This window comes from Motacilla alba, chromosome 8 (assembly GCF_015832195.1).
Source record: "Motacilla alba alba isolate MOTALB_02 chromosome 8, Motacilla_alba_V1.0_pri, whole genome shotgun sequence".
NCBI lineage: Eukaryota > Metazoa > Chordata > Aves > Passeriformes > Motacillidae > Motacilla > Motacilla alba.
Window position 1 is genome coordinate 17,714,709 of NC_052023.1, and position 576,716 is coordinate 18,291,424.

Below are 576,716 nucleotides of genomic sequence, written 5' to 3' on the forward strand. Positions count from 1 at the left end.
GGCCGGGGGGCGCAGGTCCCTCTGAACGTGTTCCCTGAGGAGAAAGGCCGGGACCAAGCCCGGAAACTCTCTCCCTGCAACAAGTGGCGTCCGGCGGCTCAGCCGCGACCCGGGCGGGGCGGCGAGGAACGCCGATGGGCTGAGGAGCCCGGGCCGCCCCCAGCTGCCTCGCAGCTGTCCTGAGGCCGCCCCCCGCGCACTCCGGACGCGGCGCTGGGGCGGGAGAGGCGCGGGGCGGGCCCGGCCGGGAGGGGAAGGCGCCGCCGCTGCCGCCTCCCGCCGCGGGCGGGGCAGCCTCGCGCCGCCTCAGGGGCCGGCTGGGGCCGGGCAGCTGAGGGCAAAAGCTTCACCGGCGGGCACGGCGCGTGCGCGTTCTGCCGGCGCGTGCGCGGTAGCGCAGGGGGACGCGGAGCGGAGCCCGGCACTCGGCAACGCTCGGCGGTTTCCGTGCAGGCCAGGCCGCCATTTTCTCTCAGTCTCCCCGTGCGCGGCTCCTGTCCCGCTGCCCGCGCTCTGTCCTGCTCGGCGATGGACGGGTGAGTGGGCACCGGGGCGCTGGGAGCGAGAGCACTGCCGCGCTTTGTGCTGCCGATCGGTGGTGGCGCCTGTCCCGGTGCCGGGCGCTCGCTGGCTGTCGGCGGGCGTCTCCGAGGGTGTGGGGAGCGATGAGCTTCCCGCCGCGGGACAGCTGAAGCCTGAGGCCCCACCCAGGCTGGGAGCGGGGCAGGAGGGGGCTCAGGCTCTCAGTAGCGCGGGCCCCTCTGTAGGGCTCCCCGTTCAAATCGCCGAGGGCCTTGGGCTCCCCCCATTCAAGTGTAGTGCCCGAGACGCCGCGTCTCGATGGAAAGAAGGGGCGCGATCTACCCTCATCCTTGCCCCTGGAGCCTCTCGCTCCCTCCTTCTCCTCTGCCTTTGGCATCTCTCCTCTGGCCTGGGGGTGAGGAGGGGCGCGTTGCAGGGCTCGGGTTTGTTTTGGAGCTGGCTGGAGGGGAGGAGCGATGCCAGCAGGAGCCAGATGTCGAGCTCTTTTGTTTTCAGAAACTGCCTAATAAGCCCTTCGGCTTCCTCCCCTCCCCAGGTGGAGAGATGCCTTTGTATATACAGCGGACTGGCTGTAAAAACCAAAGAAGGGAAGGTTGGAAGCAGTCGGCAATGTGGGACAGTAGGGGCTGGGATGGGCAGGCGCTACACGCCAGGCCTGCTTTTTGTTGTTCCTGGAAAACAGGGCTGGTGGCTGTAGCCTTCGTCAGTGTAAATACAACAGCTTTCAGCTTCCAAATCTCCTCTTGGGTTGTTTACTCTGCTTCAAACAGAGAAGCCATCTCTTTGGTATGCTTTAAACATATATAACCTTTCAACTGTGAGAGTTCCCAAGGCTTTTTATGGTTGTAGTTATAATGGTAGGAGTTACAGATCCTGTCTGAGAACTACGAATGAGTACTACGTTGTGGAATGCTCTCCCATATTCTTTTTTGTGTGTATGTGTTTGTGGACTATGGTTTCTTTTAGGATTGTGGTATGCACTGAGTGGTGATGTCACAACCTCTAAGGAAAAGATGTACCTTGACATACCTGTTGCAATGTTTTTCATAGGTGTACCTCATTAAATTTCTTATAGGCGTAGCTGCCAATGCTTTGGGCGTTTTTCCCAAGCTAATTAAAAAAAAAAATTGCTTTCTGCTGTTCAAAGTGTGGGTCAAACAAAGGTTCACCTATGTTGCCAAATTTGCTGTTTAGTTAATAAAGGTGTGTGAGAAGTTTTGTACTTAATTTTAAATGACTTTATTTCTACCCTGTAATCTCATGCAGTCTAGAAACCAGAGCTTCCTAAATAAATTTCCTGGCAGTGCTGTATTGGAGTAATGTTTACTTGAAACTTCGTACCCTTTGGAAAGGCCTATAAGCTGTGGGAGCTGAGTGGCTTTTTAAAGTTTCTTTTGTATTTCAGTCCTCTATGTTTTTGAGCATAGATTCTTGCTCGGGGAACTTGTTTCCTGTTTGTTTCCTCATAATTTTGTCATTTCAATAGATTGAAAAGTTGGGTTTATGAGGATAAATTGGTTGACTTACGTTCTTGTTTTTTTCTGTTTTTACAGCATTGTCACTGATGTTGCCGTTGGTGTGAAGGTAGGATGTGCACTTAACAAATAAGGGGGTAGAGTGCTGATACAAAATGAACTACTTTGAGCATCAGTAATTGCATGTTTGGAGATGTTAACTGGTCATTGTGAGCTGCTATCTATTCAGCCATGTATGCTTTATTAAACAAAAATCCCTGGAGGTAAATTGGAGCCTCTACACAAAAGACTTTTCTAGGCACTGAACTGTAAACAGTGGTTCTGGATTAATGTAGTGGTGTCAGCTTCTTACTTTAAAACTTCATTTATCATACTTTTTTTCAAAACAACTCTCTCGCATTGTTGCATGGGGCCTGTAAAAGTCATACTTTCTCTGTCCCTCCCCCTCCTTTTTGCAAAACAGTTCCCACTGCAGTTAAAAAAGAAGTGACTATCTATAAGAGGACAGAAAAATGGGAGCTAGAATTTGTTATGTAGACACAGAAGTGTTTACTTTGATTAAACTTTTATTTCTCAAGTTAAGTTATTAATTTAGTATACTTTTATAATAAGGAAAGGGCTTCAAAATAGTGTTTAATTTGCTATTTATTTTGCTTTTTTAATTCAAATCTATCACAGGAATTAGATCAGTACTCCATAGTGGCAGAGTGAGAAATAATGTTTATGCAAAGGGTTATGGGACAAGAGAACTTTAATGAATGCATGGCAGCAATTCTATTTCAGTGGTAGAAGCAGAAGTTCTCTAGAAGTCACATTTGCTCAGGGGCTTCGTAGCTTGTGCTGTGTACCTGCCTTTTCACCTGAAGCTGATCAGTGTTAGCTGCTTGCTAAGCTCATCTTTGTCTGCTAAGGCCCAGTTGCTCAGATTCAGTAGTGGTCCTGCTGGATTTGGACTCGTTCTTATGTAATACACTCAGCCTGTAGGTACAGCAGCTGTTCTGTTGGATCCACCTGGATAATGTTTCTGGGTAAGCGTGCTTCTAGGAAGAGCTGTGAGAAGTCAGTTACATGGATTCTGGCCCCATCCAGCTCCAAATGTTCATGCAGTGTTGGAGACAAGCTTAAAATCATTCTCTGAATCATGAGTAAAGTATAGTTATTAAGGTACTTCTGTGGGAGCTAATCACAATAGAAATACAAACTGACGTGATTATTTCTCTGATGCTTGGGAGGACAAAGTGTTAACTAATTAAAACTTAGCAATGTATTTAGTAGTTTGGAGGGATACCTGAGGATGTTCCAAGTCTTTCAACAGCAAACTGTGCTCCATGTACACAGCTTCAGGGCAAAAAATATAAAATCATTAATTACCCTTAGTAATTTTTCCTCTTTCTAGTGAAGAAGTAGTTTCAGGTAGACCATGTGTTACTTCGATCTTAAATTCTAACATTTCTCACTTCAGGAGAAATAAATGGATTCAGTAATCCTTTTGCTCTTTACTGTGAGCAACTTCAATCTATGAGAATTTGAGTATTGCAAACTATGTTCTGAGCAGGTTGTGCCATCTTGGAACCAAATTTTAAGATACTAGTCAGACAGTGAAATAAAGATGGTTCAGATGATGTAACTGCTTTCTTCTGTTGATTGTAGAAGTTATATTATGAATATAAGAAAGAAGGCAAGACACGTGTATTTGAGGCAGTGATTAAAAACTACAGGGAAAAGCTCAGGAGTATCAAAAAGTTGTGCTTTTTGCTTGTAAAAATGGACTTGCTGTCTGGTTTCTGAAAGAAAACAGTCTGTGCATGGAAGTAGTGCAAATAAATAAGTATGATGATTTCTTGAAGGCAGCTGTTAAATATGGTAGGAATAAACTGGATTGTGTTCTGGAGCTTCTTTAATTATCTCAAGATACTGCTAAAAATGGAAAATGGGATTTCTGTCTAATTGAGGTGTGTGTAGTGATGTAATGCCAGCTTCACTTGTGTTTTGTGGAAGGACATGTGAAACATATCCTTATGGTGACTATTCATTGCTCTTGATGGACTGATGTTTTCAAGTTGAGGGATGCTTTGCCTGTCAAGTGTAGATAAACAACTGGGATCAGTCATCTGGCCTTCCCTTGGAAGTTTTCTTTTTCATGGGGTGCTCTGGGAATGTGTAAGAATTAAGTTTTGAATCCAAGGAGTTGCATTAGCAATTTTAATGCTCTTCCAACACTGCTTTTGTTGAGACTGGATAGTCATTGGATGTGGGCAGGGATTTAGCTGTGAGAAGTTGCCTTATCCAAGATATTTTTTTTACTTGACGCTTTCTGATATTTTTCACTTAGGGTGTATATGCTGATCATTTGCAAAACATGTTTGTGATATATTCAGTTATACTTGGAGAAATGGATGGTGACATGTGACTCTTCTGTTTGGAAAACTTGCTCTTTTTTATCATCATCAGTCATGTCAATGCAAATTTAAAAGTTATATTAACTGTTATCTGGCTGTTTGTTCTCTTGAACAGCAAAGTGCACATGTTATATTTTTAAACCCATTCATAAAAGAGTAAGAGAAGTTAATTATTGTAGTCTGGGTATTGTCTTTCCATTAAAGGAGGGCTTTTTAGCTTAGGGGACTGCACGTGGTCAAGGCAAGTATGAAGTAAAAGGAATGCTTCCTTATAATGCTTTATTAACAGTTTTATAATCAGAGTTATCTACAAATGAGGGATAAATTTGAAACTATTACCATTTATTTTTGTTTTATACTAAATTTGTTTTAAAACATTTTTGTTCAGCTGATGTTTGGTCTTCATTTGATTTACATGTTGAGTCACCAGAAATTAACACTAGAAACCAGTACAAAACATAAAACTTAAAATGGAAGTGGAAAAAATTGTGAATACAACTTGAGAACTTGGTTTACAAAGAATAAATGTGGGTCTTTGTGCAACTCAAAATATGCAGTGGGAACACGCTTCCTAGCTCAAATCTGTCAGAGGAGCAGCGTGCTTTAATTTCTGAAAGCATTAAAATATGTCACAACACAGTCATCTTGTAAATACAAATGAGATAACTCATACTTGATTTGGTCTGTAATGTCTTGTTTTGCTTACCTAGAATTCATGGAGGCAGGGAAATGTCACTGCACACAGTTCACCCCTTACATTACATTTTGCAAAATAATGCAAGAAGGAATGAGCTTTAGGTCTCTGTCTGATGCTGATTTGTGAACTTGCAGTGTATATAAGCAGTTTGTGCAAGAATACTTGAATAAAGGAGAGTTAAGGATTCCAGTAATGGTAATATTTACATAGTTCATCAATTTAAAAAAATTAAGTTCCCTGGAGAAAGTCTATACATTTTATAGACTTCTTTGTGCATCATTTCAAAAAATTATCATACTCTGTAAAATGTTTGCTTTTTCTTTTTTAAAAAAGTACATTGGAGTTGCTCTGTTCTTATTACATCAGGTCCTTAGTTACTCTCTGGTTATACAGTTTTGAGCATCAGCATCTAATAACTGTACTTTGAATTGTTCTCTTGTGTTCTCTTTACATTATAGTGCTTTAATCTTGATACCTGATTTGGCACTTGGTGTGATAGAGCCTCTTTCAGCTGTTGGATGTATGAAGTGTATAATGTATCTTTCCTATGGAGAAATTAAAAGAATCTTTGGAGGGATATGAAAACACGGAATAAGGAATATATGTCACTCAGGTGTAGGGAATAACTTAGGTGAACTTTGGGTGCATATTGGGGGTGATCTCCTACTGTGTTTCAGTGTGTGCCACTTCAGTCTAATGGATGATGTTTCTCCTGGATGGAGTGGGTAGCTGTGCAGTAAATGGGGTTTGAACAATTGAGTGACTCATTCTGTGTATGTGCATTACATGTTTCACAAGGGCTGGGGTGTTCTTCTATCTGACAGGAGAATAGAAGCAGTCATTTCTTCCTGGAGCATTATTTGGTACACAGCATTTGGGAAATTTTTTTACCTTCTTGACAGAGCTATGGATACTGGCCAAAAACCAAGCTTCAGCTGCCAAGCACAGACAGCCCCAGTTATAGCTAGGAGAGAAAACTCATTCCTGTAAACAGAGTTTTGTAATGTTTAAAGATGTGGGGATGGCCTTCTTCCCCCCAAGGTCAGGGCTTTGGCTGTTGCAGTGTGTTTAAGAGATGAGGGAATTGGTGGTTTGTATTTGGTTGATCATGTTTGGGATGGGTAGAAGATGCTAAGAAACACGTCCTAGTACTTTGTAAGTCTTCCAAACGGGAAAGTATCACCTAGTTACCCTTTTTCCTGGTTGCTGAAACTTAACTTGGAGGAATATAGTAGTATGGGGGAAGGACAGGAGCTAAAAACTGACAGAGAAAGGAACTGATGGAGAAAGGGGAGAGAGCATGAAGTAGCAGTCTGTAAGTACTCTTGAATTGTTGTCCACTTTGGTTTTTTAACTCATGTTCTGAGGCATAGTCTTCTCTTACAAAACTATATTCTGAACCTTTTTTGCTAGTAATAACTGAGAATTTTTTCATGGTGGAAACAAGTAGATACTGTAGATGTGCTGTGACTTTTTGTTTCAACTGTACATCATATAATGAAAATAGGATTGAAAGTCAGATTCTAGCAAGTTGTCAGAAGATAAACTCCCACTTCTAAAATTTAGTCCAAACTTACTTCACAAGCCTGTTCTTTCAGTTTTGTACTCTCTCAAATTTTTTGCCTTTACTGTTGTAATTTTGGCTACTTAAAAAGAAGGGAGTGGTAGGATAAAAAATTGGTTTATTCATCCAGACAAATGCCATGTGATAGTCTGTTGCATTTAAAATGTTAGGATTAGAGTTTTGGGCTAACCTTGCATGTCTAATATAATTGCTGGTAGACCAGACAAAGACGCAGCGATATGATAAAAATGGGTTATTTTTGAATTAGAGGTGTTTTAGTCTTGTGTTAGCTGTGGTAATGTTTTTAGACAACCTTTGTTTTCAATAATACTTAAGTTGTGCTAGCAGCAGTAAACAGCAAAAAAAGAGCATTATAGCAGTGAAGTAAGGCTGAAGTCTGACCATGCTCAAAAGTTTAGAACTGGCATCTGGATTTGTCTTTCTAGGAATGGTATGGGGAACATGTCCATAGTGACAAAAAATAACTTCTTACAATGAAAGATATCTGTTAGCAGTAAAGATATCTGATAGCAGTAACTTCTATAAATTGACCCTGTCTGAAATGGCTTTCATATTTATTCTCAGAATAGCTGCCTCCAGTTCTTTTTTTCTTAGTGCTTTTTTTTTTTTGTGATGCCCATTCTGCCACTGTAGTATATGTTAAGAAGTAAGGAAAGCTGAAAATAGAAAGAAAGCAAACATGTTGAAACTTAGTTTGTTCTCTGTAGTCAGTATACTCACTGTATGTATGGAAGTTTTAGTATACTTGTTTGATAAATTTTGATATCTTTCGCTAATTTGAAATCACGTAGTTCTAGTTTGTAGCAGAAGACTTAGGTTTGCATCTTAATTGAGGGGTTATACAAAGAGAAACGCAATTACATGCGCCATGCACTAATACCACATGCAAATACCCTTCCCATTTCCTAGAGCTTCAGGCCATGTTTTCACAAGCAAATCAAGCTGCATTCCATGTTAAGCACCCATGGAGTTCACGACCTTAACTGATTTCATGCCAATATAGTTAAATGGTGTATTCTTTAAAACTGTTCAAGTAGGTATATTCCATGCATGCAAGGTTCTGGTGAACTAATAGCAAGCTTATAGTTAAACTGTCTGCTTTGCAAAATATTTATGAGCCTGCCTGGAGTTTCTTTTGAATATGTATCCTGTCCTGCATGGGCCTTCTGTGATCCTGTACATATGACAGGTGTAGCAAATTCCTTAGGGTAGTTTGGATTATGTGTTTTGACAGTTGTGTGTATAAGCAGAGCATAAGGCAGACCAAGTGTTTTTCTTGATGAAACATTATGTGAGAGTATATTTATGCAGTGTTTCATATAAAAATTTATCATGTTAAAAACTAAGCATCCTTTTGAATTGTAATTCATCACATGTAAACTGAAAAAAGTTTATAAATGCTGTGTTTGGGGGTTCAAAGTGTGTCATTCTGTTGTTTCAAACAGCCAGTCCCCAAAGTAACTTCAGATATTGAAGCAGTGTGTTTACAGTGTGTAACTGTTAGAGGAGAATGTTTTAATGTCTGGGTTGAAACTGTCATGTGCTTCTTATTCCTTTCCCATACCATCAAGTTTCTGGCTCTTTCTTTTAAATTGTTCCCAGATGTTGTTAGAAATAAAGTGTTTTACAATGCTGTTGAATTCCCTTAAATCACGAGATCTGTCTCCTGGCTTGTCATAGCCCTTGGGAAATTCATGCCTGTAGGCTGAGAGTGACTGTGGTGAATGTGCAGTGCAGCTGAAGTTCCCTAACTTATCTTTCCTTAGGGGGGAAGGGCGGAGAGAGGGAAATGGGAAGGGCAGAATCATCCTGGTTTTGGGAGAGGTTTGTAGTATCAGCAAACATAAATACCACAAATGAGAATATTTGTAAAAAAATTATTTTTCGATGTCTTTGAGTGTCATCCTTATATTTTCTAGTGTGAATTCAAGAAATTGTTTTAGATGATACTGTTGACTTTTTAACAAAAGTTAACTGTTTCTAGGAGTCACTTGTTTACTGTTTCTAGGAGTATGGTAGTGCTTCTACACATGCTTCTAATAAGCTCTCTGTAATACTGTTAGGTTTAGCCAAAACTTCAGGTCAGAGTCTCTATAGCCCTGAATTACTGGGGAAAAAAGCTGATGTGTCTCTGATGTAAGCAGTTGTCAAAAAGTATTTTGATGCATAAAACACTAAACCCTTGGATGTAATAAAATCTGGGGAATGTGTTAAGTATTTAAAGCGTAATCTGGAATATTAGGAAAATAGTTTGCAAAGACTTCTAAACACTATATTTTTGATTAGCCTGGAAGCATAGTATGACTGTAATGACTTCCTGAAATTATATAGCTACATAAAAAAACCTGTGATAGCATGAAGCTTTATAGTAGTCTTTTGTGGGGGGGAAAAATCTGAAATTCTGCAATGTAAATCCAGCTTGTGTAGTGAAGGATTTTGAGTTAGCTCTAACTTAAAGCAAGGACCTAGGACATTGATTTGCTGAGCTAGGGGCTTCTTCTTTCTCTTTGTTTAATTGATTTTGTGAATTGCAGAAGTGACAGTGCAAGAAATAAGTATTCACTTAGGGAAATTAGCTAAAATATCAAAGCGGTATCTTTAACTTACAGTATGTAACATAATTTTTGTATATACAATTTTGAATTTTCACTGAAATATGCACTAAAAGTCTGGTTTGGTATATTTTTTGTCTTTTTTGAAAGTGGTCCTACATGTCAGTTTTACATAAATCCATTGATTGAAGCCATGCATTAAACATGATGTTTTCCCACCATGCATGGGAATGCTCTCATGGGGTCATGGGGGTGATAGCATGGGCTGAAGTGAAAGGGTGGTATTGACTGGGACAAATTCAGGGTTCACTCGCTGCAGGATGTTAGACTGGAAGTTCCCTTGTTTATTTTGTATACTCATAATTTGGTAGATGCTGGTTTCATAAAGAAATGGTCTAGATTGCTCTGATCTGAGCAGTTAGTTTTTGTGAAAGATTTATGTAAATTTATCTTCTTGACATTGGTAGGAATAGAAATATGGCATCGAAGACTTGTGCTGTTGAGGCCTAGATGCCAGAAGATGAGGTGTTAATAGTAGTTTATACTTTTTATTTTGTTCTTAATAATCTCCTTCCCTCATGCTAAAATGGATATTCAATTAGTCTCTACTGTGTTGCTGTTACAGTAACTGTCCTTTGCAGTTTATGGTGAAATATCATCATTGTGGTGGTTTTTTATTTGTTTGTTATTATAACTTAGGTGAGAATGTTTTTACCATCTCTGTATTTATGATCTTCAGTACTGTTACACAATCTCGAACTTGCTCTGACTTTAGAACACAGCAGTTTGCAGAGACAGGGATAGAGTTAAGTGAACGTTGGTGTTGGATCTTCCTTCCTTGATTGAGTCTGATTCTGTGTGCTCTTCAGATATCTGAGTTTGGTTTCCTTAGCTCTGAAACACGCAGTACAATTAGCTAATTTAGTTTAAAGGTTTGTACTATTTGACTAGCAGAACTTCTGTGATTAAGACTAATTAAATATTCAAGATGCTTGGACATAGGTTATGATTTTGAAATTCATGTGTGACATAGCAGAGTGATGAAAAACTTTGCTTGTGGATCATGGTGTCAGTCCTTTTTGGCTTAGCACCCTCTAAAAGAGTATGCACATGAAACCAAAACCAAGCACCCCAAAGCACAAATCAAATATACCCTTATCTCTGCTGAATAAATGTAAGTAAAATAAGTATTCATGTCTGTGTAATTCGGGAGGGGTTGTGTTACACAGTAGTGCCAGTCTAAGAGCATACATGGGAATACTTTAGATGCTTATATGAAATTGCTTTACTAGACAACCAAGATCTTCAGGCAACCCTTTTGAAGTAAATCACAATAACCAGGCAGGTACTGCTTTTGATTTTGTAATGTATCACTGTATCCAAGTCCATCAGGTCTTTTGCTGCGGAGCTGGTTTCAAAGTTACTGAAGTACAGAAGGATCTAGGCTGCTTAAGAGCCAATTGGGAAAAATAGGCATGTATATCTATAAGATCATTACTCACATGGTCAAAGATCTCTCTTACCAAGACCTTGGGAAATACGGACGGGAGTGAGTTAATAGAGGTTTGCTGTACATTTGTGATTTCACAGGGGAATTCAAAGAACAATTCATATATGAACCTGTACATATGTGAATCAGACTTTAGAACACTAATTTATGCAGATAAGACAACTGTAGATTTCATGATACAGGCCAGTGCAAGAAATTCACATTTAATTGTTTTTCTGAAGCAACAATGTTGAAACTTTCAAGTGCAATGACAAAGTCTTGTGATTGACTGTGAAGGTATTTATGAAATGTAAAATGATATGTTTGCAAATGAAGAGAGAACTGTTCATGAAACACAAATACTGGAACTGAATATCTACTCTGTTGAGTAATGTGTGCTCCTTTTAGATTTTTCTGCTGTGGTTTAAGAAATTAACAGTTTTTTTGAAAGTCAGATTTACTAGGAACAAGAAGTTTATATAATCATGCTTGCACTCTTTCATTCAGCAGTTGCTGTTGTAAGTAACTTTCTGAAGCTGGAGAAATTGAAATTGAAATCTGAGATATTTCAGAATTGTAAAGTTCCTACAGGTTTTGGGAAGAGTATTCATTTGGTACTGGGGTTGCTTCAGCTGTTTATGTAGTAATTGCTGTACCATTGCAAATTTATTCCTGTAGTATTAAGGGAGAAAAAATGCTGATGCATGATCTTAATCAGCTGGACTATGAACAGATTCAGTGTCTGCTGCTGCTTCTGCCTATTCAGCTGAGCTGGCCAGGCTGCAGGCAGGGGCTCCCAAGCAGAGCTAGATGGGTGTTGCAAGCAGAAAAAACTGCACTTATCACTGAATAACCTAATGCTGCTAGTAATCTTCAACTTTGCAGCACTCTATCCTAGTCAATATTATGTTAGAAAAAGTAGAACATGAAAGGGAAAGAATGCTTATGTTTCAACTTATACCGAGTACCTGCATATTACATCAGTATTAGAAAGCAATGTAGTTAGAAAAACAGAGAATTTCTATAACTTACCTATAAGCTGCTTCTCAGCTCTGTCTAGCTAAATTTTTCTTAGTTACATCTGATTAGAAATGGATACTTAAACTGAAAAGGACAAGACGTAGTCCCTCTCACGGTTCTGTCTGATCTTGGTATTAGGCGTGATGCAATCTTAAGGGAACTCTTGCTCATTTGATAGGCACAGCTTTGTGGCTTGCCATGTACCCTTACAAGCTTAGAGCATTCAGTAAACTGCATAGAGATGCTTCAGAGCTGATGTTGAAGACCAGGTAAACTTTAATGGCTCTATATGTGTGTACACATACATAAACTTTGACATACCATTCTCTGTGTGGACACAAATATAGTGCAGCATGAGAAAAAGGTAAGGGTGTGATTTTTCTAAGTCTTTCAACAGTGCTGTCTATGAAGGTAATACTCTCAGATGAATGTATTATGAAGTATTGAAGTGCCCTGTAAAACATATTCATTAACTGTTCTTGATTCTCTTGTAGTGTCCACAACAGAATTAAACCCATTTATTTTAATAAGGGTGGATAGAAACTGGGTTTTTTCCCCTCATTGCCATTTTAGCAGTGACCTGTGTTAGTCTTAAGGGCACTGCAGAAATACTTCTGAAGTGGGAAAGAACCTGTAAGAAATTAAAGATAATATTCAAAGGATGGTTTAAATATTTTGTTTATTAAAAGATCACGTAAAGACTTTGTAGGCTTTTTGAGGGATGAAGTTTTGAGTGTGAAGAGGGTTGGGGCATAAAAGGAGAAAAGAAGCAACAAGGGTGTGAAAAGAAGTGCCTCTTCAACTGCTTCAAGTGCCCATCTTACCATTTGTGGAAAGGGTTATCTTGTATGGTTTTAATATAAACCCTTCTGATTTTTGCAGCCAACTTTTAAGTCATTCATTAATTGATATTTGTCATGTTTCAAGAACTACAGTGAAGATGTAATTCCCTACCCTAAGTTGTGTTTTGCAGAAGAAAAAAAAATGAATGTCCACAAAATGAAAACTGATTTCATTTCCTGTGATCATTAAATCTTTGTTTTTAAATAGGGGTGTTAAAATTGAGCTAAACTCCATATTTCTCTTTGCATAGGTTTCCCTTGTAGTTTCAGCTAGATATAATAGTTTAATATATATGTGTATTAAAATTTTAAAACTTAAATTAATTTAAATGTTATTGAAGTAGAATAAATTTATTTAATTATATTTTAATTTGAAATGCTGGACAAAATTATTGTTCAGCAGTTCTCATTGTGTCCAGAGATGGCTTTATTTCAGTGGTGGGTTAAAACAACTGTGCTTAAGCTGCTCTCATTTCAGAATGCCATGTGAATATTCCGCTTTACTTAGATTTCAAATTGTTGCACTTATCTGAAAAGAGGAAGTATCATCTTTAAAAATCACAAAATAGAGGAAAAAAAATCTCTTACTGTCTCTTTCTTTTTAGAGAGGATCTGACGAACTTCTTTCAGGCAGTGTACTCAGTAGCCCGAACTCTAACATGAGCAGCATGGTAGTTACTGGTAAGTGATGCCCTTTCAAAGGAGAAATCTATAATTTATACTTGGACTCATTTCCTGTTTACAAGGGGACAACACCGAAACAAGAATCCGTTGTGCTAAGAGGGATAAACTGTTGGCTTGTATTAGAATATAGTGACTTTGTATTTCCTACAAACCTTGGGTATCTGAGAAGAATAATCCCACAATCAGCAGGCAACTTTCAGATGTCTGCACACAAAATTGTTGGTGGGTGATGGGATGATAAATCACAGTTGTCTTGTACAGCTACCTTTAAAGTAAGGAGTCTCAGCTGCATAGGTAAACAGCCCAGTAAAATCTCAGGCAAAGGTAAGCAGCCCAGTTCCTGTGACACATCAACTTCTTTACACATGGTCATCTGCAAGTCTGGGCGTTACAGGGAAGACCACTGTGCCACTTTCATAATACAGTGTGGATTTGGGAAAAGAGAGTTCTGGTTCACTGCTAAAGCAGGAAGCTTCACTTTGCTCCTTCAGTTTGAGATCGCAGTGTAGAATATCAGAGCGAAGTGACTGGCTGTTCTTGAATCAGTTTTCTGGTGATGCTAGATAGAAAGGTTTTTTCATTAATTGGCACACACTAAAATCCTTCTTTGCAGTTGATGCTTCTGTATGTTGAATGTACGTTGAGTTCCCTTGGAAAGCTCATTTCAGAGGTCTTGCTTTTTCTCTTTTTTCTTTTTCTACCAGACTATTAATTTTTTGTGAGTTTTTTCTCCTTTTTTTTCCTCTTCCCTTAGAGATGTGGAGGAGTTAATTCATGACGCCAGAGGGTTGCTGCACTTTCCAGTCAGTTGCCTGATTCACTGTTCTACTGTGCCTGATTTTCTGTATTCATGGGGTCAGCAGTATAATCACTGATATTAATAGCAGACTCTTTCCATTTTAATTTGTTAGTAAGAGGTTAGGATTCAGGGTGCAATTTCATGTTACTATTAGGGTGCTGTGGTGACAGCTCTTGCCAGAATGGGTACCTCTGTGCTTTCTCATCCTACATCTTCAGCACAAGCAAATCCAAATGCACGTTTCTGCTACGCTCTTCTGTTTTAGTGCTCATACACTTGCAGAATAAGTTAATGCAGCATTAAACTATTCTAACAAAATAAAGTCATTTTTCCCTGGAGCAGCTTACTGATCAGTCATGTGATTGCACAGTTGCAGACACAGTGTGGTGTTGAGTGGAGGAGTGTGGCAGCAGAAGAAAACCACTTCCACTGGCAGTTCTGTAACCAAAGGTGAAGAGGTTATTACTTTGAAATAAGTCAGAAATGCAGTGCAGTGTAGTGCATTCATAGCCATTTTGGAACCCCAGAACATTTGTCTCTCTTCCCTGTTTTTCTTACTTCCTGCCTGGAAGAGGTCCCTCTTGTTTTCATTTTCTTGATGTCCTCTTCAGTCCTGGATATTTCATGCTTCGTCAGTTTGCTTTACTTAAACAAGAAACAACTATGGAAAGGACTTGTGTGCTGGAGGGTTTGGGTGTCGGCAGTGGACATTAAGACAGGACCACGTCCTAAACATTACCAAATTTTCCATATATTTTTAGATAAACTTTTAGTTCCAGGAAATTAAATGCAAATTAATTTATCAAAGGAAAAAAGAGGTAAATTTAAAAAAATTGAAATAAGCATTATAATTTTGAGGTTTCAGAACAAGAAATACGGAAGCTTGTCTAAGCAGCCCCTGCATAGAAATTCTTCCTTAAAAATTCTGAGAATGGAAAAGCATGTTTTGATCCCATTAGGTTGATGTATGGGATAGAAGTTTGATGCATTTAACAAATACATTGCTTCCCATTTTGTTTTTCTTTCCACCCTATTTAAGCTGATTAAGGGTTTGGATTTTATTCTTGGGAGTTTCGTTGTTGTGTGTGGGAGTAGTTTTGGTGTGGGTGGGGTTTCTCTGTTTGGGTTTTTTTTGCATCCATAACCATAACTCAAGAAACAATCTCATTAGCAGCAGTGGTTAGAATAGTGGTCTGGCTCCTGTAGTATCAGATGCCTGTTATTAAAAGTTTCATATGAATTCTGTAATATGTAAAGAAAGTTGGTGGAAAAATAATCCCAAACAAACAAAACCTCACAATCCAAATGCAGTGCTGTAATTCAAGTCATTCTCTAGAGCAGTCTGTAAAAAGGGAATTTGTTTGTTTGGGTGTTCTATTTTTTAAACATTTTCTTGGTATTGTATTCAAATTTCATTCTGCCTGTCTTTTTAAGTAGCACAAAAAACCCCTGTAGAGAAAGATAAATCCTCTGTTCAACCTTCTCAATATATCCTCCCATAGCTCTCTTTTTTACTGTGAATCAGGAAGTACTTTTTCCAGACTTGCACAGTTTACAAGTTCAGATTGTAAATTACAAAGTAGTTAGATGTGAAATTGAAACCTGTGTTAATTTTTCTGAAACCATCTCCTGAAGCCAAATGAGTTCAAGTATTCTTTCTATCTGAGTTGATGTCCTCCTTTTGCTTCAATTCTGCTACTACTTTTTCAGAAGAATTTAAAGCTTTGGTCAATTAAATGGTTGTTTTTGGCTGCAGAAGAAAAAAAAACCAAGGTGATGAATCTTTCCCAGATTTTCTAGGGCTTCAGGGACCCTGTGATCATTTATTAAGTCCCTTATAAATGGGACATGTTGTAGATATCTGCCTATGTAAAACTAATACTTGTTCTTGCCCTTTCATTCTTAGGGTTGGGAAGTGTCATGGTATTATTATGAGACTTGGCCATTGTTTTCCAGAGAATATAGAAACCTGTGCTGGTTTTGACTGTGATATTTCCAATATCTGATTCTGTGATATTTTTCTAAGTAGATAGCTAGGAGAACAGAAGAAAGAGATAGTTTGTCTTTATAATCCTCTGAGCCTTTTATTGGTCAAAGTGTACATAGTCAAAAAAGCAGTTATCAATAGCAGTGCCTTAGCAGGCCTAAACTTTGAACAAAATCTTGTCAGTCACAACCTCATTTCTCTCTCTGCTATAGAAATATTAACTTCAACCAAAATGCCTAAGTTGTCAAAATAGCTAAAAACCTATCTTCTTTTGGAAGGGAGGGGTTTTGGGGGAACTGAGGGCGGTGTCATTATGAGTGAGACTGAACATCCTACCTTTTTATCATGGGAACAGTTCCTTTAGGTTTTGTTTTGGTTTTGGGGGTTTTTTTGTTTGTTTGGTTGGTTGTTTTTTTTGTGTTCAGCTCTATTCAGTGAGAATACTGTAATACTTTAATGCTTTTATGAACCCTCTTGCTCTAATCTTCTGACCTAGTGAAAGGCATGAAAAAGGAATGGTTTCTCTGCCCTATAGGGAGTCTTGCAGCTGAATCCTTCTTATTCTTTTGTGAAAGAAAGTTGTGAAATTGGTGAATAGATGTTTGATTTGCATTCTTACTGATAATTTGAACCACTGGTAATTCTCTAAAAAAGGCCAGCATGTTGGACATGGCTCAAAATGCAGGGCCTGATCCTTGGGCGTTTTCTAAACAGCTTTGTCATCTGTTTCCATCCTCCAGACTGTGTAGGTGACAGCATGTTACATTAGCAGTCACTACAGTTGAATTACTGTTTTAGGTACTTTATGTCTTTTGTAAAAGACTAGTCTTAAGACTGTAAAGGAGCAGAATTCTAGACTTTGATTAAGATGACTTTTACCTCTTAATTCTGAACCCTGTTTTGGACAAATTTGATTACTGTCATTGTTGAGGAATTTCATTTCAGTTAAATGTTTATATTTAAATATACAAGATTTATTCGTGTTCCTGAACTAGATTGGACAGTATGGCAGAATATTGTTCTGTAAACATTAAGAGAAGGATCCCATCCAGTAGATTAGAATTTGTAGCAAGAGAGAACAGCTTGTAAAGTACAAGATCAGCAAATATCTAAGCTTAAGAAGTTCTTTTTTATGTTACATGTGTAAGTTTCTGATGTTTTTAACACCAGCTGACATGAGTATATTACAGTTGTGTTCTCAGAACTACTGCTTAAACTACTGCTAGTTTTCCTTTAGCTTTTTTGAAAATATTGTCAAAGTCTGTTCTTATTTTCTGCTATTATCTTGCTTGATTCTGATTTCTTTGGAGAACATAATCTTCTCATAAAGATCCATGAGTTAATTTTTTATGTGTTGGTGCACAGTGACTAGAAAGGGTCTTTAAGTAAGCTAAAATATGATTTGGTAACAGGATTCTGAGAACCCAGAGCTGAAACCAGGATCTTTAAATAAATTTTGCTGATTCTGACATTGCTAAATTAGTAAGGCAGATTGCGAATGATTGTACATAAATATTTTTTTACCTTTCGCTGCTGTATGTTCATTAAGTACATAGTTGTTTATTCTGCAGATTTTAAATGCAAGGAAAAAAATCCCTTATCTTTAAGAACTGGAAAAATTGTTTCATCTGTAAAGGGGTTACTTTTTCGCTGAACTTTGTGTGTGAGACTTTGGCTGTTCAAGATGGAGGATTGCTTAATGGAAATTGTAGGAAGAGTTATCTGTGTGGAGATGCTCATGCCATGAGCTCATTGCTGAAATCCATATACAAAAAAGCTAAAATTTTTAAGGGATTTAGATAAAAAGTGAAAGATGTTGATGAAAGTTTTATGAAAATTGGCTTGTCAAAGACAAGAAGAATTGGCAGGTTTTCTTGTTGCAGCTGCCATCAATTTCATTGTTCACATTTGTGTGTTTAAAGTAGTTCAGTAGAAACGTTCCAAAATCATTTTGCAGCTGAGCTCACCAAACTCTTGGAGCTTTGAATGATACTGTTGATCTTGTTTTTACTTAATTAGCTGGGAATGTTAGGAGTGACTTCGTAGGTAATTCATTGTATTAGCAGAATACGTAGAACTGAGGCATACAAACTAATAATATTTCAAGTGCTGTATTTAACTTGGGCAGTAAACATAGATGTGTCATAGATGTGCCATTTTTGCTAGCACATTAGGTAAAATTGGTTATTAGTTAAAATTAATGATGCCTAAACTTAGGTAATTTACTTCTGAAGTTTTCAAATTGATTACAATTAATAATAATTAGAGAGATTTTAAGAAGTACAGTTACATGTGATTGGAAAGTATTGTAATGTAATAATACTGTATACTTTACATATTTCTACAGATACATGGATTTAGAAACTTAAAAAAATAAAAAAATCTCCGGATGGGAGAAATAAAATGTGGCTATTATTATTAATTTGGGTAATTTCTATCTGCATCGCTATGCTGTGGGAACTTGTTGTTGTACTTCAGTTGGATTTCACTCTAGCCTGTGGTATTTTTACGTATTTTTAAGGATTAATTTAAGCGCATTCATGTTAGACTGCAGCATTGAACAGCCACTATACCATACTGTAAATGGGTTATCATAATTGCTTAGAAAACTCAGTGCTCAGTGCATTTTGAAACAGGCGTAGCCTATGTGCAGATGTGCCAATTAAAAGCTGTATTAAAGTTTTCTTTGTTTCACTGTGTTTACTTACTTAAGCTCAAATCCCTCTTAAGCAATAGTCTTTGTAGTGTAAGATAGTTTTAATATTGGTTGGTCAGGATTTTTGTATACATATGGCTCATGTCTGTGATAAACAGCAAAAAAACCCCATTAACAAAAATGTAATTAACACGGACCAATGTAACCTAACCTTCAAGGTTAACAAATGTGGACTTCAGACATCTTCATATTCTGTGTGTTTTTGTTGTATTTTGAGTGTAGTATCTCCTTTTCTTGTTCTTTCAAACATTTTGAATTCCAGAGTTTATCTTTAAGTTGAACTTCTGAAGATTTACATGCTAAAGCAAAAAAGGTCCTGTATATTTGCTTTTTGGGGGCCTGGGAGAGGTCCCTGATCAGCTCTCTTCCTACATTCTATCACTTACATCAGGGTAAGGTACGTGTAAGAAAACTTTCCTTAAGAAAAGAACTTTCCAGAAATTAAACCACAGTGGTCTCTATTATACAATTTGTGATTGTCTGCAGTTTGCTGCTGGCTGCTTGAGGCAGATGATTGTGTTCAGTAGCAGTGCAACATTTTAATATTTGTCTAATAAACTGAACATCTTCAATTGCATTGTCTTTCTCTTAGTCTCTTATTTCTTGTCTGGATATGTGTCAGATGTTCTACAGCTGATAACATTAAATTACGTATATTTAGCCAAGGTAAAACAAGAAGTGCTTTCTACATAGAACACCACTGAATACTACTACTATTAAGCTTCTTGTCTTTAGTATGTTGAAACTAAAAGTTACTTCTTTTTTTTTTTAATGGTTGTTGGTATGTGCTGGCAGTTGTGAAACAGAGTGATTTCTGCAGCAAGTATGTGTATTTATATAATTTCACTACTGCAGATATGCAGGAAATTATAGCCTGTGTCTTGTGGCCATTTTTACTTTTTTCTTCCTTCTTTTCAGGAACTAATGGGTGAAAGCAACTTCATATTGTATCCATACTTTTTTTGCCTGTAGCCACATAGTTACATTTCTGTATTAGGAGATTGTGTGCTTATGAAAAAAGTTTATGATACAGAAAAATTATGCATCTAAAATGAAGGTCTCAGAACTCTTAGGTAATATTTATGTACTTCTTTTTTAAAAGTGCAGAGAAAAGTTCCTCTAGGATGAAATTTTATAAAAATATGTTTTCAAAATCAGTTATAATCAGATAGTAAACTAGTTATTCTTTGCTAGGAGTTATGCTGAACTTGAAGAACAGTTTTTCTGCAAAAACTGCTTGGTTGCATTGAATATTCATAGGTTGAATGATTGAGTGACTTGGACTTACATTATGCCTTGTGTATACTGCAGTTAATTTTGTTGCTTTTTTATATAGGTTTCTATTTCTTTGTTTAAAAAAATAGGAGTTTCTCACTGAAAAATGCCAGGACCCAAGTTGCTCAGATTATTGCCATGTAAAGGCTTTGTCAACCTGTAAGCATTCAGTTTCCACAAGTTGATTTATGCTGAATTGAAGGAACTCTATGCAACAGGGATGTGGTTTATGTATCAATTATATTCAAATTGTAGTATCCTCTTTGGATGTGAGAATAATGCTTGAATATCATTAGTAAAGATGACATCTTGTTTAAGATCTAGTTGCCTGATGTCACACAGAAACTGAATTCTTCATCTCCTTGATGGAGAGATGCAGAGGGCTTAGATCAGTGCTATGGTTGTTACAGAACATGGATTTTTATGATAGTCTGAATTGAATAGAACCATTCCTGTGCTCAGTGGAAATTGGCAGTGCAGGGTTAATGGTTGGGCTCGATCTTAAAGGTCTTCTCTATTTCTCACCTAAATGTTTCTGTGATTCAGGGCTAGGTTTCTAATTTTTTGGGTTTATATTTTTTTAAACTATGTATTTGCAGCTATTACTTGATTTGTAAATGAACTAACACTGTGTTTTAGTCATTCTCCCAGTGCTTCTGAAAACTTTTTGTCCCAATGCAAATATTGAAGCCTGCTGTTTTCAGTGCATGTTTGTATTTGTCAAAGCGTTAGTAGCAAAATGTTTGAATTGGATCAAGATTTTCAAGTCCAGTGAAAGCCAAACTACCTTATGAAATAGTTACTTGCTAGTAAGTCTCCAGTTAAACAGCAGTTTCAGCAGTAGTTATTAGTCAGTTTGTGAGGTCTCCTCCAACATCCCTTGGCCTCTCCCCAGGTTTCAGCAATTTTGTTTTAAGCGCTGTATAGGGAAGGATCTTCCAGGTTGTTGCTGCTTAGGCATAGACTCTATTTCTACCAAAAGAACATGTTATTCCTCTAGTACTTTGCTCCCCTTGACTTGGCTTTTAACCTTTATGGACACTGATTCTGCTAATAAAATTTGTTAGAGGATGAGGTTGTTGTTTTAACAGTAGTTAAATTCACCTTTCAATGGCTCTGAACAAGTTGTGTTCCCGTGTTGTAAATGTGGTTTTCTATTCCCAAGTGCAATTTAATGATGCGTCTTCAGCTGAGAAGTACCATTTATAATGACAAATAAGAGTCTACAGTTAGAGAGGTTTCATACGGTGCCAGAATCTCTCAATAACTCTCCTAAAAGCTAAATTTAATCTGTTCCACTAATGTCTTGAAAAGTTCACTTGTGTATGTGCATGCATATTTTGTGTATGATACACACTTCATTACTGGAACAGGAAAGTACTGTTAAGTGATGCTGAATGGATAACTAAAAGTAATGAAAGTACATATTCTCTTTGCATTCAGCATCTGACATGTTCATTTCTTCTGTCTTCCAAAATCCATTGTTAAATCTTTTGGCATAAATTTTACTTTAAGAAGGTGGGCTTCATTTTTTAATGAATGGTACCAGTTCAGCTTTCATTGTACAAAAGATGCTTTTGCCAATAAGTAATAAAAAGCTTTTGTCATGTTTACTCGCCCTACTGCTGGAAACATTTTTTGGGCAATTCCATAGCATTGAGAATGCTTGTTGCCAGTCCCCCATCCTGTCCCTCCTGCCCCCCATTTTCTGATTGCCATATGTTCTTTCGTGCCTAATTCTGTATTTTTTGTATTACTGTAATATATTTATCTGCTTTTTTTTTACAAAAATGTTTTTGCCCAGGCACTTATCTACATAGCTTTTTTTACAGTAAGAAAAAAAAGTTACAGGTACAGTGTAGTTGAGGTTAAGACTGTGTAAAAAATAAAATTGTGTGAGAGGCTTGTATATGTGAACTAAGTTAAAGCTCTTAGTTGCTGTTTAGGAAAAGATACACATATTTAGTACATCAAAATGCTTATTTTTAAGCTTGTTCTTCAAACCTACTGCATCAGAAGTTGAAAAACTGTGTAAAATGCCAGTATTAGGTAGCAATGCTAATAGATGTAAAATCAATTGGGTAATACAGTAATTGATAAATTATTGTGTTAAATAATTATCAGACGAACATTTAATATACATATATGTGAGTGATGATATACTGGCCAGTGATACCTTTACTAGAAATGCTGGGATTACCTGAAGCCTAATTTAAATAAGAGCTTTAGTGTAACAAAAAGTAAATTCCTGGACATTATGCTGTGGAAAGGTTAATATGTTAAAATTGTCTGTTGAAAAGCACACAAAAGACAGAACAGTTCTGTCAGTACTGATCTGAGCCATCATGGTGAATATTTTTCTGGTGATGTAAAAAAAAGAGGTTTCTTAATTTCCAAAAATGCTTTAGTTTGAAAACTTTTTCTTGTTTTCATTTCTGATTGGTAATGTTCCATATTTTTTTAAATTGTAATGCAATGAGATTGTTCAGAAAGCTGAAGTATGAAGGGCGTTGGACATGTCGTTTCAGTATCACCATAATTCTTTTATCCTTTGCAAGTTTGTTTTTAACGTGTTGTTTGTAATGCATTGTCCAGCCTATCGCACTTCGCCTTGTTTCTTCTGTTCAGGTTATTTTTGTGGAGATTTAAATTGAGAACTAGGGAAGACTATTGTGTGATGAGCTTCAGGTGAAAAGTAAAAGTACTTTTTCACAAACTTTGGCTGTCTGTCTCTTTGAGATAGTGTTATAATGTATAATTTTGAACAAGTGAAATCTGGCTACCTGAAAGCTCAATCTCACCGTGTTTGCCCAAATGGTACAGGTAGAGTCCTGTGTAGACTTCAGATCCTAGGTCAGTGTGTATTTTTCAAATTTTATTTTCCTGTGTTCCACCAAAATTTGTCTTTCTCTGCAGCAGACCAAAATAAAATACCTTGCATGGATTCTAGTGTTGTCAGTTGGAGATACTGCTAGCTGAATTATGACCAGTCTTGAATGTTGTTAGGTTTTTGTTGTTTTGTCTGCTGTAGTAAGGTGAAAGATACTTCGTGTTCTTTGGTGCAAGAACTTTTTAAAAGCTTAGTCATGGAAATTTTTTTGGAGGAGGGTTGATGGTAGTGATACAGGGTGTGGGTATCGAGTTACTGCATGATGTCCCTCTAAGACATTGTTTTTAACCAACAGGATATTTTGAATTTTGTATTTAGATAAATCTAAATATCTTTTTTGATAGAAGAAAGGGAAGTCTTACCACTTGTTTCACTAATATCTAAGTACATGCTGATTTCCAGCACTGATTAATTCATTAATATTGTATCTTATGACAGTATTGTTCTTTAGCTCTTGACTCTGATGTTTAGTCCCTGACATATTTTTAACCAAAGTAAATAATTTTTTTCTGGCCTTCTTTCAAAAGCAATATTTCTTCCATTCAGCTGGTTAGCTGCTTTTCAAGCAAAAGGACCTCCAGTTGGAATTTTGCTGTAATTCTTTGCAAGAATTCTGGAGAGTATCCTGAATAGTCTTTCTGGTGTTTTGTACATTGATGCTAATGCTTCCTTGATTCTTTTAGGGAATTGTATCTGGATCTTCCTCCATCCCCGTCTGTGTTGCCTGCATCATGTTATTAGTTGATTTTTCCTTCTTTATGAGTGAGCTTGTAGTTCAGAATGGATATTTTCCTACCTTTAATTGTTGGTTTCATCAGCTTCTTGTGATGCCAGTCCTCTGGGTCATTCCCTTTCTCCGCTCTGATCTTTCCCAGCATTAATGACGCTTCCTGTCTTGCTTTGTTACTTTTCTACTTTTTGTGTCCAGTTCCTTAGTGCAAGCAGTTCTTAAAAAACTTTGGAATCTATTAATGGTTCACCACCATTTTATTTCTTTCGCAAAATCTCTGGGTAGCCACTAACTGTTTTTACTTTAATGTATGTTGGAGTTCTTATGTGAGCCCTTGTTAGACATGATTAATATGTTATTCCATGTTATTAAATGAGATGCTTCCCTGAAAGTGAGGTCTGAAGGAATTGCTGTGGTCTCTGTCAGATGACTAGGTCTTGAACAATCTACCTTCCATGAAACTAGCATTTGTCTCTGCAGAATTTGTTCTGAAGCCTTGAGTCTCTAAACCAAATGAGATGGCTCACTTAAAATTAATTTCATGTTTATAATTAGAAGTGTTTTTTAATAAAGCATTAATAATATCAGTAAACTTTTCAAATAGAGTCTGAATATGTCTTTCAGCCAATGGTAATGACAACAAGAAATTCAAAGGTGATGATAAAATGGATGGGGCTCCTTCTCGTGTTCTTCATATCAGGAAATTGCCTGGGGAAGTGACAGAAACAGAAGTTATTGCTTTAGGTTTACCTTTTGGTAAAGTAACCAACATCCTGATGCTGAAAGGGAAAAACCAGGTAATTTGTTGATTTTCATTTTTTTATATGCTTACTGTCTGATTTCAAAATATATTGTTAAAATGCTATTGAAGTAAGTCATGAAGCAGTAAGTATTCTAGGAGAAAAGAGCTTTTGTTCCTTTATTTTTATTTAATGAATTTACACCATCTTTTAGTATATTTTGGGGGGAAATGGGATGGTTGGCAGCTACAGAAAGCAAAAAGTTAGTTGGAAGATAAATATTTATTCTTGCATCTTCACAGATGAATTTTTGGAGATGAAGTAGCTTAGCAAATAAAGTTGGTATGTGTAGAATGACATTTTCTGAAGACTGATTTAAGTTTGTTAAAATGTGTTATCAAACCCTTTGGGTTTTATGTACATCTAATATGAAGATTACCTACTTTGTAAATACTGAAAATTTTAATTCTTTTAATTACAGGCATTTTTGGAACTTGCCACAGAAGAAGCAGCTATCACTATGGTTAATTACTACTCAGCTGTGACGCCTCATCTTCGTAACCAACCCATTTATATCCAGTATTCCAATCATAAAGAGCTAAAGACTGATAACACACTTAACCAGGTATATTTACTGTTCAGTAGTATTACAAATGCAGACAGTAGAAGATGAGGCATGGCACGTGTTCTTGGCTCATGTGCCATGTTTGAATCATCTGGTTTTGTCCACATTCTAACACTCCTGTAGTCTTACCTGTGATCGTTCCATTTTGTGGCACTGAAAGGCATTTGCTTTCTGTGCCATCTTTCCATTACAATAAATTCTCTTAATGTGTCCTTGATGTCAACAGGCGAAGGTTCTGAAGTGTGTTTTTAACAGTTATTTAAAAGTTCTAAATAACTTCAAAGTTTTTGTCTTAGTTTAGAGACTGTAGGATGTAGAATTAACTTTCTTGTTCTGACACCTGAGATTCCAATGCCAATTTGAATTCCCCTAGTGGTAATGGCTAATGCCAATGCCTAAGTTTCAGTGCTTTGGATGATCACTCCAGTAGCCCTGGTAACTTCAGCTTGTGATCTGCTTTTTCTGGGGAATAATACCATAATGATCGCTCTAGAGACAAATGTACTTAAATAACAAAACACCATTTTGCTCTTGCCTCTCCAGGACCTATTTCACAACAAATACAGATACCTGTGTCTATTTTTAGTAGAATTGAAGAATTGGCAAAAGTAACGTGGTTACTTACCAATTAATACCAACTATAGAGAGATAAGAGACTGAAACCTACCAGAAGTCTGATGGTTATTTTAAGATTAATTTCTTATGTTGCATTTTTGATGATACAAAAAGCAGCTTAAGTGCCAAATTAATTTCTGTTAATTGTGTCCTCTGTTAGGACATGTAAATAGTAAAGTTATAGCTGTTGCCTTTGAAAGCAATTTCAGGGTAATCTATTTAAAGACATTTTGGTTCAGATCAAGTGTTGATTTTTCTGTTGGTCTTTCTAAATAGTCTCACTCCTTAGAACACTTTGATTTATTTTTATAGAGATTACCCACCCTCCCAAATGTGAGTTACAAAGAAAATTACCTTTATTTCCCTTGGATAAAGTAGGGGATGAATTCTGTCTTTGCTTGCAGTGGATGGACACAGTGGCTTAAGAAGTGTTATCTTATGTTGTCCTCTGGTTTCTCTGCTGATATTTATCTGATGTTTCACAGGTTCACTGTTTCAACCTGTAGGATGTGCTGACTTTTCAGCAGCCTTTATGCCACCATGCATATTACTACCCCATCTTAACCTTTATTCCAAGTCTTCCAGAACTTAATTTTAATTAAAGTTTAATTTATAACTGAATAATAGAAATAGTTACTTGGCAGTAAGCATTCAGTAACTACTGTCTCATGAAGCAGTCTATAAAACAAAGATGGTGGGACATTCTGTTTTCTGTAAGAAATAAAGATAGTAAAATAAAGATTAATATTAGTAAAATAGTGCAGGTATTGCTTGTAGTCTGGCATTTTTTTGGATGCACAATACTAAGCATTCAAATCAGATGAAAAATTTTTCTTACCAACCCTAATTCATTTGAATTTGTCTTTTTCTAAATTTTGAGGCAGGAAGATGGGATGATGTTTGAGGGTTAGTATGTATAACTAGAAAGATAGAATAAAAATGGGAGAAATGTGCAAGTATCTTAGTTAAAAAGAAGACAGGAAAAAATTATTTAACTGTGGGGTACTTTAAACAGCCAGGCCTTGGCTGGAAAGGTTCCATTAAGCTGTGTCATTCTGAACTGCTCAGTAGTAGTAACTTCAGAGATTATTTTTACTTATATGCTCAGAATAAGCTGGTTCTGAATAAGCAGTTTGGAAAGGGACAATTTTTAATTTTTATTTCATTTTTATAATTCTATGAAAATTCTTTTCCTGTGAGACATCAGAACACTGAGAAGAGCATTTAAACTCTGATATACAATAAGTATCTCTTAGTGCTTTATCAAGATGCAGAAGAATTAAGAATGGAATGACCTCTAACTGTGCTTCTTTTTAATCATTAGCCTGTCATAAATGCGCATGTTTAGTCCTTCTGCACAGACACTGCAACATTTAGAAATAAGTGTACTTGAGTGGTGGATCTTTTGAAGTTAGTTTCAGTTTTTCAAAAATAAGAAAAAAGTGTTACATACCTAAATGTCTTCAAATTGATTACTTAGGTATGATGCTAGCTGTTATTTTGAAGCTTCTTTGACAAAATATGCATAAGAATTTTAATATTTACCATTGTTTAGTCCTGTATTCCTTCATATACTCACATTAATTTTAATGGAATGAAATCTATATAAGTATATATAGACAATGCTGACAAAGGTTATATGTTAAAATTGACTACACAAGTTATAGTTCATTGGGTTATACAGTTTAAACTTTCCCAGTCACTGTAAAGACTGATATTTAATTGATATGTGCTTATAGAAAGAGTAGGAAATAATTGTGCAACTCAGCCAAGTATCTGGCTATCTTGAAGTTGTGTTTCATGCATTAGGGAAAAGAAGTGTAATTGAAAGACATTTTTATACAGTTACAGTAATTGATGTTAAATGTAGGGGTAAATTTTGTTTTCCCAACTGGTGTTCACCAGGTCTTTTTTTTTCCCCGCCCCCACTTTCCTTATTCATTGATTTGATTCAGTATGAGGAGTATCATGTAAGTTGTGAGACACGAAATTGTGTAGTATCTCTAGTACCTTTAAAATATGCAGTATGCATTAATATGATGGTTATTATTTTTACCTGGCATGCTCACTTGTCTCTTTTGTTTTGTATTGTTTTGCTTCATAAGGCAACTGTAATGAAAGTATTAAATGAAACCTCTTTTTTCTGCACTTTTTCTTTCTCAGAAAAAGACATCTAATCTTTCTGGTACTGTCAGCTTTGGCAGTGAAAGTATTTACATAGATGTGTGTTTTTGTGGTGGTATCATGGCTACCTTTGAATTTCTAAAATCCTACTTGTGTTTAAAAACAAAAAAACCATATATGGAGAGGATTTTGTTTTTCTTTTTACAAAAGATGGTGGATAACAGACACCAGTTTGTTTACCTCTCTGGATACTACTTTCTGACATTTGTTAGTCTTTTGTATTATTTCATTGTGTTAAAACTGAGAAGTTTGCACATGCTAGTTTAGAATTTTCCCTTCCTATTAGAACCTTCTACATAATCAAAATGGCAATGAAATGTTAGCTGAGATACAACCTTTTGCGTGTAAGACAAGTACTTCTGCTTTCTGTAGGGTTGGGGTTTTTCCTTGGTTGGTTTGTGGGTTAGTTTAGTTTTGTTTCCTGTAAAGGAAAGAATCTTGAAACCTACAAAATCCTCACTTTCTTTATCCTTACTAGTAGAACAATAAGCTTTCTACTAGAAAGATTGATATTGGTGCCTTTTGAAGCCCCTCCTCAATGTGACATAAGGATTAATTGCTGTTTTCATTTTTGTTGGCGCATCTCACAGAGTCAGACTGCGTTGCACTTAATGTTGTGTTATGTCTGTAGCTCTGAGTTTTAAATAAGTGGACTGTTTTGTGTTTCTGGAGTTAACTATATTAATATTTCTAATTAATTTCAAGCTGTTATCTTGAAATATTAAGAAAATCTCTCTTTTGTCGTATTTTTTTTAAGCGGGCCCAAGCTGTTCTTCAGGCAGTGACGGCTGTGCAGGCATCAAACGCTCCCATTAGTGGGACCACTGTTAGTGAGAGTGCAGTGACTCCAGCCCAGAGTCCAGTACTTAGAATAATTATTGACAACATGTACTATCCAGTAACCCTGGATGTTCTCCATCAGGTAAGTCAAATTTCACTTGAGCTTGAGCTGTGATTGGGAGAAACACATGTGTAAAACTGTACAATGTTTTTTGGCAGATATTCTCTAAATTTGGTGCTGTATTGAAGATAATCACGTTCACAAAGAATAACCAGTTTCAAGCTTTACTGCAGTTTGGTGATCCCGTGAATGCACAGCAAGCAAAACAAGTAAGTATAGTTCTCTTCTAAGGCTAGAGATCTTCCTGTACTCTCAGTATTTGTAAAATGTTGATCTACCTGAGTACTGCCATAACAATGTGTCATACTCTTCCACCATGTGTGTGAATTTTTGAGATTAAAAAAAAATAAGTAGAAGTTAGGTGTTATACTATGTGAAATCAGTGTTTAATGATAGTATGTTTATGAATACGGTGTCTAAAATATTTTAGACATTTGTATGAGCAAATATTGTAGTAAGTCTTCACAGAAATTAAATAGTATGCAAGACTGCAATAGTAAAAATGTCAGCCAGAAGTAAGAATGTAGGATGTCATGGTGATGCATAATTAATTCACTGTAAGCAGCAAATTTAGTAACCCTATTGAATTGTTGTTTGCAGGTACTTTTAAGCATCCATACAAAAAATGTGATTTGTGGATTAGTTACAGATTTGTGAAAGTATTTAGTTATAGTATCCTAAAAATAAAAAAAGATCTAAACTTATTTGTAACCATAAATGCCCAGAAGAAAGAGTGCAATTTACTCATGTGACCAGACTCTGAAGAAGCTTTGCAGCAGTGATGGGTGAGCAGGATCTTGCTTTTGTTTTATAGGAAACTCTCCTATCCTGGGTAGGAGAGGCAAGAACAGGTAGCTGGTTTTATTCATTATAGCAGGAGAGAGCCTATGGATAAATTATGGCAAAGATCAACAGCATGTCATCTAGACCAGATGGTTTGAATTAATTGAATGGCATATGTTCACATTTGTGGCAGTAGAAAAGGTGAACCAAGGGGGAAGGTGAGATTTTTATTATTATTATTATAATTTTCAAGAGATAAATGGAATTAATTTGTATTTTCAAACCTTCACATGCAGTCTGAGTTTGAGGAAGGCTGATTAAAATTGATGTGCTGGTTAAGTGTTGCTTGGCAGCATAGAAAGTGCTTATTGCCCGTAGATGACAGACTAGCTGAGAACTTCACAAAATTGAAAAGCTCACACCTCAGGCTAAGTTGGCAAATTTTCCTCTTGGTAGAGGAAAGACAAAAATGGGTTTAATTTTCTTTTGTAAAGAATGAGGACTATATTGAAATAAAGACTTCCTTTAGTGGTGGAGGGTGGTCATTTTTATCCCTGTCACCAAATTAAATATGGGGCATTGAGTGAAGAACTGTGAGATGGTCAAGACAGGGAATCACAAAGAATTGAGCATGTTTTCAAAAAGCAGAGTGTAAGTTTTCATGCTGTTGAGGAAAACGAGAGAAAAGATGATTTGCAACTTGATTTATGGTGGTCCACTTTAAGATAATCTACTCCAGAAGAGGAGTCTGGAAATACTTGTAGATCTGGAACACAATTTAAATTAGGGATGTCCTTCTCAGAGTTGAAATAATATCAGATACTAGATTGTGCCTCAGAGTAGAGAGATGCAAATATATTACTGTACTGCATAAGAATTTGTAGGGATGGGATGGACCTTGCAGGTTTAAAATAGTGGTACAGAAACTACATCATAACCTACAAGTTCTGCAAAAATCAATTGTAAACATTTAGATTTATATTTTAAATATTTGATAAATAGTTGGATGCTAAATGTATTTGTTACAGAAGGTTGTAATTCAGGCTTCACTTGTGTTTGGAAAGCCATTTTTCAGTAGTAGATGTTACTGCTGCTTTTAAAGTGCTTTCCTGATGCAAAGTATGACATCAAGTGTTAAAACTTTTGGTCTCGTGTTTTGAATCATGTATATTATCAGGAAATTTAATGGAAAAATGATGTCTGCAAAATGGACTGTAGTGATATGAAAATTATCAGTGTAATTCTAGAATATAAGGAAGTTACAAATAAAAGGATGAGGTATGTAAAAGTCTGAAAGGAATCTAAGAATCTCTTGCTGTTGTTGACTTCAGACAAACTGATGCTAGCTTGTGGGACTCTACTGGGCTTAAAAAAACCCAGCATGTATTTGTGTCTCCAGTTTGGCATGTTTTCATTAGAGTACCTGTTCACTTGTAGTAGCGTGTGTGTGAATGACTAAACTTCATTAAATAAGTGACTCCTGTATGTACAGTCATTGTCAGAGTAATGTTGGGGCCTTATTGTCAAATTGAAATGGCCTTAGGTTTATAGTTTCATATTTTAACCAATCTATGCGTAAATATACAAAATGATAAGAGAGGAAGGAAGGTTTGATTTCCCCACTGACCTAAGAAACTAAATTGAGTAAAATACAGTTCTTATGATTAAGCCGCTGTGATAAAACATGAAGTGCCACCAGAACAAAAATACCTAAAGGAAAGAAGCAGTCAGGTGATTGGGAAAAAAACCCTTCAGCTTAAATACATCTGGATGTAGAAGCAAGATGACGTGGTGGCTGCAATTCAGTTGCATGGAGTTCAAGATCAAACACATGGTAAAAGAGTAAAGTTTTCAATTTGTTTTCCATCCAAGTTACTGTAGAAGATAATGGGGAGATTTAATTTTCCGGTGGCCCTCTTTACAGGAAATCAGAATATGGCCTTAATAGAAATTGAAGACTTATTAAGGAAGTTAAAGAGCAATTTGAAAAACTCAAGTGATGTAAGTACCAAGGAGAGATGCTATGCATTTGAAGGTTCTGAGAAAACAGTGACACTGACAAGAATGTGCAATATGAAGCCTCTAGCCCTATGGGATCTCTTTTGGAATTTGAATGAGCAGCTAGTGAAAAACCTCATTCCTGCTCCGCTTGTTTTGTAAGAAACTCATTTCCTGTAAAAGTAGATAGTGGCTCCACCAGTACTTATTTCATCACCACCCTCAGGCTGAATCATTATGGGTTCCTTGGGTGAAGACTGGGAGCTTCAGGTTCTGTCTAATGCAGCAGTCTAGCCAGGGTGGAGAATGTAACTGAGAATGGGCAAGAGTAGAGCACATTGAACTGCCACGCTTCTGCTAATGAAGGTTTTGTCTGGAGATGTCTGTGTGCATATGGAGATACCTAAGCATTAAAAATAGCCCATTTTCATTGTAAATGATGAGTACTCTTAGCATAAGCAGCAGACTTAAATATTTGAACACTAATATTTTGTATAGCATGAGATGAGAGAGCTGGTGTTTCTGTCTGAGAAGCTGGCTGATTCAGAGCATTGCCTTTGTGCAAATGTGCTGGAAGTATTCTTGCTAAATCATAGATATTAACAGTCATTAATGATTCATCTATAGACAATCAGCTGAGGCTCATACGTAGTGCCTGCAGGTCATCTTGACCCAGCATGGGTTAAAAATATCACTAGAGGTTCTGTGACAGTTGGCCAGTTGATCCTTCCTTGGCCTGCACCTGATTCAAAGATTCCAGTGAAGTTTGACTGCACGTGTCGTCTTTCCAGTTGTTTTGCCTCACAACTTCAGGGTAGCTTTGTAAGCAGTCTGCAGAAGATCTCTGCCAATCTGCATTGCCCTAAAATATGTAGTTGGAACTTCAGGTAGTTATTGCAGAATGGAAGAAAGGACATCTTCAGATAGGATGCTGAGCTGCAGGGCTATTATCCACTATTGTTGTATTAGGCTTTTTTGGACATCTTTAGTTCTAATGAGCACAATTTGTACTCAGAAATGATAAGTAGTGTTCAGGTAAACAGGAGAGTGCTGGATTGCATTGTATCAGAAAGCCCAGGAAGTGCAGCAACATGTCTTTTGCACATAAAATATGTTAATTTATGAGAACAGAATGTATTTACATAGACTTTTTAGCCACAGAAACTTCTTGTATCTAAGATACTTGTCTCAAAAGAAATTACTTTCATTCAGATGCACAGATCTGTGGGGTGCACTTGGGACATATCTCTCCCAAGAGATACTTAGCAGATGACCTTCAGTTACCTTGAGGTACTTATTTGAGCTGGAGTATGTTTTGTAAATGTTGCTTCCAAGGGTTTGGGGGTTTTTTATGCCTTGAGCTCTTACGCCCTTCTAAAAATCTTAGGTTTAGTTTTTTGGGTTTGCTGATACAGGCAAGATGAAGAATGGTACTCACATTTGTAGAAGGTCTCGTGATTCTTGATCTCCTTGGTTTGGCCCATGTGTGGTGTGGTATGGTATTGCATGTGAAATAAATACTCAAAAGAGAAGCTTCTTAACAGTAACTAGAGTTCTTGGAGATGATGTTTGCATGACCATTCACTAGCAGTGAATGGCTGGTGTCATGTTTTTCAGGATGTCTGAGAGGAACAGTGTTTGATGATTTTTTGCACATTCTTTTGCTATACAAGTAAGAGCTCAGGACACACATTCATATTTGTGACTTTAGATGTGAACAGTTAATCTTGAAAAAAATGCTGGCTGGTGAGAATCTTTCTGGCATTGCTAGAGGTGTATGATGCTGCTGGTGGAGATGGTTGGGGTCAGGGTTTTTTTTTATTCTGGTGTTTGAACCCTTTCCTAGAGTTTGACTACAGTGCTTATTAAGAGTGCATCTCCTTGCTTTCTGGCTCAGGATGTTCTTTCAGCCCATCTATCCCCCAGCTACAAGGGATTTCTCTTGTGCAGTACCTTTTATATGTATTTTTGGTCACTTTGATTTTGGCAGAAAGAGGAGTTGTTGCTGTTTCGGTAGAAGTTTTAGTTACTTATATAGCTCCCTTTAAACACTTCTCTAGAAACTACAAACACAGATATATCTTGGTTTGCTACTTCTAAAGTCTAAAATATTTCCATCAGCTTAGCAACTTTCTGCAAGCCACAAGTCAGTATTTCTACAGACTCCACACAGAGGTAAAGTATGAATCTTGTAGGGTCCTGTGATTCAGACAAAGCTAAAGAATACAGCCTTCCAGTCTTGTTCACACCTGTTTGCTTCATCATGGGATTGGGTGTTCCCTTGCTGGGCAGTGGCATTGTATTTGACAGTAAGTAAACCCTGGCTGGATAATTTGGACCTTCCTCTAGTCCATATCTTAGTGGATTTTAGAAGGTAGAAAGTCTTCTAAAAGGTGTGTCAGATACTTAATATAAACTTTTTTAGGTGTAAGTGTTCAAGTGATATTCTTTTCCCAAATACCAATAGGAGTCTTGGATTGTGCTTTGTCACCATGTTTTAAAGAGCTAGCAAATGGTGTGTGCTGTAATGGTGGTGCTCACCACCACTCCAACAATACAGAAGTAATTAATTAAGCTTGTGTTCTATGAATAATGACAATAAATTTTGCTTTTGAAATATTGTATAAAGCATTTTTAAGCTGAATTTCAAGCATAGGAATTTATCTTAAATTGCTATTTGTTGATACAGTGCTTAGATTTTCCAGTTAATGTTTCTGTTCTATATGTTTTTAGAACTTGCAAGCTATGGCAAAATAATTACATTGACTTACACATTCTTTTAGGTTGACTGCTAATGATGGTAGTTCTTTTAAGTGGTTTTGTGAGCCCTGGAGATATCAGGTGTGATAATGTTTTGTGGGGACAGCCTTGCTGGCGCAGGCCTAGCAGAGGGGTGTCTGCAAGATGTTCCGTTTCCAGATGCATCACTGTATGAAAATAGCAGGCACACAAGGTTTGTACAGTGCTGAGCTCAAAATAGTAAGCCCTACCAGAACCTGCATGTGTTGGCAAGTACACTGCAGATGTAACCCTGCTAACTGCAAGAGCTAGCTCGGGTCCAGAAGTGGTACATTTCAGTCTAAAATTTCGGTTCAAACACTGAAATAAAAGATCTAGTGTGTGTATTTGAAAATTTGCTTTATTTGTATTTTTAGTGCACATCTATAAAAATAAATAAATATATATATATATATGTAGTAGTTTTATATTTAACATAATGACTTGATTGAATGCTAATTTTTAAGATGAGCTGCATTGTCACTTCCTAGCACTCCCTAAGAATTAAATTGACTTTATAACAAAAGTTTCTGTATTTTTAAGTCTCCCATATTTAATTGGTAGTGCTTTGAGTGAAAGGAAGATATGCCCAAAATGTAAATGGACTCAAATCCAGGTATTGACTTGCCTGGTGGATAAGGGAGATGGAGGAAACCTATATATTTATATGGCTATATATGTGTTGGATTATTTTTAAAAGTGTTTTCCTAGAGTACTAGTTGTCATGTTAATACACATTCTTTCAGAAGTACCAATTAATTGTGAAAATGGGAAAAAGAGTAATATCAGGTTAGCAGTTAAAGTTGGTTTTTCTCTCATTTTTGGCAGTAACTACCTTTAAGGGGAGAAGGAGAGCATGCAGGAGTAATGTATATATTATGGTTTAACAGATGGCTGTCTAACATGATAGTTAAGTCTAGATTTTTTTTTCTCAGTTGATTTTCCATGTAAGATTCTTGGCTTTTTGTTCTTGCTCTTTTTTTTTTTCTTTGTAAAATCTATTTGGCATTTTAAGCTGTGCTATAGAATGCAGGTTAATTAGCTGATTTTGACAGACAAAATTTAGGTTTGACAGTGTTAAAATGTCCCTTGCCACTTTGGTGCAAAAGAAGTTTCTAGGTAAGAAGGGAACATTGAGCTTCCTGGCATCATGTTGAGAGGTTAATGCATTTTAATTGATTTTAAGCTAGACAGTAAGACACATAAATATCTATATGCTGACCTTGTTTAAAATAAAACAACCAAAAACCCCACCCTTGTGCAACCAATTGGTATTGTGTGTCTTTTAAATAAACTGTGATCTTTTTTTCAGGCCTTAGATGGTCAAAATATTTATAATGCTTGCTGTACCCTACGAATTGATTTTTCCAAATTGGTGAATTTGAATGTCAAGTACAACAACGATAAAAGCAGGGACTACACCCGTCCTGACCTTCCATCTGGTGATGGACAGCCAACGCTGGACCCAGCTATTGCTGCAGCATTTGCCAAGGAGACCTCTCTTCTAGGTATGATGTTGACATTCTTCTTCTGTACTGCAAAGCCACTTCATGAAAATACTCAGTAATCCTTCTAAAAACTTAAATTACAATAGTGTCCAAAGGCCCATTCACGGTTCAGTCTGTATTGTGATGTGAATTGTAGTAACGTAATTATGTTGTCTTTAGAAGTACTGCAAAAAATAAATGAAAACTTGCATGATAAAATGGCAAATGCACAAAGTACTAGAAAAAGTCAAGTTAGTTCAGCTTGTATCCCAAAATCTGTCCTTCCCTCTTGGGTATGTTCTTGTCTGTGGCCACCTTGTCCATTTTCCCACCTAATTTGTAAGGGAGACTTAATATGATTTGCATGATTTCTTCATGCTAAAGGTTATTTGTAGTATCAGATTATGAAACTAACATTTTGCTGGTTTCCTTCAAAGAGGAAAGATTATGCTCTTTGCTTAAAATACCCAAACCCTATGGTGCTACTTGTAATTTCTGTGAATAAAAGAAAAATATCTGTAGTTGCATTTCTAGTGATATGTTACAGTTGTATATATCCTGTCAGCCTTTGAGTTCATCAGAAGTTGGTGAAATTCTCGGAAAAAGGTACAGATATATCTGTCTTCTGACTATTACCAAAATAATCAATGCATACTCCTACTCTTGTCGAATTGTTTTTTGGGGAGAACACCTTTCACTCTTTAAAATGTAATAGCACTCAGGTATAGAATCACTACTTTTATACAAGCTGATTTATTATGTTGCGATCATTGTTCTTCCCACTTAGTCTTTTTCTTTTTTCTTTCTTGGATAACTTCTCATTTTTGTTCTGAAGAAAACATAAGAACAACATATTTTTCATGGTTTTTTGTACAGTCTGGGCCATACTGAAGTGAGTTTGAGTTACTCTAGGAAAGAGGAGCCTCTGCTTTCTGTTACGAAAGACAGAAGGCACTTAGTGAATGATGTGAACCCAGGAAGAGGTAATTATTGTAGCTAGGGCTGCTGAATGTTGCACTGTATTTGACAGTTTTCTGAAATCAGGTTACTTGGAGGATACATTTCATATCTAGTTGTAAAGTACACACAAAGTCAGTTCCCCCAAATTCCAGAGCACTTGACTTTGCAGCTTGAAGCTACAGCAAAAGTTTTGGGAAGTAAAATACTGTAAGAATCTAAAGTCTCAGAAAAAAAAATAGCTCAAGGTAATTTTCTTTTTCCTCCTTTAACTTCCCATAATTAAAAAACTGGCCAGTTGAGTGAGCTTGGTATATTGTTAACTCTTCAGGTCCTTTTGCATGCTCAGAAAGAATACCATGAGATGGACGTGTGGCATTGCTGTAAAAATTCTTGCTGTAGCTGATCTTTTATATGTATATCATGATATTGCAGACAGAAAATGCACTAAGGACTCACTTCTTCCTTTTGCTTATGTTACACTTTTATATGCTGCAAACTTGTACAAAACTTGGGTGCAACTTTAAGAGTATACTGTAATCCATATGTCAGAATTGAGATTTAGGTTCAGTGCAGTTTTGTGGCTTGAGTTTTAGAGACAGGATGTAAATCTTGTTAGTTTTGGTGCTTAAATCTGCACTAATTCTAAACCAGATATATCTTGGTTTCCTTCTGGGTGAAATTAATGCTCCACTTCAGTAAATGTAACTTGATGTAACTCTTGTAGCTTTGTAAGCTGTTAAGCAGAGATGTTAAGCTGCTGTTTCCCCCAAAGCCATAGGAAGCAGGACAAGAACTAGTCAGTACAAGTAGATGGTGATTACTTGACATAGAGCCATGAAAAGGGTTCATAACAGGTCTATAAACCCAGTTCTTGGTCAGTTTTACTTACCTGCATTAAGATTATTACTAGTGCCTGTGGTTTTCATGTAAATTGATAATATATTTTTATTATAGCTTCAATTTGCCTACTATGAAATTGGCATTAGCAATTTGCACTTCAGAAGTCATACAAAAGGATAAGCTGAGAGGGAGTAAATTATGTGATATGTTTTATTTTAACTTCATTGAGGAAAAGGCCTCAAAAGGCTAAAAAGAAGGTATATAATATCAGTATGTTTCCATTAATATTTTGAAAAAAAACAAAAGCCTGTTATCTGTTGTTGTAGGAAGCTAAAATAAAGCTAGTGACAAAGATTTCTAATACTAGTTGATCATGTTGACAATGTAGCTAACATTTCTAAAGAGTTTCATACAAGTCCTAAGCAGTGTTACGTGGTAACTTTTTCATAATAGAAACTCTTCTTATTTATATTTATTAAAAAGCTTTTCATTGCTTTAATCAGAATGGCAAATCAAAGTACAGTGGAGACTGCAGACCAGGAATTCTGTTCCACAGCAATTTGCTGTGGCTTTGTAATTTGTCTGACCTTTTCAAAAAATGAGATCTATGTATGCTAAGTAATCAGTAAAAACATATCAATCAAATAGATGGTCTAGCCTGCATGCATCATCACTCATTCATCTACTGCATCCTCACCTGTGATAAAATAAGGTTTCAGAAAACCTTGAGTCTGTAAACTGGACAATATTCAATGAGTATTAATGTTTTTTGAAAGAAGGAGAAAATTACTAGTGGACTAAATGACCTGGTTTCAAATGAATGAAAGGCAATTTTTTTTTCTTCTGTTTTTTACCTCACATGTGAAACAATATGAAACAATAGATATAGTCTTCCTCTTCTTCAACTCCCCCAAAACAGTTACAGATGTCACAGAAAAAAAAGCTTTGGATAAACAACAGCTGCATTGTACTGAACCACAAAATAGCAAATACTGATATATGTTTAATATGTCAGATATTTGTTTAATATTACAGCTGGAAATACACTGTTGTGCTTAGGGCTCACACAGCTTTATCCCTTGCTGGCATTCTTTGTTGGCATTTTCGACTAGTGCCCCCTTTTTGAGATTCTTGCTGGCAATTTTGAAGGATAATAATTGAAAATACTTTTATAGGAATGTTGTTTATTAAATCATTGTTTTTAACTTCCTCAGTGGGACCAAAGAATGTCCTTGGGAGAGCCTGATGCTATGAAGAATTTTGCCTTTTAAATTATGAGTTACTTGGCTGTGCTGTGCCTATCTATGGAAAGAACCATAAAAAACTTCACTGCTCTTCTTTAGATTCCTTTACTCTTAAAGTTTCTAAGGTTAGGGAGAGATGTCTAGACATACTAGAAGACTGGATATGCTCTAGTAAGACTTGGTAGCTTGACATTTTATAAAACTTAAGTGATTGCTATTGACCTAGTATAAAACAAGTTGTATTTTCTTCAGGTGGGGATCTGCCACGCCTAACTGTCCTGGAAGAGTATTTTGATACAATAGTGCTCTTTTACTGAGCCCTGCCTGATGTGCAAATGGCAATGTTGATCAAATACAATAAAGCTGCTCCTATATAAGCCATATATAGTGCAAATGTATCACAAGAGCCTTTCCTTAATCCTGGGAGTAGCACACTCAACTCATACCCCAATGACTTGAGCAGACAAAACCAATGTTTCTCTGTGGGGTCTGAGTTTCCTTGAAGAAGAAGACATAAAGGCACAACTGAAGCTATAGCTGAGGGTAACATGCTTCTTCAGAGAACTGAATTACTAAAGCCACAGAGCATGTTGAGTCTTGAATTTAGAGGGTTGCCTCCCCACCTCATGCTAATGTTGTGAGAGATGTGTGAACTTCTTCACATGGCCAACTGCACTGTTGGGGATTTAGTCAAGCACCAAGTTGAAGTGAGGAATGTCTCTCAAATGATGATGGGAAATAAGGATGTAATGATGCAAAGAGCACAAATAGTGTTTATTCTTACTGATTTAATCAACATTTACTTTAGACCATCTTGATAAACTAGACACTTCAAGCATTTTGGAGTGCAGTGGAAACAGTTTTGCTGCACAATAATGGTTATTTGAATAGAAAGTACTTTTTATATCTCATAACTTTGCAGACTTGATCTGAAAAGAATTTTCTACATTACTCTTACGTTAATTTACCAACCCATTTCACAAGCCTTTGGATTACTCTCCAGTGGTATTGTTTGCTGTGTAGAGTGGTGTATACAGCCCTAGTACTGATATAGGAACTTTTTTTTTAAAAATGACTTGTGTGTGTTTCGTAAAATATGCTTTATTTTAAAATTAGGGCTTCCTGTTGCAGCTGTTCCAGGAGCTCTGAGTCCTTTGGCTATTCCAAATGCTGCTGCTGCAGCTGCAGCTGCTGCTGCTGGCCGTGTGGGAATGCCTGGAGTTTCAGCTGGTGGCAATACAGTCCTCCTGGTTAGCAATTTAAATGAAGAGGTTAGTGAAACAATTTTACTTTTTTTCCCCCCCTTTAGTCACACTTCATTTGTCAGTATTTTATAATTTCTTTGCATTTGGCCTCTTACATTTGGATTTTAAGCTCAAAGTATTTTTGCTGTTTTTTTAATAATCCCCAAAGTTTATTTTAAAGCCATTGTTAAATACATTTTTGTTCCTAGGTAGCTCACAATTTAAAATATCCTTTGACAGTCAGCTACCTGTTTTTTCTAAGAAAAATTTGGTAACTTCTTCATGTTTGAATACCAACTATTCTTTCTTTTGTAACTGTAATCATGTAAACTAGAATTTCTGTTTGTTTCTAATTGTTTGCTGTTTCATTTCATGCTTGTATCTCACATTTTTGAGTCTTAATTTGTGTGAACTACTCTAACACATTTTTCTTTGAAGGTTCTCCCAAAGATCTTGACGAGGCACTCTTCCAGTCTCTCTTAGTAATTTTTTTTCTTTGCAGTTACTCATTTGTCTTAAAAAAAAAAAAAAAGTGGTGGCAAAGCATTTTCACCTTAACTATATCTTTCTTGCTAACTCTGAAATCTAAAGGGATTAATTTAGTTTTGCATTTTTACTGTCCTTTACATTTATTTTGATGGCTGTGAAAGCTGGTATGAAATGTGGGAAGTTTGTATCAGTCTAGCTGTTCCATTTTTAACTGGCCTCTGTCACTGTAAATCATTAAGCTTTTTTTATCATCTAGTACTATTTTGTCATCCACAGTCTTGCATGTTAAAATGTTTCAGATCAGAGTGCCATTTTGAAAGATATTTTGCCTGCATTTCATAACCAGCCATGCTTACGCAGTTAAAGTTTAAATTTTAAAATTTCTATTGCATGCTTTTTTAATTTATTTTCATGTTGAGATGAAATGCTGTAGTTTACTCTTGATATGAATGTACTTTACCCATATTTGTCTTGGGTGACTACATTTTACTCAGTTTTTCTTGTACAGTACATAAACCAACCATTTTCTGACCAAATTCCTACATTTCCTATGTACTGACCTATATTTTATTTTTTTTTGTTCCCCACTTCCTTATTTTTTTTTTCTTCTGCATTGCTGTATTCCCTCCCCCATTTCATCCTTTTCCCTGTGTGTTCAACTTCCCTTTCCTTGTCTTTACCCAAATTCCCGTGCCCTTCCCTGTCTTACCCTTCTCCTCGTCTTTGTGTACGTTCCCTGTCTTCATTCCCTATGTTCATGCTTCTGTGCTTGAACAAAATGTTCCTCGGACCAACTTGCCCCAATTAACCGCCTTGAAACCATGATCCATGACCACCTCACCATTCTGCGGGAACCACCCTTCGTTATGGATGATCTGTTCATCTCCGCTCTTCCTCGACTCTTCTCTCTTCTTGTCTTACGCTGCTTGCTCTTCTCTCCTTCTAAAGATGGTTACGCCCCAAAGTCTGTTTACCCTCTTCGGTATGTTATTGTTAGCACTATACTTTTATTATTGATTTGGTTTTGTTTTTATGGTTTTTGTTTGGTTGGTTTTTTTTTTGTTTCACCTTAATTCTTATTTGTAGCTAGCACTTTGGCTTAAAGTTGAATAGTAAATCTTTTGCTGTTTTTCTTTTGCTGTTTAAATCTCTCCATAGACACAGATTTTCTTTTAATGCATGCTAATATATTTTGCATGGTCTTTAATTTTATATCATTCACATAGCTTTGAGGGTTTATCAGAAATTATTCTTTTCAAAATTCACTATTCAAAATCTTTATCTCCTTTATTCATTTGTGAGTGTGTTGAGTTTGAGCGAGTGATCTTGTTGCTGTCTGAATGTTCCATTGATATGTCAAAATGTATTACTTAGGTGGCTGGCTTTAAAATGAACTTTTTCTTTTGGGTTACTTTTGACTTTGAAAAGGTGTTTATGGTGATGTGCAGCGTGTGAAGATTTTATACAATAAGAAAGATAGTGCTCTTATACAGATGGCTGATGGAAACCAGTCACAGCTGGGTAAGATTAGTTTTCTGTTTATATTCCCATTAGTCTAAGTACTTGGAAATTGGGCTGTGTAAGATCAGGTGAACTAAATGCGTTTATAATTGTCAGTCTGTCTCTTACCTTGGTTATCCACCAGATCCAAAATATTTTTGCATGCGCTTGTGTTCCAGAAGGTCTGCACTTAAATTAATACCCTAAATGAATTCAACAGCTGAATCAAGTATGATGATCCCTGAATAAAGTTAAATATTGAGAAAGAGTCCTCAGACCTAGTTCTTGATTCTAGTCCTTTAGCACACTGACCCTTTGATTTGCTTGAGTGCTTTTCTTCTTTGCATGTGTGATGTACCACAAGCCATTGAAAAGTAGCACTCAATTGAGTAAACTTGTCTTTTTCAGCCATGAGCCATCTTAACGGACAAAAAATGTATGGAAAGATCATTCGGGTTACCCTTTCTAAACATCAGACAGTACAACTACCTCGAGAGGGACTTGATGACCAAGGGCTGACTAAAGATTTTGGTAATTCACCTTTGCACCGCTTCAAGAAACCTGGTTCCAAAAACTTTCAAAATATATTCCCTCCTTCTGCAACACTTCATCTGTCCAATATTCCGTGAGTGTTCACTGTCAGTAATCTGATAATACTTATGTGAATCACAGCACACTGAACTGACTAATGATTTCCTGCTTATGCTTATTTTCTTCCTGTCTGTAGACCATCAGTAGCAGAAGAGGATCTACGCACATTGTTTGCTAACACTGGAGGCACTGTGAAAGCATTTAAATTTTTTCAGTAAGTACCTTTGCTGCACATAGCTCTAAAAAAAGAGTTTTGCAGCACATCTTAAGAAAAAGTATGTATCAAATAGCAAACATTAGGAGCAACCCCTGTAGTGTTCAAGTTCCTAATTCCATTATTTTGTTTCAGAAGAGATCACAAGATGGCACTTCTTCAGATGTCAACAGTAGAAGAAGCTATTCAGGCTTTGATTGATCTTCACAATTACAATCTGGGAGAAAGTCACCATCTGAGAGTTTCTTTCTCTAAGTCAACTATTTAAAAAGGCAGATAGAAAATGAAGGTGTATTGCATTGTTTGGTGTTGTCACCTTTTGACTGTTCAGGAAAGTGGGGACCAGAGTTTGTCTTCTGTTTTTTTGGGTTTTTTTTCATGCTGTTACCATTCCTCGATTGTTTTAAAAAAAAAAAAATTTAAAAAAAGGCAGTGATATTAACTGCTTTTCAACTGTTCAACTGTTGTTTAGATAAAACATTGTTTTGTTTAAAAGATTTCAAGTTAATACCACATATTTTCAACTTAGTTGACGTACGTGCCTTAAAAAGGAAAATTAGTACTGCTGGAATTGCATAACTAGTAAAAAGCAAATTTGGTTGTCTGGGGCACATTGTTACATGATAATTTAAATATTGTTAGGCAGGGGTGTGTAAAAAGGTTAAGTTTTTGTTTTCTCCTGCTTGATAGATTTCTTTATCTGCTGGCTTGTCACTTATTTTCTTTTTAATTGGATAAGATGCATTACGCTGAAAGAGTAAAATGATTTTATTTGATTTTTGCTACTTTTTGCTATGTGTTCTTTTTTTAAAAAAGCCTTTTGTATTTCATTGTTCTGGTCTAGATTCAGTTATGAATGTAGGCATTAGTTAAAATTAACAAGGTACAGAATATTAATTTCTTAAAGGACAAAAAGTGACTTCTGTGACTTTGAGCCCTACGTGAAAAGCATTGTGGAATCTTAACCTTTTTGTACACACTCTTGTGGGATGTATCATATAAATGTCAGCACTAAGTAATGTCTTGTTTGTGGCTGAATATTTTTCGTAGATGTTTTTGAAGTTGACATGACTTACGTGCATTTCAATATATATTGCCATCTTTAGTTTGTAATTAAGATATGGAATATGGTTGTGGATTTCTGAGCATGTACAGACTGGTCAAGCTAGTTCAGGAAATGGTGCATGTATTTTCAATGATGAAGAAAGTTTGCTGCAAATGCTTGCAGGAAATTTTGTGGCAGTTTTCTAAAACTGACAACCAGGTGGGACCAAAGTTTATGTGCCTTTAGTCTTAATTTACCTTGCATTGTAATATTCAGTTTTAATAAATCTCTTCAAAATATTTTGTATTTAGAAATTGATCTGACTTTACTATAAACATGGCTCAGAATCTGCAGATCCAGTTAATTTGAAAGCAGTTCACTGACAGTCTGAACTGTTACCTTGATTCTGTTTAAATGACCAATACTTTTTGAAATTGATGTACTTAGTTTCAAGATTCATAGATTCTGTTATCTATGTAGAAAAAAAAAGGTCATGTATATTTTCTATTAGTTGAGTTTTTACATCTTTAGAATTGTAAAATTCAGTATAGTTTGGAAGTGGCACAATTAAAAATTAATTTTCTAACAAAGTTGGGAGGTTTGATGGTTGTTTAATTTCATTTTGTGTGTACTCTGCTTACCTCTGTAGCATGCTCAATAAACACTTCTGTAGCTCTGTATTCACCTTTTCTGTCTTTCTCTGCTGCTTTCTATCCCTTCTCTTCTTTGTTTTTCACTTCTACTGTGCTTCTAAATTCATGTTATTCTCTGCCAGGGTGGGAAAAGCATAATACAAAAACTACTATTTATGGCTTTTTACCATAAATCTGATGCTGTGAAAAATACCAACTCTTTATTTTCAGATAGTGACCCCTTTGCAGGCATATGTGCAAATTAAACATTTCCCACCCTGTTATAACTTACTGCTTTAAAGACATAACCTTTATTGTAGTTTGTTAGCTCTCTCTTTCTATCTTTTTAGTTTTTAAGCGGATTTATGCACTAATAGATCTCTCAGGTTTGCCATGCTCTCTTGCTGCAAGTTTCATCTTTCATTTTTTTTGTGTGTGCTAAAGATTTTCTACTAATCATACAGTACACTCATGGTGAAAGTAACAAAGGATTTCACATGAGATCCATGGACCATGCATGTTTGAGAACAGGATACTTCACCTTTTCAGAGTCATGGGTTCAGATGAATATTTAGAACAGTTTGGGCACTTCAGTAGTTTTTCTGTATATTACTTTGAACTGATTGTTGTGGGGGTTTTTTCCCTTTCAGTTAGAAATAGGATTTTACACAGTTGCCATTTAAGGGTAACCGAATGATCTTGGAGCATTCGGTTAAAGCTCTCAGCATTGAAATCAAAGCATTTTTCAGTCGCTTTCCAGTACAACCACTGTAGGTACATTGATGTCAGAATACTTTGTGAACTGATGTCTTCCTTTGGATGGCTTTCAAATCAGTAAATAACTATCAGCTTTTGAAGGTCATGGTTATAATTAGGGGCTTGCATTAGTCTTAATACATTAAATAAAATGCATTTTATCAGAATTACACCCAATATATGATTTAAGTTATACTCCAGGTATTGCAGTGATCACCCAATCTGAAGTGCTGATAGAATCCTATTCATCCATACTCAAAGTTTGTGAATCAGCATCTTTTTACAACTCGAGCACCCAAACGCACAGCTGTGACTATTTCCAGTGATTTAAGCAGTAGTTAAGGGTCTGACTGAGCTGATCTGTTACGTTTTTCATCTGTACAATATGATGTCCCATATTTTTCTAAAATAAAAGTGTGTCAGATTTCCTTTTGTGTATCAGAATGTGCTTGCGTGTTTCAACTAGAAATGTGACTTGAAATTTGCCATTCTGTGTGTTCAGCTTGTGCTGAATTATTTCCACTCTAAAACATGTATCAGATAGCCTACAGTGATTGCCATATGTGTAATTTTGAAATAACTGTAAGCATCTGCACTGTCTGATTGTGTACAAATATAGGGGTTTGTAAAAGGGTAGCCTACATTCTTCTTGTCAGGCTTATTTCCTTAAAAAGAAGTTTCTATACTTTTCTCATTTTGAAAATTTCTGTGGCAAAAACCTCAAGGGAAAGAGTATACATTGGCCTTGAGTTGTTATAAATTCAGCAGCTTTTATTATGAGGTTATAGTTGTATCAGCCAAAATTAAAAGTAATGACAGTCATAATTGTCATGAAAGCATTTTTTATTAATCTGAAGAAAATCACTGTTCAGTTATGGATACTTAGTCTTTAAAGTGGTATCTCTTCAGAAAATACAGACTTATTATGTCCTTACTCCTAGAACTTTCAAAAACTTCTTTTTCATGAGATGGTAATGCATTTTGTATAGTAATTTGTACATTTTTGTTGTTACAAAATGTAAATAAGTTTCTGTATTTTTAGCTCTTCAGAATGTGAAGCATCACTTTTATTAAAATTTTACTAAAAATAAGATTCATGAATAACTTCTTACACTCCATGGAATGTGAGTTTTCAGATTGTTAGTAATAACTTTACCATAGGCATGGTGATTCTCCAAACTCAATTTCAGATTTTTAAAATAATTCTGGTATTTTGTCCGAGGGCAGTTGCTGATTTTTATTTCTTCATGAATTGTTACATTTTTCTCTGGTGGAACAATGAAATTGGTTGAAGAAGTCCAAAAATGTCTTTGGTCAGGTAATGTTGAGTGGCAAATACAGTATGTAAGTGAAATAAACCAAAACCTTATGGCATTCTAACTAGAAACTGGGGAGGAAACCTCAAAGCTAAGTGAATACACTTGGAAGTATTTCTGTATATTGTGATTTAATGTGTTATGAAAGGAACCTTTGCCCTGCAGGTTAACAGTTCATACAACTATTTGTAGCTTGCCATTTTTAATGTTTTACATTAAGAATTAGTTTTATAAGCCATTTGACACAAACAGTTTATTTGATTCTTTATAAATTTCCTTATGTTTTGTAGTATCTTACAGCATGACAAGATTAATAAGATTCTGCTATCTGCAGAATTTAGGGCACTGTGATTTCAAACTCTATTTTACTCCAGATAATTTGTCTAATTCTGTGCTTAGATAACATGTGCTTCTGTCAAAACATCAGAAAAAAGAATTGTGGGGGTTTTTTTGCCAACAGGAATATAAATCCACTAGTCCCATCTCAGGAAGTGGTTTTCCTACTATCAAATGTGTTACAGTGAGCAAGACTGCTCAAAAGGTTTGACTGTGCTAGGCAGGGATGAGGCTGAAGTCCTTGTTCTGTTCCAGAGTCTGGAACAGCCTGAAATTCAATTTTGCTGAGGTGAGCAAATTTTCTTTTAAATAATTAGGCAGAATACCCCATGTCTTGTAGTCCTGTTGTGTGTAGAAAGGAATATATATATATATACACTATATATAGATACATACACACACACACATATATATATATATATAAAAGGACATCTGCAATATTTCTTACCTTCCTGGTTTCTTGGGGAGCTGAGCAGCTGTAGCCTGCTAGTGTGATTCCAGCCACATAGAGGATAGGAAGAATGAATGATTTTCTGAAACTATAGGATTTGGCATGGTCTTTTCTACTTAATGGGCCTTGCTAAAGTTAGTCAATCAGTAGACTGCAGTAATTTTAACTATAGGGAATGATAAACCATTAGTTATTCTGTTAGTGCATTGGCTTGCTAGAAGCAGTGACAAAGTTCCTGCCTTCCTGTGGAATTATAGGCCACAATAATGCAGCTTTAAAGAATTTCTTTACCTTGTTCTTTCCTTTAATGCAAGAAGTTATTTAATATCACATAATCTGAGTATTTTGAGGTTTGAAATTCTCTTCAGTGCATGTGTTTGGTCTTTGAGGATGGTTAACAAAATGAGACTGGTGAGCTCCTGCTTCACCTTAAAAAAATTTTACAGCTTGCTATATCTGTTTTCTGAGTTGAGTGAATTTTTCTCTGATCAACAAACTAAATTTGGAGGAGGGTTACATTGCTTTGTTTTTTCCCTTTCAAAGTTTACAGCATGTAATGTTTAAAATATATTCTTTCCTGATTAGTTCTCCAGGCAGGCAGCAAAAGGAAAAGTGAAGAACTTTCTTCCTTGGGAAAAATGTGAATTAAATGCAGATTGATTTAAATGTTTCAAAAAAAACTTAGCCGAAACTAGCACTCCTATTATGGAAGAGTTCTGCATGTTTTATGAGTTTTAGCCCTGTTTCATTAGGAAATGAGGCGTGTGTAATCTCTGATCTCTGTGTGAATGTGCTGTTCCCAAGATAACCCGTCTCTTCCTTGTCACTCCTGTACCCTTTGGTGGCCTTCCTGGCAGGCAGAGGGGATGAAGGTCTCTAAGTAGCAAGACATTTCTGTTTCCATCCTCATGATTAGTTGGCTTGCTAGGTCCAAGTCCTTACTTTCAGTCTTATGGGCGAGGGAAGGGAAGATCAGGTGCCCTGTCTTTTGCTGGGACTTCTCAAACAGGCACGGACCTGGTTCTCTCCCTCTTAATGGGCAGCAGCTTCAGAGGTAGCCAGCGTGGTGGGGCCTGGGGATGCTGGGTACAGGACACGAGAACTGAAAGGGAAGGGATATTTTGCAGGAGGAGCAGAGTATTGGACACAGGAGTGTTGAGGGTGTTTCAATCGCTTGCATTCAGTTGTTTCATATTTAAATAGATGTGAAAAAATATTGACAAGGTGAGACATGTTGGCTGAATAAATCTGTAAGGGTTTTTTACAAAGTAGTCTGAAAAAAAGTAGTCCAGCTTATGAAGTAAATGTGATGTATTTTCACTTCAGCTCAACAGGTACAGGGGTGTCAGAGCAGCACTTGCCTGCAGACTGCTGTGGAAGCTGGTTTTCCTAGGATGAGTACTTATCATCCCTGGAAGCCAGCAAGACTGAAAGCCTGAAGCCTCTAGCCCTAGGTTAGGCTACATGTCAGGGTAGTTTAGGATGATTGACACTGATGGCTGGCCAAAGAGCTAGATGAAGTGAGGTAGTGGGATCCAGGAAGAGATTTATTAGAGGAGTCATCAAGTGACACGTGGGGACTGGCATTTTTTGATGAAAAATACAAGCTTGTAAAATTTCTGACTGTATTCCATGGCAGGGTACAGCAGTGTCCTTTGGGCTAACCCTACTCCCCCTAGTTCCTTAATGCCTGGGGCTTATCTCTGACAGCATCAACACTCTTTGAAGATCTCAGCTGTGCAGCTGAAATCATGCTGGACTAGTCTGTTCTTTTCTGAAGCAAGAAAGGTTTCTTGGCAGCTGCATCTGACAAGCACCAGTGATTTGTTGCGTGTGGTGGGATACTGGTCTTTCCATGTTAAAACACTGGCAATCCTCAGCTAGTAAAGAGTCCTGGTGCTGTGTCAACAAAACACTTCTTTCATCACGCTGTGCTTTGTTGTCTAAACATTAACCTTCAGGTATTGACTTAGATAATTTGAGTAAGCTTTTTGTGAACAATGTTTATCTTTAAAAATAAGGGAGCTTTTCCTTTTTTCCTTTCTTTTCAGAGAGGGAGATTTTCCTGTTGATTATAGAAAATAAACTAGAGGTTACCCTTTTCCAAATCTTAAGCAAATTTTGGTTGACCTCAACCATTTGGATCAGAAGTGTGTGTAACTTGTTTAAACTCTGATGGCAGAAGTCACACAACATCCTCAGTCTGTATCACTGCTCCTAGACTTGAGGGAAAAAAATAATCTTGACCTAAATCTTTTGCTGCAATTTAAAAGTCTGCTTTTGTTTTTAGAAAGTGGTCGTTTTCAAGTTCGTCTTAGATGGAAGATGGAGCTAACTTCATCTTCTTTCAAGTGTAGTTATATTAAAATATCTGGTTAATAGTAGATAACCTTTTCCTATTGGTGGCTCTTCACTCAAAATAATTCTTATAAACAGCGATGTTTGTGGTGCCATCGTGTTGCAATTGAAAAAACTTGTTCTTTTAATTAGAGAATGGTAACACCAAGCACTTCTGCACTGCTGTGGGTGAACTCTAAATAGGTTTTTGCATGCAAGTGGCATACCTTGCTTGAGTACATGTACAGCAAGTTTTGGTCCACCAGGGGATGTGCTCAGTTGTGGCAGTGGAAGAATTGCCACATCACCACCCATTATTGTTAGCAAGTGACTGGAGTTGCTCAGCAAAACTGAGCAACTGTAGAGTGCAAGTGATCTTGCTAACAGATCAATATTAACATTTATTTGCAATTTTCTTAAGGATACCTGGAAATCTTTAAAAGTAGTTTGCTTTTCAAAGCAAGCAGGTAAAGTATCTGAACTTTTTTCACAGTAATGTAGACTGTTGGTTTGTATAAGCTATAATCTATAAATTTTTACACAGATCTTCTGAATAAGTTGCCCTAAGGAAAGGGATTCCACATTTCATTTAATTTCTAATTCCAGCTTTTGCAAATCTTGAGCCAGTTGAAAACTTGGATTTTTATTGATTTGAAATAATATACCCTTTCATACATATCCTTTTTCAGTCTACAGCATCTTCCTCAATTTCTAAAGATGGGAATTCTGTAAAACATAGCTTTTTCTCAGGGTGATTTCAAACAACATACATTATATACTCCTGCATAGCTAAAGAAAGGTACAAAGATTCTTCCTATACTGGGAGCAGTTATCCAGTTGCCTTCTGGGCTTAGAACTGCTTGGTAAGCCTCCAGACAGTACTGGAAAGGAAATACATTGTGCTTTGGTGTACCTGGACAGCAGTACAAACCCTAAACTTCCCTCAGTGAGCTCTCACACTTGAAGCAAAACCTGGTTACGTGCTGCAGCTGTCAGGTTCCTATGAATTCAGGCCTTGCAGATTCAGTGTTCATAGAACTCTTCAGCACTTCTGAGATCCTTAGGTAACTATAGCAGGTTGCATCCATGATTTCAGAACTTTTGGAGTGAGTACTGTAGAGTGAGATTAGGGCTCTCTGCACTTCAGGCTCTTGGATTAAGACACTGAATAGCTCTAGAAAAATCTCGGAACCTTTCAGTCTGTTTTGAGAAAGTTCCCTCATAAGACGTCATTAGATATTGAAAGTTATATTCATTTCAGCTTCACTTAGGATTTAACAACCTGCTTGAATCCTGAGTAACCAACATCCTTGTAACACTCTAAGAGAAGCTCTTAAAATGCAGGGATTTTTTTGAAATATTTTTGGAACTTAATGTTATGCTCTGAATAATGCTTTTGTAATTAAAAAGTTTGTATTCCTGTAGTAAATGTTACTTAGGTTTATTTTAGCAGAATTTAATAGTAGTCAATGTAGAAGTTGGTGAACTTGCAGGAGGATTACCACTCAGAACAATAAGCATTAGTTTTCTGTGCTGGAAAAAACAAGTCCAGGCTTCTGGCACTTAGGCGGTGGTATCTAGGCAACTGCTACTGAATGCCAAGATCCTCTCTTGTGCAGACATCTGCCCTGCCAAAACCATGTTCCTAGGGAGAAGAGAAAGTTCATCCAGATGTAGTGACTGAGTATGCAAAAAAAATGAAACTGAGGACAAATCCTGTAAATACTGAACTGCTACACAAGAACTTCAGCTCCCTAGAGGTGAGACAAGTAGCCGAAAACCTCCTCTGCACACCGTGTGAAAGGTGGCTACTGCAGGGCACATGTCCTGAACTTGTACCCTCTCTCTGCTGGTTTCAGCCTATATCCTTGCACTCCTTTTTATAAGACTGCTTTTTCTTCCTTTTCCAATTTCAAAAGTGAATTTGCAAGTTCTTAACTTGCAGTGTTTTAGGGTTTTTAAAAATCTGTTAAGCAGCACTGTGCAGATGAGCTGTGTGTCGCTGTGAGGCCAGGTGTGATTCACTTAAAACTGGAAACAATGTAAGATGCTGAATGTAGCTGAGACTTCACTTTTACAGATTAATAATTGTCACAAATAGAGCTCTGATCTTTGGGCTGCCTTAATCTATAGTACAAAATCTCCTGTTGAGTAAGTATGTGTACATCAAGTTGCCTTTCTCTGTCAGGGAACAGAATGCCTATTTGCCACCACTCTATTGTTCAGAGACATTAACAACTCCTTCTACTGATAAAGAGCTGATGTTTTAAACTGGTTGATTTATATGAGTTATCAGGTTTGTTACAGACTTCCTTATTCTTCTGTGTTTGGCAATTTTAGAAGTGTTAAAGTGTCAAAATATCTTATGCTTGTTAGCATTTGAGCACCTTTTGCAATCATTTCAAGCAGTAAGGAAGATAGAACAGTTACAATATTCAAATATTTTGGATGTCAGCTTTGTTCCAAATTTGGTTTTACGATACTTAATGCTTGTAAAATTGCAACTGGTTTTTAAAAGTCTAACATCTACAGCTGCCTGATCCCTTGTACAAAATGCAATGAAAGATTTAGCTACACTTTAAATATATTGGTACTAATAATGTAACCTATTTCTCTCTCCTATCCCTTGGCTGACATGGCTGTCAAGGATGAGAGGTGCCAAATGCTCCTCTTGCACAGCAAGAAGTAGCCAGGAATCGTTCAGGAGGTGCTTTCAATTTACAGTCGGGCTGTTCTTAAGGCTTGCTGCTATTCAAGGGATTAGTTCTGCTCCTGCCATTCTTGCTTGGGGTCTTCTGCCAGCTCTGATCCTTGTCTTCTTGCCCTTCATCTGCATGATTCAACCTGCTAAACTGACAGCATCCCTACCAAAAAAAGTCAAACTTCAGCCTTGTCTTCTCTTTCTCCCGTTTTTGGCATTAGTTTTTGCCTTTGGTGAACTGAACCTGGTCACTGAATGGTCACAGAAATACTAAAGGAGATGGAGCATACTCCTGGGAGGAGGGGGGAAAACAACTCTGCCTGCTTCAACTGAAGTCAAATATCAGCTCAAATGTAACAAAATCTCATATTTAGAACATTTTAGCTGATATAGCTGTTCCAGCCCTAAAGGCTGGAACTGTCACAGATTTTAGATACAGGTGGAAATACTGAATTACTCTAGGACTTCAGATAATAAACACTGCGATATATCTTGACTTAAGTGCCCATATGAATCTCTTTAGTTTCTAGGCATTAATAATTACTAAAATACTGTATATTACACAGAATTGTAACATAAATTAACATAATAAACACATCACTTTACAACAGCATCTTATGAAATGGTCTGCCGCACACTGCCAAGTAAGTGGATTACATCAGCTTCATGGGCTATGTGAAATGTTTTGCTTAAGTAATGTTATTGAACTTCTTAATGTTTTTTCTTTAGTGAGAAAGGAAAAAATACTTGTAATTATGGATTAATGATCTCTAGGATGCTGTTTATTTCACATGGGTTTGTTTTTTTTTTTTGGGGGGGGGGGGGAGGTGCTTTTTTTCCCGTACCTTTTGCCTATCATGCCTCTTTTGTTGTGTTTGTCATTGCTGCTTTAGGTCCAACAGGATTCACCAGGCACAGCTCTTTTAAAATCTCAGGTTATTATCTGGGTGGGATTTTCCTGTTCCGTTTCCAGACATGCTCTTTTGAAACAATGTGTTAGTTCATTGTTAATCATGCTAAGAATTAAATTTGCTTTTAAATGATGGAATTGGTCTGACATTTATGCCATAAGTTTCTTAAAGCAAAGCTTCTCCTTGACTTTGAGGTGTCAGATATGTCATAAAGGCTGTAAGAATTCTCAAATAAAGACTTCTGATTTTTGCCTCATCACTGTAGTATAAGAGGAGAAAGACAAAAAAAATGGTGCTTCATGAGCCAGGGTTTTACTGCTTTATGGTGACAGATAATGGTAATATTTACTACTTATGAGCCATGCACATAAATCTACATATTTATGTAGTAATGAATACAGTAAAATATTGTGGCATTTCTACTTAGAACATAATTGCCATGTATATTAACACAGATCTGGATGTCATAGAAAGTGAGCCAAAAATAAAGGTATTTTACCAGATTGATTCAGTACTATAGGATTATTTTAAGAAGCTGTAATAAGGGAGGTTCTTGAGAAAATAGACTGAAATATTTCTGTTTATATGTAATGACAATGTAAAGGTGATAAGCAGTGTCATTCTTACAGCTGATTACATGCTGCAAAGGTAGCTGTAGATTAGTTCTTGTACTAAATTTCTGAAGTATATAAATAGCTCTGTTCTTTAGAGTCAAAGCAGATAGAAAATTGAATTAAAAAAAAGAAAAAGTTCTGCTAGACTTGGTTTACTCTTTTCTAAAACTTTGCACCTCTTTTCCCCCTTGCTCTACCATGTCTCCTTTTCCATTTTCAATTTATCTCAAACCTTAAATGACCAAACCAAACCTTAAATGACATTAATGTTTTTCTTTTCTCTACCTTAACCACCTGCCTGTCATTACACCACCTGCCCTAAGTTTGGAGCATTTGCATTGTTTACATTGATTGGTGTTGAAAGCTGCTCTCCTGATCTGTTCTCCATCCAGCATTGCATCCTTGTACCTTATTCCCCTGGTGTTGCTGCCTCCTTGTCCTCTGTGCACCATCCTTCCCCCGTGAATGATCCCCACGCTCTCGCTTTGGGCTCCCTTTGCTTGTTGGAGGTGTAATGGTGCTGAGGCAAACCCAGCACCCAAATGCTGTTGTTGGCCCTCTGCAGGTGTGAGCAGGCTGGGAACTCTTGGGTTTGGGAGCAGTTTCAGGAATGCCTTGTCTTCTTCAGGCACAACTGACCTTGGGAGGACCTAATGATTGTAAACCTGAGCACAGAGAGCGCAGCCTTGTGATGAACCATCTTCATCCTTCACATCCTGTGTACGGAGCACTGGCCCAGGAGACCTCACCTACAAGTGCATCAGAGACTGTGCAATGGGGCACTTGGGCAAGACTGTCTGTTCAGAACATCACAAGATTTACCAGCAAGATGTCCAGGTAACAGTGACGGTCTTAATGCTGAAATGAGGGGTGGGGATGTTGAGGATATGTTTTCTATGGATGTATATATAGGTTGAAATCTTTAAATCTTGACTTTAAATCTTGCTGGATAGTTATAATGGTGGTAGCAGCGCTTCTAAACACATGCAAGAGCTTTCAGTTTTATTGATGTGCAAAGCAAAATGCACATCAATTTTTTTAAGGTTTTTTTTTTAAGGTTCTGACCCAGTCCCTTTCCATCTGTATGGGCCTGTTTCTCAGGAAAGATACTTATGGGATATGGCAGAATTTCTAGTTAGTCTGGGTTTTTTAGATCACAAAATCTACTGCTGTACTAAAGGAAGGGCTAGTAATGAGAAAGGATCAATTGACAAGAGAAAGGGTGATTGCTAGTGTTGAGCAGGGAAAATGTACGTGCTGCTCTCAGGGTTTTCTTAAAACAGTTTCTTTCAGCATGTTCTCTAATGACCTTGAAGGTGAGGTTAATTTGATATTGATCAGATTAACAAATGTAAAATCTGGTAAATAAAAGCAATTAATTGAAAATAGTGAGGAGGTTGAATAAAAGTAAGGGGAGCTTTAACATTTGGAAGAACAAGAGGCTACAGAACTGCTGATGTTCCTGAAGTTATGCATGAACTTGTGACTCCTTTTTACTTGCTAGAGAGAACTTTGATTCCAGGGGCCTCTTGTGCTTCAGCATTTGATGCTGTTCACACTGAACCAACCACTGAAGCACAGCAGAAAATAAGGTCTTGTCTCCCAGGATTTCTAGTTGGATTGCAAGCACCCAGACTTTCTTTAGAGGCTTGGATGTAATTAGTGCTAACATAGCCCAGGAAAGCAGAGGAGATTTTGAGCTTGCTGTCGATGTTTTACATTAAAGTACTGCACTATTATGTCATGTTTATGTTATTGAAAGAGATAGAAGGATACTGAGATTTAACAGATCTATTTCTGAGCCTTGGCTGCAGACTTGGGGGTCAGACACATGAGTATTCCTGTGTTTAGTATTAGTGTTGGTCTTTGTCTCTGACGTTCATGACAAATATTCTGCCTTCTTGCTAAAGATGGGCAGTGTGAGTGCAGGATATGGGACATCCACGTGTCCTCCTTTCCTTGATTCATGCAAATCCTGATTCATTCCCGAAGAGCACATCTTTCCACAGATGCTGACAGGTCATGAGAGTAAACCTAGCAGCACACCCCAAATGCTCAGAATTCATGATCCTCATCTCTTCCAAAGCAAACCCTGCAGTCTGTTCTTTACAGCACCCTGTGTTCTGGGAGGTGCTGGGGTTTATGCAAAGTTTCACAGTCCTAGCAGGGAAGCTCCAGCTTGTATCGTGCACTAGCATCTTGAGTAGAGGCTTTAGGCAGATGCTTTTTCCTACTGTTGCTACTTATTCTGTCCTTTACATATAAATGAGAAGACATGAGAAAATCAGCAAGTGAGCCCAGGCACCAGGCCGTTTGCTTTCATGCAGTGGGCAGAGAGAGAAAATGTAGTGTTAACTGCCTACCTCACTGCCTCCTTCAGCCCATTCTCATCCCATGAGTCCACTGAAAAGCCTCTCACATTTCTGTGCTAGAAATAACATTAGCAGGGAAAAAAACTCAACCACACTCCACTTCATACACTGCAGCTGTATCATCTTTTCCCAGGTGCCTGTGTTGCTTTTAAGAAAAATAATAGAAACAATAGTGGGGAAAGACAGAGCGCAAACAATTCCCACTCTTCCCCTTGAAGTGAGCAGTTTAAAAATGGGCTTATTTTGTTAGAATTCAGGGTAAATGCTTTTCAATAGATGAGAGATACTTTAGCTCAGTTCCAATGGACTCCACCAAATCAACCTCCCACCCAATTCAATTAATTCCCTTCCCCCTGTGTGTAAGGAACAAGGTTTGGATATAAAAACACTAAATGTAAGATTAAAAAGTCTACAGAGATGATCAGAAGGGAGTCTATTTTAATAACCCTCTCAGATTGCTGTGCATGAGATGTGGAAGTAGGAGGTTTAATCTCAGTGCAGTGCCTTTACAATTATAATCAGAATTGAGCTGAGTATTGGTCAATAGGAAATTTGCTCCTCAGGGTAGGGAGAGGACTGTAACAAGAATTAAGTCTCAGGATGCTAGTGAAGGAAACCATCTGAAAAGAATAATCAACTGCAGTGGTATAGATCTCAGGTTCCCAGAAAGCACTGTTCAAAATTAAACAAAAACCCAGAGCAAGAAACAGCAGAAAATTCATAGAAACTAAGATGATCATTGTGCAAACAGGAGAGAAACACAAGTTCCAAGTGCATGATGCTTTCCCTTGGTGATTTTTTGCTTTAAGATATTTACAGCTGACGTCAGTGTAAAAGGAAGAAGTTACTCACTCTTTCCTTATGCCCAAGATTGGTTCCTATAAATCAGTGCAGAGTGTATGAAAATTGTCATTACTTTTAGGCAGGTCATGGGCTAGGAGACATAAAAGGTACCAATTGAAAACCATTCTGTGAGTGCCTACTTCTTTATTTGCTAAGATGTAAATTTCATTTCTAGGTTTTTTTGCTGCCCTCTCGGTAGCAATAAAATACTCTATACTCAAAGGAAACATGTTAATGGTACAACTTTGAACTTTGGTAAAAGGCACTTGGGTTTATCTTTTGTTACTGGGGTTTCTCAGGGCTCCATTCTTGGCCCTGTGCTCTTCAACCTCTTCATTAATGACCTGGACACAGGACTGGAATGGACACTGAGCACACAGATCTGTACACAGATGACAAAAAACTGGGAGGAGCTGTTGACTGCTTGGAAGGCAGGCAGGCCCTGCAGAGAGAGGGCTGGGCAATCACCAGCCACAGGAAGTTCTGCAAGGGAAAGTGCTGGGCTTGGCACCTGGCATGGGGCAACCCTGGATGGACAGACAGACTGGGGAGTGAGAGGCTGCACAGCAGAAAGGGGCCTGGGGGACCTGTCAAGGGAAAGTTGAACATGAGCCAGCAGTGCCCTGGCAGCCAGGAGGGATGTCCCTGTCCTGGGGACATCAGGGACAGCATCACAGCCAGGCAAGGGAGGGGATTGTCCCGCTCTGCTCTGAGCTGGGGCGGCCTCACCTCGAGTGCTGGGGGCAGTTCTGGGTGCCACAATACTAAAAAGACATTGAGCTGTTAGAGAGGGTCCAAAGGAGGGTAACAAGGATGGTGAAGGCTCCAGAAGGGAAGCTGTATGAGGAGTGCCTGAGGTCACTTGATCTGTTCAGCCTGGAGAAGAGGAAGACTGAGGGGAGACCTCACTGCAGTTACAACTTCCTTGGGAGGGGAAGAGGAGGGGCAGGCACTGATCTCTGCTCTGTGGTGACAGTGACAGGACCCGAGGGAGTGGGCTGAAGTTGTGTCTTGGGAGGTTTAGGTTGGATTACAGGAAAAAATTCTTCATCCAGAGGATGAAAGTTTGGGCACGGGAACAGGCTCCCCAGGGAAGTGGTCACAGCAGCAGCCTGGCAGAGGTCAAGAAGGTCTTTGACAACACTCTCAGGCACAGGGTGTGACTCGTGGGGATGGTCCCATGCAGGGCCAAGAGTGGACTCAATGACCCTGTGGGTCCCTTCCAAATCAGCATATTCTGTGATTCATACTCAAAACAGGAAACGGTTTTAGCAAAAGGCACTTAACAAAAATTTTTCTGGAATTACAGTACACGTTCATGAAAATGTTTGCATTTCTGCAGGTTATGACCACCTATAGTAATTAGCATTTCAAGTTTTCCTGTCAGTGTGTAAATATTAACAAGTCAGGATGCTTTTTATGCCAAGGCAGCTTACTGTGAGGGTAAGCTATTGCCTTAATCCTTTTTAAAGTTGAAGATTTTCTAATATCAGTCACTAATCACAATTGTTAGTCCCCCATGATTTAAACAGTGCAGTAGAGGTGTCCATTTCTTATGCAGAAGAAGTAGAATGTACAGTGTGGAGTTTCCTTAAGTCAAATCTTAGGCACATGATATGATACTTGAAATTACCACTTCAATTTAAAAGTGAATCTTGGTTCAAAGAGCTGACAGTTATGATGTCTTTTCAATATATTTATCACTGCTTCTGAATAATGAAATTACAGGACTCAAGGAAGTGGGATCAGGCCTCATCTTTGAAAACTGTCTCTGCTGGGGAACAGTCTGGCAAGGCCAACAGCAGCCAGGTAACCCTGTCAGTCATACCACGTCAGGCTGGGATTGCCTAGGAAAATATGTCAGAAATACCAGCCTGGGGCACAGAAATCAGCAAAACTGGCACCAATGGGGGAAAAAGTCATTGGAGGCAGATTGTTTATTTTGTGTGAGAGTAAGACAGACAAAACAAGGTCAAATAATAGGTAGAGGTATGGTGAGGTATGGCAAGGTATGCAAAACTCTCTTTTTTTACTGCAAACTGCAGGAATCACCTCCATATAATAGAGCTGCAAGATATAGCAAAAAACTTGTAAGGCTGATTATAAAATGAATATTCTGGAGTGAACGTCATCTAATTATTTGGGAGTTCAGATGAAGGTGATGCTAGTTCTTCTTCAAAACAGCACTGATGCTCTGGAAATCTTGAACAAGCTATTAAGAATTACCAAATTACAGGCAAATTTTTTTTTAATTTGCTTCCAGTGCAAACGCATATGATGCTGCTCTGTCTCAAGCAATAAATAAACAGATGTCAGAAATGTAGCCTGTGTTTGACACTGCTTGAGCTGCCTCTGCCTCTCCAGAGCCCGAAGCTGCAGCATATTTCATGGTGCCTACCAGAGTCAGAGCACCAGCTTGAAATACCACTGAGAGGCTGGGCAGTGTCACAATGCCATCGGCCTCGCCCACGTGCCCACCAGAGCTTATCTCCCTTCTTCAGACAAGAGAGCAGACCTGGGCAGTGCTCCTGAGAGGGAGGAAGGGCCTGAGCTATACTTTCAGTCATTCTGACTGTCCCAGGTGGATTATTTGGATGATTGCAGGATCATTTGGTGGCTTTCTCTCATAAGGCATCTTTGAACCTAGCCTGCCTTAATCTAGTCCTGAATAGAAGTTAATTTAGAGCTATTCAGAAACTAATTTAGAGAGGTTTACTGAGCTGTCTTCAAGAGAGCAGTCTTTTAGGATTCCATTTCTAAATCACGATTTTTCTTTTTACTGTGGTTTCCAGGCTCTGCATCAGGGAAAAATGTCTTGGTTACTATTGCAGGACATGAGATGGTGGTTAATGGTAGTTATGTTATCTCTTAAGAAGTGCTGAATTCTTCTTGAAGCACCGATGATGCCTTTAAACAGCACATGTGGCACACCTGTGTGGCTCTTAACCCCACTCGTACAGACAAATACAAACAGCAGCTTGCAGTGACCCCTGGATTGCAGCAAACACCCAGTTTTCTCTGTTTTTTCCCAGGAATCTCTCTGTTGTCATTCTCGTTACACACATCATACCAACTGTTTGTCATCTTGCCACCTAACAAGCTCCTGAGGCCCAGTGATGCTGTTCAGATGAATCCCTGGCCACCTTGCACCCAGTCCTGCATTCTCCTGAAGAACACATGGGTATGAACACCATGTCCTAGGAGGGTGACAGGAGATGGTTTACCTACAGAGGTAACCAGATACTGTCTAAGAAACCACAGTATTTCCAATAACAAACCTAGGAGCAGCTGGCACTGGGTTTTCTGGAACACTTTTCATGCATTTTAATTGCCAGTTGTCTGAAGACTTTGGATGAACCTCATTCTAAACTTCAGGCTCTTGTGTCTTGAGGCCATCAGATGTACCAGATGCTGAAGAGATTGAGCAGTGAATGCATTTGAGGCCATGTAAGTACCACAGAATTGGCACCTGGTCTGCATGTTGTCCATCTGGCATAGCATTTCTTTTGTGAGGGTAGGGCCTTTGGCCAAATTATTGTATCTCTGATGGGTTCAGAGCAAGGACCATACTGCATGAATTGTGGGACAGTGTGGAAACAGGCAGAAATTAGTGTCCCCTTTTGCTAACTGATTACCAAAAAAACCCTTTGGGGGCATTGCTCTGGGGATTAATATATTTTCTCGGTGGTGCATCAGTGTTTTCTGAATGAAATTACTCTAAAACAATAATTCTTTAGGTAATAGAGGGTAAGAGCAGGAAGGATACAGGTGAACCCGGAGGAGGTGAGCTTTAGGGCTCCCCCCTAAATCTGAAATGTGGCACCAAGGCACCCAGGTGAGCACTCACCAGGCTGCTTCACTTGCAAGACAAACATGCAGCTTAGCCCAGGGCCCTTGCTCAGAGCTCTTTTCCACTTCAGCTGAACTGTACGCACCACCTGATCCCACCTGTGCAAACGGGGCATGACCTGCTGATGGCATGGTTTGCATTGCCCTTAAACTGAGATATTGGAATTCATATTTAGTGGGAGGAAGAAGCAAGACCCTCAGTGTTCACATGGCACACCTTTCTGTGCCCATGCAACCCAGTCTAAGGTCTGCCCCTAAATTCCAGCTGATTGCAGGAGTTCAGGATTTTCCTGGAGTGTCAGGTTGGGAGTCTGAGTCTTGTTTTCAAAGAGAACTTTTGAAAAAATTTGGGTTGGTGGAGAAATTAACTAGGGCTGAGATGTTTTCTTTTTCTGTTACTCCTTCCAGTCAGATAACTAAATTGATTAAAAAGCTGTTTTTAAAACAGAGGATTACTCAGTCTTTTGTAGTTCCTTTTACCAGAAAAACGTGCTCAATAGAAAGGAGCCTAAGGATTGCAGCAGAGAGAGATAGCCCTGTAATCTTTGTGTCTGTGTGTGGGAAGTACTTGAAAATTGCCTCCTACAGACAGATTAGGGAATTGTTGGTAGAGGAAAGTTTCTTAAAAATTATGCTTTGCATAAACTTTAAATTGCAGAAAACATCTACTTTCCTGTTATCTCCATTATTTATGTACTATCTGAAAGAAATGTCAGGCTGACACCTCACAAATTGTTTGCAACTGATTCTCCTATTACTTTACAGATGTTCCAAAAGTTTTCACACCAGCTTCTCAGAAAATATCCAAAGATGAGAGCAGGTTTCATTCTGTAGCATCATTGTTTTGGCAGGTATGAAGAAAGTTGAGTGGGCTGATCACGTGCTTCCCATCTGTCAGCTCATCACTGTTAATAGGTGCTTGAAGGAAAATTGCAGTTATTTCACACAGCACTGGAAGCTGAAAGTTCATATGTCAAGTAAAGATGGACATGGAAATAACAGACTTTTTTATCTACAAAAGACATCCCTGTGCTGCCCTGTTGGGGGTAGTTATCTTTTGTGCACTTGTGATCTTGGTCTAATATGGATTTGCTGATGCTCACTGAAAAGGACATTGCACTCAGTCTGGGCCTGTCTTCCTCAAGACATTGAAGTGTAGAGCAGGATTTTTCCAGTAGTGCTGAGGTCCCCCTGAAGGCTGACAGAGAACAACAGCGCAGAGGTTCTCCTGATTCCTGGAACTATAGCTCATTCCTGAGTGGCAGCTATCGCCACCTCTCTCCCAGCTGCTGTGTATATTGCTGTTTCTTACCCACAGAGGTAAGGGTACAGTAGTTTCACAGGAGCAGGTCCATATAACCACCATGGATAAAAGTTCCTCCCAATGCATGCTGGACTCCATACCTTTAGTGGTTTTAATGACTAAACCATAAAATTTCCTTCTCTTGCTTGTCTGAAACTCATTCTAACAACCCAGTCAAGCTGCCCACATCTGTGGCTTCCAGGGCTGCAGTTTATCTCAGATGATAAATACAGAAAGCTGTGCTTAACCCGGATTAGAGGCATCCTGCAGTGTTGGAAACAGCTCGGTGTCTGCAGGTTTGGGTACAGCATGTTACAGCATGACAAGAGCATGGCTGAGTTGTTAAAATGGCCACTTTGCCATTCGTAGTGCACCAGTCAAATAAAAGTTGTCTTGCTATTGATTGTTAATAGCAGTTAAGCAAGCTCTTCAGTGTGATTCATCTCCCCTAAATTTAGCTGCCTAAATATTAGGCATTTCATCTGAACCAGTCATCCACCGTAGTCTCAAAATTAGTCATCAGAGATAAGCAGCTCAACAGTACCTGTGTCAAGAGAGGTTTCTGGCAGAGAGAGGGAGTTAAGTCATCTCTGGAGGTAACTGTTTTTCTCCATTCTTTCTGACTTCATTTAGTGACTTTTGACAGCAAGGCAAGGGAAGTGCTCTTCTTTGTTCTGCTTTCCAAAAGTATCTTTTCTGTTTCAGCTATCAGTATCCTTCTTCTTAATTATGAAAAAAAGTCTTTGTGTGTAAAGTACCACCCAGATTTGCGGCCCTGATTTTAAGTTATTGCCTCTTATTTTCTTGCTGTTTCTCCTGATTGTGAATTAGAATAATTTCCAAGGTTGGGTGAAAAAGGAATGTTCTTTATTCTTTATTTAAACACATTTTTTCTAGTAATCAATAGCACAACTGGAACTCTGGGTTTCAGTGCTTTCTCCTTAAAAACATACATCAGAGCATTGTGAAGCTATACATCTTCCCTGTCAAACATTTAATTTATTGTGCTGTTCATTTACAGCTAGAGACTAGAGAACTACTGCTTGACAAAAGAGGATGGATGACTCTTTTATTGAGTCCTTATACAGCTGGCAGAAGATAGCAAATGGAGGAAGATGTGCCACACTCATTTCCAAACTTCTAATAAATTGTGGATGGATCACATCCACAAAAATTCCTTTCCACAAGGAATTTATGCTAAATTAAATATCTTTCCAAAGGATCAGGAATTGACAATTATTTGTCTCCTTCGCTGTGGTTAAACTTGCGCATCAGAAAGCAGGTAAAGAGGAAACTTCAATAGTGGTGCACAACAGCTAATGTGGCTATAGACAAATAAACAGCACGATCCATTCCTGACTCCGTTATGGCTATTGCTTTACCCCTCTGAAGCTAAAGCAATTTTAGCATTCAAACAGTTCTTATTTAGTGTTATTTATCCTATTATATGTCAGTGCTCCTTGTCAAGTCCTTTATGGTGGTGGCCAAGTGGTTTCAGTTCTGCTCTGGGGCTCAGTTTGCTGGTGTGTGCCCAGGAGGGTCCTGCTGGGGGAGTGCTCGGGGCCCCAACGTTGCTGCCACCGCCTCAGAACTTCTTGGTTATGAGGCACTGGGCATCCCTCAGCCTCCACTCCTGCAAGTCTCTTCCTTTGATCATTTTGATGTACACAGAAATCATACCATGGCAGAAAAAATACAGAAGCTTATTGGTTTGAAGTAATAATTTCCTGGGTTTAATATCTGTCTGGGTTTCTGCAGTATCAAGTTGTAGGTTTTATCTTCAGTTTTGAGGACCTTTGTCACTCTGCTCCTTTGCTTTTTCTTACTATATCTGAACCCATCTTTCTCTGTATCTCTAATGATGTTCCAGAAGAATTCTTTATTATTTCTTAACTGTGATATTTTCTTCCTGAGGGAAGTTCTGCTATAACATTTAAAATACATTTTTTTTAATGATCTCTTGACTGAATATTTTCAGTGGGTATGAGCCATGCAATCTGAACTTCAATCTGCTTTGTTATCTAGTAGCAGTAGAAGTCTTATATCCTCCCTCTCAATCACTAGAGGGGAATGAATCCTATTTAGCCATAGCAATTAGAGATTGTGATTGGTTTCAAGTTAGAAATCCTAATGGGTTGGTTGGAATAAAGAGCTGCATTCTACAATTCTCTAACTTTGCCAAATTCCTCTTGTTCCACTTTTCTTCAATTAATCTTTTATTTAATGTGTTTTTCAGGTTAGTATTACAGTTTATGCACATGCGTGTAGAGTGTGTAAACCACTGGATAAGCACTGGCAAAGAGGATTGCAGAAGCCATTATGCTCATAGAAGCTAAACAGAGGTGAATAAGTGCATTCTATAATAATGCTCTTCAGAATTTCAAATAATGTATATATGAAGTAAATGCAAAGAAAGTGTTCTCTGAGCTTTTTAAAATGAAGTGAAATTCCTGCTTGCGACATCTTAATAAACAGAAACAGGCTAAGACACATTTCTTTTAGCTACACAAAAATGAATGGCATTTCAATCAATAAACACAAGAGTGAGGAGTAACTGATTGTATGTCTGCAGCTACAAATGTCAAACACAGTAAGTATTTAGAAAGAAATTGAAAAAACTGGGATTAATGCTTGTTTTTATTTTTTAGAAAATATACTTACATGGTTATCAACACTGACCATCAAATTAACATGCAGAATTAATAATGTGTGAATTATTTTTGAAATGAAGAATGCTTTTATATCACAACTTCATTATGAACGAGTCAGCCTGATAAAGTCATGCAAAAAGGCTTATAAATGGGACAGCACAAATCAAAATAATTACCTTTACTCATATTATATTCAGAAAGGTTCCTGTGTAGAATAGGTAGAAGAAAGGGAAAGGAATGCATGGATGTGATATGATGTAACAGAACTCCCCAGACCTCCATTCCACCTGCACATCTGAGTAACTTTCAGGGAAAGTACTGGGCTAGACTTTGCTATTTAAAAGCTTTTAAATACCCTGTATTAAAAATACTATACATAGAAGTAGAAGGCTATGGCACTTATAAGAACTAACACTTCAAAGTATCTGCCTGCATACATCCCTGTGTGGACCACTTTTCCCATCTTGTCTTAAGGAGCATTTTTTATAGGAGCAGTGTTTTCCAGCACAGATTTCTGTCTTCCAAGCTTCATGAAACCTTACATTTAGATACATTTGTAGAAACAAAGCTCCAGCCTATTATCCAGAGACAACCTTTGAGTTTGTGGAAATGCTCCCTGAAAAATATTTTCACCCTTATTCCCCGAAAACGTACCCTGCTAGTCTGTTCTCCATAGCCTTCTCAACAAAACAGCTTACAAAGCCATTCTCATCCAGTAGTAATTCTGACCCAAACTAGTAGTTTTCAGTTTCCAGTGCAGCAAGGTTTGAGGTGTGGAATCAAAGTGGCCCCTGCTGGGGCTGTACTGGTTTGCCCAGCACATTTGCTGCAGTGTTGGCTGAGCTGCTCAGGAGGGCTTTGCTGGTGGGGCCGAAGGCAGTGCTGGGGCCCATGGAGCACTCAGCAGGGCTCAGTTCCCATTCCTGCATGGCACCAGCCTCCTGCTCCTCTGCCATGGGGCACGGAGTCCAGTTGTGAAACATGGCCTGTGTTGAGCAAGTGCAGCAATGAACTGATGCCTTGATTCCTCACCAGACCTTGGCCAATATCGTGGCAGCAGGTCCCTGGCCGCGTAATAATTGGCACAGACTCCATGTATTACAGAAGGCCGATTGATAATCTTTATTGAGAAACCCATTGCTCTTATGGACTAGTTCACCACAGGTGTAATTGATTGGTCCTTTTCTTAAAACACCATCACCACTGGCTAATTAAGAAACCACCCTTTGGTAAACAAAATCTCCATAACACATTCCACGTGTTCGCAACAACAGGAGCAGCAAGTTAAGAATTGTTTCTCATTCTTTTCTCTGATCTTCTCACTGCCTTGCCCAGGAGGATGCCTGGGCAAGTTGTGTTTCTCTCTGTGGCCAGAGAGCTGCTGCCACAGGCCAGCCCACAGGGCTGTCAGCAGCACTTACTGCAGTGTTAATGAGCGTTCTGGTAATTAACATCCTACAAATTAGTCCTGTAGGTAAGAAGTCTCCAAAGAGGCAGGACGGTCTGCACTAACTCCTGTAAGGACTGGGTTTCACACTGTGAATTTATCGATGGGCATCATTGCAATAACCATAGGTACCCTGGACCTACCAGAACAATCTGAGGCTTGCACTATTCTGCATTTTATGAGACTTGGTGCATTCAACATCTTTGCAAGGAAAAAAAAGACAAAAACAAAAAAACAAAAACAAAACAAAAAAAAACCCAAAAAAAACCAAAAACAAAGCAGTCCCCAGTTACATCAGAGAAACATGTTTGCACCTTTTTTCCCCATTTTTGAAGAACTGTGTTGAGATAAAAATATATGGTTGGGAGAAGATCCGTTAGAATTAAACTGCAATCTCTGTAAACAACAGTAAAACTTCCAGTATTTCTACTTTCCCTTTTCTGTTCCTTTTATTTTCTCAATAAATAACAGACTTGTTCAATAAGTAAAATAGACTGTTTCAGTAAACCATCAAGGATTTTATTCTGGTGTGCTTTTTATATCATACTACTTTAAAAAATCCATTTTGCCAGGCTCTTTTTCATTTAAGCTTATTGCAAATTATTTGTTTGTCCCAAGTCCATCTTACATTTAGTGCAATAGCTACCACTGAGTTCTTGATGGCATGGGGAGATAAAACATAGGATGGCCAGAAACTCAACATTAATTCCTGAAATTCCTGTTACATCCTCCCCCACACTGCCTCCCTTTTAGCCAGGTTTACATGCATTCTCATATTTTTTTCCACAAGGTAAAGTAAAAAAAAAACCTTTCCCTCCTAAATTTCCAAGATGCACACCAGGGAAAACACAGGAGGAGGTTTTGTTTAAAATAGCCTTGGCAACATTGAGGCAACTTATGATTTATTATGTTTCTTGGTGAACTTGCTATTTATCAAATCTATCCTAACTGCAGAAATATGCCTAAAAAAATGTGTTCAATGATTTACACAGAAAAAACCTATAAGGTGTTCATTATCTTTCGTAAAGTTTTCTTGCTTGTCTTAAGTGTGAATAAAAAAACCTAACTTTATTTTTCTACCTATCTCAGTACTTCACAGGCTCTCCTGGAAATCAAGCCTTGCTGGTTTGATTTCCAGTCTCCAGTTGGCATGCAGAGCCAGGTTTTTATGAATTTCAAGAACTTATATGTTGCTTTGGTGTCACAGCCATTTCCCTGAGTGGGTGATAAAGCAAGTCTGTGTCCATACACCAGATATTGCACCCAGCAATGAAATTTTAGCATGTTGTTGTATGGAGTCTCAAGTAGAAGAAACAGAATAACCCCCCTTTGAGACATTTTATCACCCACCCTTATCACACAAAACAATCTTTTCATTATTATAGCTTTTTTCATTATTAATATCTTACTTTCCTCCCAAATATCCACTGTGGTGTTTTTTGATAAGTCAACATATTTGTCTCTCCTCCAGCAATACAAAATAGCAAGAAAATAATATTTTCTGAAAGTAAGAAGGAATACTGTAGGTAAGAGGAACACTGAAGTTTGCTACACGTGTTTTAACCTTGACTTAAATTTAAAAGCTTTGTTGCATACATATTCACGTTTTGTTTAAACGGTTTTAAAGTTTTAAAGGCTGAGATGGATTGTGCTTTTTCCCATTGCTGTCTCTTTGGTGCATCTTCACATAGGGATGTATTTGCCTTTTGGGAAGTTGACAGTGTAAGTGGCTGACAAACTAGCTAATAAATCTGAGGTTAATAGGGTTGTAGACAGCCAAGTACATAGGCGTAGGAAGGATCACCAGCCACAGAATGCTGCACATCTAGAAGCTGTCAATACAGAGTATGAAAAATGCAAAGGACAAAGCAAAAGTAGAAGTTCCAGCTCATTTTTCTGCTTGCTGAAGCAATCTCTCACATCAGCATATCCTGGTCCTCTAGGGAGGGCATGTATTTAGGGTTTGATCTTGATACTGCTCATGCCAGAAAAAAGTCTCTTTTTTAACCCTAAATGGAGAGGATCAGATTGCTCATAATTGTCCCCCCCAAAACTAAAACCAGAAAAAGTAAAAAGGCCTCAGGTTATAACAACATGACATGTCTCTGTAAGAAGTAGTACTCTCTACTGCTTGTGTAGAAATTAGTTTGAATTCATTTAGAGGTATTTAGAGATGGGTATTAGAGCTTTAAAGCTGATTATTCCAGTTCTCTTAATTAGTGGACCAAATGTTTGATACAGCTGCTGTGCACTCATGGTATTGAGGACATTTTCCATCCAGAGGAAAAAAAATCTTTTGAAGAAATTTTCTGTGCAGTAAATTAAATCCCTTGAAGTAGCTTGTGGCCAGAAATTTGAGTAAGTCAGCATGGGGCTCTTGGATTCAGCAGAGCTGCACTGATGGCTGTCACCTGTGATTGTCATTGAATTATGCAATGGAATTCTCTTAATGCCTGAACACAAGTATGAAATCGGAAAGGGTGAGAAGATGTTACCATTCCACCAAAACTCTTCAAAGAAATGACAGTATCTAAAGCCCTGCATCTTCAATATACTCTCCACTTGTCTGAAGCCACCATAAAAATAGCTGGCTGGAGACTTAAAGGTGTGCACATCACAGATCTGCCAGGGAAGCCCTCCCTGCACTAGGCAGACTGCCAGGCTGCTCAGCTGGGTTCTTTGAAGGCATGATGCCCTGAAGGCCCCATTTTTCCCCTCTTCTTCCCTGTGAGATGTCTCAGATGTTTTTTGATCATGGAAAGACCTTGCCAAGGGGTTATCATTTCAAAGGGAGCCAGGATGTCACACGCCAGCTGGTCTGGAGTAGCCTGCCTCTGTTCCCAGAGGTGCTGTGGACACCATCCCATCTCACGGCCTCCCACTAGTGGCAGAGCAGCAGCAGTTCCTGCTGGCAGCTGCTTGCAACTGGGGAATGGCACTGAGCTTGCCAAAAGGAAAGACCTGGGAGAGCTCTGCTCTGGCTGGACTTTTCCACAGGGTGGCCGCCTGGCCATGGCTGAGCCACCAGGAAGCCCATCCTCTGTGCTGCAAGGTAGAACTGGTGCCCTGAGCTGGGATTTTATCTTTTTTAAATAACTTTTTTAAAAAATACATATTAGACATATAAAGCCACAAGTTCTTACACAAAAGTCTTGGTCTTTTAGAAGGGTGTTCTGCAGGAAGGTGCCGGTGGGAGGTGTCATGTAAACACATGTAAGAATGAGTGTGTGGTTAATTTGCCAGTTTGGGGCCACTGGGGAATGACAGCAAATCTCGATTCACAGTGTTACCTGGAACAACACCCTTGCCCAAAGTGCTTGGATATGCCATTGACTGTGGCAGGAGTTTTAGAAACCATCTGAGATCAACTTATAGATTAATAAAATCAGATGAAATTAAAGTCAGGCAAACAAGAAATGTGCTTGGAAGTGTTTCTCTTTGGCCCACAGGAAAAGGAGTGTTAATAAGCACAATGGTTGTATTTTCAATGAAACTTCGTTTGATGCTTAAAGGGGAGATGGATAATTAAGACTTCATCTTTCAAAATATTAAATATTGATTTGTAGACATTAAGCAGCAGGCATAAAGCTCTTCTGAGAACTGGCTGTAACTGTCTCAAAGATTATAAAAGATTTTACTTCTCCATGTAGAATTTAGCATTTATTTTTTTTATTTAAAATTTATGAAATGAGAGTAAAATAAATCAGGAGATAAACTTCTAGCCCTCTGAGTGTGTTTCAGTTCTGCTTTGTGTAGCCTTGCAGAGTCAAAATGGATATATGATTTTTTTTAGTTTGTATTGGCTTTTGGCTTATTGAAGTGTCAGGAGGTTTATAAGCTCCTCAACTCCAATTTTGATTGTTTTATCCAACTACTGTCACTTCTTATCAGTATTAAAGGCAGAAATCAAAAGCATGGGACCCATGGGAAGAAGTGTTTCAGATGTACACTGCTGCTCTTTTTTGTCACTGCTCTGAACTGTGCCCCTCCGCTCCTGACAGCAAACCCACAATGAGATAAGGAGTTTCATACCTTATTAATTCATTTGTGAATTAAACAAAGGTGTTTTTAGTTTGAGAGTATATCTTTCCACCTGCCTTGTCCTTTCTTTATGACCTATGGAAATTGCTGAAGTCCAGTTGTCCCGTATCACACAGGGCAGCTTTGCTCTAGGAGCCCATTTGCCTCCAGCCTTTCACTAATTGTACACTGGGAATGAAGACAATTTGTTTAAACAGGTGAAAAAAAGAGTATTCCAGCTAAGCTACATCTTGCAGATGTTTCTCCCAGACAGAAAGTAACCCAGATTCATTACCTGGGTTTGAGAGGTTAGCCCTGAGTAGTGTGGCACTTGCTGCTCTGAGCAAAGCTAACCAGATAGGCTGCCCCCAGGATGCTGCTGTGGTCCCAAGGAGGTGTAAAGTGCTTTGAAAAACCATCTCTCTGCAGAAAGAAAACACCCCACGGGAAAGGGAAAGGAAGAGTTAATTCTCACTAGGCAGCTCTGGGTGGGATATTTTCTTAATCACAGCTCAGCTACAAAAATGTCTTCACTGAGTAAAACTGGAGTATTTTTAACTATATGCTCATGGCTCCATGGTCAGTCTGTGTAGTAATAGCCAGTCTTGTAAATAAAGGACTTTATTCATAGTAAAAGTATTCATGCAGTAACTTCTTTTTTCTCTTTTTTTTTTCTTTTTTTTTTTGAGATATCTGTGCCTTAGAAACTGACATGAATTTTCACAGTCATTTTGTTAGGGTTAACAAGTGTATTGAATTTAAGAAACTACATTTTCTGTGCTTTATTTGCAGTAGTTTCAAGTTGATCAAATCTATTTCAGAATGTTCTCTATTTTATGCAAACTCACTTTAAAGAAGTGTAAGCAAAAGACGTTCATTTCACCACTGGATCAATTTATTAGGTTTTAAAAGTGCATTTCCACTCTACCATCGACAGCAGTAAAGGGGAAAAGGGAGGAGCAATGACAGAAAATCTATTTGACAGAATAAATAGTTTCTTTGCACATATGTAAAGATAGGTCTGTGGGTTTATATGGGTAAAGTAATGGTGATGGCACTGATGAACAGACATGTTTTAGCATTATAATGACAAATTGTAAAAGATGATACATGTTAAAAAAAAAGATGATGTTTATTGGAGACTTGATTATTTCCTATTTTCACCAAACAGAAAATTGACTGAGACAATAGAATCCAGCAAGTTAGAGCCCAAATTGAAACACTAAGTCATGTCTACATAGCAAATAAAAAGTAATTAAAGAAAGAATCACCAGTTTTAGAGGAGGCAAAAGAGAGAGGAAACACAATTAGAAGTCAATACTTAAATCTTACTTAAGCACTGCAATTGCAAAAAAGCAGGTATTTTATAAGTAAGATTTGGCAGTGGCACAAGCAGGGGGGGAAAGACACAGAGTGAAGCATGCAAATTGTACATTTGCACATTTCTAAGTAAGCATACAGACCAGATATTTTTGTGTCCTTGGGTGTTTATTACATTCCTTACCTTCTTTGACCATTTCAGCTGGGCTATAGACCCAGGAGGGACATACATTTTATGTTCTTTTCATTTTGACATTTTTACGGTTAGATGTTGTGCAGACTTAAATTTTTTGTGCCCAACTTTAGCTACTTGAATCCTGAAGTCCTCTTATTTATCCTGTCATCTGTCATTGATGTAACTGACTTCTGTGACAGTGTTGACAGAATTTATCTAAGACTTTGCTGGATGGCACATTTCACAGAATCACATATAAATAAAAGGGTCCATCACCTGGGGGATATGGGATTGGAAGTCAATGGGTGTTGAAGGTGCTTAGTTTCACAAAGACCTATTCAAGAACTCACACAATCCCCTCTTACAGATTTATCTCTTTATATATGACCGTGTTCATATTCCCTTCAGGTCAGGTAGCAATATGTTGTTCTTCTTTTTTTCTTTCCTAAGACCTGGCAGATAATCAAATATGTACCTGCATTTCTTTCTGACATTTCAGAAATGCTAAATATTGTATTCTGGTGATAATGCTTTCTGAAGAAGGAAGGAATGGCCCATTTAATAATGTATACTTCATTTACAGTTTGGAGTGTTAGCCAACTACTTGTGATGATACTTCTTCCAGTCATAATACTGATATATGCAGAGTTCTAACTACATTTTTAAATAGAAAAACAACTGAATGATACATTCAAAATAATTCATGGAGAGGAAATAGACGTATTTCAGCATGGGAGAATATTTATGCATTATTTAACAGCAATAATGTTTGAATTCATACATTATGCAAATGCCATTATAATCAGGAAAATGAAAGAACTTGGACTGCTGCAACATCTTTAAATCTACCATTAGGTACTTATTTGTGCATATCATTTAATACTGCACAATGTTACAGTATGTCACTTGAAGAGAGAAGTTATCAGAGACTAACAGGTTATAAAAAAGTAAAGCGGATGAATCCTGATTGCTACCTTGATGCTAATGTCTATAAATTTATCAGCAAACAAGAGTAAAGGCTTTAATGGTAATTTACATAAACTTCTCTTCTGGAGATGAGTTACTGTGGTTTTATACACGGTTCCCATTTTGCATTGTGATCCTTATCCATCCCCACCCCCACATGACAGACCGGCACACAGCGTGGGCTGACACTGCCAAATTGTATTTTCTAAATGTATCAGCAGCTATGTTCCAAAACTATCAACGGCAGTGAGCCTGACCATATAAAACCAAAGCTGCTTCTGTTTCCTCTTATCTTCAAGACAAAACACTAACAAAAAAAACAAACAAAAAAAAACAAAAAAAAAACAAAAAAAAAAAAAAAGAAAAAAGGAGAGAACAGAAGAAAGAAGAAAAAGCCTGTGATTTGGAGAAGAGCATTAATACACCGGCCATTAGTATTTGGATTAGTATTTGGCTCTGTTTACACCTCTGCTTAACTAGATCCATAACCCCACACATTTGCTAATCTGTAAGTATCCGTGCACTTCATTGCCGCGGTTTTGTGCCCCATTTCCAGGCAGTGTGAGTTGTGGCAGGGGAAGCAGGGAGACGGCCCGGCCCGGCACCCAGCCTCGGAGCGGCCCAGCCCGGGAGCGGCCCAGCCCAGCCCAGCCCAGCCGGGAGCGGCCCAGCGCGGCCCTGCCGAAGGGCGCTGGTCTCCCTGCCCCGTGCTGTTGTCTCCTGGTCTCTCTCGGGCACTCCTGCTTTTGTTTCCTTAGGCTTTCTGTTCTCATCAATTTTACTTTCCCCTCCTGTTTTTAAATAGCTCTGCCGTTTCTTTCTTTCGCTCCCTTCAGGCGGGCTGTCCCAGCCGCCTGGTCCTTACAGCCTGTCCCCTTCAGTACCTCACAGATAAATAAATGAACTCCTCCAAATGATATGTGAAATATCTGTGGCACATACTACTCTAATGCTATGAAGCAGAAATACAGCTAGTCAGACTTCTCAAAAGTGTCTGGTGTATTTTCTCCCAGTTTGAGCCTAAGGAACTGAGGGTTCAGCTGTGTTCAAGTCATTCTTTGGAGCAGTAATCTCATGCTACACCTACAAGAATGCTCTCTCACAATCAAAGGTGTGCATGGTGATGAAGGGAGAGCTAGAATTTCCCTTCGTAGTTGATGACTGAACAACATTTCTTCAGAATTATTCATATTGCTCTTCATTTGTACTAACTAATATTTCTGTTAATCATAAAAATGACAGCAAATAGAACTGGGGAACAACTGTATTGGGAGAGTGATCTATTTTCTTAACTCATTAAATAAAGCTGGCCCATCACTTGTCCGGGAGGTATTTACAGGTAAGGACAGCAGAGGGAAATTTTTATTCTGATTTCCATGTGTATTTGTTGTGTGGTAAGCAAAAAAGAATTTACATGCAGATGCAATCAATCTGGCACATCCCATAAACACTATATTCCCCTAATACCTCAGGAATTCAGAACAGATCTTGCAACTGGGTGGCATTTTGGGCACAGTTTGGGTGCTCACCAATTTGAATCCATTCGACAGCCTGGAATTTTCACTGTGATAGAGTCTTCCAGAAATGATTACCTTTTTATGTCAGAGTGGATGCAGTAGTGTTTGCTCCTCCATCATAAAGACTGCCAGGGCTTCTGCTGTAAAATCTCTATTGCTAACAAGAAAACACAATTCAACCAATATATTGTGTTCCTGGCTAAGAACTGGCATGCAAGAATTCATCCTGGAAATTTTTATTTGCAGAGAATGATACTAATTTCTCTGAATGCAAAATAATGCATGAACTTCCTTTTGTTGAATATTAACATCTTTTTTTTCTTCTTTTTTTTTTTTTTTTTTTTTTTTTTTTTTGGCATTGTAGCAATCAGTTGTTGTAAAACTGGTTGGGAAGAGAAAGGGATGTAGGATGCAGCAGTCACCATGGGAGCAATAACATGTGCCCACTCCAGTGTCAACTGGAGATCACCAGCTGATGATGAGGAAAAGAGGACTGCACAAACGGCAAATCAATTAATGAGATATTAACTTTGGAGTGGTTGTAAGAGTTAATGCAGAGTTAAAGAGTTAATTCCTGTTTTACTTGGTTTTGATAGTGCCAGCTGATGCTGGCTATACAAGAAGAACGTGGGAGATGGTTATCACTGCAATTATTTTATGGCACCCTTGGATGGTTGCTGTGTTTGTGCCTAGGTGAACTGAAGTTTAAGTTCACCTCTGGTGGAATTGTGTGTTCACAGTGCCTGGACACAGTGAGAAGGCCCAGCCTTAGACAGGACAAGATTTGCATCACTTTAGTGCTTCCTCCTGGCTGGTGTGCTCCTTTTGGCCAAGCAGATGGTGCAGCAGTTTGCAGAAGCTGTCCAGTGTGTCTGTGTTTTCTCTGTCATTACAGCTCCTGAGATGAAATTTCAGAAAGTGCCAAATCCAGCCAGGCCTCTGCATGACTAACAAGGATGCCATCCCCACCACAGAGGAGTGTAAGAACTGTGGCAACCCCACAGCAGAGGAGCTTGGAGAGAGCAAGGGAGGCAGTGGTATGGTTAATTCTGAACCTGTCATGCTGTAGAAGTCATCACTTCTGCCTAGGGCAGCCCTGTTGTGTTGGCAGCATAGCCAAACTGCAGCTGGAGGAGGTGCCTGCTTGGCTGAGACAATGCAGCCACCTTCTGCAAAGTTACCAGAAAGTAACATCAGAGCTTCACATTTCTACAGACTTAGAAGAAGGTCTTCTAAATTATGACCATAAACTCAATCCAACCAAAAAATGACAAAGTAACTTGTTTGGCATGTGGAAAAGCATCCCTGGGTTATCTCCTTTCCCCAGCATTTTCTCCTTTGGAGTAAGATTATTGCTGCCATTATTCCTAATAGTTTCTGATTGCACTGAGGACATGCTCCAAAAACCACTGAAGTCAACAGAAAATTTTCCTGAGAGCCGAAATCACAAATTTATGTGGTTTTCTCAGTTCAAGATCATCCACTGTCTGGCCCCAGTGTGCCAGGATAGGACCAAAACACTTGTTTTTCAAAACAGAAAAATTACCTTCAACATTAAACTTGGCACTGACTTCAAAAGGATTATCCCAGTCATCTATGTTCTGGCAATCCTTGCTTATAGCACAGTTTTAAGATATGTTAAATTTTATGCTGATCCTTATACTAAATAAATATGTACATTTATGTACAGTGTGATGTAACAGTGATTTACATCTCATATGACTGTCTGACACTGTTTCTCCTAGGAATGGCTGTACCTCCCCAGCATGATGAGGAAAATGCTGTTTCAACCTAACAGAATATTTTAATTTCAGGTAGTCAAAATGGTGTATCTTTAACATAAAGTTGTCTGCAGTTTGTGGTGTGGCCTTCATGACTTTACTAATGCCTTTGAGTTTTAATTAGAAACATTCAGGTACATTTCCCTAAAACATGCAAATGCTGGGGCCCCCACAAACAGTATTATTAAGATGGTTCCTTAATCGATTTTTCTTTGGGAGCAATTCGGTTCATTCCCATTTTATTGTGGCAAACACTGGCATTTGTCACTTCTTCCAGTAACTGATGCTTTCTGCTTTAATAAATGCACATATTAGATGCTATTCCCTTTCTCTGTTTGATAGGTGTATAGTGTCAGGAAGAAGAAGGTCGCAATGATGTTAAGTTTTCTGCTAAGCAAAGGATCAGAGCGTAAATGAAATCTTGAAAGCTGGGAAATGAGAATGTGCAAGTGTAAATAATGTATTAATTATTGACAGCTAGGGGACTGAAAAGTCCTGTTTAGTAGTGACATCTTCATTGTCACACTGCCTGACACCATCTCAGGTATTTTTTTTTTAATAACAGGTTTTCCCCCCAAGATAGTAAGTATTTCAATTTAGCAGTGTAACTATTTATATTTTTCATTTTCTTTGGCTTTTCTTTATGTTACTGCAGCCTATGTGCTTGGTGCAGGAGAGGATGGGGGAGAAGCTAATCCTTGTTTTTTATTGTGGCAAGTGATATTATGGTACAAACTAGATTTTTTTTTTTTAATAAAAGAACAAAATACTGAGGTGCAAAAGGGGATTCCACTTCATTGGTTATTTATGGAAGTTAAGATATAGTTTAAGGAAAGACATATGATAGCTAAGGGCTCAGTTTTGCCAACAGGCCTTCCCAGCAATGACTACTGCTTAAAATATGCCAGAAGCAGAATTGGTTTTACCATGGCTTTTTGAGTGAGACATTAGTTATATTAAGGAAAGGTGTTTCTGAGTTAAAAGGCTTTTAATACTCTGTACTTTCCAGTCATTGCATAAAGTCTAAGAGTAGTAGTGAATTCCTTAATATTTAAATTATTTTTGTTACAAATTAGAGCAGAAAAAAATCCCATGATCCCAAAAAGTTCTTTGTATATTAGCTGTTTGCATAAGGCTGCTAGATGTAAATAGCTAGGAGCTTTCAAATACTGAGACTTGAAGTGAAAAGGAAAAAACCCACCACAAGTCACCAAACAAAAATAACAACAAAACACCTCCACCACCACCACCAAAATGTCTCCTGATCCTTCTTTGCCAAATGACCTGTGAACTTTCCTCCCCTCAGCCCCCAGGCAAGGGGCTCCCTTGCCCTTTGGCACCTCTGTGCCATCTCCAGTCCTCTGCTGGTCCCTTACTCCTGCTTTATCCCCCCCGCCCCGTTGGCTTTGCCCACAATTAGATTTTGCTCCTTCTGTGGGTGGAACACACATTGGATTGAGAAGGCTCGGAGGGCTTGGGCAGGAGCTGAGGAAAGCCACGGATCCCCACCCTGCAATGTCCCTGGGGCAGAAGGTGCTGCTGAAAGCTGGGGGTTAAAGAAAAAGAAGAGGCAACTACTTCAGATGCTGTCCACACTGTGATATTGTCTTTGCTTTCACCTTACTGAAGAGAAGAGAACTGGGAGGCAGCTTTCAGTCAAATCCTCGTTCTCCTGAAAAATGCAGGTTCTCATCTGTGGAATTGCTCAGCAAATTTCTGTCAGCCCAAGTGAATTGATAGGGTTGATAAATCCTGGTATGCAGAGAACTGGAAAAAGTGGAAATATTTAATTTCACTGTTTTCAAAGCACTGTTTTGATTTATCACATTGAAAAGATCTTCCATTTAAAAAGTTTGATTTCTTTGTTTAACAGACATTAATTTTTTACATAAGTTAAGATTAATGAACCATTTCCCCTGCAATTTCCCACTTTCCAGCTGACTCAAGCCCGCTGGTTTGGCCATTGGTTCCCGGGGCAGGGCTGGCCGGGCAGTGCCAGGCAGGGCCGCTGTGAGCTCGGGAGCTGCCCCCACACCCTGCCCCTCTCTCTGCTGGTGCTCTCTGCACAGAGCAGGGCCCCAGGCAGGCATGTTCCCAGCTGCACCACCCGCTGCAAGGGGATCTTTTCAGGTGCTGGCATCAGGAGGGAAAATGCAATTCGCTCTTCGAGTCTGTTGTTGTTTACAGAACATGTGTCTCAAACATTAAAAAATGCCATATGTGATGCTGAATATAGAGCCTTCTTCCTCTGCCCAAGAATAGAACTTTATCAAAAAGAAATTTCCTGCTCATTTGAGCCCGTCTCCATAGCAACAGTACCATACACCTGTGATGTACAGGCAGAAGCTGCTACAACCTCTGAACCAGGCAGAACGAGCCGTGCTCCATCCCCCTGTGGAAGGCAGAAGTACATCTCTGATGTATCCATGGCACATTTTGCTATATGCTACCCATGTGTGGTCCCTATATACAATAATTTTATTCAGGATTACCCTACTTACATTTGGTAAATAAATACAAATGTGCTACTTACATGAAGTTGTACACTTGCAAAAATTCAATCTATTCTTGTCCTGAGGGAAGACTTTACCATGCAAACGTTACACAAAGTAAAAGCTTGTGCTCACATTTGTAAGAATTTCCTAATTCAAAAAATTCATAAAATGCCTCACTCTTGCAAATCTGCCAACCTGTTAATAGTACATCATTAGAAGAAAAAAGCAACTGCATGCTGAATTATTTAAATATTATTTTAATAGTAAACTGGAAATAATTATGCACCTTTGGCTATCCAATATTGCAAATTGCTGCTCACTCCATAACTTTTAGTGAAATTGAACTCACCAATAAGAAACAAATGGTTGCATTTTAAAGCAACCTGAAATTATTTCCCCAGGTCATTCATAAGGTAGATCATTACAGAGAAATGTTTTCTTATGCAAATAAAAAATAGCCTGCTAATGCAATGGAAATTATATTTTAAGCTTCCTACATTTATTAGCTTATTTAAGAAGAGGCAAACTTCAAAGGGGGATTTTATTTGAAATACATGCAGAGTGAAAAACTCTGTAATGATGGCTATTGCTCACAGATATACTGTATAACATATAGATGAATTGTTTGTTTCTGTCTCCTGACGTTTCCGTGTTCTTGTCTTTGCTTTCAGACCTGCCCTCTCTTCCCCTCTTAGCTCAGCATTTCCCATTACTGAATGCAGGGCAAGCTGCAAGCAAAAGGAGTGAAATATGATAGATGATACATGCATCTTGGCTAAGTCCATTGCATCAGGTTGCCTGAATTTTTAATACCACTCCTGGAAACAGTAGGCTTGACTTTTCCCCCCAGTGTTATTGTAACCCTCATTTCTATGCCAGCAAAAATGGGGCTTCTGCTCTCAGAGCAAAATTTCTCATCATTTTTCAGCAAATGGGTGGACAATGTTGTTTTTCTTTTGCAGGGCACAGAGAAGCCAGGGTGTGGGGCTCCCCCTCATGCAGGCTGCAGCCAGCACAGGGCTTTGGTACAGCTGGTGACTGGATGAAAAAGGAACTGATCTGTTATCCACACCTTAATGACAGGAGGCAATGATCCCAAATTTTTTGTTGTATTTGTAACAGCTATTTATTTTGTCTTTCTCCACTGTGGTTGTTTTCAGATTTTCTACTAGGAAATATCTGTCTTATATAAGCTGCTAATACTCTGCTCTAGGCAGAACATGGTGCTTGGAGCTTATGTAGGCTGATTTCAGGGAAACTAGCAGCATTATTGATTTTCATTGGGCTTATTAGGATCAGTGTAACATGCACTTTTGCTATACTAGATTGTATTTGACTTTCATCATGAAATCTCATTACACTAAAAAGAAATGGAAACAAGCTATGCAAATAAAAGATTTTGCAGGGTACTCTAATGAAATTACTCTGTATCTGCAAAACACACTTTGTATGTAGGTCATTCAAACCCTGAATGCTGCTGGTCAGACTGTTTTCATTTGCTTTTGAAAATTAAGAATAGATTCTCCAGCCTTAGCAGAATTATTTCAGATTTATGCTAACATAACTGATGTTATAGCTTGATCCTTGAAGTAGTTGTGCTGTCTGAATTCTGATGTTGAGTCAGTGATTTACTAGGAAAGGGAACTTCCAATTGTTTGTTTGCTTGCAGCTGGTATGGATGATGCTACAACATTATAAAGGTGTAAAATCCATGGCACACTCCCAAACCCCCAGCCAGGATGAGGAATGAGCAAGAAGCTTGTTTTCACCCATCTGGCTCTTGTGGGACATCGTCTCCTTGCGTTGACGTCTGTTGACATCGGTGGATGCAACATGAGCTGGCACCACAGCAGATCTTCTCAGTGCAGCATCAAAGGCATAAGGTCCTCCCTCCTGAAGCTCAGAGGAGATCTGCTTACCACCTCAGCTGCCCTCTTCCAAGAACAATTCACTTCCAAAGCTCACAAGTCTGAACCCAGACTCTTCACCAGTATTCCTGTAGCTGCAGACAGTGCTGAGACTTTGTCCTGTTCTGCTGGCAGAAGAAGGTAAGGTTGTTTGTGTGGTTCCTACCCTGTGAGTGCCTGGACTATTTGGGAGAGCAAAACTCCTCTGCTGTGGTTGTCCTGATGCCACTGAAATGGTGTGCTCAGGGCTGTGCAGGCTGAGGATGGCAGCAATGCCCTCTTGCCTGCCCTGGGGTGGCAGAATGCCTGGGCCGTGTCTCCATGGGGAGACACCACCTCCTCTGGTGGCTGGTCAGCTTGCAGGGTTGAGGAAGGGAAGGTGTTCTTTGTTTTTGTGTTTTGTCATCTCCTTTTCTTGTCGCTTGAAATTGGCAGTAGGAAAAACATTCCTCCAAGGTCTCTACTTACTCTGTAAGAATGGATCAAGACTTGTGAGCTGTCAGGAAAAAAATATCTTCCTTTGGCACCTTTTGATGGTGCCTCTAAGAACGGCATATTTCCTAATGGTCAGGATGCTTCTGTTTTCATAGATGTTCTGCATCTGGAGAAAGCAACATTCTTTTGAGAAAGAGAAAATGAATCTTGAAGAATTCTCAGAAGCAACTCTCAGGCTTCCTTTCCTAATACATTAGTGTATTTCTGATCCTAGAGGGTGAGCTATGTGACGTACCAAAATTAGCAAGAAAGCACCCAGTTAAAAACCAACCTACGGGATAAATGCTAGGAAAAACAAATTCAAGACACAAAGCTGCAATTGCAAAGTTACTTGGGGAGTACAAATTTGGCATTATTGACAGTCTGTGATTTGATGACATTGCACAATCAGCTCTTAGGCAGTCTTGAGTCATTCCCTGTTGATGCAATGAAACTGTACACTTCTGCTTGGAATTGCCTTCTGTATTGTGGGGTTTTATGGTGAAATTTTGGTATGGACTTTTTTTCAGAATTTTTCAAAATCAGTGGCAAAATCCTAAAGGGGAAGCTCACCTAATATACATGTGACAGTCTTATTTATTTGTCTCAAACTACTGAACACACAGGTTTATGGAAAAGAGCTCTCCTGTGTTGCTGACAATTAGTATATTTTTCACTTGCAAAATGGTGCTTTCTGCTAATGCTACGGTATAGTAATCAAAAGCACCTAATCCAGCTGATTAAAAATTCCCTGTTGGGCTTTGCTGACCAAATGAATACAATTAGTAAGACATTTCAAGTAGGGAATTTCCTGCAAATACTGATGTTTTTAGACCTTAAATTAAAATTATCATATGTAAAATTACATATCAAATGAAGGGAGATCTTATTCCTAGGTGCATCTAACTGAGGCCCATTGTTGATGTGTGGCAGGAAAGATTTTATTCTATAAGTGCAGGTAAGCTTTTCACTCAGACCTCAGCTTTAGAATCAAATTAATTGTGTGATCAAAGCATTTCTTTTTTACATCCTCCCAAAGAAACTTAGCAAAAAATAAGTCCCTTAAGGAAGTTAGTTTATGTAGGCAGTGGTAACAGGTGCTATGGGTTGTTGTTGAGATGTTGTTTGTTTAATATTAATCTAAAATAATTTAAATGGCATCTTAATAGCCTTATTTTATGTCTCTTATTTTGATTTTAAAAATCAGTGCATTCCCCTTAGTGCAGTTAATAGGGTCAGCCTGTGAGCCTGTGCTGGTTACCATGCCTTCAGTCATGTGGAATCCAAACAGCCATTATAATTTGTTTCTAAACAGATCAAGAGCTATTTACCATCTCAATGTTTTGTGCACAGCTGGGTGTCTGGCAAACATCCAATATCCATTAACATTTAAAAATTAGTCCCATAATGCATCTTTTCCGTGGCTTGAGGAGTATACACACTGACACATGTTGGGAACCAATTATATTTGCACCACCATTAGTCTGGCTGCATTCAACTTCCCAGTAAATGAGGGCTAATTTAGTTTCCAGAATGGTGTATCTTAAATTCATGCAATGACCTTAGCAAAAGCAGAGTATCTGAAGATATAAAGAGGAAGGAAATTTTCAGAAAGAATAATGCTTCCTTTTTTTCTGCCTAAACCATAAGAGTAGATTATTATATGACTGTTTCCAGTATCCATGCCTGGCCTTAAAACCAGATTCCTTTAATTCAATACTGCTGAAATTCATGAGCAGACTTTGGTTGGGAAGAAATCACACTAATATGGTAAACTAGCACACCCTCCTTGCTCAGATCAAACCTGCTAATGGACCTTTTTATAATAGCAATTTAGACCTGCCTGTAGCAGGTCTAACTCTTTAGGTTCCCAACTGATTTTAAGTGTTCTATTTTCCTACCAGCAGGAAAATAAGAAATACAGATTTCACAGTAAGTGCTGTCTACATTGCTTGTGAAATATATTCTAACAATGCCATGGAAGTGAAATGACCCTCACAATTGGCAGTTTGGCATAGAATTTTAATGAAAATGGAGAAGCACAAACATATTTGCCAAGTATATTTGCCAAACCTCTGCTGCCATGAGAAATTCCTTCAATAAAATCAGAGGTGAAATAGGATGTCTGGCTTGGGGGATGAGTGTGTAACACCCTTCCTTGCAGCATGTCAGCTCAGCTCTCAGTACTCAGGTTCTAGACTGATTGACTTCTGCTGCCGCAACGCACTGCACGAGGCGTCTCTGAGCTCACCCAGTCCGTGGCAGGCTGCTTAATAAAGCTAAATTGCTTCTACAAACACAACACTATTCAGCAGCCTTTTAGAATTAAGAGCTGGCTTTAAAAGAGTGTTTTTGTTTAACACTCATCTGAACCAGTTAGAAACTCAAGAAGGCAGGAATTTTCTAAACGGGAATTTTCTAAATTGCTGTATACAGCAATACAGTGTAGTGAGCCTCCAGGTGAGGGGTCTGCTTCCTCCTCCAGCTGTGCACATCTGTCCTCTTGGCACAGTTGTTTGAATGGAGCTAGCTGTAGGATTCTGTCTGGAGTGAGGCTGCAGCTTTATAAACAGCTCTGCAGTTTAATGTATAGAAATAGTTATTTACATATGTTTAAAATGCAGTATTAAATATACAAAACTTGGTCTTCTCTTACATCCATATAGTTCTTATTTTACATAGTTCTTATTTTATATAGTTCTTATCTTACATCCATATAGTTCAAATACTTTGTCAAGTATTTCTTTATTGTATCAGCACTTTTTTCCTTTTAGTTTTTGTGCAAGAAAGTATCTTTCAGTGAAAGGGCCTATTCTTGAAGCTGCCCTTTTGGAAAAGTTCACTGTACAGTCAGTATTTACAGATGCTGTTTATACTGTCTTCCTCTCAAAAGACATGGCTTTTTATTTTATTGCTTTCAGTGAAACCCATGCTTGTAGTCCCTGACAATAATACATTTTCATGCATCATTGGCAATACAAGGCTTCATTTAGACTATTGATTTACATTCTTATTGTATTAGGACTTGTTAGTGTTTCATACCTTCTTATTGTTTGGTGATTGACCTTTGCAGATTTATAGTACATAAGCAATTAGCCAGTAATAGGTTAAATTAATAAAGAAGATTCCTATCAAATTTGGGGGATTCGCAAATCTATCATGTGGTACAGTCCATTTCTTTATTTATATTCCACAGAGCTGTATAAGCTGAATTCCAAGTGCAGTGAATCCTGCTGAAGACTCCTGAGTTACATGCAGGAAGAAGATGATGTGTGGTGTGTGTACAATTTGCTGGGTAAGTGCAGAGGGATGGGAACCGGCAGAAAGGTTGAACTGTTTTCTCTTTCTGTCTTGACAGTCTCTTTTGTTTTACAGCTGTGGATTTAACAAAACAAAACTAGAGCTGATTTTAATTTTTAATTAAAGTCAATAGCTTATGTTCATTCTGACATATTTGGTACAAAGAAGAATAAAAGAAAATACAGAGAGAAACTTGAAAGAGAAATGCATTTCTTCAGCTTAATTATTTAGTTTCCAACTAAGAAACAGCTCTGCAGACGTCGATTATCCTTCAGGGATATCTCAGAAGAAGTGAGCAATTACCTTGATTTTCTGTTGAATATGTAGGTTGCGACTCAGTATGTGATCTATTAAAAAGATGATCATGCCTTTTAAACTGTGTCCCGATATACATGGAGCCTGTTGCTGAAGATGAAAGTCAGTGCAGTGATCCAGTCCATCAACATGTGAGACACATCTTTTCTGTCTTGCTACACAACAGACAGGGGTAATTTTAGGTGTTCTCAGGACTGTAAGAGTAAGAGAAGGGTGAAAGAGGAGGGTAATGCTCTCCTGTTAAAAGGTAACCTGGGATACTGCTTAATACTTTTTACAGCTTTAAGCATGCTTTCCCATAGAAGCACAGTCTAAAAAAAGGGCAGCATTTCTCTGGTGGAAAAAAAGTCTCCTTGCACCCATTTCTGTAGAAAAGCAGCAACTGTTCTGTCCCCATCATCCTGGAGTCATGGATGGGGCTCTGAATGGAGATCAGCAGCTTGGGAAATTCAGGCAAGGCTGCATGGGAAGGGCTGTGGAGAGAGGCATCAGTGAGTGTGGCCCATCCTGCTGCCATCCAGCCTGCCCAGGGAGCTCTGGGCCTCACAGGATCACTGCTGGGTCGCACTCACACATGGCACCATGGTGCTGGCACAGAGTGCACCAGGCACACAGGTAAGAATAGAGTGGGAACTGGAAGGGATATTTGAAATAGTTGTATGATAAGCACATTTTCTAAATACCATCAGTGGTGCAAACTTGTCTGTTAGTGCATGGACCCTGCCACCATTCCCTGCTTCCAGATTGCTGCTGCTGGGTTGAGAATGCCCAGACCGTGGAGCTGGGGTTGTATGTCTGCTGGCACTTCTGCTGCACAGCTGGCTGGAACATATAAACTCACAAAGTGCCCAGATTTCACACAGGAAAAGCAGAGTGCACATTTTTGCAGTTCATGTGTTCAGAGTTTTTTGGTCGTGTTTTTTTTGGTTGGTTTATTTGGTTTGTGTGTCTTTTATTACAATTATGACATTCAAATTCTACTACAGGGAGATACTGGAGGCTTTGAGCTTAAAAATGAACTTTAAGTAAGTGACTTGCATGAGGCTGAAGTTTGCAGATTTACTGCCAGATTTCCTGTACACCTCAGTCCCACTTTGAGCACCTCCACCTGTCAAACTGTGCTCCTCCAAATGCACACTGAGCAGATGCTCAGCCCTTGATGGGCTTAAATTAGTAGGCACCTGTATTTCTGACATTGAAGCTTCCATGGTGTCTGAAATCTTGCTTCTGGTCATATTTAAAAGTGCCACAGTCCTGTCAGGACTGAGCAATGTGGTACCTAACATGAACCTTCATCTGCAACAGGAACCCAATGCTTTAATGTCGCATGACAGCAAAACCTGGGTCTCATCCCTTCAAGGCCAGACTGCTCTGAACCCTTTCTGCACCTTCCCAGCATACTAATGGAAGGGAGAAGCAGACCTGAATTGTGCTCTCTTTCCCAGAATTGTGGCAGGATGTTGAATAATACCCCTATTGCCTTTCTGCAGCTAATTTCAAGGCCATATAAAAGCCCTGAGCACGGTGTGGCTGTCGCTGGCGTGGGTGCCAGTGGGCTCCCTGGGGCACAACCCCTCTGCTCCTGGCATGGGTTTCTTCAGCCCACAGCAGCATGGCCTCCTCTGCCCCCTCCTCTACCCTGGTCCCGTGGAGCATCCTTCTTTAACTCCCTGTGCTCCTCCCCTCCAACCTGGGATGGGCTGTCCATGGGGAGCCATGGCATCCAGTTGTTTGTCAGAGTGGACACAGGTCTTTTTGCACGATTACAGTTAAAGGTGCAGCTCATCTATGTAAGAATAAATGAAAGAAATACTTGCCCACCTCATCCTTTATTTATCTGCACTAATTATGCATCATGAAAGCAACTGGTGCAAAACAGTCTGTCCTGCTTAAAGATATATATAACAGAAGATAATCAAGGTGACAGCTACTCACTGCTTACATGTAGCCCAGCAAAAACCTCCTGTGTGGTTCCCAGGGCTAGATGCAGTCCAGAAGCAAATTAGGTATTTTCTTGTGGCCAGAAGCCCAGACTAATAAACTCTGCAGACCTAACTTTTCATACAGATGGGTTGTGGCTTCCTGCATTGTGTTCCCATTTGTACTGAAAATTACCCTGGATCTGGCATCACTGGATCTCTGCCAAGGCTAATTAGCCTATCCAGCCACACGCTGACTCCTGAAGAGATCCTTAAATCCTTCTTGCATTGCTGTCCCCAGTGCTGAGGAGCAGCCCAACCCAGGACCCTGAGCTTTTTTTTTTAAATATATTTTATTTGTATTTGTATCTGTTTTATTATTTTAGAACCTTTGTGGCTCTGCTGGCTTTGGGAAGGTGCTGTGCTCCACGAATGCAGTGAATGTGGGGTAATGCAATGATGGCCATGCCATAGGTTTAACCAGCTGAGCAGAGACTCAAGGGAAGGCTGCGTACTGCCCAGGAAGTCCTTCCATCCAGCCATCCTGGCCATGGACAAAGCTGAAGGATTACCTGTGTCATTGCTTCACTGAGGGGCATGCTGGTGTACCTGATGCTGGGAATACAAGGCATCTCTCAGGCAGTGGCTGACCAGAGGATGTGATCCCTGGATAAGGTGTGATGGGGAGTCAGGGAGCAGCACAGATCTTCTGTGAGTGCCAACCTCCAGGCTGTGACCCAGCTGCTCTGGCAGTGGGTGTCATGGATGGAGTCTGGGCATCAGACAGTGTATTAGAGAAGCCCTCCTGTTGAGGGTACAGGAAGGACCCTGTTGCTTTCTAAACTCCTTCTCACAGAGGAGCCTTGGAGTGGCTGGATCCTATCTTAGCCCCAGACTTTACCAACAGTCAAAGGAATTAGAGAGGTGTGATTGAAGCCTTCTACAACTTTGTCCCACAGGATTATGGACGGTAAACCAAATATATTTATATAAAAATGAATTATTTAATATGATAAATGGTTAGACGAAAATATATTAATCTGAATTATTTACTACAAAGTATTGAAGATAAATCTACTAGTATAGTATAGTATAGTATGCTATATCAAAGCAATTGATATTAATAAATATAAGCAATTGATATATTAAAGCTATCAAAACCTCCCAATTATTAAGTAGAGTGCTGTTACCACACCAGCTGTTACCCACACCAGCCCACACTGTGGGCAAATCTCTTCCACTGATCCTGCAGGACTAACCTTGAAGGGCAAACCCACCCAAGGGAGGAATCTCCACACACAGTCCAACAAGGGGTGTGTTAGAAGAGCCTGCCCATAAAAGTGGGACTGGACTTTTACAGTATAAAGTGATTGACTGTCAGTCACATGTCTCCAGGCCAGCTGTGCCCGATGAGCATTTTTAGATAAGGATACTTGACCATATCTGCCACATCTTTACCTCATTGTTCAGCTTTGAAGCTGATGAGTCAGACTGGTTTGACCAAAGCAGTTTGACACTCCCTCTCAGTTCACCACTGATAGCTTTGTGAAGCAGGCACTGTTGGAGTTGTTACCCCATTCCAAGCAGAACATCCTGCTAGAGAGGGCAGACCAGCCCAGAGCCATGTGGGCAAGGGCTGGCCACAATCAGCAAAAAGCCAGGAGACAGCTGGGTGCATGAGATGGCTGTGAAAGGCATTCATGGTGCAAAAAGCCCCACTGAGCAGAAGGGTCTGCCATAGCAGTGCCAGTGCGTTGTTGGCAGGGCAGGGAGAGCCAGCTGGGAACATCCAGCCCTGGGCAGCAGCAGGGAGAGGCCTTCCCATGGAGAAGCTCACCAAAGAGCCTTGGCCAAGGTAGGCAGTGCTGGGCTTCACTGGAGGTTTGATGTTCACTAAGTGCATTGCTTCTGCAAGTCTTGCTTTTACATCTTAAACAAGGAACTAAATTAGTATGTAAGCCATTGCTCTGTGTTTATGTGAAGTGTTACAGTGGAAATGTTCTGACCCAGAGAAGCTAGAGTATTCATTTTTCTTGAATGCTTTTGTAGGGAAATAAAACTATAGGTTATTTCTTATTGTATGTCAGAGAGGCTGCACAAGAGAGTTAAAATTGAAGGGGAGGAGGAATTTAAAGGAATAGGACCTCTGTCTGCTCAGAATGATTCCAGCTTAAAGATAGGACACTGTTACATTTTCACTTCAAGCATCACTTCATTGATATTTCTGACATTTTGGAGGAGCAGAGTGAAAAATACCCCAGAGACCTTTTCAATCCATTGGGAAATATCTTCCTGCTGTTTTACCAGAGTACTGAAAGACATTTCATAGAAACATGTGTATGTGCAAACACATACATAAATATTAATCTTTATTAGTGACAAAATGGGGAAAACAATATGGCAAACACAAATACTCTAAATGGTACAAATTCATGAAGAGAGTGAGTACCAGGAGGCTGCTTTTGTGTTGAATGGAAGTTCACTCATCTTAAGGTTGCCTCCAAATACAGAACTAATCCAACAGTTTGGATTTAACACTGACTGGACAAGTAATATTTCTCCTTAATGAGACTCAGCTCTGAAGAAAAGGAGGAAAAGAAAAGGGTCAATGTGATAAGCTGTGCAATGCAGTAGTTGGATCAAGCCGAGACACTGGTGGCCTTTAGGAGAGAAGAAGAGACCTGTGAGCAGGTGGCATATGCAAATTGTTTTATACACAGGATTGCCTCAAAACAGTTTTTAGTTTTCTTCAAAATAGGACAGGCAGAAAACCTGGTTAGTGGCTTCTGAAAATTTCATGCCTAAAAATTTATAATGAAATTTTGGAGCCATCCAAAGCCATCGGGAGCCATATTCAGTGTTACATAGTAGCCTAAGGAGGTTTAGAGGCTTTGAATTTTGAAGTTAAATACCTACAGGAAGAGTCAGGTGGCAGCTACACAGGTTTGATCTTGGTAAGTCCAGAGCAGATGGGAGGTCAGTGTAATATTTGAAGCACAAGTATCCTCTGAAGGTCTTTTCTAGCTCTTGTCCAGAATTTGTGGAGAATATGTGTAATAGAAGCCTATAATCCATGTGGAAATAGAATTTTTATGATGCTGATTGTGTTGGTTTGGCACAGCCTGTTTTCTTGGTAGCAGGGGAGGGCCACAGGGGTAGCTTCTGTGAGAAGCTGCTAGAAGCTCCCACATGTCCAACAGAGCCAATCTCTGATGGCTCTGAAGATGGACATGCTGCTGGCCCAATTAGAGAGGTTGGCAACCTCTCTGTGATGACATGTTTAAGAAGAAAATCAAACCAGCACATACTCAGGGTTTTTTTTCAGAGGTGGTGAAGTCGCGTGGCAATGTGCCACCATGGCCACCTCCATCTCGGGGCAGCCTGCAGCGAGCCTTGCCTGCCTGGCCATCCCTGGCCAACCATGCTGTGGACAAAAAGGGCAAGGGCAGAGGTGGAAGCTTCTCCTTCCCAGCACCCTGCATGCAGAGAGGTGTTAAACAGCACCAGCACCATGGGGGCTGCCTCTGCCCACGCAGTGGCAGCAGGGCCGCCTGGCCAGCGGCAGAAATGCAGTGAGCGATTCTCAAGAGGAGTCGCTCCTCTTGAGGAGGACTCCTCAAAGGAAGTCCAAAGAGGAACCTGGATGATATCAGCTTCTCAGCACTGCAGGACCCTGCAGGAATCTTTGAATTGGTGGAACTTGTTGGCAATGGTACCTACAACCAGCAGTTTTTCTTCTAGTCAGAGAAGAGGACGAAGTGAGGACATGTGAGGGAAAACAACATGGCAGCACCAAGGCTGGTAGAAAAGAAAGAGGGGAGGAGGTGCTTTAAGTGTTGGAGCTGAGATTCCTCTGCAGGCCGTGGTGAGCCTGTGGTAACATAAACTGTCCCTTTATAATGCATGAAGTCCAAGGAGGATGCAGATATTCACTCACAGCCTGTGGGAAAAATGGTCACACTGGAGCGGGTGGATGTTAGAGCTGTGGTCTATGGGAGACCTGAATAGAGAGAGAGAGCCCCTGCAGAGAGAGAGCCCTCGCTTCCAAACAAGAGTAGCCTGTCTTTGAGGACTGCAGCCCGTGGACCATGGGGTGATCCTTGCCAGTACACTTTTGGGATGACTGCCTGTGGGAGGGACCCCATGGCATAGCAGAGAACAGACTCCTCTCCCTGAGCGAGCAGATGATCTCAAATGATGAACTGACCAAAACCCCCATGCCCTGTCTCCCTGTGCTGGCTGTGGGAAGGAGGGAGGGGCTGGGGGGGAAACCCTTTTTTTTAAAGGCTTCTTTTTACTCCTTGTTATCCTTCTCTGACTCTGTTAATAATAACTTTATACCTCTAAATTTGAACCCTTAGAGTGTGTTTTTTTTCCCCAGTCCTTCTCTAAATTCATGAGCCTTTGTTAATATTTTTCCCCTCTCTTTTGCCCAACTGTATCAGGAGAGAGTAAGCAAAGGACTCTCGTGGGTGCCTGGCATTTGGCCAGTGTCCAACCACGATGCTGATGGTTATTTTTATCCCCTTCATTACATATCAGTTGGATTTCAGGAATAAATTTCATTGTGAAGACAGGATAAATTTGGTTTATGAACAAAAGTGTTTGGGATAGACAGTTCTAATCCAGGTGAGACAGTGCAACTCTTTTCTAGGTTAACTTCAGTTCAGACCAGATACATATCAGTAAAAAACAGGAAGATAAGTGTCCTGTCCTGTTCATTTTATGTGGTAGATGAAAGAACTTACCTTAAAGGTTTGAATTTGACACCCATTTTTCTACTTGCAGTGTACTTCTAAGGCTGTGTCCTGCCTCTTGGCCTTCCTTTTATAGCTCAGCATCCAAAAGGCTACAAAGTGGCCAAGGCAGAGTAACTATTAAGAACATCAGGAAATCAAAAAAATGATCACAATTTGATTTGCAATATTGTAAGGTTTTTTGGTTTTTGGTTTCTTTTCTTTTTTTTTTTTTTTTGGTCAGCAATTAGGAAAGCAGGTTTTAGTATAAAAATTAGTGTTATGCTTGTTTAGTATGCCTATGATATTGTGGAAGGAAATGTGGGACTGGTCAAACTGCAGCTATGCAGGAAATATATCACAAGCACATTGCTGGGCACTGCAATACTTGCAGCTTAGAGCAAGAAATAGTAAGAAAGACCTCACCAACTGTCTGTGGCAAAATCAGTCAAGTCAGCTCTGTCAGGAGGCTCTGGAGCTTCTACTGGGACTGGCATTTCATCTGCTGTTTCTTACTGGTTGTTTATAGATTGCAAAGTTGCATCAGGTTTCTCAGCTCTCCATGCACTAAGTACTTTAAACATATCACAGAAAAATTCTAAAAGCACTGACAGTGTCTTTCTTTTTTTTTTTTTTTTTTTTTCATTCACCCACTAAATATAATATCCTCTGGATAAAAATGACTGATATTTCTCAAGTCGCCACCAGCAAAATTCTTGAATCCCCAAATACCTTAACATAATTAAGTTATCTTCATACAATTTCTTCAGGGATCATAGTGGTACTACTACTGAGTTTCCCAAGGAAACTCAAGCTAGATAATCATGATACAGATGTGCTAACTCATAGCTTTTCCTCCTTTTGGGCTTCTCAATGATACCAACCAATTTCAAATAAATCTGACTGTAAAAATACCTCAAACATATCAAGTTATCACAGGCTCTGCAGCAATCTTTGATGCCATCACTCGGGGACAGCGTGTTTTACCGTGTTTTACCGTGTCCCTGCAGCAGTAGGGCCTGGGGAAGGGGAAAAGGCCATGCAGCTGCTCCAGCCCTGGGACAGGCTCTAGCTGGAGCACAAGCAGTACCACAACATCCTGGGATAAGATGTGAACTCAGTGCACAGCTCCTGCTCCTGGAATGGCTTGTTCATGCATGAAAACCTATTTTCCAAAGAGATTTTAGTGACTTCCAGAAGAACAGACCATGTCCATGGCTAGCTCTTGATGCTGGTGTTTCCTCAGTATTTGTCTGGATACCAGAGAGCCCCAGCAAGCAGTCCAGGCTGTTCTGCAGTGTCTTCTCAGGTGATTCATGATGTCTTTATAAAGGCTGATGGTACTGAAGTCATGCACTGGACTTAGTAGTCTTTTCAAAATCTTTTGGGAAAGAGAGGATGCATTATAATAAACTGGAAATATCTAGAAAAAAGAGCTGGTTCAGATTAGGTCTTTTATGAACTCCAAGTTTTTATCAGTGGTTTAATTCAGTCATGATTTTTTTTTTGTTTTAATCATATGCAGTGATGCCATGGCCCATGCATATAGTTAAGCAAGAACAAGGCTCTGTTAGGGTTTATTTAATAATGAGAAATAGCCAGATTGGCCCAAAACAAGGTATCTCAGTAGAATTGTTGTGGCACCAGCTATAGTTGTGTGTATCTACCTTGTCTAGATGTGGCAAACTGTTCTTGTATATGGACTTTATTATACATATATGCAGAAGTGTTTGTGTGTAAAGCAAGTGTGGATGCAAATCTCCACATGCGACTAGAAATAGCAAACAATGTATTACAAAAAGGTTTTTCCAATTAAAACTCTGCAAGAATCTTTTATTATTACTTTTTTTAATCTTACAGGGGGTATTGTCTCTGATAGAACACCTGGGGTAGGGCTCCTTTAGCTTCCATTGTGATCCCCAGCCCAGATATGCAAGACTTGGGATGGGAGGGATCGCTCTGCCCCTCTCACATGCTTCATGTTGCTCCTGCCTCTTGGCTTTTTCAGAAATGTGTCTTTCCTACATAGGTAGGGCTGATGTGCCATCTGTTGGGGGGATCAGCATCCCCAAGCCACAGCCCTGCAATGCTCCTAGACTATGTAGGAAATGTATGACTGGAATGTAGCGGCTTGCATTTGCATTTCACACATTCAGCTTTGCTTCACACATTCCCCTCTCTCAGACATGATAAAGGCAGGGAGCGCTCTATTTCTTGTCAGCATGGATGGATGGCACCCCTAGAAGAGTATGCATTTGAAGCAATATGTTCTGCATCACTGACGTAAGCCAAGATGCTGTTAAGGCCGGGCAGGTTTGTTTTCCTATTCAGTGCTAGTGAGAGGGGCACTCAGGGACTTCGTGTCCTTGAATTTAAAGAAGATTGAAGTGTTGTATTGTTCAGAATGAAGGGGAAGAGGATGGGAGCAGAATGATGCTGCAGCAGACGGTAAACACTTGATTGCAAGAGCTGAATAGGCTTGGCCTACATTTTGAATCTCATCATGGTCTCTTTTATTTCACTCATTTGTACCCCCGGCTCTGCAGTCAGTCCCAGGTTTACTCCTGCTGTCTCTCTCACAGTTTTCTTCAGATCTGCAGTGCTGGGAGGACATCTTGGCAGAAGAGCAGCACATGCCCAAGCGTTGTTTGTGAATGAGGGATGGCACATAAGATAATTTCTCCCTGTCTTTGTTAAGTCCTTTTAAGACTGAAAGTTGTCCTCATGAGATTCACCTAGCAATCTCTAAGCCCTCATTTCATATCATGTGGCAGGGCTGTTATGGTCAGTGTGCAGAAACATTTCTGAATTTCTAAAAGAAAAAAATTATCTGTAGCAAGCCCTGTCCTTTCCCTTGCCCTACCCACCAAGCAAATCCATCACTCTCTTCATTTCCCATTCCACCTGGGGAAGGCATCAATGTAGTGAATGCTAAGTACTGAACTCATTTGCAACTTGCCAGAGCCACTTCTGTTATTGTTTATTTTCTGCTTACCTTGGAATAGCTGACAAACAGGGAGTGAATGGAGGGGGGATGTGGGGGGTAACACTTGCACAGAAAAGCCATAGTAGTTCCCAGCCTAATTCCTTTAAATACGCAGATTTTTTTCAAATCAGTCAGTGGAGACCAAGACATATGTAAAATTATAGTTAAATTTAAGATGGGAAAAGAAAATACTGATGTTTTATATCTAGCTGATATTTGACAGGAATGACCAATACTGATTCTATGCAAATCTGAGTTCCTTGCTGGAGATGAAGGAAAGAAATGGAGACAAATTTGATGCAATGCATTTCTAATAGAGAAAACAACTTTTTGATATATTCACAGGGCTTGTTATATTTTTCTCTAGCAAAGAAGTCTCTAGAACTTCAAACTGGAGCTGGGTTTACAGATGCTTTGAGGGAGATTTGAGCCTTTGTTCTTTGTCACCTGTCTCCATTGCATGGATTATTAGAATGATACCAAACAATTGTGACTTACACATCCTTTTACCCTTTGTATACAAACCAAAATATTTTTTGTCAGTTTATTCAATACCTCACAGTTGATTCCCAAGGCATCTGGTAGATACATACTTGGTTCTGATAATCCTTTAGAATGCCATCTTAAAAATATATAAACGAAGATATGTTACTATTTGATGCGTATAAATGCATAAAACAGAGTATAAAGAATGATGTCTCCACTCTTTGAAAACAACAGCATGTGTCAAACTAATTTCAATCTAAATTTCAAACTAAATTACTAAATGAAACTAAAAACTAAACTAATTTCAAACTAAATTTCAATCCACAAGTTCTGTAGGATGGGTTTACAGCTAAACTTTCAACACTAATTCCTACAAATATTTCCCTGGTAACCACTGCCTCAGTCACCCTTGCCATTTGTTTGTGTTATATGCAGAAGTTTGGAAAAAAATTAAAAGTAGCTCAGTATAGAGGCCAATAATTCAACTGCTCTCTGATTTTAATTTCATATGTCATTCAAGGAATGAAGGCACTGCAGTATTTGCATTTGGCAAAGCTGGACAAACTCTGAGATATGATTGTGTCCCTTTAGTGCATTAAAAAACGAGAGGCTTCAGGCAATGGCCAGGTGGGATCTGGTCTGTGCATGTGATCCCTGGCTCTGCTTACACCCTGGACATATCCTGCTTGTGGCTGTTTGGAGAAATGTTCAAGTCTGCATCAAACAGTACAACCATGAGCAGGCCTGCAGGATGGACACGTGTGTGTGTGAGTACCACCTTCCTCCCTGTATCGTCCCCGCTGAGATCACAGACTGCAGTCCACTGTTTCCTTCTGTGCCCTTTAATGCCCCCTGTAGCTTTGATCAGTGAGGGGAGGGCTTGAGGAAGGTAGCATGAGACCCAAGTGGTACATGAGTCTCTTGCTAATCAAACCGCTAGAGAAATAAAGAAGAGTTGATGGGCTATGATTGGGATTGCTACCCTTGGGACTAATCCTGGACAAAACATCCAAACGTGGAGAGAGGAAGGGTGGGGGGTTGTCCTGAGGAGGCATCTAGTGAGGTGACACTAGTGTGTGGCACTGTGTGAGTGGCCACTGCCCCAGCTCTGGACATGAGCCCCATGGCACAGATGGCTCAGTTGGCTTCTTGGTGCTCTGGATTATGTGTGTCCTTCCAACCCCTGGTGCTGCAGTGGGTAATATCCTGCATGGCATCACATCTGGTGGTGATCCCCACTCAGAGAGCATGTTAGAGATGTGCAGTGCTCGGGGACCAGCAGCAGAGCAGGCTGGGGTAGGGAGAGACAGGGTTGAAGCACTTCTTCATAGGCGATGTTAGAAATAACCAAATCTATAGCTTAAGATCGGATCTTGTCCCAAAGAGCCAGGACCTTTCCCCCCTCCCTTTGCTCTGCAAGACAGCCTTCCAAAGGCCTCAAATTTGTTTCACTCTGTGTGTTCATTACTACTTTTTAATGACTGAATTCTCACTCAACCATGAAATAATTTAGGAAAAATTGCATTAACAAGCAGACTTGCTAAGTTCATAATTAAGGTATTTTCAAATATTATGGGTGGAAATTAACTTACTGTGCTGTCTGTGGAAACAGTGCAGAAGGCAGCAGGTTGTCTTGTGGAATATTTATGAAATACTTGCTGGTATTGGCCGAGGACCTGGACAAGCCTATGGCAATTGAGCACTGAGTGTGTTGGCATTGGAGGAGCAGCAACTAGGGCTCATGTCACTCACACAGGGCTGGCAATGACATCCCCTGAACTGATAGTTCTGTCTTTTTCCTGTTTAATCATGTCTCCCCTTAATTGTGTGTCTTATAAGAGGAAAGAGGGTGTCTTTTTTAAAGGAAACTGGTGGCAGGTGGGCTAGAAGTTGCTTCAACATCAATACCAAATGTCTTGTTCCTCTGCAGCCTAAACCTTGGGGCAGCTCAGTTTCTTTATTCCCTCAGTTTCTTTATTCCCTCTGTCAGGAAAACTGGGAGTGGGGCTGGTCAAGACATGGGTGAGGAAAAATTTTTGGCAAGAAAAAAGGTCTTTTGGTGAGACTAAATTGTTTAGCAGAAATGGCAGGCTTTTGATACATTCGTGTTGGATAAAGACAAGAAAAACCTAACAATGTTTTGTTTGGGTTATTTTTGTTTCAGAAAAGGAAATGAAAATTTCACTTCTGAATGCTTATTTAAAAATGACTTCTCAATTCAATATTGACTACTGTCATTTTAGGAATGGGAAATCATTTAAACATTAACAAAGAAAACAATTTTTTAAAAATAATAGATATTAACAAACTGTATTGGTTTTGCATGGCCTTGTTTTTGGTAGCAGGAGGGCCACAAAGATGGCTTCTGTGGGAAGCTGCTGGAAGCTTCCACCATGTCCTGCAAAGCCAATCCCTGATGGCTCTGAAGATGGATGTGCTGCTGACCAAAACTGGGCCAATGAGAGAGGCTGATAAAGCCTCTGTGATGCCATATTTAAGAAGAAAATCAAAACACAGTCACAAGCTCTGCTTGGGAGAAGCTGAAGAGTCACAGCACTGATGGCATCTACCCATTTGGAGCTGTAGTGGACACTTCCAGCAGACTTGCAGTGCCTCTACCTGGATGTGTGTGTGCATGTGGTCCACGGATACACCAGCAGGGAGCTGGAAATCTCACTGAAGGGGCTGGGACAGCAGTGTGGGACAGTCCCCTCTCACGTCCCTGCTGCATCAGTCCATGGAAGCTGAGTGGGGAAGGCATTGGGAAGGTGTGTTTTAGGTGTATTTCTAAGATGTCAGTGGAGAAAAGTCTTTCACATGAGGCTGTACTGAGCCTAGCAGGGTTAACCTTAATCACAAAAGGCATCCACACTGGAAGTGAAGATGCTGACATGTCAGTGAGATGTGATGTCAGGATGTGAAAGTCAGGAATGGAGATGTGCTAGGTGACTACAGGCACTCATCTGGTTGTGTTTCTGTCAGGCTGGTTTGTGGGGAGAGCAAGAGTTAACAGCTAGAATTGTTTTATGGCCAGTATATGTGGTAAATAAGATTACTTATAATGAGATTAGCCTTGGACAGACTAAGCACTGATGAGTTCATCTTGTTCTGAGGCAATCCTGAAGCAATTGTAGCACCAGAGAGGATGTAAGTGGTTCTGGCTGTCCCAGTGTGCCAGGGCCATGGCAGGAGGTGGTGGCTTCTCCTTTTTGGGTGGAAAGACAACTGCTGCAGGGAACGGGTGGCTGTGAGTAATGCACCTCGCTGTGGGAATGTGATGCCAATGGATGTAAGGAGCTTCAAAGGATCATCTCTGGTGAAAACTGAGTGTGGTTGGACCTGGAAATATTTGTGAGGTGCCATGTGCCATGCCCAGCAATAGGAGGTTTGTCAGCAGTGCTCCCAGTGCTGGGCAGCAGGGCACACGAGCAGACAGAGGCGGGAGCTTTGGGTTTTGCCTGGGAGCAGCAGGAGGTGGGGCAGGACATGTGGAGCCTGTGACCCAAGGGGTTCAGGCAGTGAGCAGCACACTGTGATGGTGAGCACCTGCTGTGGCCTGCAGCCCCCCAGGGGGGTGTTGGCTGGAGGCACAGGAATGGATGTTTTCAGGGGCAGGGAAGAGAATTAATGCAGCCTTAAATTATTGTAGCTGGAACGAGACACCTGACAGCATGTGTTTGTGCTGCCCTTGAACAAACAGATTTTTTCTGGGATGGATTAAATTAGTTATGAGTTTAAGTAAAAATATACAGGGAATAGGAAAAAAAGCAACCTGGTAGCAAAGTCATTGCAGAGGAACAGTCCTGCATTTCCACATTATTTTCTCAGTGTGTTGCATACAGCTTCTCTAGAGGGGCATTCCATAGAGAACAGCACCAAAAGGCATAAACCCAAACAGGGATTTAGGAGAGCAGGCCCAAACCTCTGCAGGGTAGACCCGGGGTGTTCCCACTGAAGGCACAGTATCACTGGGGAGAGCTGGATAAGAGCTGGACATGCACTGTGCAGACCTGGCCCCAGACAGGCTTGTATTTGCTGATGTATTCTAAGTCACCAATTTTGACATCCCACACACTTAAACCATCCATTACATCTCTGTGGTCTTATCTTGGTGTAAATGAAATTAAAATCTGTCCATGTAGTGCTGTTGCAATGCAGAACTGATATGGTGGTGGTTTCATGCCAGCTCAGTGTAATCCATCCAGTCTGTCCCACTGGGACAGATGTCTCCCTTAGTCCAAGGTCTCTGCTACAGTAATGCAGAAGGCAATGGCAAATGGCAAATGACCATCATTTTGGCAGACACAATTTACATTCCTACCCCCTGGACTCTTTATTTCCTTGGCCAAATTTCACTGTCATCCATCAACTTTTGATGTTCAAAATCTAAATAAATTTGCTAATTTTTTCCAATCAAATATTAAATGGTTATTCTACTTTCAGTAATTAATCTTTTAAACACATTTAAATGATCTTTTAACAGAAGAAAATATGACCTAGAAATCTTTGAAGCCAACCTACTCTTTTCTTTTCCTGTTGCTTTTCACTAAACACAATGTCTGTAGTGCCAGACTAAAATTATGCTGCTTAAACTTGATAAAGTACTGCATCAACAACAAAAAAGGAAACTATGACAGAGAAATGAACAGAAAGCAAAAAAAATCATTGTACGCCAGGCAGTCTTTTCTTTTCCATCTCACAATATGCAGTGTGCAAACGTATCCAATTTGAAAAACTGACTCAGAGCAAACTGCTAGTGAGAGAGCAGCCATGGAGGCAGACAGGCAGACACAAAACTGCTCACAGACCAGATTAAGTGAGTTCATCGCCAGCACATCAGAGATTTAAGCAAGCTGTGTCCTCCAGGGCAGTGGAGGCCTGGCCAGGGCACCCCCTGAGCCCCAGCCTCGCCCAGGGCACGGGGCCCCCCTCAGCTGTACCTGCCTCAGCCCAGGGCTGGGTGGGCATCGTTTGCTTTGAGGGCTGCCAGAAATAGAGATGAACTAGATGGAACAGTTCAGCATATTAAATTGTCTCTGTGCAAATTGAGAGTGAGCATATGAAGAGGGAGATCAGTATTTGGTATATTTCTCTTTCTCAGAAACACTATTAGTGATCTCCCACTTCAGCACTTCACTTGTTGGTTAGTCCCCATTCTCCAAATGCCACTATGTCACAGAGGGAACATCAGCCCAGAAATAATTAGTATGGCAATTTGGCACTCACTCTTCAAATTACATCTAGCAGTTGCATGTAAAATTGTCTGTAGAAATCATCTGGCTCTTACCAAGAGTTAGTTTAATAATGGAGTTTGTTTTGCTACCGCCACTATTACGTTGAAGTCTGGTGGTCAAGAATTGTTTTCCTCTCTTGCTGATGGAAACATCTCCTAGCAAAAGCAAGAGAAACTAAGCCTTTTCTGCTTTGCTGGAGTGAGGAGTCCTGACCTAATCTCTCTTCAAAATATAAATGCAGATTGTGGCTCTCTGAGGAGATCCACCCAAATGCTGGATTTCATGCACATTATAGACTATTGCACCTCTTCCTCTTACCACTGATTAACTATTAATTGGTGCAGAGACAATAATTAAGACCTCCTACTTCTTATGTGACTACTAAGCCAAAATTGGGCTATAATTTTTCCTGGCACAGAGGAGGAAAGGTAGCAGGAAAGACTGAAATACAACACTCCCAACCTAGAGAGGAACCAGCTTTTCATTCAAGAAGATCCAATGCCCTCAACTTGAATGTTACTCGCCTCCATCCTAAATGGATATTTTCATGACACTTATGAGAGAAATGCAGAATATATTTTTCTTTCTGCCAAAATCCCCCTTCCTGAACCTGAGAAAACTTCTTCAGCAAAGGGGGAGATTTGCCCCAGCAGATACAGTCCCCTGAAAATGTCCCTCTCCAGCATGTCAGCATCATCCCAGCAGCAATATTTTGTCCAGCCTTCAGCAGATTACTAAGTGACTTAGCAATCAGCCTTTCCCAGGACAGCAGGAGGTTCTACAGCAGACCTTGCAGGTGGGATTTTAAGAGCAGGAATAATAGATCATGATGGGGCTATGTCAAAGGAAAATACAACATCTCTATAATGTGGACATTACAGGATTTCTGAAGCTGCTTTCAAAATGGGTCCAAAGAATATATCCAGCAGTGCAGGGCCTCTGGAAAAAGAAAGCAGCCAGCAATGTACTAGATGGAGAACAGTAAACAAAAAGGAACAGGGTGGTTTGTGTGTGCACGTGAGTTTGTGCTCATGCCTCTTGGGCTTTGCACACCCCCAAGGAGCTTTTAGAGGACAGCAGGTACTGCCCATCAGCTGATTCTCTGCAGCTGGACACAAGCACAGCACTCGCGAATGCCAGGCAGTGCAGGTTGGTTTGGACACCTTTCCTTGACTTAGTCATTGGCTTAATCTGTGACTGTGCTCTTGGTGACACAGATGGTATGTGGTTTTGAACATGTGGAATAATGAAAAGCTTTAAATGCACACTGTGAGTGTGTCTTCACATGGCAGGTTCTTTGGCTGTGTGCTCAGTGGCTACCCCTCAGATTTCATGTGTTGCATTTTTCCTATGAATTAAAAGTAATTGAGCCTGATATCATGACAGCTGTGTGGCCAAGGAGCTGGGTGGGGAGGGACAGAGGAAGGTGTGATTTTCACTGTCCACTTATTCCTTGGTGTTAGTGCTTGCTTTAACTAGAATGCAATTAACCAAACACCTGATGCTTATGCATTAGGGCACCTGATTGTGTTTGTAATGGTACTAAGTTATGAGAACTCATGGAATGGGGTGTTGTTCTAATTGTCATGCTTTTCTTCTGGCAGTCTTCAGGTCCCATTGGGTTAGTAGCTCCTATAATGATTATGACTGTCAAATTAAGCCATCTGTAAACACTAAAACTTGTAAGCTCTTACCAAATTCACAGCACTCGTGTCTGGGAAATAAGTTCTGCATCTTTTCAGCTGGCTGTCAGGAAAATTATTAAACGGTTGGTGTGTGCCTCAGTCTCTTTCTCCCAGAGCATCCTCTCCCTGTACTGTCCTAGCCAGTGTCTCCACTCTGCTGCTGTGGGGGAGGTATCAGGCATGGGGCTCCTGCCCTGCCACCCATGGCTGGGACGTGCTCTGCCTGCAGGGTGTCAAGAGGCTACCCTGAGTGGCAGTGCCTAAGTTATGGCTCTAAGCAAGTCACAATGAGTTACAGCCTTCCCAGCAGTGAGGTAGCCCCCTTGGAACACACATATTTAACAACTTGAACACAAAGGAATGACTTGTGTCTTAAAGCAGGCTGAATTCCATGTCAGAAACCAAACAGGAATATAAGGCTGGGCTCACAGGGTGCTGTTCATCCTTATGCCTTGCAGCGGCCATGGAAGATGCTGCAGAGGCTGCTGAGAGTGGTGTCACCAAGCAAATCTCCTTGTAGCTGTCTGCAGGCAGCCTTGGGCTGTGTCCTTGGTGCCCTGCAGCAGTGACCAAGCTTTCCTGCTCATCTCCAGTGCCAGCCCACCTTCACCTAGACAGGGCTGCCGTTGGTAAGTATGATGTGTAACTCACTGTGCAAACCAAAGGTGCAGTGTAATAACACCTGGTGTGTTGCTCCCACCATACCAGCTATGTTAAATGGCTTCAGGCTGCTCTTCGAGTGCACAGACAGGCCAGGACAGAACTACTGAGGAGAGGAGGGAGAAACCCAACCTCACAGATGGGCTGTTGGAGCTTCCTTGTTTTCTGCCACGTTTAAAGGATCAGCTGGCTGATGTCATGGGCTTCCCTGTGCCAAAGCTGGGTCAGAGAAATCTGGGATGTGTCATAGGAACTGTAAGTGGTGAGACTTTTGCTTGCTTGTCACCATGGCATGGCTGTCTGAGAAGCTCAGAGCCTGCTGTGAGACAGGGTTGGGGGCTTGGCTTGAAAGAAGCAGAGCAGGGCCAGTGGTGTTGGCTGCTTGCCGAGGGTTAGCAGAACAGAGGGAGTCATTGAGATATCCTGCCCTGAGACAGCTCAGGGCTTTGAAAATGCTTTAGGTGACCTTAATTTTGATTTGGGGTGTGCGGTAATGAGCAAGTGGTGTGATGAATGTTTAAAGCTGACAGAAGGCATTGGTGTCTGTAAAGAAATAGGATGTGCAAGGTCAGGAAAGGTGTGCAGGGTGAAGTGATGTTTCAGAGGCAGTGAGCATGCCAGGCTGACTCATGAGCTGAACTGTGCAATAATCACAGGTAATTATTGCACACTAGCCAGGAGAAGGATTTGCATACGCACCACGCTGGACCACAGGGCCCATTTGGGCTCTGGCACGCTCCACTCACAGCTCCGAGCAGACAGGCAGAGAGATGAGGAGCCATTTCCAAACAGAGCCAATATTCTGTTTGTTTCCTCATCCAGCTTCCAGACATGACATTGAGCCATGATGTGCAAAAGTGAAGAGACAGGGAGCTACTGTCTTCAGAGCAATGAAGGGCAGATGAGTGCCTGTATTCACCCCCTCAAAACACAGGAATGTGCTTCTGAATCTATAGTGAGGAATTCTCTTGTAAGCCAATGTATTTTTTACTGAAATAAAAACAATGGAAATCCTGAAAAATAATGAAGCCCTGTTGGACAGGGCCTCTCAGGGAACACAGGCTGTGGCTTACCAGCTAAGGGGCAAGGTAACACACCTGCCTGGGTCTCCTGTAACAAAGAAATCCCAAGGGACTCTCATTGTCCCAGGGGGCAGGTTTTGAGGCTGTGTCCTTGCAATAGGAAAATAACCATGGTACCTCCACTCTGGTGCCATTAGGGCCCTTGTGTGATTTGGGTATAACGTCCCCTTCCCCTCCCTTGTCCTTGCCCAGATACACGGCTGGGTTGGTGCTGATGGCAGTGAGGGTATGTGTCAGTGTGTAAAGACACAGCACAGACAAATTATATCCCAGAGTGGCTCTCTGAACGCAGAGAAGAGCACAGATTTTCTGTGTGCCTGTGAAAAGACTCCTTGAAAGCAGAGCAGATGTACAAGTCTCGTGGTGAAGGGCAGGTAAATGTTCTCATGCCCTGGGTAGGGGCTGCTGGAACCTCCTGCCTGCCGTTCCTTGTGCCCCCATAGTGCAGCTGCTAAAACCCAGCAGTTACAGGCAGCTGTGGCTGTGGCTCTTAAGGGTATGTCCATCAGTACCTCTAACACCATTTCTCTCCCCAGCTAAGCTTTAAGATCTGTCTGCTGCAGGCATGTTCCTTTGGAGATAGTTTTGGAGGTGACCAGCCTTTATCAGTGTCTCACATGACACGATTAGAAAGAGAAACTTAACTGTAAGCAATAATTAGCATGCATCTGTCTAGACATACATGAAATGTGCAATATATAAAGCAGATATATATATATATATATATATATATATACACACACTCACAAAGTATTGCAGACAAGTACCTATACAGCACTGTTTGTATGCCTAAGATTTCTTGCAGCAAAATACCACTTCATATTAAGTAATACCAAATTGTACTCTTTTGGCTATAATATAGATACTTCTGATCTATTTTTAGCTTTATCTGGCTAATTCAGCCACACTTGGGTAGCAGTAATACTTTCTCTTCTCATGATGCTGATTTTATTCTGGTACCCAGGGTCTCTCTGGCAATAGCTCTGCCTCCCATTCCATGTTTACCGTAGGAAAGTTGGAATACGCTGTGATTGGTATCGCAGCCCCCGACTGCATGCTGCTATTCAAGTGGGACAAAAGGAAACGCTTCTTAGTCCCGGGAGCTGTGGGGAGATGACCTCATCGCTAAATGATTCACTTTTAATACCTCAGATCCGTCTTACGGGTAACTGGGATGAATGCAGGCATCCAAGAAAAACAAGTCTTTCTCCCTCCGAGTCCCGTGGCCGGGCGCGGGTTCGCTGCCGTGGCCCGGGGCCATCGCCGAGGCCTGGGACGCGGCATCGGGCAGCGATTTGACACAGAAGTGACGGGTCAAGCCTTTGGGCTGCAGCGCACCACCCCCCTCCCCCGGCTGTCAGGAGAAGGGGTAAGCGCTGGAGGAACTCCTGCTGGCGCTGCGAGCGGGCTGTCGGGACGCGATGGGCCCCGTCCCGTTCCGCCTTCTGCTTCTGACTGAGAGGCGAACCCTCCGTGAGCCGGCGGCAGCGCCGCCCGTCCCGATGTGGGATGGCCCTGCCCTGCCTGCCCTGCCCAGCCCTGCTCTGCTCTGCCCTGCCTGCCCTGCCCTGCCCTGCCCGGCCCGGCCCTGCTCTGCCCTGCTCTGCCCAGCCCTGCCCAGCCCAGCCCTGCCCTGCCCTGCCGGCCCTCCTCTGCTCTGCTCTGCCCTGCCCGTCCCGTCCCGTCCCGTCCCGTCCCGTCCCGTCCCGTCCCGTCCCTCCTCAGGGGCCCTGAGAGGCCGGATCCCAGCCGCAGCAGCCCCTGGCCCGCACCGCTGCAGCTGCGGCTGCAAACAACAAATGTTGGCCGTGTTTCTCCGTGCGTGCTGTTTGCAGAGCATCAGACAGCCCTGGGCGCTCGCTGGTGTCGGCTCTGGAGTCCCCGCTGCACTAGGGCTGAAATAACACCCGATCCGGCACAGACACAGCTCTCTGATCAAGCGCAACACAACCTCAGATCAGCCCTCGGGAGAGAGGGAAGCAAATCTTTAACCTTTATTTCTTTATTTCATAGGGGACGGGGACTGGCAGTCCTGCGGGGCTCAGTGGCGGCCGGTGAGGCAGGGACACAGGTATTGCACCACCAAGGGAACAGGGAGAGGAAGGCCAGGCCAGGCTCCTGGTTGGTTCAAAACACACAGGTTTTTTAAAATATATTTTTCTTTATGGTCAGACAAGAGGAGTTTCAGTAACTTGCAGCTAAGGGTATCCCCCAAATCACTTCATCCCATTTGTTGAACGTATACAGTAGCCAACTGCCATTTTTAATGCATGCCAGGTTCTAGCAAAGGATTGAAAATTTTTTGGGGAAAAAAAGAGTAATGTGTATTAATTCCTGTACCAGTATTAACCTCTGTGTGGGGGAAAAAGTGTTGGATGCAAGGTTTTTGAAGGCACAAGCTCTGTTAGTCATTACATGGTATGATGTTCTGGCTAAACTTACTCCAGATGACAAGTTGCCCAAAACCAAACGATGTAAAGGCTAAACGTCACCATAACATGTAGTAGTCCAAACTCTTAGCCTACAGCATCACAGTATGTAAAATGAGTATTATTGCTTCTGTATTACTTCTAGACAGCTCAGAAGATGCTTCCCATATACAAAGAGAAACAAAGGCATGAGGAGAATACGGCATCAGCACAATCTGCAGTGTGCACAGAGCCTCTGTGCTTAGGCTTTTTCTGTCCAGGGTAGGTCTTTCACCTTGCCAGCTACATAACTCTTTCCTTCTGGGTCTTTGGGCATTTCTGAGACAATGATTGCCTAGAAGGCAGCACTTAAAATTTAATTCAGGTAGGGAAGGCAGCGCACATGAATGATACTGACTCTACTAGCCCTTGTAGACTATATGATTTATACATTCACTCAAGCAGCAGTGAATGAACAATATTATAGCAGGCAATATGCTACTGTGCTGTTACTTCTATGCCTTGTCTTTTTAATGAAGGGATTTATACCTTCAAAGTTAATTAACTCATTTCTCAAAATCATTTACACATCTGCTCTGTTTCCAGTAAAACTTAGTTTCTTAACTTCTGAGTTGCATTAAAAAAAACAAAACAAAACAAAACAAATCAAAACTGAACCCCCCCTTTGTATCAGACACGTTACTTCATTTGTAATGAGTTCAGCTGTGGAATTGCTAATAATGATTTCCATGGGCTGAAATTTGGTGTGTAATTTTGCACTGGTAGCTGCTGGAAGGACAGTCAGATAAACAATGGCCATGAGCCTCTGTTGTACTCTGTGTCCCATCACTGCTGCAAAGCAGGCTCAGTTTGGGGTGTCTCTGCTGAGGGCCAGGGCCCTTCCTGGCAGACAGCAAGCTGGAGCTGAGGGGATCTCCAGTTCCTGGCTACACCTCTGTTACCACAGCCCCCATGGCTACCTGGCACAGCATGTTACAAAGCTTTTCCAGCTGACTGTGGGGCCTCTTTTGGTTACTGCTGGCCAAACCCTGGCTGCCAAGGGGAGTGCTGGGTGTTGTGGGGTCTCAGCCAAGCGCCACTTCATCCCAGGCCTCTGCAGAGTTGTGGAGTAAGCACAGCACTGGGAATGGCAGCACTTCAGAAGAGCAACGTGGGCAGGGCTGTCACTGCCATGCTCTGCCACACACAGGGAGCAACCCTGGTTCTTTCTGCTGATGGGCAGACATATTATTTTAATTAAACTATTATTTCAATAACCTTTACCATGTGTGGGCATGGCTTGGGCAGCATTAAACCCAAAGTAAACAAAGAGTGTAGCACTCCATCTGCTTTTAGCAGCAACCCGACTGTTTGGGCAGCACACAGAGCTGAGTATTGTTAGTATTTACTGTAGAATACCTCATGCCAAATTTAGCCTACAAGCTGATCACAGGTTTCATTATTTCAAGTGATTTATTCTTTTCTGATGCGAAGAACACCTCTTCTCTGCACCAAATGCTGCTTGTGAAGTCTGCTTTTCCACTTAAGGGATGCTAAGCAGAAGCTAACCAATGAAATGAAGGTGAATTTAATTACAAAAACCATAACGTTCTTCAAAACCAACAGCTCACTCTCTCTCCAACAAGGAAAAATACAAATAGAAACCCTTTGGCAATGCTGAAGAAATATCTGGGGCTGAGGTGAAAGGGGCACAGCTTGACAAGTATGCTGAAAGCTGAATGTGGATTACCCGTGAGTGCAAAAATGAATAAATGTGTTTTATTCCATTATATTAATGAAATGGTTAATTCGGTTGCTATAGCAACAAGGAACAGCCATGCTAAAAAGCTAAAGGGCCATACATAATGCTAGATACAAGGTCTCTCTAATTCTAAAGCTGATTTTCTTAGCCGCAATAGAAGTGATGTGTATTTTCAATATCATCAGCTTTTGCATCAAATCCTCAAGCTAATCCAGTAAATAGGCTAGTAGCATAAAATAGCATATATTGGCACCTCATAAACTTACAAAAGGGGTTCACCTATGCACAGTTCTACAGAGGGATCCACAGAGTGCAGTGTGGGATGCTTAAGAGCCTGTGTGTGATGGTGAGGCAGCAAATGTCTTACAATGGGCAGCTCCTACAGTCAGGGAGCAGGTGCCTGGAGGGGGAACCACTGCAGCACTAGCCCAGACACCTTCCTGATAGCTATTTCACCTTATGGAAAACAGACTTTATGTTCTTTTCACCTGCATTTCATGTGATTTTGATTAAAAATAATAATTCCGTAAGGTTTCAGTGAGGAATCCTGCAGTGCTTGCTTTTGTTTAACATGAAAGCCATGGGCAGGTGACCCATGGTCTTGCCAACAGCCAGAGAACAGACTGTAATTACTGAAGCCTATGCAAAGGAAAGAGGAGTGCCCACACTGCCCTTCAGAGGAGCCTGGGGCAGCCCCAGCACAACCAGGGCTCCCTGGGAAAGGAGTTGCCGGGGAAGATCATGGCACTGCCCAGCCCCAATGCTTTCACCAGGCTGGAGCTCTTCACCAGGCATGGGACTGCTTCCATTCCTCTGGCTCCCTTTTGTTACAGTGAGATTTATCTAACACACATCACTCACTCTGCCTGTGACAAATGAAAGTCAATATAGCCCACTCACAGGAGAAACAGAATTCACTGGCTCCCCTTGTTGAACTCGGACAGAAAATTTGGCCTCCTACGCCTGCTCAAGCAACATGGGTGACTTTTATCTGCAGGCCATCTGGTTTGCATGAGATTGGCAGTAATGTTCCTGAGAAACATAATTTCTCAACAATTGAATATAAAGCTTTCAGTGCTGAGGCCTAAAACTGTCTGCAACAGGCAGAAGTAAAAGCTGTGATGATAAGTAGTCTCTAGACTAAACAGGTGAGAACAGGTCATTTAGGATGATAATTATCTCCAGTCAGTGGAATGTGATTCTAATCAGCAATTGTGAGTGTGAGCTGGCACTGGAGGCATATGACACTGCTTGCCTCTTGCTGAAATGCAATAAAAGAGAGCTCACCACTGGAGGCAGAAACACTGAGGAGCAACTAACGCTGCACTGTGCTGAAGTAAAATGTTTGGTCTTTCTTACAAAAAGACAAGGAAGATCAATGGTTGCCACTGTTTTAGTCAACTTATATGAAAATCATTTATTAAGATTCCCCTGAACCTTACACAGTACCTCAGAACCAGATGAGAAACAGCTTTAAACTGCTGCCCTTAAGGTCCTGGTTGCCAGTGTATGTGGAGAGGCCCATGCAGGGCAGACAGATGGGTTCTGTGTAACCTCTGCCTCCAGAAGGTGATGCTGCAGTGGCCCTGCAGAGAAAGCCCTGCCATGGGGTGCAAAGGCAGCTCCCTGCAGAACACGAGGAATCTTCCTGCACCCATTGCACGGCAGTGCTGAGGGTACGTGGGCGGGTTGGTATTTCTGCAGCACCACAAGAAATCCCAGTAGTTCAGAGGTTGGTTAGCATTTGTCAAGGGATAGATAAACTGAAGGGCTACAGTGTTCAGCTGCTGAGCAGAAACGATTTTGTTCTGCTCGGGGCTGTCCAAGTTAATTCCCGTATGCTGCCCCAGCATCCAGGTAGGTGTGCCATGGGAAAGCTTAATGACTTGCTGTTCTTTAACAAAAAAGGAACTATTGCATTTCCTTGTGGTAACTTTAGCATGCTCAAGCTAGAAATGGGGAGAGTGGCTTTCTTTGTGCAGAGGTGGTAAATGTTCGCTTGCCAAGCTGACCTCCAGTTTCACTGCTTGATAGCAATGAGAAGATCTGCTCCCACACCACAAAAATCATGATGGGCAGATTCAGACCTCTGAGAAAGAAGAGATAAAAGCAGGATCTCTACTCCTGGGCAAGGCCAGCGCGGACATTTGCACAAGATCCAGCAGGCTAACCTGAAGAAGTGTTATTAAAAATTGATCTCCCGGAGTAACAACTGGAAAGATTAGTTACTCAGAAAAGAAAGGAAATGGCAACAGCAGAAACAAAGCAACCCAGATGGCCCATAAGCAGACTAATTATATGAAAGACCCAGAAGCAAATCTGAAGTTACCAATCCAGCTGCCGAGAGCATCTGCCAGGTTGCCAGATGTTGCCAATGAAAACTTATCTTCCACAGTTCATCAAAGAAGTGGAGCTGCCTGAAGTGAAACCTCTGCCAATAAAATAAATATTTTATCTAAAAAATATTTTCTACTAGGAATCGTTGAAAAATATAAAATTTTAACAACATGTCCAACCTGATGTTACAGTAGATAAATAATGAAATATACTTACAGAATGCATTGGCAAGATCTTGTTGATAGGAAATATCTATGCTTAACATTTTATTTCTGAGGCTACAGTCTTGGACTGTGTTAAACAAAGTGTTTTTATGAGGCATGAGGTTGATGGAACTCAGCTGGGGTTTGGATAATTTGCCTTGAATCTAGCAGTCACTTTTGCAACCTTGAGATAAAAGACTTAAAGAACAACAAAGCTGGAGGAGCCAAAGGTGACAGTAGTGGGCACTGTAAGGTGGGGAGGCTGCAGAAATGACAGTGAGCCACTCTGTGACTGCCAAGTCACCTCTCCCAGAGCCCTTTGTCCTCCAGGACACAACAAAAAGAGCAGCAGTTCTAGGTGTGTAACTTAGATTTTGCTCCTGCTAAATTTTATGAACTGAACAAATGCATGGCTGCTGAAAAGGCTTCCTCTAGCAACTGGTAAAGGATCCGAGCAAGCAGCAGTACACACATGCAGGGCTTCAGCACTGGACACACAGGCTGCCCAACAGATTCATGCAAAGACTAGTTTTAATTTTGCTATGAGATCAAATTAATATTCCATTTTAAATCAGGAAATTATGTATTTTAAAAATCCTGTGTGATTTTTTAAAATGTGTCTATTAATGCTGCCAATCCAGTGCCTTGGAAATATTATGTCAGTTCATCCTAGAGGCCAAAACCCAAACTGCCTGTATAGTCTGTTAGCAAGGCAAAACATCTCTTTTTTTCCAATGAACATGGGTGCTTTGGGATTCACACAAGCATATTTGGCAGCTTTTTCAAGTAATTTTTGGCCTGCAGAGCATCCACTAAACATGGGGAGCATTTTCTGTTGAGGAATATGACATGAATAAGAATGTGCTACCAGAGGATGAGCTATGACACTTCTATCATAATTTAATTTGTCAAATATAGTTCACAGTATTTTATAATAATAATCAATAGCACAACATATCTAAAAACTGCAAGGGCTAGGGTTGGAGGATGTCAACCATCATGTCTTTAATAATACATAATTCCTTAAATGTGCAACTAAATCACTGAAATATATGAGCTTAATTTGGAACCTCTTACACTTTGAAAATTCATATCTCTTTTTTAATAACTGGCTACAGAATTTGCAGACCAGACCAGATTTTTCTAATTTGTTTCCTTGGCTCTTAAATGGGATGATTCCCCAAGACCAATGTGAAAAACATATAAACCCCAGGAATATGTCCTTTGTGGCTCTCTCCCCTGCCTGTTTACACCTTGCCTTACCCTGATGACTTAAGACATTCCTGCAGGAGACCTAAATGTAGCTATTTCTCCGAGTTCCTGCAACACACAGATTTACTGCTGACTGTCAGAGTTAGAAACAAGTACATTTGGGAATGCATTTCCTGAAACTGGTAACTGATCTGACAGAACAAGAGTGGGGCAGAGGGTCGGTAGTAGGAAAGAGGCCTCTATAACATTAGTCCTTCTTTAGTAAACAAATTATAGTCTTGATTATAGTCTCGATTCACAAAGAATGCCTTTACCTCTCCAAAGACTACTTTACAGCCACTAAAGAATACTGAATGTCCCGTGACTACTGAATATTCTTGGAAAAGCTCTGATTTTGCAGCTGCAATCATCAGGTACCTGTTTAAATTAGGTCTCTTGGCATTGTCCTGTATTTCAAAGAAACCAAACACTAGCAGATGTAATACCTTTAGGACAGTAAGATAATTGGGTCTGGGGATGCAGGAACAGAGACCTGCAGAGGCTGCCCTGCTCAGCCACAGGTGACACAGCACCTCTCAGCCACAGGGCTCGTGGTAGGCAGGATGTGGAGTAAGAAATACATGGTAACAGCCTTGGAGAATACAGCTACCTTTCCTTGCATCTGCTGTCTGAAAAGATAAAATGTTATTTTCAGACCATCTGATTTTGATGTCTTTTTCTGCCCCACTCAAGGGCATGCTGCTTCTTAGGCAGTTCCTCAGCAGAGGGACAAGCAGTACATGCAGAGACTCTCCAAACTTTGTCACCAACATTCACAAAACAACTTGTTCTTTCTGTGAGTCCACAGTAGCTCATGTAAGATAAGAAACTATGCAAGACTAGGAGCTTTAAAGCAAATATTTTCTAAGCAGTATGACTGTCTGCTCCTGTTTCACCTGCGTCTGAAAAATCCACAATGATAAATAGGAAAATTAAAATACAAAGAGAAAACTGTTAGTGGAGACACTGGACTTGAGCCTGCCAGGAGGCCCAAAGCACCAGCAAACCAGTGTTGGAGCAAGGACACTAAATGAAATGACACTTGAAAATGTTCAAATTTACACTGTGTGTGTGGGGAAGGAAGGCGAAAGGAAGGCAAGTCAAAGGCAGACAAAGAGGTGCCAGAGAGGGGCAAAGAGCATGAGACATTCTGCACTCCAGGAAATCAATGGAATAATGTACATGTGAGTTAACTCATTAATGGTTCCTGGAGTGAATCTTAGAGATTATGAAACACCAACTGACAAGGTTCTACAAAGAAAATCTGTTTAGTAAATGCAAAAAAGAAAAATCACAAACAAATCCAAGCTGGTTTCAACATTTATTTATAATTCATTCTTCAATTCATAAATCAAGAAACAAAAGCCAGGGTATCTTTTTAATCAAAGCTTTTGCTGCTCACAATATATGGTATAAGAAATGGAACTGATAGATCATTTATTATTGTTATGAAACTAAAGGCTTTATATTCTTAAGTGGAGTAAAGCAGACAGCAACATGTTCATATTAGAAAGTTCCTACTGTGAGTGAAAAATGGATTAAAATTGAGATACTGTTTAGTAAGACAGATGAATCTGTAGTTATTTTTGGCTGTGAAACTGCTAGAACTATACACAGCACTGGGAGAAATCACCTTGCCAGTTTACCCTGTGTGTCTGTGTTTGGCAAACATGGCCTGCAGGGTGTGTAGTCCATTTGCACGCAATCAGATCTCTGACCTGAAATGTGTACATCCTGGAACATTAATTGGCACAATTAAAAAGTTATTTAGAGGATGAGCTTGGAGCAAAAAATGTTGTTGCTTCTCAGAATCCTGAAATGCAATCTGGACTTCCTAATAAGCCATTTTAACTGTTTGCAGAGATGTTGTGAGTGTTCACTGAGGGGGGAAAGTAATGATCAAACCACCCATGCAACACACAAATCTGAAGAGTCCAGCATGTGTCAGCGCCAAGCAAATTTGTTCTATAAAGTGACTAGTGTGAAAAAGAATTAGAAAGGATTATAAAAATACACTACCATATGTTGTAGTAGTTGAAAGTGATTAATCCAGTTCTTAAATCCTATTTTAAACTCCCTTTCATTTGTCTATAGAAAAATAGAAGCCACATTGCTTTGTTTGCATGCTCTGTAGTTAATTACATCTTCTAAGAAACTCTTTTAAAACTAAATGTAATGTTTAATTACAAAATGCTCTCCTTGAAAACAGTTAGCTTGTACATTGATTTGTAGTTCATTAAAAATGCTTTCTTAATTATATTTCCAGCCAGAAAATACACAGAGATTAAAGAGTCTACAGAGAAGTTTTGAAATCACAGCATGAATTGCAACAAGAAAGTTACACTTCAAATAGTGGACAACTGACAGCCACGACCACCTTTCTGTAATTTCAAAACTTAAATGTTGCAAAAATAGTAATTGGAAAGCAGTGTTCACTGCACCATCTATCAGTATAACATTTTTTATAGGAGTAGATTTGCAAGGACTAATTAGAAAGCAAATCAATTGCATCAAAGAAGGGTAAAGCTCCCCTCAGCTGCGGGGCCGGGCGCCTCAGCGCGCGGGGTTCACGGCCAAGGGCAGCCCACGCTTGGGCTCGTAGGGGGTTGTCCTGGAAACCATGCGGATGCAGTCGATGACAGGGCACACGCTGAGACACAGGGTGCAGCCTGTACAGCTGTCAGTAACCGTGGGCAGGTGGGTTTCGGGATCAAACTGGATAGCCTGCAAGCAGGAATAAATGTTATTGATGTCACGCGCGGGAAAGGTCAGAATTGCTCCCATCCCGGTGTCTGCATTTCCTGCGCCGCAACACTTGGAGACATCTTGGTGTGATTCTGCACTGCGGCTATAGCAACTGTTCCACTGGCAGGAAACAAAAACAACCCCTCTCCAGACACTGAAATTAGAGAGGTGGGCCAAATTACACCTCGGCAAAAGCTCACTGGCCACAGGGGCTGGTTACAAAAGGAGGAGTTTGCTCCACGATATTTAAACTCCCAGAGGGTATTTCTCCTTGATGTAAAGGAAGTATTTCCTAAGGTAGCAATGTGCTGGGGTTATTGGTTTAGAGACCACACCTGTTCAGCTTCAGCACAATGCCCCTCACAAGGCATTCTTTTGACTTTTATTCTCAGCACAGCATAAACAATCTAATTTCATAAACAGCGAAGAAAAACACAGCTTATTGTGCCTCGTGTGATTACTTTTCTTTGCAAATCTTTGAAAGGAATATCAGAGTTTGGGGCAGGCAGAGCTTGCTTTAGTTCTCACTGTTCCATGCAGTGAATCCTCATTACCAATTAGGGTGATAAGTGTATTTGAATGTGAAATAACAGTTGCAGTCTCAATGATATAAGCTCCTGGTTATAATGGAAATGGCAATTAAAAGCAAAAACAAAAGCTTCACGCAACCGCAAAGTGTCAATGTCTAAGAAGCAAGACTGGAAAAGTAAAAAATTTTAAAAAGCACCATAAACACTAAATATCCACTTTGAAGAGTTTAGAAGGGAAAATCAGGCCTGAAAGTTGAACTCTGGCAAACAAGCAGTGTCTTAGCAAATCTCCCTGACCACTGTCAGCATCTGGGGGAGGCAGGGAGGTGATGGGAAGTACTGGCGCTGCTGCAGGTTGGCTCCTACGGCAGATTTGAGGCATTTGGGGTTTCAGTACTAGGAAGGCACAGAAGTTGCTGTAGCAACCAGCAAGGGCACGAAGTCTGTAGTAACTGCTCTGGATCTCTGAGTTTTACTTTAGCTTGAGCACAAAGAGAGCTCTGGCTTGTGAGTATTTAAAGAGGACTCCTTTCTTTCTCTCTCCCTAACAACAATGCACATCTTGAAAGGGAGTTCAAAGAGGGAGAGAAAGTCAGGACTACAGTGCTGACTTTAAATTAAGGAAAGCTTTTCTCTTGGAGTCATACAAGGTGACAGCTGTGTAGGGCAGCATGGATATTTATGAAACAAAGGGAAGCATAAAGCAGATGCTGTTTTGAAGGTGAGGAGGGGTGTTGTTGGTTTATTTGCAATTAAGAATTCCTTTGCAATTCTGTTCAAATAATTTCTTTTCAATTTCCTTAATTCAATAAGGCAAAAGCCTTTTTCTTTCATTTTTATTTTGTGCTTAGAAAACCTTCTGAGGGTTTAAACTTTGGTTCTTTTGGTGCTGATTTTTATTTCCAGTTACAAAAAAATAAAATTTACTAAATCTAAATCAAATCTTTTGCTCTCTAAGGGTTATATGAAAAATATAATTCTCCTGATGAATCTGATGTAAGGGGAAAGGTGAAGATTGCAATGTCAAGAAGAAATTTAGACAGTTAAAAGGCTACTGTAGTAATCTAGTTTTGGAAAAAAACACCATTAATTTTCTTGTATCAGTGGGAATAACCTTTGCTCTGACATAGTTGTTTCAAATGCAGTTGATTTGCAATGGAAGACTTCTTTCTTTGACTTTATGTAGCTCAAGTCATCAGACCTATTATTGGTTAGACTGAATTCAAGACAAACAAAACTCATGGTGTCCAGAGGACACTTAGTGCTCTATTAAAGTGTTTGTTTTTGGCAAGCTCTTTTCAGAATAAGATGTATGGAAACATCCATGTAGAAATTATTGCTTGTTGCATATTGGATTCCACGAAAGTTATGCTAGACCGTATTTTGATTTTCTTAAAGAAAATGAATCCTCCTGTACTGTCTTTTTTACTGCAGACCAGTCCATCAGCTCCAGTGGACATGGCATGGAATGGCACCTAGGCATGCTGATATATTTCATACAACTTGCTACCATATTGAGCAATCAGAAAAACTTTGCTGCAAATAGGAGCCTCAGCTCAAAATTGGGCCATTTTCTGGTCACAATGATTTCTGCAAGCTTCAACCTGCTGCTCAAAAAACCCTGGCAGTTATCCTGGAGAAAGGATTTGTAACTCAATCAAGATCAAAACAAAACCCCATCTGTCTGAAACCTGAATTAGTTTGGTTACTCTGAGGGAACAAGAACTGGGTTTCTTAAAAAGCATTTGGCAATAAGACCAGCCCATGTCTCCCCACATCCCCTTGGTGGGAAGGGATGTGTTCTTCCCTTGTCTCCCTCATGAACCTGAAAACCATCAAGAGCTATATGTACTGCCATTGGGGCTTCTTCATTTCTTCCCCTTAAAAAGAGTCCCATTTGCAGTCAGGGCCCTGTGACAGTGACATGGTCTGTGCAGCCCCCCAGGACCAGCCGTGCTCCAGCACAGCTCGTGAGCCAGAGCCCGGGAGCATGATGGGCTTTGAAATTCAACATTTTAGGCATCTGTTTTTACCACCTGCTCATTAACAGAAGGTGAATTCTTTCTTCCCAGCAGCAGAAAGATAACTCATCGTGCCTTTCTGCTAATTACAGCTGTGCTCTTACCTGGTAGCCAGAATCATTACAGGTCATGTAGCATTTGCCACAGTTGATACACATTTCCTCGTCAATCAGAGCCACAACTTGCTCTGTGTTGCACAGATCACCATATGTTCCAATATACTGCAATGCTTTTCCAATTACATCCTGGGGGGGGAAGAAAAGTTATTGACTCATTTATAAGATACCTAGTCACTCTCTGCAGCTGCACTGGAGCACTCTCTAGTACTTCAGCGAGGACAATTTGGCCATGCGTTTTGATGATATTTAGGATTTTTTCTTATAAATTTCCAAATGGCTGACCTTCATTCCCCCTGTAAAATACAAAGCATTTTCCATACAGGCATATTCTGAATGTAGGCAGCACTAGAAATATACATTGTGTACAAACACGTTCTACAAATAGGTTATACATTTAGTACTTGACTTTGCATGTGCTGCTGTTTTGTCATGATTGGATGAAACTTCAAGGAACAAAATGGAATGTCAACAGGAGTGACACGCTCTAATCAGATCATCTTTGGTCATTTCTCACTAGTACAGATTTAAGAACTCACAGCAAGGAAAGAAAAAACTGAGAGAGAACAATAATAGCTCTTCTCTCTTTAGCAAGGTGCACAAATGACATGATCATCAATTTATTGCAAATACTGCACAGAAATAAGCTCTGGGTCTAATCCTGCAAGATTTGTTAACTTCACAAGTAGGAGCTTGCTGCATTAACCTTACACATCAGTGCTGCAAAAGGTGTACGCCAGCACAGCATACACCAAAAAGGAAAGCTCTGCTAAACAAATTAAATGCAGAAATGAGTCCAACCTTGTCTTCCTAGTCTGCTAAGAACTTGAAAACTCAGCACTACTTTCTGAAAGAATGAGGTCTACCTGGTCTTCAGCACTTGTGCAATAGTATCTTTATGCAAAGAGACAAATTTCTTCATTCACTGGATGCAGTATTAGGACCTATGAAGTTTCTCCTAGTGACTGCTGAGCTAGAAAATTCAACCAAATCCGATGCCCAGGAAGAAAGACTGGCAAATTGTACTGTTTCCTTGTTCCAGAAACACTCAAAGGTTTTCTCTCTGCCAAACCCCATAGTTGCTGCCATGTGAAATACCTTGGTTGCATTCATTCAATACTAAAAGCCTTCCAGTTCTTCTCAGCACATGCAGAGAACATTAATGCCCTTTCAGCATAAAACAGCTATGGCACATTGCTAAAGGCAGCATGATGAGTGTGGACAGATGACTGTGAGCAAGTTATCACAGCTTAATGAGTTAACACTCATCACTCGAGCTGTGCAAGCTGATTTTGTGCATGGTCCAAAATCACTGCAAATTTGAACTAAAATCTGTTTGCTTAAACTACTATAAAAGGTCAATTAACTACTATGAAAGTGTTTCAGCTAATGCATTTTACTAGAACCTGACTTGAACACGAAACCCTTTACTGTGACTCCACTGATGAACTATGGTAACTAAATCAAATGCGATCTCCTAGGAACTGCTTACACTCCCATCTTTTCATTTCCAGTTCTTAATCAGAAACATTCATGGATTTACTGGATTCACAGCAGTTTTCAAATGTCTGCAGTCTTGTGTCAGCTGAAATACTGTAGTGGTAGACTTCAGCTCCAGTTTGTTTCAGCTCTCATGTAGGCTTGTCTGTTGACAAGCCTTGAATTTTGAACTCACTACAGGTTTCAAAATACACGTGTTTCTGTGTGATCTGCTGGCCCCAGCATTGCTAAGTATCCTTGAGCCTCTCCTGTGTGTTTACAGCCCCCAAACATTCCACTGCCACAAATCCATGTTGCCTGCAAGTGGTGAGCTGTGTGCTCGAGAATGTAAAGAAATTATGTAAAACCTGCACAAGATACAATTGAGTAGCTTTCCACTGCCTGCCCCTGTTGCAAAAGTATCAACGGGGGGAGATGCCTGAGAGTGATGAGCTTTTCAGTCTAAAAAGCCATATGTTTAAAAAGCATAGGTAATTTTCTCAGGGAGGTTCTGGATTCACATTTATATTCTTTAAATATTGTTTGGATGTTAACAAAACCCACAAAGCTCAAGTGGGTTGCAGAGATGTACTACTCCAGTAACCATGGAATGAAGTGTCTTGCTTATGAAAGAAGACAACAAGAACCTTGCAAGATGTTTAGCCTAGGAAGCTGATGGCAGAGCAGGAATATAATGTCTCTCTCTATATATCTGTCAGGGAGGAAAACGGGCTATTTAAGTTAAATGAAAATGTTGGCACAAGAACACACAATTGTAAGCCAGCCATGAATAAATTCAAAGCTAGAAATTAGAAAAGGCTTTTTAAATGGGAAAGGAAGGAGGTGGTTTGGTTAATGCCTTTCCAGGGAAACAGCTGGAGGAGATGGGGGAGACAGTCTAAGGTTTAGGGTAGCATTAGATAGCTCAGGAAATGGTTGCTTGAAACAACAGGATCAAAATTGATTTTTCCAGCTACAAACTTACAAAGGGAATAACAAAAACAATGCATAAGGCATGGTGATTCCTGCATTTTTAACCAAGCCTCACTTCTCACAGCTCAAAAAAATACACTTTTGGGGACTTAGAATCCCAAATAGGGAGCATGATGGCACTTTAGAGGCCTGAAAGTGATTTCAAAAGACTGTGTCAATGATTTACTACTCATTTACACTCATTGGTGTTGTGTCTTTTAATCACTTCTTTCTCTCAACCAAAGACTATATATTTATTCATTTGCAAAGTTTCAAGACATTATTGGCTAAAAAAGCAATGGTACTTAAAAGATGTTCTGCAGGTGCACTCTTTTACAGCATCTCAGAGCTTCTTGTTTTCTCAAATCATAAATGCTTGGAACAAAATAAACAGTGCAGCAAGAAATAATCAACTCTCACTGTTTAAAGCAGTTTCACTCCAAACAGCAACTGTCTAAAATGGCACTATGGGATTCCACACTTGTATATCTCAATGGCCTCCAGATCAAATTTGCACCGTTTACAGATTAATTTTTTTTTTTTTTGCCAACTGCCAGACCTGCAAACAGAAGCCAGGTTCTGAAAGTCAAGCTGTGTTCTTTCTGGCTTATGCATTAGCAGCAGCAATTTAAAAACAAACAAAACAAAACAAAACAAAACAACCCAAAAAAAACCCCAGAACTGGAAGTTAAATTTGCACCTCTGTGACAGCAGGGACCCAGAGTACTCTTTTTGATTACTGCTGTGCTCTCGTTCTCAACATAACTGAAAAAACTGGGAAAGGAATGTAGTCCTGCAACTGGAACTGTCAAGGAATTCAGTTGCTATGGAGAGAATCAGAGCAGAATCCATTAGTTCTATGTTACTAATGAATACAGAAAAAAAATTATTTTTGTCACTAAGCTAAGCAGATGTGGGTTTGAGTATAAACAAGAAGAAGATCTGTTTAGGAGGATATTAGTTTTGCAATTCTACAATAGGTGCATTTTAATGGTAATGTATCAACCATTTTGTGATGATTAGCTTTTCATTAGTCATCGTATTAGTAAACCTCTATCTGTAAATACAATTCCTGGTTCAGCTCTGGTCCTTGTAGACCTGCTGTGTCCATCTTCATGCAGATGCTTTTGTAAAACACATGCTGTGTTCTAGAGATGATGAACATCAGAGGCCTCTGATTAGAAAGCCATACACAGTGCAGGTACTGCATGTCATGAAGCAAGTCAGAGGGAACACACATAAGGAAAGTACCTGCCTTCCACCTGATCTTTTTCAGCAATAAAGGTGAGGCATGGTCAGAGAGTGAGAGATGAAAAGAAGAAACATTAGAAATAAAAACTATGGATTAAAAAATAAGCGGTCACCAGAAGCTGAGGGTACATGACCAAGGTCAATTTACAGTAAAGTAGCTTAAAAAATACATAAACTAACTTTTCTTGAAAGATTACAGACAGTTTGCCAATACTTAAAAAAGGCTGTTAAAGGTACTCTGGTATTTAGGGACCTCTAAGCCTTGTTTTCAGTATAAGAGCTGCAATACTAGCTAAAGTGGGCCTTAAAAATAATTCAAATCATAGAATCATACCATATCACACAATAACCTGAGTTGGAAGGGACCCCATCATTGAGTCCAATTATTGGCTGTGCGCAGGAGAATCCCAAAAAATCACACTGCTTGCCTGTGTGTGTTGTCCACTTAAATGAACCTTTGTAACACAATTCAGTATGGTTTCTATAATGAAAATTATGCTTCCTGTATTGATCACAATTCTTTATGAAGACTGTGAAGTAATACGTTTTTAAAAAAAACCCTCTTCAAAAACCAAAACCCCAGTAATTTTAATGTTTGACAAGGCCTCTGACACAAGAGAGCTCTGAAATTAACTAGCCATGAAGAGGCTAAACAGAGCAAAAAATAAAGGGCTGGAATACAGTGACCAATGTTCAGAAAAGGTAAAGCATTAGCAGAACAAAGTGTCTCAATTTTCTGGTTTAGCTATGATGTGGTTTAATATGCTTGAGTGTGTTTCAGGAAAAGCTTTGAACCAGAAGACTGTAGAGTTGATACAAGTTTTCATTTAAACTGAATTAAAATCCAAAGAACTTGTAGATGTTTTATACACCTAGATGAACAGGTGCTATCCCAGTGAGAAAATGCAGTTTGACAAGCAGCTTATCAACATAAGTAACTTTTGCTGATCTTGCCAACAGATACATTCTAGATTAAAGAAAGCTGCAAGAGAAAATGGGATAGGAGACACCACTGACGGCTCATGGAACTGTCCTGATCAGAGGCAAACAAACTAGCCCCCAACTACTGTACTGCTGTTGTTCCAATTAATCAGCCGTGATGTGGAGTATGCAGTCATTCCAGTGTTACCAACAGAAGCAGCGTGCCCTGGAGCACTGGGCAGTGATTAATGGGATGAAATTTAACTAGTCCAAATGCCAGATTCTGCACTAAGGATAGAGTAACACCAGGCAGAAATACAACCAGAGCAGCTCTGCAGGAAAGGCTCTGAGGGTGCTGCTGGGCACAGCTTGGTGTGGGTCAGAGTTGTGCCCTGGGGTGCAGCAAACATGACACAGCCAGCCAGAAGAGAGGAGCATCCCACTGTGTGCAGCAGTGCCTGGGCCTCACCTGGCAGGCTGCCCGCACCTCTGGGCCCCAGCACTTCAGAACCATGGGAAGGTACTTGAGTGCCTCCAGAGCAGGGCAACAGAGCTGGGAAAGGGCTGGGATGTTCTTTGAGGACCAGCAGAGGACTTTGGGCTTGTGTAGCTTGTAGTTTGCCCTCTCCAGCTTCCTGAGGGGGGGAAATGAAGAGAGAGCTGGTGATCTCTTCTCCCTGGTATTCAGTGATAGGATATCTAGGAATGGTTCAAAGCTGTGCCAGGGGAGGTTCACACTGGGCAGTAGAAAGCATTTCTTTACTGAGAGGTGGGTCATGCACTGGAACAGGTTTCCCAGAGAGGTTGTCAAAGTCTGTTTAAGAAGCATTTGGACAAATGCCCTTAACAACATGCTTTATCTTTTGGTCAGTCCTGAAGTGGTCAGGCAGTTGGACTAGATTGTCGGTCCCTTCTATTTTATTATATTGCTGAGGCACTTGAGGCAGTCCTTCTGCCACAGCCAGAGTGGGGAGGGAAAGAAGAAGTTTGGATTTCTAGGAATTCTGCCCATATCTAAAGACTAAAATTTACTTAACCACTATATATAATGAGAATATTCTCTGAGGTACTGTGAGAGAAAAGAGAAGAGAAGAGAAGAGAAGAAGAGAAGAGAAGAGAAGAGAAGAGAAGAGAAGAGAAGAGAAGAGAAGAGAAGAGAAGAGAAGAGAAGAGAAGAGAAGAGAAGAGGAGACCATTATGGGCTATTGCAGGGGAGATTATTTCTGTGATTCATGTTTGAGTATATACTTGGGAGAAGCAGCCTTAGACTCCCATAAATTAGGGGAGACACATGCATAGTTCAACCTGAAATATGCAATATCTCCACATCTATGATGAAGATTACAGTATGGTCTTTTCCAGGCAGGCAAGCACAAGGTAAAACGACTCATGTTAAACACACAGATACATGCCAGGAAGGATCCAAACGGTACAAAATAGTTATGGCAAAATAGAGCTGTCCTTACTTCAATATTCCTCACCTCCCAAGAGGCTTTTAGAGATTTATCACAGCACTGGACTAAATGTGGCTAATGCCTCCCGCAGTGCTGGCTTTTAGAAGGGCACTTACACATCAGCAAAAAAGACTTGCATATATGTACGTGCAAAAGACCTTGCAAATGTATCTGTACCAACAAGGGTGAAAAAAATGTCAAACAAAAAGGAATTTAAGCTTGAGGATCTCTGCGGATATTTTTCCAGCAGGTGGAACAGCATGTCATGCCCTAGCTAAGAGAGCTATGCCAGAATGTTTGAACTACCAAACAATCTCTACAGCAAAGCTTCCAGAACAAAAAAAAAAAAAAAGGAGGAAATAAAATAAACAGGTAAATGGTGACTGAATATTGTGGTATAGGCCCTGAAGGACAAATAACTAAATTATTAGGAAGAAAAACATGGGATCATGTAAGGAAAGAAATTAACGCAATAAGGAGGCAACCTGAGGTAGGCAAATACATCTGTGGGAGCTGTACAAAACTGCAACTGAAAAGAAAAGATCCAGGGCACATAGCCACATGGAGCACAATTTCTAATATTACAGACAAGTGAGAAAAGAATAAACAACTCTGCCAAATATAAAAATATGCAGTTTCAATTAATATTGAAAAATAGAGAGAAAAAAAGAGAAAAGCCATGGGAAAAGACATCCAAAAATAAATTAGATTTTGGATAATCACAGAGGGGTTTTAAATTGACAAATAAATGGCAATTTGACAGCATGTGGAATTTATGTAAGTGTTGGAATTTACATATCACCAACCCAACAGCCAATTAGATGGATGAGGAAATTTTGGGGAGGCATCAGGAAATTTGTAGCAACCTCCCCAAAAATACAACCAGACAAAGGTCATAGCTCTTTCAAGGGCACCTATCTCTCCTTTAGGTACAGGGATGGGGTCTAGAGTGCCCCCAGAGCATTCTCACAAGTCTCTCTGTCTACATAGGGAAGTGCTCCTGCTGTTTGATCACCTTGGTCACTCTCTGAGGGCTTCTTTGTTGTCTCTGAAGTTTGTCCAGGAGCTACTGTACATCTCTACAGGCCTCTGGGAATTTTTCCCTGACTTCCTCTTTGTTGGGGTGCATCACTCCTGAGCTTGGAAGAGGTGATTCTTGGATATTACCGGCTTGCTTGGGCCTCTCTTCCCTCCAGGGCTTTATTTCATGGTCCTCTATCAAGCAGGTCCCTGAAGAGGTCATATTCTCACTTCTCCCTGTGACTGAAATTGCTGTTTTTTCCCCCTTTTAAAAGATGTTATCCCAGAGGCACTGCCACTGCTGCTGATGGGCTTGGCCTTGGCCAGTGGTGGGTCTGTCCTGCAGCTGGCTGCCAGTGGCTCTGTCAGGCCCTGGGGAACTTCCAGCGGCTTCTCGCAGAAGCCACCCCTGCAGCCCCACCTCTATCAAAGCTTGCCATGCAAACCCAGTGCAACACCTCTCACTGCTGGTTTTGTCCTTACGATGAGAACATTCCCTTCGAAAGGGATGGCCAGACTGAAAGACTGCCAGGAGTCAGCTTTGGCAATGCCTGTCTTCTTGTAAGAGCGTCAGGGTGAGGAAGATGATACCCTGATTCCTCTGGCTGAGAAGCTCCTCAGACACCACTCAGAAGTATTCAATATCTGTGTAAACAAATGTTTGTTTTTGGGGGAATTCATTTTCCTCTTCCCCTGCAATGGGCTCTCTTTTCTTCTTTTTAATCTATCTCCTACTACTTGGATCTTTTTTTTGCTTTTCTACTTGGAGTTAAGCATAATAAATTATTAACCTCAATTTTTTAATGTTTTTTTCTTTTTCTAGTCTTCATGTCTGTTTTTCCCTCTTGCTAAACTTTTCCCTTCATTCAGTTTACTTGCTTTTGGATAGTTATCAGTTTTTGGGTTTTCTGCTGTTTTCAGAAGCAAGCCATCTCATTGAAAATGCAGTTATTGGCTGTTGCTTCTTCTTTCTCTTTTCCCCTACATCAATACTCTCCCTGCAAGGAGAACAGAACCATGAAACCTCTGAGGTCAAGCAGGCTTTGAAAATGCTCATCATAGTGAGGAAAAAAGAGTAGATTGCTGTTCTTTGTAACTTTTTGTATATACAGATATATAAGAAAACCTCAGCACAAGAGGACGGGAGGGGTTTTCAAAAGCGTGACATAAACCAAAATAAGCAATCCAAAAACCTGAGAGAGGTTTACAGAAGTGGCAAACTAATTAAATTAAACAGGAAGACGATTCAAAATTTCTCCTTGTCTGGTTCTGCCATCCTACCAGTTAGCTTGGAATACTGGATGTATCAGTAAACTGCAATATTCTTTTGGGAATTATATGGTTTTCTGAGCCACATCTCATGTTCTATTTTATGCTTGGTCTTATTTTTTCAAGAATTTTTACACGTCTGCTCATGTAGATATCTGATATTCTCCCATATATGAAGAAGACAGTCAACAAGGTCAACAGACATAATTTTCATATTGCTTTATAAATGGTCTCCATGAGAATCCTGATTAAAAAAAAGTATTTTTCCTATTCTGACTTGAAGTTTAAGTAAGCTCTAAAGTGAACACCTAGATTAATTAGCTCATGCTGTTTCATTTTATTGATATTTATTGACTACCTAAGGGGAGGGAAAAGCTTCAATGTATGGATTATGCAGTAGATAGGGGTCACAGGTTTTATTTTTACCTTGACATTTACTCATTGTAGACGGTGGATCAGCTACTTAGACAAACATTCTCCAGCTTTAAAAGTTCAATCTCTAAACCTATGACACAGCTTTTATATGTACTGAACACCAGCCTTTGCCATCGATCCTACATGAGGGATGGAGGCATTTAGCACAGTGCATGTAATCAAAAGGTATCATGCAAAACAGCTCATACTGTAGCATTCAAACTGAAAGAAATTCTAAACAGTTCTGCTTTGTTCTTCAAGGCATCACTCCTGCTTGATCTGCAACTACTGTTCCACTGCCTGAATATCTTCATTCTGAAAAATGACATTAGGGAAATACCAGTACATCACAAATCATTTCCCATCGATTTTGGTTAAAAGCTAGAAAGTCTGCATAAAGAGTTGTCTTTGATGCCCTCTAACAAGCTTAAAAGCAGTAATAACCAACTCAAACTGCTAGAAATGACTGTGCATGTCAACTGCCTATCACTTCTTGTGCATGTATTTTTGTTACCTTGATTGCTGGAATGGGTTTCTTTGGAACAAAGTGTTTTTTCTCAGGAAGCTCAGCAGCCATGCTCTGTGCCTTCAGTTTTATCTTGTTCTCAGCTATTATCTTTTTGCGTTGCTCCAGGTAAGGCCCAAAACTGGGCAGTTTCTGAAACAAAAATCAGTAAACATGATTATGGTTAGTAAGTGGGTATAGTAAAAAGATGAGTATGATCCCAAGGGTGAGATCTCAAGTCCACATTGACTGCAACTTGCTTCTTATTCAGGAAGCTGAAATTGAAATCAGTAAGCCTGCACCAGAGTGAGAAGTGAATAAAAATCAAATATGAACATTGGGATCTGACTTGGAAATAGATACTGAATATTAAAATATTAATATCTCACAGCAGAAAAATAGCTGAATTGCAGGTCAGCATCCAACAGTCTACTATTTCCCCATTGCATACTTGCTTATATATAAAAATGTATCATGTTAAATAATTCAAATGCTAACTTTATTTCTATTTCATTTTATACTATGTGGAATGGTATCATAAAATTATCAGTTTATTTAGAAGAGCTCCACAAGTATTTAAGATATTTGTATCAATATCTGAATAAATCAATATATACTTTTAAAGCTTACAAACAGGTATTTGGTAGTGTGATAACAGAAGGCTGTTTTAACCTGTCAAAGTAAGGCTAACAAACACCAAATGAACTGAAACACATTATAGTCTCCTAATTTTCCTCTATGTCCCACTTGCAATCTTTTCTGGAACATTTAGTCCTTGAACCCAATTAAGCAAACTCCAGAGGAAGATTTCACTGAATTGCAAAACTCATGTCTCACTCAAGAACATGAAAGAGCTGGATCAGATTTCCTAAAACACTCATCTTCCTGAACAAAAAAAATCCTTTTGCTTACCTGGAAGAGACACAGACAACTGTAGTGTGCCACGATCACAGATTTAGGTGAGTGAAAAATAGTAGAAAAATGGACTTTTGCTTGATGCAATAGACCATGCCCTTCCTTCCATGAAACTGGTTCCTTATTCTGCAGAAGTATTTTATCCACCTAACTCAAGCCTGTTCAGAAACTACAGCAGTACTGCAGAAAGCAGCAGGTAGTAACAGGGGATACATAGCCTGAGCAGCTGCTGGCATTAATTCACGCTAATAATACAACCTCAAAGAGCATATCGAACAAGATACAGTACTGCTGTGCTTATCAATTTTTTAAGAGGGAATTTCAATGTGAATCTTAAACCCCAGATTATTTAAAAATTTAAAAATTATTATTTTTTAAAACGGAGTAAATCCAGAAGAGGTTACCCTGCTCTTCTGCCAATCCTTAGGAGAAAAATTCCTCAATGATCTCTGTCACTCACAATACCCAACCTTGGCACCTTCTTGCTATGACAAACAGAAGCTTCCTTGGCTGCTGGGTTTTGGGTATTCTGAGCATACAGACAGAGGGTGACATCCTTGAAATGCTCAAGGATCGGTTTGTGGTCTCAACATATTTTTAACAGCAGGTCAGCTCCAGCCTCACCATGTCCAGGAGCTCTCCAGAGGTGCCTCCTGGAGGCTGGGATTGAACCCTGCTCTGGGTCACAGCCACAGTCTGGGCAGCATCAAGGCAGGACTGGGGGTGCTGCAGGTTCCAAAAGCAGAGGTAGCCTGAGTTTGCCTGCTGGCAGACGCTCTTATTTTGTCCGTTCAGTGGGAACTTTGCTCCTGCATGTCATGGTCAAGGCTTCCTTACAGGCATCAAAATTTCCTTTCTGTGCATTTGCTGGACATGAAATGTTCTAGGACATCTTAAAACCAGGCTTTGAGAATTCCAGCAAACAGCAGTGAGGTGGTGGCCTTATATACTGAAGTCAAATAAGGCAGCAAAAGCAGAATTATTTTAAACAGCAAAATAAGTAGAAGGAAGAATTTGTCTAATTCCAATCTAATCAATAGGCTGTAAAGCACACACACATAAACTCAATTCTCTATACGACTTCTAAAAAACCTAAAACTTTTCGCAGAATTCTTAAAATTACGAATTTTGATAAAAAGTATTCTTATATGTCCAGTAGGCTGAATCAATTCGAAATATATTTTTGGCTATGAATAAGTAGTAGCTGTGTCACTGAGGAACTATTTCCTCTCCATAATTTATGTGCTGATGCCAACAACTTTGGTTTGAGAGGGCAGGAGACCTGATGACAAAGCGGTTTTGGATTCTTTCCTGTCTGGCCAGGAATTGAATTGCTGACTTTGAGAGTAGGTAGCAAAGCTAATTTTGCTGAGGTTTTAACTGAAGGAGTAGAGAGAGGAGACAGTTGTTCACGGCTTGACTGATTAAAGATCATCTCTGGGAACAACAGCCAAATCTTTGCAGAATAAATCCTTTACTTTTCTGTTCTCTTAATGTACACCAAATCTCTCAATTTCTACAGGCAGAAACATTAAGAATACTAAAATTAAATAGGTGATTTAAAGAAAAGTGTGGAAAAAGAACCTATTTTTGTGAATAGGTGAAAAGTGAATTACAAAGGTTAATTAATTTTCATAGCTGTGAGATGGGAGTATTTAGATTTTTATATCTAACCTAGCTGCTAGCTGGAATGTACAGTGGGCATTTTGAGAAGTGTGCAATGCCTTCATTTCCATAATTCAGATGTTTTGTAATGACATGCATGCAGTAAAATTAAACCATACAATCCACATATTTTAAAAATAAATTATGATTTATCTACAAAACTGTCCTCCAATCTTCATATTTGCTGTGCACTGCTGTTTTTCAATCAAGAATTTGGCTACATGGAATTTAAAATATTTAAGGAAACATGTAGGTCTTGGTCCAGGCTTGGGCCCATACACAATGTGCTTCCAGTGACTTCACAGAAGGTGACTGTGTGCCCATACAAATGGTCTGGTTATTTTGTGTTTGGGGTCTAGTAGTTCACAAGCAGCCAGGCCAAATTTCATTAAACAACACTGAAAACCAGCAATCTTTTCTATAGTAATAAATAATACATGAAAATGTAGCCTCAGGAGCTTAGGAAGGACTTATTGATGGTTCCCCTTATGAGTAATGCTCAGACATATGGAATGTCGAGGAGACGGCTCATTGTTCAGAGCTGCGGTTGCAAACATTGTGCAGTCAAAGGCCAGAGGAAATGGCAAAAAATATTTTAATGAAGTGTATGCTGGATATAGCAAAGGTGGAAAAATGTTGAAATAACTGCAGAAGAGATGGATATTGAAGAGATTTTAAAATTAAATTGCCTCTAATCATTGTAGGGGACAACTTCCTAAGCACATGGGGGATTTAGCAACAAAATTCCTAATGAAAGCACAAGCACAGAGCTTGATGTGTTTAACTCTGTTTGCTTTTGAAATTTTTATATAGTAATTTTATTTTTTAAATTTCCAAATATTCCAGTGTCACTAAACTCTCCATACACTGGTATCTTTGTCAGACCAACATCTGCCTAGAAAAAACAATTAATATGAATATGTGGAGCATAGCAAGTGCTTAGAAGATTGCAACAAACAGAGTAATTAGATAATTCTTGTCTACTTATATATCTGTATCAGTGATGTCTATAGCTGCATTATTTGTATCCATCTGTCTCTATATAGACATAATTCAATGTGTTTCTGTGTTCTAACATCAAGAATGGAGTCTAAATAAATACATTAAGGGGAATTATTTCATTCTTTATAATTGCATTATCACAAAACTTTAAGCTTGAAATATTTTGCTGGAGTATTTTACAGAAAGAAAACAAAAATCCAAATCCTCCCCCCACCTCTGCTTCCAAAAGCTGCCTTTTAACTGATGAACTGTATAAATCTTCAGCAACATTGTGATTTTTGTTTCAGTACTTTCTCCAGGGATTCATCATTGATGAATTTATTCTTACCAAAAAACCTAAATCCTGTTCATTTAAAGATAACAGTATCTTCCACTAAACCTGTCTCTATTCAGATATAAAAAGGCATTACCCTGCCAATAGAGAACTGACAACTTAATGAATCAACAATGAAACCTTAAGCCAGAGAGCTTTAAGGTGAGTAAGTCTGTTTTGATTATAATTTATTCACAGATCAATCTAAAGGTAATTGAGCATATTATGAACTAAAAAAGGTGCTTGTTTCCTAATGGCTAAAAGTAGAGAGAATCCTCCACTTCAGATTGCTGCAGTTTTTATGGGCACAGCAGCAAGCAGCCTGAGCAGCAGAACAGGCTGGTGAACAGGGCAGTGCAATAGGCATCAGATGACCTAGACTTCATTTCTGACTTGGAAACTGATCTGATCCTTACTCTGGGAAAATCCATGTATGTCTCCACAATGTAGTCATGCGTTCCTTATTTGGGACCTGTCTGCTCCTAAGGGGCTGAATGCCATTTACTGTTAGAAGGCACACATTTCAGCTGGCACAGTGTATTGGGTTTGCATGGCAAGGTTTTGGTAGTGGTGGGCTACAGGGGCTCAGGGAGAGGCTTCTCCTGTGTCTGACTGAGCCAAGGGCAACTGGCTCTAAAAGGGACCTGCTGCTGGCCAGGGCCGAGCCCATCAAGAATGGTGAGAGTGCCTCTGGGATAACATGAATACCTCACTAGCAGAAGGAATATGAAGGAAAATGTGGGGCTGTTACTCAGTGGAAAAAGGAGCCTTGCAAGGGGTTGCAGAGGAGGCTGAGATACTGAACACCTTCTTTGCAGTCTTTGCTTCCAAATCCAGCCCTTAGGAATCCTTGACCCAGAAAAGCAGGGAGAAGGTCTGGAGAAAGAAAGATTCCTCCTCAGTGAAGGAGGATTGGGTTAGAGACTTTTTAGTCAAATTTGACATCCACAAGTCCATGGACTCTGATGGGATGCGCCCACAAGTACTGAGGAACTGCCAGAGATCATTGCTCAATCATCTTTCAAAGGTCATGGCATTGAGGAGAGATGCCTGAGAACTGGGAGAAGGCAAATACCACACCAATCTTCAAAAAGGACAAGGAGCACACAGGGAACAACCTCAGTCCGCCTCACCTCAAACCCTGGAAATGTGATGGAATGGCTGATCCTGGACACCATCTCTAGGCAAGGGGAAGACAAGAAGGTCATCAGGACTAGTCAGCATGGATTCATTAAAGGAAAATCATGATTAACCAACCTGATTGCCAGGGCATACAAGCCTTTTATTATATTTTCTGGCCCCTGCCCAGTTGAGAAGGGGGGTGATAGAGCAGCTTTGGTGGGCACTTAACATTCAGCCAGGGTCAGCTCACCATGCACAGTTAAGTGTCATTATAAACCAAAAATAAGCAACAGCCTCCTACAGTACTCAGTGGATTTGAAGTGTATGCTAATGAGATGGCAGCAAAAAGGACACTGGAACACAGTAATTTTAACTAAAGGATTATCAGGGGAAAGCGGTCACATGGCAAAGGAAGAACTTACGTAAATATTTCTAGGGATCACTGGCTAATGAATATTTTGGATAGCAGTATCATTTAATGAGGAGGCAACATATTTAAAAAATACTGTTTCTCTCATGTGTGAATTTCCCACATTGAATGTAAGTATCTCATTCCTTTTATACTTGAGTCTTGTCTCCAGACTAGGGTCTGAAGATGTGTATGTGTTCATTCTCCAATACCTCCTTTGCACTTTCACCATGTCAACAATTTTAAGTGACACAATGTCCCTCATGAATCTGGAAATGAAACTGAAACAAAATTGTCTGATTTCACATACTTTATGTTTTTTGCATTGTGGAAGTCTCTACTTGCACATAGCAAAAATAGGTGAGAACAAGAATAAAGACTGAAAAATACCTGACAAACTGAACTGATTAAAGAGAGTACAAATTGCACTGCTGAAATATCCTCTACTGGCTGCAGTAGAGATGCACCAAACAAAGGTCCACATATTTAATAGCTATGTAAACAAATGGATAATTGTCACAGCAAAACTTTGCCACATAGTGGCAAGCACTAGTGTGTTTTAGAAATCAAACAAAAGGTGACTCCTCTGTGTCTTGTTTTTCTTAATAGATCTTTCTCTGAAATATCTTAATCAACAGCTTTCCCTCAGAGAACAGAATAAAGGAGGAGAAAATACAAATTTTCTTAATGATTGGAAAGAAAAAGGTGACCAATGACCTTGGCAGAATCACAGAGTGGTTGAGATTGGAAAGGATGTCTTGAGGTCATCCAGTCCAACTCCCTGCTCAGAGCAGCATCAGCTACAACAGCTTCCACCAGTTTGTCTGGGGGAGGCAGTGTTGAAAGTCTTGCTAAAGGTAACACCTCCTGCCCTCTAATCTACCAAGCCAGTAATTTTCCCCTCCATAAGTGCGTGCTGACTACTCCTTTCCTATGAAGAACAGCTGATCTGTGGTTGGTTTTACTATCCTTCCCAAATGCCATTTTCTTCTGTAAATGAGCAGAAAAACTGGGCTTCATCCCTTTGCTGCCTTGGTGGGACTACATCTGGGACTACATCTGGGAAGGTCTCTCATTGGCTTCAGAGAACTGGGGAGACAAACAGCAAGGCAGGTAAAATCTAAGAGTGAAACACCTTCACAGCCAAGTGACTACCTCAGACACAGTTGAAGGTGTGAAGATTGCAGACATGCATTAATACCTTTGAGGAGGGTAAAATAGGTAAATCTCTGAACATGGGAGCATGGAAAGGCAATCAGATAAGGGAAACATTAACATTTAGGTGAGGTAGTCAGTTGCCCTGCCCAGGAGCTACAAGAATTTAAATCAGATTTGTATAGTTAATTTCATATGTCCACAGTACAAAGGTTTTAGTAATGTTTAACCTCCATTTGTTCATGGAAAACTTCTATTTGTGGTATATAGAGTTTTCCAGAGAAAAGAGTTTCAGTTTTAATCTTTTTTTCCCCCACTTGATTCTGAATCCTTACTTATTCTTTCTAAAGTCAGATGTGCTCGAAATGGCTGCATATAATTGAATCCTTATTACATACTGCATGTATATGTAATACTTGCACATACATACTTTACACTATGCTGCAATTTTCAGGCAGCGGTCTGCCTCCATCCTCTTGCAACTTTACAACAATAACAACAGAAAGTTTACTGTAAAGTTTCCTGAAACAGTATCTGCTTTTTTCCTTGTTCTCAGAGAATACAATGAAACATGACTCCAACATTTCCAGAGAGAAATAAAACACAAGGTCCCAGTAACAAAAGCAGCACCAGTAACAACAACAAAATCTTGTCACAATGTCAAGGTAGCTGTGTTCCTTCTGGGAAAATAGAAAAAAAAACCCAAAACCCCAACAATAACAACAACAGCTGAATTCTGTTCCTCTGAAGATGGCAAATAACACACATTTTCATATTCATAGATGCATGGAGAGAATATTTTGCACAAGCTTTCCCCACAGGTAAACTGCTTAACTAATGAAAACTATGTGTGGCAATGGAGAAAGTGGAGCTGCAAATTCTTACCCTGCTAGACATTCTCATTCTTTCAGGCGTCCAAAGCTCAATCCTCTCCTATAGCTGCTTTTCTCTCTGTCTGCCCATACACTGCCGTGCTCGGAGCTGGCACTAGGGTTCATGTCAACAGCTCCAGCAGGGAATCCTGCAAGAGTCCTCCCCAAGCACGTGGGCAGAAGAGTGTCATGCAGAGGATGGGATACTTCACTCTATCAGTTTCCACCTGATAGAGACCTTCCTGGGCCAACACCAGTTGTTGCAGCCCCTGGAGCTGCTGTGCTTGCATTAGCAAGAAGCCACAAGGACTTCGTCCCTTATGTTAAAGGGTTCTCATGGCTGTTTCCTAGAGCTGAGACATTCCTGGCACCAGTGCCTTCAACGATGTGGGAATGCCATCAAAATGAAGGACAGAACACAACAATTATTCAGAAAAAAATGAACTCTGCCTTTCAGTTATTTTCATTTTTTTTCTTGGAACTTTTATTTGCTTGGTAAACAGCCCTGTCTCAGTAATCTGCAATTACTGCCCATATACTTGTTCTGTAACCTCTGCTGCCCACAGCATGTGCATATACCATTGCATTTAGTTACTCAACTATTTTGCCTGCTCTTTAAACCATGATTATTTAAAGTGGGTGAGCTAACCCCCAGCTCTTCAGTAACTCTGAGTCTAAAAGGAACAATAATGTGTGTTCTAGGAAAACACATTGCAGTGACCTCACCATGAGATACATAGTGCCGTGCTTGAATGTGCAGGTAAAAATATTATTTTAAATAACAATTATTTCTCCTTTTGTAATTTTTCTAACACTGCCATAATTTTCTCTTCTAGCTCCCAATCAGAAATGAATTATTCTTCATGTTCTAACTCGAATGTTTGGTTTATATACACCAAGTGAGGGAAAAGATTTTAGGATTATAGGCTTACTATAGTGCAGCTACAACTTAACATTCTACAAATGTACTGAAGTAATGAAATATTCATCAATAAAACAAAAAAGTGTTAATATTTGAAGCAAGCTTAGACATTTACAATCAAAAGCCAGGATGACATAGATGATAAAGAAAATGTTACCTTCTGGGGTAAAGAAAAGAAGATACTGATACACATTACTGTGCTACTTCATGAACATCTGGCAGTCTGTCACTTAATAGACAACAACATCTTCTCTAAACAGAAGAGACTTGAATTCATCAGGGATTCCTGTAGTACAGTATGTGCTTAACTTAAGTACCTGCTTTCTGTGATTTCCATAGATTACCATATTCATGACACTGTGGAGTGAAAGCATTCTTCTCACTCTCTAACCAGAACATGGAAAAGAAATTAAAACATTGGCAGGCACTTTGTCTCCAGTTTGTTGGACACGTGAGGAAAGGACTTTCCACCCATTTATGCAGATGAAATTCTGTCAGCTAAGCAGCAGCATAAAAAAGATGTCAGCAGAATGGCTATTAACAAATATCTGTCAGGCACGCATATATAACTGTATTCAAATGTGTTTGGAAAACAGGAATCAGTATCAGTTGAGCCTTAGTGTTGGAAAAAACTTTGTTCAAGCAAGATTTTTTACTTTTGCTGATACCTAAGTAAAAGTAATCAGTGCAGTATTCACGTTTTCATGCGTATCTATATACCATTTATACATATATCTATATATTCAGTTTATGCATTTTTATATGAATGCTTTAAATCACATGATCACATTGAAAATGCCATTGGTAGATACTTTTACCCACCTTCTCCAAGCTGGCTGGTAATCCAGCTGTTGAGATCATTGCTAAAATCATATTTGTTTGGATTTAACCATTCTCTTCTGGGGCTACATGTACTGATGGGATTGACTCCAGCAGCCCTAGAACTGTGTGTTTTCTAGGCCCTTTCAAAGAAGCCTCAGAGATGCCAGCTAGACTATTAAAAGAGAAGAATAAATCTTGTCTTACAACTATGAGAAAGCATGGATATCCTTGCTGCTTAGTGGTTACCAACTGGCCCCTCAATCACAGATACTGCTGACCCAGCAAGGTGAGCGTTAAGCTGAGTTAGCTAATTCCACTTGTGCTAAATCAGCTGGGTCAGGTACCAGGAGCAGCATAGCCCTGTTTGAGAACTCTGAGGGCCAAGGAAGCTGCATTTAAGGTGCCTATATGACCCATTTGAATCTGTTCAACAACTCAACATTTAACCACAGAGCTCACCAATTTATCCCTGTGGCCAGGGGGAGATGAAAAGAGCAACATCTGCATCTGCCTTAGCTTTTGCACTCTCCAATCCAGCATCCCCTGGTGGAAATAACAGCTCCAGACCCTGCAGTACTTATCAATAGCCTAGGTGTGCACCAAGGCCATAGAAAACATTCCCAGTCCACTCAGTACTGCCCGCCAGATTCATGCTCTCGGGGGAATGGGAGACTGAACAGAGAGGGCAATCAGCAACTTCCTCTACCACACTTTGGAATAAACTGAGATTCTGAAAGCCACTCTACAAGGCTTTTAGTACGTTCAGAAAAATAACTACTGCTTCCCCTGTGTGCAAAGAAAGTGTATTTACCCCATTGCTGTATGTGTTTTAGCTGCAAATTTGCCTGTCAAGTACTTTCTGCTAGCAATCAAACCTTCCAAAGGAGGTAAGAACCTACACTTTTCCCATTTGCTGGATCCTTTGCAGATTTTTGTTTTGTTTTGATTTTCGTTTATCCTGTCTTTTTGTTTTGATTTTTTTTTTTTTTTTTTTTGCATGGAAGCTCCAGACTTATTACCAAATGTCTATATTGTAAACAGCATATAATTTCAATATATCTAGAAATAAACTCCACTTTTCCCTGGTAGACTACACACTGCATAACTATACATATATTATTGAACTAATAGATTACTTAAATGCAAATTACTGCTAATAATTCCTATCTAAGACTTCTTCCACTTCAGATTCATTGTAATCCATCTCTTATAGCAGATGAACTACAGCACTTATCCTCCTCCTGCACAGACTACAATACTTTCCCTCATTCATCTCTCACACATGTAATCCTTCCATCTCTACTTCACACAGTCCTAATTTAAATGTAAAGTATTCAGTGCAGACAAAAGAGCTCTAGCCAAGTCTTGCAGTTATGACCAAGGAGCCTACTGCTACCTTTTAGTCTTCATATTCAATAACACAATGCCTTTCATCATCACCTCAATATCCTAAACTCACTAAATCTCATGCTAAGAGTCATAATACAAATAGTTCTAGCATTAATAGCAAGTACTTCCACCCTCAATAGTGAAAACTCCCACTTCAGTTGGTAAGAGGAAGGATGAGACAATGCTGAATAATCTCCTATGAAGAGTTTGGATATTCTGGTTTGATTAAGGCCTTTGAGCAGTCTGGAAAATGTGACAAAGCAACGCATAACATATGACATTAAAAAAAAAGAATATAGCTAGATGAAAAAATTGGAATGGTACACTAAAGGAAAGTGATAATAATTTTTATAATTTCAAGCTATTAAAATTTTTAAACAGATCTGAAAGGAAATAAGTAATAGCTAAACACTTTAATATTACATCAAACTTATGAATCAAATATAAACAATACATTACAAAAGAGACCTTCACTAAACTGATATAACTGCTTCTTATACCACCATCAAGTAGAAAGGAGACACCAATATGTAGGTACTAAAGTAACAGACACTATATAAAAACCAAATGTATAAAACCAGAAGGGTCTTCATTAGAGTCCAAGTCTCCCACAGTGCCTCTCTTGCATATTTATCCGTCTTTATAACAGCTAAAGTATCTAAAGTATCATTATATTCTGAATATGGCATTACAATGGTCATATATTCTAAAATGCTAATTCAATTAGATTTTCACTCAAGTCAATCAGAGGAAGAATTTGATTTTTAAAAATCTAACATGCAAATCATTAGAAATACAGATTACAGGCATCCATCACTGTACTTAAAAAAAACTATCTTGTTTTAAATTACTGTAATAGCTTTAAAATTAGTTCTGATCATCTTGGTACTGCAAGACTTCACTGATTTGTATGCACAGTTAGGCTCACGAGTATATGCATTCAGCTTGGCCTCTGCTATTAAGCAGAACCACAATCACACATTGCTTAAACAGACCATTCCCTTTTGCACTGCTCATGTGCTCCTTGCAGATAAACAAAGGAGATACATAAACTTTACCTACCACTTTGCACTGTGTGCTCATTGTGGCTATTCTGCAGGTCAGATGGGCTGATGTGGCACAGGAAATTATAAATGCAAAGGAACTCCTGTGCTGTTCCTGCAAAGCTTCTCCGTGTGGCTCAACACACAGGGATTTACACTGACTGAGGCTGAGCCCTCGTGCAGGGACTGGGAGGGAAAACCAGGACCATGTCCCACTACCTGACTTCATGCCTGGAGCTGCATGGCTCCCATGAAAACTGAAACAGAGCAAACAGTGGACACATCTTTTGTGCTGCTTGAATAAACTGTCTTGTCTCCAGCCATTCTGCACTCGGTTCCAGATAACAGCCACAGGATAACCTCTTCACATGTGAGTGATCCTGCAAGCCCTACAGAGCATTGCGACTCAAAAATCTGCCATATTTAAAAATCTCATCCTCATTTAAATTGTGAAAAAAATTATTTTTATTTCTTCCCATAATTCAACTTGTTAAAATTATGCCAGGTATTTATAGTGATTCAATCTACAGCTCAAAAACAAATCATCTGTGGCCATTTTGACCATTAAGACAGAGAGGGAAACAAAATTTTCTACTTAGTGCAGCTTCTCTACATTAATGCTGTCTACAACAGCAGTGCTGCTCTAAAGGTCACAGATGAAATAATTTATGTTATTATAGATAATCCATGTCATCTGTCTGCCTGGCTCTTTTTCTCCATACTTTTTAGAGGTGCAGTGTATTTCAATGGATAAAGCTCCTAGGAGAGCTTCAGTCTGAGCAGCTTACAAAGGCAGGGGCAGGCACCACACAGGAGAGAATCACTGCTTCTCTTTGGGAAGGCTGGGCCATTTCTTGCCTCCAGAGAACATGCATGAGCATAAGTCTGTTCCCAAATATCCAGTCCTTCTGGTGCAGAGCACTCCAACAAGCCATGACACCACTGCAGGGCAAACTGCAATTTGCTGCAAGGCGATGGCAGTGGTAGCAGTGGAGGAGATTTTTGTTCCCAGGCCATTTGTATGAATGAATGAGTCCAGGCTCCAAATGCAGTTTGGTAGTGGGACTTGCAGGGTGGTGCATCCTGACTGCACCATCTCCAGCAACTGTTCAGTTGCCCTGATTTTGTGTCTAGCAGCCTGGATAAGAACCCAGGGGTGTACATCTCACCCCCTTCCGATGCTGAGCAAGGCAGGTCACTGCAGGCTGTGGTTACTGAGGGGGTGCTAGTTCTGGCTTTATAAAATCCTTTCTAATAATTGATGGCCACTTTGTACTCACACCCTTTCCCGCCCTTAGGACACAAGGACTGACATTTTCACTCGCACACGTGACTCCAGTGTATGTGTATGTGAGCTGGACTGCTTCTGCACTGCTGGTGATGTACCGACCTCCTTGGAGGGGCTGTGCCCTGTGTGTGCCTCACGCCCCTGCCCTGCTTGTGCAATGTAATGGCCTCAGCATTTACATGCTGCAGTGCTGCACCGTGGGGTATTTTGTACAGCTCCTTTATGCAGGAGAATCCAGCAAATTACAACAGTTGTATTCATAGCATGCTTTTGTTTAGTAATCACCTCAGGAGACCGTACAGATCTGAAAAGTGTGGAAAGGTATTGTGAAATGCTTTATGAATCCCACTAATCTTCAAACTGACATTTTCAGGTGTGGGTCTATCCTGCATGGTTTTTACTTTTTAGGAGCTAGGTAATAGCCTTTAGGAGGTCAGCAATTATCCCAGTGCTCCAGGAGTCAAATGCAATTTCATCTCATTTTATTTCATTTTGGATTTATTGCCTCGGTCATTTCAAGCAGATAGATGAGAATGTAATCATGATCAGCTACAGCTTTTGCTGTTCTGTTTCTGCACCTATACAGCTAGGGCAGTGATCCCAGCCAGCTCCATTAGTTCTTTGTGCTGATGCTGTTGGCATTCTTCAACCACAGTTTTGATATCAAATTGCATTTTCTTCCACTGGTATCCACACTAAGAGACGCTCAAAAGATACTGAGGTAGTTACAGTCTGTAATTCTTACATCTAATACATTTGCAAATATATTAATATTGCATCAGAAACTGAAAAGTCTTTTTTAATATGGAAAGCACATTACCACCTGCAGGTCTGTGTAATGCCTTGTTAAATTGCTAAAAGACTATGCATATGTACAGCTTCCCATCTTCTCTACAGCTGGCTGGCTGCCCATCTGACCTGTGGCTCTGGAAAACCTCAGCAATGAGACATGCTCTCCTCACTTTCACTTGCCTTAATGCTTTTTCTCTGAGTGCTGAGGACATTCTATCAATCAAGCGCCCTCCTGACTGCATTGCTGGGTCCATTTCCAGCTTTTCCTTGCCTGGAAGACTTCCCAGACCTTTAAAACACCATGTAAATACTTTGCTACAGGGGCTCTTACAGAGTACTACCTAGTTCAGCTAAGTCTTCTGACTTTTGTCTGTAACTTTTATTAATTGTTTGCCCCAGTTTTGTCACATGCTTCTTTCATTCATGCACTTCATTTAGTTAAAAGCAGAGAATTTGTGAATTATCTATACTTTTTGGTATTTAAATTTGCTCAGCTATTTTTTTTTTGTAATCATCATTGTCCTGCTGGTATTTTGATTGTTTCTATCATGTACATTTATGATTGTTTCTATGCTGTACATTTTTGTCAGCAGTTTTAGACTCCCAGAAAATGCCAACAAAGTCTATGTTGTCTAGTATTTACTGATGTTTTAATTATCCAGCTGGCATTCAAACTCTTCTCTGCTTTCGTGCTGCTGCTCTTAGTTTAAAGTTCCTGCTTCTGCAAACGGCACTGAAAGTTTATTTTTGCTCTTGTGTAGTGCATCAAAGCCAGATATGAGTAAAGTTGTATTTTCTGAGTCAGTTTGTTTTCCTGATGGGGTAAATTTTTCCTTTTTGCTACTGCAAGCAAGCTTTGGCAAAACAATCTTCTTGCCAAAGCAAAAAATCCCGTATGTGAGACAATTACCAGATTTCTCTTCTCTGCTTTGTGCTATTGCATTTGTGTTTGCACAAAATTTTTCCTTGTCTATGCAAACGTTTTCTGGGCAGTTAAGGGCTTGTCTCTACTCCACTGGTGGCCTCAGCTCATGCCCAGGAGCCCTGTATTGCTGCCATGCTGCTGCACAAGCTCTGCACTCGTGGTTTAGCTCAGACCAGAGCACACCTTTGATGAGAATCTCTTCTTTGTCCCCACACACCGCACCTCACTTCTCACAGCAGCAGAGAGCACAAACTGCATTTTATTTTGGATGAAATGAAACCTGAGTATGTGCTCCAGGGATGCAGCTGTAATGAGCTCCAGCTGCTAATGGGCATTTAGCCCATGAGAGCAGACAAGAGCTAGAAGTTAGTAAGAAAACCTGGGATGCACACGGTGTGGGCACCAGTCTGCAGCATCAACCATTTCACTCTCAACCCTGTTCCTATCTGGCCTGTCTGTCTGCACTACTCCTTAATGTAAGCAGAACCTCTGGGTGCTCTTATCTGAGCCACTGCAACTTCGTCCCACCTACAAACTGACATCAGCCTCTGGGATGCAATGAACTCATGGGTTAGCTGCTTTATATCAATGGGAAAGACAGGGACTTACCATCTTTTCAGACCATCCACACTTGAATAACACATATATACTAGTCACACCATCCAAAAATATGTGTATTAGTCACACATTTATATCATTACATTACATCCTATTATATCTTAGATATTTCTGGGGATTTTCTAAAAATTCTGACTGCTCTTCTTGGTTTTGAAGTCTCAGGCTGTTAGAGCTTTTTTCTGAGTGCAATTTTCACTAACATCTAATAGAGCTCATTTCTGTGTCCATCTGTCCATCTTTCATGCCCAGTCACATACTGCCATTACTTGTCTTTTTTTTTTTTCCCCCTTCAGAGTCTTTTGCAAGATCCTCTCTATAGCCACAGTAGTAAATCAGTGTCTGGGAATGTTCCTGGGCACAAGGATGTTTTCATCTATCCTAACAAAGCGTTACAGCATTTTTTGCCTGCTTTTGGCCTGTGCTGACTATCAGTGTCCCAGGCAATTCCTGGAGAGGCTTTGGAAGTCAGCATGCTCCAGGAGCCATTCCCAGCAGGCAGCCTGCCTGCAGCCAACCTGCTTTGGAGACTAACAGCTTCTGATCATCGGCACAGGCTGCTTGGTGCCAGCTGGCCTCAGCACCTAGGAATATTCCCGGGTTCATTTAATTTGGAAGTACAGACATTCCTCTCCTTTCTGAAGTTAGGTGCCTATAGGAATCTAATCACTTCTGATGTCAGTGCCCAGGCAGAATGAAGTAAAACAGTGTAACATCCAACTAGTTTCAAAAAATGCTGTTCTCTGTCATAAGGGACTCCCTGGAACTACAGAGACAAAGCTTCTTGCTAACCATAAAAGGTATGTCATGGTATGGTGTTATTTATCCCTGCATTTTTTAACATTTAAGAACACCTCTTTTTTCTCTCTTTTTTCTTTCCCCCCAAATAGGAAACATTCAATTACAGCTTTAAAAATCCAAGAAAATGAACAATGTTCTAGCATGAGACAAAGAATGAGCTGTATCTTCAACCTAGTCTTAAAGCAAATTCCTGCACCAGGAAAAAATGGTTTGTCCATTCTATAGCTACTTTACACCACACAGGGTTCCTTTCACACTTTTAAAAATGCTGTTGTATTCTTAATTAGGAAGCAAAGCAATCTCAGGATGCTATAGAGTTTTCTTTTTGACACTTTACTGATATCAGGGACACTGATGCTGGCTCCAGTATGGACAGATCATAAAATTATAATATTTTGATTTAATACTCCTAAGTGAAATAACAGCTTTAAAAAGTTACTTTTGATGATTGCTTCCAGCTTTTTAAATATAATTTACTATCAATTGTTTATCCCTTAAGAAAACTTTGCTTTAAAGTCTTTAAACCTTTCCCCAACAGAAATGAGTAGATTTGAAGGATCCATTGACTCATTTTTTGTAACAATGAAACTGATCTATTCAAATACTTGGCAGGTCCCAATGATACTACTGATAGTATGGATCATATTTAAACACCAGCCTAGGCACCTAGTTTCCCTCTTCAAAAATGAGAAACATCTTGAGAATTATAATGTCTTACTTTTTTCTGAAAATAATACAAACTGAATATTCACGGAATGAGTCTCGGGAACAGAACTGTGAACTCATTTTCATTTCCTTTCAGCATTTAATTGGGTTCCTTTAGCTTGCTTCTAAGTGTCTCTGTTTCTGTTCCAGAAGACAAAAGAAACCAGATAAAATGTACACTTGTTTCATATTGTTGCCTTCCCTAGCAAAGGTTTTATGCCACCTTCATCATTAAAATACCCCAGCAGTCTCTCTTAACTAATGAACTCCACCTATCTTGCATGTCTCATCTGCTTTCTCATTCTCATTCTTTGGGTATGGATCAGGCTGCCTGGTTTTGGTTAAGATTTTAATAATTTCTTTCCTGTAAAAACAAAAGCAAGTAGCAACATAGATACACTTTTGCACAGAGAAGGTAAAGCTGGCAAAGTGCCTTTTACTGTCAGGGTGAAAGGCAAGGGCACTTCCTGAGTCTGAGGTCCTGTGAGAGCTTGTCCCACAGCTGTGTGCATGTCCCTAAGCCAATGCAGCCACCTTACACAGCACTGTTACAAAAGTGTGCTGCTGAAAATCCAGCAAGCCAAGGAGTGAATGCAGGGAGTCATGGAGTGCAGCCTTTCCTGGGATTTCAGCACAGAAGGTAAAAAGGATCTTTTTACCTACAGTGCTGAGGAAAAAGCTAAGCACTGTTTGCTGTTCTGTGCCTGGATGGCTCATCTGGGACTTCCACACCACCACCACCACCACCACTCCTCATTGCCAACACACGCAGGGGGCCAGGGAGAAAATGAAAAAAAAAATAAAAATGGAGGCAACAAAGGAGGTCAGTGATGGAAGAGATGGAAGATAGATCTTTCTTTCAGTGAGTGCTGAACCATCAAAAATTTTCCAACTGCTCTGTTGGAAAATGCTGGAAATCCAGCCTAGAAAATGGAAGGAGGATGGCCTGGTGCGCTCACACCAACTTGAGTCTCTGAGCAGACATGCTGCAGCATTTTAAACAAGCTGAAGATTTCCAAAAGATAATTACAACTGCTGCTACCTCATACTCTCCATTCTTTTACCTCTTAGTAGAAGGCAAATCACAGTAATAATAAATCCTTCTATAGAAATGCAAAGCAGAACTAAGAATGAAATTGATGTCGCAATTTTAATTTACCGCTTTCACTGCTGTTAATTTATACACAAACACTCTGCCATAAGTTCCTCCTGGAAAATAATCCAACTCCTTTCAAGCATCCCCCACGAAGACTAGATACAGACACTGAGTTTCATGCTGTATTTTAGTATGTCTTAAAATATTTCCTTTTTTTTCAAGCTGGAGAGAAGAACATGCTCCTGTAGCAAGACAAAGCACAGCACGTTTCAACCTTTATTTGAAGTTCTGGATTGCTGTGATAAGGGTTGAAGAATAATTTAAGATACATCAGCTATAATAGATCACAGGAAAAAATTTCCAACGGCCTTTAAAAAGTCTTACTGTTCTTATGCATATAAAGCCATCTGGGGCACAAACAAAGTTGAACTTTCTGGCTGAGCTCACTTCACAACTCACAGCTTGGTTCCAGTGTAGATCACTAAGCCATATATTATCTTTTAAAAATTCCTCAAGACTTTGAGCCCAGATAAACACCCCAACATAAAACTTTCATGGCTATCCTGCCTGTTTCATGGCACGGGTCACACACAGTAGCCGGGACCTGGCCATGAGGGTTATTGGGTCCCCCACTGCAGGGTTCATGGTTTGGGGCAGAGTTTATGCTGCAGAGCATCCCCTAGATGGGCACAGAGTGGCAAGTGGGGCATGGAGGGCCAGGAACAGCCACCACGGAGCTATTGTGGCAGAGAAAACCTGGAAATATTTTGAACTTCTTTGCAACTATTTCTTAGAAAGTGAGAGACCATGGGAAAAGCTCAAATGTCTCAAACTCCATCTGATTTTGGAGGGGAAAAATCCCCACGCATTAGAAGGAGAACTGTACATTTCAGAAACTCCTGTCTGTGAGAATGTAGGTAAGCTTTGGTACTCATCAAGGCAGCAGACTTTCCTACTGTGCTCCTCTGGCTTCAAGATGACCATTTGGTATATTATACAAAGACAGCAGTGCTACTGAGGACAATTGTGTTGTTTTCTCTGCCAGGTTTCCATAGAAGGCAGACACATTTTGGGGTGTCACTGATTTCAGATTAAATAAATATCTGCAATTTGCTCATCAGCATTATTTTACTATTACCTTCATTTTAGTGCTACTTAATTACTTAACATTTCAATTTGTATGAGAAAACAATTTCATCTCTGATCTAGAAATATCTCCCTAAAATCAAGTAAAACATTTTCAATAGGTAAACATCCAAACTAAGCTTTTTTACAGACTGAGCAAAGAATAGTCTTCAGCAATATACTGAAATTATTTGTTCAAGCAAATGTTTACAAGTACATTGAAATCAATTGTTACATTAAAATAAATCAGTACAATAAAATCAAAATTCTTAGTTTTCTTATCTCCAAAAAAATTTCTATTCCTTCATGACTGTAGAAGCCAAGCAGAAACCCATATGCAATAAAACAATCCCTAGGCTAAAATTTTAATCCAGTTGTTCAATAACTTCAATTTCTTTGCAGCTTTTTTTTAACTTTATTATAGTTGGATAATACCCTCAAATATACCTTTAAAACTTTACAGCTCTTTTCCAACAGCATTTGGGGTGTGGTCTCAAAAGAAGCACGTTTATGAGCTGCAAAACAGGAAGAAAATTAAAGTACCCTTATGGGACTGAGGCAGGGATGCTACAGTTATGAGCTCAGATTTTGATGTATCCACCACTACCTATGTAATTCTTGAGTCTCCAAGTTTTCACTGTGATTGCTTCATGGAATTGTCTTGTACTGGACAGATAACACTGTACAGCCTCTCTATGCTCGAAACCGAAAGCAAGTTATGGTGCGGCATGGTCCCTTTCACAGCAGCAACTGTGCACATCCTGGCTAATGCTTATGGTGGGGGACTGCACCCCTTGTTCTGGAGAACCCCAATGGCAGCTCCCCCAATCAGACACTTCACATTGAGCCCTTTCTCTGTGGATGAGCTGGGGATGGTATCTGGAGGGCTAGAGTCTTACAATAGACTGTGTTAAGATTTCACCTAAATACATCTCAATAAATGCTCGATTCTGCACTAAAAATTACATTCCCAGTGTGTGCTGAATCATGAGCCAGTACTCAAAATAGTGGTCAAAATCAGAGGCATCACCTCCCAAACTGCCATTTAGGAACTGGGCCACTAAAGGCAGTCTGTATGGAGAGGAACTTTTTTTTTAAATGGAGATAGAGAGACAGACTTTCAAGCTTTTCAGAGTGCATGTTGATCAGTGAAATGTTGGTATAAATACCTTTTCAAACTATTCATACTACGTAGACAAAGATAACTCAGCAATAAACAATGGAGAAATAAATTAGGTCCTGTGGAAAAATGTAAATACTGTTTTTCCTCCATCTGCTTTATCCTGGTAAATAAGTCCAAAGTCCAGCAGCAGGCACAAAATCCCACCCACAGACCAGGAACCAAAGGTCAAAACCAAGCTACGACGGAATTGATAAGAAAATGGCTGCAGTCTATCAATTGAAAGATGATGACTTTGTTGTGCAGAAAGGGAGGGGAGCTCTGAAGTGTGAGGCATTTATTAGCGCCGTTCTGCACCAACCAAAACGGCCCTGAGGCTGTACTCCTTTGGGTGCTCCTTAGGAAATGGTGATTACAAAAAGGCACACTCATGCTACAGTCACCAAAGGATTTTTTGGTTGCTCCTGTTTTAATTGGTAACTTTAGAAGCTTCAAAATATCATTTTTCCTAATGGAAAAGGTACATGAGCTGTTTACAGTTTGGTGATACATTTTTCGTAAAAGGGAAAATATAGATATATTTGTGCTTATAGAGCTTTCTGTGTTTACAATAAGTCTTCTGGTTGTCAATTTACAAATGGAAAATTTTGAAATGACATTTCAAAATGTCAGAAGTGCTCAGCATTTGAAAGAAGGCTCAGTAAAGGCAAGGAAAAACTGCTGGAGAGACTAGATTAGACTTTGGGTTTGCAGTTGGAAAATATGCCTTTTGGCATATATTTAATATTATTATTAGTTGCAGTAGTAGTAGTAGTAAATATTCAGAAAATATTAAGTAATGATTAGCATTTAGGATAAAATGCTCTATGCTGTAATGATGGTTAATATAAATAAATACAATTCTAAATATAATTATAGTTTATAGGTTCTAGACTTGAACTACTTTAAACTCAACTGCAAGACCTTGTCCTGGCAGATCTAAAAAAAAAACCCCTGTATTTCAGTGATATGTGTCTGCATTTCTCATGAATCCAGACAAAATGTATAAAACAAGGTATTTTATGGCTTTTATTTAAATAAATCATCAACTTGGAAAGAATACAACATATTAATAGAAAGGAATGTATTAATTATTCCAAGCAGTCAAACCAGAAAGACACAAAATGATTAACAAAAGAACAGATATATAATGTGACATATCCTGACCAATACTTGGGTTATATACCAACTTACTTACACTGGATAGTTAAAAGTGTGGAAATCAAAAACACAGCCATGGCATAAAATATAGAAGGAGCTATTTCATTAAAACTTGTCTGCTGAGTTGAATGAAGGGCAAACAAGGTCTTACCTGCGTGAGGATTTGACCCACCTTCTTAATAACAGCTAGGGTAGGTGTTCTTAAACAGCCACCATCAGAGCACACAAGTTCAATCAGCCTGAATGAGATCCCAAGAAATCAATAAAATTCTTGCCAGGCCACTTCAAACTATTACAGAGCTCCAGTGTGAAGCAACAGATTATAGGCTGTCTGTAATTTTTCCCTGCAACAACCCAAACACAGTTCTTGGGCCTTAATGAGTTTTGTTCAGCATGAATAGGTCAGCAGAGTGCAGAAATCTCTTTTCTCAACTTCTCCATGTAGAAATGGTGTGCCACCAGCTCCATTCAGGTACTGGGGACAGTTGTCCTGTGCCAACGTGTGACTCATGGACAATGGAACACAACAACATTTTTAGTCCATTTGTCCATAAAAAAACTCAGGAAGTACAGCTTTGACTGCTAAGACACCCATGTGGTTGAATCAAAACTGCACAAGACTACAGAAAAACCTTCAAGGGCTTTCTATAGCAATAAAAATAAAGTAAATGGGAAAGGTCATAATCATGTTCCTTAAGTCTGCTCTTATTCTGTAAGCAGAAAGACATTTCAATTGCATACTATTAGATACTACAGCTTCAGTGACTTACAGTAAGTTACTGTCTGAACACTTTACAAGGATCCAGTGGCTTCCATGGGTAGCCCCTATTGTACAGCTCTAATGTTGGAAAGGGCCAGGGCCCAGCCTGCGCAGACAGGAGAAGTCTGCAAGTCCAGCACATAGTCCTGGCAACCCAAAACTTCTCCCAGCAGTACTTCCATTAGACTCTCTGCATTCAAGCTTTACAAGTCCTCCCCACCTTTAATCTCAGCAGCACAGCTGGAAACCATCATCATTTCTAAAAAAACCACTTTTCTTCCAATCAGGATAATTTTTCTCCTACTTTTCCTGAACACTTTTTTTCCACCCCTCCTAATTCAACTCATCAGTCTCAGTTGAGTTTTCACTCTACATCAAAAAATCCCCCTTTCTTCACTGATTGAAAACTTCAAATATTTGTACATCACTGAGTTCTCCACCTCTTATGTTTACACACATCATGTGGGCTTTTAGGACTTTTAGCTTCTTCAGCCTCTCCCCATAAATAACTCCTCTATACTTCCCACATGTACGTGCATGCCACTACACTTGAGGCTGTTCTTACGGGCCAAATCAGTTCTTAAGAAAATTAAGAGATGTTCTTGCAAATTTCCTCTCAAAACTAGCGTAAAAATAAAAGAGTTCTTGGAAAACAGGCTGAAAATAAATACTAAGTCTGCTGTCTATGACCAATAACACCTACTTGTTTTTGCACTTTTCCTGCATGGACATTGTGGCCCACAGAGTACCTTGCTATCCAAATAACAGCTTTCTTAGGTGAGAACCTTAAAGGGATAATGATTCTTTCAGAACGTAAAAGTCCAAGTCTTTTCTTGCACATCAGTATGTGTGTCTGTGACTAGTACCATAAACAACATGGGGACACACAAATAAAAGCAGGTTTTACTAATAATAGCTACCTAGAGATTCAGAAGGGGCCTTTCTGATTGCACAGATATTTCTAAGCCATCTGGATGTCTGTAACATACAGCTTGCAACTCCATGAGACTACATCTCCTGTAATACCAAGCATTTTACCAGGGCTTAATGAACTAAAAGATGGTTAGAGGTACTGCTTAGAAACACACAATGTTGTTAATAAATGTCTTCTCTCACTAGGGGTAGATTCTAGAGGAAGAATTTCGTATCATCAGGTTCTCAGACTAGTAATTATAGCTTACATTTTGAAAGCCACAACCTTGCTTTCATGAATGCAATTTGCATCAAAATCTGCACTTACAAAATCAGGGAGAAGAGTTTTACACACATAAATTAATTGCCAACCCATTTTCTAGTGCTTGAACTGCAGACAATTAGCTATCAATCATTACTGACCTGGACTTTACTCAGTGAGGACACAAAGAGTAAGGTTCTGCAACTAATACCAATCCCACAAATACTGCAGCATTCTAAACATCCCCAAAATCTGTCTTCACCTGACAAAGAAAATACTCTTTAGCAGGAAAAGCTGGTACAGAACTGAAGGCTGGAGAAAGAGGGAAGAGAGGGAGAGGAAAAGAGACCGATTGGCTCTCAATTAATATGAAAAAGCTGATCTCTGCCATTGAGGAAAAAATTCTTGCACCAGCAAGTGCTGACTGATTGTGATGAGGAATGCTTTATCACCCAGATCCAGACACCCTTTCATATGGTGATTATTATTCCTGTCATGACCCTCTGGTCATCAAGCCACAGTGTCTTTTGTCACGAAACAACTATCCAATAAGGAATAATCTAGGAATAAGCCTGTAGCATAATATCTTCTGCTTGCTTATACACACAGCGGGAGGAGGAAACTCTTCTTCCTGTGAGTTATTACCTGTTCTAATCCACTTTGGAAAATAGCAGTATTTCCTTAATTTTGTGAAGCATGCAAACATATATTTCACAAACTACTACAAGCTAAATGAATAGCTCAGACCAGAGCTGAAAGCAAATCTTAAAGCATTCTCAGGTAATAAAAAACAGTCCAGCATCACCATCAAATCCGTGGCAGCACAGAAACTATTAAATATTCACATAAAACTTGATAAGAACATTCAAAGACTGAATTGTATGCCAACTTGCCTCCATGTTTAATTTCATGTTGTCTTCTATAAGGCTGAGGTCTGCCCTAATTCCTGATGCCATTCTTGGAGCAATGGCTTTGACAAACACAGGTAACACGTGTACAAAATCCCAACAAATGCCACATATTACCTAAAACATTAGGTCTGGTTTAGTTCTTGTGCAGTTGAAGAGACACTTTATATTAAACATCGCCATCATCCATATTAATACTATCCAACTACAATCTGCTTTAGAACTCATTTAACCTTCCACACACTATTTCTCTGGATTTTCCTATTCAGTTCCTTGAGAAAGGGGCTACTCCTCTGCAGTCAGTGTACATCACACTGAAAGCATCCAGGGAAGGAGGACTGGGAACCCTGCTCTGAGAGCAGAATGAGGAACCATTTCTGGCCACACAAGCCAGCTCTTTTTATGTCTTTTCTATCTCTAGTGCCTATGTAGATCACCTGACACGAGGGCTGTTTTGAATGGTTTTATCCAGCCAGCAAGCTAACCCTAAGTAACAAATACAACAATACATATACAACTGTACAGAATAAAAAATTAATGGTGTTAGAGAAGGATGATGCACAGAGACATTATGTGTGACACTGGGGAGGAAGTGGGGGTAAGTGTGCATGGTTAATATGAAAAGATGTCAAAAAAAATGAAGCATAATAATAGTGCAATTTATCCTTGCTAAACGTACTGCACTGTGCTATAATTAAATATGAAAACCTAAATTTATCTCTATGTTCGGCTGTCATTAACTTAACAGGGAGTGCACATGTTCTAATCTAATGGCTGATTTTTTTCTCCATGTGCAGCATATTAAAATGTATATTAGCCTCAAGGTGCATAAACACAAAATAATAGACCAAAGGTTTTGGCCTGTGGAGAAAAAAAATCCATGCTCAAAGGCCATCAAGTAGCTGGTGATGCAGGGGAGACACTCACTTAGCCTCATTAAGCCGAAGCTCTCTTTTGCTTGTCTTTTGTTCTGCATGACAGCAGCCTCTTTGTTGTATAATAATTCATTCCAAGTTCGTTCCAAGCTACCGAAACTGGTGAACTGTGGCCATTTTAATGAGCAGTATTGGTGGTATGCATAATCTGGAAGCCACGTGGACCAGGCAATCACAGAGCACTGCAGCCAGCAAAATGAGATACTGTCGAAATCACAAATTTGTCAAGTTGTTTTTGGACAGGGTATTATAATAAGCACTAAAATATGCATCTTATTACTCTGCATCTGCCAGTCAAAGATCACTGTAATGAATGCATGCTGCAGGGTATGACCAGGCCGTTTCCCTAAGTAAAACAAACTGCACAGTACAAAAAAAGAATTATGTATTTTTGGCAGTGCCTGGATTTTTTTTTTAAATCCTTTTGCATCAGGAGTTGGATTTTCCTGGCTTGATGTCCACTGCCAGCAGTGAATGCACTAAAACTGCCACAGCCAAGGAGTTAACATGAAATACATGGTTTTCTTAATAGCCACATTTACTGCCTGTGCATCTGAAACTTTAAACTCCATGCTCAAAGCAAATTTAGCATACAGTACATATAAACCCCCCAAAGATTAAAGTATTTAAAATACACTTTAATAATCCTAGCTCCTTTTGTTTTATACATTTCTACTGCAAATGGCTTCACCGTTAGGGAAGATACATTTTACGTAACCTGCTCTCTCTGTGAGAAACAGCACTGTAGGTAATCACAACATAAACTTCCATAATAGAACAATTAGGAGAAAAAAAGATTTTAAAGTGGTCCTTTTTATTCTACAAATTTGTCAGACTCATAATTGAGCTCAGCTTGAAAGGCTGGGAGGTTCACCAATGGCAGCAAACCTGGTAAATATGACTTTTGCAGTGGGGTGCAGAGTCAGCTCTGCTGGCGCTCCCCAGAACACTGCTGGGGATACCCCACAGAGAACCACAGACTCTCACCTGAAGCAATGCCTGTGGAGGCCTTTCATCATCAGAGGAGCTGAAGGACTAAGTGGGAAACAGACGGAAAGGACTTATTTCCTCATCTGTCTGCAGATAATGGTGCAGACGTATTTTGGCAGAGCCTTATTTTTGGGCAACCTGACGAGCATTTGCAGCAAGAGTCCCTGAGTGTGCTGATGCAAGTTCCCATAATATCCTAAAGTAAGAGGTTTCTTGATCAATACTGGCTTATACTTAAAAGGCTTTGTCTGGCTGAAAGCCATATTTTGGGTCCAAGTTTTAGCTAATGGGAAAGAAGATCAAACATCTCTCCTGGGTTTGTGAGGCCAGGTTTGGTAGCAGGGGGAGCTACAGGAAAGGCTTTTGTGAGAAGCTGTTACAAGGTTACCTGTGGCCGACAGAGCCAAGGCCAGCCAGTGATGGACCCGTGGCTGGCAATAAGTGAGCCAGTCAGGGATTACAGTAATGCCTCTGTGATAACACATTTAAGAACGAAAGAAAAGTTATTGCACAGAGGTGATTTCACTTGGAGAAGAGAGGAGGCAGAACATGTGAGAGGAACAACTGCCGATCCCAAGATGAGTGAAGAAAGAGGGGGAGGAGGTGCTCCAAGTGCCAAAGCTGAGATTCCCCTGCATCCCCTGGTACAGACCTCGGTGAGGCAGCTGTGCCCCTGCAGCCCTTGGAGGCCCATGGGGAGGCAGAGATCCACCTGCAGCCCATGGAGGAGCCTCACACTGGAGTGGGAGGATGCCTGAGAGAGGGCTGTGAACCTGCAGGAAGCCCATGCTGAAACAGGCTCCTGGCCTGCAGACCTGTGGAGAGAGGAGCTCACACTGGAGTAGCCTATTCTTGAAGGACAGCACCCTTTGGAACTGCTGATCCTGAAGAACCGTAGCTTGTAGGGACGACTCACATTGGAAAAGTCTGGGGAGAACTGGTCTTCCATGGGAGAGACCGTGCACTGATGCAGTGATCAGTGGAAGGACTCCTGTCCCTGAGAAGTGGGAGAAACAATGTGGGAAGAACTGACTACAACCACCCAATGTTAATTATCTTATTGCAATCTCTATATCAACATATGTTAAACAGTCTTTATTTCCAGCCACAAATACCATTTTTTCTGCCTTTTTTTCTGCAGAGCTGGAAACAAGGTAACAGTTCATTATCACACTGGGAAAATTTGTTTTTCTAAAGAACAAGGAGCACTTCCAAAAATGAAGGGTGAAAACCTCTGCTCAGTAATGGTAGTCCGAGGTCTTGAAGAATCTGAAGGCAGACAAAACTCTATGATGCAGCAGTGGTTCTTGCATGGCTGAGTTCCCATTTAATTTATTTATTTAATACAAGAGTTAATTTATATTTTGTATGAAGTCTGGTCGGTATAGTATGGTTTTTTTATCTGTCATACAAAAGACTATTTAGATTTGACTGCAGTACAGTTTAGCAGGTTTATACTGTTTGGAAGACTCAGATTTTAGTACCCACAGATAACTTGTAGGAAATCAGTGTTTTAGTCCAAATGGGAAGTCTGTTCCAATGAGAAGTCCATTCAGAGAAGAAAATCAGAGGGTTGCTAAATTTAAGGTGATGAAATGTCATTGAAGTCATACACTGTGCATGTACAGCCATCATTCTCTCTCATCTGCCTGACGAATAAAGCCACTGTCTAGAAATGCCTTTTTACCAGATATAATTTTAACATTTTTAGTGCAGGACAACCTTAACAGTTGAGAACTACCCACTGAGTTCCTTTAGGGTTTTGTATATTTCTGGAATCAAGATGCTTAAATTATTAGTTTTTGTTATTTTTTATTTTTTATCATTTAGACATGATTAAACAAATATCACTTGTTCATAACTCCTGGTGCTGAAAGCAAAGTATGAAACATCCATATATATTCTTTTCCTATGAACCCACACCTACCAACTGAATGCACAGCAAGATTTTTGTTTAGCTACCTGGCACTGCATTAAGTATGATTTTTACAGTGACATTAATAGAAGTTTTTACAGAGACACGCTGTACCACTTCTGTGATCACCAGCTGACACGGTGCATTTCTGGGACATAATCACCTCAGCTCTCTGGATTAAGATCAGTGATAAACTAATAAAAGAGTTCTGTAACAAACAGACAAGTGAGACAGTGAGACACACAGGGGATCAAATTGCACCTCTGGGGAATACTACACTGTGTTCAGATACCTAGTGAGAACAGAGTTATCTTTATTGCTCCTGGTCATGTATGTTCCTGAGAAACTCGTGAACATTACTTTAAAACATAATTCTAATAATTTTGTATTGTAAAGAGACCAAGTGTGCCCTTCCTCTGGTTCATGCAGTCACCCTAATAACTTTGGGTTGTAAGAGTGTGCACTACATCTTAACTGTCTTCCTGACTGCATCAGGCACTTGATCTCAGTCCTAAATTCATTCTGAGGTAAGTGTGCTTTTACACAGGTTGTTCCTTGAAGGAGTCAGTGAGAAGCACTGTGGTGTCATCCTTACTTGGCCATTCTCTCATCTCAGTATCAAGATCTGCACACCGAGATTAAACCTGAGACAGGCTGACAACTTTTATTCCATGCAAAGGTGACTCAGAGCTGATATTAATGACAGTCATCTGTGCCAAGGTTTCAAGTGTCAGGTCCTCCCACAGAAAAAAAAAGCAAACAAACCCAACTCAATAAACCATTGAAAAGCAATGAGAAAGGAAGCCCAGAACTCTGGCTTTGGCCACCTTAGTGAGTCTGACACAGCATCTGTGCTGGGACTCTCTTCAGAGCTGTCACGGATATGGTTACAACCACAGGAAAGAATGAGTAAAATTGGTGGAGCTATGGAAACCTGTATCATCCAGTGACTGGAAACCAATGAGGCTGGCACTCCTAAATGGGAATCTCACTCCTGTTATAGGCAATGCAGTACCACAGGTCACATCCTGGACAATGGCTCCAGCAGCAACTGCTGTGTTAGCAAAAGGGAAAAAGCTACTGAAAAGACTATCAGAAAATAAATACCACTGGCTCAAACATGATAAATTTAGGGTCTACATACAAAAATAAATAGGTTCTGCAAAAGTGAAAAACAGAAAAAGAGCACTCAAGTTTCCAAAATATTTTCCAGTGCTGTGGTGCTTCTGATATTTCAAGGGCTATAAATTATCAGAAGTATTAGTTTCATTAATGCAGAAGGATGAACAGATACTAATCAACATGAATCTCTTTTTCAGCCAAAGCATTTTATGTTTCCTATTTAACTGCTGGTTATATTACACTATTTAGCACAGTACTTTTAGTATTCTCTCTGTTTAGGAAGGAAATTATTGTGATAAATGTAACATCTGACAGTGATAACTGTTCAGTTCGTCATTTATCTGGTGACTGCATGGCAAGACAGCTTCCGTTTGAGGTTAGAAGTACTATTTAGAAGAAGGTGTTTATCTTTTAGTATTCTCTGGTCATCAAAAGCTACAATATTTCATGACAAAACTCCACTGTGTCACTCTCCTGTGGCAACGCTCTGCAGTCAGCATCTGTTTGATGCTGAAACCAGGATAGACAATGAATTATAAAAAGAATAGTCCACGATTACATAAAAATACAGACATTAACATTCAATATTGCACTGTGAATCAAAACAGATACCATTATGAACATACTTATCTGGGAACAGAATGGTTCCTAAATCTGTAATTTACTTAAACTGGTAGAGGCTCAATGAATTTGTATACAATCAGAAAGCAAACAGTTCTTGATGCTGATGAAAATAATTCTTCCTCACCTCCTTATTACTAAAATGTCAAATGTCTGAACTTCCTATCCCTGTGATTCTATTTGAAAATAATAGTAATCTTATAATAAAAAGGAGGATGATTCCTGTATATTTTAAAATCTACTGGACCAAACCCATCACATATCAAAATCAGCAGATTCACTTTTTGTTGTTGTTGTTGTTGTTTTGGAATGCAAATGTTCATCTGTATTTGCTGCTTAGCTTCTTACGTGGTCTTACTGAAGAAACTGCATTTCATCTCATGATATATACCAACAGAAATTAGGGCAGCTCTCTATGTTTCTACAAGGCAGGATTTTGACTGTCACATTTTACTTCATATATAACATATACATTTCCACACATTATTTTATCAACAGGTTCTTTTCTCTGTTCCAAGCAGAGAGTAAGGAAATGCTTTTTAGTGAATTCATTTTAGAAAGAGACTCACAAACGTGTTAATGACTTGCTGCCAAGCAAGTTAGATATTTGTGTTTGAATTGAGATGAAACTACAGTACTTAACTAAATTTACTAGGCACAAGTACATGAAATCCAATATTGATAATAATTTATGAAAGTAAGAATACTGATTCCTACAATACTGCAAACTTAGTTTATGATAACATAATTAGTTACACTAATAACACTGCTTAGGCACAGTCTTGCTAATTAGGATATTATAAATATTAATGATATCAAGTCTTTGTATTTGATTGCCCCTAGTAGGATCATTTATCACGGTATTTCCAGTTACCAGACTTATATTATTTTTCTTCCTTTTCCCTTGAAATGTTCATTCCTGGACAAACAGCCATCCTGAGCTTATGCCTAAAATGTATCAATAGCTTATCAACAATGCAGCCGGCTTAACTTTAAATGCTATTTTTTAGTAGGAATGTTACAATGCTATAATTCAGTGCTAATAGGAATACACAATATATTATATTCTGTATGTCTTTTAAATGTCTAACAGAGCCAGCCACACAAGATTACATAGGGCTTTGTATTTTTTCTTTTTCGTGTGACCTGTTTCAAGTTAAGATTCCTTTGAATTATTAAATGCTTCCTTAAAGCATATTTTCACGCAATCTTTTTAAAGTTAATTATCAATGTAGTGACAAGCAAAAAAAGACTAAAAATTACAGTTTTTTTCTCTCATTCAAAAGGGCAGGAGAAACGTCTTTGACAATGGTTGTCTGTTTCGTAAAATACAAAGGTAATACAAAGACAGAACACTGAGTGCAGCTTGAAAGAAGAATTACAACAAATCTGTTACATGAGTTGGAAATGCTGTGTAGGTTTCTACAGCTGTTAAAGGAAAGAAGTTTAGCTATAACCCTTTGAGCCTGGTTTAACTGCTTAACATAAGTAGATGAAAATGAAACTGCTTATATCTTGGTTTATTTTTAAGCAGTGTATTATCCAGAGCTTTAGGAATAGGATTGTCTTTCCTCCTTGAAGGTAATGTTATAATTTTCAGAGCTCCACAGAGAACAACAACAATATAGGAGTCTCTAATCTCCTGCTAAATCCAATTCCAGTCATCAGCAATGATAAGCAGAGATTTGGAGGCGTTTGACACTCCAAATCCTATTCTTTTGTAATTCTTTACTTTTTACAACATTTTCAACAGTCGTACATCAGATTTTTGGAAGGATAATCAATAGGCATGATGTATAACTGAAATCAGTCTTCAAAGTGATCCCCTCTAGTAACCAGAAACAAAAGCTTGGCCTCCCTGCTGTGCAGGTATTTTGCTTAGAGCAGGAGGCAGCCGGGCATCAGCAGGAAGCCAGTTACACCTCCCTGCTTCTCAGTATGGATCAGCAGGTGCCCTGGTGGAGGGGTGAGCAGGGCTGGGGCAGCTGCAACCCACTGCATCTGTCAAATATCTCCAAAAATGCTTTTGTATCAGGGAACTACTAGAGCAGAGAGGAAAGACAGTCCAGAGGTTAGGATTTCATGTTGACCGTCATTTACATTCCCATTTCATCACAGACTTTCTAGGTTTAAATGATCTTGCAGAATGTATTAAATTGTCTGGTGTCACCAATCCTCACTTAGAACTTCCCTGTCTTGCAGAGGGTTTGGGCATCAGCACACATGAAAGACCACAAGATGCTCAGGTATGGTGATTGAAGGAGCACTCCTACCTGATCTCATGTCCCAGCTAACAGCTGGTCTGTGACTACTTGTCTCAGCTGATCAGAGCCAGTGCAAGAGGGTTTTTGCATGTCTCTTGAATGTTGCACTCTGGCTAAAACACCCAGAGCTTCTGGCACAATGTTAGGATGAATCTGAAGTGAGTTGAGTTTCATTAAAACAAGCAGTTCCAGAACTTGTTCTAATGCATTTTTAATTTTACATCCTCTATTTTTTTAAAGACATCATGCTATGAATCACGTGAAGAGATCATATTTATAGTAAAAATGTTAGTCTATATCAAGTCATTTCAAGTTTGTCTTCTTAAGCTGCCTACATGTTTGTTAATATTCAGAAGGAAAATGACTTGGTGACTAATTGTGACAGCAGCAGTGATTAATCAAGGTAAGTCGCAGAAACTGCATAAAATGATTATGGAATTACATTCAAAACAAAGATATAGTGTTACTATACAGGAATGGCAACAAAACAACATACCTTTCCCATCAGATCAGCAATTCTAGGTACTGGTTTTCCTTTCTGATGGCACATGGTTGCAGGACTCTGTCCATTCCAGTCTTCAAGTTCCTCAATGCTTTTCAGGTAAAGAAGAGCTTGCAGTCCAGTGCAGTAGTCATCAATAACAGTGAAATCTTGATTTTGGATTGCACTGCACACCTATGAAATGCAAGTCAGTTATCAGCTCCATCCTGGCAGAGAAGCATATGGAATTAGCAAGCTCTTTGGATTTACTATCATCAGGTGACCCTTCCTGCAACAAGGATTCAGGATTATTGTCTGATTAACCCTATGTCATGATGTCACCACTGCAGTTCAGGAAAGAAAGGGCTCAATAACACCAGTTATGCCCAGATTTCACACCAGCAGCCCTTGGGCAAGACCTTAAGGGCTGTTCAGAGATAAACCAAACAACCCCAGCCCCAGATGTGCCTGCTGGGGAGCTGCTGCTGAGCACACCAGCACACTGGCAAAGCATCATCTGTGCTCAGAACTTTGCCTGCAGACACTCAGTGGTGCCCCCAGCCTGCTCTGCTCAGGAAGCACAGGCATAACCAGTTAGGTCCCAACGCAGCAAATCACAGAACCGCAGACTTGCTGAGACTGGAAAGCATCTCTTGAGATCCTGTTACTCAACCTCCAGCTCAGAGAACGGTCAACTAGAGGAGGCTACCCAACACTGTATCCAGTCAGGATTTGAATATCTCCAACTACACCTCTCTGGGGAAACCTGGTTCAGTGTTCAATCTCCCTTGAAGCCTTTTTCTTATATTGAAATGGAATTTCCTGTGTTTCAGTTTGTGGCCATTGTTTCTTGCCATTCCACTGGATAGCCCTGAGCTGAATCTGGATCCAATGGAAGTGTCTCAGCAAACAGCACTCATTAAACTGACCTGTTAGTATGGGGTGAGCATTGCCACGCACAGAACAGAACAATCACCTCCTGCCACTCAGTGCAACTGGGAGGCCAGGCCACTTTATTTTAGATACCTTAGAAACATAGCAATATAGCTTTATAAACATATAAAGTAGTGATCCCTGACCTGCAGAGCTTAACATGTACACACAAAACTACTGACAGCAGAAAACAGTCCGACCATTTACATGGGTACTTCTAGAGCATGTGGGGGATATCAGCTCAGGCTTAAACCCACAGAGATCCCCAACCACACTAACAACTGAATAAAAAAATCCCCGACTGTTGTCTGAATACCTTCTCATTAGCTAAACTCTAATCAGCCATCAGTGACAAGGTGCAGGGTTGATTGAGTGCCACTAATTATCAGTCCCTGGAAATGCTCTGAAATTCCAGATGTGTCAGTGTTTTGAGCCTCTGATTCAGCTTTTATTGTAAAAGCTGAAAGGAATGCTCCTGATAATACCTTGACTCAATGCACACACAGTGAACACAACAATGAAATAACCACCTACTTTAGAACGTGAATTGGTGCACACAGACATGCACAAACACATCCACACTTCTTCGATGTGGAAACACACTTCAGATCGTAATTGACATCAACACTTAAAAAGCACAGGAAATATACTATTGTTTTCCCCATTTCAGAAATTCCCCAATACAGCTTGCAGTCCTGAAGACAGGTATACATCACACTGGGAAATACCTCATACTACTGCTGAATAAGAGAAAAAAAGCCTATAAAATAAGCACAATAACATTTTCTATGCAGAGCATTTACATTACAAAAAAAAATCTGTTTCTCTGGAGAAACAGTGTGGGCATTAATTAGGTCTGTTATACCTTCCACAGGCTTCAAGACTGTATTTTTTTTTTAATGGCAATTAGAGAGAGCATCATAATTACTTCCTGTACAGGTTATTTAACTGCAAAACTCCACTGATGCTTTTTGTACAGCAAGGAATTCTCTGGGTTTTTTTTTAGTGTATGGGTAACACTTTCATTATCTACTCTTAAAAATACTAAAACTGTAAAAAAATGCAGTTAAAAGCCGTGTCATGTCACTTGAAACAAGTTCAGACACTTTTGTCAAAATCCTGAAATATTTTGACAGGATGTATACACATGAGATACACCCGAGGATACCTGTAATAATCTTATAAATAAAGAGGCTTTTACTGTTTTTTCAGCTTGTGGTGCAGTGTTATTAACTGCAATAATATAAAAATGTGTGGAAGATAATAACACACCAAGACCTAACTATTTGTATTCTCTGTGATTCTATATGCAAGGCACTATTTTTCTTCCCTGGAAACCCAAGAAAGTTCCAGAACTCAAGGAAAAATGCAACTTTTAAGAAAAATGTAAATGTCTGCACTAAAGAATAATGCTATATGACATGGAAAGGCTTAGAACAAAGAAGTGGTCTCAAAACAGTCCTCCTCTTCTGTAGAAATCTTACGACTGTGGTGCCCAATGGTGTGGATAATTAGCAAAAGACATGCCTTTCACTAATTTCACTGGGATAAAAGCAAGTGCTTATGTTTATGGGCTTTTCCTAGAACAAGAGAGCTTCAAACATTAACACATACAAAACCAACTGCAGTAGTTTTGCCATGTATTTGGCAAATTTCAAAATTCTGAGCTTATGTTGCACAAATCAGATGGTAAGATTTGTATTTTAGGTTTACAGTATCTTCCATCAGTCAATGTAGAAACCTTTGCTGCATTTTAGAAGGTGGTGAACCAAGTCAGGATAAAAGGTTGCCATGACCCATCAGCCATGACAATTCCTACACCACAGAGAGAGGTTTTTAGCATCATACCTGGCTGCCTCTGAATCACCAGTTTAAATGACACTGTGTCCTCTTTTCAGCACAAGAGAAGTGGCAATAGACCAGGTGAGATTCAAACTCAGGCATCCGGAAAAATCACGGAAGAACTGGACCGGCCCATCTCCACACCTCATTAACGCCCTGCTCTGCTCCAGCTGCTTCACTGGGAGCAGGCACTTCCCTCCCTTGCGCAGCTCAGTGCTGAGCCCCCTCTGCTGCAGTCCAGATATTGCTGTAGCCAAAATGGTTGCTACCACCTCTCATTTAATGTCTTATTATCCACCTGAGGAGGAGATAAAGGTGAGAAGTGCTGTGTAAGGGCTGCTGTCCCTGCCTCGCACACCGATGGAGCAGCAGCAGGAGCTGCAGCCAGCCCTGGCCGCCCAGCCCCTCTCCTCAGCATCAGGCTGGTACCACCAAGCACAGCGGAATGTGCTTCCCTTTAGACCCTGAAGCAAAAACCTGAACAGCAGTGAGACTTTCCAAGTGAGAGCACAGCCCTGCTGTGTTGTGCCAGAGCAGTGGTCTGTATCCCGTGGCCAAGAGAAGCCTCTCACGGACCAGTGCACGAAACAGAGCGCGCCTGGATCCGCCGCTCGCGCGGTTTGTCAGCCCCGCTTCTGGCAAGCAGCAGTGCTGGGACTTTGCACAGCAGGGATGGCACCTGCTTAATATCCCTTAATCCTAAATAATCCAAGTGGATCTGTTTAATGAGTAAATTAACATTCAGCTGTTCACTGACCCAGCCTTTCACCTGAAACATTTAGGTAGAAAGTATCTTCTGTGGAAGATGAGAGACTGGCCCTGTGGAACATCCTATGGGACAGAGTGAAGCCCAGGTCACAACACTGCTGACAAGTGCTGTCCTGCTGTCTTGCTTGTGTTGCTCTCTATCAAAACTAGACTAGAAGAGAAAGGTGCTACATTTTTCCTGCTTAGGAAGGTAACATGTAGTATTCATATTGCACTAATATGCAGGGAAATAAGTTTGCACAAGCTTGGTTTTACTGCATTGCCTGGATCTGTCCCAGTAGTAGAACTGCTACAATTTAATTTTTAACATGGGATCTCCTTCCTTTTCTCCCAGATCCAGACTCCAATGATTGCTCCTTATATCCCAAAAGAGACATCCAGGCCAACATGCAATGTATGGTCAATGACTGTGCTCTCAGTATTCTGAAATCTAAAACTTCTCAGCACAAGTTGCTGTAAGCAACTTTAAGTTACAATTCTAATCTATACAGAAATGTCTGAGATACTAAAACACACAATACCTACTTTGCTGCTGGTAAACAGCCAAATTATCTCATTGGGGAATGGGGATATGAAATGAATCACAGGTTAAGGCTCCAAGTAAAACTGTTCTGCAAAATGCAGTGATAGGAGAGGCACACAAAGATCCCCGCTGATGTCTTTTATAAGAAATACCCAGTCTGCTCTATTACTAAATAAACATAAAAAGTGAATTTAACTTTGTAACAGGATCTAGACACATTACAAGTCTTACTTGAGGAACTGGAGTAAATTGCAAGGTGCTTATTATTTTGTAAAATAATTTTTATGGGTTACAATATTTTTATTGAACATTCACATGAATCTGAAACTTTTAATTCACATATTTTGAAGAAAAGTTCACTGCTGGTGACAAGTACTTCTACGTCAGTCACGAAACATTGTAAATGCCTTTGCTGTTAGCAGAATCATTACACAATAAAGAGATGCCAATTTCTGAAGTGTTTACTGAGGCAAATCCCCTGCACTGTTTATTGAGAGCTCTGTCTGTGTAAGATCTTTCAGTTTTGTTCATAGCTTTGTTCATAGCTTTTGTTCATAGCTTTGTTTCTAGAAGTAATGGGAAAAATACCCAGACATAAGTTTTATTTCTGGTTCACTCTCTACAAAAATGGAAGTGGTTCCTGTCCAAACTTTAGCATATCCCGAGGGACTGCATGGAAGTCCTGTGCCATCCATACACAATTTGGACAGAGTGCCTGAGGCATTTCCAGCCAAATCACCTAGTAAAGCAATTCCTCTTCAATGCACCTTCCCTTTGGGAGATCTTGCAGAGAAGAAATATTTTTCTGTAACACTAGAAGAGGAAACAGTGATGTCCTCTTCAGGCTGTGCAGTCTCTCTTACCCTGCGACCTTCATTTTACATATACATTTCATATTCATATTCATTTTACATTATTATATGGCAAAATCCCAGCCGGGCAGGTAATGATGGGGAAGATAGTGCCAAAAATGAGCTCTAGTCCCTACCTGCATTATTTTTATTCCATCAATAGCTGGGATTTCAGCAGAGGCCACAGAGTAGATGCAGATCTAGACATGCTTGTGTCAGTTTTTCTCCACACTACTTTCACTAACAAGAGGTATTGTGTATAATCTCATATACTGCTAGATCACCTCAAAGGAATGGAGCAGGTCAGAGAATCTAGACTGCTCAATAATGTGCTGTTTTGCAAGAAGAGAGTAAGTATTCTTGGTGTGACAAGACCTGTGTGAACAAAAATCCTGTTGTGCTCCCATTTGAAATTGTTTCAAAGCACTCTTAGAAGGTTTTGCAAGTGAGGAATTTGATCTGGGAGTCAATAGCTTGGAAAAAAATTTTAATTTTTACACCCCTCTGAAATATATGTATCTCTCTAGAGGATATGGGTGTAAAATAATTGTCACTTTTATGAAAACAGAAGTCTCAGTAAGGAGGCAGATGGGTGGCAGTGATACACGGTCTAGAAGTAAGAAGATTGATGGGTATATATTTGTATATATAAATGCAAATCACATAGCTTTACTGTTCTACCATATTAGTTTCCATTTGTTGGAGCTGTACAACATCAAAGCAGTGATGTCTCCGTATATTGCATTTAGTGGTAATGTAACGGACTACCAAAAAAAAAAAAAATCAAAGTTAGAGTTTCTAAGTAGTTTCCTGGCAATTGAGACAGCAGGCTCTTTCATCTGTGCTGTAACTGTGGCAGTGCATTGATTTAAACTCCTTCTGAGATCTCAAATGCTTTTATATTCGTAGGTCTCACTGGCTGCTTTCTTTTTGCCTTTTTTCCCCTTCAAATGATAAAATTCTAGCATTTAGCAGAATGCCATCTTGCTTCACCAGAAGATGGAGACTAATTTCAGATTTGGTTCTTTACTGTACAGGTTTTGTAATAAAATAGCTCTCAAATGCCATTCGATTAAGAAATTGGCCTTTGACTTCACAATTTCTAATATTTTGACCACAGCAAAGGGATAAACAACTATTATTCCTCTGAGATACCTGTGAGAGGGTTTACAACGCACGAACAATTGTGCTTTGCCATTAATTTGGTTGACTCTCTTTGAAATATTTTTACTGGTCTGCTGAAATGGTAAATGAAAGGTTTACTATTTTATACTATATTTTTAATTTTAGCATTAATCATCTTTCTGTAGAAGCTTTCTTTTCCTATTAAAAATTCTTCCTGATAAGTACTGAAGACATAAATTCACCTTCTTGTTGGAGAAGTATTTATGAATGCCTGAACTGTTATTTAATGTATATTTGAAGTTACTGCTTTCTTGATTAGATTCTATTGATTAGGATTCTTGTGAAAAAAAAACCTGAAGCTGTGAATGAATGAATGCAAGATGGTTCAGGAAGGACTTTATTTGTGCACACCCATGTATCTATATGAATTTCCAACATTAAGAAGGCAAATTTTATTGTAGAGGGCAAGAGCATTATGATAATCTGGGTGAGGCATGTACACAATTTAGGATTTACTCTCAAAGGTAACTAGCAAAAATTGACTTGACTAAAGGGAGATCTTTCTGGTCCCTGAAATCTATATGCTGCATAGCTCTTGCCCATGGAAATGAAAATGTGCATTTTCTAGCCTCTGTAAAATAATTTGGAGATCTGTGGCCAGATCTCCAAAGCAAAAAGCAGCAGACACTGCACAGGCTGTCTGACACAGTGCTCATAATAATGTGGCAAGAGCTGCAATGTGAGAGCATGCAGACAAATACAATCTCCTCTGAGAGGCGTTTCTGTACGTACAACCTTCAGGATGCCAATGTGGAAAGGCTGCCTCTATAACCATGGTTCCTCCTCCTCACGTCTCGTTGAACACCAACTTACCAGAACATTAAATGCGTAGCCTAAATTATCCTTTCCATCTAATTATTACTTCTGCTAGAGGGTTGTAGGATTAAGAACATTAGGGGAAGTGGTTTATCAGACAATGTGGTACAATCTCAGGGAAAAAAACCTCGAGACTCTTTGTTTCAAAGAACAAATCTGTGAAAAGAAAAAGCTTCCAAAATATTGATATAGTACAGATGGAATGATTTGATTCACTCACATTAGCTGCTTAAATGACTCTAGAGATAGAGGTTAGCAGATGGGATGTTACTTAACAAGTCTTCAGAAACTGGATTGATGCAAAACTGAATTGGATGATAGCTGATAGCCTTTTTAAAACATTACGACTGAACTAATATACATGAACTAATGAACTACTATTTGTTTCAGAGTCTAGTACAGCTTTCAGAAAGCAGTTTGAAGGACTGAAATATTACATCTATTGTCTGAATTATGGGGAAAAAAGCCCACCTAATCTTTTTTACTGAGTCCTAGACTTAAAGTCCTAATGAGCGGAGGGCTTTCTAGTGACACTTTGAGGGATAACACACAGAAGAAAGATTCAAAGATGCTAATAACTCCAGGCCCTGAAAAGCAGGCAACCATTCACAAAAGGCTTAAGAAATCTATATTGGAAAAAAAAAAAAAAAGCCTGGATAGTCCTATGCCATGTGGGTCTCAGTAAGTCAGTGAAGTATTTCAGGTATTTTGTTATACCTCAAGAAATTTCATCAGACAATCTTGCGATAAATTGTCATTCTAATCCAAAGTACAGGCTAATGTAAGTAAATAATGGAGCTCAAAATTACTTAAAAGGAGTAGAAGATCTCCAGCCCATGAAAGACAAGCTTATGGGATAAACACTGTATTTCCTGCAACAGCTTGGGTCCTCTCTACAACAGGATGACATATTGCTGACATGGTGTCAAGCAGAGCTGAGCTGGCACTTGGGGAGCATCGAGGCAGGTAGGGAAATATGGATGCAGCAGCTGGGCAGCAGGAAGAGCCCCACAGCTCTGGGTGCTGAAGCCACAGCAATCTCTTGACACACACTTACAGAGAAGCACCAAGGGGGTGGCTACTCTTACTGGCAGAGAGACCTCAAAGTACCTGATTTTGGGGGCTGCAAGATAGATCTTGTTCATGTACTGCACTCCAGCAACCCTGGGCAGTCGAGAGTGGCCAACGATGAAGGGGGAGAAAAAAGTTGAGAATCCATTAGGCACTTATCAGATGAAGGCACGGCAGGAGATAAGAGCACTATAAGGGATCCTTTAGGAATGTTATCCAATGCATTTATTCCTAGCCTACTCAAACCTATTTTTCCTTCCCTTAAGTTCTCCAATGCCAATTAATGTATCTTCAATCTAAATAGCTAAACTGGGTGTTTGGGAGTTGGAAACTGGTACTTATCAAGGGACCCTGAACGATGCAATTTCATATCCCATGTCTTTGAGAGGGGAAATGCAGAATAAATCAAGAATTTTCAGAAGGCTCCCTGAGGTAACTGTGGGTTTTTTCCCTGTCAACCACCCCTAGAGGAATGGTTATATTTCCTTATCTCACTAAAGCATTCTGTCAGTTCTGGGAACTACAAAGTGAACCTTTATGCAGTAGGTGGGCACACACACCGATAAAAGTGCTGATCGTGATCATCTTTCCTGAGAAAACAAATATGATTCCACATGCCTTGAGCATTGAGGAGTCTGGGAAACAGCTTCATAACCAGCCATGTATAGCAAATTGTATCATTGTATTGCAGATCTACAAAATGAATGATAGCTTTGGAAGCAGGTGAACTGACTCCCCTGTGTAAACAGTCCAATCACACAGAGAGGTTCTACAACTATCTTTAAATACATGCTGAATATCACATCATATTTCATTTATTAACACCCAAAGGTCTCGCCTCTGTCTTAAAAGTACTGTTCTGGAAAATGAAATCCTTGAGCTCTCCCAGTGGTTTTGCAGCTGCTGGGACATCATCACCAGTTGTGTCAGGTAGATGTAGATTTGTTTGACCCGTTTCCACAAGCCACAGCCTTCAGCTCCAAAGAAATTTCTATATCAGGTGCCAATTAGGTCACTCAAGTCTGGTAGTTTGATGATAAAACTAATCAAGTATTACACAGCATTTGCAGTGATTTTAAGTGTTCGTTTTCTGAGAGCACGCCAACAGGAACACCATCATCTCTAGAACCGAGCTGGTCTGTTATCCCGTTTTTAGAAAGGTGTATTTGTCAGAGATGAGCATAGTTCTAGGAAAGCATGCTTTTCAGAAAAGAATGGTGTCCTGAAAATCATATGGAAAAGACTTTCAGAATTACCAGTATGTGCTGTTTGACAACATGGAATGCAATGGCTACATTTAACTTGAAAATGTCTGTTTGCAATCCAAGTTAATTGGAATGAAAAGGTCAAAACCAAAATATGTTGCAAAAAGACTGAAACAGATTTGATTCACCCAAATAATATTTTTGTCTTTAAATGTGTTAATTCCACACGTTTTTAGAATTTTGATTATCAATCTAAGCTGGAAAAGTTTTCCATGCTTAAACTTCCCTGTGACAGAATAACTATTTCCTCATCACGGCAACAGTCGGTCTCTTTAATGCCTAACAGATCCAGGGCAGAACTTCAGTGTTCATCCCAGGACACTCCGAATCAGACACAGCAGGAACTTGAGATCTATTCTGATTAAATGAAATTTGTCAATGAAAAACAGTTCCCTCAAAGAAATTTTCAACATATTCTAATGAGAACCATCTACTGAGGAACATTCTCCTGTGACCAGAATTTTGAAAGCTGCAGACCTCTCAAAATCAAACAGAAAAGCAATTTTTCTATCTTGGAACCTCAATTCAGTCCTGCAATGATTAACCCCTCATCCTTGTGAGTCTTTCCCTCTAGTACTCTCACATTATATTTCAGCTAAAATTACTTTCATCCTCTATCAGCTTGCCTGTACGAATTTGTGCAGCAGCTGCTGTGTCCACTGAAGAGTGAGATTCATGTGAACAAAATAGTTCTGACCCTGCGAATCCTCCGTGTCGGAGATAAAAACCCACTTCCACATTTCCTTAGGGATTGTTTTACCTATCTCCGTCCAAATAATAAGTATCAGCAAGAAAAGCAGCAACATAACTGATGATATTGAAGGAAGTTAAACCCTTTCTTAAATGTACTGCCAGCTTCCAAAAATGACAGTTTAGAAAAACAATGCTTTCCCTGTTTCTTTTGTTCTAATTGCATGGATAAAAGAACACCTCATCAGTCAGATCAAGCTGTGTCAGGGGGCTTGTGCTGTAACAGGAAAAAAATTATTGCTCCCTCCTTCCTGAGTAGAAAACCCATTTTTCTACCACTGGGAAAAATGAAAGATCAGTGAGCAAACTGCAGCTAGCCCAGCACCAAGCCTCAGCTGAGCTGCACAGCAGTGCATTCCTGTGCCAGTGTGGGCTCCAGGACCATGCCTTCCCTGAGCACAACCTCTACCACTGCTTGCTTCACCTTTTTTCCTTTCACTGCCAGGTACAGCCTCTGCCTGAAAGAACAACAAAGCTGCTATGATATAAAAAGGAAAATTTCTTAAATATGTGTTTTCTTTGTGTGACTGACAGTGTTTCCAAGAACTTCTCTGATGACAGAGCTTTGCAATACTGAATGTTTTACCTTCTCCCTTTTTGGAAAACAAGTCCCCTGCAGTTACAACAGACATTAAAAAGCATCCCAAAAAGCATAATCCCATAGGAATTTTCCTAAGTAATTACTGGAGATGGCAGAAAGGAATGAAGAAACAGCATTTTCCACTATGCTTATCTTGCCTTCTATTTATTTTCAATATCCAACAAGTAGCTGGCTACAGTTTCAGATCCAATTTCCAGTCACCTCCACATGTTCTCAAGGGAATTCAGTCTACAACAGAGCTAGCTTCATGTCTGAAAGCAACCTGAGCTGAGTAAAACAACTTGCCTATAATTTGGTTAATCAACAATTAACCAAGCCTCTTGTGAAGAGTCATCTCCATGTTGCATTTACTTTGTAAACTTTAAACAAAACTCACTCGGTGTCAATTCACACCATGTGCTTTATCCACATGGAGAACAGCTCTGTGCCTGTTCATGCAGGAGAGCAGCAGCCCGAGTCCACATCAGTAGTGTGAATCCACATTAAGAATAGGTGCAGCAGTACTGGGCTTTCAAAGGACAAGCAATATTGTGGATCCTTGGGAGAGATGGAGAAAAACATATTGCAAAAGCAATTATTCTTCCCATCCCCTCAATTCTGAAAGTCCCTGTGTCGCCAGACCCAGAGAAGCAGGGTAGACACCCAGGCAGGGCAGGAAAGGGGAGCAGGCCCACTCTCCCCAGGAGAACAGAGGCTGGGAATGATGCCATCGGACAGCATTTGAACTGATGCTCAATTGAGACCTAATTGTTAGTAAATAATTACTACCATACAGTGATAGTTGAAACTACTTTGCATGAGAATTCATTATGAGAATGACATATAGCAATTGTTACTGCATGAGCTTTAATTCATTCTTACAAATTTATGAAATAACAATCCTATCTATGCGGACTTCATTTACTAGCTGGTGAAATGAGCAGAAATAAAGGAAAACTAATAGATAATTCCCCTAAACAGCTCCAAATGTAGAACTAACGCAAAACGGCACAAAATAAAAGGCATTATTACTGCTGAATTTAGTCTGTAACTTTACAATGTGCTGATTTGAATATTGCAACTTTTCATAAAAAGTGGCAAAACAATATGTAAAATCAATAATGAAAACCTGTTCTAATTTGTTGGGTTTTTTACTACTAAAAGAAAAAAACTTTATAGATTGTTTTTGTTTGACAGATTCTGATATTCTTTAAAAGAAATTCTCACAGAAGATTCTCACCATCAATTAGCAATTTCTCTCCCAATCATCTGTAAAGGAGCAAGTGTGGCAGTCCTCTAATTACTTTTTGTTTTATTAGCAAAGACAGACAGTTGGAAACAGGTTGATTTCTGTAATTAGCACTGGGCTAGGAAAATACCAGAAAATAAAGAAATGTTTTCAGAAGTGAATGCTTGGGTATGTCTGTGCCAACTCTTTTCTCTCTTTCACATTCATTTTTCTTAGGATTTTATGTCGACATGTTCAAACAACACTTTGTTCCCTCTTTTGTTTCTGCATGTATTGCAAATTTCATCTCTGCAGAGAAGGGCCACTCCATTCAGTGCTGTATCCATTGAAGACTTTTCACCAGTGCGTGGCTCTGTGAGCAGTGGAGCTAATGATATCTGGCTTCCAGCAGCTCTGTGTCTCCTGGTTGGGTTCTCTGACGTCTAATAAGGTGTGACTGCCAATTAAAGCCTTTCCTGTGGCTGACACAGTGCTGTCCCATGCAGGCTCTCAGAGGTCTAATAAAGGTGAGCTCATAGCGTGCTTGTGCTTACAGTGAAGGAATGCAGCTACTCTCTCTCCTCTGCCTTTTCTGTTTCTCAAAATTTGTTAGAGTAAAACACTCTCCCTTCTGGCAAATTTCAGTGAAAATGGCCAGAAAAGCTCAAATGTGGTGGAAGATACTCAAATGGATGTACAAATACTTATCAAGTTTCTTTGGAAATACAGTCTAAAAACTGCTCTTTCTACAGGAGACTACACTTATCTCAGTCAAAGGACTTACATCTGAAAAGTGGTTTTGCCTTAAGTTGTAGCCATGATACTTTACGAAAATCCTTTTGTCTGGATTTTCTTCTCCTGAGAAGCTGAGGGGCCTCAGCTTTAAGATGTAAACAATTATTATCTGCTAGTGTAGAATGCAACAGGTGCTTCCTTGATTGGTCAATGGGAGGTGTTTCTCCTTAATGACCAATCAAGGATGCAGCTGGTTCAGACTCTCTGGGAGTCACAAGCCTTTGTTATACATTCCTTTCTATTCCTGTCTCACCTTCTGAGGCATCTTTCTGTCTGTTCTTTCAGTATAGTTTTAGTGTGGCATTTTTAATATAATATATATCTTAATATAATAAACCAGCCTTCTGAAGCATGGAGTCAAGATTTCTCCATCTCTTCCCTCGTCCTGGCTGCCTTGAAGACCACATTAAGTGGCATTTTTTTCTTAAAAATCTCAGTGGGTCTAAAGTACCATCCCTTGAATCTTGTCTTATATCATTTTGGTAGCCTGACACTGCATTCAGCAACCTATTCTTCCCTCATCAATTTTAATCATGAGAGAAGAATTAGGTCTAGCACCTTAACTTCTCTGTGTCATGGACAGCTTTGTACAGAAAGGTTTTGTGCTTCTACCCCTAAAGCCACAGGCTGTGTCAGAAACCTCACAGTGTCCAGCTGGTGCCCAAGTGTGCCTGATCTTGGGCTTACCAGCCCTTGGAGCACTGTGCCTGGCACAGAGCAAAGCCTGCAGCCTGTGTTCCCCCCATGTGCTGGGGTAAGGACAGGCAGGGGGCAGAGGAAGGGTGGGCTCTTTGGGAGTCCAGGCAGGAGAAGCACAGCCTTGCCCTGCCACACACCTATGGCACCCTGTGGCTGTTTGAGACTTGCAGCAATCCACCCGACTTCATTCTCCTCATGCAGGGCTGAGACAAAGGCTCTGTCTGCATTCAAAATCATGGCTATTCATTCCAAGACAAAGTATTTTTTTCCCAATGGTTATCAATAGAAACTTAACCTGGAATTTCAAAACACAGGGCCAGCTCCCTCACTCCCCTGCTCTGCACTCCTATGATTTGAATGTCTTTTAGTTCTTCACTCTGCATTAAATGGCACGAATAATAATTCCAGGCTGAGAATTTTTTGGCCTGATCTAATCCTCACTTAACTAAAGTATCAGAGTCTTCACTGACTTCAACAGACACTGACACGGACTAAAAAGAAGAGTAATGAAGTGCATGGAGAACCAGATCTCTACTTTGCAGTTCTGTAGCCATAAAAAAATGATAGAGTTCCTTACAGGGTTTCACATTTGCACAAATACAATAAAAATACTGTCTCATAGATCAAGTCCCATGATTTTATGATGGAAAAGCCTGTTTATTCACACACAAAGGGCCATCCTGCTGCTATAAAAATCTGTCAGCTAAATGCTTCAGTAAAAAGGCTGCTGAAGAAAAAATAATAATCAAATTGTCTTGAATACCTTGAGACTTTTGTTCCCAAGAGGTACCAACAAGAATGCTTGTTGAAAATGTTAAAAATCCACAAGCAGTCTCACAAAAACCACTGTGTTCCATGTTGGAGGGAGAGTTTATCTTACAGAAGCAAAGCTCATCACTAATGCTTTCCTATCATGGGCTGTCTCATTTCCAGAATGGTTTTATTCTTCCTCAGATCCCTGAGGTCCCACCCACAAGTGGTGCTGGGCAGGAGGGAAGGGCACGGGGCAGATCCAGCCCATGGCAGCTCTGCCTGTGGTGGGGGACACTCCCACCTTCTTCCCTTGCCTGAGAGATGAGGAGGGGCATGGGGCAAGGCCTGGAGGCAGCAGGAGCACATGGGCTGGAACAACACGGGGAGGACAAGAGCACAGCACCCACAGGAAAAGCACTGCCAGGCACTGCATCCCCGCCAGGACAAGAGGGGGATGAGGGAGGATGAAGGTGGATCTGAAAAAGGGCTCAGGGCAAAGCCACAGGCTGTCCCACTGAGAAGCAGCATTCCATGGGTGGATTTTAAATCATTGCTGGATTTTAAGTCATTGCTTACAGACATCCATGTCTGCAACAGAGGACATGTGTGACCTCCATATTTTCTGAGAAAAGACATTTATTTGAAAACCCATCCATTTTCTTTACATGAAAATGACCAATATTCCAGGTGAACAAAGTATTCCATAACAGAATATAATGCTGAAAGGTTCTACCATGAAGCAAGTATACTTTAGAAAGTGCCCCTTTGTTCTACTGCTTTTTTTTTTAGTTACATCTGCTAGAAATAATGACTACAGAATCTCTTTCAACAAAAGGTCATTTATGTCAATGGACAGAACACAGAGGATCAGATCACCTGCTGTAATTGCAAATTAATGCTCTACTGCTAATGCATTAACTACACAATATTGATCTACAATTGAATCATACAGGCTACTGTGAAGTGATTTTTACTTTAATATTTTTATGCTTTTATTGCTTTTTCCATAATGCATTTTCTCTTTCCGCTGGAATTTTCTATAATTGTTTCCCATTTTAATTTCCTGCAGCAAGATGACTTTAGAAAATGTATGTCTCTTTCAAAACCTTGCAAAAATCTAACAAACCATCAGTGTGACATGGTAAATCACATACATGTTGCAAAACATGCAAAACATTTTGATATACATCTAATTTTGATAAATTTGGGCTTTAAAAAAAAGCTTACTCAAATTACAAATAAAATATCTCAGCCTCTCTGGAAAACTGTAATAATGACATGTATCACAGAAAAGTGCTTTCTAGACATTTCTACATTTCTGGAGCTCCTGGTATACAATGAGGGCAGGATTATCTCCATATTAAAATTGTTGGGTTTTGTTTTTTTTTTTCCATGCCTGTACTGAAAAGGGGTTGGTAGATTCAGGTATGTTAAAAAACTACAGTGCTATGGAATCAGCTGAAGAATGACTGAAATGTTTCAGCATCTTTAATGAGAAATTAAACCACAAGTAGGGTCTTTTTGCAAGTGTTTCTGAAGTCCATAAAGTGGAAGAATGCTCTGTTGAATCACTGTCTAAAATCTTCAGCCCAGCTACTACTGACTACAATAACCTAGTTTGTTTCCATACCTGCTGCAAAATTCCTTACATCCAAACCTTTTTGTGAACAACAATAAGATGTTGTCCTCCATCTTCAAAGGAGGAGATAGAACACATTTTGATTCCTGAAACTCTCACCCCACATCATTTTCTAATATCCCTGTTTAATACCACTTGAGGTGGTTATGGCCTACCACCTGACTCCTGACTTGCATTCCTGTGTATGATGATTTTGCAAATGGAAAATAAATGCCCATGTTTTAAAAACAAAAGCAATTAGAAAAAATAATGGAGAACTGATTGCAGGTGAAATACTTGAAGAGGAAAACCTGATCTTGCTTTTAATGGAAGAACATTTATTATTCATAAACCTTTCCTCTAACAGATATGCTACACTGCAATTAAATCAACTCACACAAAGCCTCCTTATTATCCTAGGCCATGAATGTCCTGCTGCCATGGCAGAGAAGACACAGGACTTGTTGGGACACAAGGAAGGGAAGCCCAGTGGCCAAGCATGTGCTGCTGTCCCAGGCTCTCGAGCTGGGCTCCAAGGATAGATCAGTACAGCCTGTGCTGCTCTGCAGTATGGCACCATGGGTAATGCTGGATGATCTGGCAGTCCCTACCCTTCTCAAGCACTGCTGGGTAACAGGGTGGTCAGAGCAGGGACACACCCCAGTTTTACGCCCCCCTGTGCCTCTTTGGCACAGCTGAGCACAGAGGCTGGTCCCTCACTGCCAAAGCCCAGGCTGCTTGCTTGCTGCCTCTGCATCAGTCATAAGGCATCCTCGTGGCTTTGGAAATGTGAAGTCAGATCACAAAATATGCAGCAGCTGTCAGTCTGAGTGTCTCTTCAGAACCACCTCCAACAGTATCCAAAGCAGATACTTTAGATAAGGCTACCACACGCATACAGAATTTCCCCAGTACAGTCCCACCTTCTATCTGCTTAACTCAGGGACTTGCTATGCAGTGCATCTTAAATACTGATTCATTCAGTAGATCACTTTATTTGATGCTATCTACAAATTCTGTACTCGCTCTGTATGTCAGTACTGAGAAAGCAGAAGTGAATGTCACAGCTGTAGGCAACAGAGGTTTTGGATGCTGAAGGAGCAAGTTGGGCCTTTGATACCAAGGACACGTGTTAGGTTGGGACTCAGGGAAAAGAATGTTAGCTGGCTATTTTTATGACCTTGTTTAGAAGGAAAACAATGGAAATGATCCTCATAATCCTAATTAGGGTCCAAAGGCGACCTGTGAAGATGAGGCTGTCTTTTTCTATTACAGTGTATCTCATCTGAGAAGCAAATACGTTTCAGTCTAGTCCCAGTAAGTTCATTTCCTTAACGACTTTCTATAGAGATTACTCATTTCCTTCTCCCTTCCATCTGGCCATCCCATCGTGAGGGAAAGACTTATGGCCTGTATTCACAATCTAGCATGAAGCTTCCTAAAGGCTTATTTTAAAATGGATGCAATTGAACTAGTTCAGATCCCTACCTACACAGCCACTTTAGGAATCTATTTATCTGAGATTAGTTTAAACTACTTCCCTACTTTAGTGAAACAGAAATAAACCACTCAAACTGAGGATATTTTTGATCCAGAGGAGTATAAAATCAGTTCTAGAGATGATTCAAGTTAAACTGGTGAAACCTAAGGAAAAATAAGACTTTTTTTGGCATCTCTAAGAAAAATTGTTGAAAAGAGAAATTGTTCTGTAGAAGACAAAAGATCTATATAGATCCAAGTCATTTGTGGAAGTCAGTTTCAGAAAATTTGATTACTACTAAAAAGAAAACAAAAATTAATGTCTTGTAAATCAAATAGTCTTTCTCTCGAGCACTGACTGGGATGTCTGCATGAAATTATATTTCAGAATTTCCCATTACCATTGGGACAAACCAACAGGAAAAGAAAAGAAAAAAAAAACCCAGCTACACTACCTATATAAAATAGAAGTGCAAAAGGGACATTAAACCCCTTGATTTTTAGTCATTCAGAAACAGATACAGCAGACATAGAACAGAAAATCATTTCATTCTGTGTAATTCAGATCATGTAACATTGCTGCAGACAAAGCCATCGAAAGTGCAGCTCTATTAGCAATAACAAATTAAATGCATCTAGAGCACTAAAAATAATCCTTGCCAATCCTAATTTTTTTTGTAGACAAATGCTGTCCTGCAATTTGTACCATTACTTAATATTTATATGGAAGAAGCTCTCAGACAATTGTGTACAAAAGGCCAGTCTCTCTGCCCATGAAAAAGAAAAGTTTGAATCACTTTAATACAACTGAAAAACAAAAAAGGAAATGGTATTAATAAATCCAAGGAACATAGCAAGTCTATAAAAAAGGAACAGCCTTCTGCTTCAGCTCCCAGAGATGCTAACTTTGATGTGCATTAAAAAAAAAACCAACCAAACCAAAATATTGAGCTGGCTTTTTTTTTTTTTTTTTTTTGTGAAACAGCAAACAAATGACTAATCGCAGCAGTCACTGTAGCTGTGTAAAAAGGATGGTCACACTGAATCTAATTTCAATGTCAAAGTGAATTGTGGGAATGAAACCACTCTAGTCATCCCATGGAGTGACACAAAGCCGATATTCACAGGATCCACAGCTGCTGCTGTCTATGGTGGGACCCACAGATAAAGGGCATGAACATCTACCAGAATGTAACAATATACAATGGAACAATGCAACATAAAGACCACCTGCTCCTCAGCCAGTCTAACATATATGCTGTAATGGTGCCCTGACATGCCTGGCAGAGGTAAGGGGCTGATTTTCAGCCAGTTTCCTGGTGCTTGTAATACAAGGCCACCAAGGCTTCCTTCCATGACAGGGACTAACCAGTCCTGGCCAGTGTGGCCAGCAGCTCAAACCAACCCTGAGGCAATGCAAACAGCCTGACTGCTGAATGCAGCTGACACCTCAGTCCACTGCAACACCAGCACCTCAGCAGTGGGAGCAGCGCTACACCTCCTGTTCCAATGAACATCCCTAAGGGACACAGATGCCTCATAAACAAAAGTTACTTTGAAGTGGTTCCCTGAGAGACCATCATAGTACTCTTTGGAAGCCCTCTCACCTTGAGAAGGCTCTTTGCAGAAAAGAAAAACTGAGAATACAGGAAGAACAGGTTGGTTGATCTAAACTCTGTGTCAACCCTGTTTGTGTGACAAGGGAGAGAGATGTTTAAATTTTAAATTATTTAAGCCAGAGATAATAAGTACTAACAAACTCATGGTTAGCCTTTTCCCAGATTGGTATTGGAAGACCCAAAGTTCTCTTCTGGCAACTTCTCCTCCACCTCCACATGAAATGAATGTTTCTTAGCAGGCAGCATGAAGTGAAAAACATGAAAATTCTTTTCAATGGTAGAAACTCTGTGCTATCTGAATGTTTGAAAGGCAGACACATTACGATCTTAATCACAGTTACTTGAATGTTAACATGTTAAAGAGAGAAGCGGTACCTGTAAGACAGAAGCCCCACTGTGCAGAAACTGAAGCCCAGTCTCAGCAGAATCGATGCCTCCAGTTGCCAAGATGGGAAATCCTGGGAGAGCACGGGCGATGGCGGACACTGCGCGGAGGGCGATGGGCCGGATGGCATTTCCTGCAGGAAACCAGGACGCGGGGTTAGCAACATCCCAACCGGCCCTGATGGACCTTGCCCATCCCTCATGCTACAGCAACATCAGGAGCTAATACCTAATTCTGAGGTGCAGAGGTTCTATTCATTTATAAACTGACACCAAGTGGGTTGGAAGTGGTATCGACACTTGTACAGCAATTTATGCATGTGGCTGGAATACAGAAAATGGCAGAAACATTTGCATTAACAATGCAAAGCTAGCTTGAACATTTTAGCTGCTGCTCAAACAAAGACTAACAATGTCTGAGACAGAAAGCAATACTTTAACATACAGTACACTGTAGATAAAGAGACCTATGTTTTTCCATAAAGAATCAGGTTGATTTTTTGAACGTAAATGCTGTCCAACTAAGAGCAAACATCTCATTTATTTATCTTCAACTAAAAATTGTTTAAAAGTGCCATTTCACTGCACTTGTCATTTAATATTTTATTTGTTTCCCCTTCTGGATGTCTGCAGATTCAGAAAATCCTTTAAGTAAGCCCCCTCTAACAATTAATATGATAGTCACATTCTCAAAAGAATAAAGTATATTCATTTATGGCAATATCTCCAAAACTGGAGCTCATATTTCAAATGGTACATAGAGGTTGAGTCAGACAACCCCCTGCTATATTTAGAGGATTGTGATTAAACTCTTAATACACTGTGTTTGCAATGCATCTGTTTTGACTACATTCTACTGATGGTATGCAAGTATTAAAAATATGCCTACAGATGCTGCTCATTAAATGATGGATTGCATAGATAGATGACACTTCCAGTTATTTTTTAGGCTAGTTGGGATTTCTCTAGATAACCCCCATATTATTGAAATTTTTAGTTAATTTAAAGAAGCTTTAGGATAATTTGATGCCATCATTGGGCAACAATAGTGTAAGAGAGGACAGACACATCACTCCCAGAGGACCTGTATGGCTGTGGCTGTCAGACCGTTTTTTCCCCTCAGTACTGCACGAGGTAACAGCAACTAAACTTTATGCACATGAAAGGGACAGCCTAACCCAAGATGCACTATTGATATATTTTCAGGAAAACTAGAGCCTGATAGATAAAAATGTGAAATCTCACCAAAACTGGTTTAAAGAAACTAAGATCCCAAGCGAACAGATCAAAGAAAGGATCTGGAGTTGAGCAGGAACTTTCCCGAGGACACTAGGGACTATTTCCCATTGTTTGGTCTGGATTGATTGTAATATGTTTGAAAGGAACAGAACAATTCTTTAAAAGAGGATGACTGCTAAACAGCCAAAGAGCAAATATTATGACATAATTCATGGTCCAGTCTTAAGAGCTATGCTTGAGGGAAAAAAAAAAATGGAAACCATGCTGTTTTCTCTGACAGATTTACAAATACAGTCTTTTGGAAGGCATACAGGCCAAAACATACACTACACAGCCAAAACCACTGAAAGTAATCTCATCAAAAACAGTAGTTCAGGAAATTCTTCAAATATTCAGTTTTTCAAATTGAAGCTAGAAGCAAGCATCAGACTTGCTACATTGCTTTCAGGCTATCACAGCTCCAGAATCGCAGTGTGATGAGGTAGCTGTTCTTTAGAAAGGTGAATGAATACAGACAGTGGTAACTCTGAAATCATGCGGCTACAGGGGAATTTTTTCCCAATCTGCTTTGAGGCATGAAGGTTTATATACTTCTAATCCCAATATAATTCTTAAGAGTGTGCTTTAAATGGGTTTTAAAGGCTTGTAGACCCTTGGCCCATAAGATATCTTGTAGCAAAGAGTTCCACAAGAAAATATTTCCAGAATATAATTAGCCCCCTTCTCACTTAAATGACTGTCTCTGTGCAGTGGTCAGTTCAGGAAAAGGACCAAATGACAGCTTATTTAAGGTTTCAGCACAATAGGTAATCAGAATGGCTGTCATTCAGCCCAAAGAAATCAAGCACATGATTCAATGAAGTCTAGCAGAATTAGCAATGAGACTTAGAATTTATTATGGAACATAGGTACTTCTTAGTACTAGATGAATTTGATATTCATAATATGAGTTATTACTTACATTCGGTGATTAGTAAATTAGTGATAAATTGGTATGATTGCAAAAGTATTCCATTCATTTATAATTCACCCAAATGAATTTAAAAACATTTCAGAAGTGCTTCTGATGAGAGTAAATAAATGGATGTAATGACAATCAGAGGGTTCACTAAGGTCTCACCATTCATCCCAGCATTTTTTTTTATTAGTCTACTCATATGGAACAAGCACATCATAAGCTGAAGCTGTTCTCCCTTACATTTTTTCATCAACAGTTCAGAAGCTTCCCCCTCTGTAACAAAAGCTACTGGGCTGGAATACAATGTGATTTGCTTGTGATAGAGATCCGACTGCCTAATGAAATGGTGAAACAACCCACCAGATTAAAGAAAAAAAAATTTAAAAAATGCAAACAATAGAAACAATAGTAATGCCAAGCTATTAAAAAAAGAAGGCAAATCTAAAAAAAAAAAAAAAAAAAAAGGAAATGAACCCTCAATTTGACTAACAATCTCTATTTTCCTGCATTTTCATACAAGTACATAGGAAGGAAATAAATTCCATTATAGAGATTTGTGGAGAAGGAGTTTTTAAAAGGTTGAAATAAAGGAGATTTAATGCCAACTTTTAAAAGATCTGTAAGTAGTAGTGGGAATTTGCAGAACGTTTTCTGATAAATCCAATGGTATTTAAGAAGCTGAGATCCAAATCCAGCATACATTTGAAAGACAGCTCACATACTAAAAGATAAGCATCTACCACATACTTTGACACGTTGGGATCTGTAATTCCACTAGTTAAGCACCCGTAGCTGAGCAAACTGCTGATATGGTACTCTCCTGATAGAAGTGCTACAGCTGCTACCAGATGCTAGATGTGGCTATCATTTACCTTGCTGTAAAATAATGAGATTTAATAAACAAAGTCCATTTATCAAGACCTCAGGCAGGCGAGTGAGATATAAAAATGAGAGACAGAAAAATACCTCATGGAGATGACATGCTACTCTATGTTGAAAGCTACTCTTTCAGGTCTCATTAATTATGGAACAAATATTTGCTATTATGGAAAGACACAAACAATGAAATAATTTTAAGATGTGAAAGTCCCTGACCTTTTTCTTGCCTAAAAACAAAGAGCTTTGGCTTTCTTTATCATTTTGTTTTGTTTTATTTTATAAAAAATAAGACTTTTCAGAGTATCAGTGAAAGAAATCCAATAATGAAAACACAACATAAAGGAGAAGCAGAAAATACATCAAGCAAATGTCTCTCCCTCATCAGCACAAGTAGGCAGAGCTGCTCTTGTCCACTGAGGATAGCAGGCTGATGACAAACTGATGAAAGATAATATACCTGCATATTTGTTTGTTTGTTTTTCCTTAGGAAGTAAAACACCCTTTACCAATGCCAGAAGACACATGTTTTATTATGACTTCATAAGTACTAGGAGTCCTGGGAGGACTCGATCCTGTCAAACACCAAAAATGTTCACTGGATTGAGGCTTGAGAGCCAAACTTTCTTCAAGAAGCCTGGTGTTAAGTTTCAAGCAACCCAGTAGCTTTGGAAATTCCTGGCAGAAGCAATTCAGATCTTCTGATCCCAGTGATCCACCGACGGGAGAAAAATAATCTCAGATGTCTTGAATACTGGGCTACATTCTCACTTGCAATATATTGGACCAATCTGATAGTTTAAAGTTTTCAATGCATATATGAGGCAGCTGTAATGAGGCCTTAAAGTAAAGATGATCCCAGTCCATTAAAAAACAGCCAACAGAGTCAATTGAGACTGGTACTACTGAGACTGAATCTTCAAACAGTCTCAGTGGTCTTTATCAAACTCTCTACGAACAAGAGAAACAGATTTTAAAGTAAAGCAAACTCTCATATCTTTGGATAGTATATCAACCCAAACCAAATATTTGTTTCTATGGATACTAGATGGAATAAAAAAGAATTTGGGTAAATTCTTTCCACTCTCTGCATTTTCAAGTAAAATTGTTTTTTTAATTTGCATTATATTATATTAAAAATTTGAGATTTAAACCACTGAACCTGAATATTACAAAGAAGCAGCTGATACATAATTTTTTACTAGTAAGCCACCGCTAAAGTCTGTGCTTCTAAAAAATGTATGCTCCTAAATCACCTTTCCTCCCTCTGTAGATACCTTCTTGGAAGAAAACTGACATGATTATGTCCTAGACTGTTAAAATTAATCATGCTAATGAACAAAGAACCCAATTACAGCAAATAATAAACTTGGATAAAAAGCATTATACATGGAAAGTGGTCTGGAAAAGTTCAGGCAGCGTAGCTATCAATCCAATGCTTCGGAAAGTAAGTAAGTAATAAAGTTTGGAGATAAGGAAAAGAGCCCAGAAAACATAATTCTTTGTTAAGACATTTTCTGCATAGTATATATGCTGCCTAATACTGGCAGTCAAAGCACTTCACATAATCTGCATTTGCAAACAGTCCAGGGAAACTTGCAGGTTACACACGAACCATTTGCCTCGCATTCCTTCCGACTGCAATTACTCTGCTCGCTCTTTCTTTCTGCCACCTGTAGGTGGCCACCACAAGCTACACTTATCAAATAACTCATTAGCAGGGTTTTCAATACTGTCATATCCAGATAATTAGCAATTTATTTAAATAACCAATTTCTGTGGAAATAATTGCCATGGAATGCCCTGAACCTACTTTTTATAAACTATAATAAAAGTGTTAAGATAATCCCTGACATTTGCAAATGCCATTAGTTCACCTTTCCTTTTGATAGTGCTATGGCATTATGTTTAAACAATTACCTGATAACGCGGCAGTTTAATGAAACAGTGTAGCAGACACATCCTTCAAAATGACCAGAGAATGCATTTATATGCAGAAGACAACCCAGTGAACAGACGTGTTTAGAGAGAAAGACTATCCACAGTTATGAGATGTGCAAATGGGACACACAATATTTAGTGCACTAAAAAATACAGGAAGTTCCCAGAAAGCAAGAGCACGATGGACCTTGCCACAGCTTAAATGTTGCACAGCCCAGCACTTCTGAAGATCTAGAGATGACTCTTCTCACTGCTCCCTATCTATTTCCTTGCCTGGTCAGTCCTTCAGCCCAGTATTACTCATTAATAGCCATTTGCCAAAATTATTAACAATATTGTACTGTTTGCTCAGGCTCCAGCTATTTCCAACTGAAAATTTTAGTTATTCAGGTACCAATGGAGAATTCAAGGGAATAGTCCCTTTAAGGAATCTCTCTACATCAGTCAGTCTACACCATCAAACTAATGGCTACTCGATGTTTCATGTTGTTCAAAAGTTGTGATGGGCACTGCACCAACTCGACCAAATCAATGGCAAAGGTTCTGCTGACTACAGAGAAGTCAGGACTTTGTCACAAGACTTTGGAATAAAGTTAATGATTCTGCAGATTTGAAAGAACTTCTATCTAACTCTACTATAGCAGGCTCTTGATATGAGATCAACTGACAGGATTTTTGTCAGCATATCATGACTACCTTGATACTCTGATAGTGTGTCAATAGTTCTTCTGATAACTACTGAACCTTCCTCTTAATTTCAAAGCTTACATCAGGTGTGATTCTGTTTCTGATACATACAGAATTGAACCCAACCTCTGAATGGAAAAAAAGAGGCAATAATTTTGCTTCATATTTCCTTTAAAAAAATTGTACTCAAATAGAAAAAAAACACCTCTTGAACTTCCATAATCACAGAGAAAAATCAGTGTCCTTTTCAGGATTTAATTTTACCATTTTTAATTAATACAAATGATTATTTATGCTCTTTCAGCTAAAAATTCATAAAATCACCAGAGTTCTCATTCAATAAATGTTTAGTACTCATCAGAGAATTCTCCCAATTAAAAAAAAGGCTAGAATCAGAGAAAGAGAGAGGGAAAAATTAAATTTTTCTTATCTGTAAATATTATTTATCCATGGAGACCTGGGGGAATTTTCACTCATATCAAACTTCAGTAGAAAAAACCAAGAGGACAGATGCAAATTGTTTTGTGAATGCTGCAAGAAGTAGTTAAACATTTCCTAACAAAGCCATTCTCTCACTGAAAACTACAGATTCACAAAAAGTCGATACTTCTGGTTGTCAGCATGAAACCTAGCAAAGCATTTTCTGTTGCAATCCATCCCACGTTCATGATTTAATTTCACTGATGGTTTTTACTTTGGTTTGACTTGGAGCTTGAAATTGTCTGACAGAATGCTTTCCATGTTCTTTGGCTGGCTCAGGAAGCCCCTTCTTTGCCTTGACTGCCTTGCTCTTGCTGCCCAGCATGACCTGGAGCCTGAGTCAGCAGCTCCAGTGTGGTGGGGCTGGTGCTGCTGCAGGAGGTCTGGCACCTTCTGCACTGCAACCCTCCCCTGGCCAGGACAAACCCTGCCTGCTACCCAGAGAGTGCCAGTGCTAATCAATAAAACAAATAATAATACAATGGCAATGAAAAGGCAATAAAATAGTCCTTATAGCCAGGGTAAGCTCCTGACATAATACAAGGAAAAGGACACGTGAATAGGACCAGCATTAAGAGCCAACGAACAGCCCATTTAGAAAATATTGCCCAGTTACCAGACATGATCACTGCAGCCGTCTCAAAGGGACAAATGAGTTCCTGCTGAATCCATCCCCTCAAAAGATGTTAGTAGTTCACTTTATCACGGGGTAGGGCTTGCTGCCCTTTTATTCCAATGCAGAGACTGACATTTAACCTGAGGTGTGGTAGAAATGGTTCTGGCTGTTTACAGATTTGTTCAAAGGCAGCCTTGCCTCTGTCAGCCTCAGCAGTGCTACCTTTGTTTGAGCTGGTTTTAACCTCCATAAGAACCACCACGGTCAGCACGACCCTGGAACCAGGAGGTGTGTGTATGCCCACATGTCTGTGCCAGTGCTTTAGCACATACATAATTCTAACTGCAAAAAGGCAATTTAGTACAAGTAAGGACACACTGGAAGAGACATGACTGCCTGCTGAGCAGGGAATTGAGGTTCCTACACTGCATTTAAAAAGCCAAAATTACTGAAAAATGCAGTACAACAACTTTTCAGGCCATTTACAAAACCTGACTCATACCTTGTCCTGTTTAATAACCACTTGCCTAAGAAGTCCATCACAGAAAGGGATGCAGAACTTCAGAAACTATGGCAAACTAAAGAAACCAGGCCTAGATAACTAGAAAGCTCAGATAAAGTATTTTTTCCTTGCTTTACATAACTCAAGCGAATAATTGTCCTATTTTGAGGTTTATCTATTTTATTGTGTATCCCTCTATTTTATCTATCTCATCCAGTTGCTGTTATGTAGTAATAAACAATTCTATGTACCAATATATTTAGGTCTATTTATAGATACATAGATATATTAAAAATATGTCACAAACACTAATTTTTGTGAAACGAAAGACTCAATTTGAGTAGAAAACACTGTATTTGCCCGTGCATTAGTGTCTACATGCACATCTACCACATTATTGTTACATATCCATGTAATCCGTGTGAGTATATATATACATGCACACTCAGTAGATGTATTTCCATATTCACATATACATAAAACAGTGGATGACACGTCCCCTGATAAAACCTGTTATTTCAACACTTCAAGTGAAAAGTGTTAAAATAAATGGCTCATCACATACAATGTGTTAAAATAAATGTTTATTTCAACACTATGTGTATCATAGCCATTTATTTCAACACTTCCCGTTTCTCAAGACTCACACAACCAAGAGTAGGAGAACTGATAGCTATACCTAAGGTAGCTGAAGCACACAGCCCTACTCTGCTTGCCATAGGATGAGTAGGAAGTTACTTGACACTTTTTTTCCTCCTAGCAATAAATGGAAACTACCTACCTTGACTGTTCGTGGGGATCTGCATGTGCCTGTAAGCTGGTGGGCTGTGTCATCATTTGGAAAGAAGCACCATACCAGAGTCTTCTGAGTTATTTGGGAAGCAGGCAACTGCTATCAGGGTAGGGTTGGGAAAAGAAGCAAAGCATGCAGGCCTTTGAGAATTTCACTTCGCTGTTTCTGACTCTGACACAAAAGCATCTGGGCAGACAGATTTATGTGATGAAGAGCAAAACTTTGAGCTGTTCATCCTGAGGGCTGCATGGGATGTGATTGTTGCAGGACCAGCTATAATCTGGTGGTCAAATTATTAGAGAGAGAACATCTGGGTTCTCACTCTACCTGCAGAAAACAGTTTATTGCGAGGATTCTTCAGCTCAAGACTTGCCTTATTAATTTTAATACAGAACCTGATGGGTCTTTGGAGCAGCAATCTTTCATCTTTAGGTGGTTTCCAAAGCAAAAATATAGTCACTGGGGACTTTAGACACTGAACTCACTCCTACAAGCTGAGCTCATACATGACATTATAGGCCAGCTAGCATCAGTTAGCATCAGTTTCTTTCTCTGCTTTATTTTGGGAGGAAGGCACAAGAAGCTCCCATTTTCTGGTAGCTCCCGCTGGAGCCACAGGGCACTATGCCTTTACAGATCTGTCTCTAAGGGACAGAGGCAGGATGAGGATGAAGAAATTTAAATAATGCACAAAACCTCCACAAACCTTGAGTTCTCTCTGAGCAATATTTACCACTAACTTGCCTGTAATGTCTTCTTACAGCTTTCTTCCTTTGAAAAACTTTAAAAGCATGATTAAAGATTTTCTACGCCCTAGCAAGACAGTGTGGTTTTAAGAAGATAAACACTTGGAGGGGCATTCTCTTTTCTTTTTCTTGTACATTTTCTTCTCTGAAATTGCAAATCTGTTGGTCAGAATGGACAGAGCACAAACCCACAAAACAAACTAATGAAAGGTCAGTGAAGACTTTGTAACCAGCATGCCCTACCAGAAGACTGTTTTGCAGCCAGACAATGAAAAACTGCAACCACTGTTTCATCAGCTCACAAATAAATTCACTGCCTTGAGCCAAGCCACTTCACAGTGTTAGTTGCCTATATTCAAACATGTCTCTTCCTGTAAAATTATTTTCCCCCCTCCATGTCACTTTTGTCAGATAAAACACTACAACCATTTTGTAGTAGAATAGTCTACAATGCAATTAAAGCTCTCCAGAAAAAACTCACAGTGTTTTCAGCCTTTCACTGTCTTCAGATGTGATTAGTTCCAGAAAGAGCAGGTATCATCGCTCCTTTGTAGGCACTGTAGGTTATAGGATTAGTCCTCAGAGGTTGGCAACACATAATAAAAGTGCTTTATTCATAAACATCAATCAGTTTCAAGACTGGCAGTTGCTCACAGAATGGAAATATTCAGCTAATAACTTCTGTAGACATTAAAACACTGTATGACAGATATGTAGTGCTCATTACACAAGAACATTTTCTTATAATTATGCTTTCATAACCAGGTACATAAGTTTCTAAATATTTAGTTCCTTACACTTAAGATTTTTTTTTTTTTAGGGTAGGTATTAAAAAATACTCTTCCCCCAGAGGATGGATGGGCACTGAAAGAGGCCCCCAGGGCAGTGGTCACAGCACCATCCTGACAGAGCTCAAGAAGCATTTGAAAAATACCCTTGGGCACATGGTGTGACTCTTGGAGATGGTGCTGTGCAGGGCTATGATCACCCTCGATGATCCTTGAGGGTCCCTTCCAACTCAGCATGTTCTGTGATTTTTTTAAAAATGAAATTTACAGGACAACACTTAGTTTTCCATGAATGAAAAAGACTCCCCCCTCTAACAGAGACGTGATGCCTTGGATTTAGTTGAGGCCTTAGATGGGCATGAATGACAATTTAAAATTTTGTTTTCTTTTTCTTCTTTTTTATAACCTCCACAGTTATAGGAAATTTCATGCAATTTCTTTAGCTGAGAACGTACTGAAAACTGAAGAGTCAGTGGCGTAATGGAAAGCAAAATAATTGCTTGTCCATGCTGTGTAAACTATTTGTGGAATAAAGAAAGTCCAAACCCTATTTGGAGAGGCCTTTACTAACTCTGGATATATTACTGAGGGCTGCTAATTAAAACATGGTTATATCAGTCCTGCTTGTGACCAGCCACACAACTCAGTGCTGATTTCAAGAAGAAATTATACACCCGCATCATAACTCTGCTTTCTGCATTAATAAAAAATAACAGCATTAATAGGCCTAAATATTCATTTGTTTGATGTATTCAGAGCAACAGAAGGGGTGCAAGGGAATTTGGTGTATTGCTCTGTCAGATCACTTTAATTATCCAATGAGGGTAGCTCAGAGGGTGAGTAAGGGACTTAATTGATGTACTTACTCATCCCCTCAGCTTCCACTGAAGAGAAATGGTAGCAACACAACTCCTAAACTGCATTTGTTGGTCTTCAGTGATCAAAGTAAAGGCCAATTAACAGAAAGCCAGGGGCCCACAAAGCATTTGTTGATTTTAAAATACTGATCAGAACACACACTGCTACTGTTAAACACACACAAGCAGTATCTGGCACTCGCACAGTGCCTTCTAGGAGAGGAAGTCCAAATGCTACACAAAAAATTAATATTTTTATCTTCCAGAATAAAAAGATTACACACGGAGGCCTGGAAATGTGTGTAAAGAGAGCAATTCCACCTGAGCAGAAGAGGCAGCAGTTGGCCCTCCTGGTCACAAATCCCTTGTCCCAGAATGTCCTCTCACCCTTTTCTCTAAAACTGTTTGTAATTTAAAAGGTTACTTTTTACAAGTATGCTTTGTAAATCAACTCAAGCAGCCTCCTCTCCGAAGTAAACTACATACTCATGTGGCAAGCACCTTATTCTGTGGGTTTTCATGGATGAAGTGTTATGCCCATTCACACCACTGCCTCAAGCATGGAAATACAGGGGTTCACATAAGAATATACAGGACTGTGGTTGACTGTTGCTGTCACCAAAAAGAAATTATCTTCTCCATCCTTCCTGTCTTTCTCTAACCTGAAAGAAAACATATACCATTCACTTTGGGGGCAGTATCTTTGGGAAAGCTGTGTTGCTTCTGTTTTTTCTTGATTATGTAGAATTCTTAGAGTTCTGAAGGTTGTTTTAGGCAATGTACATACCAAAATGAAGATATCCCATTTGCATGAGCTACCACTGACATAATACTGTGTATGGCAAACTCGAAGAGGAAGACTCACAAAAGCACAAATGTTTCATGTGAAACCCGAACACATCTGTTCAGCACTGGAAAGCTGCATTTAAGTCCAAAGCACTAGAAAGCCGACACAAGTGCATTTTTGGAATCGAAACAAATGATGGTAATTTAAGAAAATACTATGAAGCACACAAAGGCTGTACAATGCCATATGTTGCACAATGCATCTCGTAATCAATTTAATGTATATGCCAAGCTTACTAGAAACCCAAATTGGCTTAAGTTCTTTACTCAGAAATTCAAAAAGTAAACTAAAAGCATTACAAACATGGTGCTCTTACAATTAGTAAAAAAGTGGATTTTTCTTTTTACCTACAGAACCTACAACAAATTAATCTCTTAAATTACATCCCATAATGAATACACATCCAAACTTCACTTTTGATCAATAGCTTTCATAGACCCATGGTTTTAGGACATGGTTTGTTTTACAGTTTAAAAGATAAATGTGATTTTAAAATTATTTTATGCTCAATGTTTTCTTCTGGCTTGTAGGTTTGAAATCATGTAGGTTTTATGCTGTCATTTGTGATTCTATACACAATACACTACTGAAGATGTCATCAAACACAGATGTATAACCAACCTTGCAAGAACTGTGGTCCTAAATCAAATATGAATCCACTGTTACAGTATTAAAAATACAGCAGAAATCCCTAATTCAAGTGGACAGTATCACCTATAAAGCCAAAATAAATGGTGTAGGATAATAGTTTCCAGACTTGGGTCACAGTGTCAATGCAGAGACTTGAGCTGTGCTAACTGACCAAGCTTGATCTTGCTTGCCAGAGCATGCTTGTCAATATTTAGGTCCCAGAGAGTATGTAATGAATCTTTACAAAAACTAGCATAAATACAAAATACTATAGCAGCTGCTGTGATCCTTTTTCTAACACTGAGATTAAATTGCTGAAATTTGTTTTGAGCTTTTTAAACCAGAAGATACGTGCCATATACCTACTGTAACAAGAATGTGAGAAACAGCATTAAGGGATTGCAATGCTGTTATTAGGGCTTTAAAAATACATAAAAACATCAGATGCTTACATTAAGTGATTGGAAGATATTTTAATACCAAGCTTAAAAATATCACTTCCTCCTGTAACATCAGATTAGAAAATGGACTGGGATAAAATAGCATACACCTGCATCTTCAAAAAGAGAAATCTAAGCTGTACCAGTAAACCCTGCATCATTTACTTGCCTATCCACTGGAATCTCACCACAAAATGTAGGTGCACACTGCCTTAGGCATTTGACAGCAGTACATATACTAATATGTAAGGAATATACTAACCTCAAATTTCTGATGCACCAATGGAGCGAGAAAGGAAGCCAGCTCTGAGAATGCCTGACTCCTCACAGGGATGAGGGGGAAACCTAGGAGTCCACTGAAGTGTCTGATGCTTAGGGGATAACCCTCAGCTGTACCTGGTTAGCACCTCTGCTTCCTCCATCTGCTGTGTTCTCTGAGCTTGGCCTCTCTGGGACAGACACACGTGGCAGTGGCACAGCTCAGAAGGGCAATGCAGGTAGCACAGGCAGAGGAGAGCACCACTGCTGCCTGCCTTCTGTGCTACCTCATTTGTGAGAAACAGAAAGAAATAGCAAAGGACAGAGGAGACAAACCTGGAAAAGCCCAAGTTTTCAAAAGAGACTGAGTGACTTTTTTTTTTTTTAGGACCCTTTTACACTATCTGACTCTAACAGTAAGCTGGGGATGTCCTCAGAGCTGTAAAATATTAAGCCTGAAAAGAAAAGAAAAGAAAAATAAATGCACCGGAAAGAAATCTTTGTGCCAGCCCCACACAGAAGGGAACTCTGCACTCAAACTCCCCACAAAAACATGGAGCAAGACTTCTCTACATCTGGCAGGGTTTACCTCCTTTCTGGATACCTGCCAAGAACTGATCATCTAAAGCGTTTTTACAAAGAAAGATGGAAACAACCTCTCCATTATACCACTAAATCAGAATGTACCACATAGTAGACTTTTCCTAATATTTCTTGACAAAGTAAGGTGCCAGGAGATCCTCCTTGGAAGTCTGAATTCTTCAAATCTCACCTTGAGTAAGTTCTGAAGAAACTTCTCCTTTTATACATAAAAAATAGAACAGATTCTTATGAGAATTGTTTGGCAGTACCTTCTCTGCAAGCGCACAAAATTTATCAGTGCCTAGAATGAGAAGATTTCTATGAGTACTCACTAGTGAAAGCTAAGCAGCTCTTGAGTGGGCATGTATCCAAAAATTGGTGAAAACATTGCCAATTCTGGGGTACTCAAATAGGTGAGCAACTGACATGGTCTTAACAGCTTAAGTAGAGCAATATCTGCCAGGAGTAAGATAAGCTTGGCCCAGTCAAAACCTGGACTGGAGTAACCACACATTCTTTTGGAAACCCAACAGGTCACTCAATAGGGTCACGAAACATTTGTGAATGGACAGATGCTACTGTAACACAGTTAGCTATGTCTTCACTGGCATGCCTGCTTGCAAAAACCACACAGCTTTCTCCTTATTTTGAGCGGGCTGTAACAAAGTTCTTCACAACATCAGCCTTACCTCAGTGCTGAGTCAGGGGTGGGACCACACATTCTACGGACAGACCTCATGCCATTAAAAACATCCTCTCTATGTATCTGCAATGGATTTCTCATGCTGGAACAGTGGGACACTGTGCCCAACAGTTCTCTCTCAGCTCTCACTTAACCCAAATAACAGTGACTCAACCCCTGACTATGAGTGTCTTCTGGGATTTAAATGGAACTTAGGGAAGATGGTGCCATGGCGCATGTTAATAGGAAAGACAATTTCAATTGACCAGCAATGCAGAAACTGCAAATTGATCATAAGTTGGAAAACTGAATTCCAACAGCAGGTTCCCTAAAAGATTTTGTAGTATACTCCTGTGTGTGAGCAGGACATTTATACAGCTCATTGTATACAATGAGGTGCTTGCATGAAAAGGCCCATAAAATGCAGATTCCCTAGCTGACTACTGTATATTAGATCCATTCTTTTGAAAGGTTAAAAAAAATGTACTGATGGTTGTGAAATACATTTATAAATGCTTCTGGTAATCATTTGCTAGGGATGAAGTGACGCTCAGTGAAATACAAATCCAGAATCTACCCAGTAAAACAAATCTGCTCTATTTTGCCTTCTGTATTTTACGTGTGAAGTTGGCATTAGGATTTATTCCTTATTCAAGCAGGATACTAGAAAATACAGAATGTTAGCAGGATTTAGGTGAATAAAGATGTATTCCCTGGTGAGTTCATAATAAATCATAGCTAACCAGTGGTAGAACTTTTCAAGGCTGCATAGAAGCAGGACATCAGCACTAATGAGCTAAGTACATCCTTCTGATGCTGATTGGTGTAAACAAAAGCCTTGCATTTAAACTTCTTCCAAGAATAATTTCTTTTTTTTTTTCCCTAAACTCCTGTATTTGATTGTCAAAATATCCTGAAACAGGACTACTCCCAGCAAACACATCTCCACGTAACTGTGAAACCTTCTCTTCGAGACACTGTGACCCATTTTTAAAACACATCAATCAAGCATTTTGTAAGTGGTGGGAATGGTGAGAGCCTCAGCATCATCACAGAGATGCAGAAGCTGTTGAGGCTGCTGATCCAGAGGGAGGAGCTCACACACAATAGAGAGGTTGGGGTGCTTTGGCAGCAGTGGTAGGATCCCCACAGTGATGGGAGAAGACAGTAGTCAGTCAGCCTATTCTGCAAGCACAGGTGTCTCACAGAGAGAAGGAAGAAGCTCCAGGATAGTAAATGTTAAATAAGAAGTCATTTTTCTACTATTTTTAGCTCCTATTTTGATTTTCATCTGTAAATGTGATGCTGTTTTTTTTCATAAATGCAAAGATGCGTTTATTCTCCACAAGAGAATATGCCCTCCACAGAATAAAGATGGAATCCACAGACAATATTTACCACTTGGTGACTAGAGCAAATCAATATGCAAAGTAATATTGAAAAAAATTAATGTGCTTGAGATACACCAGGTCAAACTCAGGGGTTTTAACCTCTGCTGATACAATTGTTACTCAGAATTTCTTACAAATTCTACCAGATTCTTGATTTGGTTTTGGGTTTTTTTGAGGGGGAGAGATTATAATTAGAGCTTCTGCTCTGAGTGACAGGTACAGTTTATGATTTCCACAGAAGGCACTTGTCTCATTGATCACTCTTAAGTGCCACCTGTACCACAGGCCCTGCTGTTGATTCAGGTACGGAATAACAAGTCAGCAGGAAAGATGATTATGGGTCCTGCACCGTCAGCAACACAGAGCGTGGAACATCAACATGGAATCACATGAATTGGGTCCCTATTTACTTTGTCAGGTCTTTCCTCTGCCTCCTGCACAGAAGCTCCCTAAACTCTCATAGTAAGTATACAGGTTTTAATCCGTCATATATATACACTGCAACAAAGCTTTTTAGACCAACAAACCTACTTGAACACTACCCCCTGGAGCCATCTTCTTTATGCTCCAGTCCATGACCACACGCCTACCCACTCCTTCTGGAATGACAGAATGTACATGTGCATCACCTGCACACTGAGAGAGGAAAGCTTGGCCCAACCCTAATTTAGTGATCCCCAAACAAAGGTCAGCAGCCAGAGCGACCCTTCCAAACAGTCACTGGGACAGCACAGGGCACACAGTTCTCTCAGTTCAGACACACTTTTGTAGTCAGTAGTAGCCTTTCAGTTGTAGGAAAGGCTGGAGAGTTATACTGCATGCCATCACAGTCTCTAGACCTCATTCAAGAATCATTTTGAAGTCAAAATATATTTTTACTTCATTGTGACTGTCGATGGAGAGAGGTGAGCAAGACTGAGACCTGCTGAGACTTAATGGCAAACAAACCTAGCAGCAGACTTCACCACAGCTTTTTTTCATTTTTGTTATTTAATTAATGTCCATTTGAAAATTTTGATAGTATTCTTAAACTAAAAAGTACTTAAATGCCAAGTACTTTTCAAATAAATAATTTGTAAGATACTGAAAGTAGTTAAATGACCTCTGAAATTAATTATAGCAATCTTTTTACAATATAAATATTTCAGTTTTAAACACAATGATCTTCAAAAGACATGACACAAAAGAGATTTTTTTGGATGTGTCTTTGTTTAAAATTAGAAGAGGTGATCATAAGACACCTTTTCCCCAGACCTGACAGACATGGAAAGAATCAACTTATGCTGACAAAGTCACTGCTACTGGGGTCCATCTAGCTGATATTACCAGAAGGAAGGATTTTCTGGTCCTGACTGACTTACACCTCCTTTTCAGGTCATAGTTTACATGCGGTACATTCATCTATACCCATTAGTGTAAATACAAGCCCCTGCTCCACAAACCTTCTTTGAAACACTTTTGAAACCTGCTTTGAAACATCTCTTTTACCTTCTCTATTTATTTCCATTCTTTGTTAATCAGACTGTGTCTTCAAGATGCTAACTATGAGAACACTCAGTACTTAATCATGTTAATTTATACCCCTACATGAACAGACTTCCCATTTCATCTACCTGCACCCAGAATAAACCTTCGTGTTCTTTCCCCCATGCCCTTCATGTTCTTTCCCACAATCTATACTATAGTGATTTTCTCTTATTTTTCTCATATTATGTCTGAGAAGAATTTATGATTTTATACGAACTGCTTTCTGACACATGCCTTTGGTTGCCATGAGTTAGACTTGATAGCTTAACAGTTATCTGTTTATAAAAAAACCCAATCAACTGTGAAATGAATTATTTCAACTGTACATATTCTATATGAACTCTGATATAAACAGTGAATCCAGTGTGTTCAACAGCAACAGTTTAGAGATTAACCTAATTAGAGGCTATTAAACCAGAAGAATGTAGCCAATTGCATTTCTAGCAGCCTGCACAGAACAGCAACAGTTAATGATGATTTGATGGTTTTCTAGGACTTTGGAACAAACACTCGGGCTTTCAGTCTGAGAGCAATGCTGGACATTCCTGTCTGATGCTTGGGGGATTCAGCCAGCTAACAGATACATTTGGTGAAGAATCTCATTCTAGTCATGCCCTCTCTTCCTAATTTCCCTTTTCACTGTTTTGTCGTCTTTGCCTGTTCCTCAGGGAACCGAGTGATTGATAGCCTAATCCAATGACTGTATTACAGCTGCCTCAACTTGGACTCTTTTCCTTATCATTAGCAGTTAGCCTATGGTTAAATTCACAGCTCACTGCTTGGTACAGCCCCTGAGATTTAAGGGTCTGGCCTTTAGAAAATATTTAACATAAAATTGAAATCTTGACATACTGAGAATTCAGTTCTCTGCAAGGCTTCTTTAATTAATCCAATGTACGGTACCACTGTTCTATATGAGGCTCTGACATGGTGAACTGTTACTGAAGCTCACAGAGATGTGTAATTCTAAATTAAACACACACTTACATGTACCTACACTGCATTTGTTTCCCAAGTACATGTGCGTGAATGTGAAAATTTAAATCCAATCTCCAACAATAATAAACCACAAACCAATTACACTCAAGGAGTAAAGATTGTTCATTCATTTCAAGCTCAGAATGAGCTTTTCTTCAAAGTAAGAGGAGGAGAAAACACAGCTTTGTTCAAATGCTCTGTGTAAGGACTCCTCCTTCATTCTTTCTCCAGGACTCATTTAATCTTTTGGTGAATAAAATAAATTATGATCATTTCGAATCAACTACAAATGACACCTGTGCTAAAAGTGCAAAGTGTTTTCTTTCTGGGAATGAAATTGGCTAGAAAATATTAAAAATTGAAAAAATATGCTTAGTTCTCTGACCTTATCTAGAGAATAATACTTATTTTTAAATAGCTATAGGAAGGATGTAGACCTTGATCTATGCTGTAAACCTTTGCCCTACTTCCAGTCAGTCGATGAGCTGCAAGCCTCTATGAAAATGGCAGCTGAGTCCCAGATGAAAAATTATGCATCTCATAAACTGCTATTCTGCTGAAATGTCAAGCTATGGCAGGGCTGTACCTCAAATTCAGCACTTGGCATTTTCCTTCTGTCTGCTTTGTTGCCATGAAGCAAACATGAACAGTGAGGATTTGTGTAGGGCAGGTAGCAGGCGAGCTCCCTGTCAAAAATCTATTATTAGGGCTCTGATCTCTCCTGCACAGACCAGTGATGGCAGTACACTAAGAGAAATCAGACTGCTGCAAGGACACGACAGAAAACAGAGGACTCTTTGTGAATCTTGACATAATATATGCAAATAAGGGCTTTTAATGGCTGAGCTACATTGAACAGGAATAATAAAACAAAATTAAAATTGTACTATGGCATATATTTGTTTTTCACCCCTTTCCACACTGTTTTATAAATATATGTTAATGTAAATAGTCTTTAACTCTCGGTAAATATTTATACTAAACAGGAGTGCCTATGCATACATACATTTTGTTTTGTTTCCAGTGACGGGCAGCTCTTCATTCATTTCTATTGACCAAAATCCACACTGCACTGTCACTGGCAGAACTGCGATGAGTAAAGTGAATGCTCTTAGTTGGTTTTTTCACTTTTCTTTTAATGGTGTGTCACTGAATTAAAATTAAAAGGCAGCTTTTATTATTGTAACTTCAACTTTTTCTCTTTCAATATAATTCATACATTTCAGATTAGAATACATGCCTCTATTAATAAAGTCAATATACATTTTAATTTAATAACTCCTGAAAAGCATTCCCTTAAATGTCACAATTGCTCTTGGACAGTGTTTTTCTGTAAAAACAGATAGCTCCACCAACTTCAGAACGTAACAAAAATTAACTGTCTCTGCTGCTTTCCAATAATTATACATTCCTGTGTTTAATGACTGAATCCACCACCTAGATATCCTCCTTCTGACATCCCTTGTGGGCAGCTATGAAGTTATAACACACAGCTTCCTGAATCTCTCTTTTTCTGGAAAACAAGCACATGTACTTGCACATGCTGTACAATAAATTTGTGCAAATAATGCCATAGTACTACAGCATATAATAAATGGACAAAGCAATAACAGCACACAGACATGAGGTATTTGAACTGCTACTGTAAAATACTGCAATATTTCTGAAACAAAGCATTAAAAGAATACATAGTGAGTGCACCATAGAGAGATTTGCTTTTAACCTAAGTTTTTGCTAAGTCCAGTGTATGGTTTTATAAATTTATCCCCTAAGGATTTGGCTTCCAGACAAAAACAAAGAAACAAACAGATGACAAAGAACAAAAAACCATGGAAATTTAAACAGAAGCTCTGCTCTATTTTGCCTGCAATAGATATCCCATTGTGCTGCAATGTGATGTGCTTTATAAAACACATCTGGAATATGGAAGCACAGTATGAAAGCTCATGAAAAAAAAACTTTTAAAAAAAATTTAAAATACATTTCAAAGAAAGAAATCTTAGGGAAGTATGCAGCTGCTGACAGTATATTAACATTTCTCAGAAACCTGGCAACTTTTTCTGGTATCTATAAAATACCAGAAAAAGCATTCTCAAAATAATTTATACTTACACAAACTAAAACATCTCTTTCAGAGCCAGAGGTCATTATTCCTTGTGAGGATAAAACCCCCCATTAGCCTCTTTTTAATAAACAAATACCTTGCAAATACTCTTCCCATGTATAGGAAGAATTCATGACCAAATCTCATATATTCTACATTCTCAAACCTGAAATACTGCCAGATCCATTCTAAAAGCCTTTAATGGAAATCAAACTGTCTCTAATGCTGCAAACACATATGACAGTTACACAGCTTGAAAAACTGTATCTTAATTTAATATTTTTTCTTTCATCAAAAGGGCTTATTTCCTTAACCATATTTTGTATGGACTTTGTTAGGATAACTACATTTTTGGAGTAATGGGCAGTTCCTGTAAATTAATTTTTAAAAATTTATTTTAAAAAAAAATAGATGAAGACTGGGGGATTCTCTAAACACAATGTCCTCTCAGATAACAGGGCCACAAAAATCTGCAGGGCTACCACAACCTTTAGACTCATCTGATGCTCCACAGTGCAAATTGGAAATTCATTTTCTTTAGAAAACAGCAATATATCAAAATTAAAGTGAAATTTTTCCTGAATATATATATATATATATATATATATATATATATATATATATATATATATATATTTGTCACCAGGACAGAGGTAAAAGTAGAAGAAAAAGCTAAGAAATTTTATAAAGCTCAGTATTTGTAGGGTAAATTTGGAATCCAGGGGGCCCAGCTATGACCTGGGCTCACATCTGGGATTTAAATCTGGCTCTCCCAAGTCAGGCTCTTGTTCAGGTCAGCAGGCTGTGCTAGTATGAGTGTGTATCCTGTGAGAGCAGTTTCACTTTGTATTAATAATTCAGTATTTGCAGGGAAGTGAAGACAGAGACTCGTCCTACAGTCTGGTAGTCAAAGGTGGGATACTGGCATCCCTCCCTGTCAAAACCACACAAGAAACAGGAGGGTAGAAAGGAGGAAACAGGGATGCCTCTTCCAGCTTAGCAATTTTCAGCTGATCAAATTAGATCAAAACAGGAAGGTCACTGCCTGAGCACTGGCTGGCAAGAAAACACTGACTGTGACAACTCAAAACTAAATGGGGCTTTCAAAGTAATCCCATTAAGTCTCTCCTTCTTTGAACAATTTTTTAAAAAACATTAAAAAAAAAGAGACAAAAGTCTGTTCTCAAAACACCTCAGGATTTTGCGATGATGTTAATAAACCTTTCTTCTTATTATTTTTCTATATGTTAGATAAATCATCGGAAATTACGTGTGATTTAGTAATTTAAGAGGAATTATAAAAAAAATTCCTGCTTCAAAAATGAAGAATGAACCTCCTGCACACAACTGCTTCTGCATGAGGCAGACAAGAAGAGAAGGGATGAAGAGGCCAAGGGGAAAATTTATATGGAAAATGTTTTTTCAGTACATGGCCACACAGGAGGACATTTTTGATCACTGGAGGATAGGGACATCTGTCAGTCAAAATGCTGGGCGGCTGCTAGGCCAGGGCACTAACCCACCGTGGTAATTTCCTCTTTGTTGGAAACTTTCATCAAACTCAGAGGAGGGAGTTTGCACTCCCCTGGAGAAGGCAACCTGCACTGCCCTAACACAGTGAATTTATAAATCCCTGGAGAACACTGGTCCTTTAGGAGACCGACTCCTTGTCCCGTGACCTGGTCACTGCCACTGTCTGGCCAGCAGACAGACACAGGGGCTGGGTAATGCTGAGGGTCACCACTGGTAAATCAAGGTGCATTTCAGACCTCACCAGGACACCTAAGGGATCCCTGTGCTGAGCCCTCCACAGGGCTGGGGCCAGCTCTCACCTGACCCATGGTCACACCGCACCGTGAGTGTGACACCCTGAGGGACAGAACTCCTGCCTCACTCACTGTCCCTGTGGGCCATGGGAGCATCCCTGCCAATCCACAATCTATGCACATGGAAAAATCCAGAAAGCCTGATCCAGCTTGGCTGTGTGCTGTATCTGCCCTAGGTTTGTGCACGACAGAACAACAATGAACCAGCTGTGCTTTGGGAAAACACTCTGAAAATAAACCAGACTCATTGCTTCTATAATAGTGCTGTCTTTCGCTTCAAAAATTAATTCTTTCTTGAGAGGAATTATTTGGAAAAAAACAACAAAAAACTTACTGACTCTATCAGATAATAAAACAAAACAAATTCACGCATATCAAAATAGAAACCCAATATGTTACGCTGTGAAGCGACTTTGATGCCAAGACCACAGAGCACTTCCCACCAAGCCTGTAGGCATGTAAGTGGTGTTCCTGCCATTCCACAGACAGGAGAAATAGAGCACAGAAAGGTCAAGTGTCTGGCTGCAGGCCACATGTCTCCGCCGTGGCACAGCTGGAACAGAAGTATGGCCACTCTGCCCCTTGCTCTGACAAGATGACACGCTCTCCCACTTTTTGTCTTCTTGTAAGCATGCTAGCTCCCCTGATTTAAAATTGTTTTCCTGCTTTTGGAAATTTGTATACTGCTACACCTGACAACTGAGCAGGAAGTATTGCAACATGCTGCCGAGCTATTGACTTCATTGAATCCGTGGCTTCCTTCTGGGCAAGGAGTTGTGGCATTGGGACCCAGTGATGACTCTTTCAAAACATGATAAATTGACAACACTTCCAGTATTTTAAACATTTTTTAAACAGGCAGATTTGCATCATAGGTGCATCCTAAAATGTAATTTTCTCTTCCCTCTGATACACAAAAAACTTCAGGAAAAAAAATTTATACTTACACACATACATATATATAAATAAAATAAAGACCTAACTTTTCTTCAGATCCATTTAGTATTGTAAACCACAGAAGTGCTGGAACATCCTCACTTACAGCTGGGCATGCAGGTGCCACTCTAATTTACATTGCATACATGTTTCAAAATTGTGACATAGACACACTTCTCTAAAATGCAGCCATTTTATAGATTTTATTAGGCAGAATTACAGTAGGAAGGAATATTCACAAATTGCAACTTAAATGAGAAAATGTGAATGGTGTTACTTATATAAAATACTACTGCAATAGTTCTTCTATTAATTTTTAATGCACAGCACCCACTGTGACCTCCTTTATTCTTTTCCTGTCAACATGGCAGGCTAGAGAAATTGAAATGGGCTGTAGCTGTTCTCTTCTTGTTCCCCTCTTCCTCCCATTTTGCATAATATTAAAATATAACATCTTATTGGACTGTCACTCTGAAACCATTATGCGATAGGCATAATGATTTTTTCTGATTGTTATCACTTTCTTACTTTTCAGCATTCTCTAAAAAATTCCAAATTCTAAGGCAATAACACAATTTGCCACTGAATACACTCATCTGAATTAAAGTTTGTTTAAAAGTCATCTTTTGCTGCATTTCCTATGGTTCTCTAAGGATAACACCAGTCACATAAAATAAAGGATATTTTTGCCTGTCTGGTCTCCTCTGATTAAGTTTTTGGGGTGAGGTAGGAGGTGGGTCCTATAGAATAACATTTGACTCAATTGGGAGGATGCTATTACTTCTTTTATGTATATTTACTGCTACTTTTATCACCAAGGAGACATACCAGTAAAGCCAAGAAACTCACAGTATTGTCTTCAGGGCCAAGTTTGTGTTGTCACAGCAACAGAGTTCACAGGGTCAATAGATTATTACATTAGTGTGCACCGGTACTGAACTGGCATGTAAAAGTTTTGCAGCTGGTTTGAAAATTAAACTGTGAAGCAGGAGTTGAAAATATGGGCTACACAAGATATTCTTGTATATCTTGAGAAATAGGCTACAAAAATATGCATATATTTGCCTAATACTGTCTATCATTTTTACCACAGTGGGAAGAAGAGGAAATAACCTCTCTGGTAAAGGTGCACTTAGTGGGAAGGAGCAAGGAAGGCTGGAGATTGGGCTATGAAACATACACTGCATTTGGATTGTTGATATTTCCCCCTGCGATGCCCTTTCATTAGCCTCTGTCTAACGTGGGGCCTGACAATTGTGACAGGATGAAAAATTTGAGGAAAAGCGAGGGTCACGAGGGAAGAGATTTCCTTCCCTCTCCAGTGACCCTATCACAGTATTCTGATGCAGTGCTTTACCATTAAGGAAAGGGCAACCCAAGAGCCTTCACACTTAATCTGTTCCATCTGTCATGACTTAGAAACATTGACCAGCAGTGAGCTTTAAGGACTCGGCGCGACTGCAGACATGATATTCTAGCCCACTACAAGGACCTCCTGATGTTTTGAAAGCCTCCAAGGAAGTACTATGCATCAAAAAGGGCAACACCTACCTGACATGCCACCATATGTGGTCCTCAGTCCTCGACCAACTGCCGGCCAAGGTGTGCTGTCTGCTTTCAGTCCCATCAGTCCTGACACAGTGTTGGTGGCTGTAACACCATCTGCGCCACCTGTGAAAGAAAAGGTCAGTTGCTTTTTGTTAAATCATGTGTATAAGAACAAGAGAGGATAAAATACTGAAGAAAACCTGTGAGACTCTGAAATAACTAGAAATTCAAATAAACAGCTGGAGAGCAAAAGCAACAAACTGCAAGGGGATGCACAGAAAGGTCCTTATGACTGATCCTGGGAGAACAAATTTAGCACTAGCTTCAAGGCAGGCTGCATCAGCTGAAAGAGCTGTAAGGGCTATAAGACACCATGTGGAAATGCTGGGGCTGACAGGCAAATCTCTGCCTTTCAGCTGTGTGGGACAAAAGCTGCTACAGCAGCTGTTCAACATCTGAAGGTACCCCAAAACAGTGGCCACCTCCTCCAAGCTTCTGTGCAGCAAGACAAAAGAAGCAATGTGACAAAGAAAAAATTACAATGGTTCTAAATGATGGATTAAGACACCTACTTGCAAACTTATTTGCTGCCACGTTGTACATTAAGCTCTAAGGAAAGAAATATATATACCTTCAAGTAGTGTATTTTTGTTTTCTCAGAAAACACCCCCCCACACACACACCATTTTTACTACTAAATATAGGAATAGGGGGATTTACAGTGGTATGGTAAACATATAAATATGACAGAAGTAAGAACATGCAGGGAAACAGTATACAATTTATTGTTAACAGTCTAACATGGTTCTCCTCATATAGTGCTCTGCTCCAGATGCATGAACAAAATTCGGAAACCTTTGATCACTGTGCTTATTCTAAACATATCAAACAAAATATTTTCCTATTAGTTTCTGCTGTTATCTGTTATTCCAGCAACATTCCTATCATACCTCATGCAGCAAATTAGTAAATCTGCACAACTTGTGCACCAGAGTCACTCACCTTCCTGCGCAGCCATTGCAATTTTCACAATATCAGTGACATTTGGGGTCAGTTTGGCAAAGAAAGGAATGTGAACAGCTTGTCTAACCCAGCGACAGATGTTCCGTACCAGCTCTGGATCCTGTTCAAATAGGCCAGATAAATATAGAACATAATTAAAAGTAGTATGAACAAAAGGTATATTAAGGAAATAGAAAACTTTGCTCTAAGTGGCTTTGTTGCAATTTTGTAAAATTGCACATCAGAACTGAACTTAATCTCATTAGTTAACTTAATTCAGACACACCAAGTAACTGCTAATCCACTACAGAAAGGTTAGTTTGTGAAAAAAAGGAATTTTTTTTTTCCTAAGACAAAGATATCACAAAATGTTCCCTTCCCAGAGAGAGGAAAATACCATTTTGGATGACAGAGACTATTTTATCCATTTATTTTAAAAATTAATTTTCAGTTTTAATGACTCACTCCATGTAAGGTACATTAAAAACAAGCAGTATCCTATAAAATAACGTGAATCTGAAGTGTTGTCTGATCATGCCTTGATCATAACAAGGATGAATTGAGGTTCCAGGGCTATCAGAATGCAATTCAGCATTTCTGAACTCTGAGAATAACTTGGAATGGCCATAGTGTAAATGAAAGATCAAAATCTCTGTTAAAGCCAGAAATTGCAATCTTCAAGTGTTAGCTTTCGCTGATTTCCAGTCATTTACTTCTCTTACGGAATACATCTCATGTAGACAGTAATCAGCTACCCTTTCCACTGAGGACAGCTCAGTGGAACCAACACCTGCATCTGGCACATACAAGGGTTCTTGCTCAATGTAACACTTGCTTGATTTTTCTGTGGCAAGTACCTTAAAATTTGCAATACTGACGTACAGAGACCCTGGTGCATGTTCTGGTTAAAAACTGAATGGTGCCATTACAAGATTTAGCCCAAGTATAACCTGTTGGTAGGCTAAGTGGCACTGCAGCAATTATTTACATTTACTAAGCCTTTATTACTCTCTCAGATAATTAAATCTGTCATACATGAATAATCTTTTCCCACTTGGATATTATAAAAACTCAGAAAGCTGCATTGCTATGTAGTAACTGAGAATGGGATGAGACAAAATGAAATTTAATTTAAAACAATCCAGTGGACACCAAGGTTGCCAGTCTAGTGAACACACAGGAAATATCCCCTTGTTGTTTTTCCTTTTTACACCAATGGCTGAATACAAACAAAAACCCCACAGGCTGTGTTCCTAGAAAGTACACAGTGCTTGACATGAATAGTAAAATCCTAAGACTTAGCTCTGGCATCCCAATAAAAGTGGTGATCTCCTGCCCATGCAGCTGCCATGAAATATGCATGAAACGCTGCACCGGCAGTATGAAAGTAGTTGCAGCTTTGGCTTTCATTTCTGTTTTGAATTTCCTTGAGGCCCAATGCAGAAATGAGAGACCCTCTAGAAGACATGAATTGTATATCCTTTATGTTAATTCATCTCCTTAGAAATCCTTGTGATAATATTCAGGATGTTGGCACCACATAACTCATTATGCTGACTTCGTTGTGCTTATAATGCTGCCATAAAAATTCCTACTCTAACACACACTAATGCCTTAAAAATATACAATTATTTTAAACCACATTGAATAACTTTTTGGGAGATGTCTTTCGTAAAACCTGGTATTCATCCTACCTAAGACAATTTAAGTAGTTCGTCTTTTGTCACAAACAATAATTGTTTGGTTTTTTCCCCCTGAAAATAAGTAAAGATCTTTCTTTTTAATCAGTTCTACTTCTCACACACCAAGATTAATGCAATTAATGTAATGGAATGGTCTTCTATTTCTCATGCTAGTAAACAGTTTAAATATCTGACTCCACAGCACATGATTAGAAAAAGCCCTTTTGAAAGGCTCACTTGTATCAGCCTTGAAAAACTGCCTGTTTTTGGTCCCCATTAAATCACAGGTAAATTAATAGGAAAATAATTCAAAAATTCAAGTGAAGGAGGTAAAATCTTTCCTCCTATTTCACTTAATAGTCCAGGGAAAAAAATGAATGTTAAGTGAGTAAACACTGAAAAAATGAAACAAAAGTTAAAACAGTGCTTTGTTGTATAGTGAGAGAGTTACTGACAGAAATTGGAAAGGTGATGAATTTTATACCAAAAAAAAAAAAAAATTAGAATTCCCATTAAATTTGACAGTTCTGAACTGAAACAGGTATTTCTGAAGGTTATTTTTCCCCCATAATGTTTTATACAATTAATTTGCATGTTAAATAAATCTCGTATGAAAAAAATGCTGGTTAACTTAAAAAAATGTCAGTTTATCCTTGTGCCACACCCAAAAGCCACACCCATGCAATGTATCCTGCTGCTTTCCCTTTACAGCGTGAGCCCTACAATGGAGCTGTGCTGGAACATCCAGACGATCCATTCTTCCACCCACCTCCTCCTCCTCTCCTTGCTCTGCCTCCAGGCCCTGCTGCTTGGGTTCCTCCTGGTGCAGTGAACACCAGAGAGCCACCGCAGCCCACCCTCTCTCCCTCCCAGCAGCGACACTGGGAGAGCCCAGCGGGCACAGCCTGAGCATCCCTGCTGCCAGAGGGATTTCTGTCATGAAGTCACTGCCTGAGAATACCAGAGCTTTTGTGCTCAACAGACAAGACAACTAATGTATTCGCAAAGAGGAATAATATCCTCACCTGGTTTTGTTTAACTTCACATTTTCTTCTTTAGATCATTAAGAGAAGTAATTTGTTAATTTATAAGTTTTGTCATTTCCTACTCTGTTTGCACTAAAGACTTGGAAAAATGCATTCTAAGCAATCAGATGCCTGAAACCAGAAGATATTGATGTCACTGGACAGAAAATTTTCATAGGAAATCAATACACTACATTTGTATAATCTGTGGGAAGTTCTCTGAATGGTGCACAACTTCTCCATAGAAGCTTCCTTGCCTTTAGACTAAGACCAATTTGCAGAGGTCACACAAGAACACACTTTTGAGAAACACTAAAGTGATTAGATATAGAGAATTCACTTCTAATGCAATCATTGACTAAAGAAACGCAGCTCAAAACTTCAGATTTTTGAGAATACATAATTTGACTCATCCAAAAAAGTTTTAAACTCAGGCATAAATTTACCAAAGTGAGTAGCATGATACCAAAAACTAGTTTTGAAGAGGTTATGTACAAGCTTCATTTTGCCTAATTCATTTATTTGACTGATCAAGGACCTCCCACCTACTTGGATTTCTGAAAGACTGACCCCAATTCACAAATCGCTTTTTCCGATTCTTTCTTGGATTTATAAAACATTCAAGGATAAGCATGTAATGTTTGAAAGAATGAATCTTGAGGCCCATAAATCACATTAGAAAACAACACAAATATATTTTTTTACCCCAATCTAAGTCTATGAAAGCACCTGCAGCTTTTATCATTGATAAAGTGGTTGACGAAGCTTGCATAGTTAAGAAATATTTTCTAAAAGGCTTGATATGTAAAATGTTACTAGCTGTAAAAACAGCTGGGCATTTGTATTCACAAAACCAACAATATGAACTAAATAAAATATTATTCTGCTTAATTTAGTAGAGGATTGTACTGCTTTTGGTTCAGAGTCTACCATGTTGCTAAAAATTACCTTCTTTCATTACACATAACTGGGTTTGTTGGTTCTCTCATTAATAATGATACAGTATGATTGTAACAGAACATGTAGCATAATTTTGCACTGTGTGTCAATCCAGAAGAATGAACAAATGCTCCAGTGGACTGTAACATCCATTGCCAGCATACTTTGTTTATCTGCTGTATTTTAATTTTTTTTAAAAACAAACCCCATCTAAATAAAAGCCTGGTAAAATTATCATTGGCTAAAACGTAATATTGATTCATACAGTGTACTACAAGAATCTGTTGTTAATTTCATACCATATAAAGTCTCTTTTGGTATAAGCTGTACCTCAGTGTGTCTTCTGTCTTCCTGTTAATCAAATAATGCTTGTTTATTCCAAAGGCACAGGAGATTTGAATGTTACAGGGGTTGTCTTTTTACTTCCCTAAGCAACAGTACAGAATCATTTTTCCTGAATATTCATTATAGCCTTGGGCTAGATGAAGCTTTTAATCCTAACTACTCATTGCCAATGGGTAGATATACTAGAGGAAAAACAACTATTCACCTTTTTTTTCTAAATGATCACATGATAAGCTTAACTACAACCATAACTATGAGTATAAGTCCTCAGAAATTAAAGCAGCAAGTTGTCTACTGATTGCATTTGGCATCAGTAATGAGATGAATCCCCTGTCCTATCAGCCCCAAGGCAGATACATCCTGCATGTTTAAAAAGCAGCGTGAAAATGCTGTGCACAGAGTAGGTCACCTCTCCTTGTGTTTCATGGAAAGAAACAAAACCATGATGAGATTACCACAGAAATGTCTGGCTGCAGATTTTTGGAAATTTTTAGTGTGACCTGTTTTCAGTGTTCTTTCAGGGCCCTCATTTTTGCACTATTCTGTAACTGCACAATCTTTACACAGTATTCAGAACACCTCTCTGAGGTAGAGATTTACTGAGAATTACTGTTCAATAAATAGAGAGAGTAGAATCAGATGGCCTGAGGTGCACCTCCACAAATCACCTTGCTTTGGTGCCCAGTTTTGCAAAAGTCATTTGCATAAGGACTTGAAAAGGTTTGTCTGGCAGAAAACTGTACTTAATTCTCTCGACTACTTCAAACCATGAGATACTTTACCCATTAACAACAGAAATATTTTTAATACTTGGATTTAAATAGATTTTCAGAGCATTGGAATTATGCAAAAGATAGAAGTACAACTACTTTAGGGTAACAAACATATGTTTGTTAACTACACAAACACTCCTCGGGAAGCACGTGTGTGAGTGCATGTACATCTACATGTGTGCATATATATATAGAGAGAATACAAATAGTACTCTGAAAGATGTCATAAAAAAACCCAAACCTGTTTGGAACTTTCCCCAAGAACTTCATAAGAAAGGTTAACATTCAGTAGAGCACATTAGTTGATCATGTCTAATTAGTACCACAGAAAATGGACCATATCTTGCACTCTTCAGGCTGTCCCTAAATAATGGTGGCAGTTCTGTCTCACCAAGAGCAGGACAAGGACTTGTACAGTTGTGGAAAGAATAAAAATGCAGCTTTTTTCAGATCAAATCCTGACTCTATACATGTATGAAGGCCTCATTACATAGACCTATTGGATTTATCACCATGCATCACGTTGATGATTTGTGTTGGTCCATTATCCTGACGGTGAGGATGGGAAGTTCTAGATGGCACAATGAGTGTTGTAAGATACACCAAGACCTTGCATGTAAAGTCCTTAAACCTCATCTATCACTGACTACAATGACCTAAACAACAAAGTTTCAGAAAATAAAATATTTTATTGTATTTAATGCAAGAGTAAGTCTAATTTTCCTCGTACATGTCAAATCTTTGGTGGCCACAAGACTATTCTGATGTATATTTGTTGCCTTATTGCTAAATAATGTATTATGCCAACATGTCTTCAATTTTAAATGCTGATAATAAGTTATAGAGGACTTATTTTGTCTTTTTTATTAATTTAGCACACATGAAGGAATTTAGCACACACTTGAGATTTCTTATATACGGCTAGGCAAGTGCAGGCAAGTACAACAACAATGCATCCTTCTCATGACAGATTTTCTTTCTGTGCTGGCTCTTCAGAAAGAAATCTTGTATTCCTGTTGTATCTATTAGAATTGGAGGAATTTTTTACATGAAAAAATGTTCTACAGTTAACTTCTCATTCTGAGCAGCAAATAGATTATTCAAAATAGTACCCATAGCTATGGGAAAAGGAGGGAGTGCTTTTATGATTACAAGAATGATGTAGCTTAAGAACAGCTTTTTAGGTGAGAATTTGCAAGACTCATCTGTTAAATTTAATACATGTACTACTCTCACTTTACTGTTTCATTCAACAATAGTCTACTAGGGAAAAGTTAAACCTACCCTCAGTCAAATTGCTGTCCGATGGCCCAAGAGGACCCTTGGGCATCCTCATCCAAAAAGCAAAAAAGGAGAGGAGGATCGTCCCCTGTCTGCTGGTAACCTCCATGAAGCAGGTCAACTTTCTAGAGCATCCTACTCTCCCTCTGAACATTACAGTGCCACTACTGCAGTGTGGAAAGGCAGGGGCAGGATGCATTTGGAGCAGAAAGTGAGTAATGTTAATTTGGGTAGACCCCTCACATATTCAATCCACTCCACTGGCTCAATGTGCACCAGTGGATCTGCATCTTTTACAGAAATCCCATAAATGTAATGAGATGTACAGCCTGATGAGCTGTTAGTTTAAATATGTCTATTCCATATTTCTTGTCCAGAAAACCACTACAAAATAATAACTTTAAAAAAACCCAAAAAACCCAACCCTAATAACAGGAAAAAAACAAGTCTCTGTGTGAAGCAATATTCCTTTGCTATTCATTAAAATATGAAGAAAAAGTAGAAGTATGGGAATTCCAGTTTAAAGCATTGCACAGTAGTATCTGTAGCCTTCACCACTTATATATATATGTGTGTGTATTTTAATATTTATCCTTTGTACCACTATCTCTTCTTCCTCGTATGGAGGCCCAAGATTGTCTTCATAAAACTATCTCCCTCTAAACCTACACAAAATTTCCACAGTACCAAAACACAGAATTACAGTCAATCACTGTAGCAGGAGTCACCATTGCAGAATCTCAGGGTTAGTTTTACTGCTGTCTTACACCCCAGAACGGAGCAATTTAGGTTGCGCATTTGTCCCATTTCAAACTTAATTAAAGCTAACAATTTGTTTAAAGCCTGTCAAAATAAGGGAAGGATTTCCCAGGATAGAAGATGAATAACTCTCAGCTTCTCATCTGGAGTAAAAAATTCTTCCTCATTTCTCAGGAAATTTGACAGCTTTTGGTCAACATCTATTGACCGCAGCTGTCAAAAAGAAAGAAATGAAGCAGTTTAACCTAAGGCAGGAATAACAGTTTTCACGGTTGTATGTGAAGCTATCTATATATATTAGGAAAAAATTTAAAAAACTGGCCTAAATTACATCAGAGGCTTGGGTTAGCCTGGTGAGCCTCACAAAAATGTAGCTGCTGGTTGAGAGCTTATATCCCTCCAGCAAGAATCCATGATGTGATGTGATGTGAAACCAATGCCGTACAATAAACTTTTAGAGATAATGACAGAATTCAGGAATCTTTTCCAGTCAATACTGTATTGCTTTTTGTCATAAGATCCAAGATGTACTAGTTTAGCCAAAAAAAAAAAAAAAACCCAAACAAAAGAACCAACCCCCCAAAATTCAAAATCTCATTAAATATCTTCTATAAAATGGTACAGGAAAATCCCATTCAGGATAGCAATTCTTCTAAGGATGAATAATTTCATATTTTGTTCTAGGAGAATAAAAATGTTTCATCCCACTTAAGCCTTCAGCTTTTATTAATTAATTTGCACTTTGAAACAAGAGGTCTTTTCAATGTGAAGGGAGGTTGTAGAGGTGGGGTTTTTGAAAGCATTTCTAAAAGATCAGAGATTCAGATGAGAAAAATTAAGCAAATTCCACATAGTTACCATTTCACTAAACTACCATAGCAACGATGTGCTCTGTGACTATTGTTCACTGATTTAATTCAAGGACATACTTATTTTCTACTCTCTTACACACTCTAAAATGCTTCTTTCTTTAAAAAAAGTCTTTTGAAACAAGTCTACTAAGTAAATGAAGACATTTATGTTGTTTTTACACAGCAAAATGTTCTCTTTATAATTTGAACAAAAACTGTAATATTTTTAAACTGAGAAGATATCATATCACTTATATAACTAAGCATGTCCTACTAGTGAAACAAGCACATTTTTGCTTACAAAATTCTGCATATTAAGGTGTAGGAGTATAGCTTGGAAAATTCCCATTCATTTTTCCAGACTACATTTGTTCTTTTGGTTATAGATTTATCAATTAGGCAAAAACATTACCATTTGAAAGTAAAAACATATTTTTATCTTAAAATTTAATTTAAAAAACCCCAACCTTTCAGAGAGCAATGAATCCTGATTCATAATGTTTTTGCTAAAGTAAAAATCTAAGTGAGAATTGAGAGACCTGACTGAACTTTCTTTTTCCTGTAGTAAGTTATAAGAAACTCCCGTCACCTAGCTCCCTTTCTAGATGCTTGGACTTTATTAATTTAAAGTAAAGCTGCAAGCAAGGTGTCAAAGTTTGATCAGCTACTCCTTCAGATCTGTCACTGCAAGTTCCACTCGGGGGAGCCTAATTGAGATTCTCCTTTTCTTCCAGTGATACCAACATGCCACTGGGCTAAATCAAGTCACTCTGGATTAGGTCCAGGTTTTGGGCATGGCTGAACTGAGAAGCCGTAACTCTGAGACCCCGTTGATACTGAGAGAGGTAAGTGGGCATTGAGAAAAGCCAGCAAGAGCCTGGGGCTCCTACTGCTCAAAGGAGTCACAGGCTCTTTTCAGACTACTTTGAATAACTGAAAGAAAAAATTGGTGTACATAAAAAAGAAACTTTAATTTCTAAAGCATATAACAAAATAAATCTTAAAATACATATAAGGGGTTTCTACGGAATCAGAATTTCAATAAATTTTTCAATTTTAGCAGATCCCTTTCTCCCTTTTCTTTCTTACTCTCCTTCGGTATCACAACTATTTCTCCCTATGTCAGCTCTTTAATCAGAACCTCTGAAAGATGTTAAAAGCTCAAGACAAATAAACTTTGATTGCCTCACTTTATAATAAAAAAAAAGGAAAAGTACCTTGTTACAGTGTTTCTTTATTGTAGTACTCACTAGATCTGCACAAACAAATGATGCCTTATGTATGCCAAAAAATAGACAAAAATAAGCCAAACAAAAAGAACCCAGTCCAATGGGTTTTCACTTATCTAATTTAAAAACTGTCAATTTGAACATAGGTCAGCATCCAAACTCAAGAATACATTTATCAAAGTGCTGTGTGGGAGATCCTCTTTGGACATCTTATTAGCATCATGGCACTCCTACACCCCTTCTGGATAACGCTGCACCTCATGACTGAAAACCCATGTGCAGACAAGGTCAAAAATGAGCTGGAGATTTTTGATTGACCAGTACAGGAAAGTAGAAAATATATATTTGTGTTGGGAGTAAGAACAGCAATTAGAAGGATGTCAAGATCAAGCACAACTGAGAATTGAAAGGTTGGTTGCTGCCTTTAGTCAGCTTTGTAATTACTCCTTTTTTCAAATTACAGAAAAGGCTTTTGTTTTCTCCCCAGCACAAAGAGGAAAATAACTGAATCTGTTTTGAAAACTGATTCCTCTCTCTGTGAAGGTGGTTGAGCCATAGTTTTTTCCTTATTCTGAATAAGGAATAATAATAATAATATAATTCTGAATAATAGTATTGTTTCACTTAGTTTTAATTTAAAAATGTTATTCTAAGCAACCAGAATAGACACCTCTGTTAGCAAACTTTCTAATTTAAAAATTATCTATAAGACATTTGATATTTGCTTATATTTAATTTACATGATAGGGAAAACAGTCCTTTTGTTTCATTATGATAGGTCTGTTAAAACTTTAGCAATGAGTATTTACAGCATCGATTTTAATGCAATATTTAAAGGCATTTAAGTCAGATGATTTTCTTTGGTTTCCAGAATAAAGATCACTAAGAGTCGGCCTGAAAGGCTGATGCACAGTTGGCAGTCCAAATTACCAAATTATTTGTTCTAATATCAACTGGGCTTAAATATTCCAAGTGAAAAACACAAAACTGCACATTTGCCATCAGTAACCTTCCTGGACACACTGACTGGAAAGATTTATTTAACAGTGCTAGTGTAAGCAAAGTGTTGACTAATAAAAATGCCTTTTTACCCCTGACAGAACAAAATATTTTATATTGGTTGTTTCTAGCCAGCCAAGGTAATGTTTCTCATAGCACTGTAAAAAGTGGTATGCAGCATGATTAAATAATATTTCAGCTCTTTAGTTCATGCAGAGGTCATCTGCTAGAAGGCATAAGGGTTTGATTAGGTTTACGTCATATGTGAAATATTCTAAAGGGAAGCACAGAACTCGAATATGTGAAAGCTGCAGCTACAGATAGCTTTCTCTCGTGGTCAGGTAGGCAAGCTCTGTCCTTTCCTATAATAATAAGGCAGAAAATAGTAAATAATTGAGGAAAGCATAAACCTTTGAAACACAAAACTAGGGAATCTAAAACCTATGCTCTGAGAAGAATCTGCCACTCAGTTTTAAGATGGTCATCAAGTGGGCATGTATTCAGATTTGGCTACTGTAAAGAGCAAGCTTCCCAGCAAACTAACTTTCCTAGGAGCTGAGGCAAAATTTAAAGAAATGTGAGTCTAATCCTGAAAACTTTCGTGTAGGCAGTGAAGAGACTAGTTAATATATTGCTAATTAACTTTATCAAACACTGGCATAAAACTGAAACCACAGAAAGAAAAAATTACTAACGTGCACCAAGATAATATTAAAATATCTATTTTACCTGCACAGTTATTTGTTGGTGATCACTTTGTTTCTAGTAAATCCTGTTTAACAGATATCATGGTTACAAGAAACTGCAATGCCTCATGGTGCAATCACATATCCAAAGGCACTCCAAAGGGCCTGGGCACCTGCTCAAGTTTTTTACATTTCCCTCTTCTGAAAACATCTCAGGGCATTAAAATACAATTTCAAGCACAAGTACAGATTGCTATTTGGTTTAAAAGGAAAAAAAAAAGGTTGTTCCTTTATGGGAAGCACTCACTGTATACTTCATTGCTGTTAGGCTATTGAAGTGTCATTAAAACAGCCAAACAGTGCCAGGTCACTGATAAAGAGACCAAACTAAGCTTCTCTGTGACATCTGTCACCCATAATGTGAATTTCAGCAGAAATGCTTCCATCATAGTAAGATTGAAAATTAAGTGTAAACCCAAATAGCTTTCATGTCATCATGATTTTCAAGGAAACAGAATCACTTTTACATTTGCTAAGGAAATACCTTTGCTAAGGCATTCTGTAGAAAATGCCGTCCTTACATAAATATATGTCACTGCACATAAACAGTATTTCAAACCTTATTAACAGCCATAGCAGGTCATTAAAAACTTTCAGCAAGTTGGTATGGCTGTTAACATTACTGCCGAATTTATAATCCCTTTTTATTTTCCATTTTGTCTTTTGAGTAATTCAATTAGAAATCCTTCAAAGCAGTAACAGTGGATTAAATGTTGTCAAACCACAATATGAAATTACAGAATAGAGTTCTGATGATGAATTTATTAAACTTTGCAATTCAATTCATTTCTCCTTGAGTGTATAAAAAGCAGAATTCTTTAGACAAAACACCAATTAACTGTCGTACCTCATTATTAAGTATTGTCTCCTTTTAAAAGATAGAATACATGAGGACATAAAGGATGCATGCAAGAAATCCATTTAAATCACAACATTTAATTACACCTAAATCCTGCAATGGTAACAGAAAAGAAATGAATTCTCAGGTAGTGGAGGAAGGTGAATGATGTCACTTACCCTGGAGTGACTATAAAGCCAGCAAGCTTTTCCTGCTCAGATTTCCAGTGAAATAGCTCATGAATCAATTTTTACTTTTAAAGCAAAAGGATTTAGTTTATGAGGAGAGTTCTGAAGAATGCAGGAATAGAAAAAGAAAAGAAAGAGACATCTGACAACAGAGAAGATTAAAAACCAATCCAAAGAAGTTAAACAACAATATTGAATTATCATAAAGGATGATGGTGGACCATGATCAGTGTGGGACCATCAACAAAATTCCACAAAGCACATCTCCAGACCTGCTAAAAAGTGTGCTTATGTGTACATTTGTAGGAGTTGAAGCAGGCAGTCAGCAGCATCCCTTCTCCCTGCACATCCTTGATTCCCTCCCAGCAAAACAATGCCCAGTGCAGCACATCCCTGCACACACAGTGTAACAGCATCACCACCTCAACCAAGAAATCCTTGTTTCTCAGGAACTAAATTTCTTGCTTCTGTTGAGCTTTTCCCTCAGGTGAACTACCAAGGCTCCTTTTCATATCCATTTGCTTGGGCAGCAGGCAATTTCCCTCCTCTCCCCAGTCACCCAGTTTTATGGAATTTACACAGATTTTGAAAAAGTTTGGACTCTGAGAAACATGACTGAAAGAGGTCATCTGGTCAAGACATACACCAAAGCAAGAGAGGGCAGTGGCAGATGCAAAGACACTGAGATCAGCTAGGATTGTATTTTGAAGAATCACCCAAAATGGATGACAGTGGCCAGTGCAAGAGAACAACAACATGTACGAGTCCTGAAACTCCACCGCAAATACCAACACAAACCTCACTCACACTGGGTTATACTGCATTTTGGATGACAATGTCCACACTGCTGCCACAGCCCAGTGTAGCACCACTCTGCTGTACTTTGCATTAATTTGTAGCAATAACTGATACAGAAGAGAAGAGCGAGAACTAATACTGCCTGCAGGACTCAATGAATTATACTTAACCAGCATATTATTGTAGGCTGATAGTAGAATGTCACATGAACACAGATATAATCAAATTCTGTTTGGGGCATCATTTATTTAAAATACTTCAAGCTCCTTGCTGGCAGAGCAACAGCGAATTAGCATGCTATGCTGTGCACTTCAATTAAAAAGCAGCCTCATCTTTCCCATTTCCAAGGTACAGCAGAGCAAATCTAATTGTGCCATGCAGTCAGCTCTCATCTTCGCAGAGTAACCAGGGCTTTGGGGTTTTTTTCTTTTTGTTTTTGACAGATTTGTCGTCCTCTGAATGAGGCAATGTAGGCTTTTATGAAACTTGCCTCCTAATTGCAGGCAATAAACATAAGCACAGCCAGCAGCAGACACGGTAGCAAGTACCACTGAAGCAAAATGAAAATAAAGGTAAGAAAAGAACCACAAAGCAAGTTCATTTTACATATGATCTGAATAGTTAAACCACCAGAATCTGGATTTCAGTGCTCACAAGAGACATATACATTCCTTCTTCAATATAAACAAAAAAAAAAAATCTAATAATTCCCCAAACCTAGGGCTTAAATGCTGAGATACGCAAAGATTTTTTTTTCTATTTTGGGGGTTAGAAGGTATGACTAATTAATGAGAAACAGTTATATGCCAGTTAGGATGCTATTAACTTTTGCAGTATTTGCTTATAGCACTAAGGCTAAGATCTTTGAATATGAGATATGTTGCTTTTGGTTCGAGACCTTGTTCATACTGATTATCTCAATCCAAGTGAATAGCCAAGTCCTTTTATACAGTACTCATTTCCTATTCCTGGTCCAAAGAATACGGTGCCTTTGATGAGGAATTGAACAGGGTGAATCCACAGAAATGGTTGTTTGAATGGACTCCAGGAGGGCAGGTACTGGAAGGTGCCACTTGGACTAGCACTAACACCACTACCAGTGAGGCTGGCCACAGCTTTGCTGGCCTGAGCCCTAAAAACTCCAGAGATGGAGAGTACACAGCTCCACTAGACAAGATATTCCTTATCTACATTACCTCGTTAGGGAATTCTTTTCCTAATGCACATATTGAAATATTCAGCCTGAAATTTACCCCTTGTTCTTATCATCTGACGTGACAGAGAATAACCTTCTCTTTGTAGCTACTCTTGCAGGATCTTGTCACATCCTCTCAGGTAGTTGTAAGGCTGCTCTTTCCTTCTCTCTGTTGTTTTTCACTGCCCACTAGGCCAAGGAGACTCACTGATACTTTTGAAGACTTTGGGTATCACTTGTCCCAGCTCTCAGACCTGGGGTTGCATCCTAGCAGGAATCCAAAGTAAACCCAGACTACTGACTCAATTTAACTATACATTCTTGGCAGAGCAGCTGGAGACTCTTGACCTTTAGACCAAAATCAAAAAGAAAAACACTTAAATTTGTTGGTTTCACATGACATTAATAATTCTGAATATTCAATGCCACTTTTTAGAAGGATAAATAAGAAAAAAAAAAGTAAAACATCTTTGCATGGTTTCCAGTGAAGAACAAGAAGTGCACCACAAATACAACATCACAAGTTAGATGCTGAAATATGAGTGCCACCATCTCACATGTTTGGTTTATTATTTTCATAATTTTATGCTAAGATTAATACAGGATTGAACTACAGTGGGAAAGTGACATTGTCATTTTATAATAATCTGCTGTTCACCATGTTGTCTTTATGTTTACTGTTAAATGTTTTGTACACATAAGTTATCTGATTCAAGGAAAATCTGTGCGTTAGTGCTGGTAAACTTTATGACAAATTCTATTACAATTCTTAACGATATCTGCTTTTATGCCATTGCAGATTGTTACAAAAGAATACAAACCTTAACTTTATTATCATTAATCAGCATTAGTAAATATAATTGACATTTTATACAGAACCAGCTTTAAGTAACTTATTGGCAGCAATACAGATACCTCTTAATATTACCCTCTGGCTAGCTACGCTGTTTGGGCGCCAGAGTGTCGGCACTAATGACTTGGAATTAAAATCAAATAAAAGCTGAGAACTGTAATTCAGTATAAAACAAACAGCCATACTTAGTACCGATTTTTATATATATAATTTGGATGTACCAGGATCCTTTTTAATTTGTGGTTGATATAAAACAGTGAAAGCGTTTGATACTAGACAACAAAACAGGATAGAGAAAAAACAAATCTGATGTTCCCAGATTTCTACACTTACCCTGTGGGCACACCATAGGAATTGGAATGAGAAGAGAAAGTAGACAGTGTAATTAACCTTTCCTTTCCCTTTTTTTTTTAACAACAACAAAAAGGCAGAACATGTTAGACATTATAAATAGTAAAAATACACATTTTTTTCTGCCATTATTCTTCATCTCAGCAATTTCTGTAGTTTCTTGAGGATTTAATGTGCTTAGGCATGAAAGAGACCTAATCCTTGAAAAAAATTCCTATGAAGACATGGATTATGTTATCAAAAAGATTTAAGAAAACCTGCTTCACTGTACAACCAGGAAAGCTGCTCTGCCTCTCAAAGCCTCATGCCCTGACTACCAGATACTGAGTGGAGTTTTTTTCTCCAGAGCATATCTGAGCCCTGTCTTCCCTACACCACCTGTGTATGACCTATTTGACTTCAGCTCAGGGAGGGAGGGGAAATACAAAAATATACAAAAATACCAAAATACTATCTAGCCCTTTTGTATCTTCTGATGGGGTCTCCAGGGGCCACTGTGCATGGAAGACCCCTGAAGGGATACTGATAAATCTTGTTGCACATACCATTACTTGATCCAGTTTATCCCCACCCTGTGCTTCAATAATCTACATTTAAAATCACTATAATTTAATTTTAGCCAACTCTGAGGAAGAACATCAGGATCTGGCTCTCTAAACATGGCTTGTTTTATTCATTTAAAGAAGTTGATTCTTTTCTGAGCTCTCATTTTGATAAGACAAATAAGAAAACACAGAAAAATGTTTAAGCAAGTATGTATGAAACATTCCAAGGAATATCCATACTGCATGGGAAAGACAGAAATGTTATATTATAAAAGCATACATGTATATGTAAAGAAATCTTCTTTCTTTATGGATCTGATCTCCTCCATGGAGAGTCACAAATCCACACGATAGCCCTGAGTGCTCAGATTTTGCATTTGCTTCTCTGATTTTACAATAGCTGAAAGATATGTAAAAACTCATGTAGCCAGACAGCTCCCTACTGACTACACATCTAAGCAACTTCACATGCATACATTACTCCAACCACTGAAAGCTGGAAATAACACATACATTAAAACCCCATGCTTGAAAGGAGCCTGTTTCAGTTTGGAACCTCCAGGGCTCTCCCTGACCAGACTGCACCTTCCACAGTGTCCTGCCTTCTCAGGCAGGGACACGCCAAACTACTGAATTATGCTCTGCAGACTGAAGGGAGGGAATTTCTTCAAAAATTTATAAACATGCTAAAATAGAAATTTTTTGTTGAATGTAATTCAGGGAAAAAAAATAATAATAACTACTACTGTTTTGCTAGTGTTATCCAGGAGGGCTTTGATGATTTTCTCCCATTTTTAATCACAACTTCAGCAAATGACCACTGGCCATAAAAAGCATCCAGATTACTTTCATTAAAAATAATAATCTACAGCATGAACTAGATTGACATAATTTTGTTCAGAGAAAAGAATAAAATGCTCAGGGCACTGTGCCTGACAGTATTGCTATGATAAAGCTATACTTGAAGTGTGTCCACTTGAAGTGTTGCACTGATTACAGCTCCTAGTGCCTCCCCAGTTTCAGGAAGTGAATGGTTTAGTTACCCCACTACACCTCAGCTCTTCTAAGTTTTGTGTTTAACTGTGCAAGGGAGGATGAATTAAGATGCTTACTAGCCCTCTACAAAGGGGTCAGGTGAATAAAAATATGTCAGTTTTAGGGTATATAATCGTAATTTCCACTCTGCATCCCCTTTCTCCTCTTCTTTTCCCTGTCCCCAAAATGTATTAAGATGGGAAATCAAACAGGCTTCATATTTCAGAAACTTTGATGGTCAAACTCTGGGAAATCTCTCCTGATAGACTTTGAACCAAGATTTTTCAAAGACTTTCAAGTCGCCATATTTGGGCATTTTTCAGAGCTAAATCGAATTTCAAGCCATAACCAAAACATGCAAAAATCTACAAACTTCAAAAGGATATTAGTATTAGGGTTTGTATGTGTATATTTTCTTTTCATGGGCAAAACAACACACATTCTCCTAACTGAAGTCATGGGATGTACTGATAAACTCTGCAACAGATTTCTGCATGGCAGAGACATCAGGCATGGATAATTCCAATCTCAACCATATAAACCACCAAATCTATCGGTAACAGAACACAGGCTCTCACAAGAGAAGGTGTTACTGTACAGTACTACCAGAAAGGATGGACTCTCCTGTGATTCTGAAATACAGTCAGGTTCATATGTTAAAAATTGTGAAATGAAATGCGTGTATATCTCACGTCCTTCAAAATCATTACTGATATACACAGTAATTACTAGCTTGTGATTTAAAAGACATCTACAGGGCACTGAAATGGAAATCAACAAATTCTGTCTAAGTGCTTTTTTGAAATTATTTGTTTTCATCATATTCCTTGTCAAATACATAATGCATTTTTGTTCTCAGCAAAACTAAGCATTTTGTACATTCTCAGCTTCTTCTTTTTTTTTTTCCTCTTGTCCATAAATATTTAAACATATTCAACCTAAAAATCTCAAGCTGGTAATCTGCAGCTTGTGTCTTGCCCCCTGAGGTGTAACTATCAATGTGGCAGTGCAGGACTGCTGGAGAGACATTAAAAAGATTGTGGTTACAGTCCTACCTGCCCGCAGGCCAGTCCCATGCCTCGCTCCCCCATACCATGAGGACATGATAAATTTAACTCCAGCGCATCAGCACCAGCAACCTATAAAACATGCGGAAGGACAAAAAACCAAAAATTAATTTCAAGTAATGTAGTCTTTCCTGTAGCATTTACTGTTCGATTTAAATAGATTTCTTCAGACATTTGACTTACTTTTCTTTTTTAAGAGAAAAAGCTATGGTTATGACACCCTAGAAAAGAAGCTTGTTGATCATTAGAGAGAAAAACTTAAAAAACTGATGTGGTTTCCAAAGATTCTTAAGGAATTAGAGTGAAAAACAAAGTAAAAAGATATGAGCAGAATAAAGAGTTGGTTCTGGAAAATGTTAAAAAATTAAATGTAATTACAGGGCCTAAGAGCAGCACTAAGAGCTTTGGCAGGCAGTGTTACACAGGTGTTGCTGTGCTCTGAAGAACTGTAACTCAGTAATAAATGTTTCCTTTTTGCTTTAATGGATTCAGTCTCCAGATTTTCTGCAGGCACCTGTACTGTGCCATAGCTTTCGTCATTAAGTAAATTTGTTTCTAAAGAACAAGAGGTTAATAAAAAAAAGTCTAAACAAACATATTAGTCATGCTAATTCCTGTTCATTGCCCCCTATTAGTTACAATTAAAATGGGAAGGAGCCGAGCTGTCCGAGGGCAGCACACAGACACGCTCCTCTTCCTTTCTGAACTGCTCTGGCCTGACACGAACATCTCTCCTGTTGCCTTCCAGGGGCTCTAACTAGGGTTTTGTTCTGCATCTGCATTTTGTTTTGCTTACTGAACTGGAGTAACTTTTGCCTGCTGTGTGGCCATGGTTCAGCAGCTCCCAAAGTGCGTGAGCAGGGAGAAGCCATCCATCACTCCCAGGAACCCTCCCAGCTCCGGCCGGCTCTGCAAGCCTGGCCATGCTGGGGATGTCGGCCTCCCTGACAAGCTGACCTTTTGGATGAATAGGTCGTTCTCCTGCTGAGACACTGTGCTACCTTCTGGGGCTTCTGCTCTTGTGAAAGCCACATCCATTACCTCCTAGGCAGGATCCTACGCGCGCGATTAAACATCCCTGCTCTTCAGCTGCGAATTCCAGGGCGCCCCAAACTAGTGCTGCTCTCCACAGGGCAGACACCAACAACTACTTCCCAGAAGAACGTTCTATCACATAGGTTACACATCATTGACTACATTTAAAGAACCACTTCTTTTCTAAAGGTGTAACATAAATACAAGCACAGATTGGAAATACGTGTCTTAAAGCTGGACAGCAGTACCACCGAATTAAAAAAACAGAAGCAAAGGCACAGTAAAGCCATTCATCCTAATCAGTTTAAAAGTGGCACTGCTTCCGTCAAGCATAGATTCCAAAATATGATTTCATGGTCAATTAGATAAATACAGGTATAAATTGAAATAGTGTTGAAGAACACCAAGCCAACTACTGAAAATGTTTAATTTCCCTTCCCTAAGTCCCCAAAGTGACTTTTTTCCTCATAGGTTTGAAATGCTCAAAGAAAATTGAGAGGTGTCACCCTACATAACCACAGGAGGGCTTTGGACACTAAATAAAGCAACAATGATGTCAAAACATTCTGCCATATGAAAACACAAAATACTCACATCTCTACCCATATATATATATATATATATATATATATATATATATATATATATATATATATATATATATATATATATATATATATATATATATATATATATATAAAAAAGCATATTTATAATTTAAACCTTTAAATCTGAGGTAGTGCTAGCAATAACAACAAGGTGATTTTTTTCTTTGCTTAAATTTGTTAATACCATGTTTTTAATTTCCTCTAGATACTTTATGTGGAAAACACACTTTAATTTAAAGGTAAAAACTTTGCTTTCCATTCAGATATAGACACCCTTCTGAATGAAATTAGTGCAGACCTGATAAGTATTTCTTATACTAGTCCCTGTGGACATGGGTAAATGTTATTAAAAAGTTTTTTCCCTCAAATTGAATAGAAATTTCAGGTGCATAGTCTGTTTGGATTTCTGTAAGATTGGATTTATATTACAGAAAGCCTGCTGACTGCTATTATATATGCTGACTTTCTCAGCTACCATTTTTGAAAGTCTGTATTAAAACTAGAATAGCATTAAATGAGCCCTTTATACTTTAAATATTCAAGAGTTTTATATTCAAAATTTCTTCTGGTGCTGTCAAACTAGTGTGCCTCTAGGCAAGGTAAGATCAAGTTGGGCTCTCAAAAGTAGAATTAAATTTTATCAGGGCATCTGTCATAATATACAGTTTGCTTAAAATGCAAATAAAAAGTATATAGAGTCAAAGACTAAAGGCTTTCCAGGTACTGCTTAAAAATCCAAGGGACCATTTTTATGAAACAGATTTTCTTTAAATTTACATTTCCATCATTTTAATGAAAACACAGAAAAAACAAATTATAATGGACATGTTTTAAATTCTCATTTTTCACTTTGAGTCTATTTCTTTCAAGAAATTCCTTACTGCAGCTCTTGTTTTCATAGAGAATCCAAAAAAACATGTGGAAACACATTTAGGAAACCATTACCTGAGCCATTTTTGAAAGTTCAGTCCAGTCCTCCCTGTTATAGCTGCACATGATGCTGGCAATCAGAACCTGGAAAGAGCATATATACATTATTGTAATACTGTACATTACTGTGACTCTAGACATGAACTGCACAGCCTGCTTATGGGAACTACCAGCTGTCTGCCAGGAGCTAGAGTGTGAAATACAGCTGCAGACTTCACTGGGGACAAGAAACAGTGAACAAACTCATCTATTATATCCCTGGGTTTTAAAGAAGGTCTATCCATGTGCATTCTCTCTGTCATGTGACACAGTGAGAACAAAGTCTGTCCTACACACAGAGCCAACCAGGAAACTGTCTGACATACTTGCTCTTGAGGTCTGAGTAATGAAGTTGCTATTTACTATTAATACAAATGACAGAAGCATTTTGACTATTTTGAGGTAGGTAAGACAGCGGTGCATGAGTTTACACTCCAATGTGGCAGTGTATGGACACAATATTCCAGCTGACTTCAGGAATCCAGGACACATCAAATCCAGCCCCTGGAGTCTCTTACCATGCAACTTTAGGACAGTGAAAGACAGCCAGAATTATTTTGTGTCCCAGAGGCATCTGGGAGGAGACTTTCAGGATGTGGGGAAATTTTGCAGGACTGGAAGAATGGCCCAGGGAACCTCCAGTTTTTGTTATCCCACGATGCACATTTTATTTCCTATACACTGACTGGCCCTGGTTCCCCAGAGCCATTCTGTGTAATTGCCTTTCTTTTTTATTACACTGAGCACCTTTCAAGCCCAGATTCTGCCTCTGGCTGCTGCTCCCTCTAAAATGTTTCTTGAGCTTCATGTTTTTAGGTAAAATAAGATCTAATAGTATTCTTTTAGAATACTAGGGTGTAGGGGGGGACCTAAAAACACACCTTACCAGTTGCATACAGTGCTATTTACTATTAAATGAATGTTAACTACTCCGGTCAATGCCCAGTTCAAGTGACAGTGCTAATTTCCATTTAAGACTAAAATAAAATCATGTGTTCTGGACTCAAAGGTTGAAATTCTGAAGTTGACAGATTTTAGGTAAGATCAGCAGAGAAATCAGCCCACAAACTCCTGCATGAAGAATTTCTTAGAAGGATGGTGTTTGGAAGAAAAAATGCAACAGAAAACTATATTGCAGCAGCTAAAAGGTTAAGTCACAAAAGATATCAGAGAACTTAATAGACATCTACAAGCTCAGTCTGTGTTCAAAGGAAACACGAGAAGAGGAGGACAGAGAAGTGTCTGGCCATGCTCTTGTAAATAAACAAATTTGGCCCTCTTACTTGAAACTGTCACATAAAAGTTTGATTGACAGATAACGTGACATTTGATTTTAATCTTTTTGTTTTCCAAACAAGCTTTACTGTCTCATTAATATCTAGGGTTGGCTGAATCTGTCACCCCCTCATTTCAACACTTCTCTTGAACTTTCCCATAATGCTGAGGGATAATGACTCATTCCTTTCAAACCAATACTGAAAAGCATGGTGAAGAAAAATTGTCCAACACACAATTGCTGGAAACTGTAAACTCCCAAATTACCTGCATAAGAAGGAGGAGATATTTAGTATCTTCAGAAGGGAGAGAAACACACTTTGAAAAGTAAGGCAGGTATGGAGAAAATTGGACACGGTGAGGTTACATTCTACTAATTTAAAACGAAACACATTCCAAACACATTAATTTAAAAGGAAATACCACGTATCATCATTATTTCCATTGTTTTTCTCTGATGAGTCTCTACAATGAACACACCTACCTGCAGACTGCCCACCCACCTACCCTTCTGGCTGCTGTTTGCAGGATGGCAGTCTGGTGAGAAGGGACGTGTGTGATGAAGTGCCTGCCTTGCCTGCAGGTGCCTAGTTGTGCTCACCTCTGGCATAAATATAAGACCAAACTCTTCATTAAGCACACACAATCATTACTGCCCACGTTGTTATTCTCCTCTGATGGGGAAAAAGAGTCTCTCTCCTATACCATAATTTTTTAAATGGGGAAAAATCTTATATAGCTGTACAGGTCAAATGTTAATGAAACAAAATCTGCTCTGTGTCCGATATGAATACTCAAGATAAATTGAGGGCTCTGGAAATAAACAGAAATCTCTTTTAAAGGACTTTAGTTTTTTAAAAGGAAAAATTGTGACAAATCTAAGAAATTATATATGTGAAAAATTTACAGCAACTGGAATTTATCCGGAAACAGTCTCTTGTCAAATTCATGCTTTTTATAAACCAACTAAAGCAAAAAAACAACCCAGCAGCTCAGACACTGACAACATGATAAGGATTTTCACAGTTGCAGTCATAATCCAAAGTACATCAGAAATCTGCACAATTGAGCTTTAAAACAAACCAAATTTTACATTGGGGAAAGTTGTAAGACAACAAGGGCAGCTGACTAGATTCATAAGTAGTTGAGTTAGGTTACATCAAGTGTTACTAATGAAATTTGAAAATTCTGCTGGGAGTGTGCGAAAGAGGAGGAACATGATCTGTGATGTTTCAAAGAGCTGTTAATTAAGACAACATGTTTATTTAATATTGATTAGTTTTAGTATTTGTATTTAAAATTAAGCTCATACTTTTTGACAGAAGCAGTGGTTTATAATAACAAAAATAACTGAAAACAAAAATTACATTTTTGCCATGACTGTTCATAAGAAAGCCATGATATCAGAGGGAATAATGAAAATTTAAAAATAGTAGGGATTTTATATTTTTTCCCCCCGCAGTGTTCTCTTATAACTTGAAAATAAACTTATTTCCTAGGTGGAAGAATATCCCCCAGCACTCTGTGCTAACAAAACTGTCCTGCCTCAAGTAACTGTTCTTCCCCAAAACACCTTTACAGTCTTATAATCTGGATTCAGTGTCCAAGAAAAAGAAATAATCACTGTCATGTGTGAACATTTAGGGGAACTATCGGTGATGCCTGAGGTTCGGATCTACTCCTAAAATTACACATGGAAATCTATAAAGAAAATATAGACTATTATCACTACCTGAAAGAGAATAGCAAGAACAAAGTAAGAATTACAAGTGATAACAGGCAGAGGTTTTATTGGAAAGTAATAAATGAGAACTGTATCACATTTCAGCTTCTAAGGCTCTTCTCGTTCACATTTTCAGTGCCTACAATGCTGTGTACCACATTACCAACCCTGCAAAATTAACAGCCCCCAACAGTTGCTATCTCATGGAAGTCCAGCACATGGCCCAGCCCAGGAGCATCTGCAGAGAGCACATCCTTCCTTTTGATTCCTCAAATTTTCAGTGGCAACCTGATGTGAGCTTAATTACAGTGGTTTGAGCCCCAAGTGTGAGGCTGCACACACTTCCCAGCTTACAAAAGTAGACTCCTGACAGATCTTACAATGAAGCTGCTGCTAAAGTGTGCTAAGTGGTAAATGAGGGTTGACTAAATTGCAGCTTTGTCATAGCTCGAGTGTGGGCTGCCTGCAAACTGTGCATGATTGAAGCACAGTGGGACCCCTGGCCCATTCCTTATTCCAGATCAAAATCATAGCAGGTATATGCTGTTCCCTCTTCCCCTCCATCCAAACCGCTGGTTTCCCTGTTGTGGGAGATGCTGCTGCCCCGCCCCGCGCCGGGGAGCGCAGCAGCCCTGCGGACCCTGTCCCTCCCTGACCGTCACTGTGACAGATGTCACCACACAAGGCCTTTTCACCCCACACCGCGGGAGTGACAATTTCTACAAATGCCTATAAAGGGACAAATGCACCTCTGCAACACCACACACTGCTCTGTGTTCAGTGTTTTCCTGATCATTCATGGAACAAAAGAGGTCCTCCATAAAACTTGCTTTTTGTTGGAGGGAAGGGAGGTGGAAAAGGGAGGGTATGTAATGTATCAGTTAGGACACCATTATAAGATGAATTTACTGTAGCTAAAGCAGTAAAAAGCTACATTTCACACAATTCTGTGACTAATGCATTAGTAGTTGTTCTACTTAAAAGAACACTGACAAGGTACTTCTCATAATCCTTAAAATATTTTTCTCCCTGTTTATAATAATCCCCTGGAAGCTTGAACTAGAATCTATTTCCCTTGTGAATGTTTTTTTTTTCTCATCCATTATCTCTATGTGGATGTCTCATGAATGCAATAGAACGAAAAGAAATAATAAGGATGAGGTTTGCCACTGTGTATGTTTTCAAGTGATCTTTCTTTCCTAGCACATAGAATTCACTGCAAGAGGTTGCAAAAATAAAAAGAAAGAAGAAGAAAAAAAACAAAAAAAACAACAACTGGGTCTAGTATGGGTCACATCTATTTAAAGCCAGAGAGCAGTAAAATTCTAGGTTGACAATTACCATTTGTCCAGTACTGCTCTGCAGGGAGTAAGGGAGTTTCAGTACACTCAAACAGCCTGAAACAAGAGTCTCAGCAGTCTGGATTTAAATGCGAATACTGTCAATTCCTGCAAATTTAAGAAAAATTCTCAACATACAGAATGAAATCACAATCCTCTATCCCCATGCCTGTGATAACCATATTTGTTTTGGTCATCAGAAACTGGTCAGAGCCTGCATCTGTTCTGAACCTACTCTTCCAGGCCTGTGCCTAATCTCCCTGCACTTCAGGAAATCCAGTCACCATAATTTTTGCTTGCTCTTCCCTGCCTGTACCTTCTTATAGCTGCACCAGACTTGAGGGCAGATCTGCATCATGTCCATAGATGTTCTGTTTAGACACTGCTGCTGGCCACACCAGGCACCCCTCTCTGACTTCTCAAACACTGACAAAAAGCCACAGTATTTTATTTTTTTAAGTGTACAGTCCCTGCAAAAGTAGAAAGAGATCCTTAGCATCGTCTTTAAAGACTGCTCCCCTGAAAGCTGTAAAATCAAGAGGAGTTTTTAAGAAGGCTGAAGGACTGGGGTTTTTAATAGCTATTTGTTTGGGAAGCAGAGATAAGGAACAGGATAATTGGTGTTTAAAGATGGGATGCAGAGATTAAAGATTTTATTAAGAACCAGATTTCAATACCCACAGGATTACTGATGATCAAGCTAAACTTCAAAAGGTATTTGTGCTTGGGTCAGATGGAAAGACCTCAAACTTCCTTGAAGACACATTTTTTCCTTTAAAACAACACAGTATAGCCTTGCCACTGAGCCTTGCTCAGTCTGAACAAACTCAAACATTTAAAATCAAAATTCCTCAGGAAGCATTTAGTAAGAAGGAGCTTGGCAGTGATGACACAATCTTTCTTGAGCAATGACAAAAGTAAGATGTTCAGTTCACCACTCACCACTCACTCAGTTTCACTCAGTGGAAAAGGCTCCTACATCAACACAAACACAAGGAGAGGAGAACTTGGCAGCTGCATCACTGTTCCACAGCACTAAATCCCCCATCAGTCAGGAGGGGTACCTGCACCCAGTTCTGCCCCACACCATCCCTTACCCGCACATCGTAACAAGCCAGCACACTCAGAACCTTTCCTGAAGGTCCTGACCAAATGCAGCTACAAGAGCACAGGGTCACCAGGTACTTGCTGAGAAGTCCACAAAGAACAGTTTATAGGGCACTCCTTTGCTGTTTCAATGACACAATAAATAACCTTGTAAATATCTACAGGGAAAAAAACACCTGCAGATGGACTTCTCGCAGTTCTTTGCACCTGTAGGTCAAACATACCTGCTGTAGTCCAGACTGCCCTCACAACAGCTCTGAAGATGCAGTCTCAAGGCAATGAGGGAGTAACAGCAGCAACACAGGATTTTTGGGTTGTTCCATTTGAGATGTTCCACTTCTCAAGACTCACACCAATAGCCTTCCTCTCTAACCCTGCCTCTTACACAGCATCAGGTTCAGGAGCTGCACCACACTGAGCCAGCAGAAAAGTTCTTGAAGCTTTGTGCTATCCAGTGCCACCTGTGTCCCCCCTCTGATGTTCAAAATGGTCAGTGGCTGATGAAATCACCCCCCGCAAAAAACCAGACCCAGAATTACCAATGTACAGAACACTTACAACACCCACTGCACAAGACAAGAGTACAAGCACAGCAAATATTCTGTGCTGCACAAATACACTCAAATGTGCAATATTGAAAAACAATGGGAGCACAAACATTTGCTGCTATAAAAATAACCCTCTGGAAACCAGCCTGATTTTGATGCCTTGTGCACTCAGCCTGGTTTCTCTTTCCTGGTACATTCTTGTAAATTTTGATTTGTTGCAGAACTGAAATAAAAATAAGCTTCTTATTAAAAACTACCTAGAACATCAAATCCCAGGCAATAAGAAAGTTAACAATTGTAAAACCTGTCATGTCTCTGAGCAGCAGAGGAATTATCTTGTTATCAATTTAATAATGGAACACTGAAGTAAATGATGCCATCCACTGACACCAGTAACACTGTCTCTCCTGGGAAATTCATGTTGGTAGGAACTGTCAATCTAGATGGATATGGACATATGAAACATTGTACCTTCAGTCCATAAATCTATTCTTTCTGCACTGCCTTAATAAAAAGATTCTGCATGATGATAAAGACAAGCAATGCAGAATGTCTTGACACTGCTGACCTGCAATTCTGTTTCTCTTCTCTCCTCTTTTTTCAGGGAATTTACTCTCCATTAAATAATTTAACAATCTCTAACCATCCATTGTTTTCCTCCTTCACTTGCACTTAAAATACATATATTTGAGTATATGAAAACGAGACAAGTAGGGGATATTAGAATGTTTATTATTCAGCTGCAGCATACCTTCTGAATAAAGCCCTTTCTGTGCCTTGCTACTTTACAGAGAGATCTTCTGTTGTTTTTTAAAGGAAGGGGAAGCTAGATACAACAGAGCAACACAAAAACAGGCCAAATATTATCAGCACACAACTAAGTCTCAGAAGATGAAGATAAAAGTTTGAAAATGATATTATTTGCTCTATGTATTACATAAAAAAGTCAGCATGAGCAGAAAACACCAAAGATTGTAATCCCAGGCTAAATGGAGATGCTTATTTTTAAAGGCAGGTATTTTCGTATGATCACTCTGCTTCTATCAATGAAATCCACCTATTTAAAGAGATTATCTGATGGATTTCAGTGAGTACACTGGGCTACAACTTCAATATCAGGCCTAGAGTTCTCAGGTTGTAACACCCTCAGACAAACAAAACCCAAAGGCTATGAATAAACCTTCTTTACAAAATAACACAACTTGTCTTTGATGGGAGCAGAATGGTAAACAGGTTGCCTGCAAGAACTTGCTGCACCTGTAGAAAAACAAGGGATCTGCTTGGTTTTGTAAGTTTCCCTCTACCACGTCAGACTCAGCACCCTGTCAGCACTACCAGGGCAGCAGAGGAGCTACCTTGGCCCTGGTTACACAGAAAGGTACAGGCACACATCACAGACATGGAAAAGTGCATAAATAAAAACGAAAATGAAATGTGACCCAATGAGAGTCCTGCTAATTCACAATGCAACTGAAAAAAGGTGAATGGTCAAGGAAAAAAAAAAAAATATCTGATGCATCCCCTCGTGACTCAGGGCACTCTAATTAAGATGTGGCAACTGCTGTACATTGAAAAGGGAACCATGGAATAAGAGTTCCCCAAAGCATATGTACAATGAAAGAGAATATAGCATCTGTATAGAGCACTTCAGGGAAGCTCAAATATTTAACATGACTAGAAGAAGTATGTCCATTTTATGACAGACTGTTGAAAATTTCAGTACTTCAGGTAAACCCTTCAAATTACATTGAAAATTACCTATGTGGCTAAAGAAATTTCATAGCACCTCTGGGATTTTATTTTGCATAGGAAACCTATCCTAGTTCAACCTTTAGTCTCCTTGATAATGAGTGAAAACAAATACAGGAGTGCATGGAAATAAAGGCTGAATCCAAGAGAAGAGTGAAGACAGATACTAATTTTTGGCAGTGCTTCTTTCTAACAATGTCTGCAAGCCCTCGTGGAATTGGCATGCCCCTGCTGTATTTCTGTGCTTTCCACACTGATTTAATATAAAGAGAAAGCAGCGGAGGCCAATACATTATTGGAGAAGCTAACAGAAAAAGGATATATCTAATTCTATGATATTTCAGACACATGCTATGACCTGTAGCAAAAGCTTTTCACCAGGGTGCTGACACATTATTGATTCTCAAGACCACGTAAGAAAAACAAGGCTGGCAAAAGGCTACACAAATTTCTGATTTTTTTCCTCCACCTTTAGAAATTTTTCTCTTATTATATTCTCTGCCCAGATACACAAGGTCCTTTTAACCACAGGTCTTTGAGCATCTCGCTAATTGTTGCTCTTTATTTTCACAATAGCAAAGGCAACTCTCTGCAGGGTGCCCCTCTGAGAGGGGAAGCAAACTGGAGACAGAGATGTTCAAGTCATGTAGGCTGTTCCCACAGAGGAAAGGAGCAGCTGTTGGCTGAAAGGAACCCTAACATCCCTTCCAGACCTTGGCTGCCTCTAGATATATACAGATATATTTCCCCAATTACTCAGCAGCAAAGCTGCTTAACTTATTAGAAAACAAATTCAGCAGAAAATATAAAGAGACAAAATACAGAATTAATAACTTCGTCACAGTTTCCTAACCCCTGAACTCCGTCAGCTAGCAATTCCCCAAGTCAAATCTGTCTCTTTGCATCTCTGAGAAGTCCATCCTATCTCTTCTCTTGCTCCATCACCCCCCAGGGCTTCTTTTAATTCACTTCCTTGGATTTTGAAGGCGCAAGAAAGCTAGCAGTACCAGTGCTAGTAGAGGAGAAAATTGTGACTTAGGGAGCAGAGAGAAAAACCCCTCCCTTTTTACACTTCAGAGCCCTGTGATCTACTTCATCATGTGACATTGCTGGTGCCAGAGGGATGCTTGGAAGGACTAAATGATTTTGTCAGCCACGTTGCATCCTCCACAGCTCACCCACTCTCTTTCTGTGCACCATCATCCTCATAGTATTATACTGAAAATCAGTGATAATTTACCTGATCTAGCAGAAACCACTCTTCAGTTACGCTGTACTGAGAGGTGAGGGTGTGGTATTTAAGAAAATGTGTAGGAACAGGCTATAAGACTAGTCTTATCTTCAGGAAGTTATCTGATAGCTTTAAATGCCAGCTGCACGGGGGAGATCTACCAGTCCCTAAATACCAGTTGTATTTAAATACTATATATAAATAGTATAAAAATACTATTTCTCTAGGTATCAGTCTAGCTATGGGACGTCACAAAGAGGAGAGCTTCTTCACAGTCCCAAACCTGCCTGGTCAATGGGGCAGGCTCACCTCATGATCAGAGACAGTCTGCAAATGTTCACAGGGCTAAAAGCATGCTATATTTTCAATGGCCAAAGCAAGACCAATAGGATCCAACACTAGAACCCTTCATTTTATATAGTGAAAATTATAATAAACTAGTCCATTATCAAAGACAGAAACTCTACTTTCTGTCAGGCACAGAACTTTTCAAGAAGTGAAGATAAAAATCCGTGTTTTCTGTTGATCTATTCATATATATTTCCTATCATGCCCTGGTATTTCCCAGCCGGGCCAAAAAATCAGGGAACAACAGTGCCACTATGCACTGAACCTCCTGATGGCAGGTCTGCAGTGCTCCCATCTGTGGTATGATCAGAAAAATCTCATGAGTGGGTAGCTTTTTTTTTCTATGCAGACATAAGAATTTACTTAAGTAGCTAGCTGTTATGTCTGATGACCCAAGTAGTTTTTCGGCTACACTCCCGCAGCAAAGAAAATACAAAACTAAGGGCTGTGAGTTGGCAGTTACCTTCTGACTAATCCTTCCTCCGCAAGTGCCAGTTCGACCCACCTCTTCATATTTTAGGGAAGCTCATGTGAAGATGCTGAGAAACTGAAAGAGGCCCTACTATTCCACTGCCTATCTTGAAATTTAATAAAATTGTTACCTAACTTGTTCAGCATACTGCTATATGATTGGACATTTTAAGATTAAAATGCACTGAATTTTCTACAGCCTTAGAGCCTCATTCAAATGATCATTCAAATGAAAGACCTAATGTTGGTGAGATTTTTATCAATGTCCCAGCTGTGAGTATGCGTGTTCCCAAAAAGATAAATCGAAAATAAATCATGTGAAGTGTGGATGCCTTTGGCAGAATCAAAGGCAAAAGTCTTACTAGGAACCAGAGGTGTGCTGAGAGAGACACTGAGAGAATGCAAATATAACACACATACATTTTTAATGCCCACCCTTTGCTTTAATATGCACACACTGCACACAGGTAAAAATTTGGGGTACCTATAGAACCACACAATCTTTAAATACTCTCATCTGAGCTGTATATAACTTAAATGAAACATTCTGCAAGCATATTGGGATTTTAATACAGTTATAGAGAGAGAGCATAAATGGCTAGGTGGCCAAGAATGGTGTAGCTAAGAATAAGTCTAGCATATCATATTACACTGCAAGAAAAGTGAAGCAGATTTTTATAAATGCTGCCCTAAAATTTAGGAATAGAGCTTCAATATATTTTTTCCAAACATAAGACATAAATTAGACTTAAATTAGATCCTTATGTATAGACAGAAAAATCAACATATCTACAATTTTATAAAAAAAAACCCATTTAACATAAAAAGAAGTAAAAGAAAATAAAATTTGAAATAGATTAGGAACCCTGTACTTAAAAATGTGAGAAAGATGTAAAAATAACCAGTGAAAAAGCATTCTTCCTGAGATTTGTGAGACTGGAAAGTGTAGCGGCAGGAAACAGGAGAGAAAAGCACTCTGTTGGTTTCTTAGTTTACATTTAACCTACGTGTCTCACAACAAAGGATGTACTTAAGTCTCCTTTAAACCATCCTTTAAAATATTTATTTAGGTTTAAGTGTTCAGTAAATAAGTACTTACTGTCACACACTTCCTTCAACACTCAAAAGGCCATCTCCACTAGCTCTGCATACATGGTTTCAACACACAAGCAGCTTACTGCTGATTTACGAGTTACCTTCCCTGGGCACACCTGCAGCCAGTGGCTGCTCTAGTGCTCTTTCAAAACCCATAAAATTGGTAAGGCTGGTTTGCTATGTCCAAAATTGAAGAAATTCATATTGAGTTGAAGCAGGCTGTATTTGCTGCAAGTTCCCAACAGGGGTAGTTACCACACTGACACACTGCAATTTGCTATCCCATGGTAATTGGTTGGCATGCCTGTGTTCACAGGCATGTGTATTAGACTAAGACTGTATGAAGAGAACAAGATTGCTTTTTGGATCCTGCTGGCCACCTCATTTTGCATGTTTAGCAGTTGCTCCTTTAAGCATAGTTCATTAGAACAGCAACAACAACAAAAAAAAAAAAAAAACCAACAAAAAATCCCACCACAAAAAACCACCAAACCCCACCAAAAAACAAACCCACAAAAAACCAAAATCAAAACTAAACAAAAAACCCAAATCAACCAAACAAAATAATTAAAATATAAAACAGGGCGAGTTGACATCTAGAATATAGAATTGTGACAGATATGAGAAGTTTAGTAATGAAGACTACGTAAAAGTTTATGGTCATAGTTCTTAAACACAATGTTCATAAAAAGTTTGGAAGCTACCAGCAGTACTGAGGGTGTAGAATAAGATCAGTTCAGAGCCCACTAAGAATTCTGCTAATCTACATGTTCTTCTTGGTAGATAAAGAAAAAAAGAAACATCTTGGAACACTTTATTCCCACATTTCACTCAGAATTTGAGATCTTTCCCTAGCCCCCCTCCCCAGAAAGCACAGGAGGCTGGGATATAGTCCAGCTGCTGTCAATCATACTGAAGAGCTGGCTCTAATTGTGATAGATTCAAGCATGTGCCTCTGCCTTTCTTGTCTGAGCTAGAACATGTCTGCAGAGAGCCAGCTCTCCTACTAGCAGCACAGTTCAGAGCAGCAAACGCCGCACTTGCTTCTGAACAAAAATAAACAGTTTGGTGGTAGAACTGCATCTACACTAGGTTCTGCCAGGACAGCAGCTAGATGCCATTTTATTTTTAGTATTCCTAGCCTACATAAGTATGTGAGCAAGCCTTTTAAATATAGACCTAGCCCTCATATTTTTCTTCATTAGAGCTCTAGCAGAATGCCTAAAATGTAAACCACATCACAGAACATACAGAATATGGGCTACAGGAACAGCATACACTTACTACTTTGATCAGGTATACATTCACTTTCCTATTATTATTGAAATACAAATACTGTACTACGAAAGATGAAAAAGCAGAATTATCTAAATCACATGTACTCAGTGCTTCATAAAAGGCTAAAATCTATCACAGACAGTAAAATGAATGTCAAAGGTACTGTGCATTTTAAAAGATCAAATTATATAATTTAGCCAATTGGCTATGACAAACATGAAATGGAAATTAGGAAGACATATTTAGGGGATATATATTTTGCACAGGTGATCAGACTAGCAGAATTTTGTCCTTTTTACAAACTTTAGACTTTAATTTTGATGGGTTGTTGACTCTTAATAATTTAAACATTTGCCTTTATTTTATTTTTAACATTTATTTTATAAGACTGCCACAAGGTCATTTTATCTACATCCAATGGCATCTATATCTTAATACTAAAACAATAACTACCCAGAAAAGGGCATTTCCCAGGGAGTAATGACTGGCTGGGAGGAGTTGATGGCCTGAGGCACTGCTGAGGGCCATTAACCCTGGCCAGTTATTAATCGCCAGGAAATGCCCTGCACCAAGGTTGTTATTGCTATTTTAAGCACAGGTTGAGGGGGCGAAATGGATATCTGAGCATACAGGGGGTTTAACACATGATGCCATTTCCTTTGTTGCAGTTTATGGAGGACATTTCTACAATCTACAGTCCTGATACCCAACCAGATCACACAGATCATTCTGAAGCCCTCCACTGTACACACAGTAACTCATCAAACTGATAAAACAGTTGGGATTTTTAAGAAATTGTCTTTTCCCTCTAAATAATAGTCTCCATATTCACACTTTAATAAGATGAACAGAAATATGCAACTCTTCATGTCACTGTCAGCATAATTACATTCCAGAAATATCTTTTTAATTATACTGTCTTTATGTTTGGGGCATTTCCTTTGTCAATACTCCTACTTAATGACCGCTCACGTATCTCTGCAGAAAGGAATTTTTAGCAGCAACTGCCAAAGCACATCCTGAATGCTAGCCATTAAGGAGTTTGTCTTTTCCAATAATCAAGCAGATTGGGTCATTTTCTAGGAGATGGTTGGTGAAGTATTTCAGAAACTGCTTTAATTTTCTCCTAGTTCTTACCCCAAGGCTAAAGTTCTAAAGATGTATTCATAGTCCACACAGAACTGTGAAATTTTTTCTTTTTTTTAATCAGGGATCAATAAATCACTTTTTAAATCAAAAGTATATTCTTAGCATATGTCCAAATAGTCTTCTGCCCTACTGAACTACTCGCTATTTTTCAAACCTTAGCCATAATAGTAAAACAAACAAAATAAGTCATGGCTTTATAACATGTCTAGGAAGAAAGTACAGTTCTGCACTAAACTAGTTTTCAACAAAATTTTTCAACAAAGCAGTAGTTTCCAAGTGTAAAACATGAAAGACCTTCTCACATTTTTCCTCAAAGTCCTAATTTGTCACCACAAACATGTACATCTGAATCATAAATTGATTGTAAAAATCTCACTGAACTTAACATGTGGTCCTATTTTCAGTTACAAATTGCGGTTTCCAGCAACAGATATGGGCTTTCCTAAAATAAAATCCCCTCAAATTGATGCCCAGAGTATGTGTTTCCACTTCTTTGCCAGATTAATAATCATATTTTTGAAAAAATTAAGAAAAAAAACCCGCTGTGTGAATATTGTGCAGTTAGGATCAAACATTATGAAGTGTATTTCATGGTCATTTGAACACGTATGATCAAATACTGACTCTGGGTAAATTTTTAGCAGATTTTCTTGTATTACTGTATGTAGGATTGTCTGAGGTGACCCTCTGGAAATGCAGCAAATCTTAGTAAATTGAAAGTAGCATTTGAATTACAAACCCCTTAGCACATCATTTCAGACTAGTACAAAATATATCTATACCTCAGCTTCACTTCAAGTAATGTAGTTACATGCTAATCAGGTTGTCAAAATGTAATACAGGAACAATGGTCCAAAGGTTGACACAGGGCTGGGAGGCACAGAGGGCTTCTGATCCTGGGTGCAAACTTAACAGCTCCTCTTTGTGCTAAATCCCCAGGAATGGGTTACACAGCTCAGTGCCCCTTCTCCCACATGCACCAGCAGCAGCTCCCTAGGGCAAGCTCACAGTAGTATTTACTTAAAAAACTTCCCCAGCTTTTAAGAAATCTGTGGCACGGGAATTCCCTGAGTCAGAGGTGATGCTTTCAGATAGTTTTTCCGGCAGGTTTTTCTCAGCCTGTATGCACCTCTGGGACTGGCAATGCCCCATGAGTATGAGCTCCACAGCTGCCGAGCCATGTGGTGAAGAATCTCCTATCACTCATTTCCACCTATCACCCTTCTGCTTCCAATCCAGCAAGATGTGAACCACAAAGTCTATTCAAAATGTGAAGGGGAAAAAAGAGAATCAACATGCTGACATAGTGATGAGTTTTGCTTTGTTTTCTTCCATTCCTAGAAATTCTGTGTTTGATAAGCTGTATTTCACTGTTATCCAGCATTAAGCTGAGATTTTCATAGTGCTCTCTTACTATAACCCTAGTATAGTTAGCTTAAAATCACTCACTGTACATATAAATTTATCATTTTTATCCCATCTGCATACTACTTTCTTTTTTTTCCCCTGGCAGTTCATTGGTGAGTCAGTCAGTAATGCAAGATTCTTCATAAACCTTTATGTCAGCTCTGATCTTTATCTCCCTACATATCATACTATTATCAGCAAAGCTTCCATTCTTAAAATTCTCTTTCTTTTCCAGGTTGTTAATAAACATTTTGAATAGCACAGAACACAGTATAGATCCCTAAAGAATTTTCCTGCAGCTCTCTTTCCATTGTGAAATTTGACTATTTATTCCTTAACATTGTTTCCCATGTTTAACTTGTTATTTGTTCATGTAGGTTTCTTCCTCTAATCTTATGATAACTTATTTTCTTTCAAATTCCTCAGTGAAGGACCCTACCAAATACTTCTGGAAACCCAAGCTCACTTTTATCATCTGAATTTCTCATGATGTCCTCAAAGAACTTTTTTTTTTTTTAAAGGCATAACACACTACAAAGGGAGCTCTTCACTCTTTTGTTTGTTTTTCTTTCTACTAGTTCTATTTTTTAGAACAGCTTTTACCAATTTGCGTACAAGGATAAAAGAAGTTAACCCTGTAGTTTCCCAGATCTTTCCCAGAAAAGAAATTTTACACTGACTCCATGTCATTTCTCTGCTACTTTTCAAGGCTGAAGCAGATCTGCTATAGCCAACATGACTATCAAAACATGCTTGTACATGAGATGATAGATGAGAATTTTCCTGTATTTTCTCTTTTTTCTTTTTTTACTAACACCTAAGCCTCAAGGAAAGAAAATTTACACCACTGTATTTTTTAGCTCAGACCCATCTCTGTTAAGATGCAGGTCATGTGAAGCTTAAGCAGTTTCTATGTGTTGTGGAAGACCCTTTCCAAAAAAAATTTCCTTCCTTATTAGTAAATGTGATCTCGAAGACACAGCACAACATTTCTGTTACTAGCCTTTGGTTTTGTTCACTGTGTAAATCGGAACCCTTGCTGAATTCCTCCTTGGACTGAACATGGAAAAAATGCATCCTGCTGGCTCACAAAGAGCTGAACTAGGATCAGGAGCAATGGGGACACCCTCAGGATGGTGGAAAAGCAAAAGCTTCCCTAGAACATGCTGAGGTATGTTGTCAATGTGTCTGCTGTTCTTTTGGGGCAGCTTTTTTCCCCTCTCTTTTCTAGGAAGTATTTTTCTCTACTTTTTTCATCCTTTTTCTTGTGGTGAATGACAAAGAGAAAAAGGAAATGTGGTCATATGCTCCAAGATCTCTTCCTTTCTACCCACCACAGTAGTCACTGGAAATGGAGGAGTTATGGTCACTCTTGTGTCCCACACTCTCTAGGGCCAAGTGATTTTCTTCTTGGACAAGGCAATGAGTATGAGTGTCTTATTCCAACCTCACCTTCCCTTTTCAGCTAGGATTTCCTCTGATGTTAAGGGAATGGGACTGCTGCCAGTTTTCTGTAGTGAAAGGGATCTTTTCCATATGGTGAATTTAACAACTGCTGTGTGGGTTTTTTCACCTCCTACCAAGCATCCATGATGGCTGGCTTTGGGAAGTTTAAGCTGCAGCAATAACAACTTCTGGAGCTTTTTAAATGTGATTTGAGGGCCTGAAATTCAGATAAAGCAACCCAGGTAGCAGTTCTGCACCTCTGGGAGTGTGCAGACTTCTAGGCAGCCCAGCTTGTGGTTCTCTCCCCCTGTGACCTGTCCTTTTCAGTTCACATGGAGAAGCATCTGGACTTTCAGCGAAGTCCTCTGAGAATGCACAGCACATACCCTCCCCATTAAGATGATGGGTTGATGTTGATGTTGGTACCAAGTGAGGTCCACATGGGCATGGCCCTACTTGATTGTCTAGAAGTGTTTTATTCCAAGATTGTAGATACTGAGCTTGTCAAAATGTGTAAGACTTATCACATGGACATACTACTTAGTAGGTATTTGGAGTACAAAGTATCATTTCTCTGTGATGGGAAGGTAAAGATATCTACACTAGGCCTAGGAAGAGCAAAACTATTGCTTTTTATAACCTGAAGCAAGTCCATGACTGGTATCTCAAAATGCAAATACTATGTACAACATTCCACAGGCCTTTAAATAGCCATTAAAAGCAAAAGCTACAATAATACCTGCAAAAATAAATTATTACTAATACCTCTAGTGAGAAATCCAACTTTAACCTTCTCACAATAAAACTGTGAAGCCTATGAGTCCTCTGTAAAAAGTTTTCCACCTAATGTCCCTTAATTTTAAGTCTCGAAGGAGAGCTATAGCAATTTCAGATATTCTGCTCACTCCCTCTCAGTAAACAAATTACAGGGTCTACTATTAATGCAGACTTAGTGAGGGAAAAGGTTTATATAAATAGATTAATGCTGTTCCCACTCTGTAGACAAAACCTGTTTTTAAAACCTGAGCTGGTCCAACACAAGACTGATATGTAGGACGCTACTTCAGGGATCACACTGGCAAACCAATTAAACCTCCCCATGCAAAATATCCAAATAACTGCTGCAAATCTATTTCTATTCACCTTATAACTTCCTCTCTTTGTACATTGTATGTTTCTGCACCAAAATTTATTTGTAGGAGCAATGCTTTTGTATATGCCTGTTAACGTTGTATTTTTCTTCCTCTGTAGCCCTTTATCTTCTATCCTTACAGGGTAGAATTAAATCAAATCTGAGTTTGTTATCTAAATTTAAAAAAAAATCAAACCAAGAACACACAAAGACTAAATCCAAACAAAACCAGCAGCCTTATTTCATAGTTCTGTGGTAGAAAAAAATTTATAATATAAAAACTAATTGCACCATTCCAGAAGATTAAAACAAAAAAACAAAACCCAAACAACCAAACAAATCCAAAAAATCCAAAACTAACAAAACCCCACAATGCTACACCAGCCTGGGATCCAGTGATCTGTTCTCACACTCTCCAGCATGGCTACTCCCAACAGGTGTTCCTGGGACATTCTGAACAAAATGTTGAACAAAAAATACATCTTTAACAGCTTCAGCCCTCAGCTCTCTGCTGAGTAACTGTCAGAGAGACTGTCAGCAACATTCCACAAGCAGCAGAACAAACATTAAGACAAGAGTCTTCAGCTTAGTTTGGGGGTCCACGAGTACTTACTGTTTCTAGCAGAAGAGGTTTCTCAATTCAACGCATCATGCCACTGATATCTGAATCACAGATTCAGTGTCACAGCTGACAATCTGGTATCCTGTGTACATTCCCTAGAGTCATGCAGGAGATCAAACTCATTTGTGTTGAGCTAGGAGGCCAAAATCTTACTTTTAAGACTTCAGTATGCTAACATAGCAATATTAAAAAATATTAAATTTGGCATCTTCTTTCAAGATCCCAGTTCTTCCTTGTGGTACAAATTTCTTGGACATTTGCTTGTTTGTGATTGACTTAGTCTGGTAGGGAATGACATGTCCCCTGCAATCTATTTCATGGAGTGTCCTGTCAAAGCCCTTATTTGTATTGCTGTGACCTCCTGCACATACCCAGACCCAAACTAATTTGCATACTGAGGTTTTTAATTGGTTTGTTTACCTTATTATATCTACTGGGCACCAGTTACAGGAAGGTGTAGAAAGACTATTTGGCAATTGTGTTTATCCCCTTCTTAGTGAAACCTTGGGATAAATTTTTCTGCAGGGAAGTTACTATTTTCTAGCCTTGCTCTTTTCAAGCTTGTTCTCCTCAGTGCAAATGCTAAAGAGATTACAGCTCCTTGCTTTACCAAGTCACCAAGACATACTGCCACCACCAGTATTCACAGTTCCCAGCACAGATAATGGCCAGATTGTAGCTATTGTCAAGTATGTGAATATAATATTTTAGCAGTAAGTTCTCCCCTTAGGCTGTATAACTTTTTTTTTCTAACTTTCTCAGCCACTACCCAATGATTAAATTTTGTAGACATTTGCTAACGTAAAAGCAATTTTTTTTCCACACCGTTTTCATCCCTGTACATGTCATTAGGTAAGTTCTACTTGGCTGAATTCATATTTCCTAGGTAAACTAATTTCTTGAATGTACCATACTCTGTCATTTTTTTAGCCACGTTTTGGCTGAAAAGTACACCAATACACCATATAATCATGTATCTCCTTGGTTTATAAAATATGAAAGTAGGACTTGTTGTGACATTAGTGTTAGTTCTTTCACCCCACTAACTAAAGCACTTTAACCACTGCGTGTCTCAGTCATGAACTGACATTTATGCATTTCCCACCTGTGGTAGATTAACCCCAGTAAGCAGCTTTTGATAATACTTTACCAGGTAACACACAAAATCCAGACACCTTATGCTTTCTCCTCTGCTTGGACCCTTATAATATTTTATTTGCTACTGGTGGTACTGAAGCAAGTTCCTGGTGGTGGCAGCTTCTCCCTCATCCACTTGAAATGGATTTGGGGTCAAAGGGAGGAGCTAATGGAAGAGCAGAAACAGAAAGACTGCCAGTCATAGATATTTGCAAACTACAAGCAAGAATCAGAAGAGACAAAGAATGAGGCCACCCACAACAGGGGTTGAAGACAGCACAAGGGAGATGCTGGTCCCTGATATATAGAGGCAACATGCCACAGTTAAGTGGCATTGCTCAAGGAGCTGTGACTGGTGGTCCTCTTCTGCACAACACATTGCAAAATTCAGTTTACATCCTAGCCTCTGCTGGGGGAATTTAGCTGCCCTTTATGGTCTGCTTCTTCCCAGTGGCATGAGACAGAATGCTGTTGTGGAATCATTTTCTAGTGAGGTGGCTATTTTGCTCATATCCTTTTCATCTACAACATAAATCTCACTCTAACTTACTTGTATTTCACAGCAAAAATAATTATGTGTAAGTTTTGATTTGCTTTTAAAATTTGCCAGAGTAAGATAAGTTTTTTACTGTAATCACTTGTGTCCTCATCTGTTTGGCCTTCATTTGAGCAGAAAATGTCATTCTTTGCTTGTTAATTAAGTTCACGCAAACAGTTCTCAGAAACTGGCTTTGGTTTTAATAAAACACACAATGTTGAAAAACCCTTTCTAAAGGAGTGAACAGCAATTGGGTGAAGAAAATTCTGTGAGCTGTAATTATACAGAATATCTCAAAATAAGCACCAAGAGACTTCTCCTCTGAACAAAATTCTGTTTTCAGTTAGCAACAAATTTACCATTATAATTATATGACAGTTCTTAGATGAGTTCACAGTCATGTTTTAAAAATCCCTGTAAGCAATGCCAAGGTCTACTGCTGGGTGCTGCTTCCCCTATGCCCACGCAGACATTACCAACCTCAAAGATGCCACAGTAGCAGCCATAGCCAACGTGCAGAAACTGAATTCACATTCCCAAAGTAATAACTCACGTATAATGAGGGATGATCAGAAGATGTTCACCCCAGGAACTCTGTAAGAGTGGGACTTCTTCATCCCACACACAACGCTAGGACTCACAAAATTCAAATCTTCCTTTTGAAATGCTGCTAGTGCTTTTCCTCACGGAAGAGAATGGTTTGATCTCAGGCATAAAGTGCTGTGAGGGGTTTTTGGTGAAGACTGCAGTGGGATAGCATTCCCACGGTAGAAATGCAACAATCTGCCTCCATGCAATATCCAGGACTTACAAGGATGTAAAAATCAAAATTAGGGAACAGGATATTATCTTTGGGTTCATGCTTTCATTATGATGAAGCTTAGTCACAGTAAATAAAGTTATGAGAATCTCAGCAACGAAACACACAGTCCATTCACAGGGAAGTAGGATATTAAACACGCAGCTCTCTTACTGTCAATATGAAATGTTTAAACACTTTTAACTTGCTGATGTGCACATTTAAACACCAGGAATAAGAAAAAACCTCTTGATTATCTTTGTGGGATAATATATTCAGGAATGTTCACTTATTTTGCTCATAGCTGAAGCATGGAGGTAATAACTTCAAGACAGAAGATATGCAGGCTCTGGGATTTCTAGTTCTATCCATTCAAGATAATGATTGAGGAGAATTTTACTTTCTACCTCATTGTCCTTATTCACAAGAACAGTAGCTGAAAACCATTTATGCCAGCTCGCTGGTGTCATTGCTCTCAACTGTGATTATTAGCTTTCAGAGACAGATATTCCCCACAGCCAAACAGGCTCTAACAAAACTCTATTCTTGTAGTGAAGTTAACTTTAGGTATTGGTTTTTTTCACCTAGAGTACTCGATTGTTTATAAAAATACTATAAGCATCTTTCTCATTTGGATTAAGAATGAAAAGAACACATTCATTTTATGATCAAATTCAATTCACAGTAACAATTCTTATTATAAATTACATATAATCTTAAATACAAAATTATTCACAACAGAACTGCTGAGCATCCACACTGGAATCAACTTTTCCCCTGATATTATCTGTTTTAAAGTAAACATCAGCCTAATTAAAAAATCATGACTGTCCTCTGCATGATAGCAATTTCACAGAATTTTCTGTCATAAATATTATTCGAATGGGCTTTTCAGATTTTTAACAATATACGTGTATGTGAATAAAGCAATTTGCATTCTATTGAAATGATACTAAATATGTGTGTTTCACAGACCTGTAAACTAGAGATTCCAAATATGTTGCATCTTTATGATTAAGTGGCACTTACATGGTTTGGAAAGTCAGCCTTCAGTTCAGCAATGCTTTTACACCAATATGCTGCTGTTTTCTCGCTGATCAGTTCAATGTTTAGGAAAGAGCCTTGGCCTGGGCCATACAGAGGACCTGAAGTAGTTCCACGCACAATCCTTGGAGAAACATTGGTTACAATATCCTGCAAAATAGGAAATACTTTCAGACGGATTTTGCAAAGTGAGGTTTATGTTGTTGATGTGTATTATATAATACAAGCTAAAATGTACCAGGTGTTTTAAAAAAGCTACAACTATAGGGCAGCTCTCTAAATTAGCAGATTTTCTAAGCAAATTCTTTACATCAGAGGAGAAAAATGTTTGCTCTGTGTGTGAAATGGTATGATAATTATTAAAAAAAACACCAATATTGTACACCTATGAAATACCATACAAAATATTGTCCAAATAGTGCTTCTGTGTTTGGCAGAGCCCACACAAGACCTTGTGCAGAAACCTGTGTGGGCCTCAGTCATGTCCCAGCAGAGAAGGGAACTATTCCCCCAAAGGTGATCAAAGTCCATGTCCTACACTCCTGGGTGAAGCTCAAAGAGGTGCAGCTCACCAGCCTCTCTGCTGCAAAGGTACAGGCCAAGCACCAGCAAAAGTGCACCAGTACATCAAACTTCACAAATAAAACCGTATGATCAAAAAAGACAAAAATCAAAACACAAAACAAAAAAAATTGAAAATAAAGATTAATATTGTAAAGTATGACATTTCTGAAGGTCAATGTGAGGTTAGCAAACAATTTTGAAACACGCAGTAAACACACAAAATGTTGACTTGTTTAGTAGTCTTAATTAAGCCACGATGTCACCAGATCTATATTAACAAAGAACTGTAAATTCTGACATTATTTAAAACTAAAGAGAAACATAGATGGCAAAATGTTCCTTTTGCCAATTTCCAATTAAAAATAATTTTGAGTAAAGGTCATTTATTTACAAACATATCAGAATTATTTGTTTAAGTACCCCTCCTCACCATCTTGTCATTTTTAGTGAGATAACATGAACCTCTATTAGTATATAGCAATTAAGGTAAATTTACATATTTTAATTAAGAACCATCCCATATAAAACAATTAGGGTAATAGGCATACTAACTGGATTTCATAACATTTGGACGTTTTTCCAGCTAGATAGACAGGAAACCTTAATTAGCATTAATTAGCACTGATCTGCATATGTTTGATAAGGCATACCCTCGCCACAAAAGATTATTTATTCCTGAATCTGCCAAATGCTGCAGTTACAAAGGATAAAGGGACTTTTCTTCACATTGTATGTAAATTTGAGGCAATCTTAATTTGCTTATAAAGGTCAATTAATTATTATACAGTAAATATGCACTAATATTTTATATTGATACATAGTTATATGTCCATTTACATATGTAAAAATCATGCAAGGTAATCTAGCCAGCTCATCTATTTTCAGACCCAGTATGTCTGGAACATGGACACCCCATTAATCCCCCATTTTCCCATTATACTATTTTCCTTTCATCACAAAACCTTCACCTCCCTCTCAACAGTTAAGTTATATTTTCAGAAAAAAAAAAACCAAACCTCAAAACACTTTCTGAATTTATGCAAACCAAAACCATACAGCAAAATGCACTCCCCTCGCTCCCTAAACAAATTACAAAAATTGCAGTTTATGCAGAGGAACCATTTACATCAGTTTGCTCCACATTATCCTCTTGAGCATTTCAGTCCTTTTAGATTGCCTCAGAGGAGCTGGTGCTTTGCCTCCATCCTAGAAAGCTGTTGGTGCACACTGGCCACGGTGCCCTGTGAGCAAACACACAGCCAGTGACTGGCAGTCCATCGAGAGTCCTCCAGGCACAGGCTGCACAGGGGCAGCTGCAGGAGGGAGTTATCCTGACCACACTGCAAGCAACCAGGGGCTGCCTCCTCCCATGCTCCAAAGCAGTCAGCAGCTATGTAGCTACTGCAGCATGGCACTAAGCCTAAGCTAACAGCCTGTCTGCTGGTGGGAATTATTACTCCTGGGTTTAGTGCAAATTATGATGATGTACACAGTCTGACTTCCATTCTGTGGCTCGCTTGTGTGCATGTGTTTGCCAGATAATGCTTGGAGCCACCAATGGTCCCGCTTATTGCCTCACTATGTGCAAGCCTTGGTGTTCTTTCACTCGGTTTCATTTTACTACAGGTAAGAATTCAAAGAGTGAGATATTACAGCCTAGATTATACCTCTTGTGAGGCTCTCTCAAAGCCTCTATCTGCTTCCACGTAAAAGCACTCTGAAGTTTTCCTATCTGCCTTTGGTCTTCAGGCAATCTCTTCTCCCTTCTAAAAGGAGAGATCCTGGCTTAGACCCTGCAACTGCTGCTGATGCCCCATGGCTTTGACACACTCTTTCCCAGAGCTCAGTTATAGTCAACATCTGAGTGACAATTTCTCTCTCCAGGATCCCACAGAGCTGAATCAGGGAATGCACAGACTTTGCAAACTGTCTCAAAAGCAGCCACTCTTCACTTTAATGGCCACAAGAGCCATATGAAATAGTAAACACACATACATCTCTCTGCCTACGCTTCCTCACTGTAGAATTTTCCTTGAGATTTTGTGAGATCCCCTTTGGTGTTGAGGGACCTTCCCCTCCCATTCCCCAGAAGCACAGATATCAGTTTCGTCCAATGAAGAAGAAGAGGCTTCCATTGCCTCCTCACCACCTTTGTGTCTCAAGACCTCTCTGGTGTGTCCATGCATCATTTTATCTTTCCCGACCAAGCCATTTCTGCTTCCAAAAATCCTTCTTGGCTTTGAAATCCAAACATTACCACCTGGCTGCTTTGTCTTGATTCCTTGTGGGAGGGATATGCTGTCCTTACTTAAGATCTCGTTCCTCATCTGCCCCTCCTAGTTAAGAGTAAACTAGATGGAAAGAGTCTGTAATGACTGATACTCTGGCACTCCTCCTGTCTCTTGTTAGCACATGACAGCCCCAGGCACAGGGAGACTCACAATTCATGGAAACAAAATGGAATTTATAACTTATGTGATGATTCAAGGAATCTGTCTATGTACATACAAAATAAAATCACACAAGTGACAGAATAGAAAATTGTCTCTTTGAGATGAGTGTGGAATACCTACACAGAACTTGCCTTAGCAACCTTGTCATCTTTTGTCTCTTGCCATGGCTATGAGAAAGCTGAACAAGGGAAGAGCTGGGCAAAGGATCTCTTGGCTGGGCTTAGCCAACTTCACGGCCCTTGGTTTTAGGAACAAATTTTACATGGTACCAGAGGTCGCTTCACTATAACAGGAAATTCTGGTGGCTGGCCAATTGCTATTGCTGTCTCCAAAACCAGCAGGTGATGGCAGAGCAGCTGAAGTAGCCCTTGTGCTCCAGTCCACGGGGTTTGTGACAAACCACCTTCTGGAGTTTTAATTGAACACTGACTTTTCCTGTTTGTAGGAATTGTGAGGACAAATTCTGGCACTGAAAATTAATTTTCTTTTTTGAAACCCCAGTTTTTTCCTTTTATCCCAACTATGCACAAAATCCTTTTATTGTTAATAAAAATTACTGTGTGCATAAAAAGCCACAACAGAACTGAAGTGAGAAGCCTGACAGGAAGTACTTCAGGGTTTGAACCTAAAATCTTTATTGGTTCTAAACAAAGAGACAACCTGAGCAATGAGTTGGTCTGGTTCCTGCATGCAGATGAAAGGAGAGGTCCATATACAGGAATACAAGAATGTCTCCAATGTCTAAAACATAACTGGCAAAGATAACAGAAAATACCACATAAAATTACTTTGTTTCATGGGAAAGTACTGCAATTCAGTGTGGACTGGGGGATTAGGGAAACTGTATTTGATACTAGACTACAGCAAAAGAACCTGGTTTGGGGGTTAATGTAAACGAAGAGAAACAGTGACAACAAATACAATCAAGGGCTGCGTATCATGAATTTTCAGTTACTGAATTTATTCCATTGCCTCAAAAGCTTATTCATTTCTCCAGAAGAGCACAGCAGAAACAATCACACTAATCTTGCAAATATCTCTAGCTCAGGACATTCCAAAGAAAGTGGTGTTACATAGATAAAAGCACTAACATCCTGCCGCTTTTGGATTCCCTTCTCTTGCGTATGACCAATTCTGGTATTCTAGTAACTTGAGACTGACTTAATTTGCATTACACATATATTTCTGTTCCTGTTGATTAATTAATTAACACACTGAAAAGACGACCCAAGGCATTGATCAGGCCCCATTTGCTCTAATAATCTCTGAACTCTGCAATCAGATCATTGAATTCTAAACTATTTAAGTCTAATGGGCTGGGAGATTTGAGACAACAGTTTAAAGATAAAGCGCAGACACTCAGCAGCTTTTAGTCAGCTAAATTTATTTAGGCATGTATCAATCTATCAGTCCATCCCTTACCAGTCATTCTGGATTTTGCTTTGCTTCACACTGTCCACATTTGCAGTTGGTAATTGCCACAGATTTTTGCATTGTAAAATCTCAACCATGCTGTCTAAAATGACCAATGAAAGCAGGACAGCAGGGGCATTTCAAGTTTTAGGGCATCCAAAGGGTTGCTGGGCACAGTGCTAGATCATGCAATAAGTACATGCATTGCGTGTTCCTCATAAACCAATCAGCTGAGAAATAATTCACATTGTGAATATTAACATTGTCATCTGAGGGCATGAAAGTTAATGACACGTAGAAATTAATCAAAACATTCACCTCTCTCTCAGACATATTGTTTTAGGGGAACCAAGAAGACAGCTCTTCATTAACTGAGTTCACTTTTTTGTTTCATAATCATGTCTCCTAGAAACTGAAAAAAGGGAAAAAAAAAAATAAAAAAAAAAAGAAGTATTTGGAGAAAAACATTTTAAGAGGACAGTTCCAGACAAGCAGTCTCCCAAGAGTTGTGCTACCTCATGCCTATTCAGTTGATGTAGTCATACTAGGCAAATACAATAAAAGCTATATAGTAAAAAAAGAACCAAGAGAATAAATCTGTATGATTTTTCATATCAAAGCTCTGATGTGTTCCTATTGATTTGCAGAGCTCAAACCATTCTTTTTCTGCCCTATTTTTTTTCAAAATATTTCTGCTAAAAGTATGTTAATGAACACTTGAAATAACAGAGTTGCTGTGGGGAAAAGAGGGGTAAAATTAAAGAAAATTATAAAAATTGCAGGTAATGTACATGCTAAGGGGAGGGACGAAACAGAATATGGAGAGGAATGGAACGTTACAGACACGGTTATAACAGTATGGAAAATTATAGGGAGAAAATGTGGTTGCTACTCCCCAGATGAAACACGGTCAACATGCCCAGCTTCCCACTCACAATACATGCTCCACCAAAACATAAAAAATAGCATAAAAGTAAGTTTAAAATGGGGAGAAGATAGGGAATACTCCATTGCAACTTCTGGGACCAGTCAGAGGGAGCCACCTTCTCCTCCGTAGGGATGCCTATTGGGTAAGAACTGTATTTTTATGTACACTGATTGTCTCAAGCTAGTTTTTGTTAATAATTATCCATAAACTGCTTTGAATACAATCTTGCAGCCAGATGCTATCACCAGCAATCTTTGAACTTTAACTTGTGACAATCTTCTATTATATTAATAAAGAATATATTCTGTACACTGTTAGTGGGAGTTCAAGGGTGCTGGCAGTGGCTCATACACTGCATTGTGGAGCCCCAGGAAGGGCTGTCTCTTATGTTGTGTGACCCTGAACACATCAGTGGAGCTGCCCTCTGATCCAGTGCCTGTTCAGTGAAGGGTCCCCTTAACTGGATATGACAGATTGGTGGGGCACAAGGGCATTGGCTTTCCTGGGGCACTGACAAACTAATCAAACACAAATGGTTTGAGAAAATCATTCCTTTTACATGACAGCTGTTTAGGAGAACACCTGGCATTTTTTATTCTGGATATGGAAAAAAAATTAATTGTAGCTTTTATTAATATATTAAGCAATTGTACAACTATTCACTCCTGAAGTATAGGTGTTCTGCAGTGCAAATGTCTGCAGCAAAATTAAAGTTTCAAATAAGAATTTTAGATTTTAAAAATACATTTAATCACACTGTAACAAGTGTTAACCTGAGTTTCCTTCACTCTGAGAGACTTCTAAGAGACACAGAGAACTTGCCTTGCAGTGCTGGCCCCCAAAGTCAATGAAAGTCACTTCATACTTCAAATTAAGCTTTTCTCAGCTTTAACATATGAAAGCAGATAGGAATTAGTGACCATTGTCAGTTTCTTTTCATTAATATGAGAAAAAAGATTAAACACAATGAGCAGATTACTATTTCTAACAAAGTTAATTTATTTGACCTTCCTTTCTTCTAGGAAAGGAGGGCGTTATACTTGCCAAGTGGAGTATGCATCTGGACATTCCTGTGGTTGCTGCTCATTAAACACCAAAGTGAGCACCAAAGCAGTCACAATGGCTTCTTTGTTAAGGAGAGATCTAAATAAATACCTTATTAAGGTAATTTAAGTCCAGTATTTCAAAACAGCATACTTAAAGTTAGTGCACAGCAAACTGCAATGTAAAAAACCACCTCAAATGTAAGTTCCTACCTTACTATGTTCAATACAGTACCTTCTTCAAATTAATAGCAAAGTACAGTATCTGAAGAATGCAGTTATTCAACCAAATGATGATGTGCTTTTCTCCCCAACATTTCAAAAATGTACTGAAAAGGTGAAATAGACTTCAATATCTAGTGTGTGGGAAATGTTTTTAGAGCCTATATTCTAAATGCTTTAATCAACCCTCCAACATCAAGATTCAGTTTTCCTGAACGATCCTTGCTAAAGTTCCTTAATAGAACTTTATTACAATTTCACCTCTGTGAAAACACAGGGGAGATTTTGCCTTTTCCTGCCTAATATCGCAGTAGTTAAAGCATTCTGGAAATCTGGCTCACTGCTGTTTGCACACCCTCATAGATACGAACGCCATCACAGACTTATGTCCTCGTAATTCCCTGCCAACTCTCACTCAAGGTCTTGTGATGATTTGCCTCTTCTGTGACTCAGCTGTCTAGCCAGACTGTGTCTAGTATCACCCCTTCTGGAGTTTTAACCATCCACAAAAGGCAAGTGAAACCTGAAGCAACAATACCACTGCACACAGCGCTGTTCCTATACAACCTTTCCGACTTGTTCCTCCCCTGCTCTCCATCAGAACTCAGACATACTACATCCCTGCAGGGTTTCTTTTATGAGGCCCAAAGCACTGACTCCCTGTCCAGAATTTCCCCAAGTCAGAACTTTTTCCAGCTGAACTGGAAGATAAATGTGCAGTAAGAACATCTACAAACACAAAACCATTCCAACTGTTACAAGACCTTATCTAGTAGAGTAGAATTTTTGCAAAACACAGGAAGATTTACTGGCTCAAGGAGAAAGGCAAGAAAATTTGCTTATGATTTCTGCCCAAGGAGGTTTGTTGTAGTGCACAAACCACTGCTATGTTGCACACAGTGCTGCCTATCAATTTCTAACACTTGCATTTACCTTTTTTTTTAGTGAGGGAATAGGCCAGACTATAGTCTTCCCATACAAGCACAAAACATCATCTATGTCACTTCCTCACTCTCCTTCTCTTTCCCTCAGTGCACACAGAGGCATTTTTTAAAAATGGAAACCACACTGACAGAAAAACTTATCTCAGAACATCCCACCATGCAGAAACTCCTCTAATCTCCACCACCAGGTATGAAAAACACAGCTCCATAAGGACAGCTTTTTTTTTTCATTGCTTTTGTGAATGAAGTCTACACCTAGCCCTCTCTTTCCTCTTCATTGCTCTCCTCTCCTTGAGATAGTATATAATGATAATATGCTGTAAGATAAATATATTTAAGTTTCTTCAGCAAAATAAAAACTCCCTCGTTTCTGGAAAATACTTCCAGCATTTTTCACATTGATGATTCAAAGCATAAGTGTTCTGATCTCTCCACTAGCACAGAACACATCTTGAAAAGGAACCTTGCTGTAGCTTACAATTGTGCTTCTTCAGCTTTTACATACAAGATCTTTTATGCTATAGAGGGGGTAAGGATACCTTAAAAATATTCTTATTTGTCTTTTAATATCTGTTTTTTCTGTATTTGCAAAGATGAAAGTACCCAAATCTGTACTTAAATACCAGAAGTCTGGAACACAAATGGTGCTTGTAAATCTTCCTTAATATCCTGCTCCATTTCTTGACTGAATTTATTGAGTTATACATACTATTTTTTAAAAACAGACCATTACCTCATAAATGCTTTTACAACATTAAACTATCACATTTGTGTTTATTAAATCAATTTAACACTACAGCTTCAGTGAGTAAGCTGGCTTTCCAAATCACTAAGTTAGCACAGGAAACTGCAGCCCCATAAGGGAAAAAGCAATGTGTCAGGACTTTGGAGAAAAACTGCTGAACCACTCACATTGTGGGAAAGACAAATGACAAGTTAGAGGTTTAGTTACCTCATATTTAATGTTTTTTCACACTGTCTCATTAGTGCTTTAAGATTTAACCATGAGAACGCATGAAAAACTTCAAAATTTACAGACACCGAACTTCATTTCTACCTAAGCTTTTATCACTGCTGCTTGCTCAGCACACCTTCCTTCCTAATGCAATTCCCAGACAGAAGGCCATCAGTACCCATAACTTGTGATGAAGACAGCAAAATCCCAAGCCCTTTAGGTAATCTCACTAGATCAGTGTATTAAATCAAAAAAATTTCTACTCTTTATTTTAGAATAATTGCAGAACAATCCCTTCCCCACTGTAAGTCAAATAGGAATGGCTTGCTGCCCTTGCTTAAAAGAACAGCAAGCCCCCAAATTTTGTTAATTCTGACATGAAGTCTGTCTCCTAGTTGCAATATTATAAACTTAAGCTTGCTAAAATAATAAATTAGGAGATTCAAATACAACACAAATTAGGAGTAAAAGTAAAAGAAAATAGAATAGCAACTATAATGTTTATGTCAAATCTACAAATATTTTCTAGTTGAGTTGTATATTTCATAAGGAAATGAAGTATTTGATCCTTGCTGACAATTACATTTGCTTGAATGGTTTAAAAATGCCACTTTGTACAATACAAGGCCATATTGCTTTAAAATAAAAACATTTAAATTTTTTCCTCTTTTTTTTACATACTTGCTTGTTTTCTAGGCATCAGAATATAAGGGCGCTTTTACTGTAATTATGAAAGATAATTTTTAAAATGTATTATGTCCTACAGCACTTTGTCTTGACAAACAATTACTAGATATCACATTCAACAGAATACAAAAAGCAATTTCTATCACAAGGTTAAAATTAGTCTTTGAACAAAAGATGTTTTCAAAGCAAATCCGAATTCTCATCAGCTTTATATCAGTTTCTCTCTGAGACAGGGAAGTGAGGGATGGAAAGGAGAGAACGAAAAAAAAACCTGAAGGACATTTTTAAAATTTCTTGCTAGCGATCAGTGTGAGCACACATTTTATCAGCTTTCTGATAAAGGTCTAAGCAGAAGGACATGATTAAATTTCTGCTGTCAAAATGTATTGCGGTCAAAAACTACACTCATCAAAGGAGAGAGAAGTAGAACTTGTAGTTTTTGAAAGAAAGTTGAATCTGCATGCAGACATTTGCTTTTGGATCTGGTTTTGAAGTTCTGGGTTATTGGTTGACTGGATGATCCTAAGGGTCTTTGCCAACCTAAATGATTCCATGACTTTGGGTCTTGGTGTTTTGATATAGTAAACTACCTAATCAATGAATGGTTGCTTTAGCTGACTGATGGGAAAAATATTCAGTAATTGCCTTAAAACACTAATTAATTTTCAGTAAGAGGTCACAAGAACAGAAAAACATGATGCAAATGATGCAATGTTAAAGATTTGAGGAGAAAAGAATAAAATAAATAGAAGCACAAGGGCAAATAAAATATCTGCACTGATTGCAGCTTTTGATCTGTATCCTAAGCTGGTATTTCTATACCATGGCTTCTAAGGACCTGTGTAGAGTCACAAAGGTGGAAAATGAATGCCTACTAACTGAAATATAGTACTTCAGTCTATAATGCTTACCCTTGGGACTACAGTGGATTTAGATCATAAAAACTTAGCTTGCCTTAACAGATTAATTATTTTACAGACATCTAAAAATATCAGCCCATTTTCAGCTGTTAGGGAATATCATCCTCTAATCAGTGATCAAAACTTGTTGTGATGTAAATGTATTTAATTGACCAAATAAAGGAGCACAATTCTTAAAACTTCTTTCTAGATGAGTGCTATTGAATGGTCCCATGAAAACTGAATGAAAAGGCACTTATAGAAGTGTGAGTCTAAGAAAATCAGTGAGGAAGCAACATAGGTAAGACCCCTTAAAAGGAAGTAAGACCCAGGAAAGAGAGGGAAGAATTACATGACATGCTTGCAGCAGCAAGTTTGAAGGAGTCACAAAGGGAGTCATGATTCCAAGGAGAATACAAATTCTCTTGTTGTACTTGATGTGGAGGCCAAATTATTATATTTTTTTCAAACATCATCATTAGAGAAAACTCAATGTTAGTTTCTATAATATTGTTTTCTAATTGCTACACAAATTACTGTAAGAAGGCAATAGGGCAGCAGCAGTATCGGGAGGTTCCTAACAGGATGACCTAGAAGCCAAGACACACTAGACCACAGAATGAGCTCCTCTAGAAGAAAAACAGAAGAGAATTGCAGTTCATCTCATAATTCTAATGCTGCAATACTAATTGGTGCTAATTAGGCATGTAACTTCACACTGGAAAAAAGCAAAGAGGTAACTATTTATTTAAGAGACAATACTACATGGATTAAAAAAGCTCCTGTCAACAACTCTGGACACCTGTACCAAGCTCATTTATTGCCTAATTAAATATTAACATGTCCTGATAGAATCTGTGTTATAATTTTAATTACTGTTTTCTCACAGGGAAGCCATATAATCAATGTATTTCTAGCTGTTCCTAGAGGCTGTTTTGTAAAACTCCATTAGTAAATTGCGAACCATCACTAAAATATTTTCCTCCAGATTTCTTTGAGTAAATCAAGACTATTATATTCTCCTAGGAGGAGGGGAGACTAGATGCCTTCCTTCAGGGGAAAAATATATGATTTCTTCAAGAATAAAATTTTTTTAACCACAATCCTATTTAAAGACTTGTTAAAATTCTTGCACAAAGAATCAACATTAGGGAGATACAGACCACCAAAGTTATATTTAAATTTATGTATAATCCAAAATATTTTTATTGCCAGATTGAGTAATTAGGATGAGAGTCACATTACTTCCTTCAAGCATGTATTTAAATTTTCTGCTGGGGATGAATTGCAAATATTGAGGTACGTCTTGAACCTACTTACATATTTTCTTTTTCCATTAGGATTAAGATTGCTAAATACTATAAGCATTGATTAACATTACTGTGTATTTAGGGGTCAGAAATGCAAGGAAATAACACCAATTCTATTTGGGATGCTATTTAAATAGCTAGGTACATAACTTTAAAAGTATCAATTCTCCAGGTAGCACTAAATAATTTCAAGTTGTAAAAAAAGAGGTACAGGAAAAGTGGAAGTATTTAAAGGACTATTTTCCTTTACATGCCAATGATAATCTAACCATCGATTACTACTTTGATAACTGAGCTCTTGAACATCACCTATGTTTTGAACATACTCGTTTTATCTTTTTCTATGTAAAAGTCCTCTGGAAGTCAAAGGGTCTTTTGTAAGATCAGGGATTTCACGGCTAAGCCACATTCTCAGAGCCTGATTATACACAGATCTGGATAATATAATCATGGGGATAAACAAACGATGAAAATATCAGCCCCTGTGAATTTTAACTCAGCATTTGAACATCTTGTAAGACATTCACACCAATTTTAATTTAGCACTACATTTTAGAGAGGATCTTTAAAATAGATTTTGATTTTTACTGGAGGTCTCATCTACCTTAAAATTCTTAAAAAGCTCTAGCATTTTCCTCTTTGTATTGGCTACCAGAGTAAGGATGCACATAAGAGTATTACATGCAAACTGTTAGATTTTATGTTCACAGACACAAAAGTAGCTGAACTGCTTTTCAGAACAGATTTACGCTAAATAAAGAAAAATAAAATAGTGACAACATTCTTTCAAAATTACTTTGCTACGAATCCACTTGCAAGGCATCTCAAACCTTGCACTGCAAATTAAACTATCATCCTGAATTAGTTACCATTTTTTTTTAATGACTAACAGGTTTTTTCTGACTCCCACCATCATGGAACACACTCTGCTGGCATATTTTGATTGATTAGGACACTGTACTTCTCTGGCAGGACAGCTCATACAGAACTTGGGATAGGATGCATACATGCCAGGGAGAGCATTTGGGAATGCAAACCCTGGGTGGACTAAGCTCAGGAAGGGTTTAGAAGCAGCATGCCTGGGTCTGTCATGGGGAGATCTGAGCTCCTCTGAGAGCACCGTGTGATCATCCATCAGTCATCATGAGAGGCACCACACATGGGCTCAATAATCTAGACAGAGATGGCTTTTTCCACTTGAGAGCTTTAAAGTGGAGGTTTCCGGCCTGATGGGCTGATTCTGCTTTTCCAGACTGAGCTCTTAATAAATAAACATTCAGTGTTTGCAGATGTTATACCCTCTCTGACAGGCAGAAATCCATGTAGAGAAGTGCTGAAGTGCACACAGAATTTTTATGCCAAAGGACAACCCCTGTTGCCCATCTGCTTGTGGCAGACACAGAGGCCCCATCTCAAGTCTGGTTTTCCTCTACATTCACCTGAAGTTTCCATAGCAGTGGCTTAGCCAATGCCTATTAACTTTTTTAAATGCCCATGAAAAATGACATATTCTATTGGCTTTTAAAAATCCACCCTGCGGGACATAAAACAAATTTAATAAAGCAAAAGATCAAAGCTCATTAAAATATTCTTGTAAGAACTGAAAGCAGCCATGATACATGGAAATTCCTAGCAGGACCATTCTCCTGTTCAGCACTGAGGGAAAACATTATTCTAAGCTAAGCATGCCCTCTTTCATTAAATGTATACCAGGTCCCAAACCCCAGCCCTCTCTGGAGTCATTGCTTAGGTCTGTCAGTTAAGTAAATATGCTCATCAGAGGATCTAGCAGCACACACAGATAAGGTAGATATGAAGTCCATTTCCCTTGAAATCAATAGGAAGGTGGCTGTTAGACACTATAATTGAGTTAGGGTTTCATTTGGGAATCTGTGGTAAATGTTCCCACTGTTACTGTCACAGGGGTGCAAGAAAGTGTACGACAGCTGTGGCTGGATCTCTGGCACCATTAATGGCACAGCCAGCTGAGACGTGCTGCAAAAGGCTTACCTTACATGCTGGAATACTAAGACTAAATCTGTCCTGGGCTAGAGAAAGCAGCTTGAATGGCAGGCTCTCTGCTTATTCCAACAGAATATTGATTTAAAATTGGGCAAGGATTCAAAAGCCTTCTGATGCTAAACACAAAAAAGTCAGGGACAAAGATATTTAAGGAGGAATAAGGGGTTTAGCCCCACAAGAAGTCCTTGGTTGGGGATAATTATAGCAGTGATAAATGAAATATAGGGATTGTCTTTGCCTCCTTTTTCCTACCATGGAACCATGTAGTTTAAAGCACAGGTCACCGCAAAACATCACTAAGAAACAGGATATACCCTTTACTTCCACATGCTGGATCACAGGAGCAATCTCACTCCAAGGGCAATGAAGTCAAGTTTGCACCAAGGGCCAAGGAGAGCTCCAACACCCAGCGTTACCCCACACACCCAGGAACTACTGAGACTCTCCTCAGCCCAAAGTTTATCCCCACATAAGGAGACCAATCTATACAGCACAGCCAATGCTCACTTAATGGGCAAAACAATTAAGTATTTAGGCAGATATAGACTGCGTGCTTCTGGTTTTGGAGGCATGAGGGGTCTGCATTTTTACATCTCTCCTATTTCAGACAACCTTCCTCTAGTGCAGCCAGTACAGAGCAGGGCAGACTTCTTTGCTGCACACCCGGAATAGGATGGATAAAATTATTTTGTGCACACTCCAGTACAGCAGGAACTCACACGATTTAAATTGGATTTTGTAAACTACAATGCAAAACATTGTAGGGCAGATCCCAAGAGGATTGACAAAATCTGGCAAATTCTTAAACTACACTCACACAAACTAGTTACTGTAGGACTGTATTGTAGTTCTGGCATCATTTTAAGATGGAAACCAATTGGGCGTTACATAAGCTCTTTATGACACACGTCTTTTCACAACTTATATTCATATATTTTAATTTTATTTAAGCATGTATGCCATATATATACATATTTGCCAAATAAATTGCATAATAACCTTATTTGCATAATCCATACTTCAGTGTTGCATAATCCATACTTTAGTGACTTTTTTTTTTAGTTTTGTTACTCTTTAACCCCTAGCCTCCTTAAGGGAAAAACCTGCTTAAAATCTGACTCACACCATTATTCTGTGATAGTTAGTGCCATTAGAGTATTAAGTCTTCTTAACCAGGCCCATTCCTGCAATTTAATTTTCACAGTTCCCATCAACTCCAATATTCATTCCAATATGGCTTCACTGCCAGATCTGAGCCTTATTGAAGTAATACCTTTTTACTTTTTTTTTTTTCTGTGACTAGAAGGGTTCTGAGAATGGCTAATTTCGTAAACATTATACATTTACAACCATCAACAACCCAGTCCTTTGTGAAAGAACGTGAGTTCTTTAAAAGTGTCTTCTCTTTCACTACAGCCATTCTGTTCTGCAGTAATGTAACAACCTGTTTGTGAAAATACATGCACCTACTTCTTATTTACACATACTGGATTTTATACCATGAATTCACCTTGTTTTAATTATGCATCATCGCTTAGTGATACAGGAAACAGACCTCTACCAATCTTGATTGTGAAAACTAGCATCTCAAAAATTTTCTTCTGTTTAAAGTGAAGATAAGTTATTAAAAATAAATGCGGTATTTTTTGTCAGATGATTGGACACAGTACACATAAGAAATCACCAAGAGCATTGTGTGCTGGTCTATGTGCTAACCTTGAGCTGCAGTTTATCTATTGCCTGCAATTCAGGAGACAATAAGGTATTTTACCCAATCAGCTGATCAGCTGAAGGAACTCAAAAGACTGAAATGGCTTTGAAATACACAGCCTTTCAGATATCAAATTACCGCTGGAACCCTCTACCCAGAAGTAACTCAAACAAAACCCATTTGAAATACTGCTTCAATATTCAAAAAAATCAATAATTTAAACCACAGGTTGAACATTTTTACTGCTTCCACAGCAGACTGTCATTTTTTGAAATGAAAATGCTAACGGCACCAAAGGGGAAAGCTCCGGCCAGCCGAGATATGTGTGTGCAGGCGTGGATTGGCTGGAAATGCTGGCTTACTTTTCCTCCCCCAGTTACGTTTACATAAGATCTCTTAAAATAAACAACTCTCATTTCCACCACTTGGAAAAAAATATTTTTCTTTGTTGCACTTAATGTTTCTGTCCCTGAGAGCTTGGCAGTATCAAGACACTTCACTGTAAACACACATTCTGAATGCAAATACTACATCCTCAATTATGCTATTAAGTCATATTATTTTGTATGTAACAAGCACTAACACTGTGGTTTTGAATATCAGCAAGCACACTGTGAACTCTTGACTAATAGATAGAAAAGCAGGAATATGGGTGATGCTGTACTCCAACATTTACAGTAGGAGCAGGAAGCAGTTCAGCGCACACTGCAAAAGGCAAGCAGGTCTGGATGTTCCACTGCCCATGATACCTACTCATTTAGGGAGAGAAATGGCTGGCTGGAAAAAGATTTCTTAAAAGACAGGGAATACACATAAGGAAGAGACCTAGTAGGAATGTAAATCCTTGAACAGGTTAGACATGGAGGATGTTGGACACAGAAACAAGTGTCTCCTCTGCATAAATTTAACCATCAGGTTTATTTTTAACAGAGTTTGAAATATGTCACTCTCTAGAAACTGTTATTTTTTTATCATTTAAATACTCATTAAATCCTTGCACCCTCCGGAACCATTTTTTAAAATTTTGTTAAAAGAGGAATGCAGGAAACACAAAACACACTACCCAAAAAGCAATTAAATAAACATCACAAGACAGAGCTAATGTATCTGCAGGTATATAACTCCCAACACACAGTATGAACAATTTTTGTTAGGGTAGCAAAGCATGACTTTTAGTATTGTAGAGAGGGGCATAAGAAAGAAGTCATGAGATTGATTGATGGTCATTGGTTTATCATTTTAGTACTTTACTCTCAGATATATTCTTACTCTCTGAGACATTTTCAGAGCCTTCTCTAACCATAGTGTTAAAATAGAAATGAAAATGTAAACTATGTTATGAGAGTAACGTTGCTCAAATAAAAGAACTATGTATTTATATCTAGACAGTATTATTGTGAAGTGAAAATTAAATTTGCATTTCTGTTTCTAGAAAAAGGAAATTATTATATACTATTATGAATGTTCTGGTTGATAGATTTGTTCAAGTTTAACCAAGACAAATGCAGATTTTTAGACGAGAATAAGAAGTGATGAAAATATAACCATTTAAGAAATGTGACACTCAGAAATATATACTCCAAAAATTTGGACATGGATTCTAATATTCTGTTCTTCTTAAAGGCACAAAAAATTTCTGGATATCAAACAAAAAATCCACCAATGTCAAGAGAGAAATTCATTTGAGTTTGAATATACCCAGAATATAGGAACATAAGATTTTGCTTATTTTGTGTTTGAGACCTCTTACTTCCCTGTGAAATCACCTATATCAGGTAATCCTGTCAGTCTTTAAAATATACCTCCTACACAAGAGCAGCAATCAACTGACCTTCTGAGAACACCGCTCTTGGCAGCAGTATAAACTTAAACAGAATAATAAAAATACAGTAGCAATGAGAAACCCAATATTCATCCTCTCCTCAATTCTTACAAAGTTAGGGAGGAAAAACAAGCTCAAGTTTGTGCTGGAGTTAGGGGATTTGGGCTGTTACAGACCACCTGGGCAGGAGCTCCAAGCACATGCAACAAGTGGGTTCTGCCAGCATCTCCTTCTGCTCCATCCCAGCGCACCCGAAACAGGCAGTACAGGCTGGGGGCAGTTTTGATTCCCTTGGCAGAATTCAAGCCATGAAGTTCATCCCCACTCACACTATTTGGATAGATTTAAGACCCAGTCCAATATAGCACGGGCTGGCAGTAGGTTAATCTTGAAATACAGTGCACGGATACTCATGGCAAAGCTTGTGTTCAGAAAATAAAAGGGGTGTAGGCTTCTGGCTCTTATCTGTTGTTGCAGCTACAGCCTGGAATGGAAATACATCCCTCAGCCAGAAGGACTGATAATTCTCTTGCTGTAGCCCCTGGATGTTTCCTCTAACGATCCCAACACCACTCCTATCTTGTCTGGATTGACTTTTGCCCAGCATGCTTTCAACCATGCCCCAGTCTCCCACAAACACTTGAACAATGCAATCAGCTGCTCCAGCTAAATCAGCTGAGAGTTATAAAGCTGAGTTTCGACATATTGAAAACACTTCAATCAATGTCACTTTACTAAACCTTCTCTATGGCTTGATATACAGATTAAATAAAAGGGTGCAAACAGGAACCCTCCTGAACTGCGCAGGGAGAGAACCATCCCAGGCAATAAAGCTGAACACAACAATGACACTGCACTGACATCACGCTCCTCTCACTCCATTGCTTAAGCTTGAGGCTTGACAATGGACCAGCAAGATGCTTTGGGACAGACTGCATCAGGGACATTTGGGAAATGTTTCCAATTTTTATAGATTCCACAGACATATAAGATAGACCAACAACTGCATATAAAAAGATTGGTAGGTTTAAAACAAATTATTTCTAAAATAAGCTGGCTACCGATGCTGTTTTACAGCAGCATTACTGCCATACAATTTTTACTACAGATTGGCATGTTGCAATAGGGCTTTACACACATACATTTACTGTACCATGTGAATTACTAAAAACATGCTTTTCTATGTTTGTGTGATTTATTAAAGCATAAATCATAATAGCATGTGCCAGAAATTCCTTTTGAAGGATATAATAAGGTAACAATTATCCTCTGAACTCCTTTCTTTGTCTTCTGAGAATAAAATGCATTAGAACATATCCATTTACTGCTCCATGACAGAAAATGAAAACAACTGTAATGGTTGCACTGTAAGCTTTCAGTTCCTATAGTCGGCTGGTGAAGTGAGCTTTGCTCCTGAATATGCTGTCAGAGGCAAAAACAATAGTTTCTCCAATAGTTTTAAAGAATAAACCTTAAAAACAGTAAGAAAAAATTAATTGAAGAGGTTTGTTTTTACATATGTGCAGATGGATGTGGAAAAAACCCTACATATAAATATTAAATGTAAATTTAAAGTGTATTTTATCTGAAAGAAAATTATGTACACAGGGCCTCCCCTGTATGGTTTTGACTTGAATCAATGTACTTCACCTTTTTAGTTTTCTGCAACAATTCACAGGATCTGATTCAGGGGAATTGTAGCATTTTCTTCTGTAGAAATATACACAGAGGAGCAACATTACAAGTATTGTTAAAATTCCCCTCAGAGAAGGTTTAAGGCCTTTTAGATTAGCCTGTGAGTGTTTGGAGTCCGGTGTTTGATGACTGGCACAGTGAGAACACTCTAAATTTACCATGATTTACCCAATTATTTTGGAAGGAAAAATCATAAACTAACATTCACTACATAGAAGGTGCTACATAAAGGCATTATTAACTGTGCAGGTAAGTAGAAGCAGCAAGATCACAGGATAAAATTTGCTTTATTAATTCAAAAAAAAAAGTATAATTTAATCTCTCAAATTTTGCTTGTTTTAAAATTCTATTTCTGTGGAAGAGGAAACATATGTGTGGCTCAAGTTTAAAAGAAAAAAAATGAAAACCAAGTTTCAGCAGCAATCCAGAATTCACTTAATTTTTCTTCTTCTTCCAGAAAGACACTGTGCCCAAACCACATACCCCAAATGCTTAAGAGTAAAATGATGTGGACCTCTGAAACAAATGTGATTTCCAGAAATCAAAGGAGATATTAAAGTTTCACTTTGCTCAAGTGAGATCAAAACATTCTTAACAAATAAATACCTATACACATGCACACTTTCTTTGGTTTAGCTCACGATATACAAAGAGCGATTTTGCACATAGATTTTGCAGATGTGTAACTCAAAATTAAATCACATTTGAAGACCCAGTCATGTCTTGTGCAATTCTGATTCTACAGGATATTCACCTTTGTAATTAACTTCAAGAAAGTCCACATACCGTGTCATTTTACTGAATGAAAAAATTAAGTCACAACTCATGCTTGGCTGAATTTGGTGTCTGTACTCCTGTACTGCCAGGTTCTCTCTGCCTAATATTCCATTGACCATTTCCATTGGCTTTGGGTCAGAATCTGGGATCTAGATTTTCATTAATGTTATCATAGTTATGCACAGCATGCACATATTTTACTCAGAGCACCCTTACAACCTGCTCATACTCTGTCACATTTAGGGACGAGCACAATGCCAATTAAAGTGCATTCAGAATGCCACACACGATGGTTATGATGGCTGGCAAGCATCCTTATTAACAACTATACTTTTTCAACAACAACATACATGCAGCAGTTCTCTGGAAACAGGATCATTTTGGGACTCCACTAAATAGATCACAATACCATAATTACTGCCATGGTCAAGTCACACAGTTTGGTGAAGTTCTGTACACGAGAATTTTGATACCCTCTGTTTATCTAAAGTTCAAACTGACTAAAATAAAAGAGCACATGTCACTGCTTTTCTAATGTTACATGCTTAAGTCTTATTTTATTTACAGCTTCCAGCAGCTCTCAGCTCGATTCCTGGTTGTGCTGGCTGCCACGTTGCTGGAGAAGGCTAACAAACCCCTGCGTGTTCACATGACAACCTTTGTGCAAACGCATCCTTATTCTGTCATCTACTGGCAGCGTGCTTCCCAGCCATGGGCTCTGCCAGTCCTTACCAGTTTGCCAATTACACAAGCTGCTTCCCAGACATCAGACAAAAATTCCATAAGACTGCTGTGCGAGCGTACCCTAATTAACCATCAGCTTAATTAGACAATTTACTGTGTAATTAGCAGGCAATTAGTCAACACCTCTCAGATCTTATTGACTGCTGTGACAGCCTTCCTTAGTCTACACATTCCCATACGCTTCCACGACCATGATCCCAGCCCTACCCTGTACAACAGCAACCCTTGCAAGGGAAGGGAAATCATATTACATAACAAGGGAAGAGGGAGAAAAATCAATATATAGCCTGTTCATTTATTGAACTGTCTTCTAGCCAAGACTTTCTTTTCTCTAGGAGGAGGAGGTCAGTTGCTAACAAAGAAATGTTCAGCTATAACATTAGCTTATATCTTTTTCATTTGTAATCTGGTTAAGGAAATTTTTTTCCTCTGATACTGCACTAAATTATCAAAGAAATCAGGTAAGCAGAAGTTTTAAAAAAATAAAACTTACTAACATATTGTAAGTTTAAATGTATGTTCTAGAACAGTGAAAAGGTGGTGATAGCTGCTTTTGAGACCTATAGCTTGCATTGTAATTAACTGCTTCATAGTCTAAAATGCACCAGGAAAGCCAAAATAAAGTATAACATTTCAATACACAATAATAATTTAATAGCATTAGTGTAATTCAGTAGAAATAATTTTTGAAGTAGTATCAAGTCCTCGACACAAATCTAAAGTTTTATGTCCTTATAATACAAGATGTGAGAAATTACAATTAAAGACTAATATAACATGGATATTAAGGGATTCCTAAAAATGTGTGTTCCTTTTTCCTTTTTCTGTAGACTGAAAATTGGATTTTGCAATTAGCATTGACAAGAGCTTTTTGGATAATTCTTTAAGTAGTGATTCCAAAGTTCACAGAATGGATACACTTGTGTCCTCCTGGAATTAACTCTAGAGGATTTATTCACAAAAATCCTACACTACCTGACTGAAGGATAGAATTCAACAATCATTATTGTACGTTACAAAAATAGATAATTCTGTATCTCAAATAATGATAAGAAATGTAATTTAGAATACTCTTACATACATATTTGGATTAGTAACAGGTATTTTAACATAAGAACCTGTCAGGTTTTTTTAAACATATGGGGCTTCATTCTGCTTTTGCAACAATGTCAATCAGGAGCACATGCAATTATATCACCATGAGATTCAAAAATCAGCTCTTAACTTATCACCTGTACATAGAGGCTACACTGGTATAACCAAAAATTCCTTGAAAAATGATTAAGCTAAACCCTGTAAACTCATGTGGACAGTTTTGCTGAAGCTCAAGATCAGTGTTCACACTTACACTACGTATATGTATATGCACTCTGACTACACTGTTTTAAACCAAACTCCAGAACAAAAAAACAGGAAAAAGAAACAACCCCTAACTACTGTGTAAAAAATCTCCAGATGAATAAAAACCAAATACTTTAGACATAACTGAGAATCCTGCAGCCTACCAAGAACCAGTTTTAGACATGTATCTGTTTTTACTTTTGCTGGCCAGCTTTGTGTGGAGCTCTGAGGAAGGTAAGCCACTGCCAGCTTATACTTAGTGGAATGTATGCCACAAGCTCAAGGCATAAAAGTTCCAGCCACGCTCACTCTGCTCCATGAGGGTGAATGGCAGAAAAAGTGATAACATGGGAAGAAAACTGCTGATCCTCTGTTTGTAAAAATCTGTCCTTCAGCACAGATGAGGTTTACTGACTCAATGTGCAACACCCCTGCATGACAGATCCCTCTGTCTTCCACTGATGAATTGTCACATTGTGCTCCACGCCTTGAGATAACAGACTTCTCCATGAGAGACTCCGTGCAGAAAAGACTCCCACTGCAGAAGAAGTGCAGCATTTCTGTGATATTTAATGCTACAGGAAGAGTGGGACTAAACATTTCCCCAGAGGTTTAATTTTTTATCACAAACTTGTAAGAAATTTTTCATTTCTAAAGTAGTAAACACAATCACAGAGAGAGAGAAACTTTTTACAGATTGTTGCTAAACTCTTGCTTTAAAAATGCAGTTTGTTATCTTCAGCATTTGAAATACTAATTGGTCAAAATAACCAGAACTACTGATGGCAAAACCAGATTTTTGAATGGTCCGAAGTGCCTCACTTGCAAATTCACTGGTGTCAAGATGTACACCTGCACCAGCTAAAGGTGGGCATCTACTGGTGCAGACTTCAGCTGTGGTAGGAAAGGCCTTGGCTTATCAATAATGACTTTGTTCTCAGTCCTGGGATCTCTGGCCTCTGACTGTATTCAAGCTGTACTACATCTCTTCAGATAGATTCTTCCAGAGTGAAGATATGCCAAACCCCTACATCACCGGGAGTATGGACTGAGGAAAAAGAATGGTTAAATGCAGTCCTTTCCAGTTCGTCAGACAGCAGTTCCGAAGCTTTTGAAGTTATTTGCGTACAAAGAACTCTCCAACCTTCTTTAAATGGGGTAGTGTCGGAACTCAGAATGTCCCACAGACATTCTCGGACGTTCCAGACCCAGGTCAAAAGCATCTGAGACCCTGGCATGCAGCCAGAAACCCCTGTGACTTTGAATCTGACCCATGGAACAGTTTACCAACTTTGCAGGAAGAACAAGAAGTCACAAAAGTTTAGATATTGTAGTAGAAATAGTCACGAAGTAAAGGGTAGGATTTCTGAGTGCTGTACAGGGGGGTTTTAAGCCTTGTACGCAGGGGTCCAGGTCTTGTACATGGGGGTCAGGAGTTCTAAGATGGAGGGACTTCGGTGTGCCCTGTCCTCTTTCTTTCTCCTTCCTAACCTCCATGTCTTTGGTGATGTTGGCACTCACAGATTGGTTTAGAGTAGAAAGTCACCATTCAATATAGATAGTAGGTATTGGGGAAAAGGTATAAACATGTAGTACGTAATATATGATATAAAAGATGGCACCAGCCCCCTGAGAGGGCAGAGTGTGCCTTTGTCTGAGCTGCTGAATGGGCCACAGCAGTTCAGGGAGAAGAATCTTGTAGATAACCAACAATAAACAACCTTGAGAACAGACAACAGAAGACTACTGAGTCTTTCTTCGAAGGCACGGGTTGGAGGAGGGACTTTTCCATCTTTCGGGGTCATCCCAATCCGGGGGTGAAACCCCACAGGGTAGGATAAAACTAAATAGAGAGATGAGATCTGATCCTTAAGTTGAACACATCACAGAGTAGTTTTTCTAATGGAAAAAGGAGGAAAGCCTGTTTTCCTGCTACTTAGATTCACATAACTATTTGTTCCTTTTTTATAGCTAAATAACACATTTTCTGTAAAAATAAAATGGCATAACTGCAGCATTTTAAAAGATAATAATTACATTCCATAGCACTTCTCTAGCATAGCCTTTTACATCTCCTGTTAAACATTGCTGATTTTGTGCACTGATCTAAAATACAAAAATTATGAAACAATAAAGATGGTATTTCTCATTAAAATTCTTTCAGAAATATTGAACAAAATGAAGGATGTAACTCCTAAGAACAAGAAAGCCAATAATAATAATTTTAAAACTTATAAAACAAGAAAATAACTTAAGAGTGTTGTGTGCTAAGGAATCCCATAAAATGATCATTTTTCTGTTCAAAAATGTAGTTAATAAAAGTTGTCTAATGCTGTTTAGTAGAAAGGCAAACAGTCCCTTTTATATTTGACATTAACAATCTGATCATTTGTCTCCCCAAAGAAAGCCCATACAGCTTTCATACAGACCACACAATAAAGAATAGTAATATTTCTGTTTACTGAGATATCAACTGGCATTTCGTTGCAAGTCAATGGTCTATCTTTGCTACAGCATACTAGACCTCAATCTGGCATCTACAAATGTCAAGAGTATAAAAAAAAATTATAGGATGGAAATCAAAAGCATGTTCTAAATTCCTAAAAACCAAACAAAGTTCACCTAGACATATTTGCTGCAGAAATCAGTACAATATTCAGCTGTCAATCTTGAAAAACAATGAGGGAGCGATGCTGTCAGTAGGACAGGATAATAACATTTCAAGCAGATGTTCAGGCGGGGCTCTAATTCTCACTGAACTCCCTTGGTAAGCATTTAATTTCTTTATCATATGCAAGCTAGGCAAATTGTACTTCATCAAAACTGTATTGTGAAATATTAATATTTCATATTATAGCAAAACTCCATAGAATAACCTTTGTCATATTAAGAACATCAGAATTTCAAATGTCATGGTTCTGCATTTTAATGCATCTTAAATAGCTTTTTGGCTTGGCACCATAAATTATAACTAGTTTAATCTAAATTACTATGCTGTAATATCATACAAAAATATACATTTTGTAATACAGATTCACTTCTGTGAAATACTAATGTTATGGAAAACAATGCATCATTGTACTATGATTTTTTACCACCTTCAATTATGAAGCGAGGTGCACACAGTGCAAATGTACAGAGAGAGACCTAGCTGGAGCCTGAATATGTATATTGTAATAACAGCACATAGAAATGCAATATATACTGGGCAAATTAATTAATTCTCTGCCAGCAATCATTTTTATTTAGAAATGGTTCTGAAAATGCATTGTAAAATCTACATCTGTAAACTGCATAAACATATATTATGGCAAGAAAGTTTCCTCCGCTATGGTTTAGTTCAGATTTAATCTAGTTTTAATTGCAGCTTTGTTTTTAAAATCATCCATGCAACTTGCTCCATATGTAATGAAGAAAATTAAAGATTAAAAATGAAGTTAGTCTGCATGTTGATTTGTGCTGGTTCTCATAATAAAGGCAACTGTTTCTGCATTATTGAAAGCGACAGCATCACAAATCAATGCATGTCACAACAAAATAAAGACAGATGTATCTGATTAATCAGAATTAAATTTTAGAAGTGAAGGAAGCATCTAAAAATCAAAGCAAACATTTCTGCTACCCCAGTTGTTTTTTCATCTTTCTAAACAGCCCATACAATGCAGTGAGAGAACAACAAAGCCTGAATGCAGCTGATAAAACCCTAATTTCTGCTATAAACTCCTCACTGCGGTAGTGAATATGGCATAGGAATGTACACACCTCATATAACCTTTGACTAATTTTGATACTATGTTTATAAAAACTTTCTGATTACAGGTTTTAATACAAATTTTGTGTTCTAAACAATAGTCACTAATAAATTCTTAGTAAATAAACCAGCTCACTATAACACTTCTCCTAAAACCCTCCCACTCACAGTTATGTGTCTAATTAATGCAGTATGTGTCATTCTGTGTGCAGCTTTCTGTTCATCTAAGCTCTAAAAGAGGTAATAATTGGTATCCATTTATTGTGGGCTATATGATACGCAGTTCCCCCATTTCCCTTCAAAACCTTGCAAACAGAATTCACAAATAATGCTGCTGCATACAGTTATCTGAACAAGGCAGAAATACTATTTGAACCAACAGAGCAATGAGCTATTGGTCCTGCAGTCAAAAAGGGAAAACATGAATGTAGAAAAACGTGTGTGAAGAGACACTTCTATTCTGCTACCATTTGTTTTTCCTAGTGATTGTCCATTTCAAAAGCAGTTGTTCCCTTTTCTGGAAGAAATCAAATCTAGTTGATACTAAAGGAGCTGTGAAAAGATGTTTAATTTAATAAATAAAATTCCACAAGTCACTATCTTCCTCTCAGATACCATCAGGCACATACAGGTACAATCCCCTATAATTAATATTTGATCCACACTATAATATCCAGCACCTTCTAAAGTATGTAGAGCGCAGTATATTTTGAAGTATAAATACTCTGGAGGAATTTCAGCTATTTCCTACGTTAGCTTTTTTGTAGGTTTCAACAACGGTACATTAGTATGCAAGAACAAACTTTGCTGAATCACTCCCAGTTGAAATGCTTACCCTACAAACAGAAAATGCTACAAAGGTTGTCATGAAGACAATTACGAGCAAGGTACGTGGGTGTTTAAAAAGGGAGCGAGCGCAGCACCAAACAGTGCGCTGTGTGCTAACTCCCTCTGGGCAGCATGTGAAGCTTTCAAGGTGAGGCCAAGACACACAAGGATTAAAAAGACTAGGGGAGTAAATTATGGTCTAGAGGCTGATCTCCAGCACTGCTACCCAACAGTTTCTCTGTACAAGGCAGTACATGGGCTGCAGGGATCCCTGGCCTCGTGTTTTAGAGGAGATTTCTGCGCTAGATGATGGAAGAGAGAAAAGGAGATGTAGCTCTTATGAAATAAATCCTGCGTCTTATGAGAATCACAGCTCTTCAGCCTGAGTCCCTTTTATCTCTATCCTTGTATCCCCTTCTTCCAAGATTTATCATGCTTTTCTCTCTGACCTTATTCCATCACACCACAGTTAATGCATGGAAATTTGTGATTGGGCTGTAAATGCTTTTCACTACCTACATGTCACTCATATTTAGCCTGCATCAGTCCCTTTCCCTGAAGTGCCAAAGGATGCCCATGGTAAACAGGGAATTCACTGGTTTCCCCTATCAGTGTCTGAACACAGTGGCAAATTCAGTCATTGGTTCTGGAAAAGGGAGAATTTCCACTGCTGCTAAGTTCCCCATGGCCACAGAGGCAGGTTATGCTTGGCAAATCACAAGGAAGCCCATCAGTTAAGCCTTACCAGGACAGGTAAAATGAGTAGACAAGGGAAGAACACAGAATCCTACTTGCACCACATACAATCAATGCTGAAGTGGAAAAGCTTCAGCTGCCAAAAACTATGTCTAGCAAGCTCTCTCCCTTCCCAGAAGCTCTTCCACTCTTGGGAACTGTACTGTCTGGGGAGCTGCTCCCCCTCCTCCCACCAACTCCGCAGGCTTAGATCAGGAAAGCTTTACTCTTGATCCTGCTGTGTGGTTTGCTTTGACTAGCTGACAGTGCAGGACAGCTCAGTCTGAAATCCCCACCGTTGGAGCCACAGACCAAGAGAGCATTCTGCTCCCTGCTGAAAACTGTACAAGATTTATGTCTACATAATCAGAAGGTAAATTAGCAAAAAAAAAAAAAAAAATCAGCACATTATGGCAACCTATAATATTTCAAACTCTCTACCAACAACTTGTTCTAGCATTAAATCAACAAGAGCAGTCTTTCCATAATACTCAGTTCATATAAGAACTGTGGTACCCTACTGAGCTTTTCTTCCCATTTGAAATAGTTATTTTTTAAGTATTAAGTACCATGTTACTCTGATAAATAAAAGTAATTTTGCTTCTGCAGCACCTCTCAGCCAAGCATCTCAGATCATGCCACAAATACACCTGTAAGAAGTGCAGTACTAGGAAGAACACAACAACAGAAAAACTAGGCAGCACTTGAGTGGGACACAGTTGTACTCGACACAACACGATTCAGTATCAGAATATTAGAAGGAAGCTTAAGCAGAAATAACAATCACTGAACTAGAATTCACTAGATAACAGTTTTCTGAACTTACCAACTTAAATAATACCTGCAATATCTTATTGCAACAAATACTTTAAAAAAAATTTGAAAGATCTTCATCTCAGTCACACCTCCAGAGCATGGCATCCAGTGGAACACTTTGCAGTCACCATTTCAAAAATGACTCAGAGTCTGCTGCTTAGTATAGCACCAACATCACTTCCTACAACATGCATGTCTTTCCTCCTGAACTCCCACCCAAGCTGGAACTCAGCCTGTGTCTGTTTAGCTCTCGAGATGCACAGTAATCAACGTGCAGTCTGCCAGGACTGCCAGCATACCAGCAATAAAACTGATAAAAAAGTAAATCTCAGTACTTGCTATGGGTTGGCTGTAGCCTAGGCACTGAATAATTACAGCTGATGGTATCTTATACATGTAAGTCAGTTGTAAACATACTTGAATGACATTTATGTCCTAAAAAGTGTTTTCATAAGAAGCCCTGGGAAGTAGATTGGAATCTCCACTGCAATCCAGATGAACACTTACTTCCTCAGGGCTACCTCAGGTGTAAGAGACAGCAGAATCCAGCCTGACATATTTTACAGTATTCTGCAGCAATGCAGCATTTTATTCTTGACCTTCCCCATACTATAGGGGCACCCACTATAGTTAATTCACCTATGGCACTTACCCATGGAAAGGTGGAAGAGGAACAAATCCAGCTCCTCTGTTCTGCTCCATCCATCAGTACCCTCGTATATTCCCCCCCACCCCCCCGAACCACGAATAAAACACCCTTGTATCCAAATTAAATTCAAAAGCTTTCTTCAGCCCACACTACTCTATGTTACTGGTTGACAATATATGCCTATTACTCACACTGTTACTCAGGCCTATGTTCAAGGATTCACCTTTTCTTCCTCTTTCCACAAATCAAACCATATTTACATCTCAGCTCAAAACCTGTTTCTTTTCTCTGTGATCTGTTTATCAAAGCTGTTATTTTCTTTTACTCTCTAAACTTCTTGCTCAGTCTCACTTTACCATTTTGAATGTAGCAAGAAGAAGTTGCAATTCTCCTGAATTCAAACAAGCAATTACACACTTAAAACTACACAAAATGCTTTTCATAAGGTGCCACACTGAGCCATAGCTTCAAGACTTAATTCTAACTCATTCTTCCTCCACTACACGTTACTGAAGGTTGATGTTACTGTGGTGTTCTCTCCATAGGCTTAGTTTTATGCTGCCTCCATCCTTCTCTTCCACTTCCCACCCAGCCTCCCCCTTGCAGCCACATGATCACATTGCAACTGCACCTCCAGTTCAGCCTCTGGCACAGAATCTGCCTTTCATGAGTTATGTGACAAAGCTGTTACTCATTCCCTTTACATTCTGATCCTACACAGAAAACATTTTCAGTGCAGTATTTTAAGAAAACGGGGTTTTTTTCACTTAATTGTTGACTAATATTAGAAGTTGGGGCAATACAAGGGAAGAATGTAACAACAAACAGAACCAGGAGTTGTGTCACTGCACTGTGGAAAGCTCACAGGCTAGCTGAACTACACAATGCATCATAACCACTCCCTGCTATTTTATGCTAGTTGGATATAACAGAACCAATCCCCACAGATTCAGATTTTTCAATTATACAAAGATATGGTTACATGCAAAATACACATAAAATATTAAAAAATATTAAAATATTTCCTCACCTTATCCAGGGAGAATGTTTTAGTGACAGCAAAGCCCCATCCAGCTTCAAATGCTCTTCGAATCATTGAAGAACTAGTAGCAGGGGTTGCACTGGCAAGGCCAAAAGGATTTGGAAACTTCAGTCCAGCCATTTCTACACTGATATCCACCAAATCTATAGGAGTGTAGAAGAGAGGTAGCTCTGGAACAGTAGAAACTGCAACACCATATAAGGACTGTAAAAAAAATATAAACAATAACACTAAACCACTGAAATTTTTTTTCTGATCTATTTTTATATAATTTATTAATGATCCTGATAAGTGAAGAATTAATATATAATAACCCAAAGTTCAAGTACTATATTTTGTGTTCAGACTTGCATATTAGCAAAACATGCAAACATTCACCTATGTAACATCTTCAGCACAGTCTTCATGCTGAAATACTGAAATACTATGCTATGCTGGAAATAACATCAACAGTTACAAAAATAATGAAGAAAAAGTTACTTTACATCCTGTACTGATAAGCCTGATTAAGTCCAAAGGTTTGTTCAGCCTTTCTAAAGAGCCATCTCTATTCCCTACTGCAGTCAGTAACAGTGAGATTGAAAAAACCCAGTGTATGCAGACAGACCCTTCCCAGTTCTCTTCTCAGGTGCCAATCTATTAGAAGTATAAGAAATTGTGAAAATTGAGGGAAAGTATCATGGGGAGGATCACTCAGCCCTAACTCTATGTATTCTGAACCTTTGAATCTTTTTCTCCCACTTAGAAAGATTTTTATACAGCCTACACAATGGCATACCTATGCAAAACTAGTGTTGGGTTTATATTTAATTGTAGTAGAATGAATATACTTCAAGACTGAAAAAAGTTAGTGTCTGATTGACACCAAAAACATCATACACATTACAGCTGCGCCACCACAGTCACTTTTGTTTTGATTTGAAAGAGTCTTTACTCTGAAGAGTCAGTGAAAAGCATTCAATGTATATGTTGAATCTAATAATATAAAAATTGCAGAGAGAAAAGCTTTTTCCATGTACAGACACTGAACAGCATCCTGATCAGGCTGTAGTGGGTAGAATTTAAATCTTTGTTCACTCAAATGGTTGACTCAATAAAATCACAAAGAAACAAAGCAGGAACTTTTAAAACAGAGAAGCCCTACACTGTCTGTGTTCCTCATAAGTCACAGCTAAGAGCACAGCAGTTTCTTCTACCTTTAAAAAGACTTTTTTCAACAGGACAAAAAGTACTTGAAGTTTGGAGAAGACTTTCAGTAGCAGACTAAAAACCTCAGCCACTCAGAAATTGCTGCCTTTCGGGTTTTTTGATTTTTTTTTTTTAAGGGAACTTATTTAATCATTTTTTACCTGTGAAAACTAAAAAGGCACAGATGGGATGAGGAGTTTTTTGTCCTTTTTAGTGCCTTTTGTTTCCTAGGCTGGTTTAAAACCTGAGACCTCATACCTGTTTTGTTTTGGGATTGTGTGGATTCCCCTCACAATATTCTGACCCCAGATCTTTGAATCTTCAAAGAGGACACATTTTGGGGCCAAATTTTCTGACGGCTTAAAAGCACTGAAAGTAGTGGAATTGTCCTAGCCTGAATGATGCGAACCTGAATGGGTCCCTAATGGTGGACATCTTGAGAAAAGCTAATTTCTAAAGATCCCTAACACCTGGGACCAAACTCGCCTCAGTATCATGACCTCTCTCAGCTGGAGACCAGAGCAGTTACACTTCATAAAAAGCCAAACATGCCCCATTTCTTCCTTGCTGAGTGCTCACTGCTTCCTCCATGTCATACCCCACAGGGCTATTTTTCTACACCAGGAGAATTCTGAGTTCTTCCAAAACCAAACAGCCTGGCATTCTACATCTCAAAAGCTTTTGTTAACTGGCAAATTTGAAAAAATTTAAAAATTTTTAAAATAAAAAAAAGAGGGGGAAAATGAATGTCTTTTTATCCTTTTATTACTTTGAGTTTGATTTCATCCTTTGAACCTTTTTTTTTTTTGTTTTTCTTAACTAATATTTCAACTGCAAAATGTTGTTTGCAATGCCAAACCAGAAAATTCTGGATCACACAATTCAAATTAAAGCATTTTTTAAATGCAAGCACTTTTGTCTCCTACATACCTGAAAGTGGGGAAATCTGCTGAAATCAACACTGATATACTGAACTCTTACCAAAAAATCTTTGATTTTCATTCTTACAGAATGACATCAAAGAAAGATTTAAGGAAAATTGTTTGGTCAACGCCACTCTTTGTGCACATGTGAGCAATAAATCCAATTTTCTACTTTGAATTAATTTGCTATTTAGAATCGTTCAAATGTTCTCTGTGAATACACTTCAGCCTGAGGATTGATCACAAACAATTCACAGCTCGTACAACTGTAAATATAATTTGCTATAGACAAATAGGAAGAGAGTGCTGAATATGAAGCTGAAGTTCCATTGTACTGTTTCTTTGCCTAAGCAGGACAATTAAATCTCTGAAAAATTGTTCTCTCACCTAAAATGAACACTGCTTGAAAGTGATTCTTAGCAAACTTTCTGTGGTAAAACAGAAAATACATCCTATACAAGAAAAAAGAAAAAAGCACCGAAGCAGTGAAAGACTTTTGAAGCACATGGTTGAAAATTACCCATGTAGTAAACGTAGGAATAGGCCTTGCCTCCTGCATGCCATCATTCAAACCAGTCTAAAGCCACCTCCCAAACTATGTATAGGGGCTCATTTCTCCTGCCTTACTTCCCTTCCAAAAAGCAGAACAACAAAGAATTCCACCCACACGCACTCAGGCCCCACAATATTTGCCTAATGGTTTGCTAATGATGAAGTGACCCAAGCAGAGGTGGCAGGGGGAGAAATACAAAAGGTTTCAATGGAATAAACCAAGTATCTAAAAACACAGAGGGGCAGGATGCAGCTGAAGGTTCAGCAGTCAGTGGTAATACATCTTTGGAGATTTATCTCCCTCCTTCCTATCACTTTGTTTTTTGCTGTTTCTTTCCTTTCAGCCCAATGCTTATAAAATAAATATATTTTATCAGCCTTGATGCATTACTTTCCATAAAGAAAAATTTTTGGCAAACAAAAATGGTATATAGCTTCTTGAAAGTGAAATCATCTTTATGATGGAATGAAGGATTTCCCTGACATTGCACAAACAAATAGGAAAAGAAAGCCTGCAGGCAAGAGTTTATTTATAATAACTCTTCTCTTGATTTTCAGAAGCAGAGGACAAAAGTGTAGTCCATTCTTCCTCTTAATTTGATGCCAACCAGCTGAGCTACCAATATTGCAGGTACTTCTTCCAATCATGACAATTTCTTGGAGACCAGAACAGGGTGGTGAAAAATCCCCAGCACACTGCAAGCAGTGGGTCTACTTCACCCTGAACAGGGTATACGACTGGCCTGAAGGCCAAAGCACACGAGCTGCAGTACAGGTCTGAGACACAGGAACTCAGCTTTAGACCTGATGCAATTTTTGACATTAATTTTCTTTAGATGGAGAAAATTCCTAACCAGAATGATATGGTCTAACTACATTTTCTGGCCTTTAACAAAGATAGACTGTGAAAGCAAGTAGTTGTATTACTGTTATTTTTCACAGAGAACCTTCTCCACAAGTCCTAGTGCCTGGAAGAGTTTTCCTGAATACTTCCATCTTACTCTGGCTTTCTCCCTTTTGAAGTCTGATCTTAAAACGTGTCTTTTCTCCCTTGCTTCTGCTATCCTCTCTCCATTAATTAACTTGGTGATAAATATGTTTATATTATTTCATACAATCTCTGAATGGTTGTGGTTGGAAGGACACGTGGGGACTATCTTGTCCAGCATCCTTGCTACAGCAGGTTTGCTCAGGGCTCTGTTCATTTGAGAGGGATTTTCTCTGCTCCTTTCTGGCTTTCTCTTTCTGTAACAGACATATTGCCTGTTCAGGAGCAAGCAACTAAATTACTAGGCTTCCTGAACCTGCCTTTAATTCACCTTTTTGCAAATGGTGCTTTTTTTGTTGCTTGCTAGTGTTTCATACGTTGTTCTAGTTAAACAAAGGAACATTCATTTTTTCCTGCAGTTATCCTGAAAAGAAACAGACAACATAACTAATGGCTTCAAATTCAAGCTTCCTGGGAACCTCTCAATTGACTGATATTGATTATGAAATAATGTATATTCATGCTCAATAATGTATAAGGCATGCTCAAGAAATATATGAGAATGGTCGATCTTGATAAAGAATCAACACCATACTCTTCAGAGACAAAGCCCATATATTTTCTGACAGCATAGGTAAAGAAAAAATAGAAAATATACAATAGTGGTTCAAAATAACACTGTGATGAGCTCAAAATTCATCTTGAATAATGTCTTAGTGAAGTGCAATTTATATCAGTTGGGATCTAGGCCTCTATTCTCTAAATGTATCATGTACATTTCAGTCTAGGAAAAATATAAAAGAAACTTCCACAGTGGAAGGCTACAGTAAAGAAGAAAATAGATTTAAATAAATGAAAACTTACTGTGATTTAGAAAAAAAGGTCACTTTTAAAGAGGGATTTTAGTGAGAAGAAGATGGTAGCTTGACTGTCATATATGGGAAAATAGCCCACAGGTAAGTGCATGAATAGAGCAGGAGTGAAGCATTAGGACTGGCACAGTCATCCAAGACAAAAATACTGGAACTGTCTTTGCTCTCAAGATAGGCATAGAAAATTAAAAGTCAGTCCTGCAATAATTGTGAGTTACCCTGAATATAACTATTATACTATTAAATCCATTCACTGATCAAAAAGAAATGAATGGTAACTGAGGCCGAGAAGAGAACAGAAGCCATTTATTGCTTCTGAACAGGATCATCACCATTGGACAAAAGTGAAGGCTTACAATCCCCAAACTAAATAAATCACTAAGATTATTTAATTGAAATTTTTATGTCATTCATGGAATAACAAAAGAAGGTTGAATTGTGAGAAAATGTGAGTAGTAGAAAGTCGCATGAATTGGGCTGATTCTGTTTGGATCTCTAAAGACTTGCAAGGAATGGTTCTAGGAAGACTGACTGTATTTCCTAACAGGTTCTACTACAGCTATCCCTAGTTAGGCTTTGACCGGTCATGTTTATAGAAACTAACCTGACACAGCTGCAGGCAACAATTTTTGAGATGAACCTATGCCTCATATAGTGGGAGGAATATGTTAAGAGGCAGGAGATATTTAGGCAACTAATGATGGAAAGTTTCCAGCATAAGAGCAGCCAAGAAGCTTCTGTAAATAACTCTCAGTATTGAACATAAGGCATTTCTGCTGAAGAGTCCTGGAGTCTGGATCTCACGCCTGACTTGACCACGTGCCAGGGCTTGCAGTGACTGGAGTTTCAGGGCACATATCAGCCCCATCTGCTCCCTTAGCCTTTTGCCTGGAGTAGGTTGGGATACAAGCAGCGTGCTGTTCAAACACTGCATTCTGCAAGTAGTCAGGATGGTAGGTTTGAGTTACACTCTTTGACATTGGCTTGGACTAGTTGAGAAATCCTATGTAAAAGTTTTATTTTAATGAAGACTGACTGTATCATTTATAGATCCTGGTGCTGAGATAGTCAGTGATTTTGGAAATGGCTACCTACTCCTTAATTGAAACATAGACAGTATCTATGTATTTATTTAAAATTTGATGTGTACTTGATTCAGACACTCAGTTCACAGGATGGTTGATGGTTGCCTGCTTTAGAATCTCACAGCAGAGAGAAAGTAAGGTGGTGTGCAAGGGTATTTTTTCATTTGCTTTTGGAAGTTTCCAGAATCCAGCTCAGCTGTGAACTGAGTTCATGCACACACACATGAGCACAAAGGCAGGCACACGTGCACACACCTGTCCCTATAAACAGTAGGATAATACAATCCTTCTCTTATCCCTCTCTAAACAACTTTTTTAAAAACAAACTCCTCCAGGCACTAAATTTTCTACTGGCTCCAAAGTCTGGTGAAGTAAATTGCCAAATTACAGCATTTTGCACCACAGCAACCAGATTTTACAAGGGCTGTACATCCAAATAAATGCCCTTGGGCAACCCATTCATCTAACAGCTGGAAAGGTGACACTTGACATTTGGAGACTTTCCTGTGAAGATTGCTGTAAGGCTTTCCCATTAGCTTCCTGGTGAGACTGTAAGGTTGAATAAGCTGCCTTGAAACCTGCAAAGGGTAACAGAAATGCTCTAATATCACAAGTCTGCTTGATTTAAAATTCTAATTCTCAAGCCATGACTATTCAGTTTTTTTTTCCAAAGTATTAAATACACTCCAGAGGGGAAAAAAAAAAAAAAAAAAAAAGCTTTGTGGAGGAAGCAACATGATAAAGGAGGGTTGTCTGTATTTCTAAGAGGTTGAATAAGGAGACAAAAAGGAGGAGATACCTTCTCCCCCCTACCACAGTTACCCAAAATCACTGTGCATTGAGAAATTACGCAAGCAGGTCAGGGATTAAAGATGTTTCACACTCAGCATTTTCATAGGGTCTAAGAAGGCAGGACACAAACAGTGCTTTAGAACAAGTGCGAAAAAATATGCACAGATACTAACAACAAGCTTTCAGTTGAAGTATTTTTAGGAAGTGAAATCAGACCCCAACAGCACGAAATTGCACAAACATGCAATCAGAGAGGCTTTGAGCAGATGGATGGGGGAGAAAGACATTGAGCTGTTACAGTCCCAACTTCAGTTGTTCAAATCTCTTTATGTGGGAGAATGAATCACGTATCATGTTTCTTAAAAGTTCCCTGCACTACAAACACACTTTTTGTCAGTTGGTTCTCCAGGCTGAGGCGGTGTCTCTGTCTCGGGAGGTTTCTATTCAGCTCCTCTAGACTTTGTGCTCATCTACTAGAAAAATTAGGGCAGAGTCAGCAACATGCAAGGAGAACCAAAGGTAACCAAACATGTGGATACCAGGTTTTTCGAGTCTGTATATATTACGTTTCTCAGGTAGATTCTCCTTTGAATTATTTGCTGCTGCTGCTGTTTAATGTTTAGTTTTTGTCAAGCTCTTGTATCCAGTTTATCAGTCTCATCGGAGCAAACTCGGGTTCCAGTGTAGATAACCTGAGCACTCTGTAAACTGTTAGTAAACTAAAAATCTCTTCCCCAGGTAAGAACATTGGCAGTAGTTAATTTTTACTTTATGCACTACTGGAAGATTTTACTTTTTAATACTTCTGGAGCTCACTCCTTTTCCCCAATTACCCAATTAGGGCTTCTGCTTGCAGTGTCTGTTGTGCAGGGAGGCTTACTACCCTTGAGTGGAATTCAGAGCTGGGGCCAAGAAAACATTGCTTGAATTTTAGTGTTAAGATAATGTAAGAAAGCCGAGTTCATCTACCCAAACTCTAATATGTGATCCAAGATGAATGAATCTGCAATGTTCTAATCACCAGATAATCTAGGTATTACTTCTCAAAATTTGTATAATTAATCAAAACCGCAATGAAAATATTTTTCAAAGCATCTAAAAGCAGATAAAACAGGGAAAGAGAAAAATACTTTTGAAGAAGTCACCTGGATGTATCTGTGCATGTACCAGGAAGCTTGTTTGCCATCGTTCACAGATTCCACTGTAGTGTTGGCCAGACCACCAATGTCACCCCCTGCAAACACCCAGGGCTCACTTGTTTGCATCGTTTCTGGGTCTACTTCAGGGAGACCCCATCTGTTAAACTTGATAGGTGCCATGGCCTCTCTGACTGTAATTAAATAAATGACAAATATGTTAATAAAAGAAAGAAAAAACTATTGCTAAAATCTGTCAAATATATGCTGAAAACAATAAGAAAATTCAATGCTGAGAAAGATACCTCTCATTAAAGTCAAAGCCATCCTGACTTAATATTTAAACTCTGAACATCCTGGAAGAAATGCTCACTTCAAAACTTGTTACACATATTACGAATAAAACCATAAAACCACAATCAAAATCAAATGGTTAGAAGAAGACAGTATCTTTTGTATCTTTTCACTACAACTTCTGAATTTATTTTAGAGCGTGTATTAAGAGAACTTAATCTTTTTCATGCTGTTAGGAAACAGCACATATAGGCATTTTTCACATGAAATATTATTTTCCTGAAAATAATATGAATTTGAAAATTAAAAAATATTTTTATACTGCTTGGCATTATATAAATGTCATTAAAATTAATACACATTAAATACACATAAATGCCCAGAATATTCTGTTAATATTTATTAAATTACTATATTCACAATGCACTTCAAAGTATCTTCATTAAGAGAATATTCTTTTCAATAAATAGTTCTAGCAAATTTTGATGGCATCTATCAAAACAGGAGGGGCTATAAGCTTTGTCTGCAACAACCAAACAGGCTGCAATAAAATGTGGTTTAAAATTGCAATGTCCCTCAGGGACACACCACTGGCAGATGCAGATTGCCAAGGTCAATTAGGCTGATGTAGTTGCACTGTCATAAATGTAACAGAGAAACCTGCCAGTTTAAGATGAAGACTTCTCCAACACAAAGGGCAAAGCCATGGTATTGTCCCAGCACACGCCTCTGTACAGAGCAAGCTTCAAACATAGCTTTCCCACACATCACAGTGATGGGATTTTCACCCAAGGCTCTGTGTCTCCTTTCACTTCCAAGTCATATATTAGAATGTATTTCAAAGTGGAGGCTATGTATAATCAGGGGCAAAATAATTAAACAGGAAGCAAGGCACAAACATTGTCACCTATTTGTCCCACCTACACTCTCCTCCTCAACCTTGGCATTTACAAGCATATCCAGAGGACTCAAATTCAAAGGATTTTTTGCAACTTGTTCAGAAGCCTGAGTCAGAGAAGTCAGTTCTAAGCTGAAAGCCTGTAGCAGATTTTCTACCAGAAGTATTCAATTTATCTTCAAGACCTGTTGCCTGCACAGTCTCTCCCACCTGGCATATACACGTGGCTTAAATTGACAAAAATAGTATTTGGGCAGCAACAAACTCAAAAACTTCAGAAATTATGTCCTGTAAAAATATCTAAATTGCTGAAAGATCACATGGAACACAACCTTCAGACTGAGACATTTTTCATCTGGAAAATGAGGGGTTTGGTTTGTTTGGGTTTGGGCTTTTTCTGTTTGTGTGGGGTTTTTTAAAGGAAAGAGTTGGCTGATAGCAGTTTTATCAAAAATCCTTCAGAAATCAATACATTAACTTTCTCTCTGTGCCTCAGACTGTCTGTAATTCAAGAAAGCTTTTGATCATCTTATATTTGTCATATATAGTATAACTTATTGCATCCAGTGGTACCATCTCAGCATGTGGTCTAGACGGCTCTCATAAGTTAAATATGTACAGGCTTGTAAAGACATGTTTGGAAAAAACAGAGGAAAACTTGGTGCTGCAGGATTTGGTAGTGGGGATTTAATAGATGACTTCTGTCTGAGACAGGACTGAAACACAGTAAAGGTGCCCGAGGACAACATGCTGTCGAAAATGTAGTTTTTCAAGAGAAATTATGTAAAACTGGGAGTTCTGACTACTTATTTCATCTTGTGGAAAAATAGGGTATTACTTCTGTTATCCTGTATCTATTACTTTGCTCAAATCTCTTTGAATTGCTTTGTTCTAAAATAGCCGTCTGGATATAATTATACCAAAAGCTTTTTGAGTGTGAAGAATGCTCAACATATCTTCACCTGAAACATCTCTCCAGGCCTGGGGATTTGTCTGCCTGATCAGTATTTTTAAAATCAAGAAAGAACATTTCCCTGGTGGCAAGGTTGACAGGGTATCCAACTGCTATATATTTCTTTCTTAGAATCTCCAAGATTTAGGTTATATAAAAAAAGTGCATGGTTCAAAAGCATTTTATATAAGAGCTCCTAACATCCTCACAATTTGGATCTGATACTTGGTGCAGCTGGGATGCTGAAGAGAGCACCTCCCAGACCACCTGCACAAAGCAGGGGAGAACTTTTGTCTTCAGAAAGAGAAGTCCCTTCTCTGCCCCTGCAAGGGTGAGAGAGAGCCCAAGAGCTAAATGTGAGCTTGAACTATTGGTTCTCTGAATTGCTGTTGGACACTGAACAACAAGCAAACCAGATATTTAATGTTTGGGGCATGATTTGGGACAGAGGTAAAAGGTATCTTTAAAAACGTTCACCCTCTCAGTTTCAGTCTTCTAAATTTAAAACTAACATATCTTTTCTATGGAAAATTCAAACTATTACTCTGTGTTTGTGCTGCCATCTCCCCCCCAGCCTAGTGAGATATTATATATCATTTGAAAAGATCCTTCTGGATGAAACACAATATACAATTTAATTATTCTACCACTATCAAGTGATGCTAACACAACACCAAACAAAAGGACAGTGCTGAATATATTTTCCAAATTTGCTATATTCATAGAGCAAACAAACACAAATGGAAACACAGCAGCAAATTATAACATTTGCAAAAACAATATTAAAATATAAGTGAATACAGAAAAAATATTTTAATTAACGAAACAAATCAAATGGAAAAGATTCCTCAAATAAAGCTTTAAAAGTGAGTCTCTGTGTGACTGCCATGACTAATTATGCATCTATGTAATGTGTGTTCAATTTGGGCTTATTTAAATAGCAGAAATGCTCATTAGCTGCAGTATATCTGTGAAGCTTCAATAAACAGTTTAATGGTTTTTATGTTTAACCAATTTGGTAAGTTCCTATAATTTTAGCTTTAGTAGCTCATTAATGTTATTTTTGATATCCATCTTACAGAATTCCTTTAAAGTGAATAGTAGCTTACTTCTAAAAAATACAAATATACAGTAACTTTCTTAATCTGAAATGTATAACTACAGCTGTCACATGCACTAACAGATTAACTGCAGACACTGCTCAGTCTAAATGCCCAGGAAATAAAAAAAGGCACAATCATGCTTTCAACCTTCTCTACCCCACTACTGTCCTGAACAGGATTAAAAAGTGGTTTGGCTGGATAAAGCTGGGTCCAGTTACAGTGGGAGAGGGTTCTGCTGCAGGCTGCTACTGACTTTGCTTTCTGTCTGTCACCAACAAGCAGAAGTGTCTGATGTGTGTCAAGTAGAATTTCTGCCCTAAGTAAACAGGGCTTTAGAAATCATCATGAAGCCACTTTTTGATATTGGGAATGGGTAATGATTTCAGAACATGGAACTGCTGCACCCAAAGTTGTTGAGTAAACCTATTTGTGGAGAAAAATCCTGTTCCAAATGACTCAGCAGGAAAACTCCTATCTATTTCAATAGGAATCTTTTGAACATATTTAAATTTCAGTTTTATATGACAATTTTTTTTACAACTCTGGAGCCTCAAAGCCTGTTGATGTGAGGCAGATGCTGTGCTAGCAGGCAGATGCCAGGGCATTCCCAGCTGGAGTATCACAGCCTCCCCCCTGCCCTTTACTCTTTCATTAGATAGTCAAGGCTTCGGTGCTCTGATGTCAAAGTTACCCAGCTATCTGAGGAGGCTCTATGAAGAAACTCAACAGTCCTCCCAAGTTCCAGAACTCCAGGTTTCTGTGCCATTTGGAGTTCTATATCTGATCAAAGGAAAACTGAAATCTTTTTCATTTATGAGGTCAGAGCTCTGCAATTTTTTTTTCTTTGTGCCCTAGCAAATACTTCTCAAATTGTAGACATAAAAATTAACTAGGAGTGGGTTAAAGTATAAAATTGTAAACAACTTGGGAAAAGTTATCTTTACTGTATGTTGAACTATTCTAGGGGAGCAGTAAGGTTGGGTTTTGCTGCTGCAGTTTCCAAGAAAGATGACAATTGTGCTAAGTGTAAAAGCAAAATATCTGAAAGTTGTGACTGATTCCTGGAAGTAGGAAATAAAGTTTTGCCCTTCAGTCAATGATGAAATAGCTAGCTACTAGCAACATCTTCATAAAACATATTTTGGTTCACAAATAACTTACTACTAGAATTTTTTTTAAAGTGCTACTTGGATTTTGCTTGGATATTTTTTCATTTCTCTTTTTTGCTGTTCCAAGAAAATAAAACAGACATTTTCATGCTAAGATTCAGTGGTCTGGTTACATGTGAATACTTTCTCCTTACATCTGCCTGCTAACAGAGTGTCGAACTAAACTTAGGTTGCCAGCCCCCTATCCTGGCTTAGTCCTTTGCTCTGCACTGAATTTTGTAGTGCATTTTGAGTACTATTTTCCATCCTTTCTTCATGGTTTTCATTGTAAATTCATGAAAATCAATCCAAACAAAGGCATTTGTTACAAAATTTTGCAGTCCTAAGGTATTGTTCCTTTTGCTTATCAGAATGAAATAGATCAGAAAAGGTTTATTCAAAGTTCAAACTTTAAAACCAATGGGACTGGTGTTAAGTAGGATGTAGAGGCTGAACGCAGTGTGAGGGAGCACACAGAATTGCAAGTGTACATGTTGAGTAGTTGCAACTAGGAATGGTGACAGAAGATATTTCAGTAATTCACTAGCACACTCTAAGCCTCAAAAATAACAAACTAAGCAAAAAAGCAAAAACCAAAGGAAAAGTACAAAATTCCTCTCACAGCTCTTTATTTTTGTGAGTCAGTTACAATGGCTTGAAGGCTCTGGTAAGCTTGCAGTTAAATTAAAGCCGCTTGTACTTGCAAAAAAATTTTTCTTCAAGAAGAAGCAAAACATCTTTCTTACTTCATCTGCAGTAGTTGGATTTGAGCAATTGGTTGGGCTGTTTTTTTACGGGTTTTAGTAAAATGGTAACCTTAAAACAGTCTAGAAGGCAACTCCCCCATTTCATCTATAAGCAACTCCAGGAGCATAAAATCAAACTAAGAGTCAATTTTTAAAAGTAAGTGATGCATTTATATGATTTCTAATGGGAGGATGAATACCCACTAGAACTGTTGCTTAAAAACACAACCAGCATTTTATTTTAACAAAACAAAAAATACTAAATACCTATTGTGAACACATGCAATCTAAGTTGCAAATTTAATAGTTACCACGCAAGAATAGGAAACATCCTGTTGAGAATAACAGACTAGAAAAAACTTTCTAACCTATGAGCTATTTCTGCTCAGTCAACCACACACTTATGGTTTCTTACAAAACTTTCCAACATGAGCATCAAGGCTGCCCTGAACACTTTGCTGAACTGGGGTTAAGTCTAATTTTAATCTCTCTGGTTTTGACAGTATTTTCTTTATTCTTTTATCAGTAGAACCAGTTTTTACAGGATGTAACCTGCTATCTTAGCCCATACCAATACTGCATTTGCAGTTCCCCGAGGTGCCTTACGAATTAGGTCAATTGATAGAGCTCTTTGTATGAGCAGCAATTAACATGTTTATTCAACCTGCACCTGAGTCACCCAGTCACAGAATAATTGAGACCAGAAGGGCCCTCTGGAGGTTACCTATTTCATTCCCTTCAAAGTTAGATCAAGTTCCAAGTCAAATCAGTTTGCTCATTGCATTGTCCACTTTTGAGTACCTCAAGTATTTTCATCTCCATCCTTTGATGGGGAATACCTGAATATTTTCATCTCTTGAATACAGAAGTGTACTTCATTTAGAAAAACCAATCAACCACGAAAACAAAAAAGCTCAACAAGACACTAAGATGATGTTTTGGTGGTTTTTTTTTTTAATTCATTTAATTTTGTTATGTACACTGAAGTAGTCTGGAGTTTTGATTGGATTGTATTCCAGCTCAATGGTGAAAAGCAAAATTTGACTTTCAGTAAGACAGCTTAAAAAAAAGACTTAAAAGCAACTGAAATGGTATGCTCAAAATGAGCACTTCATGCACTCAAGTCCTAGTTTCTTTTCACTTTCACAACATCCAAAACAAATGACTTGCATTTTTCCTTTTTATTGATTGCTCTTCTAACAGCAGTTTCACCCAGAATACAGCATGAAACTGAGGTGTTTTACTCACCCCCAAAGTAAATGACTCTATTCTCCCATGATCAGCTCACTGCATGACTGTTCTCCTCCCATTTTATGTTCCTATTTAAAAACCTCTCAACAATTAATTCAGACTGTGAATGTGCCCTAGGAAATACAAGACTGGCACAGTACTATGGCACAGTACTTACTGGCTGCTTAGCAAAGTTCAATCTTTTAATTGAGGTAATTTTTAACGTGGGAGAAAACAGAATCACTCCTGTATCACAGGGTCTGTGAATCACAACAAAATATATCGACTGAATAGGTTAATATTGATTTACCACATAAGATTCTAGAAACCTAGAAACCCTTCCAAAAAACCTAAACACAGGGTTTTAAAAGCAAAATTACCAACAGAACCGACAAAATTTGCCAAAATTCTCAGTTAATCAACACCATCATCAGAGTAGTTAATGAATCTCTTAAAAAAAAAAACCCTTAAATCCTCTTATTCTTGCATCCTGGAGGTTACACTGAGCTCTGAAATATGACCCACACAAATGACAATCTTTCCACAGCAATACAGCTCCAAGAGGAATGGGAGTCTGTTCTCTACTGTGCCCTGTAGAGCAGGAGGCAGCAGCAGGCCAGCAGGCAGCCCTGAGTAATGAACTGGGAGCAGTCACTGTCTAGAAACAGCCTAGGATGCAAGAAACTGCCCCAAAGCATTAGTAGCACACACAAGATGGGACTGCTCCTGGTGTTCACTTCACATGTTCCTCAAAATACCAGGCTGATCCTTCTTTTTACTGTAGGAGAGGGTTTAGATTCTTCTCATGGTTGCATGTTGCATGTTTACCCATTCTACACAACTGGATGTTGAGCAGGGGGTGCTGACTACATCATTCAGGTTCAGAGCCTACTTCATCACTTAGCATTTACGATTTTACTTGATTGCAAAGATTCACAAAAGTACATCATGCTAAGAAATTTTGAATTCCAAATTTTCTGATCATGTGCAATCTGAGGCACTCACCAAGTCCTCTTTCAGAGCATTTATACCCCAAGACCATGACAACGTGGCATGGGTTAATTGGCTGGCATGACCATGCCCTGGAGAGGCAGGCACATTGTTCTCCAAGGCTTTCGGAACCTGCTAACCTAGATGACCGTCTCCAAGCCAAAGACCTTCTCATTCTATCAGTGTGTCTTCTGCTGAGTCAGTGTTTTTTATTCTGAGGCACATTCGATGTATGTGCCTGACTCCTAAAACCTAACCGAGTGTCAGAGGAGAACAGTCTAAACACTGCTCAGTTCTCATGTTCTTAATTGTATTAACATTCATCTCTCTGCTAAATGGAGACAATTCACCCAATCTCTGAAATGTCAATGTGCCAATTTCTGTATCTTTAATACAGAATGAAGTAATTGCTATGTTTTAAGACTAAACCTTGTAAAGTGCAACTAAGAAATATTGTGTAAGAGAGACGTCTCAGTTCTCTTGTATATGCACAAGAAATAAGTAATACCCAGACCAGCTGAACCAGAATAATGAATGTTTCAATGCCTGTTTAATTTGCAAAGTTAAAAAAAAGGATATTTCAGAGATCAGATCAGTTCAGCTTAAAGATGTAACATAATGAGTTTCTCTAGAGTTAATTAATGAGACCAGAAGAAATTCCCAAGAGTTTATTTGAGATCCCACTTGCACTGAGAAGAAAAATATATGCTGAGGAATCGTACTTCAATGCTGAGTTCCAGCTCTATACAGCCATATGCAGAGAACTGCTTAGTTACCAGACCCCCAAGTCTTTTTCTAAAAGGTGTACCTGAGGGACAAACTCCTGTAAGAGGACCAGGAGTCACAAGCCGAGCAACCTCCAGAAGACCCATTTGACAAAACTGTTAAAGGACAGGACATGCAGCTGAAAGAACAATCTGTATTTGCATTAGTCAGGGTTACCTTTATCGTCACTTAAAACGGAGCCGAAGGCACTGATCACCACATTGGCTTTCAGACGGACAACCTGATCCTCATCTTCTCTCCAGTTTCCGTCACTGTCTTGCTCAGTTCGAACAAATTCCATAGCAACAATTTGTCCACCTTTAAGAACAACTTTCCGAGGAGAGAGGAAAGGCAGAAATTCACACTTCTCTTCTTTTGCAAGTTCCATCTGTAGAGTAGAAGCAATAAAATATATAACTTAAACATGCTGCATTTTCATGGGAAATAAACCAACCAGGAAACATTTTTTTACTCAAGATGATACCATGGATTCTACTATAGCAGAAATCAGCCTTGTCCAGTATGCAGACAGTCATCTTACTGTCAGCTTCAGAGCCTCTCATGCTATCAAATCAAGCAGTGGCAGTAAGTAAACTTTAAAGGCAAATATTTCTCAAACATATTTTCTTATTTCTCCAATAGATTTTTTTATTTTTCCATTACTTTGAATATGTTTAACTTCTTTTAGGGCAAAAGATTTCTCTTACATAAATATCTATGTCTTTTAAGAAGTGACCTAGTATCAACTTAGTCCATGCCCTGATTTGTGTTTACTGTGATTTTAAGATTTCATTAAATGCTGACTACCATGTATAAGCAACAGTTTTCTGAGTGACAATCCAGACTTAAGGATCTTCTGAATCTCTGCCATGGTAAAACTGCTTAAGTCAATTGTCTTCAGAATTTGACTGTCTCTATTTACACAACTTTTTTGAACATGTAATATCCCACCTGACATGATTCTATCATGGCTGCTACTAAATGAAGCTACATTTATTTTACTGTTTTCAAGACCCACTGCATGATTGGATGAGTAGAAACATTGACAGCTTTTAGAAATTTACCCAGGCTTTTATGAAAGATTTTGGTACCTAAGATACCTTCTCAGAAATGCTGCTATTCAATTTTACCTCTTCTGGGACAGCCCTGATATGAGTGAATCCCTTCCTGAAGACCACGAACACGCGACGGGCTCCGCAGCGCAGAGCAGACGTCGCACAGTCAAAAGCAGTGTCTCCTGCCCCCAGCACAATCACAGTTCCATGGATTGGTGGCAACGGAGAGTGACAGGCACACATCCCTGAAAGATAAAAGGAAAGCCCCATTTTCAAGTAGAGAAGCCAATTCTGCATGACAGCTCAAAAGGTACTTGCACTCAAAGCAGTGTAAAATTGCATCTTACAGCTTCCAAGCATGGAGTGTCACTATCAAATTATTCTGCTCCACTGAAAGACAGTTTTATCCCCCCTTTTAAGATATGCTCATATACATAATTTCATAGTCAGTACTCTAAGCAGCTGCATCTTTCTATTGAGAAAGAATTCAAATGACAACATGTTTGTAGGATTGTGGGTTGTGTCAGATTGAAACTAGAATTGTGAGATCTTTTTATTCAAAAAGTAAGTTTCTCTCTCATCAGATTCATTATCCTCCCAGCTAAAAAAAAAAAAAAAACAACAAACCAAACCAAAACAAAAACAACAACGAAACAAAATGGAACAAAATAACAACAAAAAAAAAGATGACCAGTTGTTGTTAGTTAGAGTTTTGTGTAATAGTATACCAACATCAGTCCCCTCAGATTTCTATAAAGCACTGACACTGTTCTGGTGGTGACGTGATTCTCTGAGGCTATTCATCAGCTGAACATGAAGGAAAAGAATATTGTTACAGGAATTTCTAGTTCTTCTACTGGAAGAAAATGTTTAATCTACAGTAGTTTTCTATTAATCATTTGTAAAAAGTTACATGGAGAAAATGACAACATTATATGTTTTTCATCTACAGCTTGTATTTAATGATTCAATTAGACAAGAAATAGTTAAGTAAAACTGAACTGTGTCTGTTCCCTGGATGAGACTGCACTTTATCACATGTTTAAATACAACTAACTGTTGATTAGGCAAATGGTTATAACTTGAAAAATATTGACATGAATAATACAAAGCTATATTCTCACCGAGTCCAGGACAGTTCCAGTCAGGAGGCACTAAGCTGGCCTTCACCTATTGTACTTTAACTCAAGTATCCTACTATAGCAGATTTTCACATGTAATTGTGGAACACAAGTATTATTGAAGTAAACAATCCTTTTCATTTAGACATATAAGCAGAGTGAGAAATTCCCCCACCCGCCCATGGATGTGGCATCCCATTGACTATTTATTTAACAGGATTCTTAGTCTAAAATTCTCTCTAAACTTTTCTCATTTATTTTTAGTGAACTTAATACTCCATACAAGTTGAGCAGTGGAAAAAGCACAAATGAAGCAGGGGGCTAGCAGCTCCAAGTGCCATTAGAGTGTGAGTCTAGGTGGGATCAGTCAGAGCAGCCTGCTTTGCCCTTGGGAACACACTCCTGAGGTAAATTCACAGCTATGTATTTGTAAGAGGAAATCCTTTTGGAGGAAAGTGTATTAACAAGTGGCATTCAGAATTAATAAGCAGGCAGAATATGTATTTTACCATGAATAAGTCTATTATGTCTATTATTTAGATAACTGTCACAGTGAAAAAAGGAGGATAGAGTAGGATGTAGTAAGTGAATATTTTATTTTATAATTCCATGCCTTAAAGAGCAAAAGGTGGCTATAGCTACAGACAGACCCTAGGAAAATTAAGTAAAAGAGACCATGTTAATTAACAGACAACACCAAAGACCTGTCTATTACTGTCAATCAGAAAAGGTTAGTTCTTCAAAGTTCATCCTTCTTCCCACTGTAGACTTCATATGAAAAAACAAATTATCATATTTCCTAGCTTAGCAAGAGGGGTACTTTGCAATATTTTGAAATATGTAGATCACAGTATATAGATCCTCATGCAGGCAGGTGACTTACAGTACACAACTGCTACGTCTTCTCAGAATTCTACAAAGTATTTTTAGTCAAATTGCTTCAAGAGAGTTTCGTTTGGCAGAATTTACTTTTCCTTTGTTAATCTACAAATGTGTTGCACAGCACATTCTCAATCTGTTTTAATTTTAAACATCTCTGTCTTCAAAAAGAAAATCAAAAAGCTCCCCTTTTTCTCCCAAATCATTTAAGATTACTTTGAACTTAAGAAAACAGACAGAAATAAACATTTGTTGAAAACAGCTAAGAGATGGGACAGATAGGATGCAGAATTTCACTTCTGAAATATTTTGCATCAAATGGGGTAATAAACATTACTTTTATAAGCAGAATAATCTGCCATAGAATATACATTTCTCAAAATTTTTCAAGAAAAGTCTACTAAATAAGTAGGCAATCCTATACGATGCTAAAAAATCAGTTTGTAGATAAAACAAGTTATATTAAGTCATATGTAAAATACCACGTACTGTCCCAAGTAAAGAAAAGCCAAACCTGTACATTCTTTTTTGTCCAGGGAATCTAGACCATGAAGAAATGTGGCATAGAAATCGCATATTTGGGGCTTATGCGTTCATATTCAGGGACACTGAAAGCATCTGTACTCCATAGGGAGCAAATGCAGCTATCTCTGCTCAAAGAAAGATGTGAAACCATAAAACAAGACTGCATTTGGTGCCTATGAACTGAGCACTTTCCTGTTAATTCCTGCCATACTCCTGTTGTCCTGAGTCTTAGACTAAGTTCATTGGGTAAAGAATTAGTGCTGATTTAAATGTGTCTATAAAATCTGCAGCACATGACTTGGGATCAAGTAAAAGAATTTATCAACAATCTACAAATCAGCTGCTTATATAAGTCAGAAATACCTTTTTTGAGACCAGATTTTTTTTTCCCATCATCTTATATATACTATTTTTATCATGATACTTCTTACAAAGGAGAAGCTTATGTCATCTTTTGACTATAATTCAAAATAACAAATACAACTTATGAGGGGAAATTATTTGCCATAAGTTTGGATTTGTATACATGATTATTCAGTTTATAATCTCTGGGACTAACTTTCCTGACCATGCTCCTGAGGTTGCCACTCACCAAGAGAAAATCCTGTCCCAGACAGACATATTCAGTGGAAGGTGCTTTGTAACTGGATGTGCTGCTTAGTAGCCAGACAGTTTGATATAATAATAACTGCTAATGAGTTATTTAATGTAATTACAACAAGAACATAGTATCACACACCTGGTTTACTTGCCATTGCTACCAAAGGTAAGAAGTCTTTAGATGTGTAGAATCCTTGATTCATTCTCAGCCCTTGGAATATAGTGTCTCTGTTTGGTTCTGGCAAACCTGAAATAGATATTTTATGGCACATAAGATTTACAGAGGAAATTTTAGCAACCAACATATATTTTGAATTACACACATGTTCTCAAAAACAACATCCATACAAGCACTTTCACAAACCCTTAGATGTTTCCAAAATAATATTGCAAATGATCACATTTGTAGTCTGTAGCTTATGTAACTGGTGATTGTTTAATACTACAGGCACTTGAAAATCAGGTTCCTTGACGATGTGTGTACTTGTATAACTCATAACAAAACAAATGCAGGGGAAGGGATTAGAGAGAACAGGGTGCAAAAGCAGGTAATACAAATGAGGCAGTAACAAACAGCTTAACTGATGAGGGGAGGAGGAGAAAAGGCAGTGCTGTAGGTCTGATCTTTGAGTACTTGTATGCCATCATTTTTTACCATTCTTGATTATTTTCTCAAAACCCTGAAGGCCTGACTGGCTGAAATTCATTCCTAGTTATCAAAAACACACATTTAGACAGAATCCATAGGATACAGACAAGGATTTACTTCAAAACTATTAATAGCAGCAAATACCTTTCATTAAAAGAAAGCAGGAAAAAGCATCTTCCAGTTACCAAGGAACATCATCTAATTTGGTGTGAATGGTTGGACAGCACCAAAACCTAGCCCAGCTGATACACCAGTTCAGCCATTTCATTCACGGAAATGCAATCAGGGTATTTTCAACACTCTCAACTTTCATATTTACATCTAAACCCCCATAATATTATCAAAAGTATGCTAATTAATAATTACATACTGAAATGGAGTAAATGTCAACAACTTTTGTAAGAAAACATACTAGCACTGAGGCATCCTCAGAGCAAGCAGGAAGAACAGGAGCATACAAAGCAATCTGTGTTCCCTCCATTCTCAGGCATGGGTGTTAGCAGACTAGTATTACTCCTCTGTGAGACACACAGGGCTGGAAAATCCTAACAACACAATTTCAGCATCTACAATAATGCAGAATTGCACGTGGAGGAGCACTTTTCCAAATAGGGAAGGTTTGGGGTCTTTTCCATTAATGAAGCAACAAAAATCTGTCTCATCACAGCATACAACCAGAACTGTCTAATGAGAAAACTTAGTACTTTTTCATGAGTTACCTCAAACCTGTAGAACTCTGAATGAAGTTACTATAATACTAGAAAAATAAAATACATTTTTTAGATTTATTAGTTTCAGTGAAGCAAAACAAAACTCTCAGTGAATTCAAAATGCTTACAAGCCAAAAAGCTAATTAAAGAATCCTGAAATTTTATCTCTATTTCTAAAGAAAAATCATGACTCAGTTGCTGAACACCCAACTCTGAAACCAACAGAGATCTATAGTTGGATATTGAGAAAAATAAAGTTACAAAACACTAGCACATCCTGAACTTCAAGACCTTTGAATGCTGTAGTTTCTGGGTAGACTGGAATTTCAGCTAATGAATTATGGATATCTTAAGAGGCTGCCAGAAATACTTAGTACTATTGAAAGTACAATATGTAAAATGCATTAAAGAAACTATTTTTAAAAGGGCATCGAATTTTCTCTATGTATATATTGCAAAATCATCTATGGCAAGAAGACCACCTCAGAAAAAGCTCTCAGTGACTGCCTGCAGGCAGAGGACAGAGTAATGCAACCATTTCTATTATGGAGATATCCATAAACCAACTCAGAGGCCTCAGTTTACTCTTGGGAGAAACACTCTTGTCATGAGTGGGATGTGCAGCCTGCATTAAAGATAATTTCCTTTCCACCTAATATGTACCTCCACTCAAACTCAAAGAGAAATCCTCAAAATATTATTTCCCCATTTATTTTTTGCTTTTATCATCTCCTAATGAAAACTATTTGGTCTCTAACAGCATCAGTATTTTAGCTCCCATAGGCTAAATAAAGAGTATAATAAAGGAAGTGTTGCAGTGTTCTTTGTCTAGGTTCATCACTAGTCTTTTCAGTTTCATCACTGAAATAAAAGGAGTTGGATTAAGAGTGCATTGGGTTCAATAATGTTTAGCCTGGCTGATATGACCAAACGACTGCCAAAGAGGTAGTCAATATACGTGGCATTATCTGCTATTTATTTTACTATTTTCTGCTATTTATTTTACTATTTTCATTTTGCTGATAACTCCCTGAAAAACAGTTTTGTGATATTTACATTTTAAGGAAATGCAGGGGATATCTTTTTTTTTACTTATAAAACACTTATCACAGATTGAAGCTCTTTGCTAAGCATCTGCTGGAAATTGCATTGTGCTGGATATTCTGATGCATCTCCTTTGCTGTTCAGTATTTGCTATTGTAATGACTGCATTTACTTTTGTTAAAGTAGAAAGATTTCAAGCCACTAGGCAAGCTAAGAAAGATGAAGACAGAGAAAGAGATCAAGAACAGATAAGATTCACTTTAGAGACACCATTTCATAATAAACATTCACCCCACAGAAGTATGCTTTACAGAGAGATCAAATATTGATAAATAGCCAACAGCCTCTTGGGAGAGAGAATACTGAAGGAAAAATAGCTGTAGAGAAAAAATGCAGTTTTGAGCAAATGGTTTCAGAGAAGAAATAAAATTTAAAAAAAAACCCAGTTACCTATGAAAGACAAAATTTAGGTCAAAATAATGAACCAAGAGAAATACGCTTTAAAGATAAATCAGAGAGATCTTTAGAAAAAGGAATTCACACACTAGTACAAAGTAGCCAAGAGCCGCCCAACAGAAAATGCTTAAAAAAATATAAGGTCTTTTCCCTAGCTTTTACGCTGAAGCCAAGTAAGTCAATTCTCTGTTCTCCAAATCGACTTGCAAGCCCTCTAAAAAGATTTTTTAATTTATTATTTGCTATTTCATGTTCTGAAACAATCTGTCCCACATCTTCCATCTTTAAATAATCTGTACCAATACCTAGTGATAATAATTATTTCCTTCCTCTGAACGGAAGAACAACTCTTTTGAAGGGCAAGCAAAAGGCAGATTAGAAAGGCAGCTCTTCTGGTGGTGCTTGGATGGGCTCTGCACACCCTGCTACAAGCAGAGGGCTGTGCTGAGCCCCCCATCTTCTGCAGCCACAGCCCTGGGCTTCCTGAAGCCTAAGCTGCTTTGCTTGCTGATGCCAGGGAAGCTTCTGAAGTAAGTGATATCCAAACCACGCAATGAAGCCTCATGGGCTGTGGAAAACTGCATTTACTAAGAATAGAGAAAGTAGAAACATTGTGAAAATAACAGCTTGCATGACAGATCTAGTTCAGCTTTGCAAAATCTAACCTAGACAGTCCCAATCTGGGTCAGGTGCAGCACAGAAAGCAATTCATCTTGATTCCTGACCCTCTGGTTTGCTGTGCTCTGCCTTCCATCTCCAGATGCTCCAGCTATCTCTCAGTAGGCATCACTACTCTCTTAGCTTCCTTCCTTCATTTGAACCCCATAACTCCTTCTCCAGTGTGCAATTCCTCAGCACCAAAGTCTCTCCCATGCATGACATACCATAGACTTTCCAAAGTCCTTAACCACCACAACAGTGGCTTTGGAAAACACAAACTTTAACTTCCCCTTTTTATATCCTTTATATATACATATAAATACATATGTGCACATATGTATTAATAAAAACATCATCTGCCTCCTGGTAAGATCTTGTACTCCGTTCTCACAATACTCTTGCATATCAATTTTCTTCATGCACAGTCTCAAGTCTATTGTTTCCCTTTAAAGAAAATTTAGATACAATACTCTCTAGTACAGTTGAGACATGAATTGCTGAATGATTAGAGTAAATTTGTCAGATGTACAAGGCAATGTACCAGAGGGATGCATAGACAATGTAAGGATTGGCTTGCAGAGCAGGGCACCAAGTCCATTCAGCTGCTGCACCAAATAAATCCAGGCAGGCCAACACATCAGTCAGCTAAGTCTGCTACTACTCTAACTATGAGCCTGATCTGGAAAGGGAAACTAAAGCAAGTACAGGCACCACATATCTATTTCCTATTTTGATCAAATCCCCTCTCCCCAGCAACAGCTATGCTTCTGAGACTGAACTTTTTGGACTATTTAAATCTGACATGGTTGGGCAAATTTGCGGTTTCAAATGAACTTCTGAACCAATCTTAATAACTGACACACAAAATAGGCTCTCGTCCTTGATAAGGGTCAAGTACAGTTTTCACTGGCAGTGACTAAAAACACATCTCCGACAAAAAAAAAAATGAGTGAAGGTGAAGGGTAAGTATACAGGAGCCTGCAGAGACAAAACTAACTAGAACATTTTTTTTTCTCATTTTTCTCACATCAAACAATGAAAAGGTTTTTTGCCTTTATTTTGAATTGTGATAATACTGAATTTTTCTGGTGAATGTAATCTGTATTTGAAAATACCAAGAGTTATTACTTTTTAAAAGTGAAGACACTTCCTTTGTACATTTCTTTATATTGAGTCTTTCAAATTTGTTTTGAAATTACATTGCATGCATAAATTTATCCAAATTCAATAAAAAAGAAACAAAATGTGATTCACTGGCTATGCACATTCCTTTTTCTAATTTTTAAAACAAGGAAGCCAAGCATCAAACCCCGTTCACAAATTTATGCATTATTTTTAAAATTTTCTCTTGCCTTATACATCTGGAGCTAGAAAGTTAGAGGGCAAGGACATCTTTCCACCTTTTTAACATCTCCATGTTTCAGAGTTAAACCAGATTTTTTTAAATCACATTTACAAGGAAAACTCCTCTTCTGTCCTTCATAGCCTCTATTACAGGAAATCCTAGGATTGGGTGGAAAGCCTTTAACTGTCAGGTATTATTGAGAATGAGGAGAAAAATCCATGAAACCCATACAAAACTGGAGAGAAGAAACACAGCATTGATTTTCTGCATATCTGCTATGGTGGCAATGCAAATCTCCTGAAATAACATCCGAGAGACCAAGCCCAGACAAGCTGAGCCCAGCCTGTTACTCAGCAAAAGAAACTTGAGCACAGTCTGGCAAGGAGGCAGCACAGATCCTGCAGCAGCAGCTCTGCACCTCTGGCCAGGAGAAGGCTCTGCCCCTTCATGTGTCCTGGGGAAAGGAGCCATGGAAGGCTGATAACCAGAGACTGATGTGAATTTTATAGGAAATGACATTTTCTGATAATTTCTTTTTTTAACCAATTTTTAATTTTTTTTTATTTTAATTTTCTTAAAAAGGATATGCTAAAGTAGGTACAGAACTATACAGGGTCATTTCCCTCTGAAGGTCAATTCTAAATCCACCATTTGTCTTCTGAAAGGGTCCTTCTGAATTAACAGAAAAGCACCATTTTGTCCCATCTCCCTGCCTTTTTACACACTGAGTGTTCCAACTTGCTCCTTGTGAGTCCATACAAAGATATTTCAGATGGAGCAGATCTGATGACATTTCACACTTGCCCAGAGACTTGCAGCTACAGATACCATATGGTTAGACTGTGACTACAAAGGTACATGGCACACTGTAAAACACAAGCACATGAGCACTACTTTAATAATTCCGAATGCTCTGATCTTCTTGAACAAGTCTCCTCTGTGGGCTGGGGAAGCGGAGATCAAAATCTATGTATTTAAAGCAGTTTTATTTAGTGTCACACAATCCATGATATACATAAACTGGACCATGAGTTTTAAATATGTTATTTTCTTGAATGATAACACTGAAACTGTAAACTTTCATAACTCTCAAATGTATAGTTTTACCTAGACATGACAGGAACTACTTGTGGGATATGCTTCACGTATTTGTTTCTAAGAAGCCACATTCACCCACACCCATACTGATAACATTGCTGTCTATGGGTCAATACTGCACAATTTAGAAAGTATCTATATTGAAATGCATAATCCAAATACAGTGTGCCCCAGAGCTGATTATACTAAATATACCAGTACAACTCATGCTGTGACATACACCATGCATGGAAAGACAACCAGTGGTACCTAGAAAGTAACTTTCTTTACATTTTTAAAGGCTTGGCACTAAACATCTAGGCTTTCAGAAAAGTTGCAAATACTCTGCAAGTGCTCAGCTTTTCTCAAGGTCAGTCCATTAGTGATTAGCACTTCAGTAAATACTTTTGAGGCTTGTATTTGTAAAGAATCTTTCTCATTTTGCGGGAGATTTTTTTATGGGGACAGCTTTGTTACTTCCTGTTGTGACGTTCAATAAAGTATGTTTTCTAGGTGGTTTATTTTTTTTTGTTTGATACGTATGTCGATGGAGATAAGTGTTTTAATTACTTTTTTAATGTCTATGCTTTTGTATTTTCTCCCTCCCTCCCTTTATTTCCTGCTGTTGGGATTACTGCCTCATCTCCACAGCAGGTGGCTCCTTCAAATTTGTTTTCTCTGTAAGCCTGGTAGATTAATTTTGTAATATTACTGCTCCTTTTCTGTAGTTTTTATTAATGATTTATTTTCTTTGGAAAATGTATGCTTGCAAGGTTTTTAGGAGTTATTCCCTAATGATGGCTAAAGGCCTCATCCACAGAAAATTAGAAGTAAAGGAAAAAAAGTAAAGTAACTACACGAGGGTTAGCCTTCTTTTACCCTCAAGTTAGAATGAGCAGTGTGTACAGCATATGTGAAAACACCTTTCACACATACCAGCATGAGCCATACACAATTGCTGCAGTGCATTCTAAATTGAACAGCTATATCCATACCATGGCTTTTAAAAACCTCTGAATAAGCAGCTGAACCTGGAAGCAATGCAGTCTGTAGGGCTCACACCTTGCCTTGTTGCTAAATTAGACACAGAGACAAGTATCTGAACCCTTGCAAATGGTAAAGAAATAACATGAGTGAGGGAGTCCGATTATTTAGAGCTAAATTTGTTCTTATAATCCATTTTTTCTTTGAGTACCAATTGTCCAAGCCCAGTTCAGAGGTAGCCAAAATTCACACGAGCTAGACATCACAAAGTGCAGATGGGAACAACAGGCAGAGTTCAGAGTTCAGTCCATGTGAATGATGGAAATTAGGATTATGACAACACAATCAGTATTGTCTCCCTGAGCATGGAATAGAAACCAGCCTTGTGGTCTGCCCTCACCACATCTAGTGATCCCATGATCAGATCAGGCTGACACCTAATATTGGCCAAAGTGCCCAAAGATGGGCCATAACTCATTAGCCTCATCAGATATAGACTCCGCCCCTCATTTGATTTTTTTGGTAATCATTCCAGCCTTACTCAAGGCTTTAGTGTACCCTCTACAGCCTGCCTCTAGTCTTAACTGCTGGTTTTAATTTTATTATGGTCAACTTAGGGGACACATGCTTTGAATTTTAATAGGGCAACACTCAAGTATGACTAAAATACTGTATTTTAATGAAAAACATCAGTGTTTCAAGATGATAAAACAAAGATCAGGAGAAATTATGTAATAATTTTTCAAATGTCAATATCTGGCTATTCACTTAAGCACCATGAAGATTTTGAACTCAACACTTTGAGTCCTTATCCTCTAAAAGCACTCTATTAAAATGCATACCTCAGAACTGAATCATACAGTATCACTAAGTGTTTTTAAAACATAATTCTTTACAGGACACACTAGAAGAAGTGATACTAGATTGTACAAACATATACAGATTTCTAAATTAAGAAACAGATGGTAATTCTAGCCTTTCTTCTGTGTTTGGAAATTGATACTTAATGTTCCCCATATTTGAAGTAATCAAGTTGAGGATTTCAGGAAGTTAGCTGGTAGCCCTGGTGAATGAGCTTGCTGAAATGTGAAGATCACTATGAAGCAAACCTTATCACAGGGAAGGATGAATGCAGATGTCTGCTTACCTTCCCTCTGGTTCTGTTCTGCCTGGTGTTGTTTATTGCAGGACTTAAAGCACTGAAACAGTTTGCTATGAATCTTGATTTGTAGAACATAAGAGTTCTGTAAATTGTAATACAGAGTAACTGAAGAAACATCTGCTGTAAAAAATAAAGTGGAATATTGCTGCAAACCTTTCTTAAGTTGTCTTGGCAACATTTATTATACTGGCGACAAATTTGAAAAGGTCACTAGCGAAAATGCATTTAGCAGTCTGAGTCCAATCCATCTCTACCACAAGAATGTATCATTCCACCCAGGAGCAGAGCTTGCTCCAGTCTGCTTACAATAGAACTAAACTGGATTTTAGTCCTGACTGGAATTTGGTCACTTCCCACCATGGACTTGAGCTGTCATTTTTCAGGAGCGTTCTTGAACCAGGAAGGCTGAAGGTTCAGATCTGACACGCTGATGTTGTCAGTTTCTTTCCCTCTTCCTTCTACGAGTTTGTTCCTAGCAGTAACCTGCCAAAGGAAAGATGGGGGGGTGTGCTTCCTGCTGACACCAGCCAGATAATATTTGCCAGTGTGATACACTGCACCACTCTAGAGGAACAGAAACTGGTCCCAGTGCTTACTCGTGTTCAGTAAACAGTGCTGAGTGGCCCCAAAGCAAGATCCCCTCCTCAGGGACTGCCCATGAGTAACTTAAAAGACAGCAAAAAATCTATCATCTCAGAAACCATATGCCACAGTAAAATGATTTTTAACCAGCACAGAAAACCCAAATATGTGGAAGTGAAAGCAAAATAAACTGGATTGTGAGACTGAAAGCATCAAACTCCTAAAAGAAAGCAGAAAATACTACCATACCTGTTTGCAATGGAAACAAGATGTTTCCCCAAGCAGACTCATTATACCTTATGTCTCTAATATGCCCTGTTTATAAGAAGTCATGCTGGTATATTGAAATAATATAAGCAAATGGAAATTTATAAAGGGAAAATCAAATGTTAATATAGAAAAGATCTCTTCATATTAATTTTTCATTTCAAAACATGGGAAAAATCTTGAAAAGCTGGATCAATAGAGGCTACATACAATAAATACAAAGGGAATGAATAAAATGAGAGCAAAAATGATGATAAACATTCGCAAAGAAAAAACCACAAATACTTAGGTGGCATTATTAAGAAAAATAAATACTAAGCCTCTACACTATCACAAAGCAACAGCTGAAAAAAAACTATCAAAGGCAGCAAATTCATCCTGTAGAAATATATGAGGAGTAATTAAGTCATTAATATTCTGGAATAACACCTTAGTCAGACCTCAGGCACTGTACAACAAGGAAGCTGCAATGAGGTATACTGAGGCGACATCAACTTATACTACCTAAAATCAAACCTGCATTTTTGATATATTAGGAATATAATAGCCAATAGGTGGTATCCGTGTCACAATTCTAAACACTGATTTTTATAATATTGTTTCCTAAATTTGATGGAAGAGAGCAGTAAAGAATCATAGAAATATCTAACTACAGCCATTTGTCTTAAACCCACAACTATCCTCTCCTGCACACAACTTCCATAGCTCCCATTCTGTTTCAATACAGTGCCTATGAAACAATAGGTTGAGTCAATCACAGCTTTGCACCCTGTATAACTTGATCTACATTAAAAATTTGTAAAAACTTATTCCTTCAGGAAGTAAATCCCACATGCTAAGTAATATTTGCAAAATACAGCACTTTCTGGTCATTCCTATTTTTAAAACATTACAAGGATTCATTTCTTTTGTTTCACATGTAGAAGTCATCAATGTAATTCAGCAAGGTCTGCCAAAAGCTAATGAATAATTAGCACTCAACATGAAATTTCAATATAGGAAACAATTTTTTTCCCCAGTTCTTTGTTAATTTATTATATTTCCTCATCTTAAATCTTAGCATATTTATATTTATATACTGGTTTTGTCCACATGAAGGAAGAAAAAGATACTATAAATTGTACTCAGTAACTACAACTGTATAATTTGCCAACTCTGCATTTTTCCATCACTTCAGATAAACCATCTCTACATATATTTTAAAATGATGCCTCAAGAAAAGACTTCTAAACATTATTCATTATCCTGCAGCACAGATCTACAACTGAAAACCTATCATCAGTACATTCTGATGAAAAGGTAATAATTAAATCTCTGTTTTTCCCTTTTTCTACAGCACAATATTTGACCTATGATAAAAAAACCCATCCTATCAAATTTCCATTTATTATTTCCACCTGAAGGGCTTTGCCAGCTCACACAAACATAAATCTCCATTTGTCAAGTTTAAACTGTACCTGTCCCAGATGCTATGAGAGTTCATAGCTCTTGTCCCTTAAAAATTACCAAATAGCATCATGCAGCAAAACCTCCCTGCAGCCTCTCCTGACCCTTGCAATCAATAATATTCGTAACCTGTATGTGCACAGTTAAGGAGCACAGGAGCCCTGCACCATCCCAGTTAACCACATTGAGCTGTGATACTCAAATCTGCTCCCTTGTGTCTGCTGTGATCAATTTTAATCTCTGCACCAAGAATAAAAGAACGCAGCCCCTTGTTTCCAAATTCATCTGAAACGGATGTTATAGATTTGTAGGTCTGCACAGGAGCTGTGGATTTAATACAACCAGCAGCTGAAGGAAAAAAACACAGCTATCATTCATTCTCATTACCCTCAGTGTATTTTGGATCTTCAGAAGCAATGGGAAACACAGGAAAATGCACATGTAGTGACTCAAGGAAAGCTGAATTTGTTAAAATAACAGGTAACTGTTATTTGCTAGAGCTTTATCCATTACTGCCAGGTAAGGTGGAGGTCAGTCTCTCCATTATGATTACTTTGCTTAAAGGTTTAGTAATAGGCTGCCAATATTAATTTCTTCTGGAAATGTGTCATATACAGTAAATTAAGCAGAAATTCCCTTGAAATAACAAAGCCTAGCTCTGCTCAGTTAAAAAGAAACAATTATTATGGAAAGAAAGAATAAATCACGTTTCTGATGGTATTTGTTCTCTCACCTCCAAACTAATTTAATTTAAAAGCTGGCAAATTTGCCAGCCAATTAGCCTAATTAGACAACGGCACCTGAATGTAGAACAGGAAGAGAGCAACTCTAGAAACCTACTCCAGTAGAAAAAGTGCTTTTTGAATCTGTCACACTACCAGAATTCATGTTTCCAGAGTTCTCGTAACTGCATATTTATAGACTTGGCTATATTGGCTCCTCATCAGCAGTTCCAGTGCCATGAATCATCTATCAAAACATTTGAGAAGATTTTCTTACTCATTTCTTTAAAGCAACATTCTGAAGAGACACTTTCAACATGATTATGCTTCAGTGTTCACTATGAATTATGAAAAAAAACACAAAGAGTTTTATAATTGCAGGTGAATAATAAGTATGTGTCATCAGAGGCTTTATCTTCTCAGATTGTCACACACTGTCAGTACAGAACACCCTGCAACAAATATGACATTCTTGTAACATGCTGGAGGGTCAATAAGCATTCTCAACTCAGGTCATTTGCTCCCTACACATCAATGTCCTTATCATTAAGCACATATTTATCTGCCTTTCCTTTTAAAAGCAGCTGTAGCAAGGAGTTTTATGTAAATAATCTGTTAAACTGATACTCTCCCACACAGGTAGATCAGCTCAGAAACATTACAGCTACTGCATAACTACCCCTTCATAGCATTCCATGCTGGAAATAACTAAGCAAGCTCATGCTTTGACCAAGTCCTGTTCTGAGTAAGGGTAAATGACAGAAAGAACTCATGAATTGTCTAAAGTTTTTTAACCTATTAACTAAATCTCAATTCCTTTCTCAAGAACAGCATATGTGGCATTTCATAAATAAATTTTACTTAGAGTGTCTTTATTAACTAATTATACTATTTTCATCAAGTGCCTGCATTTTTCTTGGGCATTTCCCATCCTGATGACAGGACACTAAATCTGAGCCTTTGGGTCAAAAAGACAATGCAGTTGAACCTCCGATGCTGTAAGGCTCCTATCTAGAAAACAGAAAGGGTGCTGCACGTCTCCAAATGCCTCCTCGATGCCCAGCAGTCAGGAAGATGAAGTGAAACACTGGAGATCATGGGTCAGGTACTTGGCTTGTAGGTGCAGATACCTGCACAGGCATTCACAGAAGCTTCCTTCTCCTCTTAAACTTATTAACTTGGTGGGGAAGTAAAACATTAAAAATTGGAAATTTATACTTTTTTAAAGCAAAAATGATTTTTGTGATAAAGCATCAGTGAGGTAGGACTGTATGTCTCTTTTCAGTCCATGAAGAGATTTCTATGACAAAGATGCCAGAAAGTTAAAATGAGACTTCTCAAATTACCTGCAGAGATGATGCAAATGCTCCCAAGGGAGCACATGTTTCCTCCAAAAAGGCATCCAACCCATGCTAAAGCCAACCAAGGCACACAAATCTACCTGGAAGTGAACATGAATCCTTTATGTCTACTTGGTGCAGATTTTTGTATTTGCAGTACTACAATAGGAAGGTTCTCCCTGAACAGAGTTTCAAATGATAACAAAAACAAGATCAATAAATAGAAAATCAAGTTACACAGTCCCAATAGGTCCCTCTAACAAGGACTTCTCTCTGAAATGTTCACGCTTGTCTAATGCTGCTGCTTTTAATCCTTTCACACCAGTGGGTCCTACATGCTTGCATTAGTGCTAATGTAAAACAAATGAACATTTTATATGAGGATATCCACTCTCCCCAAGTAAAGTGGTTAATACCAAAGTAAGCTTTAAGAATGTAAATTATTTTCCCCGTGTGGCTGAAAAACTACATGAGTTATTAATTTAAAAATTATTAGCATATAAAATCATTATTATCTCTGCAGTTAATGTACAGTTCACTGACAACCTTTTGGGCCATTACAATTAAGAAAGGCAGCATTTTTAATGAAGTTACAAAATGCATTGTTTACTAAATAGCAAATTGTATCTTTAATTACATTAAATATTATAATCCAATGAAAAATTATTTCATAAACCTCAAGACAAATTATGTCAGAGATGGAGTATGCATTTTGTTACTCTATGAATCCTAAGCAGCACTTTCAATTTGCTTACAGGTTTCTGTTGTATGTAAAATCTGCTCTTGAAATTTCAAGTTTCAAGTGCCTAAATCCAATGACACTAGCATAAATCTAAGATGCAGCTTGTGCTATTCTTTCTTTTTAAAACAGATTTAATTTCTTGTCAAACGTAGAATTTAGCAGTTCTACTAAATGCAGCTTTTCTATTAATCATCAGAAGAAAACTGAAAATAAATTTCTGTGAGAGTAACAAAAACAGGCTCATTGAAACAAAGACTGTTTGGGGATCTACGGAATTATATGGATTTGCTGTTGTGTTTTGAACTAAAAGGTAACTTTTGCTCAAAACTGTCAAAGGCTTTGAGGATATGCTGTAATACAAACATATAAGCACAGACTAAGCTAATTTTAAATATTCCATTATTTAACACAAATTAATTTCTACACACTGTCACCTTTTGCTCTCTGTCCATAATTAGACCTACCTACTTGATCTGCTTTCCACTATGTGAAATGGCTGAGAGCTGCACAACTAAACAAAAAAGTTTAGTTGTTCACAGCATTAGGCCTTTCACTGTGCTTTGGATCCAGCCCAGAACAAAGTCAGTATTAAAATGCATTGATTTCTAGATCACTAAGACAAAATTAATACATTCAACTTCAATTATGTCAACATCAACTTGTCACTGAATATTTTGACAGTTTGGAAACCCTCAGTTAGCTATCGAACTTTCCTGGGCTAATCAATAAATCAGGAAAGCAGATATTCTATCCAATTTCTTTATGCTAAGAAATTGCTACATTCTATCTATGTCTGCCTTACCAGAAATATTGTCTGTGCAAAGCACAAAGGAGAAACAACTCATCAGTGTAATATTATAATAGTAAAAGTGAATTTTTAAAAAGTACGAAACTTTTTTTAAAAGCAGCTGACAGTAGTAAAAAATTGATATAATTACATAATTAGATGCAATTATAAAATACAACCACAGATAACATGTTGTTTAGAGCTGAAATGAAAATATGCAGGAGATCAAAACATAAAAAACTTGCTTACTTTCACATTAGTACAAAATTTTTGAAGAGAGAAGCACATCTAGAAACATAATTGGAAGTCTTCTGTGACTACCCAAGTGCCAGAAGAAAATCCTAGTAGGGATTTGTAGGCAAGTCGGGCAGTGAAAGTCAGATACGCTTGTGAAAGCACTCACAATAAAATCAAGTTTTGAAAAAGGTTTCCCTGCAGAAATATGACATTAACTGTAACACAGTTACAGGTGTTACAGACCAAACTGAGTACAGTACCTCAAACAAGCCCCTTCCTAGGTGTGCACCTAAACACTCTGATTGATTTGGGCCTAAGTACCTTCGGGACCCATCCCTTATCTGCCAAAAGACCTGTATGTCTGTACATTACTGATGTGGAAGAAAAGAACCTCAGGAGTGCCAGGAGACTTTCAGAGCAGGCATTCTTATGTATTTAGAGATGTTCAAAACTGGATATGGTCCTAGGCAACCTGCTCCAGCTGACCTTGCTTTGAGCTAGGGGGCTACACTAGACAATTGCCAAAGGCCCCTTCCAATTATTTTACAATTCTATGAAATTTGCCCTGGTTGAGGTCCTAAGCCATGGAAAGATTTCTGAGTTTTTCATCTGGGATTTAAAAAATCCACTACTACAGTTCGGTAAAAGAAAAGTATTCCCTATCAGGGCATAGGTACCAGACACTCATAGAACAGAGGAATTCAATAGCTGGTGTGTTTCTATCAGCTACAGAGCTCTCCAAGCCAGTGGCAGTATACCAGGAATCAGATGCCTTCTTCCTCCACCCACACTGCAAAGAAAAAAAACTCAGACATGGAAAACCAGACAACACAGATCTCACACAACGGTCAAGAGCTAATTTCTGAAATGTCTTCTCTCCAAAACCTCCTTCCATCCTTCTAATTAGCACCACACATACTTTATTGCAAAAAGCATATCTTGCCATTCACAGTCCCTTTCTGAGCAAATGATGGAATTGGGCTTGCCTTATTCAACAAAATGACTCAATAACCTTGTAAAATCAGAGTGCAGGATAAGGACAACAACTTAAAATCAAAAACTGAATACAATTTTCCTCCATTCACAGATTATTTCAGTTGTTAGCATTTAAAAACAACTTCCCAAATATCACTACCTACAGCTGTGGATGTTTGCAACATGTAACAACAGTAATTCTATCTCTCATGTCATTTTATAACAGGTTACAACTGATCCTGATCAATCCTGGAGCTTCCTTAAAGTCCATGCAAAAATTGCACCACATAGATGGAAAAACTCGATTTGTACATCCACTGCCCTACTGATGAAATTATCTTTCAGAAGTACAGCATAACCAAATCAGTTATATGGAACCAAGACTTTTACACAAGCATTTTAAATTATAAATTTGTTTTGCTTTACATATAAAATTAGATATAGAATGACTTTAATTAACCTTAGCAACAACAACAGTTGTGTGAGAGAGAGGGACTCAGATAAACAGAATCATCTGCTAAAACAAAGTCTACCTCTGATTCTAGTATACATATAAATAGAAAACAAGTATTCACTTAAGCATTCAAATGCAAAATCAAATCTGCATGTTGAAGGTACAGCATGTGGGATGAAAGCTGGTTAACCCTGCACTGGCAATCATGTCACCAAGTATATGCACAGATACAGCTCCATACCTTTAAGTACACATCTTCCCAAAAGCTCATGCCCTCCAATTTTTGGAGGGAGAGATTACAATTACACTTAGCCTTGAGCCTGAAATCAAATGCTGAGCAGATGTATATTTATATATCAGAAAACTTTTTTTTTTTTCATCCTCATCTCTATCACCAAATTAAAAGAAAAAAGGCATTTTCAGAGACTCATAGCTCAGGAAAAAATAATTAATTAAGCTATATGTCACAATATCTGAATAAAAAACTGTTGAAGGGGCAAGAAGTGACACAGTTTCTAAATGCAGTCTTTGCAAGATAAAGCATTATCATTGAGGCACCATAGGGGAGGACACTTCACTACTTACTTATTTATTCATTCAATCATTTACACAGATCATTTAGAACACTGGGCTGAAACCAAAATTCCTAATTGCATAAATTTTACAGAATAGGGGAACATTTATTATTGAAGGGTAAATCATACATCCAACTAAACACCTGGGAAGAAATTAACAGAACTTCAGTAAACGATGCCACGAGAAAGATGCCATAAATGGAATGATGTGACATTGAAGAAAAATGGAAGAAAACATAATATTTAAAATTTCTGAAGCCTTGTAATTAAATGTATAGCAGATGTAATGTTCTGACCAGACAGTAGAGCCATAAAATCTATAAAAATGCAGGTATTGCTATTACAGCAACACCTTCCTATTTTCACTGCATGTAGGAATGCAAATCAGGTAGGCAGACAGCAAGCCATACTCCACGCTTGGCTGCATGAGTTATTTTGATACCATGAGTAACAAATAGCATTTACTGTTTGTAGCACTTTCTATTTGCAAGGTGCTACACAAACAGTCAATCCTCAAAATATCCAGGACCCAGATAAAAGATGAACACTTATCCCTGCATTTTACAGATGTGCAAAGAAATTTAAGTGATTTGCTGAGGATCATACAATAGAAACAAGGTTGTGATGGCTCCTGGGCAATTCAAACAATAGGATTTTTAAAGGCTTGAAGAGTGGATCTTCAAGCTAGAACTTTTATGGTGTGGGAAACACGCAGACTACTTCCTGCCTCCAACCATGCTAGGGCAAGCATTGTCTGAACACTTATCCTGCTTGCAACTGGAGCTCTGGAGGAACCCAGACCACCCATGCCTCACACAAGAATCATCCACGGTGCTGAGAGATGGAAGCAATGTCCTTGAAAGACCACCCTCTATGGTCTTAGAAAGGCCTGGTAGACTGGGAGAGCTCCTCAATTACTAGAGACAGGAATCAAGCCCCCAATATCTATTAATTACTGTAAAATGCTTATTTTTGCAACTATTTTCCCTTCCTTGCTTGAAGGAGATGGATTACACCTACAGACTGTGTCACATCATAGCTATTTTGCCAGTAGCCTGTACAGGTTTGACACAGGTAGAAAGACTCACACAAATCAGTGGGCAGCTACTACCTTTGTCTTTGGGAAAAACATGTGATTGCTAATATTAAAAACCAAGGAATAATATGCTGTCAAAGGAATATTCAGAGAGCAAATCAAAATTCACACTTAATTAAAAGTCTCCCTGTTTCCACCGACTCCACACAGAGTAGTAAGACCTCAGCTGCAGAAGCCAAGCAGGAGGTGATTCTTTAATGAAGTGCACATTTGAATGAGATGGTCATTTGGTGTCAGCACAGACAATGGCAACCTTCCTTCAGGATTACTACTTTCCACTATTTGACTTTTTTTGGACATGTCTAATTATATAGCTTCTCTTATTTGTCACCTAGCAACCTTAGCTGTGATTTAATTATGTTGGGCTTTTTTAATCCTATAATATATCCACTGATATACCAATATGCTTCTTCTTTGAGACAAATAGAAACATAATCAAAACTGTTGTAAAAATCCTCAGAACATACACATTTCCCCTTCTTTTAACTTACTACAGCTGACCAATCAGGAGAGGTTTTCATGTAAATACTTTTTTTTTTTTACCTTTTAGATCTTACTTATTTGGTATACAAGACAATTAATATTTTATGAAGGACAGAAAGGATCAAAACTCAGTAAAGCACTTATTCTATTCAGCTGCTCTTTTTCTTTAAAGAGAAAGCTGACGTCTAGGTTATCAAAGGAAGAAAACTATTGAAAATATGGCCAGAACAACTATATGAGCTTCTGTTTTATTTTAATCCTTCCCATTTTTATAATCTTAATGGATAATTTAATGTCTTTTCGCTTTTATTTCCCTATTTGACTTTTCCCCCTAGTTTATGTATTCTATCTACTTTTTCTTTCTTTTTAGTTCCTTAATTTTTTCAGTTCCATTTCATTACAGAAATTCTTGTCTCCTAATTATCTACTATTGTCTTCTCTCCCATTTATCTACTACTTTTTTTTTAACTGTCCCTCATTTTGTTCAGGGTTTTCCCCTTCAGCCTTTCCTTCCTAGGCACACACCACGTGCTGTCTCTGGAGCAGCTGAAAGCAACAAGACTCAAACACAGCTTGCCTAAGGGCCCAGGGATTTGTCAGCTACAAGATGCTTTAGAGAAAATGTTTTAGTTATTGCCTCAAAAATGCCAGGAGAACTTAAAGCATGTTTTGTTGGTTCTTTAAAATACAGACAATGTGCATTAAAAAAAAAATCAACAAAAGCCCCCAAACACTAACAAACAACACAAAAAAATCCAATTACAGACAACCCTCTCCATTTTTTAGCCATGTAGTAAGTAGAGTGGGGAAGTAATACTTTGATTATTTCAAACTGTTCCAATCTGTAAATTACTGTAAGGCATCAGTGGGGCTGTGGGACTGCCTCAGTGAAGGTGTTATGATGTTGTAATAGCTTCATATGGCAGAATCTATCCTTCACTGTGATTGTGAAGACAGCATGGAGAGTATTCTCCACCAGTATATGAATACTCCTGATACTAGTGGAAAATACCATTTACGGTAGATATCCCTTTGGCTTAAATTCTATATTAAAAAGATACACAGCAAATTTTTTAATTTTTTTCCTACCTAAAGTGCTTTAAGCAGTTTTTTCTTGATATCACTTTTCTCCAATATTACAGGTTGTCGTACTGCAAGCATTTACTCTCATACTGAAATCCATGCCTGGTATGGTAAAGTGGTGACTCTGTCTGTAGGGGTAAACCCCCATTTGCTCCCTATTCAGAAGGCAAGCTTGCCTTCAAGGAAACCTTGCTCATACTCCAGTCATTCAGACACGACAGAGAAGAGCATGCGTAGTCACTCCAGACACTGCATCAGAGCTGTGGAGACATACCATAAATGCCAATGGAATTAATTACATTCTGTTAAGTGAAGTTTGTGCATAAGCTTTTGTGAGAACAAGGCTTAATGTTGTTTTTAACATAAAAACACTTTACAGAACTCCTCCCACACTTCTTAAAACTGCATCCCTAATTATGGAGTGTGGAGCTCTACTATAAGTGATTGATGTTGTTTTGTGTGTTGTTATGGAAACAAACCAAGTAGGAGTTTCTGATTTGCGTATAGAATTTTGAGTCAGATTTTACAGTAAATAACTAAGCTTTCCAGTGTATAAGCAACAACACCATATGGCCATTAATCTCCACCGAAAGACTATGTCCTCACTTGCCACTACTTGTTAAAACTAAGGTCTTTCGAGGAAGAGGGTAAAAATCAATGGACCTGCTCCATCTTGTCACTGGTCAGTGAGCAACAAAATGTGGTTGTCTCAATTAAGGACAGTTTATAGGTGTGAACATTTGAAAAACTCACTCAAAACATTCAAAAGAAAGTAGTTTTTTACTTGAATTGACAAATTCTGCAGCTCACAGGACGCCTGCCTGAGGATGCTACAGTTATACACAGGAATTTATGGAAAGGAAGTGCCAAATGAATGGAAAGTTCAAACGAATGACATCTCTAAGTTAAAAGGTACTAATTTCTGGTACTGAACATGTCGGATGTGGGTACCTTCCAAACAGAAAAAGAAGACCAGTGCTCCTCAAAGAGCTTACTATGCAATAAACAGAGGGTGGCAAAAAAGATTGCAAGTACATGTAAAAGTGAAAGCCACAAGAAGAATGAAAACATCCACAGAGGGGTGTGGTTTAGTAAGAAAAATAATGTTAATTTTGTGGAAGCTAAATGACCTAGATAGACCAGATAATGATTCCTGTCATAATATTTTCCATTTGTGCATATAGAGATGAATTTCTGCTCTGCATACCTGAATCCAGCCCAGTGCTGCAGCCGTCTTTTCTCCTTTATTCCTTTCCTTTACATGTGTACGCTACTGCAATTCCACAAGAACCCTCTCTTTCACCAAGAGGCATTACTGATTACTTTAGCTCTTACTTTGCGTGCTCCTGGACTCACTCCCTCATTTGGGTTGAATGCATGTTCACCCCACAAATCTGCCATTCTAATACTGCACTCATTCCTCATTGAAAAGTCAGTCACTTTTGTCTCCAGAGGACATGTCTCTTACATCTCTGGAAGCAGCAGAAGAATGGAAACTGCCCCAGCCCTGCTTCACGACCCCCTTAGTTTGGCTTTTGATTCTACCACTGATCCCCAATTTTGTTGCTCATATTTTTGCTCTGAGGAAGTGCAGTGTCACTCTGGTTAGGGTGACAAGCTTCCTCACCCCTTTCTGACCAAAAGTCACTTCTGCCTGGGAAAACACTAATAATGAGTCTCTTTTGACATTAGATATTTATGCTGCCCTAGTGCCCTTTGCTGCATCCCTGGGTGATTTCTAACCAGGCCTTAATGTGATCCCATTAGTTATCCTCCAGCTTTGGGGACATCTAATATCCACCCTGTCTGACTGGGTACAGCTATGGACATAACCCCTACAGGCCTCTGCTGCCTCCTCCTAACGCTTACTGCTAATCCAGACAACAGGCTGGGATCTGGCTGAAGGACATGGCTTAAATACCCTTCTTAGTGCATAGAACCACAGTTTGCCCCTCATCTAAATAAGCAGTGCAGAGTCTTTACACAAAAGCATTGAAAAGGACTAGGCAAAATAATCAGCAGTCTTTTGTTTAGGCTTGTTTGCCTGACCCATGCGTTACAACCCTTGGGCCAAATTTCTCTTTTTATATCAGGAGGGAAAGCGATGCCATTTAGATGGCACAGAAAGTGAATCATAAAGACTTGTAAAATTACAGAGGCAGGTAATAATATTATAGGCTGCTTCATTAAGTGATATAATTGCAGTTATTTTGGCAATAAAAATCCATTGAAATTGGGATTTGAAAAACATATAAATTTAGCCATTAGGCTGTGCCTCTACAACCTCAGCTAAGTACTCAGTTCTCATCCAAAAGTGAAACCAGGATTGAATAACCAGCAGCCAATGCTACTCCTCCATAGTAAAAATAACTAATACAGAGGGAACGAAATAAAAAGAGCTAGCAATGCATTTCCCCCACAGCATATCAAGCAGGTTTTCATATGGAAGCAGTGGTCATCAATCACTACCTCATTACCAACCTGTCATCTGGGTTTAGGCTAAATGTATTCTGGCTTGCTGCCATACTAAATGTTCAATGAAACATCCTTAAGGCTCTCTACAAGTTCAGCTGAAGTCACACATGCTATACATCAAAAAGGAACATTAGCGTTATCATAGCTTAATAAATAGCATCATTCTGGCAATGTAATCCTATGTTCTAGAGCTATCTTCCATTCCCAGTATTATACTGCTTAAGTAAACAATCTTGCTGTCTTGTGTGAAGTTTATTTAGTGATAAATGCATGTAAAGATAATTAGTCATACTATTATAGATACACTTCCATCCCAGCTGAAAAACATGAGCAAAAATAGCACAGGATTTTAAAAGCACACAGTGGCATAACGAACTTTATCTTGCAGCATTAGTTTATAATTCGTGCATATGGCAGTTTATTATGGAAGTCTCACTGCGCTGGAAAACAATGACAGCTGAAGGACCCCAAATCAGTGTCTTTTCAAAATAACAGTGGCTTGAGTAGAGGACTTTTGCATACCCCTGGGATGTAATAGAGCCACGAAGATGACTGCAAAATGTATTTCAACATCTGTGAATACTACTTACTTTGTGAATAACTCCTGACTTAAGGAGGGATCCTTACATTTAGTCACTCATTTCCATGCACATTTGAAGCACTAAGTCCTGAATCTGTTTTCAAATTTAAAAATGCCAATAAAACATACATCTACATCCTACAGTGGCAGAAGCTTCAAGAGGCATCAAAAAATCCTAATAACACATTTTTAGATACATGAATCAGTTTATTAACATTTTTTTAAATAGTGAAAAATAATCTCAGAATTTAAGAATACTTTTTTGTCCTTGTATAAAATTCTTCCTTTGTAGACACAGCATTTTTTATGCAAGCAGGTCCTACTATTCTTTAACTAAAATATGAGAAATAGCTCCAATATGTTCAACCACAGATTTTCCAAACAATTTTATGTCTGTACCAAGAAACCTGCCTTGACTAGTGAGCTGGGCTTGTTCTACGCAAAACACATGGAACTTAAATCATGGTTTGAAACCCTTACCTACATGTGATAATGTTCCTTCCCCTTGTGCACTGATGCAACCGAAACAGCAGCTGGACCAACCCTTGACAGAGTCTTTTTCCAACATGTTCACAGATGCACACATACATGAGGAAAGGTAATTCATTTTTTAAACTGAATTCTGACAAACTGAAGAGAGAGGATGTTAAATGATTCTTTGGTCTGCTAGTTATATCAAACAAACATAAACTTGCTTAAACCAGGCTTCTCTTTTCCTATTCTCCTGCTTCATCTTCTAAGTCACCTAACCACAAGTCAGTCTTGGGACAAATTTTGTTGTCTGCAGAGTCTTAGCAACAAATACTGAATTTCCAGACTTACAACTGGAGAATGAACTCGACTTTGCAACTTTGAGTTGTCTTCCTTTTTGCTTGCCTATTCCACAACCATTAAAGTTATCTTGTGCCTTTAAGAAAAGGTCTCTGTTACAAAATGGGCATCAAACATGTGTATTTAGTGCTTAGAAAAGGTGACATGCCAAGAAGTAGCAGTAGCACATTTCTGGCACTCCTGAGAGCAGTGATAGTGTATTTTGTGTGGTTCCTGCTCAGAACTGCAAGGAAAAGCCATTATAAGGTTTTCGTTTTCCATTTTCCATTTCTGCTTATATACAAAGTGCCAGACATCAAACTTGCTGTAAATATTGTGTAATAATACAGATAAAAAGCTTGCACAGATTTCACTGTGCAAAATATCTTTAATAAAAATATTAAAGATTTATTATTGTTTATTAAAGATATTTTTTAAAAAAGACAAAAAAAGAAATAAAACATGTTGCATGTAAATATCTGAGTGCATTAAAGAGCTCTGTCCTTCATTATAACCTTAATTCAGTGGCATTTTAGAGGTCATCTGCAATACAGTGAGCCAGTTTCATTCAGAAGCTGCAAACAACCACTAAACTAAACAGCAAAAAAGGACATTAAAAGATGTGTTAACTATAGGTGTACTATGATTTTCTTGTGAAATTGGTGGACAACAAGGAAAGGGGAAAACATCATGCTTGGCTTTCTGCATACTTTTTACAAAAGAAACCTGGAAATAGGCCTGCAGCAGATGTGACCTCTTCCATGCTTCACTGCTTACAGACTTTGCTGCCTGACCAAAGAATCTGGATCCAGATTTTTCAGTGCAGAAATTATCACATTAACAATGTTTTTGACAGCTTTTGCTTCGGAAGTTTCAATCTGGCTTCTAGACTAAATTATTTCGACGTCCATGTAGCATCACTATAAATTCTAGTTATCTACTTCTTTAGGTTTGCTTGGTTTGGATTTTGGGGGATTTTTCCTCTCTCCCTTTGTAAATACAAATGGGTCAAGATCCTGAGAGTGCTCAGAGGACTTAGTATCCAGCTGTTGATCCACATGTTCTCTAGGCTAGCACCTGCTGCAGAGATGGTACCAAGACCTCATAGTTGGCAAGCTGCTCTAACTCCACTCAGTTTGTAGGTTGAAAGGTCACTCCTTTAATGTAGTCAGTTTGTGGCTTCCACATTAAAGAGAGGGAGCTGTCACTGCTGGAGCTCTGTTTCATGAAATCCAGTGACAGTAAAACCCAATGCCCTCCACTTTCATAATAGCTTTAACTGTCTAGTACATCTTAGAAAACTAACTTCCAGGCCCTGATGAGAGAATGAGCCAACCTCTCCATGAACAAGAGAACCTTCTAACTCAAAGCTATGACATTACTTAAGGACTCTAAAGAACTGGCTGAAGGCACAGTCCAAGGACAAGATTAATTTCCTTTTCTTTCTATTTGAGATATAATATGAAAAAGAATTGAAGATAAAGATTATTTTTTTCTATTCTTTAACTCCCACTATATCAGACCCTGTAAGATCAAAACAAGATGAAGAAAAGATTAAATGCTATGAATAGAATCTACCAAAAAAGATCTTAAAACAAAATTTCTGATAAACAATTTTGGTCTTAAGAAACTAAGTATGTTTTTTGTTATTCAGTACTAAATTACACACACAAATCAGTGTGAATTTAAGTTCAAGGGACATTGCAGTGTATCATCCAATTTTACCAAAAATTGGCACACCTTTATTAAGACCTTTATCAGGTTATACTTTTTTTGCACAACATGAAAACATGTCTTTTTTTGACTGGCATTTATGTACATACAAATAATCACTGATGAATCCCAAGAAGAAAAATATTTTAGCTGTCTACTGAATTAGAAGAGAAAAGTAAGAAAGTAGATAAGGTGTATACACATAATAGGTGTAGATTCACAGAACAGCATCTATCAGAATTTCCAAACATTATCCACTACAGAGAAGTGTTTCACAGTCACTGACCCAGCAAAAGAGGAGAAATTTGGAGAGCGGATTACATTGCCATTGTCCCACCTTTCCTATTTCTAAAATTAGAGAAAATGCAGTTTTCTCTAATCCTGGAGTCAGGGCACACTCCAGCTTGTCTGAACACACAGGGCAGTTTGATGGAGGTGAGTCTGCACCATCATTAGCTCTCTGTGCTCCCAGCTCCATGGCAGCTCTGAACAGAACCAAGGGACGTGCCACCAGATTGACAGCCACTGACACATAGCACAGAATAAGGTCACTCTATAAACCAAAGGCAGGCTGAAAGACTACCCAGCAACTACAAGACTGCAAGTACACAAAAGTGAAATCTCCATCTACAAGTCATTGTTCTTTTTCAAACACAGCCTAAGTAGGGAGAAGAGAATCAGACATTGGTTCATAGACATATTTACGGGAAACTTTATCAACTTTATTGACACTACCTTTTAATGACTCTACAAATGAATTAATTTTCTTAATTTCAATGTTAAATTTGCATAATTACATTTTTTCACTCCTATGACATTGCTAGGAGAATTCTTACTGTTCACATGTACAGTTGGAACAGCTGTGTATGATGCCATATGCAAAAATTTAAGGGATGTTCCAGCATATTAAGTTTAACCCTCATTTCTGTCTCAATGATAGATGCAAGAATTCCAACTAGGTTGATTTTATGAGCCAGTTAAATGATTTGTATTCAGACCAACATTAAAAATCCCCAAAGTGACAAAGTGTACTTGAACAAAAATACCCTGCTTGTGACATATCCTTTAGAAGTAATGTGTTTTCATTTTTCACATGTTGCATCTCATTTATTTTATTCAGGCACACACAATTGAATCTACAAGATACAGTAAGCTTCCAATACCTTTGAAATAATAAATCATTTCTTACAGATGTTTTCACCCAGTGCAAGTCTGCTGCTCATTAATCAAACATTATCAGTATCTATCACTGCCCAGTGCCAAACAGGAAAGGCACCTCATTTTGAGTTCTGACTTTTATTCACTGGTTAGTCCCCGACCCTTCTACTGCTGCACGCTTATTAGAAACACCTACTGCATGGCAGATCCTGCTACATGGAGTTTTAGAAGGGGTGTTACACAAGCAGAAGCATTTTTTCTTTAAGAACCAAAGGAAACAAAGTCAGGCAGCTCTTCAAATTGGCAAGACAAATGCAATCAAATTGTCTTCAAAGCTCTTTTCCAACATCTAAGTAAAATATAGCCATGTAAGCAAACTATTTCTAGTCTAGATAATTTCATATCTGAAAGGCTGAAATAAATATATATTAGGCACTATGCAAGATACATTTCATTTTTGATAAATTATTAAAATTTCATTTCAGAAAGCAGTATGTAGGATACAATATATCCTTACCAGAGTAATCCTGGTGGGCAAAATCTAAAGAAAATGTTTCAATGTGAGTAAGTTATCTGATAGAAAATTTAAACTTCCTTGTGATCATTGATATATTGCTGGATTCATGCCAATAATGCCAAATAAAATCTGCATTATTTCATCTGCTCTATTGGTTATTATACATATTTTTCAAAATGCTGGAATAGAAATGAAACTGGGTGAGCCACACAACTTCAAGTGCTTAGGAATGAAGATTTCTGTAGCTTCAAGAAACAGCCTGAACATTTGCCAGCAAGAACACAGTATGGCTTCCCCAGAGCATTTAACAGTACTTTCACAGTCCTTTTAGTGCTGCATTTCAATCTTCCAACATGATTTTAGAGAAGAATGAACTCAGTCAGGATGCCAACAGCCAGAGCCCAAAAGCGTCACCCTCAGCAGACCATCACACCACAATGCTTCCTTCCAGTGATCTCGTGCTGTACATGATTCAGTTTTGTTATTAACCAAGTGAAAAATTAAAGGCAATGAGCGTGCTTCAGGTGAAAAACTACAACCATCTCCTGCCACAGCAGCAATTCACTCAACTCTTCTTTAACTAAACATTTTGTTTGCATATTCTACATCTTTCTGAATGAACATTGACCGCCACACTTGTATCTAGGATTATTCACCCTCCAAGGCTGATTAAACATATTCCATTCTTGGCAGGTCTACAGAAGTGACTGAGCTACAATGTGTATTTTCTATACCTCAATACAATAAAGGGCACATTCAGCACATGCAAAGGCCCATATTTGCATCTGAAAAATAAGAAACCAACTCATCAATGTAGAGATTGTAGTAAGACTCTTATGTCCCTACAATTTAAAGAGTGCTAACATTTCAGAACTTTCTTTACTTAGTTTTGTTGGGATTTCCAGAAAAAGCTGTGCACAAAGAAGGTATAGGTTGTAACAATTAGGGGTGATTTCTTCAGATTCTGTCTACTGCAGGAAGGAATTTTTTTAATGCAAATTTCCACCAAGCTTTTTTATCAAGCAGCTACTACAGAAAGAAAATGGGCAGGAACTTTACCCCAGTGATTCGTACAGAGACCACAACCAAGTACTTTATGCTTCATGCACAGAATGGTCACTCTATCTCCTCTAACTGCAAATAAAGAGACTTCATTCAGTCAAGAACTCAAACTCTGAGGGTAAGGAGACAAGCAATAAGAAAATGTAAACAAGCTATGTGGTCACCCAAGTATGTAAAGTCTATTTGAGAACATTTTTTTTTGTTTTGTAGAGACTCTTATCTAACTTGATAAAGTTTAACAAAACACAAATATTTCCAGATCACAGAATATGCTGAGGTGGAAGGGACCCACAAGAATCATCAAGTCCAACTCTTCAGTGAATGACCCAGGAAAGGCTTGAAGCCACAAACTTGGTGTCATTACTACCATGCTCCACCAACTGAGCTAATCTCAGGGTCCTAAATTTCTCACAGATAGAAATTTGGCCATCATTTTTCACCTACAAAAGATTTGTGCTGTGCCATAATAGGAGCATCACACCTGTGTTTACCAACAAACAGAAATGCAACCATGTCTAAGTCCCTCAGATATTGAAATAATGAATTGTGGTATTTCCAATGTCTAACTACTAAGCATAGGTTATTTATAAAATTAGAATAACTGCTTCCTTTGGAAGATAGTTCTGTTCTCATTTAAAAAAATCCAATGTACTAGTGAAAAAGCTATAAATATTGTATTATTTGGAAATTATCTTTAATAATGCTTAATAATCGGATTTAAATAACAGTCAGGTACTGACATTCTGCTATCTACTGAAGTGTTAGAATCTACTTAAACATATGCATCAAACCTAAATACACATCTATTATCAATGGTCACAAATAAAGAATCATTTCTAATAAAAATAATCCTATGAAATCTGAAGTGAGTTACACCATCTCCTATTACATCAATGGAACAGTAACAAATAAAATCTTGACAACTCAATGCAGTAATACACTGCAAGTTTCTACTTGGTGACTACCACATCAATACAGTGACAATATTAACATTAAAGATTAATTGGCTGAAATCTGCTGATCTTTAAATTCTTATTATTCTTCCCTTTTCTTCCTATGAAACTGATCACCAAAGATCATTTGAGGGAATATTGAGTTATCACACTAGCTACTGAATGCATTTTCACTTTCTCTAATGGTTCATATTTAGCTCAATACATTTTTAGCACAAATTAATGAACAATAGCCCAAGGACTTCCAAAACAAACAGCATCAAGGACAACATTTGGAAATTTTTTTTTTCTGTTAGATAAACATGTAATTTGTATAAGCATTATCCAAACACTCCAAGTACTTAGTGTGCTTATTTCTGTGTTTTAGTCTCATAAACAATTTTTATTAAAAAATTTATGGTAAATTTAGCATTAACACACTGAAAACTCTAACAGTACAAAAAGTCAATCTTAATTACTATACGTACCCCACACCTTATGACATCACCAAGTGTCAAATTTTGAATATGATTTGATACTATAAAATGTACATAGAATGTGTACATCTATGTGACTTTTTGCACAAGGAATGACAAAGTTGATCTCAAATCTACAGAACACACCAACATATCACATAAACCCAAAGAAATATTTGTATGCCTCTTAGCCTTTCATTTTGTATTCATAAATATATGCATTTGCATAATTATTTAAAATTTCATACTAAAAGCAATGATATAAGTGGCCTATCTGAAAAGTATAGAATAGTAAGAAAACAACTTTCAAGCATCATATTCAAGTATCATCAGACCATAGTAAGTGGTTCAAAAGCCTGGACAACCAGCATATACGCAAAAGCAGAGACACAGCAGCACAAACATTTATATAGCTTAGTTAAAGATTACTTGTTATAGAGCACATGTACAATTTTCTTCTCAGGTATTTGCTCCCTTTAAAAATGTCCATGGCATTAAAACTAATGAAGGGCAGAGGATGTGCCTTCTCATGACAATGGAGGCTACTATATTGGACAATACACTTACAAATGCTTCTGGAAGAGAAAAGCTTTCCAAGTGATGTGTTGACTTTGAAGGGAGGAGTGAGGGATTCCCTTGGGCACACACTGCAGGCCATTACAGGGCTCAGAAGGCCTTCGGTCTGTGAGTTCCATCTAGAAACAGAATCACTAGCACGTGTGCTCCAAGGTGAAGGAAGAAGGAAAACTGGCTTCAAGCACTGCCAGGGTCTTCCCCCAAAATGAGGTAACTGCCTTTCATTGTATCAAAGTGCTCCTAAACCAACAAAGGCCTGACTCCTGAGCAATGATGGAAAGAGAGGCAGAGGACTGAGAAGCACAAAGCAACCACTGGGTCAGATGGAAGCCCTGAGTCCTGCCCATACCCAGCAGCGGCTTCCAAGGCACCACTCTCATGAAGTAGAGAAGTGGCAGAGCAAGAAGATATCCCAAATCAATCTCTAAAACTCTTTCAACATGTACTACAAATCCACAGCACAAATCCAGTTTTGTCTTAACTTTGTCAATTGAATTCAACAAGAGTGGGCAGTGAAAGGAACATGAACTCAGGAACATCATATTTATGAGACATAAATATGACAGGAAGAGTGCTTAAAACTTTATTCATTAACAAAAAAAAAATTGCTTGTCATCTTCTTACCAATAATTGGTACTAAGTAAGTGAGACTGAGATACTCTATTTGTGTATAATCTTAAAAAAAAAAATTAAATGCAACAAGCTTAGGTTTCTAACCAGTGTTTTATCTTTTGCAGACAAGATGAAGTAAAGTAAGGAATTTCTAAAGCTCTTATTTAGATTTTGTGTTATGGCAGTCCTCCTATTGTATTAGGTAGAACAATGTTTCAAAAAGTGTCTGATTGCATTTAACCCATACAGGACCACATACACTTTTCTTACAAAAAAAGAGAGATCAGCTGAAGTAAAGGGTAGAATCAACTCACAAACTGCACTTTAGGAGGCTGCTCATTCTGTGTCTGAATATTAATGTGGAAGTAAAAAGATGGCAGCAAAATTAATATTTGACCATCTAAAAGATAAAAGTGAGTCATGGAGTGAACTTTTGGAAACAACAGGCAGGCAAGCAAGCACAGCTATTTTCTTTAGGTGTAAAGCATTCAAGTGTGTAACATCAAAATAGGAAAATGTAACATCACCATTTTTTTTCTTTTTTTCTATACCTCAAACATAAAAATGCTTTAAAATATATGCTTGAATAAAAAAAAGTGCTAAATAATGTTAGACTACATAATCCACTAAAATATGAAAAAATGAACTACTCTTAAAACAATAAGAATCAAATTAATGTTTTAATTATATTTAGATTATCAATTCTCCAGGAAGACTGTCCAGCATCATGGAAAAAGACAGAAGAGTGTTTTGTAAAACATATGCAGGAGAGATTGTTATGCTAAGTAGTGTTTTGGTAGGAAAGATAAGTAAGAGCAGAAAAATCTGTGTAATTTACAAGTGAATATCATAAGGATGCCTTAGGGCAGATTATTAGTATTTTTTCAAAGTGTCCTATGACTATTAATAATAAATAAGATGTTTTGTGAATCTTAGCCCTAAAAGCTTTCAACTGCCTAATGCTTCCGATGTATTTATAGGAATATTCCACCAATATCCAGAGCAGTACTGAGGGCTAAAGAGCTGAAATAACAGCTTACTACAAATGCCAACAGTAGAAAAAAAATGCCTCAAGCATAAAAATTCTTGGATTGATGTACATGGCTGGTCTCCAGGAAAGACGCTGCATTGGGAATAATAGCAAGTTCAAATTCTTCTATGTAAGAACAGGCTCCTTCACAGAGTTCCTTTTTTAATGTAAGCATTTGGTTTTTAATAACAATGCTTTTTAGATTAAAGAGTAGCATACGATAATAAAGATGAAGAAGTTTTGTATTAGAACCAACTGATTGTATAATTCATTTAGAATACTATACACATGGGACATGAAACAAGAAATGTAGTGCTAAAGAAGGAGGCATTTATTGTCCAAGCTGTGAGCCATGAGCTAAGGCTCTCCAGGAGGCAGGTTATAAAGATCTCCTATACTTGACTGCACAGACTTGTGCAGACCTTCCTTAAGACTTCACTTCAGGCAGTTGCAGTTCAGTGTGAAGTTTTGATCCTGTTTCGTACAAAGTGCAAACACATCTATGACTGGCTTTCTCATGGAATCTTTCTTTAAAAAACATTTTAAAAATTTGATTTTAATATTAGTCTAGGGACTGTAAGGCAATTATGAAATATTTTGAATTAGCTTTGCCCAGATCCTGCCACTGCTCTTCACCACTGCTGTTCCTCAAACTCTTCAAAGTACTCTGACTTCATGACTCATCTTGATTATTCCATTCTCATTATTTCTAACACCAAAGGCTCACAGCTTTTTGCAGATGTATGAATTTGAATATGTCAGCTTGCAACAATAAAATACAATTTCAAGTGTTTTTAATATATTCAACTGTATATGGATACCAAAACTTAAAAGGCCATTGTTGTCACCATTTAAAATTCTTGGTGAAAAGCACTTAGTTTGCCAGATTCTGAAACAGTCATCTCCCTTGTCTACAAGTGCAATGAAAGAAACCCAGAAACTATGCCAGGCACACATTCATTTTGAGTATCTGGCTGATCGTGTTTCCAACAACATTATTCTTTCCTGCATGACCTTCCAAGGTATTATTTTTCTCCCTTAGTTGTTGTCTTTCATCTGCCTGTCTTCAGGCTTTGGCTTCCTTGCAGCAAAACCTATATAATCTATAAAGTGTCAAAATATTTATGAAATTATAAAATAACACAAAACAATAGAAAAAAACAAAAACAGAGCTAGTGATCCTAAGAGCCTAAGGCTGCACAACGCCTGTCCTAAAGCTCTATCTTTCACCAAGGTGCACTGCTATTTACATGACTTGTTACATTACTACCGAGACAAACAGCTCTTCACCAAGGGGCCTAACAGCCTCCACAACATCACAAACACCAAGAAACACAAATCAGCTCTGAAAAGCACTCAACTAACAGATAAATCCCAGATATGTTTTCAAATAACTTTGCCTCTAAACTCCTTCTTTGGAGGAGGTAAGTGAAATTGCAGATGAAAAGAAAAAGAAAATTCAGAAATACAAGGTAAACCAAAACCAGAGAAGCAAGCAAATAAAAGTCTGTTCACAACCTGAAATGAGAACTATTTTGAACATGACATATTTCCTCCATAAATGTCTGTGCTGGCCATGGGCCTACGGGCCCCATATGCAGATTTCATGTCCTCCAAATTTAGTTTATGAATCAGGAGTACGATGCACAATTTTTTCCTATAGCACAAGCAAAATGAACATCTGTTCACTTTTTGCCATGTAGGTTTATATCTGTGTGGGTGGGTGTGAACAGAGCTCTTGATGTGTAATAGTCCTCCCATCTGCACACCAGGTGGCACTGCATAGTTAATCAGAAGATAATAACAGGCATGAGGAGATTACTTACTTTTTGGGGAAGAGAGAGTAAATCAATCTCAGAGAGTTTTTTTTTTTTAAACAAGGTACATTAATACTTTCACTTTAAAATTCTTTTTTTTTTTTTTTGGTGTGTAATTTCACTCCAATCAATGACATGATCTTATTATATCATTGTTTGAATGTGATGGTAATTAACTATGAATTACTGCAATTACGACAAAGGTTCATTCCACAAGGAATTTAATTTATTTTCTTTTTTTTTTTTAATGTACAGTTTTAACCCTTGTAAGCAGGATAAGCTATTTAGAACACATTCAAACAACAATCTGCTTAGATTTACTTGGTACACTCACCTAACCCACCACTTCACAGTATTCAATAGACCTCTGAATACCCATATACAATAAAACTAACTTCACAGCAATTCAGTAGCAGAAGATGGAGGAATAAACAAGCAATCCTCATTACTCAATGAGAAGTTAACTAGAAAGTTAGTGCTGCAAGTTTAAATATACAAACACTGAAGTTAAAGTGTTTAAGCAATTTCTGGGAATGGGGGCTTTATATTTTTCTTAAAAGTTCACCAAATAAAACAATATTTCAGGACATATTTTTATCTGATATTCTCTAAGAAGAATGCAAATGTTATGATAAAGTATTAGAGAATAAGGCTAGAGGTTTGTGTAAAAGTCTGCAGAAAATGTTATGGTGATAGATTTCCATGTAGTTGTTTGAATGTCACATGAAGAATGTCCTTTAAATATTTAGTTCGTTCATTTTTATCCAATTAAGTAGCTCTACAAAGAAACTGTTATGTATTTTCTCTTTCAAAAAGGATTTGAAATGCTTTGTGGAGTCTTAAAAGACAGAATAACACAATGCTGTTTTTCAAAGAAGGCAGCTGAAAGATGAGTAATAAAAGTTTGGTATTTCTGCATTTGCTCTGATAGCCATGAGAGACACATACACGTGTTTTGTTTTGGGTTTTCTTATTGGTAAAAATCATATTTCACTCCGAAAATCCATGAAGACAAACAGTAACACAAAGCATTCAGACTGCTCTGTTCCCCGCAGGATACCCTTGGCTGCCTTCCTCTGCTGTCTCTGAGGACCACGTGCTCTCTCCTCTAGCCCCTCACCCCTCCATTGATTTCTCCTTTTGCTCTCAGCATGCTTATTCTCTCTTGCCCTGAGTCTCTACGGTGTTTACAGAAGGCAGCAACTGATGCAAGACTTTTTTTTTTTTTTAAGCAAAATTTTCAAACTGATTTGTCGGTTCAGCCACAAATTCTTCACAAACCCTTCTTATCAAAAAGCAGAGCTGATTCAAGGCAGAGTACATTGAGTAATCTTTCAAATCAGGACAGGATAGGGTTTTTTTTCCATGCTTACTTTTAGAGGTTGGTTTTAAAACTTTGAAAGTTTAATTGGGAGACCTAATTCCTATTAATTAATGTTTTTGAGTAAGAAAATAAACCCAGAAGTTTTGTAACTAGAAGAGAATTGGAATTCTAAGACGAAAACTTAAATGAATAATTCTTAATCTCTAATTCTTAATTAGCAATTTTAATTGCCCAATGAAATAAGACTATGTTTAGAAATAGGACATACCTAAATAACAATGAAAAAAACCTTAAAAAATACAGAGACTCCAAGAATATTGTTCCTCCCACTGTTTAGCTGCTACCTTTTGTTCCTTTAATAATTATCACACATGCCATTGTCTATTATTAATTTTTATGTAAGAAACTGAGATTCGTGGACTATCCCCTAATAGCTGTAATCTGAAATTGTGACTGCAAGAGAAAACCAGAAGCATGGTGCATCTCTTACATTGCCATTGCCCAGCTGGATCCTTACTGCTTATCCAGGTAACTAGGAAAGCTTTTCCTAGGATTCAGTCTTTCCTAGTTCAACTCAGGCCTTCATAATCCCAAATTTCACATCAGTCTTCACAGCCTAATTGGGAAAGGTAAGATGGAGGTAAGGTGTGACTCACACTGAGACCCCAGAGGTTGTCAAATGTTGGTGACACATACTGGCCACCTGATTTTTTTCAAGTCTAGTACAAGGTATTTTTCTCAACTTTGAGCCAGTGACTAAATATACCAGACGTGCTGGCTGGTGATTATCTTTCCCTTTAAGATAAACCATCGTGGCCTCAATGCTTCAGTAAGCAAAGAACTGAAGCAAAGCACAATCTTTTGTCATTCATTTCAAGTAAGTCTGTTAACTTGTATCCTTTTGTGAACTTAGGAATTCTTTACCTCTCATGTCAGAAACACAGCAAACAGCTGATTAGAGCACACTTTTAACACCTGTCCAAACAGCTCTCACAAAAAGCCTTCGCTGCTCATTTTTCTTCAATATGGGCACTTGCTAGAATGCTCAAACTGCAGTCACTATGTTTTACCATTGACAGAACCTGCAGTGGAGGGCACTTTCCCTACCACACACAATATTCCCACAGGCAACTGATTTTCCCTGATGCATAACTGTGTGAAAAATAGTTTTCAAAGTTCTCTTTGCAACTCCACCTGCCCTCAGGTAGCTGGTTATTTACAAGTCTCTTCTGTTTCATGAATCACACATGGACTTTTGTACAATCCCAACTGAGCATATCTTGAATTCCATCTCATTTGCAAGACTAAAGGTGTGCTCTTCAAAAATCACATTGCTGCAAAAAAGTCCTCTCATACTATCAGGGATTTAATTTTCTTTTACACACTCCTTTACTTCTTCTTTCCACTAACAGAGAAAATTTAAAACTACCATATTTCTTTTCCATCAAGGTACAAATTCATTCTGAAGCAAATCACAACAAAAAATAAACCTTCCATTTTATGTAAGTAGCTCCATAATTATTTTACCCCTATGACTCAGGTTAATGTTCAAATGTGGTGTTTCACTGAATATGTTTGTTCAGTAGGCAAAGAACATAAAAAAGAAATGCAGTTAAGACTCATTATGGAGAAATGGCTCTTGCTGACAGCTCATAAATGCTCTATTGCATTAATATTGTTAACTCCACAAATATACAACCCCTCAGCATGTCCTCCCCCTCTCACTACCAGTATGCATGGCCACTTCGCTGTCCAGTGTCTTACACAGTACTGCAAAAGTGAGATGACGGGCAGACAAGGGGTACAGAAAGGGCATCATAAATGCAAGGTAGTGTCCAATAACAAAACTTTGTAGGTACACATAATCCTTCATTAGCATTTATACCCTCTGTTTCCTAGTACAATCAATGAACACATGCTTTACAGGAGAATTATGCTTCAGATACCTTCTCTTGTTTATTAAAATTCTGGCTGTGTCCCTTTACCTAGTATCTGTATGCCAAAATGTTGTCTGTAGGTATATATATAAAAATGTATTTCTAACCAAAAATATTTTATATTAGCATAGCTTTTTAAGGTCAGAAAATAAATCCAGGTATATAAACCAAACACTCCAATTCTATGTGAAGTGCCCAGTGGTCATTTTTGCCTACACTAAACTGAATTGTCATTCACTAAGCTTCTGAATCAGAAATGCAGAGGAACGATGCTGATGTTAAAAAAAAATTACTTAGAATTTTTTCCTAAGTGCTAGACTCACAGAAAACAAATACTTGTGAATGAATTCCTCATTGGTGAGATTTCACAATGTAGTATGAAAGATACGGACGAAAACAATAAAAAATTTAAGTCACACCATTTGCCTTGTATGCAATTACATCAAAATATGATACATCAGAATTCCTATACATGGAAGCTCTCTAACAACGTGAGGATTTAGGATTACATAAATCACAACACTCTGTGCTATCATTACACGGCAGAATAGACCTGCAAAGCTTATTATACTGCATAACCAGATGGTAAACAACAGTTGTCGTTGTACTAAGAATTACATCTCTGTAATCAATAATAGGAAGGAGGAACAGTTGGACAACTTGTTTCCTATTATGTTCACTTAGGCAACGTCTAGATCAATAAAGAGCATTAAGCCTCATACCAACTGTAGACAATGCCTGCTCAACATGCCTATCATATGGCAGCAATGGGTCCAGCTGTACTTCAAAATAATTGTAAATGGATAATAATTCTAATCTAACATTAAAAAGAAATGATGATTCAAACAGCAGAGAGGTGCAGAAATTCTCTAGTATATGAGAGAAGACAGACCTACGATGCTGGTTTTGTACAAGTCAAAATCAGCTTAGTTCATTAGCCCACTCTATAAGCACATTTCACTATAGCCTATCTGAAGGATGTTGCACATTTTATATGGATGAAAGAAAAAAAGCAACCAAGCATGATATCACTGGCTTACATATAGACTCAGTAATTGTGTGGGTGTAGTAAGCTCTTCGCAAAAATTGAAAACTAAACTCGTGTATCGCTCGAGGCCAATATGGCAATTAATTACAAGCAAATTTTTAGTTCATCCATTTTTAACTATCTAAACAAACAATAAATCAACCCATTTGGCTACATTCACACATTACTTAAAGATCTATAATATAAATCTGAAAATTTTAGTAATCCTCTTAAGGCCACTAATTTTAGCTTCCTGATTTAAAAATTTTTCTTATATTCCATACTTCCATAATTCACCAAATTAAAGCTCTCTCCCATCATGCTATTAACAAAGATACAAAGACCAGTTTATTCCTAGGTAGTCCTTCAATTTAATATGACTGTGAGCTCTTTTTACCTATTCCAATAAAGACTGCTTTATAGCCATCTTCTTTCAGGGTACGGAGTGTCATTCCATCCACCGCAAGGCCTTTCCTAAAAATTATCTGAAACAATTAAAAATTGCTTGGTAAAAATTGCAATTATAATGAAGCAGCACACTCTGCATGGTAAACTAACAAAGGTTTTCAAAGTTATGAATTAAATAAGTTTTGATTTAGACTTGCAATTGTTAATTCTAATTTAGACAAAGAAATAACTCACAGCAAGCAAGATTCTGATCAATTTCTTTTTGCTTCCAGAAGCAAAAGCTGCAATTTTTATTTTTTTTTTCCAGAGCCATTCTCCACCACCAATCCTGCTCTGAGCAGCCACTGCCCAGGCTGAGCACCTAGAGGAGTTGTAAGTGCAAGAGACAGGGAATGGTGTTCTCTGCGTGCTCAGGAAACCAACAATGGTAGCGCCTGTGCAGAGGTCATGCAACTGGAGATACACACACCTTTTGTTCATCGCTCCTAACCCCAAGGCCTTTGAGCACAAAAAGTGTGTGTGATTCCTCTTCTGATATTTCATACTTCTTGACATAGGTATGTGTGTTTTTATCTCCACATCTTAGACTCTCTGAACCTGAATGTTTTCCCTCAGGTTTTTTATATCACATGTGATTTTACTTCACAAAATGCAGCGCTGTTGTGTAAGCTCTCTACTTTGTGATCTTAACAGTTTAGCCTTCAAGTCACTGTGTATCTTGTTTGTTTTTCAATCTGCCTGTACATTTAGTATACTTTTCTGGTTGGTGGGGAAAAAAGGCAGAGGTAAAATACAATTTACACTACTTAAAACACTGACTTACTTTGTCTTTGGAGATTTAGTATAAATTTTATCAGAGGTGAAAAGTCATGTACTATTGCAATCCTTAAAACAATATAGACTCCATCCTCACTTGCAACAAGAGACATTCCATAAACTGTCATTACATTTTTTTTATCCTGTTGTGTACATATGTTATGAAAACCTAATGAAGGAATTTAAATAGCAATACTATTTTATGTGAGGATTCATAATACTTCTAGGGCCTAGCTCTGTAATCCTTATCCAACTAATTCTTACTAATTTCAGTGGAATTACTTGAATAAACAGCACTACTGAGCATTTACACAACACAGCACCTTCCACCACAGATTTGAAATGCTTTAAGTAAACACCAGAAAATATTTCCAGCTTATAGAGGCATAAAGCTAAGGTACTTATTTAACCAGTTTGCTGAAGGGTCAATTGCAAACCAATGGCAGAGCTTTGAAACAAATTTACATTGAGATTCCCTGCTGCACTCCAGAACCGCAGAGGACTTGCGGGTCAGGATGACATGATGGCTCTTTCAGTCCGTTCTGGAGACCTTGTCATAACACAGAGCCCTGGGAACTGAGGCTGGCAGAGGATTCCCAGGAGTCTATGCCCAGCGATTTTGCCTAATGGTGTCTCAGTGCTCTGTTTAACACCATCCCTAACTAAACTTCCATTCTGTCAGTCTTTTCAAGGGTTGCAAAGGGAACTTTAAAGTAGAAAAACAGATCTGTAGCACTTGAAACCTTATCTTGCATCTTACTAGCATTTTTAAAAAACCCAGGCAGGAGAATGTTCTCACTCAGGTCTTGTGACAACAGTCTACTGCTATCAGAAAAAGAATCAACATGAAAGAATACAATGCAAGAATTTCTTGCTTCATGGAAGGCTTTAGTAATGTGTTAAACATAAAGTATCCCTCCTGGTACTCAAAAATTTGATCCGGTGGTACATCCTAAATTTGTAACTACTATTAAAATGAGCAACAATTGTAAATACTATCTAAATCTTCAGCTCAAGTCCTAAATTACAATAAATCGCTGTTCCCATTATCTATAAACAACACACATTTATTTAACAGAATAATGCATAACTATTGCTTTCCAAGAAGTTGAATAGATTGGTATTGTTTATAACAGATGATCATGTTAACACTTTAATTTGATGCATTTTATTATAAAATTAACTTGGATGCAAGACTGTATGATAAACCATTAGGAAAAAAAACTCAGGGAGAAGGAACAAAAGAAGTATCAAATATGAATGGTTTAAGTAGTGCCAAACTTGCATGAAAAAAACTTGATTAAAAAAAACCCAAATCATTCCAATAGCTACATTGAACCCCTAAAGCAATTTAGGAATTTGTTTCTTACAGACAATTAATCACATGCAGGCATTCCAGATGAGAACTATTGATTGCCCTTTTCCAAACTAGTGGCATTCAGACAGGAGACAGACAAATGCCCTGAGCAAGAGGAAGCATCTTCCTGCCTCTGTCTAGCATAGCTTTTAATCGTTCTTTACTAATGTGCATGACATTTTGCTGTTAATCTTTGGCAGAGTTCTTGTTCTTTTTTTTTCTTTGAGCTATACATAGGCAGGATATATTTTTCATTACCTTCACTCCAAGATCCTTCATAAGCTCGGCTTCAAAATTCACTACATCATATGGCAAACGGAACTGGGGGATTTCAGACATACTAAAACAAATAAAAATGCTTGTAACTATTAGGAAAACATTATTTTATTATTATTATTTGCTAAAATACTTATACCTTATTTAATTTTGACATATGCGAATGGAAATGTGCTGAAAAGTGGATCTTGACTTTTTTTAATTTTTACAGAGACAAAAAAGCATTATTCATCCAATGCTAAAAATATAGCCCAGAAAGGCAGTACCTTGAGGCCAACACTGCTCACTCTTGTAGGTGACTAATTAACATATGTTATGTTTGAATTCTAAAGGACTTCAGCTCCATTCCTTTTGTTCACCAGAATATGTAACACTAAGCTTAGGATACCCATTTAAAAAAAGACCTCGTGGCTACTGAAAGCAAAGTGACATAGCAATCTTTCATCTAAGCGATCCAATACAAGAGTATCAAATTTCCTACACAATTTTTTAAAAGTGATACATATGCTATTTTGAGCTAGGGTATTTAAAACTGTACTTCCATTTCTACTTCATAAATTTTTAATTATTTTTTCAGGATGGACAAACACTTTATCAGCTGTTGATTTCGTGTCTGTTTTTTGACTTAATGTTTATTAACTGGCATTTTTTCCTCCTGGGGAAGATTAAGAATGACATCTTCAAGATCCCAGAATCACAGAAGGGGAAAACTGCAGTGCCAGTATAGAATCTCAGTTTATATCAACTGATACACATCTAATATTTATATGTATTTATCTCCAGTGAAATGACATCTATATATGCCAGTTCTAAATTCCTACTGCAAAACATGTTGCACATAAACACACTGAAGTTATATTTTAGATACTTTTGTTCAATGAAGATAAAAACCTAAATATGCAGAAAAGTAAAAGCTTCTCCCCAGATACTTCTAAGCTTCAAACAGTCTAATCTGTTTTCAAATTAATGAATCTGTAATATCCATAACAAAGCAGAGGCACAAGAGATTCACTTATTTTACATATTGATATTGACCACATATCTTTAGCATCTAACTTTGACAGGCCAGAAGAGTTTTATTTAAGTTGCATCAACTTTAATTATATTGATAAGAAACTGGTGTTCTTCCTTATTTCTAATACTGCCCTTTTTACACCTTTCTTGACCAGTGTGCAATGAGAAGTGTTGTAAATATCAGATATAATGAATGTGTCAATACAACTTTCACAGGTCACGCTAAATAAAGGAGTCTGAGGCAGAAACTAATGTATCAATATGATTCTGCAACAGAGATTCAATAAAGAAATATAATCAAAAAAGAGGAAAGTTCTATTTTCCAGGCCACCTATGAATTTGATGGAGGCCTGATGTCTCCACAACATGCTCCCAGAACACCACTGGTTGTGTTACATCACTGTCAGAATTTGTAAACACTTTTTTTTGCTCTTATTAAACACTTAGTTTTATGCTGTGAGGTATACCCACATGCACGCACATTAACTACGGAAATAGGCTTTTTATGAAAGTCAGCTATATATCAATAATTTTGATGCAATTTCTTTCAGCAGCAGCAGATGGTCTCTGACTCTGCAGTGGAGAGACAGAAATGAAAAGGAGATGGGGCAGAGATGGAGAAGGGATGCAGTGGATGCAAGTGTCCCAGAAATTCACATCAACCTCAAACTTGACCCAAGTCAGAGGTGCTTGGACAGGTGCTTGGTGTTTCTCAGAGACCTTAAATTACTGCTGCTGCTCTTTGGCCTAGTGAGAGGAGTATTTTGGTACATTGTAAAGCAGTGGCACAGATAGGAGCAAAAGTAGTAAAACTTGTTCATGGTCTCTAAGCAAGAGCATGGTGTGCTCATGCCTACTCTACTATAAAGCACAAATTTTACACAACTGGTGAAATGAAAACCTGCCCATAAATATGTAAAATCCAGACACGTTCAGAGAAGCACAGATTTATGTTATATTTGAATATCCCACCACAGGAATTGCAATCACTAGACACTTTTCTAGCGTCACAATACTATGAAAATTAGCTATGATGCAATAAACATCCTGATTAAAAACAATTGGAAAAAACTTTAAGAAGGCAAAAAACACTGCCATTATAAACAGCTGATTCCAAATACAAAATTGATTTGGTCTTCTTAGCAATTTGCAATAGTTTATGAAGCCTTGAAAACACACCCATCAATAACCTAAATTTGTTAAAATATATGCTGCAAAGACTTTGAAATGCAATAATGGATAACTGCTGCCACAGGCCAGCCCCCCCCTTCTGTTTCAAGATTAAAGACGAAAGCAATTGATGCCCTTAAACCACACATGAGCATTTCTACAGTGAATAGAAGTAAAATTTGTCCTTGACTGATACATGTTAAGACTCAAAAGAAAGAAATACATTTTAAAATACACTCCACAACCATTAAGGATACTAACAGAACAGGCAACACTCTGTGTAAGGCTTTTGCATTAGGAGAAACAACAGGCAAAACATTATTTTAAATTCAAGTTAAACCATGAAGAACTTAATATCAGACTGCTTCAAATACACAAGCAAGTACTAAGCAACTGTAGCATTGTACTACAGCCCTGAAGCAGCTGCAGGAAGTCCTTGCATTGCCAAGTCCAATCTGAGTCCAACCTGTTACCAAAAAGAGCTTTTTTGTTAAAAACCTCTCATTAATTCTGACTACTTTACAGCAACAAAACTGATTTTAATCTGGTATTTATGATAACATGCACTACCAAACAGGTAAATGGGTATTTCACATATTAAATTTGCAATCCTCTATGGTAACTAGTTCAAGTAGAACAGCTTCACAACTAAATGCCTACGGATTAACACCTTGGTAATTAGGTAGAATAATTCTGAACCTCACTGGGAAAAATGCAAGTAATCGGTTCAACTTCTCCAAAACTGATTCTTTCTTGCAGAGCACTGAATAAGTATTTGACATTATGACATTATGGATCAATTTCATTAACTGTGTCAACTCTATTGATCTCAGTGATGCTGCATTAAGAAATGTAAGTGCATCACCCTTCTTTCTCTCTCTGTTTCATTATATTTTTTATTTTTTAAACACGCTGTGTGAGAGCATTTTGTACTCTTGCACACCTTATATTGTAGAATTTAATTTTGATTTTGAATGGCTGGGTATCCACTAGCCAGTGTCTGAATTATCTCATACACAGGGATTCCAACAAACCTACTAGATTTGATCACAGCCATTACTGCAGTGGCAAAAATTAATCTTCTAGTGTAAAGGACTGACAACATGCAAATACTAGCCAAGGGTTTACCATAGAGGAAAACTGCAAACGTACCTTCCTTTATGTATCTGTAACTTTTTGAAGGTTGAATTGCAGGGGGTTTATTTCACCCATACAGTATGGTCTGCTAAAGCTGCATCCTCTGATGGCTGATTGCCACTGTCACCTTTATTTACACAAGGTAGTCCAGGAAAGCATGCTAAAACTAAAACTCTCCATGAAATTACTATCTAAAGCATTTTAAGCATTCTTTCACTAGGGCTACAGGGATTTAGTCTTGTTTTAAGGATGAGGGAAAATGGTTCCTGACACAATTTTCTAGTATGTTAATCTGATAATAACAATTGCACCCTGCAATTTAACAGGTCATATGAAGATAATATAGGAGATAGCCACTAGATTTTCAGTTAAAGCTTGCCTGTAACTGTACCTCTTTTAACATTAATGATCAATTATTTAAATAAAAAGTGACTTTTACAGATCCGAAGTCTTCTATTCTCTTCCTTTGCTAAAAGTCAAGCAATCACATATAAACTGTGTACGTACAACAGTTTTCACTATGCTTTCTACAATAATTGGAAACAGTGCTTTGTTGTCATTGTTTTATTACCTTAAGCCCCCAAGGTACTCCTGCTTTTCAAATATGGTGATGTTTGAATAGCCCAGTCGAGCCAAAAATGAAGCACAACTTAAACTTGCAGGTCCTGCACCAAGAAGAGCTATCTTCACCTGATATGCTTCAGGCATATCTTCTAGAGGAGGTAAGGAAGGATTTCTGATCTGAGGAATATTCATGGCTTTGAAAACCTGAAAAGCAACACAATCAACAAGTTAAGCACTTTACATTCCGTCCTTAAATTTTATTATGACTGAGACGATGGAAGCTTCTGCTAGTGCTGTGTCACATAGCTGATATATTATAGCAAACTCACAACATTATAGAGGTTTCCAAATGACATGATCTGTGCATTTGTGAGGGATGTTCTATTAGCAGGGTTTGGTCCTTCTATGTGACTTTTTGTTTTAAAAATCTCCAAAGTCAGATTTTTCACTACTGTAAATTTTACACAGAAAACAGATCCAGACTACCAATGACAGAATAGGAATGCAAAGTCAGCCAGATGGCAGAGAATCTCTGCAATGCCAAAAAATTTCCCTGCAAACAAATTATTCTTACTAGTAGAAAAATACCTCTGCAAGTAATGCAAAGGATTATAGCGCCAGTAAAGAGGCTTCGCTTCTTCAAGACACAGCCTGCATGATCCTGGAAAAATAGCTTGAATTTTAGAGGTGGTAGGTGACAAACTTCAGGTGGGCTTGAAATGTTTTTTAGGAACCACACTTAGTCTTCAATGCTATATTTTCCTTGGTTACCCATGCTTCATGCTTCAGATGCCTCCTCTTAGATAATTTTTATAGGACTTTATTTCAGTTTCTTACCCATCTTATTTAATTTGTTGTCCACTTTTTAATTGGGTTTCCAAAAAACTGTAGACACACCTGATGGGGCATAGTTCTCCCTATGCCCCAATTATTCATTCATCTACATAATGGTGATGATCTGCTCCAATATGTCCTGACTATTAAAAACTCTTAGGAACAATCTCTGCCCACTGTTGTGCATTTCTACAGAACCCAATGCTAACCCAGGCTGCTAACCTGGTTGTAATGTCACACAGTTTTTCAGATTTGCATTAAATCAGTTCTATACTCAGATATACAGGTAAGAGGTAAAGGCAGAAATATTCTGTATTGCCCAAGCAAGATTTCACTCTCCTCTGCACTTACAGAAATTATAGGGAGAGGAACTGAGTCTCTATCTTGTATGATCTACAAAAGGAAAAAGAATAGACATACAGCCTTAGAGGCTACTAAACATTAGAAGCGTGGAAGAGCACGCAGACATCTGCTTTTTACTTTAGGCATTAGGGGGAAAAATGTTTAACCCAAGCAGTATATATTTGTAGCAGACAAAATAATTCAAGAGTGCATTGCATGGGGATTCTCAGTGAAATCACAAACACCATCAATGTAACATCTCGAAAACTACCATGAGACCACACTGCTCCTCACCTATTTCAATGCAGAGCTGTGTTCCCTAAGTACTAACTAGTCCTCTAAAATACATACACTGACATTTGTCTTAATAAATATCATATTTAAACTATTTAGAAGCTTACCAACAGATTTTACTTTCCTTAGAACGTAAGAAGCAAAGGGTTTTCAAGTTAAACTTTGGCAATTCCACTCATGATTAGAATTTTTCATTTATATTTTGAATCAATGTTAATTTTCTTCATATGCACTTGAGCACTCATGCTAGGTAAACCAATGATTAGTTCCTTCCCTCTCTAAAATTTCTGTGTCAAACTCCCCCAGTCTTTGTAAATTGACACAGCAGTTTAACAACTGCATGAAGCAAGAGACAGATAATTGTTTTAAAGAAAGAATCATTTAAACCTGACAATTCATACAATATGGGAAAGTTTAATGTGGTTATTAATGCATTTCACAGACTGAAAAGCTCATATTGTACTGTGAAACTAGATTATGATAACCCAAATGCGATGATATTTCTAAAATGTCTGCTTTGTTATATTCATAAGAAATTGCTTGAATTATAGCAAATTTTCATTAGTCTGATACAGTTGTTTAAGGCCATTCTGTAACAAAAATTATATAACTTGCATATTTAATGTGCATATTGAACACTATGAACATGCATATGCTTAACAAATTTACTACTAAATTTACTTTATTGTTAACATAACTATTTTTATATGTATTATTGAATAGTCATACCTATCTAATAAATGTTACACACTACTGTAGTGCAGTGTTAAGCTTCAGAAACCAAGCACTCATGCAGAAAATCCTAGAAGTTCAGGCTGAATGGTCAACTTTAATTCTGCCTATTTGCAAACAGGGTAAAACTGTCTTTATGCAGCACAGCCAGCTTGTGTGGCAGTATCTTGCCATCTGGAATTCAGTGGCAGTTTTGCATATTAAGGCTGGCAGGGTAACTGTGTGAAAATAGCAAACTGCTTTAATGCATTTCAAAGGATTTTTACTCACCTCATGGTGAAGTTTCCCTATACTGTAAGTCACTTAATTAAATATCACTGAATTCCTCTGTATAAATCCTTTGGTGGCCAGAGATGAGTAACTGGCAAGCAAGCGTTCAGTGGCACATTACATTCAACTGTCCTTTCTGCTTCTAATCTCTTCAGATTTTGTTCAGGATGCAGGTAAAATTTAATACTATTACTCTTCTTCCCACTTTTCATTCAAAAAAATTATTTCTTTCCTGCTTGGTGTTTGGATGGAGTTTTTCCTTTGTCTTGCAGGGCTTTTCAACCAAGACCCATTCAGGAAAATGAGACTAAATGATGAATTTTGAAGCAGATTCTCTCAGTGAAAAGCCTCAGTCATCATCCTCATGTCTGCCTTTCCTTCTGCCTCTCTCTCATATACAGATTAATAATAGACATTAATAACATTAGGCATTTATTCTTAAACATTTTATCAAATATGACACAATTATCATTACTTCACTGTCTAGGGCCTAGATTGAACCTGTGGGTTCAAATTAAACCCACATTGATTCTGTCCACTTCTTATCCCTCATGTCCATTAGAGTCCTTCAAGAGGATATTCCAGCTTATAAAACATGCAGACTTAGTCCACAAATGAGATCCAATTTGACCAAACCAAAACAGGCAATCTATTCTGCTAAGTTCCAACAACTGAAAAAAATTCTCTCGATTCACATGTTGTAACGTATTATAGCTCTCCGATTTGCATCACTTCATTGTGTAAAGATGCGAGTGCACTTGCTCAATGCTCTCTATAGCATGGTTCTCTATGGCATGAAATCCAACAGTTTGTTGTATTGTCTATTGTAAATAAAGCATCCTTTCACTGCAAAAGGGCCATGTTCCAAAACATTTAACAAAGAGCATAATTACAAAATATATAAAAATAATGCATAACATGAGTTTGTACTCAGGTTCCACACTTGAACCAACTACAGTGGTTTCAGTTGTTGAGCAACTGATTCCAGCTTAAATTTTCTGGAAAGTCTTAGCCAAATCATTTTAGCTGCTTTTGAGAATGCAGATGGGGAAAAGCTTATTGTCAGCCTCATGTAATAAAATTCTGGTTCTTTTCTTCACTGCGCTACTCTTGTATTAGAATGTTTTGATGAAAAGATGTCACATTCAGCAAAGAGTACAGGTGACTCAGAGAAATGTGTTTTCCTAATCAGATGAAAATAATTTTAAGGCAAAGTAAGCATGACTTAAATGAGTCCAAAACATTTTAAACCATTAAAAAAGGCTAGAAATGATATTCAGAATTTTTACCTCAAATTTTATACAATTTAAAATAAATAAAATAACTAATTTCAATCAGTGTGACACTTAGAGCTACAGTTCAGTTGACAAGGTGATGTTTGGTCAAAGGTTGGACTTGATGATTGTGGAGATCTCTTCGAACCTTAATGATGCCATGATCCCTGGCAGTGTCCAAGGCCAGGCTGCAGAGGTCTTTGATCAACCTGGTCTAGTGGAAGCAGTCCTTGCCCAAGGTAGGGGAGTTGGAACAAGATGATCTTTAAGCTCCTTTCCAACACCAGCCATTCCTCTATTCCATGATTGCTTAAAATTATTTTTGGACTATGACAATGTATTAAACAAAACAATAAATACATTGAAAGATCAATCTCAGTGTTAAAATGTGAAAAATCTTTGTCTAATCCTACAAAATGAGACTATCAAAACACACTTACTTTGCATATCCAAGATATACAGAGGAGGACACATTTCAGAAGGACAAATAGAAGGACAATTGAACCTTTTATTAATACAAGTTTTGACTTGATAAGTAAATTTTTTATATTCTTCACATATTATGCTTGGTTCCATGCTTAAAGGGCTCTAGAAATCAGTAAGGTTTACAGTTAAACATCCTTCACTAAGGCAGTGAGATATCAAACAGTTCCTGATACAGACATTAGAATCTAGCTAGGATTAATTTTAGTGTGAAACATATCAGTATACACTGAATTGTTATCACATTTTACTAGTGCACAGACAGTAAGATACAGGCAATGAAATCAGGAACATTTAGGAACTGGTTTTACTAGTTTCACACTTTCCCACTGGTTTCCATGTATATTTATCTGTAGGCTGGTTTACATTAATATGGGGCAGTTGAATATTTAAAGAAGAAAATCATATTCTGCACATCTTTAAATGCAAAATAAAGAAAATTACATTCACAGTTACCTTCTTGAAGTTGTCAAATTACATGATCACCCAATTAATTGAAGTGGATAGTATAGGTTGTTACATGAAGTGTTTTTTCCACAGACATGTGCTAGTTATGAAACCTTCTTGATCTTCCCTCCACAGTTTAAGAGCTCAAGTTGCAATACTTCAAATTTTTATGGAAATATGTGAGTGCTTACAAAACTAGGCCCCAAAACATCTCATTAAAGACTTTTTAAACCTCCATTATTCTAGTCCTTATATGTCCTATGGATCTAGGACATTGCAGAGTCCAAATCTCAAGATTTCATAAATCCCACCATTAAATGGACTTAGCAACATTCATGCAAATGTATTAAAAAAAAACCAAAAAACCCCAAAAAAAACCCAAAAAAAAACCCCCAAAAAATAACCTGTAGAGAAGTTACATAACTTGCCAAAATATCAGGAAATCTTTCTCTTTCAGCATTGGCCAGAGAAATCAGAAGTCCTCAGATTCATCTCCTGAACTACTGTAGAAAGCTACACCATTCCCTTCAGACAAGCCTGAAATTTTATTATTATCATAGATTTCAACATGACTTAAAAGATGTAATTACCCGAAGATGTATGAAAATTAATACTGACAATTAAAGGACTTTTTCTATTTGTCCTGCTGTCTTAGCTCCCCAGAACGACCCTTCTCTTACAGATGCAGCTCATGTATCCGTGCCCATGATGATGCCCAGCCTGGCATCTCAAGGCCATCCTACTGCAGGAGTAGCAGCCCCACAAGAACCACCTTCTCCTCACAGCTGCACTACAGACTGATCAGAGCTGTCAATTTGCAACTCAAAGAGGAACCTAAGCCCAAGGGCGCAGTGTGCCACCCCATGGCAATCCCTCAGGTAAGACATTTCTTCCTTGACTGTGGTGGGCTGAGGGAGAAGGGAGGTTCAGCACTTAGGTCCCTCACCAGAACCCTCCTTCCAGCACAGGTACTCTGCTGAGCTGTCCCTAGGTAAGCAGCAGGTAAGCTCATACAATCCCTCTTTTTCAGAAAAACACATATCAAATTTCCTTTTCCAATTTCTTTCTGCGGCAGCAGCAGTCAGAATGTATCTGCAAAGAGGAACAAATCATCAGAACTGTAACTGGCACAAGAGCCACAGTACTAAATGATCTAGTGTTTATATCTAGTATGCAGAGATGAAAATAATACATTTTCCATTTAGCTTGTGCTGCACCATTCAGAATGATTAAACAGAAAAGAACCTTTAGATTCAATAAAGTCTTTCCAAAAACATAATAATTTGAGGGTTTCTTACTAATATGACAGCAGATAAGGTAATAGACCTCGCTTCCTTTTCACTACAAGCTTGCAAACTTGTACTTGAGTAACCAGTGATTTTAGTTCATTTTGGGACTGACAGCCATATACCTCATGCTTATATGTATTGTCACTGCAATCTCAGTATATTTTCACTGAATTTGTGTTCAAAAAATGGATGTTTCCTGATTCTGAAGTACCTGGGCAAAGGAGACAGATAAAGGCATTAATATAATTTTGACCTGTGCAAGTAGCAGGTGTAACCTGAGCTTGACACTCGTCATTTATAATAGTGAGATTTACTCCATGTTATTCTCCAGATGCAACAGTTACCATGGTAACTGTATCCCAGTACACACATTCTACATCACAAATACAAATGGACATTTCCCTTTTTCCACTTAAACATTTAATTGTCAAAATCCACATTTTCTCAGGCTGGATTACCATTCACTTTGAGAATGAGCCAAACATAGTTACAAAACTATGAAAGGGCAGAAGGGAAATGCAGGCGGCATAAGGTGCCATTTTTTTTTACTGTTCTACCGTATGCAAGACAAATATTTTACAATTAGGCAGCTTTATCTGCAGTATGAACAGATGATCAGTCATTGTTCAGAAGCACAAACAGGCACACGTCATACCCATATATTTTCCATTTTAAATCCACATTCCTGCTTTACTGCAATTTTATCTACTATCTCAACTAGCAGTTGTACCCTTCTATTATTGCTCACTCTCATAATGCATCAAGTGTATGATCCTCAGACTAATTCCAAGGGAAAAAACAGCCTAAAACTGGCATGCACAATGGAGTTTTCAGTAAATAAGCCCCTGTGGGACAAATATTACACCATGCATGAGAATCACCATGCAGCTCTCATTAAGACTAACACATGTTGCATGCCTAAATTACACAATTTGCTAAGTTACTTGTACAGGTAGAGCTGTGAACACACTATCTGGGCCAATTCTTGTATGAACAGTAGCACCTTACAATTTTCTTCAATATTATAATTTGTATTTTTATAATGATTTTTACTTGGAAGCACTCATACCATTATATTTTTTCAACTATACCTACTTTCACAGCAAAATTTAACTGAAAAGTAAAAAAGTAGTAATTGCAAAAGTGACTGCCTATTATTACTGATTAAGAGTAATAAGCTACAATACATACAAATTCTGTGTTAAACAGTAGTAAACCTAAAAATTATTAACAACAATTTTTTCCTTTACATTTTTTATATATTAGATGTATAGAAACATAGATACTATGAAAATACTAAAAATGATAAAAATTTTTGAAACATTCTTTTTGTTGGACTAACATATAGAACTACATAACAATTACATTCTGTTAGAGCTCCTGGAACCAATATAATTTTAAACAAACTTTAAACATTGAAAACTATTCATCCTCTGCAGTTTTTGAATCAATCATTATGCTAGCACTGGGGGTTTTTTAATAGATTTCTAAAGATTTTTGAAGAAAAATGACAGATATTTAACATTATCTACCAAGTCATAATTCCTCTCTATTAATCATAGAATAAGGGCTAAAAGAAGACACAAATCAAATTATAACAGATATTACTTGCATTTGGTTCCTAAACAGTAATATTTCACCATTGTATTTATGATCTATTTGCCAAGTGTTTAATCTTTTTTGTTTGGTTTTGGTTGGTTTCAGGTTTCTATCTTTGGTTTTGTGGCAGGGGTTAAGGAAAGAAGAAGTCTTCTGCTTTGCAACAAATACTAGCTTTTTATACATCCAGAATAAAGGCTACTAGAAGAAAAGCTAATAAAAGTCTTTCTTGACTGATAAAGCCCAAGTATTCAACACACACATAGAACTAACACAGTTCCATGTCTCTAGTTTCATCCTGTAAATTCGAACTTTAGATTCTGACACTTGTGTGTTCAAATCTCAAGAAAAATGAAGTGGATAACTACTTATATGACAGAGAGGAGAGAGGAAAGAATATTCAGTAACAGCTAGCAGAGAAGTTTATCAGGTGCTCCAAAAGATTTACAAGTCTCCTGGAGAGAAGAAAGGAGGGATACAAACAGATAAAAGGAGAACAGCAGCAGAATGTAGTAATATTTGCTCATCAAATCATGACCCACAGCCATTGAGAAGAGGGTGTGAAGTCTATGCTTGACACTAGAGGCAAATACTGGTCTTACAGTTATCATCTGTTACTTCCAGGTTGATTTGCATTACTATTTTGGTCTGTTCTACAAAGTTGTTTTTTTCCCAGGCTTTGCAAAGTTGAGTGGAACTTCATTGTATGTTTGTAAACAAGATCAGCCAAATGGCTCATGATACAGAATAGGGACACACACATTAGTTAAGGACTGTATAGAAATGTACAATCTTAACACATGAATATGCTGGTTCTAATAGAGCCATAACTCCCTCACTTTTACAGAGGCCAAAATAATAATTTTTGCAAAATTTTACTTCTGATAGATCAGATGAGGTACCATCTGAGACCTTGAGTTAGGTAAAAATTTTCTATGCCCTCAAAAGAAATTAACAAATGAGTAGTTGCCTCTTTCTTCAGACAGAAACTGGAGCACTAAAACTACATAATCCCAAGCAATGCACGAGAAGTTCAACAAAAACCCATGCAAAGAATTTCTAACATGAAGCAGCAAGTAACAACCTTTGCTTCAGTAGCCAAAACATGCATCTACCTTTATGAACTAGTAAATTTGCACATACACACTGTGAATCTGTACCTATATAAATAGATACACATGGATATGTATTTTCGGTCAACCTCAAACTATGTGTTTATTTAGGTTTGGAAAAACAGGACATTAAAAAGAAAAAATCATCTGAAGTTTATCCTTTGTCTCAAAGCCAGCACAAACACACATTAATTCCGGTATAGAATCTACTCTATGCCCAGAACAGTTTTACATCTCCTTAATATGCACTTACAGATACAGCTGCACTTGATCTTTTCTCCCATGCAGCCTACAATCTACAATGGAGCAACATCCACAATTTCACCTGAAATAAATCTTTCATTATAAAAGAAATTGTCTCAACTACCAGTATGTCTAAGCCTTGTTCACAAAGAATGTTCCTTATGTTCCTATAATGTACTCCATTATGAAAGCATTTCTAAGCATTTGAGTGTGCTGTAAGAAAAAGTATAATTATTCTAGCTTTCTATGCTTTAATTTTATTAGTATCAACTTTCTTGAAAAAAATCATTAACAAAGGTAACCACAGGCAATACTCAATAGTACATACAAAGAATTTAAGACATTTGCAAGTCCTACCTCAGTAGCAAACTGCTGCAATCCACCAATATTAATTGGTCCTTCCTCAGTGGCATACAAATTGCAGCCACCAACACAGAGATCTGATGTTGGACACACCATTCCACATGTCAGGCCAAGTGGATTGTCAGAAAGAATCATTTTGGCAGCTCCATAATAGTTCTGAAGGAAAAAGAGAAAGGAAGAAAAAATAAAAATGACAGTCACATACCAATGAAGCAAAAATTCAAACCTTCAAGAGAGACTTTTGTAACAGAATAATATATAAGTATATATGTTAAATAACACTGACATTACTGAAATGTACTAACGTGTTATGCAAAATCCCATCAAAGACACTGAGAAGAAAGTCGGCAAAAACTGTGGATTATGCAAAAGTAAACTTTTGCTTTTTAGCTTGCAAAATGGTTAAAAGCATCTTCAGTCTGAGGTGGTTGTAGGATTTGTAGTAGCTTAACAAATCTACCTTCAAAAACTACGATTGCTGCATTCTGTACTTGAAAATATTCTCTCCATTTCTAGGTTAATTGGGCAGTAGCTGAGTTGCAACCCTGGTTACAGTTAAACCAGAAAGCGCCGTTAATATTACCAGTTCTTTATGGCTCAGGAATGAAAATCTTATTTTACACATCTTTGCACACCATCTCTGTGGATATTCCTGTCCTTCACACCAGACCAGTAGTGCCAATTTTCCCAGACGCATGATGAGAAGACTTCCGATGTAGCCACCTGCAGATATTGCACTACTGAATTCTTTTTGATCTTTTTTTTTTCTCAACACATACTGATCGGGGCAAACACTTACTCTCCTGTTTCCTTAAATCATAAACCAGGGAACTAATTAAAGATGTTACGTACAATTCACAACTTCAAAGATTCTCAATATTCAGCGGACTTCTTCAGAAAAGGAATAGTCACTAGCTATATGAGAACTACCAAGGATTCTTTCCATACTAAAACCCTAAGAAATGGACGTTAGCAATTTCCCAGTGTCTGATGCCATGAGAAAACAATCTCTGGTGTTTTTTTCAGCCAGATAATTGTCTTAAGAAGAAGACTCAGAGGAAATGCCAGGAGTGACGTGAAGTGCCATTTAAAGGGAGAGAACTACTTTTGGCAGTTCTGCACCTACGTTAATGAAATCATATTGTAAAATCACACTTTGCCACATAGAGTAAGAATCCACTTAGGAATAAAAAGGTCAGTGTCAAGATCTGACAATTTAACCAACAATGCGTAACAAGAATTTGGTTTGGGACGTTCAAATTCACTACAGGCATATTATTAGACTGAGCAAGCAGTTCTCTAAAGTTAAACCAGATCATACAGACACATACAAAAACCACCAAGAATATGCCAACATTCAAGAAATGTATTTGCAAACGTAAATAGACTCCTTGCTTACAGCTGCTGGTCTACTGCAAACCACAAGCTTCTGTTCATCACCTGCAAACACAAACCAGCTGCCTAGACAGTATTAAACCCCACTGAAATTCTAATCCTGGCTGATGAGGCAACCCCTTTATACAACTGTTCTGAAGAACCTTCAGCCATTTTCCCTGTGGTGACTAGTAAGACATTTTATTATCTCCAATGATCATTTATTCCAATGTAAAGGACTATTAGTTAAAATGGAATTGTACGTACTAGCAAACAGCTTTGCTCTTCCAGATTATTATATTGTTTTAATATCAGAGATTATTATGGATGCTTAAAAAAACCTGTAATGACACTGCAAGCTCAATTTGGCAGCAAATTACAGAAGTCCAGTTATGTTGGAGATCTCACTGACACAAATTTGCAGCCAGCAGAGGTGAAAATCAATGCAGGAGACCCACAACTTTCCAAAGCAGCAATGAGACCAGCCTAGTTACCCTTCAGCATCTTAAGTGGCACTAGATGCCTGCTCCTCAGGCAATTACATCTAGCCATTCCTTTCTTCTACTCTAAAGGAATAATTACAAATTAGTGCTGGTTATTTTTCTCACTAACTCAAAGACAAAATGGTTTTCAATGAACTTTTGTTCTCTTTTATGTTTCACACATATTAGACTTACAGTTTTCCTTCCTGTGTTGTCCAGTATCATTACATTTATTATCTTCAACTCTGGTTCAATGGAAACAAAATGCATTTCCATTTAAGCAACTTCATTAAGGATTTTCTACATTTTTAAGCTTTGTAATTAAAATCTATATACAGACCTAGTTATTATGCCTAGAAAGCAAAGCTGTTAAATATTTCTTTTTTAAAATTAATTTTCTTACATATATAAAGTATATTCTCACACTTGAGCTGTGCCAATGGAACATCAACACAGCTGGCACATCTTACTTCTTCTGAAAGCTCAAACCAAACTTTGAGCACAGCTATGCTACAGAAAGACAGGGCACTAGAGACTTCAGAGAGAAAGACCCAGGGTCTAGAGACTCTTCTAGAGAAAGGCCCAGTACAGGTATAGGACCAAGATCACAGTTTGTTAAGCGGATATCTAAGGAAATCTGTCTCAGAACACCATACCAGAGTTTGGTAAGAAGGAAGCTGGAACCGAAGACTCAATGGGGGTAAGGCCGGCTACAGCTGAACTCTTACTTTGGGAGAAACATGATTGAGTATATGAAGGTAGAGACCTGATTTGGGAAGTTTTGAGATATTGCTGTCATGATCATGAGTTCCTGCAGCTGGCACTGGTAGTGGTAGCACCTGAGAAAAAAAGGAACTGCATTCTCTTCAAAAAAGAATATCAAAAACTACATAGCATTGCCATGCTGAATATTAAGACCTTAAATGAATTGTATCAACCGGTATATATCTTCTAGTCTTAGCACCTAAAATGATTTTAATGAAATTAAAAGACAGTCACATTTGAGAGCAGCAGGGCAAGGCTTCTGCGCTGCTTCACTAGTGTGTCCCAATTGCGCTAACGTGGGCACCTCTAGAGATTAAATGGAAGCACAGGTTCAGACTGGACTTGGTTTCATGGTCAGCCAAAACATAATTACTCTGTGCTAATTTTACCATAGGTAAACTTACAACATTCTCTCAGAAGAGCCACAGTTCCCTTATTCTTCTTTTCTACCTTCCTGAAGATCAGTGTAAGCACTGTTCCCATCACCACCGTTCCTGCTCACTCCCAGTGAAAGGATATTGCCATGTGCTGCTACCACAACTGTGCAGTGCTTCGAGAGCAAGTCCACCTGCAAACCTGCAAACCTCCTGCCTGCCAGGGCACACTGCAATGTGGAGGCTGGGCTCTGGGAAGGGCTTCATGTCCCTGGCTCTGAGTTGCTTCATCTTTTTGTCCTTCTATTCTATTTAATAATTTATCCTATCTTTACTGTGCAATTATCTAACATACCAAAAAATTACAAAAATGTTTTACAATACTTGACAAACACTGACAGATAAATTCAGGAAGTCTAGTAAGTTACACTGAGTGGTGTTATGCAAACTGTGTTACAAAACTACAAAGCATGGTAGTACAGTAATAAATGAGAGTCTGTAGAATGTGTATAATATCTTAAATGTTTAGTTACACAAACATATTTTGCTTATGCAGCTTTATCCTTTTTAAGCTAAAAGCATGTATTAATGATCATTATATTTATCAGTGACATTAGAAATAAAATATTCATAGAATATTCACATTTTAAAAAAATATTGATCACTTCATTTTACAAAACTAGTGTGTAGTAGGCTGCATATAAAATAGGCATGCAGAGATGCAGACCTGGCAGGCTGGTAACTCTGCACATGTTGTACATGAGAAAGAATCATAATTAAAGGGAGGCTAGCTTCATTAAAATGACACAGTTACTTCAGAGCATGGAATAACGCAAGCTACCTTAACAGTTTGGAGTCATTTTTGTAGATGTTTAAATAATAAGATGACTCAGTTGGCCAGTTTCTTACAGACGTCACAGAGGAAGCAAATCTAAAACTAGAATGTTTCTGAATTTTTAAATGAGATAAATGTCTGCTCCTGCCTTTGTTCACAGAATCTTTTTTCCTGTGCATTTCCATGAAAATAAATTAATCTAACGGGATAAGATGGTTTGTGGTTTCCTACAACAAAATGTCAATAAATACCACATTGCTAACACAGGGAACAAAAAGAAGCCTTAAACAGATATCAATAATCAGAGGAAAACAGGCAGAAGAGGATCTCCACATGTATCATTTGGAAGCATTATATAATTTGCATGCAAATTAGACTGTTTTTTACTTGGAAAAAAAATCTATTAAAACACATAGGATCAATACTGAGAGACCAGAAGAAAATTGCATTTACTATCAGGAAATGCTTATAGCATCGTTTCTTTCAATTCAATTCAAGAGCTTTTTAAATAAATTCATTATGCATCAGGGTGTTTTGATATTGCAGTTTTCTAAAAAAAACCTTGAAGAATATGCATTATTATGCTCTATGCAATAAAAATTAATACACTGGCTTTATCAGAATTTGGAGACAATGTGAATACTTTAAAAGAAAAGAAGAAAACAGTCATAATTTCTTTTTCATCTGGATTTCAGTTTAGAAAAGGGAGACATAGCAAAATACATGGAAAAATATCACCACTTCCTATTCTCGTTCACGTTCTGCAATGGCTTTAAAATTTACTCAAGATGTATTGGATTAAAACATTTCCACAGACTGAAGAGTCACTTTTTAAAGTACGTTGCTATATAAGGAGCATTTTTCACACTCACACACACCAGTTCAAATATAACAAGAAACGCCCTCAGTCTGTCAGCCCCCCCAAATATCTTCCGAAGAAGAATGAACAAAACATAACGGCAACTTATCAAATCATACATATTCTATATTATAATGCTGATGATTTTTAATCAATCCAGAAATCTTTCACATCATTTGACTTGTGTCATCATAACAGGACTGTAATTTCACACAGTGTCACTATCTTTTTATGAAAAAGAACGGAAGAAATATCTTGTACTGTCATTTTGTCCTTTGTAGTCTAGAATGTGAGAGATTCCTTAATTGACATAGTGTCATCGCAAAAGTCTATTCTACATAATTACACTACGGCGACTGAAACCAGCTGTCAGCCATTCCATTACACTAAGTACAAACAGACATCTCAAGAAAAGTCACTGTTTCATGTGCATCAATTTAACATCATTCCTAATTTTTCTTTTATATTATTTTTTTCCTTACTATTTTATTTAGTGACCTGAAACATACTATGATTAACAGAGAAAGCTGAATAAAACAGCACTTTTGAAAAACATGGGGCCTCAAAGTAGTACTTAAAATATTAATTGTGATTAATATCTGTATATAATTATTACCAGTCACCTAGCAGCTTTCTGACTTCCACAATCCTTCATTGTATTAACAGTACCCCACCTACAGTACTTTGCATATGAACTGTGACTCGTCTTTTTCTACAGTCTTTGCAATGGCATATAGATGTCTTTTGTTAATTTAGTCAGAGTTCCTCTGGCACAGAAAAAAACCCATCATTCTGTTTTTCTCACCTGTCATAATCCTACGTCTCTCAACACCCTTTCTCTGTGGCAATCTTGTCTTCATTTATTTTCTCTTAGCAATTCCACAACTTTTTGTATCTTCTTTTCCTCTGTCTACACACATTTCATTTTTCTTATTTCTAGTGTATTACCACAAACACGGTTTCCTTTACTCCCTCAATCTCCCAAACTTCAGATTTACCCTTACCCCTTGGTGCCCTTCTCTGTCTTCCAGTTTGTTCCCTCTCTGATTTCTCCTTTGAAACAACAGAATTTCAATCTTGAAAATCCCACATGAATTTTCTTTGGTTTCATTTAAACCTTAAGATTCCTCTGAAATCATAGAACTTTCTCCTGCGTTCCACAAGTTTCCCTGTACTGTTCCTGACATTATTTCTCCCTCCTCCATTTCCCTCCCAGTGTTCTGCACAGCCCAGGGACAACCTTTTACCTTTTATCCAGAGGGCAGCATGGCTTTGCTGATTTTGGGGAATGAGTTGTTTTTCTGAGTTTGTTTTCCAATGTGGGGTTTTTATTTGGTTTGGGATTTTGGGGGGGGGGGGGGGGCGGGGGGGCACTGGGTTCTTTGCTGTTGTTGCTCTTTTTCTAATGTTGGCCTCCATACAGTCTGTTAAAAAGAGTTGATGTGTCAATATAAACCAGCTTATCTTTATTATTACGGGATGTGGGAGAAGATGGTCTTTCTGAACACAGGACAAACTGTAGATTCAATGTCAGGAATCATTGTAATAATACATGGCTTGAAATAAAATTGTGAGAGCTAGTCACAGAGGGCTACAGCAGCAAAGTGAGTTCTATGAGTACAGACGACAAAAAAAAAATACTTCTGTACCCCCAGTTCTTCCTTACAGACTGAGACTGTAAAGGCTGAGTCACTCATTCCTTATGCCTGTGCTGTGTAACAAAAGTTGATATCCCTGTGTGCACCAACAGTTGTTTTTCAATGCTACTACTCAGGCATCTGATAACAAAAAGCTCCAAGACTCTCTCACTGAGCAGTTCAAAGGTAAAGCATGTGAGGAGCTGCTGCTTTCTAAAGGGCCGCTTCTCTGGCACAGCTTTGTTTAACAGGAGAAAAGCTGCACAGCCTACAAGTGTTCAGGCTGAGATATGCTTCTGAGAAATTGTAGGATTTTCTGCTGCAGTAAAACATTTGCTTGTGCCAGTCCTAAAGGATGACAAGTGCTAAAGCTCCATTTTACAAATTCCTTCTTGCTTTGACATATCAACACAGGGAAAGGAGGGCCTAAAATCCTAAATCATTCCTGGTACTACTTCAGGGCTGGGGGGGAAAAGCTTCTTCTGCAGCAGCTGAACATGTTTGGACTTTCTTTAGTGCATTTTTATTTTCTTTTTAAAGAAATAAACAACTATGACAGCACTTGTTCATTATATAGCAAGAAATACAGGTTTTGCAAAGTGGTGGTATTTAAAAAGGACAGCTGGAAGTCAGAATTCTTGTTTGCCATCTTCTGATGTTTGGAAACAAAAATAGTAACGTGTGCCTGGTGAATCTGAAGTCTGATCTCAGAGTCACAATTGCAAGCAGTCTTTATGAACTGAGAAACACGAACTGGGAAGACACAATGGAATAGATTGTACCTTTATAAAGTGGAGTTGTAATCCAGTTTGTATGGAAAAAGAGAATGGAAGTTGTGGTCTAAACTCTACTGAGTCACAGCAGCTAACACAATACAGCATAAGTGACATCCTTTCTCTCAAAGAGGCTCAAGGCTCATTGAGTCTGGCAATTCAATTACCCTCTCAACCCAGGAACAACCCTCCTCCCTTGTCCCTCTTCTACTTCAGAGCTCAGGTCTAATGGCAGAACAGCCAGAACAGCTACATTGTACATGGCCCGTAAATATCTAAAAAGCCTCAGGCTTAAGAGAACAAGAATCCCTGACCCTTTAAGATTGCTATAGCCATTTCCCAACAAAACAAACCACATACAATAGAGCTTTTTAATACCTGACAAAGTAATTCATTTTCAGTTTATTGCTGCCTAAATACTCTATATTAATAATGAATCATGTTTCAATAAATACCTGCGTGCAGTACTGCTTACACAAAGCTAAGGACAGGGAATTTATTGAACACAATCTTCTCTCAACAAGTAGAAGGGTAACTACCTGAAGCAAATTTCTCAAGTGGGTGATGAGAGATTCAGACTCAAATCTTCAGTAAGTCTAGAAAATGTACCCCAATTCCCTGAATCTATTGACCTCAAACACATTAATGTTCTATGTTTCACCTATTTATTTCTTCTAGAAGCTATCATACATATTTATACACTTTTGGATTAGAAATGGAAGTTTATTTATATGATGAAAACAGCAAAAACAAATTTATCATTTTGAAAACTATATTCAATGACATGCAAAATACCCCTGATCATCTTAAGCAAGAACTTCAGTGACAATAATACAGAAATTTTCATCAAGCTGAATATTCAGACTGCTGAATGATAATATCTAACTTATTATTTCAATAGAAGTTCAGCAAAATGCATAACAAAGTGAAAAATTACTTACTGGTTCCATTAAAAACTATCAAAATTATAAATGATATGTTTTAGTGTTCAAAAGCACACTATTCTTGTCTTCTATCTGCTCTAAAAGTGTATGGTGCAGGTACCACCAGAGCAGCAGAATGAAAGAGAGCAAAGGACACCACAGGAGCAGCCATGCTAGTGAGCTCTTACACAGATTCTGCCAGCTCATGATTTCAGGTGAATCATTTCAACTTTTGGTACCTCCCTCTCAACTTCACCTTATACCTTTGACAGAAAGCAAGGAGTTTCAAAATGCAGTACTGTAAAAAAAGCAGTACATACCTACAACTATAAAAAGATTCCATTAATAAAGTAAACCATAAGAATTTCCTGTATTTTCTGAATAACAGAATTTTTTAGAAGAGATATTTTATAGCAAAGGCATCATGAACTAATACATCAAAAGGAAGATTCAACCCAGCAGACTGTAGCCATCAAGTTACAAAGGGGCATCATATTTTGGAGGCTGTCAGAGTCTAAGAGACCCACCAAACTTATTGTACCAGGATGCTGCTGGTGTTAGTTCTTTTTCTGACATCGTCTGTTGCAGGCTTCAATCCATTTTCCTTGGTCACTTATTCCCAGCTTTAAGCTTTGATAACTAGGTCCCTTTTCCTTCCCCAACAACATATCATCCTATCCTACCCAAAGCAGCATAATTAATCCTCCATAAGAAAAGACCATCCTGCTAAAATGCTTCCATAAAACTTGCTTTAACTTTCCTAAATAAACTACAGCATTATGATCACAGAATCACACAGCATCCCAGAATCACTAGGTGGATCACTTGAAGAGACCTTCAAGATCACCAAGTCCAACCCATGCCCTAACACCTCAACTAAACCAGGGCATCTAGTGCCACATCCAATCTTTTTTTCAACACATCAAGGGATGGTGACTTCACCACCTCCCCAGGCAGATAATTCCAGTATTTTATCACTCTTTCCATAAAAAACTTTTTTCCTAATATCCAACCTGTATTTCCCTTGGCGCAGCTTTAGACTCTGTCCTCTTGTTCTTTCAGCTGCTGCCTGGAGAAAGAGACCAAACAACACCTGACGACAGCCACCTTTCAGGGAGCTGTGGAGAGTGATAAGGTCACCTCTGAGTCTCCTTTTCTCCAGGCTAAACACCCCCAGCTCCCCTCAGACCCTCCTCACAGGGTTTGTGCTCCCAGCCCCTCACCAGCCTCGTTGCCTCCTCTGGACGTGGCTCAAGCATCTCAACGTTCTTCCCACTCTGAGGGCCCAGAACTGGACACAGCACTCAAGGTGTGGCCTCATCACCACCGCCAAGAACAGGGGGAGAATGACCTCCCTGCTCCCGCTGGCCACGCTATTCCTGACACATGCAGGTGACACAGAGTAGCAGTTCCATTACTGCCTTGTACTGTCTCTGCTCTGTTTGCCTGCTTCACGATGCCTGAAGAGGTAATAAGAAGCACTATGCCACAAACTATACTGTGGTTGCAAACAGATGCCTACATTCATGAAAATAAATGCAGCAGTGATAGGATACAGATTATAAATGAAAACAGTCTATATGGGGCATAATGCCAATTACTGCAAACCACAGCAACATGCAGTTACATGATAATTGATACACACATTTTAATATCTCCTCTTATCCTAATGTTTCTTGTTAAGGTGCAGGATTTACTGGTGGTTTCTCCGCACCACCCAGTGTAGTGAAAGCTATGTGGCTGCTCACTTGCACATGGAAGTGGTGCTGTTGCCCACTCACTTCACTCAGTGGTACCTGTGTTTTTCCTTTCAATGCATGTAACAGTGAAAAATGTTAGAGCATAAAAAAGCAGACAGATATTCTTTATAGCACCCTCAGTAGATTATGAGTCTAGTTGAGTTCATACAGATGTGAGTCACATGGCAGCTGATGATCCACAGATACGAAGTGAGCCTTAAGAGGCATGGGGCAACCAATATCCAGTCATCTCTAGGCTATCCCAGATGCCCTAATAATTCACACCAACTTTGAAGAAACCTTTATTTCTATTTATGACCATTAAAAGTAATTTTTAAATCACAATTCAGAATAATGCTTTTAAGATTTCATTATGATCAGCATAGAGTAGCCTATTAAGAAAAGGTACAGTACCTCCAAAGAGGGGGGCCCATTTATTCCTGCAGTATGTTATTAACAGTCCCAGTGAGTGACTACACTTGCATCAAACAGAGCCTCTTACTACAAAGGACAAGATAATATTCCTTTAGGATTATCATTTTTATAACAAATTTCTGCCCATAGGAAATTTAAATTATAATCATTTCTAAAAATGAAAAAAAAAAAAAAAGAAAACCACAAACAGCACCCCACAACTTTAATGAAAAAAAAGATTTATAACTGTAATACCTTAGGTAGCAGAAAGGTTAAATAATGAATGACCTTATAATGCTCAGGGTTTTGAATACCATGGTGTCTGGAAACCATCAAAACCAAAAACTTTATAGAAAAAGTGACATGAAGAAATAGATCTGCAGTATACACTATCTGTATGGGCACAGAACAGAAGTAAAAAAAATCAAAATTAGCTGACTCAAACTTCAAAATGTCTGTTCTAAACACTTTATTTTGAAGACTTTACAAAGATAAGCCTTGAAATGCAATCTCACCCACAAAATTGCAAGTAACTGCTGTTATCTCCTGCCATGTACACTGCAAGCCTGACTTTACCTTGTTTGCAATACTTGTGATGAACGACTTGATGTCCAGATTAGTTGGGCAACTCTTCTGACAGGGGGCATCTGCACACTTTAAGCACCTACAGGAATAAAAGAAAATGTGTCAGAGAGACATGTAATACAAGTGCTACCAATAGCATAAGGTTTTCAAGTTAGCATGCTAAAAGATAAGTCACAAAGCAATAATGCAAAACACTAACATAGAATTTCTATTTAAAATCTCAAAGCACTACATGATCATTATTGACTATCATCAGCACAGATTAGTTATGTTTTGTTCACTGCACTTTACATAGGAAGGCAGGGGTACCATTTACAAGCACATAGACAACACCTGTTGAAGTATCAGGAAATCCTGAAATTACATAGAGGTAATTTTTTTTTTCCCGGGAATCCATGATTGCTAAACTTCTGACCAGTTCATTTTTCTATTTGAAAACACCTGTTCTGTAAACCTAAATTTATTAACTAAGTTCTAGAAGCCTCATTATGGATTAAATGCTGAATGTTGGACCATCAGACATACAAAAGCAACAGTATTTCCACAAAGGAAGGAATTACTTTTTACTGTATGTCCAAAGAATAAGAATAGCTGATGAATTTTCAAGTCACTTGTCTATGAATTTCCTGTGGTAAGTCTGTGTCTTCTGAAAACAATTCAGAAGTCTTATACATACTCCCAAACAAATCCGTAAGACCTTCTTCCTGTCATTTCTAATGAAAAAACCTAACTAAGTAACAAGGTGACAAAACACCTGAAGTAATAAAGATTGATTTTCTGTTTCTGCATAGTCATACATGGGGGTGTGATGATCTGGTTGCTTGCACCACTCCCATCTAAGGATTAAGTCCTCAGAACAGACTACACAACTTGCATTAAGCAAACCTAAAAAAAAGATAAAAGTCAGCCGAAGGAGTAAAATGGTTCTCTATTAGGCACAAAGGTATTAGAACACAGCCTTGGTTTCATAGATCAGTGATTATCACAGGTCAAATGCCTCACTACTTGTCTCAGAACTCATTTGGTTATTCCAGATGCTCTTTTGATACTGCTTTAGTAAGAGTCAGAATTAATGCAAATTGTGAGTTTAACAATGTATGCAAAATGAAATAAAATTTGGTTTTAACGTATTATTTGAGCCCAGATACTTACATAAGATCCACAAGTCCACCTTAATTATTTTTATTCAGTGCTAGGTAACAGCATTGTGGAACTGAGTATCTTAAAACAGAGAAAAGCTGCAAGAGGCCAGTGGACTATATACAAAAAAATAAAGATTACATTAAAAGGAAATAAATGACTGGAATACCTGCAACAAAACACTGTCCTGACTTTGTCAATCACACTCATCAGGGTTTTTTGTGTTGTAGTTTTTACAGTAAAGGGTGGAATAGGAGAGAAGGGAAAGCTAGTTAACTAAAAGATTAAATTAGCCTTTCATCTTATTATTCAATATCATCTAGCTGGGTATTGCAGACAATATGGCACCAGAAAAATTTGAAGGCACATGTGGCAGTGGCTGTTTAGATTTTCTCACAAGACTAGTCATGGAAAAAAGGCCCCAGAGGACATACTTAAAGTAAACAGGTCTTACAGGCTCCAAAAGATGGGAAACCTGCAGAAGCCAAACCTGGGTTCAACACCACACTGGGTTACTAGTTCAGCTAGGTGGGATGTCAGAAAAGCATCGGCAGGTTTAGCTGTGGCATCTGAACATAACAATGTCCAGCATTACCTGTGACAGGCACGTGTTAAAAAGGCCCTAATAAAGAAAGGTGGGACAGGGAGACCTCAAAAGGTTGTGGCCAGAACAATGAATCAAGAGGATGCTTTTAGCATTCTAAGCAAACAAGAATTTGTCTTCTTCTTCAAAAAAATGCAAAGCTCCAGTACTAGAAGCCAGCAAAATAGGAGATGCACTAGACAAAACAGTACCACTATGAGGGCTCAAATGAGCAGTTTGCCTGTGTAGGCAATAAGGAAATAACAGAACTCAAAATCATGCAATTAAAAAGACATCAATTCCATTACAATTTTTCACTCTTCACTTTCCTCAGTGATGTTTTCTTTAAAATACAGCAGTCCTATATTCAAAATCAGAGGAAGCACACTGAACATAAAATGCATTCTGTGGATTATATATAGAACAATCTCATCCCAAAACTGCATGGCACCTGGCAGGATAAGATATGTACAGATTACTCGTTCAGACTAGCATCTTTACCAAATTATTTCTCTTTTGATTTTTGAGCTGCTTCACAAATAACAGCTGTTGAAAATGTCAGCTGCTGGGAGGGGCAGGTAACACAAACTTGAATGTGAGCATTGGGGAGGAGGGGAGGGTGCCATGAATATGCCAGTCCAGACTTTCTGTTATAATAATACCATCTTCCAGGCACTCTGCAGACTAAAGTGCACCAGGCTGCCATTAATCCCACTTATCACCATGACAGCTCAGTAATTACATGCCTGCTATAGCTAGGTACTGTAAGGTACTGTAGTCCTAATAGAACATCAAGCACTCTGCTGAATGCATGCTGGTGAGGTGTTTTATTAAACTTGGGGGGTTGATCATCAAGTGACATTGGTGTTGACCTATTTTTCTATCTGACAATAAATTATCCTTTGACCATACCATCACAGATATCACAGAGTGCATTTACTGTACAAAGGAACAAAAGTATTGCATTCTGGCGAATCAGGCAAAAAGAATAAATAAAGTAGTAGAGTCACACACCAGAAAGGTATTCCATAAATTGCTGCAAGTGATTGATCTTTTCAAAAATCACAGGCAAAATACCCTGCTAAAGGAAACACACCAACAATTAACATGAGCTCCAGTTCCATGTTGTGCATGTATCCTAATGGAGAAACATTTGGCATTATACTTCCTTTCTTTTTCTTCAAGTGTCCTCCCACCCTGAGAAATCCCACCTTTCATTTTACAAGGTTATTGTATTACTATGATTTTGGTTCAAAATATTGTAAACAAATAAGAAATTTAGATTAAATGCTTCTAATTCACCTGTTCACTCCTAGCAAATTAAATGAAGAGGTGCATGCTCATTACTAAAAAGAAAAAATCCCAAACAAACAACATTCTGGAATACCTATGGACCTGTGCTAATCTGAGAATATATATCTCAGCACTTCTTAGTAAAAATACAGGAAAAATACTACCAACTATCAGGAAACACCCTATATTATGGATTTTCTCTCACTGTTCATGGAACAGCATCTCCTTTAGAAACACATAGGCTGTTTTGAATCTTATTTGAATCTTAAAGGACACCACATTCACTTCACATGCATATTAATTTCCATATAAAAGGCAACACCACAGTCTTTGCACTGCAGAGGAGAAAAGGAAGCCATAGCCAAGACAATCTTTAGTTAATAGCTTTTGTTGTACAATTGTTGAAATATACCCAGTATTTTATTTTAAAGTTAAAATATCTGACCAAAAGTCCCATTTCCAGGTATAGGCCAGCTCTTAACACTTTTGCTTTCAAACAAAGGGCAATTTAATTGTATTGTTACCTAAAAATGCAGTGAACAATTGTCTATGTAACCGGCAATAACATCATCTGAAGTGCATGCACATGAATGCTGAAAGACTGGGGGTGAAACAGATAATCTGGAGTAATATTCCTCAACAAATTGTAGCTGATAACTCATCAAATCTTCATGTATCACAAAACAGAGCAAATAACCTTTGTTATGGCTACTGTTAGCAGAGGTTTAGGAGCAAATTGAATCCTAATTTGTTTCTGCAGGACATAAACAGTAACTTTGAAAAAAGGCTTCCAGCTCTAGTACTTATAGAAGTTTCTAAAAATTTATCCATTGCTCAAAGAAATAGCCCCAAAGAAGGTCTGTATGTACTTTCTGAGGCTTTGGTCAATTAACGTCAAGAGAATGGCAGAACGAACTGCACCCAGTAAATAAGAGGTCAGTATGAACAGCAGACCCAGCTTTGACCCAACCAAGGCTCTTCTTGGTTCCAAGTCTCTTGCACCACTCTAAACACTGAGCTGGGGACAGTAAGCACTGAAATTAGTAAGCTGCATGTCAGGAAGACATGAATCTATTATTTCCAAATAAATCTAAATCTCACGTTGAATGCCCCTTGCCTTTGATGGCCGAAGTGAAAAGCATTACATAGATTTTTCTCTTATAGTTCAATCCTTTAATTACTTATGGCTAATCCTGTAGAATTTAGCTTTTCCTCTCCCCATTTGGTCTTGCTTCTTGCTGTACTGAATGAGGGTCAAGGACAAACTTAAACTGAGATTTAGACATATATAGTCTCATTTAATAAAGGTAAGGGATGCCAGGATAAAGATCCACTACTTAAATAATAAGCCATTGGTGAAAACTTACTGTAGGCAGCTGAGAAAAAAAAAAGAGCTGTCATTATTTCCCTAATTAAAAGCAAGCAAACAAACACCCAAAACTAACATTCACAGAGAAAAATCCCACATTCTTCTGTCTTTGTGTTCATTGCATTTCACAATGGAGAGGAGAAAAGGATTATAAAGTAACTAGGAGATGTTTTGCCAGGTTTAAATACCAAAAGACCATAACAGTTGACTCATAGGTCTGAAGTCAAGAAACAGAAAAAGGAATTCTCACATGCAAGGTCAAGAACTCTGTTGCACAAGGTACAATGCAAAGTACAGTTGTGCAAAGTACAACGTGGCAAAGAAAACAAAATCTTAAATTAGAATCAACTGTGAAAACAATTTTTGACTACAGAAAAAATAAATCTAATTGCCAAGAAACATCTCTAGTATAAAGGGCACCAGAAACTGTACAAAAGACAGCAATAGAGACAAGTAAATATTAGGTTATATTGCAGAATGACATATGAAAAATCCTGTTTGTGAGAAATGCCTGGTCTGTTAGCAAGGCACAGGAGCTGTAAGAAATAAAACATTCAGTATCATGTAAATTGGCAATACTAGCTCATATCCAAAGAAAGCAGGAAAGACTCCCCACTGTCACTGTTGCCTCTTCAGTCACCTGAAGTCCTGGAAGCCTTCTGCAGATCCATAAAAAATGGCACTACTTCTCTGTCTGTAAGTTCACATGACTAGAGAAAGCAAATTTGAAATAGAGGCACTCTACAGGATTAGAGACAGACATGGCATTGCTGCTAGCAGTTACAGGACTCAAAACGGAGGTGCTTTTTATCAAAAAGAAGAAATGATCAGAGTTGAAACTTAGTCTTTAGACACAAAAACCTCCTACCCTAGTGCAGAATAATGGCACTTACAGACAAGGTTATTTTTGGACACTTAAGAGGTGGTGAATCATATGGACATAGGCTCCAAATCATTCTATTCATCAATGCCTCATCTTTCTCTTTTCTTCTTTGGCTCTCTACACAGTCATAACTCTTTTCTCATCTACTTCTGAATCCCCTTTGAGTGCAGGAACTCTCCTCTCCTCTTTGCTTCTGCTTGGCTATCTTCCTGTTTTCTGTAGTCTTTCTTCCCCATTCATTTGAAACTTTTCCACTTCTCTGTCCTGTAACTTTTTATCACCTTCCATCATAACTTCATTTTAATGGACAATGTTGATAATATAATAAAGGAGCCACTGTCTGTTATCAAGTATCAATGACAGTAGCCTAGGAAAGTGTGCACCAGTCACTTTACAGTCTGTCTCATGAGTTGTTGTCAGCTACCATTCAGCCCATCAGAAACCTCCATTTCTGCACTAAACTGTCATTGCTTAATGTCATATCTTCTGCATACTTTGGACAGAGCTATCTTGGTCTGCGATCAGACCCACAAATTGAGCCCAGCAGAGGAAAAGCAGGTGGGTGGGACTTCTTCCTAACCCCCTGCTGAGCAGTGGGAACACAGCCAGGCTCCGTCCGCACTGCACTGTGGGGAGCAGCTGGCTCCAAGACAGTTCATGGGAAGTTATATTCTCCTTCAATTCCTCCTGTCATCTTACTGGGACACAGATTTTTTCACCAATCATTTTGCAATATAACCTAAAAGACTGCTGCCTTTCACACACTTCATGTATATAACTTGTATATATTACTTTAATTGCATTTCTCCAATTTATAATGCTGCTGAAAAATGCTGTTATAAAAATTAGAGGGATTAAAAATAGAAAACACAGTTCTGCTTACAGAATACTGTAGCAGAAAGCATATATATCAGCTGATGCCAAATCAGAAAAACTGTTTAATCCTTTTGACATATTAGAAATCAATTTTTTTTTTATATTGATGGTGAAAGTAATTTCAACCATCCATCACAGCAATGCTAAGCATGGTCCCCTTTTTTCTTGTTTCATGGTAAGGATTATGAAATTGCTGTGTTTTCAACAGTATTAGTCAACATTCAAAATTCATTAAATTGTCCCAGAAAAACCAGGTCTAGTTAAAAGTTTTATTGTCGCCAACAAAATATTTTTATTTAAATCTTTAAGTTTTTAGAGTTACAAAAACCAAATACTTAAAAGGCAATCTGCAACTCCTCTGTTAACACTTGATTAAATTTCACATTACATATTAATTAGTATTTTCTCAACATCATAGGAACACAATATCGTTTCCTGCTTATGACAATAAACTTGATAGTACCCATACTATTCCAGTAGTGTAAAAGACACACAAGAAACTCACTTGTTGATAAAACACTGATAGTACCTATTAGACCTCACACTGTGCTCTTCAAGTCCTTGAAAGCAGCACTTTACCTGCCAGAACAGCCACTTGTGGCCCAGCCACACCTCGCCTTATGGAGCTCTTTAAATGGGTACATTTATGTTCACCACAACAGCGATCCCTTTCACATAAGAGACAGCTGTTACACGATGTTCAATATCCTTTTAATCCTCTATAGACCGTAGACAGAAAGGTTGACAGAACTGACAGTTTTTATTATGGCTTGTCCTGTACACAATAATCTTCTTTCGCCTCGACTATTCTCCCAGAAGTGTTACAGATTTTTTGACTTAGATCAAGTATCCTTTCTAAGGTTTTTAGGAGATCAGAAATTAGTTTTATGTGGCATGATTCCTGACCTGTGTAAATTACCTTTCCAAAATAGGAAACACTTGTTTTCTTTTTATCTTAATGTCAACAAAATCCCTCTGGGTTCACTTCAGGAAAGATACACTTCACAAGTTTAGTCAAAGATGTTTTTCTCCCAAAATGCCTTCATCATCTATGCACATCTTACAAACACCACTCTGTTCAATATATCAATATCAGGAGCACAAATCTACCATTTATTTGCACTGTAAAAATTGATTAAATTTAAGAATAACATTTATAAACAATCTATGATACAATATAACCTAACTAAAATGCATTAATTGAAAATTTAGGAAAATGTTCTCAATTAAAACTACAAATCCAGAAGAAATGGATCGCCAAACTACAGCACCCCAATCAGTCTTACAATTTAGGCATGCCAGCAATTCTATCCCAATTAAGAGAAGAATGATTTGAACAAAGTACTTCTGTGGAGAATTAGTTTTGGGAAAGGCAGTAACAGCATAATACACTAAAGCTTCCCTTTTTAGGATCCGAGCACCAAAAAATTCCCCAACTCTCTCTTTCTTATCACCCTGCAATTATCCACAGACCTGATTGAATGCTGATCTAGAACCCTGCCACTCACAAGTCTGGCTGCACTGATCTCTGCACACAATGCATTCCCACCATTTCTCAACTCATAATGCTTGTATTAGCAAGGGGTAGGAAGGTGGGAGAAAATGAGAAAAGAGGGCAAAAGACCAGGACGGTTTTAGCTTTGCTGTTGGTGTCACCTGAACATTTGATCTTACACTGGGCATAATCTGGAGGCAGGCAAAAGCAGAAATTAAATCATTGAATTTCAGATTAAAACTAAAAACTTCAAAGGTTTCAATTGCTCTTGCTGTCAGATTTGCAGAAACAAAAAAAGAACTATCTGTTTTGGCTGCTACTACAGTTCAGAGCTCCAGAGAAAATTGAGAGGTCAGTCACCTTTCCACTGCAAACCTGATAAAGATGCTTCTTCCAATGGAGGAGATTAGTCATTGACCCCAGCTGACCACCTTCTTCCAAGTTTTAAAACTTGGAAAGAAACACAGGATTTCCTTAGTAAATCAAGCTCAGTCCTTCCAGACAGTGAACAATCCAGTTAATTATCAGACTGCTTAACTGTGCTCTATTTTAATATTTGTAGCCCCCAGTGGGACCCAGTCAGACCATTCAATTGCTTATAATGAAAAGGCTTAAGCAGTTTCTTAAACCAGCCTCATGCAAGTCTTCCAGGAGTGAGCTCCCAGCACTCCAGTGTCCTCATCCTTCCTCACTTAAAATTGCTGCAGCTATGAATTTGAGAACCATGTGCCACTACTCCTGTCTTTTTCCTCTTTTGGAAACTGTGAGAATTCAGCAGAGGATTCTAAGATTTAATATTTTGTCTAGAAATTGCATGTGTACAAGGACTGTCTTTCATCCTCTTCTTCAAATGAAGAGGCTTGTTTAAGACACCTTAATAAGTGATACTGTAACCTGTTAATATGCTCAGTCATCAAGACCCAGAAAAAAGGAAATCTGCCTGCTATTTCAGTTCTGATTTTCTACACTGCAAATAATTGGTACATTTTTGAGTTATAAGAAAATTATATTACCTTGTTTATAATACATAGGTATCTTTTTAAAAAGGTGGCATTTTCTTTCATGCTTTGATGTTTAAGATAATTATTTGGCTTTGCTTTTCTACCCTAAATTTACTCAAAAAGTAAAGATTCAAAGCCAGCATCCCCTCAGCAAATGGAAAGAGCCTTGTGACACAATTACAGAAATCACAGAGGAAAACTAAAGGGGTAAGCACACAGTAAAAACAAAACCTGAACAAATTACGCTAAGAATCAATGTTGCATTCTTTATTTCTTGAGTTAAAATATATAAGTAACATTTTAACAGTAGATAGTTGAAAATTCAGTCTTAATTATTTGCAAGAGGGAAATACACTAACTCATTAAGACTAAATGATTGGTCTTGTATGTGCTATAACCAAATTTTGCTATAACCACCTTCACTGGGAAAAGTTTGATAATATTCATGCATTCACAGTATGATAATATGAATAAATGACATAGCTGAAAGTCACTGTCCACACTTCACATTATGTGAAACCAATGTGTCTTTTTTTTTTTTTTTAGCTGAGCATCTTCCCCAGCTAAAAAACACCAAACCAAAACCAAAATAAGGCAATAAAAAAACCCCACCAATCAAACAAAACAAAACGGACAGAGCCTTTCTGTAGAACACCAAATAAATTTATCACCTGATCCCCTGGGCAGCAAGGCTGCCTGCAGAAGCACCCCACTGTATACTTGTACCTCTTCACAGTTTCCTTCTTCCAGTGCAGAAACCTCCGACATGCAAATTCCTCCATGCAAACTACTTAATTGGAGAGAGCTGTTCAAGCTTGATAGTTTCACCAGGCTACATGGACAGAAGGCTGGACTACATAACCCAACTGGTTTACACTATCTTTGCAATTTCTCCTAGTATGCTGAAAAATGTCCTTTTAAAATGGCAAATTTATGTCTGTTTACCTATCTACAGCTGGGGCTTCCCACAGAGATAAGCAGACTCTAAAAATTTAGAAGTTCATGTCCATCTCAAGTTATTTAGAACTAGAGGAGTGACATGAGTACTCATTTTCCTTATAAATTAAATCCTTATTTTCAGCACTTTATCAAGCACCCCAAAATAAAGATAAATAACAAGGACTGTAGTTAAAATAACAGGACCCAAAGGATCTAAAATATTAAATATATACAAGGATTTTGAAAGGATAACCACATGAAAAACTTCTAAAAACAATTTGATTTCTGAGCACCACAGCATGGCCTTTTAGGTCAATGTATATTGGCAAAGAAAACTCCATCTACCAGCTAAACATAGAGAAGACTCTGGACACAATGTCAAGAAGGCTTGGGGAGGGTAAACTTGAAAATAATCAGTGTCTGCAAAAAACGGACAAATATTTGTTGCTAAAAGGAAGGCACAAAAATCTTGCATTTTAGGTTTCACCTTTACAAGCTAAGTAGGGAGAATTTTCACATCCTTTTAAGAAGATTATATAAAAGAAAGTATTTGTCAGATTTCTTTCCATACTGAAGTTAATGGCATAAGAATGAATACATTTTCTGTGATGGTTCAGCAGTTAAGTGCTGCCAGGAAAATATTAAAAGAAATGTTGGTTTGTTTTTTGGTTTTTTTTTTTCCAGAGAAACACAGCTCTACAAAATCTTAGGATGCATAAAAAATATTAATCTGTTGGTTCACGACAGTTTGATAGATCACTTGTTCTTGAATTTGTGGCATTGCTCTTCTTTGTACATGCTCAAATTGTTAGACCTACATCAAATACAGCAATCCCAGGACTGTAAATGTAGTGTGGCTGAAAAAAGCACACTTTTCCCATTTCCCAAAGGCACTGCATTTTCAAAAACCTGCTGGAAGGATTTAAATATTCTCTTTTGGTAGATAGTTTTGCTTGCTACAAATGAGCAGATGTCTGCCTTTTGGCAATTCTTTTTTATGCAGTTATTTGAAAACAATTACAGAAAAATATTAAAATTTATATGTAAAAAACTCCACAAAGATCTGCATTTCTCAGACTAGTCACACAGGCATTTCAGAAAGCCTAGGAATCAGTACAAAATGCTTCTTCTCGTCCACCCTCCATTAGTACACCTCCTCTACACAAAATCACACAGAGTACCCATTAGCAACTCCCCAACTGTTCCTGCATCCCAGACTTAGATGCTCTGATTTTAGCATTGTTTTTTTTCTAACCCAGAAGCATTAGGGTTTAATGAATGCATCCAATAACTTCCAGAGTTCCATACCTCAGGATTTACAGAATCCTATGATGCAGCCTATGATATCAACACAATCACAGGTATAGCTTACTTACCAGTGTCTCTCTTCCTTAACAGTGAGGGATGCCAACTCTTTTCTTTACTCCAGGTGAACGCCCAAGTCTGCTGGCTGCAAACTCAGACAGCTCTTATTAAATTTTTCAGCAGTAAGAATCCTGAAACTCTGTACCCATGCTACAAATTAAGCCAACAAGAAAACCTCCCTGACAGCTACTACTGTCAGTCTGCTCCATTCCTGCATCCCCAGCTCCAGGATATCAGGAGGCAAGCCTACCTATTGTTCCTCCAGTCCTCAGCCAGGATCTGATCACAGCAGAATATATTCCAGTTTGGGGTTACTGTAGACCAGTAAGAGTTTTGATTATGAATGATGGTGCTGCTTTATCAGATTCCTTTCTGGCAGGATTTGCCCAGTTAGCAATTTTAAAAGCAGTTAGCTCAGTTTCATGAAGGTACCTTGATATTGCCTTCCAAATTTTAAGCAGGAGAAGGAAAGATACTTTGTGTTAGAATCCCACTCCAACCCCATTTCAGGTATATTCAGGGGGGCTGTATTTTCTATGATGGGCTGGATGGAGTTAAACATTGCTCAGTCAAGAAAGGCTCCCAAAGATACTAGAGCTACTTAGGTTTCATCTCCAGCCTCTTACTGAAGTTAATCAGTTCAACAAAGATTATCAATACAAATTCAAACCCACATTTGGGTGTTTGTTGTGCTGTCAATATGTGTTCAAGCACGTAACATGAAGCAATGGAACAGAGGACAACAAATGCAACTAAAGGGTGTTTAGTCACTTCTAATTTAGTCAACGTAATTTGTTTTTCTTTTGCAAGCCTGGAATAGCAGAAAGATAGAATTATCCACTCTTTAATTTCCCGTTTCACTAAGGATGTGAAATGTACTATTAGTTCTCTTATGACTGGAAACAATTTCTTGGAAATAGCCTCTACTTATTGTTTCCTATACTGAAGTAATTTTTTGCAAAGCCAGATCGGATATTTTTCCAATCATAAGAAGTCTGTCTTTTTGGAAATGAAAACAAGAGTGAAGAACAGTAAAAGCTCTACCTTTTCTTCATCCCTTCACTTCCTTATCCATGACCAATCTCTTCAGCCCCTCCAACGAGCAGGAGCTTTTCAGAGAGACAGGAGTTTGACAGTTATCACTCAAAGAGAAAATTTTTTTTTTACATTTTTTTACATTTTCCCAAAATGCAAAAAAACAATTAAAATCAGAATAATTAAGAACAGAGTTCCTGACAGTATTTCGGAAGATCTCTCTACAAATCCATTTTGGTGCTTTACACATACTAAGATCCAGCAATCTAAGTTATACTCGTTTGCTTACAAAAAATGACCATGCAAAACTCTGTCCTCAATTCAAAGCAAAAGCAATAGAAATATGCACAATATATTAGATAAAGCAACACAACCCTCTCTAGTTTCAGCAAAGAGGAAGTGACACTGCTCTGGAAAAGTGCTCTACTGATAACTCAGCATGATCTTTCCTAAAATATACTTGAATACATCTACTAGCAGTGTGCAAGATGATGTACTGGCAAAAACAGTTAACACTGAACCACAAATGTCAAAACAGACTAAGAACATTATGTGATACATTATTCTTTTTTATTGTGTTTGTTCATTTGCTAATTTGCACAATTCAGTAACTCATAAAGGTGTCTCCCTACCATTAGTGCAAATTAGTGAATTTCTAGCACATAGTTAAAAATACACATCAAATGTATACCATACTGTGCCTGTTTGTTGCTTTTGAGAAGATGAAAAAACATTATATGGTCAAATGAAATTCTTGGGTGATTATTTTGAACCTGAAAATAGCTCTACACAACCTCCTGACATATCTCTCAACATCAGCTTGGTGGGAGTATATCACTCACCAGCATTTTTCTGCTTAGCATGAAAACATAAAGCTATTTTTTTTTCTGAGTGCTCCTGATTGCACTAGTATTCACATATTTTAAACTGAAGTTATTTCTTCACTGGATGAATCCTATTACTGCTGCACCAGTAACATTGTACTTGTCCTTCTCTAACACACACTTTTCCCACATATAAGCTGAAGTCACTGTGTAGAGATAAACCTCAATTAGATGCAGGTTCAATGAAAAAAAATTAAACATCGTATTTTGGTTTTAGATTCAGACCAAAAAAATCATTCAACTGTAGTTCAACTATAGTATTGCTTTGCATGCACCATTATTTTTGGAGGAAGAAGGGTTTTTCTTAATGCATCTACCTCATTACTACAGTCTGTGTACTATTTACACAACACACACATTACAAATAATGTTATGAACATTTTAACTAAGTTTTATGTTCCAAAAGAACAAGCAAACCAGATTTATTTTCAGATGTTGTGATTTAGTGTTACCTTTCTATTAAGACAAAAAAAAAAAAGAGTTCCAGCATTTTCAACATTCTTACAATATATGCAACGTAAAGTGTGGGACTCAACCCAACTCAACCAGAAGAGCTGAAATTAGTTTAGTCGTCAGCCAAGAATTATGTGTGACAAATGCCCTCAAGTATTCCATCTTTTTACATAGTCAGTTCATAATGGCTCTTGCTAGTATCTATTAAATATTTTATGAATTTATCATGAATATAAAGTATGACATTACTACCTTATTCTTGGAGAAATAAGAGATTCAATTACTGATACACTGTATCCAGGGGTGGGGAAATATAAGTGGGAAAAATGTCCATTAAGAAAAAGAAAACAAAAACCCAACAGTAGCAAACATTAACTAAACACGAACACCTTGCTAGGCCAAGTTTTTCATGCCAAACCTAGTCCAAGTGGCCAAGTGTTTCAGAGTGCTACAGAACAGAGTTCTGGGACCAGTACTTACAGCACAGAAACCTACAGTCTGCTGTAAACCTACAGTTATGCTGCAAACACACTAATATTAATTTGCTGATTTTTCACAGTGTCACATTCTCCTTTGAAACAAAAACAGGTATTTGAGTCATATTCCAAAATGAAAATGTTTAAATTTGCAGAGTGTTTCATGAGAACATGTATGCTCTACTTACTAAATCATTATATTGGTACATCTTGGGTTATGTGACAAGCTTATTTCTAAATACCGTTTTAACACAACTGGTCTGAATTTTTCTGCCCAGCTACAAATTGCTATTTCTTTAATAGAGACCAGCAGCATTTTTTTGTAGGCTCAGAACCCAGCCTTATACCATAACCTAAAAATAGGTGACACAATTTTGCCTCACTTACCAAGAGATAAAAGCACAGACACCTGAACCTAGTGTCATGAAACAATGAGCCACTTTTCCAAAATATTATTTTGTAAACCATGACATCTTGCTAACATAAAACTTAGCCGCATTGTGACTCTTGTGATTAGTGTTCATCTTGAAAATGGTCTGTTACAGTTTTGGATGCAGAAATCTAGTTCCTTAAAACGTAAGGATCTTTGACTTGTTTTGAGACATCTCAGCAGCTCTAAGAATATAACTGGCTCTCAGTGTGTTGTCCAACTCTCAGCATTGTTCAGATCTTCCTTGGGGAAGTGGGCCAGGTGAAAGCAAAGCCATAACCCTTCACTTTGCAACTGGAAGTAATAAAGCCAGGTCAGTGCCCATAACCATATATGCAAGAATTAGCTCTGTCCATTTCTTATTCTGCCAGTTAATTTAGGCTCAGTATGATGTTGAGACATTTTCTGTTTACCCACAGAGACTGAGAAGTGTCCATTCTTGGAGGCATTCAAAACCTGGCTGGACACAGCTCAGTGTAACCTGCTCTAGTCAACAGTCTTCTGAGTAAGAGGATTGGACTAGACAACTTCCCCATGTCCCTTCCAATCTCAGTAAGTGACCCTGATAGAACAAGCGATAAATAAACCATCTGCTTGAAGATCATTTATCCCTGCCTGCCCTCCCAGGGTCCCTAGAGCTATGCTAACCCCCATCAACACAGAACTCAGACAAGGCAAGTTCACTTCTGTACAAGAGACAGTGTTTATCTACCCACATTTACCCAGGCAGTCACCCTCAATAAAGCATCAGAGCACCTCTCACTCTTGCTTTATATGCCTCTTCCCATCCAGATATGGGGCAATGAAATATTATTTTAGTTTTGACAACAAAAGACTAAGGTACAGAATATTTTGGCAGTTTCAGCAACTTGCAGCACAGAAACCACTTGCATCCCAGCCTCCCAGGCAATACCAGAACCACCAAGTTATTCCTCAATTCTGGGTGCTCCACTAGACCATCAAGTTCTATGATATTGTCTTTCTTAAGTCATCAAGATCCTTCTGAAAATTTTTATTTAAAAGCTACAGTGATCAAGAGAATAACTTCCAACCTGTTGCTCCAAGCAAAGAAAATCATGATCCCAGGAAGTAAATGAGGAGTTTGTCTTTAACTTCAGCATACCACAAGGTGAAGTTGTAGCAACATTTTTGCTACTTTTACTTGTACTTATTCTGAAGAGTGAAGGCAATTCAAGAGTTACCTGGAATTTAGGCTGTAACTGAACATCAAACTGAACTGAAAGACTGCTGAGTGTCAGATGAAGAATTCTTGACACAGACATTAATATGAATGTAAAAAAAAAAGTTTTATTTTTAGACTTCTGTTGAAGTTGGAGGCTTATTGATTAGACATTTTTAAAGGAAAAATAACCTGTAAACAGAACCAGTACATTTAGAAGTCAGAGATTCAGTTCCTTAATGACATTTTTAAAATCTCCTTTGATAAAAGAAAATACCTTAATAAATAATGTCAGATTAAATCAGTCTTTTTCATATCATACATTTGTGAATGAACACTGACTGGAGCACCAAGGTAATTGTATTTAACATTTGCATGAAAATGAACTGAAATACAGATATTAAAAAACCCCCATATTTATGCATGTCAAAAGAAACAGTTGTTTTCTGGTATAAAATCTCACAGTATAGAACATATCTTTTTCCAACTTCTGTTAGATACAGATGAAGCCTCAACAGTAAAGATCAGCATTATGCCATATAATAAAATGCTTTTTAGATTTAGGGTGAAAGAGGCGTAACTTGTGAGACATTTCAAGTCTCTAAATTTTGATTTTTTTACTCCTCAGAGAGGTCTTGTAACCAGCACTGTTACAAGTCCAAGAAAATTTTTGAAGCTATGCCAAATCCCTGTTATTCTTAAAGCAAATTCAAACGTGTGCTGTGTATGTTGTCAGCATTTAAGGGTCCTTGTACATGAGAATTGCCTCACGCAGTGGGGAGTGAAAGAAGAGCGTGTTGAGTGGACGAGGGTACATGCTGATTTGGCAGAGGATATAGGATGAATTCCTGGGTCAATAGTGATAATGATCAGAGTGCCCTTCTGAGGAATAATTAAGTATGGGGTGGTCAAAATTTTCCTCTCAGTAGTGACATAATTTGGCATAGTAAGTGCCAATGTTTAATGAAGAATACACATTTGGGATTGGCCAAGCTGGTTTTGTGCTCTTACAGCTGCTTTCATAGCTTTGAAAGCTCAATTTTTGGACTGTAAAAAACCAAAAAAAAAAAAAAAAACCAAACCCACCCCTTCCCCACATTTGAACATTACCTGTCAGGGGTTTTGGGGACAGCAATCACAAAAAGAGGATCAGTCAAAGATAAAGATCAAAACCACAGAGTGACAAAACATGCCTGTCCCTGGATATCCTGGATCAGAGTATCTGCTCAACACCTTGCTCTGCTTTGATGACTAGTGCTGACACTGAGCTGGTGCTGCTTTTTCAGTAACAAAACTCCAGCTGAACTACTGAGTCAGTATATGTAACATGCTGTGGTTTTTTTCACCTATTTCCTTGCAGACAAACAAACATACAGTGAGAGAACAAGTCATTACAGTATGCATTTCGAATGCTACAAGCAGGCCTGAATTAGAAATAAAAAATGAAATCCAAGTTCTATGAAAATAAATAGCATCTTTCTTTAATCCAAAGCCTCGTATCTACTCCCGTACAAAGCAGAATGACTGGAAAATTTAGACTTGGTGTTTTGTTTATTGTTATGAATCACTCATTAATTCCCTTGTTAAATTTCATAATTTAATGCTTTCCAGACCTTCAATTATTGTGGCACTGAATTTTCACCAGCAAATTTGTAATTATTTCTGTGCATTGTGTGGCAGTGTTGTCTTTTATATTTAGTGTGGAACTTCTTTTTGACAACAGTAGTGCAAAATAATTTTGACTGTTTGGAGGTGAAAGGACTGTACCACTCAGATGAAGTGAGGATTATTTCTGAAAGCACAACCGACACTGCTGTTGATGTCCTATATATGTCTTAGTGCTTTATTTGCTTTTATATTTAAAATTACAGTTTGATGGTTAACATTGGAAATTACTACAAGGGAAAGGAAACTTTCAGGTTTTTTTTACTCCATCTTGGCTGCAGTTGGGACAATGGGTCAGTGGCACTAAGTATAGCCTGTTGGTTTGCTCATTTTATTTTACCTTTCCTCCAGTGGATAGATAACAGTCAGTTAATACCTTTAATACTATTTTATTTTTTTTAATATACTAAAAAAAAAGTAAGAAAGAAAAGCAGTGGGAAGGATTTTTTCTCATCATCATCTCTGATTGCCAAGTTATTTGTATGTAGAGGGAAGATTCTTTTGGTATAATCAATCTGCTGCTACCCATTTTACTGCCAAGCATTCCTTCTCTATGGTAGCGTAATGTTACCTAGGGAACAGCTTAAAGCTGACACATACAGTGGTGCCACAAATTAATTTCACAGTTATCAGGATATAGGGTGATAACAACAACATGAGCTACTGTGAAATTACCATTGTTCCTATTGAGTTACAGTGTAATTATTACTTTTGTGGCAACTATGCAAATAACTCATGTCACCACTGTAGGATGGGATGTGCATTCCTTTCTCTGATTCAGTACTTTGTGCTTCAGAGACATGTTTATGTGCTATAAACTAGAGCTCTGCTTTGAATTAAAAGCTAAATATGGTTATATCTTCACAAAAAAGAAAGATGAAAAAGAGAAAAGCAATACTTAAGAGACTAAAAACCAAAATCCATTGCAGTCTGTCCATAATCACCTGGAATCAGATTTGCAAATATGTGATAATTTAAGAAAATAATAACCACACTGTTGTCCTTTCATTGCTTCCAGAATGAGAGCTGGGACTTTCCTTCAAAAACAGAGCTTTGAATTAGTTACTTCTTTTATAGGATATTTTCAGGTTTCTTTGCTGCCATTTTGGTTTGGTAAAAGGGACAAGTGAAGAGATGTTTGATTACATTTATTCTTATTGACACGTAGGGAAAAAAAAATTGTGGAGCAAGGTTAAGATGCTGTATATATTTCCAGTATATAAGATGGAATGCATCCTTGACCATGGACATTGGACCCTGGTTAAAACAACACAGCTGCTGAGGGTTGATGATGGCAGAAGACCAGGTCAGATTGTGTGGTGAAGCTGGCACAGGTGCTCCTTGTAGTACTTGCTTAGAACCAGAAAGAAGTAAGCGTGCTTTGGGGGCTGCAGGGCAGCTTACATGCTTTCAGAAAGGCAAGATCATTGAGGTGGTTTTGGTTTTATTTTTCTACCCGTAGGCTGAGATTTTCAAAAATTCCTATGGAGAGCTTGGATGTGCAACTTGCAATTATGTATGGATAGATCACCATAAGAAGCTTTCAAGATTTTTATTCTAGGTAAGTGGCTAATGACCAGATTTTCAAAATTGCTGAGAATTCAAGAGCTTGTAATGTTTAAATATTAAAGAAAGAATATTTTTGAGATGTGTCATTTAGAAAAACATCACAGCTACTATTGCATGAAAAGAATTAACAAATGAAACTTGATTAAATAGGTCCATAATGATCCAAGAGAAGATCTATGTGTGTAAGATAACTCACTATTATAAAAATTGAGAGCAAGATAAATTTCCCCAAAGGACAAAATTCTGATGATGGGCATGTTTTTTCTCTTTTTTAGAGTTTAGTGAAACTCCATTGACAAATAATTGTAATGGAATGATACCCTCTGATTTCCACCCCCCCTAGTTTAAACTCTTAGTTTATATTTTGTAGTATATGAAAAATGAAATTTAAGAAAGCATTCTTTCATTTTATTTATGACTTTTCAGATATTCTTTTGCAAAAGAATGTTTTTTCATTGATTTTGAAGTATTGTTTTAAATTGCAAGTAGCTTCCAAAAGGCATCTGTTTCCTCAGTTCTTGTTTCACTGCATGAACAGAAATACAGAACAGCTTGATGAGCCTGTTTCTGTGAAGGAATAAATACGAACAACGTTCTGAAGGAGTTGTCTGTGTCCGTGAGCGTTTCTAAAATGTTTGTCTGCACTGTATCACCAAGATCTGAACTGCAATAGTTGGGGAATTTTTCAGTAGTTTGATAGTTGTAAGTCTGTCTATAAAAAAAGCAATGTTCTGTTTCTTTCTTGTTCTGGATTTTTTTTTTTTTTGGTTGGGTCAACACAATCTGCTCAGGTTTTGCACTGATAGAATGTAGCAGTACCATAAAACCTCTGCAAATGATGATCTGGGGGAAGTAATCACAAGATAAATAAACCTTATGTTATGGCTCATTTATTATCCATGTGATGAATAATGGTGGAAAAGTGTGTGGTAATTAATGGACTGGCTTCATGGAAAGACTGCTGTTTATCATATGTTTTTTGCTCTTTCTAATGGTTTACTGACAAGTATATTTATTGCAGTATAAGAAGGTCACTAATTAATATGGATATTAGTAAGGCTTTGTGATAATACTCTGAAAAATCTGATTGTTTAAAAATTTTCTGTCTCTCCTCCATTCAGTTTTTTCGGTTCTATGCATTGAAGAGCTAAGTCAATATTTGATGCCACATTATTGCCCAGGTGCAGAAATCTTTAACTCATATAAGTTACATTTGAAAGAAACAGCTTGGGGTTAGCAAGAGTTTCTGGAAGATCTGGTGTAATCCTTACATGCCTTGTTAGGAGTCATCCTGTGGAAGCAAGTCATAAAGGTTTAGAGCCACCAATGCTGCTCATTGTCCCAGTTTTGGAAGGATTTGGGGGTCAGGGTGGGTAGTTGTGGTACTGTGGGGGACTTCTACTGGAGCCACAAGTGACCCAGAAGTAGACGTTCATTAGGAAAAATCAAATGTTGTGTTTTGTATACCTGATGAGCCAGACATTGTTTAGGATAAGTATTGATAGGATTTTTAATATAAGTAAATAAAACAAAGTTGTTGAGGTTTTTGGTGGGGTTTTTTTTTGTTGTGGGGTTTTTTTGTTTTGTTTTTTGTGGGTTTTTTTTTTGTTTTTGTTTTTTTTTTTTTGTGTATTTTTTTTTTTAAGAGTGTAATTTTGAACCATATGATGGACTCTTTTGTTAAAATGTAACTATGACCTACCACCACAACTGCTTGCATAAAAATCTCTGGCAAGCCATAGAGCAAAAATCAAGAGTAATTTTCTTGCAAAGTAGGTAGTGTCAATTATTTTATTGCTTTTGGTGTCATTCATTTATGGTTTCTTAGCTTTACTACACAAATAATGGTAATTCTGTGCTGCACGTTGATGTTGTTTTAAAAAAGCAAGGAAGTTTAGATCTCTTCCCATGTTTTAAAGTAGGAGGATGATCTCAGGTGGTTATTTTGATGGATTTCTTCCCCCTTAACCATGATGACCAGTTTCAGATATCTTAATAGGGAGATAGGAGTGGGCTTTTTTTTTTGATGTTAGGCAGGTAACCTTGTCCCCTTTCTGTTCCTTTTTTTTTTTTTTTTTTTTTTGTCTCCAGGTTCCTTTTTAGTAGTTCCCCTATGTGTCCCACTAGCACTTCACTAGTGAAGAGGAAGTGAGCCAAGTCCTGTACTATGATCTTCCTTCCTTTGCTTCTGGACTAGCTGTAGGAAAGGTGATAGCTTTCCAGACTGATCTTACATTTTCTTCTTCAGTCTCAGTGTGATTGATGAATGGTCAAAGTTCTCAGCAGGAGCAGCCTGAGAACTGAGGTCCAGCCCTGTCTGCCAGGGAAGCAGAGTAGGATGTGGTAGTTTACAAAGGGTCTAACCCGACATAATAACTGAGTCGCTCTGCTGCTGCATGGTCAGTTTAAGCCCTTTGACAGGTTCTCATGACCCCTGTTACACACACGCAGCCTAACCTGAAGTGGAACTACAACCCGAGCTACAGTATGCACTGTAAGTACTGATGAGTGCATGTGGTATTGGAATGGTGGTGTGTAAAGGTGAGTAAAATCTTTTTTTAAGGAGTCTTGCTGGAAAGGGCATCAGAGGATAAGATACCTGTTGTTTTTGTGTTTACACAACTGACACCACTTTTTTGCTACATGCTGTGACTGCATCCTGGAAAAAAAATGAGCCTTGTGAGAATGGGAGAATCCATAGCAATGTTTCACTTGATGGAAGGTAAACTTTTAATGTGAAATTTGCATGCCCCTCCCTGTTTGTCACAGGCGCTGACAGTGAGGGCATTGTGGATATGTCCTTACTTGAAAAAGCTTTCGTTGGAAATTCCACCTTCTGGAAAAGACTTAAAATGGCTTGACTGAAATTGTGGCTCTTTACCAGGTTGAAAACTGTGGTCTTCTTGTTTCAATATAATAAACCTACAATTTCTTTATGCAGAGCCACTGAAAATTAACAATTATCATCTGTGCTCTGAAGAATATAAATAGTTCCTCCAGGGAAAAATACATAAATCAGTGCCAAATCTCACTAAATTAAAAAAACAAATAACCTATTTCATTTTGGCAGGGTTGATAATGTTCTGATCCTTGGCTTCAGGGCCAACATATTTTTCTAGGTCTACATAGAAAGATGTTCATGTCATTCTGCCTCTACAGTAAATAAAAAGCTGGATCAGCTCTCCTATGTTGTCTGTAATGAGTTCCAACTGGAGTACTATCCCTCCATCCTTGGCAGCCTAGGCAGCTTTTCAGTGAAAATTTTCTGTTTTTCAGAAAGCAAGATTTTTAACCTCTTCCTTGCTCAGAAAGATACAGACATTGTAACATTAGGGATTACCTTAAAAACTGCCTCAAAGTTTTGGGATTTATGGACATCAGTATATTTTGTGTTTAGCCAAAAGAGTCCTTCACATTCTGATATGTCTTATTTCTTGTTTGGAGAATGGACTTTCAGTTTTGTTCTTTGTTATAAGATAGAGGTTCTGGATAAAGCCTGGTACTAAGAGTTGTCTCATACCAACTCATGATGAAATTATTTGCCTGGTCAGTTCACCTGTGACCAAGGCAACAACTTCAGCAGTAGTGAAGTTTTAACTGTAGGCAATATCAAACAATTGTATATCAAACAAATATTGTATATCAAACAATGCCAAATAGGTAAAACTGCATTGCAGCAGAAATGTGATCTAGACCAGCTTCCCTAGGAGATTATATGTGATTAAGGAATTCCTTGGAAAAGAATGAACCCTTTTCATTGTCCTTCACTAAGATCTGTGACAAGCTTGCTTTGTCTTTCTATTTTGCCAATTTTCAGATTCTTATGGTGGATAAATCAGATCTGTCACATCATTGTGCTGCTTTACAGCTATGAATTCCTTCCCTCAGCACACATGGAAGACTCAGCAAAGTCCTGAGCACTTTGACCAACCCTGAGAAAGCTCTTGTTCTTGCGCTTAATTTTAAATGAAACCAAATTCTTGTGCTTGAATTTGAACATCAGTTTCAGTGTGTGCGCAGCACAGAGCCACAGTGCTTGTGTCGGTAAAGGTAATATCTGTGCTGTATGTTGTATTTATGTTGGCTCATGCAAACAGACTCAAGCCCTAGGAATTCAGCTGCTGCTTCTTTTGAAATGATGCCCTGCCACGTGGCCAGTGACCTGCCCTGAAGCAGCTCATTTGCTGGAACTTCTCAATGGATCAGTCCTGAGTTTCATCCAGAGACTACCTTCTAAAGAACACTAATACTCCTGTAACACCATGGAGAGTCCTGATCTTGTGTGAGTACATTTCTGTGAGGAGTAGGATTAATAATTAATGCATGTTCCCTCTGTGTAAAACAGGATAATCTCTGACAGATGGTGATTTTTAACAAGAACATTGCAGCAATTCAGCATGAAAAGCATGTGTTTTTTGTGTCTCAAAACTAAAAGATGCTTACTCGAAAGTATGTGAAACCTGCATGGCTTTCTTGTACTCTGTAACTAGTTTTAGATCATGGATACACTGAATTTTTGAGAGGTTGTAATAATAGTGGTGGTAGTTTGATTTTGTCAAATTTTATGGCATTATAAAAATTTCTGAATACTTCCTGTCAGTTGTGCTTATCTGTAGGTGAGCAGCTGAGAGAAAAAACAAATTGCTGTCAACAGTAGCAACTTATTAAAAAAAGTATTTCAAAATATTTTTTATTATTTTTACTATTATGGGTAATATAAACATATAGAAGTTGGGGATTTTATTTGTTATATGCCTTCTATAGTGTTATTGAGGAAACAAGATATTTAATCAGTTCTTAATCTTTCTGTGCTATGAAATGCTCCCCAGAGATTTGGAGGTCAAACTGGGCACCCATCAGTAGACTCAAGCTGTGCTGGTCTCCAAGGAAAGATCATCTGTCTCTTTCTGAAAGCTGCAGAGATGTATATTAATGAATGATTGAATGGTTGATGTGCTGTCAGGTGCTCCTCCAACATCAGCATTAGGCTGATGTACTAGAAAGACTGCCTGCTATGCTATAAACATTTGTATATTTAAATTTTCTCATTGTATGTAAAGAACTGTTAGAAAAAACCATGCACCATTGCATACTTCAGATGGATGGGTGTCATTGCTTAAATGAAGGTTTTGAATCACAAATGTATGTGCAAGTAGCTATTTTCTTCCATTTGTAAAATACTCAGCTAACTATTTCTCAGAATGAGTAATGTACCATATATAGTACCAAAACAGTGTCTACAGCGCTTTGTATCATTCTAAGCAGAAATAGATATGTTTATTGAATACAGCATCTAGTTTGCATCCATGGAAGTATTCATTTGGACCTTCTTTCTCTGGAAATGGGATTTCTGAAATGCTGCACATCTGTTCAACAGAATATATCTATTTTTCAAGTTTATTGAACAGTACATGGTATTTTTCAACAAAATGAACTGAGTACTTAATCAGTTTTTATATTGAGGAGGCTGAGAACATGTGAGAATATGTTTTAGATTAACAGGTCAGATAAAGGACCTGGTAGTTATGAGACAGTGGAGGGGAATTATTAAAGTCACTTAGGAGTTGCCACTTTACCTTCCTAAAGCCCAACAGCACCTAAAGGCTGCCAGAGTACTTAGGCTGCACTTCCATAAAAGAGCTTCTCAACACTGAACTCTGTGGTAGGTGTCCAAATAGGCTCTTCCTCTTCTACGTTGATTCAGTCCCTTCAGGTTAACTAAGCCAGATGTACAGAGGGAGCTTAGAAACTCTCTGATACCTAAAAATAATAGGTTAGAGGTTTACCAGGTATTTCACATGTTAAATATGTGAGTTCAAATCCCTGCTCCTCCTGATTTTTGAGTAAGTGCCTGGATTTAGAACTTTCACAGCTTAGGGCTCAAATATAAGTTGTCTTATAATAGTTGCTGTGAAACTGTTTTGATTTTTTTTTTCTATTTTCAAATGGAAAAGCAGAGCTTAAATTTATTCCCTCATGAGCAAGTTCATAGTTGGTAACCTTTGGTAAAGGGAAGGCATGGCTCTGGTTTGTCTCTGACCCTGTCAGATATTTAGCAACTTAACTCTAAGCAGCTACCACCTTGGCTGTTTTTTGGAGGATCTCTTACATATACCCCTACCTACTCTGTCCATTCATTTAGTGGGTGTTAGGAGCCTGAACATCCAAGTTGGGCTGAAGAAGTCAGCTTTAGTTAACTTTGGGTCTTCAAAGCTCAAGTCTTGCTTTTGAAGATGAAACAGCAGTCAAAAATACTGCTTCAGTACTTGCATTTTGAAGTAATAGAAAAGGAATAGCACGTGCCTCAATGACACAAAATAAAAGCTAATTCTCTGAATGAGAGGTTATACTGCTGAATGTAAGATTAGAAGGTAGGAAATTTTAAAATACCTCTAAAGTTTTGGAATGGTGAGAAAAAACAATCTTACTTCTGTATCTTCAAGCCTGAACCACTACACAGGGTCACCCAAGTGATTTGAGCGGAGGTAATTCCGAGGTGTGTGGCAGTGCAAGTTAGAGGTATTGCAATTCTCAAGATAACTATTATCATTCTTGTCCTGTTTGTGTTGAGGTGAATTAGAAACAGCTCAAGGGGAAATCATCTAAGATGGCTTGGCTCCGTTTAGACTTCAAGGCCCCTTAGATTGTATCCACAAGTTTTTTTCACCATTCACATCTCTCTTTTTTCACAAATGTAAGCAAATGAGAGAGGATAACCACAGGGAGTCTAAGAGCTGCGTTAAAAATTACATATCCATCAGGAACCCCCAAGAATCTCTCGGGCATATTTGAGCTCTTACTCTTCTTGATTTAATAATTTGATTCAAAGTCTTCAGATGAGAGTGGATCAATAACTGGGTGTCTGCCTGGGTAACTGACCTTGTCTCCTTTGAAGTAAAATGAGATTTAGTTTTGTATTCTCTGAGTTTTGAATACACTCATCTTCTAACACCTTGTTTTACATTATAATTTCAGTATTAGCATAAGTCATCAAAATAATTCCTCTGGATACATTACTTGGCCCGGGACCCAGGGAGAGAGATTTTGACAGGAGCCATCTCAGTGTTATCTCTGTTTTAGACTGCTGTGGAGACAGGAAGCAGTGTAAGGAATGACTGGGAGCTGTGTATGCTGCTTCCCACTCGATATCCCTGGGATGAGGCTCTAAAAGGCCTGATGATTGCTTTAGGTGTATGTCTTATTAGTGTGGAGTATGTGTGGTGTATGGATGTGTTTAGTAAGTGATCATCTCACTGGATCTACTGGACAGAGACTGGAAGTGGAGTCTGCACTGAAGAGCAAGAACTGAAGCAGACAGATCCAGAAATACTCTGCATAACAGAGCCATGAGTGAAAAGGAAATAGTACAGTAAAGCAGTGTTCAACAAGGGGGAGGTATGCCTGTCCCCTCCACGTGGGCTGAGTGTGATAATGTGGTACTGAACAAATGCACTAATCTGTAAAATCTATCCTCTCCTTAGTTTGGGTATCACTGCATCGAGATCAATGGGTGATTGACTGTAGCAGATTGACAGTTGTCAGCTTTACCTACGTTTACAGACCAAGGTAAAGAAAAGAAGTGAGTAAGTTTCATAAGTGTGTTATACATCTGAAAGACTGCTCTCACCTCTTGGAAAATCTTTTAAAAATCCTAATGTCTACAGATTTTTGTGGAACAATAGTCTGTTTTCTTTTTCCTGTAGAAGTAGATTGACTTGTAAGAGTATAAAAAAACTTGAAGTTCCGAGTTATGTTGGTACATGGCATTAGTACTGCACTTTTTTGTATTCAGGTTAGTTATTGTAGCACAGTGGAAATGCTCAGAGAGTATTTCTGTAGAGCTAGGAAGAGCCTAACAGCAGTTTATTGCAAGAACAAGGAAGATTGTTCTTGCTGCACTGATTTGCAGTAAGATTATTAAATATTATGAGACTTGCTAGGCTATGCTGTTATTGCAGTGGTTCTGGGAGACATATTGAAGTTACCAGCCTTGCACTCTGTTTTTATTGCATAGCATTCTCATGTTGCGAAGTAGAGGGAAACTCGAGTACTTCTTCACTTTTTGTAACTCCAGATATATTCCTGGGCACATTGCTGATGAAAATACCTCTCTCATGAATGTGTACTGGGGTGCTAGGACTTTGGAAAGGATTTGAGTAAATAGCAAATGAAGACCTAGGAGTGACAATACTGCTTTGTAGCTTTTCTGCCGCTGCAGTGTAGTTTGTCAATATTAACATTTATTTCCATGCAGACAAATTGGATGAGACTTTAACTCGGAAAAGTGATCATTATTATTAGTATACAATTGTAAAAGGAATCCCAATGAATACATGTCCAGTATTTTAAGCTTTTGCTCATTATTTTTTGTGATTGTGGTGTGGCGTGGTATGGCCTTTACATGGGAAGGGCTGCAATGCTTTGTACTGATGCTGCTGTGTTTACAGCTCTATAACCAGTTTGGGGAAGTTTGTGGTGTTTATCTTGCAACTGGAATGTGCTTTCAAACAGGAATAAACTGTTGGTCTTTTGTTCTTCTTCTGGTGAAGCATGAACAGCTGTCTGTAGTGTCCAGAATATCTTTATTGGGTTCTTGTACTAAAGTGTTTCTCATTAGTGCCTACCTTTTTACTTACAGTTAATAGACCCACTGAAAAGAGAAGTCATGAAAATAAGTTCATGTGTAATAAATATTTTTCAGCTTTTTGGTTGTGGTTTTAAACAACAGTCCTGTTAAAATTTATGCATTTAAATCAAAGACATTGCATGTTAAACCGAAGTTACAATGTCACCACAAATGGTATGTTTTTGTTAATGGTATATCTGCCACATGAAACAATTGCCAAATCAAGGTCTATACTTGTGTGACAAAATTAAAAGCTTCAAGTACATCTTATTCATGAATTCTGGTATTTTTATCATTTGGTAAGTCTGTTCTCAATACAGAATTGCTAGTGTTGGTTATAGACTGTATTTGACAAGAGGGAGTGTGGGTTTGTACAATGCTGCTGTCTGGTGCAAATCACAATATGCCTCCTCCTGAGTAGACAGCTGCTGCAGTAATGTCAAGAAGACTCCATGTTACCTTCCCTGTGGCTTCTCCAGGTGCTAAAATGCCTGAAGGAGGTAAAACTTATACAGATGTTAGCATCTGTAGCAGAATAGGGCCCTTGTTGATTAAAACTTGAATAGTCTAACCACCTTTGCAGGAATTAACCCAAAGTACTTGTACACTATGGAAATGACATTTCGTGTTACTGATAGCTTCTTTCTTCCTCCTTGTCCCTCTGTGTTTTAAAATAAATGATCTGTTTCTTCTATTGGTAGGAACTCTTGACCTGATTTTTTTCTATATTGTCAAGCTATTGAATGCAGTCATACTTTGAAAATTAAAACTATTCAGATTGAACTATTTCACACTAGAATTAGATATACATTTGGGGACTACAGCATTCACTTTACAATCCTGATACATATCATTTAATACTAAATAGAGTAAATGAATCTGTAGGCTGTAACTTGCCTGCTGGATGGACATTACAGCGGATGTATGGTCCACTCCTCTATGAGCAGTACACATAGTGCTCATTTTAGAAGATCTGGAAAACATCTCTTTACTCAGTGTTGTAAGAGATGTCTGTTTTCTGTACTCTGGGACAAAGTTTCTTATGCTACTTTACATAGCAGAGGGTGAAGCACCAAAATTTGGTTCTGGAAAAAATGGCTGAAGAAGGATGAATCTTATGTGTAACTGACCCAGAAATGCAGCTCTTGCTATGATAGAGTAGGATGATGCATGTGAAATTTGTGAGGACTGGCTATGTGAGAATTGCATGTGGACAATTCCTTTCCCAACTAAGATGTACTAAGGATATGAAAAGTGTGTACAGTTGGAGGTAAATAGCTGTCCAGCTTCCAAATTCTTTCTGGTAGCATTTTGTGGTAGAGGTATTTTCAGGCAAGCCTAGTTTTAGGTTTTAAGAGAACCAATTTCAGGAGGAACTTTTCTTAAGTCACTTCATGTACTGAAGGTTACAGAGTCCTATGCTGTCTGCATATTCTGTTAACTGGCAGCAGCTTCCATTTCATACATCTAACTGTGACTTATATCTGGGCATATTCTGGTTTTTGTATTTCCTTGTTTCTTGTTCTTTATAATAGTTCTTGATAAATGCTTAATGTTGAAATCTGTATATTACCTACTCATTTCTGGAATGGGGAATAACTGCATTGGTTTCCTGCAAACTTGTTAGAAACTCATGAGGATGTGCCTGCATGCCACTAACCAGTATAAGTGTTTGCATGGTTTTGGACAGCATTTAAGATGTGCATGTACCTATTTTAGAGAGACTTACAAGGACCAGTGATTTTTAATTAGCTGGTAGGGTGCTGCTCTTCTGAATGTGGCAGTGCAGCACTGCTGTTGTGCTGGGCACTCGAGGTAAGGGACCGTCGTTCAAGTGAAAAGCTGCTCACGTGTAATTCCTGGGTCTGCTGTGGTTTGGATCTGGGAACCTTGAGAGCATCCCATAAGCATCCTCTGCTTCACCAGGCTTTTTCTGGAGGAGGGGAAAGCTGGCAAGAACTTTCTGTTGTGTTCATTCTTCTAATTTTTTTTGTTTACACTAGGATTGATACTTTAAAAGGTGAGAATAAATTCAAAGGGCAGGTAGGCTTTCATTATGTATTATAGACCAAAAAAATGTGTTGGTATGTTGGGTGGTCTTGTTTGGTTTTTTTTCAACCAGAATATAAGTCAAAGTTTTAGTTTACAATGTAGCTGCTGATGTTAGGAACAGTTCAAAAAGCGCTGAAAATTTAGCTTCTTGCATTTCTTCTGCACTACATATAATGTCATGTAATTTGAGGCTTCCCTACAGCAGCTTCACACTGCTCTCCAAGGACATTCTTGGAGGCTTTACCCTCTCTTAGTGCAAAGTTTCACTAAAACACAGACTTTGCAGCTTGCTGGGTACTGCAAGTTTAAAGCACCCCTGTCACCTAGCTGGCTGCCTGTAGGCTGGAAGTACTTTGGAAATTGTAGCACTAAAAGGCAACTTTCAGGAGGGACGGGTGGTTACAGGCAGAAGGGCTTCTTCTCTTGAGTTAAGTTGCCTTTTGGCAGTATGGCTCTGTCAGGAAGATGTGTTTAACATGCTGGCTAAAAATAGGGGAACTCTGAGGCCTATCATCCCTGAGCCGCTGTTAATACCACAGATGGTTTGATTTAGATATTGCTGAAGTATTTTGAGGGAATTTAAGTCTCGTTAGCTGGAAGGGTCTTGTTTCCTTCTAACAAATTCCCTTTTATTGCATAACTTTGGAGTCATTCAATAGAACTATTAGGCACCGTAGTCAAACTTCAGTTTCACTATGTGCATCAGACAAATGGATGCTTTATATGACAGGTGAGAGTGGAGGTTTCCTTCAGCATAGTTTCTTTTCAAAGTTGTTTATTTACAGACTGCAGCCTCGGGCTAACACTAATGCTTTTGTTAGCTACCGATTTATGCTAGCCCCGATCCAAATAAAACATTTGGTTTGTGCATTCTATTTTAAACAGATGTACACATGCTTGCTCCCTTCAGATATACTGTATTTTATCAACGTGAGGGATCCTTATTTCTTTTATTACAGTGTGTAGTGACTACTGAGAGACAACAGTATAGCAAGAAGGTTACCCAACATTAAATTCAGACAAGAATTGATAGTCGACCATTCCGAATGTCTTCAAAGTGTTTCATACAGCTGGAAAACATTTGTGTTACTCTGTGGAAAGAAACTGTGAATATTGTTTGGAGTCCCAATAAACTGAAAAAAAAATGACAGCTTCATATTAATACTGTTTCTGATATGTTTGGTGATATACTTGAGCAGGTTAAATAATTTTATTCCATGTGGTAATCACAGTCTACAGAGCACTGTTTTGTTCAGTATATTTTGAATGTAGTCTGCTAATATGCATTAATCTTCAGGTTGTTTTTTTTTTAAACTATCCTAGCTCTCTGAGCCCCAGAACTTAGATGTAAAATAAAATTATTTAATGTGATGATGCATTATGTACACATGCTAAATTACACCTTATTTTCTTCATGAAACTGATGCAGAACCTACTAGATACTTCCTGTATGATTGCTGTTGCAAGTTGATCAGACAATCATTAGGGGAAAGATACTTCAAAGAGTCCTCTGTAGGATTCTCATTAGTGTGAGAGTATTTTCTGTATTGCAGTAGTTATTGCTGTACTTAGATGTAGTGGAGGACAATGTAAAGTGAGCTGAATATTGTGAATGTGTAAAGATATCCAGTCTTTCCCGTTTACCAGTAATTTCAAAAATAATTTGTGCTTTTTGTTTAAAGAACCATACAAATAAGACTACTTAGTTTTCTGAAAGTGTTAAATACTAAATATGAATAGTCAGCAAGCTCACCATATTAACTGCATGGCGAATTTGTTGATTCTCTTGATGCTAGTAGGAATTACTTTGGGATATCAGTAGTGATTAATTCCCAGTTTCAGTCCCATTAATAATCATCTGCTGTTTGCTTTGCTGGACCTGTGCAGGTCTTGATGCTCAGCTAGCCCGTAGTCTTTTTTTTTTCTTCCCCAAATCTGATACTATTTCTGCCTGCAGGAGCATGGGCCAAGGCTGATGGGTTGGCTTATTAACCCCGGTGCATCTCCTCTGTTTCTTTATTTTCTTTTATATACTCTTCACATGTCAGCATTGAAACGACTCCCACCAGCTGGAACAAACACACCCTCTGGAACAACAAATACTGCCAATGACAACGAACCTTCCACTTGCTGGATCAATGCTGCCAAAGGCATTCAGAAATGCTTCAAGAAAGGTATATGTACGTATGTAACTGAAGACCTTTGGAAAGCTTTAAACACTAGTAGTAATTATTATCTTTATTGTATGCCCAAACTTATTACCACAGAGAAAATGTCTGTCAGATACCCTTCTAAGAATACTGACTGAAAATGAGCAGTGGGGATTAAAAAAAAGAAAAAAAAAAAAAGAAAAAAGCCTGAGATGGAGGTATTTTACTTTTATAATCATAAAATCAAACCAGGCACAGTACAGCTGGTATTTTTACCTATGATAGCACTCAGTAGCCTGTTTGGAACTAACTGATGTACTCTGAGCTCTCTGTGGTTCAGAAAAAGAAAACCCAATACTGTTTTTAGTATGCACTGACACCCTCTGTTCCAAGACTGTTAGTGAGGCTAAACATTAACTCCTTAATTGTGAACTATTTGCTAATGCTCCATAAGCAGTGAATGCTCCTCACCACATTTGAAACATGAAAAGATATACCATGGAGCTGTTCATAAAGCCACTGCTACAGTATTTTAAATGTATATATTTTGCTGAGGACTGTTCAAAACTGTAAAGCATATCGATGTATCTTTAAGACAGTCGCAGTGGGTTGATGCCACAGTGCAACAGTGATATTTATTGACTTGGGGAAAGGCTTTAAAGCAATGTGCAAACTAGTGAAGAATAAGACCAACTGCAAAAATTCTGATTCCTATCCAACCCCCAGGTCCCTACAGCAAAATGACTACCAAAAAAGATGCCTCGACAGTTCTGGTTTCTCCCAGCTGCCAAATGGCTGATGCATTATTACTTTCCACACTTCAAAATGAAAGGAGACATTCTGTTGCTATCATGTATATATTTTCAGTTAAGATTTTTGTTTTAGATATATTCTTCCTCAAAAAATAGGACATTACTGGAGGAACAATGTACATAATTTGATCTAATTAATGGAGTACTTCTTTCTGATTTCAGAAGATACAGCAGGATTTTTTTGAAAGGCTGGACATGCTCTCCAACCAGACAGAAATTGCATTTGATTACTAAAACTACAATGCCATAAATGTAGCACCTACAGAGAAACTTTTTCAAATATCTCTAGTATACCATAATATCTCAAAATTAAAATGTAAAATCCTTGCAATGAAATGACATCAAATACATTTCACAAGACAATTGTCGCATACATTCAGCAAGAGTTATTAGCTGGCACGCGAAGACTTGGAATAATTTCCATTGCACTTCCATCCAACTGTAAGCTTGACGCATTACCTTGGAAGAATGCCACATTTCCCGCTGTGCTAAACTTACTGAAACAAATAGGAAAGCAGCATTGCTGTGTTACATCCCTGCTTTACTATTGTGTAATTGGACCACATTACAGGAACAGCACTTTGTATTACAAACATTGAGTTACCATTATCAACTTGTGGCTTCGTGCTCCCAGCACAAAAGCAATGAATTCTTGTTTTACATCAAGAATTAAATGAGTATGATAGAAAAGAAAATATTAAGAGAAGTTGCATTTCAAGGCTCTGTTTTCAGTTTTAGTTTTAAAACAAAATAAATTTTATGTGTTAGGACATTGTTATACTGGCAGGAGAAACAATAGTTAGCACTCCCAATAGCAAAAAGATTACTCAGATTATCCCAAATTAAAGACTTCATTCACCCGATGTACCCAAATAGAATAAAGGAATAAAAATTGATCATAGAAGCAGGGAGTTAGTTTTACACTTACTGAAACAGGTCTATTTCAACTAAGAAAAAGGGAAAAAAACTCATTCTGTATAGTCCCTGCTGGTTAAATGCCTTCCTGTAGTGAAAAGGAAAATCAAGGATTTCATCTGCAATTGGGTGAAGACTGGGTCTCTCTCCTCTGAGAGAGACCCACTCCTCTCTCCTCTCCATTTCCCTATGATTCTGCCCACAGAAGGATTTGTGCCTAGAATGACTACATGTGTAATTGCAGAAGACACCTGAAAATGACTGTGCCTATGAGCAGTGTGGCCCAGAAGCAGAGGGTTTCTCCAACACAACAGCTGGCATTAAGCCTGGCATAGCCCTTCCTGTAAAGTGCTTATTTCAGCTTACTTCTAACCTAGTCCTGTAGGCCTGAGCAACCACCATGGACACGCATGTTCCTGAAGCTTCCCTATGTCAGCTCCCCGTGCCAGCCACGCCAGGGACAGCACGGAAGCGCTCACCTGCCTGGGCGCAGCAGCGCATCCCCACCCGGCACGCACTGCCCTGCAGCCCTCGCTCAGCTGGTACCGGCCTCAGGAGGTGACACCAAGCACCTTCCAGGCAGGCTGTGACTGAACACATGACTCCAGGCAGGAGCCATTTGTGCTCCTCTAAGTAGCCAGAGAGAAGCCGTGCCACATGCTGCTCACTGTGCAGCTGCCACCTCAGCGCAGGCTGAAAGATCCACTCAAGAAACATCTTCTGTTTAGGCTACTGCAGCCACACGGCCAGCGGTTCTCAGCCATGCTGCCACAGCTCTCTTTAGTGGAACACACTCAGTGCAGCCAGAATCTCTTTTAAATATATAACCATTCCTGGTAAAGTATTTTTAAACAGCTCTGTATAGTTCTTTAATTACAAGAACAATTCCCACCCCAATTAAATATTTAATCTGAGAAGCCACAAGGGGATACCCTTCAGGACAGAAGAGGGTTAACAGCACCAGCAGTTGCCAGGCAAGCAAATTCGCAATGGGAAGGCAGAGGGGTGGATACTGTGAGGCACAGCCCAACATGTAACAGCCAGCCAAGCAAGCCACTGTAGCTCCCTGGGAACAGAAAATATTCTGCACGTGCTCAAGTGTATCTTCTCTTCATTAGAAAAGCACAGATAAGCAAGAAGAGGTACTAGGAAAGCCACTTTTTGCTCAATCAGGAAGATATATCAGGTAGGATAAAGAGAAAAGTTATTTTATAATTTTTTTTTCTATTTTAAAACATTCCTCAAAGAGGGTTTTCTTGTCTTTTTGGTAATACTGTCAGATATCAATTTAAAAATATTTTTCTTCATTTGTCACATTAACATTTACAAAGGAAATGCTTGGTTAATACTAATTAATGACCACAATTGTGGAAAAATCTTCAACAGGCAAAATAGCAGTAAGAAAAGTATTTGTGGCATTAATCAGTACCATTAAACACCACTATTTGATAGTAGTAATAAAAGTAATAGTCTTTATAAAGATAGTAGCTGTAATGACTTCATAAAATTTAAAAAGTACTATATATAGTAATAGTAATCCCTAATTTTTAATGTGGCAATAGTAGAAATATTAAATACTATTAAAAATAGGACTTTAAAAAGTAGTCATACTATTTTAAAATAACTTACTTGTTTTAAAAGATTATTGTATTGTAATAGTATCAGGTAATAAATCAAGTCTTTTGTAAGTATTCTGATGAAAATCACATTATAATTCTTTCCATTCCATTCCATATACAGAACAACTATTAAAATTCATTTGAATGGGTGCAATTCTATGGTATTTAGAACATTTCAGGATTCATTTTACAGATTTTTTTTTTTTTTTTCTTCCTGGGGACAAATGAAACACAAGAAAACAACCAACAAACCACAAATCACCTTAATTTCTGGTGTTGGACCAAACCAGAACTAAATGCTGAACAACCTAAATACACTAAATACATACAAATTGAAGCCTTCTGCAAATGCCTGCTCCAAAAAGAACCTTGTCACTACCAATACTCTGCGCACCTTACAAAGCACACCCTAGATAAGCAGACCTGGGCATTCAAGATGGCAGGAGATATCACTCCAGAATAGGTTGTTCCTTTATTCTCTGCCACAACTCTTATGTTTGTCTCTGTAAGCAGCTTCTCTGTACAAATTGTTGCCTGTGATCTTAACCTTTCTCAGTCCTAGAGATGCCTCGAGATTTAGCAGCCTTGCCTTAGGCACTAGCAATGAAATTCTCTGGGTGGTGTCCTGAAAAACCTAAAGTGGTCTAGGGCTTAAATGGCTGCCCATCAACTTTTCAACAGCCAACTCCAATGAAACAGATTCCTATGTAAAGTATCTCTGTTCTGAAGAAATAAGGAAGGGAAACTGTTTCTGTTAAATTTCGTATCTAGTTAGTTAAATGTATGGTACTGATTCCAGTGTATCTTAACAACTGTCTCTCTGAAAAAAGTCCAAAACACTTTACAGTCTCACTTTCAATAAACAGGTTGATTCCATTAGAACATTAAATTTAGATAATCTTTTCTTGGTCTCCCAAACAGCCTCAGGTAAATAAACAGGATTTAAATTCAGAAGTCTACAGGGGAAGGACAGATTAATTTTGATGGAAGGTAAATATCTTAGGGCACAGCTGGACCCACAGTTGAATCTCTGAAACACCCTCAACCCCAACATACAAAACATTTCTAGTAAAATGGATGGTTGCTCTTACATCCAAAAACCACAAGAGCCAGTATAATATAAACCTAGAACCCTTGAGAGGCAGCAAAAAAACTAAGTAGCAGTAGCTAATAATAGTCATTGTAACCAAGGGGTTCTAAACACATGTCATGGTTTAACCCCAGCCAGCAACTAAGCCTCACCAAGCCACTCATTCACACTCTCCTGATGGAATAAGGAAGCGAATTGGAATAGTAAAAGTGAAACCTCATGAGCTGAGACAACATCAGTTGTGTAGGTAAAGCAAAAGCTGCATATGCAAGCAAAGCAAAACCAGGAATGCATTCACTATGTTACACTGGCAGGCTAGTGTCTCAGGGAGAGACAAAAGACCATTCATTACTCTGCATGTCTACCCCACCCTTCTTCTTCCCATACCTCCATACCTGTCTGGGATATCCCTTGGGTCAGTTGGGGTCAGCTGTCCTGGCTGTGTCCCCTCCCAACTCCTTCTGCACTCTCGGCCTCCTTGCTGGGGGGTAGGGTAAGGAACAGGAAAGGCCTTTACTCTGATCAAGTGCTACCCAGCAATAGCTAAAACATCCCTCTGTTAGCAACACTGTTTTCAGCACATACCCAAAACACAGCCCCAGAGCAGCTACTGCGAAGAAAATTAACTGTATCCCACCCAAATCAGCACACCACCATAATCAGAAAAGATAATTATTACCTGGCAACAGTCAACATACAATAGAAGGACACACTATTTAATAATGCAAATTTCAATGAAGATTGTATTTTTTTCTCAAACCCTTAGCTTTGCTTTGTATCCTGAACTCCAAAGGGAATGTACTCAAAGACACCCATTGCAACAGAAAGTCCAAGGACAACACAAAGGAGGAAAAAAGATTACACTTTTTCAGGCTTTTGAGAACTACAGTAAATGTCTGAAAAGAAATAAGTGCAGATATATGTAAAACAGCATTTGTAAAGACAGACTGGTTTCTGACTGTAGACAAAACTGTAGGAAATGGCCTTTGTTAAATACATGCGGAATGTGGTACTCTCGGTGGGCTGGCTACAGATTAAACTAATGACTTCTAAATAAAGCAGCATGAGCTTCAACATCTTCCACTAAAACATCTGACTTCTTTGCCAAAGCTGCAACACACCCAGCTTCTGTATACATACCCAATTTTCATTATGGTTTAAAATGGTAACATGCAGCCTTCTACCTAAACTATTCAAAGCCCTGCAACATAAAATCAAGCATCAATAATCTACAAAAAGCCATGGCTCAGAACAAAACCACCAGAAAATTTTCTTCACTCATATCTGTACTGTTTTTTTAAACATTGATATTTCATGAACCAAAACCTTTTTTGAAGTGTATAGGCTGGTAGTCCATACTGTATACATTGTCAGTCTAGCAATTCAGAACATGTTTTCCTGAATGCTAATGGTAGCAAAGAACACATTTCAGAAATCTTTTCAAACTTTGCATTTTAAAAAATAACAAAGAGGGAACCCATGGAGTGGACTCCAAATTCTGTAGTGTAATTTTTCTACTCTTGTTTGCACGAGTGGCTGTTAGTCACTGAAAGGTACGATGCTGCACCCCCTGCACGCCACCTTTGGAGTCTTTGTGGTAAACCATCTGTCACAGTAGTTTTCAAAATCTCTTTCACCACCAACATCAGAAAACATCTCCTGCAGTTTGTTAAAAACCAAATTTTGACTGTTATCCAATTCTTTTCTTTAAATCATAAAACTAAATTGTTCAAAACCAAAACTAGGCTCTCCTCAGTGGAAGTGACACAAAGTAGGTGGTTTTTTCTTCTCCCCTCTGAAATATTTCTTGGTAATACTACACACAAATACAGAAAGATTGTATTTACCATACTCAGAACAGATACAAAGCAAATTTTGGTCACAGTAACACATATAAAAGAGCATATGAGAAACATACAAGATTTTATCAAAAATGTTCAGGTAAGATGCTTCCAAAAGCACATTTCAGTATATCAACAAAAGCAGCAATTATAATGCAGTTTCCAAACCTGCAAATATTACTTATTGTGCTATTTTGCTCACAATGCTTCTGTTCTATATCCATGTACACATTATATACACTACAAGGAATAATTCAAACCTCTGATGTAAAGTAACTGCAAATCTACATTGCCAATTGGAATAGCAAAAAAAAAAAAAATCAATACCCTTTCATATTTGCCATGCATAAAAATAATCAGTGAAAGCTGTATTTGTCAGTTTATCCTGGTTAGGTGACTACAGGAACATTCAAAGGAAAACAATCTAGCTTATCTTAATCTCCTCCCCTGTAACATCTAAATAAACCAGCCTATCACTGGACCAAAAATATATATAAGTCATAAATTAAAAATAAAAAATTAAATGCAATACTTCAAACAAGGGATGCGCAGCAATCAGCTGACAAACTTGGAAATTCATTTCAATTTTAAAATTTCTGGGCAAAGTATTACAAAGCTGACATTCAACAGAACAGTCTATCACAATCAAGCCCAAAACAAGGTACTTCATAATTTTCTTGATTTACACTTGAAAAATATATATAAGGCCATGCAGTTACATTCTTTAGTGCAGAAGTGAAGCATTATCACTAGTTCCACAAAATTTTCAGCGACACCTGAAAAAATGATCTCAACGCATGTCAGAACTTTATTTTTAATTGCAAAATGAAATATGAAGTTCTTTAATTCTCCACAGAAATGACAAATACAATGCAAGTTATAATAATTTTTACAAAAATAATTACAATAATGTCATGGATTCCTATATATGCTTGGTGTTACAGCTCTGCAGCATCTGTCTATAGACAGAAACTATTCCATCGTGGCCAGATCTGAGCAATTCATCTCAGGCTCTCAAAGGGTGGCTAGTGGGTGACTCAGAAGTTAGTTAGCCAACAAAGAGCATGGTAGAATTGCATGGGCACAGCGTAACAGTGCCTTGTTCACGCCACTAATCAGCTTCTAGCACATAAGCAGCTTGGTTAGTCATAGCTATCCTTATCCAGGGCAGCCTTGCACTGTGAAGGCATATGGCTAATGCTTCGTCAGTGCAAGTGATGTTGGCAATCTGTTTGATCTGTAATGTAAACTAAGAATGATAGTGAAGTTCTGATTTCAAAATGGCACTCAAAATTAAACTCATATTAGCCACATGGGTTTTCATAATGGACGTACTATTAAAAGTTCTCAAGTGCTTTAACATTCTGCATGCATTTCTGTGCAATACCAAACACAACTAGAAACACTAGCATTTTGCAGCATCTCATCTCCATATGCTATTAATAATGTGGTAAATTTATAAAATTGTGAAGATGCATATATAGAAAATAAATTCCAAGGGGAACAAGTTAAACATTCCCTCAACTCCACCGTTTTATGGGATTTTTTGTTTTCACTCTGAGAACACCTCTGCAGCTAATTTTTTTAGGAAATATCTTTAAGCCAAATGCAGTCTAAATAAGGGTCTAAATCAATAATCCAATCAGTGGCTTACCTAATTAATATGTTCTCTGTGGCAGAGGGTGTTTGTTTCTTGGTGCTGAGATAGATATATCAGAGGAACACAAGCTGGTCACCCAAGACACAAAGTGTTTTGCAGTTGGAAGCAGCACAACAATTTTAAATCCAGTCACTTGTATGCAGTGACTTGCAGTCACTTGCTTTTCCCCAAAAAGCAGCATTCAAGTGATTGCACTGGAGATAAATGTAAATATAGAAGAAGGCAGAAGAGAAACTAGGATTTACTCCCTCAGTCCCAAATAAATGCACTAACACAAGGCTAGTGGCTACTTTCATAGCGTCATTAAGTTTGGAAAACATCCCTGAGATCATTGAGACCAACCTTTGACCAAAAACCACCTTGTCAACTAAACCACAGCACTAAGTGACACATCCAGTTGTTTCTTAAACACTTCCAGAGATGGTGACTCCACCATTTCCCTGAGCAGCCTGTTCCAATGCTTGACAATCCTTTCAGTGAAAAAATTCCTCCTGATGTCCAACCTGAACCTTCCCTGGCACAGCTTGAGGCCATGCCCTCTTGTCCTATCACTGTTTGCCTGGGAGAAGAGACCAAACCCCATTTTGCTAAAACCCTCCTTCCTTGCAGGCAGGCATAGAGAACAGAATATTCTCCTGTGAGTCTCCTCCTCTCCAGACTAAACCTCAGCTCCTTCAGCCACTCCTCACAGGACTCGCTCTCCAGATCCTTCCCCAGCTCTGCTGCCCTTCTCCGGACTCACCCCAGCCCCTCAGTGTCTCCCCTGAGGTGACGGGCCCACAGCTGGGCACAGCTCTCCAGGTGTGGCCTCACCAGTGCCGAGTACAGCGGCACAATCACTGCCCTGCTCCTGCTGGCCACGCTATTCCTGATGCAGGCCAGGATGCCACTGCCCTTCTTGGCCACCTGGGTGCACCTGGCTCGTGTTCAGCTGCTGTCAACCAGCACCCAGGTCCTTTTCCACTGTGCAGTTTTCCAGACACTCTTCCCCAGCCAGCAGCGCTGCAGGGGTTGTTGTGACCCAAGGGCCGGATCCGGCACTCCACCATTTTGAACCTTACGCCATCGGCCTCAGCCCATCAATCCAGCCTGGCCAGATTCCTCTGCAGAGCCTTCCTGTCCTCCAGCAGATCAAGGCTCCCATCCAATCTGGGAGTATTTTGCAAACTTATGCACTTTATCCCCCTGACCAGATCATCTATCAAGACAATAAACAGGACCAGGCCCAGTACTGGCCCCTGGGGACCAGCCGCCCGCTGGATGCAGTGGCATTCCCGAACACTCCGGGCCCGGCTGTCCAGCCAGCTTTCAACCCACCAAAGGGTGCACCTGTCCAAGCATGGGCTGCCAGCTTCTCCAGGAGAATGCTGTAAAGTATTGAAGGCTTTACTGAAGTACAGAACTTTGGAATACTGGAATTCACTTCAAAGGCTTCTACCTTCCCAGCAGGATTTCTTTGAACAATCTCTGGGACCTGGACCAGGACACCCAGAAGCCTTTACTGCTCTTAATTCACCTTCCCTTTCAATTTACCTAAGATTGGTCCTATCTTGCAGAATAGTTAAAGAACAATACAGGAAAGCAAAAACACATTTAACATGACATTTTCATTTCATACTTCATGTCTGTGTTTCTCTAACTTTAGAGCTCTATGATGCTTTTTAAAATGGGAAAACCAAGTTGCCTGACTCAGAACCCAAATATGAACCCATATTTGCCAGATCTCAGGCCAGAGCCCTAACAAATTGGTTACTACATGCTTTGTAGTTTGCACTGCAGAACTGTTTTGTTTATATGTTTAAATTTCCAGCTTTTACTATGCAAACTAATGAATACTCGTGAAACCTTGGAACTTCTTACACTGCAATTTTCTTGGGTTTTGCCCAGTCATAGAAACTATTTGTCAAATACATCTGAGAGTCTAGACCATATTAAAAGAAGCCTGATTATTACTAACCCCAGCTTGCACAGTTGTCAAGACAACAGTGAATATCATCATTAACAGAAACTGTTTCTAGAAAACTGGAAATCACAGTTGAAGCTTCACTCCCTTGTTCATATTATCTAAAACCATATGCAACTATATGAATGCAAAAAAAAATTCTAAATGAAATTTGGTATCTTTTATACTATTTTAAACAGATAAGCAAACTTTCCTTTCCTATTTCAAAGTAGAATGAATATGTTTCAATTTTCCTTTAATAACAAGAAGACTACACAAAAATACTCAGCTTTAATTTCGACTTGCAAAGCTTTCACACATACTCAGTGTTCACAAGACAGGCCATCTCCATATCCACCTACGAGTAGGACCCATTTACATATTACCACCTCTCCAGCCTTGCTGATTGCTCACTGCCTTAACCCACCATGGTGGCTTACCAACTCAATTGCAACCACGTTCCAAGTGCAACATTAGAAAAAGTATGGTTTGAAATGCTATGGCTTCATTTGTCTGACACCAGGCTCATGAAATGTACACTAGACAGGGGCCTGGAACACATAGTAACATATATACAGCATTCAAAATCTACCAATCTACCACCAGCAATCTACTACCTACTGAGTGGTGACACTCCAAAAGGTTGGGCTGCTGTTGACAGGCTGGAGGAACAAGCCTGCAGAAACCACATTAAAAAACATACAAACAAAAACCAACTAACAAACCCACCATGAAATCCTGCCCCCAGGGAAGAGCAACCCCAGGCACCAGCACAGGCTGCAAACAACCAGCTGGAAATCAGCTTTGCAGGAAATCCCCTGGGGGTCCTGAAGGACAAGATGAACCATGAGACAGTCCTTGCAGCAAAGGCCAGCAGACCCAAGGCTGTGTCAGGCACAGCATTACCTGTATGTTGAGAGTGGAGAGTCTTTGCTGCCCAGTACTGACAGGACAGTTCTGGAGTGCTGTGTCCTGTGCTGGGTCCCCCAGGCCAAGGGAAACAGGGATGTACAGGAGGGAGCCAAGCAAAGGGGCGCTGAGGTGATTAGGGGACTGGCATGTCTGTCATGTGAGGAGAGGCTGACAGACGTGGGGACACACAGCCTTGAGCAGAGAAAGCTCAGGGGGGAATCTTATCAAAACATTTAAATACCTGATGAGAGGAAATAAAGACAACAGAGTCAGATTGTTCTTAGCAGTCCCCAGCAATAGGGCAAGAAACAACAGAAACAAGTTGAAGTGGAATTCTGTTTAAAAAAAAAGGTGGGGGGGGGGGAGGGTATTGGCAGCTTTTTTTGTTTCAGTTTTTCTGTTGTTTAATGTGAGCATGTTTGCCTAGACAGTCTGTGAAACATCCATGCTGGAAGATGTAAAAAACTTTGTTGGGCACAGCCCTGAGCAACCTGCTCTACTTGACCCTGCTCTGAGCCAGAAAGACAGCCCTGATCAATGATCTCCAAAGCAGAGTATGCATCAGACAAGCCACGTCAACGTGGAAAGAAAATATTTTCTGTGCAATTAATAAATGATATTTTTTTCAATTAAGTAGCCTTTATGTCATCTTTATCTTTTCTTTTAATTTCCATTCTTGGGTGTGTTCTATAAGGCATATAAAATATTAGTATAGGGGCAATACATGTACAAACACACAAATACAGTGGATACATGCTCAAAAACATTTTGCTGGTATGCAATCAAAAAATGCAGAGACCACACGTTTAGATCATCTTCAACCTCCCAATTTCATCAATTCTCATTCTCTCGATGACAACAATGAATGCCTGTACACAGAATGAACAGATTCAGCAGGAAAAAGAATTTCTGCCTGATGATGTCTACTGCTTTTTGAAATTTGTCCTTTTTAAACTCAGAAACTCAGTAAACCTTATCTTAGTCATTAATTAACATCTAATTTGATATTAATAACTGAGTTTGGATTCCTGCCACACTTCTCCCTAAAGTTACCTTATAATTTGAGGGGGCAGGGGTATCATTACTGTTTGCTTAGTTTTAAGCAAACTTTCCCAGAGAAAAGCCTACTCTATATGCAGTCCACATTCACATTCACCACCTATGAAAAGACTCCCAGTGTCAGCACTCAGCTACACCACTTCCTGCTCCTCAAATACTTACCTCCTTGTAGCAGAAAAACCAGTCTAAAAGCTACTTTAAAATTCTAGATGAAACTTTAGAAGATGAAGCTTTACTGATCCAGATTTTTCACAGTGATTGTATATTAAAAACAAATTGAGCTTTGTTTAATGAAATAACAAAGTGCTCTTACTTATGCAACCTGACATTATAGGTATATAGCTATATTTTTCTGACAAGTTACTACATAAAATACCCAATTAATTTATCATATACACATTCAAGGTAAGCAAGAAATAGTCTGTCCATTTATAAGCTCCAATTCAAAAAACTAATGGATTTTTATTGTTTACTTCAGCTTTGAAGCTGCATTAAAATATAGTAATAAATAAAACATTTGGAGTACATTAACAAAATAAGCAAAACATTAACTGAATTGAATGCTTTATGGATTTTATGTGCAACCACAAGTAAATCAAGTTCTTAGAATACTACTCTATATACTGAATAATGGCAAACTACTATCAGCTCATTATCTCATTCAAAATCTAAAATAAGTGTAAAGTAGAAGTAGAGAAAGTTCATAGGCTTTGTGATAATTTCAAAACCCTTCAGAAAGTTTATTTTGCATACATCTACATACATAAACAAGAAAGATAATTTTCATGTAGTCCTCAAACTGAATACTGAAGAGCTGGAAATAGAACAAGACCCTTCTTGGATATTAGTATTTGTTTATGCAGAGCACAGAGATACTCATAGACTAGAAGTGTACTGAAACCCATATTAAATTCGCCATTTTTCTCAAAGATGAAGCTAAAATGGAAGGTCTCGTTCCAAACAGGAGCACTGGGAAAAAGTGTTCATTGTCTTTCTCATCTGGCAGACCAGTAGTACCACTCTGGGAAATCAGAGAGGATTTGGGCAGACTGCCCACTCAACTTAAGGCTCATCTGAGATCCACATATATCCACTTAGCTATCCAACTAGGATTTTTTTGTTGCTGTTGCTTTCATGCCCACATGATTTTAGTGCTTTTGTGCAATGTGCAACCCTCTCCACGAGCTTCCCTTACCCAAAGGAGGCAGGTACCTCATAATACTGAGGTCAGCAAATCTATGCCCTCCCATGCCTGGTCCAATGTCCACTCTTGTCATGGAAAGGAAAAGTGAACTTGAATCTATAAAAATGTACCATTTGAATTACATATAATAGTACAGATAATCTTGGGATTCAAACAGAAAAATGCAAACACCCAGTAAATGAGGCGACTGAACAGCAGTTGAAAGAACTGTACAACCTTAAACAAGGGTCTTTTACACACATTTAGAAAAATATGTACACCTACATGCAGATACCTCTCTAAATTAACATTTTGCACCTTTCATATGGCACTTGAGTATGTTACAAAAACACACAGTGGTATAAATTTAGTAAGTCAGATATTTTATCTCAAAATAAAAAATCAACTAAGGAAACAACCAACCATACAATACTGACTGTAATTAAGAGAATTCCAGCACTGCACAATATCTGCCACTCTTCACAATCAATAACTATTTCTCAGAATGGCTTGTACACTAGCAGAAATAGCCAGGATACAAATTTATGAGATAGTAAAGTGCTTTTGCACAGCAAAGAATCACAAGAATCTTCTAAACAGGCTTTGTAACAGAAACATGACCTTTGAAATGCCAAAGCTCCCCTTGCTATTCAATGGTGATCACCAAAGAGCTGGCAGCTCCCAAGTTTTTAAAATATTATCCCTGCTGAGTCATGTATTGCAAAACATCACAAACCTGAATACTGTTACTGGACAGCAGCAACTTGAAATCCAATTTGTTGGAAATACTAAAGGTAGCATCATTTGCCAAAAATTTCCCAAATCTTTACTTTAAATCACTTTCCATTTACTGACACTAGATGCAAGATTTACGTACACAAGTGAGCGACCACGCTGGGAGATAACCCTAAACACACGAAGCAACACAAGCATAAAGCAAAAATCACTATTAGAAAGGTGAATGCCATTGTTTTTACAGTTATTTGCAGCACTGGTAGTTGAAGTGTTCACAATACTTGTAGGTAAGAATACCTTTTCAAACAGTCAGTGTACATGTGAAGAGCATCGTGAACATAATTCATGCAAAGCAAGTCATTCACACGCATCCATAAATTTAAATGGATAACGGACACAGTTATCCATTTATCAAAGCAAATAGGTGTATTTATTTTTATAAGTAGATTCTTAGGGGGATTGTTGTTTTTACTTTTTACTGCACTGGTTCAAGTGTAAGAACTTACTCTGAGATCAGGCAAATGAGATGAAGCACTATGTTTGCATCATTACATTTTACTATCCAATTTCAAAACCTTTAAAAGTGAAGCTTATATAATTTCCTGATCCACAGATAATACTATAAATAACATCTTCCTGATTATTCGGTGAGTTACTTTAGAAAACCTGTCTTCAATTCCACCACCTTCTGCATATTAATCACTCCCTTTTCCAGGCACTTTATCTGGCAGGACTTTGGAGCCCTGTACCCAGATACTCTGCAGTCCAAGTAAGGATGGCAGAAAATTCATCTTCTGACTAATTTTAACCTCCTCTAATAAGTTTTAAGCGCAACAATATGATATTAAATAAAATATACATCTCTACAACACATAAAGGACCAGACAGATTCTTACATTCCATTATCAAAACCAAAATCACCTAATTTTGGTAATAAAATCAGAGTACACAGGAACTACATACATAAAAATCAAATTCAATTTAAAGCAAATACAGGTTTGTTCAGACACCATTGTACAATTGCTTTAACACTTACAGAATTTAGATGAACAATATTTTCATTCACTCACAGTTTAGTATAAATATAAAGCAAGGCACCCCTTAAGCATTTTAAATAACAAATTAAACATTTACATTTTTTACTGTGCAGTCAGGCTTAACATTTATGCAGCTTCAAAACCAAAGTACAGCCTCAAGGGAAGCCTCTCCACTGACAAATTAATACCTTAGAGAATAGAGCTGAATGGTGGCAATGAACTCATTTGTTCCCCCAATAATGAAGAATGACTCTTTCTTTACCACATCTGTGACTGTTGCTATGGTGACCCAGACTTACCTCATTGCTTCTCGAAGTGCTCCTCGCTCACTAAGAGTCGTGTGCTTGATGTCATCAAAATTATTTTCCAGTTTCTCACAGTTCTGCAACAAACGGACATACCCATGGTAAGGCTCTTAAACAGTTCATTGGACATGTATTAACAGTATTCAGCATCACTGAAACAAAACTGATTTATATTACGTTACCTCAAATTATGCATTCTGTTTTAATTACAGGGGAATCATTAAAAAGACATTGAGAACTCTGAATTAAAGTAAACATGAATCTTATTATATGGCTGTCATGGAAATCATCTTATAAATTTTCCATAATTAAATTTATAGAATTTTTACTTTTTCTATTTATTTTTTTTCATTTATCTCTGTGTGAGGCTACAATGCCACTATAGCACACAAACAGGAGAAGAGAAGCCTAAATGAGCATTTTTATTATTATTATTATTATAATAAAATTTATAAATTTTGTCCCAATAAAACAAGCAGTGTTGTTGGCACAAACCAGTCATATTTAATTCCTATTTAATTTTTAAAACATAATAGAATTGAAAAGCTTAATTGTTTACAGACACCTCAACCACAATGTTTCTTCCACATTAGAGCTCACCAATATTTCTAAAAGTAATATGAAACCAACAATTTTGGCACAATAAATGAAGTAAAACTTTGATATATTCTGTAAATTATTACTAAATGTGTGACTGGTTCCATTACTTCAGAGCACTGATGCTTTTCTTCTGCTGCCACAAAGACAGTAAAATTGATTCAGAAGATGCTGGGAAGTGCAGTAATTTGTGTCTGTACAAAGTGAGTTGGAAATATCAGCGAACAAGAATTCTCTAATCATCTGCATCTTCCATAGGATTTTTATATTCTCTTGAGACTTCATCAATACAGGAGGCTTTTAGGTTACCCCTGTTCTACACAACAACTTTCTCCAATACCAAAAGTTACCTCTGGGAGGCATAATTTTGCCATATGGGTTTAAAAGAAACAAGTTGCAAGCAGAACAGTTCCTATTGCTAACAACCTCGAAGGCAGGATTGCCAGGCTCTACATGTAGTCATAATTTTAAAGACATTATGGGTGCTATTATTTGGTCATATTGCTTTCATAGTATTAAATAAGTGAATTAATTTTTAAGACCACATCTTAAAACTATACAACAAGAGTTACCTATTGCTTTTTCTCATTTGTATTGATTCTTTATTTTTATAATAACATTCAATCTGAGGCTACAAAAGCATTACTGAAAAGGAAATTATTAGATTCTTATAAATGACCTAGTAACATATTTTATCTTGTCCAATTAACATTTAAACTACCCTTATTTTTAGATAAGATTAGACCTTTTAATACAAAGTTTTAATGCTTTAGCAATACATTTCTGAGCAGAAGAATTAACAGAGCTACACATATTTGACATATTTTGACATATTTTTTCTCCTTTGTAAAAACTATGCATGCCACAGTAAGTCTCGTCCCACAGTTAAAGTGACTGTTCATTTGTTTGCTTATATTACAATCAGTTGTCCTTTGCACAGCAAAATCATACTTGAAGAGTCAAAGGGATTGCAAAAGAAATATGGAAGCTGTACAATGAATTATTCCATTAATCAGATCAGCATACACTGACCTTCAGCTCCAAGCATAAAGGCAGGCTAGTCATTTAAAATATATAAAAGAAATCCAAATCAAGGATACTAATAAATGGAGGTTTCTCAATTCATCAATACCAAGATGCAAGTACCTGTGCAAACAAAATTAAACTTCCCATCCTCCAGGAAAATAGAAGCCAGAGGAAATATAATTTGGAATACTGCTCCAAGAGCCAATGTTTTCACAATCCTGTGTCACTAGCACCTCACTACAGGTTCAGAAAATCTGAGCATCACACCATTCATTCTTGACCTTGTGATATAAAGCATGTAAAAATGACAGATGATCCAAAGCACACAGATTTTTATCAAACACAATACTAACTCATCTCAAGATTGTACAAGTTAAAATAACTGGCCCTGTCCATGTAGAAAATGCTGAAATAAGTTCAGTTACTATTTGTCTATATAGACCATACTGTGTTAACTGGCTGAAGGACAACAAAGGCAGCCCATATCTAAAGAAGATGCTGTGATCATTTAGCCTTACACACAAAATACTCAATCTCAACTATAAACTATATACCCAATATAAAAATGACCAGATAACCCAGAACAACAACAACAAAAAATTACAGACTCAAAGAATAGATACTGTACCAATTCACTTGAAGATGATGAACTTACCCAAGAAGATGAACTTACTTCTACCATTTCTGAGAATTGTTTCTGTACAGTATTTTTCTCAGCTACTTTCAGCCAAATAGCTCTCATGCAAAGTACAGTAATTGGAGAGCAAACCATAGAGTCATTGAAGAAAATGAGCTAAAAACTGAGCCAGAAGCAAACTCAAGAAGGAGAATGATCTCATAGGACCGTGTCATCAGTTACTACATTTGTACTGAACAGGAGAGTAAGCAACTGCAGATCATACCCACTGCTTTTCCACTCATGCAAGCATGCTTGATCATCTCAGAGGAAGGAGAAAAGGGTGTCTGAAATTCCAAACATAAGCACAGCTACAGGTGCATAGATGGTGCTTGATGTGTCTGAGTGTCAGCTCACATGCAATATTATAGATCATCTGAAAGGGTATCAGTTTCTGAGAAAGGCTTGAAATGAAACTGTAAGCATGAGAATACTCTGAAGAATATGTCTGGAAAATGAGGAAACTTCAGCAGACCATGACCGGGGTGAGTTTCACATTCTGAAGTATTAAATCATTAGCAAAAACTGAGCTCATTCTATTATGCATGCTACCAAAAATTTCATATGCATAAGCATATTGCATAGGGCAGTATATTTTGGCCCAAAATACATCACAATAAATTTAAGTCTAATGAGCAATTCAAGCCCAAGGTGTTTCATTTTGAGCAGCAGCTAAAGTAAAAAAATCAAAATGCAAGCAATGAAAAAATTGCTTTTGGTGGCTCACTGCCAAGTGATTTTTTGTGAGTATAGATACAGTCTAGAACTTTTAACTCTGATTCAATAATTATATAGCACTGTATATGTTATCACTGCTAGCAGATCTATAGTTCTGCATGATACTAAATTAAATATCACCCTTGAGAAGTTTGGGAAGAAGCCTAAATACAGAGTTGCAATTAGGGACATGGTCATCATAAGTCAAAATACTATTACATAGAAAAAAGCCACCTAAGTCTAAATACTGTTTCTTACAGGATTCTGGGATAAATACTTTGAATTCTTTCAGTGAAAAAGCAAGAGCAGGAAGTATTTCTATTTTATCTATAAATAAATGGCTTATTTATCATATGAGATCTTAAGCTTCATGACAGCTAGTTAAAAATGGAGATGTGGACTGGATATTCACAACTATCTGTGGCATGACACATAGCAGATTGGTAAAATGTATAATCAGAAATGAGAAAGATGAATAATGAGTGTATGAAGATGAGGAAGAAGGAAGATTAATTAACAATTTGAAAAGCTCTTCCTCTCATAACCACAAAAATATGACTTTTCCCTGCTACAATTTATTTCTGTTAATAAAATAAACTGCAAGCTTTGGGGGCAAAGACTATGTGCTCACAATTCTGTATTTTCAGATATTTTAAGTGACAAGTCCAAAGTACTCTGACATTGGTTGAAGAAACCATCTAGCTCAAGCAAGAATAGAAATAAAGAAACCCTCAAGGTTTTAAATAAAAACCTAGGATATTCCAGCAAAAGTGAAGTCACACTCTTTAAAACCCAACTCTCAACATTCATCAGCTCAGCTTTGTTGCCTGTGTTTTTGTCTTGAATGAAAAAGCCCTCTTTGTTGACTTACTGGAAAAGGAATTCTTCATTTGGCCCTTTGAGTCAAATGAAGAATCTGGCAGAAGTAGCCCAGAAACCAACAGACTAGCACAGCAGTCTGCTGTCTGCTCTCACCACTGAGGATGTCCCTAAATGACAAAAGCACTGCTGCCTCTGCCACAACAGGAGTAAGAGTCTTTCTTGGAAGACCATAACTCAAACTTGCCCATTCTGTGATAAAGTAGGGCTAAATATGACCCCACTCCCATTGAAATCAACCATAAATCTTCCAAGCATCAAAACAAGAGTGGCATCACACTAAGCCATATCCTGCTACTTTAAATCCATCCTGAAATACTTCACGGAAGACTTTCAAAATTACAGATAATTTCTCTACACATATTTTGAGATAGTTGAGAAATAAAAATCTTTTGCACTGACAATAGTGTAAGACCTATTCTAAGGCAGCCTGCATCACTGGAGTAGATCACTTATCCTTGTTGATACACTGCCAAATTAAAAGCCCTACTTGAAATACCATCTCTCTTCTACGAAAGAGGTTTTTAAGGTTACTACTACAATTGTTGAATTCTCAGAATTCATTGCTTCTGCATAGGTTTTACAAAATTTTCTTAGAAAGCTTGAGTAAATCTCACATTTTTAATGTCAAACTTCCTGAGTATTAAACATAAGGAATGTACAGCAATTGAAAGACAGAACAGCTCTCACCAATTCAGTTCAAATTCACTCTTACTACTAAAGGTAAAACAAACTAATTTTCCCATTTTCTTCTTTATAACCCATGAGAAATGTTCCTAGAGTATGTTGTGTCAACACACATTTCCTACTGTTTATGCAGACAAATTTAATTTATTAATTTATTAAGTGTATTTGTACTTAAATTTCTGAGTCCTTAAAATGAGACAACCTGGTCCAAATTCTGAAGGATTTACTAACTCACTCTGATATTTTAACTCATTATGTTTAAGGAGGTAGGTTCCAACAAGAGATTACCAAAACTGCTGAGGACCTACAAAATCTACTGTAAATACCTACATCCAGGACAGATTCAGCAGGAACATTCCCAAATATTGGTCCAAAAAGTCCTTAAAACTTCAAACTCCACACATGCTGCAAGGGGGACCACATCAGCTAGCTCTTTTGAAAATGCTGGCCATTCTATAGAAGTGACCTCCTTTAACAAAATAGTAACAAAAAAGGTGACTATTTTCGGGGGACTGTGTAAAAAAGTCTAGAATGCTGATTTTCACATTGATCTTCTTATTGATAGATATGAAGTGTTAACACAAATAATCACTTATTCCAGAAATGTGAATTATTTCACCAGCAGAAAACTTCAGAAATAACGAACTTGTGGTTATAAACCTATAGCAACACTATAATAGTAATCCAAACTGTAATATATTGCTGCAAGGATAATTATTAAGGGAAAACACAGCTGACATTTTCTGATTTATGCACACAATCAGAGATGGAGTCCAAGGACTGTGACATAATTATCTTCATGCTAACAATTTTTGTAAATCTCTTGACAGAATTTTAGCTAATTTTAAAATGCCTTCTGAAGATTAGCACTTAAAACTGTTGGGGAAAATAGCACAATTTATTAGCAAGGGTATAATTGTAAACCTTCCAAATACTCATTGTGAATATCATTTAGACAGTAACTCCTGCTTTAGCAGCTGGTATATAAGACTCCAGTTTATGGAATCTTGAAACAACAGAGAGAGTAGAATCTAATTAAACAGGATTACATGCCAAAGAAAAATATTAAAAACAGACTAATAGTCAATTGTTATGAATTTGAAATAGCACATCTTTTGATGTGAACTGTGCTTTACTTCAATGAAACCTAAATATTCTTAGCAGACTTTTCTCTTGATTTGGAACAGACTGTCTTTCTACACTGAAACAACACAAAAAGCTAAATGATTCCATTGATCTTCTCTCAATGACTTAAGCTTCCATCTGCTATAGGGTAAAATGACTTACATATATTGCATTTATTTTAATGTTATTCAAGAGCCAATAGCAGTATTCCATACAGGAAGCCTCCTGAAACTGTCTTCATACTGAGCAACTAAACAAAACTGTTCTTAAGGTAAGGCCCTCTGGCAAATGGCATCAATCTTAAAAACTAAACACATAAAAGGACTGTTTGATCCTATCTGTAACATATTACCATCTTTGCAATATCTGCTTACTAAATTTCTTCTTCCTATCTGCTGTGACTCATTCTCATGGGGTTATTTTTCCAAAAGGGGGAAAGAGCAGCTTTAAACTGCTAAGTGACCAGTTGTTCACAAAGCAAAACAGATCCTTTTAAAAAAATTTTAAATATATACATAGTCCTAATATCTGCAGAAAGTAAATTGAGCCCTCAGGTATTTACCTAACATTTGACTGCATGCCATTCATAATACATGAACATTCTTTATAACATTTTTTTTCATTACATGATACAGACACACTGTCCAGACAAGCTCCTAGAAAAGTATAGATTTAGTATGTACAAAAAAGCAGAATTCCAACAGAAAACTAGCCTAAGTGCTAGTAATCAAATAAGAATCAATAAAAAAATCATTACATAGGATTGTGGGAGGCTTTAATCAATGCCTTATTAGCATAACCATGTTAATTTTCTCAGGATTTTTTTAGCAGTATATTAATTTAAAGCACTAAAAATAGCACACATGCAAACTCAAGAACAAGTATCACATTTTCTCCACAAACAAGAACATATTGCTAATACAGAATTGATACCAGGAAATACTGATGCATGTGCTGTTGTCCGAAATAGCAAGCATGGAGTTTTGGTAATAACTATTACAGAAATACTACAGTTAAAGCAACTGTAAATTCTTAAATGAAAGCAGACAATTTTGGATTTTTTTAACTTTTCCCAGTTTAAAATATGGGACATTTAATCCTTAAAGACAGGTAATCATATAGAAGTTAATTACTTGTTAAACATAGTTAACACTCTAGTTTGCAATTTTACTGGAGCTGTGAAAGATGTTCAGTGCAGAGATGGCATTCTGCTAACTTCCTTTTCATGCTGTTTCATGCACAAATTTCAAGTGGCAAATTTATCACAGCCTTCATGTTCACATAAGGGTATGGTATCTTGCTTGAATTCAACCTGCTGCTGTCAGACCAGATGCAGACACCACGTGTTTTGGCAATGGATAACACATCAGATAGTAGTGATACACGGAGGGTGAGAAAAAACATTCTGAAAGGACCAAGCAGGCAACACAAAAAATAGTAGACCAAGGAACTCAAAAGAATAAAGAGCTACAAAAGATATGCAAGAAACCAGAGGCACAGCTGGAAATAATAATGGAGCAGAGAACACAGGTGATGCCACTAACTAGATAGGACAATTTATAATGCTCCTTTCTCTTGTGGCTCAGCTTTAAAAGACCGAAAAAAACGTTCAGGGAGGAAAAATAAAGGAAAACCTTTGCCTCCCACATTTCTCTCTCTCTTTGCAAAACAAACGTTAAACTTAATCAGCAGACGAATGAGAAGACTTGGCAACAAAATACTGGTCCCTCTGCATTTGAAGGGACAGTTGCAAGACTGCTTCCTTTTATGGGACAGGGTTCTGTAGCAGGGAACAATACACATCATGAATATCAAAAGCTTCATCTAAATACTGTTTCTTTTTTAATGCAGTTTTAGTCTTGCTTTTTCTCTTGGAGAGCCTGGTATTCTCAATATGAATTTACAAACTAATTCTTTAAGAGCATTAAATTGAAATAAAGAGACACAGGCTTATCACAGAATTACTAAATATACTATTTCTACTTGATAGTGAAAATATAACTAATGACTAAGAAAAAAAATCCCAAATGCTGTACTCCCTTCCCCTCCTATTACTTTCACATACCTCAACCCGGCTTGCCCTTCCCCTGGGATTCTTTACTCTGCTTAGGTAAATATTCCCTTGACTCACTGAGATTAAATAAAATGAGACTATGCAGGTGAAGACCAGACTCATATTGAGAATTAACATTTACAGAGCTCATAACCTGGGAAAAAAGGAAGAATCTTTAAAATGTAGGTAGAACCGTACTCCTACGGAACAGATTATGTTCCTGACCTTCAACAAAGAGTATAAGGAAAAACATACCCAAAAGTCCTTGCTCTTTTAGAACCCAAAACAATCAAGATTTTAAGGAATTAACCCCACATATTTGAGAGTAATAACTCAGAGGATACCTCTTATTTTTCATGCATAAAGAAAAAGTTAAAGAATTAAAAAGCTAAAGAATTAATTAAATTTACAATTAAATGCTTAAACACCATCCTGAAACAGTATGGTCCCACCCTATGTAGTGGAATTAAAGCAAATTATATGTAACAAGCTTGCTTCCTCAGCCCAGGATGCCACCTCTCATCTCCTACATGGCACATTTTATTGTCCAACAGCAGTATTGTTCAGACAGGCCACAACAAAACATTTTATTTCATTATGCAGTTGCCTCAGTATTTAAAAAACAATTTTTTTCCCAAGCAGTTCTGCAGAAGCTAATTTACTTCAGCTATTTCTCATGGTTCCGCATAATATTCTTGCCAAAAAAGCCTGGGATTGGGAGGGGTAGAGTTAATTTTCTTCATAGCAGCTGCTCTGGGGCTGTGTTTTGGGTTTGTGCTGAAAACAGTGTTGATAACACAGGGATGTTTTAGCTATTGCTGAGCAGCACTTACTCAGCATCAAGACCCCAAGCAAGGAGGCTGGGAGTGCACAAGGATTTGGGAGGGGACACAGCCAGGACAGTTGACCCCAACTGACCACAGGCATATCCCAGACCATATGGAGTCATGCTCAGCACATAAAGCTGGGGGAAAAAGAAGGAGGGATGGAGGTCCAGAGTGGTTACTCTCTGCAATATGGTTTAGTGGGCATGGCGGTAGGTAGCTGAAGGTCGGAGTTGATGATCTTGGAGGTCTTTTCCAACTTTAATGGTTCTGTGATGGTGTTTGTCTTCCCAAGTCCCTATTTTGTGCAATGGAGCCTGGCTTTCCTGGAGGTGGCTGAACACCTGCCTGCCACGAGAAGTACTGAATTAATTCCTTGCTTTGCTTGCATGTGCAGGTTTGCTTTACCTACTAAACTGTGTGTCTCAACCCAGAAGTTTTCTCACTTTTACTTTTCTGTTTATCTCCCTCATCCCACTGGGGGGTGAGCAAGTGGCTGTGGTGCTTAGTTGCCATCTGGGGTTAAATCACAACAGGACGTCATACCAAGGTCCTTGTCTCCTAATCTTACAAGATCACATCTTAGATCGTGTCTTTCTACTGCCAGTTATAGAAACACGTGCACCACCCCCTTCCATGTACTACTTACTGAATTGTGTGCTCCTAATTCTCTCCAACAGCTAAAAGACTTCCATAAAATAGTATTTAATATGAGTTTATAGAAGAGAAATCACAGCCTATTTTTTTTTCCAAAGATACGTGATTTGTCAACTCACTAATATATCTTCTCCTGGCATGTCTCCTGTCACCTACAGTTACTTCTGAGTTAACATATGAGTTAACATACTGTTAAAAACATAAGAGCTGAGGTAACATTTTGTGGCGTGTTTGTATATGGCGTCCATAGTTCACAAATGAACTTCATATTTTATTATTATTATTATTTAATTATTTTTAAATTATCTGTCTGGTAGAAGAAGCAGGAAAAATCCCATCCTCTATCTGCTTGGCTTAGGAGAAAAAAATAGCAACATCTGAAATACTTCAGTGTTGTGACTGAAACAATTCCACAAAAAATATTACTACAGTACTAAGGTACCTGACCAGGTGAATTATCCAGAGAAGAGTATATACACATATTCTGGGTTACTGTGTTATCTAAAATTAGCATCACTATCACATTGCTGCTTAAGTAGCAATGAAATAAAGCAAAATATGAAACTAAGACTAAATTTCCTCAGAGGAATCATTTGAAATATTCAATTCTCTTGACAAATGTCTATGCACTAGAAAAAAGGCTGCAGACAGTAAAATACAACCCTTGTATCAAGACCTCAGTACAGTTGTGTTACATGGTGGCATTGTGTTTCAGATTTTCCATCACTGTCATAGCTTATGAAAACCTAAAGAATAAAAATATTAATAATTTTAAAAATATAAAAATAACAATATTTTTAAAATCCGAAGTTCATTTACGAAGTATGGACACCATATACAAACACCCAACAACATGTTACCTCAGCTCTTATGTTTTCAACTCTGTTAACTCAGAAGTAACTGTAGGTGACAGGAGACATGCCAGGAGAAGATACATAAGTGAGTTGACAAATCACGTATCTTCAGGAAAAAAAAAACCAAAAAAACCAGGCTGTAATTTCTCTTCTATTTCCATCTTTGAGATTCAAAAGATATGTGCTGAGATGTCCAGAAAAGCCAAGTATTTAAGCACATTTTATATTCATTGCCATCTAAAATAGCTAAATCAGCTATTCTGATTTAGAATTTTCTAAAATCTTTGTTTTCAAAATACCATATATAAAAAAGATTGCGCAAAACCTACTGTAATTACATGCATCTCTTACTTTGCTTAAGCAATGACTGGTATCTCAAACCTTACTGCAAAAGATACAGTAAGACAGCGACCTCAGACTCTGTAATATACACAGTCAGAAAAAACAAATGGAAGTGCAAAATAAAAAAGGAAAGCATGAAGAACACAGAAAGACACACAAAGCTGTTTAATAGTCAACACTACTTATTTTTAAACATCATGCATCAAGCCAAGTTAGTCAAAACAAAAGCTTAGACTCACTGCTAAGAAGGTGGAAAGTTAAGCCTTGGTGGGGACAGTGTGGGAAAGAAACAAACAATTAGTACAGTACAAACACTTAAAATGTTTTTCCCTTCAAAAAAAAAAAATCTGAAAATCAGAGGTATGAGGCTATTACAATGGTTGCAGATCCTATGAAGTTTTCACCATCTGCTGTGTCATCTATTTATAGACATTCAGGCATAATCAAAAATTAGAGAAAACTGCTCAAATAAGTGAAAACTTCTTTGAAGATACCATGCATGTTTAACAAGTTTTACAATCTTACAAAAGAAATTCAAGAAAATAAGTGGTATTGATTTATTTTCTGTAAAAATTACGTTAGAATTATTAGAAAAATAACTTTCCTATACACAGAAATGAACACGGCTCACATGTAGCTATATCATTCAGCAAGGCATTCAAAAGAGCATTAAGAGAATACTACTGTAATGCTGCTTGTTTATTCACATGTAGCTTGAGAACAGCATCCAGGATAAATATATTGCCTCAGGCCTCAGTTCCATTTACCGTGTTAGAGAGAAATGCACTAACTATTCAATACCTCACTATGGCACTATGCACTCTTCTGGTTCTGTATCCCATTTACTGTCTTCTTTGTAAGGTTTTTACTTCTTTGGAAGCTTTCATGTCTCAGTCTGAATAGTTTTCTCCCAAAACCTTCTGGCCTGTCTTCAGACAGCTCAGGCAGCAGTATTCCTCTTCTTGTTAGTCTCTTGAAAATTGCCATGTTCAAGCTGAGGTGAACAATATGAACATGACCCAAAGCACCAGCCAAGAACCTTCCCAGCAATTCCCAAGCAATCAGGGCCATACAGAGGCAAGATACACCAGAAGAGAACTGCAATGCAAGACTCCTAGATTTGAATTTGGCTTAGCACTGTTTGGAGGAGACTAATTCAGGTTCCACAAACAGTGCTCAAGACATTTGGGCCAGGTAGCACAGCTCCCGAGCTAATTAAATGGGTCTCTCAGCCAGGCTGGCTCTGGCACAGAATTTTCCTCACATTGCTACGCTATTCAAACCTATAAATGGCTCCAACTATTGCAGGTGAAGGCCTTTTAGTTCCCTGAACACTGCACAGGACAGAACTGCCCCTGCTTATCGTGTTTAACTCAGAGAGTATAAACAACCCACTCCCTCTGTGCAACCAGTGCTTGACCTAACACCCTTGGCATAATCATCCACATTTTTTCAATAAAATGCAATAACCTAGTTCTGAAAATGCTATTTTCAAATAGACAGATTGAATCATTTCTAAATAACACTGAAACTCTTACTTTAAATTATTTTTCCTCTCTGGGAAACATATTGGACTTATTAATCAGTCCCCAGCTCCTGAGTGTCACTGCTACTATTGCATATGTGCAAACAGAGTAATAGGAATGAACACGATGATGCAAATCAAAAAGAAACAAAAATCATAATTCTTTTAAATCATTACCAAATTTCTCCTTTTTCTTCTTGAAGTCATTTTTATCTCTGATTTTTAATTCTTATTCCTATGCAGCAGGCTTCCTGTTACCCTTGTGTATAAACTGTTTGAGCTTTCAATTTTTAATTTTTCTTCAATAGTGCCCTATCTTTCTATTCTCTTTTTTCATAAGTTGGGTTTTTTTCTCTCCTGCTCTTATTTCCTTATGCTTGTTTACTTTTTCTCTCCAGTTCTTACTAATTATTTCATGTCTCTTGGTCATTTAATTATGTGTCATGGCTTTTTCTTTCTTACATTTTTATATTGCATTCCTTTATTCCACTCCTGCAGCTCTCTGATTTCTATGTGCTTGCTTAACTATTACCCAAATGGCTCCAAGCAGGACACACTCAAACTGAAGAATAAATAAATTAAAAGAAAAATACTATCTGTGGCCATGCGGTGTTGCCTAGCAACACCCTGTACCTCTCCACAGCTTTTCTAGAGCCCTGGTGGCAACAGAGCTTTTCAGACTTATTGCTACAAATATATGCAAGATCCTTCTCATATTGTTTGGCCATTCAATGAAAAATAAATGCAGAAGAAAACAAATGAAAAAAAAAACCCCAGAGAAAGCATCAACAACAGCACAAGAAATGGCCACCTACTCTGATGCACACTGCCCTCTTGTCTCTAGTGGACTCTGTAAAACACGTGCAACTTTTATGTTATTCCTGATCACCAATACTACTACTGTTACAATCTTTGAGAAACAGAATGTAAGTAAGATTTCTTATGCAAGTAAAATGTGGTAAATTCAACCAACTCTTATATAGTTACTGTGGATGCATTAGCAGCTGAGATTCATTGGTTTCTTCTGACAGCTTTACACTAAAAAAAAAAGCCTGCAGATTGTATAGGGTAGGAAAAATGGTGCAAGCATGGTCAAAAATGAAGTGGAATTATAAGGAGAGTGAAGTTTGTCCCCAAAAATTATAGATTCAATATTAAAAGATTTTCAATCTGTATTACTTCTAATTACTTCAGATGTGACTAAAGTGAAAGGAAAGCGAATTCACCCTCTAACACTTCTCTTTAAAATGCAAGTTTACGGCTCCCTCTTCAAAAGTTAGAAACAAATGTTCATTAAGTCCATATTTCTCAAAGTAATGATGATTCAGCATGAGCTACACTGAGTTACAAAGATACTAAGCTAGCTTCACCAGCAGTCCTTTTTGTTTCGCTCCACAGCAGTGAAAGACTTCTTTCACCAACCACCCCTGAGAAAGAAAGCGGATAAAATGACACTTATGTAAGGGACTGAAACTTTAAGGGTATTTGGAGTCTTAGAAGGGGAGTCAAAAACTAGAAACACTAAAACAAAAGATAACTACATCATTTAGCTACGGACAAACCTACAATGAAGCCCCACAAAATGATGAAAACGTTAACACTGTATTTCTGAAGGGCATCAAAAATTAGCATTCTTGCTTGGAAATTTTATATATAGCTAAATCAGCCTCAAAGCAATTTCATGTCTGCACAGCACTTGCATCAGTAGCAAGTGAAAAGAAAGCAGATCAGAGAGAACATACCTTAAAAAGATATTTAACAGCATTAATCTACATCAGCTACAACATGTTACTTAGTAAATACAGACTGCAAATGAGCCACACAAATAAACAAAGGACAGAAACTAACATTCAGGTTCACAATTAACCTCATTCCCCAAGTAATGTTTGGAAAAATAGAAGGCTGAAGTAAGGCACGTAGAATTGGCTAGAGAACACCAAAGAGCCCACAGATCATACAGTCCATAAAACAAACATAGGCATTGCAGAGTCAGGCACTTAAATTTAAAATGCCTAAAAAAGGTTACAAAACTTTATTTGGATCCTGCACATACACGCAGCAAACCCAGTTTTAATTACACAGTCAGATGCTATTTTACATAGAAGTGTTTCATGACTTAGAAAACACAACAGAGAGGGCACACCTAGTCATTAGCTTTTCACCATTTGGGCTCAGCATGCAGCCTTGTTTACTGGCCACTAACCAGATCCTTACTTGAAGGCAGACCCCTTTACTCCCATGTACATTTCAATGACACTCACTATGTATCTGATGTGATTCAAATGCAATTTATTCTACTTAATCCCCACAGTCCAAAACATTAAAGCATACAGGAGACTAGAAATGACAACTTGGACAATCACAAGTAACCTCTTGCTTTCACATTCAGTTCACATTCGGATTTTCTTACCCAGTTCATGAAACCATCACCCTCTGATCAGTAGGTATTTCTAAATCCTCTTCTTGCTTAATTCCAGACATTAGGCTCCTAGTTATTCTCATCCTCAGCCCTTGGCTGTACAGCCTCCTAACTGCACTATTAAATTTATTCTTATCTTTTTTATTCTAAACTTCAGTGTCACACGGTTCTTTATGATGATCCTGTTCCTCCTGTATTGACAGTGCCTGTCGACTTCCTGGTAACATGCTCCTAATATTTATGTCAAGCTCATTAATGAAAATATTAAATGTTATGAATCTGAAGACTGATCCTTCAAAAAGCTCTGCTAAAAGACCAGCAGATCTTTTTTAAGCACTTCTCACTCTCATTTCCCCTCTAGCCAGTTCCTTATCCATGCTACTATTCTAATCTAAGCAGATAACACTTCATTATTAATTGGCAAAAATACAAACCCAAAATCCTTCTTAGTGTGTCACAATTTATCCCTAAGAGTAAAGCCCAATATGCCTTATTCTATTTTTCGTTTTCCTTAATGCATTTAATAAATCTCTGCTTCAAATTTTGCTTTCAAAGTTTTGCATGCTGCCAATATGAGACCAACAGAGCGAGAGTTGCCCATCAGGTCTCTATCTTTTAACACACACAAACTGCATTGCCTATTCTTTAATCAAGAACTTGCACTTCTACAAAGCTTGTAATTTCATATATCAATTTATCTGCTATACTTTTATGCATGTTGTTTTGTTCCTTTGACTCCAAACATGAAACACTCCAAGATTTCCTTCTGGCCTGTCTGGTGTAATTTCCACTTCTGCACTTTTCTGCCCATTTAGCTACCTCTTTCTTCATTCCCAATTTACTGGAAGTAGGACAACAATTTACAAAGACTTCAGACAACACCTAAGATGCTTAATCCTGTCTTCACACTGACTTTGCTTGTTCTTTTATTTCTTTTAGTTTAAATAGCTTAAGAATCTTCTACTATTTGTTTTATATAGCTGAATAACCTTTTACTATTTGTTTTAATTTCTTTCACCCAGAGTGACTCAACTTGACTTTTGAAAGTTCTCATTTTTTCCTCTGTATTTCTTGCTTTGCCAATCAATCCCATTTGTTTCAGCTCCCTATGGGTAATCCTCATAGCCTTAACTTTTTAAAGCTGTTTTACAGTTCAGTGTGAAACTGTTGTTTACAAATTTGGATTCAAATTCCAAATAAATTTTGGATATTTCAAATACTAATAATCTTCTCAAAATTAATTTCTTTGAACAGTTCACCTTGTTCTATGCAATTTATATTGAACTTTAAACAAAATATTGATGAAAATTATATTCTGTATTCTATGACTTCATCCACTTGCTAAGGGGATAAAGTCCATTCAAATTCATATCAGAATTTATAAGGTTGGTATGAGTCGATACTCTTTAAAGTTCTGTATAATTATTTCTGATTAAATGACTGTTAGTAACAAAGTTTGTCAGTTATCACATCAAAGAATACTTGCATGCTACCATTATTAGGATCTGTGGTTTACAGGTTGCATTTAAAAAGCCAAAGTGTCTTACAATCAATGACTTACCCCTGTCATAGATTGCAATCAAGTGCAGAAAATGGTAAGGGCAAAAGAATGAGGATAGTGAACTTCAGGAAAGATAATTTCTGGTATGTCTCCTGAGAGTTGTACTGATCAGAAAGGGAAAGCAGGAGAAAGGGCAAACCCTACAGAAATTCACAAGAGGGAAATATTCCTAAGCAAAGCAAATAAAAAGAAAAAAAACAAACCCCACAAAACTACAAACAAAACAAAACAAGCAGGAAACAAGCAAAACAAAAGAGCATTCTTAGCATACCTTTATGATCATACCATGCCTCCCCCCCCCATGGCATGGAAATCAAAATCATAAAAGCAGGGAAACTGACACATACCTAGAGTGGATAAATGTCTAACTATAAATGAACTGCATAAACACTGTGGGAATAAAAACAGAAAGTTATGCAAATTTAAGTTAAATAGGAAGAGGAGAAAACTGTAAAATGATAGTAAGAAAACTGTTCTATATACATGAGAAGCAAGAAGAAAATGAAGAGCAGTACAGATTATGTACAACAGAGAAAATAAGTGATGCAGAATCAACAACCCTCCCCACCCTCATCATGAAGATAGCACAGCATAGCCATAACTACAACTAAAAAAAATATATTTTTAGCAAGAACATGGGATTGCAGGCTTGAGCACGGAAAAAAAAAAAGAATAATTTATTCAGTTAATCAGACTGATTCAGCTCATATATCACTGAGTCATCGAGGAACTAACTGAAGCAATGCATGGAGCACTATCAATTGCACCCACTAGAAGGCTTGTGGTTCCAAAAGGTCAGAAGAGACAGACATAATACTTTCCTTTAAAGAGGGGGACTGGGGGGAGGGGAAAAAAAAAGAAAAAAAGTGGAAACAGAAATCATACCCCCAAGGCAGAGAAAATGGAGCACATATATTAAAACTTACAATGTGATATAAAAAGCGCCAACACAGTCATGTAAAACTGGCCAAGAATAACTGGCAGAGTAGATGTGGTAAATCTGGAATAAACATTTTCCCCCCCAATTATTCCACAGCACATTTTCATAAGCCAACTAAAAATGCAGACTAGACTAAAAAAAAATGCAGTGAGTGTGCAACTACTGAAAAACAGCTAGGTTGTTTTCTATCACCAAAAAATAACCCAAATCGAGATGATTCATGATTCACCCAAGACGCTCAGTGACTTGGTTAATTGGAAAAAATTAATGTACTAATGGTTTCTACTATCATAATGTTTGGTGGAATAAGGAACACAGGGAATGAAGAAATACTAAACATTTCAAAAGGCAGGAAGAAAATTTCAAAATCAAATCAAACTAACAGGTCAGAATTTGGGCCATAAATACAAGATAATCAAACACTCTTGCAGAAGGAACAGCACATGTCTGATGGCCTTCACTACAGAAGAGGGAAGTCTAGTACAGGAAAGAGCAATCTTGGTTTCAGCATAGGCAATAGCTTACAAAAGAAAAAAAAAAGGTGGGAGTAGAAGGTCTGAAGAAAGACAAGCCAGTCTTGTTATTTTTTCTGTTTTCCAAAAAAAATTAAAAAGAGCAGAGCATAAGAAGGCACCTTCATCCAATAACCACAGGAGAGTATATAGAATTCTACATCTGAAAGAATATACTAAGCAGAAGTTGAAAATTGACAGTGAAGATGGTTTCTGATCCTATCCCTACTCTGGTTTGCTCAGCTTTAATGAAGGGGAATGAATTGGACTTCCGTAGAATTCAGCACTTTAAGCAGACAAGCATTTTTCATTTTGCAATATAATTAAGTGCAAAGCTAAACAATTTGCAACTCTGAAACACTTCTGTTTTGAACTGGTTAAGATCAGAAATATACCTGGAACTAAATGCTGCTCACTAAAAGGTGAATGCTTCTCTATAGAAGAGTAATCAGAAGAGCCACGGGGTGAGAAGCAACCTTCTGTGCAGCACTAAGAAAGCATTTGGAACAACTTGCCATCACCTGGTATTTGCAATTTAATACACAGAAAATGCACATAAAACCACTAATTTGTTGCATCCAGGCAAGTTAGGAGCTATTGAGATATTCTAATGAAAACACCTTAAGATATTGAAACTCATATAAAACATAAAATTCAAGGAAATTCATAATATGCATTTCTTAGAGCCAGTATATGTGATATCATATATAAACATGTAAACCACTTTATTCCAGTGAAAGGGTTATAAATGCCAGCATATGCTATCAATAAGAGAAAATGCAGAGTAATTAGTTAATCTAAAAAATGCATGAGTAGGAATTTGACTGCTAAATGATTAAACTGGTACATTTTAAAATGCGTATTAATATTTAATTATTGACACTATGAGAAAAGAGAAAATCTCTTGATGTTACTTCTCAGCTCTTTCTGATACTCAGCAACACATGTATTATTCATATGAAGAGTTTGTGCATATACAGTCAATCACTAGTTAAATAAAAGAATCATTCTCAAATTCCCTAATCACCTCAATAGATCCTAATGCAATATTTTCCACATTTGGGAATCAGAGCGTTTTATTTAAGAAATCAGTCTGGCCACGATGAATACAGCACAGCTCGAGCAGACATCAGTTCAAAGAATCAGATGTCAAAGTGCTCCCTCTAATGTCCCTTAATCATCACACCAATTAGTGGTTGAATAGTGATGTGATTAAAGAGACTGCTGCTATCCTATACCTATTCAGACTAGTAGAATTCTACATATGTTCTACCAATTAATGTTTGAATAGAGCAGCGATTAGAGAGACATCTGCCATTGTATACCCATTCAGAAAAGAGCTAAACTTGCATATTCATATGCAATGAAGACAAAAATAAATATTTGCAAAGGTAAACTATACGTTTAGATTATATTTATAATTGAGTTGATTTCCTTTAATGAGTGTTCTCTATTTTACAATATTTGGGATTATTTTTTATAAATAAATATAGATCTTCATCAATACATGTCTAGAAACGGACAAATTATTCACTGAAAAAACATTTATTCACTAAGGTTCCTGATTTCAGGCGTTCGGTGTACTGGCTTTTATATCTACTTGTTTGCAATTTGCACTATTTCTGCTTCAATCCATCAGTTATTTGTGAAATGCTAACTTGATTATTCTGTAAGCATGATACATTATTACGCACAAAAATCATGTGAACTTTTTCCACCTCACTGGAAGGCAATACTTAGAGTAACACACTCATTATAGCTGAGAAAGATCATCTTGTTTACAGATTTTTCTATGCAAGCTTGGACATTGGTGCATCAAGAGGTACTTACACAGCTTTTTTAAAAGAATTTCTTTATACAGGTGTTTATATATAGAAGTGACAGCCACAGAAATACTATCAAAGTGAAAAGCAGTTAGAAGTTTTAGCACGCTCTTATTACTACTGTTTTAAGGGAGTACCCTTGTTCTCTGAACGTAATGAACAACATGAGTTGTTATATCTTACAATGAATTGCAAATCTCATGCTCCATCATTAGCACAAAATTATCTGGTAGTTGCAACTTAATGTTGCAAGAAAAAGACAAGGTGAAAAATTTGGCTCTCTCTAATGGCTGGAAAGAATTAGAGTACAGTTAAAGTCTCTTTCCCAAAGTGAGCCCTTGCCAAAAAGAAAAAAAAAAAAAAAAAACCAAAAAACCAAAAAACCCCAAAACCAAAAAGAGGTGAGCATCAAAATTATTTTGTTCCTGGAAGAGAGGCTCTTTTTGCACAATGCTGATCAGGCTGAGCACATGTAAGGACAAAGAACAATGCTAATACTGCCAGAAAATCAATACTGTTACAGGCTATGGCAATTAGCTACAAACCAATTTAAACCCCATTTCCTTTTCACCTTCTTGTCGTGTTGAAATACTTCCAGCATTTCCATCTGGAGCAAATGTTACAATTATTTCTAAATGCAGAAACTGAAGCAAGTCTGAATACATAGGTGGATCTATGTCAACTTCTCACCTGTCCTTAGTAGGTATCTACAAGATTTCATTACCAAAAAGAAGACTGGACTAGAATATCCCACCTAATTCTCCAGTGACGAGTCAATTCATAAAACTTGTGGAGGTGCATTTCATTTAAATTACAAACCCGCACACGTACAAGGTAAAAAAACTTGTCCCATAATGCTCAGAAACCCTATTCCTAAAGCAAGGAAATCGGTGTGATGGGTGCAATGCAAATGCACACAATGTGTGCCCCCCCAGCTGGTGACCTAAATGTCAGTAAGCACAAAATACACACAGAAATGGAATTATAAAGAGTTATAAATCACAAAAAAAATATTAATCCGAAGTCTAAACAACCCTGAACTACTTAGGAAAGACCTGAAATCAAAGTAAATCCTCACAGTTTCACAGTTGATCCCTTTGCTTTTGTTCTGTCTGTAAATTGATGATCTAATGTGACCTAAATTTTGCACCCTTCTTTAATGCTTACTATTAGAACAGCTATTTCAAAACTCTTCTACTATTAATTTTTTCTGGACAACAGAAATCTTTGTTCCCACAGATAACTAGAGGCATGTGTTTATACCCCTTTTCAGCATGACTCATAAGAAATAAGAGTGTTAATGCTTAGGTCTAACACTGAGGGTGACACAGCAATAAAGAGTTTTCCTACTATTATACATATCCCCGAGTTAAAATTTCTGAAGGAAAGCTGACTAATCTTGCAACTAAAACTATAAATAATTTGTCCAGCAACACTTGGTTGCTAACACAGTAAATAAACAATAGCACTCATTGAAAGCATAATTGAACCTTCCTTTAGGAGGATACTTTTCCAAGGCTAAAGACAGGTATTAACATTCCATTTCCACTTCAGAACTCCTCAAATGGGCAACCCAAAGTGTCTCAGAGCAGGCTAGGAGTGAAAATTTCATTTGTGTAATTATTCTGAAGAAATATGTAAGTTTGCCATCTGGAAGTCTATTAGACATTACAAAGTCACTGCGTGCATGCCTCAGCAGATGCAGCTTTTGTTCAGAGTTTTGAGGGCTGTTAATTTAATTAGTTTTGTATTTTCATACTCCCACCTTCCTTTCAACAGTAGTTCTGCAAAGGCAGCATCAGAACAGCTTTAAAAGAATCCAAAGCGAAAAGCCAAATTCAGATTTTAAGGAAGTGGAAACAAATAAAAGTTCATATGGACTTCAAATGGAGCTTGATCTATTCATTAGCAGGCCTAAACATTACCGCCAGTGGCTCTTTAGACCAAAACAGAAAACTGTGTTCAATGAATCCTCCCCTACATTAGCTTTCCTAATTTAGGGAGGCAATGAAAGGATTCAACCATTTCGTTTTATTTTTTTATTAAAAACACTCAACAACAATGACCTGGAGAATGCAAAAGGTCTCTTATTTTTTACTGATGTCTTTTATGTAATGGGAGACCAGACCAAATATTTGATTTTTTTCATTTTTCAGGGCTTTTTCTGCTGTAGTGAGCTAATAGTAAGCTATGTGGTAAATCTTACACAGTAAGAGTAAGCTACATACCTCTGAGCGAAGAAATGTTTGTCAGTTTTAAAAACTAGGATCATTACCCATTTAGAAATAAGGACTATCCCTTTACAGCTCCTTCTAGTACTTCACATTTCTTATAATAGCCTGCAAACCAAATAATGTGATGTTTCTACTAAATAATATATAATAATGCAGTATAAAAACTATCTGCAATGAAAGTAGTTATATCTGCCCATCTACACATTTGTTTCTTTCTAACTTTTAATCCTGTAACCTGTACCCCACGAGCAGATTCCTATCAGGACACGGTCTAATAACTGCACAGATCTCTAAGCAGTACTGCAGAACTATAAAACCAAGTTGTTTATTAGACTGCAAGCCTATGCCAAAACATCATCCTGCAATATTTGACAATGCTCAGAATTTCTCTCAAATGAAAATCCAGACAAGGCACACAAGCTGACAATGAAACCAAATCCACAGTATTTGCACAACCCAAGAAGCTCAGACCTTGGGAATCCAGGAATATTTGAGACACCATGAGGTACACACATACAGCTAACAGCAGGAACACAGAATGAGAGACAATTTCTAGAAAACCATGCACTTTCAAAATCAACAGCAAATATCAAACATTTTATGAGTAAACTGAATACAAAAACCAAGCAAGGCTGACAAAGAACAGCTCAGGGATAACAAAAATGACTATAAAGCCTAGATGTTTTAGGAAATGTGTGTTAACACACCCATTAGTAAAATATTTTTGTGACTGTCACAGTTTAACTAACCAGAATAATTTATATTGGAACAGCTAATTAGGTTACTACACAGATACTCAGCTGCCCTGCTGCACGGATACCTGAGCTTCCTAACAAACAGTTTCTGAAAGCAGAGGAGTTTACAGCCTGGTATTGATTTCAGATCACCCAAAAACATGACAGTGTAAACTGCAGCTGCCCAGGAGCCGCTTGCTAAGCAGCCCAACATTCTCTGCAGCAGCAACAGACAGTTGTGGGCAGTATCTGCATCAGACATCCCAAAATAATCATCCAAATTCACAAACAGAAGGTTTCCACGTACATAAGTTTCTACTTCACATAACATTATCTAAGCCAATAAATACAAGAAAATAGGAATATCAGCTATAGCAAAAAACAGATTCTTATAATCAGTACTATGAAACAGAAAACTGTCCTAAGAGCATTGCTGAAATGCTAAGGATATCCTATCCAGCAAATATTTGCTGTTCATGCTGGATTTTGTGATTTTAAGAAACTGAGGAAATTTTTGGTATTTTTGATTGGGTTTGTGTTATTTTGGGGTTTGGATGACATATTTTTAATTACAAACATAATCAACTTCCTACCTGAATTTTCCTTTTTAGTAGGAGATGTTTTGACAACACTATGAAAAGACAACACTATCATTATACCCATAAGGAAACTAGTACTCTACCTAAAAGATTTCTGAATTTAGAGAATTATGTAGGACAACCTGTAGGAAGACAGTAAAAACAGTACAAACTTCTAATCAGATGAGGGATCAAAGAGACATAAAAATTCTGATAGGATTTTTTTAGTCAAATACCACATTGAGACTAGGAATTCAAATACCTAGAGAGAAAACAATGATATATAATGGCAGAAATACAGAAGAAACAGACAGTTTACAGCAAAAAAAAGTATTTATTCCAAAATCAACTATTTCCTGAAAAATACAATGCACAAAATTTAAATTCCAGAGTTGTGTTTCATTGTCACCTTAATGTAAAAGTTCCATACTGTTGTCTCCTTCTCACAGAAGTTTCATACCTTCTCGGTGTTTTCTCGTGGGCTGCTCCTCAGAGCACTGACTCTTTCTTCTTCACACAGTAACCAACCGACTCCAGCACCCTTCTCAACCAACCAACCCACTCTTTTATAGCACTCTTCTTCTCATTGGTCATTCTTCTCACTGGCCACAGCTGTGGCCTGTAAAGTCAGGCCTGTTCCTAATCTTTGATAATTAGCCCAGCTGCAACTGCTTAGGGGTGAGATTACTTTCTACACTACCTTTATTTTCTTATATTCTATCCCCCGACAGTGTTTTAATATAAGCTTTATGTATTTATTTATATGTATATATAAAATAGCTACCTATGATAGGCTCCCCTACTTCTGTACCAAAATAAAATTATCTTTAGAAGTCCCAGAAAGGATAGTGAAGTGCTGCTAAGCCCAGTGTGACTCTTGGAAAACAGAAAGAGGAGGAGGAAGTGCCAGAAGAGGCTACCCAGAAGAGGGTACCCAGGGCTACCCAGGGGCTCAGCGTGGCTCAGGATGTGATACTTGGAGAGGGATCAGACTCCAAAACAAAAGGCACAAAAGCTGTATCAAACACTTACTAAAATCACCAAAAATTAAAAAAAGTAGGGACTGCAATAGGTTCTGAAAAGCAAGGAGCTCATCACAAAGTAACTCTGTATCTACAGGAACAAACTAGAAGCCAAATGCAGCTACTGAATAACACTAATTTATTTCTCCCACAGCTGTGATTTCAGCCTCAATGATTGTTCCAGATGCAATGGTAAACATGTTCCAGATGTAATGATAAACGTGCACTTACTGAACAGTTTTTGTCAGAATTCCTTTTCCATTGCTTCTTGACTAGCTTCTTTGCTGCAGTTGAGTGAAGAGTTGCATGTGTTTGTTTTCGGGGGTTTAAAGCCAGAATGTTCTGTGAAAAAAGAACAAAAGACATTAAAATATAGATTCAATTTTCCATAAAGGTTCAAAGCCTCTTAGATCACACTTTAAACACTTATTTACAGTGCTCTGTAAAACCAAATGCAATTATTCCCCATTATAGCCCAACTCCATACTAATTTGTTTAGATTGCATTGTCCACGCCACTTAGATGATGAATATTTAAAGACATTTCTGGGATTACTAGAAAAGAGTAGCTTTTAGTATATTTAGTAACTTTAATAATGGTTTCGATTCCCGGATCTTTTTTATGTACAGCAGATAGAAACACATAATTCTGATTCATTGTATCATTCCAAGTAACACTAGTAAAGCAAAACAAGCAAAAATATTTTAAAATATCTGGGTTATTTCTGAATGTTTCATCATTTCAGTATAAACTCTAATTTCTCCATCAAAACAATCTCCTTCTAAGCCCAGTGAGCAGATGAGTTCACTCATTTATCTTAAAATGCTTTTATTTGCACGGACACAAATAAATCTTAGGAATGTAGCCATACTTTTAAGTCATAGTGGTGGTCTGACAACACAGGCAGAATGAAGTTTGCAATGTCTTGCACTATCCTAATGTAACTCAACAAATTAAATACAATTTTTGGAACCAAAACTCTTTTCAAATCAGGCAAGTAACAGATTTCTATAGCAAAAGCGACCTCGTTTATTTCAACGGATGAGTGCGAAAGGCATCCTAGAGACAGATCCAGACACAGGTCTGTGATGGAGAACAAAAACAGGCACATTGTTGCTTGTAACTTCTGGAATTAGTTTGCAAGTTTACCTATAAAAAAAGCCTTGGCTTTAGAACTACATGTCTCCACTCTAGTGAGCAGAGTGTGTTTATTCTGTTACTATATGTCAAAGATGCACGAGACTGACTTACAGAAACATGATGAGCGTGATGGGGTTATGAATATTATATTGTGATTCTTCCTAATTTTAAAAATCTGCTTCAGAAGTGATAATGATGAAACAGTCATCTCTTGTATTAAGATTTTATTGCGCTGATTATGGGGACTTTTTTTTCTAAATACGAAGGAGTTACATTCTATTCAACTACTTAATGCCTTACTCTAAAGGTAATGATTGGTAATCCAATTTTCCCTGAAACCAGAAACCCCACCTCTGCAAATAACAACATAGCCCAACACATTAACTCCCAGCTTGTAACTTCAGCATGCCTGAAGCAGGGAGACAAAAAGTGAGGTACAACATTCAAAAAATGTGGGCTATTTAGCAACCGACATGCTGTGGACTTTCAGAAAGAGTTACAGGTTATTATTGATGTGCCCCTGTAATTCCAGCAGCAAAACTCTGCTCCAGTTCAGGGTGTTCCCCAGATGAGTACCTCAGGCAAGATGTGGCAACCAAATGCATTCAGTGGTTATTTATGCCAATTTATTTTGCCCTTAATTAAAACAGAGCAGGGACATCCACATAAGGGATATCTCAGTGGATACTTGATTTTCTCAGGATGATCACACGCAACTGTCAGAGCATTATCTCACTGTTGAGCACCCAAATTACCCAAGCTGGGCAGTAGGTTCTGCATCACATAAAAACTTCCACAAAATTTTGTCTACTCTCTTTTGTAATTGCTTAATGCTTGGCCATGAATATTATTTTAGCAAACTGAAATGAATTGCAAATTTCTAGCAATAAACTGTAACAGATGTACTCCACTGGGTACAGCACCAGTTGGTTTAAAACATGGAACAAATGGTGGGGCAAGCCAAGGACGGAAGAATCCCCATATGTTTGCTCCTGTTGGAATTCTGCAGCAGGAACACGGCTCCAAGTGCAACAGTTGCAGAAATCCAAAAGGACTACGTAGCACAGCATGTCCCAGAATTAAATCTGAAATAAAACTGGCACAGAAAATACTAAATCACATATATAATATAAAAATTGCTTATATTTCCACTACATAAATAATATACTACCTGCCTAAATCTTGGATTGCTGACCAAAGTGGCTGCTCTAGCTAGAGGTCCCTGATGCTTAAGAACAACTCAGAAGTTACCTACTTAAATGGGAAAATAATGTAAATGCTCTTGGGTCAGTTGAACTTGTCAGAAGTGAAATTAGTGAGGGTGTTTTCTTCCTACTCATTTCAGTTCCCTGGTTGGCTTTTCACAGCTTATGGCTAGTCAGACATTTAGTAAATTTAACAAATAAATTCAGATGGGTCAGTCAGTAAGTGCAAAATTACTGAGAAGAAAGTTCTAGAATACATATTGCAAATAACAATGAATACACAGAACTACACAAAAATAAACCACCTGGATATGCAAGAGAGGAAATCTGAGACCTTCAGTCTCTCAAACACACCGGTCATTTGAGCAGGGGAAGAGTTCATTGGTGAGGAGAATTATTTGGGCACCTGCCATCTTGCTTGTCTGAATCCTATGCTTATCCTGCCCCATAAATTCTCATTCTTGACAGATGAGCAGTTGTTTGATCTCTTCAGATGCTGAAAGGCCAAGACTCAAGCTCCCCAACAGAGGATGCAAGTGGATAATGCATTCCTTTTCAAAGTACTATGAACTTGGGATTTCACATTAAGATGCTATTTGTACAGTAATGCAGAACCTATGAATTTTATCTTTACAGTTTTATATAACTGGATCCATTTATTTCATTAATAGTAGATATAAATCCATTATCACTAATGGCTGCAAATCAAACTATAAGGATACTGTACTTCAGTACAAATCCACTGTGGTACTCTGTTGATGAAGAAAGAGATGGGGCTATGGATAAGGACACAGAAGTGAACTGAGCCCATGCTGAGTTTGTGACTCTTGACACAGAAGCACTACACGCACAGTCAAGTTAAAGCTGCAGCTCTGCGCAGCACTGATGATTATGGGCACCACCAAAGTATTATACTTTCCTTCACTATTTCCACAGATTAATTTGAAGACTTCACTTTGGGAAAAAAGCCAAGGAGCCCATCTCTGGAATGCAACTCAAATATATTTTGCAGATGACTTGCTCAAATATCATTACCTTAAGGAATTCCTTTACTAATTACCCATGACAATTATTTCCCTCAGGTCTTTTAAAAGACAACAATTATGAAAAGCTACAAAATACAGAAGAATGGTTTAATTTCAGAATACATCCCCTTCTAGAAAGGAACATATTTCTTATGTCTAATAGATATCAATTTAGGTTGCAAGTATCCTAAAATGCAATAAACTACTCATATGTAATGTACATTGAGAATGACTAGCATGCATAAGTCATAGCTACAGTTCTTAAATTTTTAGAATTTATTGATAGATGGTTATGTTGATCTGTGCAAATAACAACATAGCTTCTGAGATTAAACTTACCATAAGCCATTCATTAGATGTTTATTGCTTAGCTTCTACTTTAAATGGCATGATTAAGAAGTCTACACAAAAAATACTAGCTCTAATTTTCACTATCATCTATTAATGAAAAGGCTGTAAAAGTTTTAAAACAGTGTGTTATACCACAGTGAGTAATTTATCAGGAATTTGAATTAATATTACTCCAAGTAAGTGATTTCAAAGCAGTCATCCAGGATAGGATACACTCTCCAGTTGGGAGTCCTGTCTCTGATACAGCACTTTCAGGTAAATCAAGACAGGCTTGGCACATGCTCTGCAGTGATGCAACATAAATTTCTAAAGACATTTCATTTTCCTTTTAATTTCATTAAAAGCACTTTTTATTCTCATCTCATGAAGCCACTCTTTTCCTGAAATCAGAAGAAGCTATTTCAATTAAGTGTGATTCTTAATTAAGTGCATATTCTGCAAAATAAAATACAAAGTTATGGAAGCACTTTGCTCATTGGGAATGCTCCAAAGCCAGTGGGTACTGGGGGGCACGCAGAGAGGGCATGTTGTTAAGAAAAAAAGTAGGATTTAGAACACAGGTGGGACATGGGACTGCAGCAACTTTAAGACAGTCATCAAAAAGTCCTGTGAGTCTAGCAGCGTCTTTGTAAATTATGTGACATTAATTCAAATTTGGAAGTTTTTCTGTAAAGCACTGTAGTGTGAAATCTCTGGCTTTATATTTTTCTCCCCAAAAGTAAAAACCTTAGCAAGGTGTCCTGCTTATGTGGACTCTATCTCTCACTCAAAACAATAAATTTGGAAAAATTCAATAGTTAAAGATCACTCTTCTTCTGGAGAGCCTCCTACTGAAACCAATGAGTTTGGTTTCAGGAGCCAGGAATATTTAGTAATCCTCATATTTGTTACTGCTCATTCAAAGCCAGAATAAGGATCAGAAAATCTATCTTCAGGCTCTGTCACAGGTTGTGATATTAAAACTCCGTAAAATTCTTAAAAAGACTAAGTAAATATTTGCTTGTTTCAAGGATTCTGTGGACTTCCTGTAGCTTTTTGGGAAAGTTTCCTATGAACAGCCCCAAAACATCTCCTGAAGTTCATCACAGATCAACAGGTGTACTGTCGCAGTGAAAATGTGGAAAATGCAACAGTTCACATGCAGACTGTGATTGGGCATAAAACAAGGTCCCATGTGTCAGTCTCCTTGTTTGAGCATACAGCTCATTTCCCTAGCCCAGACCCTGCAATACACAGGCTATATCCTGATTTAATCCTGTTGCTTCACAGAGCCCCCTCAGCTGAACACTTTTATAGACATCAATTAAAATTCGGGAGTAGGCCAGGCATGCTAGGGAATGCATGTGGAGAGCAATTTAACCCACCCCATTCCATTAATCTACCCAATTTCCTTAAAAAGAGCTGTAATCTCCCTCACAGCAAGTAACATTAAATGTATTGCAAGATACATATGCTCACCAAGTGAACATAATGAGAACATATTTATTTTTTCTAAGAGTAATGAGCATACTAAACAATTAATTTCAAAGCTATGCAAGTGTTACTTCACTGACAGAAACAAATACCTGGGGCTTTTCCACTAATATTTTCTAGTATATCAGAATATGAAACTAATTGTATAATTGCTCTTCAATCAAAGGCTAAAGAACTCAAACGTATTTGTTTTCATGAGATTAGATGAACCACAATAAGGAACTTCGTTGAAAAATCATATCAGTGTAGAAGAAGATGACCAGAGCATGAACTCCTATTAATATCTAATTTGAATTGCCTAATTCACATTTTACTTCTCACATCTACTCTACTTCTTGGAAAGCTGCATGAAGCACTGATAGTCAGATGCAGGACTTTAGACACCATGTAAAGTCCCCATTATACATGGAAGCTTCATTGCCAAATCAGAAAGAGCGAGTTCTAGTAATAGGAGAGTTTGTTACACTAAAGATAAGCATAAGATTTCAAAAAGTAAGTATCTATGGGGTCACGTCTTCCCAAAGCTAGCTCTATGTTATTTTCCATTACTGAAAGAATACAGGACAATGTTGTGAATCTCTCCCATATACTTATTTATGACAGAATATCCCATAAATCGATACTTGTGATTTCCTTACTGAAGATCAGAATTGATGAGAACCTTTATAAAGAATTTATGTAACCTGGCTGATAATGTATCTTAGGAATTTATGAATTCATGCAAAAATTTCAAAAAGCTGAAGACCATGCTTTCACAGTAGTTCAGGCCTAGCTTAATTGCAAAGCAACAAAGGCCAGAGAAAGCTTGATGAAATGTGAAATGAGCGCAAATGTCAGGGGAAGAACATGGTCAGCCTTAGGAAAATCCCAGGGAAATCCCCCAAGAAATTATTTTTGTAAATTACCAGATATGTTTTCTGTTACAGAGATAAATGGCCGCACACATGAACAAAGCCACAAGCTGACTGTGAACTTTTTTTATTCCAATAGATCAGGGTGTGCTAAGATGTAACCCTCTGGTCTCTTTCAGTAACAATAAATTCTGCAGGTGGCCCCCTGTCCACGCCTGAGAACTGGCCCTTCATGTTACCGTGACAGCTACAAACTCATCCTCAAGATCCAGCGAGCTGGAAGGTGAGGCTCCACTACTTTGAAGAGACAACCAGCCTATGAACCAGTGCCAGAAGAGCAGCAGCACTGCAGCCTCCTGTGAGACAGGGATGGAGAAGCCAATCTGCTCAAGGGACTGGGGCCTGACCCTTTATCCTGCTGTGCATATGGGCACAGGGAGCTCACACTCAGCTGGAGAAAGACTCAACTTTTAATCACAAGACAAATTTCTTCTTTGAGCCACACAAGCTCATAGTTTCAAAATGAATCAAGAACTAAGGCCGATGGATGACCTAGCAATAAGCATATGCTACCTGTGTGCTGCCATATGCCTTTAACATAGCATTTAAGTGCTATATCTTCATCTTTACATTTCCCTGAATGACAAACTGCTGATAGCAGAACAAACACTTTTCTGGTTTCTTGCACACCTTGCATAGCCTCTAAAACTTAGAGAATGACAATTTACCCTGTGACACCCTCATAGCATACCAGTATCCTAGAGATGTACTCCTAGATCCATTACTAGGTACTTAAATATTGGGATTTTCAATTTTACCACTGCAGAATTTCTTGGTCCTCAGATTTTCCTGCAATATATAAATACTACATCTTAACAAAATGAGCAGTTTTCTAAATCACTCCCACAAAACTAGGGAAAATCTTAGTCATGAATACATCTATGTTAACAAAAGTGGGTTATACTTAATGCACTTTCTGTTACATAACAAAGTTAATGCATTACGCATTAACAAAACAGCAAAATTACACAACCCTAAGCAGGGTTTACACAATCATGCTGTTACTTTAACTGTCAGATTTAGTGCTTGATTTCTCTAACTCAGCAGTGCATTTGTGCTAGGTATTACTGCAAATTTTAAAAGGTTTATTAAAATGAAACCCAAAAAGTGTTACTTGTTTTCCATAGATACCAATCACTCTCCTCTATGGGAAGGGCTCTGGGTGGTAAATTATGCTCTTGGAAACTCTGCATGCTACCTCCTTGACACAACTAATCTCCGCAGAAACCATTGACCCTCACAGGGAATACCAAAGCTAATACTCACCCTCTAGGCTTTACTGAAGTATCTGAGTGGTACCAGTATCAGTGAATTATTCATGCATTTAACACAAGCATATAAATATATACATATATACATACATACATATATATACATACATATATATATATATATATATATATATATATATATGTATATATCAAAACCACACAGCCTAAAGCAGACTTAAACTTCACCACAACACAGGATCAGTTCTGAGGCTCCTCCAGGGACACCCTACTTTGTGACAAGATCATGTTTTTGGACTATAAACAATGCACCACACCCAAAAATATTAGCCTTTACATTAAAAAGTCAGAGAAGATATAGCTGAGCACAACTGTACACTATTTACTCAGCGTTGAATTCACTGCATGTATTCATTTGGCTGAATAAAATGTCACTTAATTTACAGCCTTTAAAATGAAAAAGGTTTTAAAATTTTGTACAGCTATCCTTCTACACAGACAGTTAATATTTTAGTAATTTTTCTCCCTAACTGGACAGTCTTTAATCATCCAACTAATTGGCAAAAAAAACCAGAACAACTCATGTCACAGCCTTGATTCTTAGCTTCATGACTGCTGTTACTTTAGAAGTAAGCATATACATGGTCTCCAGTCTGCCATATCCACTACACTCAAAGTCACCTTTTTTCATCTTCCTAACCAAATCTTCCTCCTTTACAAATCAAAACTTAAAGCTTCATAAAAATATTAGGTTTGCATCACAGGTATATCAGAACTTTTCCATTTCTTCAGTGTAAAACTGATCTATGCCTCAAATGCTTGCACATTAAATTGCTCTCTTACATGAGGAATACAGATGTTATTTGGTAAGCGTTCACTTACACAGTCATTTATTGAAAGGATCACAGCAAAAAGGATCTTTATGATACACATACATTTACATCTCACTTCTATTTTTCTACAACACAAACAGATCAAAAGACAAACCAAGCTCAGTTGCCTTTGAAAATAAACTTTTTCAGAACCAAAAAACGGCCATTGTATCCCCATAACTGAACCTCTGAATCGGACCCTCAATTGTGAGCGTTTGCTTAAGCAAAACCCAAACTTGCATTAGAAACATGTCTTTTAATGACAAGCAAATGTTTTACTAACTTTTGTTTAGAGGAGAGAAAATAGTAAAGTTAATACTGTTTAAGTTTAATCACTGGCAAAATCAGCGGAACTAATTTTAGCTGAGCAAAGCAATGTTCTGAAAACTTTGTTAAAAGGTGATTTTCTAAGTCCAATAAATGAACTTGAAATGCAAGGATGAGACTAACAATATACTAGTACATTCAGTACTTGAAACAAATGTGAACATTTGTATTTGTTCCAAGAACATGCCAACTATCTATCAGTACTGACTTTCTAAATCTGTTGCAACATGAAGTAACAAGTAAACCTACCTTTTTGCAAATACTGTGCAAACTTCTTAAAAATTTCAATAGCAACTGTTTCTTACAATGGTAAAATGCAAAATTGACAATGGGACTACAGACTTTCTATTAACTTTGTGCATACACCAGAGCATCATAATCAAAAAGGAAAAATAATTAGCATGTAGAAATAAAATGGAAATGTGAAGGATTTGTTAATTGTATCCTATAAGCAATTATTAAATGTCTGATAATTGAAAAAAAACCCAAAACCACACCATATTTTTAAGCAACAAAATTTGACAGCCCATGCAAGAAAGGCAAGAGGAAACTGTTGCCAGTTTCTCCTTTTTGTTTTAAAACATCATTGTCTTCTTTTGCAGAAGCACACAGAGATGCTGGCACCTTGAAGCAAAGAAACATGACACACTGTAAGTATACAGGGACTCACATGCTATAGATGAGAGTGGAACATATATCAGTAATAGGAAATATAGAAAATTCCTTGGAGTTCTTTACTCTTACAATTTTGATTTTCAAATCTTATTGACATTAAATACTGATGAATGTGTGGGGTGCACGCAGAAGAGACACTCTTAAAATAAAAGAATGAGATGAGGCTGCCCCATCTAGAAACATGCCAGCAAACATTTGGATTCTGATCTATTATACTTTGTCTCATGCTTATAGAGAAAATTTACTTTTAAATACTTATTAAAGAACATTGTATGTAGGAGCATTATTTTCTAAGTCTTTTATTTATTAAGCAGAATTACACCTCTGCTGTGAGACCTCTGAACAGGGAAGAACTGTTTTTATAGGAGAAATATTTTGCTGTAGTTTTAGAAAACCTTACAAATGATAAATATACTGTAATGATTCTAAGGCAGTGGATTTCAAGCTGCATCAAAATCTAAGATTGGACTTTTGAAAAAATAAAATTCCCATCTTGCTGACAGCTCCAAGCTCTCTTTCCTAGAACAGAAGATACAAGACCACAATGCTATCATTCAATTAGGATGGAAGTATTAAAAACCATTTGTCTCAGAGCAGCATCCCTTTGTTTGCTATTTGTTATGAGCAGGAGCACATACTGAAGAGCAACAGGGAAAGCTGGAACAAAAGTAACATTTTTTAGAAGCTAAATAAAGGAAAGGTACCCAGGTTACTCTTCTGTAAATACCATCTTCCTGCACTTCTGTGCCTGACAGCTTCAGAAATGTGGATTTAATCTTTACCTCATGGAATAATAGAATGGTTTGGGTTGGAAGGGACCTTGGGAAGCTCATCCAGTTCCAACCCCCCTGTGATGGGCAGGGGCACCTTCCACTCCACCAGGTTGCTCAAACCCATTCAACCTGGCCTCGAATACTGCCACAGATGAGGCACCCACAACTTCTCTGGGCAACCTGTTCAGTGCCTCACCACTGAGACTGAAGTATTATAGTTTATGACTTTAATATTTTCATTAAAGACTTTTGCCTATTACAGCAGAACTGTGTTACAAAAGCTAAAGATATGACCACCACACCCTGAATAGGCCTCTGAGAGGCCCTGGACTGTTCACCGATGAAGATAAGAAAAAGTAACAAGTCAGGGATGGGTACATTCACAAAGTACAAGCCTAATGCCTTCAGGGTGGAGACCACAGCCCCAGGGTTTTCAGCTGCCAGGCTGCGCAGACCCTGGCACCAAAGGGTGGGGGGGACAGGCTTTGGATGTGTGTTGGAAAGGCCCCTGGTGAGAGGCAGTGACTGCTCATCCTCTGCTGCTCTAAGGTCTCTCCTGAGCCTTCTCTTCTGAAAACCCCAACTCTCTCAGCCTGTCTTCTGAGGAGACGTATTTCAGGCTTCTGACTATTTTTCTGACTCTCCTCTGGACTCACTCTAGAAAGTCCACATCTTCTTTATGTTGGGAATCTCAGAGCTGGGTGTAGTACATTAGGTGGAGGTCTTATAAGGGCAGAGTAGAGTGGAAGAATCACCTCCTTTGACCTGCTGGCCACACTTCTTTTGATGCAGCTCAGGATATAGCCAAGCCATGTTGTCAAGTCATGTTGAGCTCTTTCCACTTGACTTCAGGTCAGCTCTTCTTTTAGCTATTGTTTGCTCCCTTTTCCTGAGTCAGGGCCGACCTTCACAGACATGGAAGCTTTGTAAGTAAGGGCAGATGACTAACTCCAGGAGTGGAAGTTGCACACCCAATTAAGCTTCTCCTTACAGCACCTGAAGAGGGGATTCACAGTTGCCAGTACACCAAGCAGGACTCCTTAGATGAGTCCTGACAAAACACCAAAGAGACAGGAGGTACACAACCACAGGTTGCTCTCTCTTACCCTCCTGGACTTACACACCAGCCTCTAGGATGATGGCTCTCAGCCTGAAACTCTACCTAAGTTCAAACACTTAACTGTACTCAAATACATGAGTTCCCAGCTTCCATTTGAAATATGGAAAAAATTGAGGAAGTGTCACAAATAATTACAAGAACAGACACTTTCATAAAATAGTCTAATCATTACTGGAGTCACCCGTGGAACAAGAAGGCCTCCATTCCCATGTTCCTGATTTGTCCTGCACAGGATGGAAGGAAAACCTGGATGAGAAGTTGAACTGATTTGCTGTTCAGGTAAGATTACAAAAGCAAATCAGAGAACATGACAAGAATGCTGCTCCAGCACTAAAAGAGTTTTAGACCAACTCTCAAGACTTCTTACGAATTTTTCACTAAGGGCTCATTGATTAAGTGCATAAAGAACATTACACTGGGAGTTAAAAACTATCTAACTTTGCTTTTGTGCTAAATACTTATTGGGGTTCCTGATCGATTTATCTTATCTCCTCACCCAGTGCCATGACTTAGCAGCATACTAGCTATTCTGCTTTACTGAAGAAGCGGTTCTTATCCTACAGTTCTTCCAGAATCTCTTTCTTATCATTCCCTATCCTAACAAAAGAGTACTGGCCCTTCAGCTGAGTATTGGTTACTGCTGACTACTGACACTTTACTCAGACTATAGATACTTTAAGAAGAGATAATATTTTCATTTTTTTCTGTTCTGTATTCATTTTATTTCTACATTTCATCACCAGCATTCTAGAACAGCTTCTGTTGTGGTTATCTTCTTTGCTTTTTTTTTGCCCCACTCTTTTGTCACTTTCTCACTTCCATCTGTTTTGAAAAGCTATGTTCGTGCTTACTAAAATCTTTCAAATTTTGCATTTTCAATTGGAACTGAAAAAAGGGCAATAACAAACACAACTTTTAAACAGAAACAGAGTAAGTCTGGGAACTACTTTTTATCTCCCATCCTGTGTTCCTGTAGCATACACACACATCCACACACAAGCGTGTGCATGAATTCTCACAAGCCTACTTTGTCCCTCTGATGCTGCAGTCTGTTGAAATTAACAGAGAGGTTCATCTTAGAACTGATGAACAGATTTGTTAAGGCTAAAATTAGATCTCGTATTCACTCGTATTATATTCCAAAATGTTACACTACACGTGATCCTCTGAACGCAGATGCTCACACCAATTACTGATAACAATCCGTAAGAGTTAGTACACAGACCTAACTAGACACACCAAGAAGGACAGCAGGCTCTAATTTCATCAACAGAAAACCAAAGAAAATCTGGTACTCATTCCCATTTTTGCCCTGAGCAGTAAATCAGCAGTATTCTTCAATACTGATTTAATTTAGAATTAAGAGCGTTCTTAATATGATGGCTACACTCTATCTCACAAACCCAATTTTTAACCTTAAAATGTGACATAATATGAAAACTGCTGACACAAATAATTGACTGCTTTATTATAAATAGAATACTTGAAGTTATTTTTAAAATGCCTCATAAATCCACATTAAGTCTACTTTATTGATTTCAGAAGAGTTCATTTTATTTTCATAGCCATAGTCCATAATTTACACACTTAAGAAAAAACACTTTTTTCAGTTTTAACTGTCATTGAAATATCTTTCATTTCAAAGATATCAAGAAATTATCACTATTCACTTTCAATACAAAGCCTCTTACATTTCAGCTGTCATTTTCAAAAAATCATACTGAAAATAGTGTTTCTAAGCAGAGTTCAGTTGCAGTGTAATAAGTAATAATTTCATCAATTAGCAGTATTCAGCATCCACTGAGAGTTCTCTCACTATTATTTTATTCATAGAGTCCTTTGTGGAAGTAGCATACTAAAAAGATCCATTTATCCTTCAAGGTTTTTTCATAAATGTGTCATACATCTTAGAAAACAATTGGTTATTATTCTCGCTCAATCTAAATAACTATAATAACTTCCAGGTGTAAAACCTCCCTTTATACTTCCAATCTTCTTTGCTCCCATTATGGGTCTACATTTTTAATAACTTATTCTAACACTTCTACCTACTTTCACAAATGAGTTCTGGAGTTTTGCATGGATGCTAGACATGCCTGGATGGAAGGGTAGTCAGCTTATTGTTAAGAGCAGAATAGAGTTGGGTTTCATAGAACGTCCTTCACAATCAGTGAAAACCCAAGCATTTTATAATGAGCAAGATGCTAGTATAGATGCTAACAGTGCAACAGCTGGGCAGGAAAATGCTGTGATTATTAAACTCAGCAATAGCCTGCTTTCAGTGTATATTTTATTCTTCCTTGCCCGTAGATCCCTCCACATATTTATTAGCACTTTTTTCCTCTCTCAGAAGCTCGTCCTGCCTTCTGTCCTTTCAGCGCAAGAGTGCAAAGGGCTCCCTTCAGAGCACAATATTCTCATTAATTAACTGACTGACAGAGATGCAATTGGGCAGCACGAGGACCTCTCTCAAGGCTGGGCAGACAGCCCTTCACAGAGTGCACAGCACAACAAAACATCCCTGCCTTAGGAGACATGCATCTCCTGCACAGCAACCTGCATTATTCTCTCCACATTGGCCAAATGTTTTGTTGACTGAGAAAAACCCAGCCAGGAAAGTTCATTCCAATGGACAGTCCAATTTAAATAAGGCCTCTCAGAGCACAGTTAACAAAATCACACCAAAACCAAGGCAAGCATGCAGCAATATACTAATAAATAAACTAGGTATCACAACAACCTCTTTGCAAAATAGCATGGAGTCCGCTCTCCATGATAAATACAAACTTAATGACATTGAATGTATGACTAACACTTGAAAGAAGAGTGTCCTTAGGAAGAACAAATTAACTAAAATCAAAACTTCAATTTTTCCACCTTCTACAGTCTCAAAGTGGTGTGCACAGGTACCTCTATTAAAAAAAAACCCACACACACACCAACAAGACACATAAATCAGACAGGTTGGCTGCCTGGACACTTTGCTCCTTAATTACATATATAATTGTTTTTGAACCTGAAATTAAAATGTCAGAATGCACCATGATTGCCTTTAACTGATGACTAGCATCCCATCTAAATGGAAATATTTAGATTCATCACCTAGATACCTTTTTAATTTGCTTTCAAATAGAGTCACAGGAAAGCATGTCTGCCTTCTCCCATTTGCACTGTTGGTGTCAAGTTGAACTGGAAAGGCCAACCATTTCAATGAACTAAAATAAACGTAATTTTAAGGTCAAGTCACTTGTAACACTTCAGGCAGCAAATGTCATACTGAAAATAAAATTGAACCTTGGCTTGAGCAGAGATGAAAGGTTTGGCATTTTAAGGACTTCATTGTGTTTATCACTTTAAATCTACAAATTAAATACCAACATCACATACATTAATATTTATCAAACTGAGAATGCTTTCTGAAATGATATCTTTAAATACTGGAAGCATTATTAAAAACAAAACACTCTTATAGGTGGGCTTACTCTTAACTCAAATGATGAAGTCTCTGCAAGACCTAAAACCACTTAAATTCCACACTGGTTTAGGAAGGCATCCATGACTATGGTAAGAACCCAGATGTTTCACAGGAAGATCTAAGTATTTTGACAGAGAAAAGAAGTGAAATTGCCAAACTCGGACCATAGCATAAGAATCATAGAATTACTAGGCTGAAAGAGACCTTCAAGATCATTGAGTCCCACGTCCTAACACCTCAACTAAACCATGGCAGCAAGTGCCACATCCTGTCTTTTTTTAAACACATGCAGGGATGGTGATGCCACCACCTCCCTGGGCAGGCCATTCCAGTACTTTATCACCCTTCTGTAAAAAACCTTGCCAGCTGGATGCAGCACCATTCACCACCACCCTCTGGGCCGGGCCATCCAGTCAGTTCTGAACCCAAGCCATGGGCTGCCAGCTTTTCCAGGAGTGTGAAGTGGGAGACAGTGTCGAAGGCCTTGCTCAAGTCCAAACAGACAACATCCACAGCCTCTCCCACAGCCACCAGGGAGGTCACCTGGCCATAAAAGGAGATCAGGTTGGTAAATGACGGAGAGTGGCTTTGCAAGCTCATCTGCCAGCTCCCTCACCACCCTGGGATGGATCCCATCTGGTCCCATAGGTTTATGAACATCCAAGCAGCTCAGCAGCTCTCTGACTGCTTGCTCCCAGATAACAGGGAGATCATTCTATTCCCTGACACCATCTACCAGCCCAGGAGGACAGTACTCCTGAGGACAAGCCTTCTTCCCACTAAAGGCTGAGGCAAAGAAGGTGTTAAGCACTTCCACCTTCTTCTTATCTGCAATTACCAAGTTCCCTCCCACATCCAGTAGAAACCAAAGGTTGGCCTTGCCCTACCTTTTGCCATAAATATATTTGTAAAAATATTTTTTATTATCCTTTACAACTGAACTGAGCTTTGGCCTCCCTAATTATTTTTTCCTACATGCCCTAGCAACCCCCTTAAACACTTCCTGAGAGATGTGACCTTCCTTCAGAACAAGGATATTGAAAAAGTAGATTATTTCATTTGTGATTTATGACTTGGATAATATTAAGAAAAAACTCCTTTACATATCTTGATATAAACACTCCTCAAACTTACATGCTTTTTTTATTTCTTCCTCACTGAGTCTTCCAACTTCTGTTGTTACTGTTGTTTTTCCTACTCCTACTTGAATCTTACATTCTTTGCCCTATACAATAGCAAAAAAAAAAATCGGGATATTTATTACAGCTGTAAGAGTCTATGAACAGAAAAAAGGAAATTTAAAGTTTAAACCATAGATCCAGTCTGAATCACCTGTAATTTCATAAAAGAATACACCTGGCCAACTGAAAGGCAAAATGTTCTCATTTCAAAAAAGCATTATTATGAGAAGAAAACTGGAGAATTTAGTTCAATTCTCCTACTTACTTATTTATCTGCTTTCTTCCCCAATCACAATTTGACATGGATATTTTTTAAAATTACATTTTGAATTATGGTATTGCATATTGCATTACAGAACTGCATAAAGACCAAGAGGACAAAATGCCCCCCAAGATCTGTGTAGCCAATCTCTGTTGGCAGGTTTCACAAACTGATGCTCTGCACATGTAGAGATGCCAGAGATTTATGTTGTGCTGATTTGCAAGAATTCTGCCCTTAGTATAAGAATGACAGCAAATGAAAATGAAAAGACTTTGAAAAACATGCCCACACAAACACCACCCTCTGAGCTTCTGATAAGGCATTTATGTCCAAAGGTTCCTAATCCCAAATGTTTGATTTCTTTGCCAAATCACACACTTGCCGAAGTCTCATATAAAGGCACAAATCCTGCTCTTCTCAAAGGTGGCAGCACAGGGCAGGGAGCAGAGTGTATAGCACTGTACTGATGAAATAAAAAAAGGACTAGAAATCATATGCTAATAAGAGGAGGGAGGTTGCCAGGCAACCAGGGAGGGAGAGAAAGCAGTTTTTGATTTGAACTCGGTGCTGTCAAAGGGTTAGCACAGCCAGAACAAACAGGACATATTCAATCCGGCTTGTCTGCAGCCACCAGGAATTTCAGCTTTTCTCAATATTTTAACTAGAAATGTGTTCCCAACCCAGTGCCAGTTACTTCTGTGTTCCCTAGGTCATTTTACTGACACTGGCAAAATGGCATAGGATAGGATGGACAGTAGAATTTTTTGAAGTGTTAACTTGAAAAGCAGCAGCTTGTGTCTTTGGGTAGCATAAAGTGCACCACCCATGTACACTGGCCAGTAGGATGGAGACAGCCAAGCAATCTTGGGTCCAAGCAAATGCCAGCCCATCAGACACAGCCACACCCCTCTGGGCTGCACTGAAAACTGGCCAAGTCCTGCCCTGCTGCTAAAACTGCTCTCTTTCAAATGTATCTCAAATGCCTGCCCTGCAGTGCTGCACTCTTGTCACAGCTGATCGGCAAAATCCTGCCTATGGATATCAGCTTTCTATATCAGCATGTTAAATGTTCTTAAAAGATATGACACTAAGCAGAGGAAAGAACAAAATTCCAGTTTGGTCTACAACATAAAATCATCACAAAATTCATTTCTGTAACTAAAATAAAAATAATTTCAGTTCCTTCTTGTTTTCAGCGTTGCTAACTGCAGATTACTCGTAAGTCTCAGTCATGAGAAGGGTGAGAATAGCAGTTCTTATATGAAAGATCTCACAAAAAGAGTAAAAATTTAAAGGATGGGGAAAAAATGGGAGTTTGATTTGTAAGTAACGTTAAAACACAAAGGTTGAATGAAAATGAAAAGCACAAGTTTTGAAAAGCACGATTTTTTTTTCCTGACATAATTATTTGGAGGGCTTGACTGCTACAATCTGGCAGACTATCGACAGCAGAGGCAAGACCATACATAATTCCTTGAGCATCAACAGGATTTGCATATAGAACGTGAAAAGAAAAAATGTTTCACACAGAAGACTTTCTTTCCTACTTGCCAGATCAAATTTTAACCTGATGAGTAAATCATTGTTCAATTCTCTAAGACAGACATGATAATTGTGGTCTATAATCTTCCACAAGGTCTAAGCAATCATGCTATAATTGCTGTTCCACTCAGCTAAGAGTTTATTACAATAAAACCACTAAAACAATGAAAAGGCTTGAGAAATTCATTAAGCAAAAACAGCTAAATAGGAAGTTTTGTTTTCTCACTGACTGCTTGTCAAATGACCCTAGGAAGACACAGCCGTCAATCTGGAACAGCCACCTGATCATCACAACAAGCCATAAAGCAGTAACATAAAAACATTCTACATATTAAAGCTTCATTATGGAACTTCAAAAAATAACAGGTATTTACAACAGAGAGACACTGTAATAATTAGGACTTTTAAAACAAAAGTTTAGCCTAGATCAAAGGAAGCTAGCTTCAGTTATTTATTCACATAACCTTTGCCTAACAACTTTGTGAGCCATGCTGACTATCTTGCTGGAGGTTTCCTGGTTTTTACAGTATTCTTTATTTTTCAATCCCTACCCAGCTTCCCACTGTGAGCACACCAAGCCTAGCTCTCAGACATACCTTTCTACCTGCAGTTTTTCCTCTGTTCTTGTCCATTTGCATTGGTAGAAAAATAAGCCTGACACGTGAAACTTGCCTACCTCGCTGTCCTAGCCCATGCTTGGTGACAGCTACTAAGCATTTCCCAGGGAATGAAGAACTGCCAGCGCTATCAAAGCTGCTACTTAAAACACTGTGGAATTCGCAGGCTGTACAATAACGCTTTCTCAAGGCTTAGGAGCACTTCCAAAGTGACCCTTCCATGCAGCAGGCAACATGGCACAAGGGACTCTGTTCCCCCGGCTGACTCTGGAACCAGCTGCAGCCCTTGAGTGCAGATGTGCTGTCTGTACCATCAGTGAGCTGACCAAACAGCCCATAACCTCATTCCACATTCATTAGGACATTCAGACAGCAGTGTAGAACTTGCTGCTGAAGGAACTCAAAACCAATGAACATGCTGCCTACTGAGCACTGAAGAACTCCTGGAGCCTCTTGTGTTCTCACTAAAGTCAGCACCCAATGGGTACAGTCTGGCCCTTAAGAAACATTCCTCTGAACCCTGAAATAACACCAAAGAAATACATGGATGAATTATATAACTTTTGAAATAAAAATACATTATTTAAGAGCCATTTATACTTTCTGAAGTTAAATGAAGAGAAAGCATAACATAGTTATAGTTCATTGTTCATTGAACATTGTTCATACAATGCTCATCGCATTTTAAGTGAAAGTGACACAGATTTATCCTGATAATTCTCAAACAATTCCCTGATCGCAATTTCAGAGCATGGCTCTAGCCCTTTGCACCTTTCATTTTATTCTTACAAGTCAAGCATCAGTGTTGGGGTGGAAACAGCTGAGACAGCATTCTAGGTGCCCAGCTGCTGGTCTAGCAAGGAATTACCCACTCATCAACACCCAATTCCCCTTTAAACCTACACAACCCGTGATTCAGAAGGACAGATCTGTGAAGTGCCAGCACACTGCCTAACTTCCGTAAGAACGACACTGCTGTTTCATATTAAGTTGTGTTGGGGGGGGGGGGCTGGTTTTGATTTTCTGTGAATGTTTCAAGTTTGTGACAACAGTGTGGCAAAGTGTCCCCACTCTGCTGTGAAGAAGCCCCTTCCAAAAAACTGGGAGACCTACTCTTCTCCCCAGATTGTAATCTGGGTGGCAAAGAGCTGGAAAGTATCCACTACCCAAACATCACCGAGTAAAGAGGAGAGACTGCAGAGCAACACTGGAATGCAGTCAGGAAAACACAGCGTGCAGAGAACAATGCCAAACTATGTCATTCAAGATTCTGTTCTATTCATTTTGCAATTCATTAATTTCTGAGTACTTGATTTGACAACTTTAATTCTTCAAAGAATCCTGAAGATTGCAATAGACGTAATTATATATGGTTTACACACAGTGATAGTCAGCAATCAGGTGAAACAAAAGAGAAGACAAAAGAATGGAAGACTTTCCTTCCCAGAGTATCATTGGGAAGTTTACATGAAGTCTGTAAACACTCTCTGGAGCTCAAATATACATTTAACAGTTTCACATTACAAGTTAGAAAGGAAATGCTGCCCTCATAGTGTAGATTTCAAAAGTTCTTGTAAAGATTTAGAGAGATAATAAACAAAAACCCAAGGCAGGTCCTTATACCATAAATCCAAGGTAGGTACTTGTACATGGAGCTATTTTTAAACAAGGTTTCTTTCCTTTTGCTTTGAGTATCAGTGTCCAAGGAATATTAGCAGCACGCTTTGATAGTTGACTTTATTTTTAAAAAGGCAGCGTTTGAGGTTTGTGGAGTTGCCGTAGTTGAGGGGAGAGTTGTTGTTTTATTTTGGTATTTTGGGTGTTATGTTTTAGTGGGAAACAAAAAATTGTAGAAAAGCATATAAATCACAACAAAAAGCATTTAAATCACAACACGCCTAATCTTCCACAATTTGGAAAGCAGATCTTAGAAAGAAACAACTTTCTATGTAATTTATTCATTTTCTTTAGTTAGGTCCAGAGCCTGAAGCTGCTGGCTAAGCCAAGCAAGGGGGACAAGATTCCTCAGGGACAGTTTACTAGAATTTTTATTTAGTAAAATAACTTAGAGAAGTATCAGTGATTTTAGCTACTTTTAGCACAGATTCTTGGCTCTTCTTTAACCAATGACATGTCTTTTTATCCAGCCTTAACTATTTAAATACATTGTAAAGTAGCATCAGGACTTAAGAGATCATTTTAAATATTTTATTATATGAATTTGAGTTTGAGATACTAACCATTGAGATAAACTTCATTAAATCATTGGTTCAGTTTTTATACTGCAGCCAAGAAACATTCAAGCTGTGCTGCCCAGCACTCACGTTGATAGACTCCTCCACTCAGCAAAGAAATTACTGAAAATATTTATCTACAATGATAGGATTAGCTAGCAGGCACTGTCCCTACTTCAAAGACAAAGAGAAACACATTTTTTGAAAATTCAGTACTTACTCCCCCCAAAAAATGAAGTCCTATGCAGGGGGAGGGGAAAAAAAAACACACCCACAAAAAAACCAACAGGTCTACAATGCTGCAATTAGATTATCAGTAATTATTGATATATTCATCTGTGAGACAAACCATACAATGACTAAATTTATGAATAGTTGGGGGAGGGACAGTACAGCACATTTAGTTAGAAGGAAATGGCGTTGATTTCCTTGCTAGTTTAAATGACTGCTAAAAACAAATATACAGTAAGATACTGACCAAAGTTTGTATCTGAAACCTCAGAATAAAGCAAACACCAGCCTTTTAAAAATCCATCAACTCATCTCCTAAATCACATAGTACTGCATACTATTATCAACACAGGATCCTACCATAACATTGTTCTTTGAATCTGAGCAATAAGTATCTAGAAATGCAAAACAATGCAATACAAGAAACATTTTGCATTAAAAATTTAAGGGAAGTACTCAAAAACATGAACAACTAAAATCAACTCTTTGTCACAGAAAAATGAATTTTAACATCTGAAGAAAAATCCAAGACTGGCTGTTCCAAAAACACTGAGCTGGTAAAGGACAGACAGTGCTGATTTCATATCACAGTGCCTCCCTAACTGCCAGGAATACTTCTGTGATAGTTCATTCTTCCTATCCATTCCATGCTTCAGTTTTATCAGAGTATCTGTAAGATCATTTCTGGACATTAGTCATGGTTTAAACAGCAGCTCAGCTAGGAGAATGGACTGGACACAAAAACTCAATATGGGAATTAACGATAAAATTCAGTCACAACTGATCTAGATGTGTTCAAGTTTTTGCTGTGCGTATTTGTGCATTATGTCTGGGCCTCAGTGAGCTGCAATAGCCCAAACTAAACATTTTACACTTCAAGGTATACCACAACAAAAAGTTGTGTCAGGCTAGAACAAGACTATCAACCACAAGTTCGTTTATCATTGCTTTTGTTTTACTAGACTCTTCACAAAGAGCTGAAGTTTACAGCCAAATATGAGGTTCTGGGAAAGGTGGGAAAATGCTGCCTTGAAGTCCAGCCTTGCAACCTGGCTAACACCAGCGGAGCTCACCACGTGCGCCAGGGCACCAGCCTCGGTCACACGCCACCTCAGCTCCGCCTTCCCAAGGCCACGGCCGGACCCTGCTTCCAGCAGCCAGTACGACCTGCAGCAAGGAATGTCATGCAAAAACCTTAAGTGCCACAGGTGAGAATGCCTCTCGCAGCAAGGCCACTACCCTGGCCCTCCTGCTCAGCCTTCCATGCAACTGTTTTGGTCCGAGGAGACTGGGTGCAGTCCGTGAGCGCAGCCTGACCCACGGCCGGACAGCGATGAGCCGGGTCCCCTACAGCTCCGCTGGCCCATAGGGACGCTGAGCCCGGCCACGCACCTTGAACCGTCCAGGGCTCATCAGGTCACGGCCTCCGAGCAGCCCTGCCCCTCAAGAACCCTGCCAGAGCCGGGAGCCCGACCTCACCGGAGAGAGCCTGGTCACAACCTGCCCTCGAGCTCGCCGGGGAGTGACAGGAGGCGGCGAGCAGAGGGGAGGCGCCGGGCGCCACCCCCTCACGCCCCTCGGCCGGGCGCCGGCCGCGCTCGCCGTGCCGAGGACGGGGGCAGGGGCACGGCTAGAGCGGGGCGCCCGGCGCTGCCCCGGCAGCCACTGCCCGCAAGGGCTGCAGCTGCCCGGGCGGCAGACAGCCCCAGGGGCCGGTGCCGGGGCTGGTCGGCACGGCACGGCACGGGGCGGCGGGACGAGGTTTCGGGCACCGCCGGCAGGCAGCGGCGAGGCACTTCCTAACGCCGCCAAACTTTATCGGGCGCCGGCGCCGCCGGACACAGCCCCCTCCCCGCTAGTGACAGCCGCACGTCCCGGCAGGGCGAGTGGGTACCTCAATGTCCACCGGGTCCCGGCTCAGCACACGAGCCATGGTGTCCGCACCGCCTTCCCCCGGCTCCCCGCAGTCCCGGAGTGGAAGGGAGCGGAGAGCGGGAAGAGGCGGAGCCGCCAGCCCGGGCAGCAACGCCCAGGTGGGCGGGCGCCCTCGTGCCGGGCCGGGGCCGCCCCGCCGAGCCGGGCAGGTGTCCCGCGGGCGGCAGCGCTCCTAGCCCCGCTCCCCGAGTCTGCGGCAGCGGGAACGCGGCTCCGCAGCAGCGCTGCTCGGGGCTGCCCGCACACCGCCCCGCCGGGAACGGCCCGGGGCCGCGCCCCGCCGCTGCGCCCTCCCGCACGGTCCCTGTGCCCCGTGTGCGCACCCGGCCTCCTGCGGCCCTGGCCCTCCCATTCCCTGGTGGGGGACGAGAAACTGCGAGGGGAGGGCCGAACGCCGCTGCGGCTGTGTTTAACCACTCATGACAATCGCACAGGAGCAGCCTGCGCGCCACGGCTGAAGCCAGCCCTGCTGCACTTGGGGTCACCCTCCTGCCCAGCAAAGAGCGGTGGACGGACCCTTCCCAGGGTTACACCTTCCCGGCAGTACCGGCCTGGGCTGTCCCTGAACCTTCACCCATGTCCCCACAGGGACAGCAAGCCTTCCCACCCCCTTGGGAGACTCCCCTCTCAGAATCCATCCAGCAGGTGGGAGTGGTGCGCGAAGGTCAGGTCACAGCCTACAAAACATGGCAATTGTTTAACACTAGAAACGCAATATTTACGGTATCACGGAAACAAACATTCACACTGCAACGGGCCTAGAAAGAAAGCAAGTTTTCTCCACTTCGGGAAGCAACAACACCCAAACCAACCAGTCAACCAAACACTGTAACATCTGTTTCTGCAGTGCACTTTCATTTAGCCACATCTATGATTACTTAAAATAAGAGCTCATTTATCCCCATTTCACAAGGAGAGAGGAGTTTTAAAACTGATTTCTTTTTTTTTTTTTTTCCAATGTGCATGCTGGGCAGCTTCCTGGGTTCTTCCTCCCCTTCTTAAAACATATCCCAGATCTGCTCTTTATTCCCTTCACAGCATTCATTTTATCCAGGTAGGTTTTATTATCCCCTCCTTAGTACAGCATTAAACAAAACAAAACAAACAAAAAAATCGAAAGGATTTCTCACTCCTATTTACTTTACAAAAAGCCTGGAAAACTCTAAGTAGCTTCTGGACACTGGTGACCCTTTGGGTGCAGTAGAGAATTGGTTTGCCTTTTCCTTTCACATCTCCAGAGGTAGTGCCTCTCACAGAATAGCATGGAAATTTTTTTTTACCTTGTAATTATTTTGTTTCTTTCCATCTCTGTAAATGAGCGCTTTAGAGATGCCCACTGGAGGGTTGTTTTTTTTTCCCTTTGTAAGATGTGAAGAAATAAGGTTTAGGTCTTTTCTGTCTCAAGTGAGAGCTATATTTTCTCAAGTCTCTGCTTCAGCACTATTGCATAACAATTCTTGCTGATTACAATCACCCATGTAAAGCAGCTGAAGTGTTGGCAGGAGAATCAGAAGCAGGATCTCCTTCATTGCTAGTACTTATCTGTAACAAATCCAAGAGTCTTTGGTTCATTTCACTAATATTGACATTGCTGAGCCGCTCAGTGGTCTGATGCTAGCTGGAGAGTTTTCTAGTTGTGTTTGCTCCTGACCTACAGCACTATATTGACTATGCGAGTACATTAGGTGCAAGTCACATTTTCACAATGCATATTTCAGTGTATGTGAAATAATAAACTTCTTTGTGACTTGAAGTTTGCCTCCATTTGTTCTACAGGAGCATTTACATAGAAGAGACTAGCAGCAGGCACTGAACTCTCCATTATACACATGTTCTGTCTTGTTCTGCAAGTTGTAAATTCTTGGTTACCCCCATGTAATCTAGCAACTCAAATGAACCTGACACCCACAGGATTTTCGACCAGTGAAACCAGTAAACAGTGACACCATTTAGATTTCATGGAAATAGAAATTTTCCTGCAAATGAAGCAAAACTTACTCTATCAATACAAACAGGTCAGAGAAAGGGATAGTCGGACATAACCATATTCTGCTTTAACTCACAGCTCCTCTTATTTCTGTTTCCTGCTGAGAATCAACTTACTGTCTTTAAAGCATGGCAGTCAGCCAGTCTGTATCAGCCTGCTGCTGTTTGCCAGCTTTCCCCAGCAGTTTGGGAGAGCTGGCCTTCTGTGGATCACCCATCTGAAGCCTGGATTCTCAGCTGTGGCAAATAGTGCTTTTATCAGCACTGAGCATGTTTACAGCTGAACTTTGTTTCAGGAAATAAATGGACAAAAAGAGGGAGACATGCAAAATGTACATCAAAATACAAATATTTAATCTTCTCTAAAGTAGAAGTTATAAGAAATTTCAATAAGAGGTGTTACACAGCCCAAATACAGTTTGGGCTTTTTTTCATTAAGTGTTAAGTCTCTGGTTTTAATTTTTTTCTCCTGCCAGCAAGATTTTTAAAGCAGCAGAAACAGAGCAGGGATACTAAAGACTTAGCTTTCACTTCTGACATGAAATGCTGTTGAGGCTTGGTTGAGTTATAGGCTTTTGAAAAATTGCCATTAACCTTTTGTTCCTGGTGCTCTTCAGGTAAAATTTGCTCACATGCCAAAGAAATAATTGCATGTGAACTTTCTCAGAAAAGCTCCAGGCACTCACAGCTACCAGAGCAGCTACAGCCTTGTGCTGGGAATGGTTGCCTCACTGGGGGGGCAAAGGAGGGCAGGGCAGCAGACGGTGAGAAAAGCCATGTCCTTCAATTCCAAACGGTTCCAGGAACACAACCTGCAATCTAAAACAAAGGATTCCTCCTCCAGCCATTGCAGTAGTTAATCTCCCAAGTTTAAAGGGTAAACTGTAAACTCTGAAAGTTCAGCATTCAAATTCTGGCAGTGATGTATTAGAGAGCCTAGAGGTCTCCATGTACTGATATGTGGTACAAGCAGCTCCCCACTTTTTCATCAAAACTGCCCCTGCTTCATGTCAGTTCAAGTACTAGAGAGACAGGCATTCCAGACTTTAATTTGCTGCGTAGCTGTACCTTGAATTCAGTGAGCACTCTTTAATCCCACACTATTTTTATTCCAGGATCAGGTTCCTCCCTCATTGCATATGATGAAGAGTGATGGTTACAGTCTCACGACTATCATCTTCCAACATCTGAATGCCTGATTTAGCTATCCAGATTGCTCATTAAACATAAGCAAGTTCACCTGTCAAGTTCATGGGATTTGGGAAAGCCTGAAGTGAACCCAAGTTGCTATTTTACCTTCTTACTACTTATGACAGTGCAAAGATTTCTATTTCACTTATTTGCCACTTCTGCCCTCTCATTTTGGCATTACCAAATTCAAAGTAAAGGTGATATATCCAGTATGCACATAGTCCAAGAGAAATGGGATTAGCAAGAAAATGCCATGAAGAATACAAGCTGCTTCTGAAGGCTCACAGCAGCTTCTCAGATTTATTTTATTTTTTTCCTTTACACTAGGAGTCATAGTAACAGTGGTGGTGACTTTAACAGGACAAAGTAAATCATTAAAGCTGAAAGAAGTGCTGCTGATTCCAGTGCCAGATGCATCAACATGAGATTTGTGTTGCACGTCTTCAGTGTACTGGTGTCAAGGAGGAAACAAGTGTATAAACATGAAAAATTTGAAGTATGAAAGAGAGAGGTTTAGCTGTACTGTTTCTGAAAGGTGCATAAGTGAAGAGCCATAGAGTAACTATGCCACCATTTGTCCCATCCTAATCCAATACAGGACGACTTGAATTCAAGACTTAATTTAGGGAAGCTCTGACTACCTCTCACAAATAGCAGCACTGATGTTGCAGTATGTAATTACAACTTTGTGCATTTCTTCACCAATTTAGGGAAAATGCGCAACTTAAAATGTTCACAGTAGTGAAGACGTGCACTGCCTGTCTAATCTGCTTGTTTGCAGCTGGATTTACTCTTCAGTGCTCAGTACTCTTCAGAGAGGACAGCTACAGGATCACCCAGGGTATGGCACAGTGCAGGAGCACCAATGCTCTTTAGGTGTGAGAGACACATAATTATAAATTCTGTTAGGAGGAAGCTCTGACCATTAGTCGGACATAGCCTTTGGGCATGGAACTGCAAAGCACAAATAGATGAATAAGTAACAAAATGGCCACCATGTGGGCCCAAATGCATTTAAAACTACAAATGAGCTGTTCTTTAGTGAGTCCACTAATTTATTCCAGCCATCTGTATCAGTGTAAACAAAAGCTTGTCTCCTAAAGTGCTTAATAATTTCTAAGATGTAGCGAGGACCACAAGTTTCAGCATGATCATCTCGGGAAAAAAAATTAGGAAAAAACGAACCCACGTATTTTCACACCCCAAACATCTTATGATAACCACTACCATGCAATTCAAAGAAATACTAAAAAGTAAGACTTGTTCCTGGCTTGGCATATTTTTTTCTATTTAAATGCCATTAAATGTTTCATTAGGATATCTTAGGGGATGGAAAAATCTGGCCATTTTTCCCCCCCTCCAGTCTCCAGTGATGACATCTGTAGACAAATTCTGTGTTTATTTCTAAGCCTGAGAATTGCTAAATTGATGTGCTGGGTTTGTACTGCTCTGAGGGTCTCAGCTTTCCTGGGGCATTGACAGACAAATTAAACACTAAGAATCAAGTAAACCTTCCCACGCTAAGGGTTGAGGAAGTCTCCCCTTTTCACACGACACCAGCCTTACTTGGTAATGCCTACTGACCGACAGCAGCAGTTTTAGGCTTGGTTAGTACCTTTATAACACCTCCAGCTATGCACGGTGACCAAACAAAAAAATCTGCCAATCATTGCAAAATCTATTATTAAAACGCTAATGAGAGCACCACAAAAGAAAACCATAGCAAATGATAGGAGCTGTATGATGGTCTCATCATATGTTAGCTTGGTAGACAGGTTTACCAGAGAAGTCTTAGTTTTAACAGAAACAGCAAAACAAAAATGAAGAGGTAGTACATAATTTCTTGCTTGGAAATAATGATTTACAAGTTGCATTAGTATTTCAGCTGTGTTAAAACACATATTAGTTTTATATTCTTACACATCTTACCATTTAGGTATTGTACTACACAAAAATCAACATTTTCTCTTTCCATTTTCAGTACATACTGGATTGCCATTAAAATAGCAAACCTTTCCTCCCTCCACCAGTATTGTACGTAAACATTAACAGGACTCTGCACATTTTTAACCACACTCTTCACATGCCTGCAAGTTGCTTCCTACAGAGCTCCATTTACATGGAAAAGATTAATTTTCACTGTTCTGTAACTTCAGCAGTTGTGGCCATACACACAGTGAAATGTATTGCTCCTATTGCAAGATTTAAACAGTTAAAAGACTTTGTATTGAAAATAATTTTCTAATACAGGCTATTGTCTTATACAGGTCTTTATAGTGCTCAGTGCAACAAACCTCAACTGGAACTTGAAATTTATAATAGTATTTAACAGCCATCAGCACTAAGACACAATTAATGTGAGTGCTTTGTTTAAGCCAAGAAATGAAATATTGCTGAAGGAAAAAAGTTCTATATTGCTTTATAGTTAATAAAAACTTTGCTGTAAAGTAAAATAGTACTTGGGATGAAAATACAAGCTTCCAAAGCACTAACCAGCACATCTTTTGCTCTCTAGCTTCCATGAAATAGGACAGAAGAAACACTTAACCATGTTTGCCATGGGACAGTTCAAGAAAATCTCTTCCCTGCCTTGCTATATACATAGATGACTTTTACCCAGGACCTTTACACTGCATAGGAGAAAGCAAATTTCCACTTAAAATCTCAGATGTAGCTGTAGCCCCCAACTGCTGGTGTGAGATGGTGTATAAAGACTACCCACAATCTCAGCTGTTGACTGGAGAACTGATGTTCAAATAATATAAATTACTTCTGGTACCTCCCTCTGTCCTTGCTGCACTACTAGGCTGATGGCAAGATGGCAAGCCAGTCATCTGTCTTGGACTGTTTTGAGTGAGTTCCTGTAGCTATTTCTGAACCAGTGAAATAGGCTAACTTTACAATCAGCAACAGTCATTGCCTTCTTAGCAAGGTCAAAGTGAATAGAAAAAATTAATTCCTAGCCAAGGTCCCTGCAAAATATGGGTAGGACATTAATTCACTGCCAGCCTAGCCTAAGGTAGCAATTGTCAATAGGACAAACAGTCTGTGTTGAGGGATTTTTACAGGAAAATGGACATAGTGCTCAAACCAGTCTTTATGGGGTCTGAGTAGAATTTCACAGTGTCCCTGATAGCTCGAAAACAGGAAGAGCCTACTCAGGAAAAAAACAAGTACAGGATGTGGGGCGAGCTAAGAAGACAGAGCAAAAATTCACAGCACAGCACATGAAGGCAAAACAATAGACCGCAGCGAGACGTGTGAAGAAGGAAGACTAACCAGCCAGCTGAAGGCTTGAGACCCATGCACAGGTAGGCTTAACCAGTCATGTATTAGCTTGAGGCACGTCAGCAGTAGAACATAGCATAAATATAGCTTGTTCTTGCAATAAATTGGCTTCATTTGATCATATTTATCATGGCGTGATGTCCCATTGCTAATCCTCCGCAAGTCTGCATCATCATTTTCTCTCTAATTTAATCAAGGTCATATTAGATCACTACATCAAATCAAGCAGAATCAATTTGATTTAAAAAAATCTGAGCTAAACCAGATTCCTTTTGGAAATTAACCCTTTATAACACACAGTATCCATAAATGTAGGGCATCTTATTTCTACTGAAAATTACTACTGCTATAGGACACATATCATGATTTTTTTTTAAAAAATCTTCCCCCACCAAATAAAACAAGATTAATTGTCTAATCTCATGCCTAAATTTGTGTGTATTTCTTTACTGTGTATTGCATATAAGTCTCACACTGCAAAACAACAATTTTCACAGAGATTGAAAGATATGTCTGACAAAAAAAGTATTGTATTATGCTGGGTGTCAGTTACCTCACAAAAATTTAGCTTTAAGCAAGAGAAAAAAAAAAGACAAATCATGGTGCTGTGGAACTGTCCACTTCTTACACAAACTAATAAAAGGTTTTATGTTCTTTTGGCTTTTTTCCCCTTTTGGTTGATTAGTTCTATGGGGGTTTTGTTTGTGTTTTTTAAGGTTATGTCCAGTAGAGCTCCTTCCCAAAAATTCAAACCAATTATCACTTCAGTTGCAGTATGTACATACCCAAGATTTTACTCTTACTGCACAATAATTTATTGCAATGGCAACTTTTGGCTATGCTGCATTCCACCTTTTTGCAGAATGCTTAGGTGGACTAGTGCCACAACAGCCAGCTAGGAAAGTGTGATCTCCACCTGGCTGGGCCACAGATGCAGTCCTTTTAGCCCACACAGCAAATTCCTGCTTCGAGCATTCCAAAAATTTGTAAGACCCCTCCCATATGTCTCATAACACCTACATCAGTGGCTTCTTTAGCCAAAACATTTTTTTTAAGCTTGTCAAATATTGACAATGAGAACATATACATATGCATACTTGTAATTTCACACTTATTGCAGAGGGAACCTATATCACTGTCACTGGATATTTGTTATAAGCCTGAAAGGAGCAGGATACCATAGGATTTAAAAGGCCTTTTTATTTTTTCTCAATCACAGAAGAAATTAATCATAATCCTACAAGCAAAGGTAGGGTAAATACCAAAGTCAATACAGCCTGACAATCCTGCCTGACTGAGGAGCTCCCACACAGAGCCAGAGCTGCAGCTGAACCCCGTTGTAACAGCCTGGCTCGCCCATCTGTTGGGTGCACACTTGCTTGTTACTCTCATTGTATCCTCAAACTGCCAGCTCTGAGTTTGGGTTCTGTGCTTTGCAAGTACATCCCAGCCATTTAAAGATAACCCCCTCTGCTCCCAGAAAAGCCAGTGATCCCAGTAACACAAGTTTCCTTGGCTCTGATTTTGCACTGCTTGAGTAACGCGACACCGAGCAAGTAACTACTCACTACAGACGTAGTTGTGATCTTGTGAGGGACAAGCCTTGGCATCAGCAGGATGGACGTGGAAGGATGCAGACTATGGCAGAGAGAGACATACCTGCTTTTGTTTCTTCCAGTGAGAATTGTTTTCCTATTAAGGCTGTTCCTCCATCTCCTAGCACTTGCACAGGATGAAATGAAGAAAAGTAGACTAGAAACATTTATGACTAAGTGTAACCTTAAAGTGTTTTGGAATAGAAAGAATACACTTGGGACTTACGTGCCAAAAGTTTTTTATAGATCCATGAATTTTGGTAAGCTATATTGTAGGGTTTATTTTTCCTTTTAAAGTGGAAATAAAGCACTCAACAAAACCAAAAATTCATAGAATCCCTTTGGTCAGAACTCATTCGGTTGGAGGAGAACATTCGGTTGGAGTTTGCCGTTTAGAATTTCTGCAACCTAATTTATTTTTTAATATAAAATTTAGGACTCTTATCCATGGAATGTGACTTTTAATTTCAAAATCAATTATGGAGGGTGTTTTATCTATCAACTATAAGATGTTGTATCTTAGCACCAAGATATTGTAATGAAACACTGCTTTAAGATTTAAAAATCTTTATATCACTTTATATATGAATTTTTAATTTCCTTTTGCCCATGATAGAAGGGACTTTTAGTTTTTTTCAAAGCATATCTACTACAGCAGAATGTCTGTCTAGGTGTTTGATGATAATTAGCAAGAAAATTAGCCTGCTAGAAATATTATTCATCAAAATACCATTGAGTCCTTGGGAGATTGCAAACCCCAGTTGGAAAGTTTCTCAGAGACAGGCTACTTGGTTGCATCAGGTTTAAATCACATGAAGTATTGATTAAAGTCTTTCTCAATTAACTGTTGCCAACTTAAAAGGCAAACCAGACCCTTCGTGTCCCATTTTAAGGGAACATCTAGGTCCAGAATCTCAACTCTGTTAGGGCTGTTTTACTACACCACAGAAGACTAGAGGCTTCCAACTAAGCTTATGGTTGCTATGCTACCATATCAAATACAAAGAGTAAAGAAAAGCATTCAAAATACAAGTCTATTTGGGCCAAGCTTTAGTATATAACACCTCAATTCCTACTTGGTTATCTGAAGTTTCTACAATACAGATACCACTTCAGTTATCAAGATATACATCCCAATACAGTTCTGGGGTTTTTTATTCATAACTTTTTTGAAGTGCCCCAAGCATACCCCCAGGGCTGCATGTGCTTCTTTAGTTTAAGCTTTTGCCTTTAATATACCTTTCCCTTTTTTTCTTTTTTTTTTTTTTTTTTAATCGCCTCCCCTTCTCTCCATTCTAACACCTGTTCTTCATTCCCTTTGCTCACTTGCTGTCATCCATGTGGAAGTTTTGCTTTTAACTCTGCCATAGCATCAGGAGGCTTTTGTTTTCTTACTCCTCTGTGATGAGCTGCTTATCTTTGAGTAGATGGTCAAGCTAGTTTTTTGTTCATTTTCAAGCAGAGTATGGCTGCTTTTTGCAGTATTTATTTTAGTAAATAATGGGTCTGCAGGACACAAAGCTGACTTTTAAACCAAAGTAAATCTTAGGATGTTAAGGAGAACAATCACCTTCTGTCTGATTGATCCTGAGTCTTAAGGGATGGACTACATCTGCTATAAGTCAGAATTATTCTCCTGCTTGGAGAAAAGCCAGAGGACTGAAAAATAAAAAAAAATAAAAAAAAGAAAGAAAAAACCCCAAAACTCATAACCAATCATCCTTCCAATAAAGATGCTTTGAGCATAATGAAATTATTCAAACACAATGCAAGAGACGAATGGGTACTTTACATGCCACTTATTTCAGGTGATTTCACAATTTCCAGGTAAACAAGGAAAGAAAGAAATATGCTTGCAGTGGGAAACGTTTTTTCTTTCCCCACTTCTGTGGATGGGCATTAAGAAGTATTTCTTTCCTATCAAGTTACTCTAATCTGTGTTACATTTCATCTGCAATTAGCTTGACTGCTGCATCAGGGTCTGAAGTTCATGAAGTGTAACCTGTGATGAACTTCTTTTGCTCCTTAGGGAACTTCAATAAAATGTGCTAAATTGTTGCTAAAAGCATAGGAATTTGAGCATCTGTAGGACTTCCATCCTTATGATTAGCATGTCTTGACATGTTCCTTATTATTATACATAGACCAGTTTTGGGTTTTTTAAGTAAAAAGTCTAATGAAAAAAGCTAAATTGTTTACAAGATGAAGTTAAGCATCTAGAAGTTCAGAAGTCTGCCTATCTCTGACAAACTCAGTGCAAATCGATTATATTTCAGAACTTGACTCAATATTGGTAAGCAAAACCAAAAAATAAAGTCAAAAGGCAGATTCATCAAAGTGACTTTCAGATACAAATCATAATCATTATCAGTTAAAAAGGAGAAAAACTCTGACAACAGGAATAGGCATAAAATTATAATGTTTGATAGCAGGGCTGGTGACTTTTTCTAGTCCCTCAAAAGCTATAACAGTGTAAATACTAGTGAAGTGAGGGGTGAACATTTTTTTTCTATGACCTGTATGTTGCGTGCATCAGAGAAAAAACATTACTACACTCTAAACAAAGGTATCAGGAAAGATGAAAAAACGCGAAACCCCAAATTCTTTAAATCAGTTGCAAAACATACCTCTAGAATGAAGTTCACTAAAGCAGTACGATTTCGGCAGAAGCTAAAGAAGTGATTAAAGAAACCCTCTTCTCACACTGGAAAAATCCTTTCATCCAGTGAGGACCTGTGCCTCCTCACCTTGAGCTTCATAAGGCTTTTGCGTCTCCTAGGCACTAATTTATTTCATTGAGAGAAGGTGACTTAAATTAGCAAATTTAGCTCCAATTCATGACTAAATTTGGAAATGCCTATCAGAGGCAGTGGCTGTTTTGTATTTGTTGTAATCTCCCCCTCCCCTGGGGCACAGTAGATGCAAAAGGGAGATTGAGCTTTTTTAATTGTTTTTTGTAATGTGAGAGTCATAGAGGAGGATAAGACCCTTGTGCTTTCCCCTTGCAGTCTGCTCCTTACTCGAAGGGGCCTTGCTCCAGAGCTTGCATGCAGTGAGCATACAATACAGCAGCTCCATATTCCTGACTCACCACCTCCAAAAATCAGTGTAGGCAGCATTGGGATAGATCCATGTGAACACTCAACAGCTGCTTTTTGTGCATTATTCCCAAACTCTACCCACAGAACCCAGTGGGATAATGTGGATCACAGTATTGCTCTATGGTTGTTCAGAGATGTAGCACCCATTGATTCTTCCTGCATCTTGCTATGACCATAATTCATACTCATCACTCTGCAAATTACATGATGTGATAGGACCTGTTGTAATCTACTTCCCCTTTGATGTCTGTTTCCACTCTATAAGCAATGTTTGACAGCCTCTGTTTGCCTTCTTAATAATATAATAAAGAAAACTGAAATGTGAATATTCTTTTAAGAACAGCAAGAAGATTATTTTATTTCATAGAATCATAGCATCAATTATTTTACCTATTTTACCTGCTTCCTCTAATCTCATGGATTTGGCTATAGGTGCACTTGTAAAACCTCTACACTGTGATGCCAGAAGCATCCATGGTTTTACCCTGGCTGCCCTCATTCTCCAATAAAAATACGTGATCTCTCGAAATTCCATGTGTGTATAAATGGCCCTTATAAATGCTGGTTTTAAGGAAGAGTTTCCCGTGGTATTTCATATGCAATTTTTTCAAGTCTGTGGGATATCAGAACCTCTCTGCCTCACCTTCCACCTTCGTGCTCTCCAAAGGATGGCCACATGCCAGCCAATTGAGAAGGTATTGGTAAATAATTATGTGCCCTTTTGTGCTAGCACTTTTCCTGACTTTTATTTATTTATTTGAAGACTATTACAGATGCCCTATCAAGGAATGACACTGTTCATCTGGTATTTTTGGCATAAACGGAAAACGTGACTCAAGACTTTCTGATAAATTCTATAAAATGGATTTCTTGAGCAGAATAATGTGTTATCTATGGGTATTTACCCATGAAAGTAGGGACTAAAATTCTGATTAGACATGTATCTTTTGCAATATATTTCTATCAGTGTGCTGATTTGGCAAATATTTAGACCCAAAGGTCAGGGCTCTTCATAAATCCCATTGATTTGAAAGTTGAATGTCTGCCCAAGATTAAACACAAATAGGAATGCTTTCCTAAATCTATTTATTTAAGTCTGTATGTAAGTGCTCTGTTGAATCAGGGCCTAGAGTCAGCAACATATCAGGAAAGATAATGAGTTTGGGCCAAATATGTGTATCAACAGCCAAAACATACAATGAGACAAGGAGCATAATTATTACTTGAATTTGAACCAAGATCCCTAAATGTATAAGTTAACCAGATATTTAAATTTCATTTCTTTTGAAGCTCTTAGCTTAAATCTAAATGGTGAGACAGGTGACATTTACCTGTACACACTGGGATGGCCCTTCCTTGTCTTCTGCTCTGCATCTGGATCTGCTTCCCAGAGAAGTCACAATATTAGGAGGAAAGACAGTGCCTGCTTGAGTTTATCTTACTAGGATGGTACAGAAGATACACCTAAACTCCAGAGCTGGGAAGGGCTCTGGACCCCACAAGCTCAGGGTTGAAATCTTTTGTTTTCTGCAAACAGAAGTTTATTTTGAGTTTCTGTATGAAGCAAGTAGAATATCATCCTAACAAACATGAATCTGGCAGAGCACAATGTAGATCAAAATGGTTTTAATCATTACTCCCTGTTTTAATTACTACTTGACACATTATCTCTATTGTCCTTCTACAAGTCTGTCTGTTGAATGAAATATTAAAGGCGAGTTACAGCTGAAAATATATGCAGTCTAGAAAGAAAATGGCTTTGAACTATTTGAAATGATTTATTGTCCACATTTCTTTATGAATATTTATTTGCCATAGTGAAAGCAATTCAATAAAGAGAAAACATGAGGACCAGTTAACTGAACATTTGCATACTCTAACAGTTAAAAAAAGGGAAAGAAAAATAGTATGCTGCATTAGAATGGTGTTAATGTTTGGTTTTCCTGTTTCCTGTAGTTCATTAATATGCAAGATTCAGATCCTGAAGAGGAGATATAAAAATAGCCTACAAATAAGTGTCCCCAGCCTTTATATATTCCCATTCAGAAGGAAATAAACATGTTTGTAGAGGGTGGAGACTATAATTTTGTTTCCATGCTACTTCAGGTAGCTGCCTGTGAATCTTGCTTTTTGCAACAATCGGAGTCCTCATCTTGTCAGGACCAGAGGTCCCTCATTCCCTGGCACTCCTCAGAGGAGCAGCTGGCTATCAAAATAAGACATGAGCACACTGATTATTGCCGTGTTTAAGCATGGCTTTGTACACCAAACCCAAGACCACACACGGTGATGCTTCTTTTCTTTGATCCTCAGTGGAGGAACAGAGTTTTTCATGGTATGCGCTCTCATTTCTCCCTGCTTGAATTAATTTCATCGACCAAAATGCTGAATGTGTTAGACTTGGAATGAACTTTGTTCCTCAGAGCTTCTTAGTGATATTCTGATACCCAGTCGCAGATGGGGCCTTGACAGATTTTTTTGTACTGATTTTCATGATTCCTTTTCTCTTCTTCTTCATTTTTTTTTTTTTCAGGACTGTTGCTGCTGGAGAATTCACATGCAAATGGTGATGTTGACTGGCACTGCTTCACAAGGAAGCTTGTTTGGTTGGTTTTTAGAACTGATAAACTGAATAGTATATCAAAGAGTATTTGGAAAAGGATGATCCTAATATATAATAGTTCTTGAGAAGGATGGTTGCAGTAGTAAAACACAGACAAATGTATTCTGTATTTTGGACAAATACAGAATTCGCTATGCATCAATATTCCATTCTTCTGAGTAAGAATGATAATAATACTATTTATTTATAGTAATAATTATCATTATTATCTCCCTAAAAGCTAGCTGTGAGTCTAAATCATTAATATTTTCAAATTATTTCATAGTCCTTAACTAGAATTTGCCCTGAGAGTACTAAATATAATAATTTTCTCTGTATGCCTATTTCATTTTCCTTTGGAAAAAACCACACTCAATGTGTTGTTCTCTTTACATTTGTCCATGTAAAACATTTTAAAATTCCAGCTGTTGAGCTTTTCTAGAATTTAATAACAGGAAAGTTAGACATTATTGTATTTATTGCTTATTTCTTCCTCTTTTGTCATAGTCTTTTACCCTCCCATAGACAACACAATATCATTATCACCTAGGAGCTTGTTACTGCATGTACAAATAGAGAAGTTGAGACCTACACTTGCTGTTTATTTCCTTGCCTGAATTTGAGGTTGACAAGTAACCACAAATTGTTTCTCTGAAGTCAGAGCTCTCTTGATGTACCACTTTAAGTGTATTTTGTGTTCAGGGAGTTTAAGTTGCACACGGTTAGATGCTACCCCATAGTACATGCCTGGATGTATTTGTAGGTATCTCAAATGTTTTCTTTCTTCTGCAGTTTACCAGGTTCTGCATTTATTGGCAAATGTGGATCAGTTGCTCACAACTGAAGATACCCAGATCCATTTCCTCTGGTTGTTATCTGTTGGATAGCTAGACTCTAATGGCTGAAATCTACATCAACCAACATAAAAGCCACAGGATATGACACTGGTATCTTGCGGTTCCAATCAGCCTCCTGGTATTATAGTAGTACTTTTATTTAACTGTGTTTCTCCTGAGTTCAGCGTGCTCAGCCACACTGGCTGTTTTGCGTAGCATCTGCACTGTATATTGTGATAATTGAAAACTCAATACAGCCTGGAGGCACCAGCACAACAGGACAGGAGCGGGCTGGGGCATAACTCAGAAGAATAAGGCAGACAGGCAGCAGCAAGCAGGGCTGAGCCAGCCCCAGCACATCTCCAGCAGCAGTTGAGCTGGGTCAGGCATCCAGCAGCTGGGGGTCCCATGGCGTGTGGCAGCTCTGGGAGCAGCAAACGCCCCATGCAGTGCCTGGGACGTCCCTCCATCTGCCATTGTTGGGCTGTCATCTGGGAGCACAGACCGTAGGCAGAGTCCGAGGCTCACCTGGAAAATTACAGGGACAGATCAAAACCATATTCACGGCCATGCGCTCCACTGACAGCTCCCATCCTGCACATGCCCTTCCCAGGCTGGTTCCTGCTCCTAAAATGTCATCTGGGCATTAGCAGAGAATAGGTCAGATATTTTTTCCAGTGTTTCAGAAGTGTAACATTTATCAACAAATGTCACTTGCTATTTGAATGCTCATAATTAGAATTAAAACAAATTACTTAAATTAAATGACTGGAGTAAGCCACGGTATTTCTTCCGGTTAGACTATGTAGAAAGAAGAAAATTGCCTGGAGTGTACAAAGGAGAAAAGAAGAAATAATGAAAAAACAACGTGTGGCATGAAGAAGATAAATATTTCTTGCCGGTCCTCTTGGCTCTATCTATAAAGATTTTGTCCAACAACCTGAGCCAAAACTATTTAGTGAGTGATTTGTGTGTCTGGCTGATGGAAGGCCCAGTTGTCTCAGGGACAGCTTTGCAGGGTTTCCAGGAAGAAGACAAGTAGGTCTCTGCTGTGGGAGTCACAAGCTTTTCATGTCAGTAGCACACCTGAGTTGATGGGAGGGTTCAATGGAGTTGCATGTGGCCCTACCTTGTAGCAGCACCCCAGAAAGTTGCTGATGTTAGATTGTCTCCACAGACTGAAGATCAACAGCTTTCCATGAGTCATTTGGCGAGGAAGGAAGGAAGGAAGGTGGACTAGTTCAGGAAACTTAGGCTGTAGGGCTGTAAAATTGAGAGAGGTTGAAACATTCCACTCATTGGGGTTCTCCCTTAAAAGTATATTTGTACAAGAGATTAAACCACTCAGTATGTCTTTATAAACACACTTAAAAACCACCCTGAGGAGCAGATCACACCAGTTCCTGCCCTCCCTGGCCCTTCTGGCCTTGCTCTCTCTTCTGCTCCAATTTCCAGCCCCAGCAGTTCAGCTCCCAGCCCCTGCCAGGGAAATGCCTTGCCCAGCCCCTGCAGGACACCCCACACCATGTCACAGGGCTTCAGCCACCACGGGCTCTGTGCTGCCTCTTGTCCCCAGGCTCTGCCCTCCAAACACCAGTGCCTCTGAGGCACAGCTACAGTGGGTAGGAGTGGGAATCTGAATATGTGTTCATGTCTTCATCTCCAAACTTTCTGCTTGAAGTGCATCCTTTTAGGGCTCTATTAGATCTCTGCATTAGGGGTATGATTATGTATATTTCCTGCCCATGGCATAGTGTTAGATAATCATTTCTAAAGTTCTTTTAAATACTCTGGCAGTGGCATCTATTATTTTCCTCTGACTCTTCTCTTACCTTTTTCTTCTTCTATTTAGTATAAGGAGTCATCAGTGGTGAACTGATTATAAGAAACCAATTTACATCATCAGCTCAGTAGTATGACATATGTCTTAAATCATCTAAGATAAATACTTTTAATTAAGCAAATGTCCTACTCAATTCACTGTGGACAGTCCCATCATAGTGGATATTACTTCTGCATGCTAAATCTTAATCTTCATCAATACAGAATGCACAACGCAAAACCATTATAAAAAAAAGTAGGCTTACTGTAATATTGCCATTTTGAAGCTGCCAGCTTTTATATTCATTAATAGGATGGCAACAGACTCCTGGCAAACAAATTTTACTACAGATCTGAATTTTTATCAGATATGTATATGAGATCAAATCTATGCTAGCCTATTATTTGCAGTTTTTATTAAAAAGTTTAACTGGGATTATTATAAACTCTCTTCTGATTCCTTAATAAAGAAAAATTAAAGTTAAAACGGAATGAGATTTCCTGGAAGCATTTTAAAAGGCTGCAACAGCAGTAAAGTCAGCAGGCACCACACAGCACAGGGAAGTATTTACCGAGCAGAAGATGAATGTCTCTTCACTGAGAGTCTAAGGGGTTTACTTTATATGGATTTTTGAGAGAGAGAGAGGAGAAAGCAAGAAAAACTCCAAGCTAATGCTTTCCTAATCCAAGACATCAGATCTGATCAAAGCTTTCAAATTCTGATGTAAACTGACTTCTTGCTCTTGTGACCAAAATCTCCTGTCTTTTTCCCCCCTCCCTCCATCTGTTCAAGCTTGGATTTGGAAGTCCCTTCTCCAAAGGAAGAAGGCCTGATCCCTATTGCTTCAGTTGTGGTGTTGAAACCTATTAATATTTCTCTGGCAGATACCCTGACCCTGGTGCCCTTGAACATGCTCAGAAAAGCATAGGGTATTCCTGAGCCTTTGTCCCTGAGAAGATTAACAGGGTTGCCCTGGAGCCAGCCTGCAGGTGTTTAAATAGGTAATAGGGGTGGGCTTCACAGCTGACTTCAAGCTTTGCCTCAGGCCGCCCCTGCTCAGCAACACAGATGCAGCCATTGAAATTAGGGGGCAAAGCATGGCTCTGTCTATGAGTTAGAGTACGAATCCCTAGAATCTGGTGGAGGATATCTCCAAATATATCCTTCACTCACCAGGACAGGCCTCCCAATGGAGGGTTCAGGGACTGGAGATGTGTGCTGCTTCTGCCACTGACTTCTTCTCTGACCCAGGGAGTTAGTTACTTAAGCTGTCTTTTTCTTTCCCCTCTGGCCTCTCTTGTGGCCTAAAAATTGTCTGAAGGAGAGATTGCAGCACTCTGTTGGTTTTGCTGTTCTTAGCCAAGTAGGTCCCGGTCTCAGTTGGGTCCTGTGGCTATATCATGGTAAAAGTAAATACATAGATAATAGTGGTAACAACAGTTATCTTTTTGTACGTGAACAGTAGGATCCTAATGGAGGAATAGCCTATTCTCTGAGGTTTTTTTATCTGCAAGTTAGGGTCTCTCTTTCCTCACTCAGCTGGAGAAGATACTGCTTTTGTAAATCAGACAAAACTTACCATGTAAAGTGGAACACATCTTTGATTATACTGAATACTATCCTGTCTGTAATTTACTCTTGCTGCTACAAAGGATGCAACATGATTAAGCTAAGAAGTGATAGACTGAACATCATGTGTCAGGATGGTAAAAGACTTTTCATATGTAAATAAGAAACAATAATAAAAAACAGTGCAAATACACAATAAAGTGTTTTAACATATTATAAACAAGCCACCCCGCTGTTGCCTTATATTGTATTGTTGCTTGTATTGTATTCCTTGCTCAGATTGCTGTGGATACTTCTCCTGCAGCCTTCAATATTTATTTTTAAAAAACTACAAACCGTCATGATTTTTAAATGATGTGAGTATCCTTCCTCCGTAAGTTCCTGTGCACTGTTACCTGTGCAGTCTGTCATCTCTTCTGCATTTCCCTGGGTGAGTCCAGATCCCCCCAGTGACATGTCTCAAATTGTAGATCTGTGCAGTGCATTTTCCCAGAGCTGTTAAAAGCATTTCTACTTTACTTAATGGCAGTGTTTAGCAATCACTCACTGTTTGGTATACAGCAGGTACTCTGCACAGGGGCAGAGGGGGCATTATCCCAATTTTACAGACCAGAGAAACAAGGTGTTGCATTTGGCAGCAATTAGCCCAGAACATGCTGCAGAACACCCAAATGGGAGAAGGACCAACACACCTTTAGCTCACATTCTATTCTTTAGTGTGTGACTGCTTTTGTTTCCTCCAATATTCCCAGTTGCGCTGTGCCCTCCTAACAGGATTTCAGAGAATGAACACAGTAGAGCCAAGTGCTTTTGCAATAACACATTCAGATACTGCATCAATGAATGTGTGAACTTTCCTGATTTTGAAGTGTGACTTTGCTATTGTGTATGGTGCATAGTAGCTTCTACCATGTTTCTGTTGATTTCTGGGTCTGCTGCCAGTAACATGATACATTCCTAGCCAAATTAGCATGTGATATTTTGCGCTAGTACTCCAGTGGTAAGGTCTGTTTGCTGTTTCCATATAGATGTATTTTTGACAGGAAGAGCAATTCTATAAGCCCAGGATGAAAAGCCCATCCATTGAATTAGTACCACATTACCATGGCAACAATATAATGCTAATGAAATTGTGACTGTTGAACCTGTTTTATGGAACTCTACAAAATGGGCTTCATAAAATGAGAAATCTTGTTGATTGGTTAACATTTCAAAGTATGATGAAAACCTGAGAAACACATGTGCTGTGACTTACTAATCATGATATCGTCCTCATTTGAGATAATACGTTGCTCTTTGTATAAGGAAAAGTGCTCTCAAAAATACAATTATATGGTAAATCTCTGTTTCTCCAGGTTTTAACATGCACCACAGAAAGACCTGGTCACCTCGGTGCCCTGGTTCACTGGATCAGTTGGCATAGGCATGTACTGAGTCATGCAGTTTTTGCTTCTTATTTGATCTCTCTCAGAATCTGTAAAATTTACTGCTACTGCAGCTGCAATAAACACCTTTCTGTAAGAAAAGTGTGACTTATTTTATGTAAAATTATTCCACAAAAACATGTCCTTTTAGATTGAACTCTACACAGAGAAGGGGTGGTAGTAGGAATGCACTCTTCGCTTCCCACCTCCCTTCTTTTGCCCGTTTGGCAGCTTACTGTCATGCAGACTCTCAGCACAGAGGAGAGAGCCACCCCAGCTCTCATTCCTCGGGACAGCAGCTCTTGCTGAAGGCAGGCTTTGACACTAGGCCTACTCTGAAACAAAAAAATCCTGAACACTCGAATTTCCTGGTCATTTATGTCTCTGGACAGGCTTCTGGGGAGGTGCCTCACCTCTAATTGTCTGGAGCTTCCATGCCAAGGTTTCCATAACAGGATTCAATTTTTACATCTATTATAATACATAATAGGTAATATTCCTTTTTGTTTTCACCTTGGGAATAACATTGTGTCTCACCCTATGGAGTCCATCTCCTAAATTGCCAGGTAAATCAGAAGAGGAAAGCAAGTGTGCCAGCAAGCACTGAGCTCAGTGTGCATTCACCATGTGGTGTTGTCTAGGTATTTAGTAGAGACAACAGGGGGAACACTGCTCATTTTAGTCAAGTCCTCATCTACATGGCACAGAAGTCAGCAGAAATCTTCACAAGCGTTAGATATAATGGGCTTTACATCAGGGATTTAAAGGGCTGTTTCTGAAATCTCCATGTTTGATCCTATTTGGAAAAGGAAGCCCTGCCTAACATTTCATTATTTCCATGGTTTTTGGGAAAGCAACACACCAAATTTCTGAGTTGATAGAAATATAATGTAATGTAATTTCCCTTAATATATATTTTGCACTGGCTGACAGTTTTATTAAGCAGAAGCAATAATCATCATTATTCAGTGTAATAACCATCTCATTAAAAATGGTCTAATTTTCCCTAATTTTAATTTACCTCTCAGACTAAGCTGTTCTAAAATTACTGAGGTGCCTACAGTTCAGTTTCATAAGACTTCAGCAGGAACATAAGTCTTCAGAAAGCAAATACTGACTTATTGCTACTAAAATAGTGAGATGCCAGACCTTTGTGAGAGAAAAGGAAGTACAGTAAATTCAGGTTAGGAAATTGCTATATCATTTTTTATTTCCTTACTGTCTTGTGAGTAGCACTTTCTGCACACATTTTGCACAATGATAAATTGCACAGCTTCCTTCAAGCCTTGCATGCGCTACCCTTTAATAAAGGACCTGGCTAAGGGTCACACCAGAGTCCTGGTAAGGGGAAGATGACAAGCAGAAATATTTCTTGGAGCGACAGAGAAGGAGATGAAGACACTGATCAAGTTTCATTATCATCCAATGAAAATAGGATGTAAACTGTGACATCCAGGCAGATTATATATGTCAGGCAAGCAGATGTGAGCAGAAAAATGTAGATGCTAAACCTTACCTAATAGGCTTACTCTGTGGATTATTGTCAATGAGCAAGGCTCTATTAAGTGTGGCCTTGTATGTAGCTATAGTTAATATACAGGATATAAGAAACATGCATTCATAAGTGAATCTGGGGACATTCCCAGCTGTGCTGAAGTTAATGCTCTTTGATATACTTTGGAGCGTCCTAAAAGCAATTTGAGTGTCATATACTTTCACAGACATCATAAACAGCATTAGGGCATTTATACAGCTGTAGTTCCAAGATTTCAAAGGGCACTCTGTTTTCTCTAAAAATGTGCTCAAAAAATTCTATACTCAAACAGCACTTGTGCATGCAAACTGATATAGCAGCTTAGCTACTTGATTTGATTGTGCCAGTTCTGAAAACACATTTGATCAAAAGCATTTTGTTGCAATCACAGGGATAAGTAACCTCATATGAACAAGGAAGCACTTTGCAGGTTATATTATAAAATAGACAAATTTTCTAAAGGTTTGTTTATCATCAGATGTTATTCTGTGTAGTTCCAAGTCATAAAAAATAACTTTTTTTGTTTGCTGGGGGTTTTCTAATGTTTCCCTAAAATAACAGAAAAGGCAGTCTCTTATGTGGAAGCACTCTACTTATGAAATCTCTTCTCTTTGAAATTCGGAGCCTTTTCCAGCTGTAGTATTCTTTGCTCAGCTACAAGAACACAAAGTACAGCAGTGAAAAGCATTACGCTATTATCCCAAGATAATTTGATAGTCTGTAAATGCATTTTCCTGCCTGTGGTTCCAGACATTATGCTCTCATTTGAAGTAATGATTTGCAGTTATTTATACAATTCAAGTTAGCCCACATTGGTTACACCCAGAACATTTTACCTGCATGGTACAAACATGGCTTATTTGTAGATTGTACAAGCTAGCCTAGATGGGTGATTTTTGCAAGGCACACTCCATCAGTGGATGCCTACTGTAGACAGCAGCTCCTGCAGGAAGTGCTGCAGTGACTCACTGGCGGCTGTCTCCTGCCCACGTCAGTGTTACCACAGCCATACATCTGCAGGAGTCTGCTGGACATGTTGAATTCTGAGTTCTGACATAAAACCATAGCTCTGATCTGATGTGGTCAGTAAACACAGCATGGCACTTTCGAGAAGTACTTACCCTGCTTTTCTCTTTTGGCTTCTGTGTGGGATATGAAAACTCACCTCCAATTCCTCTTGCATTTCTGGAGTTTACCATAGCATTCTCCCCAAGGCTGGAAACGAGTGATCCAGTTGTTTCACCCCCAATGCACCCACATTTCAGCGTTACACAGTTTGTTTGTAGAATTTGCAATGTTGGTGAGTGTGGACACAAGGCTTTGGTTTTGCATGGTCTCAGAGTTCACCTCCCTTACTCTCACGTGGGACCCTGTGTTAGGAACAGTGACAGTAATTTACTGCTGGCTCGTAAGTGGTCAGCAGTGGATGGAGCACTCTGTGGTGCTGGCAAGAAGAAAGTCTCATTTGAATCCCTGGTGATCCTCCTCTGGGAGCCTAGGGTAATTCAGAGGAGCCATGCACTGGTAACATCCACTGAGCTGCCTGCTCTCTGTGGGCATCAAAATGCTCAGCAACACAAAAGACATAAAACATGATTCCCATTGTCTTTTTTCACTGCCATACATTCCTGAGTATCATCACAGTTCATATCTGATATTGGGAAAAATACTAATGTCAAGGGAGTGAATTACAGAAAGGTGCAGTTCTGACTTGGGGCAGTCAGCAGCCAGGCCAGGAACTTCCACCTCTGCCTTCCTGCTTTTCTTATCCTCAGCTGGAGTAGCCCCCAGAGGGTGTCTGAGTGAAGTGTGAAAGTTACAGCTCAAATAAAGCAAAGGGGGACAGTAGATATTCAGAAATTATTTGGTCTCTCCTCTCTCATCTGTTCATGGTATCTTGGATACTGTTGTGATAATTCAGTCAGTTTCTTTAAAAAAAAAAGTTTAAAAACACCAAACAAATATGTAAAATACTACTTGTGTTTTGCTGAAAAATCTTTAAAAGTCTTTTATTTTGAGAGAAAAATTAATATCAACATGTCTTTCCCAGACAGTGTCATTTAAGAACAGCAGCTCTTTAAAAAGTGCAAGAATCCCAGTTTACCATCCTGATATCGGTTTATGATAACATTTATGACATTAATATAATGGATTATGACCTTTCTTGGCTTGTCTGACTGACAGTTATTCATATATAACATAGTACTTATCACCTTGGTCCTTCCACAGTAATAATCCCTTCAATTTTCTGAGCTGTGTCATCAAAACATGTCCTCATAAGTGTTGATCTCATCTCTGGAAGAGTAGCACTAGGAGCTCCTTTTGAGCTTTATGTCACCTAAAATCTAGAGGGAAATTGAAGGCCAATTGCAGAAAAATACCCTGTCTCTAACTTTATCACACAGTCTGCATAATGGCCCTTATGATTTTAAATGATTTACTGAGTCCTGTCAAAATGCTGTACCTTTGTGTGGTAGAAGTTTCTGAAGTTCAGAAATACCATTATTCTGTACAGCTGGGGTGATCTTGAGGAAATACACAATAGATGGTGTGCTACAATTACTTACCTTGACCTTCTTTTTTTTGTTGTTGTTGTTGTTGTTGTTGTTGTTGTTGTTGTTGTTGTTGTTGTTTAATCTCCTCAGGATAGACAGAATAAATACATTTTCTTCAATATTTAGAGTGGAAATTTGCCGTGCAATTTGTACCCGCTTTCTTCATGCCCACTTTTACTAAACAAGATACTATTTTTAGATTAGAAGTTTCACATGAATCATATGTAAAAGGTGAAAGAGGAAAGTCAAAAATTTGTATGCTTCCAAGAATTGAGCACTTAGCAAATACTAATGATGTTTGTGTGGATAAGGGGTCACTCAGCAGCCCTGGATTAGACACCAAGGCCTGTCACAGCCCTGCTCTATAACTGTTCTCCTTCCCTGTTTGCACTGTGCTTCCCAGTCTGCTCGCTGGGCACCAAGACATTCCTGACCATCCTCTGAGCATGGCAGTCAGGCTGGGGCCGTCGCTGTGGCAAGCAAAAGCATGCCTCATGGTCAGGTCTGCTACAACAAGCTAGTCATTCAACTCTATCCAAACAAACCTGGGAATTGTGTGAAACACCTCACACCAGCAAAGCAGGAGTGGGAGCGGGAGCTTCCCGCACAGAGCTGACTCCTGCATCCCCTGAAACGTGGCCGACTGTGAGTGCAGCCACCACGTCATGTGGTCTTTACATAGCACAGACCTTCTCATGCATGTAGGGATCCTTCAAACAATAAATATTTAAAAGAAACACTGGGTCTTTAAGCTGGCTGAACAATTCTGCATGCCTCAGAGCCACACAGAGATAGGACATTCCCATTCTCAATGGGGCTCTGCTTCCACAGCCAGGCAGGCCTGCCTCTCCCAGCAGGGCTGAGGCTCTCCAGCCCCCACGGTTTCCCTGGGGCTGTGCACCACTGCCATTCTGGCACAAACACCCCATCTACAGGAATGTCAAGTTCAAGCAAGGACAAGCTCATAGCACTGCAAGGCAGCCCTGGCACATACCTGTGACTACTGATACCTCTGCCTTCTCCCCAATATTTTGTCAAGAATGTGACATGCTAACTTTTTGTTCTTAATTATTATTTTTTAAAATAAACCAGCACCATGACAAGGCTGCACACAAGGCAGGAGTAATTCTTTTCTGTGGGCAGAACAGGTGCTCTGGTGCTCAGTTGTCACCTTCTGAAGCTGCCTTCAACATTCTGAAGGAAAATGGTTTGTCAGCTACATCCTGGGATGGCTTTTCAGGCTAGGAGCTGATGAGCAGCCATTTCTATCCCTGGGCTGGTGATTAGTTTTATTCAGCTGAGAGACAAGCACTTGGACATTTGTCACTGTTTCTTTGAAAAATGTGTGCGTGTTTTCTTGGGCTATCAAATGGGACATATGGAAGCTGGGTTTCCATCTTTCATTAGATCTTGGAAATTGTGTCCTCCTGAGGCAATTAATTAGCATGATGTTCTTGGCTGCTAATGTTTGATTTCAGTGGCAACAGATTTGGCAACACAGATTTTGTGAGAATGGTCTAATGGTTTAGGTTATTAGCTGTGGCCTCCACACAGCTTTCTTCAACTCCTCAGCTTCTGCAGAGCTCCCTTAGGTGTACAGACAAGTCCTGTGGTTTTTGTCCATGTCTTAGCTCTCTCTCTGAAAATTAAATATAAAAGCATTTTCCTGCTTCACAGGACAAGTGCAGGACATATTGCACCTCAGCAGAGGCCAGGCAGCACTGCTGCAATCCCCTGCCACCCCAGCTCCATGATGGAGATGCTGCTCTGCAAAGCTTTTATTTGATCCTTCCACAGTTTAAGGCAAAATCATTTACAGTAGAAATTTGTTGAATGAACACATTTCTATTTGTTTACTTTCAGTTTGCCCACTGTAGATACCTGCAGGCTGCACACACCTTTATCTTTGGAAAGGACATCTGTGGAAAAAGGCTAAGTGAGCTATTTGATGTAGGCTCATAGGTAAGGCATAGCCCGTCAGCTGATGTCTTCCATGTGTGATCATTTCCAAATGACACCCTTCTGAAATCAATGCGATATACAGCAAAACCACACACTTCTGACCTATGAATACAATCCGGAGATATAATCTACACTGTTTGCTTTGGTTTTATTACCTCAATTATATTCATCATCTTATATAATTATAACAATTCATGGCTAGAAAACAGTGTTAGTTACAACTCAAGAAAATGTTATGCCTCTCTCAAAGGGAGACCCAAGCAAAATACAAAATATCTATCAAGTACAGTTATACAGTAGCTAACACATCCTCCATGAGGAAGAACACATGCTTTTCTTTAGTATCCTCTACACAATAACAGAGGGCTAAATTTTCCAGGACAATGGAGAGGATGCACCTATTTCAGAACACTAAAATGCAAGTGATATTTTATAGATGCATTTGTTAGCACTGTTGTGTGTGTAGGAGCTCACTTAAGTGGTCATTACTGTATGTGGTTTGAACTCACAAAAGGCATTTCACAAATCTGTTTGAAACAGATGTGCCTCTACCCTGCATTTAAAATAAAATTAGTCCATGGTCTCAATTTAGGTAACCTTTGCAGTCACTAATATCTAGTCACACATAAAATCACACACTTTTTAAGCATGTATGAAAGGCATTAGATAGAAGAAAAGAAGATAAGAAGAATATATCACTAAACAGTATCTGCAATGTTGGATATTCCTTCCATAGACTCATTCACATTTAAACAGAATAAAAAAATGCAAAACATTAAATGTAGCATTGCCTGTTTTCACTTGATGCAGCTGGGAGTTCTAATTCAAACACTCTCAGATTGAACTTTGCTTTCATACCTGCCAGACAAACTTTCATTAAATAAAACAAACAAAAACACAAGGATAGCTGAATAATTGAAGTTGGATTTATCCTATATATCCAATTTAATCATGGCATGCTTTTTTAAACTTTTTGCTACTACCCTTATTATCCCATGCCATCTTATTGCTGTGCTTTTTCAGAATCCCTTATTCCTCCCATCAATTCAAGATCCATTTCCACACTCCCAGCATTCACCTCCAATGCTCTGACTTTCAAGCCGTGTCTTTTGCAGACCACCAGGAAGGAATTTGCAGAACACTGGCTGAAAGACACTTACTGTGCAACTAATAAGGAAGGTGGAAATACCATTAAAATTCTGACTTGTGCTTGAAAATGCCATGAAATTCTGAGTTATGGCTCTGTCTTGAATCCCGGGTTGCACAATTGCACTGAAGTACTGCCGAGCTGCCGTGCGATCGTGGGCTGCCTGCAGCAGCTGAACCACACAGGCACTTTGGACCACTACAGCTTTTTGCTCAGGCTCCTGATGGCTTTCCTGGGAGCTGATCACCATTAAGGCTACAGAAGAAAGCACCAGGCTAAAAGTTTAAACTCTGAATTACTCTGATAGTTTTACTTCAGCCCCTCACATGCTGCTGTCTTTGAAGCCATAGGACCTCCCTCCCCGTTCAAATATTTAGTTTTGGCCTCAAAGTTACACTTGCCCTGAAATTATTATCAGATGACAGTGGCAAAGTAAAATGCCTAAAAAGTGAATATTTTATCAATCCATTTAAAAAATTGAGGAGAAAACATATATAATATTTCATACTCTTCTTTTAAATCACTGATTTGAAAGTATTTGTTGAGTGGGTATCACATCTTTATGATGGGACAAAGAATTTCACTTGACACATGGTTGGTGTGGTGGAACCTTAAGATCTGCTGTATGGATGGGAGTAGAAGTTTGAAAATTAAGATCCAAAGAAGCTTGAGCAAAATCCTTATGATTAAAAATTGAAGAACATTGATCTACGTTATTGACTGACAATTGTAAATCTTTCATTTAACAGGAGAACTGCTTTCTAATTTTTACACAAAAATCTTCAAAACCATTGGCTCTTTTCTGTATGGGTTTTAAAAATATATTTAAATTGATATGGCATAAATATTTTTGCATGTTGATTATGGGTCTGAACTAAGTAATACCAGCATAAGAAAAGAAAAAGCCATCTATTACAGTGGAATTGCTTACAGAGCCAACAGCCAGCCTGAAGGGAGCTGCCCTTAAGACAAATGTCCATGCATGATGTAAACCTCCTTTTTGGTGATGGTGTAGTAATTTCCATTGCAAGTGGGTATTACATTTTTAATTGATTCCTAGCAGCAAAGTCTGTAACCTTCACTGATACGTGTCCATTTCACAAGGTTATTGACTTTTGACATATCTTGTTAGATGTTATGATGAGACAGATTTTTTTTTTTGCACAGATTCATGTCTATTGATATTACATTAGTTCATCAAGGTTACAAATCACACTGCATTGCACTACATTTCACATTTTCTGTATCATGACAAGAGGTTTATAATATTCACTCTGGGACATATAAAGTGCCTTCCACCCATCCCTTGGATAAATAATTTAAGAAATTGTTGGGAAATCATACCTAATTAGTAGGATCTGCACTCAATAAGTGCGTTTTGATTTAAATTGTATTTGTATTTTGATAGCTATTGATTTTAGGAGTAGGAGAAATGAATAATACATTATGCATTTCTCCACTGTTCACAGCAATAATCTGACAGAAATAATGGAGGCACACTGCTGGAAGCAGCCTCTTTGGGGACCTGCATGCCTTTCCCTAGAAAGCCCATGGGACAGTTAAAGGCACTCCTGTGTAGAATGGCCTGATCCCCTTTTCTCCCGTTGATTTGCTGCATAATCCTGGACAAATCACTCAGCCTCTCAAAGGCTCTCCTTTTCCGTCAGCAAAATGGAAACAGAATGGTTCCTCATCAGTTCGCAGATGACCACAAGACATATGGAGAAAAGCAACAGACACATCCAAGCAGGTATTATACACATCCTAACTGGCACTGCCACACGGAGCATGGAGCCAGCAAGTGAGGCTTCCTGTGGGCACAGGAGAGTCTGGTTCCCCATAGCAGGACCCACGGTGTCCCCGTGGGCCTGTGAGAGAGCGTGGTGGAGCTGGGCAGCACACAAAGAACACTCCCTGCCAGCCTCCGTCTGCACTCGGTTCTGCCAGCAGGAACGTTCTGGTCGCTTTGGCTACTCGCTTTCCTGGGTGAATTGATACCAGACTAATTTGGTTTTCTTTGGATACTAATCCCTCAGAGTGAGAAGAGGGAACAAGGTGAAGTTGTACCATGCAGATAAGCTGGGTAACAGGCTGGTATCTTCCCAAGGCAGTGCAGCTCAGCGTGCAGGTAGGGAAGGCTGCTTGCATGAATGGCCAGGGGTGAGGAACACAGACAGACAAAAACATCTCTGAGGCTGAAAACAAATCAGAATATATAGGTATTTATAAACACTGATTTCCAACACCCCAGCAGCTGTAACAAATGCAGACTTTATGAGATAACCATAATTATAGAAAAGCTTTATTTTTGGTTTGTTTTTTTTCACCCAATATGCCAGCTCTGATTTGAAAGGAAAACCATAGGCTCAACTGTGCAACACAATAAACCATGGCATCAAAGCAAGCATCAAAGTGGCCCCTCGGCTGCTGGCAAACAGTACAGTCATAAGAAAAGAGACAATGAAAATACAATAAGTAGAAATAGTGCTTTTTCCCCATAACATAAACACCATAGACATTCTTTTAATACAAAGAGAAACAAGATCCAATGTGACAGCTTTATATTTGCCAAGTATCATGGGAGGACTGTTAAATACATCCTCCCCAAACCAAGCCAAAGGAGCAGAACGAGCCAAGATGTTCTCGTCAGAACAAAGACGTCCCTTTTCTTAGGTCTCAGGCAGTTAGCAGGATTAATTTTGCTTTTTATTTATTTTAATCATCTCCATCTCAAGCTAGCTTCAGCAAGATGTGCCAAAATATCTATTAGTGCCTGTCTATATAGGTACAGTCCACTGCACCAAAATCATTTTATGGTCTTCAAATAATGGAAATTATATTTAAGATTTTTTTAATATAACTTTAAAAAAGAATTCTCAAGAAGATACAGAGCCAGGACTGTGCAACTCTGAAGCAGAAGGGTTGCTGTCACATGGAAGAGCAGACGACTTGTATGTGTTTGAATCCTCAGCCTCTCACAGGGCGAGATTTAAATAATGCGTAGTGGATTTCTTTGTGATGCTTTTCCTTCTCTCTTTTTTCAGTTAATATTTTACATTATTTTAGAAATATCACCTGTACATTAAGCCCTTCATGATTCGTATAATCATGAGGGACATGGAACTTTTCTGTCTTGCCCATCTACTTTCAAGCAAATTTACAGAAATTGAGGCCTGACAACCCACAGCTAAGGTGCTCAGGAGCAAACAGCTGAAAGCATAAGAATGGGGCTGCTCAAATATATTTTTACCCTTCTCTCATTAAAGTTTCATCTGAAGAATTTTTGTGGGAGCCTTAGCCAGTAAAACAGCACCTGTCACTTTTAGGTTCCCAAGCAGCAGGGGCACAGGGGAAAACAAGTATCAGATACACACAGTCTTTCCTCTTACGCCTGCTGCGCCCTCCCAAATGCAGTAATTCACCCTCTTCATATATTTTCATTAAAAAAAAGTGATATTAATTATCCTGAAGTATTTTTAAAGAAGATGAATATTGGAGAAGTTCTTACTTATTTTATAAGACATTCTGCTTTCCATGTAAAATGTAATGATTTTCCATGTAAAATTAATGATTGTAATAAGTTTCATTTTAAGGCAGGTCCCTCCTGGGTAACCTCTCTAGTAAAGTCTGATTCCAGATGAAGCCAACATGAGAACCATATTTGCTTTTATGAATGCTGAAATGGTCCATGAATCTCAAATAGTATTGCACCCTCTGTTTTATAAATATTTTATGTGTTTTTCTTCAGTAAATACATATATTTTGCTTTTTGAATCTCAGGGCCCCTTTTGAGCTGTGTGGCTCTTAGAATGTTAATAGAGAAGTAGCAACATGAAACTGAAAATAAATGCTTTTAACAAACAGAGAACGTCTATATTTCACCAAGGAAAGTGTGGTTTAAAATAAAACAGACTCCTGCAATGTCTAAATCCTGCATATTTTCTGCAGAGCATGCCACAGCTATTGACATGCTGTTGGTTTTATATGTCCCAGGATGCATGAATTATTACTGTCATTTGACATTTTATATTCCTAGTTCCATAGCCTATAGCAACACTTACCGTCAGCTGTGGCAGACTATAGCAGACCTCTGGCAATGCCTCTTATTGATCAAGCACTGCTCACTGTTTGCCTGCTCAGTAATGCAAAGACATCCTAATTCTCTAAGACAGAAAACCCACAAGTTACTGCATTTGGGATTTCTAGTCCTTTCAAGAGACCCAAGACACGAAACACAGATTACAGATACCTTCTCCCCCACTGGGAGGCAAACAGAGTTATCTCACAAGCTTTAGGTACTACAAAAGAAAGCACATTGCATGGTAATACTGAAGAGAAAACCAGGATGCTAATGAATGGTGCTAATATAACTGCTTATGAAAGGGACCTCAGGAATGAGAGAGGAGTCAATGGAGTTGTGCTGCCAGCTTTATTAACTTCTTTAAGAAGGACTTAAACAAAGTAATACAATGAAAAATTATGTCAAAGGTGCATGTGCTTATGATTTGAATAAAGGTAAATTTTCCCAGCGCTTACTTAGGTGAAATTCCCCCAAGACAGCAAGAGCCTGAGTTCATGTAAATAATAAAATAGAAATTGCAGATCACAGGGCAGCTGAACATACCACAACTGACCATGGAGAGATCCAGTGCAGCAGTGACTGCTTTCTGAGCCTAGCAAACACAGCCCCCAACACCCTCCTGAGTCAAAGGAAATATGACCTACCCTTGGCATGGGGCATGTCCTGTCAGGTAATGCAGCTCACAACAGCAGCATATCAACCTCAGCCCCTGCCTCAAGGAGCTGGTTTATCACCTTCTCCCTTCTCCCAGTCCACACTCTTCCCTTCTCTGATCTCTCTCTCCTCCTTCCAGGGAGCAGCCATGGCCCCAGCACGGCTGCCCAGCACAGCCCTCTGTATGGAGCAGCTCAGCAGGGAACAGAGGCTGTGTCCACCTGCTGCCCGAGGGGCTCCTCAGTGAGCCACTTACACAGGAGCATGATGGCCAAGCCCTGACAGTGGCAGGCTCCATGTCTGCACACCCTTCCTGCCCCAGAAAGTGCCCTGTACAGGGGCAGCTCTGACCCACACCTGGAACCTCTGTCAAAGTTGTGACAAAGCCAAGGTAAGGGACATGTTTAACTTGGCCAGCCTGAACCTTTAGAGAATTTATGCAAGACTCCAAGCTGTCCTTCCTCAGGTCAAGCCCCTGGGCAGCATCCTGACCCTCCACCCTGGGCCTGCACAGGCTGCGGCTCGCACTCAGCACCAGAGCCCACATATTCCCAGGGCTGGCTGCTCACCGACCGACACCCTGCAGTGACAGCCCGCCCACGTTTGCTTGGCTAAGGATCAGCTTTGATGTGACGCTTTCATGGTGAGTGTCCATCCCAGCACCCAGCAGTACCCTGTCCCAGCTGGTTGTGAATCCCCATGTGGGGAGAGGGCTCGAGGGCCTTCCCTGGTTCTGGGGACCCATCGGACCCAACTCTCCGGGTGATCCAGATCTTGAATCTGACCCCTGCAGCCCAACCCCATCAGATTGTGGCTTTGCCCCTCGCTTTGGTTGCAGAGACAATGGCTGCAGCAGCCTCCTGGCATGCTCTGCTGGTCTTCAGGAAAGGGCTTTTCCTGAAGGTATAGCTTTTTGTCCCACATCTTTGAGCACGAGAGTAAGCCTGAAGCACGGCAAAGGGGTTTTCTGCTTGCATTGCACCTTTCTGTTCATTCTCTCCCACTGTCTGAGCCTTCTGCTCCCCTTGCCTGTCCACCAGTCTTACTCTGACATGAGGAGCCTCCAGCATCTTTTTTTCCCCAGTGAATCTCTTGGAAAGCATCATCAGGTCATGAACCATTTCCTCCACTGACTGCATCTGCTGCCTTAGCACAATGATGGAGTTGCTTATCCAGTCCAAGCTTGCTACAATGAAAAGTCACACTTTTTCAATTTATCCAGTGAGTTTTTATGATCACTTGAAATACAGCAGCACAGCTCTGCACCTGTAACATCTTCAGAGCCACTTAACAGCACAGCCAGAGAGCATGACTCCAGTTGAGCTCAGCTGAACACAGAAGGTGACTTCTGATGCTGGAACACTTCATCACTGGGGTAAGACAGGCTGGTGAGGCAGGCAGCATTTGACTTGCAAAGCCTCTTTCTTTGACATCCTAAGAGGGCAGCAGGGCTGCACTTGAGTTAAACCCTTGCCAGCAAACAAAAACATTTTGCTTTGCCAAAACGTTACAGTGGTGATTTTGTTCCTGTCTTTTGAAGGCATGAGAGTAAATCAACAGATCCTGTCAGCTCCTCAGCCAGCTTGAAGAGAGCTGGTTAACGACAAAGACCATTGGCATTCACAAAGTCCCGCCTCCTTGAAGACACAGTTCCTCTTTGATTGACTTCTCCCAGGGAGAAACCATTTTTCTGCCTCACCCTTGGAAATGATGGAAGATGCAAACTCCAGGCTAAATGCTTCTCTTCTCTGCTTCATGAGGCTCAGCCCACTGGCCTCACATTCCTGTGTTCAAATCTGGCAGAGCAAACATCTGGAACATGCAAACAAATCCCCAAATTCAGACACCTGGTCATAACAAGGACAGGGAGTGTGTTTGTGCTGCAGTTGATCATCACTAGGGTGGGAAGAGCCACATTCCAAGCAGGAGAGTCGGAGAGACTGCTACAGGTACTGGTGGGCCAGGACATGCACAGAAGGGGCACAGACTGCAGGGCCAAAAGCAGCCCTTGGTGCCTCATGACAGTGCAATATGTATGTAGGTATTTAGGTTTAGAAATATACATCCACACACACATATGCTGAACTACACATTGTATGCATGTCTGGGTGTACGTACAGGTGCACATGATGGTATCCTACATTTTCAGTGCATCATGTGCATCTCCGCAAAAAGATCACAACTCCTGTAGATAATTTATCAGCTAAAATGGGAATTTTACACCTGTCCAAATCCTTACTTTTGAATCTTTCAATGTTTTTTTCGCAATTTGATTTTGACTTATTGACATCAGTGCACTTTACTGAGTGAGAAGCACTAACGTCTACCATGGTTTCCTCTGAACCCTCATATGAACAAACAGAATTATTCCATTTATGCAAACACCAGATGTAGCAGTTTTAATAAAATCAAATGCCTTTAAATAAAATACTTCATATAATTTGATTTATTTGTAGTCTTGCCTCTAAGATTAAAAATACCTACTGTCTTCCCTTGATCAATAATCCAATTTTTAAGGGGCTGTTACTTTCATTATAAACATATAAAAGCAATCCAAGCTACTAAAACCCTGTATACAGACACATTGTAAAAGCCAAACTACTTTTTACCCAGCAGGCAAAAAAAGAGACATAAACAGATCTGAATTGTTGCAGACATAAATATTTTAGACTGACTAGAAAAACCTCTGGGAATTTGAGACTGTAATTAAGCCCCTTAGCAGACCATTCAGTAAACCACGGCCTGAAGGACCCTGCGGTGGGTCCCAGTTGTGGAGTAAGACTTTGAAAGGGTGTAAAAGGCAGCACACCCACTTCACCCAGGGGCTGTTCACCTGTCACTAAACAGGTCACAAAGTCAAGAATGGCTTCATAGGTGTGCCACAAGCATTTCCTGCTCCTGTGTGCAACGTGGTGTGCTTCAGCTGGCAGGAGAAAAGAGAGAAGACCCATTTCTCCTTTGTCTGCAGCCAGCTGAGCTTTCTTCCTCTATTTCCACCTCTTTCTGTCCACCTCCTTCATCCTTCATCCAAGCTCTGTAAGCTTCCTATTATTCCAGACATTAAATCAATTTGTGTAAAACTATTACTGTTGTAGATGCTCTTTCTATCTTCCTATTGCTCAGTAGGAAGTAGACTTAATGGTGCCACCCTAACTAATGAAAGTTTATTTAAGAACAGCTCAAACCCACTAAAAATTAGTAGACTGATCATACAGACCTGTACTCAAGCCTTCAACCTCCAGCCTGGATTGATCACTGTGGTGTCCAAGAAAGTGCTCTTGGCAGACTCCACACTGTCTCAGATGCATCTTTCCATACATTAGTTGCATTAAATAAATCATTATCACTGCACCAAACTACCTTCTGGCCTAATCACATGTTAAAGTTTCAGGACCTGCTTGGGACTACCCTGCATTGCTGATATCTGTGAAAGTGCCATCCCCAGAGTCACCCTGAGCCAGACACTGCAGTCAGGCTCACTCAGCAACTTGGAAGCACAACAGTATTTTTAACATCCCAGAAACAATTACTGCATCATCTCTCTTTATGGCTTTCCTGGAATATTCTTTATATTCTTTGGTTTGTACAAAGCACTGTGTCTAGGACGTTAACTCTTCCTGCTCAGACCCGATGGGTTATTCCTGCTCAGTGAGGAACGCATGTACTTCCTCTTAAACGTGATTATAAAATTGCATTGATGATGAGGAAATCAAAGCACAAATTGTGATCAGAGCTTTTATCAGATCTCTACTCTTTGTGTGAGGGTAGGCAATATTTCTGATTACCAGAGGACAAGTGTACTGGTCTCTCCAAAGCACAAAATAAAGATTTACAGAAGATCTGCTCCTAACTCTTGCCAACCCAAGTCCAGAATTCATTCTCAACTGGTTGGAAATGCCAAGCCAAACTCCTTCAAATCTTACCTTAACCTAGCTTTTTATGAAAACTGAATCTCATTGACAGGTCTGCTTTTACTATCAATAGTAAGACATAACTGCTCAGGTTGCTCTTTCACAAGGACACTATTAGTTTACTCCATATGGAAGTTTATCAGGCTTTGGCTTTTTTTAAAGCAGCAGCATGTAATTGCATGGAACACATTATTTTCATTGTCCCCATCTGCAAATCTGTAAGAGGGTACAATGAGAGCAGAGACTATGTATAAAGATCTTACAAAATAATCTTTGGCCTTTGATGAGAATGCATTGATTTGAGTCATCTGGTTATCACTGAATCTTTATATGAAATCACTTTAGATGAATGTATATTTTATTTTAAATTGCAATGACTGATTTTTTTTTTTTCTTTTTGAAAGTAGCAAGAAACATCAGCTAGATCTCCTCATAGAAAAAAAAAATAAAATAAAAAGAGGACCTACAGCCCAGTGTGTGGCCAGATAGGACATAACTTCATCTTTTGTCACGGTTTGGTAAACCTGCTGAGATTTAGCTGGGAACTGGTGCTTACTCATGCTCCTTGTAGACCTCAGGCCAGCTGAACGTGGAAAAGCACCAGCCAGGGCCTGTGACCAGCAGCAGCTCATTAGGGCAGCCATGGGCATGTGAGGCCCCGTGCTCTCCGACTTTTGTCCTTGTCTCCTTGTGCTTCTCTTTCCTTTCTGCTTTTTTTCCCCATTTCTTCTCTTTGCTATTTCCAGTAATTTCTTTCTGCCCTGTTCCTCTTCTATCTTTTCCCTTTGCTCAGGTGTTCTGTCCTCCTCTGCTCCCATCAGGAGAGAAGAAGTGGGTAATGCTGTAATTTAGTGCTGATTTCTTACCTAGCCTGAGATAAGCAGCAAAGAAGTAAGGAAATAACAGGTATTTTGTTTGAAAAATGTCACAGGTCCTTTAGGACCCTAATTCAATCTCTCCAAAAAAGTAAATCAATTGCAATTTTTAAAAGGCGTCAGATCACAACTCAAGGTACCACTCCTTAAATGCAATAATGAGTCAGCTCATTCTAGAAGTTGCCGCATACAGAAAACATTTTGCCAATTATTCATGAACGATTATACAAAATTAATCACAGCTATTATTTAGTGTGCTCTGTCACATCAACTTTGCAATTATTCAATCCCCTTGTTTTTACATACCTATTCAAACCCTGAAAAGAAAGACTTCTATTAACTTAAGCACATCTTTCTAAACTTTTTTAAATGCTGTAAACTCTTGGTTTTCTGCCTTAAGTGACACAAAGGATAAGGCAATAAGAGCTAACAAGGGTTGTCACAAAAACATTAGAGAGACAATGATCTACTTTCGCATTTTTAACATGAGATTGGGTTCTGGACCTAAGATTTAATGCACACAGAATAGTTGCAAGTACGATGGCATTTGGATAACAACATTTTAGAGGCATAAAATTACAAGTGTACTGACATGTTTTTTGTGCTTCCTTATAGCACAGGAGCTGCTGCTCTTTGTCCCCCACATCCCTTGTGTCAGAAGCAGCCCAATACTAATAAATCTCAAATACACTTTAGAGATTCACAGCAAGGGCTGCAACACCCGGTTAGAATTTATAAACATGTCTTAAAATTGTTTCTGCATCATGCTAGAGCACAGACACAGAAGGAAAGGTCTCTTTGCCCTGTTACTGGACATCATAAATGAAAATAACTTCCCTCCTCTGCCTGGGATGTGATCCGTGGTATGTACAGTTCTATTTGGATGTGAAGGGGGGCAGGTTCCCCACTCTTGCTGAAGCAGCCCTGGGCAGAATTGCATGTTCCTTGTGACCAGTAGAGATGGGGCAGCCCTGCAATGCTTTCTTCTAGCTCACTTGAGCAACCAAAGATCTTTTTAGGACACTTACTGTAAGTATTTATGAAAATTTATGTAAGGTAAGGTAGCAGCAGGGCTTTAAAATCTGGCAGTGCCTAGAATTCACAGGCCTCAAATCTGCTACACAACTAAGATTTGGGGTTAGATTTCTTTTTAGGCATTTACATAACCTCAGAAAGTGCTTTGCTCAGAGCTGTCAGTCAGAGACGTTCCAGCATAATTTCTAAAACATTAGGGAGTTTCACACCCAATGTACAGCAATCTGTTTGGATCCAAAAACTAGAACACGCTGTAGTAAACAGTTTTTTTCCTGATCTCATTTCATCTAATCGGGCAGGAAAACTGAGGTATCAGAGGCTTAACTTCTACCTGGAAGAACAGCGCAGGGCAAGGAGGGTGCAGCAAGGGTTACAGTACTGCATTGTGACTCCTCAGCTCATCAGACCAATTCCCTCTACCTTTCCTCACCCACTTGGCAATCTGGCGTCCCCAGCTTTTCACTGAACAGCAAGTTAACCCAGAGAACTGCAGGGATTTGTTTAATGCAACAAAAGCTTTTGTCTTGTGAATATCAGGCTTAAATCATTGGAGGGATGTTTCCTCTGGAAATTATACTGAGTCTCACAGAGCTTCAGAGTAGCTATTTGGAATCCATCACTAGAAAGACTGGAAGTTTCTAAGGAAAGAGGTCCTTAGCTGCAGTTTCTTTAACCAAGACCTCTCTTATGATTTCCAGTGAGTTCCTGCTGTCATATTCTAAAGGCAATACCAAATTTCTGGGGAAAAAGAAAATCATTCAACTTTTAAGATTGTACTCGTCTAAATAATATAAATATTTACCATAGAAAATAACTTCCTGGCTTCCTCAGTTTCCTTCCATGGAAACCCTCTTACACCACACTGTACTTTACGCATATGCAAGAGGAAATCCAAGGCCGAGAGCCGGGGGCCCGGCTGATGCCGTGGAGCCGCATCCTTCGGGCCGGGCCGGGCGGAGCCGCCGCTCCGGGAGCTGCGCACACCCGCGGAGCCCCGGCTGCTGCTGCCGCGCTGCTCACGGCTGCCATCCCTGCCCGGCCGGGCCAGGCCCAGCGCAGACCCCTCCCCAGCAGCGAGCGGGGGTGCTGGAGCACTGGCTGTCCCCAGACACCCCTCCCTGTGCCTCCAGGCAGAGCCACACTAAGGCGGAGCAGCGCCGGCACTCAGCAGCGCACCCCGAGGAGCAGCGGCACGGGACAAACCCAGGGCCACGGCATTGGCCTTGAGCGTGTGGTTAGCTGATGTTTTTCTGCGGGTTGAGTCTGTTCATGACAATAATCCACCACCTTGACCACTGAAGCTCCCTCAGCTCCCAAATGTCCTGGCCCCAGGTGATCCCACCCGGCCCTCTGTGAAACCATTCCACCCACCACACACCCCTTGCGCTCAGCAACTCCTTGTATGCATTAACCTTTAGAGCATGCATACAGCTGTTGTCCTGCCAAGAACCTTTCCTTCCATAGGAAACCCATTCCCCCCCACCCCCCGCTTTTTTCGCTTCAGCTTAAAGAAATAAAAGGAAATAAAGGAAAATAAAAGGATTGTGAAATTCTATTTACTACCCGCACATTTATGTAGGGGAAAACCTTCTCATCCAGCACCACTCAGACTTCCATGCTCTTGTAAAGGTACTGTGCTTGACCCTGAAGAACTCATAGTATATTTCATACTGCCAGCTTCCTACAGCACCGAAGTCCAGGCAGTGCTGGAATACTGCAGTTATTCCATTCACATGTGCCTGCGCATACAGGCGCACACCTGACTGTAAAACACAGCTGTATTCTTAAAACAAACTTGTTCAAATTGCATCATATCAATGGTGTATCTTTTGGCTTAAAAAAAGAGTAAATAATTTTATATCCCTTATCAATCATGATATCTAAATTTGGAGCATCCAGGTAGTATACTCACAGGTTTCTCAGTCTCCTGTATTTTCGACAGTATTTTTCAACCCCAACACTGAGTGGAAGAGCAACTTGTGATCCCATGTTAAAAACAAGAGAAATTGCTCATGTACCCTCTGCAGCAGAGCTGCCATTCCACTGGGGAAAGCCTGACAGCCTGCAGCTCTTGTGCAGGCAAGACTCTCACTGAGGGGAGCATGACTGCATGTCCCTAACATTGTCACACCAGTCTCACTGTTTGGGGACAGGCTTTTCTGCATTGACAGCGCTGGGGTATTTTGTTGTAAAGGAAGAGAAATGGCTAAAATACCAAACTTCCCAAAAGCTGTCAATAATAATGAGAATAATAAGTCAGATCAGCATGTTTTGGTTTTCTGTATAAGGGGATGCTGAACTATCAAAGGATCATAGATCTCTCTCTTCCAAAGAGAGCCAGGTGATGGCTCTTCCCATATCTCAGATTAGATGGGGGTTTTCATATTCTAATACTCGTGCTACATGTGTATGCTTTAATGTCCTTTTTGAAATGCTGCAATTGAGGCTCCAATTAGGGTGGCCCAACCCTCAGAGCTGTTTCAGCCCATGCTCATGTAACATCACAAACTCAGCAGGGTTACCCTGCATTTAGACTGCTTTAAAAAACTTTCATTCCTGTTTTTCATGCTGTTCTGTCTTTCCCCCACTTGCACTTTGGCACAAGGAGCAAACACAGCAGCACAGGCTGTAGTGTGCTCCTATACTTGGTTCCCTGAGCACAAAGCAAATATGCAAGAACCTGCAGCAAGGATCTGTCCTGAAAGAGGCTGGTATGGAATTTGTCACCAGACACAGGAAGCTGCAAAATTTAATTTTTTTTTTATCCTGCAGGAAGTCTGAATCAAAATATCTAGAAAAAGTGAAATTTAGTAAAAATTGAATCATCCTTTTCATCATTGTTTTCATCTCCTGAATCCTTGCAATAGCATTTTGGAAGGAGCTTCTCTGAGAGACAAAGAGATTTTGTCCTGGGGAGCCACTGCCCAGCAAGGGCAGACCCCCCTCCTGTCTCCCCAAGCAGCAGATCCATGCCACCCCACGACCCGGCTTTCCCTGACCCTGTGCCCAGAGGACAGTGCAAAACACTTCATCGTTTCACACAGGCATCAGCATCTGCCTGAGTCCAGACATCCAAGAAGCACCAGGAGCAGCGGACATCACAATGTTAAAATTTGCTAACAAATAAAACAGTGCATGGCAGCAATGTTCCACAGGAAAGGTAAAACTCACGGTTGGAGCAGGCTGTAGGGTGGTGGCTCTGTGCACACTGCAGACTCCGTCCTGCTGGGAGGGGCTGTGACAGCTGCCTGTGCCTCTCCTGTGGGGGTCAGCTCAGAGCTGCCTGTGGCACAAGGGATGTCACACAGCCTGGCCATCCCCCGGCCACCAAGGCAAGCCACAGCTGCTCCTGCCATCACTGGCTGCATTATTTCCAGCCATTAAAGTATTGCAGGCTTGGATTTTCATGTCAGAATCTAGGAGCTACAGCATAACCCTACAAACCAAATTATATCACTGAGACCCTCTTTCTCCACCAGGGCAGAAACAATTTTGATCCCCATTTGTCCTCTAGCAGTCTTTTCCTTCAGGTGAGTGGCCCACAGTGCTTCACCACAATTAACCATGGCCGTGGCTCTTAGTAGCAATTTGTTTTCAATTACCTCCTTCAGGCAAGTCTGAATAATTATCATCAGTTGTTTCACGTTTCCTTCTGCTGCCAAGTCTGTATCAAAGTGCTCAAAGCACATCAACTGTCCATCCTGCAATATTCCAAATAAACCATCGGTTGCCCCTGGTGAAGGCCAGGGTAGCCCAAACCCTGTGGTGCTTTGCCCAGCACAGACCCATGGGCATGGACAGAGATTTCTCCCCAGTGAGAAGTGCAGGGTTAGTGCCACAGAGCCACCCTGGTGTCAGCTGTGCTGAGTGCAGGGGAAGTGCACACCTGCTAACAAAGCCACTATTGCCTGGGGCTGCAGTGCCAGCAGGGGAGTGGCAGCAGCTCCTGTCCTAGCTGAGCCCTCTGAGGTGCTGCCTGGTCCCAGTGCAAAGGGTGCTCACACAGGCTTGGGCACATGCTGCCTTTCATCCCTGGAGCAACTCCACCACTCTGAGGTAGCAGGGACCAAACTTCAGCTGATCCTAACAGTAGTTCTTCCAAGGCAGGGAAATGAAGAAAGGAAACTGCAGCACACTGTGGATCCTAATTGCATTTGCTCTGCAGGCTCTGAAATGTCAGTCAAACAAATACGCCATTGCCTTTACTGCTCTGCAGTTGCCATTTACTATTTTACTGGGAAATTGTCCAGGAAAGGGATACTACCTAGAAGGGACCATTATGCTAGCACTGGAAACCAGCAATATTTCTGAACAACCCCATGGGCCCATTATCTGTTCCTACGCTGCGGAAAGACAAGAAGAGCCAGAGTGAGCCAATTTGTGTTTGTGGCAGCAATTGCAGCTGCAGAGGGGATGGAGACAGCCCAGGACCCAGCGGGAACATCTGAACCGGTGCACGCTCTGGAGCTGTGACAATTCACACCAGAGAAGAGTTTGATTCAGTGAGTGAAGAAGAAAAAAACCCATCTTAAAATGAGTTCTTTTATGAGCCTGAGTTTCATTATGCAACTTCATCAGAGTTTATGAGAACTGGAGCAAACAATACGAAGATGCAGAACATGCCCCCTCTCCAGCTCTATTAGTCCACAAACCGAGTAATTTCCAGGACATGGAGAAACCATGGGACAGATGGGTTTTGCTGAGGTGACAGAGCCCCTTTCCCTGGGAACAGCCCCTCTAAAACCATCTCTTATTCTCTCTCAATGCCTTTTGCCCTCCAGAGAGCTCAGTTCCTGCTATAGGCAGCTTCTTGATATTTAACTACCACTCTCCTAGACCTAGAGTGAGTGATTGAGATACTTAATATGCATAATCATTCTGAATCACCCTGTTTTACCACTACTTTATTTCTCCTCCAAGTCAAAAAAGCACAACAAAGGGTACTCAGCCCACTTCTGCTTACTGGAATTCCCCACCCCATACCCACAAAGAAGCACAAATCTACCTGGACCAGATCCCATCGACTTCTAAGCAAAGCTCAAGTCTGTCTGTCTTTCCCTCTCTTCAGGTAGTTAGTCCCAGAGGGCAGTTTCAGACCTACTTATAGGTTCAACCTCTGTGGGCAGAGTGAGCAGGGGCTGTGCCCAGCTCAAGTGAGGAGGAAACCATCCACTGCCAAAAAAGGCAACTCCCACCCCTCTGGAAATCACCTTAGCCAGGAAAACGTGTGCCCTTCACACCAGCACCTGTGAAGGCTTGCTGTTTGCAGAAGGTTCAGCAACCGTTTCATTTCTGACATTTTTTTGGTTTCATCACGTTGTCTCAAGCACTGAAAGCACAAGTGGATCAATGCTCAGTTGGGCTCTTGTGTCAGGGCACCCTGTCCCTGCTACTAGGCAGCCCTAACAAGGCCACACAGTGTCCTGCAAGCAGGGGACAGGAATGGAGCAGGACCAGCAGTGCTGTGGCTGCTCTCTGGCACAGGGATGGCTTATCTGCTGTGGGCTGGCAGCTGCATTCTCTGCCTCACAGGCGTGTACACCTTGAGCGTTCAGTCCCTTCCTAATTCTTTGCATATTTTTTGGTCCTAGGTATAGTTTCTGCAGATATACAAGCTGAATTAATACTATTTTTCTTCATTTTAAACAAAACAAGTCCCATGTTTTATCACCCCATTTCTCTCTGTCTCTCAGATTGGATTTCTTAAATTCACATGGGTTACGCATTTTCATAAACCACATTGGCTGCAGTAGGCTGCGTTTGAATCATCATTTAGAGAAGTGAAGATTTAATTTCATGGTGGAATTAAGGTTGACATTTCCTTTTTATTTACACTACAACAAGGATTAATAAGGTTACTATAACCTTAATCTTTGATAGCTCAACAATAGAATACTCCGGGATTACCGCAAAAGCTGGATTTTAACTCTTTTAATCCCATTATTGTTGATAACCTTATCAACACTGTGCTCCACCACAGAGGTGAAGTGGAAGGATCTCAGACTCTGAAATTCCTTACCATGGAACAACACTCGTAGTTTAAACAGAAGAGCCAGAGCCAGTTGCTTGGTTGATGCCTGCAGTGAGGTTCACAGTTTGCAGTAGGGCTGCAATGCTGCTTTTAAGCGCCTTGTCAGAGATCTTTGCCAAGAAAAACATTGGTCCAGTGGCATATGCTGGTGGAGCAATGCAAGGTTGCTCTAATTCCCTTACTTTGTTTTTCCCTCCTCCCATGCGACAACTACTCCAAGAATCAGACTGCCAGTCTGGCAAGTTGAGATCCAGAAACTTACTGCTAATTACCATGTTTACAATTCCCAACCTGTCTGTTGGTGCCAACAATCAAACTGCATCCTCTTGAGTGCACCAAAAGACACTTGCTGGCAGTAGTTTCCTAAGGTTCCAGGCTGGCTACATTAATTACTGTTAACTTAATTTTTGGGTATTGAAAAGCAGCTTTAATTAGCGATTCCATGGATCAAAATCATCCTTTTATGAGTTTCAAGGAATAGCAACTCAACTTATAGACTACTTACCAACCTATAAGTATTTTATTTGGAAACACAAGTGGTAATAAATTTATATGTGGCCTGATAAATAAAGTAGGCAGAGGTTCAGTATAAAATCACGCCAGGAAAAAAAAAGGTTATGTCTTCCTTTGAAGTAAAAGAAGCAGCTCTAAAAAGGCAGGTTGGATATATTTTCTCATCCTCAGTAAACATTTGACTGCACAGAATAAACCACATTCTGAAGGTGTATCACTGAATCGAAGTATTTAATGAATTAAAGCAAAAAGCATATATTTTATGAACTCAGTGAAAGAGACCCCAAACTCAAATAACTGCAGGGCGCAGCCTGAGCAGAGAGGGTCCCCTTTGAGCCCTGTGAGTCCTAGCCTGAGACTCCTGAAAGCCATCTGACTGCTCATTTGGGATCCCTTTTCATTGAGCACATGCTTCAACCCTGCCAGAGTCAGCAGAGCACACAGGGCTGTGCAGTACCTGGGAACAAGCTGCCCGCTAAAGGTCTGTGCCCGGGGCCACGCCTGCAGAGCCCACCCAATGCCCACAGTTCCGCTCCCTCCCTCGGCAATAAATTTCTAACCAGATTTTCCATGGCGATGGGATTCAATCTCCATGATGCAGGCTTTAAAATGCTGGTCAGTTGATGAGGACTGCGCTACACTGCCTCTCTGAAGATGTTTTTCTCTGTTCGCTGCCTGGCATGGAGCTAAAAGATGGAGAGCAGAGCTACCCCGAGCTCTGCCCAGATGCAGCTTGGTGCTGCTGGGGTGGATGGGCTGCTGGCCACAGCACAAGGCTGCTCTGGTCACTCTGGCAGCATGTGAATGCTGGTGCAGCCAATGCCTGTCTGTGCTGAGACTGCAATCAGTCTCATCTCTTAGGGGTACTTATATCTGCTTAGAATAACGCTGCTCCTACCTGGCTGTGTAAAGATAGGCCTAGGTGTCTGATTTTAGGCCTCTTTTTCTAAAAACTTGGTCTAACTGGTGCCCTCACAGGCTACAGAGAGACTGTCTTTTCTGCCCTGCAGCAGATTCTCCACCATCTCACCAAGACCCAAGACACGAACCAACTTCCCTGCTCTCCTGGCAGTGTTTCACAGGCTGCCAGCCACTGCCAGGCTCCTGCTCTTGTACCACAGTCCTACTCTGTGAGGTTGCAGTGGGCTACTAAGGAAAAGATAACCCAGGGCAAGATTCAGGCATATGAAAAGCAGTGTGGGGTAGGGGAAATAGAGCCAAAGCAGGGAGAAAGCCAAGGAGACAGACACTAAAATCAACAGGCATTTTAACTTACAGGGGAAGAAGGGAAGGAAAATGAATCAGTGCTCCCAAAGGAGGCAGTCTGAATCTACTCTGATCCTAAAGCAAGAGAGTGGAAACAGGCATTTAAGAGCAGTTCATTTATACAAGGCATATTGAATATACTGAGCAAACTACCAAAGGAGGCAATAAACCTGCATCTTGGAGAATGGTCTAAAAGGAGTTGGATTGGCACTTTAGAGCAAAGAGATATTTGAGGCTGCAAAGGCAAGCAGCAGTGCACAGAGACACACGGACACGGCTCACGTGGCCCACGCTATTGACGTGTTTTCCCTCCCCAGCCCAGCCTGCTGAGCTTGATTACTTACATCTTGTATAACTTACATAGTCTAAAGAGAGTCGGCCAATTTCCACTCAATTTATAATTTAGCAAGCAGAGGAGCTTGTTCTTCTAATTTACATAAAACATACATAAAACTGAAAACAAAATAGCTTCAGAGCATATGGGCAAAGTACACAAGAGCCACAGAGGAAAGCAGGAGTGAAGAAGGATATGGAGCAAAAGCACGTCTGGATTGTGCTCTGCTAAGGAGTTCTGAGTACCTTATTTATGATAAATATCTCACAGACAAGCCAGTTTTCATCATCACAGACACATGTTGTGGACAATCAGCACACAGATGTACCAAACCAATGCCATAACGCTGAATGGGGCTTTTTTACTGCATCCTTCTTTTTCTAGGTAAAGAAATATTGTTGAAAACCTTCTGCAACAATATGGCAAGAGAGCATCAGTGTGTATGAAGGTAGAACTGCCTTCTTCCCATTCCGTCTTGGACATGTCCTTTTCTCATGGAAAAAGGCAGGGAGTTCTCACCCTGTGGGCAAACCTAAGTCAGCATTCCACTTCCTGGGGAGCAGCAGCAGGGCTGCGCTCTTGTGACCATTTTTCCTGCATTCCTCCTCCATGACTGCCGGGTTCTGGCAGAGCCAGAGAAGGCATTCTCTGAGAGGAGACACCACCTGCCAAGTGTGGAAGCTGGTATTCCTCCTGTGGCATGGTAGGCTCCAAATCGTGCCTCTCTCCTCCATTTGCCTGAGGAGTCATCCTGGGTACTAACAATAGACTCCATGGAGGCTGGTGGAGCTCAGGCTGCCTCACCAACTTCTGTCTGAATTCAGTCATTTCCAGTGAGCAATGTATAAATAGATGCTGCCTCATTATTGATGTATATTGTGCAAAGGGTTTAGCCAGGGATGAAGCTTGCCTGCTTTCCTTTTATGGATGAAAAGCGGGATCCCAGAGCCTTTATGTGAGATCTCTGCACATGTCAATCCAACCACACCAGGAGGAAGATACTGTGCTCTTAGGTCCATGTTAAATGGCAGCCACATGGCCACAAGTCCATGGGAAGAAAATGCATGTGTGTATAGGCACGTTTACAAATATGCATAACAAAACCAAATCAAAAAAGAATTCTAATGGTTGCAGCCTTATTTTTGTATTCCTTTTCAAATCCCAAGACCGGGCTGTAATCTGGGCCACTCTGATACAAATCTCATTTGACATCGTTATAAACCACTGATTTTCACTAATGGAAGAGTTAGCCTCTAATTTAGGAAGCAGACCTTAGCAGCTGGCCCAAGCCTGAGCATCTCAGCCCTGCAGTCTGGCTGTAGCACATTGATACTTGCCAGCTAAATTTGATCATGAACTCTAGTGAAGGCGAGCTATCGATATTTCAGAAAGCCATTCCTCACACTTCTGAGCAGCAAACGGCCCATCACTAAGAAGGCCAGACCCTTGTCAGCATGAGCTGACTTATATGAAATGAAACACTGACCTCACTGCTAGCTCCAGAGTTAATCTTAGAAGAGAGATTTTATTAGAGAAAGCAGAGCTATTGTTCTGAGCCTCTCTACAGAGGCACATGTTTAAGTTTTATATTCAAGCAATGTGGAATACTTAAAAGAGAGTTGCATTTGATAAAAACTAAAACCTGAAAAGCCTAGTGAGGTATTGTGTGTGTGGATTTATTTATTTATTTGATTTGTTTTCCTTGGCTTTCTCATCACACCCATTCAGTATCCTTTCCCTCGCTGGAGTTTTTCCTCCCTCTCTACCAGGGAGGCTGGAACAGAGTGAGCAGCACTGCCTCACTGCAGCTCCAGAAAAAGACAACTAAACATGTCTATGTTCATCTCTAACCAAAGGTCTAGACTGGTCCTGCCTTCTTTGCTGGTAAGAATTTAAATAGACAGAAATGACAAGCATCTAAACAAGAAGAGCAAAAGGGAGTGGGTTTGGCTCTTGCTTCCTAGAGAAGGACTCACAGATGGAGTTTTCATCAAGGGGTTCTTTGAACAACTGAAGGCAAGTGGATCTATGTTATCACATGTGTGACACATGACAGGACAGCCACATGATGTCATAACACAACAAAGGACAATGAGAAGTAAAACCAGAAAGGATTGTACTGAAACCTTGAAGGTAATTATGTTATTATGTTCTGCATAACTCAGACCTTGGCAAACACATGGGGAAAAAGGTCTGTTTCTTAAAAATGGAAAAATCACCACCTCTTAAGCTGAGGTCTGAGAAAGTTTCCACCGCTCTCCTCTATACTTCAAGACCTTCATAAAAAACTTAGGAAATTAAATGATCCCGAGATTTCTAAAATAAAACATGTTGAGACAGAAAGTCCCTTCCATCCCCTCAAATCTTTTTGCATATATTGTAAACAGGAAGGGAGACAGCAAGGCAGTGGAGGAAGGCAGAGGAACAAGAAACAGTTTTTACCATAGTGGTCATTTTTAACAACTAGAGCATCAAGACTGTAATAAGTATTGCTCCAGTAAAACAGCAAGCAATAAACGGTAAAACAGAAGAATGTATCATGGCAAATTGATGAAGAGGTAATACAAAATGCATTTTCTTGGAGTAACCAGGTGAGTTATTTCCTGAAGAATGATTATTAAAGGAAGAGTTTCCAGATGGTAGGAAGCATCAAGCCTCCCTGCTCTTACTATTTTGCACCTCAATTGAAGAAATAAAATAAATCCTTAATAATGCAGTAATTAGCGATGCCTTTATTATTTGATTTTTTATCAGCATCTTTTAGGACAATGTGAATATTTGCACAGCTATTACTATCAGATAATCTAAAAGTAGTCATATGAAATCTACATTATCTATGTAAATGCCTCTGAAGATGCAGTGAGATGGTTCTTTTTTTGGTAACAGGCTGCACAATTGCATGCTGTACTGTTCTGGTTCAGAATGTTCCTCTTTCTCTAATTAGAGAAGACCAGCCCCTTGTTGATCACTTTATCTTTGATTTCCAACGATTTAAAAGATTGATTTGACCTGTGATCATTAATAAACTTTGTGGCATTGTCCTGATTTAGTAAAAGAACTGCTAATATTATAAACAAGGTTATGAATCAGCCATTAATATTAAAGTCAGCTGTATTTTTCCAACATTTCATGCCTCATGCAATAATGTGAAAGGAATGTACATTGCGTGCCACTCAGATGAGCTGATACAGAACAACACGGTGGTGACAACTGACCACAAAACAGATAAAATACCTACTTAATCTGAAATACTCTTGAGTAGTTTGGAAAGTGTAAGTTACCTCTTGTGGGCCTAGCCTTTCTTTCTAGTGGTATAAAGTGCTGAGAAATTATCGGAGCCATTTCAGCTCCATGGAGCTGTGTTGCAACAGTCAGAGGCAAGAAGGCCTCCCCAGACAGCTCTCCAGTCCTCCTAGGGTGACTGCTGCTAGCTGTGTCTTGGCCAAGTTAATTTTACATCTCCGAGGCAAGGGCTTTCCTGCCTGGAGATTGCTCTGTTGCTTTATATCATCCCCACTGGCTAGAGGGGTATTGGGTTCACTGAAAGGAAATGTTTCTTGATCGTCATGCTGCATTTTCTCCGTTCATAGCTTCTAGGTCTATTTGCACACACCAGGCAACACTGCTTTCCTGCTGGTTTCTGCAGGAGATCTAGGAGGCTAGGTATGTATAGTCATATATATATGTGTGTGTGTATATATATAAATATACCTAAACCACCTTTCAGGTATATATTCAAGGCTCTTATTTTTCCCATCAATCAACCCGCTCTAGTTTCTGGAACATTTCACCTAATTTTTTGTTGGCTGCTTATAACTAGATACTGTTTTTCCAGGAATCAAACTACCAAACTTGTGTGATGTTCTAGCCCTGGTTTCAACACTTCTGGTACATACTTCCAGCGCCACACTGCGATGCCTCCTCACCTACTGTCCCCGGTGCCCCACCTCTCCTTTGCCCTCTGACTCTGAAAAAGCTGGGTCACATCTACCTTCTACCATCACCTCCTAGACTCTTCTCTTTACCTTCCTCAGGATCCTTTCTGTCCTTTGCAGTCAGACTCTTTCCATCACCTCTATGAATTCTGGCTTGTTTTTTCACTTTTAGACTACTTATTTTTGGCCTGTCATTTAAATTTCTTTTGAGTCATTGTTATTATCGAGCCAACATTTATAAATAGCTCTATGCATTGCAGGTATGGGATAATCAAGTCCTTTGATTTTTGAGCAATTTGGTTACTAAATGATAGCAATAAAAAGCATGTAATCATCATGGGCGTTAGCCCAGGAAATGTTTCTACCATTCAAGCTTTCAGGAGGTAGATGATGATTCTGGTAAAAATTTATGGCTCTTAATAATGAGTGTTATGATTTACCATTACAACACTAAATGGTGAGGTGTCATAACAGCTATGGGTAATACCTGGGGGCGATGCTTTTCAGAAAAATAGTAATCTATTAAAAGGAAGAGAAGAAAAAGCCTTTTGTGTACGTAAAAAGATGTGATCTATTTTTAAAAAGTGCATAAAAATTTGTTGTGTACATTACGGCTAGTGTGATGTAAAAAGGCAGAGAAAAAGGCTAGTGAGCTTATTCTTACAGCTGCGAAGTATGTGTGGAGCTGCATGGATGTATAGATATTACTGTTTTCAGCTTCCTCAAGAAAACCTATGAACACTAGAAGCCACCTAAACTGACACAAAAGACAATAACTTGTTACGGGAAGAAAACTTACACTCCCATCAAAATCATATATAGTCTTAAAAGCAGAAAGTAAAAACATCTGCATAACTGTACACATCTACATGCAGCACTGTGGGCATTTGTTTTAGGCAAATTTGCAGCAGCAAGAGGAATCATAACACAGGTCATAAATACGCACTGCAACAGCACGGCCCCTGCTGAGGTGAGTGGGTGTTGTGCCTCTGTCAGGTCTGGGAGAATGGGGCTTTTCTGCTATGCTCCAGCCTCTCTTCAGAGAGGGGTGCCTGTGTGTATATGTGTATATTTTTACCATTCAGGGATATATACATATGTAAGGGCTGTAGTTTTAATTATTCCTGGAAAGAGCACCTGAAGTCCAATGGCAGTTCCTACCACTTAATTTAGGGTACTGCTAAGCAGAGAAATGCTTCACGTTATGGGCAGACCCAGGCAGGGCTGTGACCCTGCCTGCACAGGACAGCCGGGACCAAAACTACTCTTTGTTCTCCCACTCCCTCCATGGGGCAGGATGTGCCTGTTGTGCCCAGGGACACAGCCCTTTGGGCAGCTCCCTGCTCTGGGAAGGCCTGGGCAGGGTGGGGGACAGCCCGTGTCACAGTGTCACCTGCGCTGCACCAGGGCCACCGCCACACCAGCGTATGCTCTGCCACCAACCGCCTGTGCCACTCTGGGGGCCCTGACATGACAAAGACTTACCTATGGCAGCAGCCTTCAAGGCTACTCCAGCAGAGAAAATTACCCAGAGATATAAATCTTCATAGGATTATGGCCTTTAAAGACAAGGCTAAGTTCAAGTAATTATTTTTGGGGTAATTTTTTAATTTAATTTTCTACCAGGATGCAGATTATAAAACCCATTTTAAAACAGAAACTTAGCATTCTGAATTAATTAAATATGCCCTCACCAAAATAGCTGTTAATGCGCAGTTGGTGCTGCCACAAACCTCATTCTAAAATGTCCTAGGAAATGCTCATCCTGGTACAATTAAACCCCCTTATTTATAAAGAAATCTCTTACTGTGTTCCACTATAAACTTCTAGAGTAATTTCTTCCATTAATGAAATATCATTAAACTACTAGAGGCAGAGAGGTTTTAGAGTTATTTTTTTAGCACACAGGATTCACAATTTCTAAAACAAAGTTGGAAGTGTAGCATTGTAAAAAAAAATCCCTTTCACTAGGGGTCTAATCTTTCCCACAGTGAAATCAATGGGGACTTTGCTATTGCACTGGATAGTAGGATTTGGCCCTAAATATTTTGTATTTAACGTGAGCAAGCTTGCTTTCCTGAGCAGTCCTGTGGCAGCTACGTGCATTGCCAGGATCAGACCCACAGTATGAATAGTCACTACTTAGACGTCTGTTGTTCAGAAATGACCCCTTCTGTCCTTCAATATATATATGTGACAGACCCTGGAACTGCTAATAAATGGGGGGAGTCCCTCTGAGGCCATGCTATTGGGAAACATCACCCAAGAGTCCACATTGAGCATTAACACAATATTCTAGAATCCTTTCGGCGAGTATATCCAGTATTTCTCCAGTCGGATCCTACACTTTCACTCTTTTAACCCACATAGCATAGCAATTCCCAAAAGATTTTAGAGAAGAGAAATCTACAATCATCAAAATGTTAATTTTGACAATGACAAAGAGTACATGCATTAAAAATGCATCAGCCCTGTCATTAAGGCATTATTCAGCAAAACCATCTCATCATGCTTTACAGAAAGCAACTAGAAGAAACCAAGTATAAAGAACCATTTGCTAAGCTTGTATTTATGAGTACCAGTCCAATATATACTACACAAGGTACTCAACCAAGCAAAGAGCAAACAAATCCACACCCTTTGTGTGATTAAATAGGAACTCTTAATAATATTCAAAGTCATGACTCAATGGAAAACATAAACTAAAAGCTCTGACCAGAGGAAGGTTTGTAATACAAACCTGGATTTTAAAATAGTGTTTCCGTCGCTGTTCCTGCAGCACTTGTGAATGTGGCTGTGTTACGGTGCTGATCTGACTATGATTTAGCAGCTGATCATGTCTTTTTAAAGCATAATTTAACATTATTTCTGAGGCTGTTGAACATACTAAACTACAAGGAAAAAAATCTGCTTTCAAGTGGTATTAGAGAAACACAAGGATCAGAGTGCTAGCATCAAAGATGTGTCTAAAGAATAACAGATCCACACGTCTGTGTTACAACGAGCGCTCCACTCACTACTAAAGGCAACAGACTAAGATTGCTTTGGCAGTTGTTGGAAATTATTAAGTAGAACATTGACAGCCTTTCAATCTCAAAGCAAGAGACAGAGAGAAAGACATTCTCCATCAGTCCACCTCGTGCTCTCAACGATCACCCCACGTCTGGTTTGTCCACACTAAAAATCATTCCTAGCCCCATCATAGCTGAGGTTGGGAAAGGATGCATTCAAAAAGGCTGTCTTATCACAGGACTCCTGGTCTTGCTTTAAAATGGCTTCTGATCTAATTCACTTAAGGCTGAAATCTGGTCTCACAATTGTAACTACATGGCAACAAGACCTGGGATCATATGGGCATGTCGAGAGGCCTTGAATGGCAAAACATAGGCATGATCACACCCTGCTCCTTTTCTCTGCCAGGCTTGTGGGCAAAAGAGCAGGAGAAAAAAGACCAGAACTATGAATGCTATGCCTGGATTTTCCTAAGCATAAGATCTGAAAGACTTATCAAGGTTTTAACCAAATTCTGTACCCTGCTGCTGAGATTGGAGAGAAGAATAGATGTACTTTTTCTGTGTTAAAGCGATGAGGCACGTCTTGGCCAGTTATGGGAATCAACACTCCCTTAGTTGTGTCTCCCCCCTGTCCAGCTGCAAGTAGCATTTGGGTAGTCCCGAGTTCTTCAAAAGGCACAAATAAGCCACCACCTGAGCTGCAGAGGGGAAAAAAACCCTCAGCTCCGGCCCTGAACTTGTGTCTCGATCTGGGGCCTCAGAAGCTGATAAAATCTGCTGGGCTGGAGCTGGTGTGAAGGCGGATTCTTAATCCTGCCCTCACCGGGTTGCAGGGTGAGGATAAAAGAGCAAGAGGGGCATTGCTTCCATTGGAAGCAAGAGGCCTCAAATTGCTCCCCAGGAGCGGCCCCGCTGGATGGCCGAACCCCTCGGCAGCCGGGGAAGAGGGGCTTCCCCGGGCGTGGGGCGCTCTGCGGCCGTGCGGGGTGTCCCTCGCCTCGCTAGCACGGCGTGCTCGGCACCTCCCCGCCCGCGGGCACCCCCAGCCCGCACGCCCCGGCTGCTGCGGGGGCCGTGCCCGCCGGCGGGGCGGCAGCCCGGGCTCTGCCGGGGGGCGCGGACGGAGCCGGGGCCGGCGCGGCCCTGCGGGCACTCCGTGTCCCGGTGGCAGGGACCCCTGGCAGCGAGGCCGGCCGCCTCGGTTTCCCCATCCGCGCCCCACGCCGGAGAGGGGCGAGGGGCCGCGGACGGAGCGGGCTGGGGGCTGCCGGCCCAGTGACGGGGCGAGAGCTTTTCCCCGGCCCCGGAGCAGCCTGAAGAGCGCTGCCCGCGAAGGCGCAGCCCGCAGCGGCCGCGGCTCCCCCGGCCACCCTCTGCCGAGGAGCTGGCCCAGCCCTGGGCTTGCTCCCACGCACACACAGACACCGGGCTCCCCCCTCCGCAAGAGACAGGGCGTTCGAGCTCCCCCCGCCCGGGCAAAGACACAGAATGAAACATTGCAAAGCATAGGAAAAGATGGAAAAGGTGCTACCTTGGCAACTAGAGGAGGTGAGGAGCCAGCTGGTGGGCTGGGGGCGGTCGCGCTGCCTGCCTGCCTGCCCGCCGCCGGTACTCTCCTCGACTACGCGTATTCTTAAGCAATAACAACGTAATCCGTATTATCCACCCAAGAATACCCGTCACCGAAGAGAGTCAGAAAGCTGCTGCTGTTGCTGCTGCTGGTGGAAGTGCTGCACCGGGACAATAAATCCATAACTATAATTCGCCTCCACAAGAAGGAGAATCCACAAGGGTTGCCAAGCGATCTTGTCCCATATCCAGTGGACGCTGAACCTTCCCATCCTAAGGAAGCGAACGAGAGGAGTAGGCATTTAATACACACACGTACTGTCCCTCTGCTCTCCTGCTCTCTTACTGGAGTGGGCAAGAGCTTGCAGGCGAGATGAAAGGAAATAAATCAAAGTAAGGCTGACTTTACCTGGTGATTGCCTGGATTCTTCCTCTGTGCTTCTCTGGTATCCTATTCCCTAGCTGTATGCTCCATCAATTCTCTCCGGGAGCTAGCAAGAGATGTCACACGCAGCAACAGATTCCTGTAAAAGAGATGCACGGTTAAGCACACAAATATTACAAATCTGTTTGCATAGGTGGGCTTGGGAAAGCTCCGATAAAGCAGCAGACACGCCTGAGAGACTTTTCATCTGGGCTTTGGAAATGCATTTTACAAGTCCTGACTCACACTGACTCGATGTGCTACCGAGAGGAGGGAGGGCGGAAAGGAAGGCGATGGAGAGGAAAAAAAAATCAAAGAAAAAAAATAGCAAAGGCTCCGATCTCAGCAGAGGCACTCCTCTGTCAGGCCTCCTAGAGCCATCAAAATCTAAGGCGAAAAAGGCTTCAAAGTAGACATTCAGCGCGCTCCGCTCCCCGCGTGTGCCCGAACGGCGGAGCCGGGCGGCTGCGAGGCGCCGAGCCGGGCAGGCGGCTCCGCGGCGCGGGCGGGGGCGGCGGCAGCGCACCTCCGCCCTGACACCTGCCGCCGCCCCGCCAAGGTTTGCGAAAGGCGAACCGGGGGAAAAAATAACAATAATAAAAGAAGTTATTTCCGAATGGCGCCTGCGGCTCTGCCTGTCACCCGGAGCAGTTCCCTTATCAGCAGCGCTCGTGCCTGGGGGAGGCGGGAGGGGGAAGCTTTGTCTGATGATCTGCCGCGGTGATAATAAACGTTTATTGTTCGCCAACTAAATAGAAAGGATCTCTGCAACGTCATGGCACAGCACACTTCGCCTAGCGCTAAGGAACTTCTCCGTGCTATTTCACCCCGGCTCTTGATGCTGAGAACAGCTTCCGTGTGAGCGGTGGGGAGGGGGCAATGAAATTAGCACCGCACGGTCCGAACCCGCGCAGAGCAGGGGTACTCCGCACTTCTTCAGCCATGAGTAATTATGCAGCACACACAGCCCTCATTATCCACTGCACTCGGTGACTGACCAGCTTGTTGATTAGATTCCAACTGAAATTAATACAAGATGCTTGCTTTTTCTACAGATTTTTTCCTTAACATGAGCCCTTGCCTCCGTTGATGTATTACCACTATGCTTCCTATGAAAACATACGAGGAGACAGCATTTGTTTTGTATCACAGACTCTTACTTGAATTTGAAAGAAATGAGAAAAACAAAGAGAGAAAGAGAAAAAAAAATACTTTAATAGCTACATTACCTTAAAAATTTTAAAAATTATCTCCAATACACTCTCTTCTATTTTAATCTCATTTTAGGTGTTATTTCCTGTATCCTCTAACAGAGCAAGCTTTCTAGTCGTATTCTAAATGGCAGCTGGAAAGTAAATAACAAACACTGTAATTTTTCCCCGCTGTGAAACTGAAGGCTGTAACCCCATTTGCTGGCGTTGGAACTCAAATAACTGATGCAGTGGGTTTCCTTCAACTTGAACAAAAGCGGTTCGAAAAAGTGAAATGCACCGAGTCATGGCGAAAACACTCTATACTGATACCCTAGACTGATATTCTCCGAAATTGGGAGGCGCTCCACAAATGCATCGAGAATTAGGCAGAAATCCAAACTTTGCGTAGGGTTGGGGTTGTTTTTTTTTTTTTTTTTTTGGTTGGTTGGTTGGTTTTTGGGTTGTTTTTTTTTTTTTTTTTTAATATTAAAGAATGCGATTCTCGGGGAAAAGCAGCCCCGCGCGGCGCCAGCGCTGTTCTCGCTTGTCCATCTGACACTGCCCTTCCCCTCCCCGAACAACAGCCCCCCCACTACTCCCCGCTAATACAGCGCCTGCCGAAACTTCCCGTGCCCAGCCCCGCCGCCGCCGCCTCGGCCCGCCGCACCCCCGCCCGCGGACCCCTCAGCACCCGCGGCGACGGACAGCGCCGAGAGCCGGCCGCCGCGCCGCTCCCGGGGCCGCCGCCGCCGCCCGCGGGCCCTGCCAGCCCCGCGCCCCTGCCCGCCCCGGCCCCCGCGCTCCCGGCCGGCCGCACGCCCCGGGCACCGGGGCAGCGAGCCCCCGCCGCGCTGCCCGCCTCGCACCTTCTCCGCGCCGAGCGGGAGGTGCCCGTGGCGGCGCGGCACTAAATACCTTTGTTCACTGGCTCCGGAAAGCCATGTTTATCGGCGCTGCCGCCCCGCTCCGCGCAAAAAGAGCCCGGGTGCCGGAGCGCCAGCCCGGCGGGGCCGGAGAAGGGCCCCGGGGGGCACCTCCGCCACCTCCGCCGTGCCCGCGGAGGGGGACGCACACACCGCACACATACATGCACAGAAGGGAGGGGATCGGATGGAGGGAATTAAACAATTAAGCTATCAGGAGCGAAGGTCTGAGCAGAGCTCGGGCTCTCCACGAAAAGCAGATTTCAAAGGGGGTAATATTGATCCCATCCGTCAATAGAGGCGCGATGTCTTTCCGTGTGAGAAATTGTTCTGAATTAGGGGGCTCGCTAGTGAAAGGGGAGGGGGCAGAGGGAAAAAAAAAAAAAAGAGAGAGAAAAAAGGAAGATGAAAATATTCATGCCCGCTCAAAGGGAGCCTCTTTTTAAAATCACTGGAAGATCGCTCCTTTTGCCACCTACCCGAGTAACCACCAGAAATCCACCTCTATTGAAGCGCTTACCCTTTAAATCCAGGTTTCGAGCAGAACTCCAACTGTGTGTAAAGCCAGGGAGTCATCTGATGTGTGATGGGGAATGGGCTCTAGGCAGCAGAAAGCAGCTTTCTCTCCTGGTGCCGGATTACCATGTTAACAAACCCCGTGAAGGGACCCCGGCGCCTCTGGCTGGCCATGTCTCGTTGCTTTCACACATCGGCGGCTGCTCTTGCTTCCCATGTCCCCGGCGATCGCCTCTCAGATGAATGTGGGCTTCCAGAAAAGGAGTCGGGGGGGAGAGGAGGAAAAAAAAAATCGCCTAATGCAATCAAATCGATCTGATCTACACCATCTGTCGCCTGCCACTACACACAAGCGTTAAAATAGGAAAACGGGAGACACTGACAGCTCAGGAAGGTTCTTCTGCAGAGTTCATTTTTAGCAGAGCATAATTGGGTATGGACAGCATACAGTTACCAAAGCTGCTGTTAACCATCCAGTAGAGGATCCCGAACATGCTAATGGTGGATTAATTGAGGAAGATCTGACGTGCAAGCTTCATAGTCTCTTATTCATGACTTCCCAACGGGAAAGGACCAATGCCGTGTGGGACTATGGTAACACAGAGTCAAAGAGCTGCTAAGAAAATGGCTCTGTGTTCATAGCACCTCTCTCTGATAACAAACATATGTCGACCAGAACCGTTTAGCAGGATGGGGAAAATGAAATTTTCTTAGCCGAGGTTAGCAATTCCCATCGCTTGCACTTAAAGACAAGTGAAAAATGGACTGCGGGTCTAAGGCGCTTTCAAGTGCTGGTCTCAGGCTTTGCAGCTAGTGAAAGCAGACGGATCCTGCTCAGATGTGGGGTTAAACCCCAAATTTCTTACTTCTTACTGTCACCAAAGTGCATCCCTAGCAAAGCTCTAAACAAGTAGCTCTGCTAATTTCATCAGGAATGATGCAAGGTCGTGTTAATGCCAGGAACCCTTTTGACTTTTTCCAGCGGGAATGGGGCTTGGGCAAGAAATTTCCGATCACTGAAATTTGACATAATCCCAGATAAATATGATTGGGGGAGGGGGGGGGGGGAGGAAGGGGGCGGCGAGTTGGGAAGAGACGGAGTATGCATCCAGACCTGCAATCACCCCTGCTGCCAACACTCCAATTTGGTCGCGTTTTCTAGTCTTTCCTGAATTATGAGGTTATAGAGTCTTATGTGTAATTATTAAAGCCACGTATGTACACAAGCAACAGACGCCTACGGCAGCCGCATCTACACACACCGACGGGGAGACAAAGTGCGCTCTTTTCCACTCCCTGATGAATCCATTACCAGCGGGGAGAAGGACTCCTAGGGTAAGCGAAGGCGAGCTCTCTCCCGCCCGCCCCGAGCGCGGGCGGAGGCTCCGGGCCGGAGCTGTCCGCCCGCCGGGTGCTGAACGGGCCCGGCCCCGCACACAATGGCCCCTCTCGCCGCGCCGGGCGCCGCGCCGCCGCCGCCTCCTCCCACAAAGTCTGCGCGGTCGCCCTGACAATCGCTACAACAATTAGGAAAGTTCCCCTTCGTTTCCATCTCTCCTGTCTGAGTCGCAAAGAATAATAACGCAAACAATACGAATCCAAGCAGCTGAATGTAAACGTTCCGGTAAACAATTATCATTTAGGGTAATCCTGGAGTCAACCCCATGATTGTCCTGGAAGTTTGTGTTAATATCTTTAAAGAAATCTAACAGTTATGAATTAGATTAGCCTTGAAAACGTAGCCTAAAGACAAATCAAACACTTTACCCGATCTTTTGTTTCAATATACATTAATTAAGCACTGCTGCCTACCTACACAGCATTCTCGGGTCCCGGCCGCGGCGCCGAGCCAGCGAGCCCCGCTGCCTTTGTTGGCATTTGCGTCCAACTATTGCCCTCTGCAGGTCAAGTCCCAGCCGCGACGAGCGCTCCGCCGCTGTCGAGCGCTCCGCGGACGGGAGCCGCCGGGCTCGGCGCCCCCGGGCCCCTCTTCGAAAAAGATCCAACTTTTGTTGGGTTTGGTTCTTCGCCACGACGGCTCAGACGTGTTTTCTTTAGGAGGGGCTACGAGTGGGGAGAGCCGGCACCAGCACTGCTCAGGCCGCCCTCAGCCTCCATTCCAACCCCGGCCGGGAGACGAGAAGACTGAACAGGGCGAGGTGCCACTCTGAAGACGCGTTGTTTCCTTTCTCCCCTTGTCTGCATAAGACTACGGCAAGCTTCCCAGGCAAACCCTGCCCTTCCCCTGGGTTTGCAGAAAAAGCAGGAAGAACCCAGGACCAAACAGGATTGAGCGGGTGGCGACACTCAGGATCCCCCCGACTTCTCCAGTCGGGCAACTTTTCTTCGGGCACAACTTCAGAGTTTGCTTCTCTCACTCCCGATCCCAGGGAGACCTCACGGGAAGCCAGGCGGGCTGCGGCGGCGGCTGCGAGGGGGCAGCCCGGCAGCAGCCCCTCCCTCCGCCCCAGCCCCTCGACCCAAAGGGATGCTTCCTGCTCCTGCGGGGACAGCGGGAACTTTGGGCACCGCCCGGTGCCGCTCCGGCAGTCACGCTCTGCCGTGCCTCCGCACGCATCGGCACCGCTTACACGGTAACGAACAAAACGCCGTACCAGAGAATAAAACCCCAACCAGCCCAGTGTTGCGGCGTTAGGGTTTTGCTACTTATAATTCAGGAGATTCGGTGCCTAATAAAAGGTGGCCGCTCCCTTTTTCCCGTCACACCTACACACGGGTTTGTAAGGACCCGCTCTATTAGCCTCTCTCCGCTTCCTGCCCGGGGTTAGCACTGTGCACAAGGGCTTCGGCATCCGCTCGGGAGGCGAGCCGCCTGCCCCCGCGGGCTGCCTGCGCCGCGCCGCCGCCTATCACCCTCCACGTATGACGGTGTTTTCCCGGAGCCGCAGCGAGGCGGGGAGGGCGGCTGGGCTGCGGCCAGGCGGCGGACCCGGTCCCTGCCGCAGACGGCCCGGGGAGGGGCAGCGGCCGCGCACCCCGCGCTGCCGCAGAGGCGGACACGCGCCGGCCTTTTGTCTCCCGGCAGCCGCCGCCCATCCCGGCCGGGTGCTGCCGCTCCGCCTGTCCCGCTTCCCCGGCCCCGAGCCGCGCCGGGTGGAAGCTGCGCGGGGGCGTTCCGGGCCCGGCCGGCCCGTCCCGCACCCGCGGAGCCGCGGCAGCGCCGCCGCGGCGGGGGCTGCGGGCAGGCGGGGGGAGAGCGCTGCCGGGGGCTGCCGGGGGCTCCCTGTGCCTGCGGAGCGGAGCGGGGCCGGGCCGGGCCGGGCCGCCCCCGGGCACAGCCCGCCTGCGCGGAGCGGCGCGGAGCGGCGGAGACCCCTGCTGGCCGCGCTGGGGGCCGCAGCCGGGCGCGGCCGGGGCCCGCCCGAGGAGCGCCCGGCCCCGCCCGGCCCGAGGCGATGCCCCCAGCCGGGGTGATGGCAGGACACGAGGGTGTGGGCACAGGCAGGGCAGGGAAAGGAGGCGAGCCGGGTCAGCCACCCCTTCCCGTGGCAGGACGCCGGGGGTGCGGGGCTGCGCCAGCACCTGCACTCTCCTGTTGCAGGAGCAGGGGCGGTCGCCTGCCCTCGGGAAGGAAGGCACTGAAGACACTGCCAGCAAACTCTCGGCAGGCGTCCCCTCCAGAGGGCTGCGCCGTGGGGGTAGGGTCCAGCCTCTGCACAGAGGCTTCAGTCATTCCAGAAAAACGCTGTGTGTTCTGTCCTGCCACTTGCCCCCGCTCGCCCTTGCCACCACCCTGCTCTACCATCCTCAGCAGCCAACACAAGGAGTTCTCTTTCAATGTTACCTTGACCTGTTCCAGGTCTGCTCCTGCATTGGCTCTTGAGAGCAGGGAAGGATTACCTGGAAATGTTGAATAAGACCTCAAGTGCGAGGCTGGTGAGATAATCAGGGAATTGGAGACACTCTGAACTGAGGAGCCTAAAAAACAAAATACACATGATGGAATTTGAGACAGAAGTAGCCAGTCACAATGTTTTTCCAAAACATCATCTGGTGTTACATCCTGGTGGTGTCCTGGCTTTTACCTGGGGACACTGGACTTGCCTGAACTGACAGTCTGGTTCTCTGGTTTTCTCAGACATGATACCCAGTTCACAAACTGATTGAGATCCATTTAAAAGCCCTTACTTTCTCTGGCCCTACTATTCCCCTTGGAAAACTGTTCCAGAATCTCATAACTTGGCTTAAGATTTCCAGTCTGTGTTTATTAGGGGCCCGTTTATATCCATTTGTTCAGATGCCAATTTTGTCCTTGAACTTAATTAGTTCTGATATTTACTCCCCTCACAGTGTACTAATATTCCTTCTCATCATTTCTTTTGTTTAAATCAAGCTTTTCGGTCTTGTCTCATAAGATAGAATCTTCATTTCCCTGATTATACCCATATCCTAGCAACTTATAAAAACTGGGTCATGACCAACACCCAGAAATTACGGTTTTCAAAAGGGTTCATTATTCTATCCATTTTCAGTTTGACCAAGACACAAGTAGGGAGAATGATTAGCATAAGGTCAGACAAACCACAATTCTCCTGACTTCAAGTTCTTTTGTAATCTATCAGGGACATGAGTTCTGAAAGGCTTGTGGTTTATAACTTGGCATTACATCAATGCACATTTATATACCTATATATCATTTTCTGGAGGGGAAGAATGGCCTTGTAGTTAAGAGGGCACATTAGAAATCTGGAGATGTGGCTTCGAATGCCAGGTCTGCCATAAGCAACAGAGGTAACTTTAGCTAGTCCTTTAGTCTTTTACCATATTTCACCACTTTTAAAATGGGGACAGCAGTATTCCTATTCTTGCCTCTTTTTCTTTCCCAGGTACTCAGTTGCATCTTAAGGTCTCAGACCAAGCACTTCCTTTCTGGGTACTGCTGATGCCTGGCACTTTGAAGTTGAAATGTTTCTGTGATTCTTAACCAGCAGTCAAAAATAGACAATACTCTTATAAAGTCTTTGGGCTTCAAGGCTCTATAAGAAAATCTGTTAGTATCCATGCTAGGGACTGGAATTCCTGAGGTCTTCAGCCCATTGATTACATTAAAAACACCCTCTGTCATTAAACTAAGCCCAGGGACCAGCAGTAAAGCCAGAGACATTTCACTGAAAATCTGCATCCTGGCTTCTGGTTTTCAAGTCTCTGCATGGTTGAAAACCAAGTCAAACCATGATTATTATTATTATTATTATTATTATTATTATTATTATTATTATTATTATTACTACTACTACTATTATCATAAACTAATTAATTTAAGCATAGGTGCAATTTAATGTGTTTTCTTCACCTGTTTTCAATTCAGAAGGCAATTTTTAACAGCTAATACTGCGAAGAAACAGAACTAGCTCGGGAAGCCCCAACAGCCCCATAGCTGGAGTGGTTCTGGTAACAACAAAAGATATCATTGCTCTTCCCCAGCAATCCAAGTACGGAAGGATGAGACTGAGCGCAGAAACAGAGAGCACTCTGTTGAGCTGAGGTGAAGCAATGATATTTATGGGAGTAATTATCACAGAGAAAAACTGAAAAAAATATGATTACAGCAAATTGTAACTCGCTCAGATATGTTCTTCGTTGTTAGAAATAGCTCAGCTGAGACCAAACCAATATGAACAACAGACTGGGAGTGTCAGACACTGATTCTCTGGAGGCTGATACCATCAGACCCTCTGAGCAGAACATGATCCAGCTTTAACATATTAGAGAGATTGGTGTCAGCAGCCTGCATCTCTCACCAGCCATTGTACTCGCTTCAAGCAACCTAACAAAATGTGAGCTGCTGGGCTCCCCACTGGAAAAGCTGACCACTGGCAAGAGAAGCATCTGTCTCTCAGAGCTGGGCAGCTCCCCTCCACAGCAGTTGTGGCTGCTGAGTGCTGCTGAGCAGCCGGCAGAAGATGCTCAGGTTTCAGAGTGCGGCCGTTTGGGTGAGCAGGGTGACATGACCACACACAACACCCACCTCTGAGCTGGCCCATTCGGTTCCTTTCTGGCCTTCAGTTGCTCTGTTCAACAAATGTGTGAAACCTTCAGAGAGCTTCTGCCATGGGTGCAGCCACGGACTCACCTCAGCACGTGGGGAGTGAGGAGCTCCCTGGCCAGAGGATAGGTTCTGCTGAAGGAACTACAACTGCCCAAAACCTGTAGCTGAGGGTGCTGAGTCTCAAAGGCCTTAGAGGAAATGAACTATAAACTCTGCAAACTTGGAGGCTTGTGCTGGAGGAGAGGATATAGCTACCAAAAGGAACTTTCAGAAGCTGTGATTGCCCTGCAGCATTCTGTGAGGCCCGTGTGCACAAGGGTCTGAACACAGCTTGTGCAGACAGACTTGGCACCTTCATATTCACGTGAAGGCCTGGCTTAATGCAAGTCATCTGCACCACGGCAAATGTCTTGCCAGTCAATTATACCTGGGGAGGAAATTTCACCACACTTTCATGGTTGAGTATTTTACACATTTCACACAACTAATATTTTGCAACTGATGTTTAGAAATTTTTAGAAGCAATAACCGATATTGTGTAAAAACAAAAAATATCACTTAAAGTAGTCAGCTGTTAAATGTACCTACCCCATGGACCAGATGCATCAAAAAAGTTCTTCAGGTGTCTTGAGAGCTCTGTAGGTGTTATTGCTGCTCTTGGTCTGTGAGAAGAATAATAAATCCTATTTACCTTTTAATTAAAAAAAAAATACCTTCAAATTAAAGACATGCTCTTGCACATCAAAATTTAGTTAGCATCCATTTTTATTGTGCAGACTATGGCTCTCTAACAACCTACTGAGCCCACAGACATCTGAACACACATTGCTGCTTCCCTTTTCCCCTACATTTTGGGCATGTGTTAGATTTTGTCACATCCGAGGGGGAAAAATTCTGTAACTAACTGCTAATGCTTAAGCAGATCTCCTGCTTAATATTCTTTCTGCTTACAAATCCCTCTAAATATATTGGTGTGTCCTGACAAAGGCAGAGGAGCAGTTTTGGACACTTGTGTGACATCCGTCTTACTATCTTACGTAGAAAATTTGACAGTGAATGACAGAACACCTTAGAGGGATCTAAGAAGATGATAAAGGCAACAGCTTTCACATGAATACAGAGTCTAGTTCCTAACAGTTACAAGCTTTTTTTACATGCATCCTTGTAATTTGACATTTATAATTCACTGTAGTGCTGAATCTCTGTCATTTTCTCACCATCAGGTTCTCTATCCATGGATGTACATGTCCTTTCTAATTAGTATACCTATTTGAACATTTAATCTCATCTCTCAACCTTATTATGCAGTTGCATACTGATCTGTTATGTATCAACAAATGATTTTGGTATAACATTTACAAATCTATATTGCTTCCCTCTCAGAACAGGTGCCTGTATCTTCTCTTTTCCTGGCTGCAAACCCATTTTGTAAAAAAAAAGCACAGTAATTCACAGTGGATTTAATAACAGGTAAAAAAATAAATATCCTGCAATCCTGGAGAGAAACCTTAACTCTTGAGATTATATATATGCACACACACACACACAGAGTGAATCTTTTACTGTGCATAGCATCTTCCTCATAGGGAGCACCTAAGACCTCTTCCTAGGCATTGATGCCTTTGCAACACTGATAAACATTAGACCTATTTTATCCTTGGAGAAGCTGTACAGAAATACTGCAGAACTTGCTCAAGGTAAGCAAAGAAAACAGCGAGACAGCTGCAGACAGAGCAAGCCCTGAGGTCTCAGCTCCTGACCTGAAGCCCACTGGAAAACACAATCAATATGAAAATCAGGTTGCATCTGCAGGTCCCAGTTGCAGGACTGACCTTTCACTGCTCACTCATCATTTTGCATTAGTAACTTGGGTGGTGCCATGCCACCGCCTGATATTCCTGTTTATTAGTTAACTTAGTTGAGATTTAATTCAATTGAAATGAAACCTTTTCTGTGTCATGTTAAAGCAGGCAATGAAGGACACACCTTTTATTAACAGTCATACTGATACTGAAGTCAAATAAAGGATTTATTTTAATGTTTTAAATACTATGGCTTTGTATTTGAAATAGGGGATATTCAAGTGGTTGCACTGCTTAGAGCACAGAAGTAAAACTTCCCTTCTACTGGTATTTAAAAAGATATCTCAGGGAGGAATTCAAAGCAAACTTCTTACAGCTTTCAGCTGAAGAGGAAAAAATGTATCACATAGAAATACTGAAAACCATTTTAAATGCTGTTAATGTAACTTGTGGTTTTGACAGATAACAGGTTTACATTGAAAAGAAAACAAAAGCCAGTAGCAGATCAGAAGAACTCGCCCATGTAGTCTAGAGGAGTATACAATGGGGATAAAGACTATTTTAAAGAAAAAGAGAGCAGGCACATGGATGTCAGTCTGTTCATACTGTTCAGTGAAAGAGCTGGGAGTGTTACAAGCAACCAGCTCTGTCCTGACAGCCTCAGACTGGGAACCCAGGGCAGATCCTGCACAGCCTCCTCTAAAGGTTTCCAATTTAGTCACACAGTATTTTCAGTGGGGAAGGAAATCTGCTCAGGACATTACTTGCACAAATATTGATCTTTACGTCTGCCGATGCATAAAGTAGATGTAAGCAGCGCAAGAGAGATTTCGTGCATGTACTTTTTTTTTTCCTTGGGCCTAATTATTGATCTGCAAAGTTCCACTTGGTTTTCACAAGTGTAATACAAGAAACAGAAGAAACTAAGTTTGTTTTTGCAGCTCTCTAGTCTGAGCATCTTTTTCAAATGACCTTGATAGTGCTGGTTGGCAGTTTACCTCTTTATATGCCTTTAAGTGTCTTCTAAAATACAATCCTAGTAGCACCTAATAAAAAAATTATTCTTATGAAGAGATGCCCTGGAAAATATAAATAGCATCAAATAGCATCTAAATATTCCTAAATATAAAATGGAAAGCAAGTGATTAATTTATTCATTTTAAATTTAGAAGAAAATATATGCATCATATTTTATATTTATACTCTCACTGTGCTTTTATACACACACACACACACACACACATATATATATATATGTTAATCTTTAAGAATCACACTAGAAATCTCCCCTCTCCTCCAATATCTGACTCAGGAAAAATTCCTATTCAGTCAGTGAAGATTTCCAGTAAGCAGAAAATTATTAAGGATTTTACAATATGCTGCCTGGGTCAGAAGTGTCTTTGGAAACAAGACAAGTCTGTGAACTTTTAGGATTTTTTCCACAGCAGCGGAATATGAATTGGAGGACTTCCAAATCCAAGAAGAACAATGCATTGCCACAGCCTTACTCACAGAAAGCCATGGAATAGTCCCAAAGAAAAAGCCAGAAACACTACAGCTTCATTGCAAAAGTTTGTGTAGCTTAAAAAGTAGGGTAAAAAGTTTTTTCAAGAATGTGAAACATAGTTTTTCTTTGAAGATAATCTGGTTTTTGATTACAAGTTTTCTTGGTCCCAAGTCCCCGTTTTGCTGACTTTTTTGCTTGGTCAGGCTTCCTGTTGCCATTTCTGAGATCTGGGAGTGTGAATCTCCACTTCCAGCATCCTTAAATGCAGAGTTCATCCAGCATTTTGTAAATCTAAACCAGGCCACGTAATAAAATAACCTCTTGAGTTCTGCTTTGTGGCAGAGAATCTGTGCTTTGCCCCGAGCCAGGTGAGCTGCCCCCCGGGATCAAACAGCCAAGCTTCTCAGAGCCCATGCTGTAGCTTCAGTCTACGGTAAAATTAAGTGCACTTTGTACTTGTGAACATTTACATACAGTATATGAGAAGTGCTGCAAGAGAAGGTTCAGAAGTGTGAGCCAATGTATCATTCTCTTTCATATACCTCTTCTGTTTTCTCATCCTAGTACTTCAGATCAGCTCTAATCTCATATCTAAACAGTCAGTCCAAAGGGAAAGTGCCTATTTAAAGGCTGGATTAAGAGCTTTAACAAAAGGCAAGGCAGAAAGCCATTCATTTACCATATAAGAAAAAGAACGTCCTTGTATTTTATCACTTGCCAGCATCTTCCAAACCTTTTCTTTGTGTTGCTCCCCTTCCAAACAGAAAGTGGATTGGGAAGTTCCCGTCTTGCAGAATAGATCAAGAAAAGGAAAAAAGCATGTTGTTCAACTTTCCCTTTTTGCCTCTAATAGGTTTACTTTTGCCTCACCCCTCAGGGCTCCTGCATATGTGTTCAGCTGAAACCCCACACTGCTGCCTCATTGACCTTTTCCCAAGGCTCTCCTGAAGAAGCAGGCATTTGGAAGAGAACAAGAATGGAAGATGAGGGAAGTGCTGGAGTGAGGGAAGACTGAGTGTTCCTTAGCCAACCCAAGGACCACTCCCTATCCAGAGCATAGGCAAAGGGAGGAGATGCCCCAGCCACTGGTGGAGGAGACAGGCAGTGGACAGGGAAACACATGAGACAGCAAGAGCTGCAGCAAGAGAGAGCAAAGCAGGTTCAGTTGTCAAGGGGTGACACAACAAATGGAGTGCTGAGGGGAACAGGGAACCTCTTCTCCCAGGCAGGCACCACACAGCACATCCTGCCAGGGCCTACTCAAACAAGCACTGCAAGGCCCCAGGGGTGTAGCAAGAGAGGAGTGAAAAAGGATTGCTCCATCTTGGATTATTTATCTTGGGGGACAAGCTAAGATAGAAAACAGTTAAGGGTTAGTTTGGGATAATCAAAACTTTCAATTTTTGAGATATCTAAATGTTGGCTTTAATTTCTTTTTCAATTTGTTTGCTATAGCACTTTTTGAAACAAAATCCATAATTTCCAAATAGCTGAAGTTGAACATTTGTAATTAGTCATGAAAACAAAAACCCTATTTTTTTAATAAAGAAGAATCAGACTTTATTGATAAAACAAAAGTCAGAAGAAAGGATGACCTTAAAAAATTTGAAATGATATACCTAAATTAAGAAAAACTGAAGGTGAGCAGAATAGAGTGGAGCCAGCGACAAAGAATTACTTTCTGAATTGGCTCATTCCCCCAGTCTGACTCAGATTTCTAAGGTTTAACCCAGGTGAGCTTATAAACTCAAAGTTCTCGTTGACTTTTACTCCTTGCAACTTGCCCCAAGCCTGCCTGCAGCTTTGCTGAGCTGCACTAGGGGCTCCACCCGCCAGCCCCAGACACTGTCTGGGCATTGGGGCCCTTGGCCAGCACAGCCTTGGCAGGCCCTGCAACCCCTCATTTTTTGTACATACTCCAGTATCTCCTTACAGCTCCAGTTCATGGCTCTCTTTCTCAGCCCGAGCACCTTTCTTCACCTTCTAGCAAAATTCCTCTGCTCCAAACTCCACCTTGGGCAGGCAGACTCAGGCAAAGTAATTCCCTGCCTAATGGCCTCTTCAGTGTGTGTATTAACCCAAATCACCTGCCTGAGCCACCCAGGGTGAATGATCCCTCATTACCTCTGCTCTGGGAGATGGATAACACCATCCTGAACGCTCAGGGTGGGTTTCATCTCTACAGACACTTCTGTGATAAAACAATTAATCATGTCAACCAGCATTTTTCATTAGAACATCAGTGTGGGCAGCGTATTTTTAATAGTGTTCATTTCTCATCAGTGCCTGTTTGGTTCATCTTACCTTCTCACAATTAACTGAACTACCAGTTTCAGAGACTGAAGGGAATTTCTTCCATGTTCTTCCATTTTTCCTCAATTCATCACAACATTGGCAGGGATTCTTGAGGCATTTTGTTCTTATCTGTAATATGACACTTCAGCAAACTTTAGTTAAGAGAATCCCTACCCTAGCGTGTGGATACTGACCTTGTTGCCACCTAATCTCTTTTAATGGCTTGTTACTGTTGTGGCATTTGATCTCTTGCTCTTTATCTCATTAGCTAGGAGGCTCAGGGATGTGTTGGAAGGTCCATGGTATAAGGCGTGGTGTACAGCACATACTCAGTAGAAGAACACATTTGACTGCAGCAGGCGGGAACTGGTTTAGATGGTCAAACTGGTCCCTTCACAAAACTTCCCAAGGACCTCTCCCATCTACCACTCGAGCTGATGCAACACCTCTGGCTTATTCCAGTAGGAGATATATGAATCCAAGATTATGGCTTATTCTAGTGGGAGCTGTACCAATCCAGGATTAAAGCCCATCCTTCCTCCTTTCTTCCATTCATGCGTGAAGAGGCACACAACCAATGGGAGCTCCTTCCCCAGAAACAATAGGAGAAATCCTTCATTTTATTGTGCTTTCCCCCTCAACACACGTAGCTTCTCTTTTGCCTCTCTTAAGTCGCTTGCCTTTTTGCAAAACAAGAGGACTCATCACAGCTTTTAAGTGGTCATAGGCACTGCAATACAAGGTAGTGCATTCCACGTTAAATCAACATCAGAGTGAGGAATGAATACAATTTACCCAACAAATACTTTATCGTGAAAATTATTAAAATTCATAGCTTAGAGGTGTGAATGCTTCTTTAAGAAAGGTACTTATGTTATCCCCAAAATAGCACCAGTATCATGTGATGTTCCAGTTGCTATGGTTACCACAAATTTGTTATTTAATAGCAAAGAAAATAAATGCACAAAACATGCTAATTATAACTGGTACAAATTTTTCTAAATGTTTTACATGAATATGCATGCATGTTTTATGCATAAGGAATAGGAATGCCCTTTTTCAAATAATTCTTCAAGTTTTTAGAAGCATTTAAGTAACTGGCAGGGATGTACATTGTGTGGTTCTCAGCAGCAAAGGAAAAGGAGTCTGAAAAATTGAAGATGGGCACTTTGTCTAAAACCATGCAGTTTTGTATTCAAATAGCAGAAGCATCCTGAAAATGCAAGGGGTTTAAATTTGTTGAACCTTGTACTTTCCCAACTGACTTTGTTTCTTCTTCCTTGCAAAGAGATTGAAGTGCCTGAGAAACCGTTGCAGGACCATTTGAAGTGAAGTTGCATTTTATGAAATTGCAATGTTACTATAACCCTGATACAGAAACCAAAGTGCTCCAGTCACTGCCAGAATCAATACTGCTCGATACATCCACAGCCTCGCTCTGCCTGGAGCTCCTGGGCTCCCACCTGTGTGCAGCAGTGCACTGGCTCCCCGGGCTGGTCCCTGCTGCTCCTGCTGGTGCTGGCTCACAGCAAGATGCACCTCCGTGTGCTCCACTGCTGCAAGCTCCTGCTGCAGGGCCCGGGGGGGCTCTCCATGGGCTGGGAGCTCAGGTGGCACTTGGCAGAAGCACAGGCTGTGAGCACAGCATGGAAAGATGCTGTTGTGGACTTGTATCTATTGCAAGGAGAAGTACATGGGCTGGCTTTTATTGTGCAGAGGAGAGATGGAAGGGACACGTGTGCAAACAGATCTCGTATAATTCCCCTTTCCTTTCTGTTCTCCACCAGATGCTCCCAGAGGTAAGTCTGGGGGACACAATGCATGCAGTACTTTTAGTGCTGGAAGTGTAAAACTCACCAGCCTGGCAGGGTCCTGGGGAGGAGCAAGAGAAATCTCATTCCTTTCCTTGGGTAGTCTGTGGCCATGGTGAGAAGACTCTCAAGCCTAATGTAAACAAAGATAGGACTGTGAGTCGTGGGAAGAAAGTAACTGCCTCACGGCTGGTGCAGGAAAGCTGCTGTGTGCAGAACCAGATGTTATTCAGGGCTCTGCTGGGTCGGTGCTTCACCACTCATCCAAATTCCCACCTCTTCCCAGAGAAAGGAGGGTGGTGCACATGCCTTTGGGGCAGCAGTATCATATGGCAGACTCTGCGCACTCGGGGTCATTGCTGAAAATGTCACCACTGTCACTTGAAATCAAGCCCTCTCCTCTCATAGAGGCTTTTATCTCGTCCCTTATGAGGCCACGCCAGCCCTGGGCAGAATTAAAGTTGTGTGCATGCATTTTGCTGCCAAATGGCCGTACTTAACAGCACCGAGACCGAAGGCACTTACTGATGCTGCTGGTTGCTCCCTTTCACACCCAGAGCACATGCTAGCTGGCTGGTCTATTTCAGATGTTGCAGTGTCAGTGATACCGACTGAAAAATCTTCACTGTGGCTTGCTGTCATGCCGTGATTGATATCAGCTGTAACAAGAAAAAATGTTATGGCACTGTAATTCTGCTTGATGCAAGGCAGTCTTTGATCTTTACCATTTTGCGAAGATTATAATACATGCTTAGTTTGATAAATAATACCCTTTCACCAGAGTCATGTAAAGTGGAAGAAAAATTGGCAACTAAACTTTTGAAACTTCTCTGGTGCAGGTGTTGTTTTCAAAGCAAAAGGTTAAATAATAGGATAAAACCCCACCTACCTACTTATAAGCAGATGTGACTAGTGAGAACTTACTAAGTTTTGGGCTGGTTTCTGTGCTTGCATGTGCATCATAGAAGCAGCAGGGTGCCAGCTCCTGGCAGAGGCACTGCAGCCGAGAGAGCAGTGAGGGAGCCGGGGGCTGCTGGGCCAGCTGTGACTCCCAGTCTCACACAGAAGCAGAGGGGAATATTCACTCTGGAATATTCTCTGTAGAGAAATTCACCCAGAGAAATTCAGAGCTGTGGACCCACACAAATAGCAATGCTCACTCACTCATCTGGCTGTGGAATGGACCCTCAGACAGAGATGGCAGCTCAGCTCTTCTAGCCCCCAAGGACAAGCAACAGACAGCATATGACATCCCCAACATATTTTCTTCAAATTAGAGCTCTTTAGGTGTGTTGGGACTTAGGTTTACAAGTGCCTTTCTAAAGATTCTAAATTTTATTGGGTTTTTTCTGCTTTTTAATTTGAATGGTTATTTGGATGCAAAAATGAGCAAACCCCAGCACCATAGCCATGAGAAAGCGTTCTCATCAGGTAATCATTTATTAAAACATTTTAACCAGCTGGTATGAATATGATTGTCAGTGGAAAATGACAGGGAAATATGTGCTCCCATCTGCACTACCAAGCCAGGAAACATTCCAATGTAGGAGTTTTTCTTCATTATCATTGCTCTTCCATACCCAGAACAGTGCACCTGAGCATAAGCCCTCCGTTGGTGGGGCCTTGGGATGGGAGCAGAAGCCTGAAAGGGGAGATGCAGCCCCATGCACTTGTCTGGCTTTGCACTGCTCTGGGCCACTCATCTCAGACCAAGTCCTTCACAGAGCCTGGGGGCCAGTGTAGTTTATTTCACCCAAAGGTGGACAGCTCTTCACCCAAACCTTTTTACATCGGGGCTCGGATTTCTGGCAGGGGTTTGCCAGGGCTGTCTCAAAGGAATGGGCACGTTGGCAATGGGATTTAGCATCCAATGGTACTCTGCCAAATTCATGAAAGATTTTGCATGGCAAGAACAGGGTGTAACTCCAAGGCCATGATTATTTTCCATGTAAATGTCTGTTTCAGTTTGTGCTTAAATGATTATCTGTCATTGATTTGTGTGCCTAACTACAACTGCTTCAAGCTGTTTTCAATTATTCTGTTCTCAATACGATGCGATCCCAAGGATTAGCCATACTGAGTGCCACAAACCACCTTGCAGCAACAGAGTCATAAACTGAAGAGGATAGAAAGGATTTTAATAGGAGATTAAAAGGAAGAAGTGACTCACTGGATGAGAGAAAAGAGGGAGTGCGCAGGCTTTGACTGCAGGAGAGCTGCTTTGTGATGCCTCTGAGTGCACCGAGGACCCCAGGTTAATATAATAATTCTTCTTTCCTTATCATGCAGGTCTCGGGTAATGATTTCATAATTAGGGGTGTACTTAAAAACAGGTTTTAAATGAAGCATGAATTCTGTCTTTGCACTAAGAGGAGGTGGCTAGTTGCAGGGTAACATTGCACACGGCTTGCTTCCTTGCCTGCTGAATTCTCTGCAAATTTTATGCTTCTTTTTCTGTCTTTCTAATTGAAAACCTGCACTTTTGGAGAGAAACTGTATTTCTCCTTGGCAGTCCTCTCTTTCAGCAGGATTTATATTTTAAGAGTAAACAACGTTTATCTACACTAAATCCTGTGTCCTCTGGAGGGGGTAACCTGCACTCTCCCAGACCTAGCACCTAGGTGATACACAACACTGCTTGCCAACAGCTGCTCCAAGGTTTGTCAGCTAGGATTGGTAACAGACTCCTTCAGCAATCAGGATCTCAGAGTGCTCCAGTGTTTCTCTTTACACATACTAGGAAGTCTTCATGTACTTGGACTAAGATCCTAATTGTTGCTGAGTAATTAACTACCTGCACTCCTGAGGTAGCCATTTGTGACAGTATCCATCAGCTGGGAAAATGTAACCGTTATTGAATTTCTTAGAACAGCCATTAATATTCTAACTTTCAACCAATTTAAATATTTGAACTTTCTGAGTGCACAGTTGAGATGAATAACATGGAGAAGCACACTCAGAGAGATTAAATCCTCTATGGATTCTATCAATACAGAGAGTAGAAAGAGAAGTTATTTGTCTGACATACAAATATATATATATTTGTAGCAGATAAAATCAAATGTGTTATCACTATCTGCACTCTGCTATGTATATTTTAAAACATTATGAGTGGATAGGTACATATACAGCAGTAGTTTACAAGAGATAAGCATCATTAATTTCCACACAGCTATATGTTTTCATGGGCTTCTTAACCTTTTAATATTAAGAAAAATAGCAACTACAGCACTATTTTATATCCTTGAGAATATCACAGTTTTGAAACATTTCTGTTTAAAATACAGAAAATGCCACTGCAGAAAAGATTTGGAAAGCAAGGTACATGGTGTAGGGAGCTGGGGATTGGATTCCCAGCTGATTTTCAGGACTTGCTTGATCTGAATTGATTGAAGCCCCAGAGGGAGGCACAGTGACAGCGAGAGGTGGCTGCAGAGCAGGATTCTTGACCTAATACCACCTGCCAGGCTGCCCTGGCAGAGGCTTCCTACCTGACCAGAGTCTGTGGGCATCGGGAAATCTGGTGGCAATGTGGAGTGATGACTCTTCTTCTGGAGACAGCTGTCTCACCTGGTATGAGAAACTATTTCTTTTTCTAGGCCAACATTCAAAAAGCTGTCAGATCACTTTAATCTGTTGAAATTTGAGCAAATTCAAATAAAATATGCCAGTCCCCAAAGAAAAGCCAAACTCTAAATGCCCCAGTACCCAATCTATAAGATCAATAAAAACAACAGGGATGTCTGCAGTAGCTTTTTCAGAACACAAACTAGTTGACTCTAAACAAAGCTTTTGTATAACTGGACTTTTCCCATGGTACACCATGTCTTTGTAATCAGTCTTCAATTGCTTCTCTAACTTTCAATAATAAGACACAATGAAGTTTGCCCAAAAGAAAAAAAAAAAAAAAGACTATGCACAAAAGACCAATCATCCCCATGGGGCAGTGGTGGAAAACAGTGTAAAACAGGATGTCTGATCTGATGTTCTCCTGTTGCAGTATCATAGGGGGAGTGAATGATTATTTTCCAAAAAAGAAAGGTAGCCAGCTGAATCTCAGTTTTCCTGGTGAGGTTCAACACATCACTACTTTAAAAGTGAAAAGAAAAATGGTCTGAATAGAAACAATTAGTTGAAGAGACATGGTAAATAGCTCAGGTGTATGTCGGAAATCCACCTCCAAAAGTATTTTAGAACCTATCAAGCTATGCTCTTTGACCTTCCATGCAGCAGGATTGCATCTTTTGTGTTTCGAAGTTCTCACTGACAATTACCATTTAAAAGAAATCGCCTCATTTTTACACAGTCTGAAGTGTACATTGGTAAAGAAGAATTTCCTGAATGCAGGTAAGTGAGCCCAGAGTTGTTTTGACATGACTCAAAGGCTGTTACAGATGTAACAAAAGGAGATGAAGAGATTTATCTTACCTTGTGACTTGTACTTGCTTATTAAGACACACAGTAGAAAACCCCAGAGGCAGCAAGGTGCTGGGTGGCACAGCAGGCAGAAGGGAGGCAAACACACCATCCTGGAAAGGGGATTAGAAACACCTCTCCAAAGGACCCGGGGTGTGTGTGTACAGTGAGTGAATCAAACCTCTGAGTACCCAGCTCACTTCTGCACTGAGAGAAAGCTGCTGACACCAAAAAGTGACTAAACACTGAAAGAGATGAGAGACAGCAAGAAGGAACAGAAAGAGATGGGATGCTCCTGCTGCCCCTGAAGCAGCCCCAAGCTGCTTCAGCTGTGGCTCTTGCTTATGCAAAGCTTGCAAGATGTGTACAAGGAGGCTGGTGGAAAGGTGGGAAGGAGGGAGCATGTCTGTTCCCTACAGCACCTGAAGTGCAGAGGTTAATACAGAAACGCTTCCGTAAAGACAGACGTAGGGCACAGCCTGCAGTTCAGCAACCTGAAATACCACTGTGAAGAGACAGCAAAAAAAGAATGGTCAGAGTCCTATCACTCATCCATGTTCTCCACAGCAATGGCAATGTTTGGGTAGTGCCAAGGTCTCCCCAGTAAATGCCCCTCAGGAGGCAGGAATACCAGCTGCCCTGGCAGGGCTGGCTCCTGCCCCCACTCACACTGGGCAATCTGACCTGCCAGTGCACATCATCCTTAAATAACACAGCTATGGGAGTACTTGGAATTGTCATAAAAACACCAGAAATGGCTCAGACTGATGCCCAGATATTTGTATTTCATGAGAATTGGACCATTTGCTTGAGAAAATTCTTGAATTGAACAAGCAATTTATAAGGCAAAACCTTTTTTTCTTTTATTTTCTTTTTTTTTTTCCTGAGTGCCTCGTCATTGGAAAGCAATAGAGAGCCCTCACCTTATCACAGAAGCTCCCCATCAGTCACAGCCCTGGGGCTGCTAGATAGCTCATTCCTGTGATATACTTTAACAGGTGTCATTCCTTTTTAATAAGTCCAAACAAAACAGTTAATAAATCCAAAGAGCTTCCTATCAGTATATCTCTAATTCTTGGCTTTCACTTCTTCAGCAGCGCCGATCATCTTCTTGAAACTCATGGCATTCTCATAACTCTCTTGAAATAATGATCAGCGTTGCAGGCTTTGATTCAACACTGACGCGACTTTTCTGCATGTTTGGCTGCGCAGCGTCTGCCGCTGAGTCACATCTGATTTACACTTGAGATAAACGACATCATCCAGGGTAGCCTCTGACTCTGACAGGAGCACCCACTAATCCACATTGCCAACAGGGTTTTCTATCACCATCAGTCTGAAGCACGCCAGCCCGGCTTTGGTCTCCATGGAGATTGTTATGAAATATATTAATCCATCATCTGTTGGTTCCCAAAAGGATCTTTGGGAGTTTAGCACCTCCATGGACCTCACACCCCCTGAAAGAGGCACTATGGATTTCTCAGGCTATGGATTCCTCAGCAGGAACAGGGAGGACTCTTTAAGAAGTGGTCACCTTTGCCATGGCTTAAAGGAAATCTCTGTGAGAAGATAGCTCTTCCCTGTGTATACAGTGAATATATCTTTCACAGTATTTTTCCCTCTTTTTTTTGTTGGCAGTCCTTAACACTTTTCTCCTCCCACTTTCTGGTGACATTGCAAAATATCCACACTAAAGTGCATTCTGTTAGCAAAGTAAAATGGCAAAATGGTGTATTTTAGGTGGAAGTGTAAATTATATACTTGCAAAACCCAGAACCTGAACAACTGTTCATGGGAAAGGCAGCTATTTCACACCCACCGTAAATGAGAGCATTGTCAGGTATCAAAATGTGCCAGAATAGAAAGAATTAAAAAAAAAAAACAACCTAAACTAAAAATGTCAGTTGAAATTTCACAGTGCAAACCTGAGATTTCCCAAAGAGGCTGTTGTGTCAGGCTAGCAGCAGCTGTGGCTTGCACGAGCTGGATCACAGAGAGCCCCTGTGATCACCCTTTGCCTAGCAGGACCACCACCAACTGCAGCATTGGCCTGACTGTACCTTTTCATCACAGGAAGCTCCCAGCAATGTCCTCTCAGCTTTAAACTCAAGTTTTGTTAGAGAGTTTGGTACTGAATTTTGAAACTCACAGCACCTGAGGGGGTGGGCCAGGGAGGCTTCTGACACACCTCATGTGATGAATAAGTTCCCCCAACGTATTATGCAAATTATGCAATATAATTGCTGAACTTTACAGTGATTTCACTTTATATTTACAATGTATCTTATCTTAAAGATGAAAAATTAATAGTCAAAATCCTATTCTCTAGATCAAAGCATCTCTTCATTGTTTGTAATGAAACACTTTGACTCTTACCTAAGTTTTCTGTTCAGACTGTCCAAGAATTCAAGTGTTTCATTATAACAGAAGTGGGAGATGCTTTGATCTAGAGAATAGGAGGCTTCAGATATTTGCTTAATAGCTATCAAAGCTAATTATTCAAATAAAAATAATAATATAGAAGTAGAGGATAATAAAACAGTAGAATATTAAATAAGTAATAAAAGGGCCTGGGTTGATAAATACCATGCCATATTCTCACACTAATAATATTAATGAAGAGTAACTGCTTATATTATCGTAATGTGTATGAGTGTAATGGATTGTACCCCAAGAGACCTGATTGTGGGCTGAACTTCAAACTATTAGGCAAAAGAGAAAGATGCTCCTAAAGCCTTACAACATAAGGCAAGAGACAGCAGTGGGGTACAGCAAATAAATGATGTCATATGGGGAAACAGGATGATAGTGAGCAAGGAGACAGGCAGCAAAGGAAGAGCTCAGTGCTAGTTAGGAAAAGAGAGCCTGGAGACTTTCACTGTGGGATGGGGAGGAGGATGCAAGGTGGCTGCTTGCAGGATGGTCCTCTCAAAAGTGGGAGGAGCTGGGGGTGCAAGTCTGAGCCTCCAGCACAAGGGCAAATGGAGCTGGTATCAGGGTCACCCCAGCTGGCAGTACTCCGCAGCTGTTGATAACTGGATCCATACTGTGACAGAGGGTGAAAATGAGGACACACAGGTCCATTTGGTGCAATGCTGAATGAGGAGAGGGAAGAAGGTTGGACATAAAAATGGGAGATCGATAGCTTAAGAAAATAGTACTTACAGTGTCATTTTAAGCGGGCACCAAAAGACCTATGTTGCATTTGTCAAGGCTGGATAAAAAATGTGTTGCACTAATTGAGACACAGAAGATGCTCGACAAGGGCCTCAGCCATGGGGATGGACAGGAAAGGCAACACCTTAGTGATGCTAAGAAGGAGCAGTCATTGGGATTATGCCATATCCTGGATGTGAGGACTTGAGAAAGTATCTGAGTCAAAGATGACACACAAATTATGGGCCTGAGTGACAAGCAGGGTGGTGAGGTTGTCTGCTGTGATCAAAGAGGGGACTAGCAGGGAAGACATGAACTGGGGAAGATTAAAAGTTCTGTCTCTTCCACATTGGGCTTGAGTTGACAGACTGTCGTCTACATGAAATGACAAGGAAACAAGCCCAGAGATGAGGCTGGACTGAGAAGACAGGTCGGGAGCACACAGGTAGATCTGCAAGTTAGTTCTACAAGGACAGTAGCTGATGGTGTGTTTGCAGATGAAATTACCCAGAGATGCAGGAAGGTGCAGAAAGAGAAGGCAAATAGGACTAGGTTCTGTAAGATGAGAACAGAAAATGATAACACTAGTGACATTGCATAAAATGACACTGAAACAATAAATACGCATGAATAATTGAATTCCAAAAGTGCTTTTCATTTTAATCTAATTTTTCCAAATAGAATTTTCCAAAGGTTCACTTGAAAAATACTTTTTTTTTGGAAGAAAATGTCATCAAAATTAATGTGATTTTGTGAATATGTCTATTTTGACAAAAATCTTATTTTGCAGTGGAAAAATGTTTCAACAACAGAAAACCCCAAAATTCAGAGCCATTTGCTTTTAGCTCTAAACATAGATCCTACTACTGTCAAGTAACATCTTTCATTATCTTCTTTATGTCTCAAACCACATTAAAAAGAGTCTAGAGGTTTTGCTGATTCTGTTGTAATCAATCCTGTCACAGCTGTTATTGGATTTATCTCGGGATCTGAACACTGGCATTTTTCATTGTTGTTTTACATTTTCTTTATGACTGTACAGCTATACAGTCAAGAATATAAGAAAATCTAAAATATGCTAAAGTGAACAAATATATTCAAGGACTATAAAATTATATATAAAGCTTTCTTGGGTCCAAATAAACATCAGTAATTTATATACTGGACTTAAATGAAATGCAGGTCAATCCAGGTATGAATTAATTTTAAAATTATATCCAAGTAAAGTGGGCTCATACTTACCTGGCTTCATTTGATATAGAAGTTACTTTATCAAAATAATAACACACAAGTATGGCAGAGCCAAGTAACACCATGAATGAAATCAGGCAAGATTCTTACACTGCAGAAACACCCAACTAAACCCGAGTATCACATGTGCTTCAGCCTTTCAGAGCCCTATATAAAACTGCTCAGCTGATGCACAGCACTGCTTATAAATCATGCATACATCTTGTAGGCTTCAGTGCAGTAGCAACAATAAAAGGGAATTAAGATGCTTAATGAGGTGAGATGCTTCTATAAACTGGTGTCTGTCTTTCCTTATTTCTCACATTCTTTAGGATGTAATTTTCTTTCTTTTTTTCTTATCTTTCATCGTTTCTCTGACTACCAAGTGTCCCAGGGTTTTCTACCAAAGGATACTATTAGTTTCAGCATTAGGCATATACAAAAGATCCATCTTCCCATTTCAGGCAGTATATGTGCCCTTTAATAACATTACCAGACTCCCTGTATGTGTTAGACAGGTTTTCATGGGCTGTCTCTACTACTGCTATTTCCCCAAAGCATACACAGCTGGTTAAAATTCCCTGACCAAGCTGCCCTCCCTGCATGCAGAGGACAGAAGCTGATGTGCCTGGCATTGCCTGTGGCCTGCTGCCCCCTCATTGCCCGTGTGCCATTAGATGGAGTCACATATAATGTCATGTCAGTTGCGTCATTAATAAAATGACAAAATAAAACTTGAATTACCACTCTTGGATGTGGTTTACCGGAGCATTAATACATTTCTTGGGCTACTGAAGTCATTCAGCCTTTGCAGTCACGGCTCACAATGCACCCGATGTATTATTAATGTCCCAGTAAAGCACACCCTGTTGTGTCTTAATGCTGTGGCATAAGATGCCTGGAAAAGTAAACAGCTATGTAAAGCAGAGAGTGATGGCTGTTAGGGAGATGAATGGGGGCACATTACGGCTCCGCTCACCGTGCCTGTGGCTCCGGCAGTCTCAGGGATGCCTCGGTAAGGTTTTACTGTGTAGATTCTACTGAAGGTTTTTTTCCTGAGTGTTTCTAAACATCTATTATTTATAAACCACTGCTGCTCTGCATGATACTTCATGGGTAAGTAAGGGAAACATTTCCTGCCCTGAGGAGCTTACGCTGGCTGCTCTGGGTGCCATGACCGTGCTTGGGGCCAGGCAGAGGTGCAGGCAGGGCAGCTGTCTGTTTGCAGCCCCCGACCCCACTGTGTCCCCCTCCCCACATGGGCCGTGCCCGCCCCAGCAGGGAAGAGCCTAAATAAACAGAGGCAGCCGTATCGTTCTGGGTTGCTGGCATTTCCATACTGCTTATGCAGAGTCTACATCTGAGATAAGCTGTACCTCTCTGAAACAAGTGCTCAGATAATCTGTATCCTCATGTAATTCGCCGCTATGCCTGCTGCTGCAGCTGCTGCTAGACAATTTTCTCCCTCCAAAAACAGCTGTGGATCCAGCAAATTTCTTCGGTGTTGGATGACAGAAGCAGTGGGTGGGAGGGAGGGAGCCAGGAGGCAGAGATGAAGGGGATAGCCAAGGCACTGTGCAGAGAATGGAAGGGAAGAGCAGAGAGGAAGAAGGAGCCACTGTGAGGAGCGCACTGTGCGCACTACCTGACACACACACAACCCACAGGCTGCCTGAATCAAAGCATCTTTTATAAATAACCCCTGGGAAGAAGGTCTCCACAACAACAGCTGAAAAGATTCGAAGCAAAACATACACGGCAAAGGCAATCACATACCTGAATGTGAGAATTCCTTTAACTTGCTTGGTGATGGGTTACAGATGTCCCCAGAATGACTCAGGAAAGTCTTTGGCAGAAGTCTGGAACCTGAGAGTCAGGAATTAATGAGAAACATGGACAACCTCTGAGGCTGCAGATTACCAGAGCAGGAGGAAGACCACATCCCCATAGAAGCGAGTAGGACCATGCCTTTGAAAAAAGCAAAGCCATTAAGATAAGACAGTGTTAATATTACTTCTTGCAGGTTTCTTTTATATTACTGATTTTGGCCCAGTTTTTGTGTTAATGTACAGTCCTTTCTTCTAAAAAAAAAAAAAGCAAAACGTGGGAAAGGAGTGGAAACAGGTGACTATAGTTTGGGGGTCAGACTAAGAAAGAAACAGCTAGTATGTACATTCATTACACTTTGTGTAGGTCACCAGGGGCTCAACGGGTGAAGCTGGGAAAATAACAAACACTTGAGTTCTGTGACTGAAAAAAACCCATGGGTTTTTTTTCAAATCAGATCAGTCAGTTGTTGTCATTCAACTCCAGACAAAGTTTTGCTTCAAGTTTGGGGTTATTTCAATCCTTTCCATAATCTTTTCCCCTCTTTCAGTTCAGTTTGGAATTAAGAAATACATGTCAAAGCAAAGAATCAACAGGCTTGGGTTCTTTAAATATCAGAGTGAATTGCCTCAAGGTTTTCAAAATTTTTTTGCCACATGCCACTTCCCAGGTATTTTTCCTTGGCTGTAAATGTGTTGATTCTCACCCTAACCTATTTTGATTTCCCTGAAATGTTATTTTCCAGAAAATTTACTGTTCATCATCAAAAATTTTCAATCTACCCCTTCCTCTCCCCCTCCTGTGGGCCACTCATTTAGTCCTTCCATGCCTGACTATCCCTAGTGCCCCTAAGGCTCCCCACTGGCATTCCAGCACTCCTGGTACTAAAGCAAAGATCTGGGGAGGAGTAAAGCCAGTGATTTTACATGGAGGGAGTAGGAGCTATGATAGTTTGAAAAGGCAAAGGCCTAGAACACAGAGGGGTTATAAAGCAAAATACAGTAAAGATATGATATGACCTGCTTGGTGAATAAAGTGCGTGGGAAGAAGACAGTCCCCACTCTGTGCTGTAAAAAATGTTGTAAAAGAACTGCTGAACGAATGAAATGATTAAATCAATATATTCTTCTCCTATTTATAAAGCCGTTGCTTCCAGTAGTTTTTGAGTTCAATAATGTATGTGCTGTGAGAAATACAGAACAGTCAATATTAACAGCCCCCCTCCAGCTGCAGTTAAACTTATTTTAAAATAATCTTCACATTTTCATATATGAAGCAGATGTTTAAAATTGATCAGAGTTCCACATATTTATATTAAAACAGATCCTTTTTTATCAGGTGGTTGGAGATTTTCTGATAGTTAGAGCCATGTCCTTTAGCTATCAATATGTTTTGTCCTTTGGTGAGTAACTGCCTTCTATGCAGAGTCTGCATGCAAAAAAGACTCTCCAGTCCCTCAATATCCCTGTTTTCAACCACTTGTGAAAGAGAAACAGCTCGCAGACCTTCTGCATCCTGAACTCATGGAACAAAATGGCACAGTTCATCCATGTAAAGGGTGCTGGTCAGCCCTCATCCTGACCCTTTAATGAAATACTGCTTCCAAACAGAAAGGCACAGAATAAATGACATCTGTTAACCTTTGCAGTGTGTTTGTGTGCTGCTATAGCCTAATCTCTGAATATCAAAAGGGTGTAATTTTTTCAAGTACCAATTTGGCAGGCCCTTACCCCCACTTAACTCCTCTCCATGCTGCCTGCCCAGGGCAAGATTTCAGCACTGTCCAGGAAATCTCAGTCTGCTACCACAGACAATGGGCAACCAACTGCCTGCAACTTCCAAGTTGCCAGGACAAGTCGCAAAGATCACTAAACTCTGAGTGACAGGTGATCGATATGCTGAACAATTAGTATCAAATATACAGTAAATGATGCATAATATCATTGGTGAAAAATGTTCTATTTAGGCAGAATGTAGATTGATGTCAGAAAATGCTCTTTAGTGTGTGGAATAATCAAGTCAACTGCTTGATGGATGTACTATATAGTCTATTTACATAGCTTGGATTCAAAACACTTACATGATATTTGCATCAGAAACATATCTATAGTCAACCAATGGGAAAGAATACATGATTTTAGCAACATGCTTATACATTAATAATATTACTTGGCAATCTGATGTTTCAAGACCCAGGGTGAATTACTTATTAAAAACCCATATACAGCTATCTGTCTTTATCTTTCTTTCTGTGTGAGCCATAATGGCCTTGATTGTTTTCAAAATTACATTTGGCCAGGATATGACTGTTACATGAAACCTCTTAAACCAATATCATTTCCCTCACTGATAAAATACATTATACTGCTGGGTGCATTGAGCCAAACCATTAACGAAGGAAGCTTAACCTAACCTTTGTGCTTCTGACCAGCCGCTCGAGCAAACTAACATTTCAGAAATTGTTTAAAAAGTGGAATTGACATGATTATAAATTTTTATATTAAGTTCACTCATTTCTTGGAGCTTCTCCTATCACCTTCACTTTTAATGGCTTGAATTTTGCAGGAGACTTAGTTGCTTGGGAAGATACAAGGAAACGTGCTCCATTTAACATTGTTTAGAAACCAAGGCACAAGATAAATTAGCTAGATAAGGTCAAATTAAGCAAGGTCCATTTTAAAACTTGAATTCAGGATGCATGAGAAGGATGAAACACATGCATTCAGTACAAATTGAGGAAAAAATTAAGATGCAATGGAAGTCATGGAAAAACCTGAAGTAAAATTCTTCATAATAATTATGGTGCTATTTTAATAAAGCATCTCATGCCATGCCTGGTTCTAAGAGGTACATCTCCCCGGACCTGCAGACCAAGACAACAGAGCTCGTCTGATAGGGAGCAAATGACAATGTCAGTGAGAAACTCTACTCTCACAAGCAGCTAATGAAGCCATTTTCCAAAGTTAATACTCAGCTAGATCCCAGTGCTTCTTCCTCTCTCCTCAGGTGTCCATCATGAGATCTCCTTGCCACAGAAAGAGGAGACTGACTATCATTTTCATGCTCAACAAGAATAACCATAGAACACAAGTAAAGGAAGGGCAAGACTTACCTGTAAATACAAACAACGCATAGCTACTGCATGGCACTTTTTCTCTTTGGGCGTCCAGGGGCTTTAAGAGCAAGGTCATAGTCTGTAAGATCTTGGGGTAATGGCTTGTCCATGACAAATACCAGTGGCAGAGACACAAGTGGACCATCTCAGGACCACTAAGCAGGAGAAGGCAGATCTGGGGATCCTGGAAGAAATGCTGTGCAGTTCATTGTACATGCAAACTGGCAGCCCCCACAGGGCAATGCAGTCTCGCCACAGGCATCTCAGCTCACCAGTCTGAACAATTTCCAAAGGAAAACAATTTCAGAAGCTTGCTACTCCTAATTTTTTCTCTTCCCTTGTTTTTCCTATTTGTCTGCTCCATTGCCTTTTCTGCAAACACTGAAAGCACCAAGCATATTCCTGAAAGGAATATGTAGGCAGATGTAAGACAAAGCAACACACTGCTAATTGTAGGGCATGAAAGGTATGCAGCGCTTGCCAGGACAGAACTAATTTTTGTCTGTACAGCTGCAGTTTTTATCAGAGCAGATAACCAGTTTACAGCAAGTAAAGCACTATTTTCTTACTCTCTGCATGGGAATCTGCTATAGCAGGATGGCTCTGCAAGCATTTTGGGAGGCAAAGCCAGAGAAACGAGCTAAAGCATAGCAGTGTCATACAAACACATCTTTAACCTAGATGCTCAGCAGGTGCTCAGTACACCATGCTATACCATGGCACAAGAAGGGATGGTCACATCTCCAGCAGGAGAAATCCTTGCTCCTAAGGAGGATTTCTTAACCTTTACAGCCACCATTTGTTCTTTCTCATGCTGCATCATGCTTTCAGCTGTCTCTGAAACTGGCAGAAAGAGGAAGGGGAGAGTGGTCTTCAGAGAGCTGCAGCTCCCGTCCCCTGTATCACCCCACAGACACTGTGACACAGCTGGGCACTGTGTGGCCATGCCCACACCCAGCCATCGTCCCTGTGTAGTGGCATGCTGCAGCAGACAGGGACAGGGAGGTGGCAGGAAGCAGTGAGTAGCAGGCACCCAGGGGAGCAGAGGGTCTCCATACAGCCAGGACATCACGTGTGGCTGCCTGGCAGGCTAGAAACCAGAGGCACTCCCCACACCACATCTCCTTCCATGTTCAGAGGAATTCACCTTCTTACAACATATCAGAGCAGCACCTGATTCACTCTTTGATGTCTTCCCTTGTCCGGAAATAATGCTTCGCATCTCAAATCTGGCTAACGGCTCCTGCTGAAATGGAGTGATGCTCTTAGTGCTCTAGTTAGTGCTGTCAAGCAATCTGAAATGGAAGCTGGCAGTTGTCCTTCCAAATGGCTATTGCTATGTGTAGCCCAGAAGTGGTAAGCTAAAAAATCTTTTTGTATTTGAACTCCTTCCAATTTCATTCAGCAGGATACTGGCAGGCCACTTTCTGTGTTAATTATTTCTGTCCTGATTGCCTGGCCACACAGAGCACTGGATCGACAGTATCACACTTCACCATTTGTTAATTCTTCCAGCTGAATGCAGAAAGAAATTGAAATAAAGAAATTTCACCTAGAGAAAAATCTCCAAAAGTCAGGAAATGGGACAGAAGGTGCCAGTGGAGCCAGAAGATACGTGTATCTCCCAGATCAACACCAGTACCTCTGTGATTTTGGAAATCTTTAAGAGCAGAAGAGTGACACAGTATATTACTCATTGGAAAACGCTTAATGGGTCTGATCCTGAAATGAATTACACTGGCTTAAATCTGGAATGTCTCCAACAAAGTCAGAGATTAATCAAGAAGAACTTTTAATGCTTGATTAGGAAAGACTGCCTCTGCATTGCTGGCAGGTACAAATGAGAGGACCTAGGCATAAAATTACCTCATTGCTCCCACAAATCAGTGAGCTAAATGGCTACATCTTGACATTCGCACCAGCAGTAAATTATTGTCAGGCACAAATATCTTGCAACAATTAAATGTGGGTGCAAATCAGAGTAAAAACCAGAGTGCATTTGAATCCTGTTAACACAGATATTACCTTCTAATGCTCTCCACAGTACCATGTCTTTGGGAGAGCGCAAAGAATGCAAGAGACAATGTTGTCTAAAAATACCACCCTGGAAAACTGCTTAGTAGAATTTGCACCAGAACTTTTCTGTCCTTGGCTTCTCAGTAAGAATACTGTAGTATTCCCAGCAAGGGAGAAGGAAATGGATATTTTCAGCCAGGGGAGCTGTCTACATGAAGAAGAGTTTCTGTTTGTATGGCACTCAAGTGCAGGTTCTGACTGTACTTGCAGACCAAGGCCAGTCTGAGAACTGAATTTACACATGCCATGGGTCTGACATTTTTACTGACTATCCTACTGGCCATTGAGATAGATGTCATGTAAATAAATTTATTTCTCACACAAGCCAGGATCATCTGTCCTAAACTGAGCAAAATTATGTAACATTTGTGGTGCATGCCTTGCAAAACAGCAAGCTCACAGAATACTGAGCATCCTGAGTACACAAACCGCACACTAAATCCAGACAGAAAAGAAACTGCTTCAAAAAGTAGAGTCGAAACAGCAGAATTCTGAAAAAAAAAAAAAAAGCGCAACTGGATACATTCAAAACAGAAAAAATTACAAATACCCTCAATAAATTTTAAAATTAGCATTGAAAGAGGCTACATAAGATGACCCAGCCTCCCTCTGAAGCACAAGCTTCTTGTTTTGACAATGTGTGAAACAAAGTGATGGTGAAAAATTCATTAACCAGTTAGTTAAAGCAAACCCATAGCCCTCAGCTTCATTGCTGTTGAGTTAAATAGGATATTTTTTAAGAACACAACTCAACATCTTGAAAGAGACCAGTTTACATACAAGAAGTCATGAATATGTTCTGATAGAAACCTGAAGAGTCTCTTTTGGAAGACTCTAATGCAAGTATGCTGCTGTGCTGTTGCATTAGGGCTGCTGACTTTCCACTCGCAGCTACTGAATTGGTGCTGCAGTAGCCAGAGCACTCCAGAAGTGAATTGGAGAAGATAAAGAGCATGGCAAAGCACCAGGAGCACAGCAGCGTGCGGCTTCCTTCCCCCCACACTTACACTGCCAACAGTGCCCTTTGAACCAGAGTTTCCTGAAGGACACTGGTGTCACAAAACCAGGAACTTTCCTTTTTGGGCCTCTTCTCCTCCCACAGTAATTCAGTTGAGACTGTTAGTAGAATTCTGAGTGGTAATTAATCATGAATTTGTGGGAGGTTGCCAGTAAGGAGGCAAGGAACCCACGCTGCCCCATCTCCCACACAGCAGTGCTGCGTCCCCTCCACTCCCAACCCCAGTGGTCTCAGCATGGGAGAGGAACAAATACTTGTGTTTAGCTAATAATAAATAGGAGAGGAAGGCAGGCTGGGCAGCAATGGCACTTACTGTAGTGGAATGAGTTTACTGTGTCCTGCTACAGGCATCCCTGGCACACTGACGAGCCGCCCAGCGTCCCGGTGTGTGACACCTCCCTGCGACACACAGACCACTGTGTGCATGTGTTGGCCTGTCTGTGAGATGGAGATAAGCTCTTTAATGATCCTGTGGTGTCCATTTTGGTTCAGGGCGCTTGTGGATATTGAGGTTAGAATTTCATCTCTTTTTCTTCATGGATTTAACTAAATCTCACCCAGGATTTTGAAACATGCCAGGATTAGAGAAAAATCTCTTTAAACATGAGCTTATTTCTGACACCAAAATTTCTCCAGCTGGGATCAGCAATAACAGCATCAGTTTTAAGGTCTCCATCTTCATAGTGGTTGGTGTTACAGGGCATACAATCTGTGCCTTGGAAGCCTGGGCTTTGCCTGAATTTAGCTGAGCTCTGGGTGCTCGTTGTGGTGAAAGCCAGTGCTTAAATCGCCTCAACCTTCAATCCAGAAGTACAAACTGTGTGAGGAGAAACACCATCAACTAATTAGACTGTAAGCTCCCTTCCTCAGAAAATCTTTTTTTTTTTATCTCAAAGCTTAGGAGTTTGAATGTAGCATGGTTTGGTTGCTATCACTAAGCAAAGGGAGAGTGTGAGTAAAAAGTGGGTCCTTGTGGAAAACCTGTGTGCACAAACTTAAAAACACCCTTGAAAAATGTAGCCAGGATGATGTGCTGTCTGTTCAACTTAACTATAGGAAATATGTCTCACCCATCAGATGAAATGAAACCATAGTGAAAACCTCACTTGTGGAACAGAAAAACAGTTACAGCTTTACATCTGCCAAACATAGGCTGGGAGGGGCAGGTTACACGAATGGTTCACCTGTGCCTGGCAGCAACTGGCCTTTTGTCCCCTCTGGCTTCCACCCACACGGTAACCCTGTCCTATCAGACTTCCTTGCAAGCACTGGCCAGTTGGCACTGATTAACACAGAAGGGTTAATTGCCATGTCTTAGTGTGTCCAACAGACCCTGCTGTGCCCAGAGAAAACTGCCCTGGGCACTCAAGGCAAGGAGTGCCCAGCCAGGTGGGGCCTCTTTCCATAAAAGTGATGCCTTCCAGTCCTTCACTGTCCAGTCTCTCCACACAAAGGCTTTTCTTTCCAATACCTTGTACCCTTGTTCTGCCTCCTCCAGGTCTTGGAGAAAAAAAAGCCTTGGCCTGGCAGCTCCACACAGGAGGTCTGTGCTTCAGCCTGGGAGAAGAGGAGCAGGTAGTGCAGTGCATACTGAGCCACTGAAGTCTGGTTCAAACATACTTCAAAGCTCGTGGAAGCCAACAGGGGTCTTATGTATCGCTACTGATATTCACATCAATCTGGAGCACTTTGTCCAAGTCCACACAGTAGGATCTCTGCAGAGTTATAAATATTCCCCAACTCTCAGGACTCCCACTCCCCTGCTCTAAGTCCTCTTACCATTCCCTGGTTATATCTGACACTACTGGATATTGTGTCTTACTTTTCCTCAGACTACAATTCCCTCCTCCTGTTTGTACGGAAAAAAGAAAAATTCAGAGTTTTGCTTGGACACCTCACCTTTTCATCAAGCTTACCCTTCTTTCCATGTTCACATTGGGAAGTGAACTTTCAGACAGGTGGCTGGAGGAGAGAATCTCATCAGAACCTCATCATTGCACCTCTGAAATCTCATGGAAATTTGGTCATACTGGTACCTTTCCAACACTCTGTTACCACAGGTTCAGTTCATGTCAGCCTCATACTGTCCCAACTCCACACATGGCCAAACCAGGGGTCCTTGTTGAAGGGTCCAGGGTGTATCCTGTGCCTGGATGCCCTGGAGTCTGTAGCAATGTTTCTATAGTTTTCAGTGAGATGAGGAGAAAGCTCTGTGTTCTCATTATACCTGGAGCTAAGGATAAAGTCTAACAGCAGAAACAAAGAAAAAATACAGAGCAGCCAGTTTTATCCAAATTGTTATAGGCTTTTATGGAATCATAAAGATCAGTAAAATGGTCTTTGTGTAACATACCACAATTCCAAACATAATAAAACTAAAATCAATGAACGCTCTTTAAAATGAGTGAATACACCCACACAGTTCAAATTTCATTGTATTTAGACATGCAGTAGATGTTCTGATACATCAACTTTGATTTTGCTTTCCCCTCCTCCTAGATATCCTTTTTATCAGGTTGCCTGTACAAAACACATTGAACACAGTGGGGGGGGAGGTGGGAAGCGGTGTTTGGTTTTAAGTATTCATTAAACATCTGTAGCAGTTAATACAAAGGAAGAGTCTTTGAATAAATCTAAAAATTAGGAAATTGTACTTCTGATCTTGACTTCATCCTCATGCATCAATGAACATATTTTAATTTTGTTCATCTTTATTGCATTTAAACCAAACACTGAAAACAACAACCCTCATCTGCCTGTTAACATATCATTTCTAATGACAGGGTACCTTTTGTTCTAAATGCACATGTAAAAAGACTTTCACTTTAATATTCTAGTTCTTGGCTTTTCAAGTTAAAATAGTGCCTTACAAGTGATCTCTTCTGATAGTGACATACATTTACATTAGAATTCCAACCTGATTCTCTACCTTTCATAATCTACATATATCTTTTGTTTTGTTTCAGATTCTTTTCTTGCAGGTTATGTAGATTTGACTGCAGTAGATTTTTTCCCCCAAAGAATATCCAAAAATACATGTCTGCATAGCATAAAGTTGGAAGAACTGTTTGTCACAGTCTGCTTAACAAAACAAGTTGTTTTTCTGTTTGCAGATTATCCCCGAGAAGGCATCCAAGTTTTACAAATGCATTCATTATTAGAAATCATTCTGTGAACTTCATAATTTAGGGCCAAAAATGAACTATTGGTTCATTTAGTTTGACCTCTTGTACCATATAAATTACTACATTTCACCCGTGCTCTAAACTCAGAGACTTCATTAGAGTAAAACATTTCAAGTCCTAAGATTAAATTGTGCTTCACTGGTTGAGAACAAGACAGACAAAGCTGCCAGGAATATCTAAGCCCCCTGGAATAGCAAGGAATTATTTAGATGAGATATGCCCGGATCATCCCAGCAGGTGAGGCTTACGTTTAATGAGCAGTAGGACGGAAACACCTGAAGATCATCTTAGGAAAGATGATACTCTGCACCAGAGCACTCACTCACTGTGGTCCCAGGACAATTACAGAAGGATTTGAGTTCCTAATCATCAATGTCTAGCGCCACTTGACACTTCACACGAGGTAGCCTGGTATCCCTGAAAGCAGGACAGCACTGCACCAGCAGGGACCCACAGCCCCAGGAGTGCCAGGGGAGGGTAAGATATGTCAGCAGAGACAAGGGGGCCCTCTGTCCCACAGAATAGAGTCCCAAGGATGGGATTCAGTTCCACAAGCAGCCCCAGATTTTTTTTTTTTCAGTCCACAGGGCTTTACACTAGACAGCGGAGGAGCCTAGCAAGCTGCTCAGCACCCCCAAATGCAGACACCCATGTTTAGTGAGCTGGCAGACTCCCTGGGCTCTCTTCTCTGATGAACAGCTCTCTGTTGCACAAATCTCACCCTGAAGGGCTTGAGGGCTTTAGAAGGATGTGAGGAAAACCCCAGCAAGATCTAGGCAGGGATGTGTGCATACAAAAACTGCCTTTGACTGAAACCCTGACACACAAGCTTTCATTGCAGACACTGTCTTAACCCAGGAAGTGGAAATGCAAAAGCAATACTGACACCAATGCTAGCAACCCTCCCAAAGCCCATGACAGGACCCACCCAACCTCCCCCCCAAGGCTGGCCACCCCCAGCTGCCCCACAGTCCACTTCAGCAAACGCCTTCTGGAGTATTCCCACCCACACCGTGGGTATCTTATCTGGAAGTCTGCCTGCCACAGGGCTTGGTGGGGAGGTCTTTTCCCCTCACTGTTTCCAGTGGCAAATAGAAATCTCAGATATTACCAGCCTCCTCATTATACACCCTCAGCCTCTACCCCAAGCACACACAATGGGCCTTGGTCATTTTGTCCCTGCCTGTTATAGGCTTTGACATTTCCTCTCCCTTCATGCTCTCAGGGTTTTGCAGGTCTGGCCTGGGAGAGCACAAGAGCATGCCTATTCCTGCTTAAGGAGACTGTTTTTTTCATGGCAAACAGTAAAATTTCACATTGTTTGTGAAAGCCTAGACGTGAAAATAGTGTATTCTTGCACGGCTCTGCTCTCAGAAGTGCTAAGCAGTGAGCAGCTCCCCATAGCCCCACAGCTATGCATTTCCATAAAAAACAGGAATTGAGGCCTTACCAAGCATTGGAGTTCTTTAAATCGTAGGTAAAACTAATCTGTATTCCAATTTGAAAAAAGTCTCTGAAAGGACAAAACATGCATGTTGATGGCAGAGAAAAAAAATCATATGTCTGCTCATTGGGGAAAAAAATCCAAGAATATTTAATGTGTGAAAATAGGACTCCAGTTATGCTGTTAAGAATAATGAAATCTAGGGTGCTAAGTACTGTATGTGTCGCTGTACAAGTTAAGCTGCCTGAGGCAGTTTTAATTTCTCTAGCCAATTTTTCTTAAATTTTCTCTGAATTTACGCACCCAAGCATTCATCACCTGAGAGGAGGGGGCTGGATGGAGTAAGGGCAGCCAGAGATGCTCAAGGCAGAGGCATGCCTGGGTCCTGGCCACGGGGCAGCTGGGCACTGGCAGCAGGGCTTGCCAGGGAGCCCTGAAACCAGAGCAGACACATCCCAGCTCCTCTGAGATCTGCTGGGAGCTGCTCTGTCTCTGGTGGGGTGGATTTTAGTCCCAGGATTAGCTATCCCCTCCAGCTAAAGAGAAAGGACTGGTCACACCAGCCCACGAGGGTGAGGGGCATGCCCCTTACTGAAAGAAGCAGCCTTGGAGGCAAGTGGCAGAGCCCAGGGCTGGCACTGACACACATCAAAACTACATTCCTCAAAGTTACTTTCCTTGTCAAGAACAGGCTGAAATTAACTTGCCAAGATTATTAAATTTGAGAGGAAAACATAATCCAAAATTGGATAGCCATAAACAAGTGCCATCAGCAGGAGTGTACACTTCGTGGGACTACACCAGACATTTGCATTTTTCTGGTGAAATAAGCATTTACTTCTGCAAATCATTATAGTACCTGCTGTAATTTTACTTGCCAGGAGCCATTGAGTTTAAGGCAGAAGTCTGCCTGCAGTAGAGTCAGGTTTGCTTCAGCCTCAGCAGCACTTGTCCTGTGAGGGCTTGGGAAAGGGTCTTCAGTCTCCTTTGGTCTCCACCCCACATACATGGCAGGAAAATTTTATTTTAGATTTGCAAAATATTCAGTGTTTGTGATCTCCTGTGGTGAGCTGTCGCTGTCTGGGTGTGACTCAGAACATGGATTAAAGTGAAATAGTTGCCAGAGAAACAGAGGTAGGTGCTCTGAGACAATCCATGGGTACGCCCTAGGCAGCAAAGGCTGGTAGTGGCATCCTTGCAGGATGCTCCGTGCTGATACCAGAGGCCCCCTGGACAGGCAACGCACAGGGATCAGTTGGTGTCCATGACTTTGGACAAAGCCATGGCCTCTGTGTGCTGCTGCACACAGGTGAGGCGCAGAGTGCTGCAAAAGGGCCCTGTTGTGCACTCCAGAAGCAGCAGCAAGGCTGAGAAGCCCCTGAGCCCCTCTGCCAGCGCGTGGGACTTTCATCCCCGGCAAGGGAGGGACAGCTGTGCACAGCCTGCTCACCCACTCTGACACACATCTCGCCTGTCAGCAGCCAACCATGAAAGCACCTGGTGACCTTTCAGCCAGCTCTCCACATGTAACAGCTACAAGCCAAGAAACTATCAGCACAGTGACTGAAAAGCCCTTCATTCTCCCCCTTCCTTCTGTGTTTATGTTTCCCCAAACATGCAGTGCAGCCATTTCCACCGAGCTGCATTTCAGACATTATTTGGGTTACAGAGCAGTAGCTCTGCTTGCTTGAGTCACTAATACAGCCTCAGGTGTGGAGATTAAGCCAGAGCCCATTTTTATCACATTCTCTAAAGAAAAGGCTGCTTTTTCTGCACTGCAAAACAATGTCAGGGTCTGCACTGTGTTCCTGATTTGCAACAGCAACGTTCAGGCTGCATTGCTGGATGGATTGTCCAGACAGGGTGCTCTCCTCCTGCCTTGGACACAGCACTGGGAGGCAGATCCAGCTTCTTGCTCATCCAGAGGGACAAAATGTACAACCAGCAAAGGAAAAAGCTGCTCACCACCCACGCCTCAGCAGCTTGTGCCTGGAATCCTCCTGTCCAAGGGGAAGCCTGAGGTGGAGATCCCACCTTGGACCTGATAATAACACTCCAGGTTATTCCCTACCAGCCTCCAGCTGCTGCCCAATGGAGGGAGGTGGCAGCAGGACAAGAGCCTAAAAAGGTGCAAAGCCAGGCCAGAAGACCTTGTGGAAGGTGTCTGTTTAGCTCTGGTTTTGTACCAAGGAAATTACTGCACTCATTTGCCTCTGAGGACAAAATGCCTGTATCTGTATCCTTCATCTCCAAGCATTACAATTTGCCCAAAAACTGGAGTTGAATTTATCTATCATCTATATTGTGTTTGGGCACAAACCAGTGCAGAAGATTTGCCACTGGCCTAGTTTGACTTTCATACCTTTTTAATTTTTTTTTTTGCAGTTGTTTCCAAATGGCAGCAAAGATGGACCTCTTCCATGTCCTCATTTTCCAAACACAAAACTCATGTGAAGCGGATTATGTGATTTTTTTTTTTCCATTTCAGTGCAAGATCCTCTCTTCTTCTCTGTTCCCATCAGCAACCAGAAAACATCCTCAGAATTCTGATGGAAAGACAAGACACGTGAGATAGTATATTATTCTGAATGGAGTTTCTGGAGCAACTAAAGTTTTGAGCTCATCTGCTGCTCTCTCTCTAGCTTGATTCAGAATCTAATTTGTCCAAAATTTCAACCGTGATGAACTTTCCCAAAACAGAAGCAGCAAGCTGCTTCCCACCATCACATACTTGGCCTGTATCCCGCCTATCCATATGCAGCAGATGTAAATATAATTTACTGGCACAAGCAGCTTTCTGCAAATGGCATCTTTCTAAGTCTTCTTTAGTATCCATGTGAAGAAGAAAATGATTTTATTGATGCACTTGGAGGCCCCAATAATGCCTCATAATGACCTACAAATGAAGGTCTTTCTTAATATGCACCGATCAATAACTCACATAATTACATCTCGTGTTGTTTTGCTGAATGGTTAACAATTCTAACCAAAGTTATAATGATTCCTTACAGACAACGTAAGTCTTCTAGGAGCCACATTTTGCTGCTTTCCATATATTGTAGACCTACACAGATACAGATTTAGTGCAGGCACCTGTTGCATCAGCTAATTTAGGACACGGCCTCTTCTCTGGTGTGCCCAGTCACTGCAAGTGCAGCTTGCAAAGTCTCCTGCCACATCACGAGATGCCTTGGAGAACAGATTGGAGCAAATACAGACAATTCCTTATTTTCTATCCTGTTGAAATAAAGTGGTTAGTAAGATGGTGGTTTAATCAGGGGGAAGACAATTATAAAGTCAGAATGAAATATTTTCAGTGGTGACAACCTGTCTGGTGGCAATGGGAAATCCTGCATGTCAGCACATTCATTCTTGGCTTTATCCTTGCTCACTGGATGTGACTCAAAGGAAATGCTGGGCTTCAGTTTCTTCATCAGCAAAATGGGGATAATATTTCCACTTATGCAAGTCACTTTAAGTGGAAAGCACTGCATTCATGCAAGATAGCTTTATCGTGCCAGTACACCACAGAGTTTTTCACTTTCTGCCTGGAACATTTCATAAAAATCCCTCCACATATGGAACAGAACAACTATTACAGACTTCCAAAAATGTGATTTTTAGGTAGCTGACAGTGCCACTTACATTTGTGCACTTTTGTGTTTCAAATAGAGTCATGTTTGGCAACGAAATTCACAATCATCTGGCAGTTTTTTACAAAAAAAAACCCCAAACCTGACCATACTGCTCCAGGTTTTGCCAGCCTTGTCACAATCCCCCTGTGCACCAGCCCTGGCTGCTGCCTGGGCAGCAGGATGTGGCTGGCAGGCTCTTGATCAAACCCCCAGCTTCACACGTGGGTTTTGGAGCAGAGACACATTGTTTAGCACTTTAAATTCCCCTCAGCAGGACTGTGCTGCAGCATCAATTGTCATTCCATCACTCACCTTTAGTGGATGGAGGAAGACGATGCTTTAGCATCTTGTTGCTTGGCTTCACGAAAGTGGTGAGACCTGGGGCTTCAGGCAGGCTGCAGCCACTGCCCTTCAGAGCGCCACAGTCCCTCTGCACACACTCAGCTCCCCGGCCACCACGAGGGGTGGTTTGCTGCTCCTGGCCCAGCACACTGTGCTGCCAAGGAGGCACAGTTCTGCTGAGAAACTCGCTATCCCCTTCCCAGCGCAGGGCTTTATCAATGTCAGGAGACTGATAAATGCTTTAATAGTTCAACTTTGTGCTCTCCCTTCTCTGTAAGCTTGGAACAAGACTGTAGACAAGTACCATACATGACGTAGCTATCAAAGAAAGAAGAATTATATTTTAATTACTGTATTTATCTCAGAGAACACAGTGATTGGATTCTCTGATGAAAATAAATGCAATGAAAGACTAACAGACTTTTGGTGGCAGAACCATTAAATCCTCTCTGTAAATATGGTCTGGATATCTGGGGTACAATTAGGACAGCAGCACTGAGTGCTTTTCTGGGTAAGAGTACAGATGCACTCTAACCTGAATCTAATTCTGCTCAAAGGCCAAGGCAGAGCAATGCTATTTGTGCTGTAATGATTTAGTAGAAATGGGCACCATTATATTTCTAATGACTTTTGGTCAATGAGCACCTTGGACTTTCAGTGCCTGCTACTAAAGACCTGATTGCTTTTAGCAACTCTTTCACAGAAGATACACCATCACAGCAAATGCAGAGCTCACCTGTGAAGAAATCAGACCCAAACAAAGCAGTGGATACCAGGACAATAGGACACACGGTATGAGAGCTTCTGTAGCAAACTGCAAAATTCAGACATCACTAGTAGGCATTACTTGTAAAAACAGACCTGAACAAATAAATCAAAATGAATAATTTATTCGATTAATTTTGTTTCTCCTTGCTTAGGGAATATATATAAGCCAATCACACCATCTTGAATTTATTATTCAAATGTATTCAGTGACTTTTGTTCACTATATTTTTTTACTCTATGGATTAATCAGAATATTTAAAATTAAAAATACACAGTTTTTCTGTGATTGGCCAGACATACCACAGGACATTACTTTTCTTCTGGGAGCAAGTGAGCATGCCAGCACTTCTGGAGTAATCCTTATGCATGCAAAATTGAAAATTCAGTTTTGACAAATATTTGCATGTGCATCTTTGGAATTCACTTGCTGCCAAGAAAACTGTCAGTAAAATTCAGCACCTCTTAAATTTGTAAAATGTGAGAACTAAAACATGCATTTTAACATTTGCATTTAATTTTTTTCTCTCTGTTTCATCTGAAAGTTTTAGAACATTGTTTTTTCCCTGAATGGATGCAGCATTGCATAGCAGGACTGAGCTACAGTTTTGAGTCACTCAATATCACTGGACTCAGCCAATGGTCTGTAATCCTAAAAGCCTGTGCTTTTCTAAACAGGCAAATGCTGTGTGCATCACATGCAAGGCCTTCAAAAGTCAGGGTGGTTTTGCCTTGACGGATATGTGCATTATTCCTGTATCAAATAACCCCTCAATTACTGAATTACTCTAGTTCTATTGTCAGGAAAAAGCAGATTGGAGACCAACTCATTAAAAGCCTAAACTGTGCTGTTAGCATAAAACATAGGTGAAGGGAAAAGTTATTCCACCACAGAAAAGTTCCATCTCAGCTTTTTAATTAGTGAAGAGCACCTGCTAAAGGAGCCCTCACCTGTCTGGTGTGTGACTCTGTGCAATCCCCCACTTTGAGGGCAGAGCTTCAGTTAGGGATGCCAGAGAATCTTTTCTACCTCAGCCTTCAGCTCCATGTTTCTGAAAACATGCTCATGTGTACGTTTGCCTGAGAGCCAATACAACTATCTACAGGATTTATGTGTTAATATATCCCTTGGTCTATCTTTAAAACAGCGTCCATATTTTCATATGCAGGGACATGAAAAAAATTTAGGGTCTGTCTAATCTTCAATTACATCTGACCCGCTGGTGGCTTGGGATGGGGATGAAACTGAACATATCCCTGATCGTGTCTGGCAGAAGTATTTAGGTGGAAATTCTGCCCACAGAGAGACATTTTTAAAGTAATTTGTAGCAATCAAAAGCAAAGCTTGACATAGCCGCTGATGTCCTGGCTCTGCAGACTGCCCCCAGTCGAGGCCCCCTGTCTTGTTCTGCTGAGGGGAGCCAGTCCTGCTGGGCCAAAGGAGCAGCCAGCATACTTTGGGACACCATCAAACAGCAACAAACAAAACCCAGCCCAGGGAGCAGGAGGGTTATCTGCTGACAAAGATAAGCAGGAGGACAGCACAGCAGCTAGCTCTTTTAAGCCAGCAATGACCACAAGTGCAACTATAAAACTATGGCGGGAAATAGGGTATTAAGTCAGTGAACAAACAGAGCTGATGCTCCAGTTACCATGCAAGATGATTTAAATGGCTTAATTTACACTTCACAGCAAGGCTTTCCTACTGCAAATCAATAAATTTGCATAGGTTCTCAAAATAATCAGCAACATGCTCCTGCATATATTTTTTAAATAGGTACAAAATTCCTTAATGAAAGCCAGAATTGCATCATAAACTCAGTTTTTAGTTCACTTGCTGGTTGCATTGATGAGAGAATATGAATATATTAAGGGTTAGAGCTTAGCAGCAGCTTTGCAGCTCATTTCTGCAGATAGCAAGACTGCAGGTTCCCACAGATCCAGGTGTACAGCCCCCTCCCATCACCCCCCAGTGGTGCAGGCAGAGCCTCCTGAACACTCCTGGCCTGAGCAGAGGAAGAAATTCAGCTGAGATATCCTCTGTGCACACCTCTGTGCAGGGGACAGGCATGTGGAAGGGGGCCAGACAGATGCACAGAGGTCAAGTTCCAATAGGAGTAACCTTTAACATTTTTCCATGTAATTTCTTGTTCTCCTCCTTACCTTTGGTCTGGCTGGGATCAGAAGTAGAAGCTCCAAAATGCCACCAGCAAGGCTGTGCTGGCAGCAGAGGGGTGCACAGCTCCTGAGAAAGCCTGTTCCCATCAAGGTATCAATGTGAAATTGCCAGTTAAAGGTTAAAAATGTTTGCCAGAGGCATCCTGGCACTCAGGGTCTCCCCGAGCCAAGGCAAACTTCAGATGTTGCTGAATTATCCCTTGGAAATATCCAGGCCAGCTGAAGACAAGGCTTTGCACTTGCCCAGGCTGTTCTGCTCCCCTCTCATTTTGGTGCCCCCATGTACAGAGCCACAGCAAGGTCTGACCCCTCTGGGACTTGAGGAACTGGCACAAATGAGTGAGGAAACCTCACAGCTTTACTGGATCCTGGAAAAACACTGTACTGATGGGTCAGTGGGGCATGAATGGGGTGGTGCCAGGGCATGCTGCAGCAGCAGGGCCAGGTTTCAGCACAGGGAAGCTGGGGTTCTGACTTACCAGTCCAGTCTTTCTGTGCCCAGCTGTAAAAACAAAAACAAAACAACAAAAACCACAACAACAACAAACCCAAACAAACACCCCAAAACAAACAAAAAACCAAAACCAAGATTAAAAAAGAGTGAGAGGGAACATTTCTGTGTTTGTAGCTGTGCAATGACTAAGGGCTTTGAAGTTATTTTTTAAGCACATCTTCTTACTCCTCTGCTAAAACAAAAAAAACAAGGTTTTTACATAGAGAAACAAAATGAGTGCAGAGGATGGAAAAAAATATGGGTACTCCTGCCAAATGCAAGAGAAGTGTAGGCAGGGGCTTTGATGGTTTCACTGCTGGAACAGGGTTGGCCTCTTGCTCTTCAGGACTAGGGGAATGAGTTGGCATGAGTTAGCCTCAGGTACTGACCAAAATCTGAACACTCAAGCTTGTTTCCTCCTGCTTCCCAAGTGTGTTTCACGTCACTGTGGGTCACCACCAGGCATCTTGGGGGCAATACAAACAGCACTCAGGTGGAGTTCCAGACCTCTCCTGGATAGCAAGGACATTCCTTCTGCCCTGAGTCCTGCCCCAGCTCTGATCAGGGAGCTGAGGAGCTGGGGCAGGACTCAGATGACCATCATCTCTCCCTGTTGCCTAGGGCAGGACTGTTACCAGCCTCAAATCCTGGAGCAGAGAGCCCTTGCTGAGCACCACTGCAGCAGCCCTAAGTGTCTCTGTTGGGGTGGAGATGCTGCAATTCCCATTAGCCTGTGCCTTAAGGGACATGCCAGAGAGAAGGTCTGTGTGTGGAAGATCATGAAGGCACCTCTGAAGAAGAACTCAACCCTTCATCTGGCTCCCTGCAGTCCCAACACTGCCCCACACAGCAGCTGAGGGGCACAGTCTCCTCACTCAGACCACTGCTGCTGTCTCTCATGGCTGCAGATAATTGGAGGATATGGAAAAGGGACCCCTATTATGGTCACATTTCCTGGCAAGGTACTACTAGCCTGCTGTCCCTCATTTCTTTGCATGTCTCATCCTTAATTTGTTTTTTATTTGATTGGGTTGGGTTTTTTTTTTAGTATTTATTACTCATGGCAGAATGTTGGGTTATAGTGTGTCAAACTTGACAAAACTTCAAGCAGAGAGAATGATAAAAAGTATCTTGAAAATCATATTTGCCCCTTAATAATTTAATTCTGCAGAAAGGGAAATCAAAGCATCACAAATTGATTGCTGTGAAACAAATTACAATTATTTCTACACATCCAAATAAATCTACTAATTTTAGGCATCTGACTTGAGGCATTAGATGGAATATGCAAATGCACATGTTGAAATGATGGCCGTGTCTCTAGAGCTGCTCACTTATTTCTCTGTTCTTTACTGCTCAACAGTTTCAGACTGCTATTGAGACATGCAGTAAATTAGCTGCTCTTAAGCACTGCATGTTAGAAGTATTAGAAAGCATGTCTGTAAAGCACAGCTGACAGTCTCAGGCAACCAGCTCTGGCTTATCCCTTCTAGAAATGCAGACTAATGTCCACCGTCACTTCCCCCAAATCTGCTTCCAGTTGGGTCATACTGCTCAAGCTACCCTTGACAGAAGCCCTCTGCCCTGCTCTACTTCATAGAAAGAGAGCACCATGACACAAAATGTCCCCACTGAATGCCAGTTTTCCACATACATTTTACAAAGTGTACTTGTTCAGCTGTCACATGGCTTCACATAAGAGAAGCCATCTGATATTGTTACTGACATACTAGTCTAGTGTGGCTTTTAATATTAGGCTTTTTATAACTCACAGGGATGGCAGAGCAATCTCAGGTAATCAAAATAAATGAAGACAGCCTGAATAATGCATTTGTTAAATCTAAATAACATACAGTGGACACCTTTTAAAGCGTTTTCCAGGAAAATGTGACTCAGGTGCAATATTGATTGAGAAGATAAAGACAGGTGTTTTCAATTCTTATATTATGGATGCAGTGAGGACTTTGATAATGTAACAATCATCTTTTGTTACTTTGCTGCAGTCCAATACAGCTAGAATCAATTTTTCATTGTACTCATTTACTGGAAAAAGGGATAATGGCAAGGACAACACAGCTTTAATAGAAAGAATAAGTCATGATTTAATTCAGATGTTGTACTACAGCTACAAGTTGAAAGATATATTTATATATACCAAAACATACAAAGGAGCCTGCATGCTTTTGAATAGAAGTCATGGCTCTGCATTTCTATTTATTGGTAGTTAGGTGGAATGATGCAGCATTATTATCCTGACAGCAATAAGAAGCAAGAACCTTTTAAAGTGCAAAAAGATAGCTGTAGGATTATGAGCAATCTTTATAGAAAAGCAAAATAAAGGGCAATAGCAAAAGGGCACGTTTAGGTCTTCATTAATATTTGTATTTAAGTAAAAATGACAAGCAGAAAAACCCAAAGAAAGGCTAAGTTCACAATCCATGTAATGCTTTTATGCACAACTGAGATATTTCTCAAAGATCTCAGGCATTTTTGATAAATTTTGTTCCTATGGAAAGTACTCAGAATGATGATAAAATAATGGTTTCTTTTTTTTTTCCCTAGCAAAATAGATTGCTTCATGACTTCTTGAATGAAACACAAATCTAAGAGTGATAGTGTTTGGGGCTGGATTAGTCTCCTGGGGTTGCAGCCAGTGTATGAAATTTCATAGCTTTTCCAAGGAGCTCAATAGTGCTCTTCTCTGTAGCGAGACATTGCTGAATGACCCCTGAAAAAACACCCCACAGAATGTGCTTCAAAACGACCACCAGAAGCTGCCAGGAACTAATTGAGCCTGGTATAGCCCAGAAATATTCTGCAAGGCATATTTCTGAGCAGCACACATCACACCAGCTTAAATCTGAATTTCAGCAGACTTTGGAAAAAATCAGGATCCAAAGTCAAGTCTTAGAGTTGCTTTCTACCTCTCTAATAGGCCTGCTCTTGAAATTCAGACTCTCCTTTTAATGAGCATCTTCTACAGAAAAGTAGACAAAAGGAACAAAATCCTTCCCTGGAATCTCAGCTTTTCTTTAAAAAGAGTCTGGTCTAGTCCTAACTCATTGTAAGCTGAGCCCACATTTGTCTCTGAGGAGCAAAGAGAAAAACAAACCAAAAAAGTTTAAAAAATCAGAAAAAAAACCTCCTTTCTCAGCAGCAGCAACTTCTCACAAGCATTTCAAGTCTTCTCTTAAGCTGATGGATCAAACTCAGCTGCATCTCAGCTGAAGTGGCTCAGGAAGGCATTTCCAGCCTCCAGAGGACATCTGGGATTTACACCAGTGACCCTGCCTGGATTTTACACAGCCTCTGAGATGCTGGGAAGCCTTGGGTAAGTCCCTTTCCCCCTGCCAAACGAGGCACATGCTGGGTTATTAGCAGGAAAGGTGCAGGGAGGGGCAGGGCTCTGGTCACTGGAAGACCAGGGCATTTCTGTAGGACACAGCAAACAGAAATGCACAATGAAGCATAAAAGGTGTGACAGGAGAGCTTGGGAGAGTCACAGATGTCCTGGCAAGCAGGAGCAGGGACATCCCACCTCAGCACAGCTTGATGCTAGGGGTCAACAGGGGCCCTGCACTGCAAACATCTGGGATCCCAAATTTATTGATGGTGGCCTTAGACCATCGTGAGCTTGCCCTAAAACTGCAAAGATTTATAAGCAATCTTAAAGAAAACATGATTTTCTTTACACTGTAATTTCTCAGCCAGTTAGATGAGACTTCAGACTTTCCTCCCCAAGTCACAGGACAGGTGCTGTGTGAACTCTGTGTGACCTCTTGGATTCACTTGTACCCAGCTAGTCTGACCATGCAAGAACACTAGAGTGGCAAGATCCTGGAGGAGATGATGAAAGCTTTGAGCTGAGCACCACTGGCTGCAGCTCTGCTGACTCCAGAGGGAGCTCAGGATAATGGCATGAGCCTCATCCTCCTAGCCTTTGCCTGTGCTGCCACGGGAAGAGAAGCTATTTAATTAGGTTTTTTCTGAGCTGAGAAGGGATCAGTATGTCAATAGTCCTATACAAGAGGGAAAAGTGCAATCTCAGTGCCTACCCCTGAACCCAACAGGGCTTTCTACTCTGCTCCTATAGCAATCCACATTGCTAGACAATGAAGAATGGAGGCTACTACCTTTTCCATAGTCACCCTTCACACACCCAATTCAAGGCCCTGAGGCATTTGGAAGAATGAGCTCTTGCTCACTGCCTATCCAGAAGCTATGGTAACACCTGACAATGGTGAATGACTTTTTATATACATAAATATATAATCCTTTTAAGAGAAAAGAAACACCTGCTGTTCATCTTCATGAGAAAGGAAATTCCAGCATTCTCCATTTCCCCATCTTTGCAGATAAAGCTGCCCTTATGGGTTAACTTTTGCTCCTCTTCACTCCCTTTCCCTCTTTCTTTTTCAATTCTGTCTCCGTTTTCTTTCTTCTTGTTAAAGGTTTCTAAATACTGACACCTATTACATATTTTAGCTAGAAATTCCCTGTAAAACCAGTCCTTTCTTGTTGGGGAGGAGTGGACATCCAGGTTAGCACTCACCAAATCACACAAATTCAAGTTATATTTTTCTCTTAGTCCTGTCTCAGTATAGAAGAAACATTGAACCAGCTCCAATCTAGCACCACCTGAGCATGGCAAAAGCCATGCACTTCCAAATGCCACTCTGAGCTCTCAAATGACTCTTCATGCTCCATATAAGTAGAGTTAATTTTAAGAAGAAACTTAACTCTGCAATAGGAAGATGGAGTAAAAAAAATCCTTAATGCCAGCTTTTCACACCTTGGTTCCGTGCCACTGTGAAGCATTCAGGTCTGGAGCATGTTAGCAGGCACACTTCCGGGCTCGAAAGGATCCAAGGCTGAAACACCTATATATGTAAGGAAGCCAATTTCCTGGCAAGAAAATAAAACTGATACAAAGCACACAAAGGACCCCAATATCAGCGAGAATGTCACCAGCAGCGCAATACATTAAAGAAGATCATTGCAACAAATCAAGTTTCTAAGCGTGACTTTCCCTTTCACGTAGAGAATGGACTGATTCGTTCCCCAAACAATGGAAAACTTTGTGGAGGCTCTGGAACAGATTGCTCTTTTTGGCTCCATTACTCACAGATCAGCTTGCCACATTCAGCAACAAAGGCAAAGGCTAAAACTCATCTTATTTGTTGTCCACAATTTATGAAAAAATAATCTAGCTCATAGGAAATGAGGTGCTTCAAGAATTTGCTGAAGTGAAAGCAATTCACTGTCAGCATAGAGTCAGCTTCAATATGACTCATCTGATCTGTGCACTACTACATTATGCTACACTGATCCATCTAGGAATAACTGTGAAGACTTTACCAGATTTTTTTTACTACTAGGAAAAATGCACTGAACCTGTGCTGACTGTGCTTTGACTTGAGTCACAGATGGCAGTAGGACACTGCCATTGCATTTTGTGGGCATGGGCAGGGCTGTTGTTTTATATATTACCAGCACTCCAGTGACACTGAGTAGCAGTCCTGTGTCCTGAGAGGAAAGCAAGATTTCTGCACACGCAGTATTTTCCTCCACCCATGTCCATACCCATTTTTGATAACTTTTTGTCTGCCACCACTTGGCACTGGTAAAGCATCATCCAAGCGTGTAAAAGCAAAGGAAACAGGTTGTATGTAACCCATTCAGAACTGTCAGCATCTAACACTAATGCTTTCTGACTAACAGCTTTAGGAATCCTTCAAAAGGTCAGCAAATGGCTCAGGGCTGTCTGAAACTCCAAGAGAGATATCTCCATAGCATACACACATCCCACCGGGATCCACATTTGACTCCCTCCCACCACGGAACCTACAGCCCCGTAGTGTGAACATGGCAGCCGGTGCTCTGCAAGGAGAGCCCACGTCAGCTGTTCTGTGCAGATACTCCCACACAAAAAGAGATTTGTTTTCACAACACCATTCAGAGTGGGAGATTTCAGGCTCCCAAAGACCAACCCACTCTGCATATTGTTTCAATAGCACTGGAGAGACTAAAGGAAGATCACCCATAAGACATTGTCAACTGCCCTCTCCACTAATGATTTTAGTGAAATTTTGTGCCAAGGAAAAGCTGTACATATAAAGAGATCGTTTGTCAACCTGCTTGGGAAAAAGGCATAGAAAAATGGGATGTTCACTTTGATTAGAAGAATAAGTCTTTCAGAGACAAGTTCTGAGGCTCTTAGCATAATCCTAGCAAAAATTCCATGGTAATCCATGTTTTTATTCAGAAGAACATTTTCATTGTTAATACATCAGATTTTGCTTTTATCTGACTTATGCTCAGTGCTTATAACACAGACGTAGTGTTTGCATATGAAAGAGTAATAAAAGACTGAGGCTATAGTCTACAGAGAAAGACATGAGGATGGATGAATGTTTGCCTTGGTAAATAGTATTAGAAGTAATTATTTTTAAAAGTATTCAGGTGCATCTCATTTTTTTTCTGTGTAACTAAAAAGGAAGCAACTGATTTGCAACCTAGGATTTGAAAAAGCTGATAAAAAGCCAAAGAATAATTTTTGATGAAGTACTTGTTCAACAGCTGCAGCATCATCCAGTACCTATTGGGCAAGTGCCAGGCTACCTGCTCAATGTCTGGAGATTGATAACTGTTCAGAATTGGATGAATGACAGATTAGGAAAGTAGACAAGCAGGCCTAGGGATGATATCCTTAAAAAGTGCAAGTTTTCAGTTAATTAAGACTGTGATTATCAGTCTGCTGCATTACTTATTTGTTATTTTAAGGTTTTTTTGCAAGAAAAAAAAAAAAAGGCGTTCTGAAGGCATGCAGGCAAGTGCCCACTGACAGCTTTCTTGAAAAGAATTTGAATCCAAAGGACTAAAGTCTCAGCACCTCTCAATTTTTCTATTGGAGAGCACCAGCACTATTTCATCAGACAAGCTGCTTGAATTTGCCAGTTTAACTCATTCTTTGCTTCCCTAATCTTTTTGTTTTCAGTATTGTCAAACAACATAGATGCAGAGAGAGATGTAGGATTCTAAAAGCCAGTTTCCTCTGTTAAAGCAAGTGTTATCCCTGGGGTCAAGGATTGTCTGAATCAATAACACACCAATCTCAGTAGCCCCATTTAAATGGTGAGTCAGTTCACATAATCCAACCACATGTCAGATGAAAAAGAATGATTTAGCAAACACTTTGCAGTCATCTGGTTTTTAGAACTTAGTAGTAAATTATTGGATATCAGTCTACTGTTGCAACTATATATCTTTACACAATAGCAATTTTTCTTGGAGTTTTCTACTGCTCAGCTGCTTATTCAGTATTTTTATATACCCTATATTTATTTTCAAAGACCATTTTAAAATTCTCGCTAGAATTTTTCCATCTGCAGGAGTTTTAAGGGACTATGACAGTTCACAAGAGCATTTCTCAGGCAAGGAAAGCTGATACAAAGAGTTTTGCTGTCCCACTAATTCAGAGCACAAAATGACATCTCTGGACCAATTCTAATTCACAAACAGCCTTTTCCCTCCAAGACAACTGCATTCAACTGAGCTGTCCTAGACATGCATGCTTCTGTTGGGAGTTTTTAATACATACACTGGTTAAGTTACACAGAATTACTATGTTAACTATTTTCTATCAATTAGAAAAATAACCTTTGAGTAATAACACCTCCTCAACACCAAGAGCAGCTGGGTAAGACCGGCCACAGGGGCACAAGGAGGAGTTGGAGCCCCAGCAGCACTCCATGGAAGAATACCTGGGAACTGTCAGGAGAGGACCTTGCACTGGAGAGATTCCCCCCCCCCAAAACATCCTGCCTCTAGCAGGAAAAAAGGGGCCAAGAACACCCAGGCACCCTCACCAGGCACAAACCTGAATGGCCAAGCTCCCTGCCCCAGCTCTTGGACATGGCCACACTCACATAGCCCACAGAGTCACTTTAAGAAGCTTTATTGCTGCTCAAGTGAGCAGTGTGTTAAAATTAGTAGCAGGTGGGGAAGGAAACAAACTGAGATATTTAGCAGATAAACCTTTTTTCTAAAGAAAAGGCCAAACTCTGCCTACTGGGCTAGGAGTCTTCTACACAAAACAAACAAAAAAGGCACAAAAAATGTCTAAAGCAGAAAAAAATATTCCCTGATATGAAAGAGACATTATCTAAAGCTACTTGTATAACTTTCTCTTTCATGTTTTCTTTGGGATTACACAAAAAAGATTGCCAATACTTCATTTAGATATTTGTTGATTACACAAATCCAGAAAAGCAGTTGGTGAACAGAATGACAATAACAAACACTTTTTTCAGAACATTGTGTGGGGTATGAATTTTAAGGTTTCCTCAGGGATCACTCAGAAATACATATGAATTTGATTAACACTACCAATTCTCTAGGACAGAAACCCTCACACTTGCACCAAAGCAACTCTGAATCAATAATCTTGGCCAACACACACAGGTCAGGTATGGCCTTGAGCAGCCAACGTGCTGTACCTGCATTGCTGGCAAACAGCAGCCAGGAAACGAGGTCAGGGGAGAGCAGCACCAGCACCGTGCTCGGGGCTGGGTCTTTGCTGCTTCTAAGGAACCAAGGGTTGTGCAGAGAGAGAGTCAGCTCTCTGCCACGGCACATTTTGTGTGAGGGCAGGCTTTCAAAAGGCACCATGGACATGACAGCACACTTTCTGCTTACCTTGTGTGGCGTAGGAAAACCAAATTGCTTCTTAGAAGTGAAGAAATTTAGCAAGCCACCATAGGGGGCTTTAAATGAAGGACAAATGCAAATCAGTGCTGGCTCTCAAAACGTGCATTGCAGCACTCACACACTGCACTTCTGAAGGAGGGCTGCTTTTTACAGGGGTTGTCTTAGCAGTTTCATGGGAAAGAGCAAGCTAAAATTAATACTGAGTTTTTTTTCTAAGTAGCTGATTTTACAGGAACACGAAACATCTCATGGGAAGCAGTCAATGAGGAAGTTACTGTTTCCCTGTTGAAATTTGCCAGCAATGGAATATATTGTGGAACCCTGTCTCAAGCAGAGGGATACCAAAACTGACATTAAACACAATGCAAGTGTTATTTCACCTAGTGATGAGTACAAGGTGAAACACGGCACAAACATCAAACCATGAGATTTTTCAAAGTTGCACAGGAGAGACAAAATTTGCTAAGAATGTTGTGTGTTTAGCATGGAGATCTGTGAGTGTATGTTATACTTGCACTCCAGGTAGGTCACTGCTGCCCTGATTTCCTGCTCATTTTCAGCATCTGTAAATCCTAGAGATTATGAGCTGCCTGGTAAAGCTATGCTCTTACCTCTCAATTGGCTGCTGTGGAAACAGCAATTACAAGTTAAATTTCATCATGCTTAAAAATAATCCTCCTTTTCCCTCTGATCTAAGGTTACCAGTCTTAAAAGAAGGCAGCAGACAATTAGAAATGAAGGGAAGCAAAGCTTCAGGCTGGGACTTACATACACACTCCACTCTTCCTGCCCAGGCTTTGCTTCTTGGGGCTCCAATGGCATCAATAAGCAACTTTGCTGGTGGCAAGGGTGGATTCAAAGCTGAACCTCAAAAGTTTTCCATAACTCCCATATAGATCTGGACCTCCCTAACAGCCAGAAACTCTCAACAATGCAGTGAATTTCTGGAAAAAAATTAAAAATTAATGTCTCCATTGATGTCCTGCTATGGCAGCCAGAAGAGCAGAGCCACTTGAAGGAAGTGCAGCTTGCCCAAGGGCCCAAAGAGCTGAACTGCTCCAAAGCAAAGCAGGCCTCAGACAGTTCTGCATGTGACACTAAGTCATGGTCTGTTGCATCATCTTTGGATTTGGTTTTCAAGTTATTCTAATTTAAAAAAACCAAACTAATTCTCTCCCTTCTCCCGGCTACAGGCAGCAAAAGTGAAGGGCACAAATGAGATCCCTGCTTTGGTCTCTGGTGTTAGCAGGCTGAGGAGGCTCAGTTATGGCTTGAGATCTTGCAATTCTCTTCTGCTCTTCCAGACAATTTTTTTCCCTAAATCAACCAAAAAACCCAAACTTGTAAATAGCTTCAAAGAACAAAACATTTTAAACTGTAATTTATACTTGCATTTTGGTAAGTGCATGTAAGCCCTTTCCTTTGTTAATAGTATTTTTTCTTCTATCATTTAAAGTTTTTGAAACTGAAATAGTAATTACTTTTTTTAGAAATATTTCTGTATGGAGCAGTCTGATGAAATACAGGGCTTCGGGCAGATATTCTGCATCCATCATGAAGAAATTTAAAGACAGCGAGAATTTCATATATTGGGAATCAGATAATTGAAGGTGACTCCTGTTAGGAGCTTTTGGATGGAACTGCCTATTGCTGCTTTGTTTTCTGTCTGCATCTTTAAAAGAGCACTTTAGGAAAAAAAATGTGCATTACAGTTACACCTTACTAATTTTTAAGGAAGGGAACAAGGGTGCTGTTTGGACTGGTCCCAGCAAACAACAAAAATTTGAGAACAAAAACCCAAAAAGCACTTTAGGAGAAAATAATTCCAGCTCTTTAAAAGTATGAGTGGTGGTAAGATTGCCATCTTATATTTAAAACAACAGATTACAAATCCTGGTCTTTAACACCCTGGCAGCCAAACTAAGAACTAATATCATCAGTGGGAATCCAAGCAGAAAGAATAAGTGCTTAGACCAAGGTAAAAAAAGCAGAATGAGGAATGAAGCCTTGTGATTTTATGGTGGGTGCTAGATTGCAAGTCAGCTATTTGCAATGATATTTTCTTTTCCCCTCTCAGCTAAAAAACTTCTGTGTACAATGTAGCGTCATGGCATTCCTAATGGCCGGACTACTTCTGGCTTTTACAGTACGAGAAAATTTTGCTTCCTTGTTCTTATTCGTATGGTATGCTTAAATATTATGGACTCTAAATTTAACTTTAAAACAAAAATATGAAGTTGTCTCAGTCCTTACAACTTCACTTCTTTACTAGATTGTTTCATTTGAAACCCTGTGAAAGACAAAACGGCATTAAAAATTATCACCAATTCCACATGATACAATCTATTGAACAAAATCTCCCTGCTTTATCGATAACAAGAACCAGTTTGAAGAACAGTACAGGAAGTGTATAAAATTCTCTCTTTACAGACTGTGTGGTACCATGATGTCCTATTGCTTTTCAGAAGCTACCCACATCATTGAATCTCCACATCACCAAGAAAAAGACAATCTGATATTTGCTTATTTGTGCATCCTGGTGTGCTGACTCTTCTCTAGCTAGAAAAAAAACAAGGATGAGCACATCTCACATGTGAGCTTCATGCTCTGCAAGGAATGAAAGGTCAAAGGGTAGCAGGCAAAAGCTATTTGCCATTCAGTTCTAATTTCCCTCATAAATTATTAAACAATCCCTTATGCATTTCCATCTTTGATAGTCTTGTGGTATAAAGTGTAAGTCAATGGATAAGCTAATTGCAATAAGCAGAAGTGGTATTTAATGCACTGGACACTTTCAACAGCAAAGTAGTTCTAATTAGTGTTTCTAACTGATGTGGCAGCAGTTTACAGAGCACCAAAATAGTTCGTCATTTGTCAAGTGGGTCCGAAGCTTATGGCAGCTTTCTGATCATCTCCCTTGCCGCAGGACCTGAAAGCACCTTCAAAAAGCTTTCTCTCATTGATCTTTAGTCAGATGCTGACTGAAAGGCACACAGCTTTGCCAGAAAGAAGATAGATAGATAGATGCTGTACCAGCATGAAAATGTCACTTACTTAATGAAAAAGGGTACCTGTTCCCAGCCCCTGTGAATGCATGTATATGCACACACAAACATACACAAGCCCAAACCCAGAGAGGCAGTGAAAAGGGACATTTCTATTAAGTTAAGCATTTGATGTGTGTGTAAAGTACAGTCTGCATAGACTTACCACATCACATCATATAAGGCATATCCTTATATACACACAAATGACATTCCCCAGTCTATGACTGAAATGCAGAGATTTTCAAAATTTCATTAAGCAAGCTCTTCCCTCTAGATTTTTCATTATTAGGCATGCAATGCATCAAATGAACTACATCATTAATTTCAAAATATCACAGTTTACTTTCCTTGTCTGTGATTTCTTCTACTGTGTCGATAGTTCAGCTATCATGCTGTTCTCTGAGGGCTGAGAGAGTAAATGATGGCATGTCAGGTAAAGAGCAAGCATTTGCTGAATACAGTGTCAAGAAAGTTCAGAACAGTTTTCTCTTTATTGCACCTGTTTTATAGTCATCATTAAACTAAATATTGTTGTTAGTTATGGGATAAACTATGACATTTCCCTACATAGTTCAGACAACATTTAAAAGAGCCCATAAAAGCATTTATGAGATTTTAAAAATATTTTTTTTTAATACACTGCCAAGCAGGTTTGTCAAAAGCCACTCTTTACTGAAACCCCTGCACTACGTAGCAGGAGCTGTGCTGATCTGTTACAAGCAGCATTATTTGATGGTGCCACGTGTGTACCACAGTCTTACTTGGATGCTGGAGATGCAGCACTCCCTGTGATGCGTGTTCCAAACATCTCCCAATTTCTCAAAATGAGAAGAGGATGCACAAAGAACTGTAACAAAACAGCTGAGTTGTGTGCACATGCAGGCTGCCCATCTCTGCAGTGCCTGCATCACTGGCTTCTGAGCAGCTGCCTTGGGTTCTGGGGTTGTTCTGCCCATCAAACATCTGGTGCCCTGCTGTGGTCCACCAGAAGCCCTTCTTTGTTAGGTCTCTTGGGAACAATGCTGAAAAGCCAGCAGATATTTCAGGAGTGCAAAGCAGAACCTCTACCAGTTCATTAAGGGAGATTTAGAATTACTTTTGGCTCCGTGCCTTATTGAGGGATAGCCTGTTCCACTGCTCAGCCTATGTACTTCCTTAACCTAAAAGCTAAATTGAAAATGCATTATTTGCACCACATAGGGGTTAAACCAGTAAGAAAGGAATATAATGGAGAAAGATGTTGTGGTTATTCTTTTCCTTGAGAAAGAAAAGAGATCTTCACTACACATTTCATATCCAGACTGAACCCTGAAAGGGCAACTACTCCTTCCAGAGACAGAAGACTTGGTATCTAGAAATAAAGGAAAAAAAAACCAAACCAACACCTGTATTTTGTTTCAGCATGCCCAGTAGTTTTACTGCAGTACTTTCTCAGTCCCAAAGGCATGGTGGAATAAGGAACTATTTGGCTGATGTCAACACTTCTTTCTCTGCCAAGGCTTATACCCAGCCTGAAGAAAACCAAAACAAAAAACTCAAACCAAATCCATCGCTACTATGAAGGGCTTTGAAGCAAGCACGATAGATACACAAGGATGATCAGCTGGGAATTAGGCCCACTGTTCTAGGAGGTGATCACTCCCTCCCTCTAAAGTCTAGCTCTGTAGATATCCCATAGTTTTTAAATACTCAGTTTGATCAGCTGAAGCAACAGTGTCATCTCAAGTCAATCATGGAGGCTGCTACTCACAAATCTCTCCTCTTGCAGGAGACCACAGCTCATAAAAATGTGTGGAAGGCGACATCACTTAGTGCAGCAAAAGCAATTAGGAATATGGAAGGGACTGGGTCAGAACACAAGTCAGAAATAATAGAGAGCATGCACTAATTGGAGAAGCTTTTTATTTTATTAGTGCTTCCATGTCAAATTAGTCAAATGTCTTTGGCACTTACTGAGTGGGTGAGCTATGAATGCTGTGTGCCCAGCACAAAGCCATGTGCAGCCTCCCATCTCACTCCCTGCATTTCCTTTTCTCTGCTTTCTGGCCTCAGGACTCTGCCTCTCGTGCAGTGCCTGCATCAGCCTGGTCACCTTTCAAAGCAGATGACCTGGTTCACAAATGCAAAACAATATTTGGCTAAGGCACTCCATCAGCCGAATCTTAGCTACCGAACCCCACTGGCTTTACAGTCTGGCTTCACTGCAGTACAAGGGAGGCAATGCATCCTTAAATCCATAGTGCTGCAAAATCTGCCTGTCCTCTGAACACTGTATGATAAGAGACAAAATCAGTGAAATACTTGAATGAATGACAGCCCAATAGCCAAACTACGAGGCAAAAACCTGGTCTGAGCCAAGTGAGCATGGAACACCTAAACCACAGCACAGGTTCCCAAGAGAGGCAGAAGAGCTAGAGGTGTAGTCTGTGGTTTACCAATACAGAATTTGCATTTGCACTAGTTTGCTCTAATTTAAGGCATTTTTACACTGGTTTTGAGGCTAAGCAGAGGATTATCAGTGCCCCTTCTTCCCTTTGAAATTCTCATACCAATTTTCTAAAAATGATCCAGAATACTATGCAGTTTTGTTTATATTAAAAAACATTACTGGAAAACTTGCTTTTGCATGAAAGTGCACTCTGCTGCTCCTGCTTTGAAAACTTTCAGTTTCCACTGCTCTTGCTCATCATGTCCCAAAAGGCTTTGCATCACACAGGACAGAGGAGCCAAAGCAACATCGTTCTACCATGGTTTACAACACTGTCTTGGAGAGACCCCAATGTCACGGGGTCACTCATAGAAGCACTGCTACATAACTTTTGTCTTGCATGCTTTGAAAACTGTTACTCTGTTTAGGTCTCTGACCTCTCTTACAAGTCCCTGTCCTAATTATTGCTCTTGTATTTTCATTTCTGTTATTTGATCCACTTATTGACTTTTTTCTCTGATGCCGTTTTGTGCTCCCTAGCAAGCCTTCCTATCCTTTTATCAACTAATGTCCTATACTTTCACACTAATTTTTTACTAAAAAATAGCTCTCCAGTTTCTTTTGTAGGTCTAGATCTGTTATGAATATTAATAGCTTCTTACAAGCTCTATTTGTGGGAGAGTGCTGGTCTTTGATCTGTGGCTTTTTCTTGAATACACTAGCATCTCTGCAATTGGGTTTTGGGTCCCTTTTATGTTTTCCTACCAGATTCCTTTCTTCGTTTCCATCTTTTGCTTTTATTGCAGAGTTGGAACCTGTGGAAGACCTTTAAGCATTTTTCTTTATTAAGTAAACCCTCTCACACTGGCACAGTCTATGGTGATTTCAGCCCTCATTGTGGACTATTTCTGTACATTCCCTAAAGGCATCAAGCCATTCAGGTGGGAGCATGTAATTTGTTTAGTACTGTAGAACTCCTGCCATGCCTATATGTATTTAGACCACAGGCAAACCAATAAAGTTGTCATAGAAACAAAGCATTTCATGAATAAATCAATTCATAACAAACTTGTAAACTTCGAAGAATCCACTGTGCTTTAACAGCACATCTATTATATAGAAACACTAATCATGCTTTTAATGAATAGCGTACACATTCTGCACGTGTCCATTTGTTTAGTCCTGTTGGGCATCTTATAAATATTAAGTCTTTCCTGTATGTTGTGCATGTCTCCACAGCAAGACAATACTGAATCGGATGCTTGCATGATAATGTATCAGCAGGAATTTTTCTATTTCTTTTTTGATGTGTGAGGCAGAGGTTCAGTAAACTCTGAATGCCTTTTTTACATGTCAGTGAGGATTGAAAGTATCAGTGCAGTAATTCTTTTTCTAGTCACAGACAACTTAATAGGACTTCATCCACTCTTCATATAATTATAAAAAAGCCCAGACAATGAGAGCCTGATAAAAGAAGCAGATAATATTGCCGAGAGCTGATAATACAAGCATAAGTTCACAGGCTGAGAATATCCTACCTTCTTTCACTCTAGTTTGGTCTCACTGAAATACATGCATCTGTGGTGGAAATGCTGCTAGAATTGATCATAATACAGTATCAAAACTTCACTTTGCACATGGTGCCTTCACTAGCACTTAGGTGAAATGGGTGCAAAACACTACCTGACTGACACAGCACTCTGTTTGCCCTCATGGGAATGGCCAGGCCAAACAGGATAGAGATTTTTGGAGTCTCAGTCTAACAGTCCCCTGATTTCAAATTAATTGTCATGCATTGAGGTAGTATTTGCTGTGAGTCGCACATGTGTTTGAACTCTCCGCTGCCAACACAAAGCCAATGGAGAGATTTCCAAGTATACCCATGAGAAACATGCCTACAAACAAGGTGAAGGAAAGGAGCACATGACACAGAGAAATAAAAGAAATAACCCATTATTAAAGAAAAATAATTAGCATTCAAATTCAGAGGCTGAGTGTCTTCCCAGAGATAGATACACATGATTAAAACATGGTCCACACAAGGACAGCCTTACGGGGCCCATCCATAGGGGCTCCCAAAGGCCAAAGCAGGTCCCTCCCCAGCACCAGACTTTGTTTCCAGTCTCTGCAAAGGAAGGGCCAAGCTGAGGTTTCTGTTACAGTGAAACAAACACCCTTCTGCCTTCTCCATGCAATAGTACTTGTGGAAAAAGATATGGATAAGAGTCTTAAGTACCTATACCAGAAAAAACATGCCTGAATAACAAATTGCTAACATAAATTGGCAGCAAGATATGTTATACATGGCACATGGATCTGCTAGACACAGGGTGGAGTCTCATTCTACTGATCCCAGTAATTAAGCAGTAGGTTATTAGTTTAATATTGTTCTAGAACCCATTATTATTATGTAAACTATGTAAACTTGATCACAAATACCCTTCATGCTATAGCTACATCTCATTTCAAGGAGTTATTCTGAAACAGCAAGGGAAACAAATTAGAGCAACATTTTATAGACACAAGTTCAAAAATGTCTCCTTTCTTTGGAAGTAATGCAAGTGCCTTTTCTAGTTTTCTAGAATATTCATTATTTGCTTTGCAGTTAAGAAAATTCCAAGTATTTATTTTATTATGTCTTGGATATTTACAGGAGAGAAGCATTCTAAAAAAGAAAACTTCAACACATTTATGTGGCCTGTTTCTCTACAGAATTCTCCCCTATTCACAACTGGAAGGCTGCAAATAAAGAACATGGCTCACAGACATATGCTGCAGGATGGGCAATGTTTGTGTTGCCTATGCACAAGACCAAAGCTCTCAGTGAGTGAGTGCTGCCCAGGAATATGCTATAGGAATCACAGCTCAAAAGCAAAAATCATCTGCTTTCAAATTCAGAGAGCCTTCTTTTAACTACGTATTTTACAGATATGTTATTTCCATAGAAAAATACATTACCCAGTAATTAGGTTCATTTATGGAATCAAATCAAGGCTGTCTACATATCTGCTGGGTAATATTCTTCACAAACAATCCTCTCTCCTGGCTCCTCTGATTATTTTATGATTCCTCTTGCTTCTTGTCAGTACAGATTAAAGGTAACACATACAGCTGGGAACAAACATAATTTTTCAGCAATAGCATTTTGTTTTCCTTAATAATTAACAAGTGCTGCTGACTAACCTTCCAGGATAAAATGTGCACCTTATCGAAAGGGAGCGGACACAGGTTAGAACAGCTCACTTGGGATATCAAAATAAGAAGTGTGATTAAAGCATTAAAGATTTAGAGGTTGACATTAAGGGATGAAAGGTGGAATTACTGTAAATATAAAACTGTTCAGCATTAAATGGAATGTGTTACACTTGAAACAGTCTTTCAAAGTGCTAACATTTCAGCATTAATTATTAATAGAAACTGACAGCTCATTTTTAATTTGAGACTAATGACAAGGTTCCTTAAGAGATAAATACAACTCACTGGCTCAGAGGGTTTGTGGATCTTTTGAAAGGCTCTCTAGGTTGTCTAGACATTAATCTGAAAATTCCTCAAAAAATAACAGTCTATCCACAGAGGTAAAAGAAAAAACCCCAACAATTCAGTGAGTACCAGCCTGCCCTCTCTTTGGGGACACCTGTCCCAAAGCTGAGTGCCACTTGCAGCACTGCCCCTCTGGTACACATCCAGATGGACATGGAGAAGGTCTCAAGGGTGCACCACCAGCCTTTCATTGCCCCCTTCCCCAGCAGACAAGCTTTGGAAAATGCGTGAGTAGTTTTCTGAGTGCTTTTCTTATCAGACCACAAACATCATGTTCACCCATCACTAATCACTTAATGTCTTTAGAGCAACTACCCATCTCCTTTTCCTATTTGTCATAATTTTGAGTTATGTCACCAAACAACGAGTTTTAGGACCCAGCTCTGATCCCAGCTCATTCCCCATCACTCAGGAGTAAAGTCACTGCCATCAGTGATTAGGAGGACAAGACATACACCAAAAACAAGGAGGGCAGACATACACCAAAAAACAAAGTACAGGACCACAGGTCAGGCCAGGCAGAAGGACCTTTGCTAAAAACTGCTGTTTCTGCATCACCTCCATTGGTCCAAATAAACTTCTGAAGCATCTATCAATAAAAAACCCCATATTATATTTCTGCTATTGAAACTTGAATTATGATATTCAATGAAAAAATGCATTTTAGATCTGAAATAGGGTCTATTCAACAATATCTATATTACATAAAGCATATTAAATCTTTTGTTACTAGAAATATTTGTAGTAGCACTCAGCTGCTCCTTTGGGACACTACAACTTTCCCAGGAGTGTGAAGTTCTAAATAATCCATCAGGATGAGGGTCAAACATAGCTCATTAGCTTTGGCAGGTGTAAAGGCTCATGAGTGACAGTGCACTTCCTTCCAGCAAGGAGATTAAGTGAAGATATATTGCCATTGCATTCCTACAGGGGAGGTGGGAAATGGGGGAGATACAAAGAAAGTGGATGGAGCAAGTAGTGGGCAAAATAAAAAAGAAAGAAAACAAACACCCCATGTTTTGGGATACGGCTGAGAAAAATTTTCAGAAGAAAGCAGAAGGAACATGCTGATAGCTTTATCTGCTCTTACTGACACATTCACAATTCCTCAGGGGCTGGAAAGAAACGAGGCACTTTACAAGCTGGGCTTTCACTGTGCACAACCCTGTCTCACGATATCGTAGGAATTAACTTGTGTCTACAAAAAGGCAATATTTGGCAAAGAAGGGCACTGAGGCCATGAGGCTGTCAAATTAAAGGACATTCAGAGAAGAAAAGCACTCGTATAGTGATTTAATTCAGGCATCAGGATAAAGGAAGGGTAAATAAGGGTAATAAGGAGGAAGTAAGAGAAATCATTGCTTGAGATTACACTATGATTTCACTGCAAAGCCTGCTGATGTGAATCCTTTTGGGCTTGGCTTTTCTGTTTACTCAGTGCTTTTGTTTTGCTTCAAAGGAATTTGTGCTAGAAGTAGCATGTTAGGAGGATCAAAGTTACAAGATGACTTTTGGGAAAAAACATTTATATAAAACACTCAGAACTTGACTTCTGGTGCTATCTTGGAGTTAGTGTTCACTGAGTTGCTTTTTGGCACACACAGTTCCTACAGCTTACAGGAAATCTGATGAAATCAGATGTGTTCCCCACTAGTGTTAAACAAGCTAACTCTACCTGCTCATGGTAATGTCCAAGTACTGTCTTTGGAGTAATTAAAAATAACATTTGGAAAGCAAGAATTCTTGGTTTTGTTAAGCTGTTTTACAGAGATTTTGCGTGATCTCTGTCAATAACTAAACACCTGTATTCTGGTAAGTGGAAAAGCTGAGCTAAGAAAAGCTGTTCAGTTTATATACAAAATAAAATTGCTAAATTCACCTAAATGAACCATTTAAAGCAAATTGCTTTCCCATTACTACTCAGGACTATTTGCCATTTAGGAGTTGCTAGAGAAGTATGAAATATACCTAATGAAATACACAGCCATACAAAAGTCAAGGCTTTTTTATAAGTCATTCTTTAATGAAAGATGAGGCATTTTCTTGTAAAAGTGTTGCCAGTGTGTATATTTCTAAAGCATATTAAGAAATGTACAATCAGAAGCAGCATGCTGTTCTACCTTCTGCTCATTTCCTTGAAAAAGTTCCTGTCACAAATAGAAATGGTATCTGAAAAGACCCAGTGAGTGCATCTTTTCTAGGAAAAAGAAAAGATTTCCTCTTCATTTGAAGATTTGATTCCAGGGATGACAAGGCAGTTTGCAATTTCAGCATGTCTCCTGATTTTTATAAAAGAGAGGAACAACAGCTTCAAAGGCCCAGCTCCCAAGCATGAAATCCTTTTGTAAATTTATCTATTGGCTCCTAAATATCTGCTTTAAAAAGCTGGTGTCAATACATACATTACACTTATAGGTCACATATAGGTCTGATTGTTGTCCTGACAGCCTCATCCCATTCCAGCTTTCCCAGAGCCTTTCGGGTTCCCCCCACCATGTTTTCCAAACACACCCCCCAATGACAAACCTGAACTGCAGGCTCCCTGCATCCCAGCACAAGGCAGCTCCCCTACAAAAGGGGAGCACCCATGTTCTGTGCCATGTCTGGAGGCTGCTCAGGCAACAGCATGTGTCAGTATTTTCACTAGCTCCAAAACAGGATTTAATCTGTAGTTTGGCCACAACAGATGCACACCACACAGAAAAAGCTGTAATATACTACCTGCACACGCTTCTTTGAGGCTGCACAGCCTTCTGCACCAAGTGTACACATCCCATTTTATGACATTTCAAATAAGGGCAGCAAATGTTGATATTGCACATATCTTACTACATCAGAGCCCTGTGGCATCCTCTTGAGGGCTTTTCAACTAGCAATATATGCTGTACATGATCTGCTCTGCACACAGAATAGAAAGGGTTCCATACTTTTCACCTCTCCTTCCTCTTCCTAACCTCACAACCACCTTAACTGAACATCTATAGAGAACAATAAGGTGACTTCAAACAGACAAAAGAAAGCACAAACTTTACTCTCAGTGATTGCAACAAACCTTGGCTGAGACTTGAGCTCCTTCCTGACTTCACCACCATGTAGGACAGATTACCACTAGCAACTCTCATGTACACTAACAGGGCAATGCCTCATGCCAGGATTTTAGAAGACAGCAGCAGCTCTAAGCTCATGAACCAAAATATTTTATTTTCCTAACAATTTATTCATCAATAAAACAAATGTGAAGGGTCATTCTAAAAGCACAAAGCATTATGTGAACACTTCTTATTTTTCAGTGAGATCTTCTCCTGTGGTTTTCTGTGTCTAAAGTGGGTTTCCAAAAGAGGTAAAAGGGCCTCAGTAACTATCTCCTGGCTTGCACACCACAGTCCCCACTCAAGGCCAGCCCTTCAGCGAGCACAAACCTGAGCTACAGCCCCTGATGTCACTGGAGCTTTTCTGCTGTGCTGCAGATGGGGATTTGGCTCCTGCAGCTCTGGGGTACATGATAGCCCTTTCCAGTACATGATGCTTCATTGAGGCAGCATTAATGCAAACACAACTCCTTGCTCTCTGAAAGGCAGACATCTCCTACAATCTGACACCAACTATTAATACACCTGAAGGAGCCGTGCTGAAATGGCACCAGGAAATTCATGTATTATTGTTTCATCTTGTCAAGATTGGAAGATTAGAAGGTGTGCATTTGTGAAGTGGCACACAAAGGGTGGAGTAGTGGGAGTTTAGGAGGCTCTGCCAAGGAAGAAGAATGCAAACTGCATGTTTGGAGCACTTGGCATTAGGCCCTGCAAGTCTCTAGGAAGCAGTGAGACACGGGGAGGGAGGAGGAGATGAAAGCAAAGCAAACAAGACAAGTCTGAACCCTGAAGACAGGCAGGGAGGGGCACCAGGCATTAGCCTGGGAGGAAAGGCAAGAAGCTAAGTACCAGCCTGCAGTGTTGAAGGACAACTGAAGCTGAAGAGCTGAAATTTGGGGGTAAAAAAATTGGGATAGGACCTACCAAATAGGTGCAGAGGTTAAATTACATAAGAGGAGCTGTTAGGGAGGGAAATGGTCTTGAAAACCACAAGAATCAATAAAACAGAGTTTAGGAGGAAAGATGCTGCTTCTAGCAATGCTGACTGAAAAAAATTGAATGAGAATCAAAACTGAGGTAGAGCAAAGTAAATGTGAATGCCTGCATAAATTCGAAATCCTAGTACACATCTTGGAGAACTGAGACAAAAGCCAGCTCAGCTAGTGTAAACTGGCACAGCTCCACTGAAAGCCAAGGGTACTTTTCCCATCACCAAGTCAGCCTGTGATACCTTTAGACTTCTCTAGGCTCCTTGTGCACTGTCCCCCAGGACTTTATTAACTACATCACACACATGCAGGCATATAAGGCTAAAAGAGTGGTCTTACCACCAACCTTAAGAAGTGTCCATAAATTGTATTTGAGATAGGTAGTACAAGTAGCATAAAAACATGAATATTGACTTTTATCCATTGCTGACAGACGCTGCCATAAAGAAAAAACTAAGGAGGCTTACTGTGTAATTGTTCAACACAATGATTTACTGTGCAATCCTGCAAAGCTTATCATGTAACTCATTGTGAAACTCCCTGATTTACTGGGAACACTGCAGAGCTTATCACAATGTTTCTGTGGGAAAGAGTTGGCTTCAGCCTGAGATAGGGTTTCACAGACCATTAATGATGACTGACAGGTTCATTTCATATGAGTTATAAAAGTTCACTGTACAAAATCATCATCATGCTTTGAGATATTCAGATATTTTAACTTCAGTGCTATATAAATACTCCTTACCACTAAGAAATTACTGAACAAGCACACATGAGACTGGCTTGGTTTACATTTCTCTCTTGTTTTCTATATTGTCATTAGAGTCAACCTTCACCTTTTCATGGTCCACACATGAAAAATGGAAACATTTCACTTTTTCTTCAGAATGGACTGGGTGAGATATGTACAACCCTTCAACCCAATTATGATAAGCTAAATGCTCTCAGCTTAGGTAAAATATTTTCAAAATCATAAATCTGCATTTTTGAAGGCTGGGAGACATGTTTATAAAATACTAAGTGTGTGTCTGACATGCCAGATAAAGCCCAGCATAAAAATAATGTAAATGCCACTTAGCCAAATGTTTACCTGGTTTCCTTTTTGCTTGGCTGGGCATATTAAACTTGAACAAATAGGATAAATACACAATTTTCATGGAATTCCTAAGCTTGAGGCAGTCCTGATAAAACTGGAATCAGGTATTGACTGCTGCAGGTAAGTGGGGAGATGCCATCAGGTTTGTGTGGCTCTGAACCAGTGCCATGCCAGAACCTCACAGAAATACCAAGTCTGCCTTTCTATACAAAGGCCTGAAAAGGAATGGATGAAAATACCACTTGAATTACATGGACAATATGTTGAAAGTTAAATGCAAAACTGAAGAGGTCATCCAGCAGGCATCACCAGTTCAGGCCAACTGACTGTCAAATCTTGCATACAGCACAGGACTGACTACTTGCTGAAGCACTTTGCACAGGCCAACAGCAATTTTAAACTGCCCCTTCCCCATTTTGTAAACAGAAACCTGGGCTTTACAAAAGATCAAGTCTTCATCTCACATGGCCACATTACAAATTGCACATTATTCTACAGTGGAAAAGCTCATGCATTAATCTTATAATGAGTAAAGGGAAGATCAGGAAATGCTTAATGCCCAGTTTATTTACAACAGCCCAGTCCATGTCATTGTACAGCACAGCCAGGTGGTCTTTCCTTGTGTTGTTCAAACAGGTGGGTGCTAAGGCTTGCTCTCCTTATACAGGACAAAAGCCAGACCTGCAGTAGTCCTTCAGAGGCTTTCAGGGCACACTGCACTGTAAAGATGGCCAGCTCAGTCCCCAGCGCATCAGGGCAGGCTGCCTTTCCTGCTCCTGTCAGAGCTCAGAGCAGCCTTTAGGAAGCAAAGTACAACCCTGAGAACAAATCAAACATCCCCAACAAGATTGGCCTGTGCACATCTCCCACTGTTAGAGTCTGTTCAGTGCTGATATGGAAAAGATACAAGCATGGCTGTGCTGCCATAGATGTGACCATTCATACTCAGTCAGGTCTGGACTTGGTAAATGGACCCAGGCTGTAAAAACTGCAGCTGGAAATGGCAGCCTGGACACCTCTCCAACTACTCTCTGTAGAGGGGTTTGTTCAGGTAGCCCTTAACAGCCTATGGCTCTTCAGTCAGTGGGATGGGAGCAAGAGCAAAAGCATGCTCGTAGCATGGAGACTCACACAACCCCAGGACCATGGCAAAAAACAGGTTTCCTTTACAAACAAGCTGAATTCACTGCTAAGGTGGTTTGGGATCACACTGTGTCAGCCACAACCACAAGAGGATTCTTAAAGCACTCTGTTTCTAAAAAACCCACCCAGTTTTCATTGTTCCTGTTGCAAAGAAAGCATTTAAACACATTTTTGCACTGTTACAAGCAAAGACCACTGAGCCATCATAGCCACAGAACTGCCTCAGCTTTCTTTTTTCAATGAATCAGTGATTTACTTCCATTATTTATACTGGAAAACAGCAGTATTTCCATCTCCTGTAATTAATTTTCAGTACTGTAGAAGACTGAGCACCTGATTCACTGACTACAAAGGGGACCAAAGCACATGTTTCAGTTTAAGCATGTGACAAACTGTTTCACATAATCAGGGCCAAGGAAGTGTGCAGCACTATCTGCTGTAGGTGCTTCCAGAGCATCATTTTCCTCCTCATCTGCTAACATGAATCAGTGCTGTCTTGCCACTGGACTGGCTGACCTATTAAAAATGTATCTGGACATACAGCTGTAGCCTGTGATATACAGTTAGCTCTGTTCCGTCAGATTGATTTAGAGAAAGGAATATGCTTATCTGGAAAGGTAAAAATCACAAGGCAGAAAAGGAACAGCTGGCAAGTCTTAAAGACAAAGGGGAGGCTCTCTTCAGACACTTTTCTTGTATAATTTATGCTGTAGACATTTTACTCTGTCTAATTGCCCCATTTCAATCTAATGTCAGTTAATCAATGACTTCTGCATAGCATGGAGGTGAACCCTGGATGCAGAACAAATGCATAAATTTGGTCTGCCTTTTTGCAGGCTCTACTTACAGAGCCTCATCTTTTGCATTTGCTTTCTGGAATTGAAATTTCTTCTCTTTTGACTCATCCCCAGCAAACACCCACGCTCTCCCTCTTTTGAGTCACAGTGTTTTTGTATTTTTAAATCATGATTACACTTCTGTAAAATGTAGATTTTTGAAGTACCTCACCACTGCTTTTTACTATTATTGTTTTATTATTCTGCTATTTTTGTTTGGAAGGTCTGCTTCTCAAACCTCTCCAGGTGGTAAGATCCCAGATATATCATGAAACAAACATTGTGACTTTTTGCTTTGCTTCTGAAGTCTTGATTTCATGCCTTTCTTTCCCTTACTCAATATATTCAACCATAGTTTTAAAATGAGAATATATTATCCCAAGGACTTGGAGGGATCCACAGGTTTTTTTCATCTTCTAGGCTAATCTATGTAGAGCAGTTGGAAACAAAAAACATCCAGAGATTATGCCAATCAAACCCCACACATAAAGGATCTGATTTGGCAGGTGCTCCAGTCTATGACTTTGTGGGATGAAGCCCATATTCTTCTATTACCTTCACACTAATACTCCATTTAAACAGACACACATCCAAATACACTGGTAAATATCCTGGAGGAGAGCCCTGCACTTATCCCAGAGAAGCACACTCTTGCTTCTCCTTCAAACTTGCCTTATCAGAATCTGGCTAAATAAATAAACGTTTCACATTTTTTAAGGAAAACTGAGCAGTAGCTTAACTGAATGTAAGGCTTGAAATCTGTAGGTCATTATCCTCTGTCCTCCTGGAGGCCAGCTAAGCCTTGTATGGAGTTGGACAAAAATGTAGGCAAAGTGACACTATTTTCAGAGTCTGGAACACTACAGCTGAAAAGCTATTGCAGAACAATTGCTCGGAGATATTAAATCTAGCTACTTTTTTATTCTCCTAAGAAATCCTACCTTTCTAATAAGAAACAGGTTAGAGAGACATGGGACAGGGTAGGTTCCTCCAGGTTGAGTGAACTCCATTAAAGTATTCAACTAACCATGTCTTCTCCCAGCGGGACAGGATCAGGACCAGTCACAAAGCAGCTGGTGGAGAGAGCAGTGCAGCTTTGACCACCAGTCCCAACATCAGGCACGTTCATAGCAATCACCTGGGGCCAAGATTATCCCCTTAGGGGATAATCTGCAGGCCAGGGTCAAAGCCAGATACACTCTACAGACTGCCAGCCAGGTCCATACTGACAGGACAGCTCTGTCACTGAGCCTGGAGGCCCAGACACAGGCCAGAGTCCACACCACCAGGGTGCACAGACCAAGAGCTGGAGGCCAGCAGCCCCACAGCACTACTGAGAAACAGAAGAATGCAAAGGGCTGAGCTTAAATCCTGAGTCCCTGGTGGGGGAGTAAGATGCCCCAGGTTGGTCAGGGGCATTAATACCTATCAGTGCCCTGAGGCACCTGACACCTAAGTTATTGTTCAATTAATTTCTGTGCACATCTACAGCAAAGTGGGGACTTAGACTGCATTATACCATGCACTTAAAAAAAAATACAAAAGCCCACCAAAGCAAACTCCAAGTACCCTGGTGAAAATATTGAGAGAGACCCCTATTAAAAATACCAGCTGTGATATGGAGCCTCAGAGAGGATATGAGGTTTTATCCAATACTTCCTAGCTGAACTCAACACTCTGCTCAGGGAGCTACAATAGTGCACAATCAAAACCTTCTCTTATTTACCACAACAGTCTACTGTATTATGTCACATTGTTATTGGTACACAAGTTATTTAATATCATTTTTAGTTGTAAATTACAGCTCCAAAATTTTCCATATGCTTTATTCAATACCCATTAAACTGTTATGTTAATTGTTCCAAAATAGGTGAAATTTGTCATCAAAGAACAGATCAAGATCCCACTAACTTAAAACAGCCTTTTTCTTCTGCCTGAAAAGAGTAGGACTACCTGGGGATATTTTTTCCTTTGCCAAAAGGGAGAATCAGACCGGTGAGAGTTTGCTCATCAGGAAGATGTATAATGTATTTTATCTTCAGTTTTTGAGAAAACCCTGTGTCAGAAACGTGTATTGTAGGTGGAATAAATTTACTGCTGCATAAAATTAGAAATCATTCTGAGATCACATGTAAAACAAACATGGTCAACAATAAGGTTGTTTTAAAAGCTATTTGATTTGTGGGAATATTCTTCTTCTAATACACTATCATTAGCATTTTATTGATCTCGAAGTTCTTGGTA

At 39.3% G+C, this 576,716-nt stretch overlaps 2 protein-coding genes and 1 long non-coding RNA gene across 10 annotated transcripts; 1 reads left to right on the top strand and 2 right to left on the bottom strand.

Annotated features, from left to right (window-relative positions):
* The first annotated feature begins 341 nt into the window (after positions 1-341).
* On the top strand, positions 342-45,737 carry PTBP2 (polypyrimidine tract binding protein 2). Of its 8 annotated transcripts, none has more exons than XM_038144161.1 (15): positions 343-536; positions 2,097-2,127; positions 13,208-13,283; positions 24,308-24,480; positions 24,905-25,048; positions 27,619-27,633; positions 28,605-28,769; positions 28,847-28,957; positions 35,620-35,815; positions 39,955-40,109; positions 41,520-41,553; positions 42,000-42,092; positions 42,480-42,696; positions 42,799-42,876; positions 43,012-45,737. In XM_038144161.1, exons 1-15 carry the CDS (start codon positions 529-531, stop codon positions 43,142-43,144), a joined length of 1,629 nt encoding a protein of 542 aa, XP_038000089.1. In that variant the 5' UTR covers positions 343-528; the 3' UTR covers positions 43,145-45,737. The 8 variants fall into 8 exon arrangements, with proteins under 8 accessions (XP_038000096.1, XP_038000089.1, XP_038000090.1 ...); XM_038144162.1 differs by having other exon boundaries at positions 43,015-45,737; XM_038144164.1 differs by having other exon boundaries at positions 344-536; positions 39,970-40,109.
* A 67,029-nt stretch (positions 45,738-112,766) lies between these two features.
* Positions 112,767-450,655, bottom strand: DPYD (dihydropyrimidine dehydrogenase). The gene is made up of 23 exons (XM_038144404.1): positions 450,361-450,655; positions 428,055-428,165; positions 404,033-404,115; positions 357,456-357,543; positions 346,699-346,860; positions 337,430-337,626; positions 333,520-333,601; positions 331,078-331,165; positions 293,898-294,005; positions 290,709-290,878; positions 289,756-289,966; positions 281,462-281,646; positions 273,905-274,120; positions 244,551-244,715; positions 223,103-223,171; positions 220,503-220,586; positions 203,016-203,136; positions 202,017-202,136; positions 177,773-177,915; positions 158,638-158,817; positions 126,166-126,309; positions 116,860-117,000; positions 112,767-114,183 (listed from the first exon to the last, which is right to left on the bottom strand). Exons 1-23 carry the CDS (start codon positions 450,397-450,399, stop codon positions 114,013-114,015), a joined length of 3,078 nt encoding a protein of 1,025 aa, XP_038000332.1. The 5' UTR covers positions 450,400-450,655; the 3' UTR covers positions 112,767-114,012.
* Positions 450,656-544,287: 93,632 nt separating this feature from the next.
* On the bottom strand, positions 544,288-546,451 carry LOC119703988. Its single transcript, XR_005257815.1, has 3 exons — positions 546,127-546,451; positions 545,273-545,416; positions 544,288-544,725 (listed from the first exon to the last, which is right to left on the bottom strand). It is a non-coding gene; the product is annotated as an uncharacterized LOC119703988 (long non-coding RNA).
* Between the last annotated feature and the right edge of the window lie 30,265 nt (positions 546,452-576,716).

Coding starts and splice junctions, on each gene's coding strand:
- PTBP2 (XM_038144161.1), top strand. Junction 28,958..35,619: donor ATGCACAGCAAGCAAAACAA/GTAAGTATAGTT, acceptor TCTTTTTTTCAG/GCCTTAGATGGTCAAAATAT. Junction 42,877..43,011: donor AAAGCATTTAAATTTTTTCA/GTAAGTACCTTT, acceptor ATTTTGTTTCAG/AAGAGATCACAAGATGGCAC.
- DPYD (XM_038144404.1), bottom strand. CDS start 450,399: ATGGCTCGTGTGCTGAGCCGGGACCCGGTGGACATTGAG. Junction 346,861..357,455: donor TCACAAGTATTGCAAACAAG/GTAAAGTCAGGC, acceptor TTTTTCCTTCAG/AACTATTATGGAGCTGCCAA. Junction 126,310..158,637: donor TTGCTGATCTGATGGGAAAG/GTATGTTGTTTT, acceptor TTTTTGTTTCAG/AAACTGCCCAGTTTTGGGCC.